Source organism: Nannobrachium achirus (assembly GCF_963921795.1).
Source record: "Nannobrachium achirus genome assembly, chromosome: 3".
Taxonomy (NCBI): Eukaryota; Metazoa; Chordata; class Actinopteri; order Myctophiformes; family Myctophidae; genus Nannobrachium; species Nannobrachium achirus.
Window position 1 is genome coordinate 5,719,640 of NC_137812.1, and position 498,751 is coordinate 6,218,390.

General features: G+C 42.5%; 8 protein-coding genes across 11 annotated transcripts; 4 read left to right on the forward strand and 4 right to left on the reverse strand.

Annotated features, from left to right (window-relative positions):
- Positions 1 to 181,596: 181,596 nt before the first annotated feature.
- Positions 181,597 to 185,555, forward strand: LOC308281592 (complement C1q-like protein 4; the record flags this gene model as incomplete). The annotated part of the gene is made up of 3 exons (XM_080721818.1): positions 181,597 to 181,654; positions 183,616 to 183,747; positions 185,281 to 185,555. 3 exons carry the CDS (start codon positions 181,597 to 181,599, stop codon positions 185,553 to 185,555), a joined length of 465 nt encoding a protein of 154 aa, XP_080577944.1.
- A 3,850-nt stretch (positions 185,556 to 189,405) lies between these two features.
- LOC308281032 (uncharacterized protein) lies at positions 189,406 to 198,088 on the reverse strand. 2 transcript variants are annotated; one of them, XR_013961803.1, is made up of 6 exons: positions 197,805 to 198,088; positions 195,102 to 195,268; positions 193,978 to 194,082; positions 192,352 to 192,880; positions 190,278 to 191,523; positions 189,406 to 189,972 (listed from the first exon to the last, which is right to left on the reverse strand). XR_013961803.1 is itself a non-coding variant. In XM_080721089.1 (5 exons), exons 2-5 carry the CDS (start codon positions 195,249 to 195,251, stop codon positions 191,300 to 191,302), a joined length of 1,008 nt encoding a protein of 335 aa, XP_080577215.1. In that variant the 5' UTR covers positions 195,252 to 195,268; positions 197,805 to 198,088; the 3' UTR covers positions 189,406 to 191,299. The 2 variants fall into 2 exon arrangements, 1 of the variants encoding a protein (XP_080577215.1); XM_080721089.1 differs by having other exon boundaries at positions 189,406 to 191,523.
- Positions 198,089 to 199,189: 1,101 nt separating this feature from the next.
- Positions 199,190 to 239,447, forward strand: patl1 (PAT1 homolog 1, processing body mRNA decay factor). 3 transcript variants are annotated; one of them, XM_080721378.1, is made up of 21 exons: positions 199,224 to 199,294; positions 201,377 to 201,559; positions 204,335 to 204,440; positions 206,031 to 206,240; positions 214,942 to 215,223; positions 216,113 to 216,201; positions 217,190 to 217,270; positions 218,565 to 218,768; positions 219,713 to 219,814; positions 224,994 to 225,080; positions 226,362 to 226,591; positions 229,206 to 229,350; positions 229,737 to 229,854; positions 231,106 to 231,209; positions 231,820 to 231,879; positions 232,271 to 232,416; positions 233,572 to 233,731; positions 233,967 to 234,092; positions 236,002 to 236,093; positions 236,972 to 237,121; positions 238,910 to 239,447. In XM_080721378.1, exons 2-21 carry the CDS (start codon positions 201,530 to 201,532, stop codon positions 238,929 to 238,931), a joined length of 2,544 nt encoding a protein of 847 aa, XP_080577504.1. In that variant the 5' UTR covers positions 199,224 to 199,294; positions 201,377 to 201,529; the 3' UTR covers positions 238,932 to 239,447. The 3 variants fall into 3 exon arrangements, with proteins under 3 accessions (XP_080577506.1, XP_080577504.1, XP_080577505.1); XM_080721379.1 differs by having other exon boundaries at positions 231,826 to 231,879; XM_080721380.1 differs by lacking the exon at positions 201,377 to 201,559 and having other exon boundaries at positions 199,190 to 199,294.
- Positions 239,448 to 247,566: 8,119 nt separating this feature from the next.
- On the reverse strand, positions 247,567 to 250,964 carry LOC308281594 (zinc finger protein RFP-like; the record flags this gene model as incomplete). The annotated part of the gene is made up of 2 exons (XM_080721820.1): positions 250,894 to 250,964; positions 247,567 to 249,228 (listed from the first exon to the last, which is right to left on the reverse strand). The coding sequence occupies exon 2, from the start codon at positions 249,217 to 249,219 to the stop codon at positions 247,567 to 247,569; it is 1,653 nt and encodes a 550-aa protein (XP_080577946.1). The 5' UTR covers positions 249,220 to 249,228; positions 250,894 to 250,964.
- Positions 250,965 to 259,078: 8,114 nt separating this feature from the next.
- On the forward strand, positions 259,079 to 265,258 carry LOC308281595 (fibrinogen-like protein 1; the record flags this gene model as incomplete). The annotated part of the gene is made up of 6 exons (XM_080721821.1): positions 259,079 to 259,247; positions 260,188 to 260,347; positions 261,198 to 261,295; positions 261,454 to 261,542; positions 263,200 to 263,393; positions 265,039 to 265,258. The coding sequence occupies 6 exons, from the start codon at positions 259,079 to 259,081 to the stop codon at positions 265,256 to 265,258; spliced, it is 930 nt and encodes a 309-aa protein (XP_080577947.1).
- A 2,079-nt stretch (positions 265,259 to 267,337) lies between these two features.
- On the reverse strand, positions 267,338 to 392,015 carry LOC308281686 (microtubule-associated tumor suppressor 1 homolog). Its single transcript, XM_080721932.1, has 15 exons — positions 391,793 to 392,015; positions 377,493 to 377,726; positions 366,690 to 366,926; positions 361,155 to 361,343; positions 326,104 to 326,213; positions 324,159 to 324,563; positions 300,990 to 301,056; positions 285,292 to 285,415; positions 283,956 to 284,046; positions 276,932 to 277,037; positions 275,742 to 275,815; positions 274,391 to 274,486; positions 273,565 to 273,681; positions 272,003 to 272,100; positions 267,338 to 270,833 (listed from the first exon to the last, which is right to left on the reverse strand). The coding sequence occupies exons 2-15, from the start codon at positions 377,677 to 377,679 to the stop codon at positions 270,617 to 270,619; spliced, it is 2,118 nt and encodes a 705-aa protein (XP_080578058.1). The 5' UTR covers positions 377,680 to 377,726; positions 391,793 to 392,015; the 3' UTR covers positions 267,338 to 270,616.
- Positions 305,672 to 313,876, forward strand: LOC308281509 (uncharacterized protein; the record flags this gene model as incomplete). Its single annotated transcript, XM_080721727.1, has 4 exons — positions 305,672 to 305,731; positions 306,220 to 306,292; positions 311,898 to 313,394; positions 313,577 to 313,876. 4 exons carry the CDS (start codon positions 305,672 to 305,674, stop codon positions 313,639 to 313,641), a joined length of 1,695 nt encoding a protein of 564 aa, XP_080577853.1. The 3' UTR covers positions 313,642 to 313,876.
- Positions 391,311 to 460,719, reverse strand: LOC308281596 (uncharacterized protein; the record flags this gene model as incomplete). The annotated part of the gene is made up of 11 exons (XM_080721822.1): positions 460,488 to 460,719; positions 417,676 to 418,191; positions 416,958 to 417,248; positions 415,325 to 415,587; positions 414,267 to 414,568; positions 412,990 to 413,405; positions 410,306 to 410,608; positions 407,621 to 407,923; positions 403,419 to 403,868; positions 391,793 to 392,027; positions 391,311 to 391,327 (listed from the first exon to the last, which is right to left on the reverse strand). The coding sequence occupies exons 3-11, from the start codon at positions 417,216 to 417,218 to the stop codon at positions 391,311 to 391,313; spliced, it is 2,550 nt and encodes an 849-aa protein (XP_080577948.1). The 5' UTR covers positions 417,219 to 417,248; positions 417,676 to 418,191; positions 460,488 to 460,719.
- Between the last annotated feature and the right edge of the window lie 38,032 nt (positions 460,720 to 498,751).

Sequence of the window (498,751 nt, forward strand, 5' to 3'; positions counted from 1 at the left end):
GCCAACAAATGCAATTACAGATCACACATTCTGTGTGTGTGTGTTGGGTGGGTGACGTGACGTAACGTTTTCGCTGTCCTCGGTGTCAAACATGTATGAATAAAAAATATATTTGTCAAAAACCTTCTGAATATTGTGCAGGACATTAAGCTTTATGTGAACTTACTCAAGATTAAAACATTTCATTCCTCATTTCTTCAGAATTTTCAACCAAACATGGCAAAACTCATATGGTGTGACTGTCCTGACCTTGTTTCTCAAAGTGGGAACTTGAATAAAACTAAGAAAAAGAATTGCTAAAAATCATTTGAAAATGAATTTAGGCTAAAAGAAATGTCTATTTGTGAGCCTATATCTTTTCAAAGTCAAAGCATAATGTTTTCAGTCATTTCTGATCAAAAACATTTTGTCCCCCAAACCAAAATCATTTGGTGTGACACTAGTTTGGACAAATTAAACAGGCAATTATTTGGACACCTATTGGCTAGAGAGGTCCTTCTTCTGTAAGGCTATTCAGCACTCCCAGCACAACTGCAAGACAGGTGTCTGAGGTGAGTTATGATTTTAACATTTTCATGAAATGCCATCTTGTTAAACTTTGACAAACTCACCACTTTGGATGTCTGTTGGTGTGACACCTTTTCATTAAAAAAAGCTATGTTATTTGAAGTTTTGGTCATATTTCCATGTAGATCTAGGTTGCTTTGTTATAGCTAGCATGCTGTTAGCATGCTAATGTGTACATAGTAGCCTCAAGGTAAACCTAAATGCAGAAAACGTAATATGGTGTGACACTTAATCATAATGGTGTGACATGTCTGCTTGTCACGCCATATGACTTGATTGTCACACCATATGATTTATACTGTATTTAACTACAGATATAACAATAAATAACAAAGTTCCATGTTTCTTTTGTACATTTAAACATTTGTTTTAAACATTTTTACATAAAATGTAATTTAGCTTCATTCAGTGATACTTCAAATTCATCAGACAGAGCAGAAACCCCTTCACAGAAACCTTAACATATTGTTTCAATCTAAACAATATTTTCTCTTTGTCTTAAACTATACATTCCATTTTCTTTTGTCAGCTGGAAAATGACAAGTGCTGAGAGAACGAGAAAGTACAGGGAGAAACTAAACAATGACCCAGCAAGGAGAGAGGAGCCAAAGGGGCGAGACTGCATTTTCTACGAAGAGCAGGAGGTTGTCTGTGGCATAGCAGAACCGCAACAAGGCAGCCGGTTTGCTACCCTCACCAAATACGACTGGCTGATGTACAATACAGTCTAAATGTATAATCTAATCTGATCTAATACTTTTGTACTTTCACTCACTGGACTGAAAATAGCTGATCTACAAGCTCTCAACACGTTGTGCTGCGAGAGCTTGTAGATCAGCTATTTTCGGAGTTGCGCAACCCAGCACTCTTTAGCTAGTGGAGATGTGGTGTAATGTCATGATTCCTAATTACATTTGTTCAACACAAAATGCTGTGTTCAAGTTCAGGAGACTTCGGAAAAAAGCAATTTACCTGAATGCTGAGTTCTGTTTCCACTAATTGGTGTTAATAAAATGTTGCCTTGGCTCCAAGTGTGGCTATGCGCCTTATTGTCTCTCATCATCCATCTACTACTACAATTCTTTCTTATCCCATGTTAAAGCCCTACAATAATATCCTGTTCAGAAATATTAAGGCCATGTTATCCTGGGTAATTGTTTAATCAATCAGTAAAGTTCAGTACTCACTAATAGGTAGGTTAAAACACAGTTTGCTTTGACACATGAAGATATGATCATACGGTGTGACACTAAATCATTTGGTGTGACATTCCAAATAGTGAAAAATCATACCTTTATTAATGATTAAACCAAAAAAATGTTTATGGATTACATAGAGAATATTATCAGGAAGAGTCACAAATATTTGTGTAATTTTAGAGAAAGTTTTGACAGAATACATTTAAAATATGTTGTAAGATCATGAACATGGGCCTCACACAGAGTGTCGATTATGAAAAAAATATACAGATATAATTAATTTTCAAAAAACTATAGTGGATCACTGGTTAGTTATGATAAAGGACTTTGATAAAGTGAGTAACTTAAGAAAGATGTACTCCATTTTCATTTTATGAACAATTATTTTCATGTCACACCATATGACGATTTTAGGCACAAGTACAACAAACTGCTGAATAAAGTCTGATTCCAATAAAATATCTAAAAACAAAATGTATTTCCATAAGGTTGAGAGTGAGTAGAACAAAAGTAAATAACTTTTATGCCTGCAATTTAAAGTTTTTTTAAAAACACATTTTTTGGGGCGTCACGTCACTGACCCACGTGTGTGTGTGTGTGTGTGTGTGTGTGTGTGTGTGTGTGTGTGTGTGTGTGTGTGTGTGTGTGTGTGTGTGTGAGTGTGTGTGTGCGCGTGCGTGTGTGCGTGCGTGCGTGTGTGTGTGTGTACAGTGGTATGATATGGATTTTAGAAGTGTGGGTCTTCTAAATTCATGCGCGCACACTGTTTTTATTGTTAACTCATCTGGTGCCGATCCCGAACTAGTTCGGCTTTATTTCAATCCAATACAATCTTTTTTTTATTAACTCATCTAGTGCCTTTCGCGTGATGTCACGCGATAAGTACTAGAGTACGTATAGTGCCGAATGCGTGATGTCGCGCGAAAAGTAATATATTACTGTAACGGCGAGTAAAAATACCTAGTACAATGGCCGACGCTCCGGAGACGAAATCCGCGCTGATTTGTCATCATCACGGCTCCACGAGCACACAATAGTCATCCCATAACATTGAGGTGGACGGCCGATCTCATCTTTAATGTCCATTATCTCAAAACAACACTTTAGAAGCGAAGATGGAGGCAGATGCTCGCTTATAAAACACATGTATAAACGCTCCTATGCAATCCAGCATGGCACCACGTAAACAATGTTCGGTTCCGTCGCAGGATCCGATGACGTCAGACCGGAAGTACTTCCGGTCTAGACTTCTGGCCTTCAAAATAAGACAATGGCCGTTAATGGGGCCGGGAGGGGGCACTCTGGACCCCCTAATCCGTTAATGTCCTGGGCTCTGGATGAGTTAATTCACTTACCCCGAGCTGCTTGTAGAGTCGTGGGTGGTCCTGGCTCGCTAGCCGCTAGCCAGCTAGCCGTTCTACTCTGTCCGACGATATATTCCATTAAAAATGGTTTAAAATACATTTTTGAGCTCCCCAATGTTCACCCGATGTTCGGCGCCGCTTCCGATGAGTACACGAGTGTGCCGATCCCGAAGTAGTTCGGCTTTATTTAATTAAATGAATAAAATGATAAGAGGCCTTCTGAAGCCTGGCTTGATTTTAGCTACTAGCCGAAAGCTAACAACGTCCCGGCCGGCCGTAATTTGCGAACGCAATCGCCAATCTCCGCCTAATCCAATGGAAGACCTCATCTTTAAAGGCTTATATCTCTTTTTTGTGTTTTAGGGAAGCGGCGCGAGGTTTATTTACGGCGGAATCGCCCAAAAATGATCTTTTAGATGACAAAATGGGAATAGCCATTCTGTTAGCATCTTCATCCGGGACATTTCCATGCCGTGCATGAACGTGAGCACGTCAGGTCCTGGAAGCTGAAGTCCTGGAAGCTAAAGCGCTCGCCTATGAGAGATGCGCTGGCATTATTTGGCCCCTAGAGGGCGCTGGCACTCAAAGAGTTAAGTGTGTGTTTAGTGTGTGCATATGAGGCGTGCATGCGTGCAGCAAAATAAGTGTGGGCTCGCTGAGCCCACGCGAGCCCATGGCATCTCACCCACACAGTCTCAAGGCACATGAGGCCCCCTTTCCACCAAAATAACTTTGGTTCTTTATTGCCTCATTTATATGTAAATGTTATAAGGCCCTCCAGGTCCAGGGCTCCCCATACACACCCATTGTAACTTCAAACTTCATTTTAACCATGATAGATTCATACTACTATACTTTTTTTTTTATTGTATTTCTTTTCCTTCATTTTCCCCAATAATTATTACAAATAAATGAAAAAAGTTATCTGCTGGGTTTTATCTGCTTTGGGATGTGTTTGACTGGCCTGACCTGAACGACCCTTGAGGCTGGTTCTTAAAGTTTAGTCTTTTATAGTCTGACCCCAGTATTTATGTGAGAGCAGCTTTTAATGTTGGAGGAATAGAACAATTTCCACTAACAAATGCCTGAGGGCACCTCTTGGGGGCGCAGCAACAACACATCACTAGAATGAGTTGAAACTACAGCGGAAATATGCCTGCTCAGTGCCCCCTCCTGACATCCCTCACACCTTGACTCTGAGCAGGGGAGGGTCTCGTGACTACAGGAGGCGATGTTGAAGAGGGAGTCCAGATTGTTTAGGAAGTTTTTCCTGTCCTCTTCTCTCTTCATGCCCCCTCTGTTCCATGCAAAGTTCTCCAGAGCAGTCCAGGCCACCTGGATCTTCCGTTCTATGGACCTGTCTTTGAATATGACTGGGGGTCTGAACTGAGCATTGGCCCTCTGCCAACAGCTCACCACCTCCATCGTGACATCCATACTCAGCTGCTTGATGCTGTAGTTCCTCCTATCCACCCCTTCCTCCAACAGCTTCTTCTCCTGCAGGTAGATGCCGTGCCTCAGGACGCCCCGGAGGGTAGGTAGCTCGGTCTGTGCCATGGGTTCTCCTGGACCTGTCACATTAGCAAGGCTAGTCCCAGCCTCATGCCTGGTCTTGGCCCCCATCCTAATGTGAGTTGCCTCAATTTAATTCAAATAACAGGTTGTGAAAGGTGAGAAACCAGTCCAGTGTACAGAGTGTACTCTCAATCAGTTGTGATGGCTGGTAGCAACTGGTTGGCTGTCGTCTTTGCAGGTCAGAAAAGGCTTTATTGGAAAGTAAATAAAGGTTTTATTTTTAAAAGGACCATTTCCAAGTGCTGTAATTATTTGGTTTTGAATGGTGATGATACAAATTGCCAAAAGAAATACAAATAACATTTTTGATTTAGGCAGAAATGGTCAAAATCCACCAAAAACGCATAAAAATGCAATTTTCAATCAAAAAAGGGGGTAGGTAAATAAAGTCAAACTCGATCAGGGTACTAAAGTATAATCTGATTTTTAGTAGGAATTGAATCTTAAAAAATCTATTTTCTTTCAATTGCCTGATATTCTAGCTCCATCAAAAAATGAAATATTGGTTCATTTTTCCAATTTCTGAGCTTGCAAAAAAATCAGGAAATTGCTTCAAATTTTCTCAATTTTTTGAATGTGTGATTCGTATTTTGTCATTATTTGATTTGGAACCAACAAAGGAAAAACATCTTTAAAAAGGTGTTTATTTAATTTTTTACCCCATTACAACTATCAGAAAATGGGCCCATTTTTCCAATGTTCTAGCTTGCAAATAAATCAGAAAAATGCTTCAATTTCTGAGTGTTTGATTTGTATTTTGTCATTATTTGATTTGGAACCAACAAATGAAAAACATCTTTAAAAAGGTGTTTATTTGATTTTTTACCCCATTACAACTATCAGAAAATGGGCCCATTTTTCCAATTTTCTAGCTTGCAAAACAATCTGAAAAATGCTTCAATTTCTGAGTGTGTGATTCGTATTTTGGCATTATTTGATTTAGAACCAACAAACTAAAAATAGGCCCATTATTCAATTTTCAAGTCCAGGAAAGAAATTGTCATCATGAATGTCACGTGACCACGTGTCAAGTCACATGGTACACAACTTCAAAATAAAAGCTGTAGGCTAGTCTAACATCCAAGAAATAGGATCAACAGGCAGGCAGGCAGGGGGTCCATGAGGGGTTTACAAGGGGGTCCATGGCTGGTTCCCAAAGTGTGGTTTGGGGACCCCCAGGGTTTCTATGGCTGGTTCACAACAGCCTGGTACAGCCATGGCTGGTTCCCAAATTGTGGTTCGGGGACCTCTGGAGGTCCATGACGGATTTCCAAGGGTGTCCATGGCTGGTTCTCAAAGTGTGGTTCGGGGACCTCTGGGGGTCCCTGAGGGGTTTCCAAGGGGTCCATGGCTGGTTCCCAAAGTGTGGTTCGGGGACCTCTGGGGGTCCCTGAGGGGTTTCCAAGGGGGTCCATGGCTGGTTAGCAATAAGTGTAATAGTGTAATAGGTGAAATAGTGTAATAGTGCATTACGTGTAATATTGAAATAGCATACATAGCATACATGTTATATTTGTAATAGCGCAATAAGGGTAATTGTGTAATATTGTAATAAGTGTAATAATATAATAGTGTAATAGTGTAATTGCGACCGTCAGGTCGCAGTTACTATCAAAACCTCCACCAGCTGTCAGTCTGTCAGTCAGTCTGTCAGTCAGACTTTCAGCCACACTTTTGCCCTTCTCATAGTGGTTTTGGCTGCCAAATCACTACCCCCATTTCTCCCTCTTCTAGCGCCACCATGAGGCCGCTTCTTGCAAAACACATTTTTGGACACTGCTCCTACAAATTTTGCCCTAAAATCACGCAAAGCGGTACACAGTATGTCTACAATCATGTCATCAACATGGATCTGTCTGAGATAGCGCCACCATCAGGGCGATTTTTTCAAACACATTTTTGGACTCTGCTTCTACAGATTTTGCCCTAAAATCACGCTTTGCGTGGTTTTAGGGCAAAATCGCCCTGATGGTGGCGCTATCTCAGACAGATCCATGTTGATGACATGAGTGTATATGTCACGGTTAGATAGAGAAACGGTTAGATAGAGAAACGGAGCGCTCACCGTGCGGCACGGGGCGGAGCAAGCGGTCGCCACAACAACGTCCTCCAGGCGGAGCCGCTTGATTGTCCACGACATTGCAAGCGGCGCGAAGGCCAGCGGACCGCGGAGCGCCGCGCAAGTTACGAAGCCGTGGTGAATGCAATCGTTATATTTATATACAAGCTAGGCTAGGCTAGGCTAGGCTAGGCTAGGCTAGGCTAGTAAATAAAGAAAGAGAGTCGCAAACGAGTGACGTCAGCGCCTTCACTAGTGAATGGCTGTCGTCGCCATCTGGTGGTGATTGGTGTGTGGTGAACGACAAAACAAGCGCTCTTACCACAGTCTAACCGAGTTACCCAAACTAACCGTAACATATACATACTGTGTACCGCTTTGCGTGATTTTAGGGCAAATATTTTAGGAGCAGTGTCCAAAAAATTGTTTTGCAAGAAGCGGCCTCATGGTGGCGCTAGAAGAGGGAGAAATGGGGGTAGTGGTTTGGTAGCCAAAACCACTATGAGAAGGGCAAAAGTGTGACTGAAAGTCTGACTGACAGACTGACTGACTGACAGACTGACAGCTGGTGGAGGTTTTGATAAGAATGCACTATTACACTATTTCACCTATTACACTATTACACTTATTGCTAACCAGCCATGGACCCCCTTGGAAACCCCTCAGGGACCCCCAGAGGTCCCCGAACCACACTTTGGGAACCAGCCATGGACCCCTTGGAAACCCCTCAGGGACCCCCAGAGGTCCCCGAACCACACTTTGAGAACCAGCCATGGACCCCCTTGGAAATCCGTCGTGGACCTCCAGAGGTCCCCGAACCACACTTTGGGAACCAGCCATGGCTCTACCAGGCTGTTGTGAACCAGCCATAGAAACCCTGGGGGTCCCCAAACCACACTTTGGGAACCAGCCATGGACCCCCTTGTAAACCCCTCATGGACCCCCTGCCTGCCTGCCTGTTGATCCTATTACTTGGATGTTAGACTAGCCTACAGCTTTTATTTTGAAGTTGTGTACCATGTGACTTGACACGTGGTCACGTGACATTCATGATGACAATTTCTTTCCTAGACTTGAAAATTGAATAATGGCCATATTTTTAGTTTGTTGGTTCTAAATCAAATAATGCCAAAATACGAATCACACACTCAGAAATTGAAGCATTTTTCTGATTTTTTTGCAAGCTAGAAAATTGGAAAAATGGGCCCATTTTCTGATAGTTGTAATGGGGTAAAAAATCAAATAAACACCTTTTTAAAGATGTTTTTCATTTGTTGGTTCCAAATCAAATAATGACAAAATACAAATCAAACACTCAGAAATTGAAGCATTTTTCTGATTTATTTGCAAGCTAGAACATTGGAAAAATGGGCCCATTTTCTGATAGTTGTAATGGGGTAAAAAATTAAATAAACACCTTTTTAAAGATGTTTTTCCTTTGTTGGTTCCAAATCAAATAATGACAAAATACGAATCACACATTCAAAAAATTGAGAAAATTTGAAGCAATTTCCTGATTTTTTTGCAAGCTCGGAAATTGGAAAAATGAACCAATATTTCATTTTTTGATGGAGCTAGAATATCAGGCAATTGAAAGAAAATTGTTTTTTTAAGATTCAATTCCTACTTTGATTAAGGTTTATTATATCATAATACAACTTGAAACCATAGGGAAAACCCTGATTTCTCAATTTTTAATTTCATGACACACCCTAATGAGCAGGGACCCAACAGAACTGAACACTGGTTCCGTTTCTTTCAATTCTTAGTAGTATCATAAATATTTCCATGATTAAATCATCTCTAACAGTTTGTTTTGAATGTAGGCTTTTAGAGCTGCACTTGAGTCTGAACAGATTACTACTCTTTCAGGTTTAATTTCTTCAACCCATTGTAAGGCGAAAATAATCGCCACTATTTCAGCTGTGAATACTGACAGTCGATCAGTTATTATTTTACTAATGCAGATCTTAAACTCTGGAATATACACTCCTATACCCACATGCCCATCCTCTGGCTTTTTGGAACCGTCTGTAAAAATCGTCATATAGCTATAAAAACTACTCTCGATATATTCATCTGTACGTCCAGCCTCTAGAGGCGCGTGCACGTGACGTCAATAAATGACCGTCCGCCCGGAAAAGAAAATCCCAAAGCACCACTGGGTTCCTACACTGTTAAATATTACCAGGATCTCACAATACTTTACATTATTATTTCACAATATAATACTGTATTCTGAATATTACTGTGTAATCACACCATCATCTGTGATAACACAACAAATGACTGTACTCTAAATTGTTATCAGGATTACACAACACTTTACAATATATCTCACAATAAAATATTGTGTTCAGAATGTTATTGTGATATCACAACAAATTACTTGTACCGCGCTGCATTGTGGGATTACATTTCAAATTTATATCCATTGTGAGAGGGAAAGCAGTGAACTGATGGTGAAGATGGAATTATGAAGTCAATTTCAATTCAAAGGAACTTTCAGAAGTCATGTGAAGTTCATAACATTGCTCTGATAAGGTAAGTCACGCTCTTTTTTACCCCCTCCACTTTAATGACAACTAGTTTTGCTGTCGCCTGTGGTTCAGTCTTGCTCCAGCAAAGTATCAGTGCTGCACTGCTGCCCCGCTGACGTGAGCTTGTCGAGCAGCAGAAACCACCCAAACACACCGGTGAACCGGCTTGGCGTACGCGACGCGCGCCACTATGAGCTTGTATATCTGCTATTAGTTAAAGCGGTGTGTGAGGGAAACACACATTTAAACTGTCGAGTTAAATGTGTCTTTCCGTCACAAAACGCTTTAACTAAATAGCAGATATACAAGCTCATAGTGGCGCGCGTCGCTCGGTGTAGGCCTATAGCCTACGCCAAGCCGTTTCACCAGTGTGCTTGTGTGGTTTCTGCCGCCGATAGGCTGCACGTCAGCGGGGTTTATCTATATCATGTCGGCTGCTTACTAGCTAGCGGACCGCGGTAGGGAACGTTCCCTGCCCGGTTCAATACGGCCGACGCGCGTGGAAGAACTCCCCGCGACGCACGCACGAGTTACAGACCCATACGGGTCCATTTGGTTCCTATATCATTTAGCTGTGGACCATCTGGAACTCCATCACTCGGACGCGATAATGACCGGACACTACTTTGAGAACCACAGACAATCCTTGTGTCAGTTGTACGTATCCTTACGCCGGGTCCATTTGGTTCTCAACTATATCAATGATAATATTTGCACCGGGGGAGGTTTTATGCTCCAGTGTGGCTAAAAGTTGCTGTTGTAAAAGCAACCGATCCACAAGCCAAGCGTCACGACAAATGGGAGCCTGTGTAGATCATTGGTTTTCAAAGTGGGGTACGGGACCCCGCAGGAGTCCTTCAGGGAGTTCCAGGGGGTCCCTGGCTAAATGATAACAGGTCCATTTTGTTCCATTTGTACATTCTGAGAGTTAAATTAACATATATCATCTCAGAGATAGAAATGCCATTAAATATGTCCTGGGGGTCCTTGAAATTAAAATGGAATCACTACAGAGCCTTAAAAATCTTCTCTTATGGGGGTCCCTGGCGTATATCTTTTCAAATGGACGTCCACTGGCTGATAAGTGTTAAATTAGGGTTTGTGAAAAAGTTTGAGAACCACTGCTGTAGATGGTTTATATTCGACGGGTGACACCATCAGATTAATGATTGATTATTAGCCTACCTGACGATGTGCTGTCCACTGCAGTAGGAGCTTAATTTCCGTCAAAAATCCCATCATAAGTATAATGTCCTTAAATCTTTATGCATGGATTAAATGTATATATTTAATTGCCTACATTAAAACTTTGTTTTGACTTTGATGGAATCTCCTCGCCCAGTCGCCCCTCCCCTTTCCTCCACATGTGAGACATTATGGTCATTAGGGTGACATAGGGTGATTTTTTCCCCCTTAATATCATAATGTAAGCATACCTAGAAAATAATGTAAGTCAGAAAAATACTGGAATGTTTCTGAATAGAGATTTTATTTTTTATATTATCTTCATCAAATAATATTAAGTAGAGTAAAATAGTAAAATAAACTGAACATTTTGGAAAGATTTCATTTCTTTTAAACTGTACCAAAACAGTACATGCCACAGAGTGATAAGCCACTCTGTGGGCATAAATACATTGTGTGTGTGTGTGTGTGTGTGTGTGTGTGTGTGTGTGTGTGTGTGTGTGTGTGTGTGTGTGTGTGTGTGTGTGTGTGTGTGTGTGTGTGTGTGTGTGTATTCTATTGTGGAATGCATTTAGCATTTCACCTCTTAACAATATCACACGATGGGTATCTCTGTTCAGGTGATATAATGAAGGATGCTGTCCATTGAAGAATAAGATGGGACCACATGATGGCTACTGCAACTTCAATCTGCAGTATCCTGAGGATGGCACTTGCACTCTGGAGTTTATCCAAAGGTATTATACTTATAGGCTACTGATAATGTATTATACTGAATTTAAATTGAATTTGGCATAGAATAATACAAAGTAGATCTAATGTGATTGAGATCTCTTGGGCATGGTCAATCATTGAGGTGGTTGTTGTCTTGTCTTGTCTTGTCTTGTCTTGTCTTATTTATTTTACAGCTGTGTGCCACAGCCACTGATGTGCAGAGGACGGAGAAATTACCAAGCACCCCCTGCTTGATTGTCCAAGGTACTGTTGATATCTGGATTTTATATTATAATCTACGTGATCATAAGCTACTTTTCACATAAGCTGATCAGTGTCTTGATCTACAGCAGTGGTTCTCAAACCTTTTTGTGTCAAGGACCCTCGAATTGACACTTATCAGCCAGTAGACCCCATTTGAAAAGCAATGACAGGGACCCCCATAAGATAAGATTAGGCTACAGACCCCCCATTTAATGGCATATCTATTTCTGAGACCCCAATCTACAGTATATTGTAAAATCAATGTTAATATAATTCTCAGTGTACAAATGGGACCAAAATGGACCTGTTAGGGTCCATTTGGTTCTGAGTTACATACCCAATAAGGGTCCATTTAGTTGCTAATTATCATTTAGCTGGGGACCCCCTAGAACTCCCTCAAGGACCCCTGGGGGTCCCCGGACGATTCATCAACCTGGTCGTAAAAATAGTGTAAGTAAAGTGACTAAATCTGGCTTATATTTCTGTCTTACCTTCAAAATCCCAGACAAAAAACATTGCTGAATCTGACCCTAATTTGAGAATTGTCTTAAATGCCCGTAAGATCAAAATAAAGTGAGTTGTGTCACAGTTTGTGATGTTGCTGATCATTGAAATTCTACTCTTGTTCAATTAGCATTTCACCTCTACAATATCACATAATGGGTATCTCTTTTCAGGTGATTTAATGAAGTCTATGGCCTGGATGCTGTCCATTGAAGAGCAAGTGTGATGGGACAACACGATGGGATCATTATTGGATAGCTGTGGTTTTCGCGATCTACTACAACTTCAATCTGCTCCTGAGGATGGTGTGTGTACTCTGGATTGGAGGTATTGTAACACTGAAATTGTACTGAAGCATTGTACTGGATTGCTTGCAACATTGATACTTGAATGTTACTTACTCTCAGTACTACTTTCTTTCTGTGGTGTAGGGCAGGGGTTTTCAAAGTGGGTGACGGGGCACCCTGGGGTGCCGCGACGGCAGTCCAGGGGTGCCGCGAGATCATTTGATAATATTTGGTATTTATTTATTTGGACAAATATTTAGTATCATTTTAAACTTGAAGTACAGTTATTTTCAGTCAGTTCTAACCAAAATGGCTATTATCTCAACGTTTTCCTCAACATAATCACTTTTCACTAGTTTAGTACATTTTATGGATGATAAATACAAAACTAACGGTTTTGGACATAAAAGGTTTCCACCCGACAACGATGATATGCTATAAATATAAGGTGCTGGGAGTGAAAATTATAATGTAGGGGTGCCTCGGATTAAAAAGTTTGGGAAACCTGGTGTAGGGTTTACTTAAGGGAAAGGGGAACTGCTGCATGTGCCTTGTATAAACTATATGTTTATGTGAAAGTAAAAGTTGTTGTCTTGTCTTATTGTTTACAGGTGCTTCATGGGCATTAACCCTGAGAGAGGCTCCAAATCGAAGAAGCGTGGCGTATCAACCCACACGTGAGCACACTTTTGAGACAACTTGTGGACTTGGTCGATGGTATTCAGGACTCCAATATGAGACACACTCATACGCATTTGAGAAAACTTGTGGACTTTGAATGGTCGATGGTATTCAGGACTCGAATATGAGACACACTCATACGTGTTTCAGATGCCCTACTCTTGTTTGTCCAACTCCACCAGCCATTATTCTTATTTGGATGTAAAATTGCCAATATTCTTTGCTGATGCCCTGTCACTTCATTCAGCAATGCTCGCCTCTTCTGTCTCGGCCTGCATGTTAGCAAGGTGCATACTGTAATCATTAGGTTGCTATGTTCTTACCACTGCTGTGTTGCCTTATACCTTCAGGACTTATGTGACTGAGTGCAAAGTTGAGGTGTACTTCACATACTTCGTGCCTGCTGAAGTGTGTTCATATAACACACGGGAGGGTTGCCAGAGAGAACCAGTCACCATTTCTCCCCAAGTTGTGAAGGCAACCTCCATTTGTGTTATATGGACACATTTCACCTCTGTTCCAACTGGCATGAGGGTGAGTAGATGAGTTATTTTGCAGTTAAAGGAACAGTTCACCCAAAAGTGAAAATGTTGTATCTACTCACCACCATGCTGATACAAAGTCAGGTGAAGTTTTTTAGTCCACAAAATCACTCCTGGAAGTTTCACAGGAAAACAGTGTTGCAGCCTCCTAAATAACTAAAGTCTATGACAACCAGTTTTCAAACTGGCCTCCAGACACCAGACCAAACTCCAGGAGTGTTTGTAGACTTAACACTTCTACTGAGTAAAAGGCTTCAAGTGTGGTTCTTCTTTGTCCATTTGAAATGTTGCACTTTGTATTGGAATTGTACAATAAAAAGTTTAAATGAATGAAGTTGTTTTTCCTTTCTTTTTTTTTCTTTTTCTTTTTTTCTTTTAGCATGATTGTGTATGTATGGTAAAATCACAGTTAAGGTCCATTCCCACTGAGCCAGATAACAGATAAAAAAAATCTCTTTCTTCAGATATTTTTCCATTCAAAGTGGATGATAGATACAGATAAAGAATATCTGTCACAGATAAAAGAAATATCTGTGGCAGATATTTTTTATCTGTATCTACCATCCACTTTGAATGGAAAAATATCTGGAGAAAGAGCTTTTTTTATCTGTTATCTGGTCCAGTGGGAATGGGCCTATAAATTCAAATTTACAATACTTTACTGTATTAGATACAATTTACTGTAAATTTACAGTAAATTACTGCCTACTGAGCTGCATTACATTCACAGTAATAGTGTCAAAAATACAAGCAACTACTGTAATATTACAGTAAATAACTGCAATACATACTGCTAAATCACAGTAAATTACTAAAATTCCACAGCTGTGAAATTACAGTAATTTACTGCGCAATATTTACTGTGAAAATTACTGTGAAAGTAATGCAATTAGTATCCAGTAATTTACTGTAAATTTACAGCGAAATATTTTACAGTGTAGCTATGGTTCCTAGACGCACCAGTAAAACAAAGACGTGCTATCCGTTCAAAAAAGGCTTCATTACATTACATTATATTCATCTTCAAAGACGTATTTGACTATCTGTCAGGACCTGCCCCCGGTTACCGAGGCTAAACTAACGTGAGTTGTTACGTGACAACGTGTATAACACACACAGACACATGCGCACACACAATCGGGGGACAACTGCGCTGCCACTCAGTCAGTCAACAAGTGGCTGCGCTGCCAGTGCCACTCAGTCAACAAGTGGCAGCGATGCTAACAACATTAGCAGCTCAGCCACCAGTACAGCTCAGCCCCCCCTGCACAGCCACAGAGAGACGTGATATGGAGACGAAACGTTTATGACAGCGTGGCATTCCTCAAGACTGCGCGGCAACAGTGCTTGTTCTTCTTCTTCTTCTTTTTGTTTCCGGCAGGCTGTACACTAGTGTGTGTAATGCTGCCCTCCACAGGCGAGGTTTTACTCTTTTTCCCTACACTTTTGAATACACTTCAGTGGAGTGGAGAAATCTAATGACTGCTCTCTCAATTTTCTGAGATTTCACATTCTGAGTAAAAACAGATTTAAAGGAAAAGACGTTGAGACCCTGGTCTGACAACTCCTCAAACAGCTGCTGTCTCTCAGTTGTATACTTCTCACATGAGAACAAGACATGTCCCACAGTCTCCTGCTGTCCACACTCACAGAGCCCATCTGGATGCTTGCCTATGACATATAGGCAGCTGGCTAGACCACAATGCCCAAGCCTCAGCCTGGTCATGACGACGTTATCCCTCCTCCCCGAATGCATAGTACACACCCTTTTTTTAACAGACGGCTGCACAGTGAAATATATCCTTCCCCTTTCCTCTTCTGCCCACTCCTTTTGCCACTGAGCCTCTAACTGTTCTTTACAAATGCTGAAGCACTCAAACTTCCCTAGCCGGACCTTCAGGTCAATACTTTCTCTTTTTATGGCTTCTTTGGCCACACCATCGGCTGTTTCATTCCCTTTGACCCCGGAGTGCCCAGGTACCCACACAAGGTCAGCCTGGCAACCAGTTTTCTCGATCCTGTACATGCAGCATACTATCTCCCAGATTAGGTCAGAGCGGGCCTTTGACTCCCCACCTTTCAAAGCCACCAGAGCAGCCGCTGAATCTGAACATATAATGCTTTTAACAGGTTTGACCTCCTCTATCCACCACATGGCCCATAGGATTGCTAGTAATTCAGCTGAAAACACAGACATATTATCAGTTATTCGGATGCTCTGCTGGATTTGTAGCCCCTCAACATACATCCCAAACCCTGTCCTCCCAGAGACTGGGTCCTTAGACCCGTCAGTGAATATTCGTACATACTCATCCTTAAATTTATCTAGGTAGTTATGCACATTGTCGCTTGTAAGCTCTTCCCGGTCCAACAAGGACAGATCTACTTCGAGCTGAGGGAGGAACTAAAAAGGAACAGGAGAAAACACAGACCATATAATATTATGTTGCTTTAGCCCAATATCAGTGGCAAGCTGCTTAATGTGGTGGAAAAAGGGGACTTTTTCCTTCCTCCCCACAAACTCCCAACTCTCCTCCAAAATACATTTAGCTGCAGAGCTGTACTGAAAGCCACTTAACTTGGCCCAGTAATGTAGTCCCAGTTTGTTTCTTCTGTTGCTTAACGGTGCCTCCCCCATTTCCATCAGCAAGGCTGGAATGGGTGTAGTTTTAAAAGCTCCACTGCAGACTCTCAATGCTTTTGACTGCACTCGGTCTAGTTTGCAAAGATGTGACTTTGCAGCTGCCCCAAACACTATACTACCATAGTCTAAAGTGGATCTTATCATTGCTTGATAGATCATGTGCAAGGTCTCCCTTTCAGCCCCCCAATCACTTCCAGCTAGACTACGGAGGATGTTATTGATTTTCTCGCACTTGCACTGTACTTTCTCTATATGAGATTTCCAAGTCAGTCTTTCGTCCATCCACATTCCCAGAAACTTGAAGACCTTTACCCTCTCTAAGGGTTGTCCATTCATAATCAGGTTTAAGGCCGGAATTTTCCTCTTAAATCCGAACACCATGAACTGGGTTTTAGAGGAGGAAATCCTAAATCCCCACTTGTCTGCCCACTGAACAATCTTGTTCAAGGCCTCTTGGGTTTGCCTAAATAGGTGCCCAATGTTTTTCCCCCTCCTCCAGATAGCACCATCATCTGCGAATAGCGATTTACCAAATCTATTGTCCACTTCTTTAAATATGCCATTTATCATGACATTAAACAGGACTGGACTGATAACAGAGCCCTGGGGAGTACCATTTTCAATGTCAACCGTTTCAGATACAACTCCTCCAACTCTTACTTGAATAGTTCTATGATTAAGAAAATCCTTTATCCAATAAAACATCCGGCCTTTAATACCTGCCTCATGAAGTTTTATTAGTACTCCCTCCCTCCACATAGAGTCATATGCCTTTTCAATATCCAAGAATACCCCCATTACTGCTTCCTTATTAATAAAGGCCTTCCTGATGTCCTGATCTAACACAACTATAGATTCCATTGTGCTTCTCCCAATCCTGAACCCATTTTGGTAGTTCACAAAAAAGTTATTCACCTCTAAGAAGTATACCAGCCTATTTGTGACCATTCTTTCCATCACCTTACACAACACAGATGTTAATGCTATTGGTCGGTAAGATGATGGACAGGACGGGTCTTTTCCTGGCTTCAGGATTGGGATCACCACCGCATGCTTCCATTTTTGGGGTAATTTACCTTCCTCCCATGAGATGTTACATAGTGCAAGAATTTCCTCTAACACCGCCTCATCCAGTTGTTTAAGCATTGTGTAACTTATTCTATCTTGGCCTGGAGTGGTATTTGACCCTGCCTGTATTGCATCCCTGAGTTCTTTCCGAGAAAAATATGTATTATATGGAATATTACTATTTCCTTCGCAATCATGGCTTAATCTCCACTTCTCTAGCTCCAAGACTTCCTCCCTCATCTTCAAGCCCTTTTCTCCTAATGATTTAGAATTGTGCACATCCTGAAAGGTTCTAACACACATATTAGCTTTTGCCATGTTATTTGCTGCTTCTCTGTCCCCTTTCTTCAATACTGGCATTGTTGATCTCACGGTTTTCCCCGACATGCTATGGATTCTGGCCCAAACCTCCCTAATCGGGGTATCCGACCCAATTGTCCCACAGTATGTCCTCCAACACTTCTTTTTAGCAACTTTAATCGTTTTCCTTGCCACTGCTCTACATCGTTTGTATTCGACTGCATTTGCCTGAGTAGGGATGCTACGTAGAGCTCTAAAAGCTTGCTTCCTCTTCCTCACTGCCTCATCGCATTCCTTGTTCCACCATGGCACTATAATGCGGTCCTTAGGGGGCGCTTTGCAGGGAATTGTCAATTCTGCCACACTAATTATCATTTCACTTAAAGACTCATTAATCTCATCAATTGTCCCTTCACCGTTGATCTCCTCTACTCTGGCCATTGTGCCTTCCATAAATGCAGCCCAGTCAGCTTTGCCTAAGTCAAATCTTTTAACTGTATTTACAGGATCTGTACTCAGCGCTCTCCCAAACTTGCTCATAATAGGGAAGTGGTCGCTTCCCATTGAATTGTCCTTCAGGACCTCCCATTCCCCTATTCTCCCTAGACCTGGTGAAGCAAATGTTAAGTCTAAACAGGATAATTTACCTGTTTTAATGTCATACCGGGTTGGCCTGTCATCATTCATAATAACCAAATTACTGTTATCCAAAAGCTCCTCAACTACACCACCATTTGCGCTTTTTTCCCGGCTTCCCCACAAGGGGTTGTGCGCATTAAAATCACCCACCCAGATAGCAGGGGAACCCGCTTTAGTTGCCATTTCCTCAAGCTCATCTAATATTAGAGGCTTGCATGGGTTATAGAAGTTAACAATGCTTATCTTCCCCTTAGAGCTCCATACTTCCACTATTAAGCTTTCAGAGGCCACCCCGCACTCTTTCAATTTGTACTGTGTCCCACATTTAATAAATGTTGCACATCCCCCAGCTGCTGTTGTGCCAGGTCTATCATTACGCAGGCATATATATCCAGGTATCACAAAATCTAAGCATGGCTTAAGCCATGTTTCCTGTATGCACACAATATGCGGTTTCACTTCACTGTCCCTAATATATTTCTTGAGTTCCTGCCCATTAGCAATGAGGCTCCTTGCATTCCATTGGAGTATGCAAAACATAATTAAAAGCTTAAACATCACCGTCATCATTGTCATCACCTACGTCTCCCTCCATACTTTCCTCTGCCTCCTCCTCGGGTCTACCTTCAACCCCCCGTTCTGTGGCTTTTGGTTGGTCTCTTGCTTTATCTTGAACACCCTTCTTGGCCATAAACTTGTAAAGTTTCTGTGGAGAGTAGTACCCCCCATAGTCCAGAAACCTGCCTGCTGCCTCAGTCACATATTTGGCTATATCAGATCTTGTTTCCTGTTTTTTGGTCAAATAGACTACATCAGCAATAAATGCAAGCAAATCTTCCTTACAGACCACTATTTGCTGGCTGCCCCCTGGGGTTGCCTGTATGGGTGGGGAAACATTAAATTCTAATGGCCCTGCTGCTCCCACCTGCAGCCTTCCCACACTGGGTCTTTCCACTCTTTTAAGGGCTTCTGCATAGGAGATATTGTGCACTTTTTTAACATCCTGGATTTGTTTTGCCTTAACAAAGTGTGTACACTCTTTTGATGAAGCCATATGGCTTCCTCCACAATTACAACATTTTAATGCTGCTACTTCTTCACATTTCTGGATGTCATGGTCCCCCCCGCATTTTGCACAACGTCTACTTCCTCTGCAGGAGGCGGCCACATGACCGAAACGCTGACACTTATAGCACCTCAATGGTGGCCTTTCATATAGTAGGGGGAATTAAGTGTCAAATCGTTACGCGGCGGATAAAAGCATGAAATTTGATACAGAGGTCCCTTGGGTCATCCTAAAACATCCTAGAAGGGGTGCCCAAAAAAATCTCATACAGGAAGTGAGTTATGGACAAAAGTCAAAATGGCCGCTTAAACTGTTGACCGTTGACTCAAAAGACACCAAAAGAATCTCCAAAAAGCATAAGATTTGGCACACATGTCCCTTGGGTCATCCTAAAACATCCTAGAAGGGGTGCTCAAAAAAATCTTAAACAGGAAGTGAGTTATGGACAAAAGTCAAAATGGACGCTTAAACTGTTGACCGTTGACTCAAAAGACACCAAAAGAATCTCCAAAAAGCATAAAATTTGGCACACATGTCCCTTGGGTCATCCAAAAACATCCTAGAAGGGGTGCCCAAAAAAATCTCATACAGGAAGTGAGTTATGGACAAAAGTAAAAATGGCCGCTTGAACTGTTGATCGCTGACTCAAAAGACACCAAAAGAATCTCCAAAAAACTTATAGAATCTCATAGATGCACACACTTTGGCACATGTATCCCTTGGGTCATCCTAAGACATCCAAAGAAATCTGAAACAGGATGTTAGTTATTGCCTAATTTACAGTATTGACAGATGATGTAAAAGACACCTAAAGAGTAAAGAATATCATAAAGGCATGAAATGTGGTAGAAATATCCCTTGGGTGATCTTAACGCATCCTAGAAGGGGTGCCCAAATATGTTTTAAACAGGAAGAGGGTTTTTGTCTAATTTCAAAGTGGCCACCTAAAGCAGTTGACACTAAAGAAAACATAAAGGGATGCTATATAAACATATTATTTGGCATGTAGGCCTAAACCTTATTATATACTAGAAGGGGTTATTTATTTGTTTGGGAAGGGACCATATTGAAGTAATTCTGAATGGCTGTTTAAACAGTTGACAGCTGCACAGTCTGCATAAACCTGGGGTATTTTTCAGTCTACCTTCTGTGTACATCCCCCTTCTCTGTGTACATCATCTCCCCCTTCTCCGCTCCCTCCACTGGCTCCCATTTGCTGCCCGCACAGAGTAAACAGAGAATGGCACTACCATACCATCAAAACCCGATAGAACCCTACCCTTAATGTACTTTAGTCTTTGAATCTTCTTTATTTATCTAACCCTCTGCATGCATATTCATACTTATTTTACTCTCTGCATTTATATTTTGCACTCTACATCTTCTTGCTTATGTTGGTCCATCTTCACTCTTTAGTAACTACTCATGTGTGCAATTTCATAATGACCAGCACATTGACATAATGCTGTGCAAGGTAACCCAGCATCTACACTTTCTCGAACAGAGGGGCTACTGCTCGATTTGAATGTTATAGCAGTGCAGCCTGTGTGGGAGGAATGGTTTCCATTGAGAGACAATTATGAGCAAAGAGGTCCTCCCATTTTCATAATAGCCACTTTAAGCTTTTGGCGGCTACGGCAGATGAAAACGGTAACCGGAAATGATCATCGCTCGATAGATAAACCTGACGCCGTCGCGGCCGTCTCTACAACGCCAGAAGCTCCCTTCCCACGTAGTGGCTGGAACGTCTGCTGCATGTACGCATCACCATGGGAACCAAAGAGTTCAGTAAAAGAGGTGGGACCCCGTCGCCGATGGCAGTTTGCTTAAGGATTTTGACTGCTACAGCGATTACGTCATAGCAGCCGTAGTCCAGCCTCGGTTGCAGTTGTACAAACAGGCTGCTTAAACTGCCTAATGTCCGTTGTCTTGTCATACTGAACACAGGTATATTTCAAGCACTGTAACACTGTTTGATTCTTGGCTAAGCACTTCAAAAGGATTAACCATACAATAAATAACCCCTTCTAGAATAATAAGCAGTACTCAATACACTACAGTATGTACCACCTTATAGGTTTTTATGAAGTCCCTTTATAATAATGATGATAATGATAGCTCAAATGCATACAGCTATTTTCCCAAAGTCGCTTTACATAGGGAAAGGAAGGAACCAACATTGTGTTATTTTGTGTCAACTGCTTTAGGTGGTCATTTTCCATTTCGTTTAGCTGTTTCAGATTATTTTGGGCACCCATTCTAGAATGTCTTAGGATGCTTTTGTATGCTTTTACAAGATTCTTTAGTTGTCTTTTGAGTCAATCGCCAACACTGTAGGCGTCCATTTTCAATTTTGTCAGTAAGTTCCTGTTTCAGATGTATTTGGGCACCCCTTCTAGGATGTCTTAGGATGACCCAGGGGACACATGTGCCAAAGTGTATGCCTTTATGAGATTCTATAGGTTTTTGAGTCAATAGCCAACACTGTAGGTGGCCATTTTCAATATTGTCATTAATTCACTTCCTGTTTAAGATTTATTTGGGCACCTCTTCTAGGATGTCTTAGGATGACCCAAGGGACACGTGTGCCAAATATTATGCTTTTTGGAGATTATTTTTGTGTCTTTTGAGTCAACGGTCAACAGTTTAGGTGGCCATTTTGACTTTTGTCCATAACTCACTTCCTGTTTAGGATTTTTTGGGCACCCCTTCTAGGATGTTTTAGGATGACCCAAGGGACATGTGTGCCAAATTGTATGCTTTTTGGAGATTCTTTTGGTGTCTTTTGAGTCAGTCAACAGTTTAAGCGTCCATTTTGACTTTTGTCCATAACTCACTTCCTGTTTATGATTTTTTGGGGAATCCTTCTAGGATGTTTTAGGATGACCCAAGGGACATGTGTGCCAAATCTTATGCTTTTTGGAGATTCTTTTAATGTCTTTTGAGTCAACATAGTCAACAGTTTAGGCGGCCATTTTGAAATGTGTCCATAACTCACTTCCTGTTTAAGATTTTTTTGGGCACCCCTTCTAGGATGTTTTAGGATGACCCAAGGGACATCTGTACCAAATTTGGTGCTTTTATCCACCGCGTAACGATTTGGCCATTTTATGAGGTTAATTCCCCCTACTCTATCTATCTATCTATCTATCTATCTATTTATCTATCTATCTATCTATCTATCTAAAATAACACAGATGCTTAATGTCTTCATGTGTTCAGGGATATTACAAATAAGACAAACTGAAGGCTCTGCAGAACAAAAACAGCATCTGAACTGAGATGTTAAAAAGTGGTTGAAAAGTGGTGAAGTGGTCCTTTAATGATTAGAATAATGTGGTGTCTAACATTCCACCAGCTTTGGTCACAATAATAAAATACTGAACATGAATGATCTGAAAGCACTGATTTATCATCTTTACCTCCTGCTCTCTCTCTCTCTCTCTCTCTCTCTCTCTCTCTCTCTCCCTCTCTCCCTCTCTCTCTCTCTCTCTCTCTCTCTCTCTCTCTCTCCCTCTCTCCCTCTCTCTCCCTCTCTCTCTCTCTCTCTCTCTCTCTCTCTCTCTCTCTCTCTCTCTCTCTTTCTACATGTAAGTACAAACTATTATCCTATGGACAATAATATGGAAGGACAGACGGACAGAGAGGGACAGACAGTATAGATTAGTGTCATTGTTGAAGTCATTGTTTGTTACCTGAACAGATCAGCTCAAAACTCCAGGTGGAAGTTTGAGGCTTCATTCCTCCACACTCCTTCAGTAAATGTTCAGAACCAACACAGTTATTATCTATAATCTCCCATACAGGTTGTTCTGTAGAACCATCTCTCTCTTCTGTAGAAAGAGCAGGACCACATCCCAGTTGTCTACACACTACAGATGAATGTTTCTTGGACCAGCTACGAGGACGCACTGCTCTCCATTCTCCCAGGTGTTTCACCTCCAGTTTACCAGTACAGCGTCTGGCTCCTCCCACCAACCTGACATCATCAGGCTCTGTAAACACACAATAGAATAAACAGTTAAATAAATGTTCAAAGAGTTTTATTGTCATTCCATACAAGCACAGAACCAAACGTGTTGAACTAAACACTAAATAACATAACACCTATAGTGGAATCGCCCTGATCCACTAACAACTGCACATGCTCACTAAACACGGTGCAATAGCAACGTCACTTTTAAGGCCACATTCTCATAATATAATTCGGTTTAGTCGTGCGAATGTGAGGGGTGAAGTTGCCACATTCTTGCATATTTAATTGATAAGTTTGCCCTCACTGCACATTGTCATCCGAAACAAGGAATCACTGAGTCCACGTCTGTCCACGAGACATGTATGTATCCAAGCTGCATAATAATGCCTCCTCCATCTCCCTGTGTTTATTAATTCTTGAAGTTCAACTCACAATGTAACCACAGGACCCCTGCAAAATTGCAGCGCAGGCGTTAGCCTATTTATCTGCGGTCGACGGTCGTAAACGGGCGATCAAAAAATAAAACCAGCGGTGGCCGGAGGGACTCGCAAAATCTACCAGCAATAAACCAGACGGCAAATACTTTTAATAGCAAGATATGAATATCTACGAAGAGGAGGACGTCAACGTCTCTCTCTTTTTCTCTCTCTCTCTCTCTCTCTCTCTCTCTCTGCCCCTCGTCTTGCCCTCCGCTGGCTACCTCTGCGCTCCGCGCATAACAAATTGGACATGATTTGGAACAGAGAGCGAGAGAGAGCGTGTGCGCGAGCAAGGGCGAGAGACCCACACATCGGCCTATATTATATTAGGCCTATAGCCTATATGATATAGGCCTACAAGTGACTCCAGTGGCAATTTCCTTTTATCTAACTGTGAGCAACTACTCACAAATAATACACTATGTGCGATCGAGGGAGCGGTGATCAGAAATTAAATCAATGAGGGGAGGGGGCGGCCAGAATGGTCAGACATCTAATGAGAGCGGACGGTCTGGAGGTGGATTTAACCTAATATAAATAGCTATGGATTTAACCCGCACATGGCTCTGCTCTATATAGCCTACCACAATGTTTCATTGCCTGTATTTAAGACGGATGGATTCACACCAACAGTGAAGCGTTTGCTGTAGCGAATCGAAACCACCGTTTTTTTGTGGATTTGCATTTGTTTCTTTGATTCGAAAAAGAATACGGATGCATCTTCATACATGCCCAAACGTTGTGTATTTTCCGACAATACGTTAGAGGATTCATTTTAATCGCAATAAAACGTGCCTGTGTGAATGCCGCCTAAAAGCAGCAAATAAAAAAATACAGCATGTAAAAAACAGTTCATGAGTCACAGTTCAGTTCATAGTAATCTCACAGCAATGTTGATTTCGTCAACTAAAACTGTGACCAATGTTGGGCGACTTTATTTTTTCACTGACTAAAACTACATCAGAACCATATAAAAACTAAGCTATGGTGACTAAAAATAAGACTAAATAATATTGCTAATTTCTTCAACCAATAACAACTAGACTAAAATGTCAGGTAGGGACTAGTGGAGAAGAGGTCCAGTAGATCTAAAAGACTGTTTGGTTGTTTGCAGGTGTCACTCTCGCTGCAACACTGCAACTATTTTCATCGCACAGCTAAGTATAAATCAGGCATTTCAACTCCATCATGGCCAAAATACATTTTAGTAAAAAATAAATAAATGTTTTGATGTTTGTTTACCTGTTGTGTGGAGAGCCTGGAGATCTGCAGAGAAAAAATATATCAGTGAAAGCAGATATCAATACCACAATGTACAAATACTCATATAAAATGATCACATCAATGAGTCTGAGTGAAAGCAGATATCAATACCACAGGCACAATGTACAAATACTCATATAAAATGATCACATCAATGAGTCTTAGTGAAAGCAGATATCAATACCACAATGTACAAATACTCATATAAAATGATCACATCAATGAGTCTGAGTCAAAGCACATATCAATACCACAATGTACAAATACTCATATAAAATGATCACATCATTGAGTCTGACTGAAAGCACACATCAATACCACAATGTACAAAAACTCATATAAAAAGTAAAAATACTCATAATGGGGAATGCAGGATGTCCAATTTCAAAGGTTTTCAAAAGTGGGGTCCAAGGACCCCCAAGGGTCCTTGGGGAGGTTCCAGAAGGTCCCGGCAGATTAGTTAATAGTCAGAATAGTGTGTCACTTCGTGCCGCACTATGAGCTTGTAGATCTGCTATTTTTTACATTATTTTAATATAGAGCTATTTAACACTGTTACCTTACAAACACTAGTCTATAGCAATGATTACTGTCACAATATAGAGCTATTTAACACTGTTACTGAACAAACACACTATAGCAATGATTACTGTCACAATATATAGCTATTTAACACTGTTACTGAACAAACACTCTATAGCAATGATTACTGTCACAATATAGAGCTATTTAACACTATTGATTGATTGATTGATTGATTGATTGATTGATTGATTGAAGACTTTATTAGAAGTTTGCATAGGAAAAGGTACAGTTTCATGACGGTACAGTTCACTGGTACAAGGTCTACTAAAAGGAGATCCACGAAAAGACTAAGCTTATTTCCACAGGAAACCGTTAAAGTATCTCTTATAACATTGAATGACAGACGAATAGAACACAGTACTATGCAGTAGATATGTAAATAAAATAAAATGAGAGAACAAAGAAAACAGTAAGTCTAAACAAACAGTAAGTATATACAAAGAATGGGCAGGGGAGGGGAGGGTTGGGCTAGGTTAGTTTTTTTTTTACCAGTGGTGAACGGCTGCTGCCTGTAAGTGGTTTTTCAGGGCAATTTTAAAGGATGCTAGTGATCCACACTCCTTTATGGCCTGGGGGTGAAGGCGGGTGTGTGGTTGTGCCTGTGTGCGTGTGTGTTAGTCTGAGAGTCATGTTTGTGTTAGCGTAAGTCTGTGTAGAAGCTTCCAGATAACAGCCTAGGTCAAAATGTCTTTTCTCTGGTGTCAGTGCGATAACACAGCAGTGCTGTGTAGACGTCCTTGAGCAGGCCCCAATCCGAAAGTCAAAACACCAGGTGTCCGTGAGGGAGTAGGCATGAGGGGGTGTGGGGGGGGGGGGGGGTGGGAAAGGGGGTGGGAGTTGTTCAGATAATCTTGAGTATACCCCTCGGTGTATGTTCCGTCTGGGCAGGTGGGCTCCCCCGAGCCAGATTTCTTTGTTGAAAAGAGGTAATCGAAAGCATTCAGGGACCAGGTAATAATATCCATGTTTAGTTTTGGTAGTTTCGAAGACAGTGTAGAGAAAAACTCTCCGTAAATCAGCGGGTAGACACACGAGGGAGGGAGAGAGATAGAGAGAGCAGGAGATGCGACCGCCTTTTTTGGGCTAGTCCCAGTTGGGCGGTGTCCCAGTTGGGCGAACAGACTGTAAAGCAAGCGAGCTTCATCCCATTCATGCGTTTATCGTGCGCTTGCATAAATATAACGATTGCATTCACCACAGCTTCGTAGCTCGCGCGGCCGGCCCAAGGTCCGCTGGCCTTCGCGCCGCTTGCAATGTCGTGGACAATAATTAGAGCCTGTTCGCCCAACTGGGATACCGCCCAACTGGGATTTTCACCCTTTTTTGAGAGCTTGAGCAAAAAACTGAAATAAGGACACCTTAAATGCGTTTTTTAAAGTCCCGAACCCCTGAAATACATAGAATAGTTAACTAACACACAATATTGTGTAAGCTATGTATGTTTTGCAGTTTGAAATCGGCAATTGTTTCCAAAATATGAACATTTTAATATCCTACCTGACCTGGCGGAGACCTGTGTTTTTTTTTTTTTTTTAGTTCATAGGCTATATGTTTGCCAGGTCATTCAAGATTTGTGTTAAAATGTTTCAAAAGTAAAATGTTCAAATTCAAAGACATTTTGAAAATGGCAGATCTACAAGCTCACAACGTGTCACATTGCAACACGTTGTGAGCTTAAAGGTGATACATCATGAATTTTCACTTTTCATATTTTAAAACCTTTTTTTGGGGTCCCACTAGCACCTTCTATCCTCATAAAGTCCTATTTCTGACCATTGTGTCTTTCTCTGTTTTTGGGAAGGCAGAGGTTAAAAGCTTTTCACAGGTTCTCAGAACAGGCTGTCCTGAATTGCTGCCGTCGCTGACGTCAGCGACGGCACTCTACTCGCATTTGCCCTCCCAGCCCTTCAGGTCCAAACCAGAAGAAGCAAGCTGTCAAAATCCCATATTAAATAACCTGCCACAAATGCATGTCCAAGAAGTAAACAATCTACTAATGTCAGATTAACATACACAAGTGTACTAGTTATATTTTCTAATTACCGTAGGTCCTTCTGAATTGTTCCAGCGTGTTTGTGTCAGTGTAATCCATGCCGTTTGTGCGCTGTGTTTGTCTGTTGACGACTAGTCGCAACGCTTCCATGTTCACACTGCTACTAGCTGGAACTGTGTGAGGTGAGTGCCTACCCAAGTGGATGATCCATTGATTTTGAATCTGTTCGCGACACTGACTCATACTCAGTCAGTACTCTGTGTCTCGCGACTGCGAACCGGATCGTTCTTTTAAAAGAGCCGTTCAAGAAAACCGAATCGTTCACGAACGGCTCATCTCTATTGCCGACGGGGGCCAGCGTCCTCTATCGTTGTGCATGCAGTGCTGTGCAGACAAAGTTGTGTTACGTGCGTTGAGCTCGCACCGAAAACACTGTGTATCGTGACAACCCTGCTATTGTACAGTGACCATAAACATCTTATCATAGGTGATTCTGCTAGCCCTGCCTAGCCGTACCAATACCATTCTATATGGAACAATGAGCAATATGAAGAGGCTTATTATAGATCATATTTCCTTTAGGATTAGCCTACACTCATGTTTCATCTTACAGTAGGTGTGTGTGTGTGGGGGGGGGGGGGGGGGGGGCAAGAATTTCAGCCCTGACCAGGATCTCGGAGGCTGGGGTGCACACAATGGGCAGAACAGCGCCACCCCCCCCCCCTCCCCTCCCCCCCCCCCCCCCCCCTCAGGCCAATTTTACACTGCAGCTGAAAATCCTCTGAGAGCCATTCAAAAATGAGAAGGGCTCTCTATTCAAGAGTGGTAATTTAGCCTCAAACATTTTGAAAAACGTTTTTGGGACATAAACAATATGATATAAATACTTTTTAAATGCATGGTGTATCACCTTTAATACCCTCTCCTGTGTTATTTTGTCCTACTTCTGAATGACAGCTGAATGTCCTTCCCGGAGGTTTATCTCATCTCATGTCACCTTATTGTATCTTATCTTGACCTGGTAGAGGGGTTGCTGGTGGCTGCTGGTTCCTCCCACCAACCTGACAAAGGCGCACACAGAGAGCTTGGTGCGCTCGAGCTTTTTAGTCCGGCTGCCAGCTTAGCATTTATGCTAAGTTGGTATCATAGGTATGATATTTGGTATATGGGTCAGTGACGTGACGCCCCAAAAAACATGTTTTTTAAAAAACTTTAAATAGCAGGCATAAAAATTATTTACTTTTGTTCTACTCACTCTCAACTTTATGGAAACACATTTTGTTTTTAGATATTTTATTGGAATCAGACTTTATTGAGCAGTTTGTTGTACTTGTGCCTAAAACCGTCATCTGGTGTGACATGACAATAATTGTTCATAAAATGAAAATGGAGTACACCTTTCTTAAGTTACTCACTTTATCAAAGTCCTTTATCATAACTAACCTGTGATCCACTATAGTTTTGTGAAAATTAATTGAATCTGTATATTTTTTTCATAATCAACACTCTGTGTGAGGCCCATGTTGTCGATCTTTCAACATATTTTAATTTTATTCTGACAAAAACTTTCTTTAAAATTACACAAATATTTGTGACTCTTCCTGATACTATTTTCTATGTAAACCATACACATTTTTTCGGTTTCATCATTAATAAAGGTATGATTTCTCACTATTTGGAATGTCACACCAGATGACTTAGTGTCACACCAGATGACCATATCTTCATGTGTCAAAGCAAACTGTGTTTTAACCTATTAGTGAGTACTGAACTTTACTGATTGATTAAACAATTACCCAGGAAAAACAGCAACAGTAAAATTGCTTTAACATTAAATAACATGGCCTTAATATTTCTGAACAGGATAGTATTGTTGGGCCTTAACATAGGATAACAAAGAATTGTAGTAGTAGATGGATGATGAGGATGTGCACAGGAATGTTACGCACACCTAAGTCTTCTGCCGGCCCACGGCAGAAGGATCTTAAAGAGACAATAAGGTGCATAGCCACACTGGGAGCCAAGGCAACATTTTATTAACACCAATTATTGGAAACAACTCAGCATTCAGGTGTATTACTTTTTTCCGAAGTCTCCTGAACTTGAACACAGCATTTTGAGTTGAACAAATGTATTTACGAATCATGTCGTTACACCACATCTCCACTAGCTAAAGAGTACTGGGTTGTGCAACTCCGAAAATAGCTGATCTACAAGCTCTCGCAGCACAATGCGTTGAGAGCTTGTAGATCAGCTATTTTCGCTATGTTTGTCTCGGGTCCTACCTTACCTCATTGTCCAGTCCAGTGAGTGAAAGTACAAAAGTATTAGATTAGATTAGAATAGACATTTAGACTGCATTGTACATCAGCCAGTCACATTTGGTGAGGGTATAGACATTTAGACTGTATTGTACATCAGCCAGTCACATTTGGTGAGGGTAGCAAACCGTTTGCCCTGTTGCGGTTCTGCTATGCCACAGACAACTTCCTGCTCTTTGTAGAAAATGCAGTCTCGCCCCTTTGGCCAGACAAAACCATTTTTCATTTTTCCAAGTTGATTCATGCAGTTTATCTCTAGCCCCTCCTTATTAATGGTAACAATCTGCCCCACATATGGCTTTCCCTCATATTTGATTATGACAAACTGTCCTTGTGTGTATTCATCTGAGGAGGTGTCTGAATCCTCAGCTTGGGCCTCTCCAATAGATGCACTTGTGTCCAGCACCTGAGTAGAAGACCTTCAGGAGGAGACATTTAAATGTAATTTATTTGTCAGGTAGATTGTTTTTAGTAGTAAAATGTAATTACTAGCAAGTCCTCAAGTTTGCCAAGTATGTTATACTCACTGAGCTCCGGAAGCTGTTTTGGGCCTGCAGCTGACCTGGGAAGGGGGCAGTTCCGCAGATGGGCCACCACTTAGTTAAGGAAGAAAAGGAATGAATGGATGACATAAGTTACTTTATTGTCATTAAACAGGTACAATTACAGGTATCATAAAATTGGCAAAGAGAATAATTTAGTTATACTTACTCATCACTTGTCTTGTCACCTGGCACCTCAGCCCTGGAGACTTGGTCGAACTGTAATTTCCGTGGGTTGTGACAGGTGCAGATCTGAGGAAACTGGCAGAAACAACTCAGGTCTCTGTAAACTATCTTTCCCGGGAAGATAGAAAGAACCTGGTGCGTAGTGCTGATGCCAGTCACTGGACGCACTGATGGAGGGACCATTTCATCCATGTTGGATATCTTCTCTTCTTCGATCCACATGACAGTGACTTTTTCAGAGGACTTCTGTAAATACTCACACAGATCCCTCGGTGTTTGTAGGTCACTGCCTCCGAGGACATACATGTCTGCCTTACGCTTCAGCACCCCTCCCACACCATCAGGTGCGCCCTTTCCATGGGAACGCTCTGAAAAGTTCCAGGTGACCCTCTTGAATCCCCATGTATAAGGAATGCTGCTCATGAGGAAGCAGTTTGTGCGATTCCGGTTACCACCCATTTTCTGTTGTCAAGTGTCTTATATTAACTGCTTATAACGGATAGTTATTATAAAGTGTTACCACAATATAAGGTTTAGGTTTCTGTGAAGGGGTTTCTGCTCTGTCTGATGAATTTGCTGTATCACCGAATGAAGCTAAATTAAATTATGTAAAAAAAATTAAAACGTTGTTTTAAACATGTTAAAATGTTTTAAATGGACAAAAGAAACATGGGACTTGTTATTTATTGTTATGTCTGTAGGAAAATACAGTATATATCATCTGGTGTGACAATCAAGTCATCTGGCGTGACAAGCAGATATGTCAGACCAGATGACGAAGTGTCACACCAGATGACGTTTTCTGCATTTAGGACTACCTTGAGGCTACCAGGTACACATTAGCATGCTAACAACATGCTAGCTATAACAAAACAACCTAGATTTACATGTAATTATGACCAAAGTTTCAAATAACTTTTGCTTTATTAATGAAAAAGGTGTCACGCCAGATGACATCCAGAAGTGCCACACTTGTCAAAGTTTCAACAAGATGGCATTTCATGAAAATGTTAAAATCATAACTCACCTCAGACACCTGTCTTGCAGTTGTGCTGGGAGTGCTGAATAGCCTTACAGAAGAAGGACCTCTCTAGCCCAGTAGGTGTCCAAATTATTGCCTGTTTAATTTTTCCAAACTAGTGTCACACCAGATGATTTTGGTTTGGGGGACAAAATCTTTTTGATCAGAAATGACTGAAAACATTATGCTTGGACTTTGAAAAGATATAGGCTCACAAATAGACATTTTTTCTTGCCTAAATTCATTTTTAAATGAATTTTAGCAATTCTTTTTCTTAGTTTTATTCAAGTTCCCACTTTGAGAAACAAGGTCGGGACAGTCACACCAGATGACATTTACCATGTTTGGTTGAAGATTCTGAAGAAATGAGGAATGAAATGTTTTAATCTTGAGTAAGTTCACATAAAGCTTAATGTCCTGCACAATATTCAGAAGGTTTTTGACAAATATATTTTTTATTTATACATGTTTGACACCGAGGACAGCGAAAACGCTACGTCACGTCACCCACCCACATAGTTTTTTTTATTGGCCTAAAATGTTGTCTATATATATACGTTCATGAAACCACCTGCTGACGGCCTGTCAGCATTGAGCAATTTCTTTTATAGGGGGTAAAAGTCTGAGCCCATCACTTACTATACACTATACTATAAAGGAAAAAATACCCCCCAAAAATCTGCTTTAAGTAGCATGTGAGGAGTCAAACTAGGGGTTTATAATTATTCTGAATCCATTGCAAGCATTGGTTTGGCATGAAAAACATTCCTTCCGACCCAGTCGGTAGATTTATCGACCCAGTCGGTAGATTTAGTGACCCAGTCGGTAGATTTAGCAACCCAGTCGGTGATTTAGCGACCCAGTCGGTAGATTTAGCAACCCAGTCGGTAGATTTAGCAACCCAGTCAGTGATTTAGCAACCCAGTCGGTAGATTTAGCGACCCAGTCGGTAGATTTAGCAACCCAGTCGGTAGATTTAGCGACCCAGTCGGTAGATTTATCGACCCAGTCGGTAGATTTAGCGACCCAGTCGGTAGATTTAGCGACCCAGTCGGTAGATTTAGCGACCCAGTCGGTGGATTTAGCGACCCAGTCGGTAGATTTAGCAACCCAGTCGGTAGATTTAGCGACCCAGTCGGTAGATTTAGCAACCCAGTCGGTAAATTTAGCGACCCAGTCGGTATATTTAGCAACCCAGTCGGTGAAAACTACCGACCAGGTTGCAACCCAGTTGTAGGTCGCTAAATGATCTCGCTCCTACTGCCCGCACTTTAAATAACAAAACACTGGAGAGCTTGTGGGGTAAATGTGCGAAGCTCACCGCAACGCAGCGTAAATGACAGGCAGCAGCCGGGCTACGAGTGGACTCCATGGACACTAAGGGACCGTGACCAACCATGACACAGCCACCGTACAGAGTGGACTCCATGGACACTAAGGGACCGTGACCAACCATGACGCAGCCACCGTACAGAGTGGACTCCATGGACACTAAGGGACCGTGACCAACCATGACACAGCCACCGTACAGAGTGGACTCCATGGACACTAAGGGACCGTGACCAACCATGACGCAGCCACCTTACAGAGTGGACTCCATGGACACTGAGGGACCGTGACCAACCATGACACAGCCACCGTACAGAGTGGACTCCATGGACACTGAGGGACCGTGACCAACCATGACGCAGCCACCTTACAGAGTGGACTCCATGGACACTAAGGGACCGTGACCAACCATGACACAGCCACCGTACAGAGTGGACTCCATGGACACTAAGGGACCGTGACCAACCATGACGCAGCCACCGTACAAAGTGGACTCCATGGACACTGAGGGACCGTGACCAACCATGACACAGCCACCGTACAGAGTCACGGGATGTTTTCACTCGCAGGACGTCCTGTTTGCCTCCCGCCAGAGCATTTTCACTGTCTTTAATATTTCCAGTGTTTTATTTTGTTCATTAATGTTAAATTCAGTGTCTGAGTGACAGACCTTTATGGGGCATTCGGGAAATACGGAACAGCCTGCGTTCCGTATTGGTTCAATACGGAATCTAACGTTTCATTCTCAAATACGGGACGAATCCGTATTTTACGGAACGGGTGGCAACCCTAATCACAGAGTCACATGGTCTCATGGTGATGACATCACAGAGTCACATGATCTCATGGTGATGACATCATAGATCTACTCACCATGGAGGAGCAGAAAGGTCACGATGAGATGCAGAACCATCTCCATCCTGGACACACACACACACACACACACACACACACACACACACACACACACACACACACACACACACACACACTTTTAGTTTAGTTTATTTAGACAATAGACAGATACCATAAGAACAGCTTGTTACAAAAGGAAAATACAGAGATACAAAAACACAAGATACATGAACTAGCCTAGCATGGCCAGACTGCGGCGCTGTTCAAGGAGTAGTTCACCCCCAGAATAACTTTTCTTCTATTGATTACTCACGGCATGGAGACTTGAGTTCAATAATATATATATATATATATATTTGTCGCATTCTCAAGACAAAAAAATGTTTTTTCTAAATTTACCGCCATTGATTCCGGATGATAGCGAATGAGAGCTAGTCTGGTTCCAGTTCCCTGAATCGCTAGCCACGCCTCTTTAACAATGTGTTTGAGGCAATAGGCTCTATGCATACACACCATTTTGTTCTACTTCCGGGCCTCTTTCCACTTCCTTCACAGGTGTTACCGATGATACTAATGAAGGGTCTGTTCCATTATGGTCAAACAGTCAGGGCGCTGATACCACTGGAAACACTCTGCTACACCAGTGGGTCTCAAAGTGTCCTTGAGTGGATTCCAAGCACATGGACCCAATGGTCCATTTGATTCCATTTGTACAGAGTTACGGGGGTCCTTGAAATTAAAGAACCACCGTACAATAAATCAAACAGAGCCTTAATTAGTATCATCAGTAACACCTGTGAAGGAAGTCGAAAGAGGCCCGGAAGTAGAACAAAATGGCGCATATGCATAGAGCCTATTCAGGGGTCTGGTGGTGCTCTCACTGAAGTGGTTTTCCACGGTTGAAAATCTGTACGGTGAATCAGCGCCGCTTCAACTCGATGACGTCGGGGCTTGAGAGCAGCGTGGGTGGGGTTTTCCCAGAACTCATGTGTGATTCCAAGTAACCCAGCGCCGCCGCCGGACCGTACCGCACATTCCCAAACATAAACATTGCGTCGCCCGCCGCGGTAACGTGCGATCGTATTGATCTTGCTATGAAACATCAGTAGCAGACAGGTTTTACTGTTTTTGATTACTAGTTCGTAGCGCTCGTATTCTGCCTGTTTCTTCTTTGGTTAGCAAGTAGCAAGCAACAGGCTAGCCACTGCCACATAACAACAACAACTACGTCATCTGCTTTGCTACTGTTGTGATTGGTCAGGCGGAACACTGCCTCTTTGGCAACGCCCATCCTAGAAACTGCTGCAGATGGAAGCGATTTCAGACTGGAGTGAAACGAAATGTGAATTCAGGCTGAGTGTCAGGCTAAATGAGAGCTGCATTCTGCCAAACCCCACCCTGCCAACGTGTGATTGGCTGAAAGACTCGCATGCAGCAGTCCAACGCACTACAGTCCCTTTGAGGCCGCAATCAGACATACGCGTGAGACATCTTCTCCGTATCGTTTGAGAATGAAGGGGGGAGGGGGGGTCCAATGCATTTTCTATGTAAGTCATGTGGTTTCATGTCGTTGCCGTGTCTCTTGCTCAACCGAAGGCTGTCTTTTGGCCAAGAGATTTGCAACTGAGTTACTAGGGCCCAAGGTGGAGTAGCCTTAATTATTTTATAATTTAGCTATTGAAAAATAGCAGATAAGCTCACAGCACTGCGAGCTTGTAGATCTCCTATTTTTGAAAAGTGGTGAAAATGTGTGCAAATATTTGATATAATATATGTATTTTTTAAGCGAGCATTTGAAACTCAAATTTTGCTTCTGGGGGGTCCCTGGAACTAAATATTCACATGAAAAGGTTTGAGCACCACTGACATAGAAACATACGTTTTTCAAAAAAACCTTAAAAGGATTTGAAATGTTCAAAGACTTGCACAAATGTTCACGATTTATCAAAAATAGCAGATCTACAAGCTCGCAGCTCGCTGTGTGCTTGTATATCTGCTATTTTTCAATAGTTAAAGCACAAAATAATGCATAATAAAGCGTTCCCAGTCTAAATGGGTTAAACCCCCTCCCCCTATGAAGAACATTCATGGGGGGGCCCACAGTGAATCCTTGTACCCAGGGCCCAGTATGTGGTGTGACACCCCTGCCGACCTGCCTTAACCTATTATGTGTAAATACTGTCAGTCCATCGTGTGTTTGTCTCTTTGATTGGTCGAACAAAAACCTCAGAACTTTGAACAAAAACAGATTTCACCCACTTTTCTTTCTTTTTCCTCCTCCTGTCAACCTGTGATGTGATCAATAAATGAAGCAAAATGTTAAATGGAATTTCTCTCACCTTTCACCACAAGAGATGATGCTGTTGAAGTCCTTCTGCTCTCACTACTGTGTCTGTCTGTCTGTCTGTCTGTCTGTCTGTCTGTCTGTCTGTCTGTCTGTCTGTCTGTCTCTCTCTATTTGAAGCAAACTTAACTCCACCCTTTGACACAGTGTCATGTCACCCTCTCAACACACCCATTTTATACACTCTCAGAGTTACAGACCTGTAAGGGTCCATTTGGTTCCATTTGTACACTCTCAGAGTTACAGACCTGTAAGGGTCCATTTGGTTCCATTTGTACACTCTCAGAGTTACAGACCCTGTAAGGGTCCATTTGTACACTCTTAGAGTTACCAGATTTCATGGTATAGTTTCTTCAAAATGTACTGTTTTAGTAGGATATCTCTTCTGTCGGGCCGAAACCTCCTAACTCCAAAATGTTCATTTTCGTGAAAATGAGCTCAAGTGGAGTTAGGAGGTTTTGACCGAAAGGCTTTTTACTACTTTTCATTGGTTCAATATTATTTTAACCAACACACAGACGTAAAGGGTGTTCAATAGCACATATTTATGAAAAAAAAAAGAGAGGGCCAAATCGGGTGGCGTTGCCTGGTTTCGCAGAAAGTGTTGAGTTAGGAGGTTTTGTCCCAAGCACTTTTTACTACTTTCCATTGGTTTAATATTATTTTAACCAACACTCAGATGTAAAGGGTGTTCAATAGCCCTGATTTATGTGGAGGAAAAAAAATCAAAAAACTCAAAAATGGAGTTAAGAGGTTTTGGCCAGACAGTGATGATATATTACATTTTAGTATTTTAGCGATGGGTCGTTGACCCGTTCCGAGCCGACTCACCACCGTGGTTACATGGTGTGAAAGAACACCGTTTATGCGGCTGTTGTGGACGCTTGCCACCTTTTACAGCCGTACGGGGACCGTACGGCTGATCACGACGCCACCTTTTTCTGCCCCGCTCCCCGTAGCTCCCCCCTTCCCCCGCCTACCCGTTCGTCTTCCCTGTCTGTCACCATACAAAAACATGACACCGTCACGATACAAGTTGTTGTTTACAATTGTAAAGGAAATCATTGTGACTAACATGTGTTTACATTGGAGGGTTAGGCTCTAATATTCGCTATATGTCATTGAAACAATATAGAGAAATATATTGCACTTTTTTACAGAGAGCGGGTCAGAAAAAGGTGGCGTCGTGGACAGCCGTACGGTCCCCGACCGTGGCCTGTTCGTCTGACTGGTGGAAAAAGTACTCAAAAGTATCTACACTGCAATGTAGAAACACTGTAACAAGTCTGCCAACCTGGGGAGAGCCCCGAACTGAGCTCATGCTTCCTTCAATGCATGAGGAGTGAGCAGGCCGCTTCTTATCACCTGACAGGGGGAGCTTCCCTGGTTGGACATGGAAGGAACTAGCCTGGGATCCCTTGAGTCGGGAGCGGAAACCACCCTACGTCATCTTGTAGTCCTCAAAGGACTACAATTTGGCCGGAAAGATCAAACCGCATTCAGTTTTAACCCAAAATAATTCACCTGCATTCAAGGACATACTTTTAGGGCCTACCTAATAAACCACTTGATGCGGAGTAGTTTTGCTTTTGGAAAATGTGTTTGCTATATGCATCTTTTAGTCCAACTCGTAGCGACTGGCAAGACTACACTAGGCTACTCGAGCATTTTAATAGGGATTGGGGAAACAAACAGGGGGAAACAAAACAAAGCGATGCCACTTCTTCTGTTTGTTGTTTCCGCCTAGACCGGATCAAACGGGCCGTTGTGATGAGAGGTTAGGAAGGAACGCGTTATTCCAACCAGTTCCTTTCCCCTCCGCCCTGGCTGGACAGGGGGAGGCAGTATAGAGACCAGGTTTACTGCATGTTTTCTGTGAGGGTATCTACACTAGGAGACACGGGGAGAACATGCAAACTCCACACAGAAAGGCCCTTGGGCGCTGATGATGCAGAAGAGAAAACACACCCCAGCGCCCACAACGTCCCCCGGCGCGACTCGAACCCAGGACCTGCTAGCTGTGAGGCAACAGCGCTACCGACTGCACCACCATGTCCACACAGACCACCATTTGATGAGATTTAGATTGTGTACTCAATTCCACGCTGTGTTGATTGTTGGTAACCAGTAAGACTCCCTATTCGGGAGATAAGCGACCTTCAGGTCACATGTAGTGTCCAAAAATGTGTTCGAAAAAATCGGCCTGTTGGTGGCGCTACATGGGACAGATCCATGTTGATGACATGACTATAGACATACTGTGTACCGCTTTGCGAGATTTTAGGGCAAAATCTGTAGGAGTCGTGTCCAAAAATGTATTTGAAAAAATCGGCCTGATGGTGGCGCCAAATGGGACAGATGCATGTTGATGACATGACTCTAGACATAACTTTACAGATCCATGTTGATGACATGACTCTAGAGTCTAGACATAACTATACAGATCCATGTTGATGACATGAGTCTAGACATACTGTGTACCACTCTGCGTGATTTTAGGGCAAAATCTGTAGGAGCAGTGTCCATCCTCATTTCACACATGCCCCTCTTCTAGAGCCACCATGAGGCCGATTCTTGCAAGACACATTTTTGGACACAGCTCCTACAGATTTTGCCCTAAAATCACACAAAGCGCTACACAGTATCTCTACAGTCATGTCATCAACATGGATCTGTCCCATTTCCCATATTCCCTCCTGATTGGCTACCATTTCAAAGTTTGTGTATGCAACCTGATGGTCGCTTATTTCCCGATTTAATAATTAATAATTTCTGGGTTCATTTTACGCCCTCAAGAGTTCACCTCTTCTTTACTTGTGTTAACCTGTAATGTGACAATAAAGCTGATTCAGAATCTGACTATGAGACTGACCAATGACCAATGACTAAATAAACATCAAACTGCCCTATCTGCTGAGTGTTTTCAGATATTTAACCACTTGAACTGTCAATACTTAATAAACTTTTTCCCCTCTACACCAAAGCTCTTTGCCAAAAATAGCCAATCTAATAGCCGATCTACAAGCTCTACAACGCCTTGCAGCGCGAGGCGTTGTGAGCTTGTAGATCTGCTATTTTTGGCTAAAGTTCTCAGAATATGGACGCTATAGGGTTCAAGTGGTTCATATAAAAAAGGAGAAGATTTGGAGGACCCCCTGTAGTAACTCTGGGGAACCCCTAGGGGTTCCGGACCCCCCGTTGAAGACCCCTGCTGTAATGAGACAATAAAGCTGATTCAGATTCAGATTCTGACTATAGTGGCGTTTCCATAAACTTAAGCGCATTAGGGAAGCGTATTATCAGAAATGCGCATTTAGACTAAGTGAATTTAGCCCGTTTCCATTTGCGGGTGTCATTCGAATAAGGGTAGTAGTTCGTTTGGAAAACCAATAGGTGGCGCACCTTTTCAGTCCTACGACATTCTATAACTGCAGAAGAAGAGCGACAAGCGACACAATAATGAATACAAAATGTCACGGGGCTGTTCTGAGAGCTTCGCCTTGCAACACACGCACGCACACGCACACAAACACATTAACGTATTATCCACACAACACACCATCGCATTGCATCGCGCAATGGAGGAAAAAACGCTTCAATAAGGAATTTGTGTCCCATTTTGACGATGAGTTCACTTTTACACGTTTCCATCCATGCCTCTGTTACTCTCTCTGACTTTTATACCCTCTCTCTCCGTCTCCGCTGCTAAACTGGTCTGCGTGCTGTCTGCTTCTCATGCCATGGTGCCTGATTTATGATTAGTCGTATGACTGTGTGGCGCACGGAACAGTAGATTTCCAAGATCAAACTGTGTCCCTCCACGCTACGTTGTAGGGTTTGTAGATCAGGCAGTGGGCGTGTACTTGCAAGAGCAACATATAGCGAGTCAGTCCGTCACCCGTGCGCTGTTCCCATGCTGGTAGTGACTATCTCTATTTTTCTACAGTCTATGGACTATCTGGATATATTTCTGCTGATATAAAACAAACCTGTATGAAAAGTGTGTGCGTGGGTGGCTGCGTGCGCGCGCCTGTACATGTGTGTGAGTGACTGAGAGAGAGAGAGGGAGGGAGGGAGAGATGGAGAGGGAGAAAGAGAGAGAGAGAGATCTGTCGATCAGCAGCTGTCTTTCTCTGACGAACGCTGTACAATGGACGTTAATTAAGCGGCGGGGGAAAGTGTTATATAGGAGGACGATATGGACCAGAACGTCATACTTTATTCGAATGTATTGTCTGACCCGTTTCCATTCACTTTTGCGCATTTAGTTTATCCGATTAAGCCTCAAAATCCTCCTCCTCCAAGCGTATAATCTTTTTTGCGGATAATGAAAGTTTATTCGCAAATTGAAGTGTTTCCATAAAAACATTTAGCGAATCAGCCGTTAATGCGCAAAAAGTAGTTTTATGGAAACGCCACTTATGAGAGTCTGAAAACATGACTAATGACTAAATAAACATCTAACTGCCATATCTGCTGGGTGAAGTACAACAATGTGCAAACACAGCAGCAAGACTGCTGATCTTGTCCTTGTACCCATAATATGGAGATCCCTGATGTCATCAATATTAAGCCCATACAGTATCTGGTAATGCCCATATGGACATATTGTGTCAGTCTCATGATAACCAGTGTGGTTGTTGCTACGCGAGTCACACTTGCAAATTAATTCCATGACATGATAAATATAATCTTAAGTATAGGAAAGTAGCCTGGACATGGTTTGAACATGCACAGTACTTTATCAGACTTACATTTACCCCTCAACTTGTGTTCATGCCCCAAATCATTGGATCAGGTTTTGCAGCATTAATATACCCTAAATCAAGGGTCTTCAACAGGGGGTCCGGGACCCCTAGGGGGTCCTCAGAGTTACTGCATATCTTTGTGTGAAAGAAACTTTTCTTTCTCCTTTTTTATATTAACCACTTGAACCCTAGTGTCCAAAATCTGAGAACTTTAGCCATAAATAGCAGATCTACAAGCTTGTAGATCGGCTATTTTCTGCAAAGAGGTTTGGTGTAGAGGGGGGAAAAGAGCAGACTAAGTAGAGAGTGAAAGGTCAAGTTTATTAAGTATTGACGGTCCAAGTGTTTAAACATCTGAAAACACCAATTTACATGAATCGAAACCTTCTCGGCAGGGTTTGCCTGCGTCACCGAACCGTTTGCCTAGAACTGACGTGGGATTCCAAATAACGCATCATGAACCTAGCTGACCTCTCACCTTCGGACATCACAAAGCCCAGACAGCCTCAGTGCAGCTACACTATCACACACATACAGGGGCGTCACAAGGGGGGGGGGGATTCTTCTTCTGGGGGATGCCTGGAACTAAATATTTTGAGATGGGGGTCCGTGGCCAAATAAATATCATCTTGGGGGTCCTTGACATGAAAAAGTTTGAACACCACTGACGTGGAAACATAGATTTTCAAAAATAGCAGATCTACAAGCTCACTTAAGCTGAGCTTGTATATCTGCTATTTTTCAATAGTTAACATTCATGGGGGGCCCGCAGTGAATCCTTGTACCCAGGGCCCAGGATTTGGTGTGACGCCCCTGCACACATAGATTAGACCCAACCAAATGATAACTAGAGAAAAGGATAAATACATCACTTATTGGAAGGAGCTTACACAACCACAACACAAACACAGAACATATCTGGCCCTAAACGGACTCAGCACAGCAACTGTGCTGTGTTTGTGAATTGGGTGAATTGAGGACACACTCTAAATGTCATCAAACGGTGCTTCTGAGGCTCAAATGCTGAATAAATGATGGACCTTGATGTGAAAAGGGTTGAAAAGCAGTGTTTTAAAGTGAACTCTAGGTCATCACTCTAGGTTATCCTCTGCTGTATTTCATAGGGGTGTAACGATACATTTTAACAACAATACGATACACATCACGATACATGGTTAACGATACGATACATAGACGATATTGGTTCATTCATGGCGATACGATACAATTCGATTCAATGATTTAAAATCAATATAGTAACTATTTACTTTAGCAACAAAATTAAATCTGTGTAAAACGTGTAAAAATCTATTATTATGGAAGTAAACACTGTGATTATCACCCAAACTTGGAGAGGACCTGTGATGTCATGCCAAACGTTTTGTGTTTGTTCTATTTGGTCATTAAAGGTCCACAGAATGAGAGGCCTGCTCTGCCAGAAACATCATGAAAGAAAGTTATGGACATTTTAGTATAATGAAGCCATTGTGATGTGATTGTGAACTAGGTTACAGTGGATCGTCTATAAATGCTTCCCAGATACAGATATCCCAGATATTTGGTTCCATGTGTACACTCTCAGAGTTACAGACCTGTAAGGGTCCATCTGGTTCCATGTGTACACTCTCAGAGTTACAGACCTGTAAGGGTCCATCTAGTTCCATGTGTACACTCTCAGAGTTACAGACCTGTAAGGGTCCATCTGGTTCCATGTGTACACTCTCAGAGTTACAGACCTGTAAGGGTCCATTTGGTTCCATGTGTACACTCTCAGAGTTACAGACCTGTAAGGGTCCATTTGGTTCCATGTGTACACTCTCAGAGTTACAGACCTGTAAGGGTCCATTTGGTTCCATCACTCTCAGAGTTACAGACCTGTAAGGGTCCATTTGGTTCCATCACTCTCAGAGTTACAGACCTCTTATTCAGGGCTATCTCTTTATGCGTTTCTGGTACAGACACGTGCACACATAGACATCAAAGGGGGCTCGAGCCCCTGCCCTTTTATCCATCAGTTAAAGACCATGAATGCAGTTTTTACTATGGTGAAAGAAATGCAAATGCCCCTCTTTCCATGCCATACCTGAAGGCAGCGTTCAAGAGAATGTCCTTGTCCAAACTCTCCTGAACTAGAATGCAGCATCTTTTGTTGAAATCAAGAAATGTCGAAAATTGCCAACCTCCAAGCTCACAACGCGTCGCAGCGCGACGCGTTGTGAGCTTGGAGGTCTGCTATTTTCGATGTTTCACCAAAAGGCCCTTTTAGAAATGTCAGCCCCTGCCTCTCTAACATTCTCTGCACAACCCTGTTCTGGTAATATTATTGTTCATGTATGTCAGTGACAAAAAAAATATTTTGACAAAAACCACAAGCCACCTCCAGGCCATTGGTTATGACATCAGGCAATGTTTTGTTCTTTTCAGCAATCTTCATAATAATATGGGCTTAATATTGATGACATCAGGGATCTCCATATATGGGCATAAAAGGGACAAGGACGGAATTAATTAGCAAGTGTGACTCGCGTAGCGACAACCACACTAGTCATCATGAGACTCATGACACAATATGTCCATATACGGGCATTCCCAGATATGGCCTCACCCTCCGCTGTAGATGAGGTCCTACGGTCCTTTATGCCGTCTGTGGTGGAACTCCTCCACAGTGAGGTAGATCACCCTTTTCCTATCCACAAAGTAAAGGTATAAAACAGGGGTCTTCAATAGGGGGTCCGGGACCCCTAGGGGGTCCTCAGAGTCACTACAGGGGGTCCTCCAGATCTTTGAGTGATAAAAACCTTTTTCTCCTTTTTTATATTAATCACTTGAACCCTAGCGTCCATATTCTGAGAACTTTAGCCAAAATTAGCAGATCTACAAGCTCACAGCGCCTCGCCCTGCAAGGCATTGTGAGCTTGTAGATCGGCTATTTTTGGCAAAGAGCTTTGGTGTAGAGGGGAAAAAGAGCAGACTATTTACAGAGTGAAAGGTCACGTTTATTAAGTATTGACGGTTCAAGTGGTTAAATATCTGAAAACGCAAATTGACATGAATCCAAAATACACTGACGATTGTGCTGTCAAACAATGACACTATATGGAATCTATGATAAGGTGGGGGTCCCCGCTTCATCTCTCTCTCGACTAAGGGGTCCTTGGCCTGAAAACGTTGAAGACCCCTGGTATAAAACAATGTACGTCAGCGTGCGTGTAACAGCTGCACTCACATGCACTCACGGTCAACCTCTCACACATACACACGTTTGTTATGAAATAGGCCTACATTTGCAGGCATTGACACTAAGGCTTGCCCACCTGCCCCCGGTAGGTAAATCAAACTTTGGGGCAGGTGAAGTTTGCTTTCAGGTTGCCTGACCGGGCAAGTGCTTGTTTGAGAGGGGACGCAACCGTCTACGTATATACACAACACCAGATATCTGTCTAAACACCTGAACGTGGCCAGCGTCTTCTGGTCTGTGGAATGTCAAATAAGAGCACTGTTTACCTATAATGGGCTGTTTTCACTGTTGCTACACTTCAAAATATAAAATAGGGGTGAACCCATAGTCATATTCAATCATAGCTATGTAGGTATTTGGATACATATTTATTATTTAGGCGTGACATTTTTATCGCACAGCCCCAGAAAGTAAAGCTAAATAAGCGTGAAATTGAACAGTAATTCAAATTTTATCTCTGAGGCAATTTCAATGGGAATGGAGCGGTTTGCTGCCATTTGTGGATTTCTGAGAAAAGAAATAAAAAACAACAACACCACTCCATTCCCATTGAAATGCATTGTCAGAATCCAACCTCATAGCTAGAATAAAAGTGCTGTCTGACCGTGTCCTTACAGAGTATTTCTACATTGCAGTATTGATACTTTTACTTAAATAAGAAATGTGAGTACGTTTTCCAACTCTGCAAACAACGTCTACACAATCACACACTCAACTGTGTCAAGTTGCTTAGCAGCCATAGAGTTATGAGAGCAGTTCACTACAATCACAGAGACAACCGGATCTGACTAATAGACCTCAACGCACTGAATGGGAATTTATCACGTCTTTTCAGACCTTTTAAGTAGGTCCTTGTCACCATTAAATGCGCCGATTGCAGTAGGTTTTAGTCGTCGTTCAGTGGGTTGACAAAAGTCAGGGAAATTAAGATTTACGATTCTGTCCCCCTGGTTTACAACTTCTAGCGGCGCTGAGTCGGCTCATGGGACCTTCGCAACAACGGTCGGCACAGCGACTCGCTCGCTGCCGCTCGCTCGGCAGTGTCTCCCGTGCATGGCTCAAGGTCACCTGAGACGGCGCGCCTCCTTCATGGTCAATAACTATACTTTATACGGCGAAGCTACTGAGTCCCGTCAGTAGGTCATTTGTCTCCCAATCAATGGTGTGATTAACCTACCTCTGCCTTAGGTCTCACTCACAGCAGCCGTACGCTGTCAACTGATTGACCGGCAGAAGAAGGCTACCAAAGTCAGAATCTATAATACTAGTAAGACACCTCAGGGTGACATGCGACCTCGCCCCTGTCGCGCCAATTCTTGGCCATCTGGCCAATGATGTATATGGGACCAGTTACTCATACTGTATATGGAGACCCCCGCATGATAGTCAACAATGTTATGTCAAATGATGTCCATATATGGGCATTTCCCAAATATGGGCATTCCCAGATATGTCCTTAAACTCACTCACAGCCATTTACAATATGCTTGTGCGCCTATACTGCCAGGAATATTATTCATTTTTCAGAGTCACAGAAGATCTCCCTCATATGCATGACATTTTGGTAGGCTGTAGTCTATATAGTGTACACTAGATGTCGCCAACGATTAAGGGGATTCCAGACGGTACGCGGTCACCGCCTGCTAGTAATTCATTTTCAATGAGAGGCGGGCGGCTATTTCGTCCGCGCAGTGAAGTTTAGAGGCGGCGAGCGGGCGCAATCCCCGCGAGCGTGCTCGTTTGTGCATGCGTACGCGGGCGGTGAGAGATGGATTGTGTTCATCTTTGTGAAATACCGCGCAGCGTTTACTCAAAGAGCGAGTGTGTTTGTGTATCACCGCGGCGCGGTCCTCGCAGATCCAAGCGGGAGCCCCGGCGGCAACCGCTGTCCGTCTGTAGAGCGCCTTAAGGTCTCTGGCGATTGCTAGAAGGCCTCAAATTAGCATCCAGTCCATCCACTTAGCATTAGCGTTAGCATGGAACAGCGCGGGACCCGTGCACGCCATACGCGCGCTTGATGGTCTAAAAAACTTAGCGACTATGTGCCTTAGATGCGCAATAGACGCACAGACACTTCAAACCGGATCAAAATCCGACGTTTTGACGCTGAGATAGAGCGGAGTTGCTGTAATGGCTTCCAATGTAAAAAAATATGGTTGTTTACTTTGGAGAAACGCTCAATTTCCGGTTTCCGGTGATGACGTCATTTCCATCGCAAAATCATTGCTTAAGCTTATATGAACCTAGAAAGGTCAGTTTTTGCTCTAAAAATGTCAAAAAAATACCAAAAAAATCAGAAAATGATCAGAAAGGCGACGTTTGGCGATCTGGCTGCCTCAGCCCCCCCCCCCCCCCCCCCAAAAATGGCAATTTTTGGCGATTTGGCTGTGAATCAGTTAATATTGATAATATCCTTAATAATGTCCTTAATATGGATAATATAGGAATCTCCGTATATGGGCATAAAACATATGTTAATTAGTAAAGCCAAGCAGGGCCTTGGCGAGTTAGGGCCTGGGTTTGATGCCTGCATGGGGATCTCCATATATGGGCATAAGTGGGTAACCTAACAGGGCATCATTTGGGAATGCCCAAACTGTATATGGACATTTTATTTATCAAGTTATCCTTTATTGATATATATATATATCCATATACATATATGGACTTAATATTAACGTTTTTGGCCTGGGATTGATGACATCAGAAATATCCATATATGGGCATAAAAAAGATTTTGTTTTGACCATATAATTATGGACCTTTTATTTTATTTTATCCTTTATTAATAATAATATGTATCCATATGCATACAATATATTTTATGCCCATACATGGAGATCCCTATCTGAAACAGCCACACAGATATTTGCCATCTGGCCAGTGATGTATATTAGTAAAGCCAAGCAGGGCCTTGGCGAGTTTGATGCCTTGGGATCTCCTTTATTAATATAGATCCATATACATATGGACTTGATATTAACGTTTTCGGGGAGGGTAGGGTGTAAATCAGAGTAAAGCAGGCTTTTGGGCCAGTTAGGGCCTGGGATTGATGACATCAGAAAGTGGAACAGGAAGTGATGTCACAGTGACAGTATGGATATCCAGGGTTTGATCTTTGATGAGGTGATGTCACTTGACATCACTTCCTGTACTGAAAGACAGACGGACAAGCTATGACATTTCTAATGGTATACTGCGAACTTCGGTCGCAATTAACATTGAAACAAAAGCCAGGGAGAAAGGAATGCTTTTAGGCTATTTTCTATCTACTGAGGTAAGTCATTTTCGGGTTGTTTGTCATGGTTGTACGCAGCTGCTTTCTCATCAGCTTGGCAGCAGCCTGGAGTAGCTACGCATCACACATGCATTACGCACCAAGGCTCTTTTTTCCCCACTGTTAATCATCTGATCCTAGACCAGCATAATCATCTCACAGTCTGGCTCACGGCTAACTGACCTTATAGGTCAGCCAAAACGCATCACACACGTTAAACAGTTTGTTCCTTCCTTATCCTGATCAGAGCACAGCAGCGCACGCCAGCGCACGCACGCACACACATTGATTGATTGCTTTACATGTGGTTAACCTAAACAGGACACAGGGGAGAGAGAGAAGAAGAAAGAGAGAGAGAGAGGCCAATGTTTACACTTGAGGAGGCAATCCTCCTTCTTGTGTCTTCCTTTACAAGCATGCACGTGGCTTCGTAAACCAGCCTCCTCCTCCTCCTGCATTCGAGACTGGTTTACAAGGCTAGCATGCGAGGGGCATTGGGGAGACTTCTCAACATTGGGGGTCACACCCTGTCCGCCTGTCCCCTCAAATCCTCCTCTAGGTCCTCATGCTTTGAAGAAAGGTCTAATGAAAGCTAGACATCTTTACGATGGGTCCTACTAATAATCCGCTCTTTATTAAACTATACCCACTTCCTATGAACTCTACTGCACAAATGCACATGTTCACACAGAGGCTATACGCCTATTTGCGATTAGCTCGTTTTTTATCAGACTTTTAACAGACTCTAGGAAAAACATGGTTTGAAACCTTAAAAAGTTATGTTTCTCTTTCATTTGAATAGACTGAGACCTACTGATGGAATTTTGGATCATATTCCATATGGATAAACAGTTTTCCCCAATCATAATAAAATACTCCACACAATGAATGAGACCACACCGGAGAATATGCGTTTTTGTGTTGAAGTTTAGTCAGAGTTCAAAGTACTGTACAAGTACAGTATAGCAAAATCACCCATCGTAAGCTCTCTGAGTACAAAGCATAATGATTCCACATATATAGTTGAATGTGTACAGCATAAAATACATTAGTCACATTATGATTGGACAATTAAACATAACAATGGATCATGAGATGGTGTTGTGACTGAGTCTCGTGAACTCAGAAGCAAGGATGTAGAATGTTTTGGTTTCTCATTATCCAGTGTCCGGGACACTTTGACATTTCGCTGGTCAATCTTTCTGTCCCTGGAGTGGGGCAGATTCTCGTCTCGTGCATTAGTTATCAGATCAAAACATCATGGCATTGACTTTTAACACTGAGAATGATATCTATACCATGTTAAACAACAATAACATATTGTACTATCAATTCCCTCCTGAGATAGCATTTGAAGTGTTAAATGTCAAGGCAGCATAAACAACAAGGGAAGAAAACATGGGTTAAACTTTTTTTTAAGGTATTTGAAACAGAACATAATAATTGAACAATTTAAGTCAAAAACATTTCGATAGTTTTTGAAGAGTAGAGTCAAAAGAACTGTATATTTCCAAAGGTATTTAAATCAGAATATCATAATTGAACTTTGTTTTTGTTTTTGTTTTTTAAGTAGAGGTAAAAGATTTTTATTGTCTTAATTATTAATTATTATATATATGTATTTTACAAAGGTTCAATGTGTCGAAGATTGATTGGAAATTATCCATGTCAAGCAAGATAAAAACACATCAGCATCACGCTCCCGGGTGGTTATTACAATTTGGGGCCGATTTTAGTCAAAACAAGACGAACTTGACTCTTTACCATAATTTAGGTTAAAGACAAAAGCATTCAAAATGTATTTAGACAGCATCCGAAAATCAGCCGTTTGGCGGTCATAATTCGTACACCTCCGAGGTTACCTTTAGGTAATGAGTGGTCTTAATTGTCCCTGCAGGTTGGGGACATTTATAGTGAGGTGTCAAACCGGAGCCGCCTTAAAGCCAACTGTCTATTCCTCCTTACTGGCTTTTGTCCGAGTCAAGGTCTGAAAAAAAACTTTACAGCGGGAAAACGTGTGTGATGCAGTTTCATACTCACGAAATACATATGGATTTTTCAATCATCCTTTTTGACATTTCCACTTTGGACAGACATGCAGTGAAGTATGTGTCTGTCAACTCATTCTCAATTATCATCTCAAAATATCTTTATCTGTAAGACAAGGGAAAAGACAGGGACAAATCAATCCATAATGTAAGGCAATAAGGTATTTATATATAGAAATTAAATTGAAATGTTTAGATACATCACCAAAAGAGGACACAAGTTGTGTCAGTTTGTTCTGTTAGGGGAAACAGATTAACCCTGTATTGATTGGAATCAACTTCACAAAATGAAATATATTTAAATGGGATGAAATGAAAACAAAATGAAATATGAAAATATGAAATCAGAAAATGAAATATGAATTCAGAAAATGAAAATATGAAAGAAATAAAAATTAAATGAAAAAATATTAATTCGAAAATATTAATTCTAAATATTAATTCCAAACACATTCCCTCCCGTTTGCCACAGCCAAAAATATTGGGTGTGACAAAAATTGTTTTGTTTGGAGGATAATTTGTTAAAATATGGTTAAATGAGAAACAGATGGTACCGAGGTACAGTAGGGTACCGAGGTACAGTAAAGGACAATGACTCTGCTCACTGTCAGAGTTAGAGTGAGCTTCCAGGCCTGTGAGGGGGGAAGTGTACCATACAATAGTTAGCGAGGCCTGTTTAAAGCCTCTCTAACCAGAAAATGAATGAAACTTTAAAGAAATACAAATAAGAAAAATTAAATAGAAACACATAACATAATCATAATGTATTTTTTTTTTTTTTTTTCCATAATGTGTAATCCCGTATAAGCCCAGTAGGGTTGTAATAATTGTGGAATTTGACTGAACGGGTTTGAATGGAGCCCAGCCATCTAAATTGTTTTTGGAACCGTCTCAGCCTGCTTTTACTCAAGTAAAGAGGATAAAGTATTACCAAAAATAAACCAACATGAGAAATTAAAGGTTGAGTAAAGCAGGGCTAGGCCTCTTCCATCCTTAACCCATACTGCAGTTTATGTGTTAAGAATGGTAAAAGTAAATGTTTTTGGTTCATGTCCATAAGATGTGGTTTGAAAGAACAACGTTCAGTTGTTACACAGGAAATAGTGTTTTTCACAACAAAACAGGAGGACAGGAGAAAACTGGTTAAAATAAAATAAACAGTCATGAAATTAAACAGGTTAAAATAAAATTGAAATAAAACAGTCAGTCAGTCAGTCACTGATAATCAGTCAGTTAAGTTGGTAGCGAGTTAGTGGAGTTAGTTCCACTATACCTGTTCTGCCATGTCATTAGTCCGGACCGTCCTGTCCCCTAAAATAAAATAAAGCCCACCTGTCATTGATGGGAAGAAAAAAATGATTAAGACATAGAAACATTCAAATAAACCCAAGCGTTGGTTGTTATCAGTACGAGTGTAGTCATAACAAGAGCGAATGAGATCCCCTTTGAGAGAGAGAGAGAGAGACAGTCATATGTGTAAATAATTCCTAGTTTTGCAAACCAGGCAAGTGAGTTAGAACACAATACAGAGGGAGAAAAACCCAAGACAGATTCAAATATAACCCCAGCACATTGTTATCAAGCCCTGTATTAGAATGTAAACAGTAGATTATACAGAACAAGAGCGAATGAAACCCATTTTTGAGAGAGAAAGAGAGAGCAAGGTCACACAGAAACTGAATCGGCTCGTGGCCTCTCAAGGTAAAAATAAGAAAAATGAAATAAAAAACAATTCCAGCAATCCCCTCATAGTTTTTTTTCCAAAATAAAACAATAATAAACCAAAATGTAAGCATCGGTCAAGCGAGCGCGGGCAAGCAGCAAGCAAGCAGCATAAGCCAAGCACATATTGTACCATATTGTACACAGAAGTAGCACCGCTCACTTTATACTTGGTTTGATTTTCTTGCTTTCATAATAGACAAACCGAAATGTAACCAGGGGAGGAAAATTGGATTAGAGATGATTAGACAGAGATAGATTATCAAAAACATTTAACACACAGGTTTGTCAGTCAGAACTTGATTTTTCTTTTTTTTTCTTTCCAGAAGTCGTTCTTAGTCAAAAGTAAACAAAATATATAGTACCATTATCTCGGGGCGTCCCAAGGGTCAAGAGTGTTTGTTCTTTTCGGGACATTGTAATCCATGAAAGTCACGTAGCAGATCTACAAGCTCACAACGCGTCCCATCGCGTTGTGAGTGAAAGGCCAGCCAGGTTCGGCTGGGGGGGGGGGGGGGGGGGGCTCTGTCAAGCCCTTCAGCATCTTGAAAACATTGCTTGCGTCCTCTGTTCCTTCCTGATGAGGTTCGAACATCCAGTGGCAAATAATGTCCGATTTCTCCACAGTGTTGATAACTGGGAGTCCCCGATGATCTTCCAGAATGACTTGAGGTCCGGGTTAAAAAGAGGTTCTGGGTTTAGATTGTAACCTTTCATCTGTGTGGGTCCAGGTTTTACACGATAAAAACACTGCTTCTCGGAGCAGGGGGCTTTTTTAGCTTGAATGGTCATGTTTCTTAAAATGTTCTTGGGAGCGCTGAGATAAAAAGCTCCTTTATTCAACATCTCAGAGTCGCCTGAGATGGAAATAAAAAATAAATAAAATAAGATAAGACTGAGACGAAAACGAAGACGTGTAAGCGTAAAGCATGAAGATTTCCGTCAGAACGTTCGGTTCTGGAACATAAAGTGAAATCTCCTAATTAAAATAACCACGCTATTTCTTATGTGATTAAGTGGCTCTAATCAGCCGTATTGGGTTATCGTACTGGCCGAAGAGACATTCCTTCAGAACAAAATATGTTCTGGCCCCAAATAAAAAGATTTCTTCTCAGAACTTCTTGAAACAGCCGTTCTAGAGCATAAAATGAAATCTATATTGAAGTCTCGTACTGATACAAACCCAACCTTAGACAAGCAATCTCCGTGGCCAAACGGCTGCTATGTCCTCAAAACATGTAACAAAAAGCGACAAAAACAATAGACTACAAAACATTAAACATTAAACAATAAAAACGCAGCTGTGTTAAGAGCTAGCTAGCCTCTTAAGACAGCAGGTATAAACGTATGACCTGGGTTCTGTTGAATTTGGACCAGGGGATGAAGCATGTTGCCCTCTCAAAATCTCTGTGCGGAGAAACTGTCTGTGTCCGGTCCCGGGTGTGGAACGCTGTGCCAGAGCCAACCCTGGCTGCCTCCATTTCGGCTTTCTTCAGACCGTTGTGAGATTTTATCGATATGTTGATGTGGGAGAGAGTCATCATATCCGAATTCCTTTCTCCATATGGGCAAAAATGGTGCAATTGTGGGGCACCTAGAAACAACCGGTTTCATTTCCTCATTGTCTATCTTAGCCATTAAAGCTGTTATCAGTTCATTCCCCAAGCTTTGGAGAGAGGCTTCAAGCTCAAAAATGGTGCAATTGTTCCGTTTGTAAAAAGGTTGTTTAGATTTCGGCAGGTGTTTTCTGCCTCCCTGTGCTCGGGGCGTCCCAAGGTAATTTCTCCTCGCGCAGGAGGAAAAAACGTGTGGGAGATAGTCCTTTCCGTGGGAGTCAGGGGAAACGTCTGATAATATCCCCGGCTGGTTGTTAACTGGTTCTAGCAGCGGAAGAGACCAATATCTCCTCGGAGCTAATCCGGCAATCGAATGGACCATTTGGTGGAATTTTGAATCATATTCCATATGGATAAACAGTTTTCCCCAATCATAATAAAATACTCCACACAATGAATGAGACCACACCGGAGAATATGCGTTTTTGTGTTGAAGTTTAGTCAGAGTTCAAAGTACTGTACAAGTACAGTATAGCAAAATCACCCATCGTAAGCTCTCTGAGTACAAAGCATAATGATTCCACATATATAGTTGAATGTGTACAGCATAAAATACATTAGTCACATTATGATTGGACAATTAAACATAACAATGGATCATGAGATGGTGTTGTGACTGAGTCTCGTGAACTCAGAAGCAAGGATGTAGAATGTTTTGGTTTCTCATTATCCAGTGTCCGGGACACTTTGACATTTCGCTGGTCAATCTTTCTGTCCCTGGAGTGGGGCAGATTCTCGTCTCGTGCATTAGTTATCAGATCAAAACATCATGGCATTGACTTTTAACACTGAGAATGGTATCTATACCATGTTAAACAACAATAACATATTGTACTATCAATTCCCTCCTGAGATAGCATTTGAAGTGTTAAATGTCAAGGCAGCATAAACAACAAGGGAAGAAAACATGGGTTAAACTTTTTTTTAAGGTATTTGAAACAGAACATAATAATTGAACAATTTAAGTCAAAAACATTTCGATAGTTTTTGAAGAGTAGAGTCAAAAGAACTGTATATTTCCAAAGGTATTTAAATCAGAATATCATAATTGAACTTTGTTTTTGTTTTTGTTTTTTAAGTAGAGGTAAAAGATTTTTATTGTCTTAATTATTAATTATTATATATATGTATTTTACAAAGGTTCAATGTGTCGAAGATTGATTGGAAATTATCCATGTCAAGCAAGATAAAAACACATCAGCATCACGCTCCCGGGTGGTTATTACAATTTGGGGCCGATTTTAGTCAAAACAAGACGAACTTGACTCTTTACCATAATTTAGGTTAAAGACAAAAGCATTCAAAATGTATTTAGACAGCATCCGAAAATCAGCCGTTTGGCGGTCATAATTCGTACACCTCCGAGGTTACCTTTAGGTAATGAGTGGTCTTAATTGTCCCTGCAGGTTGGGGACATTTATAGTGAGGTGTCAAACCGGAGCCGCCTTAAAGCCAACTGTCTATTCCTCCTTACTGGCTTTTGTCCGAGTCAAGGTCTGAAAAAAAACTTTACAGCGGGAAAACGTGTGTGATGCAGTTTCATACTCACGAAATACATATGGATTTTTCAATCATCCTTTTTGACATTTCCACTTTGGACAGACATGCAGTGAAGTATGTGTCTGTCAACTCATTCTCAATTATCATCTCAAAATATCTTTATCTGTAAGACAAGGGAAAAGACAGGGACAAATCAATCCATAATGTAAGGCAATAAGGTATTTATATATAGAAATTAAATTGAAATGTTTAGATACATCACCAAAAGAGGACACAAGTTGTGTCAGTTTGTTCTGTTAGGGGAAACAGATTAACCCTGTATTGATTGGAATCAACTTCACAAAATGAAATATATTTAAATGGGATGAAATGAAAACAAAATGAAATATGAAAATATGAAATCAGAAAATGAAATATGAATTCAGAAAATGAAAATATGAAAGAAATAAAATTAAATGAAAAAATATTAATTCGAAAATATTAATTCTAAATATTAATTCCAAACACATTCCCTCCCGTTTGCCACAGCCAAAAATATTGGGTGTGACAAAAATTGTTTTGTTTGGAGGATAATTTGTTAAAATATGGTTAAATGAGAAACAGATGGTACCGAGGTACAGTAGGGTACCGAGGTACAGTAAAGGACAATGACTCTGCTCACTGTCAGAGTTAGAGTGAGCTTCCAGGCCTGTGAGGGGGGAAGTGTACCATACAATAGTTAGCGAGGCCTGTTTAAAGCCTCTCTAACCAGAAAATGAATGAAACTTTAAAGAAATACAAATAAGAAAAATTAAATAGAAACACATAACATAATCATAATGTATTTTTTTTTTTTTTTTTTCCATAATGTGTAATCCCGTATAAGCCCAGTAGGGTTGTAATAATTGTGGAATTTGACTGAACGGGTTTGAATGGAGCCCAGCCATCTAAATTGTTTTTGGAACCGTCTCAGCCTGCTTTTACTCAAGTAAAGAGGATAAAGTATTACCAAAAATAAACCAACATGAGAAATTAAAGGTTGAGTAAAGCAGGGCTAGGCCTCTTCCATCCTTAACCCATACTGCAGTTTATGTGTTAAGAATGGTAAAAGTAAATGTTTTTGGTTCATGTCCATAAGATGTGGTTTGAAAGAACAACGTTCAGTTGTTACACAGGAAATAGTGTTTTTCACAACAAAACAGGAGGACAGGAGAAAACTGGTTAAAATAAAATAAACAGTCATGAAATTAAACAGGTTAAAATAAAATTGAAATAAAACAGTCAGTCAGTCAGTCACTATACTATACTAGTTCCACTATACCTGTTCTGCCATGTCATTAGTCCGGACCGTCCTGTCCCCTAAAATAAAATAAAGCCCACCTGTCATTGATGGGAAGAAAAAAATTATTAAGACATAGAAACATTCAAATAAACCCAAGCGTTGGTTGTTATCAGTACGAGTGTAGTCATAACAAGAGCGAATGAGATCCCCTTTGAGAGAGAGAGAGAGAGACAGTCATATGTGTAAATAATTCCTAGTTTTGCAAACCAGGCAAGTGAGTTAGAACACAATACAGAGGGAGAAAAACCCAAGACAGATTCAAATATAACCCCAGCACATTGTTATCAAGCCCTGTATTAGAATGTAAACAGTAGATTATACAGAACAAGAGCGAATGAAACCCATTTTTGAGAGAGAAAGAGAGAGCAAGGTCACACAGAAACTGAATCGGCTCGTGGCCTCTCAAGGTAAAAATAAGAAAAATGAAATAAAAAACAATTCCAGCAATCCCCTCATAGTTCTTTTTCCAAAATAAAACAATAATAAACCAAAATGTAAGCATCGGTCAAGCGAGCGCGGGCAAGCAGCAAGCAAGCAGCATAAGCCAAGCACATATTGTACCATATTGTACACAGAAGTAGCACCGCTCACTTTATACTTGGTTTGATTTTCTTGCTTTCATAATAGACAAACCGAAATGTAACCAGGGGAGGAAAATTGGATTAGAGATGATTAGACAGAGATAGATTATCAAAAACATTTAACACACAGGTTTGTCAGTCAGAACTTGATTTTTCTTTTTTTTTCTTTCCAGAAGTCGTTCTTAGTCAAAAGTAAACAAAATATATAGTACCATTATCTCGGGGCGTCCCAAGGGTCAAGAGTGTTTGTTCTTTTCGGGACATTGTAATCCATGAAAGTCACGTAGCAGATCTACAAGCTCACAACGCGTCCCATCGCGTTGTGAGTGAAAGGCCAGCCAGGTTCGGCTGGGGGGGGGGGGGGGGGGGGGCTCTGTCAAGCCCTTCAGCATCTTGAAAACATTGCTTGCGTCCTCTGTTCCTTCCTGATGAGGTTCGAACATCCAGTGGCAAATAATGTCCGATTTCTCCACAGTGTTGATAACTGGGAGTCCCCGATGATCTTCCAGAATGACTTGAGGTCCGGGTTAAAAAGAGGTTCTGGGTTTAGATTGTAACCTTTCATCCGTGTGGGTCCAGGTTTTACACGATAAAAACACTGCTTCTCGGAGCAGGGGGCTTTTTTAGCTTGAATGGTCATGTTTCTTAAAATGTTCTTGGGAGCGCTGAGATAAAAAGCTCCTTTATTCAACATCTCAGAGTCGCCTGAGATGGAAATAAAAAATAAATAAAATAAGATAAGACTGAGACGAAAACGAAGACGTGTAAGCGTAAAGCATGAAGATTTCCGTCAGAACGTTCGGTTCTGGAACATAAAGTGAAATCTCCTAATTAAAATAACCACGCTATTTCTTATGTGATTAAGTGGCTCTAATCAGCCGTATTGGGTTATCGTACTGGCCGAAGAGACATTCCTTCAGAACAAAATATGTTCTGGCCCCAAATAAAAAGATTTCTTCTCAGAACTTCTTGAAACAGCCGTTCTAGAGCATAAAATGAAATCTATATTGAAGTCTCGTACTGATACAAACCCAACCTTAGACAAGCAATCTCCGTGGCCAAACGGCTGCTATGTCCTCAAAACATGTAACAAAAAGCGACAAAAACAATAGACTACAAAACATTAAACATTAAACAATAAAAACGCAGCTGTGTTAAGAGCTAGCTAGCCTCTTAAGACAGCAGGTATAAACGTATGACCTGGGTTCTGTTGAATTTGGACCAGGGGATGAAGCATGTTGCCCTCTCAAAATCTCTGTGCGGAGAAACTGTCTGTGTCCGGTCCCGGGTGTGGAACGCTGTGCCAGAGCCAACCCTGGCTGCCTCCATTTCGGCTTTCTTCAGACCGTTGTGAGATTTTATCGATATGTTGATGTGGGAGAGAGTCATCATATCCGAATTCCTTTCTCCATATGGGCAAAAATGGTGCAATTGTGGGGCACCTAGAAACAACCGGTTTCATTTCCTCATTGTCTATCTTAGCCATTAAAGCTGTTATCAGTTCATTCCCCAAGCTTTGGAGAGAGGCTTCAAGCTCAAAAATGGTGCAATTGTTCCGTTTGTAAAAAGGTTGTTTAGATTTCGGCAGGTGTTTTCTGCCTCCCTGTGCTCGGGGCGTCCCAAGGTAATTTCTCCTCGCGCAGGAGGAAAAAACGTGTGGGAGATAGTCCTTTCCGTGGGAGTCAGGGGAAACGTCTGATAATATCCCCGGCTGGTTGTTAACTGGTTCTAGCAGCGGAAGAGACCAATATCTCCTCGGAGCTAATCCGGCAATCGAATGGACCATTTGGTGGAATTTTGGATCATATTCCATATGGATAAACAGTTTTCCCCAATCATAATAAAATACTCCACACAATGAATGAGACCACACCGGAGAATATGCGTTTTTGTGTTGAAGTTTAGTCAGAGTTCAAAGTACTGTACAAGTACAGTATAGCAAAATCACCCATCGTAAGCTCTCTGAGTACAAAGCATAATGATTCCACATATATAGTTGAATGTGTACAGCATAAAATACATTAGTCACATTATGATTGGACAATTAAACATAACAATGGATCATGAGATGGTGTTGTGACTGAGTCTCGTGAACTCAGAAGCAAGGATGTAGAATGTTTTGGTTTCTCATTATCCAGTGTCCGGGACACTTTGACATTTCGCTGGTCAATCTTTCTGTCCCTGGAGTGGGGCAGATTCTCGTCTCGTGCATTAGTTATCAGATCAAAACATCATGGCATTGACTTTTAACACTGAGAATGATATCTATACCATGTTAAACAACAATAACATATTGTACTATCACCTACTTTTACAAAATGACTGCTGGCACAAAATGGATGCATGTGATATATTCCTCACGGACTGACTCAAGTAGTGTGTCTTAGGATCTATTACTAAGTGGATCTGTTCATTTAAGTGCTGAGAATAGGCTGGTAACTTGTCTCAGTTTGTGCTGCAAAATGTTCCATCTGTTCATTCACACTTCAAAACCACAACCACCGGTCATGGGTTTGACGTGTGACTGTTGGAACATTAACATACCTCTCATATCGGTATGTTGTGATTCAACTACTTTATCAAATATATCACTACGAGTGTGTAATAGAAGTGTTTGTCCTTCAAATTATGATACATATGTTTTTGTTTGATTTGACTGTAATTAAAAGTGCATCAGTTTGCACACCAGTTCTCCACCGTGTGGTCTGTGGGGTATAGCAGTGTTGCTGACTGGTATGTTGCAGGCTGCAGGCTTGAGGCATGCGGCAACTTGCAGCCAGTGGTGGAAAAAGTAATCGCATGTTGTACTTAAGTATCAAAACGGCAATGTAGAAATATACTGTTACAAGTAAAAGTCCGGAATCCAAAATGTACTTGAGTAAAAGTTCAGAAGTATTTGTATCAAAATGTACTTAAAGTACCAAAGCTCTGACATCATGCTCTGGCTTCACTGTGATGTCACACTAACAGAATCCCTTTTATTCCCATATATGGAGTTCCCTGATGTCATCAATATTAAGCCCATATCTAACAGGACTTCATATGGGAATGCCCATATGCCATATATGGAGGCCAGAAATATTCTACAGACAGGGATGCTGGCACCCATTAATAACGAATAACTGAGTAAGCATGTGAAATGCAAATTCAGTGACAATCATGACAACCTTGCATATATAAATCTACAGTACAGCATAAAAACAAACTCCAAAAAACACAAATGCAAACTTTTACTCAGATCAGGGTTCCCCCCCCCCCCCCCCCCCCCCCCCCGCCCCCCGGTTTGATATCGCCCCCGCCCGGCCAGACGTCTAGGGAAAATGATGCAAAATTCCTCCTAAAAGCGTACAGGCAGGCGACACGGCTCTGGAATGTGTTCAAGAATGTGCATGCATCCTGCCTCGCTGCGCTGTCTATCAGCGTACATTAACACCAGATGTTATTTTTTATTCTTTTGTGCTGTGCTGTATGGCTGCAGCGCGCAGAGCATACCATACCCCTTTCTTTGCAAAGAGACTTCACGTCGTCGTCATTAGTTACACACACACACACACACACACACACACACACACACACACACTATATTATTAGCCGACATGCTAACAGTGCCGCTATGTGTCCGATGGGACGCGATGCCAGATGAGAACCACAACAAAAAGTTTTCATCATCTTCACCTACCCTCCCAGCGAGTCAACAGTTTGCAAATGCGGATCCTACATCCATATTCTTTAGCCTACTTGAACGGGGCAATAGTGTTCCGTTTCTCTCTCTCTCTCTCTCTCTCTCTCTCTCTCTCTCTCTCTCTCTCTCTCTCTCTCTCTCTCTCTCTCCCCCCAGTCCCTCCCGTCCTCCCCCCCCACACACACACACTGAACGAACGTTGTGCAGTGGGAAGGCTTGCTGCGGTGTGAGATGGATGAAAACCGCTAATCTACAAGCTCACATTATGCAAAAAAAAGAAAGACGGGCATCCGGACACGATGAGCGCTCAACTGCCTGCAACTAATTCAAAATCGCGCAATGCAACCCGTAAAGCGACATGCCTCATTGTGCGAACATGAAGTGACTGATTGATTGATTGATTGATTTTGATTGATTTTTGATTGAAGGCTTTATTAGAAGTTTGCATAGGAAAATGTACAGATTCATGACGGTACAGTTCACTGGTACAAGGTCTACTAAAAGGAGATCCATGAAAAGACTAAGCTTATTTCAACAGGAAACCATTTAAGTATCTCATATAACATTGAATGACAGACAAATAGAACACAGTACTATGCAGTAGATATGTAAAGAAAAGGAAAAAAATAAGAAAACAGTAGGTCTAAACAAACAGTAAGTACAAGGAAGGGGCAGGGAGGGTAGGGTTGGGCTAGGTTTTTACCAGTTGCGAACTGCTGCCTGTAAGTGGTTTTTCAGGGCAATTTTAAAGGATGCTAGTGATCCACACTCCTTTATGGCCTTCGGTAAGGCATTCCACATTTTTGTGGTATAGCAGAAGAACGAGTTTGACCCTTTCTTTGAGTTGACTCTGGGTTGAACGTGATCTGTGGCACTGCCTCTGGTGTTGTAATTATGGACATCCTTAACGTTTATAAAGTATTTTGACAGGTACACTACTTGGGTATCATAGTGGTGTAGTGTATCTTGTACACCAGGCCCATTGCAAGTTGCTGTACTCTGTCATCTACTCTGAGCCACCCCACTCTTAACTGGTGAGTAGCAGTGAGGTGAGTCTGATAGGGAAGGTTAAGCAGGACCCTAATTAGTTTATTTTGGGCTGTTTGGAGTTTAGTTTTTAGGGCTTGTGGGGCGTCACGATACCATACGTGGACTCCGTAGTCAAAGAGGGGCTGGATTATTGCACCTGCTATGGTCTTCAGTGTGTTGAAGTTGACCATTGGGGCGATCCTCTGTAGGAAACAAGTTCGTTGGTTGATTTTTTTTATTACTTTTGAAGTCATCTTTTCGCTGGAAAGATTAGCTTCAATTAGCTGACTGTTATGGAGAAACTAGTCTTTAGCTATGAGTTCTCTCAATCCCCCAAAACAGGTGCAGGAGTAGCGCTAGGTAGAGAGGCGCGTGTGTGTCTTTGTTTTCAAAGAGTCAGAACAAACTCCTGGGCTGGTGATCAACACTGCTTTTCTGACGTTCCTCCCAACAGCGACACATATCCACACGTTACTGAGCTGCATGTGTGTCCAGCCTGCTTGCAAGTGTTTGTGTGCTAAGAGATAAACACATCTCCAACTCCGACGTCTAACTTTGCTCAGCGTTGCCATGTTTTGTTTGTGAGAGAGAAACAAGCAATCAGGTCTATGAAAATAAAATGTATGTTTTTGTAGTGGAGTAAAGGTACAATATTTGGATCCGAAATTGTGGTGGAGTAGAAGAAATCAAAATACTGAAAACTGGAAATAGACAAGTAAAGTACAAATACCTTGAAAATAATTAAGAGACTTCTCTTTACTTCTTTAGGCCAAAAATGATAAATGTTCTCTTATTATTTTGAGGGCAAAAATAAGAATTAATATTAAAAATTAAGTGAATTAATTACTGGAATTAATGAATTAATTATCAAAAACATTCTGTGCACGCGCTTTGCGCGTGCGCCAGGAGATCCCCCCTGGTCAAGACTTTTTCCTGCAGGAAACCCTGCAGATGCACATTTTTATTCACGCTACACCAGACTAAATTGTCCAGTCTTCATCAGAGCATAGCAAAAACCTGATGGTATACATGGCACGCTTATTTTTATATTGTTTACAATCATCCCTATCTTTGTAGGTCAGGGGTAGACAAGCTTTACATGTGACAATACATTCACCAGTACAACATGAATATAGAAAAATAAAATCGGACAAAAGATACATGGGGTGAGTGTGCATGCTGTCAGCATAAATGGGGACAAAACATTCAATGCAACATCCTTCATAGAATATGTTTTGATCATTGCATCATATAAGCTTAAACAGTATTAGGAAATCTAGACAAACTATATCAGCATTACCATAATTGTGCTTAATACAAAGCAATGTGTTGTTCAGTGTCTATGGAATACAATGAGTAATTAAGGCCTAAGGTAAATAAATGTAATCACTACCCCATGGTTGCAAGGTATTTAATTGGTCTATCGAAAACATTACATTAACACTAGGGGAGGACTCTATACTGCCTCCCCCTGGCCAGCCAGGGGGAGGGGAAAGGAACTGGTTGGAATAACGTGTTCCTTCCACGCGCTACGTACAACCGGGGAAACTCCCCCCTGTCAGCTGAAAAGAAGTGGCTTGCTCACTCCTCATGAACTGAATGAAGCCCCAGGCGTGCAGAGGGAGAGCAGAGCTGGGGATTACAGCTTAGGCAATTCGCACTCATGGGTGAAAAAATGGGTTACAAAATCGTGGGACAAAAATTTAAAGTAATTTTTTTTAAATAAAAACACTTGGGGAGGTGATTTGGGGCAGTGATTTGTTCTACACCAACAAAGCAAATTAAGTTCTTGAGTGTTTTGCCAATGGCATATTCAACATTTCCGGCATTTATTTCCTGTATGGTTTTGTTTTCAGAGATACTCAATTTTAAACATTTTTTTAAAATATTATTTGACCTAAGTCCTGAATATATGCACAAGGACAAGTGAGGCTATATACCACAATGGTGGAATTAGTTGAATACATTTGAACCAGGCACTAAAATTAAGTTAACCATAGGCACTAAAGCAGACTGAAGGAGGAAAAATAGAATGTCTGTACATGATAAACTGCTCTCCCATCTTTTTCATTTGAACCAAACCTGAACGTTTCACCCATGTACTTAAGAAATAACTTGGAATATTCTTTTTAATCATTTTGAAAATAAAATTTGTAATAAATCCCCACTCTTTCAACATACTGTACGACCTGCAAGCTGTTCAAGTACTCCTAGGGGTACTTGTACCCCTGGTAGGGGGAACCAGACCCACCGCTGTAGAACGTGGTATGGCACTATAGACTTCCATGGCCCATAGTGGCTAGTCGGAGGCCCTGATAGATGGTGTCTGAACCTGTGGGCTGACAAATATAGGGGACAGAAAAGGTAAAGAAACTGGTTGATTTGTACATGCCCAGAATTTGTAATCTGCATTTCAACCCATCCCAAATACAAGTTAGGGGTTCAGTGTCTCAAGACGGGGGGGCCTTCTAATTCCCATGCAAAATGCCTCTGCTATCATAATGCCTTTAAGGGTAACTATGAAACCATGGGCAGAGAAACAACACACATTCATTGATGAAAGTGAACTGCAGAATTAACATTCTTCTCCTTCTAGCTATTTTAGTAAAAGATAACAATTAATAGAGTGTGATGTTGAATTGATTGTATAGGAAAAATCGATTATTAAGGCGAGACACTACAGGTGAATAGGGTAAAAAAAAATAACTAATAGCTACAACCATGAAACTTTTCCAGTTGATTACTTACATCAAGACTAAGAATCTTTGAATTACAAGTTTTCTGAAATGATATGTTTAGATATGCAAATGAGGCATTATATGCGCTAATAATGCCCAATTTGCATACTTTTCAGGTACATAAATCTGAAGATTGGATAATGCCAGGTTCAAAACTATTGTTTCCCTTTCTTGACATATTAGAGACAAAACAAATTACAGAGGGGATTTTAGATATCTCTTTTTATCACTCCATAAATCATAAAATAGTGTCAACAGTCATAAAAAACCCATTTTCGCCATGTTTTTAGTGATAAAATGTGATGTAAATCAGGCTATGAATGATATATCAACAAACCCCTCTATAAATATCTTCAGTATATAGATAAGAATAAAACTGGAAGGTTTGGTGTATGTGGGTGCAACTGAAGTGGAGATTTATGTACCTAAGTATGAGGAAAAACACATTTTGGGAAACAGCCTTTAAAGATCGGACACACCCCCATCCTATACAAACCAATTGTAACTTCAAACTCCATTTTAACCATGTTAGATTCATCAAAAACACCTGTCCTCGGTTCTGGTGACTCATACTGCCCTCCTAATACGTGAGGGGGCCATGTTTCATTGATTCATATTTTATAAAATATGTATGAAAACGAATGCTGTTAACTCAGCACTTTCACGTATGAAATGAACATCTATATGTGTATTTTGAACGCTAATTTTGCATTAGTTTGAAAGAAGGCATGTTTAGGAAGCAAAATAGTAAAAAATCACATTTTTTTACATTTAGATTTTTTACATGTTTTCACCTGCCATGTCTCCCCTTAAAATATATTAATTCAATTTCAAATATAATTTGAATAAAGCTACATGAATTTTAGCATTCCTATTCTGGACATGTCATAAGACGAACATTTGCCGAAAATATCTTATCTACAAGAACTGCCAGGCCCCAATCCACAATGTAATCTAAATGACATGACAAAGCATTTTTTGTTTTATCTTTAGCCAATGATCACAATGACATGACAAAGACTTTTTAGTCTTTAAGAATCGTTCACTTCCACTCAGTGTCTCACAGCTCCCTTATTGATCACATTATATCAGATTTGGCATACTGATCACTGTATATTAATAATCATTACATTTGGTTAATGTGACTAGTTATACTAATGTCAATGTTTCAAGGGAGCTATAGTAGGTGCAGAGTGGATCTTTTTTGATTTCATAAGGAAATGAAATTAAGAGTGAAAGAAAAAGTACATGAACAACTATGGGATGGAATGTTCTACTAACCTGTTCTCTTCCCACAATGTGGAAGCTTGAATGAGGAGCCTGAACCTGATTGTGTTTTCTGCATAGAAAATAACACATTACTCTCTATTTAATTGTGATGAATATGATACAATACTCATGGATTGTGTTTTTCTTTTATTTACGATAATATCATTATAGGGTTCTCCATTGTTACAAACAAAATCCCACTAATTGTTGACTAACTATGAAGCTACAGTTCCAAGAACAAGGCAGCGTCATTTGATACTCACTTATACAGACACAGACAGACTGTACATATTAGACAGACTGTACATATTATGCCACTTAAAACCACAGCAACTGCAGCAGCAAGTATGGAGGGAAGAAACCAACCTGTGAAGAGTTAAAAGAAAACAATATTAAATGTTGCCTTGTGCTGATGTCATTTTCATTTTGGACTAAACCTTTGAAGTTTGCTTTGTCCCCCTCAAAGCCGATTTCTTTTTTAAGTTTAACATTTTGGACAAATAGTTAGTCATTACTACTTGCCTCTGGTGTAATCACGATCAGTAATGGTTAAATTCCACGTAATTGTCCAGTGACCTTTCCTTTTAGTTACATTACAGCTGTAGACCCCTGCATCGCCTTGGAGGATATTAGTAATGTTCAGCTCTGAAGAATCATGATTGCTAATCCTGTGTGAGGTAAAATTCTCAGCTCTCACAGTCTTATTAGTTGAAATATGGTGAGCAAGAAATTGATGTCCGTCTTTCTTCCAGTCGATTTGTAGAGGATCAGAAATGTTGCACTTGAAGCGAACAAAGTCTCCTATGGATGCTGTTTCATTTCTTTTCTCGTTCACGGCAACACTCCCTAATGTGGAAATAAAATGGTTTTGAATAAAAAACATACGTATGAAGAAAATGCATAAAATACTTACATCATCACAACAAGCATGTACATACGAACCCTCACTGTACCTGTAAACTCATCGAGCATTAAGATGACCAATAACAGCAGATGCACGGAGAGTTGAGCTGCCTTGACAAATCTTCTAGACATGGCTGCAAAAATAGAAATACTGTAGTGAAGCTTCACAGTCAATTGTCTCTAACTGGCTTACTGGCAGGAACATGACACCAAGGAAGGAAGGAATCGTCGTAAGGTTATTGAAATGAGAAAGGTGACGGTTAATTTATGTTGTAGGCAAGGCTACAACCAAAAAACATGTTTTTTTTTCCAGAAAGCAACATTGTATGAATTGGGTTTTAACAACAACAACACACACACACACACACACACACACACACACACACACACACACACACACACACACACACACACACACACACACACACACAGAACTTAGTTAATTCCCTTCTCTTTATTGTACATAACCAAAACAATACACATCAAATATCCACAGTATTTTCCAAAAATCTTATTTACCAAATCAGTCAACATCAGTTTACCAGCTATATTTGAAAAAGCAGTTTCCTTTGATGTGAAATGCTGGTAAATCCACACGGTCATAGACATGGATACAGATGACTGTGGTCTTTTTCTTTGCTATACACATACACACAGAAAATGTTTTGCTGGTAGCTAAAATCTAACATAGGCATGGGTTCCAATGGGGAGTTACAGTTTGAAGGTGTATTATACCAAAAACTGTCAAGGGCATCTTGTCCAGTAGGATCCATTTGGGAAGAGAGTGAAGATGCAGCTGTAGACTCCTTCATCCAACAGAGTAACATTAGATAAATGCTTTTTTTTCCTTCTTTTTTTTGTGCCCTTTGGCAATGTGTTCCCAGACGCACAGTGTGTCATGCATATTATATGTCCATATAATGAATAGGTCTATATGGCATTCATATTATTCACTTTATTATACGTCCATATCATTAATATAGGATATAATGCAGCAGCACTCTTTATGTGCAAAGCCCTAGTGTTGACGGGGGTTCCGGCCGTTCCGGCTCACTTTAAGCCCTGCTGGTGGAATAATCTGCTCAAGTTCAGAATTTTGGAATGGTGAGGTCCCGACCGCAATTCCGGAACCCCACCTTTCCGAAAAGTAAAATTCGTAAAGGGGGGTTTCGAAAAGGGGAGGTTTCGGAAAGGGGGGTTTTCGGAATGGAGAACCGTCCCCCGTTAACAGTCCATACTCGGGTGAAATGGTGTAGAAGTCACCGTATATCATTTGTCTGATTTTCCTCTTCCAGAAGATCTGAGGGATTTCATCAGTTGCATTCTGTATTATAGGATATTTCATTAAGATTTACTTCTCTGATTTCCAGTGTCTGCAAAGTGCAAACAACCTTGTGAAAGGAGACCCGGTCCTTTGATCTTGTGGGTGGCCGTAGCTGAATGGGTGGGGAGGCCGCTTGGGAAACAGAATGTCCCAGGTTTTTTTCCCCACCCCAGCTATGTGTAAAGGTGTCCATGAGTAAGTTACTTATTCCCTAACCGCTCCCCCTAAATACTCTGTGAACCAACCATCTGAGCAGCCACCAGCTGGGTGAAGCTGAAAACTGAGGGTGCATTCAAACCCTTTAAGTTCTGTTCAGATTCACTTCACCTTCGTTCTGTTCACGGGTCATTTTGACCTGGGGGTTATTTGGTTTAAAAAACAACACTAATATAAATTTTAACAAATCATCATCATACATTGACTTTGTCTCAATACCAAACAATTCATATGATATACTGTATATGGTAAATGTTTGCATTTATGCTTTGCTATATCACATTAAACACTGAAAGACCTAGGCGTTTTTACTGATAGCTGAAATTCATGTAAAATAAGAGCGGAACACACATGTGAACATGGGAACACACATTAATGTCACATATGAATGTACACTTGTACGCTACGTATAAACTAGGAAGCACATGCTTCACAAACAGGCACATAATATGAGCTTCTTGCACCTCCAGCAAGCAGTCTGTCTTCCTGTCGGCTGTTGTAGGACACAATGAACAGCACTTTCTCTTGCCAGATGCTTCAACTCTAAGTTCACTGTTTATTTTACCATTTCTATCATTTGTAATGTTTGGAATTGAGACAAAGTAATGCATGATGATGATTTGTTACATGATGATGATTTGTTAAGTTAGAATTTATATAAGTATTGTTTTTTAAACCAAATATCCCCCGGGTCAGAATGACCCGCGAACAGCATTAGAGGGTCAAAAGAAATTAGGGGGTGTAGCATGGGTGTAATGCAAAAATATGTTTTTACATGTTAATCACAGAACAATCTTTAAGGCCAGTGAGTTTCAGATGGAAAACATATAAACGTCTACCTTTTTCTTTAAAATGAAAATCTAAAATGGGTCAAAATTACCCAAACAGAACATAAGGGTTAAGTGGGCTTGTTCTTTTTTATGTAAGTGTGTGTTATGGTGCACTATTTCTCAGTAGCCTATCTATCAAAGCAAGCGACACGCATAACATATCACCTTTGTATTTTTTATTAATTTCTTATATAAATATAAATATATAGTTTACTTGTTTATTTTGTATAGCAGGTGTGCCTACTCAGCCATCCACTAGACTTTATAGCATTTTTTAAATATACTTTCATAGTTATACTTAGTTATATAGTGCTCAGTTTACGGGGGGAACAGGAAAAGCCAACCTAAAACAAAGCCGACCCAAACTCGTTTCCCAATGGGTCTGTGGCCTTAAGCTAGATGCAGAATAGACCAAAATTGCGCTTAGGTTCACCGGGAAAACCGCAGTCGCGGGCTCGCGGCATACCCTTAAAGGTCCTACACCATGCATTTAAAAATAATTTATATAACACTGTTTGTGTCCCAAAAACGTTTTTGAAAAGGTTTGAGGCTAAATTACCACTCCCGAATACAGAGCCCCTGTCATTTCTGCCTGGCTTTCAGAGCATTTTCAGCTGCAGTACCACCTTGTCCTGAGTGGGAGGACTGCGCTATTGAGCCAGTTTTGGCCCCACACTCCTCCCCACCTTTTGCTCAGCAGGCCTGCCCACCCCTCCCCAACCCTCTCCCAGCTCCTCCTGCCTCCTTCTCAGGCCTGCCCACCCCTCCCCAACCCTCTCCCAGCTCCTCCTGCCTCCTTCTCAGGCCTTGTGACATCACAAATCTGACATTTCACAATCAGGACCGTTATGAGACATGCTAACATAGATCTGCCCATAAACTGAGAAAGACACAATGGTCAGAAATAGGACTTTGTGAGGATAGAAGTTGCTGGTGGGACACCAAGAAAATACATAAAAATTGGAAAAATGAAAATTCATGGTGTAGTCCCTTTAAAAATGCCATTGTAAGACAGGTCTGCAGCACCTGTGGGAAACTTGCGGGATAGGTGTTTGCTTCTAAAATCCTCCTTGCGATGCGTTTCCTGGAGCCATTCGTAAGGTGTGCTTCAACCGTCGTCACAGCCATTTGGTTCCATTGTACACTCTCGACCGGTTTCCTGAATGCCCTCGTTGCTCTTGATTGACAGGTGCCTGCGCAGGCTACGAAGGCGTTCTTGAAACATTTTTGGTCTCTACGACCATGCCTGAGCTTACGAGCACTCAAAATCGCTTTTGGAAACGCGGCCATTGTGTCTCCGGGTTATGGGAAGTAGTGGTAGCAAGAGACCTGGGACCATGGGGGGAAAGAAAGAAAGAAGAAAATATATATATTTATTTTCCCTTTGTTTTTGCCCCTGGGAGTACTACCTCCCTTTAGTGTAGAAAAGAACACTTCTTCCCGGGTGCTTCTGCATGTGTTTAACAACAAACTACATGTTTAAGGCAGTGGTGCTCACAGATTGTATGGGAGTGATAACATTTATTATGGTAACACTTTGGATCAGTGAAGTATTTCTACATTGCATCATAAATAAATATGTTTTTCATGAAACTAGATTGACTGTATAGGCCTATACTGTAGATGTGTGCATCGATTGGTTTCTACAGGCGCAACAATGGTGCCAGCAGTAGGCCAATGCCAAGCCATTTTGATCGCTGGCCCACCCAGCGAAATGGATAAAAAGTGTCTCGCCTCAGTACCTATATGTAGCCAAGCCTATACAATGTTTGTGTACTGGCCAAATTGGCCCACACTTTACCTCCCTCCTTGGATTGTCTGTCGCCATTATAGCTGACAATAAAAAAAAGGCCAAGCCATTTTGAGCACTTGCCCACCCAACAAAATGGATAAAAAGTGTCTCGCTTCAGTACCTATGGGTAGCCAAGCCTATACAATGTTTGTGTACTGGCCAAATTGGCCAGTACACAAACAATCTCACCCTTCTGGCCCACACTTTACCTCCAGCCTTGGATTGTCTGTCGTCATTATAGCTGACAATAAAATCCCCCCCCCCCAACTTTAACCTAGCGAACGGTTGTGTTTCCTCTGTGAGTAAAAAATGCCATTTGAATATATGTGGTCTTCTGTTTTCATGTAACTAAACAGGAAGTGGTGTGTGTCTGTGCATGCATGCATGGTTTCATATACCAGCGAGAGAACAAAAGGTTTTCAGTTACTGGGAAGTTGATGGTGTAGTCACAGAACCTATAGAGGAAGCGTCTGTGTCTGTCAGAAGTGAGAGATGCTCAGGGGGCAGACATCCGCCAAAGACGTGCTCGGCTGCACGCAGTGTGACTCTCCTTGTATTATTCAACCTGAACAAAAGCATGCACGTTGTAGGCCTATTGTTGTCAGAGTACTTGTTGTACCCGTACCCAGTGAAGTAACCATTAACACAGTACTCAGAGGCTAGTCGTCGACGTCAGTACAATAATGTTATCTTGATGACACAAGGATCTTCATCCTATTCTATATTACAATTAGGGATGTGGTATCGGTACTCGCAGTATTGGTACTCGCCCCGATACCAGCCTATTTTGCTGTACTCGTACTCGTCCGATTTTGCTCACGGCAGCGCCAGATACCATTTTGTTCCACAAATATGTTGGTAACAACATATCAAAAGTCCTTAGACACAGTTTTGTGTGTGTTAGTTCAACTAATGAACAGTGTTTTCACCTTCTCTCACTCTAGGCATGACAACATCATTATTTAAAGCATTTTATTTTGGAGCGCCACACACTATTTAAGCACTTGTACAGAAACAAAACTTACAGTATCGGTATTCTCGGTATCGGCAAGTACTCAAATTCAAGTAATTCAACTCAAACAAGTACCCTGGACATTATGGAAGACACCTTGGGCGAATGTAACCGCAGCGATGGTATCTGTCATCGCGCAGAAATACGTAGCCGAATCTGACAGGTGGAGGTCGTTGATTGTGAGACGGCTTATTCCCCCTTCGTTTCTTCCAGAGAAATTCAAGTTCTTGAACTCATTGTAAAACGTTGGTACTTGGACATGCTTCATGGCGGTTGCTATAAGCTGAGGTTTGTTTCCCAAAGCTTGCTGGTACCACAGGAGAAGCATCTCGGCATTCTCTCTGTAGAAGCATTTCAAAGTCACAGACTCTCCAACCTTGGCTGTAATGACTCCACTGTCCTGGTGCAGGACTGCAGGTTGAGTAACAGTTGGATCACAGCCTGGAAGATAAATGTTCACATACAGAAACTGTGTCATTGATCATGAACATAATGGTCCTAAACGTCATACAGATTTTCATGTTTTATACCATAAGATTTAACTCTACCATGCTCTGACCAAGGGTGCTATCCAAAAAATCTTCACTCATAAATAAAAGTCCATATTTTTATTTTTCGATAGGCCTATGCCTCATATTGACAAGATGACAAACATTTTTCTGTCCAGCCTTCATCATCAGTGTGAATTAAAATGGTGTTCACCACACCCAATGAAGAAAAAGGCTGAACAACAGCCAAAAAGCCACGCACATCTAAAACCAAGAGTTTGGTGTGCAGAGTCTGCACACCAAAGTCAAAAATACTCACTTATATCAACCAGAAGTAGAAAAAGGATGCAAAGAGTCATCGTCTGAAGTTTGTACCTGTACGGTAAATTGTTTACTGAAGCGCACAGCTCTTTTGAAGAGACTGACCTTGTTTGTGATTGGCTGACCTGCTTTCTGATACCACATGCCAGGCCTGCAATTTTGTCATTTTAGGGGCAAGGCCACTTGGCCTTTGTTTTTTTGTCAACGACATGCCAGCTAAGCAGGTTTAATACTGGAAGTCAGTGGAGGTGCGTGCTGTGCATGTGTCAGAAAAGGTCACGTGTGGCACCTGCGTAGTACCTCCTTGTGTAGGTATCTGACAGATCAGTCTTGATCGTATGACTATAGAGATACTGTGTACTGATTTGGCGCTATAAAAAGCAGATGTGAAAAATACAGGGCAAAGGGTTTTTTTTGGCCTCTAGGAAGTGCACATACAAAGCGTTACACTGATCGGTGGAGTTATTGGTAAAAATTAAGCTGATTTGAAAAATTATAAGTGGCATTTCTTCCTTTGCCTAGTGGGAATGTGAAAATTTCACAGAAATCTCACGCTGTGTTCATGATTTGAGGCATTTTGTTCTAAAGGGAGCACTCTTGCAAACTTTGGAAGACAATCTTAGCTAATCAGGATGGAATATGAAAAATCTGAAAGAACAGTTTTGTTTAATGACTATAGAGATGCTGTGTACTGATTTGCATGATTTTTGTACTGTCCAAAAATGTGTTTTGCACAAATCTGCCTCCTGGTGGTGCTGTAACAGGCCCATGGAAAACTAGAAAATATTGTTCCTTCAAAACAATTGTGGGCTCGCTTCAAGCCAGAAAACAATGGCTATAAAAGTACAAAATGTCAAGATCGCAGGCAGTGCTCACTTTGACGATCGCAGGCAGTGCTCACTTTGACGTTACTGACGTCAAAGATTGGTCCATTTTGTTCCAAAAATGTGTTATGCAAAAGTTGAACCGCTGGAGGCGCTATAACAGGCCAATGTGAGAAGGGTGGTATCTGTTCCTTGACCTATTGGGAATGTGCTTGCAAGATTTCACGCACATTGCAGGCTGTGTTCATGATTTGAGGTGTTTTTGGCTTTGGCCACTTTATCGCTGCTTGCAGCTATATTTATTATTATTTATTTTTATATTTTCTTTTGTGTGCACTTCATAGGCATATTAGATAAAGGTCCTTAGATTGTGTGTAGAATGTTTCATGCACATTGCTAAAAAAAATCCTAACGGGTTTAAGCGTTTCACAAACTGCTCAAAATGATATAGCGCCCCCCTTTGGCCAATTGGAGTAAGATTGGTTTTAGTGATATTTGGACTAACACTCTACATCTTTGCCAAATGCCATGAATACTTTGCATGTATGATTTAGAGGCAGAAGAATAATTTGCATAAAACTGCAATATTGATTGAATTATTAAAAAAAACATGTTTCAATTTAAAAAAAAAATCAGATCTGACAGATCTTTAGATATTGGTCCAAAGTTCATGTAAAAAAGGTTTTGTGCACGTGACGCGAAAATTCCAGAATAAAAGCGTGTTTAAGCGTTTTACAAACTGCTCAAAATGGTGGAAAATCTAAGGGCGGAGCTTACTTAACAAAGACACAGATGTTTTCCGCTTGAGTCAAAGCACGCGTGTAAGCAAGTTGCATGTCTTCAAACGAAACGAGTCATGACTTATGCCCGTTTGAAGTTTGAATTTTCAAACGCTTTGTATAGCGCCCCCCTTTGGCCGATTGGAATAAAATTGGTTTCAGTGATACTTTGACTAACCTTCTACATCTTTGCCAAATGCCATGAACGTGTAACTTTGCATGCATGATTTAGAGGCAGAAGAATAATTTGCATAAAACCGCAATATTTATTGAATTATAAAAAAATAATGTTTCACTTTAAAGTTATACCATGTAACTTTTTTTTATAAAACAAATCTTAAAATTGTCCTAACTGTTAAATCGCTAAAGTTTTAGAACCCCCACTCCCGTTATTTTCAGCTTCTAAAGCCTTCTCTTTATATGTTTTCTATGATCCCTACCGGGGACCGGTTTTCGCTGAAAAATTGCGTCATCACACTACCGGCCAATCACAGCGAGGGTTATACACTGCCGGCCAATCACAGCGCATCTTGAAGTGGGGTCGCCATATTTGTAGTCGCCCGTGTGTCTCTATACTCAAAAGGTAATCTCGCCTACCAGGCAGGGTGAAGTAGTCAGTTTCTCCGGAATGCCTGAACGCACAGGAACCAGGGACCCCTCTAAAGATAGCTCTTGGCGACGTGGAGGCAGACGCGGGGTGTGAAGGTACGAAAAACGGCCGAAAGACGCGGACGCGACCGCGGTTTGCTATAGGGCTACTGACCACTAGTTGAGCATCTTACACAGTATAGCTTTAAAAGAAATCCGACCAGACAGTTTGACCGTATTGGTCCAAAGTTCCTGTGAAAAAAGTTTCGTGCGCGTCATGCAAAAATCCCAGGAGGAGATAGATTTTGACTGTTTTTCATATAATTCCAAATGTTGGGGGATCTAAAGGTCAGAGGTCAAAAGTCAGAGCATAAAAGTTGTTCGGCATGAGGAGACGCATACGTGTATACAGGTTTCATGGCTGTACGTATAACAGAGCATGAGCTCTACCTGTTCAAAGTTCGCACTTTCGAAGGCTTCCTACAGCGCCACCATTTGGCCGATTGCTGTAAAAAATAATAGCACACGTCGCCACAGTAAGCTGAACACATTGATGTTTTTATTTTCATTTTCTCACTAAGTATGTAGGAGTAGAAAGGTGCCAAAGTATTGAGGAGAACTGACTGCATGACCTACTAGATAAATATTGACAATATCTAAAGTGTGCTCGCCTTACAGGCGAGCCCACAAATATTGGGGTCAGAGGTTCTGCTCTGCATGGCACCCAGGGAGTGTGCATGCACAGTTTCGGTGCCAACGGTGCCAGAGATTAGCTGTCCACAGACGGAAGGACACGCAAGAGGATGGACGGACACGTACGAGGACGGATGGACAGAGGCGGAAACAGTCTCGGCCATGCCTTTAAGCCTTTCCAATAAAAGTGTATGATCTGTCACTGATTTTAAATGTAGTTTGCTTAGTTTAGTGCTACTGCCTCCTTCACCTACCCGCCTCCAGATAAGCGGATGTGGATGGATAGATGAAGTCTTCAGAAAAACAAAAGAAAGGGTTAGCACATATCAACACCATGGACAGCACCAGCACCAGAGGTTCTGAAACACTGTATTGATGAGTGTGACCAGTTATCCATTGATTTGTTCCTCATTTATTACGAAAATGTATCATAAACATGAAATAGAATTTCACTGTTATTATTCAATGTTGTTAGATTTGTGCCATGCAGGTTTTTATGTGTCATAAGGTGACATGGAGTTCAGTTATCCATGAGTTCCATACTTATATTCTCTGAAAGGCCACATTCGCTGTACCTCCTGTGTTCTCTCATTCATTTAGCATGTGATTTGAATATACTGACTAGGGCATTTAAAAATATATTTGTATTCCTGCAATACCTATAATGTAATGTAACTTTAAGGAAACCCAGTAACCCACTACAGCTGCTGTATAACATTATTAGCTTATTTAGTGAGGCTATAACTAACTGGCTGTGACAGAAAGAGAGAGAGAGAGAGAGAGAGAGAGAGAGAGAGACAGAGAGAGAGAGAGAGAGAGAGAGAGAGAGAGAGTTATATACTGTAGTTATTCATTAATGTTATTAACAGTTAATGAATTTCAGATCAAGGCACCTAGCTTGACACTTAATCATGATTCCGGAAACACAACTTTCCTGGGACAGTGTTTCTTATCTCCTGATCACCTCCAGAGTCCCTCTCCCACTTTTAGCTGTTATCCTTGGTTGTCTACTCTAGTCAGTTTAACATGTAAAATACAGCAAACAACATGAATCAATCTGACACTAGAGTGAAGCAAATAATATTAGAGCCTGCTTCTATACCGTGCAATCTTCATTCCTTCTCTAAGGAACCAGCGTATAGGTGGTTTGGGCATCTAGTACGGATGCCTCCCGAGCGTCTCCCTAGGGAGGTCCTCGCTGCATGTTGTCCCACTGGGAAAAGACTCCGGGACAGACCGAGAGCCAGATGGAGGGATTACATCTCTAAACTACCCTGGGAATACCTCAGGATCCCCCAGGAGGAAGTTGCTAATGTTGCTCTGGAGAGGGAAGTTTGGGGCTCTCAGCTGGAGCTGCTGCGCCCGCGACCCGACTCCGGATAAGCGGTTGAAGATGGATGGATGGATGGATGGATGGATGGATGGATGGATGAGAACTAGAGAACCTCTAGAGAAAGTTGCTCTTGCAAATAAACTATAAATATACCATCTGCCATTGTTATAATAAGAGGCCTACTGTCCTATTAATGGCTTAAAAGCCCACAAATAATTCAAAACAGAAAAATAATTCATGCCTCGCTTTTGACTCCCAAATATGTATATCTTACCACAGCCATATCAGTTTAGTTACAGCATAGATGTTAAGGGTTGCTCTGTTCCGTTGGCACCACTGAACCTTATGCAAACAAGCATAAGTTCAGGTATACTGTAGTTATTCATTAATGTTATTAACAGTTAATGAATTTCAGATCAAGGCACCTAGCTTGACACTTAATCATGATTCCGGAAACACAACTTTCCTGGGACAGTGTTTCTTATCTCCTGATCACCTCCAGAGTCCCTCTCCCACTTTTAGCTGTTATCCTTGGTTGTCTACTCTAGTCAGTTTAACATGTAAAATACAGCAAACAACATGAATCAATCTGACACTAGAGTGAAGCAAATAATATTAGAGCCTGCTTCTATACCGTGCAATCTTCATTCCTTCTCTAAGGAACCAGCGTATAGGTGGTTTGGGCATCTAGTACGGATGCCTCCCGAGCGTCTCCCTAGGGAGGTCCTCGCTGCATGTTGTCCCACTGGGAAAAGACTCCGGGACAGACCGAGAGCCAGATGGAGGGATTACATCTCTAAACTACCCTGGGAATACCTCAGGATCCCCCAGGAGGAAGTTGCTAATGTTGCTCTGGAGAGGGAAGTTTGGGGCTCTCAGCTGGAGCTGCTGCGCCCGCGACCCGACTCCGGATAAGCGGTTGAAGATGGATGGATGGATGGATGGATGGATGGATGGATGGATGAGAACTAGAGAACCTCTAGAGAAAGTTGCTCTTGCAAATAAACTATAAATATACCATCTGCCATTGTTATAATAAGAGGCCTACTGTCCTATTAATGGCTTAAAAGCCCACAAATAATTCAAAACAGAAAAATAATTCATGCCTCGCTTTTGACTCCCAAATATGTATATCTTACCACAGCCATATCAGTTTAGTTACAGCATAGATGTTAAGGGTTGCTCTGTTCCGTTGGCACCACTGAACCTTATGCAAACAAGCATAAGTTCAGGTATATATTTGTCTAGCCCAGACCGCTTTTAGCATTTATAATCTGTCTGGATAAAGTCTGGCATATACCGTAGGCAATTACATTTTGACGTAGACAATTTCTGAAACCAGCTAGGTAGTTAGTATTAGTAGGCCTAATAGTAGTAATTGTATTTTTAGTGTTGTTACTAATATTGAGTCCTAAAGAAGCCTCATGCAACGTTTTGTGCCTTTATTCATTCGTATCGGTAATTTTGCTAAGCCATATCCCACTATATGTACATTACATTAGGACCAAGCTATCCACCAAGTTCAATGCATTCTCACACCGTGCTGACAAACAGGTGACGAGTTAGAACGGATCCATCAAGTTTAATGTGAGGGGATGCCCACATCCCGATAGTTCTACTTGAAAGTGAGAATATGTTACCAAGTTATACAACAGCTCTGATATATAATCTGTCTATTACTAGTAAGACACCCAAGGGTGGAATGCGACCTCAGGGTGACATGCAACCTCGCCCTAAAGGGCGAGGTCGCGCCAATTCTTGACAATCTGGCCAACCACAGCGTTTCTCTGACGATTCTAGTTGTTGTCATTCTGGGGGGAGTTTGTTCATGTTTTTGTGAGGGTATCAACCCTAGGAGACACGGGGAGAACACGCAAACTCCACACAGAAAGGCCCTATCGCTCACACCCTAGGTTCGGTTGGCGGGCCTAATAACGGGGCCTAATAACTTTATCTGGCCACCCCGTTGCCACCTCCTTGTTACATTTTCTTTTCTCCAGGTGGATGGACATTCTTTCATGGACATCCTTTCATAGGTGATCTAAGTCCAGCCGCCCGTATCAGATCAGAGGAGGATACCGCACATTGTACCTCATCCACCCTTTCTTCTCTCTCCTTTTGGTATCTTTATCCTCCTCCTTCTTTTTTTCTTTTTTATTCTTCTCTTTTTTTGTCTTTCTTAATCTTGTGTATCCTTCTCTTTTTTTTTGTCTTTCTTAGTCTTGTGTAGCCGCCCCGTACAGGAAGAGATGGGGACTTGAGGTCGCAAGTCAGGACTTGAACCTGTGACGCTGCAAAAGCTGGATTATCAGCCTAGATCTTTGGAACACTACCCTGTGTTCCAGAGCAGCAGTTGATTTTCAGTACTGTGTGGTTCATTTGTTTCTCATTTTGGTATGTTGTCACCTTGACTTTGATTATGAAGACATGACTTGTTGAGATTACTTTATTCAATATGTCTTCAAATGCAATTTTGTCATTCTCTTTGAAATTTTTCAGTGATTCCTGAGTCATGTTGTGACCCAGCAGTACCTCAGCTGTTTCGTGGAAGCATGTCACCCATTGAACATCTCCAGATTCTTCAATTTGTACCTTCAGCCGAAGTCTGTATTTAACGTTTGGAGAGGTCTTTTCGCATTTGGGACAATAGTACAATTATTTTATTTTATCCTTTATTAATAAAAATACATGTATGTATCCATATACATATGGAGTTCAATATTGATGTTTTTGGAGAAGGTATGTTGTAAATGTATGCTACTTAGTAAGGGGCCTCGGGTTAGATACTCTTTGTATGGCCTCTGGAGGTCCTTGGCGTCGGTTAGTAGTATGCCCAGCACATAAGATGTGGGACGTCACAAAGCCTGCGGCCATGTAGCATTTTCCATTAGGCCTGTTGGTTTTCACGCTCCAGTGCGGCGTTCATGCGCTGCAAGTCCTTGTCCACAGCCCTATGGTCCTGGTGGCCCTTGGTATTGTTGATATTCTGGAAACGCTGCCATTGACTTGCACCAATTTTGTGAGGATATCAACCCTAGGAGACACGGGGAGAACATGCCAACCCAACCTAGGGTGTGAGCGATAGGGCCCTGACTATGTTATGTCAAAACATGCCCATATGTGGACATTACCAAATATGGGCATTTCCAGATATGTCCTTAATATTGATAACATTGGGACAGGGATCTCCATATATGGGCATAAAACGTATGTTAATTAGTAAAGCCAAGCTTGGGTTTGATGCCTTGGGATTTCTATATTTGGACATAAGTGTATACCCAATAGGTCATCATCTGGAAAGGTAGCCATAAATTATAACTTCCAGTAGAGGGTGCTAATATGCGGAGGTTACGTCTCTCCTGGAGTTATAACGCAGAGTAAAATAGCTCTCGCTGGTTGAGCCTCCATGTCCCTAATCGCCTCAAAACATGTTTAAATCATGAAGTTGCTCACCTCATCGTCGAAACAGCTTTATATCTACCGATGAGCCCACTCGTTGGCATGTGTTAGTCCATATGTTTCTAATAAATTAATGTTTACTAAAACTTCTCTGAGACTCGCATTTCCTCGTCGGAATGTTTCCGCATACAGAGCGCTTCAGAACTACAGAACGTTGGAATACTTCCGCATACAAAAACGTCATGTCCTAGTATGAGCAAATCGCAACGGCGATCAACGTCACGTGATATGTAGCCTCGCGTAGCCAGGCTTTTACTCATCTCGCGTGATATGTTCGGCCATTTTACCCAAGCAGTTCAAAAACAAGGAAAGCGATGAGACTCAAAGAAGTTTTAGTAAACATTAATTTATTAGAAACATATGGACTAACACATGCCAACGAGTGGGCTCATAGGTAGATATAAAGCTGTTTCGACGATGAGGTGAGCAACTTCATGATTTAAACATGTTTTGAGGCGATTAGGGACATGGAGGCTCAACCAGCGAGAGCTATTTTACTCTGCGTTATAACTCCAGGAGAGACGTAACCTCCGCATATTAGCACCCTCTACTGGAAGTTATAATTTATGGCTACTGGAAAGGTAGGGTGTAAATCAGAGTAAAGCAGGCTTTTGAGCTAGTTAGGGCCAGAGATTGATGACATCAGAAATCCCCATATATGGGCATAAAGGGATTTTGCTTTTGGGAATGCCCATCTATGGCATTTTAATTTTATTTTATCCTTTATTAATAAAAATACATGTATGTATCCATATACATATGGAGTTCAATATTGATGTTTTTGGAGAAGGTATGTTGTAAATGTATGCTACTTAGTAAGGGTTGGCGATAGGGCCTTTCTGTGTGGAGTTTGCCTAAACATGGAGATGTGGTACAGAAGGACTCATATATGGGCATAAAAAGTATGTCATGTGACATCACTTCCTGTACAGACAGACAGTCAGACAGACAGCCATTGACTCCGACCTAACAATAGCTACTGTCTATGACGGTAGTTCCATATGACATATTGGACTAGACTATCTCCATATATAGTGTTATCCACATCTCCATGTTAGGACTCATATATGGGCATAAAAAGTATGTCATGTGACATCACTTCCTGTACAGACAGTCAGCCATTGACTCCGGATTAACAATGGCTACTGTCTATGACGGTAGTCCCATATGACATATTGGACTAGACTATCTCCATATATAGTGTTATCCACATTTCGTGTAGCCGCCCTGTACAGGAGGTGATGTCACAACTCGCTGACATCACACTGACATCACAGAGGATACGGACGGTCACGAGGATACGGAAGGAAGGAAGGACACTCAAGCGACACCTGTTATCTATTGACAACACCTTTTACATTCCAGCCCACCCCCATGCTTGGGGCCCTGACAGCCACAAGGGTGTGTGTGTGTGTGTGTGTGTGTGTGTGTGTGTGTGTGTGTGTGTGTGTGTGTGTGTGTGTGTGTGTGTGTGTGTGTGTGTGTGTGGGCCAGTGGAAGTCAGTTGAAACAGCTTCCTGTTCTGCATAGTGGTTGTGGAGACCACGAAGAAGGAAGCGCTGCCTGGGTTCAGTCACTGTCACAAACAGATGCTCTTCAGTGACACAGCCACACAGGTAGGTATAAATTGAAATAACATAAGTAAAATAAATAAAAAGGTTCTGCTTGTGGTGAGGCAGAATGTAGGGGAAAAGGTACTGCCATGAGGCACTCTGTCTTCAGGTGAAAGCATTATGAATTTATTTAGCAAGGCAACAGAGGATGACTTTTCCTTTTCTCACTGTGTGAGTGAGAATTATAGTTCAGGGGGGAAGACCATTTAGGTTGAATAAGCTTTATTGACAAGAATGGCAGCATACATACAACAAAGACAGCGCATACAGATAAGCAGCATACTGAAGCAGCATATAAATGACATAAGCAGAAAGGCGTGATATATGCGGCATATCTAAACTACAAGCGGAACCTTAGAGTGGCCATGGATTCGGCCCTCGGATCGATGTACCGCGGCCACGATAAATGTTTACGCTATATCGTGGTTTAAGCTCTCCGCGGTCACATGATCCGAGACCCCCAGCAGGGATAAGCCTAATCCAGAGGTGGAGTTGGGGAAGGAGGTGGGGCAGCGTTGAGTTTAGCAACTGAAACTAAGCAGTGGTAACTCTCCTAAAGTATTCTGGGTAAGAGGGGCCGGGGGTACTAGCCCCCGGCCACCTGGGGCGCGCTGTCAACCCCTAGCTCCTCCCCCCTGAACTGGCTACGTCATACTTCCTGCGCTAAATTTCAGGGGGAAAGACCATTTAGGTTGAATAAGCTTTATTGACAAGAATGGCAGCATACATACAACAAAGACAGCGCATACAGATAAGCAGCATACTGAAGCAGCATATAAATGACATAAGCAGAAAGGCGTGATATATGCGGCATATCTAAACTACAAGCGGAACCTTAGAGTGGCCATGGATTCGGCCCTAGGATCGATGTACCGCGGCCACGATAAATGTTTACGCTATATCGTGGTTTAAGCTCTCCGCGGTCACATGATCCGAGACCCCCAAAGGAAGGACCCGAGTCCCCCCCAAAACACGCAACGCTCAGAATCCATGATTACTCTTAACCATCGGTGAAGATGATTTATTTCCGCGGACCTAACAGCCTGATCACTGCTGTGAACAGAAGCGCATATAACTAAACTGACAAATATAAGCATTCATTTTACTATGAACCCCAGCACCCAGAATACAGCTCTTTTAATTAATCTGACCTATACAGCATCCTATTTATTCTATTTAATTTCTCACCCCCCCCAACACACCTTGCTTTTGCAAGAGAGAAACACATAGTATACGTGGGACTCCGTCCCTCCGTGTGACGCGCCTTGATTGCTCACAGCGGGTCGCAATCAATCTTTAATCGACAGCTGCCTCGATCACTTCTGCGTTGCCTGGTTGCTCATGAGTCTCTGTGCGTGGAGTATTTCTGCTTTGCTGAACCTGATGTAGCGGACGTAGGCTGCCGAAGACCATCGACCGAGTGACTGGATCGTAGCAGAAGGCACCAGCAGGGCTGCTGAAGTAGCTGCTCCAATGCGCAGGGAGTGCGGTGTGTAGAGGCCCGGCGCGAGGCCTTCACTTTGGCACAGCACCCTCAGCTTTGCTGCGAACCAGGCCCGAGTCATGGGCTTCCCCTCGATGGTGCGAAACAATGGGTCGTTAGGAGCCGACATCGGACGGACCGCCAGGTATCTCAGCATGGAAGTGAAAGGACAAAAATGCGAGTTAGTTTTAGCAACCACAACCGGCGTGCCTTCGCTAAATTTGTCTGATTTAGATTTCTTCAACAATACAGTGTAATGCGCTTCTTCCAAAACTAAATCAGAAAAACAAAGTCCCTGAGATGGGTCGAAAGCCAGGGTGCTCGCCGTGTATTCCCCACAACGTAGAAAAGCATAGAAGGCAAATAAGAGGACAGCTTCTAACATGACATTGTGGTACCATGAAAACTGGCCTCCCCTTAATTTCCCCACCAGCCTGTGAAGCACCGCTATCGTGATAGGTAAGCGGCGGTCATTGCCTTGAGTCTGTTCTTTCTTGAGACCGTTGAGCAGCAGGTGAATGGCTGGATTGCTTAGAATGCTTGGTACCGTCGGGTCACGGCAACGGAGGTGGAATTGAATGCCCGAAATGAGTGCTTTAATGGACCCGGCCTGTAATTTTCTAGATTCAAAAGCATGAACTATAAACGCGCCCACCATTGGGATATTAAGGGGAAGCAGGGGACATGCATAACGCTCACAAAAATGACAGAAAAACCACCATGCTGAGTCGTAAGATTTAATGGTATTTGGGGCGAGGCCCTTACGCATGTACATCTCTGCGGCCTCCCATAGGGAGACCAGGGGCCTTTCTGGAACTAGTCCAGCGTCAACCCAGCGAACGGCAGAACTGCCAGGCCGCTGGCTGCGGCCTCCGGGCATAGGATGCGAAACTCCTGAAACTTAAAACGGGTCAGTGCGTCAGCTATGCAGTTTTGTTTACCCGGAATGAACTCTGCCCGCATGATAAAATTACCCTGCAGGCCTAGCCATGTAAGGCGTCTTACAAATTTATTAATAATACTAATCGAGGAGCGCCCTTTGTTAATCACTTGCACTGTTGCCTCGTTGTCGCATCTGACGGAGATTTTTCTCCGGGCCCACTTGTCTCCCCATAGGGAAGCGGCTACAACAATAGGGTACAGTTCAAATAGTGCGATGGATTTACAGTCTTGAGGTAAAGCCTGCATTTCTTTTGGCCATGAACTGGCAAACCATTCCCCTTTGAAAAACCCCCCGAACCCGACGGAGGGGGCTGTAAGGAACTGCATGGCCTCGGAGGACTCCTCTTCCTCATCATAGAAGAAGGAGATGCCGTTCCATTGCGCTAGAAATAACGACCAGAACCTGAGATCGGACCGGCTTCCCTCATCTAACTCAATATTATCCGAGAGGTTCTTTTTTGACGAGCGCCCGTGGGGAATGATGCGCATCGCATAATTAAGGTGTCCTAGCAAGGACAGCAGCGCCCTTTTAGAAACGGCTGGCGCCTCCACTGCGTTCTTAATAATCTCTCTGATTCTTAAGAGTTTCTCTAGAGGCAAAGCAGCCTGCATTAGTACGCTGTCGAGCATAATCCCTAAGAATTCGATCCTAGTTAAGGGACCGACTGTTTTCTCTTCGGAGAGCGGCACTCCTAGAGCGCCGAAAACTTTGCGCACGGTATTAATGCCTCTAGCGGGCGGTGAATCAGCGAAATCGATAGTCAAAAAATCGTCTAGCAAGTGGAGAACGAAGGGGAGTTTGTACGTGTTATACAAAATCAAGCACAGCGCTTCCGACAGCGTGTCGAAAATGCGAGGGCTGCTGCGACAGCCGAACGTTAGCTTGACCGCGAAAAACAATTTGGAACGCCATTTAATGCCGAAAAGATGCCATTGCGAAGGGTGTAAAGGCATGACTTTAAACGCGTCCACAATGTCCGCTTTAGCCAGCCAGGCTCCTGGCCCCGCGGCTTTGATCATCTGGGCGGCATGATCTACGGAAGCATAAAACAGGGAGAACGGTGGCAGCGGTATTAAACTATTAATGCTGGGTATGGCGCCACTATGCGGGGCGGAAAGGTCGAAGATAAGGCGTTTTTTCCCCGAGTATTTCCGAGTGGCTAGCCCTATGGGGCTAACTCTGAACAAGCTAAACGGCGCTTTATCGAACGGACCTATTAAATGCCCCTTTTTCATTTCCTTCGCCAGGAGAACATCCACTATGGATGGCTCCGCGAGGGCTGACTTGAGGTTTTGACACACATGAGTCACTTTTGGCAACCAGCATAGCCCCGCTAAAAACCCCTGCATCAGTCCCGTAATCAGATATTTAACCCAACATTTATTCGGATGATCTGTCAGGGCAGCAGAAAGAGCCGGCACGTCCACTGGAGTTGAGGGATGCATCGCTTTTATTTTTTCCCATTCTTGGGCTCTGGCCTCGTCCTCCTGGGACACACAGACTTGGGGTGGCTGTCCCCACACCAGCTGCAAATGTGCATATATTTACATAGGAAAAGTACAAACATTTTCGTTGAACTGAATGCAAATAGGAACATTACCGTTAGGAGCATACGGCACCTGCTGTCTCGGATTCGCTGGCGGCCCGTACCCCATCGGCGGGTGCTGGTTAGCGGGCGGGGAGGGTTTGGGCTTACTCGCCGCGTTCTGGGAACCGGCATTCGGGCATAAATCGGTCCTGTGGCTGTAGGAGCTACAGACCGAGCATGACAACGGCGGGTGTGCCGTGAAATGGCGGAGCCCGCCCCCGTAAGTGTAAGCTAAATCAGAGATAATGGACATGTAAGTGTCCAACTCGGCCCTGCGCTCTTGGTAGAACTCGCACAAGGTATCTCGGTACACCCCGAAAGCTACGTTAAACTCTGCCAGGGTCAGTGTTTTAGACAATCTAGGGTCGCTGTCCTTCAGAATGACTGAGAAGTCCCCGCAGTCTAGGAATCTCTCCGCTGAGGACTCAGCAGCGCATATGAGGATCTTTACCAGGTTCACATCTTGACCTGCCAACACATTTAAAGCATACTTAGCGGTGGTTTAACCCCAACCAGCAATCGAGCAAAACAAGCGCTGCAATTTACCTGCGAGAATCTGGCTTCTCAGCGCCTCAGGGATGGCAGATGCCGGGGAGATGAACGAGGACCCCGCTGCTGGCGCTGGGACTGCGGTTCCCAGGGTTCTGCGTGGAATGAGGGGTGCCTCGCCGTCCCTCGGTTGAGCCCCGCTTGGCCCCGGACCTCCGGAAGACGGGCCGGCGCCGCCGGATTCCAGCGACTGGATCCGCTGACTCATCCCCGACAAGGTGTTCTTTAGATCCGACAGCGCCAGGAGCACTTCCAAGCTAGCGACTCTGTTCCCGGAGCCTTCCTCGCCGCTGCCGCTGGCGGGAACCGGAGCGCTGCCGCTTGCTGCGCCGCTCTTCCTCTTCTTCGGAGGGGCCTGATACTCCGCCTTCGCTGGCCTTTTCCCTTTGCCTTTCCCCTTGCCCGCCGGGGTCTCTTCGAGGGCGATTTTTCGCGCTGCAACCATGAACTGATACAGCCCCTCATGGTTGAGCCCCACCGGGGGTGACACGTTGTTAGCATATAGCTCGTCCAGAATCTTGTGCACCGGCCATTCTGACAGCGACTGGAGCAGCCTGGTGGTTCTACGAGGAGTGGGCGGTTCCTCCGCCTGCGCCGGCGGGACCCCGGAATCTGGGATCACCTCGACTTCCTCTCCCTCACCCGGGAACTCTTCCTGCTCCGACTGGGAGCTCCCCGACATGGTGAGTAGAATAAGTAATAATAAGTAATAGACAAAAGAAAAGATGAACCTCATTGATCTGGTGATCGGTGACCACGCAGGCTGGCTTAGCCTCGTAGCGCCTCCCAAGTAACACGACAAAGTTTGTAGCAGTTTAGCAACGTAGCAGCGACCTCCGTAGCAGCGTTGAGTTTAGCAACTGAAACTAAGCAGTGGTAACTCTCCTAAAGTATTCTGGGTAAGAGGGGCCGGGGGTACTAGCCCCCGCCCACCTGGGGCGCGCTGTCAACCCCTAGCTCCTCCCCCCTGAACTGGCTACGTCATACTTCCTGCGCTAAATTTACTACATTACTTTACATTGAACAGTAGGCTACAGTAGGCTATTGCACTCATATATTTGTGAATATTATTACGTACTAGTTAATAATAACATAATTCCTCAAATAACTGAGTGGTTGTTGTCCAGAGGTTTTGTTCAACATACAGTAGACTAAAATACAGTTCTTATAAACAGTGTAAAGCACTGGTTCCCAAACAGTGGGTCGGAACCCATGTGGGTCATGGACACATTTTTATGGGTCCCAGTAAATTCTTTTGTTTCCTACATTTTGTTTTAAATTATTCTTATTTCAAAACATTTCCAAAAAACATTCCCAAAAACGCAATTATTTTTTTCAGTAATTTCGGGAATAAATCAAAGAAGAATCTAAGAACGCGTTGTGAGCTTGTAGATCAAACTGTTCTAGTTTGGGGGCAAACCTTTAATCTCTATTTTGGGTCACAGGCTAAAACTTTTGGAAAGCACTGGTGTAAACGGTTTGAACTTAGATGGAAAGGGAAGTTGGGACAGTTTATGACATAAAACGGCAATCATCAATCATTTCTAAATAATCTTTTTATGGGTAGCAGATTTTGGGACTATGGGATTTATGGCTCTTTGAAGTGAGCTGGATCTCTGGGATCCATTCCTTTCAAAGAGCCGTTCAGAAGACTCATTTTAGTTACTAGTTACTTTGTAGATTTTGATTATAATTACAAATCACTTCAACCCTATATACATTTCCGTCATATTTCCGCCATGTGGAAATAGCAAATTTACAAGCTCACAATGCGTCACGACACAACGCATTGTGAGCTTGTAGATTGGTTATTTCCAAAATGTTTCTAGATTTTATTCAGTGGAAAACATGTGAAATGGTACATTCTGCATAATGAGTACTTTCTACTATTGGTACTTTAGGTACATTTTGATACCAATACTTTAGTACTTTTACTTAAAGGAGTGGCGACACCGGCCGAAAATTAACATTATGATACAGTAGGTCACGTGGTGTTTCTTCAAACAGTCTGAGAAGGAGGCGGGGCCGTATCAGTTAGTAGTGAATGTATACTTCGTCCGTCGTGCGGTGCCGCGCAATGCATACTTCGTCCGTCGTGCGGTGCCGCGCACAACCTTGTTGTTAGCGTGTAGCGTGGCTAGCGCTGCACCGCACGGCTATTTGCGAGAGCTATTGTGTGTGTACACACACACACAGGCTACACACACAGAGTGTATGAGCCACGGACCTCAGTCCTCTGAAACAGCAGGACATATGTCTGCTAAAAGGGCTCAAAGCTGCCGAGGAGGAGGAGATAGCTGGACGCTCGTTCTAAGCTTGCTCCGGTGTTTCCCCCAGTGCGCCTAGAGTTTAGAAACTCGCCTCCCTACCTCCAGTTCAGCCAATCACAAGCTTCAAAAATGAGTGCGGGCGCGGTTTTCCCCCAGTGCGCCTAGAATTTAGAAACTCGCGTCCCGGCCAGGTCCTCCAGTCAGGTTTAGCGGAAGACACAGCAGGGTATGGCCGACAAAACCGTCCCTTAGACGGGGAGAAGCGTGTTGACCCTCGTAACGAATCTCTGACACCTTTTTTGGAGAAGACATGTAATTTTTTACCGGTCTAATGGTGAATGGTGTATAATTTTTACCCCTAGAACTGATAGTTTTAAAGTTGGTTTAGAAAGTCGGAAATACGCCTCGGACAGCTTTTTTTGGGGCAGTTTCAAAAGATAATGATATGGATACTCGACTCCGCGAGTCTCCGCCCCTCCCCCATATTAGCCCAATCAAATTAATGTATTGCCGTTACTGTACAGAAAGTACTACTTTCAGTACAGTAACTACAATAAATTAATTTGATTGGGTAATTTAACATGGGGGTACATGACAGCATTAAAAAAATTGGCTAATTTGATAGCCATAATTAGCTGTTTTGGCCATGTCATGCCCCCTTTAAGTACATTTTAATTCCGAACTTCTACTTGTGGCAGAGTATTTCTACATTGCAGTATTGATACTTGGTCAACATGCGGTTTTTATAAACAGTAGAGGGTAGGACTTAGGAAATTGTTTATGACAAAAAACTACAATCATCAATAATGTAGTTTTGACAGGTAGCAGGTTTTTTAGGGCCCATCAGCATTCATTAATCAACACCTCTCTTTAGTGAAAGCAGTATTCTGTTTACCACGCTCTGCAGTATAAACACATATTACCAGTAAGACTCCCTAATCGGGAGATAAGCGACCGTCAGGTCGCAGCACGATTTTAGGCCAAAATGTGTACGAGCAGTGTCCAAAAATGTGTTTAAAAAAATCAGCCTGATGGTGGCGCTATATGGGACAGATCCATGTTGATGACATGAGTGTAGACATACTGTGTAGCGATTTGCGTGATTTTAGGGCAGAATCTGTAGGAGTAGTGTCCAAAAATGTCTTTTAAAAAATCAGCCTGAAGGTGGCGCTAAATGGGACAGATCCATGTTGATGACATGAGTGTAGAGCAAGTGTGTACCGATTTGCGTGATTTTAGGGCAAAATTTGTAGGAGCAGTATCCAAAAATGTCCAAAAATCAGCCAGATGGTGGCGCTAAATGGGACAGATCTAGATCCATGTTGATGAGATGAGTGTAGACCAGGCATGGATCATTTTAGGGGCAAGGCCACTTGGCCTTTGGCGTTGTCCATTTTTTGAGGGCACAAAGGCCAAATGCCAGAACAGGAAGGCCATCAAATAAAACAAGATTTTAGTCAATTGAAATAATTTGTTGAATTTAAGGGTTAGGGATGATAACCAAATAAAACAAGATTTTAGCCCATTGAAATAATTTGTTGAATTTAAGGGTTAGGGATGATAACCTAATCTGCAGTGAAATAGATAAACGATGGTATTTACAATCTGATCCATGCTCAGCCCAATTCAGTGATCAAAGTCACTGAATTGGTTTTATGATGGGGACTCAGGAGTTAATATTTCAGAATCTCAACAAAAGACTCTGGTGTCTACATGACAAGAAAGAGACACTGCTGGTGTCTACTGTTTACATATTGACAAGAAATAGACAGAGGAGAAAGTGGTACAGTCAGCTGGGGCATTAAGGCCACTGTGGCCTCAGGTCATGCCATTGGTTTGAGGGGCACAAGGCCAAACTGAGGGGCAACACTGGCCGTGGCCTTCATGGCCTCCATGAAATTCCTGCCCTGGTGTAGACATACTGTGTACCGATTTGTGTACCGATTTTAGGGCAAAAATTGGAGATATTATAATATGGCTCCAGGAAGTCTGTGCAAACATGACAGCAGGTGGGGTTTACTTTACTGTAAGTAAACATAGCCACAGCACTATATGGCACTAGGATGGATGATCCAAAACATATTGGAGTTGCATTACCCAGTCCTTCTCTGATGAAGAAGACACCCATGTAGGCTACCTGTCAAACTACTTCAATAATGTTAAAGACACACACAAGCACAACCCGGATTCGTCTCTTTAATTTGTTCTACTGCTATGCAACCATGATGTGGAACACACTACCAACAGTTATTAAAAGGTGTGACTCCTTATATCCTCCTTCAAAACCCACAGCACTTAACAGCTTTTAGTCAGGGACCCAGTCCCTGATAATGGGAGGGGACCTGTGATGTTCTGCCGTACTTTTTATTTCTGTTTTATCTATTAGTTTGGTCATTAAGGTCCACAGAATGAGAGGCCTGCTCTGCCAGAAACATCGCGAAAAAAAGTTATGGCCATTTGTATATTCACTGTCCCTTCGACTTCACTATACAGGAAAATAATACAAAAATAAATGTGCTTTAAGTAGCATGTGAGGGGTCAAACTAGGGGTTATTCATGATTCTGAATCCATTGCAAGCATTTTGTTTGCATTAAAAACATTCCTTGGGCAAAATATCGGCCCCCCAAAATTGTAAAAGTGATGAGTCATCAAAAAATCACACCCGTGTGAAGTGGAGCTGTGTGTGTGTGTGTGTGTGTGTGTGTGTGTGTGTGTGTGTGTGTGTGTGTGTGTGTGTGTGTGTGTGTGTGTGTGTGTGTGTGTGGATCATGTGTACCGATTTTTGTGACATTTGAAGAAAATATGTAGGAAAAGGAGCAAAAAGTGTGTTTTGGAGAAAATTCAAGATGGCGGAAAATCTATCATGGCGCAAATGGGCGTGGCCTATATGGGGAGATGCGTCATGACCCAAGGAATCCAGGGAAAAAATATTTTTAATTTTCCGACCTACGGTTCAAGAGTTACAGGCCAAAACGTAAAGTGGGGTGTTATGGCGCCACCATGCGGCCAAATGACACAATTATTTTTTATTTAATCCTTGAAATCATTATGAACCTCCTCTCCAAGTCTTGAAACTCTAGCCCCTATGGTTTGCGAGAGACAAATAATTGAATGTGAGTTTTTGCAATTCCCATTATAAGTCAATGGGGAAAATTAATTCACTAATAAATTAATATCAATTAAACTATAGAACCTTTCTCTTAGAAAAGTAATAGCCCACGATTCCCGAGTAAGCCGGTCGATTTGACATATGGCGCGAGTGTGTGGTGGCAAAACTGTGGGACTAGTGGCGTGCCGAAGTTTAGGAAGTTCAGGCTACATACACACACACAGACAGACAGACAGACCCACACGGCCACGTATAGGGAGCCTGTGCTTCACACAGCTCCAAAAATCTTCACTTTTCACAGATTTGGGGGGCCGATATTTTGCCCTAGTAATGTTTTTCATGCAAAACAAATGCTTGCAATGGATTCAGAATCATGAAGAACCCCTAGTTTGACCCCTCACATGCTACTTAAAGCACATTTATTTTCTTTTTTAAATATTTTTCTTTTCCTCCATAGTGAAGTCGATGGGACAGTGAATATACAAATGGCCATAACTTTTTTTCGCGATGTTTCCGGCAGAGCAGGCCTGTCATTCTGTGGACCTTAATGACCAAACTAATAGATAAAACAGAAATAAAAAGTACGGCAAGACATCACAGGTATCACCCCTATTCCTTGAGCTTTTGGGCTGGTGGTTCCTTGACTATGTCTGCAATTTGTAACTGCATGGCCCGTGTAAAAAGTCTAAGTTTATCACTGGAAATAGGCCTATACTGTACAAATGTTTATTTCTGATTACTACACTTATCATGTATGCTGCTTTGGAATATTATTGTATATTATTGTTTGTCTTTAAATGTCTTGATGAATTTAATACGCAGGACCCCAATGGAAATAAGCAATTTTTTGGGTCATCCTTTTGTATAAATCTCTACCTTTGTACTTTTTTGGGGGCGGCTGATGCAGACCTTGATTAAACCTACAGTAAGTGGGTTGCAATGTGTAATTTAAAATGCATATTGCCATGTTAAATAAAGGCATTTTAATTTTGCAAAATCCCTACCTACATTGTGTCTTGGATTCTTTTGAAGGTGACTATTATTTTACATTTCTGATTGAGTTCATATTCCACCAATGAAATGAGCCCTTCACAAGATCAAACAAAACGTGTGTTTGATGGGTTTATCTCCACGTTGGCCTTGGAACACCCAGGATTCCCCAGGATGAAGTGGCTAATATTGCCTGGGAAAGGGGAGTCTGAAACAGTCAGTAACTGTTGCCCCCGTAACCTGACTATGGATAAGCGGTTGCAGATGGATGGTTTTCGCTCTTTTTACTTCTTTTGTCTAATTGATGGTGTTCCAACACACACACACACACACACACACACACACACACACACACACACACACACACACACACACACACACACACACACACACATACACACACACACACAAACACACACACACACACACACACACACACACACACACACACACACACACACACACACACACAGACAGACACACACACACACACACACACACACACACACACACACACACACACACACACACACACACACAGACAAAGAGGACCATGATGGAAATAAGCTTTTAGCTTTCTTGTGTCTATCCTTTTGATGTTTTATTTGTACACTGCTTTGTTCTGTGCATATGTCGCCCAGCAAGGGCTCCAAATATTCAATACCCCTGAGGTACCACAACAGCAGGCCAGTCGTTGATAGAAAATGTACAAAACCTTTATTAACAATCTAGATTACATAAAATGGTTGTGTTGAATATAAAATGATCAATACACAAGACAAGCAAAACAGTTGACAGGCTAATTAATATACAGAAAGGAAATGCAATAAGATTTAGCAATTAGCAGTGTATAACGGGCAAGCAATAGTTATCCCCCTTAATCAGCCACAGGAAATAGGTTTTAAACCCAGCGCTTGTCCCCCCCCAAATCCCCACTAACAGCCCCAAGGATCAATACACTTCACAGCACTCCACACTTCAGTAAAAAGGATGTCACCGCAAATCAAGTCAAATGCACACGGCAATACACTTCTAATTAAATTGGTTCAATGATAAAACCCCAAAATGTGCACGTCCACCATAAGGGGGCAGTAGAGGACAGGTGATGGACCCCACTGAGTATAATTCCCCTTCTGCAAGTAGCCCCTCTCAAATAACTATAGCCGTCACACTCCCAATACTAAAATAGCATTAGAATAATACAATACAATTTCCATAGCATCAAATTCATAAGAATTAATAATAAAATAACAAAACCTATTATAAAACCCCCAAACCTCGGCCCCAGAGCCCAACCTTCCGATAGTCCGTTCTCCTCCAATCGCTGCCCAGTCGGGCCGGATAATGTCACTGTCCACCGGCTCCACCCACTCGTGGCTCTAGGTGGATGGAAGCCCCGTGGTTGCCTGGCAACGAGTCCCGGAGAACAGCGTGGTGTCGATGGTGGCTGAGGAGGGAAACAAAGGCTCGGTAAGCGATGGAGTGAAGAGATCAATGTGGCATCACACTCACACAATGTTAGAGCTCGGATTGACCGTCCCTTTTAGGCCGGGTTGGCTGGCGTGTTACAGTAGTCAACAGTGCTGTCGTCACGGCGAATCGGGCGTCCCTGGCGGGCCGTCGAGCCGTCGGCGATGCTGCTCTGAAGCACACGGGAACACTGGGAAGGAAGCGGCGATCCTCGTCGAGCCGTCAGCGATGAGCTCCGCGGCGCACGGGAACACTGGGAAAGAAGATAGGCCGTCAGCAACGGTAATCTATTGTCAATGTGGCGTCACACTCACACGATCGTAGCTCAGTGGAAACGTCCCTTTAAAGCAGGGCTCGTAGGCATATCAGCGGGTCTTTGCATCGGTGTTCTCTGTCGGACGAACGGCGTGGCTTAGTTGGACGTGGACCTGGTCACAAACAGCGTGGTGTCGGCGTCTGTTCGGTTTCAGCGGCGTGTCTCTCTGTCGCGCTGCCGAATGCTCGCTCCTTTATGCTCTTGCCATCCAATGGCAGAGCGACAGGTATCACCATCACGTTACCTGCAGCAGGAAGGAGGAAAGGCACAGAACCACCCCACTCTAACCCATTATCTCAGTCCATAATGCCATGTTATATTCCCTCCGTTCTTCCTCTAATTCATTGTCTTTTCATATCCCTCAGTAACAGTTTACAGTTCAGTACAGTACATGTCCATAGGTGACATAATTCCCCCCCACTTTGTCAGTGGTCGTCCCGACCACTAGAGTTGTCGGAACCGTAATGGGCGCATACCAAAGTTCGCACGCCGAGAGCAACGAAGGTTAGTTCCCACCGATTGACCCTTCCCTACATTGTCTTGGTCCCGGCTTTGGTCCTCTTCAGGCTCTGGGGGGTGAAACGCAACCCTCCCACCCAACAACGTAGGGGCACCGCTTACACTTCTATCAGTAGAAACAAAACCCTCATTAATGACCAACCTGCTAGGACCTGCTTGGGCGGGCTCAGGAGAACCGGGGACATCTACCGGTTCAGGGGCAGGGGAGACAGTGGCCTCCTCTAATGGGAGAATGGGCACTTTGGGGATATCTGGGGTAGGGGGTACAGACGGACCCGGGGCATTGGCCAGTTCAGGGGTAGGGGGCATGAGGGGCTCCTCTAATCGAGGAATGGGCGCCATCTGGACATCGGGGCCAAGGGGTATTGCTTCGTGCTCGACTTGGATAGGTCCAGGTGGCGGAATCGGGGATGCAGCTGGACAATGTGGACCCATTTGGGTGGCAGGGTTAGGTGCAAGCAATGGGAGAAAGGGAATGGCGGGGCAGTTGGATTCCCCGGGAGGTTCTTCAGGAGGAGTACAGGGTGCCGTTTCTTCTGGCCCGTTTCCAACATCTGCAGGACATGGCCGCAGATTATTGCGATGGAGGGTACGAGTAGGGCCCCCCCTTCCTTCGGGACGGACGATGTACACCGGTTGCTCAGGACGTAGTTGGGAGACAAGCACATAGGGGTTCGGAACCCAACGTGGGGCAAGCTTCCCCTGGGCCCGCCACCTGAAGTTCCTCACTAGAACCCGTTCGCCTGGCAATAACGGGAGCGGTCTGGCCCTCTTGTTGTAGCGGGCTTGATCCCAGGCCTGACGTTGAGAGGCATTGTTCTTCACCTGGGTATAAGCAGCTGTTAAGCGTTCATGGTGGTTTTGCACCCATCCTTCTAAGGAGTCCTTCTGTTGCGGGGGTGATACTTCATGAAGCATGTCAACGGGTAGTCTGGCATGTCGGCCGAACAAGACGTAGTGCGGTGTCATCCCTGTGGTTGCATGTGTTGAGTTGTTATATGCTTGAACCAGGAAGGGGAGCCGCTGGTGCCACAGGGGTTGGACTTCAGGCTCCAGCGTGCTCAGCAGGCTGATTAGGGTCTTGTTAAAGCGCTCACAAGTCCCATTCCCCATGGGATGATAAGGTGTGGTCCGGCTCTTCGTGCAACCATAGAGGTCGCAAAGCTGCCGCATCAGGTTGGACTCAAACGCAGGCCCTTGGTCTGTCACAAACCTCTCTGGGCATCCGAAAGGTTGGATCAACGCTGACCATAGCGCCTTCACTGTAGCTGCAGCCGTCTGGTCTTTGGTTGGCACTGCCAAGGCGTAACGGGAGAACAAGTCAGTTATGACCAGTATGTACGGATACGTATCGTTGGGCCTGCCCAAGGACAAGTAGTCCAGACCGACCACCTCAAAGGGGTAACTGCTTTGAATGGACATCAACGGGGCACGGGGCTCAGTTCCGGCCTTACTCACGACACACCTTGGACAGTCTGCAGTCCAACCCCGCACATCCTTCCCCATACCAGTCCAGAAGAAACGCCGACGCAGGATAGACAATACCTTCTCAGTGCTGGAGTGGCCGGCTGCTTGGTGGTACTCCTTCCAGAGTGCATACGTTCTGGCAGGAGGGACTATCAGCTGACGTGCCACAGTCTTGGTATCGGGCTCCTCCCAAACCCGCACCAACAGATCCTTATGTAGGTCCAGACGGTCCCACTCCAGTAACAGCTTAGACAGGTAAGGAGATAGGCATCGTCTGACATCTCGAGATGGTGGTTCACCTGCTTGCAGCCATTTCCGGACGTGACCCAACTCTGCATCCTCCTGCTGCCATGCTTGCCAGAGCATCGTCTCCGGGGCGGTGGTGGTGGTAGCCGGCTCCGGCCTCAATCCATCTGTTGGGCCGTCCGGTACCTCAACCACCTGAGCCATTGCAGTCATAGTCTCTGGCAGTCTGGACAACAGATCTGCGTTTTTGTTGGCGGTGCCAGGGCGGTACTTTATGTCGAATGAGTAGTTGGCAAGTTGAGCAGCCCACCTCTGTTCGACCGCCCCTAGTCGGGCCGTGTTCAAGTGCACTAGGGGGTTATTGTCCGTATAAATGGTGAACTGCGCCCCCCACAGGTAGTCCTTGAATTTCTCGGTCACTGCCCAATTAAGGGCCAGCAATTCTAACTTGAAGGAGCTATAGTTCTGATCGTTGCGTTCAGTTGGGTTGAGGCTGCGGCTGGCATAGGCAATGACTCTCTCTCGTCCATCCTGCACCTGTGATAGCACTGCGCCCAAGCCCTCCAAGCTGGCATCGGTGTAAACCTTGAAGGGCTGGGCAAAGTCGGCAAAGGCCAGGATAGGGGCACCGAGGAGGGCCTGTTTCAGCTGCTCAAAAGCCCTCTGACAGTCTGGTGTCCAATTCACGGGGACAGAGGGGCGGCCGGTCACCCCTTGGAGCAGGTGATTCAGTGGGGCTGCCACTCGGGAAAAGGCCTTGATGTATCTCCTGTAGTAGCCTACGAACCCAAGGAAGGAGCGGACCTGCTTCACTGTAGTCGGGACCGGCCAGTTGACGACTGCATGAGTCTTCTCCGGATCTGTGGAAACCCCCTCGGCACTGACCACATGTCCAAGGTAGGTCACCTGGCGTCTGAAGAGCTTGCATTTAGCCGGTTGGAGCTTGAGGCCATGGTCTTGTAGGCGCTGGAACACTTGCTCTAGATGCTTGAGGTGGCTCTGGAAATCAGGGGAGTACACGATGACATCATCTAAATAGATGAGCAGATGGTCATGCACCTGTCCTCCCAAGCAGCGTTGCATGAGCCGCTGGAAGGTGGCGGGTGCGTTACACAACCCAAAGGGCATCCTCTCAAACTGGTAGAGCCCCAACGGAGTTGTAAAAGCAGTCTTTTCTTTGTCCTCCGGAGCCACCTCCACCTGCCAGTATCCGCTGGCCAGATCAAGGGTACTGTACCAGGCTGCTTGTGTCAAACTGGTCAGGGATTCCTCGATCCTGGGCAAGGGGTACGCATCTTTGTGAGTGACAGAGTTCAATTTGCGGTAATCGACGCAAAAGCGCCAGGAGCCGTCTTTCTTGCGTACTAGCACCACCGGTGCAGCCCAGGGACTAGAGCTCTCTTTGATCACCTTGCCATCGATCATCCCCTGCAGCAGCAGCCGCAGCTCAGAGTACAGTTTAGGGGGAACAGGGCGGTAACGTTCTCGAATAGGGGGTGCCTCAGCAGTGGGGATCTGATGACGGACTGCGGTGGTGTGGCCAAAGTCTTCCTCATGGCTGGCAAAGACATGTGTCCACTGACCTATGAGGGCGGTGAGCTGTTGTTGTTCTCCCGCCGCAAGCTGATCACCCTCCAACTTTAGGGCTGGGTGGTCCGCGATCGGTGCATGGGTCACGGATCGCACATCCACCTCCAGCACCCCAGGTTCGGTGTCTCTGATCACCAGCTCTTTCGCTCCATGCACCTCCAGCGGGTCGATTCGGGACACTACAGCCAGTGCTTGTTTCTGTGGGAGGTGTACAGGAGTGAGGTTAGGGTTGCAGATTCGGAGAGGCACCTTGCCTCCTCGAGCCCAGCTCAAAGTCCTGGCAACCCGCCAGCTGCGCTCTTCCATGCCCTGGCCGTCAGGGAGGTCTTCGACCAGCACAGGGCAGTCTTCTCCACCCAAGGCCTGAGGGACGTAGGCCCAGACGATGATCTCGGACTCCGGCGGCACCAAGATGGGTGCCTGTCGTTCCAGTTTGGCCACGCCTTGAGTCATATCTTGGGTGGGGGTGACTTGTATTCGTCGGCAGATGGTGAACGCCTTTTCCCACACCTTCCGGGCAGCTGGGGAGAAGAGGGACTTGAAAGCGGCCTGCCTCGGACGGCCTTCCTTAAACAGGGCCTCCCAGCATTCGGACATCACGTTCATGCCCAGTAGTCCATAGTCAGTGCTCATACAGTCATCTTTTACGATCACGATGCCCCGACCCAGCACCTCTATCCCTCCAATGGTAAAGTCCAGAACTGCGTACCCTACATAAGGGATCTGTAGGCCGTTAGCTGCCCTAAGAGTCAACCAGGAAAGGTCTTCAGCTCCCAGCATCACAGCATCGCCGAAGCATCGCTTAAACAGGGACTGGCTGAACAGAGTCACTTGAGAGCCAGTGTCCAGAACACAAGGAACCCTCTCTCCACGTATCAGGACCTCGACCTCTGGACAGCGGCCCACCATGACAGAATGTTCTAGGGAATCGGAGGATGTTCCCATCCCGGTCACTCGCCCTGCAGTGACCGGTGGGGCCGAAAACCCTGCGCAGATGTTGGCCTGCGTGGGCAATACCGCTGTACGTGCCCTGCTTCTCCGCAGTCCCGGCAGATGGGACGTCCTTGGTCGTCCCACTGATAATCTCGTGGCTCCCGGGCGTCGGGACGTCCACGTCGGCTGGATGGCGGTGCAGCAGCTGGCCTGCCCCACTGAGATGCTGGCCTGGGATCCGGCTGCGAGCCTGAAAACTGACCACGAATTTCATCAACAATGGTCTTTCCCAGCAGGGTCACCTGTTCCTGTATCTCTTGTTTCAGTTCTGCTCGGAGGGACTCTTTTAACTGCTGTAAGGACTGTGTTTCTGGTGCAGAAGGCTGTGGTGTAGCTCGAGCCTGACAGGCCATGGCCTCCCCCCCTTGGGCCTTTCCTTCCTTCTCCAGGAACTTTGCTTCTCTACAGACTGCATCAAAGGTCAGGTTTGGGGTTCTCCTCAGGTGGCGTTGTAACTCTTGTTTCACCGGCCCTTCCTTAAGTCCCCTGGAGAACTGCGACCGCAGCACTCCATCTATAGGCCCAGCGTGGCTTGGATCGCTCATCTGCCACTTGTTGAAACTCTCACGGAGGCGAAGGATGAAATCCTCAACCCCTTCCCCCGCTGCCTGCTTACAATCAAAATACTCTTCTCGGAGAGTCTCTACGGAACGGTGGTCCCCATACTTTTGACTTAGGGCCTGCAAGATCTGATCAGCGTTTTTATCAGCGTGGGGTAATAACATGGCCTCTCTATGGGCACTGCCATCTAGGGCACTCAACAAGAAGTCCATTTTCTGTTGGGGGTTTAGCATTTGAGCCCGTAGAAAGGATTCAACCTGAGCCCGCCACTGGCTAAACTTAACCGCCCCTCCCCCTCCGCTGAATTTAGGAACCCAGGAGGCCCCCATAAACCAAGGCATCATAACTGCGTTCATGCCTGACGTACGTAATGACTCTGTTGAATCGTTATTAGATAAGTCTAGCGGTTCGGTTGAAGGCTCTTCTACATTTTCCATAACTGACTGCTCCTCACTCATACTGTTGTGGGTGTCAGGGATCCTGCCGACAACGCCAATTTATGTCGCCCAGCAAGGGCTCCAAATATTCAATACCCCTGAGGTACCACAACAGCAGGCCAGTCGTTGATAGAAAATGTACAAAACCTTTATTAACAATCTAGATTACATAAAATGGTTGTGTTGAATATAAAATGATCAATACACAAGACAAGCAAAACAGTTGACAGGCTAATTAATATACAGAAAGGAAATGCAATAAGATTTAGCAATTAGCAGTGTATAACGGGCAAGCAATAGTTATCCCCCTTAATCAGCCACAGGAAATAGGTTTTAAACCCAGCGCTTGTCCCCCCCCAAATCCCCACTAACAGCCCCAAGGATCAATACACTTCACAGCACTCCACACTTCAGTAAAAAGGATGTCACCGCAAATCAAGTCAAATGCACACGGCAATACACTTCTAATTAAATTGGTTCAATGATAAAACCCCAAAATGTGCACGTCCACCATAAGGGGGCAGTAGAGGACAGGTGATGGACCCCACTGAGTATAATTCCCCTTCTGCAAGTAGCCCCTCTCAAATAACTATAGCCGTCACACTCCCAATACTAAAATAGCATTAGAATAATACAATACAATTTCCATAGCATCAAATTCATAAGAATTAATAATAAAATAACAAAACCTATTATAAAACCCCCAAACCTCGGCCCCAGAGCCCAACCTTCCGATAGTCCGTTCTCCTCCAATCGCTGCCCAGTCGGGCCGGATAATGTCACTGTCCACCGGCTCCACCCACTCGTGGCTCTAGGTGGATGGAAGCCCCGTGGTTGCCTGGCAACGAGTCCCGGAGAACAGCGTGGTGTCGATGGTGGCTGAGGAGGGAAACAAAGGCTCGGTAAGCGATGGAGTGAAGAGATCAATGTGGCATCACACTCACACAATGTTAGAGCTCGGATTGACCGTCCCTTTTAGGCCGGGTTGGCTGGCGTGTTACAGTAGTCAACAGTGCTGTCGTCACGGCGAATCGGGCGTCCCTGGCGGGCCGTCGAGCCGTCGGCGATGCTGCTCTGAAGCACACGGGAACACTGGGAAGGAAGCGGCGATCCTCGTCGAGCCGTCAGCGATGAGCTCCGCGGCGCACGGGAACACTGGGAAAGAAGATAGGCCGTCAGCAACGGTAATCTATTGTCAATGTGGCGTCACACTCACACGATCGTAGCTCAGTGGAAACGTCCCTTTAAAGCAGGGCTCGTAGGCATATCAGCGGGTCTTTGCATCGGTGTTCTCTGTCGGACGAACGGCGTGGCTTAGTTGGACGTGGACCTGGTCACAAACAGCGTGGTGTCGGCGTCTGTTCGGTTTCAGCGGCGTGTCTCTCTGTCGCGCTGCCGAATGCTCGCTCCTTTATGCTCTTGCCATCCAATGGCAGAGCGACAGGTATCACCATCACGTTACCTGCAGCAGGAAGGAGGAAAGGCACAGAACCACCCCACTCTAACCCATTATCTCAGTCCATAATGCCATGTTATATTCCCTCCGTTCTTCCTCTAATTCATTGTCTTTTCATATCCCTCAGTAACAGTTTACAGTTCAGTACAGTACATGTCCATAGGTGACACATATACCGGTATTTGTCAATAAATAAATCAATCAATCAATCAAACCTGACAATATTTGTACTGAACAAATGTGGGTATTTAAACTTTGTATAAATGTTTGAGATATTTTGCTCAAATAGTGTCAGTAAGCTACTAGGTGCTAAAAGCAAACCAGTTACAGGTGGGTGTGTTCAAAAGCCTCAACGGACAATCATGTGTACAGTCAGTGTGACAAGAGAGGCAATAGAAGCCCACAGAACTGATGGACTACCATGCTGATACCAAACCTGACGTTTTTGGTCTTTTTCATGGGTAAATTACTGTTTGTTACATAACCTGTATGATATCAAGTTGACTTATTATACAGTCTTATTTTATACTCTTATAACAGCTGTTATGACAAACAGGTGACGCTCTCTGCATAGCTGCATCACCTTATTTAGTCACAAGCTTTATGTTATTGTCATTGGTTAAATATTTATACAACTCTCAGACTTAAAGGATCTATAGTCAACTTTTTCTTGAAAAACGGATGCTAAAATTAAAATAATGTTTCGAAAATATTTTATGAAAAAAATATGCTTCATATATGTGTTTCTGTTCAAAAATGTCCACAAAAAGCGTAAAATAATAATAAAATAATAATTTTGGCCATTGTCAGGCTGACACTTTGTTTACATTCTAGTCTATACTTTTATATGGATTGATAGGATGTAAACAAAGTGTCTGCCCGACAATGGCCAAAATGATTATTTTACGCTTTTTGTGGACATTTTTGAACAGAAACACATATTTGAAGCATATTTTTTAATAAAATACTTTCCAACATAATTTTTTATTTAGCATCCCTTTTTTCAAGAAAAAGTTGACTATAGCTCCTTTAACCTCTTTCACTTGTAATTGTACTTGTACAATATAGTGAAAATAGCAGATCTACAAGGTCACATTGCGTTGATGTGTAGATCAGCTATTTTCACTGTTGTGCAACACTCTTGTATGACGAAGTAGGGCATTAATTTAAGAAAAGCAAAACAAGAACAGTGCTCCAATTTAGAATTTTAGGCATTTAGCATTATGTTCTTAATCCAGAGAGTGATTTACAATAAGCAAGGACAACACAAGGTGATGCATAGAAATATTACTCTAGAATCATAGATAAACTGAGAACCTCAGTTCCTTGCAAGCCTTGCATGGTTTCGTCGGCCTTCGGTGTATGAATGTGTGTGTGTGTGTGTGTGTGTGTGTGTGTGTGTGTGTGTGTGTGTGTGTGTGTGTGTGTGTGTGTGTGTGTGTGTGTGTGTGTGTGTGTGTGTGTGTGTGTGTGTAAATGGGTGAATCTAATGCACAATCTCTGTAAAGTGCCTCGGATAAAAGCGCTATAAAAATGCAAGTATTTATTTTTTTATTATTATCAGTCTACATAACATGCTATCTTAATTATGTTATGAGCAACTGTTATTAATTTTCTGAAAAAGTATATACATTTTCTTTCAGTCAGAAATAATAGCATTACTATCCCATAGATACACTTTAAAATGTCAAAAGATATTCTCACTTATTTGCACACTGTTAGTTTTCTGACAGGGCTGTGTGTGTGTGTGTGTGTGTGTGTGTGTGTGTGTGTGTGTGTGTGTGTGTGTGTGTGTGTGTGTGTGTGTGTGTGTGTGTGTGTGTGTGTGTGTGTGTGTGTGTGTGTGTGACATGCAGCAGGGCTCAGTGTCTGTTCAGCATGGTGGCCTGGCTGTGGAACTGTCCATTGACATTTGATACTGTAGCTACAGAACCACTTAGCTGATGCTAGCAGCATCATCAGATTGTTGCTGTTGATAATCTGAATCCAGGTGCAAATTAGTGCTCCAAGGAGTGCAAGGAGCCGCTATGGAAATAAGATGGTAACCACTTAAACAGTAGTAGGCAAGGTGACTGGGGTCAAGTCCATTCCTTTTAGCCGGGGACCCACAAGCCCAAAAGCTCAAGGAATAGGGTAGGACCTGTGATTTTCTGCCGTACTTTTTATTTATGTTTTATCTATTAGTTTGGTCATTAAGGTCCACAGAATGAGAGGCCTGCTCTGCCGGAAACATCGCGAAAAAAGTTATGGCCATTTGTATATTCACTGTCCCATTGACTCCACTAGAAATATTAAAAAAAGGAAAAACATCTGCTTTAATTAGCATGTGAGGGGTCAAACTAGGGGTTCTTCATGATTCTGAATCCATTGCAAGCATTTTGTTTTGCATAAAAGTCATTGATTGGGTTAACTTTCTGCAGCCCAAAACTGTGAAAAGTGGAAAAAAAGTGATGACTCATCACTTTTGACTGTTTTGGGGGGCCGATATCTAGCCCAAGGAATGTTTCTCATGCAAAACAAATGCTTGCAATGGATTCAGAATCACGAAGAACCCCTAGTTTGACCCCTCACATGCTAATTAAAGCAGACTTTTTTCTTTTTGTTAATATTTCTAGTGGAGTCAATGGGACAGTGAATATACAAATGGCCATAACTTTTTTTCGCGATGTTTCCAGCAGAGCAGGCCTCTCATTCTGTGGACCTTAATGACCAAACTAATAGATGAAACAGAAATAAAAAGTACGGCAGAAAATCACAGGTCCCCTCCCATTTTGGTGACTGGGTCCCCGGCTATTTTGCAATTGCACATCAATTTGGAGATTGGAGAAAATGCAACTAGAAAATGGATGCTAGGGTTCATATCTTTACGTTGATGGCAACTTTAGCTGTCCTATTTTATTTAATGATTCATGGTGCTCTCTGTTTTTTATTGTGTTTATTTTAATTTAGCGTGACCTTTTAGAATCAGAGAACTGAAAATTATCTTCTTTAATTTCTACAGAAGTAGGCTTACAGTAAATGTTAGCTTCCCCATTTCAATTCTTCCCCAGATACCTGTATCATTTGTTCTTCCTCCTCTTTGCTCTCACTGCAACCCTAACCCTAACCCACATGACAAAATGCAGTCTGGCGGAGGCCGAGGCGGAGGCCGAGACATTCAGTTCACAAGATAACATTACAAAATATAAGAAGGAAACATAAGACCGCCGTATATCAGACTAGAAAAGTGTGCTCCTCAAATCGCATATTTCCACCAGGCTGGGGCTGCTTTGTCAGGGCTTTGTTTGTTGTTTGATGCGACCATCAGGGCAAGAGTGTTTGTGTGTGTGTGTGTGTGTGTGTGTGTGTGTGTGTGTGTGTGTGTGTGTGTGTGTGTGTGTGTGTGTGTGTGTGTGTGTGTGCCTGTGCGTGCGCGTGCGCGGGGTTGCAACATGTCTGACTACATAGTACCAGTAAGACTCCCTAATCGGTAAATGTATTTTGCAAGAACCGGCCTCATGGTGGCGCTAGAAGAGGAGCATGTGAGAAAAGAGGAGATCCATGTTGATGAGATGTAGACATCTCTTTGTCTGTGGCAACGCGGTGAGCAGCCGATTTGGGGGTGTCATTTGGTCGTTTTTTAGCTTTTTAGTGGGGGTCCCTGGAGCTGTGGGGGTCCCTGGAAGGGTGGAGGTTGTGGATTGGCAGACAAGGATTGTGTGTGGAAAATGTCACATGGATAGGGGCAACGATGGCGGAGATATGAGTAGGGCAAAAGTGTGACGTGACAGACAGACTGACGGACAGACAGGCGGTGGAGGTTTTTTGTTGCGACCTGACGGTCGCAACAACTTAAAGGAGTAGTTCACCCCCAAAATGACTTTTTTTCTATTGATTACTCATGCCATGAAGACTTGAGTTCAATATTTTTTTTTTTGTATTTGTTGCATTCCTAAGACAAAAACTTAATTATAGTAAATGTACCCCCATTGATTCCGGATGGGGGACTATAATATATAGTGGAAAGGTTTTTCTGTAATATAATTCTAAAAGTGAAACTCATATATTCTAGATTCATTGCGCATAAAGTGAAATGTAACCTTTTACATACAGCTCATGAAAATGGTCTCATGATATGGATTTTTGATTTTCATGAGCTGTAGGCCTGTCATAAGATAAAAAATAATAAAAAAAGATTTGATATTTCACTTTGTGCGCAATGAATCCAGAATATATTTACATGGATCTGTGTACTGTATAACAGCCTAATAAAATAGATACATCATTCTCTAGTTAACCTCAAAACTCCTTAGCTTATATGTAACAAAACTGTTGCTGTAATTTTTTATCTACAGAGGCTTTCTGTCATGTTCCATTTCACTGACATGCATATAGTCCATGGGCCATACGAGTTGTCGGTATCAAAAAGGTTGCAAAGGTTAACATGCATTTTATAAAAGCTCTATATCTGTAGATTATATTTTGGTATGATAACCCTTTCTTAGACACAGCTAAATTGGTGTTCAGCCGCTAGATTTGTTGTCCCATTAACTTTACATTACAGGGAAAAAAAGCAAAAAATTAATCTGCTTTAAGTAGCATATGAGGGGTCAAACTAGGGGGTTTCATGATGCTGAATCCATTGCAAGCATCTGTTTTGCACAAAAAACATTCCTTGGGCTAACAACTGTCCCACAAGACTATAATGGTTTAGTGATGAAAAGTGATGAGTCATCACTTTTTACACTTTTGTGGGGGGCGTTTTAGCCCCACGGATGTGGTTTTAGGTGGTTTTAATAGGTTACTAATTCTGCTATGAATGATGCAGTTACACAACCAAGATAGAGGAAACATCTCTGTGAGAAAGGAAATTGTGTCGGCCCGTGTGTGCGTCTGCAGTCAATCTTACAGAGCACTTCACTGATCAGCACCACCTTTCTCGTGAATAATGCCAGTGGGCCAAGGATGTAAATCATATTTTTCACATAATTGTGAATATATTTTTTTCTGTGTGAATATTTTGTGAATTCATAATTTTCAGATTCACCTCCATATTTGGGAAAGAATCGTGTCATCAATATGACATAATAAACGTGATCTCAGAGATTTACTCTGTTATATTCACGTCCATCTTTCTTTTCTTTTTTTAGAGGATTCTTCATATTCACCAATTATCTTTGTTAATATATCTTCCAAAAGGACAACTCTTGAATTTGAATTAGTGCTGCATTTAATTGTCACTTTGTTCACTTTTGATCTCTCTATTTGATCTCTTGCATGTGTATTGTATTAATGTTGCTCTGACAGTCATATCATCTCATGTTTACAGTGATGAACACATCTGATATGAAGGTGGTGGAGGAGAAGCGAACTGTTGGAGGATCCATCACACTACCTACCCCAATACTGCAGGCTGGACTTCTGTATTTAAATGATTCAGTTATTGCTGTGGTGGTGGGCAAAAGCACGATTATGAAGAAACGTTTCAGAGACAAACTTCTCTGGAATAAGGACTCTGGACTGTTTACAATCACAGGACTGCAAATAAATGATTCAGGGATTTATAAATTAAAAGATAAAACTACAAGTGTTTTTAAATTATATCATCTCATTGTTTATGGTAAGAAAACTTTGTAACCACATTTTGGAAAGAAATAATTCTATTATCTATCTATAATTCTATAAACCATGTAAAAACAGCCCGTTGGCTGCCAACAACTAGCCTAATTCTGTCTCATTGAAAGTGTGGTTTATGGCTTCCAAATGCAGATAAATAATTCCATGTCTTGATTGTCCACTAATTGTGTCCTCTCAGATGCTGCACCGATGCCTGCTGTGAACGTCTCTGGTGTGAGCAGTGAGAGCTGCAGCTTGGTGTGTTTCATAGAGAAGGATGATGAGACAGTTCTCTACTGGTACAAAGGAGAGAAGATAGTGAACCAGAGCAGCAGTCTTCCCTCTCTTCCTCTCACTGTAGATATGGAGGGACTGAACTCCTCTTACAGCTGTGTGGCTGCCAACCCTGCTAGCAACAACACACTGTCACTCAACATCAAAGCTCTCTGCCGTGACAGAGACAGTCCACAATTTCACATCATAAACAAATGTAAAGTCTTTATCACCATTTTTTTATTTGTTTATTGTCTCCACCAGCCAAAGGCATGGGGAAGAGTATGTTTTCGTCTCCGTCCGTCCGTCCGTCCGTGCGTGCGTCCTCGCAGTTTGTTACCACCTAATCTCAGTCGCCATTGGCCCGGTTGCTGCCAAACTGAGCACACACACTCCCTGGATGCCAATTCAGAACCTCTGAGCCACATTTTTCACATGGGCCTGTTCTAGCACCACCAGGAGGCCAATTTGTACAAATTCTTGCCAGTACTCCTACAGATTTTGTCCAAAAATCTGGCAAATCGGTAGACAGTATCTCTGCAGTCATGTGAGGCCAATTCGTGGTTTTATCTATATAACTCCACCGATCAGTTTAAAACTTTGTAAGCGCACTCCATAGAGGCCTAGGAAAATCCTTTCCTTGCATTTTTCATATCAGCCTTTTATAGCGCCACCAGGAGGCCGACTTAGTAACTCCTTCAGATTTTACCCAAAATGAACACAAATTAGTACACAGTATCTCTACAGTCATATGATCAAGACAGATCTGTCCCATATTAAATATTCCATCCTGATTGGCTAAGATTGGCCGCCAAACTTTGCAGGATTGATCAGTTTCGAACAAAATGCCTCAAATCATGAACACAGCGTGCAATTGTAATGAAATTGTGCACGCACATTCGCAAAAGTCCAAGAAAGAAATTACACTACAAAATGTTCAAATCAGCCTCATGGTGGCGCCATGAAAGGTATAAGATTGGTGAAGAACACATACCACCCTTTTTACATTGGCCTATTATAGCACCACCAGGACGCCTGGCCTGGTGGAGACCTGTGCTCGGAAGAGCACTGCCTCTAGTTCTATGTTGTTGTTTTCTTTTTTTTTTTTTTTACTAATGTTGATTTTCAATCATGCACCAGTAGCACATATGACCCGCACACCATCTTACACTTAGCCAAAACACTCCTTTTTATTTAATGATAATGCAACGTTTCGGTCAACGACCTTCTTCAGGCATATCTGCTCACACATTGTAGCAGGACAGCTAAATACACACACAGAGATCTATACAACCAATCACAGTCTCCCTCATTACAGAGATGAGCCTCAACAGGTGGCGATCATTAAGTTAAAGTGATCTTGTCATCACCGTCAGTATATAGAGCAGTAGTTAATACACATCTCAAATTCATAATACAACTTATACAAAACAGTGGATCACAATGTGTGTCAACTATGTCAATATAGTATAAGAAAAAACATCAATTCGATCAGAAAAAGGCCTAAATATATATACACATAAAAATAAAATACAGCAGAGAAATCTTTATTACATTTGTCAGGCATAAAAAGTCTAAAAACAGTCAGGATCAGGCAGCTGAATATCCTAGTGCCTGAATCAAAAAATAAAAGAAAAAGCAACAATTAGAATTAAAGCATCACATTAAGTACCAGTTCATCATTTAGTCCCCTGGGTGCTAGAGTGTTTAGTGTGTGGATCCAATAGGCTTCGCGCTGTTTAAGTAAACTATCAAGATTTCCACCTCTCTTAGGAAGGGAAACATGTTCAATGCCTATGAAACGAAAACTTGATATATCGTGTTTCATATCATTGAAGTGGACTGCGACGGGATATTCCCGATCGTTCCTTCTTATAGAGCTTTTATGCTCGCTCATTCTCTGTTTGAGATGCCTAGACGTTTTACCTACATAGGCAAGTCCACAGGGACAACGTATGAGGTACACAACGTTAGTAGACGCACAGGTGATAGTCCCTCTGATCTTGAACTTGACACCAGTGTGCGGATGATTGAAGAATGTAGTTTTCGTTGTGTTGTTGCATTGCGCGCAACGTCCACAAGGATAGTTTCCTTTAGGAAGGGGAGCTAAAAGGGTCTGTCCCTGTGCAGCAGAGCTGCAGGATTGAAAATCAGCGTGAACCAAATGGTCCCTCAAGTTTTTACCTCTTTTAAAGGAAAAGAGGGGAGGGTATTTAAAAAGAGGCGCTAATTCAGGGTCAGACTTAAGAATGTGCCAATGTTTCTTAAAAGTAGATTGGATCTTAGAAGAATTGGCAGAATATGTGGTGACGCATGTAACAGAAAATTTCTTCTCTTTTTTGTTGCTTTTTTGTAAAAGTTCAGAACGGGGTTTGTTTAAGGCCAATGTGAAGGCTTGCTCAACACATTCTGAATCATAACCTCTTTGGGTAAATTTAGATTTCATCTCTGAAGCTTTATTAATATATTCATTTGTGGAGGAGCAGACTCTTCTAAGCCTATAGAATTGACTTATTGGTAGGGACCTTTTCAAAGACGGTGGGTGAAGACTGGTAGCCAATAATAAAGTGTTTCTGTCAGTTTCTTTTTGATACAGAGTAGTGGTAAGACAGCCGTTACTGTTAATAATCCACATGTCCAAAAAATGAACCCTTTCAAGACTAAACTCCAAAGTAAATTTTAAGTTTAGGTCCCACTCATTAAGAGCAGATACAAATGACTCTAATTCATTAACACTGCCCTTAAAAATGCAAAATATATCGTCAATGTAGCGAAACCACTTCAAAATCTTTGATTGGTACATGTTAATAGAAGGGTTAAACACACAGTTCTTTTCAAAAAAGCCCATAAATAAATTAGCATAGTTAGGCGCAAAAATTGAACCCATGCTTGTGCCAGAGACTTGTAAGTAGAAGTCATTATCAAAACTGAAATAATTATATTTCAGGACATATGCAGCCAGATCGACAATAAATTGATTAGGCGGCGTTGCATCACAATCACGACTGCCTAAAAAGGACTGCAGTGCTACTAGTCCCCCATCATGTGGGATATTAGTGTACAGACTAGTAACATCAAGAGTTAGTAATACCACGTCCTCAGGCAGGTCAGAAATGAGGGAGATTTTATTTATTAAATCTGTGGAGTCTTTAATAAACGAAGGTAATGTCTGGACGAAGGGCTTAATGAAAAAATCAACATATTCAGACAGAGGAGACAAAAGGGAATCATTTTGGGCCACAATAGGGCGACCAGGAGGATCAATCATTGATTTATGAATTTTGGGCAGCGTATACAAGACAGGTTTGATAGGGTGCTGACAATAAAGAAAATCATATTCGTCCTTGGAAATATGCCCATTAATTTTAGCATTCTCCAAAAAGATGCGGATCTCCTTTTGAAATGAAACAGTGGGGTCACTTTTTAATTTTTTATAAAACTTTTCATTTCCTAATTGTGAAAGTATTTCTAACCGATATTTGTGGGCATCCTGGATAACCAGTGCCCCACCCTTGTCAGCCGGTTTAAATACAAGGTCTTTATCACACATAAGTTTAGAAAGGGCATTCTTTTCCCCCTGTGACAAGTTCTGAGAGACCCGAACAGGCTGTTCATTCATCTTTAACACCTCCTGTTCAACAATTCTACAAAAGGTATTAATGGAAGAATTGGATACATTAGGAGAGAATTTGCTTTTTGGTTTAAACTTGCGAATAGGGGCACCTGCAGCTGAGGCTGCAGGGGGTAAACCTGGAGTCTTAGAGAAAAAGTGTTTGAGTTTAATTTGTCTAAAGCACTTAAACAGGTCTACCTTTAAACCAAAAGAATTCACGGACTCACTATTAATAGGCACAAATGAGAGTCCCTTGGAAAGCACAGAGAGTTGGTCATTAGATAGTTCTTTCGATGATATGTTGATTACCGTTTTCTTGTGTAGCTCCGTGTCCAGGGACGTTCGTTTCTTTGCCCTTCTGCCCCGCCGGCACCTTTTTTGCGCTGATATTGGTTCTTGCGTTGATCTAAAAAAGGCTGGCGAGGTTGGGTGGGTCGATGCTGGGCTCGTGGGAGGGGTGGAAGACCACTATCGCTGTCACCGGTGAAGTCGCTGTCCAGCGAGGATTCCTCAATAGGTCGGTGGTGTTGTGTGGCCACATAGCGGGGCGCACGGGGCGCGCTGGCGTTGGATCTCGGCTCTCCGCTATTCTGTAGAGTAGAGGTGGATTCGGGTTGTGCAGACGGCGTCTTGATTTCCCACTCGTACACTTCATTCCTTAGGTAGTCTTCAGCAACTTTTTTGTACTTCTTTAGTTTCATGGCGTGCAGCTTTTGTCTGTATTTGTTATTAGAGTCATTTATGACAGATTCTATAGCTGGAAAATCAGCGCCACATATTTCTTTAAGTAATGTCTCTTGTGTCTGTATCTCAGACTTGAGTTGCTGTGCTTCGGTAGATACTTGCTCTATAATCAGAAGCATCAAGTCTAGAGAACATTTATTTAGGATTTCTCCCCACTTTTTGACAAAGGTCTCGTCATTCTTCCCAATAGTCGGGGCTTTTTGCATACGTAACCCCTTCGGGATTTTCTTATTCCTCCAGTACTCACTCAAAGTCGAGCCATGCATAAGTAGACGCGTCTCTTTATGTCGGAGTCTTTCCAGTTTGACTTTAGACTCATCGCATGACAATGACTTTCCCAGAAAATCACTGGGCATCAGAATCCTCTCGGCGTCTTCCTGAGAGAATTCAAAAGTGGAGGCGCAGTTGTTGGTAATCGAATTGACATCTTGGAAGCTGTTCATCATCTTGGAGTTTAGTTAATGGCAAGTGTCCAGGGTGCAAAAAAGAAAAAAGCCAACTAAAAAAAGCGGCTCAATACTAGGCAACGAGGTCTTATGCACACCTGATAGACTTAGAGACGGGTGCGTAGGCAGGGTTCAATGTATAGCCTACTTTCAATCATGCACCAGTAGCACATATGACCCGCACACCATCTTACACTTAGCCAAAACACTCCTTTTTATTTAATGATAATGCAACGTTTCGGTCAACGACCCACTGTTTCATTTCAAAAGGAGATCCGCATCTTTTTGGAGAATGCTAAAATTAATGGGCATATTTCCAAGGACGAATATGATTTTCTTTATTGTCAGCACCCTATCAAACCTGTCTTGTATACGCTGCCCAAAATTCATAAATCAATGATTGATCCTCCTGGTCGCCCTATTGTGGCCCAAAATGATTCCCTTTTGTCTCCTCTGTCTGAATATGTTGATTTTTTCATTAAGCCCTTCGTCCAGACATTACCTTCGTTTATTAAAGACTCCACAGATTTAATAAATAAAATCTCCCTCATTTCTGACCTGCCTGAGAACGTGGTATTACTAACTCTTGATGTTACTAGTCTGTACACTAATATCCCACATGATGGGGGACTAGTAGCACTGCAGTCCTTTTTAGGCAGTCGTGATTGTGATGCAACGCCGCCTAATCAATTTATTGTCGATCTGGCTGCATATGTCCTGAAATATAATTATTTCAGTTTTGATAATGACTTCTACTTACAAGTCTCTGGCACAAGCATGGGTTCAATTTTTGCGCCTAACTATGCTAATTTATTTATGGGCTTTTTTGAAAAGAACTGTGTGTTTAACCCTTCTATTAACATGTACCAATCAAAGATTTTGAAGTGGTTTCGCTACATTGACGATATATTTTGCATTTTTAAGGGCAGTGTTAATGAATTAGAGTCATTTGTATCTGCTCTTAATGAGTGGGACCTAAACTTAAAATTTACTTTGGAGTTTAGTCTTGAAAGGGTTCATTTTTTGGACATGTGGATTATTAACAGTAACGGCTGTCTTACCACTACTCTGTATCAAAAAGAAACTGACAGAAACACTTTATTATTGGCTACCAGTCTTCACCCACCGTCTTTGAAAAGGTCCCTACCAATAAGTCAATTCTATAGGCTTAGAAGAGTCTGCTCCTCCACAAATGAATATATTAATAAAGCTTCAGAGATGAAATCTAAATTTACCCAAAGAGGTTATGATTCAGAATGTGTTGAGCAAGCCTTCACATTGGCCTTAAACAAACCCCGTTCTGAACTTTTACAAAAAAGCAACAAAAAAGAGAAGAAATGTTCTGTTACATGCGTCACCACATATTCTGCCAATTCTTCTAAGATCCAATCTACTTTTAAGAAACATTGGCACATTCTTAAGTCTGACCCTGAATTAGCCCTCTTTTTAAATACCCTCCCCTCTTTTCCTTTAAAAGAGGTAAAAACTTGAGGGACCATTTGGTTCACGCTGATTTTCAATCCTGCAGCTCTGCTGCACAGGGACAGACCCTTTTAGCTCTCCTTCCTAAAGGAAACTATCCTTGTGGACGTTGCGCGCAATGCAACAACACAACGAAAACTACATTCTTCAATCATCCGCACACTGGTGTCAAGTTCAAGATCAGAGGGACTATCACCTGTGCGTCTACTAACGTTGTGTACCTCATACGTTGTCCCTGTGGACTTGCCTATGTAGGTAAAACGTCTAGGCATCTCAAACAGAGAATGAGCGAGCATAAAAGCTCTATAAGAAGGAACGATCGGGAATATCCCGTCGCAGTCCACTTCAATGATATGAAACACGATATATCAAGTTTTCGTTTCATAGGCATTGAACATGTTTCCCTTCCTAAGAGAGGTGGAAATCTTGATAGTTTACTTAAACAGCGCGAAGCCTATTGGATCCACACACTAAACACTCTAGCACCCAGGGGACTAAATGATGAACTGGTACTTAATGTGATGCTTTAATTCTAATTGTTGCTTTTTCTTTTATTTTTTGATTCAGGCACTAGGATATTCAGCTGCCTGATCCTGACTGTTTTTAGACTTTTTATGCCTGACAAATGTAATAAAGATTTCTCTGCTGTATTTTATTTTTATGTGTATATATATTTAGGCCTTTTTCTGATCGAATTGATGTTTTTTCTTATACTATATTGACATAGTTGACACACATTGTGATCCACTGTTTTGTATAAGTTGTATTATGAATTTGAGATGTGTATTAACTACTGCTCTATATACTGACGGTGATGACAAGATCACTTTAACTTAATGATCGCCACCTGTTGAGGCTCATCTCTGTAATGAGGGAGACTGTGATTGGTTGTATAGATCTCTGTGTGTGTATTTAGCTGTCCTGCTACAATGTGTGAGCAGATATGCCTGAAGAAGGTCGTTGACCGAAACGTTGCATTATCATTAAATAAAAAGGAGTGTTTTGGCTAAGTGTAAGATGGTGTGCGGGTCATATGTGCTACTGGTGCATGATTGAAAGTATACATTGAACCCTGCCTACGCACCCGTCTCTAAGTCTATCAGGTGTGCATAAGACCTCGTTGCCTACTAATGTTGATTTGAAATGTTCCTCACAGATAAAGACAGCAGACATCATTGTTGGTTCTGGTTGTGTTTGGTGGTGCTTGCAGTCGTCATCATCACTGTCGGCGTTGTTGTGATGATAAAGAGGAGGAGGGACAGAAAACCTCAAGGCAGGTATCCATTATTAAATTAATCTGTATAACTTCTTATGTCATCGGTTGTCATCCACTGCTAAACCATTACATTAAAGACAGCAGTGTTAAAACACTTTGCTGCTACTGACGTCAAGAGCTTTCCAGAAATCCATTCAGCATAGCTAGTTTAATTGAGATCATAGTATAATTTTACAGGCAACTGTAGACATTGAACATCCTCTGTTGTCAGGTAGCTGTCATGGGTCATGTAAAAAGGCTTCCCTTTTTGAGCGGTGGTCACACCGTCTCCATAGCGTGGCCGTGTGTGTAGGTATGTATGTTTGTTTGTATGTATGTGGGTGGGTGGGTCTGTCTGTATGTAGCCTCAAGCCTGTGGTGTAGTACCTTTTATGACCACACATGTTAAGGGAGGGGCGCTGTTTTCAGGCCAGGCCAGGCCAGGCACACACACACACGCACACACACACACACACACACACGGGGGGGGTAAACCACCGCTCAGTTCACACGGGTGTGATTTTTTAAGATAGGATCAAGAAGGCATTGTATATAATACCATGTTGTACCAGGTTACCCCATCCCCTAAAACAAGTTCCTTAAACTCTGATAGTAATCCCCAGACAGGTCATTCTCATGGTTGAGAATAGGGTCTTTCTGTTTTACCGTATATTTTCTACACTGTGAAGCACTCTGTTTTTCTATAATTTGTCACGCGTAATACAGTAGGTCCGCTAACTCAAATTATTCTTGAAACTAGTGATTATGCCTTTTTTTCTATTTTAATAAATATATATGTTGGGCCTTTTTTTGCCTTTATTGATAGATACTTACTTAATAAACTGACAGGAAATGGGGAGAGATGGGGGAGGGGGCTGACACGCAGCAAAGTTTGTCGTGATCGGGACTCAAAGCCACCATGTCACACTGTCAGGCTGGATTAGCAGCCTAGGTGCCCAGACTGTTAGGCCAGCCCAGTGTAATAATAATCAACCCAGTGATTATTTTTTAACGGAATCGGTGTGCCAGACGGAAGCCCACACATACAGTAGAAACTAAAAGCTTGAGGAGTGGGTAAAGCTTGAATTTCAGTTCTTACTGGATTTGTTTCATTTTCAGTTTCACGCTCTTTAGCTCACTGCAGTGTGTGTGTGTGTGTGTGTGCGTACAAGTGTGTGAGAAAAATGTGGAACACTACAAGAAAATAACAAGTTTCAATTGTTTTTAACTGTCATTTCTAGTTTCAACCAAAAGAGACGAAGGACCTCTTTATACTGAAGTAAATATTGCTGAAAAGACTGACAGGCAGGTTAGTAATACACACACACACACACACACACACACACACACACACACACACACACACACACACACACACACACACACACACACACACACACACACACACACACACACACAGAGAGAGAGAGAGAGAGAGAGAGAGAGAGAGAGAGAGGGGAGAGGGAGAGAGAGAGAGTGCTCAAAGTAATGATAACTGGAGATCTTTAATGATCATTTCATTGATCATTTCCTTAACTGTATCCATCATCTCTCTTTGCTTTTCCTCCCTAAAGACAAATAGACATGTTCTACTATGTGTAATAACATAACAAACCTTCACCTTTCATGAAGCTACAGTAGAAGACAATCTGTCACCATCTCTTATCCCCCAGGCTGGGTTTATTCTCATACACTTTCATTGTTACCATGTCTTTCTAACATACATGTTTTCTTGTTCCCCCAGGAAAGGAGTTCAGTAATAATAATAATAATAATAAAACTTTATTTGTATAGCACCTTTCATGACATGAAATGCAGCTCAAAGTGCTCACAAGTGCTTAACAGAGAAAAAGTAAAATTAAATAAAAAATACATAAAAAAGAAATAAGTAAAATGATTACAATAAAGCAAGAAAAAATAAAAGCATAGAACATTGAAGAACAATTTCAGAGCAGTGCGGACGTCAATAGCAGCACAGGGATTAAAAAATTCAGCTAAAAGCAAGAGATAAAGAAATAGGTCTTGAGCTGTGCTTTAAAGCTATCCACCGAGGCTGCCTGTCTTAGGTGTAGTGGGAGTTTATTCCAAGCTGTCGGTCCATAGAAGCAGAAAGCTGCTTCACCATATTTTTTATATGTCATTGTTGGCGCCTCAAGTAGGTCTGCACTAGAGGACCTGAGTGGGCGGGTTGGAACATATCTATGCAGGCAGTCATAGAGGTACGAAGGTGCCAGACCATTTAGAGCTTTATAAACAAGTAAAATAATTTTAAAATCAATCCTAAACAAACGGGAGCCAGTGTAGCGACGCTAAAACTAATATGTTCTCTTATCTTAGTTTTTGTTAAAACTCTGGCTGCTGCATTTTGAACAAGTTGTAATCTGTCAGTTGTTTTCTTTGGCAGACCAGAGAGAAGTGCGTTGCAGTAATCAAGCCGAGAGAAAACAAAAGCGTGGATCAGCGTTGTTGCATCGTTCAGCGACAGATAGGCTCTAATTTGCGCAATATTTCTAAGGTGAAAGAAGGCAATCTTCGTGACATGATTAATGTGTGTATTAAAATGTAATTCAGCATCAATGATCACCCCCAGGTTCTTTACAGAGGTGTTACTTTCTTTAGCCAGGTTACCAAGTCTATTTATTATTGATTCTCTCTGGGCAGTAGAACCTATTATGAGAACTTCTGTCTTGTCCTCATTTAGCTTGAGAAAGTTCTCACTCATCCAGCATTTTATGCTTGACACACACGTCAGCAATGGGTCTAGAGCACAGGGGTCATCCGGAGCCACCGAAAGGTACAACTGGGTGTCATCAGCATAGAAATGGAAATTCACACCGTGAGCGGAAATAAGTTCTCCCAGCGGCAGTATATAGAGGGAGAATAATAAAGGACCAAGAATCGAGCCCTGTGGAATACCAGAGCAGATGTTGTGTTTGTTTGACTCGAAGTCAGCTAGATTAACAGAGTAGCTTCTGCCTGTTAGGTAAGAGCAAAACCAGGACAGAGCTGTCCCTAACAGTCCTACCCAGTGTTCGAGACGTCCAGCAGTAGGAGAACGGACACATCTTTGTTGTCAGCAGCCACCCTAAGATCATTAATAACTTTTAAAAGTGCAGTTTCTGTGCTGTGTCCTTTCCTGAAGCCGGATTGGAATTTGTTGTGCACCTTATTGTTCTGCAGAAACACATCCAAATGATGAAAGATAATTTTTTCTAGGACCTTGCCCAGAAAAGGCAAATTAGAGATGGGTCTATAATTATCCAGCACGGACGGGTCAAGGTTGGGTTTTTTGAGTAAGGGCTTAACTACGGCCGTTTTCAGTGAGTCTGAAAGTAGTATTGTCTGAAGTAAGACAGGCCTCCAATCTCACCACGGTCTATGACAGACTGTCATTTCGTCACATGAAAACAGATGCAGTCGACTGCAGTCAGCCTTCATTGTGACTTTGAACATTTTCACTCAGAAAAGACATCACGTGCATACACACACGCATGAACCACACACACGGACAGGAGCGATAATATTCTAGAGGCCTACATTGCGACTGACAGCATTAAAAAAGCGGAAAAGATAGAAAAGATATGACATATAGGCTATTGCAGCTGTTTGAGTCTGAAGATTATGTATTTGGTTTAATGTACAAATATTGTTCCATTACCTGTAATATTTTAAATCATTACCTGTAATATTTTAAATCTGCTTCCTTGCTAATTTTGTGAGTGACCGATAAGATGCCCAAAACCAGAGTCTCCTGGACATTTACAGTATACTAGAAGTTCGCGGCCCTTCGGGCTGCTCACATCTAGATCCAACTGATGGCCATATCCGAAGATCTCTATCTCCAGTCAGTCCTTGCACACATGCCCCTAGTAGCTGAGGCCAAACTGGTCAAAAATCATCAATTTGGTGCACTTGGTGAAGAGTTTCAGATTTTTGGTATTAGTACGGAGGATTGAGGTCAGATTTTAGGTGAATCGTTCACTTTTTCATAAAAGCGTGAAATTTGGTACACTTGTACAGTTTGGGCCCCTGAACATTTTCAGATATGGAGCCATCGCAAAAACGCCCGCATTTTAAGCTCCTGGCAGTCATCGTGGACGCCATCTTGAAAATTGTGCCTTTCCGATAGTTATTTTTTCCTAAACTTTTAGTATGTTGTTTATCATACCCAATAGTAACAGAATCCATTGAGAAATCTCTTTTATCAATTATTTGGGGTTTCAACCATATACTAACAAATCTACCATTGAATTCATTGCAAACAGACCACTAGGGGGCGAGCCCAACTTGTTTGCAATGGTTTTTGAAAACCTTATACTAATACCTAACACCATACCAAAAATCAAAAACTCTTCACCAAGTGCAGATTTATTATGAATTTTTACACATTAAAACCCAGTTTATAGGCATTTTCAGCTCCTGGCAGCCATTGTGGACGCCATCTTGAAAATGAAGCCTTTCCGGTAGTTATTTTTTCCAGAATTTTTAGTACGTTGTTTATCATACCCAATAGTAACATAATCCATTGAGAAATCACTTTCATCAATTATTTGGGGTTTGAACCATATACTGACGTATGTAATATTTGATTCATTGCAAACAGACCACTAGGGGGTGAGCCCAACTTGTTTGCGATGGTTTTTGAAAACCTTATACCCATACCTAACACCATACCAAAAATCTGAAACTCTTCACCAAGTGCACCAAATTGATGATTTTTGACCAGTTTGGCCTCAGCTATAGTACTCAGTTGGCCAGGTGCCCACATGTCCCTAGTGCCCAGTTGTCAAGGTGCCCACCTCTCCAAGTGCCCACATGTCCCAAGTGCCCAGTTGTCCGGGTTCCCACCTCTCCAAGTGCCCACATGTCCCTATAGTGGCCAGTTGTCAAGGTGCCCACCTCTCCATGTGCCCAGTTGTCCAGGTGCCCACATGCCCCTAGTGGCCAGTTGTCTAGGTACCAAGTGCCCACATGTCCCTAGTGTCCAGTTGTCCAGGTGCCCACCTCTCTAAGTGTCCGCATGTCTCAAGTGCCCAGTTGTCCGGGAGTCCACCTCTCCAAGTGCCCACATTTCCCAAGTGCCCACCTCTCCAAGTGCCCACATGTCCCAAGTGCCCACCTCTCCAAGTGCCCACATGTCCCAAGTGCCCAGTTGTCCAAGTGCCCACCTCTCCAAGTGTCCACATGTCCCTAGTGCCCAGGTGTCAGTCTGTCCCGGCCCTGCACCGCCTACTGTGTGAGGCCCCAGCCTGGCCCTGCACTACCTGTACTGTGTGGTGCCCCAGTCTGGCCCTGCGCCGCCTACAGGCCGATATTTGGAGAACATTTTTAAACATTTATGTGATTATGAGAAGTAGTGACACATCTGAAGGTGGAAAAGGAGATGGTCAGCAAGGCTCAGGCGTTATTGATTTTTGCATTATGTTTTTTAGACAATTGAACGTTTGAACAATTGAACTGATGAACGTGGAGTTGCAGATGGAGGGAGACACTATTTTTGTGGTACCCCATTTGAATTAGGTAGTGAGATAATAGAGCATCGCAGCGGAAGTGGTTTACTGGTGCCACTTAAAAATCATCATTAATTTTCCCCATAGACTTTTACAAAAATATTTATAACAATTATGTTAAGCCTAGAACCAAGCCATCCAGGATGGCAGTGAATCATGACCATAAAACCTTTGATCCTATGTGAAAATATATTTAGGGCCCGAGCACACACAGTGTGAGAGGACCCTATTGTAATTGCAATGTTTATTAAAGCTGCAAGCATTGATGACCGGGCCCTCGCAGCTCTACCCACGTCACAAGGGGCAGCGGTTACACTATTACACTTATTGCCCTATTACACTATTACACTTATTACACTATTACACTATTACACTTATTGTGCTATTACACTATTACACTTATTACGCTATTACACTTATTACACTATTACACTATTACACTTATTACACTATTACACTATTACACTATTACACTTATTACACTATTACACTTATTGTGCTATTACACTATTACACTTATTTCACTATTACACTTATTACACTATTACACTTATTACACTTATTACACTATTACACTTATTACACTATTACACTTATTACACTATTACAATATTACACTTATTGCGCTATTACACTATTACACTTTTACACTTATTACACTATTACACTATTACACTTATTACACTATTACACTATAACACTATTACACTTATTGCGCTATTGCACTATTACACTTATTACAATATATCACTATTACACTTATTACACTATTACACTATTACACTTATTACACTATTACACTATTACACTTATTACACTATTACACTATTACACTTTTTACACTATTACACTTTTACACTTTTACACTTATTACACTATTACACTATTACACTATTACACTTATTACACTATTACACTTATTGCGCTATTACACTATTACAGTTATCACACCTAGACACAGTTACACTATTGCACTTATTACAAACCATTGAAAAGATAGCAAATAGGAACTATCAATAATCGACCAATCAGAAGAGGGGGCGGGGCTAAGTTAAACCAATTAAGGTGAAGGACTCTTAGTCAAGTCATATGATACCAGCCACAACTCTGTACGACAAACGGTTGATGAGTAACAGCCAAAAAAAGGAACAATCAAGTTTCGGCCAATCAGAAGAGGGGGAACTTCCTGTTTGGCGAAGGAAGTTTGACGCTTCGCCACGGTCACGCCGTTTTCCGAAAACTCACGATTCGCACAACTTTTCATCGTTAAGGTGTCTTGAGTATGCCTAGCGAAGTTGAAGTTGATCCGATTAACCCCCTAGGAGGAGTTCGTTAAAGTGCGACACGTGAAAACGGCCAAAACGCCACTAATTAGTCAAAATGGCTGACCTCCTGTTTGGTTTCGGACATGGCGCCAAGAGACTTTTTTGTGAGTCCGGACATGATACAGGTGTGTACCGATTTTCGTACTTGTGGGTGAAACCGTATAGTGGGGCTGATGCGTTGAAAATTTGTAGGGGGCGCTGTTGCGCCATTAGGCCACGCCTCCTTTTATTTTTTTTAATTACGTAATTTTTCGCCACTTGTGATGTGCTTGCAAAGTTGCGCAACTTTTGGAGTACGCTTGGCGCCTCAAAAACGCGATTCATTCGGCGGAAGAAGAAGAAGAAGAAGAATTAAAGCTGCAAGCAGCAATGACCGGGCCCTCGCAGCTCTACCCACGTCACAAGGGGCAGCGGTTTCACTATTACACTTATTGCCCTTTTACACTTATTGCCCTATTACACTATTACACTTATTTCACTATTACACTTTTTGCGCTATTACACTATTACACTTATTACACTATTACACGTATTACACTTATTAAACTATTACACTATTACACTTATTGTGCTATTACACTATTACACTATTACACTTATTGTGCTATTTTACTATTACACTATTACACTATTACACTATTACACTTATTACACTATTACAGTTATTGTGCTATTACACTATTACACTTATTACACTATTACACTTATTACACTATTACACTATTACAGTTATTACACTATTACACTATTACACTATTACACTTATTGCACTATTAGACTTATTACACTATTACACTATTACATTTTTTGCACTATTACACTTATTGCACTATTACACTTATTGCACTATTACACTTATTGCACTATTACACTTATTACACTATTACACTTATTGTGCTATTACACTTATTACACTATTACACTTATTGTGCTATTACACTTATTACAATATTACACTATTACACTATTACACTATTACACTTATTACACTATTACACTTATTACGCTATTACACTTATTGCGCTATTACACTATTACACTTATTACACTATGACACTATTACACTTATTACACTATTACACTTATTGCGCTATTACGCTATTACACTTATGGCGCTATTACACTATTACACTATTACACTTATTACACTATTACACTTATTACACTATTACACTATTGCACTTATTACACTATTACACTTATTGCGCTATTACACTATTACACTTATTACACTATTACACTACTACACTTATTACACTATTACACTTATTGCGCTATTACACTATTACACTTATTACACTATTACACTTATTACACTATTACACTATTACACGTATTACACTATTACACTTATTAAGCTATACACTATTACACTTATTACACTATTACACTATTACACTTATTACACTATTACACTATTACACGTATTACACTATTAAACTTTTACACTTATTACACTATTACACTATTACACTTATTACACTATTACACTTATTACACTATTACACTTATTGCGCTATTACACTAATACAGTTATTACACCTAGACACAGTTACACTATTGCACTTATTACAAACCATTGAAAAGATAGCAAATAAGAACTATAGATAATCGACCAATCAGAAGAGGGGGCGGGGCTAACTTAAACCAATTAAGAACAAGGACTTGGAATCAAGTAAAATGACACCAGCCACAAGTTTGTGCGATAAACGGTTAATGAGTTCTAGCCAAAAAAAGGAACAATAAAGTATCGACCAATCAGAAGAGGGGGCACTTCCTGTTTGGCGAAGGAAGTTCGATGCTTCGCCATGGGCACGCCGTTTTGCGAAAACTCACGATTCGCACAACTTTTCATCGTTAAAGCTGTACTGTGGAAGCTGTTTTACACTTATTACACTATTACACTATTACACTATTACACTTATTACACTATTACACTTATTGCGCTATTACACTATTACAGTTATCACACCTAGACACAGTTACACTATTGCACTTATTACAAACCATTGAAAAGATAGCAAATAGGAACTATCAATAATCGACCAATCAGAAGAGGGGGCGGGGCTAAGTTAAACCAATTAAGGTGAAGGACTCTTAGTCAAGTCATATGATACCAGCCACAACTCTGTACGACAAACGGTTGATGAGTAACAGCCAAAAAAAGGAACAATCAAGTTTCGGCCAATCAGAAGAGGGGGAACTTCCTGTTTGGCGAAGGAAGTTTGACGCTTCGCCACGGTCACGCCGTTTTCCGAAAACTCACGATTCGCACAACTTTTCATCGTTAAGGTGTCTTGAGTATGCCTAGCGAAGTTGAAGTTGATCCGATTAACCCCCTAGGAGGAGTTCGTTAAAGTGCGACACGTGAAAACGGCCAAAACGCCACTAATTAGTCAAAATGGCTGACCTCCTGTTTGGTTTCGGACATGGCGCCAAGAGACTTTTTTGTGAGTCCGGACATGATACAGGTGTGTACCGATTTTCGTACTTGTGGGTGAAACCGTATAGTGGGGCTGATGCGTTGAAAATTTGTAGGGGGCGCTGTTGCGCCATTAGGCCACGCCTCCTTTTATTTTTTTTAATTACGTAATTTTTCGCCACTTGTGATGTGCTTGCAAAGTTGCGCAACTTTTGGAGTACGCTTGGCGCCTCAAAAACGCGATTCATTCGGCGGAAGAAGAAGAAGAAGAAGAATTAAAGCTGCAAGCAGCAATGACCGGGCCCTCGCAGCTCTACCCACGTCACAAGGGGCAGCGGTTTCACTATTACACTTATTGCCCTTTTACACTTATTGCCCTATTACACTATTACACTTATTTCACTATTACACTTTTTGCGCTATTACACTATTACACTTATTACACTATTACACGTATTACACTTATTAAACTATTACACTATTACACTTATTGTGCTATTACACTATTACACTATTACACTTATTGTGCTATTTTACTATTACACTATTACACTATTACACTATTACACTTATTACACTATTACAGTTATTGTGCTATTACACTATTACACTTATTACACTATTACACTTATTACACTATTACACTATTACAGTTATTACACTATTACACTATTACACTATTACACTTATTGCACTATTAGACTTATTACACTATTACACTATTAAATTTTTTTGCACTATTACACTTATTACACTATTACACTTATTGCACTATTACACTTATTGCACTATTACACTTATTACACTATTACACTTATTGTGCTATTACACTTATTACACTATTACACTTATTGTGCTATTACACTTATTACAATATTACACTATTACACTATTACACTATTACACTTATTACACTATTACACTTATTACGCTATTACACTTATTGCGCTATTACACTATTACACTTATTACACTATGACACTATTACACTTATTACACTATTACACTTATTGCGCTATTACGCTATTACACTTATGGCGCTATTACACTATTACACTATTACACTTATTACACTATTACACTTATTACACTATTACACTATTGCACTTATTACACTATTACACTTATTGCGCTATTACACTATTACACTTATTACACTATTACACTACTACACTTATTACACTATTACACTTATTGCGCTATTACACTATTACACTTATTACACTATTACACTTATTACGCTATTACACTATTACACGTATTACACTATTACACTTATTAAGCTATACACTATTACACTTATTACACTATTACACTATTACACTTATTACACTATTACACTATTACACTTATTACACTATTAAACTTTTACACTTATTACACTATTACACTATTACACTTATTACACTATTACACTTATTACACTATTACACTTATTGCGCTATTACACTAATACAGTTATTACACCTAGACACAGTTACACTATTGCACTTATTACAAACCATTGAAAAGATAGCAAATAAGAACTATAGATAATCGACCAATCAGAAGAGGGGGCGGGGCTAACTTAAACCAATTAAGAACAAGGACTTGGAATCAAGTAAAATGACACCAGCCACAAGTTTGTGCGATAAACGGTTAATGAGTTCTAGCCAAAAAAAGGAACAATAAAGTATCGACCAATCAGAAGAGGGGGCACTTCCTGTTTGGCGAAGGAAGTTCGATGCTTCGCCATGGGCACGCCGTTTTGCGAAAACTCACGATTCGCACAACTTTTCATCGTTAAAGCTGTACTGTGGAAGCTGCTCAACTAGTGGTCAGTAGCGGTATTGCTTTTTTCGGCCGGAGTCGCCGCGGACCACCGGAACGGACCCCCGCAGCCGTCGCGAGCACCTCCGCCTCGCCGATACGATTCCGTACAGCCGTCTCCCATCATTTTTAGACCAGGATTGAGGGAGTAGCAAGCAAGATTCCTTCACCAATGTAAACACAGTTGCTGAGGGAAGCTACTTCCTTTAGAGACAGCAAGACTCGCTGTGATTGGCCGGTGGTGTATGATCGGCGCTGTGATTGGCCGGTAGTGTATCATGTGGGAGATGACATCATTTTGCCGGGAAATTCTCCCCCCCTCACAACTCATAGAAAACATATAAAGAGAAGGCTTCAGAAGCTGAAAATAACAGACTGGGGGTTCTAAAACTTTAGCGATTTAACAGTTAGGACAATTTTAAGATTTGTTTTATAAAAAAAGTTACATGGTATAACTTTAAGGTGTCTTGAGTATGCAGAGCGAAGTTGAAGTTGATCTGATTAACGCCCTCGTTAAAGTGCGACACTTGAAAATGGCCAAAAATGTGCCAAAACGCCACTAATTAGTCAAAATGGCTGACTTCCTGTTTGGTTTCGGACATGGCGCCAAGAGACTTTTTTGTGAGTCCAGACGTGATACAGGTGTGCACCGATTTTCGTACTTATTGGTGAAACCGTATGGTGGGGCTGTTGCGTTGAAATTTAGTAGGGGGCACTGTTGCGCCATTAGGCCACGCCCCCTTAAAAAAAAATTTAATACGTAATTTTTCGCCACTTGTGATGTGCGTGCAAAGTTGCGCAACTTTTGGGGTACGTTTGGCGCCTCAAAAACGCGATTCATTCGGCGGTATTTGTATTTGCAAAGATTATTATTCTTCTTCTTCCGCCGAATGAATCGCGTTTTTGAGGCGCCAAACGTACTCCAAAAGTTGCGCAACTTTGCAAGCACATCACAAGTGGCGAAAAATTACGTAATTAAAAAATAATAAAAGGGGGCGTGGCCTAATGGCGCAACAGCGCCCCCTACAAAATGTCAACGCATCAGCCCCACTATACGGTTTCACCCACAAGTACGAAAATCGGTACACACCTGTATCATGTCCGGACTCACAAAAAAGTCTCTTGGTCGCCATGTCCGAAAACAAACAGGAGGTCAGCCATTTTGACTAATTAGTGGCGTTTTGGCGCATTTTTGGCCGTTTTCACGTCTCGCACTTTAACGAACTCCTCCTAGTGGGTTAATCGGATCAACTTCAACTTCGCTCGGCCTACTCAAGACACCTTAACGATGAAAAGTTGTGCGAATCGTGAGTTTTCGGAAAACGGCGTGACCGTGGCAAAGCGTCAAACTTCCTTCGCCAAACAGGAAGTGCCCCCTCTTCTGATTGGCCGAAACTTGATTGTTCCTTTTTTTGGCTGTTACTCATCAACCGTTTGTCGTACAGAGTTGTGGCTGGTATCATATGACTTGACTAAGAGTCCTTCACCTTGATTGGTTTAACTTAGCCCCGCCCCCTCTTCTGATTGGCCGAAACTTGATTGTTCGTTTTTTTGGCTATTACTCATCAACCGTTTGTCGAAGAGAGTTGTGGCTGGTGTCATATGACTTGATTAAGAGTCCTTCACCTTAATTGGTTTAAGTTAGCCCCGCCCCCTCTTCTGATTGGTCGATTATTGATAGTTCCTATTTGCTATTTTTTCAATGGTTTGTAATAAGTGCAATAGTGTAACTGTGTCTAGGTGTAATAACTGTAATAGTGTAATAAGTGTAATAGTGTAATAAGTGTAATAGTGTAATAGCGCAATATGTGTAATAGTGTAATAGTGTAATAAGTGTAATAGTGTAATAGTGTAATAAGTGTAATAATGTAATAAGTGTAATAGTGTAATAAGTGTAATAGTGTAATAGTGTAATAAGTGTAATAGTGTAATAGTGTAATAAGTGTAATAGTGTAATAGCGCAATATGTGTAACAGTTTAATAAGTGTAATAGTGTAATAAGTGTAATAGTGTAATAGTGTAATAGTGTAATAAGTGTAATAGTGTAATAGTGTAATAAGTGTAATAGTGTAATAGCGCAATATGTGTAATAGTGTAATAAGTGTAATAGTGTAATACTGTAATAGTGTAATAATGTAATAGTGTTATAGTGTAATAAGTGTAATAGACAATAGCGCAATAAGTGTAATAGCGTAATAGCGCAATACGTGTAATAGTGTAATAAGTGTAATAGTGTAATAGTGTAATAGTGTAATAAGTGTAATAGTGTAATAGTGTAATAGTGTTATAAGTGTAATAGTGTAATAGCGCAATAAATGTAATAGTGTAATAGCGCAATAAGTGTAATAGTGTAATAAGTGTAATAGCGTAATAGTGTAATAAGTGTAATAGTGTAATAGTGCCATAAGTGTAATAGTGTAATAAGTTTAATAGTGTAATAAGTGTAATAGTGTAATGGCGCCATAAGTGTAATAGTGTAATAAGTGTAATAGTGTAATAGTGTAATAAGTGTAATAGTGTCATAGTGTAATAAGTGTAATAGCGTAATAGCGCAATAAGTGTAATCGCGTAATAAGTGTAATAGTGTACTAAGTGTAATAGTGTAATAGTGTAATAAGTGTAATAGTGTAATAAGTGTAATAGTGTAATAGCACAATAATTGTAATAGTGTAATAAGTGTAATAGCGTAATAGTGTAATAGTGTAATAGCACAATAACTGTAATAGTGTAATAAGTGTAATAGTGTAATAAGTGTAATAGTGTAATAGCACAATAAGTGTAATAGTGTAATAGTGCAATAAGTCTAATAGTGTAATAGTGTAATAAGTGTAATAGTGTAATAGCGCAAAAAGTGTAATAGTGAAATAAGTGTAATAGTGTAATAGGGCAATAAGTGTAAAAGGGCAATAACTGTAATAGTGAAACTGCTGCTCCTTGTGACGTGGGTGGAGCTGCGAGGGCCCGGTCATTGCTGCTTGCAGCTTTAATTATTATTATTTTCCCGAAAGTAAATCGCGTTTTTGAGGCGCCAAACATACTCCAAAAGTTGCGCAACTTTGCACGCACATCACAAGTGGGGAAAAATTACGTATTTAAAAAAAAATAAAAGGGGGCGTGGCCTAATGGCGCAACAGCGCCCCCTAGAAAATTTCAACAACGCAGCCCCACTATACGGTATCACCTACACGTACGAAAATCGGTACATACCTGTAACATGTCCGGACTCACAAAATAGTCTCATGGCGCCACGTCCGAAACCAAACAGGAAGTCAGCCATTTTGACTAATTAGTGGCGTTTTGGCGCATTTTTGGCCGTTGTCACGTCTCGCACTTTAACAAACTCCTCCTAGGGGGTTAATCGGATCAACTTCAAATTCGCTCGGCATACTCAAGACACCTTAACGATGAAATGTTGTGCGAATTGTGAGTTTTCGTAAAACGGCGTGCCCGTTGCAAAGTGTCAAACTTCCTTCACCAAACAGGAAGTGCCCCCTCTTTTGATTGGTCGATACTTGATTGTTCCTTTTTTTGGCTATTACTCATCAACCGTTTGTCGAAGAGAGTTGTAGCTGGTGTCATATGACTTGATTAAGAGTCCTTCACCTTAATTGGTTTAAGTTAGCCCCGCCCCCTCTTCTGATTGGTCGATTATATTTGCTATCTTTTCAATGGTTTGTAATAAGTGCAATAGTTTAACTGTGTCTAAGTGTAATAACTGTGATAGTGTAATAGCGAAATAAGTCTAATAGTGTAATAGTGTAATAGTGTAATAAGTGTAATAGTGTAATAGTGTAATAAGTGTCTCTCTCTCTCTCTAGGTCGTCCTCAGACGAGCCTTCCATCGTCGCTTCCAGTCATCCCGGTTCTCCATACATCCGGCCAGCTCGCTGGTGCTTTGCGCTCCTGTGTCTGTCTTGAGTACATCCACATATGTTAGTGTGGGACGTCCTCGTGATCGGTGCCCATGTGTTGGTTCCCAGTTCCACAGCACCAGTTTGCTGGCTGGCAGCTCCTGGTGTCTTTGGCAGTGTCCTGCAAGTCTCATTCTCTTGGCTGCTATTTTATCGCTCACCCTTAATATTCCCAGCATACAGATTCTTGTTGATAACATGTGTACCTTTACTGATGTTGATAAGTGTAATAGTGTGATAGTGTAATAATGTAATAAGTGTAATAGTGTAATAGTGTAATAGTGCAATACGTGTAATAGTGTAATGAGTGTAATAGTGTAATAGTGTAATAGCGCAATAAGTGTAATAAGTGTAATAGTGTAATAGTGTAATAAGTGTAATAGTGTAATAGTGTAATAGTGCAATAAGTGTAATAGTGTAATAAGTGTAATAGTGTAATAAGTGTAATAGTGTAATAGTGTAATAAGTGTAATAGTGTAATAAGTGTAATAGTGTAATAGTGTAATAGTGTAATAAGTGTAATAGTGTAATAGCGCAATAAGTGTAATAGTGTAATAAATGTAGTAGTGTAAAAGTGTAATAAGTGTAATAGTGTAATAGCGTAATAAATGTGATAGTGTAATAGCACAATAAGTGTAATAGCGCAATAAGTGTAATAGTGTAATAGCGCAATAAGTGTAATAGTGTAATAAGTGTAATAGTGTAATAGTGTAATAAGTGTAATAGTGTAATAGTGTAATAAGTGTAATAGTGTAATAGTTTAATAAGTGTAATAGTATAATAGCGCAATAAGTGTAATAGTGTAATAAGTGTACTAGTGTAATAGTGTAATGAGTGTAATAGTGTAATAGTGTAATAGCGCCATAAGTGTAATAGTGTAATAGCGCAATAAGTGTAATAGTGTAATAAGTGTAATAGTGTCATAGCACAATAAGTATAATAGTGTAATAGCGCAATAAGTGTAATAGCCTAATAAGTTTAATAGTATAATAAGTGTAATAGTGTAATAGTGTAATAGTGTAATAAGTGTAATAGTGTAATAGTGTAATGAGTGTAATAGTGTAATAGCGCCATAAGTGTAATAGTGTAATAGCGCAATAAGTGTAATAGTGTAATAAGTGTAATAGTGTCATAGCACAATAAGTATAATAGTGTAATAGCGCAATAAGTGTAATAGCCTAATAAGTTTAATAGTATAATAAGTGTAATAGTGTAATAGTGTAATAGTGTAATAAGTGTAATAGTGTAATAGGTGTAATAGTGTAATAGCACAATAAGTGTAATAGTGTAATAAGTGTAATAGCGTAATAAGTATAATAGTGTAATAGTGTAATAAGTGTAATAGTGTAATAGGACAATAAGTGTAATAGTGTAATAGCATAACAAGTGTAATAGTGTAATAAGTGTAATAGCGTAATAAATGTAATAGTCTAATAGCACAATAAGTGTATGGCGCTCTACAGACGGACAGCGGTTGCCGCCGGGGCTCCCGCTTGGATCTGCGAGGACTGCGCCGCGGTGAGACACAAACCCACTCGCTCAGTGAGTAAACGCTGCGCGGTATTTCACAAAGATGAACAAAATCCATCTCTCACCGCCCGCGTACGCATGCACAAACGAGCACGCTCGCGGGGATTTTCACGGGACTGCGCCCGCTCGCCTCGCCGCCTCTAAACTTCGCTGCGCGGCTGAAAAAGCCGCCCGCCTCCCATTGAAAATGAATTACTAGCAGGCGGTGACCGCGTACCGTCTGGAATCCCCTTAATAGTGTAATAGTGTAATAGCATAATAAGTGTAATAGTGTATTAAGTGTAATAGCATAATAAGTGTAATAGTGTAATAGCACAATAAGTGTAATAGTGTAACAGTACAATAAGTCTAATAGTGTAATAGTGTAATAAGTGTAATAGTGTAATAGCGCAAAAAGTGTAATAGGGCAATAAGTGTAAAAGGGCAATAAGTGTAACAGTGAAACCGTTGCCCCTTGTGACGTGGGTAGAGCTGCGAGGGCCCGGTCATCGCTGCTTGCAGCTTTAATTTATAATGAAACTGAAGGCAAAAACAAGCCTTAATTCCTTATGCAAAGACAGCCAACACAAATCGCGCAAGGAAACCCTGCCTGCGGTCTTATTAGAATGTATAAATAAAGTGCTGATGCTTCTTAATTCTCAAACAGACTACACAAATAGAACAAAACTTAATCCTGTAGGCAGGATTTTTTCTTTTCTTTTTTTTTCATTCTTTTAAGGTGACATTCACACAGGCACGTTTTATTGCAATTAAAACGAATACTGTAGCATATTGTCGGAAAATGCACATCTTTTGTGAATCAAGAAAGAATACAAATCCCCCCAAAAACCGTGGTTTCGATTAGCTACAGTTTGTGTGAATGCATCCCGCCTCAAATACAAGCATTGAAACATTGTGGTAGAGCCATGTGCGGGTTAAATCCATATGGTTAAATCCCCCTCCAGATCGCCCGCTCTCATTAGATTTCTGACTCATTGATTTAATTGCTGATCTCCGCTCCCTCTATCGCGCATAGTGTAGACCTATGTGAGGAGTTGCTCAGTCAGATAAAAGGAAAGTGCCACTGGAGTCACTATATGTATATCCTTCTATATACCAGTAGGCTAATAGGCATAATATAATATGTGTGGCTGTGGGTCTTTGTGGCCCGGGTCTCGTCTTGCTAGTTCGCTCTCTCTCTCTCTCTCTCTCTCTCTCTCTCTCTCTCGCTCTGTGCCAAATCATGTCCAAATGGAGACACTTTACGGAGCGAGTCCGCTGGCCGCCGCTCGTTTTATTTTTTGATGGCCCGTTTAAATAGGGCTAGGCTACCGCCTGCTTGGTCACAAGCAGGCGGTTACATTGTGGTTGAACTTGAAGAATTAATAAACACAGGGAGATGGAGGATGCATTATTACGCAGCTTGGATACATACATGTCCCGTGGACAGACGTGGACTTAGCGATTCCTTGTTGCGGTTGACAAAGTGGAGCGCAAACGTATCAATTATGCAAGACAGTTGCAACTTCTTCCCTCCCATAATTCGCACTGACTACCGAATTATATATGAGAATGTGGCCTGAGACTGAAATGTATAAGCTAGTCATATCTGTCAAATATTGTTAGTTCAAGGCAATAACAAGGCTTTCGGCTGGGAAGGAGGTAGGAGAAACAGCTTGGTTTTAAACTATGATTTTAGATTTAATATCATGGAAAATAGTTATTTTGTTTTGAGTGTTGTTGTAACCCCATGCAAGTGGCCTATGGAACCAAATGGACCCTTTCTGTATTAGTTGAGTACAAAGAGACCCAAATTTAAGCCCAAAAGCTTTCTTGTGGTCCTTTTAGAGGACCTTGTATCAATGAACTGTACAGTTCTGTACCCTCAATCAATCAGCATTCATTGTATTGTCTCCTAGTACTGTTTGTGTGTGTGTGTGTGTGTGTGTGTGTGTGTGTGTGTGTGTGTGTGTGTGTGTGTGTGTGCGTGCGTGCGTGCGTGCGTGCGTGCGTGCGTGCGTGCGTGCGTGCGTGCGTGTGTGTGTGTGTGTGTGTGTGTTATAACTTGTAAATCAGCACCCCCTAGTGGATAATTAACGAACACTCCCTCCCAGAATGTTCATGTTTACAAAATGGTGTGGCTGTGTTTAAGCTTAGCGGCATCTACTTGAGCGCCATTGAGATTAAAAATATATATTTTTAAAATAAATGGCAAAATGTCAGGAATCACACAGTCAGTCGGCAGGGAGGGTCTTTTTAAAGAGCTACTACTGTAAAACAGTCTTATTTGGTTCATGTTTTTTATGCTATAATATCTGTGATTTTATTGGATTTTCTCTGTTCTGTTTATTTTTTATTTTTTCTCTTTTGCACGGTGATCCGGATGAGGATGTGGAATCAGGGTCTCTACTTAGCCACACCACCGTCCAACTGCATGAAGGTCCATCGCCCCGACATGCTGATCATTATGATGAGGATGTGGAATTATCTCCACCTAGCCACACCACCGTCCAACTGCATGAAGGTTCATTGCCCCAAGATGCTCTACGGGAAATAATTACACCTAACAATTGTCCCAATGTTGCTACAGTGTCCCCCATAATATTGTCTCCCCCATCCATATCACAACGGTCCTCCCAACATTCCCCAGATGAAATAATGCCATGTGATGCAGCCTTTGATTTATTCACAGACACACATTCTCTGAGCTTACCCTCACTGAGCCAAATTCCATATATAGAGAACAAGACAAGTTTACGAGAAAAACGGTCCCACAGCTTAAACGAAGTAAGACTCCTGGACAAAACACAGAACATTACACCTGATATCATTGTCAAAGAAAAGAAAGAAAGGACCCAAGAAGGACATTGGAACAGTTCCCTGCCTTGTTCTTGCAGCTTACCCTCACTGAGCCAAATTCCATACTTAGAGAACAAAGCAAGTTTCAGAGCAAAGCGGTTCCACAGTTTAAACGATATAAGATTACTGGACAAAACACAAGAAATTATACCTGATTTTGTTGTTGCAGAGAAGATGGAAAGCCCCTGTATTCAAGAAGGAAAATGGAACAGTTCCCTGACACGTTCTCACAGCTTGCCCTCACTGAACCAAATTCCATATATAGAGAAGAAGGCAGGTTTCAAAGCAAAACGGTCTCACAGCTTAAATGAAGTAAGACTACTGGACCAAACACAAAAAAATGTCCACTGATATCATTGTCACAGAAAAGAAAGAAAGGTTCCCCTGCACCCTAGCAGGACATTGGAACAGTTCCCTTCCTCGTTCTCACAGCTTACCCTCACTGAGCCAAATTCCATACATAGAGCACAAAGCAAGTTTCAGAGCAAAGTCTTCTACAGAAGACTGGATGATGAAGAGGATGGAGATAGAAAGTGGAGCGGAAGTTAACAAAAGAAAGCCCTTTAATCAGTGACATGATGAACTGTGTGTTGGTGTGAATACAACATGAAGGATTCCACAACTAAATGTTTTCTCTTTAATATCTTCCTGCAGAGCTCAAGGAAACATATCTGGATGATTCTGATAATGGTACGTGAGCAAGGAATAAATGAATATAAATCTACAAATTACAATATCCAAGCTGCTGGCTTCCATTGAAAATGAATGGTAGCCATCAGCTTTGTAAGCCAGTGTGAACCCAGCCTAAATCAACACCTTTGATGACAAAATATCTTAAATTACAATTATGTGTTTTAGATCTATCGTTTTCTTTTCATTTTTTTTTCTCAGATGAGGCGTACTCAAGATCCTGCTGTGAAAAATGCAAAGACGTCGAGCAGGTCAATGTGTTCAAAGCACAAACTATTCTTGATAAAAACTATGTGTGGTTGCTGGTGATCCTCAATGATCTGCTGTGTTTGTTTGTTTGTTTGATAGAGCTACGGAAACGAGATAATCATTCCTGAGAAGCTCTCCAGAGGACGTTTGCAGTGAGTCTGGACATCCCTTTGACATCATCTGCTTTTCTGGTTTAATACCATTCTTATTCTTTCCTTTTTTGTGTGTGTATGCGTGCGTGTGCGTGCGTGCGTGTGTGTGCGTGCGTGTGCGTGTGTGCGGCACACACTTTAGGGCTCAGCTGAAAGGAGATGGGACATATGAGTGCGCATTCACAGGCTTGATATTTGAGACGTCGAAGCCAGTTGCGGTGCGTTATTCTGTCCTGTCCTGGTCCAAGTTCAGCAGTTTCCTCCAGAACCCCTGGATGATCGCTGGTCCCATATTCAACATACAGACGGTCAACAAGGATGCATCTGCCATCAAGTACATCAAGCTCCCCCACTTCCTGTGCCTGACTGGTATAATATATATTGTGGTTATTACCTTTGTTAAATTATTGAACGTTCTGTGATATGTTTCACTTGTGACTCATGTCTAGAAAAGTGCTATATAAATGAAGTTATTATTATATCCTACATATAATGTTTTTGAGTTCAGACTTTTCAGGCTTCCATGCATTTTATCTTATTGTCTCCACACAACTGTCCCTCTCTACCCTCCCACATTGTTTCACCCAGGCCTGGAAAACGAGAAGGTATTTGGTGTTCTACACATCACTGGCAAGAATCCGTACATTGAGCCAGTGGAGTACTCTGGTAGCCATCTAAAGTGGTCGGTGTCTACCCTGTCACCTGTCGGTTGCATCACCAAGAAGACACTGGCTGAATACCACGGAGCGGTGCTGATCTACAAGGATCTGAGCACTGATGATGATCTAATCTTACGCATCTACCTCACCCCCAACAACAGCTCATCGCATGTTGAGGTGAGGATTGTAGATGGAAACAGAAAGATTGCAGTTTAGCATTAGGCCAAAAATATTGTACTATTCTCACCAACTCTATCTATACAGACTCTATACAACTCTATACAGATCATAGAGTATAAATTAGGCTTTAAAGACTCATTCACTCCCTGGCCTGTGCTGCACACGAGCCACACAGCCAGCTTAACGTTGGTTTAGACTCATCAGACCAATATCTAGTGGCCATAGGCTGCATACTTGCTGACTATATATAGTAACAACACTACATACATCCAGTCCAAAGATATGCAGATGTCAAATGAAATACAATGGGGGAAAAATATGTCTAAAAATGACATGTTTGATATTCATTGAGCACATATTATTTTGATTTGATTCTTACAGGTCATAGCGATCAATGGCCAGCTCTTATCAATATTTGGTAGATCATATATAATTGCTAGACAATTGTAACAGGGGTTTTAATAATGCTTGACTAGTGGAACCACACTTACCATAGCAGTTCATTTGGAATGATACTTCAACATGAACATACTTTCTACCTTTCTCTTTCCTCCCAAACCACCATCACCCTGATCCTCCGCCTGTTGTCCTTGTGTGGCAGGACATTAAGAAGAATTTGCCAAAGCGCTTCAGTAGAGTTGACAAGAGTGTCGACTGTAAGCTGATAGATACCACCGACTACCAGCTCATGAGTGACCAAACTGGGGTAGAAATTCATCCTAAGGTGAGTTTGTCTCAATGCTCATTCAGCTTACCATATGTGTGCTATAGTTCCATGTTTTGTTTGAAAATGTGTAAACAGGTTGATTTATTATGAATGTGTGATGCAATTAATTAGTCATGTTGTGTGCCTGTGCAGGTTGTGATGTTCACCCTGGAAAAACTTGTGTACAAAGTCTTCTTTGAAGTACAGTATGAGGACCCACCTCGCATCAAATTTAAACTTCCTCTTCAACTTAAAGCGATTGAAGCAGACAATAAGGAAATATGGTCTACGGTCATTCTAAAAGGTACCGGTACCTATAGGGCAGGAATTATTATTATTATTATTTTCACACCAGTTTTCTGTGGTTGAGATTCTAAATTATATTGTTACTGTCAGGTGGTGGAAGCTCACAACGTGTCTCATCCCAAATCATTGTGTGCTTGTAGATCTGCTATTTTCACTACTTCAGTGCGACACTCTTGTATAACAAAGTAGGGCATTCATTTATGAAAAAAAGACGTACAAATTATTATTATTATTAGTGGCCAAGGCCACGAAGTGGCAAATGGCCACTCATTGATATTGGACTTCATCATAACTATTATTATTCTTCCGCCACTTTTTCTCTAGCGGCTAGACCGTGCAGTCGCTTTTTACGAAACTCGGCAGTATGGCAGAGGACTATGCCAAACGGCTAAAACGCGAAGCTCGCAACAATCGGCCAAAGGGTGGCGCTGTAGGAAGCCTTCGAAAGTGCAAACTTTGAACAGATATAGCTCATTCTGTGTTTGAGGTACAGCAATGAAACCTGTATACACTTATGCGTCTCCTCATGCCGAACAACTTTTACGCTCTGACTTTTGACCTCTGACCTTTACCTCTCCCACAATTTTGAATTATATGAAAAACAGTCAAAATCTATCTCCTCCTGGGATTTTCGCGTAACGTGCGCGAAACTTTTTTTTACATGAACTTTGGACCAACACGGTCATCGCACAGCGGCCGGATTTTCTTTAAAGCGAAACATTATTTTTTAATAATTCACTCAATGTTGCAGTTTTATGCAAATTATTCTTCTGCCTCTAAATCATACATGCAAAGTGACACGTTCATGGCATTTGGCAAATATGTAGAGGGTTAGTCCAAATATCACTGAAAGCAATCTTACTCCAATTGGCCAAAGGGGGGCGCTATACGAAGCGTTTGAAAACTCAAACTTTAAAGGGGCATAAGTCATGCCTCGTTTCGTTTGAAGACATGCAACTTGCTTACACGCGTGCCTTGACTCAAGCGGAAGACATCTGTGTCTTTGTTAAGTAAGCTCCACCCTTAGATTTTCCGACATTTTGAGCAGTTTGTAAAACACTTAAACCCGCTTTTATTCCGGAACTTTCGCGTCACGTGCACAGAACCAATATCTAAAGATCTGTCAGATCGTTTTTTTTTTTTTATTGAAACATGCTTTTTTTAATAATTCAATCAACATTGCAAGTCTTATGCAAATTATTCTTCTGCCTCTAAAACATACATGCAAAGTAAAATTTCATGATGAACTACTATAGAGGGTTAGTCCAAATATCACTGAAACCAATCTTACCCCAATTGGCCAAAGGGGGGCGCTATATCATTTTGAAAGAAGGCGTCAAGTACATTACATGAAACTTTTTCTTTTTTCTTTTCTTTTTTTTTTAAATGACAGGTCCATTATGTGTGACTGCCGTAGTGTAGGGGTCAGTGCCTGTGCCTGATATTCGGATGGTTGTGAGTTCGAACCCCACGTTGGGTAGAGTTGATGTTAACATCCTGGATGCCCATGGCATGTGCGTATGTCAAACTCTTTAATGTTGACACGTCTGATCTAACTCCAGATCACGTTCATGTTTAAAATGAGCCCTTCTCTACCGGCCGTTTTGAGTAAAAGAAAATATGATCACTCGAAAATGTCAGAAATACTCAGATTACATTTACTCAGATTGATTTCACCCCAAGCCTCCAAAATATAAAAAAGAAATCAATAAAATCAAGGCACTCAGCCTACATAGAACCTTTTTTTAAACAAACATGGTTAACAGATCCTGTGGCTGCCTAGTGTAGTGGTCAGGGCACATGCCTTACATGCAGAAGCTCGTTGGATCGAATCCCACCTGGGGCTTGTATAAGCATAAAACCATGACATAAATCCTGAAACCTGAAACAAGCATTATAATACAAACTGTCATGTCTACACCTATGTTGTGATTTCCAAGGATTGCAATGATACCATGTACCAGCTCAGTGGTCTAGTGGTTTGAGTGTCTGCCCTGAGACTGGGAGAACTGGGTTCAAACCCGGGTCGCGTCATACCAAAGATTCTAAAAAATGGGACCCAGTTCCTCCCTGCTTGAAACTCAACATCTAGGGTTGGATTGGGGGTAACTCCCTGCGACATACCAGTGTCATGTCCAGGGGGTGTACTTGTACAACAAGTTACCTTGCGCTACAGAAACAGGAGATAGGCGATTCATAGCCTGGCCGATTCATATGGTCTTCATAGCTCAGCAAGGCTTACTATGTACATCATCAAACTGTCCAGGTGCATAGTATCACAGTTTTTTTTTTATGTCTGTTGCATATAGGCCTACAGTCTTTTGCATACATGTTGTGTAGAGGCTAATTTGTGCTTTTACCTATAACCACCGATTAGTGTAAAACTTTGTATGCATGAAACTTTTTCTTTTTTTTTCTTTTTTTTTAAATGACAGGTCCTTTATGCGTGACTACCGTAGTGTAGTGGTCAGTACTTGTGCCTGATATACGGATGGTTGTGAGCTCAAACCCCACGTCGGGTTGAGTTGATGTTAACGTCCTGGATGCCCATGGCATGTGCGTATGTCAAACTCTTTAATGTTGACACGTCTGATCTAACTCCAGATCACGTTCATGTTTAAAATGAGCCCTTCTCTACCAGCCGTTTTTTTTCTGTTCTGAGTAAAAGAAAATATGATCACTCGAAAATGTCAGAAATACATACAATAGATTACATTTACTCAGATTGATTTCACCCCAAGCCTCCAAAATATAAAAAAGAAATCAATAAAATCAAGGCACTCAAGGCCTACATAGAACTTTTTTTTTAAACAAACATGGCTAACAGATTCTGTGGCTGCCTAGTGTAGTGGTCAGGGCATATGCCTTTCATGCAGAAGGTCGTTGGATCGAATCCCGCCTGGGGTTTATATAAGCGTAAAACCATGATATTTGTTACACTCAGTGGCGTAGCTAGGGGTAGGAAAGTTAGACTGAGGTAAGGGGGCCCAAGGTGCCAGAGGCCCTCGAAAAGTCTGGATTAAAACTCTTTTTCCCCCAATAATAATAATTATTATTATGATGTTTATCATTTGTGTCTAAAAACTTAAAATTACTACTGGAATAAAACCAATGAGCGATACAATTTAAATAATTGAGGGTCCCTATATTATCTACTCACCCCTTACAAAGCTAAAATGGTTTCTCCTGCTTTCACGTTGTTTTGAGACCTATAGTAGCTTTGCGGTTTGTGCGTCCGCTTGCATCATGTTATGGTTGTGAAACTTAGGTGTGCTCTACAGGATAATTATGATCATCTGAAGTAAATGGAAAAGTCTTTTCATTGGCCCTGCAAACATAAGATCAACTCTCACGTTCTGTTCGCCCCACCCTCCCCCGGTCCTGACTGTAAAGCAGCTTCTTCAGCACACAACAGCATGCATTGAACAGAGACAGGGAGAGGGAGAAAAAAAAAGAAAAAAAAGACTGCAAACATAAGATCAACTTTCAGGTTCTGTTCGCTCCACCCTCCCCCGGCTTCTTCCACACACAACACGCATTGAACAGAGACAGGGAGAGAGAGAAAAAAAGACGTAATGTGACATAGAGCAGCATGTTTCATTACTGTAAACTGAGAGGAGAGCTTGACTGTTTACACTCAAGGAAGCAGCTGATGTCTGTGGGTAAGCATGCAACAGAAAATCTTCTCCCCTCTTCCTTCTTTATCCAACACCATTAAGCAATAAGCATGGATAACGTTTTAAGCACAAACGCAAGTGTTTCGAACAAAACACCTGTTTGCTAAGTTCTGGAAGGAAGCACTCCCAAACTAGTGACATGATCAGTTGATCACAATCGCATCATGTTATGAATGTATGTAGGTTCCCAAATCAAAGTGAAAAATGGTTTGGTTTGTTGCAACAATGACTAGTTATCTAAAGTATGGTAATAGTGTCAAGTAGTGTGAGGATTAATGTCAGAGTGTTTGTGTTTGAGCGCCTCAGTGCGGCCGCTGCAGAGTTCATGTGCAACCTCTTCCAGAGAGATAGATGGAGACACTAGAAACTCTGCTGGAGAAACAAGACAAACTGCTGGATGTCCCTAGTAATAACAATAATTGTATAATATCCCATCATCTATCTAGTAGTCATATGATTATGTCATACAAAAATAACAATCTAGGCATCACAATATTTTTGTTTCAGTCAGTCACAGTAGGCTATTATTGTTTTGTGAACTCCCAAAATGTTCACAGGATCTTGCTGTAGATTAAACACACTGACTGACTTTGCTGTTAAAACAATGTATGTGCATACAAACAGACACAGTACACACAAGAATGTCCTGTTATGCCATTCTCATATAGCCTTATATGATCTAGCCTGTTATACAGTAGATGTATTCTCAGATCATTATATCCAACCCTTGTTTTCCATAGTTTAGCTAACTAGCCAAAGTTCTGATTGCATGCAGACTCATTTTTGCATGTAGGCTAATCATGTTCATACTTCACCCAATCTGAATAGTCCTATACTGCTTATTTTTTCTCCTATTCTACTTCCTATGTATAGCCTATATGCTTCACTCCTCATGTGCATTTGCTTGAGCACTGCTGCTATTGATTAGTGATTGTATATTCTGCACAACACCTGCACATATTTAAGCTGCTACTAAAATGATTGCTGAGACGATCACGGCTACCATATCATTGTGAGACATGTCATTCAAACAGTAACAAAGTGTTCCCGGTTGGCCGGTTCTCCGCTTGCATGGGGGGGCCCATACAGATTTCTGGCCTAGGGGCCCAGAATTGCTAGTGACGCCCCTGGTTACACTTCACAGTTTGGTTCCTTGAACAATGTCTGATATGGAGCCTTCCTAAAAATGTCCCCCAACCCCCCTTGATGCGTATTTTAATATCCGCCATTATAGCGGGGCAGTTAAGGAGAACAATACTTCAGTTCTGGAAAGAAGCACCAAAATTTGACAGAGTGTACCTCTTGGGTCATTCTTTAGAAAAATCACATTAGACACTTAATTTTCAAAATGGCCGCCAGTTTTAAAGATGGACGCCTTTTCGGATATGTTTTACAGTACGCCAGCCAGTTAATATTGAATTGTCATAATATTAGAGTTGTTTTGTAGGTTTTAAAACATCCTGAGTTCATTTATTACACTTTTAAAGCAGCCAGAATAACCTTTCTGACTTTTGGTTGGGGTCTTTCCTCACCTGGGACCCCCCAGACAGACCCCTGAGCCTATTTCAGTGATCGCTCTGCTCCTGCTCCAGAACAATGTTAAATTAGATCTGAAATATGCTCTGAAATAAAAAATGGCTTGTAGCAAATGACAGAGGTCTTCCACGGGGGGTCCGGGACCCCTGGGGGGTTCCTCAGAGCTACTACAGGGGGCCTGCCAAATCTCGATGAGTTCTTTTTTTTTTTTTTACATTTGAAATTTTGTATGTTTGCGACCGTCAGGGAGCAGTTTACTATGAAAACCTCCACCGGCCGTCCGTCCGTCGGTCGGTCACACGTCACACGTCACACCTTTGCCCTGCTCATATCTCCGCATCAGTATAGGGCTTGTTTGTTTATTGTATGACATCACGCCACATCATCAGCTGTGGACTCTGTGATGTCATCGTATAGGGCTTGTTTGTTTATTGTATGACATCACGCCACATCATCAGCTGTGGACTCTGTGATGTCATCGTATCTCCATATATGGCCATCTCCGTATATGGAGATATAAGTCGTCCATGCCCAAGTATGGGCTGGTGAGGTCAGACTTTGTGTGATGCGTAGGTTATCTCCATATATGGAGATTCAACATTCCAGGCAATGCTCTCTTCCCTGGTGAGAATTGCCCCTTTATATAGGGCTTGTTTGTGTATTGTATGACATCACGCCACATCATCAGCTGTGGACTCTGTGATGTCATCGTATCTCCATATATGGCCATCTCCGTATATGGAGATATAAGTCGTCCATGCCCAAGTATGGGCTGGTGAGGTCAGACTTTGTGTGATGCGTAGGTTATCTCCATATATGGAGATTCAACATTCCAGGTGTAACTATGGCTGCCCGTATGACGTGAGAGGTGGAGGTTGTGATATTTGTGGGGTCGCTTATCTCCCGATTAGGGAGTCTTACTGGTTTTATGTATCCTGGTTTTATGTATTGTACTTTGATGGTTTATTAGTATTCTCAGTATTATTTATAATGTTTTTGTGTTAAACAGTTATGGTTAACAGCTGTTACTGCAGGGATTGCAATAATGAAGGTATTGCAACTTTTCACTTTGGGCGCAGAACAACATTTCCGTTTATTGCATTGCACTCACACTGACTGACACACACACACACACACACACACACACACACACACACACACACACACACACAACTCTTTGTTATTGTCACCCCAAAACCCTCACCTTATCCTCTTATAGAGCCCATGGTCAATTACGCCCAAAGAGATTCACTACAATACAGTAATTTCAGACATGCAGGATATATTCGTCTTAATCATCATCATCATCTTCAATGTCCAACCTCATAGTGTTGACACAGTCTCCACCATAGCATAGAGTGAAAGGCAGGTTATTTGAGCAGCTGCACCGTCCCTTACAACCTGCTTTGCAGACACATTTGATGAGCTCAAGTACTGCCTTTGGAGCAGGGAGAGCAAGAAACCTGAAACCTGGAATATACCCTCCACTCTCTGACTTCCATCTATTTTCTTCGATTGGTGGAAGCACAGGGCAATTTGTCAGGTATGATTTATCCTGCATTTTGACGGAGTTGGCACGGAGGTAATGTGGTAGCAGTGCAGCACGAGTTGGAGGTAGCATCTCACCCTCCTCCAAGTTCGTTGACAGAAATAGTTCCCATCTGAGTAATGTAAACATGGCATGCAAAATGTTCCGACTGCATGTTGATGGAAGCTCACCATTAATAAGATCAGGAGGAATGGCCAATGACCTTGAAGCGGTTAATGGCTTGGTCATCATCATCATCATCAAGTAGGCATTGACCCATGTCTTTTTGGTGATTCCAAAAAATGTTCTTCCCCAGTCGGCACCTGAAAAACTATGTACGCAAGGGAACCCTTGACATTTGTAACATCCAATAACTTGAACTCACTCGAATATATCAATTTCCTTTTTTGTACCGGAGGCAAGGACTTGATAAGGACGATTCCTTATCAAGGTATCAGCCTCTTCATGTGTTTGCACTTCCTCAAAAGCATGTCCCTTGATGAAGGTATCGTATTATGATGCCTACTTTGTCATACCGGACAAATTGCCCTGAGCTTCCATCAATTGAAAAAAAAAAAAAAAAAAAAAAAAGATGGAATTCAGAGAGTGGAGGGTATGTTCCAGACAGGTTTCTTGCCCTCCCTGCTGCAAAGGCAAAGCTCATCAAATGTGTTTGCAAAGCAGGTTACAAGGGACGGTGGGGGTAACGATAACAAAGAGGTGTGTGTGTTGTGTTGTCAGTGTGACTGCAGTGTAATAAATGGACATGTTGGACTGCTCGCCCAAAGTAAGAAGTTGCAATACCTTAATTCTTGCAATCCCTGCAGTAACACCTGTGAACCTGTCTGTCTAACACAAAAATGTTATAAATAATACTGAGAATACTAATGAAAACAGTTTCAAATGTAAAAAAAAGAAAGAAAAAAAAACTTCCCCATCAAGATTCGGCAGGCCCCCTGTAGTAACTCTGAGGATCCCCTAGGGGTCCCGGACCCCCTGTGGAAGACCCCTGGGTATTTGATACTATTCATTTTTGCTTTCAGAGCCCAGTTACAACAACTTTAATGCTTCAGTTATGATTTAATTTAACATTGCTCTGGAGCAGGAGCAAAGCGATTACTAAGATAGGCTCAGGGGTCTGTTTGGGAGGTCCTGGGTGAGGAAAGACCCCAACCAAAAGTCAGAAAGGTTATTCTGGCTGCTTTAAAAGTGTAGTAAATGAACTCAGGATGTTTTAAAACCTACAAAACAACTCTAATATTATGAAAATCGGACATTAACTGGCTGGCGTACTGTTCAGAGGCAGCCATCTTGGAAACATGGCAGCCATTTTGATTTTTCAGTGTCTAACGTGTTTTATCATAGGAACAACCCCTAAGGAGTACTTGTGAAAAGTTTTAGGTTTCTTTCCACTTGTGAAGTATTTTAGTGCAAAAATGCATTTATCTGCCCCGCTATTACTAAATAATGTATTTTGCATCATAAATCCTGAAACAAGCATTATAATACAAACTGTCATGTCTACACCTATGTTGTGATTTCCAAGGATTGCAACGATATCATGTACCAGCTCAGTGGCCTAGTGGTTTGAGTGTCTGCCCTGAGACTGGGAGATCCAGGTTCAAGCCCCGGTCGCGTCATACCAAAGATTCTAAAAAATGTTACCCAGTGCCTCCCTGCTTGAAACTCAGAATCAGGGGTTGGAATGGGGGAAACTACCTTTGACATGCTAGCGTCATGTCCAGGGGGTGTACTTGTACATCAAGTTGCCTTACGCTACAGAAACAGGAGATAGGCTCCTGCCCTATGAGATTCATAGCTGTGCCGATTCATATGATCTTCATAGCTCAGCAAGGCTTACTATGTACAGTACATAATCAAACTGTCCAGGTGTAACAGTTTTTTATGTCTGTTGCATATAGGCCTACAGTCTTTTGCATACATGTTGTGTAGAGGCCAATTTGTGCTTTTACCTATAACCACCGATTAGTTTAAAACTTTGTATGCACACTTCCCAGAGGCCAAGGAAAAACCTGTGCCCTGCATTTTTCACATCTGCCATTTATAGCGCCACCAGAAGGCCAACTTACAGTATGTAAAACACATTCTTCGATATTACTCCTTCAGATTTTATCCGAAAATCACACAAATCAGTACACAGTATCTCTACAGTGATGTAATCATGACGGATTTGTCAGATATCATATTCTATCTAATTGGCTAACATTGAATTCCAAGGTTTGCAGGATTGCTCCTTTTTGAACAAAATGTCTCAAACGCAGCCTGCTATGTGTGTGAGATTTTGCACACACATTCCCACTAGGCCAAGGAACAGATGCCACCCTTCTCACATTGGCCTGTTATAGCGCCACCAGCGGGTCAATTTTTGCAAAACACATTTTTGGAACAAAATGCTTCAAATCCCGCATGCAGCGTCCGATTGCCGTGAAAGGCCCAAGAACACGTGGCACCCTTTTCACTTTGGCCTATTATAGAGTCACCGCTAGGCCAAAAAAAACCTACCTGACCTGCCGGAGTCCTGTTCGGAAGAACACTGCTTCTAGTTTTTCTTTGATATTCTTCTTTGCTTTCCCTTGATGCCTTTTTGCTTTCCTGCTTTTTATGCCTTGGACACTTTATCGCTGCTTGCAGCTATATTTATTATTATTATATGTAGAACACATATATTAATTCTTTGCATGTATCCATGTTTATGTTTATTAATTGTTTGCTTTAAATCAAATCTAAGTTTTGCTAATTGATTTGGATAATATAGTTTATCGGGCGGTCATAATAACGTGTGATTTGTGGTCTAGGACTCTCCAAAATGGACATACATGGACACACAGTACATATGAACACACAACACAGTCAACTGTCTGTTTGGATGCAGTGTATTTTTGAATGACATCCACCTAATCGTCCTAACGTTTGTCCCCATATGTCAGGTGACCTGGACAACTGCAGGGAGGAACAGCCAAACACAACGAATATGTGTAAGCATGTGATCATAAGTTTAAGATCCTTAATTTAAGTGAATCAAAATTCCTTGCTTGTCAGTGTTATTAGTGCAATGAGAAAATTGAAATAGTCCAAACATCTTCAAACTCTGTACAGCTATGTATGTGTGCATGCTATGTAAACAGTCACAGGGAAGGGTCAGATTAACTTTTAAGTGGTGGAAAAAGTACTCACATCATTCACCTAACTAAAAGTATCAATAGTGCAATATTGAAATGATTTGTTACGTATGTTAAGTCTGGAATTCAAAATGTACAAAAGCATTGGGATCACTAAAAGTAAAGTGTAAAAGCAGATCTACAAGCTCACAATGTGTTGCATCACGACACATTGTGAGCTTGTAGATCAGCTATTTTCAAATGACCAAAATGTATACAGGGTGGAAGTGCTTAATCATGTATGTTTTGAAATAATAATCCAAATCTACAAAGTAACTAGTAACTAGTAAATAACTAGTAAATGTAGTTGCGACCGTTAGGTCGCATTTACTATCAAAACCTCGACCAGCTGTACGTCAGTCAGTCTGTCAGTCAGTCAGTCAGTCTGTCACACGTCACACGTCACACTTTTGCCCTACTCATATCTCCGCAACCGTTGCCCCGATCCATGCCAAATTTTGCACAGACACTCCTTGCATGCCAAACCACAACCTACACCTCCAAACCACAACCTACAATTCTCACATGGCCCTCTTCTAGCGCCACCATGAGGCTGATGTTTTAAAAAACATTTTTGGACACTACTCCTACAGATTTTGCCCTAAAATCACGCAAATCGCTACACAGTATGTCTACACTCATGTCATCAACATGGATCTGTCCCAGGCCGATTTTTCCAAACATATTTTTGGACACTGCTCCTACAGATTTTGCCCTAAAATCATGCAAATCGGTACACAGTATGTCTACACTCATCTCATCAACATGGATCTGTCCCATATAGCGCCACCATCAGGCCGATTTTTTCAAACACATTTGTGGACACTGCTCCTACACATTTTGGCCTAAAATCACACTGCCACCTGACGGTCGCTTATCTCCCGATTAGGGAGTCTTACTGGTGGAGTAATAGTATAATATTTGCCTCTGAGTTGTAGAGTAGTAGAAGTAAAAGTAGCCTAATGAAATACTAACAGTACTTGAGCTTGTGTGATACCAGAATTGTCAGCATTGCAGAAGCAGACCATAATTCTTCCATTCGTCTTACAGGCATGACACAGAGATGTGATGATTCAGAGGAAGGACCCAGTAAGACAACACAGAAATGTGATGATTCAGAGGAAGGACCCAGTAAGACAACACAGAAATGTGATGATTCAGAGGAAGGACCCAGTAAGACAACACAGAAATGTGATGATTCAGAGGAAGGACCCAGTAAGACAACACAGAAACTGACCATTCATTGTTCTGCAGTAGCGGTCAGAAAGAACACATTATAACTAACCATAATCCTAACCTCACACAACATAACGTTAACATAACTAAGAATAAACTTAACCCTAACCTAAGGTTTTTGGGCTGTCGGAGTAGTGGGCATACCCCCACTGGTAGCAGCATTGGTTTAGGAAAGGGTTAAATTACATTTAAATTAGGATAGAACAGTAAAATAAGATATAATATGTAGTAATGTGTCATACAAATAGGCAAACATGAACAAACTTTACAGTTTTGGTTTCAGTTCTGGAAATGTTCATTGCAGCAATGAAATAATCATGTTATGCTTTCTCTTCCAGGGCTCATCGTGAAGGCTAAAGAGCTTCTCAGAACAAACAAGACAATACTTCAAGGTATCCTGATGGCAGAAATTGGACATGTCGTCCAGTGGGTACATGAACATAAAGAAAAGCTCATTGTGGACTTTGAGTATCACAACCTTAAGAGCATCTCCGACCCAGGCAAGGCAGCTAGTGAACTTGTGGACAAAATTATGGCCAAGGGAGAAAAAATATGCCAGGCATTCCTGTCTCTGCTGCAAGACACAAAACTAACGGACCTGTTTCCTGAACTGAAGGAAATGCCCTGGTACAATCTTGCAGCCATGGTTTGAACTGACACAACCACAAGCTATACTGTGATTCTAAGCTAAGGTCTCACATTAGACAGGTTAGACAGATGGAGACGGATGAAGCCCTGCTGGTGAAATGTCCTCTGACGCACCTTGATCCATCTGCTTCCTTTTCTCCTCAGCCTATTGAATCCTTGACCCTCTGTCTCTGAATATCAAGAAGTTAGGTCCTGTACATTATACCAGGGGTTCCCAAACTTTTTTGGCTCAGGGCACCCCTATAAATATTATTTTCATCTGAGGCACCCCTACAATATATCGTCACTGTCGGGCAAAACCTCGTATCTCTGAGTTTCAAATTTGTAATTCTTTTTCACAAAGTAAAGCACTGCTTCCACTGTAGGGCCCCGGCCAACACAGAACTAGAACCAGAACTTTCCAGAACCAATAACTTTCAAGAACCCGTGAGGTTCCGGGACCAAGTTCTGCTTAGGTTTCCACATAACCAGAACTAACTGGGAAGGTCAGGACCAGGAGAGGACCTAAAAAAGGTTCTGGGCCGTACGCAATGGAAACAAAACCAGAACCAAAAAAAGAATTGTAAGATTCTAATGTATGTTTTTAAAATTAGGAATGGGACGGCACCTCCCTCATGGGATCTAATAATAATGTCACACCAATGCCAAGCCTAAAATAACAAAACGTCTTACAAAGGTTATTACACTGCTATTATCACCAAGCTTACAAGAAGCACAGCGCCACTATGCACCACACAGACAGTGTACAATAATATAGGAAAGCAAATACTGCTGGAAATCATGCATAATGTGTAACAAATAAATGCTCACAACAAAAGGCAGCCCGTGCCTGCATGCCCAGGCGAGAGCAGAGCCATGTAAATACCCAACAACAACACAGGCCTTTGTCAAGCAAGGCAAACAAACACAATTAATTAAATGCACACTCCATTTATACACTCAAATAGGCCTAGCTCTGTCAGGTAAAATCTAATAAGAAAAACCAGCATAGTAGAGAAATACACTTTTTTTCATAGGCCTACCTTATAGGAGTTTCTTTTTGGCCTTCTTCCCTGCAAAGTCATCCACTAATACATTAAAATCCAGTCCTTTGACAATGTCCGATTCGATAGACAGAAGTGAAAGAGAGTTCAGTCGTTCCTGTGTCATCCTCATCCTCAGTTCATTCTTAATTCTGCCCTTTTTGGAGAATGACGCTCCCCCTCGCAGTTTGTAACTCGCAATGTAAGGAAAAGCCGTAGTGCAACATAAACATTTGGGAAGGATGGTTGTTTTTTCAGTTCCGTCATAATTTCAAGCATTTTGGTAGGGCATTCTTTTCTCCTTCCATAAATGATCTAAACTGGATAAGTTCATTTGCGAGCTTCATGTCCTCCGTGTTTAAATCGTGTGGATATGCCTCCACGAGCACCTTGGATTTGGATATGATGACATTGGGTTCGTCAGCAAAAAGAACACCAAATATATCAGTAAACTGTGTGTACGATTCCAAACGCTTGTTTAGACAGGCAACTAGTTTGTCAATTACAACATTGAACGTTTCTATCCGGAACTTATCCCTTCCATTGAATATCACATCTGGCTCTGCCCTCTCATCAGCCCGGGTTGTGCGCTTCTTTGCGCGCTGGATGTCATGTTTGTATAACTGCGAGACACCGGGAACATTCTTGGCTGCGGATTCAAATATATCAAACTGGTCTCGCTGTATTGCCATAAAGTCAATAAGAAAGGAGTCTCACAGCCGTGAAAAGGTTAATATCATGTCTCTGTAACTGTACACTTGTGCTTTGAAACCTTTCCAGTATTGTGTCCCAAAAATTAGACATAAACGTCATCTCTAAAGTATTTTCATCTTCAGAGATGCTTCCAAAGGCCTGTTTCAGCTGCGTGTAATCCCTCCACAGTGCCTTGCTTGAATCTGCCCGTGCGTTCCACCGTGTAGACGACAGTGATTTAAGTGTCAGTTTGACATCAGTGTCACGGAAAACCTTTCCCCATCTCTTTGTGGATAATGAGCAAAATGTGTAGGCCTATAGCAATTGTACCAGATCAAAAAAATCTCCAACTAATGGGCTGCTGTTAGCCGAAGGCGGGCGAAATTCTAGTTAAAAACAACATTACAAGGATTTGTACCCCGCGGTGCGAGAATATCGAGCATGTCAGATATTATCATAGGCACCGGCAAGGACATAAAAAGGCCATTAACATACTCGAATCGTGGCGTTCAAACCAAGCCCTAGTTAATGTCCGAACTCACGAAATGTTCATAAAATACAGAACGATATCTATGTGAAGGGGCCCATACGGAGTTACAAAAAGTCAAATCAATTTAGCCTTTACAAGCTCTGGGAATTCTGCTTGACAAATCCAGAACTTCATAAGGGATTGTGCTTCACGTGACTTTTGAGTCTGTAGTCATGGCAATGAGCTGATCGTCTTTTGTCAATAAGTTTCTCCAAGGGTTGGTAGTGCTGTCGCCTCACAGCTAGAAGGTCCTGGGTTCGATTCCCCGGACCCCACAGTCTAAGAACCACTGTTTTAGTTGACTGACATCATAGGTGACTGTTGTCACTGCATGGCCACATGGAATCAAGATCCAGGTTTTGTTTTGGCTGCACCGTGTGCCAATGTTTAGACTGCCTATCTACTTTACCTTTGCCTGCCTCGCCTTCCCGTAAGCCATTGTGAAAAGCAACTATTATTAAGCAACTATTTATTTAATTACTGTGTACTACTACTACTACTACTTAAGTAAAGATTTTACTTAGGCTACTGTGCCATACTACACTATATACATCACAGAGACAAGTTATTTGACAGCTTTAGTAATTTTACAGATTTAGATAATTATTACAGTAATCCTATAACTATAAAAAAAAAAAGAGAGCTTGCGCAAGCTTAAGGTAGCCTATAATGATGCACTCAGGATCCTCCTGAAGAGGCCTAGGCAGTGGCAGTGCCAGCCAGTTGTTTTGTGACTCAGGTCTCACCACCTTTCAGGCTCTCCTGAGAAACCTGATGTTTAGTTTTAAAAGTAGACTTGATGGGTCTCATAATGAGGTGATTAACATGTTAATCAATCCTAAGTACAGTTCTGTAAGATATCACTCTCATATGTGGAAACATTGGTACAAGTGTCTTTTATAGAAAAAAAAATCACACCCGTGTGAAGTGGAGCTGTGTGTGTGTGTGTGTGTGTGTGTGTGTGTGTGTGTGTGTGTGTGTGTGTGTGTGTGTGTGTGTGTGTGTGTGTGTGTGTGTGGATCATGTGTACCGATTTTTGTGACATTTGAAGAAAATATGTAGGAAAAGGAGCAAAAAGTGTGTTTTGCGTTTCCTGCGTTTCTGAAGTAAGGATATGGTTTCTTGTTTTTAAGAAATAGGCTCCTCCCACAAGTTCCGCAAGGCGATTACGTTGTCGTGTCTCTCCAGAGATCGTTTGTGTTTCGTTTTGAGAGGGTCATTCCCCCTGAAAAACACGTTTTGGCATGAAACGGTTACGTTTTTCGCGTTTGTGGCGCCCCCTATGGGTCGAAGTGGAAATGCTTTTGGGTATATGTTCAGTATAGCGCCCGCCACTTGTGTTTAAAATTTTGTGTTGACTGGATGTTTCGTTTGTGATTTATGGCTACTTCTTATAAAATGGGTTCCTCCCGCTAACTTTGGAAGCTTGTCACGGAAGAACGGTATGGACTATCAAAATATTGTTTGAATATGTTTATCGCATGAGTCCATAGATCATGTGTACCGATTTTTGTGACATTTGAAGAAAATATGTAGGAAAAGGAGCAAAAAGTGTGTTTTGGAGAAAATTCAAGATGGCGGAAAATCTATCCTGGCGCAAATGGGCGTGGCCTATGTGGGGAGATGCGTCTTGACCCAAGGAATCCAGGGAAAAAAGAATTTTAATTTTCCGATCTACGGTTCAAGAGTTACGGGGCAAAACGTAAAGTGGGCCGTTATAGCGCCACCATGAGGCCGAATGATGTAATTATTTTTCAGTTAATCCTTGCCTGCATTATGAACCTCCTCTCCAAGTTTTGAAACTGTAGCCCCAATGGTTTGTGAGGGAAAAATAATTCAATGTGAGTTTTTGTGATTCCCATTATAAGTCAATGGGGAAAATTAATTCACTAATAAATTTATATCAATTAAACGATACAACTTTTCTCTTAGAAAAGTAATAGCCCACGATTCCCGAGTAAGCCGGTCGATTTGACATATGGCGCGAGTGTGTGGTGGCAAAACTGTGGGACTAGTTACGCGCCGAAGTCCAGGCTACGTACAGACACACAGACACACAGACACACAGACACACAGACAGACCCACACAGCCACGTATAGGGAGCCTGTGCTTCAGACAGCTCCAAAAAGATCCTGCATAAACCCCATACTATGCACACCCTTAAGCCATAACCCAAACTCTGCACATAATTCGGAGCACATAATACAGTATGTTCAGATTTGTATGCTCTATTTTCCCGTATCAGTGTTAATTGATAAGCTAATATCTCATGTTTAAGAGCAGCAAATATGTGCAATTAAATGGGAACATTTCCCGGTGACTTCACCCAGGCAACTCTCCCTCTTCTGTGGAATACACTGATTAGCCAATTCAAATTGTTTGACCAGTTTTTATCGTAGGCCTAGTCCTTGCCCCTAGTAGAATAAAAACTGGTCAAACAATTGCCCAATTGTCATAGCCGATTTACAAGCACATAACGATTCGCAACAATGTACTTGTAAATAGACTATTTTCACACTATTTACAGTATGTGTGAAATCAAGTCAGACTAAATGTAACGCCTCAAATCAAATATGATTATTTTGGGGGATCACGGCCTGAAAGGGTTGAGAACCACTGGTTTGAAGGTAGACAGCAAACATGGACAGGATCATGTTTTACAATGCATCACAATGTATTTTAATGTTTTCTGCATTGTCCCCTGACATATAAATGGATACGTGAATAACATATACTGTAATACTCGTTTTGTTTTTGTTTGATGTTATGAATATTGAGCACATTTTATCTGCCAGTGCAATACGATAATTAGTAATCACACTGCATGTGTAGTGATGCACGGAAGCAGGGATTGGACCCGGGACTCCCACTTGCCAGTCCAACGCACAACCAGTCGTGCTAATAGGGCTGAGCCCGATTAGCAGGGCTGTTGTCGCTGGCTCATGGCTGGTACTAACTGTGGGGGCTACAATCACCCCCCTGATCTTTGGAGAGCGCCCTCGCGCTTCACGCCGCGGACCGCCGCACACAACGTGGAACTGTCCCCCACACGAGGATATCACGCTCCTCATCCTGCCGACAACCTCAGATTGTAGTGATGCGCGGAAGTGGGGATTGAACCCGGGACTCCCACTCGCCAGTCCAACGCACAATCAGTCGTGCTGATAGGACTGAGCCCGATTAGCAGGGCTGTTGTCGCTGGTTCATGGCTGGTACTAACTGTGGGGGCTACACATGCAAAGACTGTTTTTCAAAAAGTAAAGAAATCCTTTTTTGTAGCATATTAGTCTTATTTTTGGTCTTCTCAGTTCTCATTTGAAGGAGTTTGTTGCTAGTTTTAAGCAAGAAAAATATGTATTTGCTCGAAAATTGTATTTGTTTAAAATGTAATCAGGGCATTTTCTGTGGAATACACTGACTGCAAGTTAAATTCGTGTTAACTGATAAGCTGATATCTCATGTTTAAGAGCAGCAAATATGTGCAATTAAATGGGAACATTTCCCGGTGACTTCACCCAGGCAACGCTCCCTCTTCTGTGGAATACACTGATTAGCCAATTAAAATGGGCACATTTCCAGATGACTTCACCCAGGCCACACTCCCTTTTCTGTGGAATTTCTTTGGCTGATGGCTGTTATCTCAACGTTTTCCTCGCAACATAATCACTAAAATATCGTCACTGTCGGGCATAAAACTCGTATCTCCAAGTTTCAAATGTGTACGTCTTTTGGTAAAGCAAAGCCCTGCTTCATCATACAAGACTGTCTCACAAAACTAGTGAAAACAGCCGATCTACAAGCACACAACGCCTCGCATACATTTTATAGATGATAAATACAAGGTTTCCACTCAACAATGACGATATGCTATGAAGGTGAGGTGCTGGGAGTGAAAATTATAATGTAGGCCTATGGGGTGCCTCAGATAAAAAAAAATATTTATGGGGTGTCCTGAGACAAAAAAGTTTGGGAACCCCTGACCTAAGCTGTAATCCTGGTTTCTGCTCCCCCTCTGCCACGACCTGCGAGCCTAAGTGGGACAGGGGGAGGCAGAATAGAAACCAGGATTACTTGACTTCTGACTGCCTCCTGCTTCCCAAAAACTGGGTTGGGACCCATTTAGTTTTCCTACTTTTTGTTTTTAATGTTATTTCAAAACAAAAATAATACAAAATAATTTTTCTTGAATTAAAAACTAAATTCAGTGATTTTTCAGTAATTTAATTTAGAATCAAAGAAAATATTTAGAAATTCCATAAATTATAACACATTCAATAAGTAGTGAAAATAGCCGATCTAGAAGCTCACAACACGGCACGAAGTGACATGTTGTGAGCTTGTCTTTTTTTTTACCAGTTTTGAGTTGCAGCCACCTGTAAGTGACTTTTCAGAGCGGTTAGGGATTTACTTTAAGGCAGTTGGTAGGCGTTCCACAGGAGCGTAATCTTTTCGATACCCAACTCTAACCCTTACCCTAAACCTTACCTCCGTGGGGTGAGTCGTTTGAAAGAGCGAGATTTCCCCGGCGTTCCACATTTTAGCTGCAGGTCTAAAGGCAAGAAGAACTCAATTGCACACACATATGGGATATTTTGTACAGATTGTGTTACAGCACTCTCCAACATCATAGTTAAAACACCAAATGGGGAACAATCTTTGTTAGAATGGTGTTCCATCCCTCCAGCAGAGTTCAAGAGACAATCTATGTGAAGGTGCATTTGAGCTGTTCTGGTAGCTCATAATGGCCCAATGTCTTATTAACACATTTTATGTTGGACTTTACTTTAATTTGTCACTTGTCTGTATTTGGGGCATTTCAGTGGACCTTCTTCTGATCAATTGTCCTATTGACCTCCATAGTTAAATTAGTCTGCTTCTTACTCATCATGCCACATTACTCTTTTCGCTGCATTAAAAAGTCATTCTTCCACCTAGTTTGTTTAATTATTGGGTACTCAAGTAAAGACTTAAAGTGGAAGACCACCCATTTTCAATATTGAACTATGTCATTAATATACCTTAGAGGAGTTGTGTGGAAATTAAAAAAAAGTTCCCCCTCTTCTGTGTTGCCTAGAACTGGAGGAATGATTTTGTGGTTTGTATTGCAAATCACAACTTGATGACATCACACCGTTGTACTTTACAATACAAACCCCAAAATCACAGAAGAGGGGGAACTTTTTTTTTATTTCCACACAACTCCTCTAAGGTATATTAAAGACATAGTTCAATATTGAAAATGGGGTGGTCTTCCCCTTTAAGTAAAGAGACAAATTATTTGACAGTTTTAGTTAGTTCTTTTGCAGATTTAGATTATTATTACATAACCACTTAACCCTTAAATTCTGTTTGGATTCAATTCATTTTGGTTCCGTTCGTGGGTCATTGCACGCCAAAGCATCAAGCTTGGGTGTTTTTTACATGTTAATCACGGAATAATCTTTAAGGCCAGTGAGTTTCAGGTGGAAAAATATAAACTTATACCTTTTTCTTTCAAAAGAAAATTTAAAACAGGTCAAAATGATCCAAACAGAACTTAAGGCTTAAGCAACTTTTCTACTTCAGTTATTCAAAAATAGCAGATGTGACATGTCGTGAGCTTGTACAGTACTGTTGTTGCAAATGTTTGACAATTTCTTATACTAAACATTTGAGTACTTTTACATGTTTTACATGTTTATGGTACATACAGTATTATGTTCATTGCTGCTATAGTGTTGATTATGACTTGTTTATTATTGTACGTCTTTACAATTTACAATCACAATTTAGGCATCTTGCAGATGCCATTCATCCAGAGCAATTTACAGTAAGCAAGGAACATGCAAGGTCTTTACATGTCTTGATGAATTGAATTAACAGACCACAATGGAAACATTGGGCTTTTTGTGTTCGCTATCGCAATCTGTAATATTTCACTCAAGTCAAGTTTGGAAAACAGGCCTTTTACGTGTAACAGAGAATATCTTTAGTTTTTTCAATATATATTTTTATAGACATACAGACACATACAGTCCAGGGGCGTCAATTTGGTATGGCAGGGGTATGCAGCTGCCATACCCTGGGGTCCAGGGGGAAAAATAAAAGTTACTTCTAAATATAAATCCATGAATGTCTCTTTGTCTATCTGTGCTGGTTATTATGTTGTTAAATTACAGTAAAATAACTACAAATGCTAAAGGTATTATAATTGTATTCTCCACACTTTTATTCTCCCCATCTTGACAGAATGGTATATTCCCAGGTTCTGCAGGTCAGCTGCACAGGTGCAATGCATTATTGTTAATTGTGGCACGTTCACTAACATGCCAAGTTTATCTGCACCTGAACAACTGTTCCAGGCTGCCCAAGAAACTGTAGAGGAAAAAATTAAATGTACCGGTACTTCTTAAAATAAATGTGTCATGCCTGTTGCTAAGGTATGGCAACATGACTGGTGGCTTCGCGTGCGTGCAAGACACCAGTCATGTTGCCATACTTTAGCTTTTTCTGAACTGATGCCACTGATGCAGTCCAGATTCTTGACTACAACTTTCTTATATTTGGTTCAGGTTCATGGGGCTATATGGTAGCAGAGTATTTTTATATTGTGGTTTTGCTACTTTTTAAATAAAAAATAAAAATAAATAAAAGATTTGAGTACTTCGTCAACCACTGCCCATACGAGTTGCTTGTGAATTTGTCTAACAGATTACTGGACATGACTGACGTTGCCTCTGTCGTCAGAGTCCACAGCTCTTTGGCAAACTGCCACACCTTTATTTCCTATATAAACTGCCCTCTCTCTCCTCTCAGATCATCTCATCTCTCCGGTCTCTCAGATCGGTGATCGATCGTGACTTCTAATTGATTGATTGAATCCATCTCATCGGGTCTCTCCGGGTGTCTGACTGAAGAATACAGGTTTACAACATGGTGAGTTGGTGGTTGTTTCTTTACTGCAAGACATAACCTGACATCATGGACAAATACCTATATTTATATACAGTATTTACATGGTTCAATATGTTGCTCGTCCATACTCTGATATTCTTGGATTTGCGTGTGTGTGTGTGTGTGTGTGTGTGTGTGTGTGTGTGTAGATGTGGGTTGTCAGTGTGTCGTGTGTGCTGATGGTAGTGTGTGTGAGTCCTGGATGTAGGTCACAGGCAGTTCTGACACCTGACGAACTACAAAGAGACATCATGCCACAAATCTTGAACACGTAAGTACCATCACTGTTACATGCTACTATTACCATTACTACTACTGCTAGTGGTACTATTCTACAACTACTACTACTACTACTATTGCTGCTGCTCCTGTTATTGCTACAGACATTACTTTTTCTTAACCTGGCTGTATCTGTAACTCTGTAACCAAGTGCTGTGCTCTTGGCAACAGTCGCGGGGTGAGGCGTTAACGTTAAGAGACACCTCAACACATTGCTGGGTTTCAAACCTGTGACCGCCTGTTTCCCCCTTTCCACCCATTCTGCCTCGAAAAAAAATAATAGTAAAAGAAATGGAGTTGCCATTACCCTAATTGTGCAACTCCATTTATTTATTTATTTTATCTGTCTTTTTTTTTGCAAAACAAGACTAGAGGCCTACTGGCTGCTGCTACTTGTACTAGTAGCCTACTGCCATTGCTATTATGATTACTACTTAACATCACTACCCATTACTACTACTTCTATCAATATCACTGGGTATGTCTCTGCATATTCAAAATGAACCCTGGAGCAATGCTCTCCTGTAATCTCTCTCTCTCTCTCTCTCTCTCTCTCTCTCTCTCTCTCTCTCTCTCTCTCTCTCTCTCTCCCAGCTATGGAAACAGAATCCAGGGTCAGTATTCTCTGGCCATCAGCGTACCGTGGGACCAAGCCACCAGACAATATCAGTTCCAGAGGGTCTTCGATGCAGACCCGGCAGAGCAGGTTATAGCCGCATTCACCGATGGCAATAGGGTCTACACGGGTACCTACGTGGTTGCAGCCAGGGTGCTGGAGAGACGAGCTCCCCAGGGCAACCAGCACTCTGAGTTCCGCGTGTTGGACGCGACTCGCCGTATAGAGAACCGAAATGTCAACGCTGTGGAATCACTGCAGGTAGGCCCAATGGACGAAACTTCTAAACTACTAACTTCCCTAAACGTCCCTAAACTCCTTTGACTTTGTTTGTACTATTTTGAATTTTTTTAAACAATTCTACATCGACATGTTGTGCGCTTTTGATCAGCTATTAAAAAGGTTTTTTGAAATGATAAAAAATGTCGAAAAAGTTCATGGATAAGGGGTAAGGCTTGGACGAAAATAGGTCATAGTAGTGTCGAAACTATCATCTCTAATGACGTTTTGACTGGGAGCTTTTACAAAGTCACAGCGTGTTGACTTCTATTTTGTATATACGTTTCTTTTTAATCTTGCCTGTATCGTTACGCCCCTAATATTCAATGAACCAACCCTAGCCGTAACTAGCCTGGCATTCGTGTGAGTGATCCCACGTGATCAGTCTGGCAATGCCAGGCTAAACCATAACACACAGAACATGTGCAATCACTGACTGCAGGGCAGAGGTGTAAACTAAGTACATTTCCTCAAATACTCCTACTTAAGTACAAATACTCCTGTATTTTGAGGTAGTTTTACTTTACTTTCCTTTTACTTCGACTCCACTACATTTTTTAGAGACAAATATTGTATTTTTACTCCACTGCAAATATTTTAAAACTTTAGTTACTACTTCCCAGCAAGCACGGTCAGGACCTGGACCAATCAGTGACATCTCGATTGGGGCCAGCTCACAGCCCATATGGTGATGATCTTGACGTCATTACCAGGACGTCATATCAACTTTTTTAGTTTGACAGGATTATTGTTATTGTTTTTGATGTTAGTTGAAATATGAGCACATAAGGTTATATTCTGGGACATATCTAACTAGTTATGATATTTATCTGGCCTAGAATATCACCTGATTTCAACCAACATAAATCCTATATGCCCCACATCACAGCCCCATGTGGGCTGTGATCTGGCCCCAATCGAGACGTCAATGATTGGTCCAGGTCCTGACCGTGCTTGCTGGGTTACTTAGCTTGTAGACTGTCATTTGTACTACCTAACCCTATATTTTTGGTACTTTAAGTACTTGTTTCTATCTATGTTGTGTATTGCTGCTTTTACTTAGGCCTAGAATTATTGAATGCTTTAACCAGTGAAAAATAGCAGATATACAAGCTCACAGCTTGTAGATCTGCTATTTTTTTTAAAGTTGTGAAAATGTTTGAATATATGTATTTTCAAAGCAAACATTTGTAACTCAAATTTTGCTTCTGTGGGTGGTCCCTGAAACTAAATATTTTGAGATGGGGGTCCATGGCCAAATAAATATAATTTTGGGGGTCCTTCACATGAAAAGGTTTGAGAACCACTGACATAGTAGTCTCTCAAGAACAGACTAACTGAGCTCCAGTTAAGTGAAGAGGACCCTTTCTTTGACGATGTCTGGCCAGATTGCTGACATAGAAACATAGGTTTTTCAAAAAATCTTAGAAGGATTCAAAAGACACTTATAGAATCGGGTAAAAATTCGAATTTTCACGATTTTTCAAAAATAGCAGATCTACAAGCTCGCAGCGCGGCACTCGGTGCCGCGCTGTGAGCTTGATTTTCCAATAGTTAAAGCATAAAATAATGATACACAACATAGTGTACCCGTTCTAAATGAGTTAAGTCAAATATAATAGTGTTTTTCCACCACCACTGCAGGGCCGAGATCTGCTGATTTTCTACACGCTCAACTCGCCCTGCTGGACGACGTGCACCGTTCCCGGCCATCGTGAAGGCATCCTGGAGAGGATCACAGTCATGGCAACTGGCAGAGCCAGGCCCTCTGAGACCCCTAGGCCTTGGACCCGGTACGGTTTGGTTTTCACACAGGCCTTCCTGCCCAGGGGCTGGGTGACCCCCGAGCAGCTCAAAGAGGCCGTAGGCCTTCGAAGGAACGCACTGGACCGCCTGGCTGGGTCCCTCGGGAGCTACGGCTCACCGGGCATCACTCACATCTATCGATGCTGGCACAGAGTGTGTTTCAGCTGCGCTGGGAACCAGTTAACGGTGCTGCGTCGCTGCGTGACGCTGGACGGAGCGCAGGTCATGTGATCCCCTGGAGGAGGAGATGAAGACGGATGGTTGACCCCATAGCAACCATATAGCAGGGGTTCCCAAACTTTTTAGTCTCAGGGCACCCCATGAATATTATTTTAATCCGAGGCACCCCTACATTTTAATTTTCACTCCCAGCACCTTATATTTATAGCATATCGTCACTGTCCGGTCCAAAACCGTTCATTTTGTATTTATCATCCATAAAACTAGTGAAAACAGCAGATCTACAAGCACACAACGGTGCTTGTAGATCTTGTAGATCGGCTGTTTTCAGAACTTTTCACTAGATTTGTGCGACAGTCTTTACCAAAAGACGTACACATTTGAAACTTGGAGATACAAGGTTTCTGCCCTACAGTGACAATATTTTAGTGATTATGTTCGAGGAAAACGTTGAGATAATAGTTCAAGTTTAAAATGATACTAAATATTTTTTCAAGTGTCCAAATAAATTCCAAATATTATCAAATTATCTTGCGGCACCCCTGGACTGCCGTCACGGCACCCCAGGGTGCCCCGTCACCCACTTTGAAAACCCCTGCCATATAGAACAAGGGTTCTCAACCTGTGGGTCGGACCGGGGGGGTCCCCAGATTGCCAAATTGACAATTTAAGGTATTTTAAGGACTTTTTAATAATAAAAAAAGGAAAATGCTATCACTGCAAACTCAAACTCACTCACTCAAAATGAATTATAGACATAATAAACCTCTCAACTATGCACATAACTCGGAGCACATATGTTCGAACGGGCAAGGACTAGTACTATAAAAACATTGGCCAAATTGTCAAATATGTGAGTATAGGCTGTTTTCACAATATCAAGTCAAACTAAATGTAATGCCTCAACTCGAATATGATTATTTTGGGGGATCACGGCCTGAAAAGGTTGAGAACCACTGGGTTAGAAGGTAGACAGCGAACAGGGACAGAATCATGTTTTACAATGTATTACAATGTTTTCTGCATTGTCCCCTGAAAAATAAATGAATACGTGAGCAACGTAACACTCGTTTTGTGATTTTATTTTTATTTTATTATTCAAAAATGTCAAGAAAATGCTAAAATAAGCTCATAACCATCCGATTGTTCAGACAATGGGATTGTCCAGTGTTTTACTGTGCCCATGTTGTTCCGTGCTATTTTACATGTCCTTTCTAGCTATGGACGAATAAACGGTCAGTAGGCCTATTGCCTGGCCAGTGCGGAGCGGCCATGTTGAGCCATGCGCTCTGCTGAAGAAGAGAAACAAGCGTGGTGGACGACAATGCAGGCTTTGGAATAGGAAATTAACAGTCTGCTGCTGATACTATCTCTGCTACCTAATATACTATCTCTGCTCCCTGATGCCGTCCCCACCACCACAACTTCCTCTTGAGCAATGATTTGCTACTAGTCTAGCTTTTTAGCTTTTTGTCAAATGACCTGTTGCTATAGGGCAGGGTTCCCCAAGGGCCGAATTATGTCTAGGGTACCAAGCCGAGGGCCACAACATTGCGGGAGGCGGCGGCGTTCCCGCTACTCCAGCGAGTTAAGATATACTAGTGTTTTTGCTGCTCTTATACCACCATTATTATAATTATTATTGGTTGTGGCAGTAATAATTTAATCCCTGTGTTGAGTGTCACACAAGGAGAAATGCACTCCTTAAAGTTAAAACAAAATAAGTTAAAAACCAATTAACCAGTCTGCTTGAAAAGTAGGCCTAGGCATCTGTATAACAGCAGCCAGTTGACAGTGCAGAGACATAATTGCCTTCCTTTGATGCGTTAACGAGCGGCCGTCAACTACTTACTATAGCATCAGCTGGACACAGACACACAAACCTTCCCTCTGCAGTGCTCTAAACGTGACTGCATGGAGTCTTCCTCATTTCTCTCCAAAAGCCCTTGAATATGATTGAAAATGATTAAGGATTACTGTGATTATGGCAAGCTTACGTTTCATATCGCACTGACCATAACTTTCACTATAGTCCCCAAAAAATATATATTTCTTTTTCTTTTCTTTTTTTTTTTTACTGGGGTTGGTGGGGGCCAGACAGAACCCATGCTGTCTGACTGATGCCAGTGAGCCAAAATGCACAATAGCACTTCCCAGTGGGTGAAAGTGTTACACATGTTGTATGAATATTTATTTTATTTAAAAAAATATATATAATAGCCAGTGATGTTACTAGGTTTTCAATGTAATGGGTCCCGGGACCCACAGGTGGTCATTCAAATGGGTCCCAGAAAAGTTTTATGAGTCCTCAATACAACGTTTTCGAGCGCTGTGAGCTTGTAGATCGGCTATTTTCAAAATGTTTGCCTATTTCTTATATTTATTTTACAATTTGGCTAATGTTTGAACTTAGAACTAGGATTTCCAAATACACTAGGCTACAGACACCCATTTAATTATATTTATATCACTGGGCCCCCAATTTATATTAAATGTTAAAATACTAGAGTACAAATGGAACAGGTCCATTTGGTTCCATTTGTTCACCGAGTTACAGACCCATAAAGTTCTATTTGGTTCCTAACTATCATTTATCTGGGGACCCCCTGGAACTCCCTCAAGGACCCAGGACCCCACTTTGAGAACCACTAGTGAAAATAGTTTTTAGCTGTTCCAGGTTTAACTGATAATACATCTTTACAGTGTTTATCTTACACAATACATTAAAAAACGAATTAAACTATCTAAACTAATATAGCAACTTAAGTAGAAGTAAATTATTTTAACATGGACTCCACTGGAGGCGCACGTAATGACATCACTGAATAGCTATATAAAACATACAATGGTGAACGATAGTTGTGGGCTCGCTGAAAGGCTAGTCCAGTATGGTACACAAAATCTTTATAGGTCAAGTTTATTCTTCTCAAAAAAATGACCGACAGTACAAAGCCAATGAGGGAGTCTCAGAAGTAATGTTCAGAAGAAGTAAATATGGTCTCCAAAATCTTTATATAGTAAGGTTATATTCTCCCAGTGGGTCAGTTCAGAAAAAGCTAAGGTATGGCAACATGACTGGTGTCTTGCACGCGCGCAAAGGCGCGCGTGCAAGACACCAGTCATGTTGCCATACCTTAGCAACAGGCATGATACATTTATTTTAAGTATTTTTACCCGTTTCTACGGTTTCTTGCGCTGGATATGGCAGCCTGGAATGGTTGTTCAAGTCAGCTAAACTTGGCATGTTAGTAAACGTGCCATAATTAACAATGATGCATTGCACCTGTGCAGCGGAACCTGGGAATATACCATTTTGTCAAGATGGGGAGAATACAAGTGTGGAGAATATAGACCTAATTATATACCTTGTTAAAGTGACCATTTTGTTAAAATTTGCATTTGTAGTTATTTTACTGTAATTTAACAACATAATAACCAGAACAGATAGACAAAGAGACATTCATGGATTTATATTTAAAGGTAACTTTTATTTTCCCCTCTGAACCCAGGGTATGGCAGCTGTATACCCCTGCCATACCCAATTGACGCCCCTGTATTCTCCTCAAAACTGGCCGACAGTACAAAGGCAGGGGAGCAGCGTTCTTGGTGACATCACCACCAACAAGTGCGACCTGATATAGAGCATCGCAGTGAGGTGTCGGAAGTAAAAAAGCCCATTCATTTTCACCATAGGGTTTTTCATTATCAGCCACAAAGTCGTAGCAATTCAATGTACACTTACCACTAGGCTGGTGGTTGTAAAATGGTTCTATATGCTCCTGTAGAACCCCCGAGTATGTATGCAATCACTCTAGTTTTAGTAAAAACACGTTTTAATCAAGATCGCACGGAGAAGAACTGCATTACCCATACTGCAAAAAATGTACAAAATCCGTGAGTGAGTGTCTTTCTTTTACAAATATTATGATGCACTATGTTAATGATGATGATAAGAGCTTGCGCAGAGATGAAAATCACTACATGTCAGACCATATGCTGGCCTGGATAACTAAACTGAGCGTGATTTAAGGGATATATTTCAGGAAACAAGTGTCATTCGCAATACATTCTGGGAGTGTAGTTTCCGCAATTTTTAAAATAATGATGTGCACAGTCTTGTACCCTGCCCTTTTTTCAGCTTTCTAATTAATTAAAAAAAAGAATATTGTCATGATTCCTCACCAGCCGAGGTGGCTTTGTCTGAGGCTTAAAAACGTTTAAATAAATACTTTATGAAATGTCTATGGAAGAAATGAATGGGGAAAACGCTTCCGACCCCAGAGTGAAGACGGGGTGGGGCTTCAACTGCGATGCTCTATAAACAATAACAACACCAACATGAAATCTTTTGTCTTCCAAATCTTCAGATACTAAAGTATATAAAGTATATGAAATGTAGGAGTCTCAGAAGTAATGTTGGAGTGCCCGTTAGGCAAATTATTATGCCCATATATGTTGGAGTGCCTGTTGGGTAGATCTTGTGCCCATACATGGTGTTCAATGCAAGCCCACACCCCACACTGATTCGTAGGAACAGTATTTCTATTTTTTTAAAGGAGTAGTTCACCCCCAAAATGACTTTTTTTCTATTGATTACTCGTGCCATGGAGACTTGAGTTCAATAATATTTTTTTGTATTTGTTGCATTCCTAAGACAAAAATGCGATTATAGTAAATGATTCCGGATGGGGGACCGGATGCATGGCGCTTTTTTTTTTTTTTTTTTTTTTGTCTTGGGAATGTGACAAAAAACAAAACATATTATTGAACTCAAGTCTCCATGCATGGCATGAGTAATCAATAGAAAAAAAAGTTATTTTGGGGGTGAACTACTCCTTTAAGACATTAAGGCCCAGTTGGAGCCACTAGAGGGCGAAATGATACACAAATCCTAAAAATGGTCTGGCAAGATGTCTGTGCCCGTTACAATGCACCCTGGGAGATGTAGTTTATCCTGTTACAATGCACTAGACCTCTGGGAGATGGATTACTGAGGTGAAGCGCCACACCTAATTATTTAAAAAAGATATTCCAAAACATTCAAGATTCTTTCAAGCTTTTTCAAAATGTGAAAATAGCAGATTGATAACTTCTGTCTTTCATTGGCACCTTAACAACTGACACTGTTTCTTGTTATGGACTGTGTTAAAGAGAAATATGATGTCCAATCCAAGGTGATGAGTAGATGTTCCGTTTATTTAGAGACAATAGCAACAAGTCCATTTAAACAGCATATGCAGCACAAGTCTAAAAACCTTCTCTGCCCTCAGCCTTGTGCTGGGGCACAGACCCTTCTCCCAGCAGCGGCCTGGGTATCTTACTGTCCCCAATACAAGTCATACGATCAGCTGGCCTGTCCTGACAGCCCCTCTGGGCACCACCCTCCCTGTACCATTATCATGCAGTTCTTATAGTCCATTCTGACATTGATGCTATTCTAAACATGTTCTTATAAGGATGTGTACTAAAGATAAAGCAACATAGAAATAGTTCACACAGTACAGATTATGCTGACAGTGAAGTAGATGGGGGAGAGAACTCAGCTGTTAGATTGACAGCTGCAGGTACATCTAAATGACTAAGTAGCCTTGTGAGATTCCTTAGACTACATACAGTACACATATTTGTTACAGTACACCTAATAGTCACACAGTATGACTGACAAGACAGTCTTAGATCAAATAACATTTTTGTTCATTAAATGTTTTACTACATACTTCATAATTTCCATGACATTTCCCCACTTAAAAACATTTTAAAAACAAAAATATACAATTTATACTTTTCCTTAGACCCGCAATGCATACTGTAAAAAATCAACAAGATAGTTTACATACAGAACAACATAAATCATGACATAAATCAGGTATTCCCACTTAGACAATAAATGAATTCACATCCATATGTCAATCTCACTGTCATTAAAAGGAGGGGAAAAACAAAATAGGACATTATCAAATGTATGTGGAACTGTTGTGTTCCCTCTTATTGGATAAAATAACATTATTAGAACATTTCATGCACTATGCCAATAGTTTTGTTATTGATTAGACATGACAGCCTCCATGAACCCTAATGAAATTTGGCAGTTTCTAAGGGACATGTCAAAATACTGGCCACATATTTGATTGTCAAATCCCCCTGAAAGCAAAACAGATCATTATAATAATACATTATCAAAAGTTGGACTGTAATCAATAAGAAGTCCAAATAAATGCAAATTTTACAAAATGAATTCACCCTTAAACTCACAATACAGTTATGGAAAGATTCACCTGATACATTTAACTTCATATTCACAAAAAATAGATCCTTTGACACCATACAACATATACATAAATCAACCCATAGCTTCATAAAATACAAATCTGTCATAAGATATTTTCCAAACCCTTTTCAAAATAAATTGGCATAACCCAAGAATACAAAATAAAACAAATTCCACTTAAATCAACCCATACTTAAAATCACACTATGTATTTTTCCCTTTTCTTAAAACTTAAAATAGAATTAATTTGAATACAATAAAAATAGTATTCCTCCTTACTCTCAATGAAACAGTATTTCTCAATGAATTGAAATGTCATATTGCTCAAATGTACCCCTCAGGCAGACTATTGATCCTTCGAAAAATAGAACTCTTGACCTGTCACGGGTCTCTGTTTTAGACTCCCATACACTAAGTCTTGTTGACATAGTTTTTCAATCGTAAATTAACTGAATATCTGATGTAAAAAATTTCCATTAAATAAAAATGTTCCCTTATCCCCCCTAGTTTGTGAGCAACTTTCACAGAATAATGGATAGGATAATGGTCCTGCAGAAACCATCGGCCATACCCATGATTTGGGAAGCTGCGAACAAACTTTTGAAGACATATAATACTCAACAGTGGTGAGAGGTTTGATAAGCAAATTTCAATGTATTATCTTCCCCTATCATTTAAATTCAAATTAAATGTTATTCTATGTTCCCCCCCCCCACTCTTATCGAAATAGCTAAAATAGCAGATCTACAAGCTCATAAATATCGCGTCGCAATATGGACCCTCTGAGTTGAATCTGAAAGGCCTTTGATAATACAGCCACAGGTGCTACAGATGAAACCCCCCTTTAGGTGCCAGCCTATTTAAAACCACTTGTGGAAAACTTTCAGGTCAATCTCAAATGTATCAACTAAATATGGTGAACTAGTTTTGAAAGTATAACCTCATGCCATGTACTCCTTGCACTTAAAACATTGAAAATCCCTGAACCCTTTAAATCCAGACCGTAATTGTCAACCCCAATGGAAACCAGGCCGTCCATTAAAAATCCTCATTCTTTTAAAATACATTAAGCACAATCATTCAAATCATTACTAAATTAGGAGGAGGCAGTGACAATTCTTGTCACCCAAATAATAAATACCTCCACCTAAAAATAACACCCACAAAGAATTACATTCACTTGTTTTTAAGAAAATTGTAAAGATTACATAGGAGCTCCAGTATTAAATGATGAGATTCACTTGATAAAACCCTTACTCTCTCTTTCTGTGTCTCAAAAACATCCACTCATGGACACATTCCAACGTCTTGTGTTTAACACCTTGAATAGACATATTCTAGACTATATCTATTCTGTTAATTTGCTTGCGTTATCAGTCTGCCCTTCACTTGAGACATCAGACACAGACCATTTTCCTTCTCTCTCTCATCATCCTTTCACTCTCTTTTCACGCAGACAAGTTAAAAACACCAATAGACAAATTAAGCATTCACACACATTTACCCCGCTAGCTTTTTGTTGCAGTTTTATCTGCAACCAGGTACCTTAAACTGGAGATCCTCTCTCCTCAGACAGCCGTCAAATATGATTGTTTGACCCCGTCTGCTTTCACGTGTATTTTAATGCTAGCCTGAGTGTTAACTCACCTAGCAAAAGGACCCTATAGGCCAGGAAACTCTCATTCCTCCCTTTAGTACTATACAGAGGCAAGACTCAAAAACATGTCTTCCTGCAATTAAGGCCTATACAAAACAACAAACATAATATTTCCAATGCATATCAACTGGTCATGTAAACCCAGCAGGGGTTCCTCTGTCCAGTAGGAAACTGAACAGGTGACAAATCAAATCTAAAAATGTCAAACAAACCTACATTATGTAGCTACTAGAGACAGCAACTCCGAATAATTGATGAATAACTGTAAAAGGCTAATTTATACCTCCAATCTTCCATTCTCTTAACAAACTCATATCACCTTAACGTGATAAATATCACCTTCCCCCCTTTTTTCCCAGTCTTCAATATAAAGCTCACACTCTCCAAACTGAAGCATTTTGGTCTTCTAACTGAGTATGACCTACAGCACAAGCTCACAACGGTTGTTTCTTGTGACGCGCTGGACCTGGATGTGTCTCACCCATAATACCAGTAAACTCCCTGGAACTTTGTGGATAGTGCTCATTAGTTAAATAAGTGGGGCCAATCTGCTAATAACACGTTACCCCCTCAACATTGATTATGTTTTGTTTTAGTAACCACCTGTAGTGTTTTTACTACTAACTAAAATAGAGAAAAACAAACAAAACTCTTTACAGACTACCCTTAAATAACCCACTGGTTAAGCCTGTAATTAACTTAACAACTTAAATATTAAACCCCACACTGACCCCCCTATATATAGAAACATTCTTCCCTAGAATCATATATTATTATTTTCAGGCACAGGACTTTTTCCTTGTTTTATGTAGGAAATTGGTACAATTCTATACTGCCCATTAGTAGTTCAATACACTTAATGCATAGATTAATCCGCTTTGGCAATGTACTACTCTAACAAAATTCAGCATTATTCATATAGATATCCTATGAGAAATAACAGAACTATAAGGCCGAATTTTATAGTGGATTTACATTATCGTGTAGTTAACTCCATGTAACTCTCCTTACAATCTCTGAATGTTAAGCAACAGATACTATTTCAACTTAGAAAATTAATGTCACCTGAAAACAACACTGTTTTTGTCATTCAGCTATTTTCGTTTACCCTTGTGTGACAGCTGAACTGACTTCTCCAAGCTTTTTCCCAATCTGAATCAAATCATGACAGTTGATCTGTAAGTGGCCACAACAGCTGAGATTTAAATACTATTTGTGCTGCCTTCCTGTATGTTTGGCTACCACAGAGTCAGGCAGCACCTACACACTAGTAGGCTTACCTAAACAGGACTTTTAACATTACTTGAGTACTTGGGCCATCTGTTATGTCAATACACTTAAAATAAAACACCATTATTTGATTCCATCTTAGTGATTAGAATCCATTACTCACATAAAATCGCATTATCCCTCTCCTAATCTTAACAGATTTAAGATGACTATACATAGTATTCCAGTGCACACACTCACTGTTGAACTATTACCTTAGATTCTAACTCCACACACTTTTACTTTGTAAAGTATAATTTCAGACGTTCAACTAATGGGGTCATTTTAATCCCAGTGTATTTCAGATCATTCATCCCTTTTTTGGATTCAGATGGTGGTGATTTCTGCAACAGTTTCAGTGGTTGCAGGGCTTTCCATTTGGTGATTTTAATTCCACCATTCATTAACTCATTCACACTCTGTGTGGAATCAAGCATGGGGATAGCAGATATGGGAAAATAATCATCCTCACCAGAACTCATGTCCATTGAGATTTCACTCTGCTCCTGGTTTGTTCCAGCGTCCTCGGGATAAAGACATAGTTCATCACAGCCTGTTTCAGAACCTGTGACTTCATTCATTTCTATATCACTGTCCGTTTCTGTACTGTCCAGTTCGGTACTGTCCAGTTCAGAATCTGTGATGGCATCCATTTCTTCCCTGACGTCCTCATCCAATCTCCTTGAGATGGAGTAGTGTAGTATGAGGATCCAAATCAAGCCCAGGATAAGCTTGAGGTTCTCATCCACAATGGCCTCCTCCAGCTCACTGGCGTTGAGATCAATAATGACCTGGAACTTAGGCCCGGTGACGTCCTCAGCTACACCTTCATTCGGCGTGGCGACAGCGGCGTTGATTTGTCCTGCTGAGTGCTGCTTAGCTGAGTCAGCGGGATGCAGAACAGCTGTCGCCATGGTAGCTGTGTGGTTGGTGGGTCCTGCTTGGTCCTCTCCTCCCTCTGGTCCTGCTTGGTCCTCTCCTCCCTCTGGCGTAGTTTCTGGAACCAGCTTAGCTGGGTCGTCGTTCCTTGCTACTCCAATGTCGGCTTCTGTAGTGGTTGGGGCTTCGGCAAGGACTGCAATCAGTATCCATCCTCGGCTTCCATAACAACGGCATCTGTTGTCATGGACTCTTCCACTCTGGCATTCTCGACAGGGACTGCAATCTCAGCAGCATCCCTCGTCTTGGCCTCCTGTGTTTCAGATCCGAGCACTCGTACCATTTCAAGCATATGGCATACATTGCCAGCAAACAGTTTCTGACCTTGCGTGTTCAGATTATTTCCATCAAAAAGATGCTTGCGGTCCCAGAAGAAACTAAAGTTGTCAATAAATTGCATAGATTCATTGATACTACATGTGGTTGAGAGCCACTTACTCAATGCAGATAGTCTACTAAAATGTTCATCTCCCCCTCTCATAGGCGGAAGTGGTCCACTGATGTATACCTCAATGTCATTCAAGGAGCCCAGTGTGGTGAAAAGAGCAGTGAAATCCTGCTTTAGGATTTCCGACTGTTTTTCTTCTGTGTCATATGTTCCAACGTGCATGATGAGGTTCTTCACAGTTGGGTATGAAGTGACAAGATCCAGAATCCTCTCATTCATGTCAGAGACTCTGTCTTTCGGAAAACATAGCACTTTTCCATTTCCGATTCCTTTCACATCTCTCACAGCATCATCTCCAACAATAAGAATCTCAGGGTCAGAGTCATTTATTCTTCTTACCCTGGTGGGTTCCTCTGACTGCATTGTCAGCTGGCTGGGTGTTGCACTCTGTCCGGTGTCCTCCAGCAGTGGCGTGAATCTGTTAGCCAGTTGCACACACGGTTGGACTGCATTGTTCTCTCTCCCAGCCGTCTTTCCTTCAGCAATAGTCCACTTCTGAGTAGCGTTGTTTCCGGACTGTAGTGCAAGCCAATCATCAGTGATAACCGGGCTCTCTGTTCGGCCTGTTATCCTTCCTTTCATGTCCTTTTGCTTCGCACGAAGAGTCTTATCCAGTCCTCTGCGCTGTTTTAAATGGAATAGTTCAGTTTCTAACACTGCTATCCTCTGGAACAGTTTCTGATAATCCGGATACATCTTGTCTAACTAGAGTACCACGTACTGATAGCTTGAGCACTAGCTCTCCCATTCGTCCTTCCCAAATGAAGCTGCACAAACATCTACTGTATTGTACCTCAGTTGTCCATATCCCAGTTCTCGCTCACAGAACGCTTCCTTCCTGATGTCCAACAAAAATCTCAGAACCGAATCCAAATGAAGTTACCTGCTCCAACAGAGTAATTCAGCGAGGTGGGACCTCCAAAATGTTAAAGAGAAATATGATGTCCAATCCAAGGTGATGAGTAGATGTTCCGTTTATTTAGAGACAATAGCAACAAGTCCATAAACAGCATATGCAGCACAAGTCTAAAAACCTTCTCTGCCCTCAGCCTTGTGCTGGGGCACAGACCCTTCTCCCAGCAGCGGCCTGGGTATCTTACTGTCCCCAATACAAGTCATACGATCAGCTGGCCTGTCCTGACAGCCCCTCTGGGCACCACCCTCCCTGTACCATTATCATGCAGTTCTTATAGTCCATTCTGACATTGATGCTATTCTAAACATGTTCTTATAAGGATGTGTACTAAAGATAAAGCAACATAGAAATAGTTCACACAGTACAGATTATGCTGACAGTGAAGTAGATGGGGGAGAGAACTCAGCTGTTAGATTGACAGCTGCAGGTACATCTAAATGACTAAGTAGCCTTGTGAGATTCCTTAGACTACATACAGTACACATATTTGTTACAGTACACCTAATAGTCACACAGTATGACTGACAAGACAGTCTTAGATCAAATAACATTTTTGTTCATTAAATGTTTTACTACATACTTCATAATTTCCATGACAACTGTCAAGATTTCACTTGTATATGTGTAGCCTATATATCGCATGGGATTAGTGGAGCTGCCTCTGGTGTTGTGATTGTGGACATCCTTGACCTTTAGGATGTAGTTTGTCAGGTACATGGGTATCTTGGTGGTGTAGTGTATCTTGTACACCATGCCCATTGCAAGATGCTGTACTCTGTCAGCTACTGTAAGCCACGCCACGCTTATGTTACGTAGTGATAAGCGTGAGGTGAGGTGGGCCCGAGGAGGAAGACCAAGCACGACCCTAATCAGTTTGTTCTGGGCTGATTGGAGCTTTAACTTTTAGGTGAAACGTTTCAAATGTCCATAATATAGCTCTTACCAGCGCTATATAGGATTAGACTTCCGGGCTACTAACCTGATTTATGCCTGAGAATCTAGGTTTATAGATAGGGCTTGAGTTTTACCTTTCTTTCTGACATGATGACAAGAACATATCAATGTCCCCTTTAAACAATATAGAGATGTATCAGCTTCAGGAAATGCATCTCCGGTTCATAATTATTTCCCTAAAGGGAACAAAGCTGTGTGTGTGCGTGCGTGCGCGCACACACGGTGTGTCTGTGTGTGTGTCAGGGACGTGCTGGGCCCCTGATTCAGCCCGGGAAAAAATGTTGGAGAGGCCCTCATTGCGCGCTATAGAGAGAGATCTCTCTCTATAGCGCTGCTGCTACTCAAAGATTTGCCATTTCAGATCATGACAAGTGACAAGCCAGTGGGCCAATTACTGTACATGAGTTATATTTCGTCGTTGTCAGGTGGAAACCTTGTATGTCCAAAACCGTTTGTTTTGTATTTATCATTTTAAAAATGATTTAAAACAGCCGATCTACAAGCACACAACGCCTCGCACCTCGCACCGCGAGGCGTTGTGTGCTTGTAGATCTGCTGTTTTCACTACCTTTGTGCAACGGCCTTGTATGGTGAAGCAGGGCTTTGCTTTGCGAAAGAGATACGAGGTTTCTGCCCGACACTGACGATTTATTTTGTTGGCCGCCCAGTCCCCAAAATGGAATGGCCGACATTTTATTTTGAATTTTTTCCTAATGGCCGGCCTGGACCGGCCGGGAATGAACCGGCCGTTCGGGAGTTGTCCCGCTTTTCCCAATGGCCAGCACGTCCCTGGTGTGTGTGTGTGTGTGTGTGTGTGTGTGTGTGTGCGTGCGTGCGTGCGTGCGTGCGTGCGTGCGTGCGTGCGTGCGTATGTGTTTGTGTGTCATTCAGAAGAGAGGGTGTGTGTGCATACGTAATGTCCCCAAAAAGGAGGCCATTTAATTCCACTTTGTCAACAAACACACTTATATAAAGGACAGGGTTACATGTGAGCCTGCAGCGTATTGGAAAGGGCTTTGTTCCTTTTGGAGGTGGTGAATATATACTGTATGAGTACAGCAGTGAGCTCTGTCACTAGTCATTGAGTCTAGCTGTGTGCTGTGTCACTATAGTCATTGAAGTTCAGGATGAAGGTTTGCTGTGCTTTGCTGTTTGTCCTGTTCTGTGTGTGTGAGGCTGACCCTGAAGTCCAGCTCCGTCTGACCCTGGACCATCACGGCCACCACGGAACCACAAACACAGGTGAGGATGATTGCTTTTACAGCGCTAGATGTTCAGGCTGCTATATGTGGCATTCAAACCTATAGTCCTACAGTATGTTGTGCAAATAAGAGCAATGTTCACCAACGTATGGCCATTTGAAGTGTTACGATAGAGAGTTCAAACCTTGTGTAGACCCTTTATTGTTCATTATTGTCTCCACCAGCCGAAAGGCATGGGGAGACTATGTTTTGCACCCTGTCCGTCCGTGTGTGTGTGTGTGTGTGTGTGTGTGTGTGTGTGTGTGTGTGTGTGTGTGTGTGTGTGTGTGTGTGTGTGTGTGTGTGTCCATGTCCGTGTGTCTGTCCTCTCCTTCTGTCTGTGTACAGCTAATCTCCGGCGCCGTTGCCATGATGGCAGCGAAACTGGCCACGCACACTCCCTGGGTGCCAGAGTCAAACCTCTGCCCCAAATGTTTCACATCGGCCTGTTATAGCGCCACCAGGAGGCGAATTTGTGCAAAACATATTTTTGGATAGTACCGCTACGCATATTGTCCAAAAATCACGCAAATCGGTACACAGTCTCTGATACTCATTAAACTTCAGATTTTTCATATTCCATCCTGATTGGTTAAAGCTATACTGTGTAAGATGCTCAACTAGTGGTCAGTAGCCCTATAGCAAACCGCGGTCGCGTCCGCGTCTTTCGGCCGTTTTTCGTACCTTCACACCCCCGCGTCTGTCTCCACCTCGCCGAGATCTATCTTTAGAGGGGTCCCTGGTTCCTGTGCGTTCAGGCATTCCGGAAAAACGGACTACTTCACCCTGCCTGGTAGGCGAGAGTATAGAGACACACGGGCGACTACAAATATGGCCGCCATAGCGACCCCACTTCAAGATGTGCTGTGATTGGCCGGCAGTGTATAACCCTCGCTGTGATTGGCCGGTAGTGTGATGACGTAATTTTTCCGCGAAAACCGGGGCCCGGTCAGGATCATAGAAAACATATAAAGAGAAGGCTTTAGAAGCTGAAAATAACGGAGTGGGTGTTCTAAAACTTTAGCGATTTAACAGTTAGGACAATTTTAAGATTTGTTTTATAAAAAAAGTTACATGGTATAACTTTAAGATTGCCTTCCAAAGTTTGCAGAACTGCTCCGTTTTGAACAAAATGCCTCAAATCATGAACACAGAGTGCGACTGCGATCTGCGATCGCCGTAAATTTTGCACGAATATTCCCACTAGGCCGAAGAAGACATGTCACTTAAAAATGGTAAAATCAGCCTCATGGTGGCGCTGCACCAGCCTGATTTGTGTTTTTTTTTTTCTATAACTCCACCGATCACTGTAAAACATTGTATGCACACTCCCTACAGGCTAAAGATAAACCTTTGCCCTGCATTTCTCAAATTTGCATTATATAGCGCCACCAGGAGGCCGACTTACGTAAAACCATTTTTTTTTTATGACTCCTTCACATTTCATCCAAATTTCACGCAAACTTGCTACACATGATCTCTATAGTCATGTGATCAAGACGTATATCTTTGCTTTTTCATATTCCATCCTGATTGGCTAAGATTGCCTTCCAAAGTTTGAAGGATTGGTCCGTTTTGAACAAAATGCCTCAAATCATGAACGCAGTGTGGAATTTGTCTGAAACTTTGCACACACATTCCCACTAGGTAAAAGAACAAATGCCACCCTTTTCACATTGCCCTGTTATAGCGCCACCAGTAGGTAAACGTTTGCAAAACACATTTTTAGAACAAAATGGCTACCTGGTGGAGACCTGTACTCTGAAGAGCACTGCTTCTAGTTAATATATCAGACATGGCGCACTCTACACGCCCCATGTTATTCTCGCCTCTCCTGGGCCAGTCCCCCGAGACTATAAGTTGTCATTTCTCAAGCTATTGTTTGTGTTTTATTTGGGTTTCAACAGTTTATTTTTAGCTAAATGTGACACAGGAACTGCACACTACACTTTCCATTTGCCTCTGCACACACGCTGTGGACATTGTGAGGGCAAATTAAAAATCCTAAATGGCGCACACACTGGCGCCAGCAGGATATATAGATGGAGGGACCATGGCTATGTTCCCTCGACCCTATGTTTCCTCACTGAGGTTAGGGTTAGAGTTTGTTTCACTGAGACTGCACGACACGTGTCTGTTCATATAATCATTCATTCAACCTTTATTTATTTCTCGGGAATACATTGAGGGCAGGCCCTCATTTTCAAGAATGCCGAGATTACAACAAGAACAAGCAACAACAATAATAGTAAAAGTAAGAACAGCAGCAAAACAAGTTATGTTATTCAAAACCATAAGAAAGAACAGTACAAAAACAATAAAACAGACAACTTAATTAAAACAATGACAATCAAAAACAATAAGATTTGTGAGCAGATTTTTGAAACGTCCCAATGAAATCAAGGATTCTAATTTTAAAATACCTTGTAACTCGTTCCAACTAAAAGGAGCACTAAAACCAAAGGCTGTTTTGCCGAGTTCGGTATAGGCCGTGGGAACTATTTGTGGGAGATAGTTTTGAGAACGTGTGTGGTGAATGGAGGGGTTTGGTATTAGCAGAGAGGATATATATTCTGGTGATTTCTTTAAAAGGGCTTTATAAATGTAAACGAACCAGTGATGATCCCGTCTCACGGAGAGAGCGGGCCAACCTACTGTAGAGTATAAAGTGCAGTGGTGGGTGTTGTATGGGTTACCTGTGATGAAGCGTAAAGCGGAGTGATAAATGGCGTCTAGGGGCTTTAGGGTGGTAGCAGCAGCGTGTCTATAGATGGTGTCCCCATAATCAAAGACTGAGAGTAGGACAGCCTCTATTATCCTTTTCCTACAAAACAAGGGGAAACAGGATTTGTGTCTATAAAGTAGGGCCAGTTTAGCCCGCAATGTTTTGGTTAGGTTTTCAATGTGAAATTTAAAAGTGAATTTATCATCAATCCAGATGCCCAGGTATTTGTAGTGCTCGACTCTTTCCAGAGGAGTGCCATATAAAGTGCAAATTGACAGATTTGAAAAATCAACTGATTTTGCTCTAGTGAAGAGCATGACTTTCGTTTTTTCTGCATTTAAAACAAGCTTTAGATTAAAAAGGGCACGTTGTAAAACATTGAAAGCACGTTGTAGATTATTAAAAGCTAATTGCATAGTGTCTGCCCAACAGTATAGTATCGTATCATCAGCATATAGATGGATGTTACAATCTTTCACTTCCTTCGCAATGTCATTTATATAAATGGTAAAGAAAACCGGTCCTAGGATTGAACCTTGTGGAACACCTTTAGATATGGGTAGAAGAGCAGATTGAACTTTTCCAGCTCTCACACACTGTTTTCTATCAGAGAGGTAGTTAGAAAACCATTTGAGACTATTAGAGTCACATCCAATGTGTTGCAACCTGCGCAAAAGCAGGAAATGGTCCACAGTGTCGAATGCCTTTGATAGATCAATGAACAGAGCTGCACATTGCTTTTTGTTATCCACTGCGGACACGATGTCATTTAAGACCAGAGATGCAGCCGAAATGGTGCTATGGTTAGCCCTGAAGCCTGATTGACAAGGACTCAACAGTGAGTGTCTAGCTAAAAACCCTGTGAATTGTTCACATATTAAGGATTCCAATGTTTTCGATAGACATGACAACTTAGAAATAGGCCTGTAGTTGTTTAGGTCCATTCTATCTCCCCCTTTGTGCAGGGGAACAACATGGGCAATCTTCCATACATTTGGGATGACACCTGATAAAATGGATTGATTAAAGATATGAGTAATAGATTCAGAAATGAAAGGGGCAAAGGGGAAATCATTCAGTTCCCAACACATCGACTCCAAAGCTGTTGTTTTGGGGAGGCTTTTTAGTTCATTTAAAGGACAACTTTGTTTTTTTACAACAAGGGTTCATATTTTAGATTGTAATTAGAGAAAAGAAAAAGAGAGTGTTAAAATGTTTTCATTTGCTTCGTTCTATTGTTTTATTGCGTTTACCGTGCTAAAATGTGGGGCATGCGTACGCATGGGGCCATGCGTACAAGTGGTTAAATATGTCTTTTTAGACACAATAAGCCAGCAGTTTCTTTATTGCTATTTACAGTAACACTTCAAGCCCCCATAAGTCACATCCAACCATGAAAGGTTGCGTTGTATCTTGGGAATGGGCTTATTCTGTGTAAAATGACATATTTAGCCACTTGTACGCATGCCCCCAACCACTGAAATAAGAATCTCTAAAACAATAGAAAGAAGTAAATGAAATCATTTTAACACTCATCTTTTATATTCTTTAATTACAATCTAAAATATGAACCCTTGTTGAAAAAAACTAAAGTTGTCCTTTAACCTCCTCTCTGACTCTGTCTTCGCATGGCTACTGTGAAAAGAAGCCCCACACAGCATCGTAGCCTATCCATTTGGACACTGTCAGAGTTAAGGGGGAGACCTTGAAATGTAAAAGGTTCGAGAAACACTGCGCTATAGACAAATCCACAGCGCCAATATTTATTTTATTATAATGTAAATAAAAATATGTATGCTCTAAATATTCACAATATAATAATAATAATAATAATAAAATATATAATATTTCCTGTAGGCCTAGATGTGTAAGAATGAATGAACTTGGTAAAGTGTCTCTTCGTGTTGTGATGACATGTTGCTAGTCATTAATTATAGGCCTACCCCAACCAACATCAAAGCACCTGTGTGTATTAATCCTTCATTAATCTTCCTTTTATTTATTAAATACAATGAAAGTCTACCTCTGTCTTGCCTGTATGTCCTTTCGTGAAAGCAAACAACACGGTTTTCTTTTCGATGAATCCATGTTTGCGCATTTTGAGAGATTTGTTTAAACCTGGAATAACAGTGATAATCTACAAGCTCGCAAGGCACTAGAACAGTGTTTCTCAGTTCAAATGAATGTCAAGTTAGTATTTACATATTTACATTTTAAAGTATGCACAATCATATAAACCAAAAACACAAGCCACTACCTAGGGACACGAGCGTTGCCAAAATAACAAACAAAGCAGCTAAGTGAAACAAAGACAGACAGACGAACTAACTAACTACCAAGTAACTAGTCTAGTAAAACAAAACCCTGCCTACCTAACTACTCTAACCAAAAACAAGTTAAAAAAATACATAAGTGGCAACAACCTTACCTAGTGTGCTTAACAAAGTCCTACCGACGTGGTGCCTGTGTATAGAGGCCTCTGTCTTTCCCTGTCCCAAGGCAGTGGCATATACGACAGAATTTACATGAGTAGGAGAAATAACAAAAGTACTAAGGTTTGCTCTGGGAAATGATTACAAAAACAACACTACATGACAGGGCTACAACAAGGGCAAATGTTTGGGAGAGACAAGTTGAGGTGGAGCCCAGGCTTTTATAGATAGCAGGGGTGATGATTGGATGAGGGTGGGACCAGGTAATGGTTTGATGGACAGCTGATTAGATGAGACCTGTAGAGAATGACAGAGGGAAGTATGGGGACTGCTCATAAGTCCGAATGTTCATTAGTCCGAAGTTTCATTAGTCCGAATTTAGTTAGGGTTACTTGAGGTTAGGGTTAGGGTTAGGTATAGATTCGGACTAATGAACCTTCGGACCAATGCCATGGCACCGGGAAGTATAGAGACAGGAGGGGAGGAAGACACAAAAATCCCAGACGAAACTACGTGGAACGTAACAGCCAGTACCAACCCGGCGGCCGGCAGTCACGTCAGTCGGTCGTCAGTCGCGTCGGTATAGCGGATCTCGCCTCTCCTGGAGGATACAGCCAGAGGGATGTGTCTTTCTGAAAGGAAACACCCCAGCACAATAATATTGTGGCTAATGAAGGGAAATGACTGCTAAAAAGAGCATATACCGGTATACATATATATATATATATATATATATATATATATATATATATATATACTGTATTAAAAATTGAAAGTTTATTCAATTGTTTCCTTTGCTTTCTACATTGTGGGTCCTTGAACTGGGTAATATTTAAAAATCAAAATGTGTGTTTCAGAAAGTGATACGAAGGTGGAAGGAAGTGAAGGATGTTCAGGTAATGTTCAAGTAAGAGAGACAAAAAGGTAAAAAGTCTCAAAACCCAGTATATGGATGTTTTATGTAGATAGTAGCACATGGGCTCTATTTTGATTGTCTTAAGTTCCAGATCTTATGCCTTAACCTAAAGGCTTGTCCATACTGTCTCCGATCAACAAACTTTTCGTTCTGAAAGGTCCGGTTCAACTACAAAATCACTCGCATCTTCTGAAAAGCATACCCCGAATTAAGAGTTCGGAAAGCTGCACACCGGAAAGTCAGAACTCTCCAAAAAGTCTGGTGGTCGGAGACAGTATGGACAGGCCTTTAAGTTAAGGCATAAGGTACTTAAGAAAGTCAAAATATGTATTATATAGAGCGTTATAGAGTCTATAATGTGATATATGTTGATACAGAGTTATAGTCTACAACAGGGGTCTTCAACATTTTCAGGCCAAGGACCCCTTAGTTGAGAGAGAGATGAAGCAGGGACCCCCACAACCTTTTCATAGATTCCATGTAGTTTCATCGTTTGACAGCACAATCATCAGTGTATTTTGGATTCATGTCAATGTGTGTTTTCAGATATTTAACTTTTCTTTTTTCCCTTACACCAAAGCTCTTAGCCAAAAATAGCGCCTCGAGGCGTTGTGAGCTTGTAGATCTGCTATTTTTGGCTAAAGTTCTCCAAATATGGACGCTAGGGTTCAAGTGGTTAACATAAAAAAAGGAGAAAAAAAGGTTTCTATCACACAAAGATTTGGAGGACCCCCTGTAGTAACTCTGAGGTGAGGACCCCCTAGGGGTCCCGGACCAACAGTTATAAGAGAGAGACACTGGGTCAAAACCCAGTATATGATGTTTTATGTAGACATACTGTACAGTAGAGTTATCTATGTCTTATTTCCAGGTCTTATGCCTTAATTAAGGATTTGGTCATATCACTTTAACAACTCAAATGTATTATTATTTTCTAAATGTAAACTATTGATTTAATGCTAATTCTGGGATGATTCCAGCCCTCCGTGCTCAGCTGTCCCACCTAGAAGAGAAGCTCGACCAACAAAGTAGGTATTATAACTTCATGTTTTAGTGATTGTTTTAACACCTGATGATGTACAATATTATATAGCCAAAAACTGTCTACAATGTACGACTGCAAACATGGGCAAACACACAGATGCACGCACGCACACACACACACACACACACACACACACACACACACACACACACACACACACACACACACACACACACACACACACACACACACACACACACACACACACACACACACACACACACACACATCCTGTAAATTAGCCTGGATCAGAGCTCAATCGGTTTCATCAAAGCTCAATTAACTTGGCAGATTAGCCTCGCCATTTAACCTGGATATGTTAATCCAGAACTCGGTTTCATGAAAGTTAGCCCACTTTAGTTACTATGGAGATTAAGCTGTGAAGATAGCTAACAGCCAAGATTTGTTTATCCAGTGCCAAGTTTTGTGAAATTAGTCCAATGACTCCAATTGTAAACTAATGGCTTTTTCCACAGTTAATTCAACACCTATGTTATACTCATTTTAATACGCTGCATTAAAATAAAATAATAAAAAATACAATTAGATATCATTAATTTAATTAGGCCTATTACTGAAATAGTGAATGAATCATGAATCACATTGTTTCACAATGGCGGATGTGATATGTCATTGTCAGTTACTCTGTTATAGGCACACTATAGTTCATATTGTTGTTAGATTGTGATAATATATTAGGCTACTGAAGTTCTTGAGATTATAAAAAATGGCTAACAATGTAGCAAGGGTGTTTTCAATTAGTTAGTATTAGTAAACGATAAGAGTAATATAACAGCCTGTCTGGGTGAGATTATTCTATAGCAGCCAGTGGTGTAAAGTAACTAAGTACATTTACGTAAGTATTGTACTTAAGTAGCCAATAATCTTGAGGTATTTTTACTTGAGTATTTCCACTATTACTTCTACTCCATTAGCCAATACATCTCGGATCCAAATATTGTACTTTTACTCCACTACATTTATTTGAAAACTTTAGTTACTAGATATTTTGTAGATTTATAATCTCTCAATGTGATGCATTCTGAGCTTGTAGATCTGCTATTTTCAAAAGCTTTTCATACATTTAAAAACTTGAAATGGGACATTCTGCATAATGTGTACTTTAAGTACATTTAGAATTCTGGATTTTTACTTGTAACAGAGTATTTCTTCAGTAATTGACACTTTCAAGTAATGACACTTTTACGAAGTGGGGGGGGAGAATTATATGGATTTGACAAATGGCAAATCTGTTTGGATTATTTGCATGGTATTGTTTGATTGAACTGATTCATGGATTAACCCATTTAGGCCTAGAATTATTGAATGCTTTAACTATTGAAAAATAGCAGATATACAAGCTCACAGCGCAGCACCGAGTACCGCGCTGTGAGCTTGTAGATCTGCTATTTTTGAAAAACGATTTGTGCAAGTCTTCGAATATATCTTTTTTTAAAAGCATACATTTGTAACTCAAATATTTGCTCCTGGGGGGTCCCTGATACAATATTTTGAGATGGGGGTCCGTGGCCAAATAAATATAATTTTTGGGGTCCTTCACATGAAAAGGTTTGAGAACCACTGACATAGTAGTCTCCCAAGAACAGACTAACTGAGCTCCAGTTAAGCAAAAAGGACCTTTTCTATGACGATGGCTAGCCAGATTGCTGACATAATAGAAACATAGGTTTTTCAAAAAACCTTAGAAGGATTCAAAAGACACTTATAGAATCGGGTCCAAAATTCTAATTTTCACGATTTTTCAAAAATAGCAGATCTACAAGCTCGCTGCGCGGCACTCGGTGCCACGCTGTGAGCTTGTATATCTGCTATTTTTCAATAGTTAAAGCATAAAATAATGATACACAATAAGCACAAATATCAAAGGAAATGTAGTGAATGAATAATTGTTTTCTCCCTGCTTTCTTGCTCTTTTGTTCACAGTAACTCAGAACGTGGCCTTTTCAGCATCATTGACAGATGGGGCTAGTGTGACCCTTGGAGCTGCTACACCCCAAACCATCAAGTTCGAGAGGGTTCTCATCAACATTGGCAACGCCTACAACCCTCACTCAGGTACTGAGAGCCTCAGAACTGGTCTTTAATGTTTTTCCACACCAGGGACCCCTTAGCTGAGAGATGAAGCAGGGAGCCCTTAGCTGAGAGAGATGAAGCAGGGAACCCTTAGCTGAGAGAGAGAGAGAGAGATGAAGCAGGGACCCCTTAGCTGAGAGAGATGAAGCAGGGACACCTTAGCTGAGAGAGAGATGAAGCAGGGACCCCTTAGCTGAGAGAGATGAAGCAGGGACCCCTTAGCTGAGAGAGATGAAGCAGGGACCCCTTAGCTGAGAGAGATGAAGCAGGGACCCCTTAGCTGAGAGAGAGATGAAGCAGACATTTAACCACTTAAACCATCAATTATTAATAAACATCACCTTTGTCTCTGTACTTGGTTCACTCTTTATTCCCTTCAAACCAAACAAGAAAAAATAGCCACAAACAAATCTAATTTGCATATAATGTAGGAGGCAGCAGGATGTTGTGTTGTTGAAAATGAGCGCTTCCAAACTCTGACACTTGGAAAAATAATCACCTGCACAGAATGTCTTGACAGAAAGTAGCTCATAACATGTCTATGGTAGATTTTTATGAAACAAAAACTTTGCAGATAGAAAGAGGATAATTCAAGCTTTCAGTATGCCGCAATGTTGGTGAGTTTAACTTTGTTTAATGCAGTTAGATAGGACTTTTCTGTTTGGATGTATGGGCTGTCAATGGCAGAAACTTTCAGCAACAGTGATGTCACGCGCATACCCTCTATAGTTTGATGACGGGTCATCGATCAACAGGAGACTCTTTGAGTGTCCACCTGTCATCAAATTACTGGATTAGGAATAAAAAAACGAATTAATCTACATTTATTAGTGGATACATAATGGATAGAAAATAAGTAATTGTTTGTGAATTTAATTATTTTGTGAAAAATACAAATAAAATAAAATAAAAAATAAAGAAAGAAAAGGAAAGAAAAGAAAAGAAACAAGCTCCTAGCACAAAAAAGATGTGATGGCGCCCCCCTGTGGGGACCCCTGGGGGTCTTTTTTCCATGGTGGTCCATTATTATTGCACTCAATTCATCATTCAGACATAGAACGGACACGGCTCTAATGATGTTGTGTGTCTAGGGCTGTCACAAATAATTATTACATAATCGTCTAATCGCAATTATTTGACATAATCGCAATTATTTGACATAGGCCTAATCGCAATTATTTTGTGATGATTGTCATAATCGTTTACATGTAGAAAGATGTTTATATATGTTCAAACATTTAAAACATGGTGGAAATAGCAGATCTACATGCTCACAACGCGTTGTGAGCTTGTAGATCAATGTTCTTTTTAAAGTGTAAAGTTGTGAAATAAGTATGTCCTTCATTTCTTTGTATATCTGCCATGTGCAATTTCAAAGCCTATACAAGCCAAACAGAAATGTAATTGTCAACGACAAAAACACAATTCAATCGTTAATCGCAATTATTTGAGAGAAAATGAATCGTCCTAATCCTAAATGTCCTAATCGTGACAGCCCTATTATGTGTGTCTCAGGTTACTTCACTGCTCCTCGGAAGGGGGCGTACCAGTTCACCTTCTCAACGTATGGCGGCACGCTTTACGCCTCCGGAGCCCAGCTGGTGAAGAACGGCCAGCTTCAAGTTGGCACCGCGCAACCCCAGGAAGAAGGAGGCAGCCTCAGCGGAGCAGTGATTCTGTCTCTCAATGCCGGGGACACAGTGAGCGTGATGACTTGGAGCAATCAGATAATATATGACAATTTGAAACATCTCACTACTTTCAGTGGCGTCCTGCTCTTCCCAATGTAGACGTCCTGGCTGTACCAGACCTGGACATTGTGGGGCCCGGGGGGCGTACGGTTGTGCTCAAATTTATTCAACCCCCCTCTACAAATCTGGTTTATTGACTAAATTCACAAACTGACAACTGAATGAAATAAATAAATCATACAAGAACAATGTAAATAGCTCAACAAAAGTAACATTTGTTGTTCTTTTCCAGATTCAAAGTTAAATGCCACTTTCACTTTGAATTATTCAACTCTTAATTACACTGAATGTTCCAAAAAGTACAGTTTTGAGCATATTTCACAAGTTCTAAGTCAAAGGAACAGTGGCTACACTAATGAACAAATTTGTCAGAGAGGGGGTTGAATAATTTCGAGCACAACTGTATGCGGCCCTTTGGCTCACTCTGATCGGCCCGTGTAGGGTTAATGGCAAATTATTACAAAATAAACACATTTTCTAATTTTACCTCAAGCATGGACTGAAGTTGCATTTCTTTTATTTTTAAGTTTTTTTATTCACGTACATATGGACGCAATGCGTACATCAGCACGTGTGTGTGATCATTGGATCGTTGTCTCAATAACAAGCAGGTGGTCAGACTGGTCACACACGTCAAGACGACCTGCCTTACCTTATCCATCAAAAATGGCTAAAGTGGCTAGAAAAAGAAAAGTCGATTCCGGATGCCGGGGTTTCAACAAAAAATGGACTGCTAAGTATTTATTTACTGAAGTCGGAGGTAAAGCCGTGTGTTTAGTTTGCGGGGAGCACATCTTGTGGGGAGCACTGCCTTTTGGCCCGGCCCTCCACAACATTTTCTGTTGTTCATGTGGCCCCATGGAAATAATTATTGCCCACCCCTGCTCTAGTAAGTAAGAAAGAAATAAAGTTTCCCCAGGACTATAGTGTGTTGCCCTATTGGGCAACCACACTAACTAAAGTCTTCAAATTGGAGTATTTGAGTAAAAGAGTTGGATCTGAGATGTATAGTGGAGTAGAAGTATTGTAAATTGTAAATACTCAAGTAAAGTACAAATACCTCAAGATTATACTTAATTACAATACTTAAGTAAATGTACTAAGTTACTTTACACCACTCGCGGCTAAAGAATAATCACATCTAGACAGGCTGTTATATTACTCTTATCGCTAACTTAATTGAAAACACCCTTGCGACATTGTCAGCCATTTTTTATAATCTCAAGAACTTCAGTAATATCCACCTGTTTCCGCGGGAGTTTACTGGAGATTATTTGGACCACACTTTCGGTTTAACAGCAGACATACAAGCTCACGTCGCGTCGCAGATGCAGCCCGTTGTGAGCTTGTAAACTCACACTCGGCTGCGGCGCCGTAAGCTCGGTACAGCGTCTGCGCAATGCACTATGGGCCGCATGGAAACCCATGGATAGTATCACACATCTAACAACAATATATGAACTATAGTGACATGTCACATGAGTCATATGATTCATGATTTATTCACTATTTCAGTAATAAGCCTATAAGTAAATCGATTATATCTTGTTGTATTTTTTATTTCATTTTAATGCAGGGTAATTAAAATGATTATATACTAACAAAGGTGTTGAATTAACTGTGGAAAAAGTAATTAATTTACAATTGGGAGTCATTGGACTAACAGCTATTTCACAAACCTTGGACAAAATGGCACTGGATTAACAAATCTTGGCTGTTAGCCTGGTCTGGAGCAGGCTAGCTTCACAGCTTAATCTCCATGGCAACTGAAGTGGGATAACTTTCATGAAACCGAGTTCAGGCTTAACATATGCAGGTTAACTGGCGAGGCTAATCTGCCAAGATAATTCATCTTTCATGAAACCGATCGAGCTCTGATCCAGGCTAACTAAAGACAGGATAGCTGATAAAGCCAGGCTTTATCCCTAATCTAGGTTTCGTGAAACAGGCCCCTGGAATCAATCGGAATGTTTGTACACGTGGAATGTCTATGCATGGACGTTTATCATAATATAGAATAAAGTGTCCAGAGCATTAGTTATGTCTAGTTTGTCAGCCTGTCGACAGAATAATATATTTCTAAGAGTCAATAAAAATATTACAAGTGTCCTGTTCTTCCACAAATCAGATTAATGAATACAACTGATCCAATGCGAGGCCGACAATGTTCTTTACCCGGAAACGGAAATACATTTTTGGTTGTGCTGATGTCAAGAAATAAATGACCTGCAAGCCTGGGAGAACACTGGCCTTGGAGGTGTGGATCCAGGGGTGTCGCACCAAAAACTATTGAAAAATAGCAGATATACAAGCTCACACTGTGAGCTTGTATATCTGCTATTTTTGAAAAATCATGAAAATCTTTGAATATTTCAAATCCTTCTAATGTTTTTCTTTTTTTTTTTTAAACCTATGTTTTGATGTCAGTGGAGCTCAAACCTTTTCATGTGAAGGACCCCCAAAATGATATTTATTTGGCCACGGACCCCCATCTCAAAATATTTAGTTCCAGGGACACCCCAGAAGCAACATTTGAGTTACAAATGTTTGCTTAAAAAATACATATATTCAAAGATTTGCACACATTTTCACGACTTTTCAAAAATAGCAGATATACAAGCTCGCAGCGTAGCACTCGGTGCCGCGCTGTGAGCTTGTATATCTGCAATTCTTCAATAGCTAAAGTATAAAATAATTAAGGCCCCTCCAACACCTTGGGCCCTAGTAACTCAGTCCCACTTTCCTACCCCTTGTGACGCCCCTGCATGTGTGGATCCAGTTTCTTTCTCTTGTCGCCAACCTGTAGCATCCAGGCAAACATGTTCTGCACCCAAAACTGAAAAGTATATGGTCTCTGCCATGTCCAGCAGATAGTGCCATGAAATAGTTGAGGTTCTTTTTGGATTCTAATTTCATAGCACTGATCGGCCATCCTGTATCTCAGTCTCCTTTTTTTGTGAGGCTTATATAAAAAACAATTAAAACTATATAAAAACAGTTTTGAGCAAATAGCCTACAAGCTCGGAATGCAAGTTCTCCTAACGTCTCAAATGTTCCCTCCTGCTACTCCACATCTTCCTTTTTCTCTTCTGTCTGTGCTGCACTGGATCATAATTATGTTTTTGTTTTTTGTTTTTTTTAAGTAGAAGTTACATCTTGAACTCTCTAGAACACTGGTTCCCAAGCAGTGGGTCGCGGGACTCGCGGACACATTTTTATGGGTCCCAAATTTTTGTTTCCTGCTTTTTGTCAAAACGATGAAAAGATTTTCATGAATAAAAAAAAGATGTACTGATTTTTTTGTCATTTAATTAATACATTAAAGAAAAATCTAAGAAATTCCATAAATTACAAAACAAATGTTTAAGAAGTAGTAAAAATAGCCGATCACAGCGCAGCACGAAGCGAACGCATTGTGAGCTTGTAGATCTGCCATTTTCACTCTTTTGGGTCCGGGCAAATGTCTAATTTCTCTTTTGGGTCTCAAGCTAAAAGGTTTGGGAACCACTGCTCTAGAACACATAAAACATCATGATGGGGGTGTCCTTATTGATTTTGGGGTTTGTATTGTAAAGTACAATTTGATGACATCACACATTGTACTTTACAATACAAACCCCAAAATCAATCTTCAAGTTCTAGGCAACACAGAAGGGGGGGGGACTTTTTTCTATTTCCACACAACTCCTCTAAGGTATATTAATGACATATTTCAATATTGAAAATGGGTGGTCTTCCCCTTTAATGTATGAATTCTTTACTTTCTGCCCTATGAGGTGTTCGTATGTCTATTATCATGTCCATGTAAAAAAAAAAACTCATTTAGTTTTATCTCGGTTTAACGCTTGCACAGATTTAATCAATCAATCAATCAATCAAACTTGTCACATCACAATTACATTTAAAAGCAGGGAATAGAGAACACAAAAATAGAAGGAACACAAAGTGCATAAAAATAGCAGCAGTTTTAAAAAACAGTGTCACGTTGATTAAGTCATACTGTAGTGTAGATAAACATATAAAAGGAGCATAAACACAGTTTGATTAAAGGCAATGGTGACATATGGCTATAAAACCTTCTTGCTAAATAATTGCACTAAATGGTTTCATCTAAACAAAAGTGTTTGACTGAACTCTAAATAGCTGCTATGAAACCCAATGTCCGTGCATGGTCACAGGCTCACAGCCAAGTGAGAGGAATTGTACAGGTAACTAGTGCAACTTCACTCATGTCCCCAAGGGGGCAATAACACGCTAAAATGTCAATCCTGGAATACAATCAGAACGTTTGTACACATGGAATGTCTATGCCTGGACGTTTTCATAATATAAAATAAAGTGTCCAGAGCATTAGTAATGTCTAGTTTGTCAACCTGTGGACAGAATAATATATTTCTAAGAGTCAATAACAATATTACAAGTGTCCTGTTCTTCCACAAATCAGATTAAAGGGAAACTTCACCTCTGGGACAACCAGATCTTATTGTATTGTTGTTTGGGACATGATCAACACAATCCTGAGTTATTTTTTGTGTTCAATCTGTGTTTTTAGATATTTTAGTATTTCAGCATGACTAGTGAATAGTGATGCATTTTGCATCATCAGTGATGCGCATCACTAGTACATGCTGAAATACTAAAATATCTAAAAAAAAACAGATTGAACACAAAAAATAACTCAGGAATGTGTTGATCGTGTCCCAAACGACAATAAAATAAGATCGGGTTGTCCCAGAGGTGAAGTGGCCCTTTAATGAATACAACTGATCCAATACGAGGCTGACAATGTTCTTTACCCGGAAACGGAAATACATTTTTGGATGTGCTAATGTCATCATGATGATTCTGTCTAATCAGAACAAAATATTCACAAACTGAATGTGAGTCTATAAAAATGAGAAGAAATAAATTACCTCTCTCAGGCCTGGGAGAACACTGGCCTTGAAGGTGTGGATCCAGTTTCTTTCTCTCGTCCCCAACCTGTAGCATCCAGGCAGGGGCGTCACACCAAATTCTGGGCCCTGGGTACAAGGATTCACTGCGGGCCCCCCATGAATGTTAACTATTGAAAAATAGCAGATATACAAGCTCACAGCGCATCGGCTGTTTTCACTAGTTTTGTGCGACGGTCTTGTGTGATGAAGCAGGGCTTTGCTTTACCAAAAGAAGTACACATTTGAAACTTGGAGATACGAGGTTTCTGCCCGACAGTGACAATATTTTAGTGATTATGTTGCGAGGAAAACATTAAGATAATAGCCATTTTGCTTAGAACTGAGATACTAAATATTTTTTTCAAGTGTCCAGATAAATTCCAAATATTATCAAATTATCTCGCAGCACCCTGTGACCGCCGTCGCGGCACCCTAGTGTGCCCCGTCACCCACTTTGAAAACCCCTGCTCCAGAACAGTGGTTCTCAACCTTTTCAGGCCGTGACCCCCCAAATAATCCTATTTTAACTGGGGACCCCCCACCCTGACGAGCACTAAGAGTTGAGACATTACATTTTGTATATCACGGTTATATTTCAGATAATTTCTGTCTCCAATATTTGACAATTTCGCCAATGTATAATTTGTCATTTTAGAGGTATTAAAAAGTCCTTAAATTGTCACTTTAGACAAGTGCAGATACCCTCTGTACACTTAAACCTTATGTTGGTTTGTTCACTGTCGAGTGAGAAAACAATGTTTCACATCGAGCATATCATCTGGGGACCCCCCCACAATAATTTGGGGACCGCCCTATGGGGTCCTGACCCACAGGTTGAGAACCACTGCTCTAGAACACATAAAACATCATGATGGGAATGTCCTTGAACACATGCTCTCTTCTGACAGGAGGCACAGTCCTCCAGATAGATGAACTGTCCAGGTGTTTTCCTCCACCGCCGCCACTCAGCCAGCTGAAACACTTGGCACCCAGATAGAGGGCTCCAGCAGCGAGCAGCGCTTTGCCCAGGACCACGGCAAGTTTCCTCCATTTCTCCTCGTCTTCCTCAGACCCTAAGGGCAGAAAACGGGGAGGGAGTCCGTCATGTTTTGTACACATTGCGTTGAAGCCATCGCCGATGGCAGCGTTTAGCAGGCAAAAAATACACAGAAGCATCTGGGTCTTCTGACATTAAAGGAAAAATATGCAAGCTTGTGTGTACACAAAAACATTCTCCCCTCCCCCTCCCCTCTATGACAGGCATCAAACAGGTAGTTGTCTTTGATGCTTTCATTGATTAAAGAGATCACTAACGACGACTTGACACTTTTATGGCCCAATCAATTACCTTAGTGCACAACCCCTTTGAAGTTCAAAGGGAGCAATTAAGAGCTCTGGCTGAGCTCCCCCTGACAAAAACGTCCCTCCACTGTTTCTGTTGACATTTAATGTCAACATAAAGAGTGGAACAGAACAGAAATACAGCCAGGGGATGTGGCTTTCTGCAAGGAAACACCCCAGCACAATAATATAGTTACTGATGAAGGGAAATGACTGCTAGAAATGTATATACATATACGTTTTTTAATAGTCTTAAAGCGCTGAGTAGGGCCAATGTGGGGCCATCCCATTGCCCCCACTGGCTTGTCTATCATCTGAATAACGGCCCACTACTCCCTAGCCTAAAATCACAGTAACCACTTATCGGTTAGTATTTGGGGCCTCGCGGCGCGTCCGGAAGGCAAAAAAATCAGGGCCCCTCCAACTCCTTTTCCCGGGCTGAATCACACACACAGGACCATTTCAGACACATTGGTCAGGAGCCAAATTAATGTTGTGTGGTGCATGTGTGTGTGTGTGTGTGTGCGTGTGTGTAGACAGACTGTGTCCCTCTTGATTACCTCTCTCGGGTCCTCTCTCCCTTGTGGAAAAGTCATAGTACCATGACAAACCGCCGGTCTTCATGAACTCTCTTCTTCTTCCCGTCCCCATGATGGCTGGCGGTCTTACGTAGTCCGTTTGTTGGCTTTGGACTGAGGATCCACTTATGTAGTAGCTGATGTGCTGCGCTGAGGGTTGTTGACGGAATGCTTGCACTATATCGCAACCGTGACCCACTGCCATGTTGCTGTAATAGCCAGTCTGTATGAGAAAGACATCCAGCCGTGTGCCCTGTAGAGTTCTGATCAGTTCTGGACTGATCGTGTGGGTCCTCTCGTGACTGAACGTCCCCGAGAAGGCGCCGTCGTGCTCCGTGACGTACACCATGTCCACGATCTTAGTTGGGACGTCGTAGCTGATGATGACGCGGTCCAGGTTCTTGTTGCCACGGCGAACGCGCAGCCCCCACTTCTCCTTCACGTAGTACGGTAGGGCGTCGGCAGCCGGGTAGCTCTCCGTGTTTAGGTTGCCAACTTCAAAGTAGGCGCCCTGGAGAGAGAATGGAGGGTTGAAATTAAGAATGTGAAAACGCATTAGCCATAAATAATAACACCCGTAAGAGGACTTTTATTTTGAAGATGTTTTACTCTGACAGGGTTATAACGCCGAGCTGCAATGGTCGGTCGGTGAGCCTGTTTGATTCCCTTACTGCTCCAAACATGTACAATTCCAAAATAAGGTGCCCCAAGTGTTCTCTATCTATTCACAACCTTCAGGATGTGTCAGACCATATTTTTTCAATAAAGAAATGTTTTACTCAAGCTTGTCTTGCAGTGTTGATTTTGTTGACTAAAACTATGACGAAAAAAGTGTGTCGACGGTGTTTTTTTCACTGACGAAAACTAAATAAAAACTAAATAAAAACTAAGCTGTGATGACTAAAACTAAGACTAAATATATTGACAATTTCGTCAACAAAATAAAAACTAGACCAAAACGTTAGGGAGGGACTAGTGGAGAAGAGTCATTTTATGTTTAGTTGCTCTCAGGTGTTGCTTGCTGAATATAGCAGATCTACAAGCTCACAACGCGTCGCAGCGTGACTACATTTTCAGGTGACTACATTTTATTCAAAAGACTATGACTAAAACTAAATCAAAATGTGCTGTCAAAAACAACACTGTTGTCTCGGAATCTCATTACTTTTCCTGGTTTCCCCTGTTTCCTCGTTTCCCGCTGTTGCGCAGTAGCACTCATTTGGGGAAACCAGGAAATGCAGAGAGATTCGAGACAAGCTTGAGTAAAACACTTCTTTATTGAAAAATATGGACTGACACATCCTGAAGAGGTGGCGAATAGATAGAGAACCCTTGGGGCAAGGCGGTGAGGACCTTATATTTATGTTTGGAGCAGTGAGGGGATCAAACAGGCTCACCGACCGACCATTGCGGCTCGTCGTTATAACTCTGTAAGAGTAAAAACGTCTTCAAAATAAAAGTCCTCTTACGGGTGTTATTATTTATGGCTACGAAAGGAATGACAGCAAGGAAGAAAAGAAAGGAGATAGGAATGAAAGAAAGACAGGAAAGCCAGGGAGGAAGAAAAGAAAGAAATACATAAAAAAAGAAAGAAAGAAAATAACATACTTTTTTCTTTTTCTTACTCCATCTCAGCACAGGCAGAATTTCCTCAAAGTTGGCAAAAGGGTGGAAGCCATAGTCTCCTCTGTCTGGTTGGCACTCTGCTACCAACTATAATGAACAATCCAGACATAGATTGCATTTTATACTTCAAAGTGTACATTTCATTCTTTTGTGACAGCACCGACAATGACTTTGTATTGATCATAAGATGTTTCAGTTATACTACCCAAGACAAAGTTCTTTGATTATCAGCGATAGTAATCACAGAAAAGCAAGCCATGAAGGTTATTATGGCTAGCAGCTACCAATCAATATTAACGCTTTACTATTATCAGCACTAACTTCTATAACTAAATATATCACTTATGTAAAAGTTAATGTGATCTATAATAAGATGATCTGTAATAGTGTCTCTGTTGTTGATATCTGCGGAGTTTTGTTTTGCTTTGTGCATGTTTTATAATTAAAGCACTGCACTAATACCAAGCTAGAAGCCATTTTCTGGACACAAAGGCTACAAATGTTTACTTTAATACATGGAAGAACACAGGAAAGTAAGGCTGCTTTACATTGCAGTGTTGTTTTTGACAGCAAATTTTGATTTAGTTTTAGTCATAGTCTTTTGAATAAAATGTCATTTAGTTTTAGTCATAATTTAGTCACCTGAAAAGTTTTAGTTTTAGTCTAATTTTAGTCGACTAAATATCATGAGATTTTAGTTGACTAAATCTACAGCTGATTTAGTCAACTAAAATGTATTTTGGCAGGTGATGGCATCATAATGACTGATTTTACACTTGGTTGCATGCTGAAAATAGCCGATCTACAAGCTCACAACGTGTCGCAGCGTGACGCGTTGTGAGCTTGTAGATCTGCTATTTTCAGCAAGCAACACCTGAGAGCAACCAAACATAAAATGACTTTCTTCTCCACCAGTCCCTCCCTAACGTTTTAGTCTAGTTTGTATTTTGTTGACGAAATTGTCAATATATTTAGTCTTGGTTTTAGTCATCACAGCTTAGTTTTTATTTAGTTTTCGTCAGTGAAAAAAACAGTCGACACAAATTGTTCGTCATAGTTTTAGTCAACGAAATCAACACTGTTACATTGGAATCTCATAGTATTACCTGGATAACGAACCCCTGGTTGTCGTCATGTGTGATAATAATGCACTCATTAGCGAACCAGAAGAGCAGCTGTAGGCCATGTCGCGGTGGAGGACAGCCGAAACCCGAGAATTTCAGGTGGTCCAGAGTGGTGAGCTGCCATTTAACCATAGTGGTGGAGCTGGAGCCTTTTACAACATGACGCACGCACGCACGCACGCACGCACGCAACACACACACACACACACACACACACACACACACACACACACACACACACACACACACACACACACACACACACACACACACACACACACACACACACACACACACACACACACACACATTTCAATCATTTATTTATGTCCACATAAGAGATACAGTACAAGGACACAAATAAAGGTGCTGTAAATAATGTACAGTCAGCTAATCCTGGACAAATATCCAATAACCACACACCATTCAAGGGTACATGTAACAGCGCCTTCGCCATATTCGGCGACTACCGATAGTAGAAGAGATTGCACAGAACTTTGCAAGCCGTTTAGCTGCTTTTTTTGGCATCCCAAGTTGTTGGAAGCCTCTTACAACCAACCTATGTACATGTCCAAGGGCTGCCAAAGATGAATACAAATAGATTGCATCTATAGCCTAGCTCTGTGATGGGTTCGTAGGAGCGGCTGGTATTTAATGACTTTGGTCATAAAGGCTTCCTCTAAGCTAGAATCAAAGGTACAGGCCATTTCAAGAACACACACACATGCTGCCAGTCATATTGATGCCAGCATTGAGACTAATATTTTCCACTGCAGCTGGTGGTGCTACTAACTTTTTCAGCTGGTGACACTAGCATGTATTTTGTATGCAAACATTGTTGTCTAAACAATACCAAAATAGGCCTAGGCTATATTATGTGTAGCTTATAGCTATAATAACAATAATATTAATATGTTCATCTGTAATTGTACTATAATAATACAATCTGTATAAAGACATTTGTTTTTCATTAATATCCTATCCTAGCCTAATCAAATAAATAGCCTATATTGGAGACAAAACGAGTTAGACATATTTTTTTGGTAGGAAAAACACACGCTGGCTGGCCAAATAAATATATAGTGCACACATCTTTAATTGTAGGCTATTAGCCTTATAATAATGTATTATTATTATTTATCCTTATTTCTTGCAAGTATTTTTTTTAACCTTTATTTTGAAAAGTGCTATATTAAATCATGTCAGCATAATATTGCCATGCATGCTGGGGGAACAGGTCAAAGTTTATTTACTATCAGCTGATATTCACACTGCAACAGGAAATAAACTTCGACCCATTTTGAATGAGTAGACATATGCTCTATGACTATATGTCTATGACATAAATTGGGCTTGTAGATCTGCTATTTTACATTTTTGGGAGGTTTTTGATTTTTTTTTCCACATTCCACATTTATTTTTCTTCTTTTGCTATTGATGTTATCCCCTGCATAGTACTGTGTTCTATCCATCTGTCATTCAGTGTTATATGAGATACATAAAGGTTTCCTGTGTAAATAAGCTGAAGAGCTAAACTAGGATCTCCTTTTAGTTGACCTTTTTACCAGTGAACTGCATATACTACTAGCCGCAAATTGCAACACTAGATTTTTTTTTTATAATCGGATGAATCTAGGGTTGCAATACCTCCCATAGGCAGCCAATGCATCAAAACAGTTTTTTGCTCTCTGATTGGATTAAACGACATCAAACTCACCAATATTGCGGCTCTAAGGGAAGCTTGGCATTTACTCTTACTATCTGCAAAGTATTTGTTTCAGAAAAATCCACCATAGACATGTTATGATTTATTTTCTGTCAATAAATCCGAGCAGACGTGGTTTATTTTCTAAGTGTTGAACTTCGGAAGCGCTTGTGTTCTATAACCCCATGTCCCGCTGCCTCCTGCATAATGTGACATTTAGAACCAGCTGGTACACAGGACCGTTGAGGGATTTTCCACAAGCGCTTCCAAACTCCAGGACTTGAAAAAAATAATCACCTGAACCAAATTTCTTGATAGAAACTGGCTCATAACATGTCTATGGTGGATTTTTCTGAAACAAACACTTTGCAGATAGAAAGAGTAAATTCTAAGCTTTCCATAGAGCCGCAATATTGGTGAGTTTGACGTTGTTTAATACAATCAGATAGCAAAAAACTGTTTTGATGGATTGGCTGCCTATGGGAGGTATTGCAACCCTAGATTCATCAGATTATAAAAAAATCTAGTGTTGCAATTTGCGGCTAATATACTACTGTCATGAAACTGTCTCTACCTTTCCTATGCAAACTGCTAATAAAGTATTCAATCAAACGTCAAGCTATTTATTATGTCCATGCTTTCAACGTGAAAAAAAGAAAAAGAAAAATTGAGATGTTCCTTTTAAGCAGGGTGTTTAACTGTACTTACTTGTACTACATTCATTGACTTGTACTGTTCTCCATTTTTGTCTAATAAAAGAATCAATCAATCAAGTAATCAATCAATGCATGGCATGCAGTCATTAACATTGTTTAGCGACATTTGTGTTGAGCAGTCATCATCAATGATAGCTAGCCTATTTTATAAAAGTCATGTGTCTGTCTGAAGAACCATGAGAGTCGTGGTCTGAACCTACTTTGTTAAATTAGCCTACAATAAAGAAACAACTAACAAGAAACAATGCGAACGCGTGAACTCACCAGTTCTGCAGGCTCACATCATCATGAGCTGGTTCTGTTTTTTAAGAAATAGTGCGCTTCATTTTGAAACGCCACTACCCTGCTTTCAAAATACCCTGCTGTTGGTCTCTCTTGGGCGTAGCGTCTTCTTTTCCTGTTTTTGCATTAAATGCTATTCCAGTCAGGGAGGGATAGAATAGAAGAATAGAAGAAGACAATCGCAGAATGTGTGAACTGAATGGCAGCTTAGCCCTGAAACATGACGGTCGTATAACGTTTCAGGGCTAGCACTAGCAGCTTATCTACATTTAGTTGTTTTGTTTGTTTACGCAGACAGAGCACTGAGCACTCTGATGTCAAATACGCCCCCTTCTCTCTCTCTCTCTCTCTCTCTCTCTCTCTCTCTCTCTCTCGTCAAGAAGTTCCTACCGTAGAGTATATAAACAAGGGTTCCTACCCTGTACACACATTTGACTTTTGTCGGTCAACTTCAAAATAAGACCAATGGTGCACAATTGCTACGTTCCCTTTTGCATTGTTTTTACGTCTGTTTTTCTGATGATAGGCCTATTTTTACTGTGTTCTATCTGTCTATCATTCAATGTTATAATATGAGTTAAACAAATCATCATGGGCATGGGCTTTCTTTTTTGTACCAGTGATTCAGTGAAGTGTACCTTTTCCTATGTAAACCTATAATAAAGAATTCAATCAATCAATCAATCAATCAATCAATCAATTGGGCAGGCTTGTCAATGCGTCAATGCTCCTGGATTCGCCAGGATGATTGGCAATTACATCTACTATGTTAAATATTTTCTGGGGGAGGACCCCCAGATGAGAAGTCTTGCTTCAGTCATCAAATTTGTACACCTACATTTGGCATTTTAAGGCTGAAATTGTACCCATGCTAGTAAAGCAAGCCTGATAAAAGTATCAAACATGCACAAAATTCAATAGAACACAGTAAAATATATATCTCTCTGTTAAGAAGTTTTGGGGAAGGACCACCAGACCCCTGTTGGGGAGTTCCGTGCACCCCCTAAAAAATAAATCTCCTGGATTCTTCTGGACTGACATTCCAATGTTGACAACTCTGCTCATTGGCGAGGTGTCCTAGCAAGTTGATTTGAGTTGGACTTTTGGCGAAGTGACTGGTATTCCATTTGGGTCCCCATCCGGAATCAATGGGGGTACATTTATTGTAATCAAATTATTGACTTAGAAATACAACGAAAAACAAAAAATATATATTATTGAACTCAAGACAAGTCTCCATGGCGTGAGTAATCATAGAAAAAAAGTCATTTTGGGGGATGAACTCCTTTAGTGCGTGCTCGTCCGCGTAAGTAATGACGCAATGACGTAGTGGCGTCGTCGTTGCGCGCTCCCGTCAAACGCTGCCTCCAGCCCGCGCGCCGCGCCGCCGCCTTGGCTGCTCCAGAGTAGAGACCTGCTGGGAGACTGAGTGTTTTCCCTGCAAACCCTAAAGATAGATGTTCCGATACCAGGTGAGATCAACGCTTAAATGTCCTACTTTCTTTCTTTCTTCCATAGGGCGGACGAGACGTTAATGGCGGCCCTGTGGAAACACAGGACAGCGAGACGTAGCGTGGGTTCGTGTGTGTTTTTTACGCTGAATTGTGGCCATTGTTTATGCGTGTTGTTATGCACCGCGGCAGGGGCGTCAATTGGGTATGGCAGGGGTATGCAGCTGCCATACCCTCATTACCCTGGGTCCAGGGGGAGAATACAAGTTACTTTAAAATATAAATCCATGAATGTCTATCTGTGCTGGTTATTATGTTGTTAAATTACAGTAAAATAACTACAAATGCAAAATTTAACAAGGTATTATAATTATATTCTCCACACTTGTATTCTCCCCATCTTGACAAAATGGTATATTCCCAGGTTCCGCAGGTCAGCTGCACAGGTGAAATGCATTATTGTTAATAGTGGCACGTTTACTATATTATGCCAAGTTTAAACAACTGTTCCAGGCTGCCATATCCAGCCCAAGAAACCATAGATTTTTTTTCTGGGGAAAAAAAAATAGAATGTACTTTTTAAAATAAATGTATCATGCCTGTTGCTAAGGTGTGGCAACATGACTGGTGGCTTGCACGCGCGCCTTCAAGACACTAGTCATGTTGCCATACCTTACCTTTTTTCTGAACTGACGCCACTGCACCGCGGCCTGCGAAGCAGCGGGCTTTCCTCAGGTCGCATGGGCCGCGGAGGGAGAGGGGGGGAGCGGGGGAGAGTCCCAGTCTTTTGGCGCTGTGTTTTTGTTCATGTCAGCGACATGCTAGAGTCATTTTAAGTGCGTGTTGCTGGTGTTTTGTGGGGTCTGAGTCTGGACTGGCTTGCTATCGACGTGGAGGAGACCCAGTGCGTGATGTAACGTCAGCGAGCATTAGCTAGCTAGCTAACTAGCTATAGCTACTAGACCAGGGGTTTCTCCATAAGAGTGGACTGCAGCCAGGGACTGTGTGGGGGTCTGATTTGAGTCCCTTGCAAGTCTGTAACTCTTGACAGTGTACAAAGGGGTCCATTTGGTTCTATGTGTACAGTTATGGGGAGACCTTGAAATGTGAAAGTTTGAGAAACACTACTAGACTAGCCCGAGGAGGTGGTTAGTTGATGATGGTGGTGGGTCACTGACTCTGTAACTCAGTGGGTCTCAAACTTTGAAATTTGAAGGTCTCTCCTTAACTTTGACAGTGTACAAATGGAACCAAACGGGTCCATTTGGTTCCATTTGTACACTGTCAAAGTTACAGACTTGCGAGGGTCAATTTAGACCCCCATAAAGGAACCTAAGAGAGTCCCTGAAAGGCTGAAATCCACTTTGACAACAACCACTGCTCTTACTGATGTTACTAATACATGCCAGCTATCTTTAGACACTGTTTTTATTACACACCATGCAAAGCTGCTCCTAAGAATGCTGGGAGTGAATATGGTGACTATTGGCGTTAGTAGTTGACGTCAGTAGTAATAGATTGGGAAGGGGGGGAAAAACACGTTAGCCTCGACCCTCTGTTGACCCCCAATTGTTTTAGTAGTGTGATTTGAGTCCATGATAGTCATAGTTATGTGATCGCTGTCTTATGAAAGAGGCCAGAGACAGATGTGACGATGTTACTGCAATCAATGTGGTGACTCAGCCACCAGGACACTGTTATCAAATGTAGCCAGTGTGACCCATTGATTAAGAAACACCAAAGGTGGTTATACCTGTTTATATGCTGTTTAGAGTAAGTTAGGTGGATGATATTCTTGGCAGTGGGCAGAAACGAGAGACAAAGCCGGGTTCAAATAATGTTATATATGCACAAAGTCCCAACCCCACTGCTTCTGCTTATTAATCTCTCTACATCTGTTTCAAAGATTACAACTCACCGCTGTAGCCTACTATTGTGTGTGTGTGTGCAATGAGAGTTCTTGTATCTTCCTACAGGCTCAACTTCAGTCTGCGTTGATTGATGCATTGTGGGTTTTCAGCGTGCTGCACAATCTAAATCAAGTTGATGCATGATGAATTAATTTATTTTTCCCCCCTCTTTCCCCACTCTCTCATCTCTTAGCCTCACAAAGCCAGCTCACACATTTCACTTAATTCATTGTGGTGTTGTGATTTTAAAAAGAAAAGCCAGCATTCACTTTGGTTGTGAACGTCATCAATGGAAGTAGACCGCAGATATTTGTGAAGGCGTTTGGATCAGCCGTTGACCATCATCATGATGGCTTACACCCAGCGGAGTTACTTGGTAAATCAAAGATAAACCCTTGCTAAACCAGTTTCAGGGAATCAGTGATGTCATTACGTGCGCATCCCGCATCAAAAACTCATTCAAGTCGCCCAGGGACTCATTCATGTCATGGTCCCGGGGATGCGTCTCCATTGGAGTCCATGTTAAAATAATTTACTTCTTCTACTTAAGTTGCTATATTAGTTTAGTTTAATTCGTTTTTTAATGTATTGTGTAAGATAAACACTGTAAAGATGTATTATCAGTTAAACCTGGAACTGCTAAAAATTATTTTCACTAGTGGTTCTCAAAGTGGGGTCCTGGGTCCTTGAGGGAGTTCCAGGGGGTCCCCAGATAAATGATAGTTAGGAACCAAATAGAACGTTATGGGTCTGTAACTCGGTGAACAAATGGAACCAAATGGACCTGTTCCATCTGTACTCTAGTATTTTAACATTTAATATAAATTGGGGTCCCAGTGATATAAATATAATTAAATGGGTGTCTGTAGCCTAGTGTATTAAGAAATCCTAGTTCTAAGTTCAAACATTAGCCAAATTGTAAAATAAATATAAGAAATAGGCAAACCTTTTGAAAATAGCCGATCTACAAGCTCACAGCGCTCGAAAACATTGTATTGAGGACCCATTTGAATGACCACCTGTGGGTCCCGGGACCCATTACATTGAAAACCTAGTAACATCACTGGGGAATAGCAATTACACCTTCTCCCTGCCTTGAATCAACTAAACATATTCTATCTATGGCAGCATCTACTGAAGCACCTACTCATTTTGTTGTTAAAAAACACTGCTCCTGTATCTAAAGTTTAGATCCTAAACCAAGGGTTCACAACCTGGGCTCCATGGAACATTCACTATTGGGCCGCCAGTCCACATAATTTATTGTATTTTCATGACCATTATGTATCTGTAGAACAGTTGTCCTCAGTCCAATCTCCCGCTGTCATCTTTCACTGCTGTTTTGCTCAACAAAACTAAAGATGGTACTTATTAGTGATCATGGGTCATTTGTGATCGAATCGTTCATAAGAACTATTCTTTGCCGTGGACGAACGCGTTCACTTCTTGACATGGTTACGTTCAGGACGGGCGGGCTGTTCCTCCCACGACAGTCAGCAGTGCGGTAGAGTTTTTCTCTAGACAATAGACATGCATGCGTTAGCGTATTACTATTTGAATTGAAATAAAGGTAGCCTACTACTGTTATTCCTGGACAACTGTGTTAGCGCTACACTTAAGTATCAAAAGAAATAAATATGCATGAGAGTGAGACAAAGGACAGGTTTTAGTTTGAATAGGAGATGCAAATAGTATGCTACACCTACTTAAAGACACACTAGAAAATCTGAACGGATCATTGCCGTTAACGGTTTTGCCCACCACTGGTATTTATCAACCCTTTGAAATCCATTGTGTGTTGCTGCTCATCAACTCCCCCAGCCTGATGAGCGTCTCATTGAGCTGATAAATGTTAATATCAACATGCACGGCCATAACAAACTTGTTAAAGAATGCTACAAAAAACATTTGTGCCTAGTGGCATGTAGAAGTAGCCTAGTTCCAGACCCTGAATCGCTAGCCACACCCCTTTAAATTTTTTGTTTTGGCGATTCAGGGGTCTAGAAGTGCTCTCATTGAAGAGTCCTCGGTTGAAAATCCGTACGGCGAATCAGCGTCGTGAATCAGTGTCTTGTGATCAGCGTGGGTGGGGGTTTCCCAGAACTCAGTGTTTCCAAGTACACCAGCGCTGCCGCCGTACCGTACCGCGCATCGCGTTGCGATAAAATGCGGTAAATTGCGGTAAAATGCGATCGTATCGATCTCGCTATGAAACACCAGTAGCAGGCATGTTATGTTGTGTTTGATTACTAGTTCGTAGTGCTCCTATTCTGACTGTTTCTTTGGTTAGCAAGTAGCACTAGCAAGCAACAGGCTTGCCACTAGCCAGCCACACTATGTCATGTGTTGGTCGGTGAACCAATCGCTGAAGACTGCCTCTTTTTGGCAACGCCCATCCCTGCAATCGCCTTGGGGGAAACCACTTTCAGACTGAATAATGAAGTGAAACGAAATGTCAATTCAGGCTGAGTGTCAGGCTAATGTAGAAGATGCGATTCTCCCAATCTAGCACATTTCCCGTCTCAAAGAATTGCTGATTGATATGTACAATAACTAAATCTAACAGCTGGAAAAGTGAGATTAATGAAACAGAGGAGAAAATCGGATGACATGAAAATATTGACTACAACTACATCTACATGACAGGCCAGGACCCATGATATAAGCCAGCCCAGTGGTTCCCAAACTTTTCAGGTCGTGACCCGAAAGAGAGATTAAAGGTTTGCCCGGGAACCAAACTAGTGAAATTAGACGATCTACAAGAACCAAAACGTTTTGCGAGCTTGTAGATCTGCTATTTTCACTATTTATTATTGTTGGGATTTCTTAGATTTGTCTAAAATTATTTAAAAAATCAGTGATCTGAACCACTCCCGGGTTGGTCCAGCTTCCAGCTGACCGGTCGGCTGAATCCATCTGTGAAAAGTGACATTGTTATATTCTTGTGCAGGGTTATTTCTGTCTTTAATTTCCTGCTGTCGCTTGCATGCCGTCTTATCCCTCACTTAACTGTCCATCCTTTCCTCCATTCCTCCTGCCCTTATCCCCCCATATCTCTCTACTACTCCCTTAACATTCCTTCCTTCCTCCCTCGCTCCTTTCCATGGGGTCTTTTCATTCTTCGCTCATCCTTTCTGTCTCTCCTCTCCAGTCGCTGGATGAAGACTGTACATTGGAGGAGGAAGAGGAGGGACTGGCAGAGGAGGAAGATGACATTGATCAGTTCAATGACGACACCTTTGGAGCCGGGGCCAACGGTAAGACGCTCTCGGGATGCGCCATATTGACTAAAACTATTCTTTAATAGTAGGCATGCAAACATTTTGGTATAAGGTAGAAACCGTCTGTGCATTAGTGGTGCAAGATGCTTTGAGTAATCTGCACACCGCTGTGCAGGTAAAGGGCTGTTTTATGGTACTGTTTTGCTGTTAGGGGTTAGGGGTTGTTGGCAGTACATGTGATGGAGAACTGCAGCGCACATTGAATTCACAGTGCAGGTTGCAGTTCAACTGCATTTCCTTAAGTGTATTTTTGCCCCAAACTAACTATTCACTCAAATACAATTAGGGCTGTCACGATATGACATTTTACATGACGATTAATTTTCACTCAAATAATTGGCGATTAACGATTTAATTGTGTTTTTGTCGTTGATAATTACATTTCTGTTTGGCTTTTAGGCTTTGAAGTTGTACATGGTAGATATATATATGAAATTACTGACATATATATGAAATTACTGACATATTTGACAACTTACTACTTAAAAAATAACTTTGATAGTGGAAATAGCCGATCTACAAGCTGTGAGCTTGTAGATCTGCTATTTCCACTATTTCGGACATTTTTCAACATTCACGATTATGACGATTATGACAAAATAATTGCGATAATGTCAAATAATCACGATTAGACGATTATGTAATAATTGTGACAGCCCTAAATACAATGTTACTATGTTTCGGTTTGGAGACTTTTGCCAGGCACATGCTTTTAGACAGTAAGACACCGTCTTACATAGGGAGTACCACTTCAGGCATGGCCTTGTGCTTAGAGCGTTCGACCTGAGATTGGGAGGGCGACGGCTCAACCCCCAGCCGAGTCATAACAAATTGTAAAACGTCACCTAAATGCCTCCCTGCTTGGCACTCTGCGGCAAGGGATGGATTTGGGGGTATCTGTGTCACTGCAACATAGCAGCATCATCCACCATGTTATGTGCAACTTTTGGTTAATACATTCTGTGCAGTGATTATTTGTATATGTGCTCGAGTTGGGAAGCGCTTGTTGAATCACTCCACCTGCTTCGAAATTTCACATATGCAGCAGGACGTTGAGTTACTGAAAACGAGGGCTTTCAAACTGTAATAATCCTTCATAATGGCTCAGCCGACCGACAATAAATACAAATATACTCACAGGTCATGGTGACATATTATTCATTGGCTGGTGGGTGACATCCATGTGTATGTGATTAGAGATAAAAGGTCCACAACACATGGAACTTTTAATGCGTGCCAATCCATCTTGGTAATGCTGGGTATTGCCCTGCAGTGTCTGTGACTGTGTGACACATGTACGTGGGTGCAGGGGAGAATGTGGCTGTGTTGCAGTGCCCTCTCTTCATTCAAAGTTTGTTTTTAATATCCAACAATAAATCAGTGGCCATTTACTGTACAGTAGTATTGCCCTAAATTGCTGCAACTAAACCATTCATATAGATAGATGGATGAATAAATATAACTTGTTGATGATAAGCACACTACACACGACTTCCATAGAGTTTAAAATAAAATGGACGATTCATCGCCATGACAAATCTGTGTTTGTTCTCTCTTTCCCATTAGATGATGACTGGCAGGAGGAGCACAAACGACTTGCCGGGCTCGATGGGTTAGGAACAGGAACAGGACTAGGGTTCGGAGGAGGAGGAGGTTTGGGTGGCGACGCAGACTTGCGAGGCGCCAACAATGCATCCTCCATCCACTTCCCTCCCCCCGCCAGCCACCTCCCTCCACACAACATCTCCTCCCCCTCGCCTGGTCCACCTCCACCAGGTTGGTGACGACTTGGAAGATAGAGAAATATATGGAATTAAAGGCATGTTCTCATTGCAGTTCCGGAATATTTCCGGCAAAATAGATAATTATAATTAGCATAACTTGCCGGGAGTTTTGTTTTTTGGGTGTTTTCACATGCCCTCATCGGAAGCAAAAATGCTGGTAGCGCTCGTTTTCACTAAACCATTGAAGCGGCATGAAAACCAGTGTTGCCAGATTTTGCGAGAGAAATAACCAGGTGTAGGAAAATAAGACCCAAAAAGTGATATTATCTAGGCCACACAAGCACTTTAAAACTATACGCATCGCCACATCAGCGAATTGAAAATTACCGATCTACAAGCTCACAACAAATAAAACGAAACCAGCAACTATCAAATATACAAGAAACTTTACGGAAATCAAGTCCAGAGTCGCTTATAATTAGCAGACATGGCAACACTGGCAGCTTGCTTGCTGGAGTGAGTCGAGTGCTGCGGTTCGTTATATGTCTCTCATTCTTTCTCTCTCAGTCTCACCCTAAACCCTACAAATGGATTTAACAAGTTTCAAGACGTATTCTTCATGCAACACATAAGGTTCAGAAAGGATCGCTTATGCGTTATGCAACGTGTTGCACTTGTGGGCTTGTAGATTAGCTGTGTTTTGGTTCTTTTTTTTTTCTTTTCTTTTTCACGCGCCACCATACGGATGACCAGACTCGATGCGCTGCTCTGTAAAACACTTTTAATCATGATTCATCAGTCATCACAACGACGAGAAACTATTAACAATGACGGAGCTTTTTGAGTTGGTAAAGCTTCCAACTTTCACCACAGCATAATGAGCGCATTGTGTCCCAATCATACTAAAAATAGGCCAGATACAATGTTTTAACTGTTATTATTGGCTCCTTTCATGCACCTGCTTGTAAAAAAAAACGTCAAAAATAACGGTATGCGTTTTCACTGTGGGGAAATTTCTATTCTCCCGGTACTTTCATCAAAAATTACTAGGTATTTTGCCGTCAAATTTAGGACTTCAAAACTCCCAGAAGACAAAATAAGTGGCCGTTTTCACATGGCGTGAATTTCAAAATTGCCGTCATTTTTGACAAAACTTCCAGAAGTTTTGCTCAATGAAAACGGGGCTTAAATAAAGGGATAAAACACGGTTGAAGATGTTTCAGCGGGCTGAAATTGCAATGACTGCCATGTGTTTGCGTTTCTATACGTACCAGACTATCTTAGGTCAGTGTTTCTCAACCACTGTGCCTGGGGACCTTTGGTGTGCCCCTAAGAAGGGTCAAGTGTGCCCCTTGAAACTGCTTTAAAGCCAGTATTGTATTTATCATTTTAAAAATGATTTAAACGAGTGAAAACAGCCGATCTGTGCGAGGCGTTGTGTGCTTGTAGATCTGCTGTTTTCACGACTGTTGTGCGACAGCCTTGTATGATGAAGCAGGGCTTTACTTCGCAAAGAAACGTACAAATTTGAAACTTGGAGGTACGAGGTTTCTTCCCGACAGTGACGATATTTACACCCCCCGTATTATGTTGGTGTGCCCATGGATTCTTGGGACATGAAAAGTGTAACCATGCAGAAAAAAGGTTGAGAAACACTGTCTTAGATTATGAGAATTAATTTAAGGCATTCCAGTGCGGTTAAGGGATTGTAGTTTCCTATTCACACTCCAGTGTTTACATTCCTCTGGGAAACGACAAGGAGTGAAAGTCAAACAAAAACAAGTATTGTCTCTGCGCTTCCTGTTGACATATCGATTGACAACTTGACAGATCAATGATTAGTATGCCGGGTGCCTGTTACTTGTTCCCTCCCTGTTGACGCAGGAATCAAAGACCTTGTTCCGGCCTCTTATGAGAAATGAGAATTTGGCACGTGAGGCAGCAGTGAGCCAAAACGCTTACATCACAGCCCCTCCTAGTTCCACTGAAATTAACTGCTTATTTTACTCCAGCATGTTCATCTGGACTCTATATGTCAGTGTTTCTCAACCTTTTTTTCTGCATGGGCACACTTTTCATGTCCCAAGAATCCATGGGCACAGCAACATAATACGGTGGTGTAAATATTGTCACTGTCGGGAAGAAACCTTGTATCTCCAAGTTTCAAATGTGTACGTTTCTTCGCAAAGTGAAGCCCTGCTTCATCATACAAGGCTGTCGCACAACAGTAGTGAAAACAGCACACAACGAGGCGTTGTGTGCTTGTAGATCACACACTTGACCCTTCTCAGGGGCACACCAAATGTCCCCAGGCACAGTGGTTGAGAAACACCGCTATATGTAATTGTGCGGTCTCTTTTAAACGCAATCCCAGCATCCCTAATCTGGGCATGAGATGATATTAGGCGAACATTTTCCCAAAATAGCTGTGAGCTTGAAGATCGGCTAATTTCTGCTAAGATGGGTAGGGGAGAGTATAGAATCCGGGTGGGCCCCAGGCAACAAAGTGTTTATATGGTTTATGTGGTTAAACAAGGATGACGACGAGGTACAATCGGGGCTTGACATTAAGGCTTGTGATGTTGTCCGGGACAAGTAATAAATCCTTCCAGACAAGCTCATTAAAAATGGCTCTTGGATTCACTTTTTATGTGACGCTCCTAGCAGCTTTGTGCTGTATGCAGACTGTGGACTGGCGATACTATGGAGTGGAGGGAGGGCCTTTTTATTTCAATGTCTGACTCCTATGCATGCATTTAAAGGGCCTACACCATGCTTTTAAAACTATATTTTTTTGTATAAATATATGCTCAAAATTGAGTCTAATGCTGCATTCACACTGCAGATATATAGTTGAACGTTTTGCTTGCTTGGTCAATGTTATCTCAATGGAAACCAGCTTTAAAGCTTTCAAAGCTTTGTTCTGTGTATCTCCTCTATCTTTAAAGCTGGTTTCCATTGAGATAACATTGACCAAGCAAGCAAAACGTTCAACTATATATCTGCAGTGTGAATGAGGCATTAGACAGGTTTTAACCCTCAACAAACACTCTGACCATTCTTTTTGTTTGTTCTAGCTCTACTATAATGAGGCTCTCCAGCTGCAATACCAAAACGGCCTCTGTTTGCTCAGGGGCGCAGGGGTTTTTCCAGAAAAAAAGAAGTTTTTTTGAAAAAGAAATTTTTTTTTGAAAAAGAAAAAGTTTTTTGAAAAAAAAAGTTTTTGAAAAAAAAAGTTTTTTGAAAAAAAAAGTTTTTGATTTTTTTTTAAACATTTTTTTTTTGAAGTTTTGAAAAAAAAAATTGAAAAAAATTTTTTTTTTACTCTGCATTGCATTTTTTTGAAAAAAAGAAGTTTTGAAAAAAAAGATTTTTTGACTCTGAAAAAAAAACGGGAAACGAGAGTGACGTCACTCGTCAACTCTCAGAACAGCACTGTTCTGAGAACCCGTGGAAAGCTTTTCATCTCTGTCTGCCCAAAACCAGAGAAAGACACAACGGTCAGAAATAGGACTTTGTGAGGATAGAAGGTGCCAGTGGGACCCCAAAAAAAGGTTTTAAAATAGAAAAAGTGAAAATTCATGGTGTAGGTCCTTTAAGAAAGAAATGGCTGTGAAATGTCTAATTTTTGTGCCCGGACAAGTGAATGGGAAATTAACTTTTCCAAAGGACAAGTGCCTCAAAAACGTAAAGGCCCAGTTCACCTCTGGGACAACCAGATCTTATTTTATTGTTGTTTGGGACACGATCAACACAATCCTTATTTAGTGTTATTTGTTGTTCAATTTGTGTTTTGAGATATTTCAGTATTTCAGCATGACTAGTGATGCTGTTTGCATCATATGATGCATCATGTGATGCAAAATTGAACACAAAAAATAACTCTGGATTTTGTTGATCGTGTCCCAAACAACAATATAATAAGATCTGGTTATCCCAGAACTGGCCCTTTAAAGGAGAAGACCGTTCATAAAGGGTTAACTACTTTTTAGGCGTCTTACCTCATCTAATGACTAGTGGTCGAGGTCTTGCTGTTATCTCCCAAAGCATTGTTGTGATTTTGGTCCAAACCGCAAAGCCGAGTTCCTTCTCACAACGGCGGCGCGTGGGCGAAACAAAAATCTGACTATTTAATCATGTCCATATAACAAATTGTCGCTTCCTCCGGCCTCTCCATGCTCCCAGTACTGTGTGAATGTCAACAAAGCTGACGTGATTGCGACACACTGTCGCAAAAAGCCGTAATTAGGAACGGCCATTTCCATGACAACCCCCAAAGCTAGGGGGCGTTGTTTTACGGCTCTAGGCTGCCTGGATAACAGCGCGCCTGGTAGTTTTTTTTCATTCGCTCAAGGATTTACTGCTGCTTCAACATCTTTTTCAAAGTTGCTGTCTTTCTATTGAGTATTGTTTAGGAAAACCTTTTTATTTATAACCATGAAGGACTGTAAATTCCCTGGTTGCCTGAACAAACGCACAACTGCAACCTGCAAGCGCAAAAGCTTCCATAGTATTCCTGTCGCCGATGCCGAAATGAGAAGACTTTGGCTCACAGCCTTGCGAATAGATTGTAACACTTCTGCAGAAGTGTCTAAACATTGGATAGTTTGCAGTGATCACTTTGAGCCGGAGGATTTCTACCCTAGAGAACCGGAGTTCTCACGCACAGAGATATGATATAGATCTCTGTGTAGATAAACTAATAATAGTAATCAAATTTCCTTACACTAATGTATTGCTTTGTAAATAATCAAATCATTTGGGGGAGGGGGAAATGGGCTACTCACTAGGGATGAGGCCGAATATTCGGCACCGAAAATTTTCGGCCGAAAATGGCTAAAAATGCATTTTCGGTTTTCGGCTGGATAGCTTTTAAAACCGAATAGTTGAGCACCGAATAGTGTGAAGGACAGGGTCAGGGGTCCTCAATAGGCGGACCGCAGTCCATGTCCGGACCGCGGCACATTTCTGAGAAATCTCCGCACAGTTGTATCTGACGATCGGACTGACTGTGTGTGATGTGTGTTTGTGTGTGCGTGGGTGTGTATGTGCTGATTGTGCTCATTCGCTCAAACACATACACAGGCTCACAAGACACACCCCTACGCCAATTTGCAAGCCCACAAAGCGTCGCGGGTGCAACGTGCTGTGGGCTTGTAGATCAAAGGTTTTCCTTCCCTCCGAGTCTCCGACGCAGTCTGCTCTCCATGCTGCTCCCCCCCCTCCCCTCTCCTCTCCTCTCCACACACTCATGCCGCTCGCTGCCTTAAAAAAGTTGCTAAAACCTCTTGGAAACCATTGCTCCCACTGGATTAATAACTTAGAGATCTTCTACCTTTGGCTGTTCAATTGGAGAGGACAACAGCAACACATTAATATCCACGATGTAAGGCTCCAACTGCTTGCATTAGACGAGAAATGGTCGCGAAACTCGCGATGCGTGATCATGCGTCTTTAACAATGTGATGTGTCGTCGCATATTATTGCCAGCTATCCTAGGCTGTGTTAGGTTAATAACTATGACTCGTTGACCCTGATTTGACTGGTCATTTGACATAGTCAATCAGCACAGTCAGTCTGGCTTGTGCAGTACGTGTGTCAACTAACTGAATGTCAAGTAATCCACTCCCCCTCACGCTAAGTTCCACTTTATTTTCCATTCTGAACGACAAGCCTAATATTGCATTTATGCTCTTTAGTTTCCAATAATTAAACTATAAGCCAGTGTTTTATTGCTACACAATAAATGTAAATAATGTAGCCTACTCTACATGCATAAATAATTATCCATTCATCCATCCATCCATCTTCAACCGCTTATCCAGCATCAGGTAGCAGGGGTAACAGTTCCAACTGAGATTTCCAAAGTTCCAAATAATAATAATAATAATTAAAATAAACAATTCTAATGATTATAATAAACATACATACATACAGTACATACTGTATAAATGTATCCGCCTTATTTCGCCTTCGCCTTTTTTTCGGACCTGGACCTGTTTCAAAAAAATATTTCTGGACCTTCAAGATTTGTATTTGAGGACCCCTGGGCCCTAGATCATTTTGCAACATACAGTATGTGCATTTGTTGTTGAAGGCCTGGCTGTTACAGCCCTTGTGTTTACAATAATATTTTGTTGTAGGCCTAGATCATTCTGCAGTTTTAAGCACCTTGTTCTGATGCACTTTTATCTCTGTAGGATACTACAGAAATAGTTGCACTATTTTGACTTTGTTTTATGCTAACATTGCAAAGAGAAAATATTTTATTTTGTTATGTGTGCATTCAAAAGTGAGAAATAAATGTTTTATGGAACCATATGGTGATTATTATTTAAGTTAGGGTTTGCCATAATCAGGTAGCTTTACAACAAAGGTACAGCAATGGTACAAACATTTATTATACAAAATAAATTATATACATGTATTATTCGGCTATTCGGTATTCGGTATTCGGTGGAATGTTTCCAGTATTCGGTATTCGGTTTCGGCCAAGAATTTTGCTTTCGGCCCATCCCTACTACTCACTCATTCGACAAGTGTCCATTCTCTCCCTCTGGATCCGGTCTTTCTTCCCAGTTTATTTTCTTTGTGAGAAAAAATGTTTCAAGCACCCCTCGGTTTATCATAGGAGCGAAATCCTCCGATGTTGTGACACAAGGTTGTCCATCTTCACTGTCGATATCTCCATCTTCCACGTCTGGATGCCACAAATAGAATTCTGCGCAGCACGTGCATTCATCATCAAAGTTCATTTTGGTGCACTTAGTGCATTTACACCATAAATGCGCCTCTTGCAATTGTCGTTGCCGCCGTGGTTGTACATCGCTATCGTCTACTTCAGCCTGTGCTTGTAATAACAACGCCTGTTGTTCCATCTCAAGCATCTCTGCATCCGACCACTCCGGTTCAAATAAGTAAGGAGCGTTACCGTAATCCAATCCCTCATACATGTCGACATGATCTTCAGTATCATCCTCCATTGCTGCCCAAATGTCTCGGAAAATGATAAGAGTTTGAAGATGTTGAAGCAGCAGTAAATCCTTGAGCGAATGAAAAAAACTACCAGACGCGCTGTTATCCAGGCAGCCTAAAGCCGTAAAACAACGCCCCCTAGCTTTGGGGGTTGTCATGGAAATGGCCGTTCCTAATTGCGGCTTTTTGCGACAGTGTGTCGCAATCACGTCAGCTTTGTTGACATTCACACAGTACTGGGAGCATGGAGAGGCCGGAGGAAGCGACAATTTGTTATATGGACATGATTAAATAGTCAGATTTTTGTTTCGCCCACGCGCCGCCGTTGTGAGAAGGAACTCGGCTTTGCGGTTTGGACCAAAATCACAACAATGCTTTGGGAGATAACAGCAAGACCTCGACCACTAGTCATTAGATGAGGTAAGACGCCTAAAAAGTAGTTAACCCTTTATGAACGGTCTTCTCCTTTAATGTCAAGCCCTGGGTACAGTGACGTCACCTAGAGGGTGAAATGGCAACATCTGACTGCAGCCTTCACATTATGCTGCTGATTCAGGAAATAAGACAGGGTTTTTTGTCACTCAGTTAAGGCAGTGGTTCTCAAGCTTTTCAGCCTACGACCCCCAAAATAATCAAAGTTGAACTGGGGACACCCACCCTGACGAGCACCAAGAGTTGAGGCATTACATTTTGTATTATAACACAGTTCTATTAAAATAGCAGATCTATTGTGAGGCGTTGTGATCATGTAGATCGGCTATTTTCACAATTTCTGCCTCTAATATTTGACAATTTGGCCAATGTTTAATTTGTCATTTTAGAGGCATTAAAAAGTCCTTAAATTGTCACTTTAGAAATGCGCAGATACCCTCTATACACTTAAACTTTATGTTGGTTTGTTTACTGTTGAGTGAGGAAAAAAATGCACTCCCTCCCCCCCGTTATGGAGCTCCCTACCGATCGTCTTTTGAAATGTCTTTAAAAAAAAAAAAGAACAATCTCCCAAACGATCACGGCCGTCGAACCAAAACCGGAAAGGCGCAAAGAAGTGATCCCGCTGCCATTATTGTTTATGTGTGCTGAAGATAACAGACAAGCGTTACGGGAGCTGCTGCTAACGTACACACCCATGCCACCCCTCATCCGCTCTCTTTTAGAAGACAGCCCTGGTTCAGTGTTGAAAATGGGTGGTTCTCCCATATTATTAGCCATATCCAAGATGTGCCTAACTGTGACATCCCTCTTCAGGCATTGACACTAAGGCTTGCCCACCTGCCCCTGGTAGGTAAATAAAACGTCAGGGCAGGTGAAGTTGGCTTTCAGCTTGCCCGACAGGGCAAGTGCTCATTTGAGAGGGGACACAAATGTCTATAAACACAACACGAGATATCTGTCTAAACACCTGAACGTGGCCAGTGCGCTGTGTCTTCTGGTCTGTGGAATGTAAAATAAGAGCACTATTTACCTATGATGTGCTGTTTTTTTACATTTAAAAATATAAAATAACAAGTGTGAAACCATAGACATTCAATCATAGCTAAAGTATTTGGATTTGGGGGTATTGATGTATGACATTTTATCGCACAGCCCCAGAAAGTGAAGAAATAAGTGTTAAATTGAGCGGTAATTAAAATCGTACCTATCATTTTATAATGGACGATTTACTTTTCGGGCAAGTGGGCATTACCTTCGGGCAAGTAGAACCATGACCTGTACTTGCCCGATGGGCAAGTGCCTCTGAGACCTTAGTGTCAACCCCTGCTCTTGATTTCTCACAGGTCTGGACGAGCGAGGGGCAGGAGGCGACCTGGCAGAGTCCCTGGCCCGCCTCCTCCTGGGGGCCGACCCGGCCATCGCGGGGCTCGGGGCGGCCGAGGCCCCCCGTCATCCATCCCCCAGCGGCCCACCAGGCTCCAGTTTGTCGTCACTGTCTGTGCTAGAGCGTCCCAGAGGCCTGCATCATCCACCCTCCTCCATGCCCCACCCCCTTCCCCCGCACCACCACCACCATCACCTCCAGCAGCAGCAACAGCAGCTGCCTGCTGGGCCCTCTGCCTCCGGTGAGTTAGCGATTTACCCACAAGATCTGATAAGGCAAGGGTCTTCAACAGGGGGTCCTCAGAGTTACTACAGGGGGTCCTCCAAATCTTTGTGTGATAGAAACATTTTTCTCCTTTTTTTTTTATATCAACCACTTGAACCCTGGTGTCCATATTCTGAGAACTTTAGCCAAAAATAGCAGATCTACAAGCTCACAACGCCTCACGCTGCGAGGCGTTGTGAGCTTGTAGATCGGCTATTCTACCACTTTTTGTCGTCACATGTTCAGATACTGCATTTTGATTGGCTTAAAACAGTGGTAAAGCAGTCAACAACCTTGAGTTGGCTCATGGACCCCGCCCACTGTTGTGTTGCAGTTGTAACATTTCCAAGACCTTGCTAGTTACAACTGTGTTTTCTTTCATTTATATGGTAGAAGTGGTAGAAAAGCAATTTACCATATGAGGGTCGTGGGTTGTTGGCTGGGGTTGTTTGGCACTCTGCTTCGCCTAGTGCCACAACCCTGAAACAGTGGTAAATCAGCCAACAACCCACTCCCTCTCATGGTAAATGGCTTACTTTTTGGCAAAGAAGTTTGGTGTAGAGGGGAAAAAGAGCAGACTAAGTACAGAGTGAAAGGTCAAGTATTGACGGTTCAAGTGGTTAAATATCTGAAAACACAAATTGACATGAATCCAAAATACACTGATGATTGTGCTGTCAAACGATGAAACTATATGGAAACTCTGAACAGGTTGTGGGGGTCCCTGCTTCATCTCTCTCAACTAAGGGGTCTTTGGCCTGAAAATGTTGAAGACCCCTGTGATAAGGGATTCAGGTTCGGTTTTGATCAACAACTTCTGACCACCAAACCTACTAATGTATGTTTGTGTTTGTGTTTGTCTCCAGGCCTCCCTCCCGGCCCTCTTCCCCCGTCCATGCTAAGCTACCAGCAGCAGCAACATTTAATGCGTAGAGGGACTGCTCCCATGGCACAGGTTGGTGTTCTGTCTGCTAAGTCAGTGTTTCTCAACCTTTCTTTCTGCATGGGCACACTTTTCATGTCCCAAGAACCCATGGGCACACCAACATAATATGGGGGGTGTAAATATCGTCACTGTCGGGAAGAAACCTCGTATCTCCCAAGTTTCAAATTTGTACGTTTCTTCGCAAAGTAAAGCCCTGTTTCATCATACAAGGCCGTCGCACAACAGTAGTGAAAACAGACGATCTACAAGCACACAATGCCTCGCGGTGCGAGGCGTTGTGTGCTTGTAGATCGGCTGTTTTCAGTAGTTTAAATCATTTTTAAAATGATAAATACAATACTGGCTTTCAAGCAGTTTCAAGGGGCACACTTGACCCTTCTCAGGGGCACACCAAAGGTCCCCTGGCACAGTGGTTGAGAAAAACTAAGTTGTTGATTTGAGTCTGTGTCCTGTTACTTTGCCTTTTTTATTCCGTACAACAGCTCTGAAAACTTGAGTGAAAATGTCATTGTTATCTTTTTGAACATCAGATCCATGTCACCCATAAGAGTGACATGGAGGTGTCACAATATTGGTTGAAAAACAAAAATAGTGATGTGTAGCGTATTTACTGCATTAGGAAATCCAATATCAATTAGATGCAATTAATTTCAATTCCTCATGGGATGCTGGTGCATCCTAGGCAAAATGTAGACAAATGAAACAAGTGATGCCCCGTGAAATGGTAAATCTGCTGTCATAATGTTAATACAAAATGTTTGATTGAAAGAGGATTTTCTCACTCACAGCAGTTTCGAAGGAGGTCTGCCCATAGAAATAAAAAGCTGCAGTTCATTGGCACGACTGGTCAAACAGGACTGGCGGAAGTGTGTAATTGTGGAACTGTCTACCTTTATATGTCTATGGGTCTGCCTGCCATGACTATGGCTGGAACTCTTGCTCTGTCCTTCTGCATACATACCTGTTCTTTCTCTCTCTCTCTCTCTCTCTTTGTCAGATGAACTCTCACAGTATCTGGGAGAACAACATGGGTTTTGGGCCCGTCAGCCTCACCCCTGGACTAGTCACTCACATGGAGGTGAGGACCGCTGTTCCATTCTACTCGCTGTGACTCAAAAAACTTGCTGCTTGTTGTAATCATATCTTCCACTCAACCCTCAGAGCAGTGGGTTAATAATTGAAACGCTCTTTTCTGAAATGGAAACTGGAAATATCCTGCTGTGAGGGTGGGTGACATAAGGACTTTTGCACAAACAAAGCACAACAACAGCGGTCTCCCAAACCAACTTTATACATTACATTTACTTTATACATACATATACTGGGTATCTGCACATTTAGTGACAATTTAATTATTATATTAATATCTCTAATTGTCTCACAAGTAATTAACTAAAATGGTAAAACATTGGCTACAATATTGGCTATTACTGTTGATATAAAGCATAAAGGTGGACACAGTACGGTAATCAGATTAAGCCCATTTAGCAGATCCTTATACCCATCAGCTGCAGTCTTTTAATGCAATACCATTATGATTTATTTGGGTTTTTAATTCATTTTGAATAAAAGATTAACATACTTTCGCATAAAGCCAGCATATTTTTCCACTCCCAAGTTAATAGGGCCACGAAAGACTTGAAAGATATCCCTCTAAGTTACATTGGGTGCGTTTATATGCACATTCAGAATGCCATTCAGAATGAACTTATTCTGAATAGAGCTTCATTCCCAAACGTTTACATGGGACCTGAATACATGGGACCTGAATACAAGTATCCCTCATTCCACTGTCGTTTACATGCCCAAAGGATTCATTCGGAATAGAACTTTGGGCATGCGCAAAGTAGGCCTACTTCAGGTCGGAGAAGGGGGGGTGGGGGCAGTTCAGACAGCAGTTCATTCCGAATGGAGCGTTTATATGACAAATGTATCCCGATTGAAACGGCATAAACCACCTCTTCAGACCAGAATGAAAATTCATTCGGGTCAGACCGGAATGGCCATTCCTAAACGTTTATATGAGCATTTCTATTCTGAATGAGCAGTCATTCAGAATATAAGTGGAATACATCTGTGCATATAAACGCACCCATTGTGAACTGATAAAAGCTGATGACATGTGAATGATAAAATGAGGGATGCGAGTTTGAAAGCGGTTAATTCCCTATTACCTTTTACATATCATATGTTGGAATATTGTGTTGTACAAATGGGTTAGGTCTTTCTTTTGCAACTGCCCATAGTGTAACCGTGATGTCAAAAGTAAAGTAGTAGTAGAGTAAATATCAATCATACAGTTTGAATAATGTCTTGTTGATGATGTTCTTCAGCCATCATTGGACACTTATGTTTTGTTTTCCGTCCCTCAGGACAGTTCACTGATGTCCATCATCAAGGAGGTGGGCCTTCCCAAGCGGCCTCCTCCCATGAGGGGTGAGGAGGGGCGGGACCTATCGGAGAGGGTCCCCCCTCCACGCTCTTCCTCGCCCGTGATTGGCTCCCCTCCCGTGAGGGCGGTGCCTATCGGGACTCCGCCCAAACAGCCGTTCAGCCACGCCCTCGGGAATCATCAGGTGAACTTGAAAGGAATTCCTTTTAGTTTACACTGTTCTCGCTGTCCACTTTGTTTAGCACCGTTCACCTTGTCCCTCAAATAGGGATGGGACGACATGAAAATTTCATATCACAATTATTGTGACAAAATAAATCACGATTTACGATATTATCGCGATTATCAAAATCCATTACCCTGGGAGGAACATTTGCCAAAAAATAGCCGATCTACAAGCTCACAACGCGTCATGAGCTTGTAGATCTGCTATTTTTTGGCAAAGACATTTGATAGTGAAACAAAAGACTATATCAAGTACGTATATTTTAAGTACCGTATTTTCCGGACTATAAGGCGCACTTAAAAGCCTTTAATTTTCTCAAAAAACTACAGTGCGCCTTATAGTCCAGTGCGCCTTATATATGGATCATTCATTGACATTGACATTCCCTTTAGCACAGCTCCATCTGTTGGATGCATAACGCAACGGTAGCGTCTATTATGTGCGCCTTATAGTCAGGTGCGCCTTATATATGAAAACAGTTTGAAAATAGACCATTCATTGACAGTGCGCCTTATAGTCAGGTGCGCCTTATAGTCCAGAAAATACTGTACCTTTTACCAATTATAGAGGGTTTAAGTGATACAGGATATGCAGCTCGACAAATAAAAGTTTGAAAATGATCCCAGTTCATGACAGAGGACGATATCACGATAAATTAAATCTCCACGATATCGCGAGTGTTTATCGTGAGTGTTTTTTTTATCACGATAAACGATAATATCGCTTAATGTCCCATCCCTACCCTCAAATACTGAGTAGACATGGTTGGAGCTGAAGTACGTTATATTGATGGTAACCCTTTTCCCCTTGTTTGTGGCTTGTTATATTGTTCTTGTCCGTATGTGGCTGTCCTGGTGCGTATGTGTTTTTATGTGTATGTATGGTTGTATTTGTGTGTGTAGATCCACCACCCCACGGCGGTTCATGTGAGAGCCCCAGTCCAGCACAGATATCCTCCTCCCTTCCCTGAGCGCCTGTCACCCAACACCCTCCTCAATATAGCTGTGAGTCTCTCTCTCTCCTCTGCTTCAACCATCCCTCTTTCCTTCTCTTCTCCCACAGGTCCCTTATGCACATGAACCCTAGCATCCCTATTCTGGGCTTGTCGTAACGGGCTGTTTTCGGTTAACTCATCTAGTGCCATTCGCGAGATATCTCGCGAAATGTACTCGAGTATCTGTAGTGCCATTCACGGGATATCTCGGGAAAAGTAATATATTACTGTAACGGCGAGTACATTACCGAGAAGAATGGCCGGCGGTCCGGAGACGAAATCCGTCGCTGATTTCGCATCATCACGGCTCCACGAGCACAAAATAGTCCCATCCATAACATTGAGGTGGACGGGGGATCTCATCTTTAATGTCCATTATCTCAAAACTACACTTTAGAAGCTAGGATGGAGGCAGATGCTCGCTTATGTTACACAGTTATAAAAGCTCCCGGTCGGCCATTACACAACTCCACGTGGACACGGATCGGTTCCGGCGCACGATCCGATGATGTCAGACCGGAAGTGATTGCGCGGTGGACTTCTGGCCTTCAAAATAAGATAACGCAAGTGAATGGGACCTGAAGGAGGCACTTTGGACATTATAATCCGTTAATGTCTGGGGCTCAGAATGAGTTAAGAGATTTTGGTGTAAAGGGGGAAAAAACAATGGGACAAGAATATACTCCCGAGGGACCTTGGTTAACGAAGTATGTCGGGGTTCAAGTGGTTCATTTTCTACAACCAATGTCAACATTTCAGTAGGTCAAAGTTATAACGCATTCAGGCAATTACACCACACACTTAACTCATTTCATGCCACCCCATTTCAGTGTTTTTTTTTAGAACCACAAGAAAACGCTGTCTACACATCTATCCGTTCTGTCCATTCTCTTCAGTACCCTGGGTGACGCTAAATTCCACCATTGTTACACTCATACAACCATGCTAACAAAATTAGCAAATACCTACTTCCGTGTCGGGCGCCCGTGCGCGCGATCTGTGCATAGTATCGATCGGGAAGCTGGAAGCATACGCTGCTCAAATCTTTTCTCGGAATGTCTCGACGTACGGCTGAGGAGATATCTAGAATCTAACCAGAATCCTAACAAAAGCAACCCATAAGGGACAGAGCACTTCTGGGTTCACACATGATCACCTGATCCGAGGCTGGAGGCAAGCATGTGATGAAACCACTGTTTTATGATATCGGCAAAAATAATGTTTTTTTTAGTTATTTTATAACCAAAAATGCCTATTCTTGTCAATCTTCGTCGGTGGCCTAAATGCCTAATTAGTGATGCTCGTCAATCTATGTCTGGCATTAATTGAGTTAAGCTGAAAATCTAAAGAAAAGAAAAAAGATTGTTCACCCTCTCAAAGTGGACAAATTAGATTTGCTGATGTTGTTGGTCAGTAAATGTTAATGGCAAATGATTTGCCAAATAAGTAAAGTTGCAGCACTGTTTAACTCGTTTGTCATTATGAATACTCTGACCCTGTTTGTGTGGAAAGGTTGCCGACGTTTTGCCTTCAGTATATTTAATTATTGTAATCTAGTTGGCACTGTAGCTAGCTGTCAGCTTGATCACAGCTTGTGCTACCAAAATCCCTGAAACCGGAAAATAAATTGAAATTTAATTAAGTCAGTATTTATAAAACATTTAGCTTTTCATTTTTCATTTGTGTCCAGGTTGGATGACAAATGTATTTTTGAAGCTTGTATATGTTCTGTGTGATTATGACATGCTAGCATAAACCCATTTATTAACGGTCAGCTAGTTCAAACCTACCCACCACCCAGCCATCAGTCTTTCAGCCATCTCTATCCTTCCTTTAAACCAGTGTTTCTCAACCACCTGGGGACCTTTGGTGTGCCCCTTGAAACTGCTTGAAAGCCAGTATTGTATTTCTCATTTAAAAAATGATTTAAACTAGTGAAAACAGCCGTTCTACAAGCACACAACGCCTACTTTGCAAAGAAACGTACACATTTGAAACTTGGAGATTCTTCCCGACAGTGACGATATTTACACTCCCGTATTATGTCGGAGTGCCCATGGATTCTTGGGACATGAAAAGTGTGCCCATGCTGAAAAAAGGTTGAGAAACACTGCTTTAAACGGTACGTTTGGCAAATTTAGATCTGTTTGGCTATTTGTCTCTTACATGCCTGAAGAAAGCCAAGCCGGCCCGTAACAGGGAGGCAGCATTTTGCTGCTAACAAGCATTCCACAGGGGTATTAGAAAACAACTAAACAAGCAGTTTGTAGTTTTCTATAGTGGGGGAGGGGTACAAATTAGAATTTATTTCGTGGCATTATGCCATCATGTTCACTTCACTTAAAATAACTATTTTCCTGCTGTGAATTGAAAGCATGGTGTAATGTGTTCTGTGTTCCCCACTTACCCTTAGGCCCTGTCCAGACGACAACGGATTTTTAATCCCCGGGGAAACCTCTACGCCTCCACACGGGCCCGTGTAAAAAAAAATGTGTGTCCACACGGTATTATCAAAACGCTATAAATCCCTGTCTGTGCGTCACCGAAGCCGGTGGCCGCGTCCCTCTGCTCCCATCATTGCAGCAGCTATCTATCTATAGGGGGTGCATCTCTCCACTCCGACCCTCTAGGGGCTATGCATCGTCCAAGTTTCACAATCTTCACACTTTAACATGCACAATTGCTATTTAAACTTTCATTGTCTCCACCAGCCGAAGGCTGAGGGAGAGTATGTTTTCCCCTCCGTCCGTCCGTCCGTCCGTGCGTCCGTGCGTCCGTGCGTCCGTGCGTCCGTGCGTGCGTCCTCGCAGTTTGTGAACAGCTAATCTCAGTCACCGTTGGCCCGATCGCTGCCAAACTGAGCACACACACTCCCTGGATGCCAATCTAGAACCTCTGCCCCACATTTTTCAAATCAGCCTCATGGTGGCGCTATAACAGGCCGATTTGTGTGGCCTGGTTGTTACCAGCTAATCTCCGGCGCCGTTGGCCCGATCGCTGCCAAACTGAGCACACACACTCCCTGGATGCTAATTCAGAACCTCTGCCCCACATTTTTTAAATCAGCCTCATGGTGGCGCTATAACAGGCCGATTTGTGTGGCCTGGTGGAGACCTGTGCTCGGAAGAGCACTGCTTCTAGTTTAATATAAATTCGCTAACTATTTCTAGAGCACGGGAGAGGAATCGTCGAGAGTGGTGCGCTCTCTCTCTCTCAGCATTAAACGAATGTAACTCTATCAATCAGAGAGAGAGAGAGAGAGAGAGAGCTTGTGCTGATCGTGGAAATAATTTAAAAGGCAGCACATGCCGTGAATAACCAACATATTCTCACCTTCAAAGCGTCAGACAACTGGTGACTGTGCTGGAATAATCCCTGCATGCGTGCGTATGTCTCCATTATGCTTGAAATCATTTAATATTGGCATTTGATATCCAAACTTTGACAAAGAGAAGAGGCAGGCGCGTCGCGTCAGCGTTAACAAGACTAGGGCAGTAGGGCTGTATCTCGTTATTGATAATGAGCACCTTATCGATCCGGCTTATTGAGCCGATGGAAAGCTATGTGAGACATTCAGAACATAACTGGTATCTTTTGCAACTGTGAGTTCGTGGCTGACCAGTGAGTGACCACCATCTATGAAGATGACACTTGACAAGAGTAACAAATATCATTAAAACAATCATTCATTAGGGCTCCATGTCGTGAATGTGCTCATAAATATGGACATTCTACAGAGACCACCACGCCACGGGATTCTCTCATAGCAAGGAGGAGGAGGCGAGGAGCACAAGTGACGTAAGCAAGCAAAGAACTTCTCCGTTTACGGTGTCCACAAGGCAAAAGAAATACGCCCGGGTAACAAAAATGCACTGCAGCCGGAGTTTTGGAAACTATTCGGCTAGTCCTCCGTTTGCATGCGTCTGCATGTGGACACCCATGGGCGTTCGTGGCTTTACCTCCCCGGGGATTAAAAATACGTTGTCGTCTGGACAGGGCCTTAGTGTTAAGTTGTAAGTGGAGAACATGAATACTCTCCCTTGTAAACATTAGCACATTGAAGCTGATGAGAGTTTGTCACAAGACCATAAAACCATCCACTGATGGTTCGTTGGATCGTTGCTTGCTTTCCAGATGATATAAGTAAATATGGCAGTTGGTCACCATAAAGCTTTCATATAATAATGTAATATTAATTTGGTCCCCACCCCCCTATAAATATATTTTCATAAACGTCCTATAACTACTAGGATGTAGTACTCGGGGAGCAGTTAGGGCTAGGCCATCTGGCCAGTGATGTATATCGGACCAGTTACCCATATATGGAGACCCCTGCATGGTAGTCAACAATGTGATGTCAGAACATGCCCATATATTACGAAATGACCAAATATGGGCATTCCCAGATACGTGCTTAATATTGATGACATCGGGACAGGGATCTCCATATATGGGCATAAAACGGACAAGGGCGTAATTCATTTGCAAGTGTGACTCGTGATGACATCAGTGATCTCCATATATGGGCATAAAATGGACATCAAGCCAGGGTGTGATGTCAAACACATTCTGTTAAGAGTGGTTCCCCTGACATCACAGTGACATCAGAGCATGATGTCAGAGGTTTTCATAGTAAACTCAATAATTGCGGCGGGATCACTTTTCTGGTCGTTTTCTACGCCTGGACCTAGTTTCTCTATTTCTATGCTCTAAACAACTGGTGCGAGCGAGGGATAAAATTCAGCCTCGTTCAATGCCAGCCTCGTTCAAAAATGTCAGCTCCTTTTCTAGCAGACACCTGGCTGTGGAGCTAATATTCTCTGCAGTTCAAAGTACTACAGTCATGTCAGATCAAGTGTATATAGTTCTAAAAATCCACTGAACTTCCCTTACATTTCTTCCTCTATATCAGTGTTTCTCAACCTTTTTTCTGCATGGGCACACTTTTCATGTCCCAAGAATCCATGGGCACACCAACATAATACGGGGGTGTAAATATCGTCACTGTCTCCAAGTTTCAAATTTGTACGTTTCTTCGCAAAGTAAAGCCCTGCTTCATCATACAAGGCTGTCGCACAACAGTAGTGAAAACAGCAGATCTACAGGCACACAACGCCTCGCAACATTCGACAGGCGTTATTTTGGATATTCCTCCTCGGTTGCAGTTCTAACTGGACGTGTGTTTTCAGAACTCTCCACTGTGTCGTGGTCCGTTCCCTCCCGGTATTGGTCCCGTTCTGTCACAGATCCAGCGGGCCCAGCTTCTCAACTCTCAGGTTTGTATGTGACCGACCGCACACACAGTGATTGCATTAATAGGCCTAGAATTATTGAATGCTTTAAGCAGTGAAAAATAGCAGTAATATTCTCACAGCGCGGCACTCTGTGCCGGTGCCGCGCTGTGAGCTTGTATATCTGCTATTTTTCACTGCTTAAAGCATAACATGCGGCACTCGGTGCCGCGCTGTGAGCTTGTATATCTGCTATTTTTCACTGCTTAAAGCATAACATAATGATACACTATAATGTGTACCCGTTCTGAATGGGTTAAAACAGACGTTCTAAGAAGGAGAGAGTCAGTGAATTGTTATTTTGAGCATGGCTACAAAAAACACAAACTCTGCATGATAGTGCAACTTATAGTTTATAGAATAGCAACCTCAATAGATAAGTACTGGGCTTATGAAAGTATTCATATCGCCCAACCATTTAAACACTGTTCTTCAGTCAGCAACTGGATTCCTCAGATTCCTTAAATTCCTCGATTTCTTTGTATGTGGGTGTGGTGTCTGCAGAGTAAAATAAAAATACAGCCAGTGTTATGTAACAAGATTGTTATGTAACAACAAGTCACTCTGCAATTGCAATAAAGAAATCAGAGCATTGTACTCTGCAGTGCTGTAACTGGAATATCATACTAGCTTTCAACCACAAGGTGGCAGTCTAAGACCACAAATGGACAAAGTGGAAGTTAAAGCAGTGCCAGTGCTCATGAGAGCTCAACATATTGTCACAGTTTTAACAATTAATTTAGCTCGGCACTTGACTATTTTGTGAGGTAATTTAAATCTAAACACTGTCGTGCATAATTAAACAGAAATATACTTTCCTTACATTTTAATTTACAGAAGTATACTATGACATGAGCATCAAAAGGTGATAGTTCACAGCACAATATATTGGCTCTCCCAAATGTAGTAAATTCATATGACTAACATAGCAGTAGGATCTCTTGTTCAATAATATCAGTTTACAGACAGTCACTAGGCCTGTCAGTTATTACATAATCGCCTAATCGCAATTATTTTGTATAATCGTCACAATCGCTTCCATGTTGAAAAGAAATTTTAAAACATTGTAAAATAATTGCAGAAATGGCAGATCTACAAGCTAAATTGGAACAGAAATTGAATTCTGTTCCAGTGTTCAATGCCAAAAACACAATCAAATGATTAATCGCAATTTTTTGTGTGACAATGAATCGTCACCTTAAATCTGTAACAGTCACAGATGCATCTCAAGACTCACTCTCACACTCTCTCTCTCTGTCTCTCCAGGTGCAAGGGTTTCCCCGGGGCGTTCCAGCCCCTCCTCTGTTACCGGGCGGCGGAGGCTTCAGGCCGTTCTTCGCGGGCCCTCCGCCCCCCCACGGCCACCACATGGGCCCCCCGCCTCCCCTCGGCCCCCCCAACCACAACCACGTCCCTCCCATCCGTCACAACACAACCCACCTCCACCCGCAGCACAGACGCATGCTCACCCAGCGCATGCAGAGCCGAGGAGGAGGGTGAGTGCCTCGAATACTCGACATACTGTTGTGCTCAAAATTATTCAACCTTACCCCCCTCTGAAAATCTGGTGTATTGGCTAAATTCACAAACTGACAACTGAATGAAATACATACATCATACAAGAACAATATAAATAGCTCAAAAGTAACATTTGTTGTGTTTTTTTCCAACGCCACTTTCACTTTCAATTATTCAACTCTTAATTACACCTGAAAACATCTGTAATCAACTGCAATTGACTAATCAAGGGCTTAAATAGTTGCATCAGATGTGCAATCTGGCCTGACTAGAAGTTGGTTGACTTGTTGACTGTGATTAGAGCAGTTAGAAACATGGCCTAAGGAATGGTCAGAAAAGTTCAGAGAAGAGACTATTGCTACATACAGTAAAATGATATAAAACAATTGCAAAAACTCTGAATGTTCCAAAAAGTACAGTTTTTAGCATAGTTCACAAGTAAAGAACAGTGGCTACACTAATGAACAAAATGTTCAGAGGGGGTTGAATAATTTCGAGCACAACTGTAAGCGGCTTTCAACACTTGACATCCAATGCTTGATCACTATGTAATGTGCACACAAGAGATAATATAGTTAGAGTTTATTAAACCCGCTATACTTTGTTGACTGGAGTCCCACTGGGGTCTATATTATCCACCCTCTTCTTTTTTTCTTTCTTTCTTTCTTTCTTCTGCGAAATTGGCCAATCTACAAGACTTGTAGTGAGCTTGTAGATCCCCTTGTAGATTGTCCATTTCCAAAAGGCCACCCCAGAATAGGGAACCCTAGGGTTCATGTGGTTAAACCAGTGGTTCTCAAACTTGGGATCGGGACCCCACATTATTTTGTGGGGTCCCCAGATGATTAGCTTAATGTATTTTTGAGCGGTGGTTACACCGTCTCCTATACGTGGCCGTGTGTGTATGCGTGTGTGTGTGCGTGTGTGTGTGTGTCTGTATGTAGCCTGCAGGCCTGCAGTACCTTTTATGACCACACATGTTAAGGGAGGGGCGCTGTTGTTCAGGCCAGGCCAGACCAGGCACACACACACACACACACACACACACACGCACACACACACACACACACACAGGGGGGAAGGGGGGGGGGGGGGGGGGGGAACCACCGCTCAGTTCACACGGGTGTGATTTTTTTTCTTCACACTCATGGTAAACAAACCAACACACAGTATAAGTGTAAACAGGGTATCTGCCCATTTATAAAGTGACAATTTAAGGACTTTCAAGACCGTTTTAATACCAAACTGGCCAAACTGTCAAATATTAAGTAAGCAAGAGCAAGAGGCGTTGTGAGCATGTAGATCAGCTATTTTAACAATATTTATCTGTGGAACCGAGTCACATTAAATATAATACCTACAATTCACCGTTTGTCAGCCTTCTGATTGGTCCCTGAGACTCCCTGACTGGCCAACCAGAAAAAACCATTCACTTTTTGCTATCGGGGGTGGAGTTTGTGCAGTGGAGAATGTTGTTTCAGGCTTTCAGCAACTGTCCGCAGTGCGGAGCACGACCTTCGTCCAGTACGGCCGCGGCAGTAGGGGGCGATCTCGCTCATCATAATGAATAAGCTTCAACAAACTAGTTCACATGGACCTTATCAATGGTCTAACTAGTTACGATTGGGTACATATATTTTAAATGGGCAGAATTACGAAAAGCCAGCCTATTATGTGAGGAGAACAGATTATAGTTCTCCTCTTCCTACCCAAGATGCAATGCGCTTTCTTTTTCTATTTCTATTCTCTCTCTGATCCAGAGGATTAAACTAATTAAAACATATATTCTCGGGGGAAAATTACTGTTTTGCTATGTAATTACTGTACCTTTTTCTTCCCTTTTTATTAATATCACGTAGATGTGTTTTTTTTGGTACTTTATATAGCTGTAATGAGGCTATGACGAAAAAAAAAATCCCATCCTTCACTTCCACTATAAAATAATCTGCAATAGTGATTCTGTCCCACTGGGATTAAACAAATTAAAACATATATTTTCGGGGAAACCCCCTGTTTTGCAATGTAACTACTGTACCTTTGTCTTCCCTTTTTATTAATATCGCCTAGATGTTTTTCCTTTGATACTTTAAATTGCAATAATGAGGCTATGGAAAAAAAAAATCCCATTCACTGCCACTATAAAAACAATCTGCCCAGGGTTAATGTCCCAGCATAGTAACAGGGCAGAATGGGGCGGGATTTGCAAAAGCCTGAATTCCAAGTGCTTGTCAGGGTGGGGGTCCCCAGTTCAAATATGTTTATTTTTGGGGGTCACAGCCTAAAAAAGGTTTGAAAACCCCTGGGTTAAACAAAGAGTTATGTTGCAGGAAGCCAGTCTGCAGGTATTTGACAGCAACCAAAGCTGGTCTCGGGTGCATCTCTCCACTCCGACATGTCTCCTTTCTGACATGTCTCCATTCCGACACTAACCCTATCTCTAACCCTAACCCTAAACCTAACCCCTATGGGAGTGCCGCCACTCCGACAATAAGAAGTCAATTTCGGAGTGGCGACATGTCGGAATGGAGAGAGCCTCCCGCTGGTCTCTTGTCTTTGTGTGATCTGACCGATGTTTCCTCTCTGTCTGTCCAGTGACCGGGGCAGGGTCGGAGGGGACAGGAGGAACAGAGACCCATACAGCAACCTGATGACCCAGAGAGAGAAGGAGTGGGTGGCCAAGATCCAAATGATGCAACTGCAAAGTACCGACCCCTACCTGGACGACTACTACTACCAGGTCAGTGGACTGCTGGGCATCGAGTGGGTTCCTGCCCGCCAACGCCGAAAGACCGGTGCATCTGGCTTGGCCGGGTGCTCCTACATAATTTTTCTGTTCATGTAGTTCTATTAAACTAAAATCTCAAATGCCGGAGCTGGTCAAGAGGACTGAATTTGGCTCTTTACAGTACCAAGATGAGACCACAATAATCTACAGTATATGCTCACCAAAGTGTTCATATCTCTCGTAGTTAAGTTAGTATTTAAGTAGATATCTCTTGAGTTAAATGAACACTAAGGGATGTCACTGTGTAGGTGCTGTTCATGTCTTCATCATATTTAATACAGCACGACAGCATTCCATCATACTTACGCTGTTGTGTAATTACTTATGTGTGTGTGTAGAACTACTATGAGAAACTGGAGAAGCGTCAGGAGAGGGAAAGAGACAGCAGCAAGAAGGAACATACCACCAAACTTATCACGCCACAGGTCGCAAAGGTGGAACATACCTACAGACCAGGTAGGTCTCTCACTCACTCACACACACACACACACACGCATAAGAAAACGCAGGCTCAACGGTAAATGGTGCATTTATATATATATATATATATATATATATATAGTGCCTTTTATCCAAGGTGCTTTACAATGATAGTGCATTAGTGCATTACATTTACCCATTCACACTAGAGGATAGCACGACGTCTTCCAGGACCCGATTACCCGAGAGCCGAACCGAGCCGGTTCGGGGCTAAAATTTTAACTTGTCCCTCGGGACAGGGTCGGGTAGGTGAAACACGTGATGAGCACACACACAAACGTGTTCATGACGCAACCGCAGCCCTCCGCTGTAGTTCTCGGAGAGGCAGGAGGTGTGCTCAGTGCTGGAGTAGTGAGAGAAGACGACCAGTCTCAAAGTAATGGTGAAAATAAGCATCGGACACAGTGCAAGGTCAAAGTCCCGGCCAGATCGATCCATTTTCCCCGACTCCTTTTTAGGATCGGATCCAATTCAATTCGGCTCCGTTTCAGACCGGTTCCAATCATTCTCTGTGCCATTTCGGTCTGGGGCTAGTAAATCAGATTTATTTTTCTCTGGCCGTTCAGTCCAAATATCCTCGGCTCTGTTTCGGCTAGGCCCCCATTTTTTGGACCCGTGCTACCCTCTAATTCACACATACATTAATACACCGAGGGCGGAGGAAACCATGCAAGGCACCAACCTGCTCATCGGGAGCAATTAGGGGTTCAGGTCTGGCTCAAGGACACTTACATGCTTAACTCTGGGGGAACCCGGGATCGAACAAGCGGACGCTCTACCTCCTTTGTCACTGCCGCCCCACCAGCTCACATTTAGGTGGAAAACCGGTGTGGAAAACAGACCGTAGTGTTAAATCTGTCCAGGTGACCTTGACACACCAGATAACACATATATTAACTGAATAAAGTTATGTTTTTGGTTATGTTTTTGGTTAATTGGTGAACATTCAGCGAAAACAACGCAACTTGTGTTTTGAGTTTGTCAAATTTGTCTGTAGAGAGGGAAAAGAAGGGACCTAAGAATAGATATACGGGGATCCTGGTTACCCAATTACATAGGGTTTAAGTGGTTGAGCAATTTCAAATTGTTTGTTTGGGTTCAAATTAGGGTCACTCCAATGATACTCGCCTCGTTTAAAGTCCAAAGACAAGATTTATTTTGGAAATAATAACAGATTAATATGTGTAATGAATACATCATATGACACATTCCTGTGTGTTTCTACAGTTCAGTTTGCAGGCTCTCTGGGGAAGCTGACGGTGTCGAGTGTCAACAACCCACGCAAGATGATCGACGCCGTGGTGACGTCTCGCTCCGATGGCGATGACGAGGTTCCTCTCTCTCTCCTTTTGTCTCAAATGTGCATGTTTTAATATTACCTAGTGTTTGCTTGAAAATGTTTTAACACTTATGTTGCTATGATTTTTTCTCTTCAATGTCCCACGTTGCCATGGTTACCATAGACTTCCATGTAATTGCGCAATTGTGTAAAAAGTGCACACCCATGCCTAGCTGATGCACCACGTGTGTGCACACTGTTCACAGCTTTCAAACAAAATAATCCGCTTGGAAATCCGTTCAGGCATTCATGATTTATCAGCCATTATGTTTTCTTCAGATGTAAACAAACATGGCTGCCATGTTCGAAAGAATAGGTTGGTATGGGTGTTAAACATGCAATTTCGCGATCGCGATCATGCCTAATACATTTCTGGAGGTCCAATTTTGTTTTTTTTTGAAAAAAACGGCCCAAACTCGGGAAACTCGGGGTTGGCACAGCGGTAGTACCTTTTCAAACTCTGGAAACTCGGGGTTGGCACCAGATGTGTTAATTTCATTACATTGTTGACATCATTAGTTGTAATTGATGTCACTGGCTAGCACATCATTTGTGTGTCGTGTGACCTTATCCAGGAGTAACTGTGTGTCTCTCCTCTGCAGGAGAAGCGAGAGAAGCAGGTGTGGAACAAGAGGAGACAGATCCTCTACACCGTGGAGAAGGTGAACACTCAACTGTCTTTAACCCATTTAAACTTGAGGACTATGTTTCTATGTCTGTGGTGCTCAGACCTTTTCATGTCATGGACCCCTAGAATGTATTTGGATGCAGACCCCTATCTTAAATGATTTTGTTCGAGGGACTCCCAGAAGAAAAGATTTGAGTTACAAATGTTCGCTTTAAAAATATATATATTCAAAGATTTGCACACATTTTCATTAATTTTCAAAAATAGCAGATATCTACTATTTTTGAATAGCTAAAGGATAAAATAATGGGGGTTAGCTAATACAAACTCAGCCGCCCAGCAAGCCAATAAGTACATAACAGCAACAAGAGAGAGAATAAAGTAATAACACCAACACCCACTCTGTTCCATCTCTGTCCCATCAGATGTATAGTCTTCTCCTGGAGGTGCAGGACTTTGAGAAGCGCTTCGTCCACTCGTCTGACGAGGAGAGAGATGCGTTAGTGGAGCGGCACCGGGCCAACACCCTGCAGCTCTGCAACTCGCTACGGGAGAAGGAGTGGGATGACAGGTAGGGACAACTAACTACCAAGACCTTCCTTCCTGACACACCAACATGGTTTCCAGGCCATGAAAAGCAAAACATTGTGTACATACAGATGTGGGGTTGAAGGAATAACTCAAGTTGCAGTTTATAGCTGCCACATTAAGACATCGGTATCGTACTCCAAAAATAGCTGATCAGCCACCTGCCGCATGGCAAATTCAGAGCCGTTGTGCATGAGATCATAGAGAATCATTGGTTTCTTTAACTTTGCTAGCCGAAATAGAATGGCTTGTTGTAGATTAGCCGTGAAATTTCTATTATTATATTATGATCTGAACCGCATTCATTTTACAAGACATCCAACGCTATATCACGTGGTCTTCATTCCCCATTACCATACCGCGATCCCCGTTGTATACTCACCACAGTTCCCAGTGAAATTCTTCAATCTGCATTGGCTTAGAGTGGTGGTTTCGGCCGACGCATCTTAACCCTGTGCGTTTCGCGTGCGCGATCCGTTCACGTAAATGTCGGCTCAAATAATCCACGTATGACTCAAGAGTAGATATGAGCATTTTCGCTCGCATAGCCCGCAGCACTCCTGCTATACTAGCACTAACGTATAAACAGAAAATGGATGGCTGCTGGGAAGCCTCTGCAAGGAATGGACCTGACGTCACTTCTGCTTCATGTCAGAGCAGCCATGAGCTATCGATGGACGAGCGGTGACTAGGGAAGGTTAGACAATCGCCGATTTTCGGATAAAAATCATTTATTTCGTTTTTAATGACCCAGTACGGTAAAAGACGGCGCGGCTGAGACATCCTTGCTCAGATGTCCGGTATATTCCGGTTTTAATATTAAGGGGCTCCCCGTGGCTTGCAAAGTGTTAACAGGGACCCCCAGAAGCAAAATTTGAGTTACAAACGTTCACTTAAAAAATACATTATATTCAAAGATTTGCACACATTTTCACAACTTTTTCAAAAATAGCAGATATACAAGCTTGCAGCGCGGCACTCTGTGCGTGCTGCGAGCTTGTATATCTGCTATTTTTCAATAGTTAAAGCATTCAATAATTCTAGGCCTAAATTGGTTAAAAAAAATGAAATTGTCTGTTTTTTCCGTGCGAAAAATCACGCCTGTGTGCAAAGCCCTTTACACTGTGCTCTCTTGCAGGGTGAGTGATGAGCAGTGTGTCATGATCATGTCTGTGAGGAAGGGGAAACGACTCATCTCCAGGCTCCTCCCCTTCCTGCCGCCCGCCCAGGCCGCCGCCGTTGTCATGGCGATTGCCCGGAACCTGCCCAACCTGGCCAAGAAGGACAAGCAAGACCAGGTATATAACACACACATTCAGAAAATGTACCTCTTACCTCTTCTAATCGATTTAACCTAATATTCTGTATTCGGAATTGGCCAAAAATTCTCCATTCAGTGCAACCCTACTTTTCGGGCAAGTGAGCATAACCTTTGGGCATGTTGTGACACTCCGGACCAATCCGATTTAAACTGGTCTCTAAAAGTGGAGTATGCACCGGCCCTTAGTGTTGACAACATCCTGCTCCATCCAGGTGCTCTGCTGGTTGGTGGAACCCGTTGCCGTGGTGATCCAGTCCTTGTCAAGCTCCGCCCTCACAGACCTGCTGCAGGAGCTGCAGGGCAGCGAGGGGCAACTGGCCACAGTACTGCACAACAAGGTACACACTACTACACACACACACACACACACACACACTCACACACACACAACAAGGTACACACTACTACACACACTCACACACACACACACACTCACACACACTCACACACACACACACACAACAAGGTACACACTACTACACACACTCACACACACTCACACACACACACAACAAGGTACACACTACTACACACACTCACACACACTCACACACACACACACACACAACAAGGTACACACTACTACACACACTCACACACACACACACACACACACACACACACACAACAAGGTACACACTACTACACACACTCACACACACTCTCTCACACACACACACACACACACACACACACACAACAAGGTACACACTACTACACACTCACACACACACACAACAAGGTACATACTACTACACACTCACACACACACACACACACACACACACACACACACACACACACACAACATGGTACACACACACACACACACACACACACACACACACACACACACACACACACACAACATGGTACACACTACACACACACACACACACACACACACACACACACTCTCACAACATGGTACACACACACACACACACACACACACACACACACACACACAACAAGGTACACACACACACACACAACATGGTACACACTACACACACACACACACAACAAGGTACACACACACACACACACACACACACACACACACACACACACAACAAGGTACACACACACACACACACACACACACACACACACACACACACACACACACACAACATGGTACACACTACACACACACACACACACACACACACACACACACACACACACACACACACACACACACACACAACAAGGTACACACACACACACACACACACACACACAACAAGGTACACACACACACACAACATGGTACACACTACACACACACACACACACACAACAAGGTACACACACACACACACACACACACACACACAACATGGTACACACTACACACACACACACACACACACAACAAGGTACACACACACACACACACACACACACACACACACACACACACACACACACACAACATGGTACACACACACACACACACACACACACACACACACACACACACACACAACAAGGTACACACACACACACACACACACACACACACACACACACACACACACACACACACACACCCCTCAGTAAAATATAAATGGAGCTTAAACTTTGAACAGAACAATGTACAACAGAATGATTCTTACTAACTTATTAATTCCTTTTTATCGCAAACAAGAGCCATCCCAATTAGCCAGTAGCCTACGCCCCTCCCCTAAAAGCTTTTGTCCAATGCTAGCTTAGCAACCGGCAGCTTGCCAAGGCTGTTGCCAAGGCAAACCTTGGCAAGCAGGAAGTTATTCTAAGCTAGCATTGGACAAAAGCTTTTTGGGAGGGGCATAGCTACTGGCTGATTGGCTGGCATGTTTTGCCCATGAACTGTGTCACTGTAGATTTCACATTACTCATGACCATTTTCCAAAGCATAACATGGTTTGTCATTTACAAGGAAGCCATATTCATTTCGGTATTATATGAACATTACAAGGACTTGTTTGCATGTACATTACATGAACATTTGAAAGGACAGACTGATTTGAAAGGGAAAAAAACTCTTTCTTTGTAGAAGAAAACATTACTAAATTCACACATTGATGACCACAGGTAGGCTTGAAAACATTTAATGACTGTGAAGGAAATGTTAACAAATATCAAAAAAAAAAATGTTTAAGCCAGTAACAAGAAGTTGGTCTGTTTAGCTATGATAATGTGAAGATGGTGCTTTAAGTTTAGTGCTTGATCCAACAACCCTCCACCTGTCCTCTACAGTTTGGTGTGACACTGCTTTACCTGATCCTGAGTGAAGGAGAGAGGATGCAGAGCTCTGATCCCAACTGTCAACTTATGGACGACAATCGATGGTGAGTGTGTGCATGCACAGCACAGCAGTGAGGGCCCTCATAATTGGTATAAGTGTCAGATATGTTATGAGTGAGTGCGATGAAAAGACTGCATCAAACAGGTCTCTGTTGTTTTCTCCTCTTGTTGCAATTGAGTGACTGCTCCCACTATTAGTTAAAATAAGTTATTCCATGGGTTAATATTTGATTCTGGTTGCCTATAAAGTTTGCGTTAAATCTGTTCTAAAGCCCATGTAGTTTGACTAAAGTTTAATCAGTTCTAAATTCATACGCCAGGAGTGATAACTGTATACTGTAGCTAAACATATAGCAGCTAACAATCACTGCTTTAATGTCTCACCCAGTTGTAAAAGGGAGTAGAATAATTCCTTTGTTGAGGTCATATCTATGGTTTGGGCTACCTATTGGAATCATAAAGTAACTCTTCTGGTTCATGTTTATTACTGTCTGTCCGGCAGTGCTTGTTTTTGAGGGGACTCCACTTTTTTGCAGGTCTTTCAGTCCGAGTGTATCAAAAAAGCACCTCAGTTAAGGCAAGACCTCGCAAACGCTCGCTCGGCGGTGTCTCACGTGGCTCAAGGTCACCTGAGACGGCGCGTCTCCGTCGTCTCCATCTTAACCGAGGTGCTTTTTTGATACACTCGGACTGAAAGAACTGCAAAAAAGGGACTCCCTGTTTTCGAGACTGGTGCTAATGGTATATGACCATGGTATAATCGGGATAATCAACTCCTTAGATGTGCGTTAAAGGCACGACGGAGGCAAAGAACTCTGCTTGGTTGTCCCAAGGTTTGTTGTCCAACCTTGTCTGTTACCTGTGTCCTAACCTCCGTGTTTGACTGAATGTTTGCATGGTCTCTCTCTCTCTCTCTCTCCAGGACTGAGCTGGTGTTCTCTGTGACGCGGGAGCTGCTGAGCGTTCCCCCATCCTCCCTGTCGCCTCCCCTCTTCACCCCTCCCAACCTGCTCTCCCTTTTCTCACGCTATGTCGACCGCCAGAGGCTCGAGCTGCTGCAGGACAAACTACAGTGAGTCTGTCTTCTTTGTAAGCAGCGTTAACTCTGATAACAGGCTATTTAAGCTTTGTACGGCTACGGCAGACCGGCAAACGGAAACGCTCGATAGATCAACCTGCCGCCGTAGCAGCCGTTTGTACTACGCCAAAATGTCCCTTTCCACGTATAGCCTAAAACGCCTGCTGTATAGACACGTCGCCATGGGAACCAAAGCGTTCAGCGAAAGGGGTGGGACCCTGTCGCCGACGGCTTAACGCTTTGGACTGCAACAGCGATTGCGTCATATCAGCCGTAGTCCCGCCTCACGTCACGGTAGTAGAAACGGGCTCCTTAAATTCCCCATTGTTGCTCAGGCAGAAACCTCCCATCTTCACATTGTAATTTATTTTATTTTTTGGGGAAATGAATGCCCTGCTTGATCATACTACACTAACTACAGCGACACACAAAAGTATCAAAAGTACAACCTCAAAACCCGGCGCGAAGTAATGTGTTTTGAATGTATCGATCTGTTACTTAACTTTGCTTGGTGTGGACGGTCCATAACACTGGACCCTCAGTTCAGACTCCACCCCTTATCAGTCGAGATCTCGGAACAAAATTTGGACTTAAGAGTGTGAACCCATTTAATCCGTCACTATACTCAGACATAACCCTGTCCTAAAACATTGGTAACCATGCCCAAATATGAACATATACTGATGACATCAGGGATCTCCATATATGAGCATGACAAGGACTGGCAAATACAGAGATCTCCATATATGGACATATGCTGATGACGTTTGGTGTAGAGGGGGAAAAGAGCAGACTAGACGGTTCAAGTGGTTAAATATCTGAAAACTCAAATTGACATGAATCCAAAATACACTGATGATCGCACTGTCAAACAATGAAACTATATGGAATCTATGAAAAAGGTTGTGGGGGTCCCTGCTTCATCTCTCTCTCTACTAAGGGGTCCTTGGCCTGAAAATGTTGAAGACCCCTGCTCTAATATATATATATTTCTTAAGTTAACGTTGATATTTTGACATGCAGCCTTTTGTATAAGACTCAGTCACAATAGATCCTGTACTGCTGGTTGACAAATACTGGTGTGACACCAAGCATCACTGAAAATCACTGATCATCGTCCTTAAACGGGTACACATTTTGTGTATCATTATTTTATGCTTTAACTATTGAAAAATAGCAGATATACAAGCTCACAGCGCGGCACCGAGTGCCGCGCTGCGAGCTTGTAGATCTGCTATTTTTGAAAAATCGTGAAAATTAGAATTTTTGACCCGATTCTATAATTGTCTTTTGAATCCTTCTAAGGTTTTTTGAAAAACCTTATGTTTCTATGTCAGCAATCTGGCCAGCCATCGTCAAAGAAAAGGTCCTTTTCACTTCTTAACTGGAGCTCAGTTAGTCTGTTCTTGAGAGACTACTATGTCAGTGGTTCTCAAACCTTTTCATTGTGAAGGACCCCAAAATGATATTTATTTGGCCACGGACCCCCATCTCAAAAGATTTAGTTCCAGGGACCACCCAGAAGCAAAATTTGAGTTGCAAACATTCGCTTTAAAAATACATATATTCAAAGATTTGCACACATTTTCACGACTTTTTCAAAAATAGCAGATCTACAAGCTCGCAGCGCGGCACTCGGTGCCGCGCTGTGCTCGCACCGAGTGCTCGCAGCGCGGCACTCGGTGCCGCGCTGTGAGCTTGTATGTCTGCTATTTTTCACTGGTTAAAGCATTCAATAATTCTAGGCCTAAATGGCTTAATGTGTCTTCCTTTATTCTTCAGGATTACAGCCCTGTCCAGGTAGAAGTTACTGCAGACATTGAGACGACCCCCCTTCCCCCACCACCACCACCATCCCACCCTCCACAGCTGACGCCTGTTGTCTGTATGTGTGTTCATGTGAGTGTGACTGTGCGTGCGTATGTGTCTGAGACGCGTCTACGGTGGATAAAGCCTGCGTTATACACGCATGCGTGCAGGTGTCGCGCACTGAAAATTAATTTACAAACTCCTAGGCGTGCCGTTTTCAGTGAGCCTCGCCGGCGCGCAGACGACGTATAAATCAGGTCTAATGGTTTTAATCCAGCAGAATCTCTAGTCACTTTTTGTTTTCGTTTTGTTTTTCTCGATGTTTAGTCTGGTGTGTGTTTGGGAGAGCGAGGGAGTGTGTGAATGACTGGGAGAGAGAGAGAGCGAGCGAGAGATGAACCGTATGAGCTGAGAGAGAAATGATACCTGCATTTTTAAGTATCTTGTTAACGACGATGCCTGTGATAAACCATCAAAAATTAAAAAGTATTTCTATTGTATACAAATGTAACGGGATGTGCTTTTGTCTTTTATTGAACACTGACATTAACATCTGTGTGTGATTTATGGCCTGAATCACATTAACTCTGGCTTCCCTGTTCTGGACGAGGTAAAGACACTATCTCGCAATGGACCAATCCCCAATCACATACACACCCATTGTAACAGTTACAATGGGTGTGTATGTGATTGGGGATTGGTCCATTCCCACTGGCAGATTTGTCGCACCATGGGTGCCAAACTGCAGCTGGAAGTTCAGTAGAATGCACTGGAGCCAGTGGAAGACTGTGGAGCAGCCTGGGAGCAGCTCATGAATAAACACTTTCTGAACAATTGAGACCTTTATAACATACTCGGCTCAGGAAAATAAAAGAAGGCATGTCACAATTATTTTTCTGCTGTGTTGATTTTCAATGTGTGCACTGTGTCATTTTATAGCAGTATCTAAAGAGCAAAAAGTATGTTTCTAAACGTGCCAAGTATCGCAAGACTATCCACAGTTTCCTGTCTGGGAACCAAATCTCGCGATACTTCGGAGACAGAAATGATTATGATTTACTGTTATTATTTCATTATGTACTGTGCACATCGAAAAGCAAGTCATTGGAAAAATACCTGTGATATGTCTTTTATATTCCTGAACAGATTATATGACGGAGTTCTCAGTCGTTCATAAATAGTGTTTATTCCAGGTTTGTTCATGAGCTGATCTAGCCATCATAGTCACGTATTTCATCGCACTTCCGGTGCGAGCTGCCACCCTTGTGAGCTTCATGGCCGGACATGGCCCATACCCCGTTGTCACGTGATATCCCTTCCTTCCTTACATTCCTTTGTTCTGGGTGGACATTCTGCATAAGTACAACCACAACTTTTAAATCAGCAAAGGGGAAAAAAGTGGATCTTGTAAAGAGCCCTGACAGACCTAGTATACAGGGTTTAAAGTAGAGACGTCTGACGTTATCATAAAAATATGAACATAAAAATATAGATCTTCAGCCATAATGGAAACAACAATCTGACTTTCTTTTCTGTCTAACCCACATTGGAATTGGATGGATACATTATTCTATTCTAGGCTTCAGCATTTCAGAATGTTTACATTTGGAAAGCCTTGTTGCATTTATGAATTCATCCAGTGGGACATCACAATGATTCGTGTTTTAATTCCACGACAGGAGATATGTGATGTTACATGACACCAGTTTTTGATGAAAAAAGCCTGCATATATCGGTTGATATTGGAAATTAGGAGTTGGACAATATCTGAAGACTTCCCTAGTTTAAACTGCTTAAAGAATTGTAACATTGATGGTATGGTTTCACTAAATACTGGGAATCATTTTAGAAACAGACTTAAAGGGATATTCCACTTTCAAAAAAACTTTTTGTCATTGTATGGTCTAATCAGGCTTGTATGAACACCCTGAACAGTTTTTAATTTTCTTCATTCAGTATTTAGATATTTGATGTAAATGTTATCTGGCCCTCCAGGCCCAGGGCCTCTCCCCACACACACTCATTGTAACTTCAAACTCCATTTTAACCATGATAGATTCATTAAAAACACCCATTATTTTTTCTGATGACTCATACAACCCTCTTAATACGTGAGCATGCCGTGTTTTTTCCATAACGTTTTTCATGTATTTTTAATAATTCTTTGGGAAAATGGAAAAAAATAAACAATAAAAATATATTAAAAATAAATGAAAAAGTTATGGAAAAAACACGGCCTGCTCACGTATTAGGAGGGTTGTATGAGTCACCAGAAAAAATTATGGGTGTTTTAGTATGACCAAAACATTTGTATTTCATTCAAGAATGTTGAGACCGTTGTCATACTTAAGATTTTATTAATTTCATGTAGGTGTAGCCTGTATGCTGTTTTTTATTTTAACCAGCATACAGGGAGGTCACTAAAAAAAAAGAGTCCCGCTTTTTGTTCTGATAGGCTATGATGGCATCAGCTCAATGTTGTCCTTTGTGCCGTCGCTCAAGTAGCACTGACTTAAAGCGCCATTCCCACTAGGCACAATAACACTGAAGATAACTATTCCACTCCATTGTATTTTTTTCCCCTTTTTTATAATTGGTGTGAACAATGCCACCGACTTGGCTTAGAACAATTATAAAAGTGTCATGATTCACCTGTGAAACCATACTGTGACTAAATGTTTTTCTTTCCCTGCTTGTAATCCGTCAAAAGCACAATTTCTTAGGAGCAATTGACAACTTTGAGATGTCAGATTCATTCTTTATTGTCCATCCATAGAAGAAGTTTGTTTTCATTCTTTACACAAACACTCAAAACAGGTGGTAATCAAAAACAAGGTAAAGACAAAACATCACAAATCGATTACAGTGTATGGGATTAGGCAACAGACTCCCAAAGAGTAATTGTCAAAGTAGAGTAGTTGTCTTCATCCGCAGCTTTGTCACATCACAAATTTACAAGTGTAAAATAACAGGTAATTTTTATTTTATTTTTTGAACAAACTCCAAATCTTCTGTCATATAGTATAAACCTCGCTGTCAGGTGAAAAGTAACATAATGTACTGTAGATTTGGAGCATGAAGATTTGTTTTTCTCTGCAAGTGGCAGTCTTGTAAGTTGTGCATTCACTCTTTTTCAAAAAGCTTCCGTCAAATCATGTATCCCATTCCCATCATGCGCACACAGTTGGAGGACCTGGTTCGATTCCCGTCTGAGACAAAACTTTGTTCAACAATGCTTTACTCTGTCAGGGGACACGTGCTTCTGTAAATCAGCATTTATCATTCAGATAAAGACCCTTATTTATTTATTACCATATGTGTTGTATTTCTTTTAGCACCTCCTTTCACTTAGCCCCAAGTGTGGCAACCATTTAGATCAGGGGTTTTCAAAGCGGATGCCCAGGCACCTTGGGTTGCTGTGACAGCAGTCTAGATAATGTGATAATATTTGTAATTTATGCCACAAGCCCCGGTCCGAGCCAGTATGCTTTCTTTTCAAATGCAGTGCTGTGATTTACTCAATAAAACATGAATTCATTCAGATGTTGTCAAAAATGTTAATATTTTTGATAAAACAAATGTTAGATGATACTGTTATGCTAAAGGTAATAGTAAAATATGCCATAGGGAGTGAAAATTATGAATATATTGTAGGGGTGCCTCGAATGAAAAAATATATGGCTCTGAGCCAAAAAAGTTTGGTAACCCCTAGATTGTCAGTGGCATATGACTAAATGAGACTCCCCATCTGCAGCTGTAATGTCCTCTGTCTCGACTAGTGTTGTAGTCCTTGTAGTCCTCCATCCATGCATCGATTGGTTTGGCAGTACAGGTTTGTATCACCTACGTATAAGCTCTCCTGAAATAAACACAAAAGTACAAGTTACTTATATGTACTACCTGCCTAAAATTTACAAAAATCATAATTACAACATGCATAACGGTGTATTTATTTCAGGATGTGTTCACCATTCATTTTCTTCCAAGCACCTCCTCTAACAGCTGACTATGAACGTGGCCTTTCCAGTTCCACCCCTCTGCAGCCTTGGACCCGTTCTCACTACACCAGGGTTCCTGAAAGAATAAATATGACCCACTGTATGTGCAAAGTGTTTGTAAATAGACTATATTAAACAATTTACTTATGTTTACAACCCGTTTGCGTTATGTAACCTTTAATTATTGTGTAATTACAAAACGGATAACTATTAGATATATAATAATAAAACTGCTGTATTAGATAATATTATCTAATAAAACAGTTATTTTATTGAGCAAGTGCAGAGTGTGCTTAATATCAAAATTAATTTAATTTCGGGGAGTGCAAGATTGATTGATTGACTGAATAATTTATTAACAGTTTTCATAGGAAAAGGTACAGTTTTATGACAGTACAGTTTCTGGTACACAGCCAACTAAAAGGATGCCCAAGAAAGCCCATAGCTTATTTAAATTCAAAATAAATAAAAAACTCATATAACATTGAATGACAGACAGATAGAACACGGTAGTCTACTATGCAGAAGATATCAGAAAAACAGTCGTAAAAAAAAAAAAAAATGGTATTTACAATAGAAAAGCCAAGGCCTGCTCTGGTCCATAGAAGTAGTTTTCTAAGGCTATGGACGTACCAGAGCTAGATCTTGCCTATTATGCTGCCAAGATGGTTTACCGACGCATGATTCCAGTCATACGTTAAAATCTAAATATTAAAATCGGGTCAACCATTACGCGTCGCTGAAAGAAACGGCAAGCTAAGATCTCAAAACATTCCAAAAAATGTATCGCCCGAACAGGGACTTGAACCCTGGACCCTCAGATTAAAAGTCTGATGCTCTACCGACTGAGCTATCCGGGCTCTGCTCATGCACGCGCAGTCGCTTTATTTAAACCGTAAGATAAGCGACACGTCATCTGTAAATGACTTAACAGTAGGCCTGTTAAAACTACAACACCTCCTCTGTTATTTAAATGTTTTCACACCATATTGAACCGGGTTAACCCGGGCCGCACCCGACGGATCGAGCTGAGGCTTCGTAGCAACGCGTTATAGAGCAAAAGCAGCTCACGTAGCGTCAGACAATCCGCAAGGGTGTCGCTCGCCGAAAAGAACCGAACAGATCTACAAGCTGACGTCAGCGAGCGGATAATATATGCAGTAGATGCAGTAGATTAATAATACGGTAACAACGTGGTAATGACGGCGTTGTTACCGTTATTTAGCCTGTGTCGGCCCCTATCAACAGGTGGCTCCGTGGCGCAATGGATAGCGCATTGGACTTCTAGTCAAGCACTTGAGAGGTGATTCAAAGGTTGTGGGTTCGAGTCCCACCGGAGTCGACTTTTTCCTCTCTTCTCTTTTTTTTCCAGTGTTAATAGTAGGACATGTCACGACACGGATGGATCATAAACACCACTCAATGTTTCACTCCGGACTTTAAAATCAAATGAACCACAGAGAAGGTAGCCTCTAAATCGACGCCAGGCTGCCCTTCTTTTAAACGTTGATTAAACGAACATGTCCAAGACATTTCGCTTTCTGAGAGAGAAGTGGAGACCACCCTAATGGCCTTACCCAATAGGCTATATCTAGTTGAATTAAAGTTTAGCTTCCAAACAGTGGTTCTCAAACCTTTTCATGTCAAGGACCCCCAAATTGACAGTTATTATTAGCCCGCGGACCCCCAGTTTGACATGCATTAGGCTACGAACCCCCAAATGTAAAGGTAGTCCTTTATATTGTAAAATCAATGATAATTTAACTCGGAGTGTACAAATGGAACCAAAAACGCCCGTTCGTTCTGGACCAGCAGGAGTAGGTCCATAGCGCCCTCTACTGTTACCTTATGGTTTGAACGGTTCCAATCGACACCACCATCACAACATGGTTCTGCTAATTATTATGCTACTAATGTACAACAAAACAAATCATGTGTTGTCTTACGATCGAGCGAGCACTAATAAAAGCAAACGTCTGAATTGCAATCATTGTATAATACAGAAGCTGTATTAAAGGATACTATCACAAGTCACAACTCACCACTTAACTTCCTCGTGATTCTTGAAGAAGAAACATCGCATACAAGTTGTCAACGATTCCGAAGTAAAACATAATAAAACATGACACATTTTTTTTGTTCTTTTACTCATGTCCACATGAGTTTGCCACAGTCCGAAGAACATGAATCCCAAGGTTGTCACAACAGCCGGGGCCTTGCCAAAACAATCTCCATCCATAGTCATAATCACAGTCATAGTATGATTAAATGATGCACGCCTGATTTACTTATCCGTCAAACAAGGGCCTAATAATAAGGCTATATTATACTCGGTTGTGCATTATGACTTGCACCTAAACTATCTACAAGCTCCTGTCCTGTGGTGATGCTGAGAGAGACCACGTGCAATGGCGGCTTCTCTCCGATTCACGAACATAGGCGACGCAGGGTCCTTGTAGGTATTTATGAAGATTCGAAGAAAAAAATCAAATAAATGTCCAACTTCATCCAAGCAAGCAGTATGTCAAATCCTTCTTGTATTGAGCTGGTCCAGTAACAGGATCCTCCTGACATCATTATGTAGTCAAAAACTATTTTGCAAACAAGCAACATGTGATGGCATGCTTCTATCCTCCTCAATCAGCCAACTATTTCAGTGCACCTGTGTGATTGCAGTAAAATCACACATTGACTCTAGTAGGCGCTCTTGACCAAATTCCTAGACAGTAGGCTACTAACATAGATCAATAATTTATTTATGTATTAACTCAAAACACTAGCCAAAGGTATATAGTAGTAATATAATAGGCTATGCCAATGTGGCTCTTACAGAATGTGAAAAAGTAAAAGTTAAGAAAGTGTGATTCTGAAATAAAGTAGGGTCTCTAGCCTACATATGATTTGAACTATTATTTGCACAGTAGTAGACCTATATTATCAGACAGACCTAAATTTAAGTAGAGTATTAAAGGTAGGGTAAGCGATTTTCTTTGGTTAAAATAAGTGTTATCTAACACTATATTCTGACCTACTCTCACTATAGCGTGTTTGTTCAGTAACAGGAGTCTGACTCCATGATGCAGCTCTTTAGTAAACAGAAAATGCATTTTCAGGTCAGGATACAAATTATAACCAATCAGGATAAGATACAGATCACAAGTGAAATTGGAGGTGATGACACAAAGAAATGAGCAAACCACATTGATTGATTGATTGATTGATTGATTGATTGATTGAAGACTATTAGTTTGCATAGGAAAAGGTAGAGTTTCATGACAGTAGGCCTACAGTTCACTGGTGACCGGTACATGGTCAACTAAAAGGATACCTCAAAAAAGCTTTGGGCTTGTTTCAATTGGGGTCCTTTTTTAAATGACCCTTCATATTCATTGTAGTATTTGTTTATTTACTTAATTACAATGTCCAGTTGCTGAGTTATCTCTCCACCCCTAAGTGCCCACTCGTCCAGGTGCCCAGATTTCACTCTTCCAGGTGCCAGTCATCCCAAAAGTATGCTGCCCACATGTCTTGTATTTGTTTGTTTGTATTTGTTTGTTTTGTGCACTCTCCTTCAAAAACTCATTACATTTAGAAACGGTACTCTCATTATATTTGAACAACTGTAATTTGTATGTTTTCTTATGAAAGATTTTTTTTTAACACTAAATACTGGTGCTTAAAAACATAAGCTTCTGTCTACAAAGACATATGCAAAACATTACAATTGAATCACAGTGCTTTAAAGCTGTTTCATGAACATGGTTTCAATTGACTTTCTTTATTTTTTAATATCTGAAAAAAGGGTCATATGAGAGACCCCCCCCCCTGCCTGTGTTTGCCTAATATTTCAATTTGTAGGATTCTATTACCTAACAAACAGAATGGACAACAAAAACACAAGGATAAGAATAAGGTAAGAATATGCAATCATTGCTACTGTTAAGAAATGTACAGTATTTCCATTTATTTATTTTACTGAATACCCAAAGTCGGTTTGTTGCAATACACTACACATATATATAGGCTACAATGCTTTCATTTTATTTGTTTTATTGAACACTTTTTTTAAAATGGTGACAGAAATAGTCATGTAACATTATGAATTGTCAGAATACAAGATATAGGATTTCCTCTAAAGTAATACAACCCCGGGTTAATTTACAACAGAACACTTTGTTGTATATTGCCTCTCTTTTAGACCAGTGATTCTCAACCTGTGGGTCGGGACCCCCCAAATGATTTTGTGGGGTCCCCAGATGATTAACTTAATGTGCAACATTGTTTTCTCACTCAACAGTAAACAAAACAACATAAAGTTTATGTGCATAGAGGGTATCTGCACATTTCTAAAGTGACAATTTAAGGACCTTTTAATACCTCTAAAATGACAAATTAAACATTGGACAAATTGTCACATATTAGAGGCAGAACTTGTGAAAATAGCCGATCTACATGCTTTGTTGTGAGCATGTAGATCTGCTATTTTCACAATAGAACCGTGTTATACAAAATGTAATTCCTCAACTCTTAGTGCTCGTCAGTGTGGGGGGTCCCCTGTTAAAATATGATTGTTTGGGGGGCAGCGGCCTGAAAAGGTTGAGGACCACTGTTTTAGACAGCTTAAAGAAAGGTCTAACCAATGTGATTGACAGGGGAGATGATCAGAGGAACTGAGTTTGTACCGCCCCTATTAAGACCAGAATCGAAGAATGGATAGATTTTCTCAGTGAAGGTGCAGCCAGTGAAAGAGTAGAGATGAACTCCGGCCTCCACGTCATAAAAGGAGACCAGACCCTCCTCATAATCCACAAACACTCCCACTTTCTGGAGCTCCTCTCTTACAGGGAGGAGGACAGGAGGGTCAGCAAGAGCTGTGTACTCATTTCCATTCATCAACGTTATAGTCCAGTAACCGTTGTTGGGTCTCAGTGCTTCCGTTTCCTTCCTCATGATGGACTCTCTGACCACTCCTAAAAACCAGTTCGTCTTTTCTTTAACCTGAACCTCATAGTAAAACTTTTCTGAGATGAAGCTTTGTTTTCCTAAGACAGAGGCATATCCATAGAATCTCTCTTTGTTGTCTGGGAGATTCCTCCTGATGTTTCCACGACTCACTTGTCTCCCATCCTCAGACAGGATGAGGTAGGAATGTGCTGTATCAGGGTCCAGAGTTACATCCACTGCATATTGCTGGACCCTCCTCAGCTCAGCATCACGCAGCTCCTTCTCCATCTCTTGACTGAGTGTCTTCTCCAGCTGAGCCACAGCTGTCCTCACAGTCTCCACATATGAAGACTGAGAGACACAGACCTTTGTCCAGTCCTTGGTGGGTGGAGGGGTATCGATGGATGTGTAGTTCTGGAGGAGGTGGAGGTGGTCTTCAGTGTGTGAGAGCTGCTTCAGCTCAGAGCATCTCTTCTCTAAAGCAATGATTTCCTGCTGCAGATCTTTAATGAAGCCTTCAGCCTGTTTCTCTGTTGTTTTCTTCTTCTCTTCAATCACTTCAATGACCTCTGCCTGGCTTCTCTCAACACAGCTCACCAGAGCAGTGAAGATCTGTACACTGTCTTCTATCTCTCTGTCTGCATCTTTCTTGCTGAGCTGTACTGAGTTTTTGACCTGCTGAATATTCACTTGTCTCTCCTGGATCATCTGCTGAACTTCGGCCTCTGTCTTTCCCAGCTCTGCCTTCTTCCCTTCATATGCCTCTTCCAGAGATACAATTTGATGTAACTTGTGGTCTGACTCGGTGCAAAACTGACAAACACACGTGCTGTCAGTCTTACAGAACAGCTCCAGAGGTCTGTCATGTTTCTTACACAGAACGTCCTCCAGGTTCTTCACAGGGTCGATTAGTTTGTGTCGTTTTAACCGCGAGACCCTGTGATGAGGCTCCAGGTGAGTCTCGCAGTAGGAGGTCAGACACACCAGGCAGGACTTCACAGCCTTGGTCTTGGTCTCGGTACAGAAGTCACAGGTCACTTCATTTGGTTCATCCGTTTCAGCAGGTTCCTTGTTTGCGGTGGAATTGTTTTCCAGCTGCTGTGTCTTCCTGAACTGATCAGCCATCTCAGATATGAAAGTATTAACTGATAACTTTGGTCTCTTGTCGAAGGTTTCGTTGCATAGCGGACACTGACACACATCACTGGTGTCCCAGTGCTGTGCGATGCAGGTTTTGCAGTAGTTATGTCCACATGGAGTGCTGACTGGATCAGTGAACACATCCAGACAGATGGAACACAGGAACTGCTCTTCAGACAGGAGACTGCTGGCACACGCCATTTCCACCCACTGAAAATAAATAGAAAGAAAAACTAGTAAGACGCCTCAGGGCGAAAATGCGACCTCGCCCTAATTCTTGGCCATCTGGCCAGTGATGTATATCGGACCCCTGCATGATAGTCAACAATGTTATGTCAAAACATGCCCATATATGGGCATTACCAAATTTGGGCATTCCCAGATATGTCCTTAATATTGATGACATTGGGACAGGGATCTCCATATATGGGCATAAAACGTATGTTAATTAGTGAAGCCAAGCAGGGCTTTGGCGAGTTAGGGCCTGGGTTTGATGCCTGGGGATCCCCATGTATGAGCATAGGGCATCATCTGGGATCAGTTAGGGCCTGGGATTGATGACATCAGAGATATCCATATATGGGCACAAAAGGGATTTTGTTTCTGGGAATGCCCATATATGGACTTTTTATTTATTATATCCTTTATTGATAATAATATGTATCCATATACATACAATATATTTTATGCCCATACATGGAGATCCCTATCGGAACCAGCCACACAGATATGGGCCATGTCTATGGCCCATATGGGCATTCCCAGATATGCCCTTGGTATTGATGACATCGGGACAGGGATCTCCATATATGGGCATAAAACGGAAGGACGTAATTCATTTGAAAGTGTGATCTGGGAATGCCCATATATGGGCATGATCTGACATCACATTGTCAACTATTTATGGGCATAAAATATATGGGCATGAAAGGGACATCAAGCCAGAGCGTGATGTCAGAGCGGCAAACCCATTCTGTTAACACTTATGTTGCAATGATTTTTTCACTTCAATGTCTCGCGTTGCCATGGTTACCATAGACTTCCATGTAATTGTGCAATTGTGTAAAAAGTGCACGCCCATGCCTGGATGATGCACCACGTGTGTAGATGCTGTTCACAGCTTTCAAACAAAAAAATCTGCTTGGAAATCCGTTCAGGCATTCATGATTTATGGGCCATTATGTTTTCTTCAGATGTAAACAAACATGGCTGCCATGTTTGAAAGAATGGGTTGGTATGGGGGTTAAACATGCAATTTCGTGATCGTGATCATGCCTAATACATTTCTGGAGGTCCAAAAAAAAATTTGAAAAAAAAAATTTTGATTTATTTTTATTTATTTATTTTTTTTCAAAAACGGCCAAAACTCGGGAAACTCTGGGTTGGCACAGCGTTGGTATCAATACAAACTCGGGAAACTCGGGGTTGGCACCAGTGGCTCCCCTGACATCACAGTGACATCAGAGCATGATGTCAGAGTGACAAACCCATAGAACCATACACAAACCCATAGAACCATAGACTGTAAAAATGTGTACTGACGGACTGACTGACAAGCTGTAACATTTGTCATGGTGTACTGCGACCTTCGGTTGCAATAAATGTTCACACCTTAATTAATAGTTATTATGAATCTGATCTGGAACACAGATATACAGTATAGTAAATGCTACTGTACTGTAGCTATTGGCTATCACACACATACACACACACACACACACACACACACACACACACACACGCATACTTCATGGAAATATTAACATTCATACGGACTGAAACATTAGACTGTGGAAGTGTAGATACAGTTTAATATAACTTTATAAACTATATTGAATAATAAGTCCTTATACGCCTATCTGCTGTATTACTTACCTATTCACCGTTTGTTAAAGCTGTGTTGAATGAGTGTTTTGTAGAGCTTGTGTGCGTTGCCTCCTCCAAACCACTCTCTGACAGTTTAATGTTTTAACTTTCGTTTCTCTGGATTTGCGTCAGCTTGTCTGTACTGTAGTGGTTAACCCTTCACATCCTCCTCTCCATCTCTTTCTCATTCAGTCATCCTCTGTTGCTCTCTACTTCAAACTAAACTACCCACTCTTTTTCTCAGCCTTTTAAAGACCTGCTGCTGCATGAGTGTTTTAGTAAGGGAGAAGTGGTGAACGCACCAAATGTCTCTTTGTGGGTCTCGAGTTGAAATGTTTGGGAAACAAACACTGCTGTAGACTTGAGTGTCTTTTTCTTTTTCTTTTTTCTTTTTTCAGTGCATTGGCGTCACTTTCTGCTCCGGAGTGTGGCTGAGAAATGATTCTGCACCATTTGGTTTCTTCTTTCAATGGTTTGTCTCTGATCATCATACAAGTAGAGTGGGCACTGCTGGGCACTGTGGGCACTGTGGGCACTGGGCACCATGGCGGGCCAGGCAGTGCAGGCACTATAAGAAGTCTGGGAACCTCAATGTGAAATTGGTTGTTCTTTCTTTCAAAAATATGAAATATGTAAGAAAGTATGTTTTGGAAAAAGGTTCATTTGAACATGCAAGGTAGCCTACATCATTATCAGTCCTGTAAATTTACACTTCAACGTAGTCCTCGTAAACTTACTGCATTGGCCGGGAATCGAACCCAGGTCAACTATGGAAGGCAGTTAATCTATTAGTGTTGTAGTACTCGAGTCAATGACTCGTCTCGAGTCAGGACTCGAGTCCAAATTTTCACTGACTCGGTCTCGTCTCGGTCTCGCCCTTAATTTGACTTGGACTCGTCTCGGTCTCGGTCTAATTTGACTTGGACTCGCCCCCCACCGAGTCCACTCGAGTCGAGTCACAACAATGCAATGGAATAAATGTTATATCCATATATGAGCGCAGTCACGTTAACATTAAGAGAGCTGCCTTGTTAAGTAACGGAGCATTCTGACGCGCATCTGATAGGCACACAGTAGTAGCACGCACGCACACACAGGCACACACACACGTAGAGCCCCCCGCTCAGCACAGCAGCAAGCAACTAATCTTCCCAGAAGTTATTTTTTTCGCCAAACAGACAACAGCACAACAGTCCACTTTCCTCTTACCTGCAGGATATCCTTGTGTCCCCAAATAAATAAGTCCTTGTTGTAGTAAAAACAGCTTCCAAACACAAGCCTTTGTGATTATGTGTAGTTTAATCCACCCGCAACGCTGGATTAAGAATTTTCTTTTTGTATTTCCAGGTGTAGTCTATTACTCGTTATGCAAGCCTCGTCGAAAAGTTTTAAAGTGCACTGATCAACAGAGAGATGTGTATCATTGTAAGTCCCTGTAGAGAGGTTAAAACGAATCAAGCAGTGACATGGGGTATTGTTTTGCCTTGTATATACTTGAAAGGCATCAGACTAATGACATAGGGTAGCCTACATTTCTTACCTTAAACAATGAAATGCAGACAGGCACTACTGCTATGTGTTTGAATGGGAAAACCTTATTTATTTATTTTAGCTTTTAGTCAAAATAAAATATTAAGATAAGATTTTGTTTGAAAAACGTTTTGCTATAATCATGCATGCTCTATTTCAATGTAACTATAACAGCAATGTTTAAAAATGTTATAGATTACAGTAGTAGACCTATAATTCTTTTTTAAATAATATTATTTTTGTTATCACTTGGCCTTTTGGTGCATGGGCATCAATATTATATCCATATCATGATATATTAGACTGGATAGGCCTAATTATCGTCTGTGATTTGGGATATTGTACTACAGTATATGCCAAGTCTTATTTGTACAGTAAAGTTCTTGTTCTCTGCCTGGGGGAAAATGTAATTGTAGCAATGTAGCAACTCAAATGTCTAGTTCTTAGACAGAAAATTGGTATGGGAAAAAACTACCTCTCCATAAAACTCACTCAAACCTAATAGACCGTAAGCCACTAGGGTTGGTCGGTACCAAATGAGGGGATTAATGCTCATAGTGATTTTTGTCATGGTATACATGTCTAGAGTTAGAAAATATGTGATAGCCTTGCACCAGAGGTGGCTTTATGGGTGCTATCATGCATTTTATTTTATAACACTAGGCGAAAATTACTTGGGTCAATTTATGAAAACATACTACTTAACCCCCCTATATAAAGGGTTTTTCAACTAGTTATGTTACCTCTAGGCATGCTTAAGAACACACTAAAGATGTAGGAATGTATATGTCTTATAAAGCCATCATTTTCAAGATGGCGTCCAAGATGGCTGCCTGGAGCTTAAATAGCGTTAGAATACTGTTCAACCTATAGAAAGGTGGTATTGGTTATCTAACCCAAGGTTTTAGGGTTCAATGAATGTGGCTGAATCAGTGAAATTACCATCAGTTAATTATTTATTGCCAAATCGATTGTATTGCAATGATCCAATGATTGTACATCATTTCGTTAAAAATAACAAATTGTATTTCAGTTGTGTGAGGGAATCTGTGAACTTATGGTGATTCATGGGTACCTGGGGTGGTACTCTGAAGTGGTTTGTATCAACTAGACCAAAGGCATTTGAACAGATACAGCAGCAGGTTACTTGGACACTGTGCATCCGACTGGCTGACTTTGGGTAGAGAACTTAATTCTTCCTACTGTATACTTCCCATTCACCAGTTTGAACATGCAGGGAGACACCTTGTCAATAGGTTGTCACCTTTTCTCTCATGACACATGATGAAGTGCTTCTTCCGTGCTGGCCATGTGCAATATACTTGATATCTCACCCAGTGCCTGCTGAGATGCATGGTCTCCATGCCATAGAGGCTAAGCTAGAACTTGTCTGTCAGCACCATAATGGATTCTGGATCACTGTCTCTGCTCACCAGTCTGGGGAGCAGACTGAGAGAGCAGGAATGATGCCGTCATGATGCATGTGGGTAGAGTTGACTGACGCCTACCCAAAATGTGCAGTAACAGTAGTAGGGAGTCTAAGCACTGGTGTGTCTTGGTTGTAAAATATCGGGGTGTATCCACACACAGAAAGATCACTGCCCTCATCTCTTCAATCCCAGTATTGGTAAATGTCCCCAACAATGTGCATGGTAATATCCTTTAACCACATAAGATGTCATCCTGAAGAGCAAGAACAGAGCAGAAGCTGTTGAGCATGGTGGACACCTTCAGTGCTGGTGATAGATAGGCTACTGCATTTAGTCATGATGAGGCAGACATCACCAAGACTTCCTAAATTCCTATGGTCCTGATGCAGCCATCTCTGGAACCTCATCCTTACATCCTTTCTGTGTGCCAGTCAGGAGGTTGAAGGCCAGGAGGATGCTGTGGGTGGACTTTCTGATCCTGATTATGAGTTGGAGAATACAGATGTAGTTGCAAAAGATACATATTGCCATGTTATTATATAATGTTACTATTATTATTATTATTACCCTTATTAATGCCAGTTCTGTGTCATGCCAATGACAGTTTTCACAAACACTTTATTAAGTGAAAGATGAATATTCATCAAGTTGTTTCTATTTGTTGTTCTCCCAGAGGTCAAATGTTACCTTGACCTGACCTTTAACGTGTGAGGTATGGATTCTACACATATGAAAACCAAGAAATTAGAGTACCCAGGTTTTCTATACTAGGACAAGTGGATCAAATAGTGGGCATTTTGGATATTTTCTTACACACTTGCACTATATTTTGTTTAATGAATTTCACAATACATTTCCTTAGAATATATGTATGTAAACATGGTTTAAGGAACTCTTTGTGATACATCTTTCATGAAAACAAAAGTACATATTGTGTAATGTAGTCACTACACTACAGTACAGTATGTTGTCACTGCCTGTAATAGATACCATTTCTAGAGATGCTACTTAACAACTTTTATGAAAAACATAGTCTGAGCTTTATCCTTGCCATTTTTCAACAGTATAATTTAGAAAACAGAGGGTAAGGAGTGCATCTGTTTGGCTGTAGAGTAAAAATCTCCCACACAAGGTGCTCTTTGGTAGTCAGGTGACAAAATTGATGCAAAAAAAGTTAGACCAAGGCACTCTTGAGGGACAGTTAAAAAGCCTTTATTTTAGGGCTAATGCATAGCAAGAAATATAAAAAAGCACCTACGCGTTGCGGCACAATGCCTTCTTCAGGGTGACTTTAGTCACCCTGAAGAAGGCATTGTGCTGCAACGCGTAGGTGCAAAAGTTTTTTTGCATGTTATTATAAATGGAGTGATAACACACAGAAAGCTACCACAGATGCAAGGCTATCACATTTTTCCTAATACTAGGGATGTATACCTTCCCAAAAATCACTATGAGAATCGTTCCCCCCAGATGGTACCGATGACCAAATAATGTGGAGCCATGGTTCACAGAGGATTATGTCATAATTATAGTCACTATGTTGTCACTGCCTGTAATAAAAAAACAATTATAGATATGCAAATGTTAACAACATTAGTGAAGAATATATAGTCTGAGCTTTATCCCAACCATTTTTCAAAGAGATAGGGTCAATATTAAGAGAGAACCATCAGTTTGAAGTAGAATGTTCCATTCGGATTTTGAAAACTGTGTTTTGGCATGTGGTTATAAAAGGAGTGATAACACACAAAAAGCTACCTCCACTGCAAGGCTATCACATTTTTCCTAGTACTAGGGGTGTATAACTTCCCAAAAATCACTATGAGAATTAATCCCCCCAGATGGTACCGATGACCCCATATGTACGTTGCTAGCTCACGGTCTATAAACCACAGCATTGACAGCAACCAAAGGTAATTTGGGGACACCTATTGATTTAATTTGAAGACAAGCCATTAATTTGAAAGGTATTGTTCGGAAACACCAGACAGGTGAATGCACATGAACGGGGGGGTTCTTGCATTGCCTGTGAAGTGTGTGTGTGTGTGTGTGTGTGTGTGTGTGTGTGTGTGTGTGTGTGTGTGTGTGTGTGTGTGTGTGTGTGTGTGTGTGTGTGTGTGTGTGTGTGTGTGTCCGAAAAAAATGAAAACATAAAAATAAAACAAGAAACAAACAAAAAAATATTGTTTTCTGCAGACTACCTATCAAAAAAAAAAGAAAAAAAAAATGGACTCGGCTCGGTCTCGCCTCCCATTGGTCTCGGACTTGACTCGGACTCGCCTCTCATTGGTCTCGGACTCGACTCGGACTCGACCCCCTCCCAGGGGCTCTTGACTCGGACTCGACTCGGACTCGAACCCCATAAGACTTGGACTTGACTTTGACTCGCTTTAGGTGGACTCGACTACAACACTATAATCTATGCTCCGCTACCACCAATGCTTACACTCAGTGATGTCATTACGTGCGCATCCCGCATCAAAAACTCATTCAAGTCGCCCAGGGACTCCTTCATGTCATGGTCCTGGGGTCCCGGGGATGCGCCTCCATTGGAGTCCATGTTAAAATAATTTACCGGGTCGCAGTAAAAGAAAAACATTTTAAAATTCCACAGACACCACCATTGTTCATGGGTGAAAGCATCCTACTTTACCCTACGTTAACACAAATAAAATCCACGTAGAAAGTCTTAAACAGGCGATAGAAACGTCAATGTTTTGATTCCACCGACGTCCAACGCCATTTTGCGCGCCCGAATTCATTAGGGGCACATGTTTTAGTAGTTTTAGTAGTTCTAAGTTCAAACATTAGCCAAATTGTAAAATAAATATAAGAAATAGGCAAACATTTTGAAAATAGCCGATCTACAAGCTCACAACGCTCGAAAACATTGTATTGAGGACTCATAAAACTTTTCTGGGACCCATTTGAATGACCACCTGTGGGTCCCGGGACCCATTACATTGAAAACCTAGTAACATCACTGTACACTATAGAAATCTTTACAGTGAATATAAAGTAATAATAAGAAATAAGATGAGCTCCATGATAGAAGCAAGGTGGAGAACGTTGTTCTTGATTTAATAATATCAACTAATGTGGTTCTTGTGTTGCGGTCAAAAACATGTAGGCCAAGTTAAGAGCTAGCAATAATTGTGTTCCATTTATTATTATAAGTCGACAGCACAACATTGATTTGTTCACCTTAAATGAGTGAAAACCTCTCAGATGAACAAGCTCTACGACTGACCAAGCCAAAAACCCATTGGTGTAGTTGGACTCTTGACAGCCCAGCAAGCCAAATGACGTCATGATGACGTTATGATAACGTCCTCCGGTGACTCCGGTGACTTCAGAACTAGAGATGATATGGTCATTACCAGGACGTCATATGGACATTTTTGTTTGACAGGATTATTGTTATTGTTTGTAATGTTAGTTGAAATATGAGCATATAAGGTTATGGGGCTTTTAAGCCGTGACATCATTTTGTAGTCAGACCTCCAAGCAGATTTATTGTCAATATGTGTCCCTCGCTATTTCAACAGATCCGAGACAAAAATAACGACTAAAGTATAATTCTACCACTTTCCTGTCAACAAGAAAGAGAAGACAAATTAGTAAATAGTAAAAATAGTAAAAAGATTCACGGGCGCTGGGGCCTTGTGGCCCCAAAAGTTCTCCTCTGCCTACAAAATGATGTCAGACTTAACAGCCCCATATTGTGTGGGACATATCTGACTAGTTATGATATTTATATGGCCTCGATCAGACCCTCTCTCTGATTTCTCCAGGAACTCCATCATAATGGATTCGTATGCTGTACAAAGTTACTGCCTGGTGGGAAAAACCTTGACATTACACCGTAAACTCCTTAGTGTAGATTTATCCAACACTACGAATGGAGGAATGAACACTGGGGGTTTTACTGTGTAGTAGAGGCTTGAATGGGCGGGGGAGAGAAAGATAAAGAGAGACAAAATTATCAGAGCGCCTGGTTCATCTTCTGTCTACAGCTGGATATACTCACCATGACACTGTTGAGGACATCGGGGGTCATTGTCCTTCACCTGGCTGTCTGTCTGGCGGTAAGAAAGCATCTCCTCCTTTTCATTTCATCATTTCAGTATACCTTTATGGAATGTGTTTTTAATAGACGGGATATTTCACATGGAGCAGTGGTTCTCAAACCTTTTCACCTCTGACAGTATAAAACATAGGTCTTCAACAGGAAGTCTGGAACCCCTAGGGGGTCCTCAGAGTTACTACAGGGGGTCCTCCAGATCTTTGAGTGATAGAAACTTTCTTTTCTTCTTTTTTATATTAACCACTTGAGCCCTAGTGTCCATATTCCTTTAGCCAAAAATAGCAGATCTACAAGCTCACAAATCACGTTCAACACAGATTTTACTCTAAAAAGGCTCTAGATTGTTCTCCTGCTATAGCACCAACATGTGGAACACCCTACCGCAGGCCTTAAAGGAGAGCAACTCCCTAGCCTCTTTCAATATCGGTTTATTTTATTTCCTTTTATTAGATTTTTTCCTTCTTTATGACTGCTTTTCCCTTTTGTTATTGATGATATCCTATGCAAACTACTGTGTACTGTATGTCCTTCTGGCTTTCAGTGTTATATGAGACACATAAAGTGGTTCCTGTGTAAATAAGATGAAAAGCTTAGGATCTCCTTTTTAGTTGACCACGTACCAGTAATTTGTACTGTCGTGAAACTGTACTTTTTCCTATGCAACCTTCTAATACACGGGTCTTCAACGTTTTCAGGCCAAGGACCCCTTAGTTGAGAGAGAGATGAAGCAGGGACCCCACAACCGTTTCATAGATTCCATATAGTTTCATCAATTGACAGCACAATCATCAGTGTATTTTGGATTCATGTCAATTTGTGTTTTCACTTGAACTGTCATAAACTTGACCTTTCACTCTGTAAGTAGTCGTCTCTTTTTCCCCTCTACACCAAAGCGAAACCGAAATCAGCCTTTCAATAGGCTAAAGTTCTCAGAATAAGGACTCTAGGGTTTTTTAATATAAAAAAGAAGAAAAAAGTTTCTATCACACAAAGATTTGGTGGCCCCTCTGTAATAACTTTGAGGACCCCCTAGGGGTCCCGGACCCCCTGTTGAAGACCCCTGTTCTAATAAATCCTTCAACTAACCAATCAATCAATCAATCAATCAATCAATCAATCTCTCTCTCTCTCTCTCTCTCAGCATCCGATGCCGTTGCCATGTGAGCAGTGGGTGAGCTACCTGGAGGCCGAGGTCCAGCGGTTGTTCTGGTTGGTCAACCAGCAGCACCACTACATCCAGGAGCTGCACCACAGCCAGGCCCACAAGCTGCAGCAAATACCCAGCATGCACTTCGGCCAGGGCAACTTCCATAGAGGTATGCACCGCTATATAGACCTAAATGTGAGGTGTGTGTGTGGGCTCCTTTAGTGTCGAAGTGTCCTTGAGCAAGACACTGAACCCCTGAATTATTTGTTTCCTGAATTGTTACCGTGCAAAGCTGGTGCCTTGCATTCCACGCCTCTAGCATGGAAGCCTCTGGCATGCCTCTTGGCTTGAGGCAAGCTTGCTTTAAACCAAGAGGCATGCTAGAGGCGGCCACAGGGAATGAATTTGACGTTGTCCTCCCCCCTCATCCCCCAAGGGCATGCTAGAGGCTTTTGCATCTAATGTCTGTCGGAGGCCTAAGAGAAAAGAGTCCACAGACCAAATTGCTACTCCCAAAGATATAGTTTACTTGGTAACGTTTCGAACCACACACAGCTCTTCCACTGTGTCTGTATGCAAACATTCTCCAGTAAGTTATTTGATTGTCTCAGTCAGGCATGTGCACGCATATATCAAAGGGGGCTTGAGCCCCTGCCCTTTTATCCGTCTGTAAAAAGTGCCCTCTCCAGACCATGTCATGAATGCAGTTTTTACTATGGTGAAAGAAATGCAAATGCCCTCTTTCCATGGCATACCTGAAGGCAGCATTCAAGGGAATTTGCCTTGTCCAAACTCTCCTGAACTTGAACGCAGCAGCTAATGTTGAAAGAACTGCCCTCTCTGTGTAGAAATCCATGCCGTTATGCCACATCTCCAGTATTGACTTGATTATGCTTAGTTCAGTGTGGTATCAAGCAGAAAAAAGCCGACCTCCAAGCTCACAACGCGTCGCAGTGTGGCGCGTTGTGAGCTTGTAGGTCTGCTATTTTCGATATTTTCACCAAAAGACCCTTTTAGAAATGTCAGCCCCTGCCTCTCTAACATTCTCTGCACGTCCCTGGTGTGGTGGATGCGTTCCTGCATGTGTGTGTGCATGTGCGTACGTGTAGACTGTTCGCATGTGTTTGCAGACGGCAACGTGGCCAGTGGTCTGTACGCGGTGCGACCAGACGGCTTCCCCACGGCGCTCACCGTCTACTGCGACATGAGCAACGGAGGAGGATGGACCGTCTTCCAGAGGAGGAGAGACGGCACAGAGAACTTTGACAGGTACTGTAGGCCAGGGACGTATAGTTGGGCAGCCACAGGCCCAAAAGCTCAAAGAATAGGGTTTTACCTGTGACGTCATGACATACTTTTTATTTTTGTTTTTACTATTCCTTTGGTCATTAAGGTTCACAGAATGAGAGGCCTGCTCTGCCGGAAATCTTGCAAAAAAAAAGTTATGGCCATTTATATTCACTGCCCCATCGACTTCACTATACAGGGAAAAAAAACACACCAAAATAAATATGCTTTAAGTAGCATGTGAGGGGTCAAAACAAATGCAAAACAACAAATGCTTGCAATGGATTCAGAATCATGAAGAACCCCTAGTTTGACCCCTCACATGCTACTTAAAGCATATTTTTTGTGTGTGTTTTTTTTCCAGTATAGTGAAGTCGATGGGAAAACGGCAGAGCAGGCATCTCATTCTGTGTACAGTATTGACCAAATTAATAGAAAAAACAAAAATAAAAAGTATGTCATGACATCACAGGTCCTCTAAAATTTTGGGCCTGTGGCTCCCCGGCTAGTAGGAAACCTGCTGCTCCAGAGCCACATGTCTCTCAGGCCCTCTCCTGTGGCTCCCTGTTGTTTGGGCAAAGAAGTATCATAGCAGTAGGCAAAGTTATCCTTACATTCTCATGTTGTAAAGAAAAAAGTGTCACCTATACACCAGATAAAAATAAGAAACAAACTATTGAAGGAAAATAAAGAATTTATTTATGCCAGCCTGGACATGTTGCTTTCACTGCCAACACTGCTGGCTTGGTATACTTTATTTGCTTTGAAAAATTAGCACACAATTGAAAGACCAGAAAAGGCACGAATAAATAAATATGTGTGTGTTTTACAGGGCGTGGGTGGAATATAAGCATGGGTTTGGAGACCTGCACTCCCCTGATGGAGAATTCTGGCTAGGCAATGAGGCCCTTCACCAGCTTACCAAAGACGGTATGTGTGTGTGTGAGCTTTGACAAAAAAGACTATTGCAAATATTGTCTCTAGTGCCTTACTTATTAGTTTACAGAATAGCATCTTAACTCAGCCGTGACAGGCTGAGGTGAGGTGCTGTGCTGGATATTTTCCATCCTGTCCTACTCCTAACCCAGGCACACATGAGCTGAGGATCGACATGGAGGACTTCGAGGGCAAGGAGCGCTACGCGGAGTACAACAACGTCAAAGTGGGCGGCGAGGAGGTATGACGCACGTGCACACATAGACATCAAAGGGGGCTTGAGCCTCTGCCCTTTATCCGTCTGTAAAAAAGTGCCCTCTCCAGACCATAAATGCAGTTTTTACTATGGTGAAAGAAATGCAAATGCCCCCTCTTTCCATGCCATACCTGAAGGCAGCATTCAAGAGAATTGCCTTGTCCAACTTTTTCTGAACTTGAATGCAGGATCTTATGTTGAAAGAATTGCCCTGTCTGTGTAGAAATCCATGCCGTTACGCCACATCTCCATTGACTTGATTATGATTAGTTCAATGTGGTACTATATCATGCACCGAAAATAGCGACCTCCAAACTCACAACGCGTCGCGCTGTGACGCGTTGTGAGCTTGGAGGTCGGCTATTTTCGATATTTCCACCAAAAGGCCCTTTTAGAAGTTTCAGCCCCTGCCTCTCTAACATTCTCTGAACGTCCCTGACGTACATTAGGGTGGCCTTTTCTGAACTCTGCTCTCTGGTCTATTTCTTTTTTTTTCTTCTTCTTTTTTTACACCTCCCATGTCTATTTTCCCATAACAAGAGAGTCTGTATTTAGACTACTCTACTTTTTGTACCGTGAACACGTTGGTGCAGCTTTAAATGCAAGGACGTTTGACCTACTTACTACCTACCGCCTTATCTTTAAAGCAGGGGTCTTCAACAGGGGGTCCGGGACCCCTAGGGGGTCCTCAGAGTTACTACAAGGGGGGCCGCCAAATCCTTGTGTGATCGGATAATTATTTTGAATGAACAACTTGAGCCCTCACATCCCTACTCTGAGGAGAACTTTAGCCAAAAATTGCAGATCTACAAGCTCTCAACGCCTCGCACTGCGAGGCGTTGTGAGCTTGTAGATCTGCTATTTTTGGCAAATAGGTTTGGTGTAGAGGTAAGAAAAGAGCAGACCAAGTAAGCCTACAGAGTGAAAGGTCAGGTTTACTAAGTATCGACAATTTAAGATTTTTAAGTGGTTAAGTGTCAAACAAGTCTAAGAATCTATCTATGAAATCGATGAGAATCTCCATCACACATTTATACAATAGATGTAGAGGGGGTCCCTGCTTCATCTCTCAGCTAAGGGGTCCTTGACTTTAAAACGTTGAAGACCCCTGCTTTAAAGGGATAGTTCACCCAAAAAGTTACCTTTTTTTCCTATCGATTAGTCACCATGATAAATGTCACAGCTTGTCTGCGTGTAGACGTGTGTGTAGTGTGTACACATTTTTTACAGTCTATGGGTTGGTTCCCTTGGATCCCTTTTATGCCTATATATGAAGATCCCTTATGTCATCGATATACATCACTGGCCAGATGGCCAAGACATGGCCCATATCTGTGTGGCTGGTTCAGATGGGGATCTCCATGTATGGGCAAAACATATATTGTATGTTGTCATGGGAACCACTCTAACAGAATCCCTTTTATGCTCATATATGGAGATACCTGATGTCATCAATATTAAGCCCATATCTAACAGGACTTCATATGGGAATGCCCATATATGGAGGGATGTATACAGTACATGGATGGGTAACTGGTCCGATATACATCACTGTGGCACGACCTCGCCCTGAGGGCGTCTTACTAGTAAATATAGATTTGTAAGTACTGTACACCACATCAATGTCATGTTCTCTCTTAAGGACCAGTACCAGCTGCATTTGGGACAGTACTCGGGTAATGCTGGTGATGCCATAGCCAGCAGCCCCCCTGCTGCTCAACAGAAATGGACCGGTCCAGGATCCGGGGGGATCAAGTTCAGTACCTACGACCACCCCAACGATGACGGAGCCCCCAATTGTATCAGACATGACAAGTCAGGCTGGTGGTTCAGCAGGTATTAACTTTAACCCATTTAGAACAGGTACACATTATAGTGTATCATTATTTTATGCATTAACTATTGAAAAATCACACCTGTGTGAACTGAGCGGTGGTTTACCCCCCCCCCCCCCCCCCTCCCCCCTGTGTGTGTGTGTGTGTGTGTGTGCGTGTGCGTGTGTGTGTGTGTGTGTGTGTGCCTGGCCTGGCCTGGCCTGAAAACAGCGCCCCTCCCTTAACATGTGTGGTCCTAAAAGGTACTACACCACAGGCTTGAGGCTACATACAGACCCACCCACCCACATACACGGACACATACACGGATACACGGAGACACACGCGGCCACGCTATGGAGACGGTGTGACCACCGCTCAAAAATAGCAGATATACAAGCTCACAGCGCGGCACCAAGTGCCGCGCTGCAAGCTTGTAGATCTGCTATTTTAGAAAAATTGAGAAAATTAGAATTTTGACCTGATTCTATAAGTGTCTTTTGAATCCTTCTAAGACTTTTTGAAAAACCAATGTTTCTATGTCAGCAATCTGGCCAGCCATTGTTGAGAGACTACTTGAGAGACTACTATGTCTCTTGAGAGACTACTATGTCAGTGGTTCTCAAACCTTTTCATGTGAAGCACCCCCAAAATGATATGTATTAGTTCTGGCCCTGTTACAGATGTTGTCCAAAATCATGCAGATCGGTACACAGTATCTCTGTAGCCGTTAAATGGAACGGGTATTTCTTACATTGATGCTCCTACATATTAGCATGCAAGCACCAGTTAAAGTTACTTTCCATCCCTCATATACTGTGTGCACAGTGCACATCCCATAATCCACACACTGCACATCATTTCGGAGCTCATATCTTTGAACGGGTAAGGGCTAGTGTCCATAAATGAATATCTGTCTGGCTGTGTCCATTTTATGCCCATAAATGGCGATCCCCACAAAGATGAGGCCAGAGCAGAACCTCTGCACCAACATAGCACATAGGCTTGTTAAAGGTTTGCAAAAATAGGCCTCCTGGTGGCATTTTACTTTTATATTACTCCTCAAATGGTGGCACTATAACAATTCACATTTAGACCTAAAACTCTTGAACTATAGGTCATACAATCCAAATTATGTTTCCCGCCATCTTGCACTTTTTTCAACTTTGCTGGCCCACAATAAGCTACCTGGCCGGGCAGAGACCGTACTGTTTTTTTTTGTGTGATTTTTTCTGACCATATCTACTGCATAGTATTGTGTTCTATCCGTCTGTCATTCAATGTTATACGAGTTAAAGAGAAGGATCTCAACGGAAATAAGCCTTGCCTTACCTGAGTTTCCTTTTAGTTGACCGTGTACCAGTGAAAAAAAAAGTCATGAAACTGTACCTACCTAAGATTTTAGTTTTTGGGGCTTTTACGCCTTTATTGGATAGGACAGTAGACTGACAGGAAATGGGGGGGGGGGGGGGGATGGGGAGCGACACACGGCAAAGGTAGTCCGGATCGGGAATCGAACCGGTGACGCCGCCAGGCATCCATGCCTATTTTGCAATGCTTAAGTGGTATGTGCCTGGACCAGCAGGCGCCCACAACCGTACCTTTTTATATGCAAAAGTTCTAATAAATACTTCAATCAAATAAAAAAATCCCTCTGTTCTCTCCAGGTGCGAGGCTGGGAACCTGAATGGACACTATTACAAGGGACCGTACCAGGCCATGACAGAGGACGGGGTGGTTTGGTACACGTGGCACGGCTGGTGGTACTCCATCAAGTCTGTGGTCATGATGGTACGAGCTGCTGACATGGAGCATCCTCCCCCGGTTCTAGCCGGGCTGCCGGGGAATCAGGATGCGGGGAAAAAAGCACCCGGGGGCACCGGGTAATAACCCCCCCTGCAGCACTGAGGAGGAGACCATTTGTTTGATCTGTTTAAAGGAGGAGTTCACCCTCAAAATGACTTTTTTATATTGATTACTCACACCATGGAGACTTGAGTTCAATAATATTTTTTATTCAAGCCAATAATTTGATTATAGTAAATTTACCCTGACGGTTTCCCCATTCAGGGCCATGCATTCGGGTCCCCATCCGGAATCAGTGGGGGGAAATTTACTATAGTCAATTCTTTTGTCTTAGGAATGAGACAAAAACCAAAACACATTATTGAACGCAAGTCTCCATGGCATGAGTAATCAATAGAAAAAATCGTTTTGGGGGTGAACTACTCCTTTAAGTCTTTGTCGCTTTAGATTTTAACCACTTTAACCAAAATGTGATGCTTTAACTATATAAAAATAGCAGATCTACAAGCTCACTCGGTGCCGCGCTGCAAGCTTGCAGATCTGCTATTTTTTGGGGGGGAAAACATGAAAATGTGTGCTAGTCTTTGAATGTTTTGACCCGATTCTATGTCTTCTAAATCCTTCTTCTAAATCAGTTGTTCTCAAACTTCTTTTCATGTCAAGGACCCCCAAAATTACATGTATTTGGCCATGGACCCCCATCTCAAAATATGATGTTCCAGGGACTACCCAGAAGCAAATACTATCGTGATTTAAAAAAAATAGCAGATCTACAAGCTCGCAGCGATGTGAGCTTGTATATCTGCTATTTTTCAAAAGTAAAAGCATAAAATACTTTAACTTAATGGGTTAAATCCAGTCAGAAGATAGACCATTTTTGAGCGGTGGTCACACCGTCTCCTATACGTGGCCGTGTGTGTGGGTCTCCGTCCGTCCGGCCGTCCGTCCGGCCGTCCGTGTATGTAGCCTCAAGCCTGCAGTACCTTTTCTGACCACACATGTTAAGGGAGGGGCGTTGTTGTTCTCACTCACACACACACACACACACACACACACACACACACACACACACACACACACACACACACACACACACACACACACACACACACACACACACACACACACACACACACACACAGGGGGGAAGGGTGGGTCAGCATGTGTGGTCAAGTATTATTATTATTATTAACAAACTGAATGTTTTAGGGTCAAATAAATTAGAGTGTGTGAAGAAACTACAGCATTGTAAAGCACACTAACCCCGCTGCACCCACCCAGTAGTGCTGTTGCACAGCCTCCACAACCACCGCTCAGTTCACACTGGTGTGATTTTTAATGTATTTGCTTGTGGTTTTGTTTGGCTCAAGAAATAGTACTTGTTTCATGACAATGCAACTTGTCCTAAAAGCCGTTCACTTTGAAATTGTCTGGTTTCGTGATTCTGATAAATATCATTAATGTAGTTCAGGCCATTCATCTTAGACTTTGGCTTACTTATTTGAACTGTTTAAACACACTACTGAACTCTCATTTTAATCTCACAAAATAATAATTAATACATTAATGAGAAACTGCTTTTCTCATTTGTGCCATGTAAAGTCTCGGAAGTGAGATCAAATCTGTGTAAATGTTCAAAATAAAACAGTGTGGTTAAGATGTGTGAATCCATCATGTGTTTATTTAGGAGTCTTCAACGTTTTCAGGCCAAGGACCCCTTAATGGAGAGAGAGATAAAGCAGGGACCCCCACAACCTGTTCATAGATTTCTTATACTGTAGGCCTAGTTTCGTTTGACAGCACAATCATCAGTGTATTTTGGATTCATGTCAATTTGTGTTTTCAGATATTTAACCACTTGAACCGTCAAAACTTAATAAACTTGACCTTTCACCCTGTACTTAGTCTGCTCCTTTTCCCCTCGACACCAAACTCTTTGCCAAAAATAGCCGATCTACAAGCTCACAACGCCTCGGCGCTGCAAGCTTGTAGATACTATTTTTGGCTACAGTTCTCAGAACATGGACACTAGGCTTCAAGTTGTTAACATAACAAGGATTGACTGTACTGTAGTAACTCTGAGGACCCCCTCGGGGTCCCGATCCCCCTGTTGAAGACCCCTGTTTTTTAGGGAAAAAAAGACATGGTGAAGCCGAGGCATTCTGGGCACATCTGAGGTTTATTCAGGACAAACGACAGACAAACCAAGAAGAAAGTGATAGATCATTTTTGGATTCAGTAAGAAGCAGCTGGTTTCTCTCACACACACAGAGGGGTTTTTAAGCTTGGTGCCGTAGTATCAAATAGGCTGGAATTACATTTAATCTTGGGATGGGATTTAACTTAAGGAATACAAGGGCATACGCAGCAAAAGGTCTTAACTATGGACCCCGAAAGATCCATTTCAAAGTTCAGTTAAGAGTTAACACACAGTATTTGACTGTCAATGAAGTGATTTTAGCCAACCACCGATTTCAGGCAAACAATCGTCATGTTGTCTTTACAATCCCATTAATATCAAACAGCATTTGAGGCACTGGGCCCAGAAACAAAGTTCTTTTCCCTCTGTGTCTGTGAAGTGGGCCTGCTCACGAGATTTAACATCCAAGGGTGATTACATTCCACATTCTTGATTAAGGTAGAGCTTGGGGACTTAAGGGAGAGAACATTGTACATCATCGATAGTTCACGGAATCCGTGACGATCGATATTATATTCAGAATCACACGCTCCGAATATTCATTCCATTTTCGCCCGTGTTAAGGACATGCAGTTCATTCCTCCAGGGGTCCATAACGGATGTTTTGATTGAGCGTCGCCCCTGGGGGGCAGGTGGTGGCGGCGGGGAGATGAAATGGAGTAAAAGAGAACCAATCCACTAGAATCCACCCAGTTTATGATATGCTAAACCCAAACTAGCCCTGAAACATGACGGTCGTTGATAACATGACGTATGACCGCGATGGGTCAGGATTTACCTGCGTTGGTGGAGGCGAATTTAAAAGCCTATATAAACTACACAAACATTCACATTTCACAAACAAAGTGCTTTATAAAGTCACGAAGCCTTTTTATCCATTTCCCATGTATTTCCTGGCCCATTTTGGCAAGGCCACGCCCACGTCTCAGTGTTCAATAGATGGGGTTGGTGCGCATGCGGAACACCAGGAAATGCGTGGGGAAAACAGCAAAATATCGGATAAAAAGGCTTCTTATTAAAGAACACAATGCCGGCCAGTAATTATACAATGCCGGCCAAGATTTATAACTGGTTGTGACTTTATAAAGCACTTTTTTGGTGAAATTTGAATGTTTGTGTAGTTTGTATAGGCGAATCAATTCGCCTCCACCAACGCAGGTAAATCCTGACCCATGACGGTCGTGCCGTGCGTCATGTTATCAGCGACCGTCATGTTTCAGGGCTAAACCCAAACAAGCTACAACAGTGGCTTCCTTCAGCTGAAAGCCACACGTCTCCACCACTCCAAGGCTGTTTCCCATACATGCGGCCTCTTTGGAACGAGAGGGGAGGGGCCATTAACGAACACAATGAACCAAAATAGAAACTATACAAACGACAAACAAAAGAGAACAACCATAGAGGGATAGTCAAAACGAGCGAGTCACTATGTACAGACCCTGAGGTATGCCTGTCACTTTATTCCTCCCGAACCTCCGGTATAATGCCTAAATTATGCTCCGTCGAACGACGGTGTTCTGCGCGCCGAAAATAGCCTTTCGTTGTTGTCGGGTAGAAACTTTGTATGTCCATTTTTTTTTTAAATATATTTTTTAGAAAATGAGTGCCCTACTACACTATACTACCGTGATAAAAACAACAAAAACTAAATAATCGCCATGCATTGTGAACTTATAGTTCTGCTAAAAAAATAAAAAATAAAAATGTACGTGAAAGTAAAAGTGGTTAAATCTGTCCGTCTGTGGGTTTAAATATTTAACCGTTGAAAAGAAGAGACTGTGGCTAAATTAATAGTAACTACAATGTATCCATTGGAACCAAAAATAAATCCTTTTCTGAAAAGTAAACCGTTTTGGACATGCAAGGTTTCCACCCGACAGCGGCGATATCTCCAAGCTCACAGCGCCTCGCGTACGGGACACGCTGTGAGCTTGTAGAGAGGCTACTTTGGCCGTGCGACACCATAGCACCACAAAGTGTGACTCAGGCGTTAAGAGAAGGAAGAGAGTAGTGTGGGAGAAGCAGGCATTTGGTAAGATAGAGGAGAACTGGTAGAGAGCACGGCCACCTTCTCATGCTCCCTAAGTGCACCGGTGCCACGCACCGCAAACGTCCTTTTCCGTTCCAAAACAAAAAATGTCTTTGCATGTACTTTTTTTTCTTCTTTTTCTATATGTTTATTTTATTCCAAAGATATGTACAAGTTCATCCATCCGGGCGTTGAGGTCCGGGAGAGACGTCAGTCTGTGTGTCTTATTTGGAATAGCTTTTGATCCTTGAGAGGCTGGAGGTGAAGTTGAAGTTGAGGATAATCAGGTGGGGAAACGGAGGGCTTGGGGAGGGGCTTGTGAAGGGGAATTGGGGAGGGAGACTTGGGGAAAGGCTTGGGGAGGGGACTTGGGAGGGAGACATAAGCCCCTTTCTCCACTACAGGGCCGAACCAGAACTTTCCAGAACCAAGAACTATCAAGAACCGGTGAAGTTCCGGGGACCAAGTTCTGCTTATGTTTCCATATAACCAGAACTAACCGGGAAGGTCCCAAAAAAAGAGCAGCAGTGCTGCTGGCCCCGCCCATAGATTCCCAGTACTCAAGTTTAGTACTACATCGCAGGACCTCAAAAAAAGGTTTCCAGAAACCGGCCGTGCGCTATGGAAACAAAACCAGAACCAAAAAAAAAAAAAAAGAAATAGGTTCAGGTTCTGGAAAGTTCTGGTTCAGCCTCGTAGTGGGAAAGGGGCTTTAGGGAGAGGCTCAGGGAGGGGACTTGGAAGGGAGACAAATTAGCCCCATTTCCACTGTAGGGCCAATCCAGAATTAGAACCAAGAACTTTCCAGAACCAAGAACTTTCCAGAACCTTTGAAGTTCCGGGACCAAGTTCTGCTTACGTTTCCATATAACCAGAACTAAACAGGAAGGTCCCAAGAAAAGAGCAGCAGCGCTGCTGGCCCCGACCATAGGTGCCCAGAACTAAAGCTTAGTTCTATCTCAGGAGCAGGACCTAAAAAAAGGTTCGGGGAACCTTGTCTGGAACCGGGCCGTACGCAATGGAAACAAAACCAGAACCAAAAAATAAAAAATAAATAGGTTCAAGTTCTGAAAAATTCTGGTTCTGGAAAAGGGGCTTTAGGGGAGGGATAAACTTGGAAAGCAGTCACGCGTGCCAACTCGTCGGCACGTTCGCAGGCGCGCCGTACGCCTGCGCGGAGGGGGGGGGGGGGCACGGATTGAGTGGAGGGTTATCTGGGCGACAGGGAGGTGGCGGTGGGGAAGGAGGCGGAGTTCCGGGGCGAGTGGAAGGGCGAGGTGGGCGAGAGGCGGCGGGTCGGGCTGGCCAGCAGGTCGCCGTTGTGGAGCTTCCACAGCAGCTCCTCGTTCTCCATGGAGAGACGCTTGTTCACCTTGGACTCCTTCTGCAGCGTCTGCTGCAGCATGGCCTGCTCGCTGGACAGCTGCCTGTTGGGGACACACACACACACCACCAGGGGGTGTTAGAGACTATAGGTTGGATTATAGACCAGCGGGGGTCCCCAAATCATTTTGTGGGGGGGTCCCTAGATGATTACGGTAACTTGATGTGGCGACGTTGTTTTCTCACTCAACAGTAAACAAACCAATAAAGTTTTAAGTGTATAGAGGGTATATGCACATTTCTAAAGTGACAATTTAACTCTTCCATTTAATTCATAGTGCACAGATCATGCCCATGCCTAGATCATGCACCACGTGTGTGAGATAGCAGCCATTATGTTTTCTTGTAAACAAATATGGCTGCCATGTTTGAAAGATGGGGTTGGTATGGGGGTTAAACATGCAATTTCGCGAATGCAATCATGCCTACTTCATTTTTGGGGGTCCAAAAAAAATATATATATATATATATATTTTTTTTTTTTTGTTACGGCCAAATCTCGGGATTATAGGGCCTGGTGGAGAGGGACATAGGCATTTTCTCAGGATTATCGGGGTAGGCAGTAAATGAGTTAAGGACTTTTTAATACCTCTAAAATGACAAAATAAACTTTGGCCAAATTGTCAACCATTAGAGGCAGAAATTGTGAAAATAGCCGATCTACATGCTCACAACGCCAACATGTAGATCGGCTATTTTCACAATAGAACCGTCTTATACAAAATGTCTCAACTCTTAGTGCTCATCAGGGTGGGGGGTCCCTAGTTAAAATATGATTATTTAGGGGATAATGGCCTGAAAAGGTTGTGAACCACTGGGATAGACGGACAGACAGACACAGGTTGGCCAGACAAACAGGGACATCACGGACAGGTTGGACACACGGACAGACAGACAGGCACATCAGACGGCCTAATCATGGGTAGAATGTGGACAATTAGGGGCCTTTTCCACCAGCAAAGAACCGGTTCCAGAACCAGTGCCGGTTCAACTTTCTTGGAACCTTGGTTCGTTCTTGCGAACCCGTTTCCACCAGATTGAACCATGATTGAAACAGAGGAACCAAGGATTTTGTGGTTCCCATTCGGAACCAACTTTTACGTTTTTTTTACGAACCGGTTCTTTGCCTGTGGAAAAGGCCCTTTAGTGGCGTGCAGCTGCACGGTTTAAAAAAGGGTGAAACCAGTAGATGAACACAGGCAGACAGACGTACCTCGACAGAGCAGCGTGTTTGTCCATCCTGGCCTTGTAGTCCTCATTCTCCTGTTGGACCTTGTTCATATGCTCCTCTAACTTCACATTAGTCTCCATCTGGTAGAGAGAGAGAGAGAGAGAGAGAGAGAGAGAGAGAAGGGATGCATCAGCAGTTAGTCACATTCACATGAAAGTATTGTCATACACAGTTTCACAATGGAGCTTGGATCCGCCTAAACCTTTTAGCTCGAGACCCAAAAGAGAGATTTGACGTTTGCCCGGGACCCAAACTAGTGAAAACAGCAGATCTACAAGCTCACAACGTGTCGATTTTTCTTTGATTTCCTCATGAAATTACTGAAAAAATTGGGAACGTTTATTGAAAATGTTTGAAATAATAATAATTCGAAACAAAAAGTAGGAAACAAAAAAATTAGCGACCGATAAAAATGTGTCCACGACCCACAAATGGGTCCCGACCCAGTGCTTGGGAACCAGTGAGCTATACTGCCTATACTACGTTTTTGATATCTCATTTGACTGAGCAGCTGGAACACTTTTAAACCAATCCTTCAGTAATTCTTTTGTTCGTAGTTACTGCACTCAGGTTTTGTAGGACAGTTGCTTCCCCAGCTCATATCTACGTCTCCAGTCCAAAGCATGGCTGTGTTATTACCTATAAGTAGTCCCTGTAGGAGTGTATAGGTCAGGGGTTTTCAAAGTGGGTGACAGGCACCCTGGGGTGCCGTGACGGCAGTCCAGGGGTGCCGCGAGATCATTTGATAATATTTGGAATTTATTTGGACACTTGGACACAAACATATTTAGTATCATTTTAAACTTGAAGTACAAAGTTATTTTCAGTCAGTTCTAACCAAAATGGCTGTTATCGAAACGTTTTCCTCGCAACATAATCACTAAAATATCGTCATAATCGGGCACAAACCTCGTATCTCCAAGTTTCAACGTACTTTGGTAAAGCAAAGCCTTCATCATCAAATGCTTCATCATACAAGACTGTCGCACAAAACTAGTGAAAACAGCCAATCTACAAGCACACAACGCCTCACGATGCGAGGCGTTGTGTGCTTGTAGATCTGCTGTTTTCACTAGTTTAGTACATTTTATAGATGATAATGTACGCATGCATTATATATCAACACAGCACCATCTCTCTCTCTCTCTCTCTCTCTCTCTCTCTCTCTCTATCTCTCTCTCTCTCTCTCTCTCTCTCTGCTTGATTAACAATAACACATTTCTAAGCGAGACATCACTTGAAGGGCGGGGTGCGCCCAGTGCACTGAAGCAAGCCGTTTCATAGAAAACAATGAAAAGTAAGAGCTTAAAATAATCTTTGTGTGAATGGGCCCAAAGGACTTTTTTCCCTTTTTTTTTTTTTTAAAAGTGGGACATTTGGCTTTGTCTTCAGTGCCGCGTTGTTCGTTGCCTTTAAGACCCTGTGGGCAACAAGTGTGTGTGTGTGTGTGTGTGTGTGTGCGCGCGCACACGTGCGTGCGTGCGTGCGTGAGTGCGTGCGTGCGTGAGTGCGTGCGTGCGTGCGTGCGTGAGTGTCGCGCTCACCAGTTTGTCCATCTCCATGAGTTTCTTGTCTTTCTGGTGCAGCTGGGTGTTCTTTATCTCCAGCACTACCTTCAGACTCTCCAACTCCTGCTCCAAGTACACCGTATGAGAGTCCTTCTGGAGAGAGAGAGAGAGAGAGAGAGAGAGAGAGAGAGAGAGAGAGAGAGAAAGATAAGCAACTCATCTCACAAGATAATTTAGTTCTGGTTAGGGCTGTCACAATTATTACATAATCGTCTAATTGCAATTATTTGACATCATCGCGATTATTTTTCATAATCGTCAGAATCGTTTCCATGTTGAAAAATGTTCATGTTTTTTTTTTAAAGTCACAAAATAGTGGAAATAGCAGATACAAGCTCACAACGCGCCGCATCGCGACGCGTTGTGAGCTTGTAGATTGGCTTGTAGATCGGCTTTCCACTATCAATGTTCTTTTTTAAGTATAAAGTTGTCAAATATGTCAGTAATGTCTTTGTATATTTAGGTTATGTGTCATATCTGCCATGTACAACTTCAAAGCCTAAAAGCCAAACAGAAATGTAATCGTCAACGACAAAAACACAATTAAATCGTTAAACGCAATTATTTGAGTGACAATTCATTGTCATGTAAAATGTCATAATTGTGACAGCACTAGTTCTGGTTCTATTTTACTGAGACCAAATCTGACGCCAGTTAAGCACCAGCAGAGGGCAGCACAGACAACCAAACCCCATCTGCTCACTGATTTGACCTGAGTCTCTGTGGTGACAGACGACACAGAAACCCTCTTTATTTAGCTTGGCTCCATGTCTCATACAGACTCTTTGAAGAGTTTATTTACCAGACTCTTGTCAGCAAGTATCCTCCTCCTCTCCTCCTCTGCTCTGAGCTTGTCGCTCAGGGACTCCTTCTCCGACAGCAGCCCCGCTATTTGTTCCTGTTGGGAGGGAGCAAAATATATAAAAACACATGTTTTACGGACATGCTGGAGATGACACAGTACCAGTTTTACACTGAGGCCAAGGAGGGTTTAAAGGGATCCCTGGTTAATACGACAAATATGCCTTAATGCAGTGTTTCTCAACCACTGTGCCTGGGGACATTTGGTGTGCCCCCTGAGAAGGGTCAAGTGTGCCCCTTGAAACTGCTTGAAAGCCAGTATTGTATTTATCATTTTAAAAATAATTTAAACTAGTGAAAACAGCAGATTGTGTGCTTGTATGCTTGTGTGCTTGTAGATCTGCTGTTTTCACTGCTGTGCGACAGCCTTGTATGATGAAGCAGGGCTTTACTTTGTGAAGAAACGTACAAATTTGAAACTTGGAGATACGAGGTTTCTTCCCGACAGTGACGATATTTACACCCCTCGTATTATGTTGGTGTGCCCATGGATTCTTGGGACATGAAAAGTGTGCCCATGCAGAAAAAAGGTTGAGAAACACTGATCTACAGTATATACTGCATTTGTTTCTTCAGAAACCTAGTGTGTGTGTGTGTGTGTGTGTGTGTGTGTGTGTGTGTGTGTGTGTGTGTGTGTGTGTGTGTGTGTGTACATGGCTTCTAAGACTAATGCAGATAATGTAGAGTTCATAAACACAACCAGTAGGCCACATTCTTCTAGTGAAAATCATGTAGGTTTGTTCTGGCACTCATTTCAATCTGCCTATGAGTCAGCCTTGTGCAAACTCCTCAGAGACGCCTCCGTCCATGACTTCCATGCTTTAACTGTTGAAAAATAGCAGATCTACAAGCTCACGGCGCGGTGTAGATCTGCTATTTTTGAAAATGTGTGAAAGTGTCTCCCAAGTCTTTGAATATTTTTTACCCGAGTGGTTTTTTAACCAGTGGTTCTCAAACTTTTTCATGTCAGGAAGGACCCTCAAAATTATAGGTGTTTGTCCGCGGACCCCCCCCCCCCCATCTCAAAATATGTTGTTGCCAGGGACCACCCAGAAGCAAATATTTGAGTTAGAAATGGTCACCTTTAAAGATATATTCAAAGATTTGCAAAAGAAAAGGTTTCAAAAATAGCAGATCTATAAGCTCGCAAGCGCGGTGCCACGCAGTGAGCTTGTAGATCTGCTATTTTTCAATAGTTTAAGTATAAAATCATTCCAGGTTCGATTCTAATCATCTGTTGTTTCATTTCGTCCAGTCAGCAGCACACACAGGCTGGCTGGAGGTTCTCTTACCGAGAGAGATGACTCCTTCTCCTTCAGCGCTTTGTCCAGGGTCTCTAGCTCTGTCTGCTGGCTTCTCTTCAGCTCTGCATCACACGCGCGCGCGCACACACACACACACACACACACACACACACACACACACACACACACACACACACACACACACACACACACACACACACACACACACACACACACACACACACACACACACACACACACACACACACACACACACACACACAGGCATTAGTACCATCACCAACGCTGAGATTGTATGGTTACCTCCAAGGACCCCCGGAGCTCCAGGGACCCCCAGGTCCCTGGGGGACCCCCAGATGTAAAAAATGACCAAATGTGCTAAACTGACCAAATGACCACCCCAACGGGGCTGCTCACGGGGAATTCCCGGGGACCACCGACTCCTGGTGCTCCAGAACGGATGCAAAAGTGGTGGCGCCCCCAGTGGAGGACCCCCTACACTGCAGCTCACATAAAATGCCGTAACTCCGGCTAGGAGCGACCGGGACAGCCGGGGCCGGTACCTATTCGTCCGCCTTGCCGGCGCGGAGACCCCACCCCTCATTTCTCACATGGCCCTCTTCTAGCGCCACCATGAGGCCGATTCTTGCAAAACACATTTTTGGACACTGCTCCTACAATTTATGCCCTAAAATCACACAAATCGGTACACAGTATGTCTACACTCATCCCATCAACATGAATCTCTCCCATATAGCGCCACCTCCACACATTTTTGGACACTGCTCCTACAGATTTTGCCCTAAAATCACGAAAATCACTACACAGTATGTCTACACTCATGTCATCAACATGGATCAGGAAGATTTTGGCAAAACACATTTTTGCCCTATTTGTGGAGATAAGTGACCTACGGTCGCTTATCTCCCGATTAGGGAGTCTTACTGGTTCAATAATACAATATTAAATACATGTTTGTATACCAATTGTTATGCTTAACCAGTGCCTTTCAAGCAGGTGTCCCCATTTTGAGCGTGTCGTTTCATTTGGTCCAGTCAGCACACACACACACACACACACACACACACACACACACACACACACACACACACACACACACACACACACACACACACACACACACACACACACACACACACACACACACACACACACACACACACACACACACATATTGACAACAGGGAGGATGTTACCTTGTATGGTCGTCTCGTGCTCCTGTTTGAGTGACTCCATTTGCTGGCTGTGATTGGCTTCCTGTTTCTTCCTCTCCGCTTCCTGTCGGCTCCTCAGCTCCTCCACCTGACCCAACCCACAGGAGACAGTCACACACACTTCTAGATTAATTTGTTTTACTAAACTCTCATGTAGCTCATGGTTTACTTTAAACCTTAAGATTTCATTATTGGCAAAACGCCTATTTGAACTTGACAGTCTGACAACAGCATCACTGGATGTGTAGCCTCGCGAGGCCAGACTGTTGCCTCCGCGATTTGGGCAAATGCTCCCGGCATACAGTCTGGCAAACGGAAATAGAAACGATGAGTGCGAGATAAAGAGGATGTGACGCAACCGCTCCCTTGGTGCAGTAGCAATAACATGTCCTACTGGAAACGTTATGTCTCCTTTCAATATTTCTAGGACGTTATTTTGTCTTTCTCTGGTGTTATTGGTGCTACTTCCATGATGTTTTCAAACGTTTTCTTAAACTACCGGTATACACCCATAACAAGAATAGGCCGCTCGAATGACTTTGTCTGAGCTATTGTGTTTCTGTTATGTTTCCAATGGGACTACAGTTCAGTGCAGCAGCAGTACTTCCGATACTCGACGTTCAGGAGCTGCCGTTCCAGACTCTATATAGCATTCGGAGATTGTGCTATAGTTGTCTGGCTATGCAAGACTACTGGATGTGCCCAAATGGCGTTGCTAGTACACACACTAGTGACGCTACACACTGCTACTAGCCAACGCTGAAATCACACCAACAGCAATGGTGTATGCTGCTGGTTTTTATTTTAGATTGTAACCACTTTAACCATGATTTTATGCTTCAACTATTAAAAAAATAGCAGATATACAAGCTCACAGCGCGGCACCGAGTGCCGCGCTGCGAGCTTGTAGATCTGCTATTTTTGAAAAATCATGAACTTTTGTGCAAGTCTTTGAATATTTTTGACCCGATTCTATAGATGTCTTCTAAATCCTTCTTCTAAATCAGTGGTTCTCAAACCTTTTCATTTCAAGGACCCCCAAAATTACATGTATTTGGCCGCGGACCCCCAATCTCAAGATGTGTTGTTCCAGGGACCCCCCAAGAGCAGAGATTTGAGTTAGAAAAGTTTGCTTTGAAAAATATACATTGAAAACTTTGCACACATTTTCAAGATTTTTCAAAAATAGCAGATCTACAAGCTCGCAGCGCGGCACTCGGTGCAGCGCTGTGAGCTTGTATATCTGCTATTTTTCAATAGTTAAAGCATTCAATAATTCTAGGCCTAAATGGGTTAATGGCAACGGCTATATGGGGGCTCCGGCTGCTGGCTATAGTGCTCTGAACGGTCAAATGTTACTTATATAGATAGTGCCACGTCATGATGACACTTTACCGCAGGTCAAGACCATGTCCTTTCATTTACTGCAACCCAATCATTTCAGCCAGGAAAAAAAAACTCCCCTTAAGGGGAAGAAACCTTGAACACAACCTGTGGGCGGACATCTGCCTCCATAGAGAGAGAGAGAGAGAAAGAGAGATAGAGAGAGAGAGACAGACAGACAGAGAGAGCGCGAAAGAGACAGACAGAGAGAGAGAGAGAGAGAGACAGAAACAGACAGAGAGAGACAGAAAGACGCGCAGAGGCGTAATTTGACCAATATCTAGGGTGTTGCAAGGAATGGAGTCTGGTCGCGTGCGAAAATGTTCGGATATTATCCGGTTTTGGGTGATTTATATTTTGTTTTCGGGTGTTTATTCACCACACAACAGTCTAACAAGGAGCTGCAGATAGCTGTATAGTTACTATATAGCATGCAGCGAAACACACACACACACTACAAAAGGGATAACGTTTTACGGGCGCTTTATATTATTATCGAGAGAGAGAGAGAGAGAGAGAGAGCATGTCTGTGCGATTAGGCTCGTTAAATGCACATGTGCGTGCACGGACGTTGCGCACCCAAAAACAGACAATCTACTGTACAAGCTGGCGCTCAATTTAGGATAATCAAGGAAAAGATGCAGTGCTACGTAGATTTCTACACAGAGGGTAGGCCTAATTCATCTATGTACTGTCCTGCAAACATTCGTGGTGGAGAAAAAAACGTATCATTGACAAAATCGTATTTTTCATGAAAAAGCTAGGGTCCCAAATGACCCCCTGTCAGAGACAGAGAGACAGCGATGCACAGCAGCAACAATAATAATAACTATAATAACAGTGGGCAGCCATAGTCCATGGAAATCCCTATCAACAGCAGCAGAGAGGTAACCATGGCAACTCTCATAAATCTACAGCAGAGCCCATTTTACGAGGTGCTGCATGATGACAGGTAGACTGCTGGTGCTGGTGTGTGTGCGTGTGTGTGTGTGCAGGGGCGTCACAAGGGGGGGAAAGTGGGACTGAGTTACTAGGGCTCAAGGTGGAGGGGCCTTAATTATTCTATACTTTAGCTATTGAAAAATAGCAGATATACAAGCTCACAGCGCGGCACCGAGTGCCACGCTGTGAGCTTGCAGATCTGCTATTTTTTAAAAGTCGTGAAAATGTGTGCAAATCTTCGATTATATATGTATTTTGTATTTGTGACTCAGATTTTGCTTCTGGGGGTCCCTGGAACTAAATATTTTGAGATGGGGGTCCGTGGCCAAATACATATCATTTTGGGGGGACTTGACATGAAAAAGTTTAAGCACCACTGACATAGAAACATAGGTTTTTCAAAAAACCTTCAAAGAATTTTCACTCTTTTTCAAAAATAGCAGATCTACAAGCTCGCAGCGCTGCACTGAGCTTGTATATCTGTGAGCTTGTATATCTGTATATCTTGATCCCAGGGCCCAGAATTTGGTGTGACGTGTGTGTCATAGACGTGTGTGTGTGTGTGTGTGTGTGTGTGTGCGTGTGCGTGTGCGTGTGTGTGTGTGTGTGTGTGTGTCTCTCTCTCTCTCTCTCTCTCTCTCTCTCTCTCAGTGAAAGCCAGTGGGAGATTATGAGCTCAGGGGGGCGACCAAAATGACAGGTTTATGAGGCATAATAACATGATGACATCATGGCCTCCCATTCCTCCCAGCCAATCAGAGCAGAGAGCCGGGGTGGGTGGGGCCACGTTGCCTGCAGGCAACAATGTCTGATGTTCATTTTTTACGGTAAGCAGTTATGCCTAAAGACACATCATATACGGTACACTACAGCATGTAGGGATGGGACGATATGAAAATGTCATATCACAATTATTGTGACAAAAGAAATCGTGATTTACGATATTATCGCGATAATCAAAATACATTATCCTGGGGCGGAACATTTGCCAAAAGAATTCCGATCTACAAGCTCACAACGCGTGGCAACGCGACGCGTTGTGAGCTTGTAGATCTGCTATTTTTTGGCAAAGACACTTGATAGTGTATCAAGTATGTATATTATAAGTACCTTTTACCTAGAGGGTTTAAGTGGTACTGGATATGCAGCTCGGCAAATAAAAAGGTGAATTGATCCCAGTGCATGAGAGGACGATATCACGATAAATTAAATCTCCACGATACGATTATCGTTTTTACCACGATAAACGATAATATTGCTTATCGTCCCATCCCTAGTCTACACTAAATTGTGCAGTGGATCCATAGGTGCCGATACCGTGCATGCCGACGCGTTGAAGCACCCGGCGGTAATGGCCAGACCCCGATCCACTGCCACAGCCCTCAGCACCGCACTGCGTCTTTGAATATTATGTACTTTCAAGCAAACATTTGTAACTCAAATTTTGCTTCTGGGGGGGTCCCTGGAACTAAATATTTTGAGATGGGGGTCCATGGCCGAATACATATCATTTTGGGGGTCCTTCACATGAAAAGGTTTGAGCACCACTGACATATAAACATACAAGCTCGCCGTGCTGTGAGCTTGTAGATCTGCTATTTTTCAATAGTTAAAGCACTAAATAATGCGTAATAATGTGTTCCCAGTCTAAATGGGTTAAACCCCCTCCCCGTATGAAGAACATTCATGGGGGGCCCGCAGTGAATCCTTGTACCCAGGGCCCAGAATTTGATGTGACACCCCTGGTCGGGCGCTCTCCCGTAGTGAGCTCCCATAGACATGCAAATGTATACGGCTTTGTCTTCTGTCCGTCTTTTGTGTTAAGATTCACACTGCCAATAAGTAAGTGCAGAGGACAATGTCACTTACGAGGGCGCTGCAAATATCTCTGGCAGAACAGATCTACAAGCCCGCAACACATGCAAGATATCAAGGATTTTGTGGTCGGAAAGGGCGATTGCAAACGCATAGTGCAGATCTATGGAAATGATTTTCATGAAGTCACAGGCTGACACTGCATGGTGACATCAAACATAATAATTATCCAAATGTCTGTCTGAGTGTCTGTCTGTCTGAAACAGCGTTTCTCCTCAGTGGCTGGACCAATTGATCTGAAATCGCATCACCATTAGCATATGAACACACCTGACATAACTGTGAAGCCCGTTTGTCACTTTCACAAATCGTATACTGTATATTAGCATTTTTATGGTGTATCTATTCTGCACCTAGCATGAGGCATATCTATTCTGCATCTAGCGTGAGGCAACATTTATAACCAAAATCTTTGCTTCTGGGCCGGGGGTCCCCAGAAGATTGAGATGGGGTCTGCGGCCAAACACATATCTTTTTGGGGGTCCTCGACATGACACAGATGGAACCACTGATATATAGCAAAGGTAGAAAACTGTTTTGGATTTACAAGACCATTGTTGACTCAAGAATGCCGTGTCTGCTGTGTGTGTGTGTGTGTGTGTGTGTGTGTGTGTGTGTGTGTGTGTGTGTGTGCGCGCGCGCACACACACACAGCACGTGTGTACTTTCAACACATTTTCATGTTATATTGTTTTTATTAAATTACAAATTGATGCTTTTGACATTTTGCTGGGTTCTCCAACATTTCTTCTGATATTCCTACATTTCCACATGCAAGCAGCACTAATCCCTCATATAGCCTATTGTACACACCCCATCACCTACACTCTGCACATAATTTGAAGCACATATCTTTGAACGGGTAGGACTAGTTTGTATTGACACAGCAAAGACGGTGGCATCATTTAACAAGGGCAACGCACAGTCAACGAGACAGAGAGAGGGAGTGAGAGATATGTTTCTTCCACAATTAACATAGGATGCCCAGGATTATTCAACATTTAATCGGCAGGTGCCCATGGTAACCTGCCATTTTAGCGTCTTTTGAAGGGCTGGCAAAAAAATCAGAGTAAATGTAATCCGAGTATGTCTTGTTTATTTCAGTATTTTCTTTCAGTTTTCTAACAATCGCAGGCCACAGTGCTTTTGTAACGGCCGGTAGAGAAGGCCGCGTTTTAAACATGAAGGTGATTTAAAAGTTAGATTAGGAGAAAAATGCACATTTGTGCAGCAGCGTTACAATGATGTGAATGAAGGACACAGGACTTCCCGGTCACGTGATCTTGCGCTGCATTTCGGGAAATGATTTTTTTGTCACCGCGGTGGCCTGGTACAGTAGCTACAGATTAATATAGTTTACTGTACAACGCATCGAAAGCGTCAATGGGCACAGGGAGAGATCAAAGAGTTTGGCGTGTTGACACGTCGTGGACCTCCTATGAGTTAAAATAGACAAAAAGATAGGCCTATATATATAAAAAGAAAAAGAAAAAAGAACACAAGTCGAGTTTTGTCGGCGTTGTGAGCATGTAGATCTGCTATTTTCACAATTTCTGCCTCTAATATTTGACAACTTGACCAATGTTTGACCAGAGGTACTAAAAAGGTCATTAAAGTCCTTACATTGTCACTTTATAAAAGTGCAGATACCCTGTATACACTTGTACTGTATGTTGGTCTGTTGAGTGAGAAAACAGGACCCCCCAAAATAATTTGGGGACCCCTCTGGGGGTCCCGACCCACAGGTTGAGAACCACAGCCCTATAGTGTCAGGGGCACTAGGGTTCACGTGGTTCAGCCAACATTCCTTTACACTCACAGAATCCTTGGTAATGACATAAAATGATATATATTTATCCTAATCCGGTGCCTGTAGGAAGTGCATGTGTCATCATGACACAACATGCACCATTTGGCCTAACGGCTAAATGTCATCTTGTGCGCTAATCGCTTTCGCATCATTGTGTGTGTGTGTGTGTGTGTGTGTGTGTGTGTGTGTGTGTGTGTGTGTGTGTGTGTGTGTGTGTGTGTGTGTGTGTGTAGCAAACGCCCCGAGGTGTGACGGCGGTTTGTCACGGTGCTTCAGCCTCACTTTTATTCTGTAAGGAAACTCCTTCCAACGCTGCAATTACTTCACAATAAAACCCACAGACCTGGAATGTAAAAACACATGCTGCGACACACAACCTGTCACGACCTGGCAGATATACACCAGTCAGCATGACGCTTGATTAACCCCATTTAGGTCTAGGATTATTGAATGCTTTAACCATTGAAAAATAGCAGATATACAAGCTCACAGCGCGGCACCGAGTGCCGCGCTGCGAGCTTGTAGATCTGCTATTTTTGAAATATCGCGATTTGTTTTTTTGCAAGTCTTTGAATATATCTTTTTTTAAAAGCGAACATTTGGAACTCAAATATTTGCTTCTGGGTGGTCCCTGGAACAACATATTTTGAGATGGTGGTCCGCGGCCAAATACATGTCATTTTGGGGGTCCTTGACATGAAAAAGTTTGAGAACAGCTGATTTAGAAGAAGGATTTAGAAGACGTATGTATAGAATTGGGTCAAAAATATTCAAAGACTTGCACAAAATAATGTTCATGATTTTTCAAAAAAATAGCAGATCTACATCTGCTTGTAAATCTGCTATTTGATTATAGTTAAAGCATAAAATAATGGTTAAAATCTATAAAGTGACACAGATTTGTGTTCAGGCCCATGTATGCGTGTGCGTGTGCGTGTGTGTGTGTGTGTGTGCGCGCGTGCGTGTGCTTGCGTGTGCTTGCATGTGTGTTCTGACCTGTTGTTCCATCAACAGTCGACATTTGTCGGCCTCCTCCTGGTACTTCTGGTGGACTTTGTCCCATTCTGTTTGGTAGAAGCTCCTCAACCTGTTGGAGGCAAGATGCAATTGAAGACACAGGTTGGGTCCATACGTTTAGTCTACAAATTAAACCCTATATACTCGATTGACCGGGGTAACCCAGGGCTCTATACTTGGTCAACTCCTATTTTTTTTCTAATGTTCACTTTAGAATAGGTATGGTTTATGTGGTTAGCAAAATAGAAGCTTGTTTCTTTAATCTTTGTATTAATCACTTCTCTTTTCTTTATGTATACAAAGTGGGAGAAAAGGACATCAAAGGGAATCCAAGCTAGTGTACGCATGCACTTCTACTGTATATCTATGCACTTAATGTTTCCCTAATAAAAATATTTATTTATACAGGTATATGAAAATACTATAAATACCTAGCAGCTTTCTTCATCAGTTTTGGTACACTGACTAGGCTTGTGTAAATGGCTAATCAAATGGTTGTATTGTGTACTCTGAACCCTTGTAAAATAAAACATTAAAACCTTTAGACTTTATTGTCCCCCAAGGGGAAATTCCTTTCTACACAGTACTGTACATCACATAACATGTTCATGTTTCAACACATTGTGAGCTGGTAGATGTACATTTGCGCAACACAATCATAATGCATATATTATATAACAGGGGTCTTCAACGTTTTCAGACCAAAGACCCCTTAGTTGAGAGAGAGATGAAGCAGGGACCCCCACAACCTGTTCATAGATTCCATATAGGTCCATTGTTTGACAGCACAATCATCAGTGTATTTTGGATTCATGTCATTTTGTGTTTTCAGATATTTAACCACTTGAACCGTCAATCAATACTTAATAATCTTCACCTTTCACTCTGTACTTAGTCTGCTCTTTTTCCCCTCTACACCAAACCTCTTTACCGAAAATAGCCGATCTACAAGCTCACAACGCCTTGCAGCGTGAGGCGTTGTGAGCTTGTAGATCTGCTATTTTTGGCTAAAGTTCTCCGAATATGGACGCTAGGGTTCAAGCGGTTCATATGAAAAAAAAGGAGAAAAAAGTTTCTATCACACAACAATTTTGAGGACCCCCTGTAGTAACTCTGAGGACCCCCTGTTGAGGACCTCTGTTATAGGGCCTTCATTTATGGGAAAAAATAAACAAAAACATAAAATATGGTAAAGTTTCTACCCGGCAGCTATGGTACCCATTAATAACGTTGAGTACAGTGCATCTCAGTGTGACAGATAGAAAGGCATAACCCTCATCTATCATCAGTCAGGTGTTGCTGGAGGGGTTCTCACCGGTCCTCCAGCTGCGCCAGCTCCTCCTTGTGCTGCTCCTCCAGCCTCCTCACAGCCTCCTCCAGGGTGAAGCGCACCTCCTCCTTCTCCTTCTGCAGACGCTCGCAGCACTGGGACGACGCCACTGTGGAGGGGAGAGAGAGAGAAAGAGAGAGAGGAGTACATAACGTTAGCACTGGGACGACGCCACTGTGGAGGGAGAGAGAGAGCAGGACAGAACGTTTAGTCTGGGTCCTGCTTTAGAACAGATACAGAAAAAAATATTTTAGGGGGTCCCCGGATGATTAACGCAATGTGCAACATTGTTTTCTCACTCAACAGACAGACAAAAATAAACCAACACAAAGTTTAAGTGTATAGACTAGAGGGTATTTGCACATTTCTAAAGTGACGGTTTGAGGACTTAAATGACAAATTATTAGAGGCAGAAGTTGTGAAAATAGCAGATCTACATGCTCACAACGCCTCGCGTTGCGAGGCGTTGTGAGCATGTAGATCTGCTATTTTCACAATAGAACCGTGTTATACAAAATGTAATGCCTCAACTCTTAGTGCTCGTCAGGGTGGGGGGTCCCCAGTTAAAATATGATTATTTTGGGAGTCGCTGCCTGAAAAGGTTGAGAACCACTGCTTTAGAAAATAATATTGAAGAGACCATTAATGTTAATGTGTGTAGTCAGTGTACAATCACTTTAAAGGCATAATTCTGGTGGTTGGCAGGTATCAATACACTTTTAGACACACAGGTTTGTGATCAGATTTATGTCTTGATCGCCTCCTTACTAGATAAAAAAAAAATGCCGTCATCAATCATGGGACGCTATGCTCGATAACAGGCTCGACAAGCCCAAAGCTTATTGATACCAGGTCTCAATAAATGTGTTATCGAGTTTGTAATACGCCCAGGTTTCAAGCTCCATCTCTACTCAAGACATATTGTTAACTCCTCAGTGTTCCAAAATGTTAGAGATTTATTACTCAGGGAGTTTACAAATGTAATCAAATTGACCCGTAAAGGGTCTGTTTCATTTGTAAACTCCCCGAGTTAAATTCACATGTTGACACTCTGTTGTACTTGATCTCATGCACAATGCGCTGACACTCTTTCACACTTTAAAGTCGAGCTGAAATGGCCTTTTGGGGCATTTTGTTTTGAAGTATCACTCTGAAACTGTCAGTGTTCCATTTGTCTCCTTGCTCTTCCAGTACTTGGAGCTTAAGACTATAAGATACGAAAAGCCGAATCATTCTTGGAAGTAGAAATATCATATTTGTCCTAGAAATCAGTTGCGTATAAATAGTGAGCTAGAAATGTGTGTGTGTGTGTGTGTGTGTGTGTGTGTGTGTGTGTGTGTGTGTGTGTGTGTGTATACACAGCAATAACATCATTTTAAAACATGTTGAATATATCGCGTGGGAGAGCCAGAGCCTTTCCAGAGGGGATTAAAAGAGAACTCCTGGAAATATTTATTTATTACTTAACATAATAAGTCACAGGTGTTGTCACAGGGCCTAGAGGTGGCTCCACTGTATAAATATTAGTTTAATTAATTCAAACAGGAGATAACGCCAGCTGACACCGAGCTGTCAACGCCACCGATAAGAATGCAGAGAATGACACGCGGGAGACACGCCTGGAACGGCCCGTTGGCGCTCCAACAGGTAAATGATCAGCAGGTGTCGTCTCCTTGAGTCTGTCTTGTTTGTGTGTGTGTGTGCGTGTGTGTGCGTGTGTGTGTGTGTGTGTGTGTAGGCACGTGCACACATATTTATCAAAGGGGGCTTGAGCCCCTGCCCTTTTATCCGTCTGTAAAAATGTGCCCTCTCCAGACCATGCCATACCTGAAGGCAGCTCCTTTCGGAACCTCTCACTCCGCTGCGCTACGAGATGAGGTTCCTGCTCACAACATGCCCAAATGAGCTTTTTCCCGGGGGGTAGTTCACCAGGTTATCAACCGCTCTTACCGTCACACGCTCGTTTTGTCGGCCAGTTCTGTGTTTTTTGTCAGCCTGTGGCCATTTCTCGCTCCGACCGCTTGGTGGCTGCAACACGGATTATAATGGCGAGTCGTGTGACTGCTTCCGTAACATTTCACTGGGAAAAAACACAGACCTGGCTGACAAAGTGAGCGTGTTTAAAGTATTGTTTCAACAAATTGCTTGGATTACCCCCGCCACTAAAAAAGTAGATAGCTGGTGAACTACCCCGGGAAAAAGCTCATTTGGGCATGTTATGAGCATGAACCTCATCTCGTAGCACAGCGGAGTGAGAGGTTCCGAAAGGAGCTAACCCGAAGGCAGCGTTCAAGAGAATTGTCTTGTCCAAACTCTCCTGAACTTGAATGCAGCATCTTATGTTGAAAGAATTGACACCTCTGTGTAGAAATCCATGCCGTTACGCCACATGTCCAGTATGCACTTACTTGATTATGCTTGGTTCAGTGTGGTATCAAGCACCGAAAATAGCCGACCTCCAAGCTCTGCGACGCGTTGTGAGCTTGGAGGTCTGCTATTTTTGATGCTTCCACCAAAAGGCCCTTTTAGAAATGTCAGCCCCTGCCTTTCTAACATTCTCTGCACGTCCCTGTGTGTGTGTGCGCGCGCGAGCACACGTGCATGCAGACGCTCACGCACATGCCCTTCACACGACGTTCCCTGGCAGCCGCATTCCAGTTTAATTGCTCTTACAGCAGACGCGCGATCCTGCCCTAAAACATCTGCACGTCAACTCGGGAGATATATCTCCTCTCCTTCACCCATGCTTCCTTTTTTCCCTCCTTTTGATCTAATATTCTGGTTATGACGCACGGTGTGGCGGTTATGAAATATTGTGGAAAACATCTCCATCAAGTGTACAGTATCTACAGACCCTATTACTTCACTGTTAATCAGCAGGATATTCCACTTTCAAAAAAACTTTTGGTCATTTTATCATCTAATCAGGCTTTAATGAACACCCTGAACAGCGTTTTTGATAACTTTTTTCATTTATTTGTAATAATTTTTTTATGTATTCATTTTTTTCCATTTTCCCAAAGAATTATTAAAAATAAATGAAAAAAGTAATACAAAAACACGGCCTGCACACGTATTAGGAGGGTAGTATGAGTCACCAGAAAAAATAATGGGTGTTTTTAGGATGATATCATGGTTAAAATGGAGTTTGAAGTTACAATGGGTGTTTATGGGGAGAGGCCCTGGGCCTGGAGGGCCTGATAACATTTACATCAAATATCTAAATATTAAATGAAGCAAATTAAAAACTGTTCAGGGTGTTCATAAAAGCCTGATTAGATGATAAAATGACCAAAAGTTTTTTCAACTTTTTAAATAATACATCTTTTAAACCCTATATACTTAGCTGTCCCCAGGGCTCTATACCTACAGCATACTTGCCTACAAGCTCACAACATCCTGCAGTGGATGTTTTTATTCTCTAGTCTAGGTGATTGATTCAACTCTTGATAAAAGTGACTAACACTATACAAACAGATAATTGATTTTTAAACTGGCAATGCTTGTAAACATTGGAGTAAAACTGACCTATGAAAACCGAGAAAAAAGGATAGATCAAGCCAGGTGGGAAAATATACAATAAAGAGCCTTTATTTTGTTTATAAAGTCTAAAAAGTCAGCATTTTTTCAAACCAAAAGAGGTCTTTGTTTATTGGATTTTCCACAGGAGCGTTCAAAATCAAAAGTTGGAACCAAAAGAGGTCTTCCGCTGAGTTGTATATTTTCTATTTACGACGGGTTAAGGTTAAAGTTCCAGAAGTTCCAAATCAAACTCTTAGAGAACGTGTACAGCATGTGAACATGATTTATATCTACAGAAAGCATGCTGGGTGGATTGGGTCATTAACTTGGAACCTCGGCCCTCTGCAGGGGTGTCGCACCAGATTCTGGGCCCTGGGTACAAGGATTCACTTCAATTATGTTGTGCTTCAACTATTGAAAAATAGCAGATCTACAAGCTCACAGCGCGGCACCGAGTGCCGCGCTGCGAGCTTGTAGATCTGCTATTTTTTGGGGGAAAAAAAACGTGAAAACTTGTGCAAGTCTTTGAATATTTCAAATCCTTCTAAGGTTTTTTCTATGTCAGTGGTGCTCAAACCTATTCACGTAAAGGACCCCTAAAATGATATGTATTTGCCCACGGACCGCCATCTCAATATATTTAGTTATATTTAGATATACAAGCTCACAGCGCGGCACCGAGTGCCGTGCTGCGAGCTTGTAGATCTGCTATTTTTGAAAAATCGTGAAAACTTTGAATATTTCAAATCCTTCTAAGGTTTTTTGAAGAAAAAAAAAATATATATATATATGTTTCGATGTCAGTGGTGCTCATTCTGCTCAAACTCTTTCATGTGAAGGACCCCCAAAATTATATGTATTTGGCCACGGACCGCCATCTCAATATATTTAGTTCCAGGGACCCCCCCAGAAGTAACATTTTAGTTACAAATGTTCGCTTAAAAAACACATATATTCAAAGATTTGCACATTTTCATGACTTTTCAAAAATAGCATATCTACAAGATCGCAGCGTGGCACTCGGTACCGTGCTGTGAGCTTGTATATCTGCTATTTTTCAATAGCTAAAGTATAGTTACAGCAGGGGTGCGAGCACGACTCCAACTCATTTCAACATTACTTAAAGACGGGGTGAAATCAAAAACATGTTTTTCACACTTTTAGAGCATATCTGTTGTGATAATATGGCCATACCTAACACTAGATGCCAAGAAAATAGAAAATAAACCATTTGTGTGTATATTTATATCAAAGGTCCCTAAATAGGCCATTCTTAATTACTTCCTGTGAACAGAAATTCAAAAAGTGATGACATAGATAGAGTTTTTGAATATAAATGAACCTTTGATTACATTCACCTGTTTGTTTCCCATTGCTGGCTCCCATTACTCCCATTACTTAGATTTTAATTCCCATCGCCTGAAGGGTTGGTCCCCTCGGATAGGTTCAGAAACACACACGGTCGGGAAACGTAACTTTACGAAAGAATCTCAAAGAGAACACCAGCACTCACGGACAAGTCCTTTCAAGGTACTTTTTATTTTATATTTAAGTGGTCAGGGTGAAAACCCGGACAGGGGAAGGTGTTGCTCCTATGGACATTATAAAATGTGACACTTTCTTTTCCCACAACATACAACGCTGAAGAAGGCTTTACGCCGAAACACGTCTGTTGTTTCTGCAACTCACCCTGACCACTTAAATATAAAATAAAAAGTACCTTGAAAGGACTTGTCCGTGAGTGCTGGTGTTCTCTTTGAGATTTTTCGTAAAAATAGCTAAAGTATAAAATACTTTTGGGCCCAAGTAACTCAGTCCCATTTTACCCCCCACCCCCCCTTGTGACACCCCTGGCACAAAGTTGAAGTTTCCCCTCACACTTGAACCCAGTGAACGCGGGTGGTTGCCGTTCCTAATAAAAATATCCCAGAAAAGCCCAAGACAACAACAGTGTTGTAACAACTGGCTGCAGTGGGGGGAGAGACAGCTGGATGGAGAGCTCCACTGCTATTGGTCCGTCTGGGCGCCTTGTCACCGCGGTGATAATGACATGAGGACGACAGCTGTGACCGACTAACACACGCAGGCCTGCTCCTCCATTAGAGACCGGATAACAGGATCTGTGTGTGTGTGTGTGTGTGTGTGTGTGTGTGTGTGTGTGTGTGTGTGTGTGTGTGTGTGTGTGTGTGTGTGTGTGTGACAGCAGGTGTGTGACAGGTGGTCTTGTGAGGTAATGACATCATGTACACTGACCCCCCTCGTTCTACTTGTGACAAAATGCCTGCGAAAACATCAGGACTGTTGCGGGGACAAGAAGGAACTCAGTATACCGTATACTTAAAAGCCCCTTTTCCACTATACGAGGCAGAACCAGAACTTTCCAGAACCTGAACCTATTTCTTTGGTTGTGGTTTTGTTTCCATAGCGCACGGCCCGGTTTCAGACAAGTTTCTGGGAACCTTTTTTAGGTCCTGCTCTTGATGTAGTACTAAACTTCTACCAGTAAGACTCCCTAATCGGGAGATAAGCGACCATCAGGTCGCAGCGTGATTTGAGAGCAAAATGTGTAGGAGCAGTGTCCAAAAATGTGTTTGGAAAAAATCGGCCTGATGGTGGCGCTATATGGGACAGATCCATGTTAATGACATGAGTCTAGACATACTGTGCAAGAATCGGCCTCATGGTGGTGCTAGAAGAGGGCCATGTGAGAATTGATGAGTTGTGGTTTGGCATGCAAGGAGTGTGTGCAAAGTTTGGCATGGATCGGGGCAATGGTTGCGGAGATAAGAGCAGGGCAAAAGTGTGACGTGTGACTGACTGACGGACAGCTGGTCGAGGTTTTGATAGTAACTGCGACCGCGGCGGTCGCAATTAAACTTCTGCGCTGCTGCTCCTTTTCAGGACCTTCCCGGTTAGTTCTGGTTATATGGAAACGTAAGCAGAACTTTGTCCCAGAACTTCACAGGTTCTTGAAAGTTCTTGGTTCTGGAAAGTTCTGGTTCTAGTTCTGGTTCGACCCTGTGGTGGAGAAGGGGCTTATTGTATGACGATGTCATGAAAATAGGCAGAAATGGGCTTGTAGGTCGCCTATTTCTGCTGTTTTCTCTCGAGATTTTCCTGTGCCCCTACTGTATAGCATACATGGGCAACTGGCGACCCAGGGACTACATGCGGCCCTCACCTTCACTTAATGCAGCCTGCAGGTTAATATCTGAATACTGAGATATTATTGATTTCAGCTGTTACAATTCTAAACATGCAGACATGACCCGCTTTAATTACTTCAGTCTATATTAGTAGCTTAACCCTGCAAGACCCGAATTAATTTCTACTGGCCCTAACCCTAACCCTAATTTTTGTAAGATTTTATTTGTATTTAAGTTCATAAAGTTAAGTTAAATTAAATAAAAATGTTACTTTTCCGGATTCCAATTCAAAAATAGCTAAAAATAATTCAGGATTCCAATTCAAAAATAGCAAAAATAGCAGACCTTGTAGATCAGCTATTTTTTGCTATTTTTGACTGTATATGCATTGTGGCCCTCTGGAGTGAGTGTGAACATATAGTGGCCCTCTCCATCATCAAAGTTGCCCACCCCTGACCTATAGGCTGTTAACAAACTCAATCTGGACCTATAACCTCCCACCTCCCTCGCTCTCCCACAGGGACCCTTTCCTCTTGTCGGGGTGGGGGGTCAGTGTACCTTGGTTATAGCTCTATTCTACCCGGCGACAATAACACTCCAGTTGACTTCTTAAAAAGGTCAAAAGGGTGACATTGGACAACCCCCAGTCATGCGTAAAGTAAATTGGCCCTCGCTAGGCGGGAGGCTCAGGGCTCAAATGTTGACACTTAGTGCTCCCCCCGGTGACAACAGCGTAGTAACGAGTTCACTTCAAACAGTGACGAGAGCCATTTCAGCTGTCTCCATTAGACGAAACCGGTTTAGTCTAATGGAGACTCATTTGAGCCCCATGCTCGCTGCTCGTTCTCAGAATGCAGCAGCACCCGAACCTTTACACCAGGGGTCTTCAACGTCTTCAGGCCAAGGACCCCTTAAGTTGAGAGAGAGATGAAGCATAGATTCCATATCGTTTCATCGTTTGACAGCACAATCATCAGTGTATTTTGGATTCATGTCAATTTGAGTTTTCAGATATTTAACCACTTGAGCCGTCAATACTTAATAAACTTGGCCTTTCACTCTGTACTTACTCTGCTCTTTTTCCCCTATACTCCAAAACTCTCTGCCAAAAATAGCCGATCTACAAGCTCACAACGCCTCGCAGCGCGAGGCGTTGTGAGCTTGTAGGTCTGCTATTTTTGGCTACGGTTCTCAGAATATGATAGGATTCAAGTGGTTAATATAAAAAAAATAAAGTTTTGATCACACAAAGCTTTGGAGGACCCCCTGTAGTAACTCTGAGGACCCCCTAGGGGTCCCGGACCCCTAGGTTGAAGACCCCTGCTTTACACTCACGCACTGCGAGGCGTTGTGAGCTTCTAGATGTGCTATTTTTGCCTCAAGTTCTCCTGAGAGAAGGGATGCAAGGGTTCAAGTGGTTAATGTAAAGAACTCTGATGTAGTAACTCTGAGGACCCCTTAGGGGTCCCGGACACCCTAAGTGGTTAAAACACACTGGGACCGTTGCCCTTTGGGGACCCATTAGGAAACAGACTGGTGACACCATTTACACTCTCTAGAACAGGGGTCTTCAACAGGGGGTCCGGGACCCCTAGGGGGTCCTCAGAGTTACTACAGGGGGACCTCCAAAGCTTTGTGTGATAGAAACTTTTTCTCCTTTTTTATACTAACCACTTGAACCTTAGTGTCCATATTCACAGAACTTTAGCCAAAAATAGCAGATCTACAAGCTCACAACGCCTCGCAGATCGGCTATTTCCGGCAAAGAGGTCTAGTGTCAAGGGGAAAAGGAGCAGACTAAGTACAGAGTGAAAGGTATTAAGTATTGACGGGTGAAGTGGTTAAATATCTGAAAACGACAAATCGACATGAATCCAAAATACACTGATGATTGTGCTGTCAAACGATGAAACTATATGTAATCTATGATCAGGTTGTGGGGGTCCCTCCCTGCTTCATCTCTCTCTCAACTAAGGGGTCCCTGGCCTGAAAACGTTGAAGACCCCTGCTCCAGAAACCATTTTAACCCATTTAGAACGGGTACACATTTTGTGTATCATTATTTTATGCTTTAACTATTGAAAAATAGCAGATATACAAGCTCACAGCGCGGAGCTCGTAGATCTGCTATTTTTGAAAAGTGGTGAACATTAGAATTTTGACCCGATTCTATAAGTGTCTTTTGAATCCTTCTAATTCTAGGCCTAAATGGGTTAATGAACAAATCCATCCGGTTCTCCTGCCGTTACCTGCACACCGCACAGGCTTTGTGATACAATAACTCTACGGTGTGAAACCTGACATTCAAACACTTAACCAACCACTAAACATTACCGCTCCGTGTAAAAGGAACCCGTCTGTCTGGTTGAAAAGGTGACTCGTAAAGTATGCAACTTTTACAGACGCTCGTTCTCAGTGAGTGTGTGTGTGTGTGTGTGTGTGTGTGTGTGCTGACAGTACAGATCCGTACATTGCAGACATTCCTCGGGCCGGTGTGTAAAGAGACAAGCCAAAGGTCAAGCGCTCAGTGAAAAAGGAACTATTATAGTCGCCGGCTGCTTCTTCTCACTGGGCTGGATGCAGGGAAAGTGCAGTGAGTCAGAAAGTGTTCAACAAAAACGTGTGATTGCAGGAGTGAAAAGGGGGTGTGTGTGTGAGAGAGAGTGAGAAAGTGAATGCGAGGGAGGAAGAGAGAGAGAGAGAGAGAGAGAGAATGAGCGTGGGATAGAGTGATTTATGAGTATTTATGGAAACTAAGCGAAACCTGCAATTTAAGTCAGGTTTCTCTGCACGTGTGTGTGTCTCTCTGTGTGTGTGTGTGTGTGTGTACATACATGTCATATAAGACTTGTGTGCATACCATAGAACAGCGGTTCTCAACCTGTGGGTCGGCCCTTTTAATACCTCTAAAATGACAAATTAAACATTGGCAAAAATTTTCAAATATTAGAGGCAGAAACTGTGAAAATCTACATTTTCTCACGTAGCCAGACAACTATTCCACAATCTCTGAATGCTATATAGAGTCTGGAACTACAGCTCCGGAACGGCGAGTAATGGAAACTGGCATTTCCGTTCACGAAAATATATTTTAAAATGTCATTTCTGATAAGCAACAAAGCTAAATATGCTTAGATGATCTAAATTTATATGATGATAAATGTGCGCGATGTGAGACGGAAACGGAAGCAGTGTTGATTTCGTCGACTAAAACTATGACGAAAAATGTTTGTCGACTGCGTTTTTTTCCACTAATGAAAACTAAATAAAAACTAAGCTGTGATGACTAAAACTAAGACTAAATATATTGACAACAACATTTCGTCAACAAAATAAAAACTAGACTAAAACGTTAGGGAGGGACTAGTTGTGAAGAGAGTCATTTTATGTTTGGTTGCTCACAGGTGTTGCATGCTGACAATAGCAGATCTACAAGCTCACAAGCTTGTGAGCTTGTAGATCTGCTATTTTCAGCGCAAAACCAAGTGTAAAATCAGTCATTACGATGCCATCAAGGCCTTCCAAAATACATTTTAGTTGACTAAATCAACTGTAGTTTTTACATGACGGTATGATCTGACTGTATGACCTCTCAGTAGCCTAAAGGCTACCATAACAGCATATCATCGTTGTCGGGTGGAAACCTTGTATGTCCAAAACTCTTCGTTTTGCATTTATCATTTTAAAAATGATTTAAACTAGTGAAAACAGCCGATCTGCAAGCACACAACGCCTCGCGGTGCGAGGCATTTTGTGCTTGTAGATCTGCTGTTTTCACTACCTTTGTGCGACGGCCTTGTATGATGAAGCAGGGCTTTGCTTTGCGAAAGAACGTACAAATTTGAAACTTGGAGATGCGAGGTTTCTGCCCGACAGTGAAGTTATGTTGAGTCTGTCTGACAAGGCTGGGGTCTACATGACACATGGTCGTCTAAGACAAACAGAGCACGCTCACAGCAACCGTAACAACTGGCCGTAACTCACCATCAGCCTACACACTACGGTGGCAGTTAGTATTCATGGCAGGTTTATGGAAGTTGATACACTCGTTGAATGTATTGCTTCTTTATATCAATAACCAAGTACCACAGCTGCATGTGTTATAAACATCTATTCAAAATGGGATATGAATCTTAAAAATCACACCCGTGTGAACTGAGCGGTGGTTGTGTGTGTGTGTGTGTGTGCGCGTGTGTGTGTGCGTGTGTGTGTGTGCGCGTGTGTGTGTGAGAGAGAGAGAGAGAGAGTATTGCAGTTGATGCTCAGACTAGACTCAAGAGCACCCTCTCTGGTCACTGAGTGGTAGTTCAGGCTACATACACACATACATACACGGATACACGGATACACGGATACACACACGGCCATGCTATGGAGCGGTCTACCACCGCTCAAAAGAAAAATGCTACACCCAACTGTACTCTTCCATGCGATATCTGACTGCATGTACTGTACATGCATACTGTATATACTATTAAAAAAGTGCATTTGTATGCTTTTTCTTAAAGGACAACTTCGTTTTTTTACAACAAGGGTTCATATTTTAGATTTTAATTATAGAAAAGAAAAGATTTAAATGTTTTCATTTACTGTAATCTATCGTTTTAGCCATTTTAGCGATTTTGATTTCAGTGGGTGGGGGCATGCGTACAAGTGGCTAAATATGTCTTTTTAGACACAATAACTCAGCGATTTCTTTATTACTATTTACAGTAACACTAACTTTACAGTAACTCTTGACCATAACTTACATCTGCCCATGAAAGATTGCGGTGCATCTTGGGAATGGGTTTATTGTGTCTAAAAATACATATTTAGCCACTTGTACGGATGCCCCCACCCACTGAAATCAAAAAAATTGCTAAAACGATAGAAAGCAGTTTTTAACACTCATATTTTCTTTTCTCTAATTACAATATAAAATATTAACCCTTGAAAAGCTCCACCGGCTGTCAGTTACGTCATGTCACACTTTTGCCCTACTCATATCTCCGCCACGGTTGCCCCTATCCATGCCAAACTTTGCACACACACACTCCTTGGCTAGCAAACCACAACCTCATTTCTCATATGGCCCTCTTCTAGCGCCACCATCAGGCCGATTCTTGCAAAACACATTTTTGGACACTGCTCCTACAGATTTTGCCCTAAAATCACGCAAAGCGGTACACAGTATGTCTAAAGTCATGTCATCAACATGGCTCTGTCACATTTTCCATATTCCCTCCTGATTGGCTACGATTGCCTTCTAAAGTTTGTGTATGCGGCGTGACGGTCGCTTATCTCCCGATTAGGGAGTCTTACTGGTTGTAAACAAATTAAAGTTGTCCTTTAAGGCTAGTCCACACCAATGCCACTCCTTGCAACCTGGTGTTTAGAGACAATCAAGGATGATGATGACGTTTCAGTCGTTAGTAATTCACAATGTACTTGAGTAAAAGTATGGAAGTGTTGGCATCAAAATGTACTCAAAGTACCAAAAGTAAAAGTACACAATGTTTGAAAATAGCCGATCTACAAGCTCACAACGAGTCGCAGATGTAGATCATCTATTTTCAAATAGCCAAGGTATAAAATAGGGCTAACGTGGTTCATGTATGTTTTAAAATATTATAATTTATATCTGCATAGTAACTAGTAACTTAAGTTTTCAAATAAATGTAGTGGAGTCAAAGTACAATATTTGGATCTTGAGATGTAGTGGAGTAGAAGTTAAAGTATTGGAAATTGGAAATACTCAAGTAAAGTACAAATACCTCAAAATTCTACTTAAAGGGGAAGACCACCCATTTTCAATATTTAACTATGTCATTAACACATTGACCGCCATTTTAACATACCTCCGTACTCCCACCTGCCATTCGTCTCCATAGACTTCCATGTAATTGGGTGTGCACGGATCATGCACACCCATGCCTAGATAATGCACCACGTGTGTCCACATTGCTCACAGCTTTCAAACAAAAAAATCCGAATGGAAATCCGTTCAGGCATTCATGAGATAACAGCCACTATGTTTAACAAAGATGGCTGCCAAAATGGCTGCCATGCTTGAAAGATGGGGTTGCTATGGGGGTTAAACATGCAATTTCGCGATTGCTATCATGCCTACTCCATTTTAGGGGGTCAAACATTTTTTATGAAAAAAAGAATTTTTGATTTTTTTTTTTTTCTTTTTTTTTTTTTTTTTAATTCTCGGGACTATCGGGCCTGGCGGGGAAAGACATTGGAATAATCTCGGGACTATCGGGCCTGGCAGGGAATGAGTTAATATACCTTAGATGAGTTGTGTGGAAATAATTTTAAAAAAAAGTTCCCCGCTTCTGTGTTGCCTAGAACTGGAGGATTGGTTTGGGGTTTTGTATTGTAAATCACAACGGTGTGATGTCATCAAGGTGTGATTTACAATATAAACCCCCCATGATTTTTTTAAAATTTCCACACAACTCATCTAAGGTATATTAATGACACAGTTCAACATTGAAAATGGGTAGTCTTCCCCTTTAAGTAAATGTTACTTTACACCACTGACAGGTATAACTAACGGGTATAATTATCCAGTATGGTGTAGCGTGTGGCTCTCTCATGCTTCCTCATAAACATGTTTCCGTGTGGGTAAACACATCATCTGCAGCCACTAAAGCTGAGCCTGTTCCTTCTCTGAGTGACAGCTCACATTCTGCACTGTCAATCATCACATGATTGTTACACCGCAAGCACAGAGCCAGGAACCCACACTGTGTTCCAACAGTTATTATAATCTTATTATCATTAATATCACATTATGTTGTTGTTGTTCTTGTTTCTTTCTTGTTCTAGTTGTTTTTATATCACTCTGACCTTTGGACACTCTGCACTATTAGGTTGTGTTAGTAGTTTTGAGTATTTCTGCTTGTGTTTGACATGATGGTGAGATACTTGTTGCACTAACTAGCATTGACTGTTATGGTCACTTTGATTTGGGGGCACTGTACTATATTGATAGTTGTGCCTAAGGACACTTTATGTCCTTAGGCACTTGAGCATAATATAGCCAAGCTCTTATACTGTAGATCAGGGGCGTCAATTGGGTATGGCAGGGGTATGCAGCTGCCATACCCTGGGTCCAGGGAAAATAAAAGTTACTTTTAAATATAAACCCATGAGTGTCTCTTAGTGTATCTGTGCTGGTTATTATGTTAAATTACAGTATAGTTGTTCACTTTCTTGACGTACCTTGCTCTTTACTGTACTCTGTTCTTGTTTTTTTTTTTATATACTTAGTTCTCTGTAACTTTGTAAATAACCTTATACTGCTGTGCTGCCTCTGGGCAACTGATTTTCCCCCTTGGGATAATAAAGGTATCTATCTATCTATCTATCTATCTATCTATCTATGTTATGTTACATCGTCACAGTCAGGTGGAACCTGTGACCAGGGACGTGCTGGCCATTGGGAAAAGCGGGACAACTCCCGAACGGCCGGTTCATTTTGCACAAAAGTAAAAATTAAACTGTTTGCACAAAAGTAGTGAAAACAGCAGATCTACAAGCACACAACGCCTCGCACCGCGAGGCGTTGTGTGCTTGTAGATCGGCTGTTTTCACTAGTTAAAATCATTTTTAAAATTATAAATACAAAACTAACGGTTTTGGACCCAACAACGACGAAATATAACTCATGTAATTGGCCCACTGGCTTGTCACTTGTCATGATCTGAAATGGCAAATCTTTGAGTAGCAGCAGCGCTATAGAGAGAGATCTCTCTCTATAGCGCGCAATTAGGGCCTCTACAACTCTTTTTCCCGGGCTGAATCAGGGGCCCAGCATGTCCCTGCCTGTGACTTCTCAGGAAATAGGAGAGAAAAAAACCCATTCCAATAGATCCAGTGTAGTTAATATTTAGTCAAAAGCTCTGGTTAATACTGTATTTATAAAAGCCACAGACAGACTTGAGTAGCCTTGGATCCAGCCTGCTTGCTGTGTTCAGCGTTTTTTTCCCTTCTCACTTCACTTCTCAAGCGAAGTGAGAAAAACTAAATCCACCAAATGTAGCGTAGCAGGCAGGTTCCCAGGCTAAGACTTGAGCATAATATAGCCAAGCTCTTATACTGTAGATCAGGGGCGTCAATTGGGTATGGCAGGGGTATGCAGCTGCCATACCCTGGGTCCAGGGAAAATAAGTTACTTTTAAATATAAATCCATGAGTGTCTCTTTGTCTATGTGCTGGTTATTATGTTAAATTACAGTAAAATAACTACAAATGCAAAATGTAATAAAATGGTCATTATAATTATATTCTCCACATTTGTATTCTCCCCATCTCCCCAAAGGATATATTTCCAGGTTCCGCAGGTGAGCTGCACAGGTGCAATGCATTATTGTTAATTGTGGCACATTTACTAACATGCCAAGTTTAACTGCGCTTGAACAACCGAAAAACTTTAAATGAAATAAAATGTACTTCTTAAAAAAAAGGTATCATGCCTGTTGCTAAGGTATGGCAACATGACTGGTGTCTTGCACGCACACACCAGTCATGTTGCCATACCTTAGCTTTTTCTGAACTGACGCCACTGCTGTAGATTAGCTATTTTCACTTCTTGTATTGACTCTGTAATATGACAAAGTACAAGACTTTCATTAATACAAATACACAAAAAACAACAAAAAGATGGAAGGTTTCTGCTATTGGGCTTCTGTGTGTTTGGGTGTCCCGCAGTGTGTTTTGAATGGCAGTTGATTTGTCTTCCATAGCTCTCACATATGCAAACGACAGGACAACGCACGCCCGTTTGACAACGAGCACGCGCACGTCGTACATGCGCTCCTGTCACAGACAGCACACATACATAGAACTTGGACAGGTGAGCGGCTGTGAGTGCGTGCTCAACTGACTGTGACCGTTCCTGTGTGTGTGTGTGTGTGTGTGTGTGTGTGTGTGTGTGTGTGTGTGTGTGTGTGTGTGTGTGTGTGTGTGTGTGTGTGTGTGTGTGTGTGTGCGCGCACGCGCGTGTGCGTGTACATTTCTTACCGAGTTCATCTCGGAGATTAACCAGCTCCTGTGAAAGCTGCTTCTTCTGCCTCAAGGCTTCTTCGCGCTAGAGAGAGAGAGAAAGACAGAAAGAGAGAGAGAGAGAGAGACATTAGTCATGTCATCCAACAAGTAGCTGAGTGCTTGTTTTGTTGGATTCACCTCCACCACGTGTGCATTGAACCAAGGGCATCACAAGGGGGGAAAGTGGGACTGAGTTACTAGGGCCAAAGGTGGAGGGGCCTTCGTTATTTTATACTTTAGCTATTGAAAAATACCAGATATACAAGCTTGTAGATCAGCTTTTTTTGAAAAGTCGTGAAAACGTGTGAAAATCTTTGAATATATGTATTTTTTAAGTGAACATTTGTAACTCAAATTTTGCTTCTGGGGGGTCCCTGGAACTAAATATTTTAAGATGCGGGTCCGTGGCCAAATACATATCATTTTGAGGGTCCTTCGCGTGAAAAGGTTTGAGCACCACTGACATAGAAACATAGGTTTTTCAAAAAACCTTGGAACGAGACTGGCAAAGATATTCACGATTTTTCAAAAATGGCAGATCTACAAGCTCGCAGCGCGGCACTCGGTGCCGCGCTGTGAGCTTGTAGATCTGCTATTTTTCAGTGGTTAAAGTACCCAGGGCCCAGATTTTGGTGCGACCCCCCTGCAGTGAACTACAAAGAGACACATGAGAGCTGACGTTCTGTTTTGTACACATCCTGGTCAGAACAGGAGAGCAGGGCACAGATGAGAGCCTTCATGTCCTGGACTCCTTGGGTTATGGGCTGTCACCACAGTCACCCACATGACATGTCATCTGATGAGAAAACGAACAAACGATATCCCGGAAAACCCTCTGGGGAACCTGAAATGTGACATTTGTCACATCTCTGGACGGCTCGGGCAGAACGACAGTGTACTGTAGCTCTGTTAACCACTTAAGTCCTGGTTTATACTTTGGCTATTGAATTTGATAACAGTGGCAGTGGTTCACCTATTTCCACTATGTTCTTTTTCAAGTATAAAGTTGTCAAATATGTCATTAATTTCTTTGTCTATTTAGGTTATGTGTCATATCTACCATGTGCCACTTCAAAGCCTACAAGCCAAACAGGAATTTGATTGTCAACGACAGAAACACAAATAAATTGTTAATCGCAATTATTTAAGTGACAATTCATCGTCATGTAAAATGTCATAATCGTGACAGCCCTAGGGAGAAACATTTGCCAAAAATAGCAATAGATCTACAAGCGCACAACGAGCTTGTAGATCGGCCATTTTTGGCTTTGAGATTTGGTGTACACAGAACAAAAGCAGCCCAAATACAGTTGCAAATGGGGTCTGTTTTATTAAGAATAGAGGGATTAAGTGTTTTTAGAGTGTAGAAGTGAACCCCTGTAATTCAAATTCAAAATCTTTGCTCCAATAATCAGCACAGAAAGATTCCCAAAGACACAAGAAAAGTGATTCTAAAGCATGTACGATCTTCATCTGTGTCTCTCACTGTCAGTCACATTCTCTCTCATACACACACAGAGACAGAGAGGTTGCTTCACATTCGGTCTCATTGCATCTGTGCACAACAATTTCACCCAAACAGACACAGTCACACACACAGACACACACTTAACACCTTCTAAGCCTGGCCGTACTCCCTCGGACTTCCTACTGGGTCCCATCAGCCACGCCGTCTATTCCCGGACTTTTGATATAAATTATAATAAAAAAAAAAAAAACATCGGAAATTCTTCTCTGTGTCTTTTTGGAGCGATCTGAAAGGGTTAATATGCTCTGACAGTCATTTTCTGGTGCTGGGTGTGATACTCCTAATATCCAGCAGGCCACGCCGTTGACTCACATTCTGGATGGATGGCTGGCCAGGAGGAGCCTCATCCTCTCCCCAGTGTTGAAACTCAGCAAGAAGCTCAAACAAGATGGCTGGTCTTTGTCTCTGTTCGTGGATCGCGGTTTCAATCACGTTCGGGCGCCGCTTCTCTATCGCTCCTTTCCCTGCTTCGCCGCACGTAAACGAATGGAATTGATCTCCCCTCCGCCTCGCCAAAGTAAGATCGCCGACCTCTGCAGGATGAATATGTACGCTGTGTCGAGCACTCCAGTACGTGTTGTTATCATGTGGGCTTTGTTTTTTTAAAACATGTTTGTAAATAAATGGCTTATTTCTTCGGCGCTACCTCTGTTCAGAGGGTTCTGCCGCGGCTTGCAACGTGTTAATGCCAATGAAAACAAACAAACATACGCACGTGGATTATCACACTGTGCACAACGTGCATGGCTGCACTTCAACACAGAGTTACTATCTGGATTCCCACATCTCACAAATACTTCTGTTTTTCAAGAACACACGCACCATACCCAGGTCTGGACAACATAACAATGGAATACTGTCTTTACTTTGGGAAATAAAAAGGTGATTCTGTGCTTTTCTCTCTCTCTCTCTCTCTCTCTCACACACACTCTCACTCACACACACACACACACACACACACACACACACACACACACACACACACACACACACACACACACACACACACACACACACACACACACACACACACACACACACACACACACACACACACACACACACACACACACACACACAGTGGGGAGTGACTAATAAAGGCCATCTGCTTGGAGTGAGGTCAGTAAGTGAAAGAACAGACACACAGACACACACAAAAGGGAGACGGAGAAGAAGAGAGAGCTTGTGAAAACGGCCAAATGTTTCTAGCAGCAGCAAAACATTCGGCACTGAAGTGTGTGTGCGTGCGCGCTTGTGTGTGTGTGTGTGTGTGTGTGTGTGTGTGTGTGTGTGTGTGTGTGTGTGTGTGTGTGTGTGTGTGCGTGCGTGCGTGAATGAGAGAGCTCTCAAGAATGAGGAAAGACAAGAAGTGCTGCAGAAAAGTGAAAAGGCAGGAAAGGATAAAGGTGGTTGGAAGGAGACAGAAAGAGAAAATAAAATGTGTGAGACGTAATATTTATCCTTAACAGCTTCACTGTGCCTTCTACAGGTTATAAATACTTTAACAAACAAAACAATTCTTCCTCCAACAGGATATGAAACATTGAAGCAAAAATAAACTCCAAAAAAGGGAGACGGAACAGTGCAATCAACATAGGAACATGACAAAATAACAGTACAGTCAATGAAACTGGATTCGCTGATGCACCAAATAAGTTGTAGCACCAAGATCACATTACAGCACTGATTCTATGCGTGTTTGTTTCCTTTTCGCGACCAAATCAAGTAAAAAAAAAAAGTTTCCTTTTCCCAATCAGGTCAAAATGCCTCAATGATGAAATATGAAAGTAGTGCTGAAACCCATACGAGCAACTCTCCATCCCCGGACACTTGTTTTCGCGGTGCCAAGCGAGAGGCAGAGGGACAGTGACACATTAGAGCTGTCAACAAACAGCAATGTCTTACCGAAGAACATCCTAAAGGGAAGAAATTACAACAGAGCAAAGAGAAAGAGAAAGAGCTGTTGCCAACAACACAGTGAAGTCTGTGGTGTAACACTCCTTATTTCACTGTGCACACACCATTTAGTGGAGACATCAACTAATCTCAGGCTTTCTACATAGAGCAGGCGTCTTCAACAGGGGGTCCTCAGAGTTACTACAGGAGGGGCAGCCAAATCTTTGTGTGATAAGATCATGTTTTTTACACTAACCATTTGAACCCAAGTATCCCTATTCTGAGTCGAACATTACTGTAGATCGGCTATTTTTTGGCAAAGAGGTTTGTAGAGGGAAAAGAAGAGCAGACTAAGTATTTGACATTCAAGTGCTTGAATGTCTGACAGTGCTGTCAAACACTGTCAAAGAAATCTATGACCATTTTTTAACCTGCAACACAATTCTACACAACTTGTAGTGGGGGTCCCCGCTTCATCTCTCTCTCAGCTAAGGGGTCCTTGGCCTGACAACGTTGAAGACCCCTGACATAGAGCATGACCATATTGTTCTCTGCAGTCAGTCAGTCAGACAGTCAGACAGACAGACACCCACCTTGCGTTTCTTCTTACGGTTATGTGGGGGAGCCCTTAGGCGGGCTTTGCTGGCCGAGGAGCCCATGCTTGACCTCCCTCTCCCGGCCTCTGAATAAAAGTCCTCACTCTCTCACAAATCCCTCCGTGTAGGTCTTTATTCCGTCCGCGTGCGGGGAACACCGCCTTCCCTCTCTCTTCCTCTAATCCATGAATTAAACGCTCATCGAAAAGACACTTTGGGAGACAGTTCTTCTCATCCAACTCGACTCCACTGACTGCTGAATGTTTCTTCTTCTCCTTCTCCCTCCTACTACCTGTCCTCCACACGTGTCCTGATCCCCCGCCTCCCTCTCTCTAGACCCCTCCCACACACACACACACCACACCCCCCCCCCCCCACACACACACACACACACTGTGGAAAGATAAACACGTCTACCTAAGCTGTGGTGTTATCAAGGCAAGTCTGCGGCAGGCAGATGTGGCCGCGTCTGTCCACGCCTCTTTTTTTTGCACCATCGCGAGCCCCTCTTGAACCTGCACTGTCCGTCTGCTATTCTGCCTTCGTCTGTGATTTTTCTGTCTTCCCCTTCTATGCTGTTCCTCCTGTGTGTTCCCTTTCACTCTTTGCACTCTAGACACTTAAAACCACCAAACCGCATGCCTGACAGCTCCGCCCCCTCCAGGCCAAGTACCATCCCCACTTTCCCAGCCAGGCACGTGCAAACATAAGACATCGAAGGGGGCTCGAGCCCCTGCCCTTTTATCCGTCTGTGCACACACAGACATCAAAGGGGGGCTTGAGCCCCTGGCCCTTTTATCCGTCTGCAAAAAGTGCCCTCTCCAGACCATGAATGCAGTTTTTACTAAGGTGAAAGAAATGCAAATGCCATCTTTCCATGCCGTACCTGAAGGTGGCATTCAAGAGAATGGTCTTGTCCAAACTCTACTGAACTCGAATGCGGCATCTTATGTTGAAAGAATTGCCCTCTCTGTGTAGAAATCCAAATGCTGTAAGCCACATCTCCAGTATTGACTTGATAATGGTTAGTTCAGTGTATGGTATCAAGCACCGAAAATAGCCGACCTCCAAGCTCACAACGCATCACGCTTGGAGGTCTGCTATTTTCGATATTTTCACCAAAAGGTCCCCTTAAGAAATGTCAGCCCCTGCTTCTCTAACATTCTCTGCATGTCCCTGTTCCCAGCTAAGCCACGCCTCCACCCTGGAGCCACCCCCTCCCCCTTGCCCCTCCAGGCATAGAGAGGTGGACTCATACAGTATGTGTTGAGTTTATATTCACCCCTCTCACCTCTGGCTTTTTAAGTGTGTGCAGCCCAGACCAGATAGCACTGGCATTCAGATAACATTATATGGACACACGCACAAACAAGATCACACACGCACATGTGTGAGAACTTTCCATCTTTGATTAGAGCCCTGACTTTAGCCATTTAAGCCGATATACTTCGCCGTACGAATAGCAAATATAGCCATGCCCAAGAAGCTCACAATGCATCACATTGGAGCTTCAAAATCAGGGGTCTTCAACGTTTTCAGGCCAAGCAAGGACCCGTTAGCTGAGAGAGAGATGAAGCAGGGACCCCCAGATTCCATATAGTTTCAATTTTGACAGCACAATCTAGAGTGTATTTTGGATTCATGTCAATTTGTGTTATCAGATATTTAACCACTTGAACCGTCAATACTTACCTTGACCTTTCACTCTGTACTAATTAGTCTACTCTTTTTCCCCTCTACACCAAACCTCTTCATTCTCATTCAAATTTCTACCGGTAATTCTAATCCTGCGCCCTAAAATGGGCTCTTGGAATGTGTGTTGTCTAAGAGACAAATTGTTATTGTGCAGGATTTTCCTCTCTTTTTCTTTCTCTTAGAAATCAAGAAAACACAGCACAAACAAACACACACACACACACACACACACACACACACACACACACACACACACACACACACACACACACACACACACACACACACACACACACACACACACACACACACACACACACACACACACACACACACACACACACACACACACACACAGTTGCGGGGTTTCACAGCTGCTGGTGTGTTTTTCACCTCGCTCTATCTTTCCTACAACGCTGCCACTGAATCAATAACCCAGCGACAGCCTTTCAAACTCACATACCAGATGAAAACCATCTTTGAACTGGACCCAGTTCTTCTACAGAACTAAACAACATGCTGTAGACACAGATTATACATGGCATTTAGGTTAATACTACGTTACACAAAAGCGTTTTACTTCGTTGCATTAGTTACTCAAAAGCCTATACTGCGGAGTTATGTAACACACGCGCACGCACGCACACGCACGCGCACACACACACACACACACACACACGCACACACCTTTCTTTGAATGCTGATAACAAGTTGGGCCAGAGATAATGGGCTACTTTCCTGCGGGGCGTATGAAGTGAATGTGGATAACAGCTATCACTGCTTCTCCCACACTCACCACACAGAGCTGAGAGAGTGATTGTGTGTGTGTGTGCGAGCGTGAGCGTGTTCTAAGTATCATGGAATGTCTCGCCAAGAATAACAAACAAGTAAAAAGTCATGACCTGCAAGGACATTTACCAGATCTCACTCGGACCATGGTGTGTGTGTGTGTGTGTGTGTGTGTGTGTGTGTGTGTGTGTGTGTTCTTTCCATGTCTCTCTGTAGTAGCCCAGTGCACAGCAAAACCCTTCACTTAATTTAGAGTTAAATGGTCACTAAATAGCTGCGTTAAACAGGGGTCTTTAACGTTTTCAGGCCAAGGACCCCTTAGTTGAGAGAGAGATGAAGCAGGGACCCCCGCAACCTTTTCATAGATTCCATACAGTTTCATGGTTTGACAGCACAATCGTCAGTGTATTTTGGATTCATGTCAATTTGTGTTTTTAGATATTTAACCACTTGAACTGTCAATACTTAATAAAGTTGACATTTCACTCTGTACTTAGTCTGCTCTTTTTCCCCTCTACACCAAACCTCTTTGCCGAAAATGGCCGATCTACAAGCTCACAACGCCTCGCGCTGCGAGGTGTTGTGAGCTTGTAGATCTGCTATTTTCGGCTACAGTTCTCAGAATATGGACACTAGGGTTCAAGTTGTTAATATTATAAAAAGGATTGGAAGATTTGGAGGACGCCCTGTAGTAACTCTGAGGACCCCCTAGGGGTCCCGGACCCCCTGTTGAAGACCCCTGGCGTAAAAGGTCCATATGACTCTCAAGATTTAAATGAACACTCGAGATTGCAGTGCGTGTGTGTGTGTGTGTGTGTGTGTGTGTGTGTGTGTGTGTGTGTGTGTGTGTGTGTGTGTGTGTGTGTGTGTGTGTGTGTGTGTGTGTGTGTGTGTCCAGTCTTTAAAACACAGGGTTAGAGGTCGGTACAGATGTAAGACGGTCATAAACCCTCTAACAACCATCTGCTTTTCTTTTGTCTCGCATCTCCTTTTCAAGCCTTTATATTTCCACGCCTCATCTTCCTCAGCTCATCCTTCTTGTCTCTCTTCAAGCCATGAACCCTGGCTCGCTCCTTTTCCAACTGTTCACATTACACCCTGGCCTTCCTGGCCATCCCCCCAGTTGTCAGGGGTGAGAGAGGGTACGGCACGGGCATAAATAAATGTGCCACGGTACAAAAATATACCATCGATATATTTCATTACATACAGAGAATATTTTGGAGTGGGTCATAATAAGAAACAGAAAATATTCACAGTTTTTTTTTTAATCGCTCTCCTCTGAGAAACGATAAAAATGCCAAAGCACAGTGGACAGACAGGCTATTCGTTTGAACAAAGCGGTACACAGTATCTCTACAGTCATGTAATCAACATGCATCTGTCCCATTTCCCATATTCCCTCCTGATTGGCTACCATTGCCTTCTAAAGTTTGTGTATGCGACCTGACGGTCGCTTATCTCCCGATTACACAGAGAGGGCAATTCTTTCAACATAAGATGCTAAATTCAAATTCAGGAAAGTTTGGACAAGGCAATTCTCTTGAATGCTGCCTTCAGGTATGGCATGGAAAGAAGGGCATTTGCATTTCTTTCACCACAGCAAAAACTGCAGTCATGGTCTCATGGTCACTTTTTACAGACGGATAAAAGGGCAGGGGCTCAAGCCCCCTTTGATGTCTATGTGTACATGTGCCTGTTAACATGCAGTGTGCACGCATGGATGACCACAGCAGCAGTGTGTTTATTAGACACACTGCAACTCCCCCGGCATTTCAAACTCCCAGTCCCGGCTACTTCACCCTCTCTCTCTTGTTGAAAGCTGAGATGCCACATGTCTGTCTCCATATGCCGTCCACGGGACATGAAACACACATATAAACCCTCGGCTATATTTACAGGTTAAGAGGCAGGGAGGGGAGGAGGAGGTACAGACGAGTCGTCTGCGATGCGAACCGTGAGAAAACGAGGAGGAGAGAAACGTGGGCAGAGACGGTGTGGTCAGGTGGAGGAGAACGCGAAGATGAGAAGGTCAAAGGGTTACGATTTGGTGTAAATCAAACTTAAGCTGTACTTACAGTTACTGCTCTTTAGACCTATGTGCTGTAGGTCATTGGGACCGAAAGGCCCAGTTAACTAAGACCAGTGAGACTCCCTAATCGGCAGTGATGGGCAAGCTACTTGTAAAATATAGTGAGCTACACTACTAGTTACTCTTGATTAAATATAGCTCAACTACACTACAAGCTATCCCCAGAGAAATGTAGCAAGTTACACTACAAGCTACAGAACAAATATAGCTAGCTACATCAACACTACTTTTTCTTTCTTTTTCTTCCAACAAATGGGCATACAGGCATAAAATGCTTGCACAAAAATGTTTATTATAAAACAGACTGAAACTGGAAACCTTCTGTCTGGCTTTAAATTAATCTATACCCCTCACTATTGGGGACACTATTGTAATGACTGTTCTATTAATTAATTTATTCATCCTGACCGTGATGGTCCAGCTACTTGGAAAATGTAGTAAGCTACATTACTAGTTACTCTTGATTAAATATAGCTCAACTACACTACAAGCTATCCCCAGAGAAATGTAGCTAGTTTCCGTTACGCTACTTAGAAATGTAGTTAAGCTATGTAGCTGAGCTACTTGTAGCTAGCTACTGCCCATCACTGCTAATCGGGAGATAAGCGACAGTCACGTCGCATGCACAAACTTTAGAAGGCAATCGTAGCCAATCAGGAGGGAATATGGGAAATGGGACAGATCCATGTTGATGACATGACTTTAGAGATACTGTTTTGCGTGATGCCGAAATCTGTAGGAGCAGTGTCCAAACATGTGTTTTGCTAAAATCAGCCTGATGGTGGCGCTAGGAGATGGCCATTTGAGAAATGAGGGGTGGAGGTTGTAGTTTGCCAGCCAAGGAGTGTGTGTGCAAAGGTTGACAACTGACAAGTTTGACAATTGTCAGTTTGCCAACTGACAATACCTCACCCTTTAGGGCGAGGTCGCTTTTCCCCCTTAGGCGTCTTACTAGTAATACTAATACAATATACTAATGATGTCATCATATAATAATGACGAATAGCTAAAATAGGCGATCTACAAGCTTTTTTATTTTTTAAATTAATTAATGTTGGATAGCTTGGTTCCAGGCTTAAAATATTTGTTATACAAATATTTCCTGGAAATCTCTATGGGGGAAAATGAATGGGCTTTCTATCTGTTGCACTGTTTTGGCCTATAATGACATGTTTAAAAGTCAAAACAGGGACACCATGATGAAAGTGGCTAGTAAACGTAACCACTTTAAAGACCCACTTACTGCACTTGCTTTGACCCACAAAACAAGCCCTATATCAGGGGTCTTCAACAGGGGGTCCCCAGAGTTACTAAGGGGGTCCTTCAAATCTTTGAGTGATAGAAACTTTTTTCTCCTTTTTTAACCACTTGAACCCTAGCATCCATATTCTGATAACTTTAGTCAAAAATAGCTGATCTACAAGCTGCGAGGCGTTGTGAGCTTGTAGATCAGCTATATATCTATCTATATATATCTATATATCTATCTACTCCCCCCCTTGTGACACCCCTGTAAGCATGCGTGGTTCTACGGTCTGAGTGTTTATGCCTACCTGCCTGTGTGCCAGAGAGCGTGCGTAGTGCCGTGCGGACAGGGGATGTCTGTATGTGTGTGATGTCTCGCAGCCTAGGAAACACCTGCAGGCGATTCACCTGCCTGGTATGTGAAATATGGTAGCCTCACGCAAACCAATACCAGACCAATGGAGACAGACAATGAGTGGAAAGTGATGATTTGGAACTGACGCCTTCTCACTCACGCATGTTGGCAATGGTTGGTAGAGCAAAACTGAAAAGGCTGTCATTAGATCCTTATAAATGGATTCTTACAGGTCTATTATTTTACTTTCCTCTTTTTTACTAGTACATTATCATACTTAGATAATATATAATTTTTGGATAAATCTTGGCAAAAAAGGCACTTATTAGCCAGCTGCCAACATAGTTAAGATCCATAGAAATGGACCTTTAATTAACACTGTATTTGACTGCATGTCTTAAATCACAGACATTTTGACATTCAAATTATGGATCGCAGGTTTAAGCTCTGCATGATTTGTTTAATGACAAAAAATAGAATCTGATCAGATCTGCAAGCTCACAACGCACAACCCCTTGGATCAGATCTGCTATTTTTGTTCTCTTTGAATTAGTTTACTTTGAATTAATCAGTGAACAACTCACATTCACCTTGAAGCAGGATGAACACATTTGAATATCATGCTATCATGCTATCTATATAATACAACCTGTACCTCTCACCATCATTGTGCTCTACCGCCCCCCAGGGACCCTTGGGGATTTTCTGGAAGAACTGGACTCTCTGATCAGCTCATTTCCGGAGGACGGAACTCCCCTGATTCTACTGGGTGATTTCAACCTACCAACTGCAGAAAAGTGTCTTCCAGTTACATCCCTACTGACGTCATTTGACTTGTCCCTGTCCCCTTCCCCTCCCACCCACAAGGCAGGGAATGTATTGGACCTTGTGTTCACCAGAGCATGCTCTTCCTCAAACCTCACTGTTACCCCTGTCAAATGCTCTGATCACTGCTTCATAACCTTCTCTCTCTCCCTCTCTTCCCTCAGATCTGTGCCTACCCACCCGTTGACCGTCACCACACGACGCAACCTGAAAACCCTGGATCCCTCCACTCTCTCCTCCTCCATTCTCTCCTCCCTCCCAAACCCGGATGTCCTTCCCACTCTCCCTTCTGACGCTCTAACATCTTCCTTTCTCTCCTCTGTCTCCTCAGCGTTTGATCGTCTCTGCCCTCTCTCGACCAGGCCAGCACGTGCAAATCCACCTCCCCCATGGCTATCTGAAACTCTCAGATCTGAGCGAACACCTCTCAGGGCGGCAGAGAGGAAGTGGCACAAGACGAAGCAACCAGAGGACCTATCTCATTTTCACACACTCCTGTCAGGTTTCTCACTCTCACTTTCCACTGCAAAATCATCATTCTACCACACAAAGATTCAATCATGTACCTCAAACCCTAGGAAACTGTTTAGCACGTTCTCAACCCTCCTCAAACCCCCCCCTCCCCCCCCTCCTTCATCCCTCTCAGCGGATGATTTTGTCGCCTACTTTGAAAAGAAGGTTGACGATATCAGTAGTTCATTCTCCCATCTCCCCCAGAATACAGTGTCTAACACACGGAATTGTATCCCCAACTTAACATGTCTGTCCTCCTTCTCCCCTCTCTCTACAGATGACGTCATAAAACTAGTGACTTCCTCTAGACCTACCACCTGTGCCCTGGATCCAATCCCTTCTCCACTCTTCCAGACGATCGCACCTGACCTACTCCCCTTCATAACCGCCATCATCAACAGTTCTGTAACCTCAGGCTGTGTCCCAGCTGCCTTCAAGGCAGCCAGAGTATCACCACTCCTCAAAAAACCAACTCTTGACCCCTCGGACGTCAAGAACTACAGACCGGTATCCCTCCTCTCATTTCTTTCAAAAACCCTTGAACGTGTGGTCTCTAACCAGCTTTCTCTCCATCTCTCACAGAACAACCTGCTGGATCCCAACCAGTCAGGTTTTAAACCAGCCCATTCTACAGAAACTGCACTCCTAGCAGTCACGGAAGCACTCCATGTTGCCCAGGCTGCCTCCCACTCTGCAGTCCTGATTCTTCTGGATCTATCAGCGGCATTCGACACAGTGAATCACCAGCTGCTCCTGGACACCCTTGCTGACCTAGGCATCACCGGGACGGCACTAAAGTGGTTCTCCTCCTACCTGTCGGACCGGACCTATCAGGTCTCATGGAAAGGTTTGCTTTCATCCCCCCGAACCCTCCAAACGGGAGTCCCCCAGGGATCCGTACTTGGCCCTCTGCTTTTCTCCCTGTACACCAAATCCCTTGGTGCTGTTATCTCTGCTCACAATCTATCCTATCACTGCTATGCTGATGACACTCAACTGTTTTTGTCCTTCCCCCCTTCTGCCACCCAGGTGGAAGAACGCATTGCTGCATGTCTGGCCGACATCTCACAGTGGATGTCAGCCCACCACCTTAAGCTGAACCCGGACAAGACGGAGCTACTCTTCTTCCCAGCTAAGTCTTGCCCCATGCAAGATCTCACTATTTCCATAGATAATGCATTTGTGACTTCAGTTCCTACTGCTAGAAACCTTGGTGTGGTCCTGGACAGCCAGCTATCATTCAAGGCACACATTGCATCAGTCACCCGGTCATGTAGGTTCACACTCTATAACATCCGTAAAATCAGACCCTTCCTCACCCAGGAGGCAGCCCAGCTCCTCATTCAGACATCTGTCATATCAAAGCTTGACTATTGTAACTCTCTCCTCACTGGTCTCCCGGCATGTGCACTTAAACCTCTCCAACTGATCCAAAATGCCGCGGCACGACTGGTCTTCAACCAGCCTAAGTTCTCACATGTCTCTCCCCTTCTCCGCAGCCTCCACTGGCTCCCGGTTGCGGCCCGCACTGAATACAAAACACTGATGCTGACCTTCAAAGCAGCCAAAGGTATGGCTCCTCCATACCTCCAGAAGCTGATCAACCCCTACACCCCCACCCGGTCACTTAGATCAGCCAACACAGGGATGCTGACAGAACCCTCGCTCAAAACTCCAGGGCAAAAATCCACTCGTCCGAGACAGTTTGCCCTCCTGGCCCCCAAGTTGTGGAATAAACTCCCTGTCGCACTTAGAACAACGGACTCACTCGCTAGCTTTCGCCGTGGACTGAAGACTCACCTTTTCAGACTCCACCTAAACCCTTAGCACTACAGAAAAAGAATCAATGAATACATGAAGCTAGTTAGCATTTGTTTTTGTTTTTTAGGTTTTTTCAGAACTTTGATTATATTGTGTTTTTTCTAGATAGATATCCATTTGCATTTGTTATATTGTTGATGATGTACTGACATATTATCTTGTTTATTATTGTGATGTTATCTGCTTATTGTAAGTCGCTTTGGATTAAAAGCGTCTGCTAAATGCCTAAACTGTAAACTGTAAACCCATTTGGAGGGTTTTTTCTACAGCAGGGGTCTTTCACGTTTTCAGGCCAAGGACCCCTTAGTTGAGAGAGAGATGAAGCAGGGACCCCCCACAACCTTTTCAAAGATGCCATAGTTTCATTGTTTGACAGCACAATCAGTGTATTTTGGATTCATGTCAATTTGTGTTTTCAGACATTTAACCACTTGAGCCGTCATTACCTAATAAACTTGGCCTTTTACTCTGTACGATGCTCTTTTTCCCCTCTACACCAAACCTCAAAAATAGCAGATCTACAAGCTCACAACGCCTCGCAGCGCGAGGCGTTGTGAGCTTGTAGATCTGCTATTTTTGGCTAAAGTTCTCGGAATATTTTATAGACGCTAGGGTTCAATTGGTTGATATAAAAAAAGAGAAAAAGGTTTCTATCACACAACGATTTGGAGGACCCCCTATAGTAACTCTGAGGACCCCCTAGGGGTCCCAGACCCCCTGCTGAAGACCCCTGTTCTACAGTATAAAACAACATGCCCAAACAAAACGGGTCACCAGGGTGAAAGTGGTTAATGTGTGTAACTAATGTACTCTAGGAGCACGTGGATTGCCGAGTCACAAGGAATCAGGTGGCAAATATTTACTCAGTGGCCACTCTCAGCATCCCGGATTCTGTGATTGACAGCATCCTGTTGCTTGGCTAGGCCAATCGCTGCTCTTTCAAGCTTTGCAAGAGCCACAGCCCACCAAACCAGGACATGAGTTTATCTGTTTTAACAGGATCTCATTGGACCTGAATAGAATAGATCAGTAGTTCTCAACCTGTGGGTCGGGACCCCCAGGGCAGTCCCCAATTTTGTTTTGGGGGGTCCCGAGATGATTAACTTAATGTGCAACATTGTTTTCTCACTCAACAGTAAAAAAAAATCCACTTAAGGTTTAAGTGTATAGAGGGTATATGCACATTTCTAAAGTGACAATTTAAGGACTTTTTAATACCTCATTGGCCATATTGTCAAATATTAGAGGCAGAAATTATGAAAATAGCTGATCTACATGCTCACGCGTTGCGTGAGCATGTTGCGAGGCGTTGTGCGAGGCGTTGTGAGCATGTAGATCTGCTATTTTTACAATAGGACCTTGTTATACAAATTGTAATGCCTCAACTCTCAGTGCTCATCAGGGTGGGGTGTCCCCAGTTAAAATAATATGATTATTTTGGGGGTCGCAGCCTGAAAAGGTTGAGAACCACTGGACTAGATCACTGGTGCTCAAAGTGAAGTACAGTATGATATGATATGATATGATATAGTAATTTGTTGTCAGTTTACCCTGAAATGTGTCTTGCGACACAGCAGCCATGTATGCGAAACATGTACACACACATCTGACATAACACAAAGGAACAAAACAGGATTACTTACATAAGGACATACAGACAAGAGCAATGTCCTCCGCCTAAGCTACCCCTGATTAAGTCTTAAAGTCGACTGATGGACGATGGAGTGACGGATGGACAAAGGACCTTTTTAGTCTGACCTTATTGTATACTGGAACACTGTATCTCCTTCCTGAAGGCAGCAATCTATATTCTCTATAAAACACATGGCTAATGTTAGACGTAATATTCCTTGCCAACCTTAGAATGCTGTTGTCATATGTAGTCATATATAGTCTCTGAAGTGGTTGTCCAACTATATTTGAACAAACGTTCAGTTGTTTGAGCAGTTGTGACTTAAAGGCTGCAGACAAGCATCCATACCAGGTGTTACTACAGTACTGGAGAACACTCATAATGACAGAAGTGAAAAACATAAGAAGAATCTGTCTACTAGCACCTTAATGATCTTAAACCGTGAAGGAAGTAGATTCTTTGCTTTGTTTTCTTACACACTGATTCAATCTGATCTTTCCATGACAAAAGATGGTCTATTACTACTCCTAGGTATGTATACGAACATACCTGGGGCCTGTTCCACGAAGGAAGGATTGAGGATTTAACCTGGATTAACCAGCTAGCCTGATTAAAATTAGCCTGGAACAGCCAAGATTTGTTAATCCAGTACCATTTTGTTCAAGTTTTGTGAAATAGCAGTTAGTCCAATGACTCCAATCGTAAACTAATGACTTTTACCACAGTTAATTCAACACATGTTAGCATACTGTAGACTCATTTGAATTACTCTGCATTAAAATAAAATTAAAAATACAATAAGATAGATAATCAATTTAATTATAGGCCGGGGGGCGGAAGAACGCTGCTCTGTTTGGTTCTGTGATTGGTCAAGGAATCGATGCTCAACCGCATGGGCATCTGTGCACTCTCAGAGTTATGGTGGTCTTCGGAATTAAGACGTTTGAGAAACCACTGGACTAGACCTCCAAACTTCCTCCAACTGAGGAAGAGCGGAGGTATTAACCCATTTAGAACGGGTACACATTTTGTGTATCATTATTTTATGCTTTAACTATTGAAAAATAGCAGATATACAAGCTCACAGCGCGGCACCGAGTGCCGCGCTGCGAGCTTGTAGATCTGCTATTTTTGAAAAGTCGTGAACATTAGAATTTTGACCCGATTCTATAAGTGTCTTTTGAATCCTTCTAATTCTAGGCCTAAATGGGTTAAAAGATTACACATAACGAACGGACTCTTACTTGTTGGGTTCACACAAGATACAGTTCATACACAGCGGGAACCTGTGGCCCGGCCCCCAAATTCCATAGATTCATCTCTGTTGATGTAACAGCCTAAACCACATGGTTGCAACCATGCTACCAAGCAGGGGCGTCACACCAAATTCTGGGCCCTGGGTACAAGGATTCACTGTGGGCCCCCCCATGAATGTTAGCTATTGAAAAATAGCACATATACAAGCTCACAGCGCGCGCTGCGAGCTTGTAGATCTGCTATTTTTGAAAAAATTGAGAAAATGTGTGCAATAAACTTATGTTTCTATCTCAGTGATGCTCAAACTTTTTCATGTCAAGGACCCCCCAAAAAAATTAGATGAATTTGGCCACGGACCCCCATCTCAAAATATTTAGTTCCAGAAACTTCCAAAACTTGAGTTACAAAGGGTTAGGGTTAGGGTCAAAGATTTGCACACATTTTAACAACTTTTCAAAAAAATTGCAGATCTACAAGCTTGCAGCGCGGCACTCGAGTTACAAAGGGTTAGGGTTAGGGTTAGGGTCAAAGATTTGCACACATTTTAACAACTTTTCAAAAAATTGCAGATCTACAAGCTCGCAGCGCGGCACTCGGTGCCGCGCTGTGAGCTTGTATATCTGCTATTTTTCAATAGCTAAAGTTACTAGGGCCCCTCCACCTTGGGCCCTGGTAACTCAGTCCCACTTTCCCCCCCTTGTGACGCCCCTGCTACCAAGACACAAACAGATATAAGACCGTAACAGCAATAAAGTCCTCAAAGCGAGAGTCTTTAAATGCGTCTGTAAATCTAGCAACGAGGGGGAGAAGAGGAGGACAGTTAATAATAACTGCTCGCCACAGCAAGAACTTAGAGAAATGCAGGGAATGCATCTGTAGATGTGAACGGGGCGGGGTGTTGTCTCCTAGAAAACACCCAACACAACCGCATCCCCTTCCCGTCCCCTAAATGCACTGCAGATCAGCTGAGGTTGAATGAAATCTGTCACACACACACACACAAGAGATTAAAGGCATGTTTTCACTACAGTTCCGGAATTTTTCCTGCAAAATAATTAGCATAATAATTTTCAACCTGCCGGGAGTTTTGTTTTTTGGGTGTTTTCACATGAGCAAAAATGCAGGCATTGCCATAAAATACATCGTTTTCACTAAAACCATTGTCACGGTATAAGTCCGTGTTGCCAGACTTTGCGAGAGAAATAAGCAACCAGGTGTACGAAAATAAGCCCAAAAAGTGATATTATCTAGGCCACAAGAGCACTTTAAAACTAAACGCATCGCCGCATCAGCTACTTGAAAAGTGATCTAGAAGCTTACAACAAATAAAACGCAACCAGAAACGATCAAATTATATATAAGCAACTTTACGGAAATCAAGCCCATAGTCGCTTATAAGTAGCAGGCATGGCAACACGCCATACAGTCTCACTGCTTGTTGAGCAGCCGTAACGGGTGCTTCGAGTCTTCGCTTCTGTCTTTCTTTTTCTCTCTCACCCGGCCTGAACGGTTCCTGAACCCTTCAAATGGATTTAACAAGTTACAAGACATATTCTTCATGCAAAAACACATAAGGTTCAGAAAGGATCGCTGCATGATGCAACGTGTTGCACTTGTGGGCTTGTAGATTATTAGCTGTGTTTTTTTTTCTTCACGCGGCACCATAAACGATGGATGACCAGAGAAAGAAAGAGACTTCTGCTGTGTTTGTCAATGCGATTCTAGCCTAAATAATTAATCCCCTATACAAGGTGAAGCTGTAGACCTACTTTATTTCTATATATTCCTTTACATTCAGGTCGTTTTCAATCCCAGATACAATGTTTTAAACTGTTAACTGGCTCCTTTCATGCACCTGGTTGTAAAAAAAAACGGCAAATTCGCGGCATGCGTTTTCACTGGAGGGAAATATGTATTGTCACGGTACTTTCAGCGAAAATTACTAGGTATTTTCACGTCACGTTTGGGGCACCAAAACTTCCGGCACACAAAATAGGTGGCCGTTTTCACATGGCGTGAATTTCAAAATTGCCGTAATTTTGGAAAAAACTTCCTGAAGTTTTGCTCTATGAAAACGGGGCTTAAGCCAATGAAGCCCCATGAGATGCATCACACGCACGTGCACACGCACACGCACGGTCACCAAATTATTTTGGGAGGGTCCCCAGGTGATTAACTTAATGTGCAACACTGTTTTCTCGCTAAACAGTAAACAAACCACCATAAAGTTTAAGTGTATAGAGGGTTTATGTACATTTCTAAAGTGACAATTTACGGACTTTTCAATACCTCTAAAATGACGAATTAAACATTGACCCAATTGTCAAATATTAGAGGCAGACATTGTGAAAATAGCAGATCTACATGCTCACAACGCCTTGTGTTGCGAGGCGTTGTGAGCATGCTTTTTCACAATATAACCGTGTTATTACAAAGTGCCCGTCAGGGTGGGGGTCCCCAGTTAAAATGTGATTATTTTGGGGGTTGAGAAAGGTTGAGAACCACTGTCCTATTAGACACTTACTACAACATACACTGCATACAGTGGTGTAAATTAACTAAGTACATCATGTACTCAACTCAAGTACTGTACTTAAGTCAATCATTTAGGTACATTTACTTTACTGGAGTATTTCCATGTTTCTATATTTTGACTTCCACTCTACTACATCTCGGAGGCAAATGTTGTACTTTTACTCCACTACAATTATTTGAAAACTTTAGTTACAAGTTACTTTGTGGATTTTGATTATTGCTACAAAACATACATTAACCACTTCAGCCTCGTTTAAACTGTGGCTCTTTGACAATAGCTCAATGTGAGCTTGTAGATCTGCGATTTCAAATGGGACATTCTGCATAATGAGTACTTTCTACTTTTGGTACTTTAAGTACATTTTGATGGCAATTCTTTTGTACTTTTACTCCAGTAAATTTTGATTACCGGACTTTTTATTGATACTTTTACTTTAGTAAAAAAAAATAGTAATTTTTCAGTACATACCACACACTATACATGCCTGCATGCATTCACAATTTATATAAGTACAACAGACACACACACAGCATTCCATCAACACAAAAATGGATGCGCCGACATAGCCAGATCTACAATCTCACAACGCGTTGCATCGGTCAAGGTCGAGAGCTTGTCGACCGTGCAACGTAGTACAAGTCAGACTCAACTCTCCTGGGATGGTGTACAGTAGGGCATTCACAAATAGTGATTTTTAGTATTCGAATTATTCGACCTCAAAGTATTCGAATAGTCGAATATTTGACAGGACTGGCCAAACTGTCAGATATTAAGTAAACAAGAGGCGAACATTGTGAAAATAGCAGATCTACATGCTCACAGCGCCTCGCAACAATATTTATCTGCGGAACCGAGTCACATTAAATGTAATACCTACAATTCCAAGTGCTTGTCAGGGTGGGGGTCCCCAGTTCAAATATGTTTATTTTGGGGGTCATGGCCTAAAAATATTTGAGAACCCCTGGTATAGAGCATTAACAAATTCATCCACCAGGGCCATTGACAACTCATTCTTATGACTTCCTATCTAGCCATGCTTTATAAACTATATATTTTTTAAAGAGAAAACAATAAAAATAAAAATAAAATAAGCGAATATTCGACTTAGGCGAACAACGTCGAATAGTGACTTTGATATTCAAATATTCTAATATTTGGTGAATGCCCTACTGTACAGTAGTATGCAGGGTTAAGGGAACATGGGTGTGGACCTGCCTCGCATCACTGCCAAGAATCACTTTCTAGTGAAAACAGCGATTATTTCCCACCCAAGCATCTCAACACACACCTCAAACATACCAACACCATCATCATAACAATGATAATGGCATCAACAGCTGAGGAGTTTCTCACAGAATCTCCACCATTCACATTTCTTTTTTTTTTTTATAATTGCCACCTACTTTTACATGAAAGGCAAGTCATTTACCATGAGAGGGAGTGGGTTGTTGGCTGATTTTCGCCTCGTGCCACAACCCTGAAACAGTGGTAAATCAGCCAACAACCCAAGACCCTCGAATGGTAAATTGCTTTTCTACCAATTCTACCATATAAATGAAAGAAAACACAGTTGTAACTTGCATTGATCTTGGAAATGTTACAACTGCAACACAACAGTGGGCGGGGTCCATGAGCCAACTCAAGGTTGTTGACTGATTTACCACTGTTTTAAGCCAATCAGAATCCAGTATCTGAACATGTGACCACAACAAGTGGTAGAAAAAGCATTACATGCAAGATCAGCATATTGTGGGTCACTCTGGATAAGAGCATCTACCAATACAAATCCTAATATTATTGTTGATATAAATTCATATCCAAACATTTTGGAGTGTGAAATCCTTCAAATACAATCAGGAGCCGATTACAGCCAAAATGCTTGATTTTTAAACAAAAGAGATGGAAAATGAATAATCTGTTAAACCTTTGAGTAAACAAGGATGTGCGATTTATTCATCTGGGCTAAAAAGGGGGGAAAAAATACCATTCTGATCATTCCCTGGCAAACACAGCTGGCACGCACGCACGCACACACACACGCACACGCACACACACACACACACACACACACACACACACACACACACACACACACACACACACACACACACACACACAGGGACGTGCTGGCCATTGGGAAAAGCGGGACAACTCCCGAACGGCCGGTTCATTCCCGGCCTGGTCCAGGCCAGCCATTAGGAAAAAATTAACAATAAAATTTGGGGGCTGGGCGGCCAACAAAGTCGGGCAGAAACCTTGTATCTCCAAGTTTTAAATTTGTAATTTTTTTCGCAAAGCAAAGCCCTGCTTCATCATACAAGGCCGTTGCACAAAAGTAGTGAAAACAGCAGATCTACAAGCACACAACGCCTCGCACCGCGAGGCGTTGTGTGCTTGTAGATCGGCTGTTTTCACTAGTTTAAATCATTTTTAAAATGATAAATACAAAACAAACGGTTTTGGACATATAAGGTTTCCACCCGACAACGACAAAATATAACTAAAAAATAATAAAAATGAGGGCCTCTCCAACTCTTTTTCCCGGGCAGAATCAGGGGCCCATCACGTCCCTGCACACACACACACAAAAGACACACACAAAAGAACAGCACAAGCTTGCTCAGATTCCTACACGTTCCTCGCGGCTGCCAGGAGGTGTTTGGCCGGTCGTACCGCTCCAAGCAACCCCACCAACAGCGTAAATAGCAGCAGCAGGCCGTGTCAGAAACGACAGCTGATCACCATTGTGGCACTGGAGGATCAGTCCGTCTCACACAGTTGCACAACAGAGGGTTGTATTATAGCCCTTTGTACATGACTTCATCTGGACGACTGAAGGTAGAATGCAGTAACCACTTAAGCCCCATAGACCAGTGGTTCTCAACCTTTTCAGGCCACTACCCCCAACATAATCATGTCTTAACTGGGGACCCCCTACCTACCCTGACAACTGTTGCGAGCATGTAGATCGGCTAATTTCACAATTTCTGCCTCTAATATTTGCCAATGTTTAATTTAATGAGCTATTAGAAAGTCCTTACATTGTCACTTTAGAAATGTGCAGATACCCTATGTACACTTAAACTTTATGTTGGTCTGTTTACTGTTGAGAGAAAACAATTGCATATTTGTTGCACATTAAACTAATCGGGGATCCCCGCAAAAAATGTGGGGACCCACAGGTTGAGAACCATTGCCATAGACGACGAAGAGCGAACATATAGGCCATCTGCAAGCTCGCTGCGCATTGCAACGTGACACTTTAGTGAGCTTGTAGATCGGCCATTTTTGGAAAAAGAGATTTGGTGCAGACATCAGGGCTCCGAATAATCTTTTACTTCACACAAAGAGTGCAACGTTACGGCCACAGTTGGCCTTCATCAGTACCAAATGGACCCTTACAGGCCTGTACCTCTGACAGTGTACAAATGGTTATGGGTCCATTTGGTTGGAGTTACGAGGGGGTCCTTCAAATAAGAAAGAATCGCTGCTGTAAAGAAGAGATAAAAGGAGGAGTAGACCCCAGATAGACTCATATCAGTCCCACTGTGTGTACCAAATTAAAACACAAATTCCATTTTGTGAACACAGTTAGGTGATTTGATGGCAGAGTCATCTTAGGGAGAGTGTGTCATGTTTAGCATTGTGTGTGAGGTTTTCAGTTGTGTGTGAACAGCAACCAATGAACTACATTTTTATGCTTCAACTATTGAAACATAGCAGATATACAAGCTCACAGCGCGGCACTCGGTGCTTGTAGATCTGCTATGTTTGGAAAAATCTAGTCAGTGGTTCTCAAACTATTTCATGTCAAGGACCCCTAGAATTATATGTAATTGGCCGCCCTTATACAATGTATGTATAAGGCAGGGGTTTTCAAAGTGGGTGACGGGGCACCCTAGGGTGCCGCGACGGCAGTCCAGGGGTGCCGTGAGATCATTTGATAATATTTGGAATTTATTTGGAACACAGTTATTTTCTGTCAGTTGGCTATTATCTCAAAGTTTTCCTCACAACATAATCACTAAAATATAATTACTGTCACTGTCATTACTCTGTCGCACAAAACTAGTGAAAACAGCCGATCTACAAGCACACAACGCCTCGCGATGCGTGTGCTTATAGATCGGCTGTTTTCATTAGTTTAGTACATTTTATAGATGATAAATACAAAACGAACGGTTTTGGACACAAGGTTTCCACCCGACAATGACGATATGCTATAAATATAAGGTGCTGGGAGTGAAAATTATAATGTAGGGGTGCCTCGGATTAAAAAAATATTTATGGGGTGCCCTGAGACAAAAAAGTTTGGGAACCCCTGGTATAAGGGACCCCCCAGAAGCAAGTATTTGAGCCTTTACCTCAGAGAAGACGTGCTGGATGACCGTGGCCAGAGCCTCCACCCTCCTGTTGCCCTGGACCAGGAGCCTCCTCAACTGGTTGACGCCTTGGTTCTTCTTGTCCTGCTGCTCTCTGAGGTTCTGCTGTTTACCTCCTTCTCCCGCGGGGGGCGCCGTGGACCCGCCGCCGGCCTCCGCTACGCTGCAGGCCTTGCCGGGTCCGGGTCCCACCAGTCCGTTCTGCTGGAGGGAGCGAGAGCCCGCTTTGGGGCTGGACCGAGACCCGGCTCTGGCTCTGAACACGTGGAGTCCCGAGGTCGGGGTGGTTCCTGAGCCGGCGTGGTTGGTGGCAGTGGCGGCGCCGCCGGCTGGTACCGGGAGAGCAGGTGTGGCTGCTGGTACATTCGCGTTGAGTAAGTCTGGCACCTATAGGGAGAGAAAGGGAAATTACTTTAGACCGGGTACACATTATCACGCATTACTTTATGCTTTAACTATTAAAAAATAGCAGATATAAAAGCTCACAGTGCGGCACCGAGTGCCGCGCTGCGAGCTTGTAGATCTGCTATTTTTGAAAGAATTGTGAAGATTTGAATTTTTACCCGATTTTGACCCGATTCTATAAGTGTCTTCTAAATCCTTCCAAGGTTTTTTGGAAAAACACGTTTCTACTGTCAGTGGTTCTCAAACTCTTTCATGTCAAGGACCCCTAGAATTATATGTATTTGGCCGCCTAGAATTATATGTATTTGGCCGCCGACCCCCGTCTCAAAATATTTTGTATCAGGGGACCCCCCAGAAGCAAATATTTGAGTTACAAATGTTCACTTTATTAAAAAAAAGTGTTTATTTAACCCATTTTGGCCTAGAATTATTTAATGATTTTAACTATTGAAAAATAGCAGATATACAAGCTCACAGTGCGGCACAGAGTGCCGTGCTGCCAGCTTGTAGATCTGCTATATTTGAAAAGTCGTGAAAATTTTAGCAAATCTTTGAAGCAGATCTACAAGCTCGGTGCTGCGCTGTGAGCTTGTAGATCTGCTATTTTTTCAATAGTTAAAGCATAAAATAATAATAAAAAATAGTTAAATTAACACTAAGCCTTTTAATGTGTGGTGTGCTGTGGGTTCCAGACAGAGCAGGTCCTCAGTGTATCTTACATGTAGGTCACATAGTCCATAGATTAAAGGATTTCTGTCACATAACCTAATAATGCCTGCTAGTCGGCTACAATGTTTCTTTGTCATGTACACATTACATTCTTTATTGGGCTGAATGGGGCCATTATAGGCTGCTGGTGCAGGTGATGTGTTGTGTTGACGTGTGATGCCGGTAGATTGAATCAGCCGTCGGAGGAATATGGTGTTGGGGTGTTGATGATTTACCGTTTAACCCAGTGCTTCTCAAACATTTACATTTCTCCCCTTAACTCTGACAGTGTACATATAAATGGGTCCATTTGGTTCCATGGTAACTCGTGGACACGTTCGCACACAAAGCGCACGATATGTGCGGGGATCATAATCCAGGCGTGTAAAGACTGGATCAAAGTTTCCAAACGCAAAAATCGGATTGAAAAACAAGCTTTCCATCGCCGAGTAGCTTTCTCTTCTGTTATAATGTAAACCAATGGAGGCGGGACTATGGCCCAGGCTCAGACCGGATACCTAGATCTGGTCAAAACCGGAAATGCGGCCGGATACAGTTAGGAGGCGGGCCTAAAGAGTCCGAACCGGTGAAAAACAGCGATCATACTTTTAATTGTTTCATAATGATTAAAGCTAATTAAATCTTCTGGTTCCTCGGGCATGGCAGGGCGGTACAGTGGGAAATCTCCGGTTACCTCGGGGATCGCGGCAAATGAGTTAAGTCAATCATCTGGGGACCCCCCAAAATAAATTGGGGACCCCCCTGTGGGTCCCGACCCACAGGTTGAGAACCAGTGAGCTAGAGGAGGACCTACCGGGTCTGGTGAAGCCTGTTGCTGGTTCTGGTTGGCTCCGCCGTTGGAGGCTGGCTGCGTCGGGGTGGAGGTGGGTCTCGCTGGCGCCCCCCGCGGCTTGTTCTTGTCCACTGCAAGAGAACAACGTCCACTTAGTGACGACCGAGCGGCTGCTACGTTCAACATGGTGTCAACAACACCCACACGGAACACACACACTCACACACACACATTCAACCCTCCCAGCCTAGTCAGACCATCGCCGGGTCGGGAGGTACGCTACGACGTGCTAGCACCACACACCAAGCACACCAAACGAACATTGATTCACCTTTCTGAAAAATCCCAAAATATCAAACAGAAATGTGTGCTTTAAAAACAAAATAAGCAAACCATACACATTTAGGAGAAAACTGAACAAAACAAACATACAAACACACAGTCTCTCACACATACATATATAAATGAAATTAAAAAAAAAGGTGAAACTCTTGCACAAACACAAACACACACACTCGTCGTCGCACACGCTCGCTTGTCCAGTAAAAGACAGAATACGCCCTGCTGCTGACTGTTCTGGGCTTAGAGAGATACATCCTGGGAATGCCTGGTAATGATGGGCAGTGTTGTGTTGTGTATGTGAAAGAATAAGAGTGTGTGTGTGTGTGTGTGTGTGTGTGTGTGTGTGTGTGTGTGTGTGTGTGTGTGTGTGTGTGTGTGAGACGTGTGTGTGTGTGTGTGTGTGTGTGTGTGTGTGTGTGTGTGTGTGTGTGTGTGTGTGTGTGTGTGCGCATGCGTGCGTGCAGGGGCGTCACAAGGGGGGGAGGAAAGTGGGACTGAGTTACTAAGGCCCAAAATTATTTTATATACTTTAGCTATTGAAAAATAGCAGATATACAAGCTCACAGCCTGCCAGCTTGTAGATCTGCTATTTTTGAAAAGTCATGAAAATGTGTGCAAATCTTTGAATATATAAATGTATTTTTAAGCGAACATTTATAACTCCAATTTTGCTTCTGGGGGGTCCCTGGAAGATGCTGGAACTAAATATTTTGAGATGGGGGTCTGTGGCCAAATACATATCATTTTGGGCGTCCTTCACATGAAAAGGTTTGAGCACCACTGACATAGAAACATAGGTTTTTCAAAAAACCTTACAAGGATTTGAAATATTCAAAGACTTGCACAAATGTTCACATTAAGAGCCGCACTGTGAGCTTGTATATCTGCTATTTTTCAACAGTTAAACCTCCTCCCCTTATGAAGAACATTCATGGGGGGCCCGCAGTGAATCCTTGTACCCAGGGCCCATAATTTGGTGTGACACCCCTGTGTGTGTGCGTGTGTGCGTGCGTGTGAGAGAGACAGAGAGAAAGAGAGAGGAGTGGAGAGAGGTCCCTAGATGTACATTAAGTGCATCAGCATCGGAGGGCCGAAGCACTGTGCAATTAGAGAGAGAGAGAGCGAGGGAGAGAGAGAAAGTCTTCTGACTATTCTCCAATCTCTACTCCTGTCTCTTCCCATTCTTCATTACATGTTACAATGCCATTAGCCTCTTCCCTCCTCCCGTCCATGTATCTGTATATACCTCCGATTCAAAGGGTTCCCTGACCGAAAATAAACCTCATTGTATGTTGGTGTGTGTGTGTGTGTGTGTGTGTGTGTGTGTGTGTGTGTGTGTGTGTGTGTGTGTGTGTGTGTGTGTGTGTGTGTGTGTGTGTGTGTGTGTGTGTGTCTGCGTGCGTGAGTGTTGGGGGCAGTGCTTAACCTTAATACAAACTCCACCACAATGTTTCACACATTAGCTGTGTGAAATCTGTCCACACAGAATCACAGTAACCATTACATTAACCTCTCTAATTCCATCATATATTCCAAGCCACATTTTAGTTTCTGTGTGATTTTCAGTTTCATTTAACCTCACAAAGAGACAGGGAATTCACAGCAGTAGTGTTCATTGTTGCAGAGAGGTTTGGTAAACAAGGTGGTGCGCTTCTCTCTGAAATACTGCCCTCTGCTGGAAACCACTGAGCAACACATGTTTGTCAGAACACTGGAAATATTTTGTCTGGTTGTCACACTGTCACGCAGGACCCAATATCAAACGACACAATGGTCTTTTATTCAAGTTGTTGTTTGTCTGCAGCCTGTCATAACACAATGTCATACCATGTTTTGACCGTGTGGTGTCATAAGGTTGTCAAATGTCAAATGACATTATGTATCATGTGGACAGAGCATCAGAAAAAAAAATGGAAACCTAGTTACCTACAGTACAAACAAGCTCAATGTGTACTGTAATGATCTTTGCAGATCAATATTTGTGATAAACTCTGGGGACATATTTAACCAGTAAGACACCAAAGGGCAAAAAGCAACCTCGCCCTAAAGGGGAGGTCAGGACCTGTGATATTGATTGGTGCATGTCAAAGCTTCAAGGTCACAGTTCAAGCTCAAAGTTTAGCATCACGTTTATCCAAGGGTCGTATCTACAATGACCCTCAACAGAGCATGTGGCGCGCTGGCAACATCCGTTTGCTTTCCTCGCAGTAAATTTGCCAACGTGTTGACCTTAGTGACCCTGAGCAGCATTCACAGATGGATTAAATGCAGTCTGACACTTACACTATAAATGAACAATTAGAATGATCAAATAACAAATAACAAAATAAACAAATCTATAAAATTATAATTGTTGATTTAAGGGTCCCATAAGGGGTCAGTTTTTTCGGTTATATTAGCGGTTAAATTCCGTGTACAGAATCTTTGTTTTAGTTTAGAATTACGCCTTGATTTTTACCATTATACACAATTCACATCAGCTCCGATTAGAGACATCTCTACTCCTGTTATTTATCAAACAGATTTACTATCTTCTCCAACTCTTCTGTAAATCTCACTTTTTCTGTGTAAAAGAGACGTGCATGCACTGCACTCACACACACTTAAATAAATGTCTTTGACGTCAGCTACAATGCTAACGGCTTCAGACAGCCCTTTCCAGTAATGGGCTCGCACTAGTAAAAGTGTTACAACAGCAAACACACTGCCTCATCATGACATCTCCGCATGAGGAAGATGCAAACGCCAGATCTGTACAAATTCTCACCGCGAGTGGTCACTGGGTGGGCCGCAAGTGGGCCTTGATCCAGCAAATGTTGGGAACCACTGACCTAGTTCGTTACAGTAATTCTCCTCCCAGATTTTTGCATTAGTAAATCACCATGAAGGAACATACAGGAAAACCAGAGTGCTTCACTTATTCTGCTTCTTGGCTTGCAGATGAAGACATACATCTGTGGGGTTTTATATCAACGTTGTCGGGTGGAAACCTTGTATGTCCAAATACCGTTCGTTTTGTATTTATCATTTTGAAAATGATTCAGACTAGTGAAAACAGCCGATCTACAAGCACACAAAGCCTCGCACCGCGAGTGCAACGGCCTTGTATGGTGAAGCAGTGCTTTACTTTGCGAAAAAAAGTACAAATTTGAAACTTGGAGATACAAGGTTTCTGACAGACAAGGTTTCTTTCCCAAACTGTGGGTCAGGACCCATCTTTGGGTTGTGAACACATTTTTATGCGTCGTCAGTAGGCCTAAATATCTATTTTTTTCAGTCTCCTATATAAAAAAAGAATATTGAGCTAAAAGGTTTGGGAACCACTGCACTACAGTGTGCCACGTAGATCACACCAAGCTGGTGTGCGAGTCAGACAACTCATTACTAGTCTGTCACTTTGTTTCTGGATGTTACCAAGATCCCACTAATCATCTTGGTAAATGGTTCAACTGTCTTTCTCTCTAAAGTTGATTAGCCGTGTATGAAAACATCTGCGAATGCAGTGGCAACATTATCAAGGATGTACAAGTTTGTGTGTGTGTGTGTGCTGTGCACGCTTTGTGTGTGAGGAAATCAAGATATTATCTGAAGAGAAAGAGACAGATGATTTCTCTCATTGACACAAAGTTGTGTCATTTATTTATTTGTAGCGAACACCAGCGCACTATTTTGAGCTCATTTCAAAAAGCAAATGGATATAAGGAATAAACAAAGTAATTCAGAAGCTGCCAGGAGCTAACCTCATGTCACCAGACCTTCCACCTCGGAGGAAAAGCCAGCAGCCTCACGCACAACACCGGTTCACGGTAAGAGAGAGAGACAGACAGACAGACAGACAGACAGACAGACAGACGGAGAGAGCGACCGCATTTACGCACCGCCCGCTGATTTGCAAATTAAATTGCACAGCAATATTATTTCATAATGACCTAAAATGGTCTGGTCTTAACACATCTGGTGCCAACCCAGAGTTTCCCGAGTTTGTATTGGTACCACCCCTGTGCCAACCCCGAGTTTCCCGAGTTTGGGCCATTTTTGAAGATTTTTTTTTTTTTTTTTCAAATTTATTTAAAAAACATTTTTTCTTTTTTTGCCTCGCCAAACGTTTGGCTCGCCCGCCGCCTATGCTTGCAACCATTCTCCCCAATGGCAGTTGCAAGGAGTTGCATTGTTGTGACATGGCCTTAAAACTGTTTTGTTGCAAGAGTTGCGACTATTTGCAAGGAGTTGCCTTGGTGTGGTGACAGTCTACGACTAGGTGCAATAACTGCAATACAGCGGTTGAGTAATGCATACTATGTTTTTTTCTTTCTTCTTCTTTCTTATCATTTTTGGGGAAGATGCCACCATACCGTCGGTAAACAGTGACTTATTACCGCGATAATTAAAAATCCATACCGCCCCAGCCCTATCAAAGACCATTGAATACAGCAAAGACTCCCCCACGATTGGCATTGCGTCCACTGTAGGACACACCAATACTAACAGTTAACTGCACTTTGAAGCCAATAACCATGAAGAAGCAGACACCATGTTGATCCACCTTACAGTTCTGGCTTCACACAGCAAACTATTTGATGCACAGCTCATGTTCTTCTCCCCAGACACAGATGTGTTGTGCTCAAAGCCATGAAGATGCTTTCTTAAACCAGTGATGTAACAGAGGATATTGAATATACAGTAGTAGTTTGTATGCACTGCATACTTACCGAAGGGGAAACACCCCTGAGCTGAGATGGCATCTATTCTGCAAACACATGGTGCTCTTATGCAGCATAGAGTCCATATCAAGGCCAGAGTGTGGAGTCAGGCACATGTAGCTAAGCAGGAGTTCCTTGACCCATTCAACAATGGCAAGGACGAGGATGGCCATCTGAAAACAGTTAAAACTGAGTCCCTCCCAGTAACAAAGGCAATCATGGAGATGGTCAGATGTCACTGCAAACAGACTGTCACATACTGTAGATGATCTTGCAGTGGAGCTACTCTGTACGGAATTATGTCAGTGTAGTGCTGACTGCCAAAACGACGAAGACTGTTAAGATTGACTAGTGACAGTAATGATAATGAGGATGATGTATAGATGACTGTGTTCTTGCTATTTGTAAGCTTGCCTGTTTCCACTGAGTAGCCAGAGCATTTATTGCCTCACTTATACAGTATGCCACTATTCTCTGCCTGCTGATCTATTCTAGCTTACTACTAGTAAGACGCCTCAGGGTGACATGCGACCTCGGCGAGGTTGTGCCATTACCCCACTTGGACCAAGCGCCACACGGACTGCCCACTCTGACCCACGCTGCCCCTTTCTCCACCTGGTCCCTTTGCCTTCTCCCCTCCAGCTTTTGTTTAATTAAATCCATTGAACATTGAAGTGTCTGTCTGTGGGGTTTATGAATATTGAAAGAACAAAAAGTATTAACAAGAGCTTATGACTAAATAATATATTCATTGGATCCATTGGAACAGGTTATTGTTTCCATTTTCTGAGAAGTAACGGCTTTGTACATACAAGGTTTCCACCCGACGGCAACAATACCAGTTTTTACTTGGTAGTTTGAAACTTAATGGATTAAATTTAATGTTGGGTGTAAATAAATGACAACATTTTGTGTCAGTCTCTTGTCTCTTCAGATAATATCTTGATTTCCCTAAAATGTTACATTAACCACTGGAATCATGATCCTATATACTCTAGAGGTCAAAATAGTGCAAAAACGAATATTAAAATGTTACTAATCTGTGCCATTGATAATTTGTAAATATTTCTAATTAGCACCATTGGATTTCTTGACTCTAAAAATGTTGATTTAGCCACTAGAATCATGATCCTACATAATCTAGAAGTCGGGATATTGAAAAACGAATATTCAAAGGTTGCCATTTGTCAAACTCCAAGATGGCCACCATATTGGCTTCAGCGCAAATGGAATCATGGATATTCTGATTTGTTATACTCTGAAGTTTCAAAAAATGTATAGTTTTCCTAATCTCCAGAAAATTTGAACAAACCTTCATTTTTTGGACAAATGAAACTGGAGTCTGGACTATTATGTTTCCCCTTATATGGAGGTGAATACATTTGAATGTACAACACAATTCTGATTTACTCAATTAAACCCAAAGCTGAGAGTGAAAATCATGAATATATGTATGGGTGCTGTCGTAGAGTTTATGTTATCATGATTGATTACGTAGCGTCAATAACAGTAATAGATATTATATTATCATGAGTGATTATGAGTGACGTTAGTAAGAGTAGATTATGCTGTATCATGCATTGAAGACAAACATGATGTACTGTAAGATGTTTTCCTAGGTTGATAGATATTGTTTATGTTACAGCTTGTCCTTGCAATGCCATGTATAACTAGGGTTTGATTTCCTTTCCTTTACTTCAAACTGATGGTTTTCTCTTATTATTGACCCTCTCTTTTTGAACAATCAGTCATTCAGAAATGTTTTGAGCTACAGTAAGTGGGACAAATCAATTATGATGCAGGTTCCATGCCCCAGTTCATGAACCCCCATACCAAAACACACATAATTTAGCATAATTACTGTAGCTATCCCTTTATAAACTGATGATATTGACCTTCTCTTTTTGAAAGATGGTGGGCATAGCTCACACTTGAGTAATGTATGTCACTTCCAGTTAAGAGAGAACATTGTTATGTTCTCTTTTACTGGCAGTGACAAGATAGTGACGACTTTACATTACACAAGATGCACGTCTGTTTAAGATCCTACTACACAAAAGTTTCCTCTAGAAAAATGGGGGCAGTGAAAGCTCCCCCTCCCCCTCTCACTGATGGACATCAAATGTTAATGAACCTGCCTCCCCTTCTCGCTGATTGGACGACTCAGAGAACCATTACCGGGCAAGGCTGGCCTCAGAAGATATTTAAGGAATACCAATCTGCTGTGCACACCTACAGACACACTATACAGTTTCAGACTTCAACCCCTTACGGAAATTGGAGGCATCTGTTCTTTGCTGAAACTTTTTCCTCGAAGACTCAGCTCCAACTCACATCCACTCATAGGTAAGCTTTCTTCTGAACACTTTGGTTTAAAGGGATATTTCACAAAAAAAAAAACTTTTGGTCATCTTATCGTCTAATCAGACTTTTATGAACACCCTGAACAGTTTTTTAATTTGCTTGATTCAATATTTAGATATTTGATGTAAATGTTACCAGTCCTCCTCCTCCAGGAGGGGGGCCCATACAGTTTGAAATAAGATACAGAGGTTATGGAATGCCACCGATCCAAGGCTAAAGGGAACTTCATTACAGGTCTTTAAAGCAAAAAATAAATAAAAATAAAAATAAAAATCTCATGGCTCAAATATAGTAGATAAATGTGTATTTGCTTGTGTGTACAGGTCTGTAGATCGTTTGTAGTATATATGCATGTATTTTATGTACTTTATTGCATGTTTATTGAACATACTGTATATTTTTTATTTTTTAAATATGTATACTTATGTCTGCTGTGGTAGTAATATTTATAGTGTAACAAATAAGTGTACTGTATGTAGTCTACAAGAAAATCTCACTAGGCTACTACATTTAGATGTACCTGCTGCTGTCAATCTAACAGCTGACAACCATGGACTGTGACCTCCACTTCTCCTCTGTGTCAGCATAAAACCTGTACTAAGTGATACTATACATGGTCATTGCAACTTAACCAGTCAGCCTTATTATAAACTGTATGGTACTAGTATAGATGCTTAGATTCTATCTCCGTCTAGGGAGAGCACTTTGGTGTATAAAAGGTGTCCCATATGACACTTCAGGAGGAGTTCTGCCCAACAGGGCAAAGCTCTGGCCAGCAGGCCAGAGCTCTCTATGCTGTGTATGCTGTATGCTGTTTCTCTGATGCTGATGAATCTTCTTCAATAAATGGTTGACTTCACCCTGACTGGATATTAATATAAATCCATAACACTGCTTTTAAAAATTAGGGGAAGTTCTTTATAAGCCTTATGGCTTCTTAACTTCTCCTGCACAATATGTTATACAGATGTATTGTTTTGCTTGTATTTCAACTATGTGTGCTAATAAATAAATACAAATACAAATACAACTTCAAACTCCATTTTAACCATGACAGATTGATTAAAAACACACATTATTTTTTTCTGGTGATTCATAATACCCTCCAAATACGTGAGCAGGCCGTGTTTTTCTTTTCTTTTAAATAAATCTATTTTTAAACATTTTCAATTTTCCCAAAGAATCATTACAGATAAATGAAAAAAAAGTTATAAAAGAATAGACAGCCTGCTCAGGAGGCTTAGGAGGGTATTATGAGTCACTAGAAAAACAATTATGGGTGTTTTTAATGAATCTATCAAGCTTAAAATGGAGTTTGAAGTTACAATGAGTGTATGATTCATGGGGAGAGGCCCTGGGCATGGAGAGTCTGCTAACATTTACATAAAATATCTAAAATTATCAATCAAATTAAAAACTGTTCATGGTGTTCATGAAAGCATGATTAGACGATAAAATGAACAAAGGTGAAATACCCCTTCTACCACTTTTTCTAGTCACGTGTTCAAATACTGGATTCTGATTGGCTAAATTCCGGAGGTTATGACAAAACAACTGCCGCAAAGTTGTATGAGGACTTGTCCGAGATCAATGCACCTCAGTGTACATCCGGGGACTTCAGGAGGTAGTCGGAACACCTTTCCCCCAACCAACAAATGACGGTGGCAACGGTCCTATGTTTACTAACGTGCATGCTATAGTCGCCGATTTATTTGGATCCAATGCAATCCGCCAACTTTAAAGCCCCTTTTCTCTGAACCTATGCCTTTCTGGAAGCGAACAGCCTCTATTTACGGCCGGAACGGTACTTCTAACTGACGTTAGCTTAGCTGTAAGCTAGACGCATGGATTAGTATGGAGTTGGCGCCATCTGTTGGTGAGTAGAAGATGTTGTTTGTGGAACTATCTGCTGTCTCGCGGAAGTTTTATAGGCAATAATGATTGTAACTTAAGATCCTTGCAAGTTACAACTATGTGTTTTCTTTCATGTATACGGGAAAAAGTGGTAGAAAAGCTATTTACCACTCGGGGTCGGACATTATGCTCTCATAATGTCCTGAGTGAGGGTGTTATCGGACTCGGCTGCGCCTCGTCCGATAACACCCTCACTGCGGACATTATGAGAGCATAATGTCCTCTCACTCGGGGGTAAATTGCTTACTTTAACTGTGGCTATTCAGTATAGAAAGATATGGTCTGCAAACTGGCATATGTACACGTGGTCTATAAAGTCTGTAGCACTCTCTCTCTCTCTCTCTCTCTCTCTCTCTCTCTCTCTCTCTCTCTCTCTCTCTCTCTCTCTCTCTCTCTCTCTCTCTCTCTCTCTCTCTCTCTCTCTCTCTCTCTCTCTCTCTCTCTCTCTCTCTCTCTCTCTCTCTCTCTCTCTCTCTCAGAATGGGCAACGCTGCAATCACCATTCACCACCCAACCAGTTTGGACCATGGTATCCCCTACCTGGCGGCTGGCAAGCTGGTGGAATCGACAACCAGCATGAATCCGTATGGAGAAGAGAGATGGCACTGCAGTGGGCTGTGGTGGCCGTGTCCAATTCAAGAAGACTGTGAAAGACAGCAACTGGACCTGGATGTTCACTGAGGACAACCTCTTCGAGCTTTGAAATTGGTCGGGAGATAACGGTCACAGCTTCCAGCATGCCCGAGGCAACGGCAAAACTTGCTGCGAAGGTTGGCATCACAGTGACTGAAGCATCACAGAGTGCAACTCTTGTCAAGAGTGTTATATCCAATGACAATATCTACTCTGAGATTTACTGCTATAATAACTATGCAGGAAAGTATAACGGAGAGGTGAAATGGACCAGGAATGAGCTAAAACCTCCGCTTTGATTACAGATGGGTTGACTCAGAGTTGGTAATTGACATCCATTTCGAGTGACAGCCGCTGGCGGCCGCGTCCGTGTCAATTTCTGACACAGACTTATTTAGCCCCCTACAACTACACCAACATTCAGATTTCACTAAAGTCTCACTCCTGTCTAAATACGGTACGGCATTCTATATTTACCCGTATCCTCCGTGTTCTTTAATAAGAAGCCTTTTTATCCGATTGCGGTCTCTCGTTCTGTTTACCCATGTAATTCCTGGCGTTCCCCATGCGCACCAACCCCATTGAGATAAACAGACAGCGATCGGATAAAAAGGCTTCTTATTAAAGAACACAGAGGATACGGGTAATTATAGAAAGCCGTACCGTATTTAGACAGGTGTGAGATTTTATTGAGCACTTTGTTTGTGAAATCTGAATGATGGTGTAGTTGTAGGGGGATAAATAAGTCGCTCTGCACGAACCCATATGAACACGGGAACATGACGATCGGGTCTTGGTCTCTACGACCATGCATGAGCTACCATGGGCTTACGATGGGCTAAAATCGCTTTGGGGAAACCCGGCCAATTTCTTTTTAGTACTAGGCTTTGAATACATGTCGTAGGCCTATGTGTCCTGTGCAAATTGTGATTACAAACCCTAAAAGGTCTGCAGAAATTATTGTTTATGTTACAATTTAACAATGAATTAGGCCTACAATTATTTGCAAGACCAGTAATCATCACCTTGAATATTCTGCTGAATCTTTGATGTTTATTTCACCACATATTTATTGGTACGACGAATAAAGTTAGTGAATGACGTCTTAATAAATGTCATCCTGTTTGATTTTAAAACAGAACTTTGTTGTTATTACAGTATATCTTTAATGCTTTCTAACTATTTCTTGTTATTATTAGTTCATAATTACATCCTGACGCTGTGTATAAATTGGTCAAATTATGCAAAATAACTAATTGTTATGTCATAGTGTGGAGAAACATTTTTTTTTCTCTTTTTTTGCCTCGCCAAACGTTTGGCTCGCCCGCCGCCTATGCTTGCAACCATTCTCCCCAATGGCAGTTGCAAGGAGTTGCATTGTTGTGACATGGCCTTAAAACTGTTTTGTTGCAAGAGTTGCGACTATTTGCAAGGAGTTGCCTTGGTGTGGTGACAGTCTAGGACTAGGTGCAATAACTGCAATACAGCGGTTGAGTAATGCATACTATGTTTTTTTCTTTCTTCTTCTTTCTTCTTTCTTCTTTTTTATCATTTTTGGGGAAGATGCCGCCATACCGTCGGTAAACAGTGACTTATTACCGCGATAATTAAAAATCCATACCGCCCCAGCCCTATCAAAGACCATTGAATACAGCAAAGACTCCCCCACGATTGGCATTGCGTCCACTGTAGGACTTGTGAACACATTTTTATGCGTCGTCAGTAAATATCTATTTTTTTCAGTCTCCTATATAAAAAAAGAATATTGAGCTAAAAGGTTTGGGAACCACTGCACTACAGTGTGCCACGTAGATCACACCAAGCTGGTGTGCGAGTCAGACAACTCATTACTAGTCTGTCACTTTGTTTCTGGATGTTACCAAGATCCCACTAATCATCTTGGTAAATGGTTCAACTGTCTTTCTCTCTAAAGTTGATTAGCCGTGTATGAAAACATCTGCGAATGCAGTGGCAACATTATCAAGGAAGTACAAGTTTGTGTGTGTGCCATGCACGCTGTGTGTGTGCAAAGAGGATATTTGTGGTATTATTGTGTAACATTTACCACATTCAGACCACTAACTGCTACTATCAGGTTCTGTCATCTTACCAGTACATCCTGATCAGAACATCAACAACATTGTTTCCAGATAGAAATCATTGTTTGTGCTGTAATATTGCTATTGAAGTATCAATATGTTTATCTCTGCTGTCGGGCCGAAACCTCCTAACTCCAAAATGTTCATTTTCGGGAAAATGAGCTCAAGTGGAGTTAGGTTTTGACCGAAGGGCTTTTTATTATTTTTCACTGGTTCAATATTATTTTAACCAACACACATACTGTTCAATAGCACATATTTATCAAAAAAGAGAGGGCCAATCGGGTGGAGTTAGCTGGTTTGGCAGAAAGTGTGGAGTTAGGAGGCTTTGTCCCAAGCACTTTTTACTACTTTCCATTGGTTGAATAATATTTTAACCAACACTCAGATGTAATTGAACACCCTCAATAGCCCTGATTTATGCCCCCCCAAAAAAAAAAAAAAAACTCAAAAATTGAGTTAAGAGGTTTTGGCCAGACAGTGACGGTTATTCTTTTTTGTCTTTCTCGATTTGAAAATAGCACTTGAAATGCTGAAACAGAAAGAACACTGTTAGCATGCACGCCGCTTCAAACTGGTACGATGCACGAGACACGGACATAGCCGGGGAGCCACTGGGCCAAAATGAGAGAGGACCTGTGATGTCATGACATACTCCAAATTTTTGTTTGTCCTATTAATTTGGTCAATAAGGTACACAGAATGAGAGGCCTGCTCTGCCGGAAATCCTGCGAAAAAAAGTTTCCCATTGACTTCACTATACTGGAAAAAAACACACCAAAAAAAGTAGCATTTGAGGGGTCAAACTAAGGGTTCTTCATGATTCTGAATCCATTGCAAGCATTTGTTTTGCATGAAAAACATTCCTTGGGCTAGATTTCAGCCTCTCAAACCTGTGAAAAGTGATGAGTCATCACTTTTTACCGTTATTTTGGTCCGTTTTCTAGCCCAAGGAATGTTTTTCATGCAAAACAAATGCTTGCAATGGATTCAGAATCATCAAGAATCCCTAGTTTGACCCCTCACATGCTACTTAAAGCATATTCTTTTTGGTGTGTTTCTTTCCTTTATATTGAAGTCGATGGAGTGAATATACAAATGGCCATAACTTTTTTTCGCAGGATTTCCGGCAGAGCAGGCCTCTCATTCTGTGGACCTTGATGACCAAATTAATAGAAAAAACAAAAATTAAAAGTATGTCATGACATCACAGGTAACATCCTATTCTTTGAGCTTTTGGGCCTGTGGCTCCCCGGCTATTACGGGTCAATTTCTGCACTTTCAGAGTCAAATGAACACTCTCTCACATTTTACCGTGGGGACTACTTCCCGCTATCACCAGTGCACCTACCATGACAAGATAAGAGTATAACTACTAGCAAAACTTCAAGGATCATTTGGAGGCAAAAAACAGTATAAGTCCATATTTTAAAATTTTGAATATAGATATTTCTTTATTTACCAGAATGTAAATCACAAACTAGAAGTTTTTAATCTGTTAAATTCTTAATGCACTCCCCCCTCATTTTGTTGAATTAGATGTTTTTTACTCAACTCATATATATTAGGAATTATAAGACATAATACTTATGGAAAGTGGAAACACAGTTTATCTCCATCAGTTTGTGGAACAACAGTATAAGTCCGTACAAGCAATATTCAGCAGACAAAGACAGCAGATAACATTAAAACAGACAACTGAACAAAATGAGGGGGGAGTGCATTAACAATTTAACAGATTAAAAATGACTAGTTTGTGGTTTACAGTCTGGTAAATCAAAAAATATCTATATTAAAAAATATATATATGGACTTAAGACTGTTATTCGTCTCAGGTAATCATAATGTCTACCATAATATCACTTCAGTTCGATAAGTCTTTAATCAAGCATTAATTCAATGACCATCAACTATTCTACGGCAGCCATCGTCAGTGTATTGTCCAGCCAAATTTAACAGAAACGTCTGTTAAATGTATCCAAATTTAACGTCTATCCATTGGGGGAGGGGGGGTGGGGGCATAGGAGAGGTGAAGGCAGGGCAGTAAACGGTGGGAGGCTTTAAGTTTGCTCAGAAACAATACGTCAGAATGACAAGTACATTCCATTCCTATTTATTCGATTCACATGATTTTTCTTCTCAACAACAAGGTACTGATATTAAACTCCTCGAGATGCGTTTGGTTCATACAACTGCTTAATTCATTGAAAGTGCTTTTTGATGATTTTGGTAATGGCCAAGGAGACATCAAACAATGTGAATCATCAGCTCATTTAAAGGATTACGCAGGGTGAGTGTGTTGCCTCCTGCCAGGGTTCCATTCATTGATCCTTAAACCATTAACCATCAAGAACATGTTTATTGTACTGACACACACTGCTGGCTAGCAAATTAAACATTACAACTTCAGAGACATATTAGCACAGGATTACCCTGTCTCTCTCTCTCTGTGTGTGTGTGTGTGTGTGTGTGTGTGTGTGTGTGTGTGTGTGTGTGTGTGTGTGTGTGTGTGTGTGTGTGTGTGTGTGTGTGTGTGCATGTCATCTTCACTTGCAATGGACTGCCGTAAATCATATGTAAGATTGCATAAAGGCATAAAGACAGTTTTATACTTGACTGTCAAGTCTGTCACTTGAAGATCTGTTATTTTGTCAGTCAACAGACACTTTTTTCATGAGAATAAAGCTGGTTGCACACTGCTGCGTTTTGTGCAAACGTGATTGACATAACGCGAGGTGGATTTCTTTATTTACGCGCTCTGAAAATTGTTTTGTGTGTGTGTGTTCCACTTATACATTATATAATTGGTAAAGCAAAGAGAGTACATTACAGAGCACACACACACACACTTTTTACTGCATAATATGAAGTTTTGGTGCCCCCCGTTTTCAGCCACTCCAAAGAGAATTGAGAATAAAATGTGTATCCTTGGTGCCCAAGCAAAATGAGCTGCTACATCTATCAATAAATGAATCACTCAAATGGTTTATGGCATAATTCCCTCCACTCCCCTCTCCCTCAAACTCCATACCAATCCAATATTCTAATACACGTATTGTTGTAGTTTTAAGTATTGATGTAGTTGTTAATTGGGGGTTCATTTACTCAAGCATAATAACAAGATATTTTTGTTTATCAAATGGTCATAAATAACAGGAAAATACATAGACTTCTGTCAATCAAGGTAGTGTAACAGACTCATTGCCTTTACTGTTGCACACAGTCGCGACACAGTCCTGTCATGCTTCCAGTCATGCCTCGTCATCCCAAAGGCTCTGAGCCAGGAGAAAGCCTGCCCTAGTAGTCTAAATCCCCTTAATCTGCTAGGCTCAGATTACTATGATGAGAATTATAATCCAACATAGAGGAGACAAAGAGTGAGATTCCAACAGTACAGGATTATTCCCCAAATGTGAGATTATGCAGTTATGTATCATTAAGGCTGTTGGTTTGAATTTTAGACTGTTTGGAAATGTATTGGTGTGTAGTGTGGAACATGTACTGTACTGTAGGTATGGCTGTGATAGGTTTGCTTGTGTGTGTGTTTGTATTTGCAAGAATGACTGATTTTGGGAATCAATAGGATTACTCCAATATAATCTGATTAGCCTGCTTTGTTACTATTTAATTACAGTACACCGTTTATAGAATATTTTATAGAATATGAAAATGATTAGTTTAAAAAAATTCTACTACTTCAGTATTCATTCCAATCCAGTCTGAGGGACAAACAACATATTTAACTAAAAACTACTGCCTAGCAGACCGTTCCTGAGACTCTGCCACAAAGCTATCTTCAATCTTATCCATCTTCAAACTTATCCGGAATCGGGTCGCGGGGGTAACAGTTCCAACTGAGATTTCCAGAGTTCCTTATCCTGAGCAACTTCCTCCGCTCCCTCTGGGAGTATACCGAGGCGTTCCCAGGCCAGTTTGGAGATATAATCCTTCCATCTGATCTTTGGTCTGCCACAGGGTTTTCCTAGGAAGGCGCTCGGGAGGCATAGTACTAGATGCCCGAACCACCTAAGCCGACCAAGTGTAGATGCAGCGGTTCCAAGTCTCACTCTCTCGGGTGACTGAACGTCCCACCCTATCTCTAAGGGAGATACCAGCCACCCGTCTGAGGAAACTCATTTCAGCCGCTTACGTACCCATGATGTATTCATGTTATATTTAACTCTGGGAATGTAAAAGTGGATCTGTTAGGACTCGTTTTTTACAATCTCAGTGGTTACTGTGTGTTTCATCTCATCATTAACTGTGGTGATGACAGTTAATACCAGGAATATCATAAAAAAAGAAGAAAAAAAAGACCGAGAATATTACTGGCAGTAGATCATGACTGTTGTGGAGACGCATGAACGTGACGAGAACACCAATGTGACGAGAACCCGTGTGTCCATTAACTCACTGTCGGGCAGAAACCTCGTATCTCCAAGTTTCAAATTTGTACATTTCTTTCGCAAAGCAAAGCCCTTCATCATACAAGGCCGTCACACAAAAGTAGTGAAAACAGCAGATCTACAAGCACACAACGCCTTGCAGCGCGAGGCGTTGTGTGCTTGTAGATCGGCTGTTTTCACTAGTTTAAATCATTTTTAAAATATTAAATACAAAACAAACGGTTTTGCAACCTACAACGACAATATGGCTGAAAAACACAGTGGAACACAATCGATCGAGTGCTGCAGAGATCCGCTGATCGTCCTCGCACAACTCAGATCAATGCAACAACATACCAATGTGTTGTGCAACATTTAAGTACTTCAGGTTCAAGGCCCTGCGGCTGAGGAGTAGGCCAACGTTAAATCAGTGTGTAAAAGGAAAAAGATAATAAGTCACCGTGCTAATTATTAAAGACAACTTGGGGGTTAGTTTGAATCACTGCACAGATGGTTCAAACCAGTTCATCAGCCAGGTGTTTGCAGAGGTAAACACCTGAAATCATTTAACCACTTAAAGGACACTTTGTTTTTTTACAACAAGGGTTCATATTTTAGATTGTAATTAGAGAAAAGAGAGAAAAGAAAATGTTTTCATTTACTTCTTTCTATCGTTTTAGTGATTTTAACTATTTTGATTTGCATGCGGTGCAAGTGGCTAAATATGTCTTTTTAGACAGAATAAGCCCATTCCCGAGATGCACCGCAATCTTTCATGGGCAGATGTGACTTATGAGGGCTGGTGTAAATAGTAACAAAGAAACCGCCGGCTTATTGTGTCTAAAAAGAAATATTTTGCCACTTGTACGCATGCCCCCACCCACTGAAATCAAAATAGTAAAATCGCTAAAACAATAGAAAGCAGTAAATGAAAACATTTTAACACTCATCTTTTCTTTTCTCTAATTACAATCTAAAATATAAACCCTTGTTGTAAAAAAACAAAGTTGTCCTTTAAAACCCTAGTATGTACTCCAAAAATAACCGACCTACAAGCTCATCGCGTGTCACAATGCAACGAGTTGGGAGCTTGTAGATCGGCTATCTTTGCCCAACATTTGCCAATTATATAACATGCCCAGAATAGAGGCACCATTCATCCCAAAAGAGGTTTCTAGATTTAGTGACACAATGGGTGTACAGATTGCTGTCCTAGATATCCGGCAGCTTTACACAACAAAAAAAGAACATCTCTACCCAGTTTCACAAATATTAAGAGACTACAATATATCCGGTGCAGCTGTGGATGTCTGCTATTCGCTTACTAAAACGCCACAGAGCATGGCAGCCTGGATTGGAACAGATCTAAAACCTCTAAAGCCCTCATCAGCCCTTCAGTAGAAAAACAACAACCTCAACGTCAGATTAATGCTCGCACGAGCGAGCGCCCACCCTCGCTGCACCACTAGGCAGTGAGTGTGTGTGTGTGTGTGTGTGTGTGTGTGTGTGTGTGTGTGTGTGTGTGTGTGTGTGTGTGTGTGTGTGTGTGTGTGTGTGTGTGTGTGTGTGTGTGTGTGTTAGGGATGGGACGATATGAAAATTTCATATCACGATTATTGTGACAAAAGAAATCGCGATTTGCGATATTATCGCGATAATCAAAATCTGTTATCCTGGGGCGGAACATTTGCCAAAAAAATAGCAGATCTACAAGCTCACAACACGTCACGTTGTGACGCGTTGTGAGCTTGTAGATCGGCTATTTTTTGGCAAAGACATTTGATAGAGAGTGAAAAAAATACTGTATCGAGTATGTATATTATAAGTACCTTTTACCAATTATAGACGGTTTAAGTGGTACCGGATATGCAGCTCTGCAAATAAAAAGTGAATTGATCCCAGTGCATGACGGAGGACGATATCACGATAATTTAAATCTCCACGATTCGATTATTGTGAGTGTTTTTTATCACGATAAACGATAATATCGCATATCGTCCCATCCCTAGTGTGTGTGTGTGTGTGTGTGTGTGTGTGTGTGTGTGTGTGTGTGTGTGTGTGTGTGTTGGCCTGCTCTCCAGATGGCTGTGGGTTCATAACATGCACACAGGCCAAGGCTGCGCTGTGTATGCCCGCGCGCGCGAGAGTACTTGCGTGTCTTATCCGCGCATGCACAAATGTTCATTCCCTCTGTGTGTATGTAAGTACAAAGTACATTTACTCAAAAACTGTACTTTAAGTACAATTTTGAGGCGGTTTGGCTTTACTGGAGAATTTCCAATTTTCAGTATTTTTACTTCTACTCCACTACATCTCAGAGGCAAATATTGTACTTTTAGTCCGCTACAATTATTTGACAACTTTAGTTACTAGTTACTACTTTGTAGATTTAGATTTATTATTACAAAATAATATATCGACTTCAGCCTTACAATATTAACATTTAGGCATTTTGAAAATAGCTGTTTGCGTCGTGAGCTTGTCGCTGCTCTTGATACTTTAAGATTTTTTTTTTTACCAATACTTTTGTACTTTTACTCAAGTCAATATTGAAATCCTTATTATTACTTGTAACAGAGTATTTCTACATTGCCGTATTGATACTTTTACTAAAGTAAAAATGCAAGTAATTTTTCCCCCACCACTGTGTGCGTGCACTGGTGACTAAAGCGTGCCCTAACCTACATTGTGTGGGCAGTGGGTTTGAGGAGCGTTCAGAGAGTGAGAGCTCAGGGGTGTCGCACCAAATTCTGGGCCCTGGGCATTGCGGGCCCCCCATGAATGTTCTTCATAGGGGGAGGGGGTTTAACCCATTTAGACTGGGAACGCATTATTTTGTGCTTTAACTATTGAAAAATAGCAGATATACAAGCCCACAGCACGGCACCGAGTGCCGCGCTGCGAGCTTGTACATCTACTATTTTTGAAAAATCGTGAAAATTTTGAATATTCTTTTAATATTTCAAATTCTTCTAAGGTTTTTTGGTTTTTTTCTATGTCAGTGGTGCTCCAACTTTTTCATGTGAAGGACCCCCAAAATGATATGTATTTGGCCACGGACGCCCATCTCAAAATGTTTAGTTCCAGGGAGTAGGGACCCCCCAGAAGCAAATTTTTTGTTACAAATGTTCGCTTAAAAAATACATATATTCAAAGATTAGCACAGATTTTCACGACTTTTCAAAAATAGCAGATCTACAAGCTCGCAGCGCGGCACTCGGTGCCGCGCTGTGAGCTTGTATATCTGCTATTTTTCAATAGCTAAAGTAGAAAATAATTCCAGGCCCCTCCAGCTTGGGCCCTGTAGTAACTCGGTCCCACTTTTCCCCCCCTTGTGACGCCCCTGCTTTCCCCAGCACTGTGTGCGTGCACTGGGGACTAAAGCGTGCCCTAACCTACATTGCGGGGCAGTGGGTTTGTGGAGCGCTCAGAGAGTGAACGTGTGCTGCAGACTAACACGTGCGGCGAGGATCAGATGGCGGGCGGCAGCCCTAGGGCAGAGAGAGATGAGGAGGAACATCATGCATGCTGGGGAACACGTCACCAGGACGGCATGAAGTCAGAGGGAAATATTTAGCCAACACTAATTTTACCCATTAAGACTTGAAAAAATACCTAAAAAACTACTTCTGAAAAAGAAAAAAAAGAAAAAAAATGTTTCTTTATCTGTGGTGCTCAGCGTTTTTAATGTCAAGGACCCCTCAGGGGCGTCAATTGGGTATGGCAGGGGTATGCAGCTGCCATAGGCGATTTTAAGGGGTGTCCTAGGGTGCACGTGCACCCCCTGGCCGCCAGGCGGCCATTTTGATTTTTTATTTTTTTTTGTAATGTAACTTTATTTTATAATTATTAAATAAAACAGTGATCGTGATTTGTAAAATGTGCGCAAAAAGAGAGGTGGAGGGGCAAGTATTTCAGCTTGCTTGCTTGCAATGTAAGACCTATCAGCTTGCTTGGCGACGGCGCTGTTGGCAGACTTGGCAGGCACTGTGGGTGGGCTGTGAGATTGACACCTGTGCTGGCCGGCTGTGTGACTCTCTGATATGATGACCCACAATTCCGTGATTTCCTTATCTGTTTCCGCCCGCCTAAAACAATATGGATACAGCAGCAGAGCAGCAATAATGGCGAAACGAACTATAAATACAAAGACAATTGACCAATTCTTTATAAAAAAGAGCAAACCCAGTGCCACAACCGATAATTCATCATCAGGAAATGTGAACACGGGTTCACTCGACACTGACAGTAATGCTAATGAACGTGAACCAGAGGAGGTGGACGGAGCTTGCAGCAGCAGTGATCCAGCCACCGACATCACTGTGGAAGGCTCGCCGTTGCCGGAGACCGAGGCCCCGGTTCCTCCACAGCAAGCAAGCCCCACTCCAGACTCAACTGTTGTTACCCCAGGCCCAGACCCAGAGGAGCCAAATGAAGCCAACTTTGTTCATGAAAGAGACCCTTGCCATGGCCCGGATAAAGCCAAGCAGTTTTTGGCTTTGGGTCCATATCAGCCAGAAGATGTAGAATGTCCATTAAAGGCCGCTGGCGAAAAACAACGCAAATTCAGAAAGGAGTGGTTTAAAGATTTTGCCTGGCTGGAGTATAGCGTGCGCCATGACCGGGCGTTCTGCTTTCCATGTCGGGCCTTTGGTTCTGAGAACGCCGAGCAAGCTTTCAGGAGGACAGGTACATAAAGACACATCTCTGTTTACACAATGCTGTTGTACTCCCTCCAAGTGCATAGTCTATTATGTTATGAGCGCAGTTTCTCTACTTTGAGACAACTAAAAATGTATTTACGGACAACCATGACTGATAAAAGAGTGTCAGATATAGGCATTTTACAGATTGAGAAAATACACGAAATTAAAGTGCAGAAAATAATTGAAAGGTTTGCAAGTGCCAAAACCCGGAGGCTGCAGTTCATTGTGTAATAAGGATGTGTCTACTATTTGTTTTTGTGAAATGCTTATTTGACACTGTAAATGACTGCTTGATTGCTTGATGAATGATGATTAACTTGATGTTTGGCTTTATATGTCCTGGCTGTGCTGCCTCTGTCTGCAAAATAAGTAAATAAATCCTATAGATAGACATATGGTGTCTAGAAAAAGAAGCACCTGTTTTACACTTTTTTTTGTTTATATTGTGTTACATTTGGGTACAAAATTAACTGCAGAAATCCGCTAAAACAACATTACAAAACCGCTAATATCCGCAATTTTTTCCGCGTGCGCGCGAGCGTCGTGCACGCGCGCTGCGCACCCGTGCATGAGGTAATAGAGGTCGTGCACCCCCTGCTGGAAGAGGCTAGAATCGCCTATGGCAGCTGCCATACCCTGGGTCCAGAGGGGAAAATAAAAGTTACTTTTAAATATAAATCCATGAATATCTCTTTGTCTATCTGTGCTGGTTATTATGATGTTAAATTACAGTAAAATAACTACAAATGCTAAACAAAATGGTCACTTTAACAAGGTATTGTAATTATATTCTCCCCATCTTGACAAAATGGTATGGTTCCGCAGGTCAGCTGCACAGGTGCAATGCATTATTGTTAATTGTGGCACGTTTACTAACATGCCAAGTTTAGCTGCACTTGAACAACCGTTCCAGGCTGCCATATCCAGCCCAAGAAACAGTAGAAACGGGGGGGGGGGGGGAAATTACATTTATTTCTTAAAATAAATGTATCATGCCTGTTGCTATGCTAAGGTATGGCAACATGACTGGTGTCTTGCACGCGCGCGTATACCTTCATCTCGAAATATTATGCATCAGGGACCCCCCACAAATATCTGAGTTTCAAATGTTCGCTTTAAAAAAAGATAGATTCAAAGATTTGCACAAAATTGCAGATCTACATGCTCGCAGCGCGGCACTTGGTGAGCTTGTAGATCTGTTATTTAAATAGTTAAAAGCATAAAGTAATGGTTAAAGTAATAATGCGTTCCAGAGGATTTATAGATCAGTGGTTCCCAAAACGGTGTGACGAAGCACGCTCGGCTGCCGATTACAAGACAGTCCAGGCGTTTGGGGTTTTGTTCATTTATGAGTTCATCAATTAGTAATTTAATATGTTTCATTTATTTTTAACCAGTAAAAGGTGTAATCTGCAACAGGACAAAACATACAGCAAATGATCTTAATGATGACAAAATGAAATGACACTGATTTTGCAGTATGTTACGATGCTGCTCTGTGTCTAGTTCGATGCAGGTGACGTTTACGAGTAGCTGAGGGATTTTCACTCAGACACAAGAGCCTTCCAGAAATACAGAGAATGCTTTTAATGGTTGAATAAAGTGAAAGCCAGATGCATCCATGGCTATTTCTGGCACGTGTGTGTGTGTGTGTGTGTGTGTGTGTGTGTGTGTGTGTGTGTGTGTGTGTGTGTGTGTGTGTGTGTGTCACGTGATCGGCGCCCCTCTGGGCGTAGGGTATCACGGTTAAAAGGAGCCGGCATCCCTGGGTTTTCATCGCGTCACTGCTGAGCCACTCGTGTGCAAAAAGCACACACACAAACATGCGTTTGTCTTACTACACTTCTGAGGACACCGACATCTTAGGCGGGTGATTTTACCAATGCCATTGTTTTACCATTTCTTCTCATGTAAATTAACCCTAAAGCCAAAAATAGCAGCTACATTTAATCAGGCATAACTGTAACCCTAAATATAACCCTAAATGCCCAATCCTAACATCCTCTTGTGACCAGGAAAACTGTCCTCACAATGTCCATTTATAGTACAGACAGATTTGTCCCTCACAAGTATAGTAATAGAAGTATTACACACACACACACACACACACACACAAGACTGATGGCTCTATTGTATCCTATAAATGCGTGTGTCTCGGCCCGTCCATACAAAACTGAAAGCCCCCACAGCGGAGCCCAGGGAGAAGGCAGGGAAAAGCGACAATGGCCGCCACGCCATGTGGAAACACAAGAGGAGTAAGACGAGGTGAGGGAGGGGTGGTCTGTGAGGGTGAAATTGGCCTTTGAGGCTGACCTGGAGACAGTTTTGTCTTATAGCAGGGTTCCCCAATAGGCGGCCCGCGGGCCATTTGCGGCCCGCGGGGGGCTACTGTCTGGCCCCCACCAACCCCAGTAATAATGGTGGTATAAGAGCAGCAACAACACTAGTATATCGACGTTGTTGTTGGGTGGACGTTCTTTCACAAAGTAAAGCGCTGCTTCATCATACAAGGCCGTCGCACAAAAGTAGTGAAAACAGCAGATCTACAAGCACACAACGCCTCGCACCGCGAGGCGTTGTGTGCTTGTAGATCGGCTGTTTTCACTAGTTTAAATCGTTTTTAAAATGATAAATGCAAAACGAACGGTTTTGGACAAGATTTTCACCCGACAACGACGATATCTGAACTGTCACTGGAGTAGCAGGAACACCGCCGTCGCCCCCTGCAATGCTGTGGCCCTCGGCTTGGTACCCTAGACATAATTCGGCCCTTGGGGAAAACTAATTGGGGAACCCTGTCTTATAGCATGCTACGCTGGCAAACACCATTGAGCAGATAAAAAACTGCAGATCTACAATCTCATGGTGTGTCACAGGAAGACACGTTCTGAGCTTGTAGTTCAGCTATTTTCAGCACACAACGTTTAGAACAGGGCTTTTGGTGGAAGGAGATGCGTGTGAACGAGGGATGGGGTCATGTTGGGAATAAAAAACAAGTTGTGGTCGAGAAAAAGGTATTATTATTCTATGCTTTAACTTAAAAAAAAAAGTGCAGATCTACAAGCTCACAGCGCGCGTAGTGAGCTTGTAGATCGGCTATTTTCGGTATGAATAATACCCGAGTGCCTGTCATCTCTGCAGAGATGAGATGAAATGAAGGTTTGAGGAGGATCCTCCAAAAGTCCATGAAACACCACAATGTTAACACAATCTTAAAATAAGGTAACTGGGAATGGGTTGGATGGATGGATGGATGGATGGCTGGATGGATGGATGGATGGCTGGATGGATGTATATGTTACAGTGCTTTTGAGGTGCCAGTGAGATTGAGACCGGAGCGCTTGTTTTGTAGTTCATCTTATGGGCAGTCCCCGGAAGAAGCCGGAGCCATGATGGCATTGGCCCGACGTCTCATTGATCCGGCGTCCCATTATTCCGACACTGGTGAATGAAAACCTGGTGAATGCTAACCTGGTGAATGCTAACCTGACGACGCTGGTGAATGCTAACTTGACGAATGCTAACCTGCCGACGCTGGTGAATGTTAACCTGGTGAATGCTACTATGCATAAACCTAACCCTAATCCTAACCTCAGTAAAACTATGCCTAAACCTAACCTGGTGAATGTTAACCTGGTGAATGCTACTATGCATAAACCTAACCCTAATCCTAACCTCAGTAAAACTATGCCTAAACCTAACCTGGTGAATGCTAACCTGGCGAATGCTAACCCTAACCTCAGTAAAACTATGCCTAAACCTAACCTGGTGAATGCTAACCTGGCAAATGCTAACCCTAACCTCAGTAAAACTATGCCTAAACCTAACCTGGTGAATGCTAACCTGGTGAATGATAACCCTAACCTCAGTAAAACTATGCCTAAACCTAACCTGGTAAATGCTAACCTGGTGAATGATAACCCTAACCTCAGTAAAACTATGCCTAAACCTAACCCTGTAGGACTAATGAGATGTCGGACTTATGGGCAGTCGCCGGAAGGAGCGCACCTGGTCTCAATCTCACTGAATCTCAAAAACACTGGATGGATGGATGGATGGACGGACAGACGGATGGACGGATGCCAGTGGGCCAATTACATGAGTTATATTTCGTCGTTGTCGGGTGGAAACCTAGTATGTCCAAAACCGTTTGTTTTGTATTTATCATTTTAAAAATGATTTAAACTAGTGAAAACAGCCGATCTGCAAGCACACAACGCCTCGCGGCGCGAGGCGTTGTGTGCTTGCAGATCTGCTGTTTTCACTACTTCTGTGCGACGGCCTTGTACGATGAAGCAGGGCTTTACTTTGCGAAAGAACGTACACATTTGAAACTCCGAGATACGAGGTTTCCACCCGACAACGACGATATACATATGGATGGATGGATGGATGGACGGACAGACGGATGGAAGGATGAAGAAGTGGGCCAAACATCACAGTTCTCTGCAAGAAGGAGGTATGGTTGGTGTGAGTGATGGATGAAGTGATCTACAGGAACAGTGTGAAGTCTCCAGACCTGCGTGGAACACCATCGTGTTCTTCCTGCATCCGGAGAGCAGCTGCAGGTTCCGGAACAGTCCTTTAGCCGTCAGCTTCACGTGGAAGTTGGACAGCGAGAGTCTGGGAGACCATAACATCCTCGCTGGTCGGCTGTGCGGCGAGCGGTGAGGTTTCGACAGTCGCCCGCTTGTCTCCTTCAAGCTCCGAAAGTCTTCTCCGACGTCCGCAAATCCCAACAGTTTGGAGGTGGAGGTTGTCTCGACTTGAGAGACGGGGTCTACTGACGGTGCCAATGTTCTCTCCGTTCTCCTTGTTGGCTTCTTGTTTAAGAGTCTATGTACAATACTGTAGTTTGACAATATGCCGTGTCGCTTCGTGTCTCTGTACTCCAACACTGCCTGTGTTTCTGCCGGCGTTCCGCTGAAGTCAATCCTTTTCTTGCTGGCTCCGGTAGCGACACAGTCCATCAGCTTCGATCTCTGACTCTCCCCTCGTGCGACCGTACAGGAAAACCCCTTGGAAGGCTTACTGTAGTCGCAACAGGCCGCGTTAATGTTGGGTTTTTTCGTTTTAAAACGAATAAAAGCAGGATAAGGTTTTCTTTGAATCCAGAAATGAAAACGGAGTGCTCTTAAGAAATCCAAAACGTCAATGGAATAAAATAAATTAACAGCACAAAAAAAATGCTGTTTTAAAGATATGAATTCCTCATTTTCGATTAAAAAAGTAAGTAAATCAGAGAGTTGGATTGAGGGAACGACCCCTCCTCGACCGAATTAAAAGCCCGTCGCTGCCCCTCCCCTGCGCGGCTGTGGCAGCGAGAGTGGAGGCGACGCTGTAGAAAAACACACAGCTTCAGCAAGCAGCCAATGGAGGAGAGAGAGAAGATGGCGCCAAAAAAAATATCTGCCTCCTGCCTCACGTCAGGTGCTTGTGAATCATCCAGGAGAGGGAGGGAAAGGAGAGAAGGAAAGGAGAGAGGAGAGAAAATCCTCTGAGGCGATGACTGCTTTCCGAGTCCGTCGTCCGTCCGCGTCCCTCGCGGATTTAAAGCAGAAAGGAACCGCGTATATGTGAATATGATACTACTGTGCTGCTAACACACAAACACACATATACTCACACACACCGCGGATTGACTTGTCGTGTGGGGGGTTTTCGAGTGCAAGGCTAGCAACACTCACGCTCCCCTGTGATTGGACGAAAGCCGAGGCATCAATGTGCCCTCTGCCTCCCGCTAATGCTCAGTGCGCGCATAGCCATACACACACGCACCCGCACGCACACACACACACACACACACACACACACACACACACACACACACACACACACACACACACACACACACACACACACACACACACACACACACACACACACACACACACACACACACACACACACACACACACACACACACACACACACACACACACAGGGATGCTGCAAGGGAAGGGAGAGAGCCGGGGAGGAGAGGAGGAGACGGGGGAGTGGGAGGAGGAGGAGGAGGGGGGCTTTGAATAATCACTTTACTGTGAGAGAGAGAGAGAGAGAGAGAGAGAGAGAGAGAGAGAGAGAGAGAGAGAGAGAGAGAGAGAGAGAGAGAGATGCGCGCACACAGTAGGGATGGGACGATACGCGATGTTGTCGTTTATCGTGATAAAAAACACTCACGATAATCGTATTGCAGAGATTTAATGTATCATGATATCGTCCTCCGTCATGCACTGGGATCAATTCACCTTTTATTTGCCGAGCTGCATGTCCGGTACCACTTAAACCCTCTATAATTGGTAAAAGGTACTTATAATATACGTACTTGTACAGTCTTTTTTTTCTCTCTACCAAATCTCTTTGCCAAAAAAAATGTTTTAAATGCAATGCGTTTGGCAATTTTTTAAGATTTTTGCAATCTTAAAGGTGATACACCATGAAATTTCACTTTTCCTATTTTAAAACCTTTTTTTGGGGTCCCACTTGCACCTTCTATCCTCACAAAGTCCCATTTCTGACCGTTGTGTCTTTCTCTGGTTTTGAGAAGGCGAAGGTTAAAAGTATCCCACGGGTTCTAAAAACAGGATATCCAGATTTGCTGCCGATTGTGACGTCATCTGCCGATTGTGACGTCATCATCAAAACAAAAAATAAATCGGAAAAACATTTTTTTTCAAAAACGTTTTTTTTCCCAAAAAATTTTTTTCTCAAAAAGATTTTGGGGGGGATGGCGCAGTTCAGGCCAAAGGTGGTACTGCAGCTGAAATGCTCTGAGAGCCATTCAAAAATGAGAGGCTCTCTATTCAGGAGTGGTAATTTAGCCTCAAACCTTTTGAAAAACGTTTTGGGGACATAAACAATATGACATAAATACTTTTTAATGCATGGTGTATCACCTTTAAATGTTCCGCCCCAGGATAATGGATGTTGGGGATATTTTGATTATCGCGATAACATCGTAAATCGTGATTTTTTTTGCTCACAATAATCGTGATGTGAATTTTTCATATCGTCCCCTCCCTAACACACAGCGAGCAGCAGATGATTCATGTCAAGGTTAGGCGCGTTGAAAAGGACAGGATACAGCAGGGAGGGGCCTGCCGTTCTCTACGTCCACTCTCTCGTTTCGTCCGTTTAGCCGCATCGACTCCCCCCCCCCCCCCCCCCATCATCCAACTGACGCTCTCCAGTCCACCCCCCCATTTCTCTCTCTCTCTCTCTCTCTCTCTCGTGGCAGGTGCCATGTGGAGGCTATTCACACAGAGTGTGTCGGGGGTTCGTGAAAAGGCGCCTTTGTTTTGTTTTTTCTCGCTCTCGCACAACAGGCCCCGCGTCTCAGAATACTGATGAGAGACATTGTCAGAAGGCGTGTTGTGGTTTTCAGCTGTACTGTTATTTTAACGTGACAAACGCACCAAGCAGGGCTGCTGGGCTTCCATCTGGTGATGTTTGACAAGTATAGCACCAAGTATAAAGTGCTGTTTGGCGTCTTGTTTAGGCTATCGGTTGCTGATTCCATATCTCGCCTGCTGAAAACAAACTGATTGACACACTGCCTTAAAACAGTGGTTCTCATCCTTTTCAGGCCGTGACCCCCAAAATAATCATATTTTAACTGGGGACCCCCCTACCCTGACGAGCACTAAGAGTTGAGGCATTACATTTTGTATAACACGGCTCTATTGTGAAAATAGCCGATCTACATGCTCACAACGCCTCGCGTTGCGAGGCGTTGTGAGCATGTAGATCGGCTGTTTTCACAATTTCTGCCTCTAATATTTGACAATTTGGCCAAAGTTTAATTTGTCATTTTAGAGTTATTAAAAAGTCCTTAAATTGTCACTTTATAAATGTGCAGATACCATCTATACACTCAAACTTTGTTGGTCTGTTTACTATTGAGTGAGGAAAACAACGTTTCATATTAAGTTAATCATCTGGGGACCCCCCGAAATAATTGGGGGTCCTGATCCACAGGTTGAGAACCACTGCCTTAAAACACTGAACAGTAATTAACCCCGACAAAATAAAGAAACACAAAAAGCTTCCCACGAATTAACCACGCCAGCTCACAAGGCTGGATCCGCTACATCCGAAAGAAAAGGAAAACATTTCAGCCATTTTCACCTAGAATGCTAAATTAGTGACGCCAGAGTTAATGTGGTTAAATGTAATTTCCTGAACACAGTACCCGCCCACACAGTAAAAATCCAGAACGCTACAGTAATTTAATTCTGAGCTCACACTCAAACCCTTAGTTAAAAGTGGGTGAAATACCAGAGGAAGGTCTGAAAGCATTAGGGTGAAAATGTGCCAGACAGAAAATCAATGCTGTGTATTTCTGTTCCTGGAAGGAAAGAAGTTTCACACTGTCACTGTTGGACAGAAACCCTGTGAATCTCCTTATTCAAATCTTCTTATGTATTTATTTTTATGTTTTTAAATACATTAACGAGGGACTTCCTTAACACATTCCCCGCCATTTAACAATACCTTCGTACTCTCCCCTGCCTCTGTCTCCATAGACTTCCATGTAATTCATAGTGCACGGATCATGCACACCCATGCCTAGATAATGCACCACGTGTCTGCACATTATTCACAGCTTTCAAACAAAAAAATCCGAATGGAAATCCGTTCAGGCATTCATGAGATAGCAGCCATTATGTTTTCCTAAAATGTAAACAAAGATGGCTGCCATGTTTGAAAGATGGGGTTGCTATGGGGGTTAAACATGCAATTTCGCGATTGCTATAATGACTACTAAAGTTTTTGGGGTCCAAATTTTTTTTTGAAAAAAAATATTTTTGATTTTTTTTTTCTTCTCTGGATTATCGGGCCTGGCGGGGAAAGACATTGAAATAATCTCGGGACTATCGGGCCTGGCATGCAATGAGTTAACAAGTGTCGTGCCAAAGTTGTGAAAATATGTTATGTTATGTTTTATTTATTTGACATGGACATCACAATCACATTGGATGAACCAGATGCATTGATATAAGTGATTATAGCACAAGTGCTAATTCTCATCACCTGTCCACAGGAGGCTTTTCTATTTTACAATAATCAAATCTAACACCCAATCAAGTACAATAAACATTAATACTAATCTAAAATCCAATGAAGTACACAAACAATAATACTAATCTAAAACCCAGTCAGGTACAAACAATTATAATATGCGATTACTCAATAAGAACTAACAACAACGAACCACAATCTGACCCATCAGCTTGTGGGACATACAACATCATAAATAGCCATAATCAATCAATTCACACAGCAGGTAAATAACAGAAACTATTCATGTGAACACAGTTGATTTGATTTCAACCATAACTTGAGTCCTCTGTAAAAGACATTAGCATCCGTCTCTAGTTTTAAAACGGTAGGCAAGGAGTTCCAAAGGTCTACCCCCTTAACTGAGAAGGCAGACTGTCCAAATGAGTTACTGCAGGTGGGAACAATACAGTCACCATTTGTTGAAGCTTGTGTTGCTCTACCAGAGCTCTCTAGACAAGCTACAAATTCACAACACGTCGCTGTGCGAGTGAGCTTGTTTTTTTCTGTGGGTTTTAACAAGAGCGTGTGACTAAATAAAAGATATTGTATGTTGTGATGTCATGGGAACCACTCTAACAGAATCCCTTTTATGCCCGTGTATGGAGATCCCTGATGTCATCCCATATATGGAGGAAGACAGCCCATATCTGGTTGGTTCAGTCAGGGATCTCTGGTTCAGACAGGGATCTCCATGTATGAGCATAAAAGGGATGTACTATATACAGTACAGGTACATGGATCTCCATAATATGGGTAACTGGTCCGATATACTGTACATCACTGGCCAGATGGCCAATTCTTTGTCGCCCTGAGGCGTCTTACTAGTTATAGATGATATTTTTTTACATGATGTGACACATCACTGGGTCTATGAAAAACAGACAGGACATAAACTGCTGTCAATAAAAAGTATTGGTGTTGCATCTTTCAAAGACAAACAAACAAACAAAAGCAAACAACAAAAAAATCACACATGATGCATATTCTATGGAATGCATTTAAAGGCATGACTGGGCATCAAGCATTGCAACAATCTTGTCTGCGGTGTGTAACATTTTATGTGTTCATGGAATTCATTGCTCACATTCCCTAAAGACACATTATAAGACGTTTGGCTAGAACATTTATAGGACTGAAATAACAGTAATATTTGTTTGTGAATCTGCTTGTTATATTGCCACCAGGAGGCCAATTTGAAAAGTTTAGGCTGGCAGTTCTTCCGTGGCCAAATCACAATATGCGTGCAAAGTTTTACAGACAGACGGACAGACGGACAGACTGGCGTGCCGAAAACATAACTTGCTCTCTTTTGGCAGTTCCAGTCTGGCAGTGATCATAAATAAATGTTATACTTTGATTACGTCTAGATTATGCACTGGGTCTCTGACTTAATGGATTAACAAAACTATATAACCAGTAAGACTCCCTAAATCGGGAGATAAGCGACCGTCAGGTCACATACACAAACTTTAGAAGGCAATCGTAGCCAATCAGGAGGGAATATGGGAAATGGGACAGATCCATGTTGATGACATGACTTCAGAGATACTGTGGACCGCTTTGCGTGATTTTAGGCCAAAATGTGTAGGAGCAGGGTCCAAAAATGTGTTTTGCAAAAGTGGTGCTAGAAGAGGGCCATGTGAGAAATGAGGAGGTTGTGGAGGTTGTAAGTTGCCATCAAAGGAGTGTGTGCGCAAAGTTTGGCATGGATAGGGGAAAACGGTGCCGGAGATAAGAATAGGGCAAAGGAGTTTGTCGCTGAATGTTATGTTCAACAGTGATGTGTTTAACCGCTGTTAAACTCCAGCATCCAGAAACTAGCGGAAAATGTCAGATTTTTTCAGCAAGAATATTTAATGTCGCGCGCAAACAGAAAGGTCACTGGTATGGGGCTCTTAAGTCTAACATCATTTTGTAGACAGAGGAGAACTTTTGCCCGTGGATCTTTTTACTATTTTTTACTATTTACTCAGTTTTCTTCTCTTTGTTGTTGAAAGGAAAGTGGTAGAATTATACTTTAGTCGTTATTTTTGTCTCGGATCTGTTGAAATAGCGAGGGACAGATATTGATAATAAATCTGCTTGGAGGTCTGACTACAAAAGGATGTCACGGCTTAAAAGCCCCAGAGAGCTCTGAGGGACTGTTACACTCTTTTCACCTGTACATATTTTGTTCCGATTGTATTGTATTGTATTGTATTGTATTGTATTGTATTGTATTGTATTGTGTACACTTCTGCTTTGGCAATGTAAACGTATGTTTTCTCATGCCAATAAAGCCCATTGAATTGAATTAAATTGAATTGACTCCGGTCAAACAAGTATAAGGGGTTAACCACTCAGAAGTTTTCAAAAGTAGCCCAAAAAAGCAGATCCCTTACTTTTGCAGTTTAAAAATAAATGTATAAAATAGGGCAATAAAAGTGTATAGAAAAAGCCACAGTGTTCAATCACTATAGAAAACCAGCAGCACACAACTCAGACAGCTGACAATAAACCCTGACGTTTTATGACAAAACCCTTTAGTCTCAGTGTTTGTTTAGTCTGACCCATTTTAGGTCTCCAGACTCTCGACCCATAAAGTACCATCAATAGAGGGAACACAAGTGTACATAAAAAATGATATCCAGCGATTGTTGTGGTGCGTTCAATAAAACAAGAGAAAATGTCAGCTCAGCCATTGAAAAATACAAACTTAAATAGTCGCGCGCGCGTGTGTGTTGTGTGTGATTGTGTGTGTGTGTGCGCGCGCGCGCGCGTGTGTGTCAATAAAGTCCATATTGAACAGAGAGAGAGAACTAAAGGAAGACACTGGTGCTATAATAGGAGACCTCACTGCAAACCACTGTCGCCTGAAGGCTGCTGCATTGGTGTGTGTGCGTGCGTGCGTGCGTGCGTGCGTGCGTGCGTGCGTGCGTGCGCTCTAGGGGTGGGGGTGGAGTTTGTATGTGAGCATGTGTTTTTGTGAAGCTGTGTGAATCAAATGCATGTGTGCGGTTTCTACACTACAAGATGCCTCTGCGCTATGTATGTGTGCACGTGCGTGTGTGTGCCAGTGCTTTCTCAAAGTGTGTGTGCGCTCTCTGTGTGTGTGTGTGGGTGGGTGTGTGTGTGTGTGCATGCCTGCGTGTGCGCATGGTGGTTAAGCAATTTAGAACGGGTACGCATAATTGCGTATTCTTTTTTTTATGCTTTAACTATTGAAAAATAGCAGATATACAAGCTCACAGCGCGGCACCGAGTGCCGCGCTGCGAGCTGTGAGCTTGTAGATCTGCTATTTTTGAAAAATTGTGAAAATTAGAATTTTGACCCAATTTTTATCCGATTCTATAAGTGTCTTTTGAATCCTTCTAAGGTTTTTTGAAAAACCTAAGTTTCTATGTCAGTGGTTCTCAAACTTTTTCATGTGAAGGACCCCCAAAATGATATGTATTTGGCCACGGACCCCCATCTCAAAATATTTAGTCCAGGGACCCCCCAGAATCAAAATTTGAGTTACAAACGTTAAAAAAATACATTTTTTAGATATTCAAAGATTTGCACATATTTTCTTTTTCAAAAATAGCAGATCTACAAGCTCGCAGCGCGGCACTCGGTGCCGTGCTGTGAGCTTGTATATCTGCTATTTTTCAATAGTTAAAGCATTCAATAATAACTGTAGGCCTACATGGATTAAGCAATCATGGGGGTGACAGCATGTCTGTGAGTGGCGGCTCCCCGCAGGCCCCGCGGAGAGACTTCCAGGGGCCCCCACCGCAGAGGGGAGGCCGCCAGGCGCCCGGGCCCAGCCCAGAGACACCACTTTGGGGTGAGGCCGCGACCACAGTCCCAGGACTTCACATGGGCCTGCTCCGCATGCAGCAAAACCACTGGCACTTCACAGGCTGCGGAGGTGACAAAGCTCCACATAAAGTGCACTATATATAGGGCTGTCACAATTATTACATAATCGTCTAATCGTGATTATTTGACATTATCGCAATTATTTTGTCATAATCGTCATAATCGTGAATGTTGAAAAATGTCCGAAATAGTGGAAATAGCAGATCTACAAGCTCAACGCGTCGCATCGCGACGCGTTGTGAGCTTGTAGATCGGCTATTTCCACTATCAAAGTTATTTTTTAAGTAGTAAGTTGTCAAATATGTCAGTAATTTCTTTGTATATGTAGGTTATGTGTGAAAATAGACGATCTACATGCTCACAACGCCAAATCTATCTATAAATGCGAGAAGTCTCTTGCTTTTGGTCTTTAAATAACCACGGTTCAGACTACAAACTCATACTTTGTTTGAAACAGAAATCAAACACAAAAAATAAGTTGGAGTTAATTTATCCATTTGGAGCTCAGAGAGTTAACTGTCCCAGACAACTGCAAGTTGCTTCTTTTGTGAACATGTGCAGGGTTCACAAAGAAAGCAATATGAACAGACTTGACAGATAGGGCTGTCACGATTGTCTAATCGCAATTATTTGACATAATCGCAACTATTTGACATAATCGCAACTATTTGACATAATCGCAACTATTTTGTGATAATCGTCATAATCGTTTACATGTTGAAAAATGTTTATATATGTTCAAACATTTAAAAATGTGAGCTTGTAGATCTGCTATTTCCACTATTAATGTGGAAGTGTGTTTGTTTACATGATTTTGGATACAGCACAAGATTCACGCAGTGCAGCAGGTGTTCTGAGCCTTTGATTAGACATCGGTCTGTTATAGAGCAGAGCGGTTATCCAGAAATATAGACCTCTGATTTCAGCGATTGACCAATCAGAATCAAGCATTCAAACAAGCCGTGCAAAATAAAACAAAGTTAACACAACCAAACAACACATGCACACACACAAACACCTACCTGTGGAAGACGTGGCGCTGGGGCGGGAAAGTCGCGCAGAGCCGCTCCTTTGCAAAGGATTGTGGGACTGCTGCTGCTGCTTGGCGGGGCCCTGACTGGCCGCGGCAGAGAGGGCGGCCTTCGCCGTTTGACTGCTGGCCACGGGTTTGGAGGCGGCGTGACCGCTGGTGACGGTCGGGGCCTTCAGACCTGCAGACATGTTCATGGTACAGCAGTTACAGTCAAAGCTCATTGTTAGGTGATAGGTGCTAGTAGATAGGTCTCTGATGCACCCGCTTTGTCCAAATGGACACGTTTTAAAACAGGGCTTTTCAAATGCCCTGACCGAGGGCATTCCACCAGGGGGGCAGGCGTCAGGATTTAAAATGAAACAAACACGGAACTGAAAGTTCCTATGATTGGCCGCTAGTTGCGCTGTTCTGGTACCAGAAGCAACATGTTCTCCATAGGATTCCATTCTATTCCCCCGAACTTTTACATTTGATTTTCTTACCTTAATAAGCATTGTCATAAGTAATTTATGGTTCCTGTCGCTAGTTTAAAGCCTTGTATCAATCACCATGATATGCGTTTTGTGAAAATATGGGCCAATTTATGTTATATTTGATGTTATAGCAGGGTATGCTGTAGGAGGGGCTTGTGATCACAGGCTTGTGATGGTTCTTCTTCGTGTGCATTATTTGGCAAGCTCAACACCACATACTCCCAAGTATCCCTGCGGTTGCGTGTGACCGTTGACAGCCAATAGCATTCGAGATGGTACCATTTCTACCAATGAACGTTGATTTCTACAATGATGGCGGCACCCGTACAAGGGACAAAAAAAGTGCATTTTTGCAGCATAGAAACTAATGGCTTAACACCGTCCATATTTCTTTTACCAGTCTATTGTCTCCACAAACTAGAGACAGGCATTAAGTGACCAGCCTACAGCAGAGTTGTCCCATCATGTATTCCACAGCAGAGTTGTCTCATGATGTACGCATGGTATTCCACAGGTAGTGTCTCTATAGCATGACATGGAAGTGACAGGAACTGTCCTCCTGTCACTTGTGTTTCCTTTACTCTTTAAAGGACAACTCTGCCCTAAATCACTTCTAAGCTCATTTTCCTACTTATATTGATCCAAAATTACTGTCCATGGGGTCTACTTGGCACAAATGCCCCTGTTGTCCAGTTAGAGTGGAGCCTATAAGCCTATCGCTTTTACACTATCTGTTGTGGTCAAAAGTGTTTTTATTTTTCATGAATGTGATACTAGTTGTCATTACAAACACATCCATGCCATCGTTGACCCACACAAGCCATCACACTCTGCTAAACATGCTGTTATGTGTTTTGCCAAGTCCCAGAAAAGATGCCCTGTGATTGGCCAGTGCAGTCACTTTGATTGGCACTTGTGCCGAATGCTCACCCCAAAACATTATTTATAAGATTGTGGCAGCTTGTGTCGGACAACCAAGGCATGGATGTGTTTGTAATGACAACTAGTAACACGTTCATGAAAAAGAAAATCACTTTTGAACACAACAAATAGTGTAAAAGTGATAGGCTTATAGGATCCACTCTATGCTATGACAGCTGCTGGATTCTGCTGGGGAAACTGGACAACAATAGACCCCATGGACAGTCTTTTGGGATCATTATAAGTAAGAAAATGAGCCTAGGAGTGATTTAGGGCAGAGTTGTCCTTTAAGCTGTGTCTCTCTTTATCTCTCGGTTTGTAACACTGAGCAGGTTGTGTCTCCAGAGTGGCGTGTAGCCAGGTAGGCCATTCCTTTCTCTCCCTCAAGCTCTGTCTCTGCTTCTGACCCTGTTCTGTTTCTAAGAGCATCTCATGTGTTATTCTGTCAGTGAGCCAGAGGCAGAGGCCATTACACTACATCGATTTCTCACTGTGGGTGTGAGTCGCGTTAGATTTTAACCACTTTAACCATTATTTTATGCTTTAACTACTGAAAAATAGCAGATATACAAGCTCACAGCGCGGCTATTTTTGAAAATTCGAGAAAATGTGTGCAAATCTTTGAATATCTTTGACCCGACTTCAAAATCCTTCTTTATTTGTACTTTACTTGAGTATTTCCAATTTCCAATTATTTTATTTCTACTCCACATCATCTCAGATCCAAATATTGTACTTTTACTCCACTATTTTTTTACTTTAGTTACTAGTTACTTTGCAGATATTAAATAATAATATTATAAAACATACATTAACCACTTTAGCCCCATTTTATACCTACGCTGTTTGAAAATAGCCAATCTACAAGCTCACAACACGTCACAATGTGACGCGTTGTGAGCTTGTAGATCTGCTATTTTCAAACATTTTGTACTTTTACTTTTGGTACTTTAAGTACATTTTGATGCTGACACTTTCATACTTTTACTCAAGTACATTTAGAATTCCGCACTTTTTTTTTTTTAATGTTTTTTATCCCACGTTTTTTTGCAACCCATTTTTCTCACCCGGTGACTACCTAACCTGTAGTCCTGGTTTCCGCTCTCCCCCTGCCGCGCCATGGGACATTGGGGAGCACCTGGCTGGCTAGGGGGAGGTAGTATAGAAACCAGGACTACTGCATGTTTTTGTGTGAGGGCCAATGCCCAAGGAGACACGGGGAGAACATGCAAAATCCACACAGAAAGGCCCTATCGCCAACCCCACCTAGGGTGTGGGTGCTGATGACGCGGGTGGAGGAACACGCCCCCAGCGCCCACAGCTTCCCCCGGTGGGAATCGAACCCAGGACCTTCGAGCTGTGAGGCAAAGCGCTAACCACTGCACCACCGTGCACTAGAATTCCGCACTTTTACTTGTAACAGGGTATTTCTATATTGCAGTATTGATGCTTTTACTTAAGTAAAAAACGTGAGTACTTTTTCCACCACTGTTGTTGTGTTGTGCCTGCGAGGCATCCTTTTAAAATGAACATTGCGTAACAGTAGACATAACAGGTGAAACACACACCTGATGAGGCCAATGAAAACGAGCAGAAAATATACGTAATGTAGCAGCACACCCGTAGCCAATAAGACAAATGTTTCAGCAATTGAGCTGCTTGCTTCAGGGCTTGCAGGACAATGGGATCTTGATCTAGATAGATCTATCCTGATGATGGCAGCTTAGCTTTTAGGTCTAAGCCAGGGGTCTTCAACAGGGGGTCCGGGACCCCTAGGGGGTCCTCAAGAGTTACTACAGGGGGTCCTCCAAGTCTTAGTGTGATAGAAACTTTTTTTCTCCTTTTTTATATTAAACCCTTGTCTTGAACCCTAGCATTGTGAGCTTGTAGATCGGCTATTTTTGGCAAAGAGGTTTAATGTAGAGGGGAAAAAGAGCAGACTAAGTACAGAGTGAAAGGTCAACTTAATTAGGTATTGACAGTTCAAGTGGTTAAATATCTGAAAACACAAATTGACACAAATCCAAAATACACTGATGATTGTGCTGTCACACGATGAAACGATATGAAATCTATGAAAAGGTTGTGGGGGTCCCTGCTTCATCTCTCTCAAATAAGGGGTCCTTGGCCTATGCACAGAGTGTGTGGCTACTTTCTAAGTTTCTAAAGTTCCCCAACATTTTACGTCTTTGTAGTTTGTGGGCTCCTAATGTGAAAATCCTATACTAACAACACATTTAACATCATCATAAGATCGTTAAACCCACTGTTAGAATGCAACGTAAACACCTACAGAATTCCCCGTTTTGCACCCAGAACCACTTGTATACAATCCATCATCCTCCCATATAAACTGACCAGAACACCAGCACTTTTATTTAGTTACTTATTCAAAAATACTCAACTGATTAACGACCTGCTAACGATGACATGATTAAACACTTCAGTTCCTATTAACATCCACCGGTTCAGCGTGGTGTGTGATTAACTGAACACTGATTACAGGCTTAGCCCTTTATCTTGAATCAACTTATAAACCCAGATAAGTGTTTCATGTAGAAGTGTGGTGAACGTTAAGAATTATGGGTTTCAGAAGGCCGCTGTGATGGCTTAATGGTGAGAAACTCAAATGTGAGCGGGCGAGAGAGAAGAGTAAGGGAGAGAGGGAGCAGGGGTGTCACACCAAGTTCTGGGCCCTGGGTACAAGGATTCACTGCAGGCCCCCCATGAATGTTCTTCATAGGGGGAGGGGGTTTAACCCATTTAGACTGGGAACGCATTATTTTGTGCTTTAACTATTGAAAAATAGCAGATATACAAGCTCGCAGCGCGGCACTATGCTATTTTTAGAAAGATTGGGAAAACCTGCGCGAGTCTTTGAATATTTCAAATCCTTCTAAGGTTTTTTTGAAAACCCTATGTTTCTATGTCAGTGGTGCTCAAACTCCCAGCTCCAGGGACCCCCCAGAAGCAGGCCTATATTCAACGATTTGCACACATTTTCACGACTTTTCAAAAATAGCAGGTCTACAAGCTCGCAGCGCGGCACTCGGTGCCGCGCTGTGAGCTTGTAGATCTGCTATTTTTCAATAGCTAAAGTATAAAATAATTAAGGCCCCTCCACCTTGGGCCCTAGTAACTCAGTCCCACTTTCCCCCCCCCCCTTATGACGCCCCTGGAGGGAGGGGGAAAGAGATGGGGAGAGAGGGAAAGAGGAGACAGGACGAGGGAGAACCTTTACAGTTATTGCCACTTTATGGCTGACATCTGAAAAGGCTTTAACGTCGATGTGTGTCGACCTCCTGAATTTAAAACACAGCAGACCACGTGAGTGGGAGGGAGAGAGAGAGGAAGAGAAAAGGGGGGGAGAGAGAGAGAGAGGCGGGGGAGAGAGGAAGAGAAAGAGAAAGGGTTATCTCCCTTTTTTCTCCCCATGCGTCATACGATGGTGTGCCGTGAAACGTCACGATGCGACGCGTTGTGAGCTTGTAGATCGGCCATTTTGCCGCAGGACTAAGGGGAGCGTAGCGCTATTGCGACATTCGATAGTTCGGCGTCACAGTCGTCCCGGCGCTGGTGAATGCTAACCTGGTGAAATGCTAACCTGCCGACGCTGGTGAATGCTAACCTGGTGAATGTCAACCTGGTGAGTGCTACTATTCCGCAAAACCTAACCCTAACCTCAGTAAAACTATGCCTAAACCTAACCCTAAAACCTAACCCTAACCCTTAAGCCCTTTGCACACAGGACAGTTGCGGTTTTTCCGTTTGCTGCATGATTAAAACGCATTGGATTTGGTGTGCAAGGCTGTGCGGAATCCACACTGCGGATCCAAGGAGGAGTCATAAAAGGAGTCGATGAGTTTTTACCGCATGCGACAAGACGCACAAATCGAACTGGTTTAGATCGAGAAAAGAACGCGCCACTTGTCGCACAGCAAATTCGGAGCCGGTGTGCATGAGGTCGTAGAGAATCATTGTTTTCTTCTTCAAAAATGCAATAGTCTGTTTTGTCCGTAAGAAAGAACGCGTCTGTTAAGCCCTTTAGTCGGATTAATGGGACGTCGAAATATTGAGATTTTACCGTGACTAAGTACAGTATAAATCAGGCTTCATTCTTTAGGCCTCACCTGTGGCGTTGCTCCTGCCCTGCAGTGACAGAGCTCTGCTCCTCATCCCTGGAACCTTGGCGGGGGATGCGACGGTAGCGGCGCCGGTGTTACAGGCAGCACTGCTGCTGGTGTTGGCGGTGTTGGCGGCCTTTGTTGCATTTTGGTTTGCTGCAGCAGGAAGAATGCCTCTGTTGGGTCTCTCTTCTGGTTTAGGTCCACCTGCTGCTACTGGGGCTCCCGGAGTGGTGCTCGAGTCTGGGGAGGAGATGAGGAGTGAGATATTTTAACACGGGTCGTTTTTAAGCCAAGGACCCCTTAGTTGAGAGAGAGATGAAGCAGGGATCCTCACAACCTTTTCGTAGATTCCATATAGTTTCATTGTTTGACAACACAATGTCAAACACAATCAGTGTATTTTGGATTCTTGTCAATTTGTGTTTTCAGATATTTAACCACTTGAACCGTCAATACTTACCAGTAAGACTCCCTAATCGGGAGATAAGCGACCGTCAGGTCGCAGCGTGATTTTAGGCCAAAATGTGTAAAATAAATCGGCCTGATGGTGGCGCTATATGGGACAGATCCATGTTGAGGGGGTGAGTGTAGACATACTGTGTAGCGATTTGCATGATTTTAGGGCAAAATCTGTAGGAGTAGTGTCCACAAATGTGTTTTCAAAAATTGGCCTGAAGGTGGCGCTAAATGGGACAGATCCATGTTGATGAGATGATTGTAGACATACTGTGTACCGATTTGCATGATTTTAGGGCCAAAATTGTAGGAACAGTGTCCAAAAATGTGTTTTGCAAGAATCGGCCTCATGGTGGCGCTAGAAGAGGGGCATGTGAGAATTGATGGGTTGTGGTTTGGCAGGCAAGGAGTGTGTGTGCAAAATTTGGCATGGATCGGGGCAACGGTTGTGGAGATATGAGCAGGGCAAAAGCGTGACGTGTGACGTGTGACTGACTGACTGACGGACGGACGGACAGCCGTCGGAGGTTTTGATAGTAAATGCGACCTGACGGTCGCAAATAAACTTGACCTTTCACTCTGTCCTTAGTCTGCTCTTTTTCCCCTCTACAACAAAGCTCTTTGCCGAAAATAGCCGATCTACAAGCTCACAACGCCTCGCAGAATCTTGTAGATCTGCTATTTTTGGCTATAGTTCTCAGAATATGGAAACTAGGGTTCAAGTGGTTAATATAAAAAAAAGGAGAAAAAAACGTTTTATCACTCAAAGATTTGGAGGACCCCCTAGGGGTCCCGGACGCCCTGTTGAAGACCCATGCTTTAACACAATAAAGCAGGGGTGTGCAACTTTGATGATGGAGAGGGTTACTATATTTTCACATTCACTCCAGAGGGCCACATTGCATATACAGTAAAAAAAATAGCAAACATAGCCGAGATCTGATAGATCTGCTATTTTTTTATCGGAATCCTGAAAAGTTAAAATTGTATTTACGGTCATTTCAAATGCATTTATATGCTTCTTATGTTAAATACATTGGGCAAAGTACTGCTACTGGTCATTAAGCTACTAATATTGATGTAATTAAAATGGTTCATAAAAGCTGAAATCAACAGTATATCAGCATTCCGATATTAACCTGCGGGCCGCATTAAGTGAAGGTGGGGGCCGCATGTTGCCCCCAGGCTGCCAGTTGACCATGTATGCACTAAATTATCGCCGTTATCGGGTGGATGTCCAAAACTGTTCGTTTAGTTTTTATCATTTTTAAAATGATTTAAACTAGTGAAAACAGCCGATCTACAAGCATACAACGCCTCGCACTTTGTGTGCTTGTAGATCGGCTGCTTTCAGTTTTGTGCGACGGCTTTGTATGATGAAGCAGGGCTTTACTTTGCGCGGAACAAACATACACATTTAAAACTTGGAGATACGAGGTTTCTGCCCGACAGTGACAAAATATACGGTTTATGGAAATTCAAGGATGCAAATTCCTGTTTGAGACACATTGTTGTTGTTTGGCCAGATGTCCTCCTATGGATCAGTGCTCACATCTTTGCATTGTCTACAGTATATCAGTGTTTTCAACCTTTTTTTCTGCCAGGGATCACTTTTCATATCCTAAAGATCCCAGGGCACACCTAGATATTTTTTCTTCTCTTTCTTGAGGTATTAAAAAGGTTTTAAAAGTCCTTAAATTGTGACTTCACTGTCAAATTTCAAAGGGCACAACAAAGGTGGTTGAAAAACACTGATCTATATGACACTCTATCGAACCCAGTAGGCTGAACAGCTAATGGAGGCATTGTGCTTTTTCCATTGAACTACATGTACAACACGTGACACAGAAGATGACTCGACAGCCTCCTTTTCACCGGAGCGGGTGGAAATAAGAGCTAAATAATTGCACTGCTGCGCGGAACAATTGCGCTTTTGAACTATCACCCTATAGATTTACCGAAAACAGCTACAATAACAAGAAAAACACATGTTATGGAGCATGCTGATGATGACTTTGGCCTTTTTATTCAAAGTAAAGCCTTGAGCAGATCAACGCAAACTGCAGAGGATTTGAAACGGAACCCTTGTGTGTGGGGGAGGGCGACGGAAGCTGCACTTCACTGAAAAAACACAACAAATGTATCGTCACTGTCGGCAGAAACCTCGAATCTCCAAGTTTCAAACGCAAAGTAAAGCCCTGTTTCACCATACAAGGCCGTCGCACAAGAAAACAGTCGATCTACAAGCACACAACGACTCACGGTGCGAGGCGTTGTGTGCTTGTAGATCGGCTGTTTTCACTAGTTTAAATCATTTTTTAGTGCAAAACGAACGGTTTTGGACATACAAGGTTTTCACCCGACAACGACGATATGTTGGATGGGGGGGGCGCAACCATGCTCGCAAGGCAATTTGCACTAATTTCTCTCATTAAACACTATGAAAACACACACACACACCCCCACACCCACCAACGCACGCACGGACACACACACACACAACCGAACACACACACCCACACAATACCAGGGAGAATGTACAGTAATCGTCTTTTGATCGTAATCAGTGGGATGGCGATTAGACATTTCTTTGAGAGTCGCCCCCAGTCTAAACAGCGCAATCAATCTGGTGCCGTTATCAGTTATTTCCACCAATGGGGGAAGCCATGGCAGATGGAAGCCCGCGGCCTTTATGAGGCGACTGTGGGCGTGAGCAAATTAAGGCATCATGTAAAGAGATGATATCTCTCTCTCTCTCTCTCTCCTGTTGGAATAAATGATTCCGTCGCGCCAACCAGTGACCCTGTGGTTTTAGGGACAACCTGGCCAGAGTCACGAAGAGCTGAATCAGGGTGCTATACTGTACTTTTACATTTGCCCGGGAACCAAACTAGTGAAAATAGCCGATCTACAAGCCCACAACGCGTCGCAGCGCGACGCGTTGTGAGCTTGTAGATCTGCTATTTTCAGCACGCAACACCTGAGAGCAACCAAACATAAAATGACTCTCTTCAGCACTAGTCCCTCCCTAACGTTTTAGTCTAGTTTGTATTTTGTTGACAAAATTGTCAATATATTTAGTCTTAGTTTTAGTCATCACAGCTTAGTTTTTATTTAGTTTTTGTTTTGTTTTCGTCAGTGAGGAAAACACAGTCAGACATAGATTTAGTCGACGGAATCAACCCTGTTTGGGAACCGGTGCCCTACGACAAATGTCTTCACCAGAAATAGTCATGCATGTGGTTAACGTTTTTGGATGACATTGCCAGTCATATTGTGCAGCACCTATTTAACACTTATGTTGCTATGATTTTTTCTCTTCAATGTACCACGTTGCCATGGTTACCATAGACTTCCATGTAATTGCGCAATTGTGTAAAAAGTGCACGCCCATGCCTAGCTGATGCACCACGTGTGTAGATGCTGTTCACAGCTTTCAAACAAAAACATCCGCTTGGAAATCCGTTCAGGCATTCATGATTTATGCCATGTTTGAAAGAATGGGTTGGTATGGGGGTTAAACATGCAATTTCGCGATCGCGATCATGCCTAATACATTTCTGGAGGTCCAAAAAACATTTTTGAAAAAACAAAAATTGAATTTTTCTTTTTTTGTTTTTTTTTCAAAAACGGCCCAAACTCGGGAAACTCGGGGTTGGCACAGCGTTGGTACCAATACAAACTCGGGAAACTCTGGGTTGGCACCAGATGTGTTAACAAAAAAACATAGGCTATACAGTAATACAAGAAATCCATTCCCAGAGTCATGAAGAGCTGAATTAATTAGGCACACAAAAAAAAGACGTAGGCCAGACTAGCTCCAGTCCTACTCCATGACTCACTCTGTGTGTAAGATGTGTGTAAGATTTCATGACGGCATCAAAAGGTGAACTGTGTGTGTGTGTGTGTGTGTGTGTGTGTGTGTGTGTGTGTGTGTGTGTGTGTGTGTGTGTGTGTGTGTGTGTGTGTACCCGTTCTTACTACCCAGTGAGCACCGGAAATAGTTTTTAACCAACAGAGTGAGGACATTTTTGGAAAGTGAGGACTAAGTTACGGTCCTCACTAAATTTAGGGGTTGTGTTAAGGGTTAGGTTTAGGGTTAGGGGTTAGGTTTAGGGTTAGGGGTTAGGTTTAGGGTTAGGGTAAGGCCACAGGAATGGAAGAAAAATGAATGGAAGTCAATGTAAAGTCCTCAGTATGTAGCAGCAAAAACAAGTGTGTGTGTGTGTGTGTGTGTGTGTGTGTGTGTGTGTGTGTGTGTGTGTGCACGCGCGTGCGAGGACCTTACCAGAGAGTAATGAAGAACGAAGCATCACCATGGGAAACCAGTATGGTAATCTGGTTACCATAACAACCCCGGCATCAGAACTATATGTCACAATCACGCATCGAGCATGTCATCAGTAGGGTAAAACTAACCTGTCTCACGACGGTCTAAACCCAGCTCACGTTCCCTATCAGTGGGTGAACAATCCAACGCTTGGTGAATTCTGCTTCACAATGATAGGAAGAGCCGACACTCATTGCGACACCTTTATCACAGCGTTTTACCCATTTAGGCCTAGGATTATTGACTGCTTTAACTATTGAAAAATAGCAGATACACAAGCTCACAGCTGCGAGCTTGTAGATCTGCTATTTTTGAAAAAGTTGTGAAAATGTGTGCAAATCTTTGAATATATGTATATATGTCTTTGAAATATTTTGAGATGGGGGTCCGTGGCCAAATACATATCATTTGGGGGGTCCTTCACATGAAAAGGTTTGAGAACCACTGACACAGTAGTCTCTCAAGAACAGACTAACCGAGCCCCAGTTATGTGAAAAGGACCTTTTCTTTGACGATGGCTAGCCAGATTGCTGACATAGAAACATAGGTTTTCAAAAAACCTTAGGATTCAAAAGACACTTATAGAATCGGGTCAAAATTCTTAATTTTCACGATTTTTCAAAAATAGCAGATCTACAAGCTCGCAGCGTGGCACTCGGTGCCGCGCTGTGAGCTTGTATATCTGCTATTTTTCAATAGTTAAAGCATAAAATAATGATACACATAATGTGTACCCGTTCTAAATGGGTTAAAACCTGACAGAGAATTAAATGACTGTGATCCCACACCCATCTACCCGTATTTTCCGGACTATAAGGCGCACTTAAAAGCCTTTAATTTTCTCAAAAAACTACAGTGCGCCTTATAGTCCAGTGCGCCTTATATATGGATCATTCATTGACATTAACATTCCCTTTAGCACAGCTCCATCTGTTGGATGCATAACGCAACGGTAGCGTCTATTATGTGCGCCTTATAGTCAGGTGCGCCTTATATATGAAAACAGTTTGAAAATAGACCATTCATTGACAGTGCGCCTTATAGTCAGGTGCGCCTTATAGTCCAGAAAATACTGTACATGAAAATGGCTCGAGATTAATATCTGAACAGTTTTTAACACAATACTATATTCTGCGAGCCTTTGTACAACGTTTTTTTTTTCGTTTCCTCCTCCTTGCTTTGCCGCGTCGCTTGTCTCTGTGCCACACAGCGCTCCATTGAACAGTGAGTCATGCATGGCCGAGGGTTTGAAATAATGACATTATGACAATACACTGGTGTTTGTCACAAAGAAGCTTCCTTTGGACAGGGGAAGTCAGGAAGTGAAGACCCATGTGGCATGACACGTATCCATGGGCACCGGTGCTATAATAAGAGTTAGCTGCCATGAAATGAAAAATGCTCTTTTAACCCATTCTGAGCCCCAGACATTAGCGGATTATAGGCCCCATTCACTCCCGTTGTCTTATTTTGAAGGCCAGAAGTCCACAGCGTAAACACTTCCGGTCTGACGTCATCGCGTCCTGCGCCGGAATCGATCATTGTTTACGTGGTGTCATGGCGGATCGGATCGGAGCTTTTCACCATGTGCTTTATAAGCGAGCATCTGCCTCCATCTTCACTTCTAAAGTGTAGTTTTGAGATAATGGACATTAAAGATGAGATCCCCCGTCCACCTCAATGTTATGGGATTACTATTTTGTGCCCGTGGAGCCGTGATGATCATAAATCAGCGACGGAGATGTGCTCGGGGCCTTCCGCCATCGTATCCGGTAATATAACCGCCGTTACTTTTCGCGAGATATCTCGGGAATGGCACTCCAGATACTCGAGTACATATCGCGAGATATCTCGGGAATGGCACTAAATCGGTTTAGTAGGGGTGGGTAGGGCATTCACGAATAGAGATTTTTAGTTTTCGAATCATTCGACCTCAAAGTATTCGAATAGTCGAATATTCGACAGGACTGACCAAACTGACCATTGTGAAAATAGCCGATCTACATGCTCACAACGCCTCGCATTGCGAGGCATGTAGATCTGCTATTTTTCACAATATTTATCTGCGGAACCGAGTCACATTAAATGTAATACCTACAATTCCAAGTGCTTGTCAGGGTGGGGGTCCCCAGTTCAAATATGTTTATTTTGGGGGTCACAGCCTAAAAAGGTTTGAGAACCCCTGGTATAGAGCATTAACAAATTTAACCACCAGGGGCATTGACAACTCATTCTTATGACTTCCTATCTAGCCAAGCTTTATAAACTATATCTTTTTGAAGGCGAATATTCGACTTCAGTGAATACCGTCGAATAGTGACTTTGATATTCGAATATTCTAATGAATATATATGGTGAATGCCCTGCTAGGGGTGGGCGATATGGTGATAAATATCGTTGAGACGATACAATGTCTCCACGATATGCCTTTTCAGAGATATAGCATACAGTATATCGTGATACAATGAGGGAGCCTTGTGAAAAAATCCTGTTGAATTGTTAAAGATAGGAGATTAGGAGATAAATGCACTTTTGTGCAGCAGCATAACACTACAACTACAACACTACCCTGTGGCATTTTGGGAATTGGAGTGTTTCTCTTCACCGCGGTTGCCTTGTACGGTAGCTACAGATTAATGTAGTTTTGGATCACATCAGTCATATTGTCCAGCACATATTTAACAAAAAAAGATAGGCTATACAGTAATACAAGACATCCATTTCTTTGTGTTCTTATATCAAACTCTAATTGTGTTTTTGTCCAACATTTCATGGAGTATGCGTGCATAAGCTTGCATCCACAAATCCAACCAATAACAACATAATGACGTCATCCACCCATCAATCAATGTTCTGCTGTACTTCTCAGTTTGTTATGACATGCGATCATGAGTTACTGTTGTTGACCACACACACACACACACACACACACACACACACACACACACACACACACACACACACACACACACACACACACACACACACACACACACACACACACACACACACACACACACACACACACACACACACACACACACACACACACACACACACACACACACACAAAATATTCCGACCTCAACACTAACCACATTTTACATCTATCCTCAAATAACCTTGTCGTTGGTTATGATTTTGTTTGTGGTACTTAATGAGGTACTTAGTGCACGCACGCACACCCACACACACATGTGCAAGTACACAAAAGATACACGTACAGACAAACAACCAACAAGAGAGAGACGCACACGTGCACAGAGAGAGAGAGAGAGAGAGAGAGAGAGAGAGAGAGACACGTGTGTGCATATGAGAGAGCGACACACACACAAGCGCCCGTGCAAGTACACACAAAGATACACATACAGACAAACAACGAGAGAGAGAGACACAAGCACATGAGAGCGAGAGCGAGAGAGACACACACACACACACACGTGCGTGCATATGAGAGAGCGAGACACACACGCGCACGCGCATACAGTATACACACAAAGATACACGTCCAGACAAACAACCAAACACAGATGGTCCAGCTGTACAGTAGCATATCGTCACTGTCGGGCAGAAACCTCGTATCTCCAAGTTTCAAATTTGTATGTTTTTTTTCATAAAGTAAATCATACAAGACTGTCGCACAAGACTAGTGAAAACAGCCGATCTACAAGCACACAACGCCTCGCGGTGCGAGGCATTGTGTGCTTGTAGATCGACTGTTTTCACTGGTTTAAATCGCTTTTAAAATGATAAATACAAAACGAACGGTTTTGGAGATACAAGGTTTCCACTCGACAACGACGATATCTCTCTACTGAAAGGCTAGAGACTTGGCCCACATTACGACCTGGACGTCATCATCTGCTAGCTTTAAACAAGGCCCAGGTCATCAGACAGACAGACAGACAGACTCACACACATGGTTTTCTGAGGTAAGCCTGGCCAGATGTGATCTCTGACCTCTACTAGAGGAAGAAAGGATACTGGTGCAGACACACACACACATGCACACACAGGGGCGTCACAAGGGGGGGGAAGTGGGACTGAGTTACTAGGACTCAAGGTGGAGGGGCATTAATTATTTTATACTTTAGTTATTGAAAAATAGCAGATATACAAGCTCGCAGCGCGGCACTAAGTGCCCCGCTGTAGATCTAAGTGCCCCGCTGTAGCTTGTAGATCTGCACGCTGCGAGCTTGTAGATCTGCTATTTTTGAAAAGTCGTGAAAATGTGTGAACATCTTTGAATATGCTGTGTAAATAAGCCAAGTGCTTTCCTAGGATATCCTTTTAGTTGACCTTGTACTAGTGAACTGTACCGTCATAGATAGATAGATACCTTTATTATCCCAAGGGGGAAATTCAGTTGTTTACAAAGTTACAGAGAAGTAAGAAAAAAGATAGATAAGAGGAAAAAACAAGAGCAGTACAGTACCAATAAAGAGAAGGTGCATCAATAGAGGGGGTGAATAATATATAAGTATATATACATAAAGTGTCTTACAAAAAGAGACCGTAGCAGTCAATGCTAGTTAGTGCAACAAGTATCTCACTGTCATTGTTAAACAAAGCTAAATACTCAGAAACTACCAACACAACCTAATAGTGCAATGTCAAAAATCGAAAACAAAACGGCTCAGAGAAGAAGAAACTAGGAAGCGTGTCACCGCAAGACGCACATAAGCACACTCCCAACTGTACCTTTTTCAATGCAAACTTCTAATAAAGTCTTCAATCAATCAATCAATATATGTATTTTTTAAGTGAACATTTGTTCTCCAATTCTACTTCTGGGGGGTCCCTGGAACTAAGTATTTTGACATGGGTGTCCGTGGTCAAATACATATCATTGTGGGGGTCCTTCTCATGAAAAAAGTTTGAGCACCACTGACATAGAAACATAGGTTTAAAAACCTGCTATTTTTCAATAGTTAAAGGACAAAATGTGAGTGGATCCTTGTACCCAGGGCCCAGAATTTGGTGTGACACCCCTGCTCTCTATCTCTCTCTCTCCCCCCCAGGGGTGGCATGGGGTGGTGATGACTAACGAATGAGTGAACTCAATTTGAATTAAAATGTGTGTGTGTGTGTGTGTGTGTGTGTGTGTGTGTGTGTGTGTGTGTGTTTGCGTGTGCAAGCATATTTGTGAATATGTGCGTAGCACCTTTGTGGTATGAGTGTGTGTCAGAGACAAGAGATCGCCTGTTCATGTCGAGTCTGTGCGTTTGGTGTGTGGCTGAGCCAGGTCTCTCTGTGAGCGCGAGCGTGCGTGCGCACGTGTGTGCGTGAGAAAGACAAAAGAATCAGTAAACGGAAAGAGAAGGAAGTCCGTCACCACAGGAAAACCACCTCTGATGATGTGTGTGTGTGTGCGTGCGTGCGTGCGTGTGTGTGTGTGCGTGCGTGTGCGTGTGTTCCATGCGTGGGTAAAGCCCTCACACTGAGCTTATGGACAGAGACACATTTCTTGTGGGAAGATAATTCTGTGGCCGAACTAGGAACATTTACTGCAGGGGTCTTCAACAGGGGGTCCGGGGCCCCTAGGGGGTCCTCAGAGTTACTACAGGGGGTCCTCCAAATCTTTGTGTGATTTTTTTTTCTCCTTTTTTATATTAACCACTTGAACCCTAGTGTCCATATTCTTCAGCCAAAAATAGCAGATCTACAAGCGCACAACGCCTTGCGCTGCGAGGCGTTGTGAGCTTGTAGATCGGCTATTTTCGGCAAAGAGGTTTGGTGTAGAGGAGATAGAGAAGACTAGTAAGTACAAAGTGAAGTCAAGTTTATTAAGTATTGACGGTTCAAGTGGTTAAATATCAGAAAACACAAATTGTCATGAATCCAAAATACACTGATGATTGTGCTGTCAAACAATGAAACTATATGGAATCTATGAACAGGTTGTGGGGGTCCCTGCTTCATCTCTCTCTCAACTAAGGGGTCCTTGGCCTGAAAACTTCAGGCCAAAGACCCCTGCTTTAATGTACGAGTTCACACACACACACACACAGTCCCCTCACCTTTGGTAGTAACCGCCGCTCCGCCGGTCTCACTGACGCTGCTTCCCAGCGACGAGGAGCTGAGGTTTGCGGGTAATCCCTTGACGGGAAGTTTGGACACGACGGTGGCCGCCGCGGGTCGGCCGCCGCCCGACCCCGCTGCTGACGGCTGACCGACTGACGAAGGTTTGAGGTTGGAGGAGGTCATGCAGCCCGGGGCGGCCAACCCAGACGTGCTCCGGGGTTTTGGAATACCTGGGGTCAAACGGGGGGGGGGGGGGGGGGGGGGAGGGGGGAGAGAGAAGAAGATTTGACTCATCGAGACAAACAAGAGGTTATCTGTGTGAACGCCAGTGTTGTAAAATAACCAAGTACATTTACTGAAGTAATATACTTAAAGGATGGCTTTGCCACTTTTCAACCTATCTTCATATAACAGGTGCTCTGCTCACTTATGTTCATAATAAAAGTGCCAATACTTTCATACTTTTATTCAAGTACATTTTGAATTCCTGACTTTTACTTGTAACAGAGTATATCTACATTGCGGGTATTGATACTTTTACCTAAGTAAAGAATGTGAGTACTTTTTCCACCACTGTGTGAACACAGTGTCCTACTCATGGTCTCGCATGCTCTGGTGAACGTTTGAAGAGCTAATATAATATATATCGTCCCTGTCGGGCAGAAACCTCGTATCTCCAAGTTTCAGGTTTGTAAATTTTTTCACCAAGCAAAGCTCTAGCTGCTTCATCATACAAGGCTGTCGCACAAAAGTAGTGAAAACAGCCGATCTACAAGCACACAACGCCTCGCGGTGCGAGGCGTTGTGTGCTTGCAGATCGGCTGTTTTCACCAGTTTAAATCATTTTTAAAATGATGAATACAAAACAAACGGTCTTGGACATACAAGGTTTCCACCCGACAACAACGCTATGTACATCTCAATAGCCTCTTTCACATAGGACTGTGGAAAATGGCAGAGGAGTCAGGTCGGGTCATTGGCCCCGGCGCTTCCCTTTGACATAATAAGTAGCGCAGGAGATTCTCCGTGTCCGATGGGTTCTTACATAACTGTAAACAGAGTCTGTCTGATTAGGCACGGGGCGTTGTCTGGCTAAGGCACACACGTCATGCTACTGCCACTTAACAGCATGAAGGAGATGCAAGGATGTTTTGATTTATTTGTTTGTTGATGTGAAAATGAAATGTGAAAAATGCTTAGTTGAGTTGAACTGCTTGACATGCAGTCTCACACTCATTGACCCCAAAGAACAAACCGCTATGCAGATCAGTCTAACCATTAAAGGATATCCATATCCTAAGCTTCTTGTATATCTGCTATTTTTCAATAGCTAAAGTATAAATTAATAAAGGCCCCTCCACCTTGGGCCCTAGTAACTCAGTCCCACTTTTCGCTCCCTTGTGACGCCCCTGCCTACTGAGTCAGACCATAGACTGTAAAATATATGGACAAAGCGAAGCCATTGGTTTCTATGCAGCGCAAATGACGCATTTTGGGTCCTTGGCATGGGTGTCGCCATCATAGATTGTAAAAGCACCAGAGGATGCTATTAGCTGCCAACGGTCACGTGCAACCGCAGAGATACATGGGAGAATGTGGTCGGAGCCTCCCGAAATACAGCACACGAAGAAGAACACAGCCGGCTGGTATCAGTTTAGTTGGCCACGCCCCCGCAACTTTATCATACATTTTAACATAAATGGGACCTTATTTTCACAAAACGCATATCATCGTGATTGAAAGGCAATTTTTAACTAGCGACAGGAACCATAAAGTATTTATGAAAATGTTAATTAAGGTTAGAAAACGAAAGGGGAAAATGCATGGGGTCCAATGGAGAACAATTCTTTTTGCGATCGGCCGGGGGGGGAAAACAGCGCAACTAGCGGCCAATCATAGGAAGTTTTAGTTCCGTATTGGAATCATTTTAAATCGGCGGAAATATGCCCCTAGGGCAAACCCTTGCATTCACACACACAGTACATACAAGAGTAGAGTACATGTCTTTGGTTTCAGAAACTCCCTCGACATTGCAGCAGCAGGAACAACAACAACAAAAGAGATAATTACTGTACACTTTGAGGTGCTTTGAAAGTGCCGTGTACATTGTTCCTACTGTACTTCTAATTATATACCCTTCCAGTCAAACACAGCTCTCATTCAATGTGTGTGAGAAGAAGCTGTGTCCAACCTTTTTATTGGTAGGGTACATATACAACAATTATGTGCACAGTTTATGTACTGTAGGCTTCTATTTACAAGGACAGGCATGGAGTGTTTGTTGCGACCGTCAGGTCGCAGTTACTATCAAAACCTCCACTGGCTGTCAGTCAGTCTGTGCTTCCGTCACGTCACGCTTTTCCCCTACTCATATCTCTGCAACATATGTGCAACATTGTTTTCCCATCCCTAGTGTCAATTGCCTCAGCTGTAATCCCGGGCACTGTGCTCCCTCTGCCAACCTGGGGAGGGCCCCGAACTGAGCCCATGCTTCCTTCAGTGCATGAGGAGTGAGCAAGCCGCTTCTTATCACCTGACAGTTCCTTTCCCCTCCATCAAGCTCCCCAGCTTACGAGACACGGGGAGAACATATTGTACAAACTCCACACAGAAAGGCCCTTTCGCCAACCCCACTAGGGTGTGGGCGCTACTGACGCGGAGGAGAGAACGCGCCCCCCAGCGCCAACAGCGCCCCCCCCGCGGGAATCGAACCCAGGACCTTCTAGCTGTGGGGGCGACAGCACTACCGTGCCCCCCGAAATACTGACTATGAATATGAATGGAATACCAATGAACTACAGAGGCCAGGGGCGTCTCAGTTCTCGAGGGCAGTCTTCATAGGACTAGGGCTGTCACAATTATTACATAATCGTCTAAACGCAATTATTTGACATAATCGCGATTATTTTTCATAAACGTCATAATCAAAAATAGTGGAAATAGCAGATCTACAAGCTCACAACGCGTCGCATCGCGACGCGTTGTGAGCTTGTAGATCAGCTATTTCCACAATCAATGTTCTTTCTTAAGTATAAAGTTGTCAAATATGTCAGTAATTTCTTTGTATATTTAGGTTAGGTGTCATATTATCTAACATGTGCAACTTTAAAGCCTTAAACCCAAACAGAAATGTAATTGTCAACGACAAAAACCCAATTAAATCGTTATTCGCAATTAGTTGAGTGACAATTAATCGTCACGTCCTAATCGTGACAGCCCTACATAGGACGATCATGATGATGGCGATGCCAACCTCCCGTTTCAGCTCCCATCCGTCTTCGTCGCCGCAGCGCCACGCCTAATAGTCGACAAAAACCCAATTAAATCGTTATTCGCAATTATTTGAGTGACAATTAATCGTCACGTCCTAATCGTGACAGCCCTACATAGGACGATCATGATGATGGCGATGCCAACCTCCCGTTTCAGCTCCCATCCGTCTTTGTCGCCGCAGCGCCACGCCTAATAGTCTTCATTACAGCACGGCCAGATACATTTTCAACTTGTGCACAATAGTGGTCTTAGTATGAAAAGTCCTCTGACAAAGATTCACCGGATTAGGAAAAGCTTAGTAACAAAACCCCAGTGAAGACGTTGTAACAGTAACTACACACTCGAGGCGTGCAGTGGTTATTCGAGTATACTTGAATGAAAAGACGCTGGGTGTGTTGAAGTCTGATTTATACAGAGTTGCGTGCAGGTGTCACGCACTGAAAATAGCCGCTCTATAAGCTCACGATGGCTATTTTTGGTGTTTCAGTGCCGGCACGCAACTATGTATAAATCAGGCTTAATGGTTACTTGTGTTCGGGATTCAAAGTTGAAGGGATATTTCACTTAAAAAAAAAAAAAAAATGTTGGTCATTTTATCGTCTAATCAGGCTTTTATGAACACCCTGAATAGTTTTTAATTTGCTTGATTCAATATTTAGGCCCTCCAGGCCCAGGGCCTCTCCCCATGCACACCCATTGTAACTCACACTCCAATTTATCCATGAAAGATTAATTAAAAACACCCATTATTTTTTCTTTTGACTCATAATGCTCTCCTAATACGTGAGCACGCTGTTTTTTTTGACTACTTTTTTCATTCATTTTTAATAATTCTTTGGGAAAATGGAAAAAAAATACAATAAAAGAATAAATGAAAAAACACTATCGTGGTTAAAATGAAGTTTGAAGTTACAATGGGTGTGTATGGGGAGAAGCCTTGCAGGAGGAGGGCCTGGTAACATTTACATCAAATATCTAAATATTGAATCAAGCAAATTAAAAACTGTTCAGGGTGTTCATAAAAGCCTGATTAGACGATAACATTACCAACTGTTTTTTTTTTTTTATTAAAAGCTACAGCTCAGTAAGAGAAGGACAATGGTAGATACTGGATTACAAACAGACAGGTTGCACATGGAGACTTGACAATGCAGATCTACTCTTGAATACCACTGTTCACACTCTATTGCACTACTTATTATATATCAACTGTACCTTCTATTGGTACTGTACCTTATACAGGATATGTTCATGCATCTATTAAACCGGTGCATTACAGTACATGCTGTCCATGTGTCAACTACTGTTTACAGTAGTTAGGATGTACATGTTGCCGAACATGATCACAATGCTTATTCAAAATATATATTTTATAAAAATATTGGTCCATAATACGGTTTTATACAGGTTTTAGCCTAAACAAACACTTGAATTGCAAGCAGTTTCAGATGCAATACCAAAATGCCCTTTGTTGGCAACGGGGCGCTGTCTTTGGGCTAAAATTGGAACGAACAGAGAATATAAGAGAACCACAATGAGAACCATGTAGAGTCAATCGTACATTTCTCTGTATCGTTCCAATTTTAGTACCACTTTATCCCATGGTTCCATATCATACTGTATATATAGTCTCAATAGAACATAGCCTCCCAAAAAGTACTGCCCCCTTCTCGAGGGGGCCCAATAGGAAATGGACCCTGTTGTGACCTCACATCAATCCTCATTTCAGGAGAGAACCGTTCAGACAAACTCACTCAGAAAATCTCTGAAATGAAAGGCAAGGCTTAGAGTTAATGAATGTTTTTTTTGGGCTGGAAGAGACACTGGGAAGAAAAAAAAAAGGGCCCCTTTAAGGAATACCTGTTCATAGGCGCAACTGCTTAGCATACAGTATGCAGTGCCAGGATCTTATCTTATTGATTTACTGTATTTATGACTTTCATTCTCAAAGCGTGACTTTCCCGTTTCAGCGTGTCTGCTGTTATTATATAATAGGATCGCATGGTGCATTCTTTCTGAAACGCATGCAGTGAGCGGCGAGTAATGCTGACATCATGTTGACCTTCAATGGCAAATAGTGATTTTTAGAAGTGCTGATTCAGTTCAACATGCACACTGTAGTGTCATCACTTGGTCCCCACTCATTTCTCTTTCTCTCTCTCTCTCTCTCTCTCTCTCTCTCTCTCTCTCTCTCTCTCTCTCTCTCTCTCTCTCTCTCTCTCTCTCTCTCTCTCTCTCTCTCTCTCTCTCTCTCTCTCCCCCCCCCCCCCCTCCCCCCTCCCCTCCAGGTGAAGGTCATGGAGTGCTAGCAGCATGGAGGGGTGTGTGGTGAGAGCGTTCATGTGTTTGTCACTGCAGCGATTATCTTCTTTTGAATGGTTTCATAACAAGTGCCCGAGTTAATCCATATGAATCCTGCTGAAATCTACAGTGTTGCTGTTTCATTCATTCATTGTGAAGCCGTGTGTGTACACACTTTTACAGTCTATGGAAGGGGTCGGCACCCCAAAATGTTGAAAGAGCCATATTGGACCAAAGACACTAAAAACAAATCTGTCTGGAGCAGCAAAAAATTATAAAAGCCTTATTATATCGTCGTTGTCGGGTGGAAACCTTGTATGTCCAAAACTTCGTTTTGTATTTATCATTTAAAAAATGAACTAAACTAGTGAAAACAGCCGATCTACAAGCACACAACGCCTCGCGGTGCGAGGCGTTGTGTGCTTGTAGATCGGCTGTTTTCACAACTTTTGTGCGTCGGTCTTGTATGATGAAGCAGGGCTTTACTTTGCGAGAAAGAAAAAACATACAAATTTGAAACTTGGAGATACAAGGTTTCTGCCCGACAGTGACGATAAAAAAATCGTTAAAACAAAAAAAATACATCTTTTCCCCCCATCTTTTTGCATTTTCATACATTTTTGAAAAAGCTCCAGGGAGCCTCTAGGGTGGCGCTAAAGAGCCGCATTCGGCTCTAGAGCCACGGGTTGTTGACCCCTGCTCTATGGGTTGGTTCCTTTGACACATCACTGTGACATCACAGGTGATATCACAGGTGACATCACCTATGTAAAAGTCCATATATGGGTATTCCCCAGAATCCCTTTTATGCCCATATATGAAGATCCCTGATGTCATCGATATACATCACTGGCCAAATGGCCAAGACATGGCCCATATCTGTGTGGCTGGTTCAGATAGGGATCTCCATGTATGGGCATACAATATATTGTATGTTGTGATGTCATGGGAACCACTCTAACAGAATCCCTTTTATGCCCATACATGGAGATCCCTGATGTCATCAATATTAAGCCCATATCTAACAGGACTTCATATGGGAATGCCCATATATGGAGGATGACAGCCCATATCTGTGCGTCTGATTCAGACAGGGATCTCCATGTATGGGCATAAAAGGGATGTACTATATACAGTACATGGATCTCCATCCATATATGGGTAACTGGTCCGATATACATCACTGGCCAGATGGGCAAGAACTGGCTCATGTCACCCTGAGGCGTCTTACTAGTTTAACTGCCCCTATGGAGTAAAATGTGATCTAGGCCAGCAGCCCTGCTGCATAGTAAAACAGAGTTTAGTAGCAATTCCACACACAAATATCTGCAGCACAATTATTTCCACAGGGGGAAAAAAAAGAATGTAATGCTCAAATGACTCGCTGAATGTTTCTGGTTGGAATCTGTTAAAATGCTGCTTTGGCTAAAACGGATAGAGACAAAAAAAAAGGAGTGAGAAACGTTGGCAATATTGTTCAGATTAGGGATGGGATGATATGAAAATATCATATCACGATTATTGTGACCAAGGAAATTGCGATAATCAAAATATCCCCAAGATCCATTATCCGGGGCGTAACGTTTGCCAAAAAATAGCAGATCTAAAAGCTCACAACGCGTCGTGTTGCGACGCGTTGTGAGCTTGTAGATCGGCTATTTTTTTTGGCAAAGACATTTGGTAGAGAGTGAAACAAAAGACTGTATTAAGTAAGTTATCGATAGGTCCTTTTTACCAATTATGCGATAACCGATAATAACGATTATCATCTCATCCCTAGTTTGGATGCACCAAAAAGGGTCCATTAATAACACCTGTAATATTAGGGAGAAAATAGTGTGCGAGTCTGAGAGAGAGCGTGTGTGTGTGTGTGTGTGTGTGTGTGTGTGTGTGTGTGTGTGTGTGTGTGTGTGTGTGTGTGTGTCTGTGTGTGTGTGTGTGTGTGTGTGTGTGTGTGTGTGTGTGTTTGTGTGAGTGAGCGCACGTGTACATGCTGCTGACAAGCTAGGAACAGGACGTACCTGTGCATTCTGTACAGTAGCTGACAGAAGTGTTTGGCATGTTATTGTTAAATGTACTCCCCACAGCCTCTGGGGAACCATACCGTTTGTGTAATGTAAAAGGAGACGCTCAAACATGGACAACATTTAAAAAGAGGAAGCGATCAAAACACCTATATACTTTTGTGAGACGCAGTCTCTGATACAGTGGTGTCGTGTTGTGTGCGTCATGAGGTTTTGGTATCACAATGTCAGGGGCGTCACACCAAATTCTGGGCCCTTGGTACAAGGATTCACTGCGGGCCCCCCCATGAATGTTAACTATTGAAAAACAGCAGATATACAAGCTCACAGCGCGGCACCGAGTGCCGCGCTGCGAGCTTGTAGATCTGCTATTTTTGAAGAATCGTGAAAATGTGTGCCAAGAAACCTATGTTTCCATGTCAGCGATGCTCAAACTTTTTCATGTGAAGGACCCCCCCATCTCAAAATATTTAGTTCCAGGGACCCCCCCAGAAGCAACATTTTTGTTACAAATGTTCACTAAAAAAAGACATATATTCAAAGATTTGCGCTCATTTTCACGACTTTTCAAAAATAGCAGATCTACAAGCTCGCAGCGCGGCACTCGGTGCCGCGCTGTGAGCTTGTATATCTGCTATTTTTCAATAGCTAAAGTTACTAGGGCCCCTCCACCTTGGGCCCTAGTAACTCAGTCCCACTTTCCTACCCCTTGTGACGCCCCTGCACAATGTATACGGTAAAATTGGGAATACTACACTTAAAGTCTCATCTCTTCGCTCTCTCGCCGTCGCACACACACACGCACGCACGCACACACACCACACACACACATGCATACACACACACACACACACACACACAAACGCTTTCCCTAACTGAATCACACATTCTTTCCGAGCGCTATAGAGGAAAAGTAACTCCCCAAAGAGGCATGACTCCTTCCTTTTCACACCAACACAGGGACGGACATGCTGTATATGAACGGAACGTGTGTGTACTGTACGTGTGTGAGCGTGCACATGTGTGATACACGTGTGCAAGTGGATGAACGTGGGAAGTGGCAGCGCCAGAGGAAAAGAGACGTGCAAGTGAAAGCAATGGAAACACGAGCGAGAGAGAGAGAGAGAGAGAGTGATGGGGGAAAGAGAGATAAAGGGAAGGAGCGGGAGAGAGAGAAAGAGTAAACGATGGACACAGAAGGCAGGAGGAGACTTCTTCTTACAACTGTGTACCTTAATGTCAATTTCACACTGTTCTTTAGTTCCGCTGTTTTTTTCTGGCGGTATTTGCTTTATTTATACAGAGAGTGGAGGGATAATCGAGGGCAGAGAGATGCAACACATACTCTAGCCAAACTGAGGCAACGTGGTCAACGCACCATCCAGCCTACAGTTGTTTAGAGCAGTGGCTCTCAACCTGTGGGTCGCTCGGGACCCCAGATAGGGACCCCCAGAGTGGTCCCCAGATGATTAACTTAATGTGCAACATTGTTTTCTCAAGTAAACAAACCAACATAAAGTTGAAGTGTATAGAGGGTATTTGCACATTTCTAAAGTGACAATTTAAGGACTTTTTAATTTACCTCTTTTTAATTTACCTCTAAAATGACAAATTAAACATTGGACAAATTGTAATATTAAAGGCAGAAATTTTGAAAATATGTGTCAACATGCTCACAACGCCTTGTGTTGCGTTGTGAGCATGTAGATCAGCTATTTTCACAATAGGACTGTGTTATACAAAATGCAATGACTCAACTCTTAGTGCTCGTCAGGGTGGGGGGTCCCCAGTTAAAATATGATTATTTTGGGGGTCACGGACTGAAAAGGTTGAGAACCACTGTTCTATGTGATACTCTATTCTCATCATTAAAATATATCCTGGATTGCAGCTTCAAGAGCGGGTACAAGACTTCTGAAAGCATTTGAGGCGAGGAATGCAGAATGCAGAATACTGAGCCGCAATGAGAATGATGCCACTATCATTATTTTAAAATTGGTAGAGAAACTGTGAGCTATTAACGATGCTTCACTGACTTGAACCAACATGTGAGAGAGAGAGAGAAGGAAAGGAATAGAATGAATACAAAAGAGAGCGGGTGCCAGGACTACAGGAATTGTATCAACGGCTTACTGTAGTGTAGATCAGTGTTTTTCAATCTTTTATGGACCGGGTACACATTATCGCGTATCATTATTTTATGCTTTAACTATTGAAAAATAGCAGATATACAAGCTCACAGCGCGGCACAGAGTGTCGCGCTGCCAGCTTGTAGATCTGCTATTTTTGAAAAATCGTGAAAATTTGAATTTTCAACCGATTCTTTTTTGAATCCTTCTGAGGTTTTTTGAAAAACCTACTGTATGTTTCTATGTCTATGGAGCTCAGTTAGTCTGTTCTTGAGATACTACTATGTCAGTGGTGCTCAAACTTTTTCATGTGAAGGACCCCCAAAATGATATGTATTTGGCCACGGACAACTATGTATTTTAGCAGCAGAGCCTGTTTTGAAAAACAGCACCCATAAGAATAGATCTGTCAACATAAAAAAAAAAAAAAAACTAAAACACAGATCCACAAGTTCCCACATGCATTGTGAGGTTGTAGATTAGCTATTTTTGAATTGCCCAAAAATAGTGTGTTGAAACGGTTTCCCGTTTTGCTTGTGACCCCCCCCCCCCCCCTGAAGGACCCCTAGGGGTCCCCGGACTCCACTTTGAGAACCAATGCTGAAGATCAGCAAAGCCCTAAGAAAGACTGAAGATATATACATGAAGATAAAAAAACAAATGACATTCCACATTGGTTTTTGGCACTCCAATTTGACACACACTGCCCCCTGGTGATCAAATCATAAAACGACACCAATAAACCTCAGCTCTGACCAGTTCAGCCAACACAACACATGTGGCTTCAGTTGGACGCAGTCACCTGGACTCTATACGTCATGTAACCTGAGTCACTTCAAAGCAACGTGGCTGGCATTCTACTTCTTCCACTCACGGTCACGGAGAACTAGCATTGACTGTTATGGACACTTTTGTTTGGGTACTGTAATGTATTGATAGTTGGGCTTAAGGATTGCTTTTTTTGTTCAAGTTGTCTGTTTCACGTTGAGCATTGACAGTTTTTTGAAATTTGATGTATATATATTATTCGTTCCCTTTCTTTGTTGTACCTTGTTCTTTACTGTACTCTTTTATTCTTTTCATACTTCTCTGTAACTGTAAATAACCTTATACTGCTGTGCTGCCTCTGGGCGACTGATTTTCCCCCTTGGGATAATAAAGGTATCTATCTATCTAACTACAAACCCACAACTAATCTCACACACACGGACATCAATGTTAGGTCTACAAATCTAACCCTAACTTCAGGACATGAATGAACCGGGAAAACATGTGATGGGGGGAAAAAAAATCCTCAATGAAGTTAACACTGGGATGCTGACTGACTACTGGATTATTGCTACCAGGAATCCACTCGTCCTAGACAGTTTGCCCTCCTGGCCCCCAAACTGTGGAATAAACTCCCTGTCGCACTTAGAACTACAGACTCACTCCCTAGCTTCCGCCGTGGACTGAAGACTCACCTCTTCAGACTCCACCTAAACCCGTAGCACTACTGTAACACTCCCCCTTCCCTCAATGACCATATATGACCATACATGAAGCTAGATAGCATTTATTTTAGGTTTTAGACGTTTTTTTTAATAATTAGGTGCGTGGTCTACCTATGTTACTGTTTTTCTAGATTGATATTCCTATGCATTTGTTATATTGCTATATTGTTGTTAATGTACTGACATATTATCTTGCACTTATTATAGTGATGTGTATTACCTGCTTATTGTAAGTTGCTTTGAGATTAAAAGCGTCTGCTAAATGCCTAAACTGTAAACTGAATACCTCATCACAGATGCAAGCGCACGTGCTCAAAGGCGGCCATTGATTTTGACCTGGCTCTACGGTCAAGTGCTGTCCGTTCTTAGTGTCTCAGTGAGAGCACAAGCAGGCGATTGTCGGGAACAGAATGTGACCTTTATATAAAGAGAGCTCTGGTTTTCCTACTGAAGACTTACACAGCTCTAGGCTCGTGCGCGAGCACGAGCGGGCGCACACACACAACAAACATATGCCAAACACGCGTAGCTGTGTGTTCCCGCAAACACGCATTTTCCGCTATGCAAATCATACACTGCGACTCGGTGATTACGGAGGGGTTGTGTTACACGCATGGATGTGTGCGTACAGTACACACACACACGTGTGCACACACACACACACACACACAGACAGAGAGAGGAGTTAAATTACGGGTGTCAGTGGACACTAGACGGGGACACCATGTTTAAGTGGGAGACAACAATGTCTCATCAACGTCACTGTACAGTGTGTTCTACTGTCATGCTACACACACACACACACACACACACACACACACACACACACACACACACACACACACACACACACACACACACACACACACACACACACACACACACACACACACACACACACACACACACACACACACACACACACACAGCAAAGGCAAAAATGACAAAACGAGGATGCCACTTCTGTCTCCCTTACACAACACGACACGTATACTCTGCTTTACGCGCACACACATAAGCCCCTTTTCCACTGACATGGCCTAACACCACACCACACCGCCCACTTGTGCCAGGTTTTCCACAACAAGGACCTGGGTAGAGTGGTGTGAAAGTGGTACTAAACGTGGTACTAAAACGAATCCAATCCAGAGTAGGTCTGAGCTAGGCCAAACAGGGCCAAACACTTCATAATGACTGATCACTCACTCCCGCCACTCCGACATGTCTCCTTTCCGACATGTCTCCATTCCGACACTAACCCTATCTCTAACCCTTACCCTAAACTTAACCCCTATGGAAGTGTCGCCACTCCGACAATAAGAAGTCAATTTCGGAGTGGCGACATGTCGGAATGGAGAGCGACACCCGTAATACATGATAATCGATTGTGTTATAACTACTATTACAATCTATAATAGTGTATTATAGGTATCATAGTAACACATTAATACTTTATAGTGTATTATAATCATAGTGCATTATAATTAGAATAGTTGTAATACAAATTTGTATTGTATTATAATCACAGTTAAAAGGGTCAATTTGTTTCTTACCGATGGGGTACTTTTGTGCAATGGAAAATGTAGATATTTTATGTGGTGTGGTGTATTGTTGTGTAGTGTGGTGTGGTGCTAGAGCTGCAGTCGAAAAGGGGCTATACACAGCAATGGCAACTGACAACGTGGTAAAATTCAGTGTGTTCGTGTATCTATTTCAAACTCGGAGTGTACACATGTTACATTTGTAACACTCTCCAGAGTTAAAGGCACAGACTGTCTTGGGAATTCCCTGGGGGCAAAAAGGGAGGGAAGAAAAGAAGAGGAGACAGCGACACAATGAGGGGTGACAAGACTGCAGACAGGAAGAAAAGAATGAAGAGGGGACCTCATAATACAGTAAAACAGGTCACCCATATGTTCTGTGACATCCTGTCCTCAACCCCCCCGCACACACACCATCACTATTATAAATGTGTTCATAGAGAGAGAGAGAGAGAGAGAGAGAGAGAGAGGGAGAGAGAGAGAGGGAGAGAGAGAGAGAACGCCATGGAAGAGAATGAGAGGAGAGAAAGGCAGCTTCCTCTTGTAATGAGAGGAGAGAAAGGCAGCTTCCTCTTGGTGCAACTTCTGCAGCCCAAAATGACTCTCTGCGAAAAGAGAACTCAATTCCACCAGCTGCAAGAGCACACGCACGCGCGCACCACACACCACACGCGCGCGCACCACACATGCCTGTGCGTCAACAGCTTGCTCGCTGTGACAAAGTATAGCAAGCCCGACAGTGAGTGCGGTGTGCTCTGCTGAGAGAGAGAGAGAGAGAGAGAGAGTGTGTGTGTGTAGGAATGTGGAAGGCATTTTAACTCCCAGCTTTGCAGTGTCAGCCTGCTCATTTCCTGAGTCTGTTGTAGACGACGGACGTCTCGCTCTCTCTCATTGACGCTAAAAGCCGAGCGAGTGCATACACACGCGCACAGCACACACACACACACACACACACAGTGTATGTCTCAGGGTAAACAAGTTGCACATGTGTTTTGCGACTGGCAGACTCAGAAGTGCAAAAAACTTCTAAGGGAATAGCAGTCCGGCGGCAGGCTAGAGCAACACCAGGACTGGTGGAGAGTAGAGACATGCGTTGAGGAAACCTCTTGTTTGTGAGCGTGTGTGTGTCTCCATACCTGCCATGTGCGTGCGTGTGCATGTGTGCTGTGCCCCCTCATTGTGTTTAACTCACCTTTCCCACATTATCCATACATACAGTCAAAACAAGTATTCTTTTTAACCCTGAGACTGCTTTACCCCAAGAGTTTAAATGGACACTCTTGACTGTGCTGTGTACCGCATGTGTCCCATGTACTTTAGAGCAGTGTTTCTCAAACTTTCACATTTCAAGGTCTTCCCTTAACTCTGACAGTGGAACCAAATGGACCCTGACGGATCCATTTGGTTCCAATAGTACACTGTCAGAGTTACAGACTTGTAAGGGTCAATTTAGACCTCCCAAAGGAACCCAGAGTCCCTGGAATCCACTTTGAGAAACACTGCTGTAGAGGAGAAACACAGAGAAGTTCACTCACCCTGATTCTGGCTCTGTTTGGCTCTAGGTTCACCCCCTTCCTTCCCAGGCGCCGGGCCATCCGTCTGGGTACTCCTTGCGCCTGTCCCGGGGGTCCGCCGCCGCTCGCCGCACTCGGAGATGAGCAGCTCCTCCGTGTTGCCGCTCGCCCCAGAGGCTCCCTTGGAGGCTACTCCTTTGCCCTGCTGCTGCAGCTGGCCTGGCGTTGGAGGGCCCCAGCTTGGAGGAGAGACTTTCTGTAGGAAGAGCTGGGCGGTTTAGTGACCGTGTCCCAGCCCAAGGGCCCCAGCTCGGAGCTCCGCACCGAGACCATGGCGTTGGCCATTCCCCGGCTCACTCACTCAACTCACTCGCTCGCTCGCAGGCAACAAATGTTTGGGAGGTTTAGCCGAGGGAAGGCGGTGTGAAGGAGCACTAGGGGAGGAGTGAGGGAGCATGTGTGTGTTTTGAGACAGAAGGGGAGGAGGAAAAGAAAGAGAGAGAGAGAGAGGGAGGGAGGGAGGAGGGGAAGTTGGGAGTGTGCTGCGACCAGAAGAGGGGTAAAAAGGAAGGGGAAAAAAACACTATTGTGCTCTAACATTCCCTTTGGGAATATGGCTGGGACCAGCCCAGTCTCTCTCTCTCTCTCCTCTCTCTCTCTCTCTCTCTCTCTCTCTCTCTCTCTCTCTCTCTCTCTCTCTCTCTCTCTCTCTCTCTCTCTCTCTCTCTCTCTCTCTCTCTCTCTCTCTCTCTCTCTCTCTCTCTCTCTCTCTCTCTCTCTCTGTGGTGTAAGAAGTACTCAAATGTCTCACTTAAGTAAAAGTATCAATAATGCAATATAATAATACTCTGTTACAAGTAAAAGTCTGGAATTAAAACATGTACTTGAGTGAAAGTACAAGAGTATTGGCAAAAAAATCCACTTGAAATACCAAAGTAAAAGTTTGAAAATAGCAGATCTACAAGCTCACAACGCGTTGCATCGTGACACGTTGTGAGCTTGTAGATCGGCTATTTTCAAATAGCCTTGGTTTAAAAATAGGGCTAATATCCTTTATATCTGCAAAGTAACTGGTAACTAAATTTTTCAAACAATTGTAGTGGAGTAAAAAGTACAACATTTGCCTCAGAGACGTGGTGGAGTAGAAGTGTAAAAGTACTGAAAACTGGAAATGCTCAAGTAAATTACAAATACCTCAAAACTGTACTTAAGCACAGTACTTGAGTAAATGTACTTAGTTACTTTACACCACTGCTCTATGCCCCCCACCCTCCAAATCTCCCCCACGCCTCCAGAGGCGTCAATTTGGGTATGGCAATGCTATGGCAGCTACCATGCCTTGGCTATACAGGGGGAAATAATAAAACATACTTTTCGTTGTGCCTGCTGCTAAGGTATGGCAACATGACTGGTGTCAGACACCAGTCATGTTGCCATACCTTAACTGACGCCGCTACACGCCTCCCTTTTTTCCCCTTGCTCTATAAACACCAGCACACATGGATTGAGTTTGCGGGACGAAGGCCTGGCATGCGTCAACCCAGACTTTTTCTGGATAAAAAGACTCGAATGCAACTTTCAGAGAAAGAAGCTCTAGAGGGAAATGTCAGGCTCGTGTTTGGAAAGCGCTGCCGGAGAGTTCCACGAAAGGCGAGGGAATAAATATGGCATCTGTCAAACTTTTTAGCCATGTTTTAGGACTGATTCGGGTTTCTGTTTAGTTTTGGATAAAGCCTTATCGGTGTGTGTGTGTGCGTGCGTGCGTGCGTGCGTGTTAGGGCATTAACGAAAAAGTCTACAAGTCGACTTCATTACACAAGTCGACTCCCACCAGAGAAAGTCGAAGCTGAAAAAAAGAATCCTTTGTAGTTTTTTCTATCATTATTTTTGCTCCATGTGAGCGTCTGTACAGCATTCAAACAGTAGGATTGCTTATTGTCAAGAACGGAATGATCCAATATTACAGTGCTACATTACATTTGGTATAACATGGTTCTATTGTGAAAATAGCAGATCTACATGCTCACAACAGCTCGCATCGTCTATTTTCACAATTTCTGCCTCTATATATTTGACAATTTGGACAATGTTTAATTTGCCATTTTAGAGGTATTAAAAAGTCCTTAAATTGGCACTTTAGAAATGTGAAGATAACCTCTATACACTTAAACTTTATGTTGGTTTGTTTACAGTTGAGTGAGAAAGCAATGTTGCACATCATCTGGGGACCCCCGCAAAATAATTAGGGGGTCCTGTGTGATGTGATGACATCATCAAACAATAAAGTCGACTTCAACTCAACTTTTTACTGAGTTGAGTCGACTTGCAAAAATCACAAGTTGTTAATGCACTAGTGTGTGTGTGTGTGTGCTCGCGCGCGTAATCTAATCGCACATGTGGAGGCGTTTCAAAGCAATCTCTGGACTTGCACTAAAGCTCATTTCATGCTACGGGGAGAGAGAAAGTGTTTGGCGTGACTCGTACTGAATTCTTTTCACTAGAAAAAAGTACACTTGTCAAGTTTAAAGTTATGCCGTCATTCAAAACAAACCCTTGTCCCCCCCAACACCTCCAGGGCCCCCCCCCCCCCCCCAAAAAAAAAAAAAAACTGCACAATGCGAAAACACAGAGTGTATTCAGCAAAAGGTGAAAGGTTTTCGGCGTGTTCTGCTCGGTAATAGGCCCCTTGACATTATAGCCAAGCCAAGAGCCTGAGCCCTAGGATTATTGTAGCATGCATACCAACACACTAAATCATGTGTTGACATGCTAGCTAGCTGGCAGCTATAGTCTCGCCCTAAGCTTGTGCTAAGAAGATGAAATGTCACAGGAGGATGCGAGGTGGATGCATATACTGTAGACCAGTGGTTCTCAACCTGTGGGTCGGGACCCCCCACCAGAGGGGTCCCCACATTATTTTGGGGGGTCCCCAGATGATTAACCTAATGTGCAACATTGTTTTCTCACTCAACAGTAAACAAACCAACATAAAGTTTAAGTGTATACAAGGTATCTGCACATTTCTGAAGTGACAATTTAAGGACTTTTTTAATACCACTAAAATGACAAATTAAACATTGGCCAAATTGTCACATACTGTATTAGAGGCAGAAATTGTGAAAACAGCAGATCTACATGTAGATCTGCTATTTTCACAATAGAACCATGTTATACAAAATGTAACGCCTCAAGTCTTAGTGCTCGTCAGGGTGGGGGTCCCCAGTTAAAATATGATTACTTTGGGGGTCACGGCCTGAAAAGGTTGAGAACCACTGTAGAATACTCCACCATACAGATATTTAATGATCCAATCTGAAACTGGCTGAGCTAAGACAACACTCCAGCTATCATCTTTTAAATAACACTAAAGAAACATCAATACTGCATACATCAAGACATTCTGTGCAGTTGTGGGCACAACCTACACAAAAACAGACAAAAAGAAAAGAAAAAATCAAACCTCGGTTCGAAGTGGAGCGGTGAATCTGTGTGTGTGTGTGTGTGTGTGTGTGTGTGTGTGTGTGTGTGTGTGTGTGTGTGTGTGTGTGTGTGTGTGTGTTTGTGCCTGCACAACAGCGCCCCTCCTTTAACTTGTGTGGCCACACAAGGTATTGCCAGGCTACAGACATACCCAGCCAGCCAGCCAGCCAGCCAGCCAGCCAGCCACATAGCCAGCCAGCCACAGACATACCTGTCTATTGGGAGCGCTTTCACCGCTCCAAAAAACGGATAAAAGATACTGAAAAAGTTGTGTCCTCCCTGATAGTGACGTAGTGGCTGCAGATGGGATGTCTGTGCAACATTAATTCTCTGAGTAAACAACATAAATCCATATACTGTATACCTTGGGTTGGAGGGGGGTGACATGTGCAGGCATGAAAAGACTTTAAATCTCATACAAGTAGAATGAAACTGCACGGTGAATAGAAGCTGCTGACAAAAAACTGCCAAACATGCATTGCCTCAAATTATGAGCTCTGCAGCAGCTTTTCCTTGCAGTGCACATACCTTCCATTGGTCACATCCAGATTAAAGGCATGTGCGTTCTCTTAACCAATTAAAGCCCAACACGCAGCAAAAAAAATGCTGATCTACAAGCTTGCCCCAATGCAACAATCCCACACAAAATGGTGAGATTGCAGATCTGCTTTTTAATGTTTTAAAGGACCACCTCACCTCTGGGACAACCAGATCTTATATTATTGTTGTTTGGGACACGATCAACACAATCCTGAGTTATTGTTTTGTGTTCAATCTGTGTTTTTAGATATTTTAGTATTTCAGCATGCAACAACTGGTCATATGATGCTTTGTAGCATGATATTGCATCATCTATTGCATCATATGATGCAAAATGCATACGATGCATTTTGACCAGTTGTTGCATACTGAAATACTAATATATCTAAAAACACAGATTGAACACAAAAAAAAACTCAGGGGATTTTGTTGATCGTGTCCCAAACAACAATAAAATAAGATCTGGTTGTCCCAGAGGTGAAGTGGTCATTTAAGATAAAACAAAATCTAAAATGTAAATTTCTTTTGCACAATAATGGAAATGTTTTAGAAGATTTCCGCCAAACATCGACATGCCCAAACTGGGTTTTGAAGTGGTTAATGTACATGTGTTGGCCAATTGTTTAAATGCCTTGTTTATGTCTACTGAGCCAAGTTGGACCGGTTTTTAAAAAACACCCTGCCTGTAAGTTAGACAGGCCCCGAGGCAGAGGCAGAAGTGTGTCAGAATACCAACGGGGCAGGTTCCAAACCTGTCAGTGCCTCACAGGGGCTTAGAAGAACACATACCTCACACAGCAGCCGACACACACCCTCCCAAGGGCGTCACAAGGGGGGAGGGGGAAGGGAAAGTGGGACTGAGTTACTAGGGCCCAAAGGTGGAGGGGCCTGGAATTACTTTAGACTTTAGCTGTTGAAAAATAGCAGATATACAAGCTCACAGCGCGGCACCGAGTGCCGCGCTGCGAGCTTGTAGATCTGCTATTTTTGAAAAGTCGTGAAAATGTGTGCAAACTCTTTGAATATGTGTATTTTTTTAAGCGAACATTTGTAACTCAAACTTTGCTCCAGGGGGGGGTCCTTGGAACTAAATATTTTGAGATGGGGGTCCGTGGACAAATACATATCATTTTGGGGGTCCTTCACATGAAAACGTTTGGGCACCACTGACATAGAAATATAGTTTTTTCAAAAAAACCTTAGAAGCTAAAGGTCTCACAATATGGACACTAGGGTTGAAGTGGTTAATATAAAAAAGGAGTAAAAAAAGTTTCTATCACACAAAGATTTGAAGGACCCCCTGTAGTAACTCTGAGGACCCCCTAGGGGTCCCGGACCGCCTGTCGAAGACCCCTGAGCTAGGTAATACATCAAACGCATAGAAATGGTAATCTAAGAAACTTAGAAGGATTTGAAATATTCAAAGACTTTTCACAACTTTTCAAAAATAGCAGATCTACAAGCTTGCAGCGCGGCACTCGGTGCCGCGCTGTGAGCTTGTATATCGGCTATTTTTCAATAGTTAACGCACAAAATAACGCTTAATAAGTCTAAAGGCCCATTCCCACTGGGCCAGATAACAGATATCTGGAGATATTTCTCCAGATATTTTTCCATGCAAAGTGGATGGTAGATACAGATAAAAAATATATTTGCCACAGATAAAAGTATCTGTGGCAAATATCTGTGGTAGACTTTTCTTTTATCTGTATCTACCATCCACTTTGCATGGAAAAATATCTGGAGAAATATCTCCAGATATCTGTTATCTGGCCCAGTGGGAATGGGCCTTAAATGGTTTAAACCCCCTCCCCCTATGAAGAACATTCATGGGGGGGGGGGCCCGCAGTGAATTCTTGTACCCAGGGCCCAGAATTTGGTGCGACGCCCCTGCACCCTCCATTTAAACTGCTTGCACGCTGCTCATCAGCGTCACATGTCAAACAAAGGCAGATTTGGGTTGCCGTCGGGTGGAAACCTTGTATGTCCAAAGAACGTCCTTTTTTTATTATTATTATTTTCAAAACTAATCATAAAGTTAGTTTCATTGTTTCATTGTTGACATTGTTTGACAGCACAATCGTCAGTGTATTTTGGATTCATGTCAATTTGTGTTTTCAGATATTTAACCACTTGAACAGTCGATACTTAATCAACTTGACCACTCTGTAATTAGTCTGCTCTTTTTTCCCCCCTCTACACCAAACCTCTTTGCCGAAAATAGCCGATCTACAAGCTCACAACGCCTCGCAACGCCTACAAATCTAAGAAATGCTGTCTAAATTACATGACAAAGCATAAAATGTTTAAATATGGAGATATGAGGTTTCCGCCAAGTCGTTCATTATGTCATTATGCAGACGGATTACTGTCTGAGAGCTGTGATTGGTTTAGGTTTCTTTGACGTGTCGTTGTTAATGATATCCGTGTTTTTGACTCGATTAAGCCGTCATGTTTTTTCCAAGCTCTGCGCTGTACCTGAATAAATGGTTTCTCTTCTGGATTTAATTTGCAAAGCCGTAACTTCTAAAGCACATAAATGGTCAGATGGTTATTGCCTCTTATTGAGTCTTACTGACCAACACTGTGTATTATCCACATTTACTGTAACCATAGACTGTAAAACTTATGGACACAGTGAACTAGCTAGGGCTACAACTACTGATTATTTTCTCAGTTCTTATTCTATGAGGTACCTTTTTTGATTAATCGAATAATCTATTGCAGACATCATGGTCCATTTATGCAACAACATACATCTAACTTTACTAGTAAGACACCTCAGGGCGACAAGCGACCTCGCCACAGTGATGTGGACATCAGGGATGTGGACATCTGGGATCTCCATATATGGGCATAAAAAGGGATGTTCCCCTGGCATCACATGGATCTCCATATCTCCATATATGGGCATAAAAGGGATTTGTTCCCACTGGCATCACAGGGATCTCTCTAACAGGGCATCATTGATATTGATGACATCAGGGAACTCCATATATGGGCATAAAAGGGATTCTGTTAGTGTGACATCACAGTGAAGCCAGAGTGTGATGTCAGAGCGGCAAACCCATTCTGGTAGAGTGGTTCCCCTGACATCACAGTGACATCAGAGCATGATGACACATTTTTACGGCCTATGGGCATGCTGAAACGACGTCTGTCTGACATGATGAAACAAGTGACCAAATTTGGAGATGACCGGCATCACTGACTGACATCACTACAGTGCCCAAATTTGGAGATGACATCACAGACTGGCCTGGACACGGAACACCATATATGGGCATAAAAGAGAGCCAGACAGACATCGATAAGAGATCTCCTTATACTGTATGGGCATAAAAGGGACACAGACAGACGGATACAACAGGTATTGCACAACTGGGGGCTGTTAAGTCTGACATCATTTTGTAGGCAGAGGAGAACTTTTGCCCCCCAAAAAAGTGAATCTTTTTACTATTTTTACTATTTACTAATTTTTCTTCTCTTTGTTGTTGAAAGGAAAGTGGTAGAATTATACTTTAGTCGTTATTTTTGTCTCGGATCTGTTGAAATAGCGAGGGACAGATATTGACAATAAATCTGCTTGGAGGTCTGACTACAAAATGATGTCACGCTGTGTATCTGTGTATCTCTGTCTGTCATGCCTGACGTCACTGTGATGTCAGAGGAACCACTCTTAACAGAATGGGTTTGCCGCTCTGACATCACGCTGTGACTTCACTGTGATGTCACACTAACAGAATCACTTTTATGCCCATATATGGAGTTCCCCGATGTCATCAATATTAAGCCCATATCTAACAGGACTTCATATGGGAATGCCCATATATGGAGGCCACATCAACCACATACCACACTACCGGCTAGTTCTACAAACAGGGATCTCCATGTATGGACATAAAAGGGTATGATGTCAGATGTCATAGGACTTTCACTTAACGAATAACCGAGTAAGCATGCTTGGGCTCTCACAGCATATCTCCATACAGTACATGGATCTCCATATATGGGTGTCAGAGGTCTCCATATACTGTATGGGTAAGTGATCCGTTACCCCCCGGCTCCACCGGGCGCGTCGAGCGTCGCTTCAACGTCAACGCTGGGAACGCTCCCGTTTTAATCAATGAAGGGTGCTCCACTGCCGACGGTGTCAACGTCGGACGCTCCGGTGACGGCGTCCAAACTCGAAAATCGCCCCGGTTCAATTTTTTTACGGCGTCCACAACGTCCAGTCATGTATAAAATATGAATAAATGCATTGTATATTATAAATGTAGGCTATATACGTGCGTTTCTGCTGTTGGCTATCCATTCACAAGGGTGACTAGATGTCCCAAAAATCCTAGCATTTTTTTGTATGTAATTACAGCGGTCTACTTTGATAAAATTATGTACAACAGGCTATAATCATGACAAAGTGGTCAGTGGTGCATTGCTGCTCTCTGCTGTGAACATAGTGTGCTCTATACGTTCACATTCATGTCACAAATAGTTTTATTCCTGTTTGAAAGTGATTTTCATGTAGTTTTGGAAATGGGCTGTATTGGCCATAGAATGAATACCTCACAGTCACAGCCGCTGCGCTGGAGCCGGTCGGACGTCAATGTGGCGGCGTCAATGACGCCGTCAAGACGCAGAGCAACGCGACGCCGCCAGTGGAGCCCTGGGGTTATACATCACTGGCCAGAAAGGGCGCGGTCGCATGTCACCCTGAGGCGTCTTACTAGTATTATGTATTTTATGTCTGTGTATAATTCAATTGAAGTACTCACGCCCACTCAGTACAGACCATGGAAACCATAGACGACCTGTAGACAAAGTGGCGAGGTGCGTTGTTGTATAGACCAGGGGTTCCCAAACTTTTTTGTCTCAGGGCACCCCATGAATATGTTTTTAATCCGAGGCACCCCTACATTATAATTTTCACTCCCAGCACCTTATATTTATAGCATATTGTCGTTGTCGGGTGGAAACCTTGTATGTCCAAAACCGTTCGTTTTGTATTTATCATCTATAAAATGTACTAAACTAGTGAAAACAGCCGATCTACAAGCACCCACAACGCCTCGCATCGCGAGGCGTTGTGGGTGCTTGTAGATCTGCTGTTTTCACTCGTTTTGTGCGACACTCTTGTATGATGAAGCAGGGCTTTGCTTTACCAAAAGACGTGCACATTTAAAACTTGGAGATACGAGGTTTCTGCCCGACAGTGACGATATTTTAGTGATTAAGTTGCGAGGAAAACGTTGAGATAATAGCCATTTTGGTTAGAACTGACAGAAAATAACTTCTCGCGGCACCCCTGGACTGCCGTCGCGGCACCCCAGGGTGCCCCACATTCAAAACCCCTGGTACAGACTATACTCACTATAGAAGACGCAGTTACACAACATTGATATGGAATACAGGGACAGGTCGTGTCTGCACTCTGCTGTCTGTCTGGTGCCTATGAGTGAGAGCGGGGGCAAGTGGGCGTCAGTGGTGTAACGTAACTAATTACTTTTACCTAAGTACTGCACTTAAGTACAGTTTATTTGCACTTTACTTGAGTATTTCCAAATTCCAATACTTTTACTTCTACTCTACTACATCTGGGATCCAAATGTTGTACTTTTACTCCACTACATTTATTTGAAAACTACAGTTACTAGTTACTTTGCCGATATAAATTATTATGTTAAAACATACCTAAACCACTTTAGCCCCATTTTATACTTGCCTAGAGTATTTGAAAATAGCAGATCTACAAGCTCTCAACGCCTCGCAACGCCTCATTTTGTACTTTTACTTTTAGTACTTTAAGTACATTTTGATGCCAATACTTTTGTACTTTTACTCAAGTACATTTTGAATTCTGGACTTGTAACAGAGTACCACAATGCAGTATTGATACTTTTACTTAAGTAGAAAATGTGAGTACATTTTCCACCACTGGTGGGTGTGTCCTTTACACAATTGTATATATAAGATAACACAAGATACTGGTGGCTTTCCCTCTCTCGAACACACTGTTGAACAACGCTGACCACTGACTGACACGTCACATTAACTTGGATTTGAGCGCCTTATCACTGGCCACTTGTTTTTTTATGTTCGCCCCCCCCCCCCCCCCCCCCCATTGCTGAAATGATACTGTACATGACATGTTATACACTGCTCAAAAAAATAAAGGGAGCGCATAATCATTGCAATGTAACTCCAAGTCAATCACACTTTTGGGATATCAACCTGGCCAGTTAGGAAGCAACACTGATTATGAATCAGTTTCATCTGCTGTTGTGCAAATGGAAAAGACAACAGGTGAAAATGAGGCAATTTGCAAGACAACCCCTAAAAAAGGAATGGTTTTGCAGGTGGTGGCCACAGACCATTTGCCTGTCCTCATCCTTTCTGGCAGATTTTTGGTTAGTTTTGGATTTTGCCAGTGCCCTGACCACTAGAGGTAGCATGAGGCGGTATCTGCAACCCACAGAAGTTGCTCAGGTAGTGCTGCTCATCCAGGATGGCACATCAATGCGCACTGTGGCAAGAAGGTTTGCTGTGTCTCCCAGCACAGTGTCCAGAGCATGGAGGCGATACCAGGAGACAGGCCAGTACACCAGGAGACGTGGAGGGGGCCGTAGGAGGACAACAACCCAGCCGCAGGACCGCTATCTGGTCCTTTGTGCGAGGAACAGGAGAAGCACTGCCAGAGCCCTACAAAACGACCTTCAGCAGGCCACTAATGTGAATGTTTCTGCTCAAACTGTGAGAAACAGACTCCATGATGGTGGTATGAGGGCCCGACGTCCACAAGTGGGGCCTGTGCTCACAGCCCAACACCGTGCAGCCCGATTTACATTTGCCAGAGACCACATGGACTGGCAGGTCTATGTTGGGTTTTTTGGGTGTTCCCTTTATTTTTTTGAGCAGTGTAGTATAGAGGCCGAACATCTTATTACCAATATACAGCACAGTACATTATGTTTTACTGTGTATATTCATCATTTATACACTGTAGTGTAGACTGACTGTAGTGTACATACTATCCTACCACTGGTGATAATCTGTTCACTGATATTTTGACCACATTTATATGCAGTACATACCTGTTAACCACTTCAACCACACCTATTCTGGGGATGTCAAGCAAGCATTTGGTCAGAGTAGGCAAGTAGGCATGTAGATCTGCTATTTTCACAATAGAACCGTGTCATACAAAATGTAATGCCTCAACTCTTAGTGCTCGTCAGGGTGGGGGGGTCCCCGTTTAAAATATGATTACTTTGGGGGTCGTGGCCTGAAAAGGTTGACAACCACTATATTATGAAATTCCCAGAAAAGGGACATTATGGTTCACGTGGTAATTCATGTCACTGGGCCACCGACTGGAGCAGTCAAGCTACAGAATCAACATGCTCTGGGTCACCTATATAAGACGTTTCTCGGATGTTTAAAAGACCCAAATCATCGCTGATGACAACAAAAGACAAAAAGACTGATTATATCACAGACTGTAGCCTACATCTTGAAGCGGACCGATTCTCTGGGACAACCTTGACACTTGTACAATACGCGACGTTCACCGGATACGTCAAGATGTGACCTAAGGCTCAAGGCAAGTTAAAGAGCTCAGTTTTCTCACCGTGCCACGGTTCTTTGGTTTCTCCGCGGAAGCTTCTCGCTGAGGGTCCTGTCTGGAACGCCCCGGCCTTGTCGTCTCTTGTGTCATTCCCGCGGCGGCCCCGTCCTCTTCTTCTACTCCATTTAGGACGGGCGTCTCTTGGACGGCCCTGCTGGGAGACCTCAGGTGTCCTTCCACGGTCACATCGGACGCCAAGGAGCTGGAGGAGCCGGAGAGGGCCCTCTTCTCTGATTGGGCGCCGGGGCGTTTGGCGTCTGCGCTCTGGTTGGGTCTGAGGAGGCCGCGGGGGTCGGCGGCAGCGGCGCCTCGGCCTCGGACGGGTCTCAGGACGGCCACCGTTTGGATCCGTCCGAATCCTGCTGAGGGTCTCGGCCTTTTGCCCGCGTCGGCAGCGTTCACTTCCTCCTTCCTGGGAACCGCCTTCTTCTCATTGGCTGGAACAAATTTGTTCTGTGGAGCACAACAACACGGGGTGGAACAAAGCAAGACCAATATCAAAGCTGTCAGGTAGAAAGCCTATCTCCATAATACGGAGATAGGCTTAATTAATTAAATATTATTTAATTAAATATGACAAGAAAAAATATATATTTTGAAATGTCTCTAAATGTGGTGTGTGTGTGTGTGTGTGTGTGTGTGTGTGTGTGTGTGTGTGTTTTTAAACATAATTAAATGTCTTTTCCACAGACCAGCAGAAAATTACAATGGTTAAGGACTATATACCTTATTGTTACAATGAGGGAGCCTTTGGGACGATATGAACATTTCATATCATGATTATTGTGACAAAAGAAATCACGATTTACGCTATTATCGTGATAATAAAAATTATCCATTATCCTGGGGCGAAACATTTTCCAAAAAAATAGCTGATCTACAATCGGCTATTTTTTGACAATTTGATAGAGAGTGAAAAAAAGACTATCAAGTACGTATATTATAAGTACCATTTACCAATTCTAGAGGGTTTAAGTGGTACCAGATATGCAGCTCGGCAAATAAAAGGCGAATTGATCCCAGTGCATGACGGAGGACGATATATTAGATCTCGTAATAAGTGTTTTCTATCACGATAAATGATAATATCGCTTATCGTCTCATCAGTATCCCAAAAGTATCCACAAGTGTCCCATGAGACCCACCCTGGGCACGACCTGCGCTGTGTGTGGTGGCTGCGTTTAAGGGACGTTGCGTCACGTGATGCGGGTCTGTTTACATTCCCAAGTGAAACAAACAAAAGTTGATCGGAGCTCTTAACTCGCTCTTAATAGGTGTAACTTTGTGTGAATCCATGTTTTGTTTGTATAATGTTTATTGCGAGCACAACCGACAGAGCGGCAGATGTAGAACAGATTTGTTTTTCCCCGCGGGGAACACATTTTCAGGAACACCACACCGAGAAAAAAAGTTCTCTGTGGAAAAGCTCTGGTTAATCCCATAGGTCGGAGAAAGAACCAGAACCGGTTCTTTGCGGGTGGAAAAGGCCCTAAAGTACATTTCAGGCATTCTCTCGGTTCCATTAACTCATTCCCTGCCAGGCCCGATAGTCCCGAGATTATTCCAATGTCTTTCCCCGCCAGGCCCGATAGTCCCGAGAATTAAAAAAAAAAAAAAAAAAAATGTTTTTTCAAAAAAAAAATTGGACCCCAAAAAATGGAGTAGGCATGATAGCAATCGCGAAATTGCATCTTTAACCCCCATAGCAACCCCATCTTTCAAGCATGGCAGCCATTTTGGCAGCCATCTTTGTTAAACATAGTGGCTGTTATCTCATGAATGCCTGAACGGATTTCCATTCAGATTTTTTTGTTTGAAAGCTGTGAGCAATGTGGACACACGTGGTGCATTATCTAGGCATGGGTGTGCATGATCCGTGCACACCCAATTACATGGAAGTCTATGGAGACGAATGGCAGGTGGGAGTACGGAGGTATGTTAAAATGGCGGTCAATGTGTTAAGGGGGTCAAAATTGACCCTTACAAGTCTATAACTTTGACAGTGTAAAAATGGAACCAAATGGACCCTGACGGGTCCATTTGGTTCCATTTGTATACTGTCAAAGTTAAGGGGAGACCTTCACATTGTCCTAGAACACACTGTGTCATATCGCGCCCAGGCTTCTCTCTTTGCAGATGAGTAAGCTTGGCTACACGAGACTAACATGAGCCCTTGCGTGAAAGTTGGGCATCACTTCCTGTTCCTCTTAGCAGTTTCATTCTGACTGGTTGCTGTTTGCTGCTGTGAGCCTGTGACACCTGAATCTCTGCACGGTGATTACATCGTTAAGTGATTTGAATCGCGAGAAGCTACACTCAATGGGCCCGATTCACCAACCTACTTACGAACGTTCTTACGAAGAAATTTGTTCTTAGACCCTTTTAAGAAGTTTTTTACGAAGATTTGGCATACACCAATGTTTTCTTAGCTGTGATTTGTTCTTATGTTAAGAAAAAATCTACGCACACTATAGAGCACTCTTAGGGTGGCCTTTTAGTTCTTAAGTGTGACATGCTGTGCTAAAATAATGTATTCTTTAAGTTTCATCAATTCTACAGTCGTATAATAATATGATTTAAATCATCAAAATATTTGTATCATATCTTTAGAGCAGTGGTTCTCAAAGTGTGGTTTGGGGACCCCCAGGGGTCCTTTAGGAAGTTCCAGGGGGTCCACAGTAAAACAAGGAAGAGTTTTACCATTTTAACCCAGTTTTAAAATTTGTTTGAAAATAGCCGATCTACAAGCTCACAACCGAACGCATTACCATTACAGCCCATTTTGAGCTTGTAGATCGGATATTTTTTAACCATTTGATACATCTGATATTTTTTAAACATTTGATAAATCTGATATTTTTTTAACATTTGATAAATCTTGAAAAATCTTCCCAGGCAGAAAATATTTTCAGGTGGGGGTCCACAGAATGCATGTTAATTTGGGGGTCCTTGACATGAAAATGTTTAGCACCACTGGTTTACTGACTAGTTTTCAACAGGTCTGAAAATTGCATCCCAACCCAAAATGAGCCGGTTGAGTTGAAGCCCAAGCCTCATACTCACCCCCTACAACCCCCACCCTCCCCCCGGCACAACCCTTCACCCCCCCGCCCCCCCCCCCCATAACCCAACTCCCTATACCCTCACCCCCATATCTCAACAGCTGCCACACGCCCATTTTCCTGTCCCCTTCCTACCTGAAAGCCCCCCTTGCACCATGCACCATATCCCAACCACCACACCCCTACTTCCACCCCATTACATACCAAGCAGCTGCTAACTTAAAGCCCCTCTACACCCACCTACCAGCTTTCAGTAATAAAATGTTTTATATCCACAACTAATGCTATTTCCAAACATGAAATATGGATAACATTCTAATTTCAGCAAATTTACATTGATGTCTATAGTGAAATAATAAAATACATTCATTAAATAACAATAATTAGCTGTTCACTTCAGAAGTACCTCCACATAAGTGTTTTTTTTTAAGGTTTGGAGTCTAGTGTTCCACCATCTTTACACTTTAGTTAGGCTATTCTTGACTTCATTCTCTCAACTTTATTTATGTGTGTGATTTCTTGTTAGTTCTGTGTACAGCAATCAAACACAGGTGTGACTGCAGAGAGTGTCATGAAGTCGTGCCTTATATGGGGATTTGTGGGTGGCTCCCTATGGTAATACGGATGCAAATTAGGATATGTGGGGCGTCTACCTATGATAATTAGGATTACCTGGCACACCCCTTCAAGTTACGAGGATTGGCATTCATCATGTTAAGAACATAGTTAAGAACAATTTTGCCTTCCTAAGAACGTTTCATGAATGTGACTGGACTTCACTTAGGAATTCACTTAGGAGGAAATTTAAGAACAAGTTAAGAAGAAAGTTAAGAACTTATTGGTGAATGAGGCCCAATGATCCCTGTCATTTAGCTTCCTCGTAGCCAAAAGCTCCCAAGCCGCGAGTGGGCGTCAACCTTGTCCAAAACCTCAGCCCATTGAGCTCCTCGCATTTGCTTTGCGGAGGAAGTGAAGCCCACATTAAACACACCCCTTTTTCCCCAGAAACCTTGTTGGGAAACTTGTGGCAAGGCTCTTTTTACCATTTCTTGAAAAGTAAAGGTTTTGGACACTGGTTTCCACCAGACAGAAGACAATAATTGAATACATTGAGGACATTATAATCTCCGCACAGTGCAATACCTGATGGGTCGTTTTAGCCGGGGCTGTGGTGGGCCTTGATGCAACTTTAGCTTTGACATTCTTCAGGTCTGGTTTGGGAGCTCTCTTTGTCTCCGGCTTAACTGATCTGCTTGATGCAGAGGCGGTCTTGGTAGGAGAGTTAGCGGCGCTGGGCTTGGATTTCACAGCTCGCGCTAACAAACTACCCGTAGACTTGGGGAGGGCGGCGTCCACCTCTTCCTGAGAGAGCGGAGATTTCAACTGTAATTCCTTCTTGTTGGCGGAGGGAGCAGAGGACGACGTATTGGTGGTTTCACTAAGGACCTCAGAAGCAAGGGGTTTGTGGTGTGCGATATCATCATGGGTGTGCATGATCCGTGCACACCCAATTACATGGAAGTCTATGGAGACGAATGGCAGGTGGGAGTACGGAGGTATGTTAAAATGGCGGTCAATGTGTTAAGGGGGTCAAAATTGACCCTTACAAGTCTATAACTTTGACAGTATACAAATGGAACCAAATGGACCCTGACGGGTCCATTTGGTTCCATTTGTATACTGTCAAAGTTAAGGGGAGACCTTCACATTGTCCTAGAACACACTGTGTCATATCGCGCCCAGGCTTCTCTCTTTGCAGATGAGTAAGCTTGGCTACACGAGACTAACATGAGCCCTTGCGTGAAAGTTGGGCATCACTTCCTGTTCCTCTTAGCAGTTTCATTCTGACTGGTTGCTGTTTGCTGCTGTGAGCCTGTGACACCTGAATCTCTGCACGGTGATTACATCGTTAAGTGATTTGAATCGCGAGAAGCTACACTCAATGGGCCCGATTCACCAACCTACTTACGAACGTTCTTACGAAGAAATTTGTTCTTAGACCCTTTTAAGAAGTTTTTTACGAAGATTTGGCATACACCAATGTTTTCTTAGCTGTGATTTGTTCTTATGTTAAGAAAAAATCTACGCACACTATAGAGCACTCTTAGGGTGGCCTTTTAGTTCTTAAGTGTGACATGCTGTGCTAAAATAATGTATTCTTTAAGTTTCATCAATTCTACAGTCGTATAATAATATGATTTAAATCATCAAAATATTTGTATCATATCTTTAGAGCAGTGGTTCTCAAAGTGTGGTTTGGGGACCCCCAGGGGTCCTTTAGGAAGTTCCAGGGGGTCCACAGTAAAACAAGGAAGAGTTTTACCATTTTAACCCAGTTTTAAAATTTGTTTGAAAATAGCCGATCTACAAGCTCACAACCGAACGCATTACCATTACAGCCCATTTTGAGCTTGTAGATCGGATATTTTTTAACCATTTGATACATCTGATATTTTTTAAACATTTGATAAATCTGATATTTTTTTAACATTTGATAAATCTTGAAAAATCTTCCCAGGCAGAAAATATTTTCAGGTGGGGGTCCACAGAATGCATGTTAATTTGGGGGTCCTTGACATGAAAATGTTTAGCACCACTGGTTTACTGACTAGTTTTCAACAGGTCTGAAAATTGCATCCCAACCCAAAATGAGCCGGTTGAGTTGAAGCCCAAGCCTCATACTCACCCCCTACAACCCCCACCCTCCCCCCGGCACAACCCTTCACCCCCCCGCCCCCCCCCCCCATAACCCAACTCCCTATACCCTCACCCCCATATCTCAACAGCTGCCACACGCCCATTTTCCTGTCCCCTTCCTACCTGAAAGCCCCCCTTGCACCATGCACCATATCCCAACCACCACACCCCTACTTCCACCCCATTACATACCAAGCAGCTGCTAACTTAAAGCCCCTCTACACCCACCTACCAGCTTTCAGTAATAAAATGTTTTATATCCACAACTAATGCTATTTCCAAACATGAAATATGGATAACATTCTAATTTCAGCAAATTTACATTGATGTCTATAGTGAAATAATAAAATACATTCATTAAATAACAATAATTAGCTGTTCACTTCAGAAGTACCTCCACATAAGTGTTTTTTTTTAAGGTTTGGAGTCTAGTGTTCCACCATCTTTACACTTTAGTTAGGCTATTCTTGACTTCATTCTCTCAACTTTATTTATGTGTGTGATTTCTTGTTAGTTCTGTGTACAGCAATCAAACACAGGTGTGACTGCAGAGAGTGTCATGAAGTCGTGCCTTATATGGGGATTTGTGGGTGGCTCCCTATGGTAATACGGATGCAAATTAGGATATGTGGGGCGTCTACCTATGATAATTAGGATTACCTGGCACACCCCTTCAAGTTACGAGGATTGGCATTCATCATGTTAAGAACATAGTTAAGAACAATTTTGCCTTCCTAAGAACGTTTCATGAATGTGACTGGACTTCACTTAGGAATTCACTTAGGAGGAAATTTAAGAACAAGTTAAGAAGAAAGTTAAGAACTTATTGGTGAATGAGGCCCAATGATCCCTGTCATTTAGCTTCCTCGTAGCCAAAAGCTCCCAAGCCGCGAGTGGGCGTCAACCTTGTCCAAAACCTCAGCCCATTGAGCTCCTCGCATTTGCTTTGCGGAGGAAGTGAAGCCCACATTAAACACACCCCTTTTTCCCCAGAAACCTTGTTGGGAAACTTGTGGCAAGGCTCTTTTTACCATTTCTTGAAAAGTAAAGGTTTTGGACACTGGTTTCCACCAGACAGAAGACAATAATTGAATACATTGAGGACATTATAATCTCCGCACAGTGCAATACCTGATGGGTCGTTTTAGCCGGGGCTGTGGTGGGCCTTGATGCAACTTTAGCTTTGACATTCTTCAGGTCTGGTTTGGGAGCTCTCTTTGTCTCCGGCTTAACTGATCTGCTTGATGCAGAGGCGGTCTTGGTAGGAGAGTTAGCGGCGCTGGGCTTGGATTTCACAGCTCGCGCTAACAAACTACCCGTAGACTTGGGGAGGGCGGCGTCCACCTCTTCCTGAGAGAGCGGAGATTTCAACTGTAATTCCTTCTTGTTGGCGGAGGGAGCAGAGGACGACGTATTGGTGGTTTCACTAAGGACCTCAGAAGCAAGGGGTTTGTGGTGTGCGATATCATCATGGGTGTGCATGATCCGTGCACACCCAATTACATGGAAGTCTATGGAGACGAATGGCAGGTGGGAGTACGGAGGTATGTTAAAATGGCGGTCAATGTGTTAAGGGGGTCAAAATTGACCCTTACAAGTCTATAACTTTGACAGTATACAAATGGAACCAAATGGACCCTGACGGGTCCATTTGGTTCCATTTGTATACTGTCAAAGTTAAGGGGAGACCTTCACATTGTCCTAGAACACACTGTGTCATATCGCGCCCAGGCTTCTCTCTTTGCAGATGAGTAAGCTTGGCTACACGAGACTAACATGAGCCCTTGCGTGAAAGTTGGGCATCACTTCCTGTTCCTCTTAGCAGTTTCATTCTGACTGGTTGCTGTTTGCTGCTGTGAGCCTGTGACACCTGAATCTCTGCACGGTGATTACATCGTTAAGTGATTTGAATCGCGAGAAGCTACACTCAATGGGCCCGATTCACCAACCTACTTACGAACGTTCTTACGAAGAAATTTGTTCTTAGACCCTTTTAAGAAGTTTTTTACGAAGATTTGGCATACACCAATGTTTTCTTAGCTGTGATTTGTTCTTATGTTAAGAAAAAATCTACGCACACTATAGAGCACTCTTAGGGTGGCCTTTTAGTTCTTAAGTGTGACATGCTGTGCTAAAATAATGTATTCTTTAAGTTTCATCAATTCTACAGTCGTATAATAATATGATTTAAATCATCAAAATATTTGTATCATATCTTTAGAGCAGTGGTTCTCAAAGTGTGGTTTGGGGACCCCCAGGGGTCCTTTAGGAAGTTCCAGGGGGTCCACAGTAAAACAAGGAAGAGTTTTACCATTTTAACCCAGTTTTAAAATTTGTTTGAAAATAGCCGATCTACAAGCTCACAACCGAACGCATTACCATTACAGCCCATTTTGAGCTTGTAGATCGGATATTTTTTAACCATTTGATACATCTGATATTTTTTAAACATTTGATAAATCTGATATTTTTTTAACATTTGATAAATCTTGAAAAATCTTCCCAGGCAGAAAATATTTTCAGGTGGGGGTCCACAGAATGCATGTTAATTTGGGGGTCCTTGACATGAAAATGTTTAGCACCACTGGTTTACTGACTAGTTTTCAACAGGTCTGAAAATTGCATCCCAACCCAAAATGAGCCGGTTGAGTTGAAGCCCAAGCCTCATACTCACCCCCTACAACCCCCACCCTCCCCCCGGCACAACCCTTCACCCCCCCGCCCCCCCCCCCATAACCCAACTCCCTATACCCTCACCCCCATATCTCAACAGCTGCCACACGCCCATTTTCCTGTCCCCTTCCTACCTGAAAGCCCCCCTTGCACCATGCACCATATCCCAACCACCACACCCCTACTTCCACCCCATTACATACCAAGCAGCTGCTAACTTAAAGCCCCTCTACACCCACCTACCAGCTTTCAGTAATAAAATGTTTTATATCCACAACTAATGCTATTTCCAAACATGAAATATGGATAACATTCTAATTTCAGCAAATTTACATTGATGTCTATAGTGAAATAATAAAATACATTCATTAAATAACAATAATTAGCTGTTCACTTCAGAAGTACCTCCACATAAGTGTTTTTTTTTAAGGTTTGGAGTCTAGTGTTCCACCATCTTTACACTTTAGTTAGGCTATTCTTGACTTCATTCTCTCAACTTTATTTATGTGTGTGATTTCTTGTTAGTTCTGTGTACAGCAATCAAACACAGGTGTGACTGCAGAGAGTGTCATGAAGTCGTGCCTTATATGGGGATTTGTGGGTGGCTCCCTATGGTAATACGGATGCAAATTAGGATATGTGGGGCGTCTACCTATGATAATTAGGATTACCTGGCACACCCCTTCAAGTTACGAGGATTGGCATTCATCATGTTAAGAACATAGTTAAGAACAATTTTGCCTTCCTAAGAACGTTTCATGAATGTGACTGGACTTCACTTAGGAATTCACTTAGGAGGAAATTTAAGAACAAGTTAAGAAGAAAGTTAAGAACTTATTGGTGAATGAGGCCCAATGATCCCTGTCATTTAGCTTCCTCGTAGCCAAAAGCTCCCAAGCCGCGAGTGGGCGTCAACCTTGTCCAAAACCTCAGCCCATTGAGCTCCTCGCATTTGCTTTGCGGAGGAAGTGAAGCCCACATTAAACACACCCCTTTTTCCCCAGAAACCTTGTTGGGAAACTTGTGGCAAGGCTCTTTTTACCATTTCTTGAAAAGTAAAGGTTTTGGACACTGGTTTCCACCAGACAGAAGACAATAATTGAATACATTGAGGACATTATAATCTCCGCACAGTGCAATACCTGATGGGTCGTTTTAGCCGGGGCTGTGGTGGGCCTTGATGCAACTTTAGCTTTGACATTCTTCAGGTCTGGTTTGGGAGCTCTCTTTGTCTCCGGCTTAACTGATCTGCTTGATGCAGAGGCGGTCTTGGTAGGAGAGTTAGCGGCGCTGGGCTTGGATTTCACAGCTCGCGCTAACAAACTACCCGTAGACTTGGGGAGGGCGGCGTCCACCTCTTCCTGAGAGAGCGGAGATTTCAACTGTAATTCCTTCTTGTTGGCGGAGGGAGCAGAGGACGACGTATTGGTGGTTTCACTAAGGACCTCAGAAGCAAGGGGTTTGTGGTGTGCGATATCATCATCATCAGCCACTCTGTCTGGCGACTGGCCATCGGTGAGACGATCTGATGGACAGGTCACCTGATCTGACCCGGGACCTGTGGTGGAATTCAGATCAATCAATAATCAATGAGAAAATGAGGAGACAAGACAATGTATTAGGTGGTGGTGCCAAGAAGAATGGTAAGATGCTAGAGTTATACATGTGGCTTCAAGGCCTCTGGGACGAGCTGTACCACAACAAGATAGGCTTCACCAAAACAATAGCTACTCAGTCCTAGTGAGACATCTAGACTATTACCAGTAAGACTCGCTAAACGGGAGATAAGCGACCGCCAGGTCTCATACACAAACTTTAGAAGGCAATGGTAGGCAATCAAGAGGGAATATGGGAAACGGGACAGATCCATGTTGATGACATGACTTTAGAGATACTGTGTATCGCTTTGCGTGATTTTAGGGCAAAATCTGTAGGAGCAGTGTCCAAAAATGTGTTTTGCAAAAATCGGGCCTGATGGTGGCGCTCGATGGGACAGGTGCATGTTGATGACATGACTGTAGAGATACTGTGTACCGCTTTGTGTGATTTTAGGGCAAAATCTGTAGGAGCAGTGTCCAAAAATGGGTTTTGTAAGAATCGCCCAAATGGTGGCGCTAGAAGAGGGCCATGTGAGAAATGAGGGGTGGAGGTTGTGGTTTGGCAGCCAAGGAGTGTGTGTGTGCAAAGTTTGGCATGGATCGGGGCAACTGTGACGGAGATATGAGTAGGGGAAAAGTGTGACGTGACTGACAGACACCTGGTGGAGGTTTTGATAGTAACTGCGACCTGACGGTCGCAACAAGCTATCCAGTATCAATGATCATCATCAGAACTAGATATTAATATAATCAATGAGCACATGATCTACTCTATAACGTCACACATAATCAATCATGATAATCTATAATCTACTACAGACCCGCCGTTTCTTCGAGGGGAGCGGTCGCCTCCCTCTGGAGGTCCACGCTCTTGGGACCTCCACCCTCTCCCTCTGACCCCACACAGAGGTCAGGCCACGGAGCACCCAGTGAGTCCAGGGTGGGGGTCACCGCGTTGGTCATCGATGCGACGGTGGCCGTGCTGGCTCTCCTCAGGGCCACGTCAGAGCTCACCGACAGAAACACGTCTTCGTCGTCGGCATCGTCATCATCGTCGTCATCGTCGTCCATAACGGGGACCTCCGTCGCATCCGAATCCGGAGAGGAGGAGCGTCGCCTTTCCCTGGGGTGATAAATATTGTTGAGAAGATACAATGTCTCCACGATATGCCTTTTCAGAGATATTGTGTCTATATTGTGATACAATGAGGGAGCCTGTTGAATTGTCAATACAGAGATTCATTGCAGAATCCATTTAAACCTGCATCTAAATCAGTGGTTATCAAACTTTAAAATGTTAATGTCTCCCCTTAACTCTGACAGTATATAAATGTTTTGGGTTGAGATTGGCACATTTCCTGGGGCAGTCTGTCCAGATCATGCATGTCAAACGTGTCTTCTTCTTCTTTATTAGTTTTTTTTACTCTCAAAGCATCTGCAATGTAGTGCATTTGAAACTACATTGCAGTGCATATCATGGGGTGATCACTGCTTATCTCCTGTGAATTGTTGTATTTTTGTTTTTGGTTATTTTCTGTTTATTTCGTTGATGAGTGAGGTCAGCAGAAAAAAGTGAGAGAGATGAAAAAACCTGAGTGAAATGTGCCAATCTCAACCCAAAACAACGGTACATACGTGTAAGGGTCAAATTTAGACCTCCCAAAGGGAACCCAGAGAGTCCCTGGACCCCGCTTTGAGGACCACTGGTCTAAATGGTCTGCTTTTTCCTTTAGTTTTTGTTACCTTGTAGGTGGTTGTAATGTTAATTAACTTGAAAAATAACCATAAAAACCAACATGAAAAAGAATCATGATAAGATTGTGTATCGTGATACAACTTGGAAAAATATCGTGATATTGTATTTTTCCATATCGCCCACCTTTCCCTGACGCTGCTACTGCTGCTGAGGTCGTCGTTGTCGTTGCGGGCGACGTTTGCCGTCAGCGTCGGGTTGTCGTTGTCGTTCCAGGTGTCTTCGTAGTAGTCGCCGCCACTGTCGGCGTCCAGATACACGGAAACGGAGTTGTCGTTGGATTCGGACCGCCCCGTCACAGTTTGAACGCTCTCTGTCACGGCGTCACCATTCTCCACTTTGCCTTTGTCTTTACCCTCCGTCTCGGACGGCCATTTCGGTGTGGCGACCTGGGGCAGTGGTGGAAAAAGTACTCAAATGTTTTACTTAAAGGGGCACTCCACCACTTTTCAACCTATCTTCATATAATAGGTCCTCACTAATGTTCATGATAAAATATCACAATTTTTTTCTACTCAGTTTGGGTCTCATAGGAGAGCTGTGGGTGGGTCAAATCCTTCCTACCGGTGACATCATCAATGGGAAATGCAAGCTAATAGAAACTGCAGGCTTTCTATTCATGAAAAAGTTGCAATGTTAAAGTGGAAGCCATTGTTCTTGTGATAATAAAAATCTATATATTTTTTTTCAAAAATATTATTTAATTTTCTTTTGTCAAACGATGATGTCACCGGTAGGAAGGATTTGACAGCTCTCCTATGAGACCCAGACTGAATAGAAAAAAAATGTGCTATTTTATTATGAACATTAGTGAGGACCTATTATATGAAGACAGGTTGAAAAGTGGTGAACTACTCCTTTAAGTAAAAGTATCAATACTGCAATGTAGAAATACTCTGTAAGTAGAAGTAAGGAATTAAAAATGTACTTGAGTAAAAGTATAAAGGTATTGGCATCAATAAGTACTTAAAGTACCAAAAGTACAAAATGTTTGAAAATAGCCGATCTACAAGCTCACAACACGTCTCGATGCAACGCGTTGTGAGCTTGTAGATCGGCTATTTTCAAATAGCCTAGGTATAAAAAAGTGGTTAATGTATGTTTTATAATGTTATAATTTATATCTGCAAAGTAACTAATAACTGAAGTTTTCAAATAAATGCAGTGGAGTAAAAGTACAATATTTGGATCCGAGATGTAGTGGAGTTAGGGTGACCATATTTTCAGCCGCTCAAACCGGGACGCGAACCACTGTTGCCTAAAACCTGGACCCTAAAAGCAATGTGCACGTTACCGCGCACGCCCATTCTCTAACGTTCGTGCACGCACACATACGCACCGCAGGGTTGCATACAGGCAGTGAGTGATTGACAAACAGCCTCAGTGTTGAATTCAGACACGCAATGTATTTGTTCATGTTTTCTGATTGGTTAGGTGAGCATGTCTTCATAAAAAGAACATGATAAATGTCTATGCAACAACTGAAAACAGCTACTATTATTTTAATTCTGGCGAAAACCGTGACAATTTTGTAGTGAATGTTGAAAACCGGGACATATTAGTGTTATAGAGATATTTGTCAGGACACCGGGACACGCAGCTTGAAAACGGGACAGTCCCGGCCAAAGCGGGACGTCTGGTCACCCTAAGTGGAGTAAAAGTAAAAGTATTGGAAATTGGAAACACTCAAGTAAAGTATAAATATCTCGGAACTGTACAGTACTTAAGTAAATGTACTTTATTACTTTACACCACTGACCTGGGGCGCGCGAGCGGTTGAGGTCGCGGTGGCCTCCGCCATGTCCACATCCAGCGGGCTGGAGAGGGAGGAGCTGCCGCTGAGGCTGCTCAGACTGCGCATGGAATCGGGGGACGACTCCCCCAAACAGGAGGACGAAGACGAAGAGGAGGAGGAAGAGGAGACGGGGAAAGCGTTGCCGTTCGGATCCCCCGTTCTGGCGCTGTGAAGCGGGAGCTTCATGCCGGTAGGGAGGCTCCCACCGCTCTGAGAAACACTCATCTCTGGAGGTGTGGAGGCCGCTTCTCTTTTCTGTGAAATTGATTTGTCCGTAATATAAGCTGGAGAGATGGGGAAAACCCTGTAACTCAACAGACACTAGAATATAGTGTTACTTCACTCTTACTTTAACTAAAGGAATATCACTTACACCTCCTTTAAGGTCTTAGACAAATAAACAATGCAAAGGAAGTGAGTATTTTGATGCCTGTATTCACTGAAAAATGTACCTAATTCGGAATGCAAAAGATATTGTCAAAATGTGTCAAAATCTCCAAGTTTCAAATTTGTACATTTTTTCATCATACAAGGCTGTCATACAAAAGTAGTGAAAACCAGCCGATCTACAAGCACACAACGCCTCGCGGTGCGAGGCGTTGTGTGCTTGTAGATCAGCTGTTTTCACTAGTTTAAATAGTTTTAAAAATGATAAATGCAAAACAAACGGTTTTGGACATACAAGGTTTTCACCTGACAACGACGATATGGATAAATATAAGGCACAGGCGTTTACTTAAGACCAATAATCCATGGTCTTATTTGCTGTTGGTTGTGATGGACAGAGGACAATCAATAAACCTCTGCGTACGATTAGGATTCCAAGTTGTGGTTCTGGCTTTTTAAGAGTTTTCTTCCGTGATTCTCCAGAATAAAACTTCTCTGTGCGATGCAGTCAGTTACTGTATGCTACTATTAATGATCCATTCTTTCACACAGCACAGCCAAAATGCAGGAACATTCCACGGAGGTATTTGGAACTCCGATGACAGCTACATAATACAGGTTTTAAAGATGCCCAGATGATTGTTGCTCTGTTTATTCAATCCAGGTCCACATGGATTATTGAAGATTCCCATCAAGTCACATCCGCACCACTTCAATAGTTCCAAAGTGCAGTAACTTTTACCCAGCAGAGGGTTTCAAGCTGCCTGATCAAAGGGGTTTGCTGTTTTCAGAGATCAGTTCAGGAAAACATCTGAAAACCAGAAAGAAAACAAAAATAATTAGTAATTTAACATCAAAAGTTACTAATAGAATTCAGGCTGCATTTTCTCTTTTTTCATGTATCGTTAATCGGCTCTTGACTCTTAAAAAGGTGCTTTAAAACAGTGTTTCTCAAACTTTCAAATTTCAAGGTCTCCCCTTAACTCTGACAGTGTATACATGGAACCAAATGGACCCGTTAGGGTCCATTTGGTTCCATTTGTACACTGTCAGAGTTACAGACTTTTATGGGTCAATTTAAACCCTCCTAAAGGAACCCACAGAGTCCCTGGAATCCACTTTGAGAACCACAACCAAGGATGTTTTTTTTTTTTTTTTTGTTAAAACCTTTTTGTTTTTGTTAAAAAGAGCTGGAGAGAAGAGGAGATCCCTGTGAGCTGGAGAGATGGGGAAAACCCTGTAACTCAACAGACACTAGAATATAGTGTTACTTCACTCTCACTTTAACTAAAAGAATATCACTTTCACCTCCTTTAAGGTCTTAGACAAATACAACAATACAAAAATCGGAAGTGAGTATTTTGATACCTGTATTCACTGAAAAATGAAATAAAAAAAATTGACAAAATGTGTCAAAATAACCAAGTTTCAAATTTGTATATTTTTTCGCAAAGTAAAGCACTACTTCATCATACAAGGCGGTCACACAAAAGTAGTGAAAACAGCAGATCTACAAGCACAAAGAATTGCAAAAATGCATGAAAACATAAATATAGGCTTGGGCAGCCAGCATGATGGCCCGGGCACAGTAGGCTGCAATACCAGCCTGGCAGCGTGTCGCGGGTTCGAATTCCATTCCCTTTACTCCCCATCTCTCTCCCCATTTCCTGTCAGTCAACTGTCCTTTCAATAAAAGGCATAAAAGCCCCAAAAAGAAATGTAAAAAAAAAAAACATGAATACAAATAAAAGAAACACCTAAAAGCTTGACTGGTGTGGAGAATAAAAAACAAATGTAGATTAATAAGAAAACAAGAGTGAGGGAAGATGCTGATCCAATGATGTGGTTCTTTGGTACAAGAGTCAGGATATGCTGCCCCCCTCAGGATAAGATGAGAAACTATGCTCACTGCTGCATCACTGTATGCACATGGTGTGTGTGTGCGCGTGCGTGCGTGAGTGCGTGCGTGCGTGTGTGTTCGTTATCATACAGTATACATGGACTTGTTTCGCTATTTTTGAAAAATCTTGAATATTTCTTGAGTCGCGAGTCTTTGAATATTTCAAATCCTTCTAAGAAAAAAAAAAGTTTCTATGTCAGTGGTGCTCAAACATTTATCATGTGAAGGACCCCCAAAATTATATGTATTTGGCCACGGACCCCATCTCAAAATACTTAGTTCCAGGGACGCCCCCAGAATCAAAATTTGAGTTACAAATGTTCGCTTCTAAAATACATACAATTATATTCAAAGATGTGCACACATTTTCACGAATTTTCAAAAATAGCAGATCTACAAGCTTGTAGCGTCGTGCTGTGAGCTTGTATATCTGTTATGTTTCAATAGTTAAAGTATAAAATAATTAAGGTCCCTCCACCTTGGGCCCTAGTAACTCAGTCCCACTCCCTCCCCCTTGTGACGCCCCTGCATACAGAACTATGCACAAACTCATACCTGAAACATTCAAGGTTTAAATGGACCGATAAATCAGAGAGGTTTCAATGACTGACATTGGTTTCTGATTTGACTAAGCCATCACATGTATTACTATTAAAAACTAAAGAGTGCATCCCACACACACTATATACTTCGTAAATAGTATTTACAAGCTCTTCGTGTTGCATTGTGAGCTGCACTCTTTTTTTATCATCTTATCATTAACATTATCCTGCTATTTGAAATAAAAATCAGAGGGGTGCAGGTAGATTGTTCTAAATGAATTGGAAAAAAAGGGTGCATGTGTGCATGTACGTGCATGCTTGCCAGAGAAGCTTACGTGCGTGCGTGTCAGAAGTGTTTGTGTGGAGTTTGAGTACAACAGGGGTGTCCAAACGTTTTTCAAAGGGGGCCACATTAGAAAATATTAAAACAACCAAGGGCCGACTATATCTCCTGACACTAGGGCTGTCACAATTATTACATAATCGTCTAATCGTGATTTTATTTTACATAATCGTGATTATTTTTCATAATCGTCATAAGCGTTTCCATGTTGAAAAATGTTCATATATTTAAAAAAAAAGGTCAAAAATTGTGGAAATAGCAGATCTACAAGCTCACAACGCATCGCGACGCGTTGTGAGCTTGTAGATCGGCTATTTCCACTATCAAAGTTATTTTTTAAGTAGTAAGTTGTCAAATATGTCAGTAATTTCTTTGTATATTTAGGTTATGTTTCATATCTACCATGTACAACTTCAAAGCCTACAAGCCAAACAGAAATGTAATTATCAACGACAAAAACACAATTAAATCGTTAACCGCCAATTATTTGAGTGACAATTAATCGTCATGTAAAATGTCATATCGTGACAGCCCTACCTGACACAGTGTACTTTCTGTCAGACCATAACAAAGTCACATACATCGCAATTACAACATTTTATTTACTATAATCATCAATATTTAATATCAATGGTCTTTTGTCAGGTGTGTGCTCTGAACAAAACACGACTAACTCACATTACCAAATGTAACCAGACGTGCAAGGTAAAAAAAAATACTACAAAATAGCCTTTCTTTGACCCCTTCAGTGTGAGACAACAGGGAACAAGGAATCCTGACAAATTTTACTCTGAGAAAATATTCTTGTGTGACGGTGCTGGTGGGCCGTTTATAAAACAGTTTAGGGAATGAAGCCGCGGGCCGTATAAAATGTGTGATCGGGCCGTATTTGGCCCCCGGGCCGCACTTTGGACACCCCTGGGGTACACCAACAATATCAATACAACTCCCCCCCCCCCAACCAAGCGGCTTCAGTAAACTTCATAGTGTGTGTTTATATTTGACATGGATGTTCTGTACAGTAGCTACAGTATTTATATTCCGTAGCCTGTAGGACACGTGTGGACACGTGTCGCACCAAATTCTGGGCCATGGGCACAAGGATTCACTGCGGGGCCCCCATGAATGTTCTTCATAGGGGGAGGGGGTTTAACCCATTTAGACTAGGAATGCATTATTTTGTGCTTTAACGATTGAAAAATAACAGATCTACAAGCTCGCAGCGCTGCACTGCGAGCTTGTAGATCTGCTATTCGTGAAAAATCGTGAAAATCTGTGCGAGTCTTTGAATGTTTCAAATCCTTCTAAGGTTTTTTTGAAAAACCTATGTTTCCCATCTCAAAATAATTTCGTTCCAGGGACCCCTCAGAAGCAAAATTTGAGTTACAAATGTTGCTTAAAAAATACATATATTGAAAGATTTGCACACATTTCCACGCCTTTTCAAAAATAGCAGATCTGCAAGCTCACAGCGCGGCACTCGGTGCCGCGCTGTGAGCTTGTAGATCTGCTATTTTTCAATTGCTAAAATGAAGGCCCTTCCACCTTGGGCCCTAGTAACTCAGTCCCACTTTCCCCCCTGGCTGCGCAAAAATAGGAGCCAACAGACTTAGAAAGGATTTGTTCAGTCAAGTCATAAGTCATAAATCAATCCTATTCTCTATCCTAGAGTCAGTGTGTGTGTGTGTGCTGTGTCTCCTTTCTACAATGTGTCATGATGTCATGTGTCAAAGTATTGTACTGTTGAGGATTTATGGTCTTCGCCTTTTGACCTTCATGTGCACATAAACAAAACACGTATGTTACAGTATGTGTGTGCGTGCGTGTGGTGTGTGTGTGTGTTAATGTGGGTCAGGTAGAAACAGAGAAGCAGCTATATAAAGACGGTGTGATCCAGGACACTGCTCCATTATCCAGTAATAACAAAGAGGACCCCGGGGCAAACCATGGGAGAGAGACAGTGACGGAGAGAGAGTGAGAGAGAGAGAGAGAATGTGTGAGAAGGTCTTGTGAGAGAGATTGATACTTTCAGTCACTGTTAGCTCTGATTCTCTCTCTCATCAATAGGTAAAAGTAAGTAATATCCAATTCATTTTCAGGAACTTTAACTTTACATTTTGATTTTGGGAACACACACCGCTTTCCCAGGTGTGTCTTCCCCTGCTTGCGCTGAAACACATAACAATTAACTTCACAAAAACGATGCCTCACAGAAATTATGCCTAAACCTAAACTTGATCTCACAGAAAATATGCCAAAACCTAACCTCTAAACTCCATCAACCTGAGTGAACCACCTGGGAAAGAGGTCCTCATGTTAAAGGGGGGTCAGTTCTCCATTCCTAAAAGTGCCATTCCTACCCACTGCCATTCCTACTGAGGTTAGGGTTAGGGTTAGGGATGGCAGTAGGAATGGCAGTGGGTAGGAATGGCACTTTTAGGAATGGCAATGTGTACCCCTAGAGGCAGCAGAGTGTCAGGACGGGACTTCTACCATTGGTTCCTATGCAAGGGAACATATTTTATTTTCCTCAAAGTATCGCGATACTACGGCCTGAAGTATCGATACAGTATTGGAAAATAAACTATTGTGATGTATTGCCATATCGATTATATTGCCCACCTCTTGTTGGAAGAGACTGTTGTTCTGAAGCCCCGTCCTTCACTGCTGCTACCCACCACCACCATCATCAGAACTCAACTACTCTCTTTTTAGGAACACCCACACCAAGTTACACAACAACAACTGAATAACCAGCTTACACAACACATGCACAATATGTAGAGGCAGAAAACTATGGAAATATGCCATGGAAAACAGAACGGAAAATAAATCAGTGTCATGTTAAAATAAAGATTGAAAAATGAAGCTGTTGCGGTGGGTAAAGTGTCTTGCTCAGGGACACCTCCGACCATGGGCAAGCCAAGGGTCGCAAAGGCGACCGCTAGGGCTGTCACGATAATGACATTTTACATGACGATTAATTGTCACTCAAATAATTGCGATTAACGATTTAATTGTGTTTTTGTAGTTGACAATTACATTTCTGTTTGGCTTTTAGGCTTTGAAGTTAAGTTGCACAATGCACATGGCAGATATGACACATAACCTAAATATACAAAGAAATGACATATTTGACAAAAAAAACATTGATAGTGGAAATAGCTGATGTACAAGCTCACTATTTCCACTATTTTTGACTTTTCTTAAAAATATATGACCATTTTTCAACATGGAAACGATTATGAAAAATAATCACGATTATGTCAAATAATTGCGATTAGACGATTATGTAATAATTGTGACAGCCCTAGTTACGGCCCGATTCCCAAGCGGCCTGTCCACCCACTCGGCCGCTCCAAATTGGAAAACGCTGTGAAAACATGTCATTACTCTTCCATAATGCATGAGGTAAGTCTGGGACAGCTGCCATTATCAGATACAAATTACGTTCGGTCACCTTAGACCTAACATTCAAGCAGCCTGAAAGCCTGACAAAAGGCTGATAAATAGCCTGATAAATAAGCTGATCTACAAGCTCGCAACAGGTCGCAAATGCGACCCACTGTGAGCTTGTGGATCGGCCATCTTCCGCATGACACCATCGCACGAAAAAGTATAAATCGAGCATGACAGGCGACCAGGGGTGTCAAATTCTGGGCCCTGGGTACAAGGATTCACTCACATTTTGTGCTTTAACTATTGAAAAAATAGCAGATATACAAGCTCACAGCGCGGCACCGAGTGCCGCGAGCTTGTAGATCTGCTATTTTTGAGAAAACGTTTTCATGTGATGGACCCCCAAAATTATATGTATTTGGCAACGGAACCCCATCTCAAAATATTTAGTTCCAGGGACCCCGCAGAAGCAAAGTTTTAGTTATTAACACTCAGGACGCCACCATTCACTTGCGCTTTATTTTGAAGAGCCCCGGAAGCTCCGTGCGTGTGCACGTGGGTGTACACTGACGATCCAGGAAGGAGATCTGTTTGTTTACAAACGGTCGCGAAAACTAAAATCCTAACCGGGGCCGACCATCACGGCATAGTGTCGCCGTGAAGACAAGCTGATCTCGGCCTCCTCGGGGTTATTTGCACCTTATTTCGAGATAAAGCCGTTTTTATGTTTCAGTATAGAATAGGAGTCAATGGATAATGGCCGCTCTCGGTTGCTTCTGGCTGCGTTGCGTCATGACGTATGCAGTTTTTTCTTTCACCAGCACCCGTAGCAAGCGTCTGAGATGCGGGTTACCATGGAAACCTTATCTCGTCTGTGAACGTGTGTGGCTACCAAGAGCAGCCAAACTGTTAATGTTCGCTTAAAAAATACACATATTCAAAGATTTGCACACATTTTTATGTGCCGTGCTGTGAGCTTGTATAATGTATATCTGCTATTTTTCAATAGCTAAAGTATAAAATAATGAAGGCCCCTCCACCTTGGGCCCTAGTTACTCAGTCCCACTCCCCCCCCCCCTTGTGACGCCCTTGCAGGCCAGCAGAAATGTGATCTCCCAGCCAGTCTGCTGCCAGACAAAAGGACAGTAGACCTGATGAACTAACCTTATCAAATATGCATTAAGAACCAGGCACGTGCACACATAGACATCAAAGGGGGCTTGAGCCCCTGCCCTTTTAACAGTTAACAGTAAAAAGTGCCCTCTCCAGACCTTGAATGCAGTTTTTACTATATGGTGAAAGAAATGCAAATGCGCTCTTTCCATGCCATACCTGAAGGCAGCATTCAAGAGAATTGCCTTGTCCAAACTCTCCTGAACTTGAATGCAGCATCTTATGTTGAAAGAATTGACCACTCTCTGTAGAAATCCATGCCATTACGCCAAATCTCCAGTATTGACTTGATTGTGTTTATGGTATCAAGCACCGAAAATAGCCGACCTCCAAGCTCACAACGCGTCGGGCGAATTGTTGTGAGCTTGGAGAGGTCTGCTATTTTCGATATTTCCACCAAAAGGCCCTTTTAGGAATGTCAGCCCCTGCCTCTCTAACATTCTCTGCACGTGCCTGTTAAGAATGTCACACGCCACAGGAAACCAGAGCCATTCTCTTCCTGGCTGTCTTGTGTCTGTGAGGTTTGGGCAGTCAACCATCCTGAGTCGTCGACCTTATGAAACATGCATTAGACCCCTCAGGTCAGTTCCAGGCAAGCGGGACGACAGTCAAGTATATCTGCATGTCTGTACACTAAAGCCTGACTGATGTATTGACTTGTCTGATATATTATCACCAATTTTTTTGTTATGTTATTATCTAATATGACCTGATTGTTAACCACTTTCAACCTGGTGTCACTATGGAATGTCATTGTGTAGGCCAACATTTACAAAGGTTTTCAAAAAAGTAGACAACACAAGCTCACAACACGTCATATTGCATTTGTTTCTAGATCTGCTTTCATACAATTAAAATCCAGAATTAGAGTTAAATTTAACCCAGCGTATAAAAATGGACCCTCTGTGCACATACTCCATCTGAACACGTTCAGGAGCGTTAAGATTAACTGGTCCTAAAAAGGTACAGTTTTACACTCTCAGAGTTAATTTAACACTATGTTTTTAACCATGTTCAGTCAAGCATACTGTATACTATAGAGCATGACTGTGGTGCTGAGAGTCTGTTTGAATAACATATGACTGGACTCACTATGCTTAAGCTTTATAAAACATGCATTAGTTTGTCTCCAACCCACTTCCAGAACTTGACCAAAGATGACTTCAGTTACAGGCTCTTCCAAGTGGAAGTGCATGCTTTGAATCAAAGTTTAGATCAGCATGCAGGCAGCATGGGGTTTCCAAGACAGGTTCCTTTACCATGTGGAAACAAGACAACTGAAGCAGTTAGATAATAAGACATCTGTTGAAATGAATACAGATGGTTGTCTGAGATAGGCTGGCAGGTGTTTTACTGTCAAGTGGTCTAACAATGTGGTGAATAGCTTGCAGGCTATTTACAGTCTAGGAGGTACTAGGATATCGTCACTGTCTGGCCAAAACCTCTTAACTCAATTTTTGAGGTTTTAGTTTTTTTGGCATAAATCAGGGCTATTGAACACCCTTAACATCTGAGTGTTGGTTAAAATAATATTGAATCAATGTAAAGTAGTAAAAAGTGCTTGGGACAAAACCTCCTAACTCCACACCTTCTGCCAAACCAGCCAACTCCACCCGATTGAGCCTCTCTTTTTTTCATAAATATGTGCTATTGAACACTTACTTACTGTATTTTGATTGTGTTAAGTACCAGCTCTTATGCCTTAACTTAAAGGCCTGTCCATACTGTCTCCGACCACCGAACCTTTCTCCGGAGAGTTCCAACTTTCCGAAGTGCAGCTTTCCGAACTCTAATTCAGGGTAATGCTTTTCAGAAAATGCGAGTGACGTCATTTTGTAGTTGAACCGGACATTTCCGATGAAATGTTCGGTGGTCGGAGACAATATGGACAATCCTTTAAGTTAAGACTTAAGACCATCAAAATAGAGCCCTTTATGTCTGTGTGTTGGTTAAAATAATATTTAACCAATGAAAAGTAGTAAAAAGTCCCTTATAAAAAGTCCCTATAACTCTTAGATCAGCCAACACAGGGATGCTGACAGAACCCTCGCTAAAAGCCCCAGGGCAAAAATCCACTCGTCCGAGACAGTTTGCCCTCCTGGCCCCCAAGCTGTGGAATAAACTCCCTTAGAACAACGGACTCACTTGCTACCTTTCGCCGTGGACTGAAGACTCACCTTTTCAGACTCCACCTAAACCCTTAGCACTACTGAAACACTCAATGACCATATATGAAGCTAGTTAGCATTTTTTTGTAGGTTTTTTAGAATCCTTTTCTTTACTGATCATATTGTTTTTTAGATTGATATTCATATGCATTTGCTATATTGTTGTTGATATTCTGACATGTTATCTTGTTCATTATAGTGATGTATTATCTGCTTCTTTGTAAGTCGCTTTGGATTAAAAGCGTCTGCTAAAAGCCTAAACTGTAAACTGTAAACTCCACTTGAGCTCATTTTCCCGAAAATTAACATTTTGGAGTTAGGAGGTTTTGGCCCGACAGCAGAGATATATCACAGTCAGACACATGGCCCTCTGGCACGTACCAGGCACTGTAGACTAAACATGGTGAGGCATCATTCCTCCTCACAGACAATCATTCAATGAGGTCATGTTCTGAAAAACAAGAGTGCAGTTTCTTTACAGTAAATTATATTTTGACATGTTGGCAGAGAGTAAGAGACACACATGACTATAGGGATGGGACGATATGCGCTATTATCGTTTATCGTGATAAAAAAAATCGAACCTCTGTTCGAAGTGGAGCTGTGTGTGTGTGTGTGTGTGTGTGTGTGTGTGTGTGTGTGTGTGTGTGTGTGTGTGTGTATTGCAGTTGATGCTCAGGGCAGGCTAGACTCAACAGCACCTCTCTGGTCACCCAGGATCATGTGTACCGATTTTTGTGACATTTGAAGAAGATATGTAGGAAAAGGAGCAAAAAGTGTGTTTTGGAGAAAATTCAAGATGGCGGAAAATCTATCCTGGCGCAAATGGGCGTGGCCTATATGGGGAGATGCGTCTTGACCCAAGGAATCCAGGGAAAAAATAATTTTAATTTTCCGATCTACGGTTCAAGAGTTACGGGGCAAAACGCAAAGTGGGCCGTTATAGCGCCACCATGAGGCCGAGTGATGTAATTATTTTTCGATTCATTCTTAAAATCATTATGAATCTCCTCTCCGAGGTTTGAAACTGTAGCTCCTATGCTTTGCGAGAGAAAAATACTTGAATGTGATGTCTTGCATTGTCCCATTATAAGTCAATGGGGACAATTCAGCGTTGTTTTTTGCCGATTATGTCGCCATTGTAAGGCGGATCGGAAAGAAAGTTACTAGCACACCATTCCCGGCCGAGCCGCACGTTTTGATGTATATATTGCGGGGGTGGCGTAAATGGTGCGGGACTAGTAGCGTGCCGAAGTTTAGGCTACATACAGACACGGACGGAGACCCACACACACGGCCACGTATAGGGAGCTTGTGTTCCACACAGCTCCAAAAACACTCACAATAATCGTATCGTGGAGATTTAATGTATCGTGATATCATCCTCTGTCAAGCCATCAACTGTGATGTCACATGTGATGTCACAGTGTAGTAGTCAGGGGAAGAACCGCGTCAGGTGTTATAGACAGATACGGTCAAGCTGTGACCGTTCGTATACTAAACTGCGACCTACGGTCGCAAAGAATCATCTACGCATTATATATTGCTGCTTCCGTTACTCGGTGTAGTCCCAGACTCTATATAGCATTCGGAGATTGAGGAATAGTTTTCTGGCTACGCGAGACTACACTAAACCCAACCCATACCAACCATCTATAATCCCAGTACATTTTAATCATGTACTGTACCTAATCTAAACCAGGTTATTGGTTTCTTAGGATATTCTCCTGTTCGACTGAAGATGGTTCTTGGTTTACCTATGATCCGGCTAAATAATCTTTTCTAAGAGCGTCTGTAAATGTTCTTAACCATCTCTAACGTGATACAGTCATGCTTTAACAACCATTTTATCATTATACTTGAAAAGTTGTCTCTGCTTGCTACAGGCTGTTCAGGGAGCTACTTAAAAATATATATAAATCTCTTTATTCACTGGGTGAAACTCCTTTTGAAGTCATGAGTCATGTAGTAAGTAATGTCAAGCGAACTCCAAAGACATACAGTAGCACTTCTTTACATGGGAGTGGGGAGAGAGAAGGGCGTTTAAGAGAGGGGGAGAGAGAGAGGGGGTTAAAGATACTTGGAAGGAAGGGAAAGAGGGGGAGACAGTGATAGAGAGGTGAGAACAGAGGAAGGAAGGGAGACAGAGATAAAGAGGTCAGGTGAGCAACAGAGGGGGAGACAGATAGGATGGTACGGGAGAGAGGGAGAGAGATATTGCGAGGGGAGAGAGAGAGAGAGAGAGAGGGAGAGATATTGCGAGAGAAGGGAGAGAGAGCGAGAGGGAGAGACACGTTAGGGCGGTAAGTGACGGAGGGGGAGACAGACATAGATGGATCTGGACTGCAGTTGGGTTGAGTGAACGGGTCGTGGAGTTTGACACGAGGCCTCTAGAACAGAACTGACTTTTTCTCCTGGCCGAGTTGCCCTTCGCTCATTAAATTTCTCATCCGCTGCTGTAATCTGTCCCAGATAGGGGCCCCGCTGTGGTACGAGTGCACAGGGGCGTCACAAGGGGGGGAAAAGTGGGACTGGTTTACTAGGGCCCAAGGTGGAGCGGCCTTCGTTATTTTATACTTTAACTATTGAAAAATAGCAGATCTACAAGCTCACTGCTGCGAGCTTGTAGACCTGCTATTTTTGAAAAGTCGTGAAAATGTGTGCAAATCTTTGAATATAGGTCTGCTTCTGGGGGGGTCCCTGGAACTGGGAGTTGGAGCACCACTGACATAGAAACATAGGGTTTTCAAAAAACCTTAGAAGGATTTGAAATTATTCAAAGACTTGCACACATTTTCACAATTTCACAAAAATGGCAGATCTGCAAGCTTGTATATCTGCTATTGTTTCAATAGTTAAAGCACAAAATAAAGCATAATAATGTGTTCCCAGTCTAAGTGGGTTAAACCCCCCTATGAAGAACATTCATGGGGGCCCGCAGTGAATCCTTGTACCCAGGGCCCAGAATTTGGTGTGACACCCCTGCGAGTGCATGTCTCAGTGTGTGTGTGTGTGTGTGTGTGTGCTGCGCACGTGTGTTAGCATGCGTGAGTGAGGGGTGAACATGGCTAATCCACACACCCGCTGTGTATTGTTGGAGGGTGGGGGAGCTACGCATTAAGACACGCTTGTCGAACAGGATAAGGACAGAGATGGAGGGAACCGGGGGGGGGGGGGGAGCGGAGATAGGCAGGAACTTATGAACAACTGAGACTACTACACACAGTAGAGCAGGGGTTTCAACGTTTTCAGGCCAAGGACCCCTTAGTTGAGAGAGAGATGAAGCAGGGACCCCCACTACCTGTTCATAGATTCCATATAGTTTCATTGTTTGACAGCACAATCATCACTATATTTTGGATTCATGTCAATTTCAGATATTTAACCACTTGAACCGTCAATACTTAAATTAACTTGACCTTTAACTCTGTACTTGGTCTGCTCTTTTTCCCCTCTACACCAAACCTCTTTGCCAAAAATAGCTTTGCCGGATGTACAAATGGATGTACAAATTCCCCATTGAGAACGTCAACCCTACTTGCACAACTCCCATCCACAACTCTTGCCTGGTGTTTTAACTGTGGGCATGGGTTTGCTAATGTTAGAGACGGCCGGACACATAGGCCTCTACCAAACATCATCCTGTGAACTGAAGGCATCTGAATATACTGTAATGAGCTGCATATTACTAATTGCTATTTCCAACATTTCCAACAACGCCTCGTGCTGCGAGGCTTTGTGAGCTTGTACTGTAGATCGTCTATTTTTGGCGAAAGTTCTCGGAATATGGATATAGGGTTCAAGTGGTTCATATAAAAAAGAGAAAATAATAGCTGGATTCTGGATAAACGAAAAAGAGAAGCCTGCCTCCTGTCTATGCGTCACTTACTGAAGAGAATGGACATTCTTCTTTGCAATGCGTTGCGATGCCGGACAGCGACGAAAGGTGACTTTTGGGCAAGTATGCTGCTGTATCCGCTCATATTTCTCCTTTAAAAAGATAATAAAAAACGATTGACTTAAAAAGTTCAGCCTTGCACTCGCTCTCTGGTCAAACATACAGGTGCAAAGGTCATTTCCTGCTTGGTGAAATCGTCCCCTGCCAACAACCATCTATCTGGGTCATCAGTGATTAGCAAAGTCATTCTGGTATCTCCCTTAGAGATAGGGTGAGAAGTTCAGTCACCCGAGAGAGACTTGGAGTAGAACCGCTGCTTCTACACTTGGAAAGGAGTCAGCTGGTTCGGGCATCTAGTACAGATGCCCCCCGAGCACCTTCCTAGGAAGGTCCTCGACGCACGTCCCACGGGGAGGAGACCCCGTGGCAGACCAAAGACCAGATGGAAGGATTATATCTCCACACTGGTTTAGGAACGCCTCGGTATACTCCCTGAGGGAGTGGAGGAAGTTGCTCGGGATAAGGAAATCTGTAAGTCTCAGTTGGAACTGTTACCCCTGCGACCCGATTCCGGATAAGCGGTTGAAGATGGATGGATAGATTCTCATTCCCTACAATCTCGTTCCCTACGACAAGGGTCTTCAACAGGGGGTCTGGGACACCTAGGGGGTCCTCAGAGTTAGTTACTACAGGGGGTCCTCCAAATCGTTGAGTGATAGAAACCTTTTTTCCTCCTTTTTATTGCGACCGTTAGGGAGCAGTTTAGTTGCGACCGTCAGGGAGCAGTTTACTATGAAAACCTCCACCGGCCGTCCGTCGGTCGGTCGGTCACACGTCACACGTCACACCTTTGCCCTGCTCATATCTCCGCATCAGTATATAGGGCTTGTTTGTTTATTGTATGACATCACGCCACATCATCAGCTGTGGACTCTGTGATGTCATCGTATCGCATCAGTATATAGGGCTTGTTTGTTTATTGTATGACATCACGCCACATCATCAGCTGTGGACTCTGTGATGTCATCGTATCTCCATATATGGCCATCTCCGTATATGGAGATATAAGTCGTCCATGCCCAAGTATGGGCTGGTGAGGTCAGACTTTGTGTGATGCGTAGGTTATCTCCATATATGGAGATTCAACATTCCAGGCAATGCTCTCTTCCCTGGTGAGAATTGCCCCTTTATATAGGGCTTGTTTGTGTATTGTATGACATCACGCCACATCATCAGCTGTGGACTCTGTGATGTCATCGTATCTCCATATATGGCCATCTCCGTATATGGAGATATAAGTCGTCCATGCCCAAGTATGGGCTGGTGAGGTCAGACTTTGTGTGATGCGTAGGTTATCTCCATATATGGAGATTCAACATTCCAGGTGTAACTATGGCTACCCGTATGACGTGAGAGGTGGAGGTTGTGATATTTGTGGAGATAAGCGACCAACGGTCGCTTATCTCCCGATTAGGGAGTCTTACTGGTATCAAAACCTCCACCGGCCGTCCGTCGGTCGGTCGGTCGGTCGGTCGGTCGGTCACACGTCACACCTTTGCCCTGCTCATATCTCCGCATCAGTATATAGGGCTTGTTTGTTTATTGTATGACATCACGCCACATCATCAGCTGTGGACTCTGTGATGTCATCGTATCTCCATATATGGCCATCTCCGTATATGGAGATATAAGTCGTCCATGCCCAAGTATGGGCTGGTGAGGTCAGACTTTGTGTGATGCGTAGGTTATCTCCATATATGGAGATTCAACAGTCCAGGCAATGCTCTCTTCCCTGGTGAGAATTGCCCCTTTATTGCGACCGTCAGGGAGCAGTTTACTATGAAAACCTCCACCGGCCGCCGGTCGGTCGGTCGGTCGGTCGGTCGGTCACACGTCACACGTCACACCTTTGCCCTGCTCATATCTCCGCATCAGTATATAGGGCTTGTTTGTTTATGGTATGACATCATGCCACATCATCAGCTGTGGACTCTGTGATGTCATCGTATCGCATCGGTATATAGGGCTTGTTTGTTTATTGTATGACATCACGCCACATCATCAGCTGTGGACTCTGTGATGTCATCGTATCTCCATATATGGCCATCTCCGTATATGGAGATATAAGTCGTCCATGCCCAAGTATGGGCTGGTGAGGTCAGACTTTGTGTGATGCGTAGGTTATCTCCATATATGGAGATTCAACATTCCAGGTGTAACTATGGCTACTAGGGTTGGGTACCGAAATTCGGTACCGGGACAGAACCGATAAGGACATGACGGTTCCTGGGTACCCAAAAATAATATTTACTTTCGGTACCGCTTATCGGTTCCTAGACGCACCAGTAAAAAAAAAGACGTGCTGCTATCCATTCAAAAACGGCTACATTACATTACGTGCACTTCACAGGACAAGCCCTACACGGGCTACACTACGAAGGGCGCACACACACTCTGAATTGGGAAGCGGCTCTTGTATTCCTCCAACACACACAGACACACAAGCGCACACACAATCGGGGGACAACAACGTTGCCAACAACAACAACAGCGATGCTAGCAAAATTAGCAGCCCATCCACCAGTACAGCTGAGCCCTGCACAGCCACAGAGAGACGTGAGATGGAGTCGAAACATTTATGACAGCGTGGCATTCATCTGAAAGAATGTACGGCAACAGCAACAATGCTTGCGGACCCCCGTGTGTCTCTCTGGGTTATGGTGCGACTGACTGCGGGCTCAGCTCTGTCGCTCGCTCGCTGAGCTGTGTTAATTTGTCAAATCTAAGCTGGCAAATCTAACACTTCCGGTAGCCGATCTTTTCAGAATAAGAGATATGTTATACGCAATAAGACTTCCAGGCGGTGGTCGTTTTCGTAATGCAATACTTCCAGACGGTGGTCGACTTCTTAATCTCTTCAGAATAAGAGTATCGCTGAAGACATTGAAATATGATTTAATTTGTCATAATTCATTAAAACTGTAATTAAACATTCAAATTCAATTAAAAAGATTATGTTTTAAATTATTCATTAAAACTGTAAATTAAACATTAAAATTAAATTAAAAAAAATGTTTTTGTGTAAAAACCAAACCATTTTGGAACCGAAATAGGAACCGTTTGGAACCGGAACCGATAAGCAGAACCGAAACCGGAATCGTAAAAATCCAAACGATACCCAACCCTAATGGCTACCCGTATGACGTGAGAGGTGGAGGTTGTGATATTTGTGGAGATAAGCTTATCTCCCGATTAGGGAGTCTTACTGGTATAGGGCTTGTTTGTGTATTGTATCACAGAGTCCACAGCTGATGATGTGGCGTGATGTCATCGTATCTCCATATATGGCCATCTCCGTATATGGAGATATAAGTCGTCCATGCCCAAGTATGGGCTGGTGAGGTCAGACTTTGTGTGATGCGTAGGTTATCTCCATGTTTGGAGATTCAACATTCCAGGTGTAACTATGGCTGCCCGTATGACGTGAGAGGTGGAGGTTGTGATATTTGTGGAGATAAGCGACCAACGGTCGCTTATCTCCCGATTAGGGAGTCTTACTGGTATTAACCACTTGAACCTTATCATACATATTCTGAGAACTTTAGCCAAAAATAGCAGATCTACAAGCTCACAACGCCTCGCAAAGAGCTTTTGGGGAAAAAAAGCAGACTAAGTACAGAGTGAAAGGTCAAGTTTATTAAGTACTGATGGTTCAAGTGGTTAAATATTTTGGGGCATATCTTTTCAAATGGGGGTCCGGTCCGCGGGCTAATAAGTGTCAATTTGGGTGTCCTTGACATGAAAAAGTTTGAGAAGCAATGCTTTAATTAAAGCCATACTGTGTAAGTTGCCCAACTAGTGGTCATTAGCCCTATAGCAAACCGCGGTCGCGTCCGCGTCTTTCGTCCGTTTTTCGTACCTTCAGACCCCCGCGTCTGCCTCCACCTCGCTGAGATCTATCTTTTAAGGGGTCCCTTGTTCCTGTGCGTTCAGTAATTCCAGAGATACGGACTCCTTCACCCTGCCTGGTAGGCGAAATTACCTAGAGAAGGGATGGTACAAACGGGCGACAACAAATATGGCTGCCATAGCGACCCCACTTCAAGATGCGCTGTGATTGGCCGGCAGTTGTATAACCCTCGCTGTGATTGGCCGGTAGTGTGATGACGCAATTTTGGCGCGAGATCCGGTCCACGGCAAGGATCTCAGTTTACATATTAAAAAAGCCTCCGTCGATTGATGGCAAAAAGCTCCGGTAATTTGCTGCCGGTACCTCCTACCATCATTCTACGGACACTCCGTCAACCCTGTAACAGATAGTTCCGTACTTTAACGGGACTTAGTCTGTAGCCATTACGGACACTTCCGTCACTCTTAATAGGGATTATTCCGTACTTTTACAGAATTAGTTGGGTACTTTTACGGACACATATGCCGATCCCAATACGGATAATCCGTACTTTTACGGGACTTAGTTGGTTACTTTTACGGACACTTCCTTCGATCCCAATACGGATAATCCGTACATTAACGGGACTTAGTTGGTTACTTTTACGGACACTTCCTTCGATCCCAATACAGATAATCCGTACATTAACGGGACTTAGTTGGTTACTTTTACGGACACTTCCTTCGATCCCAATACGGATAATCCGTACATTAACGGGACTTAGTTGGTTACTTTTACGGACACTTCCTTCGATCCCAATACGGATAATCCGTACATTAACGGGACTTAGTTGGTTACTTTTACGGACACTTCCATCAACCCTAAAACGGATAATTCCTATTTCTACGGGACTTGTCTGTTCCTTTTACGGATACTTTACAATGGAAACCCATTTAGATTTAGGATATATTCTCTGAACCATGTATGGACACTTTTGTCTGAGTAACCCACAATAGCCTATATACAAATATAACAATGTTTATTTTAGTCTTTTCAATTCAACAGTGCAATTTATTTTTTTAATTCTTTAGTCATGGCTTTCACAACATTTCCATGAAAATAATCTAATAAAAACAAATAAACAAAAAAAGAAATTACTAAAGGACAACTTTGTATTTTTACAACAAGGGAAGGCTTTACAGGCTGAAATTCACGGCGCGGATCTTCTAAAACTTTTGTGATTTAATAGTTAGGAGAATTTTAAGATTTGTTTTATAAAAAAAGTTACATAGTACAACTTTAAACAAGTGAACTACTGTAGATGTTACGCAACCACCGTCGAAGGCGCCCACCACGATGTTATAACGACAGACTGCAAGCCAGGGTTGCGTTTAGTTTTTCATCCAGAGAAGAAGAAGCAGCCGTGTCGGGTGGAGGAGGCTGTGGAACCCTGTGTGCTCACTGTGCTGTACTATGTGCTCACCAGGGTTGTCGCACCAAATTCTGGGCCCTGGGTACAAGGATTCACTCACATTTTATGCTTTAACTATTGAAAAACAGCAGATATACAAGCTCACAGCGGAGCACCGAGTGCCGCGCTGCGAGCTTGTATATCTGCTATTTTTGAAGAAAAAAAAATCGTGAAAATTTGTGCAAGTCTTTGAATATTTCAAATCAGTGGTGCTCAAACTTTTTCATGTGAAGGACCCCCAAATAGGGCTGTCACGATTATGACATTTTACATGACGATTAAGTGTCACTCACATTATTGCTATTAACGATTTAATTGTGTTTTTGTTGTTGACAATTACATTTCTGTTTGGCTTTTAGGCTTTGAAGTGGCACATGGTAGATATTATGACACATAACCTAAATATACAAAAAAATTACTGACATATTTGACAACATTATAGTTAAAAAAAGAACATTGATAGTGGAAAGAGCAAGGGACCTCCCCAGAAGCTAAATTTGAGTTCCAAACACATTTTCACAAGTTTTCAAAAAAATAGCAGATCTACAAGCTCGCAGTGTGGCACTCGGTGCTGCGCTGCGAGCTTGTATACCTGCTATTTTTCGATAGCTAAAGCACCGTGACCGAGCAGGGCTGGTTGGTTGATCGATATAAAAGGTAGGGCTGTCACAATTATTACATAATCGTCTAATCGCAATTAATTGACATAATCGCGATTATTTTTTCATAATCGTCATAATCCTTTCCATGTTGAAAAATGTTCACATATATATATATTTTTTTAAGTAAAGAATTGTGGAAATAGCCAATCTACAAGCTCACAAGGCGTCACATCGCGATGTGTTGTGAGCTTGTAGATCGGCTATTTCCACTATCAATTTTCTTTTTTTAAGCATTAAGTTGTCAAATATGTCAGTCATTTCTTTGTATATTTAGGTTATGTTTCATACCTACCATGTGCTAACCTGACTGCGCCAGATGATAGCAGCAGTGCGTTTGCCTGGCTGCATACCGCTCTGCTTTACTATCATCTGGGACTGCTCCGGCAGACTCGATGTAAGGGGCGGGCCATTTTTTTCAAATTCTTTAGCAGGTGATTGGATGGGGCCGTCTCTCTATCACAGTCTGGGAGTGCCAACTCCAACCACTCATATTGGCTTGTCTGCATCCACGTGGTCTGCAATCAGACTCTATTGGCTCAGAGCCGCTCAGAGCCCGCCCGTAGCTGCCGCTGATTGGTCCGGCCCGGGACTTTACGAGTGTTATCAACTCTCACCGAGAGATCTCAGACGGTAAAGTAGGGCGGTAGCCTACGCACTACTGCCACCATCTGAGGCAAGTCAGGTTAACCATGTGCAACTTCAAAGCCTAAAAGCCAAACAGAAATGTAACTGTCAACGACAAAAACACAATTATATTGTTAATCGCAATTATGTGGGTGACAATTAATCGTCACGTAAAATGTCATAATCGTGACAGCCCACCTTGGGCCCTAGTAACTCAGTCCCACTTCCCCACCCCCTGTGTGACGCCCCTGGTGCTCACTGTGTTCTGCACTGCAGCTCAAGAGCAGAGCAGAGCAATGCAAAATGATCTACAATCTGGCTGACCCCTCGTTACCAACGAGTTACGAGCCAACCAACCCGCAAAAGGCTCGGCTGTTGGCTGCAGCGACAGCAGTCCGCAGTTTCAGCGCACTCATTGTTATCACCGTTACATAACAATATATATAGGAGAGAGAGAAAGTCGATGACGGAATGGAAATCAATGACGCGAGAGTGGTTTCATCTGTGAGTCCACATGGGACTGAGATCGCTGGATTCTAACATCTGAAACTGATCCTCTACTTCCCTTCCCGTTTCTCTCCCCCCAACTCGGGACTTTCCCGTAATACTTATTTTCCTTGCCATCTCAAGCTTTTTTTCATAGTCTCATAGGGATGGGACGATATGAACATTTCACATCACGATTATTGTGCCAAACGAAATCGCGATTTACGATATTATCACGATAATCAAAATGCATTATCCTGGGGCGGAACATTTGCCAAAAAATAGCAGTAGATCCGGCTATTTTTTGGCAAAGACATTTGGTTAGAGTGAAAAAAATCGAACCTCTGTTCGAAGTGGAGCTGTGTGTGTGTGTGTGTGTGTGTGTGTGTGTGTGTGTGTGTGTGTGTGTGTGTGTGTGTGTGGGTGTCTGGCCTGGCCTGAACAACAGCGCCCTCGGGTGGTCACAAAAGGTCCTGTTCAAACTCAACGGACAGTTCTCACTTGACGGTGAGGACAGTTCTCACTTGACGGTGAGGACAGTTCTCACTTGACGGTGAGGACACACATTGCTGCCTATGGGGAGCTCTGTTCCACACAGCTCCAAAAAAGCCTGTATAAAGTACATATAGTATACTGTAAGTACCTTTTACCAATAGGGTTTAAGTGGTACGGATATTAGGCCATTAAAGACTCGTGATTTTTGCAAGTCGACTCGACTCAGTAAAAAGTTGAGTTGAAGTCGACTATATCGTTTGATGACGTCATCACATCACATCTTCACATTTCTAAAGTGCCAATTTAAGGACTTTTTAATACCTCTAAAATGACAAATTAAACATTGTCCAAATTGTCAAATATATAGAGGCAGAAATTGCGAAAGTAGCAGATCTATATGCTCCCAACGCCTCGCAACGCAAGGCGTTGTGAGCATGTAGATCTGTTATTTTCACAATAGAATGTTTTTCTTTTTTTTCCCAACTTCGACTTTCTCTGGTGGGAGTCGACTTGTGTAATGAAGTCGACTGAGTCGACTTGACGACTTTTTCGTTAATGCCCTACCGGTTATGCAGCTCGGCAAATAAAAGGTGAATTGATCCCAGTGCATGATCGAGGACGATATCACGATAAATCTCCACGATACCATTATCGTGAGATTTTTTTAATCACGATAAACGATAATATCGCTTATCGTCCCGTCTCTCTCTCTCTCTCTCTCTCTCTCTCTCTCTCTCTCTCTCTCTCTCTCTCTCTCTCTCTCTCTCTCTCTCTCTCTCTCTCTCTCTCTCTCTCTCTCTCTCTCTCTCTCTCTCTCTCTCTCTCTCTCTCTCTCTCTCTCTCTCTCTCACCTGGCAGGGCCGAGACAGTGGTTTGGTTTCTTTTCAACCTTTTCCAAGGCCCTGCAACCATCTAATCCCATCAATACTACTTAAATACTGGGTCTCCGTAGTGTAAATGCTTGAATCAAGACACACCAAAGAGCTTTGGTGTAGAGGGGAAAAAGTACAGAGTGAAAGGTCAAGTTTATTAAGTATTGACGGTTCAAGTGGTTAAGTTGAAAGCTTTTACATGAATCCAGAATGCACTGATGATTGTGCTGTCAAACAATGAAACTATATGGTATCTATGGGTTGTGGGGGTCCCTGCTTCATCTCTCTCTCAACTAAGGGGTCCCTGGCCTGAAAACGTTGAAGACCCCTGCTCTACATGCACAAGCTCCACCATAACACCATTGTTTGTTAACCACCACCAATAGACTAGGCAGGGTTTCAGAAAAAGTGCTTATTTAAAGTGCTGAAGGCAAACCGTGTTAATTTATGGCATACATGTTTTCTAGGGATATTCTTTGATGATGGCTACCAAACAATTAAGCCTGAATCTATATTAATATTTACTTTCGATTTTCGATTATGAAATATTACAATCGATTATTGATTAATCGATCGACTAATCGAAAATCGATTAATCGTTGACATCCCTAACTGCCGGCCCTCATAGCGCGTCATTTTGTGCCGCGAATTGATGTGGGTCTGCTTTTTTAGACGAATCGTGAAAATTTGGGCAAATCTTTGAATATACTGTATGTATTTTTGAAGCGGTGAAAACCGCTTCCAATGAATGGCTTTGTGTGTATCACGCCCATATCATTTCAGTCCAGAATGAACAGGCTTTTTCAAAAACAGAATGTCCGTTTAATTACCATATATGGTGATCTCAGTCCAGAATGAACAGGGTTTTTCAAAAACACAAAGTATGTTAACTTATGTCCATATATGGTCACTCCAGGCCAGAATGAACAGATTTTTCCTGTCCCACAGAATGTCCGTTTAATTACCATATATGGTGATCTCAGTCCAGAATGAACAGGGTTTTTCAAAAACACAAAGTATGTTACCTTATGTCCATATATGGTCACTCCAGGCCAGAATGAACAGGTTTTTCCTGTCCCGTACGTGTAAAATATCAGTCCAGAATGAATAGGCTTTTTCAAAAAGCAAAATGTCGATCCCCCCCGGTTAGATGAATGGATACTTTGAGGATTGGTCAAGTTTCACATGATAATTCAGGGTTTAAAAAATGTAGTAAGCCACAAATACATTCAGAATAGAGGTTTTATCTGTCCACCGCTTCACTTCGAACCGAGGTTTGATTTTTTTAAAGTGAAAGAATATCTCGTGGGGGTTTTGGGGGTTCATGGAACTAAATCTTTTCAGATGGGGGTCCCCTGCCAAATATATATAATTATAATTTCGGTTTGAGCACCACTCATATAGCAACAATTGTTTTTCAGAAAACATATGATCTGTGTGGAGTTTGCATGTTCTCCCCATGTCTCCTAGGGTTGATACCCTCACAAAAACATGCAGTAATCCTGGTCTCAATAATGCCTCCCCCTGGCCAGCCGGGGCGCTTGATGGAGGGAATTCTGGTCTCAATAATGCCTCCCCCCCTGGCCAGCTGGGGCGCTTGATGGAGGGGAAAGGAACTGGTTGGAATAACGTGTTCCTTCCACGCACTACGTCCATCCCGGGGAAAATCCCCCATCAGGTGAAAAGAAACAACTTGGACTACTCATGCATTGAAGGAAGCATGAGGTCAGTCCGTTGTCTCCCCAGGCGCGGCAGAGGGAGAGCAGAGCCCAGGATTACATAGGCAATTGGCACTGGGTGAAAATGGGTTGCAAAATTGTGGGATAAAAAATAAATAAATACAATAAAATAAAACATATGATTGATTTAGAAGACATAATCTGCCTCAGGTGTTAAATCACTTCAACGCTGCATAATATTCACATTGTGTGTGGGTGTAATCATGACAGTCTCACTTAAATCCTCTTCCTTAGTTGACTGGGATCCACCAGGGCTCTGTCCAAGTCTGGATGGATCGAAATGCCAAATATACTACATAATTACATCATCATGCATTTGACATCACAACATTGTCATCACAACCAATGTACTTGTCTTTAAAGGTAAACGTCCAATAAACCAAATGTCATTCAGCAACTACTCCAAATAATTGAACTGTCTCTTTAACAACCAATCCTGTAAATCTATCGCGCTGATTCACTGTGGTGCTGGTGTGTGAAATGTTTCACTGGACAATACATCTGAAAGGAGGACCTAAGGGTCCCTGCCATGCTTCTGTGGTAGTCAGACACAAGCTGTACTCATTTGGAGGGTCCAACAACTACCTGAACAACAGGACTGAAGTCCACATCTTCAACACAGTGTCTTTGCGTTGGAGGAAGTTGCCCCCAGTGACAAATGGAAGAGGACAAAGTCCTATTGAGGTTCCCTCCACGCGCTATGGCCACACAGCTGTGCTGGTAGATGAAATTGTCTACATCTGGGGGGGAGGCTATCCTGGCTGCAATGGCCTTTATGCTTTTGATGTTGACACCCACAGCTGGTTCATACCCAGTATTTCTGGGTCTATTCCAGAAGCAAGGAGCCGCCACTCAGCCTGTGTCCTGGAGAAGGTAATTTATGTGTATGGAGGATACACACTGCTGACTACATGGACTAATGACATGTACAAGTTGGACACCAGCATAATGGTCTGGTCTTTAATTACCACCAGAGGAACTACACCACCTGCTTCAAGCCATCACTCTGCCATCATCATTGGAACAAGGATATTTGTATTTGGGGGCTATGGGGGGCAGGGCTACTTAAACAGCAATAGTGTGTTTGACACAGAGACCAACTGCTGGCTGAAGACACCTTCTGCACAGCTTCTCCCAGGAGAACGTTCAAATCATTCAGCCTTTGCCTACAATGGAGAGCTGTACGTATTTGGTGGCCGGAATGGGAACCGGTGCTTCAATGATCTGTGGAATTTTAGTCAAGAGACCTTTTCCTGGAAGCAGGTTGAGCCCAAGGGGAAAGGCCCCTGTAGGATGCATGGGATGGGCTGTTGCATGGTGGGAGGTCGTATCATCATCTTTGCAGGATACAATTACACAGCATACAGCACTGATGACCTGTACATCTTAGATTTAAGTGCTAGCCTGAAGACGTTATGCAAGCTATCAGTTATTCATTATGGTCTGGATAAGTCTGATCTCCCACATGACATCAGGTGGGAACTGAAAACTATGACTACCAACAGCTACAAAACAAAATGACAGCGGCAGCGCGCACACGCACACGCACACACACACACCATCTTTAAATGGTCCATTTTGAGGGCTTAGCGGACATTTTTTGAGCTGGACATACAGCAGATTTGGATTCGACACGCCTTGATACCCCTAGGAAACGTGTATGCCATAAATTAACACGATTTGCCTTCGGGGTTAACATTTTTGGAAAACTGACCTAGACTACAAGCACAATTTGCGCAAGGTGACTTACTGTAGCAATAAAGAACTACAGACCAACATGCTGAATCAGAGGAGAACTAAGATGAACCCCCGTAATTATTCTGGATCTTTATGCCAACACAGCAAAATCCTGAGCGTTAACGTAACTCAGAAAGGGCCACTTCTTACATTCTCACAGTTAAAGGGGTATTCCACTTTCAAAATAACTTTTGGTCATTTTATCGTCTAATCAGGCTTTTGGGAACACCCAGGAGAGTTTTTTATTTTTTTATTTCTTCATTCAGTATTTAGATATTTGATATTCATTTCCCCCCATTTTCCCACTTCCAGGACCTTCCTATACAAACCCATTATAACTTCAAACTCCATTTTAACCATGATAGATTCAATGAAAACAACTTTCCTTTTTTCAGGTGACTCATGACACGCTCCGAATACGTGAGCAGGCCGTGTATTTTCGATACGATTTTTCATTGAATTCTATAAATTGTTTGGGGAAATTAAAATTATTAAATACAAAAAAAGATTATAAAAAATAAATGAAAAAAGTTATCAAAGAAACACGGCCTGCTCACGTATTGGGAGGGTGTCAGGAGTCACCAGAAAGAAAGGACAGGTGTTTTCATTGATTCTATCATGGTTAAAATGGAGTTTGAAGTTATAATGGGTTTGTAAAGGAAGGTCCTGGAAGTGGGAAGATGGGGGGAAATGAATATCACATCTCTAAATACTGAATGAAGAAATTCAAAAACTCTCCTGGGTGTTCCCAAAAGCCTGATTAGACGATAAAATGACCAAAAGTTTTTTTGAAAGTGAAATATCCCTTTAACACTTTGCTAGCCGAAATAGAATGGCTGTTGATAGATTAGCCGTGAAATTTCTATTATTGTATTGTGATCTGAGGCATAATATTATGTTTATAAACATGAGCCCGCCACCCCTCCTTCTTGGACCGCACCGTTGTTTTTTCTTTTTTCCCCCCCCCAGGTCGTTAGCTCAACGTGATTATCTGGATCTCCATTGGGATAGAGTGGCAGTTTTAGCCGAGGCAATAGGCATCTGCTCCCCGTGCGTTTCGTGTGCGCGATCCGTGCGCATAATAATCCAAGGATATAATCCAAGAATGACTGAACAGTTGATGTGACCATTTTGGCTAGCTTAGCCCTTAGCACTCCAGCTATGCTAATGTTATCCTCTAAACAGTAAACGGACGGCTGCAAGGAAGCCTGAAGAAGGAATGGACCTGATGTCACTTCTGCTTCATGTCAGACGAGCCATGCGCTATCGATGGACGCGTGGTGGTTAGACGATAGCCGATTTTCGGATAAAAATCATTTATTTTGTTTTTAATGACCCAGTACGGTAAAAGATGGCGTGGCTGAGACTCCTTGCTCAGATGTCCGGTATATTCCGGTTTTAATATTAAGGGGCTCCCCGTGGCTTGGAAAGGGTTAACTTAACATTTGGATTAAGGCTGGGACTTTAACTGATTAATTGCGATTAATTAATTACAAAAAATGTACTTGATTAAAAAAATGAACACATTTTAATCGCACTTAGTTTTTGCACCACAGAACCTTCAGTTTCGGGCATACCGATCATAGCGATGCACCAACCAAGAAGAGACAATAAACCTAAAGGGAGAAGTAGCCGATCAGAGCGCTTTGCTTGGCCCAGTGGATGCGAAATATAGATTAAAAAAACTCACTCGTTGATTCACTCGTACAACAAAATGTGTTTTACTTGAAAAGAAATGCTTCTCAGGTCAAATATTGATGTGCGATTAAAATGAGATTAATTGCGATTAATTAATCACAGAGCCTGTAATTAATTAGATTAAAACTTTTAATCGCATCCCAGCCCTAATTTGGATACATCTCCTATTTTCCAGAGTGGTGTTGTTGTCAGCCTTAACTCAGTGCACCGTTACGCCTCACTATGTAACTTTCTTTTTTAAAGTAAAATGTAATGTTGTTAAATCTGTATGGTAGAGTATGTTAATACAATATAACTAAAACAACAACATGAGGTGGTTGTACTTTGTCTCCCTGATCTTCTATTTAGACCTTTAGATCTCATCCTAGACAAAATGATCTGACACAGATTTTGACATGATGGTCAAGATTCAATTTATCCCAAGGGCAAGCAGGCCGGCTCTATTAGCTCAATGGTAAAAAAATGTCATAGTGCTCCATTAAGTCCTCTGTGTTTTCCAGCCTGGCCAGAATGGCTTGTTGTGGACTAGCCGGAAATTTCTATTATTGTATTATGTTCTGAGACATAATATTATGATTATAAACATCAACGCAATCCCCATCCTTCTAGGATGGCAGCGTTCTTTTTTTCTCTTCCGTCAATCCCCCGGTTAAAACTCACCACGAAGTGTCTCATCTCCTTTGACATATAGTGGGGATTTGGGCCGAGTCGTCTTCCCCCCGTGCGTTTCGCGTGCACGATCAGTGCACATCGAGTTAAACGAATGTAATCCAGTCCATATGAAGACCCCATCTCAACTTCTATCTGGTCGAAAACATAACCGAGAGATGCTATGCTAACGCCTTCTCCTACAATGAAAGTGAACGGGAATTTGGGTATAGATAAGGGATAGTGACCAGAAGCACTTCCGGTGCAAGGGTTGAGAGAATGATCCTTTTAGACCAGCCGAAGAAGAGACGGAGGACAGCTGCCGATCGTTTTTTTTCTTTTTTTCTTTTTAATATAATTATAATTTATTTCGGTTTTAATGACCTAGTACGGAAAATTCCGGTCGGCTAATTCGAGTACAGATGAAGTACGGTTTAATCCGGTTTTAATATTAAGTGGCTCCACAAGGCTGAGAAAGAGTTAATTTAATACCATTATTGTAAAAATGGAACCACTTTTACTAAGTGATCTCTAAGTTAAAGTACAGTTTAAGTACCATAGCTTAGTCATGCAGAGCTGGCCTGAGCCTCACTGTCTTTTTAGTCCCTCTGTTATTATTATTACTGTAGACCAGTAGACTCTGATTTCCTTCCCTTCTCCCTCACTGCTTCCCCTTCCATCTTGCACGCAGCAAAGGTCAGAGAATTAAAGGAGTAGTTCGAGTAGTAGGAATGCGACAAAAAACTAAAAATATTATTGAACTCTAGTCTCCATGGCATGAGTAATCAATAGAAAAAAAGTCATTTTGGGGGTGAACTACTCCTTTAAGCTCACTAATTTAGCTCTGAAAGTGCAACAATTCAGGTTTGAAACCCAGCAGAAAAACATTGTTACATCGTACGTGCAGGGTTGTGCGCAACTGTTCTCGCAGAACCTGGCCACAGTGGGACGTCTGGACGATTCATTACAATGAGAATGTGTGCGGACACACTTTTATTCTGCCTAGAACGGATTTAAAAAAAATCTTCACGTGTGTGAGAGCGTCACGAGCGCCCGAGAACGACTTAAAGGGATATTTCACTTTCAAAAAAACTTTTTGTAATTTTATAATCTAATCAGGCTTTTATGAACACCCTGAACAGTTTTTAATTTGATTGATTCAATATTTAGATATTTTATGTAAATGTTACCAGGCCCTCCAGGCCCAGGGCCTCTCCCCATACACACCCATTGTAACTTCAAACTCCATTTTAACCATGATAGATTCATTAAAAACACCCATTATTTTTTCTGATGACTCATACTACCCTCCTAATACTTGAGCAATCAATCAAATTAAAAACTGTTCAGGGTGTTCATAAAAGCCTGATTAGACGATAAAATGACCAAATGTTTTTTTTGAAAGTGGAATATCCCTTTAAATCATTAAAATGGTGCAGAAAGACGATCCTCGTCCGTGCATTTCTGCTTGCTCGCCTGGTGGGTTCCAACTAAAGTGTAAAGTTAAATGAACATGCCAGATTTTACTTTGAGTTACAAGACAAATTCCACTAGTCATCACATGAAGATTAACACCGGCCTGACTATGTGCACTTATGTCCCTGTAGAGAGAGAGAGACACAGACACAGACACACACACAGACACACAGACACACAGACACACACACACACACACACACACACACACACACACACACACACACACACACACACACACACACACACACACACACACACACACACACACACACACTCAAGGACAGAAGTATTATGAACACATAATTAGAGGTTCTAGGATTGCACCGACATTCATCTACCGTAGCTGTTCATGTTCTTTTCCCAAGTTTTATCAAGTGTTACCACGACATCTAATAGCATGCATTTGTATGTGTGCGTACATGTGAGTGTGTGTGTGTGTGTGTGTGTGTGTGTGTGTGTGTGTGTGTGTGTGTGTGTGTGTGTGTGTGTGTGTGTGCACGTGTGTGGTAAGGCAATAATCACCCTCACACTATCTGGTGCCAGCCACAGCTGACTACACTAGAAGCCACTTATGATGCCAGGAACAGTCCAGCATTGTTTTCAGCTCATCATTACGTGCTTAAGACCAGGCTGAGACATACATGGTCATGAGTTGACTTAACTTTAAGCTCATACTTCAACCACTTAAACCCTATATACTGCACTTAGTTGACTGGGGTCCCCCAAGGGTCTGTACTTGGCTCCGTCCTTAATTCCACATAACGCAAATCTCATCGACAACCGACAATCTAAACTCCGTAGATCAGCCATTTCCTACCGAATGTTTTCCTATTTTCACCATATGTCCGCCTAGTTTGAAATGCAGTGAAATAGGGATAATAGACATGAGGATGCTATGGTTCATTCTATCCACCCGTTGCCGCGAGAATTTACTGTAGCATTATCTGTAGTTTAACAGCAGACATACAAGCTCACGTTGCGTCGCAGATGCAACCGTTGTGAACATGTAGATCACTCTCGGCTGCGGCGCCGGAAGCTGCCGCACACTTTCTGCGCAATGCACGACGGGACGTTGGAAAGTTGTGGATACCATATGGAAAACCTTCAACTACTATTGGACATAATATTCGAGTTGGGAGAACTGACAGACAACCAGTGATGTTCTTCCTAAATCTTCCCAAATGTCTGTCAGAAATGTAAAGTGATTTTTGTTCAGCTTCAGTAGCTCAGTGGTTCTCAACCTGTGGGTCAGGACCCCTGGGTGTTTAACAATGTGCAACATTATTTTCTCACTCAACAGTAAACAAACCAACATACAGTTTACGGTAAGTGTATAGAGGGTATCTAGACATTTATAAAGTGGCAATTTAAGGCCTTTTTAATGCCTCTAAAATGACAAATTAAACATTGGCCAATTGCGAGGCATTGTGAGCATGTAGATATGCTATTTTCACAATAGAACTGTGTTATACAAAATGTAATGCCTCAACGCTTAGTACTCGTCAGGGTGGGGGGTCCCCAGTTAAAATATGATTATTGTGGGGGTCGCGGCCTGAAAAGGTTGAGAACCACTGCTGTAGCTGATAAGATAAGGGTTTGGCTCCAGCAGTATCATTGGCAGGTAACAAACTGTCAGCACGGCTGACAGAGGACTAGCTCACTAGAAAGGTGACTAGACAAGATGACTGGAGCCTGAACCGATATATCTCTTTGGCTGATAAACCGTCCATTATTAAATTATTTTGGCGACTTCTGTACCAGTAAGACTCCCTAACCGGGAGAAAAGCGACCGCCAGGTTGCAGAGACAAACTTTAGAAGGCAATGAGGAGGGACTATGGGAAATGGGACAGATCCATGTTGATGACATAGTTTATACTTTAGAGATACTGTGTACCGCTTGGCTTGATTTTAGGGCAAAATCTGTAGGAGCACAGAAATGTGTTTTGCAAGAATCGGCTTCATGGTGGCAGGGACTCTCTGCTAAACAGATGTTAGGCTTTTATGTGTTTTGCCAAGTGCCGGAAAAGAAGCCCTGTGATTGGCCAGTACAGTCACTTTGATTGGCAGTTGTGCCAAATGCTCACCCCATAACATTATTTATGACATTGTGGTGGCTTGTGTGGGACAACCAAGGCATGGATGTGTTTGTAATGACAACTAGTAACACGTTCATGAAAAAGAAAATCACTTTTGACCACAACAGATAGTGTAAAAGCGATAGGCTTATAGGCTCCACTCTATGCTATGACAGCTGCTGGGTTCTGCTGGGCAAACTGGAAAACAGGAGCATGTGTGCCTAATAGACCCCATGGACAGTCATTTGGATCAATATAAGTAGGAACATGGGCCTAGAAGTGATTTAGGGAGGAGTTGTCCTTTAACCACCCACCCACCCCCACCCCCACACACACACACACACACACACACACTCTATTATGTAAACACACACACAGACACACACTAACCTCGCCTCACCAGGCTTTCCCCTCAGAGAAAGCCTGGTCTTCGTTTACTAAACGGGCCGTTTGATCCGGTCGGGAGCGGAAGAGCTCCTACGTTTTTCTGTAGTCCAAAACGGACTACACTTTGGCCGTAAACAACGACCGGAAACAGTTTCAACCCAGTTTAGCGCATGCGCAAGTAGTTAGCGCATGCGCAAGTACGGGTTAAAACTGTTTCCGGTCGTTGTTTCCGGCCAAAGTGTAGTCCGTTTTGGACTACAGAAAAACGTAGGAGCTCTTCCGCTCCCGACCGGATCAAAAGCCCGAAATTGGAAGCCAGCCCAGGCTAGACACACACAAACCCATAACACAGGGAATAGGTCACTGTGCAACTCGAAGGACACAGGCTTGGCGCCAACACATGCAATCATACACGCCACATAATAAAGGACTGATAAGAATTGAAAGTATCAGATATGGAAGTCCAACCATAAAAGCAGTTATCAGTCAAGAACCGTTTGTGACTCTTATCCCCACCCATAGTAAGGATGTTTCAAAACCACTATATCAATCTTTATGACAATGCATGTCTGGCATATGATGGATTCCACAACTTTTTTTGTATTGTCAGTTATGATACGGTCTTGTGAAGTGGAACTGCAATACTAATTTCAGTACAGCATCTGAACCTGATTTAATTACATCTAACGTGCCATATGGCACGCAACCATGTATAAATCAGACATTATGCATTGGCTGATTTGGCGCAAATGTCTTAATGACATTTCCCAAACCATCAGAATATGAAAAGGACAGATCAGGGTATTTATAAGTAAAGGCCCATTCCCACTGGGCCAGATAAACAGTTAAGACTACCTTCCTAACCTAGGACGACAGTAGCCTTTTTTTACTGGGACTAATAGTTGTACTGACTCTGACCTCTAAGGACCTTTCCAGGGAGGGTGCTCATGTGCGTCTTGCTGCGTCACCCTTTCTTGTTTTTTGTTTTTTTTCTAGTTTGTTTTTATCGCACTGACCATTGGACACTCTGCACGATTAGGTTGTGTTAGTAGTTTTTGAGTATTTTGCTTGTGTTTGACATGATGGTGAGATACTTGTTGCACTAACTAGCATTGACTGTTGTGACGTTGAGCTTTGACAGTTTTTTTTGGAGCGGTGAAAGCGCTCCCAATAGACAGGTATGTCCGTGGGTATGTGGCTGGGTGGCTGGCTGGGTGGCTGGCTGGGTGGCTGGCTGGCTGGGTGGCTGGCTGGCCGTGTCCGTAGCCTGGCAATACCTTGAGTGGCCACACACAACACACTAGTTAAAGGAGGGGCGCTGTTTTGTGCAGGCCAGGCACACTCACCACTCACTCACAGGCACAGTTTACAGTTTACAGTTTAGACATTTAGCAAGCTGCTCAGATTCACCGCTCCACTTCGAACCGAGGTTTGATTTTACACTTTATGTACTGTATATGTTACAGTTAGATTGGGTAACTCAGTTAGATTGTGGTAAGAGCACTAGTTTTGTTGTTCACACACACCCCTAACACCACCTGGATCATTTCACTTTGATAGTCTCTTATCAGCGCACCTGTGTAATTCTGTGTAATCACCATGAGATGGTGACAACAGCCATTCACTTGTGTAGTCACTGACGTCACTCGTTTGCGACCCCTCTTTCTTTGTTTATCTACTAGCCTAGCTCAGCTGTGTTTAGCCATTAGCTTACTATGCCTAACTCTAACCTCAGTAAAACTATGCCTAACCCTAACCTCTGTGGGGTGAGGCACTATCATTCCTGCCGACGCAACGTTGTCATTGTCGTTGTTGTGGATCAAAGCGACCGCTTGTTCCGCCCCGCACCGCACGACGAGCGCTCCGGTTCTCCATCTAACTGATTCTCGATCTAGCGGTGAAATATATACTGTATTTTGTATTTGTTCCCTTTCTTTGATGTATCTTGCCCTTTACAGTACTCTGTTCTTGTTTTTCTTTTATCTTTTTCCATACTTCTTCCTGTAACTTTGTAAATAACCTTATACTGCAGTGCTGCCTCCTTGGGATAGTAAAGGTATCTATCTATCTATCTATCTATCTATCTATCAATCAATCTATCTAGATAACAAATATCTGTCTACATTCAAGTGGATGGTAAGATACAGATAAAGAATATCTGTGACAGATATTCTTTTTAATATGAATCTTACCATCCACTTGAATTGAGACAGATCTTTTTATCTGTTTATCTGGCCCAGTGGGAATGGGCCTTTACTCTGACATGAAACATTAACACACAACTTGAGGGATCGTTGCAATCCAAATGTCAGTCTAGCTAGATGTTATAGTATTTACAGAAAACACAGACAGAAAAGAAAATCATGTCCTTCTGTAAAACAGCAACAAGACAGGCAAGGCCAGCTCGGCTGGAGTCTGGATACAACCAGCGGGGAGCGTGGTCAGAAAGTGATATGTATTCGTTTCCAGAAGATACTTTCCCCCCACTGCCATGCAAATGGCTAAGTGTTAGAAAGGAAGGATGTGAGGTTATGCTATTGAGTCAAGGTTGTTTTCTCCACAGTATCTAACAGCTCCTTAGCAGTGCTTTCCAGTCAGGGGCGTCGCACCAAATTCTGGGCCCTGGGTACAAGGATTCACTCACATTTTGTGCTTTAACTATTGAAAAATAGCAGATCTACAAGCTCACAGCGCGGCACCGAGTGCCGCGAGCTTGTAGATTTGCTATTTTTTTTAAATCGTGACAATGTGTGCAGAGTCTGAATATTTCAAATCCTTCTAAGGTGTTTTTGAAAAACCTGTTTCTATGTCAGAGGTTGCTCAAATATTTTCATGTCAAGGACCCCCAAATTATATGTATTTGGCCACAGACCCCCCCATCTCAAAATATTTAGCTCCAGGGACCCCCCAGAAGCAAAATTTGAGTTACAAATGTTCGCTTGAAAAATACATATTATTCAAAGATTTGCACACATTTTCATGACTTTTCAAAGAATAGCAGATCTACAAGCTCGCAGCGGTGCTGTGAGCTTGTAGATCTGCTATTTTCAATAGTATAAAATAATTAAGGCACCTCCATCCTGGGCCCTAGTAACTCAGTCCCACTTTCCCCCCCCTTGTGACGCCCCTGACACTGAAACCCAACGCTTCCAAAAACATCGCCCTGGGTTTGAGCCACTTCTGCGGTCTTTGAGCACAGAATGTTTTGGGATTATGTGGATATGCATTATGTTTCCGTGTTGACTCGTGTCCACTGACACACTGAAAACAGATCATGGAAACGGGGTTTTGCACACAGCAGGAGTATAACTGCACACCTGGTTCAGTCACTCAGTAAGGGACACTGATTACATTTAGTTAATCATGTCTTTCGGTAGTTACTATCAAAACCTCCAGCGGCAGTCAGTCTGTCTGTCTGTCCATCACACTTTTCCCCTACTCATATCTCCGCCACCGTTGCCCCTATCCATGCCAAACTTTGCACACACACTCCTTGGCTGCCAAACCACAACCTCCACCCCTCATTTGCGTTTTCACTTTTGTTGTTTTGACAGATTATTGAGCAGTGCCAACTTCTCCAATACGTGGCCTTGTGTTTTTCACCATGTGTTTTTCCAAGGGTTTTCCCATTGAATGACGTTAAGTTTTCACGTAAGCTGTCCAAGGGTTTTCCCATGGGGTAAGTTATAACAACATGACTTGACGTCACAGGGTATCAGATACTTTTTGATGTGAAGGGCGAAGTGAGCACCGCTCACTTAGCACGGGTGTGATTTTTTTTAATGCAATCTGTCAATTTCTAATGACAGACATTTCACTCTAAAATAGGTTGTGAAGACGTGAAAAGCCTCCAAAGCCATCGATGACTCACTGCATGGTGTGAATAAAAGGTGTTGCTGTGTATGAATCCTCATGTGGTGTCCTGCCAGGCATGAAGTCTGTTCTCACACACACACACACACACACACACACACACACACACACACACACACAGAGTGCATGTGTGAGTGTTGAGGCGTGTGTGTGTGTTAGGTTGTGTGTGTGTGTGTGTGTGCGCGCGCGCGCGCGCGCGTGCGCGCGTGCGTGCGTGCGTGTGTGTGTGTGTGTGTGTGTGTGTGTGCATGTGTGCGTGTGTGTGTGTGTGTGTGTGTGCATGTGTGCATGTGTGCATGTGTGCGCATGTGTGTGCCAGCAGCAACTATGGTGTTTTTCGAGGCAGGCGATGTTTGTAATGAGGGTTATGCATGCATGATCACGAAGCTGCAGTGTCATTTAAAATAGTCTCTGTGTGTGAGTGTGACTCTGTGTGTGACTCTGTGTGTGACTCAGACTGCGTGACTGTGCGTGTGTGTGTGTGTGTGTGTGTGTGTGTGTGTGTGTGTGTGTGTGTGTGTGTGTGTGTGTGTGTTCATGGATGCCTTAGCCTTACTAAAACAGCAATCCCAACATACTACTGTAGCCTATAACTACAATGCCGGGGTGATAGAAGAACAAAAATGCAGAGAGTGAGAGAGAGAGAGTGAGAAGGGAGCAACAAAGCGACAGAAAGAAGTGGTTACGAATACGATCGGAGGAGAATGATAAATGATACAGAGAGAGGAGAGCGAGAGAGAACAGAGAGAGAGAGAGAGAGAGAGAGAGAGAGAGAGAGAGAGAAAGAGAGAGAAAGAAGAGAGAGGGAGAGAAGGGTATACCCTGGTAGCTGGCGGGCTTCCAGTGGTATCAGGTCTGGTCCAGAGGTTATACACTGTACTGTACTGCAGATATGCAGCCTGTTACGTAACATACAGGCACGTGCACACATACAGGAAAGGGGGCTTGAGCCCCTGGTGCCATGGCATTGGTCCAAAATCTCATTGTCCATAATTACAACACCAGAGGCAGCGCCACAGATTACGTTCAACCCAGAGTCAAATCCAACAAAGGGTCAAACTCGTTCTTCTGCTATACCACCAAAATGTGGAACGCCTTACCGAAGGCCATAAAGGAGTGTGGATCCCTAGCATCCTTTAAAATCGCCCTGAAAAACAACTGCAGCCGTTTGCAACTGGTAAAACTGGTCAAAACAAACCTAGCCCAGCCCTACCCTTCCCTGACCCTTCCTTCTTTGTATATACTTACTGTTTGTATAGACTTACTGTTGTTTTGTTTATTCTTTCTTTTTTTCTTACTGCATAGTACTGTGTTCTATTCGTCTGTCATTCAATGTTATATGAGATACTTAAATGGTTTCCTGTGGAAATAAGCTTAGTCTTTTCTAGGATCTCCTTTTAGTAGACCTTGTACCAGTGAACTGTACCGTCATGAAACTGTACCTTTTCCTACGCAAACTCCTAATAAAGTCTTCAATCAACCAAACCTGGTGAAAAATACTATGCCTGAACCTAAACCTGTCCCTAACCTCAGTAAAACTATGCCTAAACCTAACCCAAACCTCAGTAAAACTATGCCTAAACCTAACCCTAAAACGTAACCCTAACTAAATTCGGACTAATGAGATGTAGGACAAATGAGGTACTTATGGGTAGTCCCTGATTCCCTGCCCATTTACCTGTCGGTAATAAGTGCCCTCTCCAGACCATGAATGCAGTTTTTATTTTCTCACTATGGTGAAAGAAATGCAAATGCCCCTCTTTCCATGCCATACCTGAAGGCAGCATTCAAGAGAATTGCCTTGTACAAACTCTCCTGAACTTGAATGCATCATCTTATGTTGAAAGAATTGCCCTCACTGTGTAGAAATCCATGCCGTTACGCCACATCTCCAGTATTGCCTTTCTTAAGCTTAATGTGTGGTATCAAGCACCAAAAATAGCCGACCTCCAACTCACAACGCGTCACGTCGCAGCACGACGCGTTGTGAGCTTGGAGGTCTGCTATTTTTAATATTTTCACCAAAAGGCCCTGTTTAGAAATGTCAGCCCCTGCCCCTCTAAAATTCTCTGCACGTCCCTGTGTAACATCCTATAGCAGCCCCCACCGGAACGTTTACTTCAATGAATCGACACTTTATCATCACACGACCAACACAAGCATCAATAAATACTTTTCCTTCCATTCCTATGGAGAAACAGGATATCTGGCTAAGCGGGACATTATCCTTAACCCATTTAGGCCTAGAATTATTGAATGCTTTAACCAGTGAAAAATAGCAGATATACAAGCTCACAGCGCGGCACCGAGTGCCGCGCTGCGAGCTTGTAGATCTGCTATTTTTGAAAAAGTCGTGAAAATGTGTGCAAATCTTTGAATATATGTATTTTCAAAGCGAACGTTTGTAACTAATATTTTGCTTCTAGGTGGTCCCTGGAACTAAATATTTTGAGATGGGAGTCCGTGGCCAAATACATATCATTTTTGGGGCCCTTGACATGAAAAGGTTTGAGAACCACTGACATAGTAGTCTCTCAAGAACAGACTAACTGAGAGGACCTTTTCTTTGACGATGGCTAGCCAGATTGCTGACATACAGTAGAAACATAGGTTTTTCAAAAAACCTTAGAAGGATCAAAAGACACTTATAGAATCGGGTCAAAATTCAAATTTTCACGATTTTTCAAAAATAGCAGATCTACAAGCTCGCAGCGCGGCACCGAGCTTGTATATCTGCTATTTTTCAATAGTTACAGCATTAAATAATGATACACAATAATGTGTACCCGTTCTGAATGGGTTTTAAAATCGGTTTGAGTATTTTATTAGTATTTCCACCATGATGCAGTGCATTGTTACCGCTGATAGGGCAATGAAGCGAGTGAAATGAAATAACTGAATCATCGGTGGAGCGTGGTAGAAGTACATGGGGAGGACGCACGCGCTGCTGCTGACATGATTAATAGGCGCACGTGCAGGCACTGAGATGTACGCATGACATGGGAAACCTCCTCCCCGCATGTGTGTCCCCAAATGATCCGTCCGCTAGCGGCGATACACTGTGGACAAATCGCTTTCGATCGCAAGTGATCAATGAGCTCGCTGGTCCTGTAATGCATTCCTCCCCGCGAGATCAATGACTTCCCCGTTCGTTCTCCCAACCCGTGCCAGTAGTTCAGCGAGCGACGTTTCTACAGCCTGCTATCAAAACAAATGGCACACTGGAGATTCTTAAGCTGTCAAAGCTCCCAAAAATTGCTCATATAAGGGCTGTTGTGTAGCTACAGTACTTCTGTGCAGGGACGTGCAGAGAATTTTAGAGAGGCAGGGGCTGAAAATTCTAAAAAAGGGCCTTTTTGTGAAAACATCGAAAATAGAAAACCTCCATCTCACAGAGCGATGCGTTGTGAGCTTGGAGGTCGCCTATTTTCGATGCTTGGTTTCTACACATTTCTTGATTTAAACCAGGTCTTCAACAGGGGGTCCGGAACCCCTAGGGGGTCTTCAGAGTTACTACAGGGGGTCCTCCAAATCTTTGTGTGATAGAAACCTTTTTTTTCTACTTTTTTATATTAACCGCTTGAACCCTAGTGCCCATATTCTGAGAACTTTAGCCAAGAATAGCAGATCAACAAGCTCACAACGCCTCGCGCTGCGAGGCGTTGTGAGCTTGTAAATCGGCTATTTTTGGCAAAGAGCTTTGGTGTAGAGGGGAAAAAAGAGCACACTAAGTACAGAGTGAAAGGTCAAGTTTATCACGTTTTGACGGTTCAAGTGCATGTTAAATATCTGAAAACACAAATTGACATGAATCCAAAATACACTGATGATTGTGCGGTCAAACGATGAAACTATGGAATCTATGAAAAGGTTGTGGGGTCCCTGCTTCATCTCTCTCTCAACTAAGGGGTCCTTGGCCTGAAAACGTTGAAGACCCCTGATTTAAACTATAAGATGCTGCATTCAAGTTAAGGAGAATTTGGACGAGGCAATTCTCTTGAATGCTGCCTTCAGGTATGGCATGGAAAGAGAGGGCATTTGCATTTCTTTCACCATAGTAAAAACTGCATTCATGTTCTTTAGAGGGCTCTTTTTTTTTTACAGACGGCTAAAAGGGCAGGGGCTCAAGCCCTCTTTGATGTCTGTGTGTGCACGTCGTGCCTGCTTCTCCGTGTGATTGCGGTGCTGCGCTCTACGCCGCTACGTGATCCTGTTTATGCAGGCTAGACCCCCCCACCCCCTCCCTCCCTCCCCACCCGTCAGGAATGCATGGGACCACTGCAGATCATCACTTTGTGGTTAGGTCATCATTTTATGGTATGAAATGAATCCAGAGGCCTTTTTAAGAAAAAGGCACCACTCCAGCACCAATAGCTATACGACTGAGGTCTTCAACATTTTCAGGCCAAGGACCCCTTAGTTGAGAGAGAGATGAAGCAGGGACCCCCACAACCTTATCATAGATTCCATATAGTTTCATCGTTTGACAGCACAATCATCAGTGTATTTTGGATTCATGTCAGTTTGTGTTTTCAGATATTTAACCGCTTAAACCGTCGATACATAACTTGACCTTTCACTCTGTACTTAAGTCTGCTCTTTTTCCCCTCGACACCAAACGTCTTTGCCAAAAATAGCCGATCTACAAGCTCACAACGCCTCTTGTAGATCGGCTATTTTTGGCTAAAGTTCTCGGAATATGGACGGACGCTAGGATTCAAGTGGTTAATATAAAAAAAGGAGAAAAAGGTTTCTATCACACAAAGATTTGGAGGAAACTCTGAGGACTCCCTAGGGGTCCCGGACCCCCTGTTGAAGACCCCTGGTATACGAGATCCGGTGTTTGCCGTCAGGACCCAGGGTGGGCTTCTAGTGTTTACTGTACAACTTCAACACAGATGCTTTCATGTGTATGGAACTGCATGGCTCCAGTCACAAATCATCATCAGTTATGGTGACAGCTAAAGCTGGTGTTTTGATGCCGCGGCGTTGTCTACAGAGTGTTATTTGGAAGTTGATATAAATAAACACGGAATTGAACAATGAAAAATGAGGGAGAGGAAAAGGCCATTATCCTTTTTTTTTTAACGTTCGGAAGTGTACAATTGTAACCAAATGGACCCTACATTTACTTAAGTACTGTACTTCTTGTATTGTACTTCTTGTATTTGTACTTTACTTACTATGTCTAGTTTCCAATACTTTTACTTTTACTCCACTACATCTGGGATTTAAATATTGTACTTTTACTCCACTACATTTATTTGAAAACTTTACTACTTACTTTGCTGATACAAATTTGCAGATATAAATTTGAATATTATAAAACATTCACTAACGACTTTAGCCCTATACCTTGGCTATTTGAAAATAGCAGATGATGTTGTGAACTTGTGAGCTTGTAGATCTGCCATTTTCAAACATTTCGTACTTTTACTTTTGTACTTTAAGTACATTTTGATGCCGATACTTTCATACTTTTACCCAAGTACATTTTGAATTCCGGACTTTTACTTGTAACAGAGTACTTTCTACATCACAGTATTGGCACTTTTACTCAAGTGAAACATTTTAGTACTTTTTCCACCACTGTCCATTTGGTAACATTTGTTCACTCCCGGAGTAAAAAATAACTCCAGATTTTACAGTGTACGTGACACAATGGTAAAACAGTGACAACCACAACAAAGAGGCAGCTTTAGCTCTCTGTGTGTGTGTGTGTGTGTGTGTGTGTGTGTGTGTGTGTGTGTGTGTGTGTGTGTGTGTGTGTGTGTGTGTGTGTGTGTGTGTGTGTGTGTGTGTGTGGAGACCACTGTAAAGGGACTTTAGTGGCAATCATCTCCAGCATACATCTGGAAATGATCAACCACCTTGTGCAGAAAAGCACTGTACAGTTCATACGCTACAAAACTAACGTTTTTGTTTCTTTACTGCAAAGTTTGTCTGTTGCACTCAAAGAGTGTGCAATTAAAGGACAACTTGTTTTTTTTATAACAAGGGTTGATATTTTAGATAGTCATTAGAGAAAAGAAAATGTGTGTCAAAATGTTTTCATTTACTGCTTTTTATTGTTTTAGCGATTTTAGTATTTTGATTTCAGTGGGTGGGGGCATGCGTACAGGTGGCTAAATAGGTCTATAGAATGTGTCTTAGACACAATAAGCCGTCAATTTCTTTATTACTATTCACACCAGCCCCCATAAGTCACATCTGCCCATGAAAGATTGCAGTGCATCTTGGGAAAGAGCTTATTATGTCTATTTAGCCACTTGTATGCATTCCCCCAACCATGCATGCAAAACTAAATTGTTAAATTCACTAAAACAATAGAAAGAAGTAAATGAAAACAATTTAACACTCTTCTTTTCTCTAATGACTATCTAAAATATGAACCCTTGTTGTAAAAAACAAAGTTGTCCTTTAAAGAGGACCTTTACGGGTCCCGTTTCAGAGCTAAATCAACCCTCAAGATTCTTTTTTGCGGTGTTTAATCCTCTCAGTTGGGGGTACATGCAGTGCCACTGACCCGACCGGGTGAAGGAATGTGTCCTCTGAATCTATTTGCACATATTACTGACGTACGAGGACACAACACAGACTCAAAAAAGCTGCACGAATGGACAGTGTGTACTATGGACACAGTATACTGTAGTTTGGGATACTTTCGAAAGTTACTGGATTAAATATCCCGCTCAGGGCAGCAATTGGGACTCGTGGTTGTCTTCAATTAATCCCCCCCAGATTATCATTAGTCAACGCTTTCAATTTCACTGACAAATAATCCCCAATTATGCCAGTATTTTGGCACAAAAGTAACGTAGTCCCACTCTACCATTTTGGGCCGAGCAGCTGGAAACAATCTATTATATGACCATGTTTAGAGGGGGAAAAAACATTTAAGGAGTTTAATGATCAATTTGGTTTTTCTAAGAACCGGTCACCATCAAAGATCTCAAAGTGCATGCAGAGGTTGATACGGTATTAGGCATGAAACCTGTGCTGCCCTGGCCAGGCACGTGCGCACATATTAGACATCAAAGGGGGCTTGAGCCCCTGCCCTTTTATCCATCTGTAAAAAGGTGCCCTCTCCAGACCATGAATGCAGTTTTTACTATGGTGAAAGAAACGCAAATGCCATCTTTCCATGCCATACCTGAAGGCAGCATTCAAGAGAATTGACTTGTCCAAACTCTCCTGAACTTGAATGCAGCATCTTACGCTGAAAGAATTGCCCTCTCTGTGTAGAAATCAAGCATCGAAAATAGCCGACCTCCAAGCTCACAACGCACCGCAGCGCGACGCGTTGTGAGCTTGGAGGTCGGCTCTTTTCGATATTTCCACCAAAAGGCCCTTTTAGAAATGTCAGCCCCTGCCTCTCTAAAATTCTCTGCACGTCCCTGGCCCAGGCACACACACACACACACGTGTTGTACACAGTACAAACACACAAACGCAGAAGTAACTTAACTTTACTAACTCAGGTTAAAGCAAGTTAAATATTTTCCTGTGCACCCCTTCACCCCATGCAGAGCTACAGCCACAACTTACCAGACTGTATAATCCCTCTTTCTGAGCAAGCGTATCCAGCTGAATAACAATGACTCTCCCTCTTCCCATAAGACACCCACACGCATCTCCTTCCCCTCTCTGGACTGGCATGCACTGGCTGACTGCCGTCTCCGTATACCGCTACCCACGCACGCTAACAGACACTCGATCTAAGCATACACACACACACGCACACACACACACACACACACACACGTGCTGCTCAGGCCGCGGAGACCTTCATGTGTGTCGTACCTTTATCCCATCACTGTGCTGTGCAGAGAGAGAGAGAGACTAGCAGACTACGCAGTCTGTGACGATGGTAGAGAGAGAGAGAGAGGGAGGGAGGGAGAGTGAGTGAGGGGGGGGGGAGAGAGAGAGAGAGAGAGAGAGAGAGAGAGAAGAGGGAGGGGAGGGACAGAGAGAGAAAACTGCACCTCCCTTTCGGTTCTGAAACATGAGCGAGCCATTTAACCAAGCCAATACTGCAGTAGGGAGAACCTGTGTGTGTGTGTGTGTGTGTGTGTGTGTGTGTGTGTGTGTGTGTGTGTGCGCGCTTCTGGCCAGGAGGAGTATGGTACTGGGGGGGGGGGGGGCACATTCCACAGTTCACACACACACACACACACACACACACACACACACACACACACACACACACACACACACACACACACACACACACACACACACACACACACACACACACACACACACACACACACACACACACACACACAGTATACATACATATCTCAAGGTCTAGTGCGAGAGGGGAAAGTTCAGCTGTGTTTACAGAGAGCTGGCGTGTGTGTGTGTATGTGTGTGTGGCTGTGTGCACACGTCAGGTAACCTTACTCTAGTTTGGACTCCGGACCCCCCCCCCCCCCCCCCCCACACACACACACACACACACACACAGACTCTATAGACCCAGAAATTGAGGTAGGGGAGGGCCAGACGAGACCCGGGATTGGACGTTGCTAAGCAGCCCCGAGGCCCCCCTTGTTATTGGTTGCAGAACTTGAGCGAGGGGGTTAGGAGATTTTGGACGAGAGAGAGAGAGAGAGAGAGAGAGAGAGAGAGAGAGAGAGAGAGAGAGAGAGAGAGAGAGAGAGAGAGAGAGAGAGAGAGAGGTAATACAAGTCATGGAAGAGAAACAGATGGAGACTGGCTGGGTTGTGGGGAAAGAAAAAGAGAAAAGGAGGACAGAATGAAAGATGAAACGTGACGGAAAAAGGGAGAACAAAGAAAGAAAACAAAGAGGATGACTTGGAAAAGAAAGCCAGTAATAGTCAACCACTGTATCCTAGTGCAGGCCAGGGGTCTTCAACAGGGGGTCCGGGACCCATAGGGGGTCCTCAGAGTTACTACAGGGAGTTTAACCCTAGCGTCCATATTCTGAGAACTTCAGCCAAAAATAGCCGATCTACAAGCTCACAACGCCTCGCGCTGCGAGGCGTTGTGAGCTTGTAGATCGGCTATTTTCGGCAAAGAGCTTTGATGTAGAGGGGAACAAGAGCAGACTAAGTACAGAGTAAAAGGTCAAGTTTATTACGTTTTGACAGTTCAAGTGGTAAAATATCGGAAAACCCACATTAACATGAATCCAAAATACACTGATGATCTTGCCGTCAAAAAATGAAACTATATGGAATCTATGAACATGTTGTGGGGGTCCCTGCTTCATCTCTCTCTCAACTAAGGGGTCCTTGGCCTGAAACGTTGAAGACCCCTGTCCTAGTAAGACCATTACAGTAATACGGTAGTCAAACATTGTATCCTAGAAAGATTACAGTGAAGCAGTCATGTGTGTCTGGGAGTGCAGCTGAAGTAAAAGCAGATTAACATGAGACAAGCTAATGGTACACACACACACACACGCACGCACGCACGCACGCACGCACGCACGCACGCAGGGCTGTCACGATTAAGACATTTTACATGGCGATTAATTGTCACTCCAATAATTGTGATTAATGATTTAAAATGTGCTTTTGTCATTGACAATTACATTTCTGTTTGGCTTTTAGGCTTTGAAGTTGCAAATGGCAGATATGGCACATAACCTAAATATACAAAGAAATTACTGACATATTTGACATACTTTATACTTAAAAAGAACATTGATAGTGGAAATAGTCGATCTACAAGATGCGACGCGTTGTGAGCTTGGAGATCTGCCATTTCCACCATTTTTTTAAATGCTTAAAAATATATGAAAATATTTCAACATGGAAATGAATATGACAGAATAATTGCGATTATGTCAAAAAATTGCAAATTAGACGATTATGTAGTAATTGTGACAGGCCTACATGCACGCGCACACAGGGAGTGTAACACACACATACACACACACACACGTGCGCACAAAGGGAGTGATATAAAACATACACACACAGACTATACGATGCCCCCGTGTTTCCTGCACTGATTCTGTCACTCTCCAAGGACGCTTGGAGAACAGAGCCTGTTATTATTCTACAATCAACAGTGCTAGTAGCTACCTAGCTTTGACCTTTGACCCTGGCACACGACAAGGTCAAACTCAGCCCACACACACAGGCTGCGGGGGATTGGTTCCAACCTTAAAGGGGAGGGGGGGTCGTGGTGAGGTGAAGCGTCCTCTATGTTAGTGGTTCTCAAACTTTTTCTGCATGGGCACACTTTTCATGTCCCAAGAATCCATGGGCACACCAACATAATACGGGGGTGTAAATGTCGTCACTGTCGGGAAGAAAACTTGTATCTCCTAGTTTAACATTTGTACGTTTCTTCGCAAGGTAAAGCCCTGCTTCATCATACAAGGCTGTTGCACAACAGTAGTGAAAACAGCAGATCTACAGTACAAGCACTAGTTTAAATCATTTTTAAAATGATAAATACAATACTGGCTTTCAAGCAGTTTCAAGGGGCACACTTGACCCTTCTCAGGGGCACACCAAAGGTCCCCGGGCACAGTGGTTGAGAAACACTGCTCTATGTGAGTTTCAGAGGTTATGATTTTACAACGCACACCAATATTTGGGGTGTTTCCCTGAAGTTCTGAACTGCCTTCACTGAATGTGAGTGCCAATCCATGCTTCATTTCATAGAAGTATCTTCTGAATTCTGTTCTGGCCAATTCAAATACTCATTTCTTGAGAGTAAAACTGCTTTTTGGTTTGGAGATCACTTGACTGGGGTTTTCACGACTTTGTCATTCACGCCGCGGCCATCGCTACACCTCCCCCTTATTTATGTATTCATTTTCCGGATCTGCACTGTTCTCAGAAACGGCCCCTATGGAATCCTCAAGACATCAGTACCCAGGACTGAGAACGTCAACCCCTGGAGTTTAACAATTTCTCTGCCATTTTAAACATAGCTGTAGTAAGCAGCTGCCAAATTGTCCTTACCTTTTAGCGTGGGCACGCGCACGCATCGTGCACAATCTGTGCGCGACTCATCTAGTAGACGTGTAGACTCGGTGACAAGCTTTCGAATACAAAAAACCCCATTGAAAAAGACATATCCGTTGCCACGCTGTATTCCTGCTTATCCGCCAGTGTTTACATGAAAAAACATTGAAAAAAAAGCCAGGCATGCGCTATGGTAACACGTGGACACGTTCGCGCACAAAACGCACGATATGTGCGGGGATCATAATCCAGGCGTGTAGAGACTGGATCAAAGTTTCCAAACGCAAAAATCCGATTGAAAAACGAGCGTTCCATCGCCGAGTAGCTTCCACTTCTGTTACACAGTAAACCAATGGAGGCGGGACTATGGCCCAGGCTCAGACTGGATACGGAAAGCTGGATCCGGTCCAGACCGGAAATGACCGGATACAGTTAGGGGGGCGGGCCTAAAGAGCCAGAATCAGCGAAAATCTGCGCTAATACTTTTAATCCTTTCATAATGATTAAAGCTAATTAAACTTTACGGGCTCTACGGGCATGGCAGCGCGGTACAGCAGGATCTCTACGGTTTCTACGGGGATCGCGAGGTACGAGTTAAGGGGGAAAACCTGATTTTCGAAGAATACATTCTAGGCCCAGTAATTGAGTACCTGAGACGAAAAACAGTCTAAGTCCATATTTTAAAATTTTGAGTATAGATATTTTTTTGATTTACCAGACTAAACCACAAACTATAAGTTTTTAATCTGTTAAATTCTTAATGCACTCCCCCCCCCCTCATTTTGTTGAATTAGATTTTGTAGATTAGATTTTTTTCTCATATATAATATTAGGAATTATAAGACATAATACTTGTGGAAATGGAAAAACAGTATATCTCCAACCGTTTGTGGAACAACAGTACAACAGTAACAACAACAACAACAGTAAGTCTGTACAAGCAATATTCAGCAGACAAAGGGAGCAGATAACATTAAAACAGTCAATTTAACAAAATGAGGGGACAATTTAACAGATTAAAAATGACTAGTGTGTGGTTTACAGTCTGGTAAATAAAAAAATATCTATATTAAAAGAAATTGACTTAAATTGTAATTCGTCTCAGGTACTCAATTATAGAATCATCAAACTGCTAAAATACAACACAAGAACTCAACTCGTTTCACAGACTGAACACGGAAAACCTTTATTTACGAGTTGGATGACTAAGATATCAGCTATATTGCATAATGCCCACACACACACAAACGCACACTGGGGACAACAAGGACATGTTGTCACAGCAAATGTCACTTCTAGAGTATGTCGCCAACGCTATCCAACTATCCAGGGATGCATGGTTGGATGAGCAATGCACTTGTCCAGTCAGTCTGAAAATGTCACTCAGCATCATACACCATGACACCACAACAGAGACGGAGAAAGAGACAGCGAGAAAGAGATAAAGAAAGAGACAAGACAAATCTTACAGATCTATTTCAGCTACTTTTGAAATGTGTTGTCACCTATAATGCAAGGAAAAGATTTTATATATGTGTGTGTGTGTGTGTGTGTGTGTGTGTGTGTGTGTGTGTGTGTGTGTGTGTGTGTGTGTGTGTGTGTGTGTTTTACAAGCTACATTGTCGACGTATCTCTGTCACGCCTGACAATGTGGTTCTATGGGTTTGCCGCTCTGACATCATGCTCTGGCTTGATGTCCCTTTTATGCCCATATATTTTATGCCCATATATAGTCCGAACATGCCCATATAAGGGCATTCCCAGATCACACTTGCAAATTAATTACGTCCTTGTCCGTTTTCTGCCCATATATGGAGATCCCTGTCCCGGTGTCATCAATATTAACTCATACTCTGCGATCCCCGTCGAAACCGGAGATTTCCCGCTGTACCACGGTGCCATGCCCGTCGATCCCGGAAATTTAATTAGCTTTAATCATTATGAAAGGATTAAAAGTATTATCGCTGATTTTCGCTGATTCTGGCTCTTTAGGCCCGCCTCCTAACTGTATCCGGTCGTATTTCCGGTCTGGACCGGATCTAGCTTTCCGTATCCGGTCTGAGCCTGGGCCATAGTCCCGCCTCCATTGGTTTACATTGTAACAGAAGAGGAAGCTACTCGGCGATGGAAAGCTCGTTTTTCAATCCGATTTTTGCGTTAGGAAACTTTGATCCAGTCTCTACACGCCTGGATTATGATCCCCGCACATATTGTGCGTTTTTGTGCGCGAACGTGTCCACGTGTTACCATAGCGCACAGCTGGCTTTTTTCAATGTTTTTTCATGTAAACACTGGCGGATAAGCAGGGATACAGCGTGGCAACGGATATGTCTATTTCAATGGGGGTTTTTTTATTCGAAAGCTGTCACCAAGTCTACACGTCTACTAGATGAGTCGCGCACAGATTGTGCACGATGCGTGCGCGTGCCCACGTTAAAAGGTAAGGACAATTTGGCAGCTGCTTACTACAGCTATGTTTAAAATGGCAGCAAAATTGTTAAGGGCATATCTGGGAATGCCCATATTTGGTTATGCCCATATATGGGCATGCTCTGACATCACATTGTTGAATATCATGCAGGGGTCTCCATATATGGGTAACTGGTCCGAGATCAGATGTCGCCCTGAGGCGTCTTACTAGTTGAATAACAAATATATTTTCTAATAATAATCGATTAAATCAATGAGCGATTAACCGTCTCACCCCTAATATAAAATAAACCCATGAAAAGATCTGCATGTGCAGAACCTCTATGGAAAGTATGACTGTAAAAGTGTGAGTGGAAGAAGCAGGTTCATGGAGTCCATGTATTCCATTCCATCCATGAACAAACACAAACACAGTGGATGTTTGACTAGTGCCAGCAGACATCACGTGCTCCACATGCTGCTACAGCCTACTGCCTATAGCCGCTGAACTGGACCACTGACTGACCACTGTGCATAGGGCTGTCATAATTATTACATAATCGTCTAATCGCAATTATTTGACATAATCACAATTATTTCCTGATAATCGTCATAATCGTTTACATGTTGAAAAATGTTTGTATGTTCAAACAATGTTTGATTATTTCTATTTCCACAATTTTTTAAATGTTACATTTAAAGAATTGTGGAAATAGCTGATCTACAAGCTCACAACGCGTCGCGGTGCGACGTGTTGTGAGCTTGTAGATCGGCCATTTCCACTATCAATGTTCTTTTTAAAGTGTAAAGTTGTCAAATGTGTCCTTAATTTCTTTGTATATTTAGGTTATGTGTCATATCTACCATGTGCAACTTCAAAGCCTGCAAGCCAAACAGAAATGTAATTGTCAATGACAAAAACAATTAAAGTTAATTATTTGAGTGACAATTAATCGTCATGTAAAATGTCATAATCGTGACAGCCCTAACTGTGCATTAAATAAATTGACGTGTCCATCGCCACTACATGTGTGTACAATTATACAAAAACATTGAGGGCAAAACTAACGTAGGATTGTGTCATGCAAAAATAGCAAGAATATCAACAAGCTCACACAATGTCAAGTGTTGTGAGCTTGTAGATTGCCTTTTTTTTTGGCAATTCAAATCCTTATTTATTTTTCAAAGTGATACAGAGTGTTACTCTGATACAATGCAGCATAATACAACAGAACATTAAAATTGTCATGAACTGTCTGATGTCTACTATTATTGTGTAGTGATTGTCTTAGTATTTCCTGTTTAAGCCATGTTACCGTTTCCTGTCTTGTCTCACCAGTTAGTAATTGCTATTGTAGTTCACCTGTGTCTTGTTTCTGTTCCAGCCAATCGAGTGTTGATTGTTTCACCTGTGTGTAGTTACCCTGTGTCTATTTAAACCCTTCAGTCCCATTTGTCCCTGCCAGATCTTAGATGTTGTTACAGTGTGCAGTCCCAGTCATGTTCGTATCGTGTTTCCTGTATTCTCCTGTTATGTTCCTGTGTTCCTGATTTTGGAGAATAAATCACAGTATATTTGACCTGCTCTGCCTCTTCACTGTCTGTTCTGCTATTGGGTCCTACATCTCTTGAGTCAAACCGTGACAGTAAGATCTGGCCAAAAGATGGACCCAGCAGAACAAAGACAGTTTCAACGAAAGGTGGATGAATTTGAAGATGCAGTGTCTTGCCTCATTGCCTCAGCTTCCAATCAGCGTGCTGAGATTGAAAAGAGGATTTCTACTCAGCAGCTATGGTTCCAGGAGAGGCCATGGGTGAGCCACTTTGTCCCTCACTTGAACATTGTCCGTGAGAGGCTAAAAAGCTTTGTTCACTCTACCTCGGTTACCCCTGCTTCCCAGCCTACTCCAGCTGTCAGACTTGGAGTCATGAACCTGCAGTCTGCTTGCCCAAAGTCTACCCCGCTGAAGACAGAGTCTGTGAGCCTGCTGCACTATTTAAGTAGCAAGGTCAAGATTCCTAGCTATACAGATGTGGTTCTGGACAAAGACTCATATCAAGGAACCAGACTCGCCCTGGGTGGACCTCCTGGTGCCGAGAACATCGTCTTGGGTCGTGTTGCCAATTCTGCCAGTGCAAAGTCTAAATCTCGTAAGAGGACTGGCCGCCGCCGCTCCCGACGCCACCGACGTACCCCATCACCCAGCGATACTGAGTCACCCCCGCTCAGCGACGATGACACGCCGCCCAGCAGCGCCAGAGAGGCCGCGTCGCCACCCAGCAGCGCCAGAGAGGCCGCGTCGCCACCCAGCAGTGTCAGAGAGGCCGCGTCGCCACCCAGCAGTGTCAGAGAGGCCGCGTCGCCACCCAGCAGTGTCAGAGAGGCCGCGTCGCCACCCAGCAGTGCCGGAGATGCCGTGTCGTCGCCACCCAGCAGTGCCGGAGATGCCGTGTCGTCGCCACCCAGCAGTGTCAGAGAGGCTGCGTCGCCACCCAGCAGTGTCAGAGAGGCTGCGTCGCCACCCAGCAAGGCCGCGTCGCCACCCAGCAGCGCTGGAGAGGCTCAGCCGCCAAGCAGCGCCGGAGAGGCCGCGACGCCACCACAGCTCAAGGCCGCAACGCCCACGCCGCCGCAGCTCAAGGCCACAACGCCCACACCGCCGCAGCTCAACGCCACAACGCCCACACCGCCGCAGCCCGCCTCCACTGAGGCCACGCCGCTGCAGTCTGCCTCCATTGAGGCCACGCTGCCCAACGTCCAGGAGCGCCCACTGTCGCCCAGTGCCACTGAAGCTCTGCCCTGCGCCACAGAGACTGAGCTGCAGCCCAGTGGTGCTGCAGACACCAAACTTGCCATCTCAGCTGATTACATACCTGAGATCACCATCCAACCCAAGCCTTCATCAGCCGTTCCGAATCCTGTACCTAACCCTCCTGTGCTCAAGGTCATTAACTCCCCTGTTCCTCCATTTATCAGTCCTCCTGTTTCTCAGGTAACAAGCTCTCACATTCCCCAGTCTGCAAGCCCACCCAGGTCCCCCGTCCTGCCTCATTGTCTGTCCACCTGTGTGAGTGCTAGTCTGTCTGCCAGTCTTTTTGTTTGTCAGTCTACTCCCCGGTCCTCCAGTATTCCTGCTGACTTCTCTACCTACTTGTCTCTATGTGAAGTCACCTGTTTGTCTGCCTGCCTACCCATCTGTCTGTTCACTTGTCTGTATCTTGGTCTTTCTCACCTTTTCTCAACCTGGCTGTCTGTATGTCTGTCAGCTTGTCTGACTGTGTGTCTGCCTGCATGTTTGTCTGTGTGTCTCCCAATCAGTTAGTCTGTAGTTTTGGGGCCCCTTGTATTAAGGTTGTGTTTTGCCTTGCCCAAAGCCAGTGCTATGGTTTTGTTCTGATTTGTTCAAATTGTAGTGTGTGCCCCTGTTTCCCTCCGTCCGGCTCCCCTCCACCCACCCTGCTTGGCATTCTAACATTAATTTTGGGATGTCTGGGATCCATCCCTTAAAGGGGGGGTACTGTCATGAACTGTCTGATGTCTACTATTATTGTGTAGTGATTGTCTTAGTATTTCCTGTTTAAGCCATGTTACCGTTTCCTGTCTTGTCTCACCAGTTAGTAATTGCTATTGTAGTTCACCTGTGTCTTGTTTCTGTTCCAGCCAATCGAGTGTTGATTGTTTCACCTGTGTGTAGTTACCCTGTGTCTATTTAAACCCTTCAGTCCCATTTGTCCCTGCCAGATCTTAGATGTTGTTACAGTGTGCAGTCCCAGTCATGTTCGTATCGTGTTTCCTGTATTCTCCTGTTATGTTCCTGTGTTCCTGATTTTGGAGAATAAATCACAGTATATTTGACCTGCTCTGCCTCTTCACTGTCTGTTCTGCTATTGGGTCCTACATCTCTTGAGTCAAACCGTGACAAAAATACAGCCAGTCAAAGAAATAACATTAAATTAAAAAAAGTGAAACACATCTTAGCAATCCCAATAAAAGTATTGATTACATATTGAAGTTCTCATAATTGTCTGGGGATATGAACTAGAGCCCTGACGTTCCGTCAAGGTTAATGTTTGCTTGTTTGTTCATTTACGTTTTTGAACATGTTCGCATACCACGATTAAAGGACAACTTTCATTTTTTACAACAAGGGTTCATATTTTAGATTGTAATTGAAGAATATAAAAGATGAGTGTTAAAATTATTTCATTTACTTCTTTCTATTGTTTTAGAGAGTCTTATTTCTGTGGTTGGGGGCATGCGTACAAGTGGCTAAATATGTCATTTTACACAGAATAAGCCCATTCCCAAGATACAACGCAACCTTTCATGGTTGGATGTGACTTATGGGGGCTTGAAGTGTTACTGTAAATAGCAATAAAGAAACTGCTGGCTTATTGTGTCTGAAAATACATATTTAGCCAATTGTACGCATGCGTACGCATGCCCCGCATTTTAGTACGGTTAACGCGATAAAACAATAGAAGGAAGCAAATGAACACATTTTAACACTCACTTTTTTTTTCCTCTAATGACAATCTAAAATATGAACCCTTGTTGTAAAAAAAAACAAAGTTGTTCTTTAATGAAAAACTAGGGACGCCGCCAAGTTGAAAGTGGTTGGACCCACTAATAAATCACTAATGTTTGCTTTGGGTTGGCTAATCTCTGAGATGAAGCAATAAAATCTCCACAATAAGTGTGTGTGTGTGTGTGTGTGTGGGGGGGGGGGGGGGGGGGGGGCTATAACCTGTAACCAAACAATTACAAATCCCAGCTGAAAAGCCGTCGCTCCGGTACGCGCACATTGGCAGTGCAAAGGGATTTCATTCAACTGTGCAATAATCTGATTAACTTCTCATCTACATCAAAGAGGCACTGCATTGCTTTTACAAGGCAAGCTTTACACTGTTCAATGTTCTACCGAGCCTCTTTATGTATGCAGTCAACTGGGCGAGGCAGAGAGAGCCAAGGCTCTCAAGTCAAAGGAAAACGTGTGTGAATGCAAAACACGCACGCTAACACACTTGAACTCATGTAGGGGACGGGTGCAACACAACAGTTAGTTGACCTGATCGATTCATTGATTATGAGAACAAGGTCACAAGTTCACAAGGTCACAAGTTCTCACAACCGTTTACATCGTGATGTGTTGTGAGCTTGTAGAGCAGCTATTGTGCATTTCCTTTGGTGACGTGTTGTACGACAAATAGAGCTAACTCATCTGCTGCCATTTAACAATACCTTCGTACTCCAATCCTGCCATGAGTCTCCATAGACTTCCATGTAATCAGTAGTGCACGGATAATGCACACCCATGCCTAGATCATGCACCACGTGTGTCCACATTGCTCACAGCTTTCAAACAAAAAAATCAGAATGGAAATCCGTTCAGGCATTCATGAGTTAACAGCCACTATGTTTTCCTATAATGTAAACAAAAATGGCTGCCATGCTTGAAAGATGGGGTTGCTATGGGGGTTAAACATGCGATTTCGCGATCGCTATCATGCCTACTAACGTTTTTGGGGTCCAAAAATTTTTTGAATTTTTTTTTTTTTCAAAATGGCGGCCATTCTCGGGTTCCTCGGGCGTGGCAGGGTGGGACATCGGGAAATTCTCGGGTTCCTCGGGCTTGGCAGGGTATGAGTTAAAGGAGTAGTTCACCCCCAAAATGACTTTTTTTCTATTGATTACTCATGCCATGGAGAGTAGAGTTCAATAATATTTTTTGGTTTTTGTCACATTCCTAAGAAAAAAATTAGTAAATAGTAAATTTACCCCCATTGATTCCGGATGGTGACCCGTTTCGAAACGGGTCACCATCCGGAACGAATGGGGGTAATTTATTGTTATCAATTTTTTGTCTTAGGAATGCGACAAAAACCAAAAAATATTATTGAACTCTAGTCTCCATGGCGTGAGTAATCAATAGAAAAAAAGTCATTTTGGGGGTGAACTACTCCTTTAAGAAGACGAAATGATTTAGTCTATAATTTATTCTTGTAATCTATTAGAATTTCTTCAAGCCAATTTGTTGATATATAAAGAAAAAAATGGAATAATTGCTAAGACAAAATAATCATACGCGCATACACAAATGACACTCAGCGGTCCCTCCCACCAAATGTACACACACACTTCATGCAGTGTCATGTGCAGGAAGTGTTTGCTCAGCGGATAAGGCCGACAGAGAGGAAACAGTGGAGTGGATGTGATAGCCCAAAGAGTCATTTATCTGCCTGTCTTCTAGCTGCCCTGAGAATGACACGGAGATAATGTGTGAATGTTACGGTATTCCTAACAAGGAAAGACCAAGTATAGTAAGCAGAGGGACATCTATCTGTGAGACTAAGTGATAGAGAGAGAGAGAGAGAGAGAGAGAGAGAGAGAGAGAGAGAGAGAAAGAGAGAGAGAGAGAGAACGCTGACGAGCACATGCAGTGTGCGTGACCGGGTGTCTTTTGTAACCAAGGACATGGATATTTAAGTGAAGACAGTGCGTGACCATCAATCAAAATCACTATTTTCTTTTGCCTTTATGATGAATTCATACACGTTAGGGGTGCAGGAAAAAAATTGTTTCGAATTCGAATCGTGTTTCTAACATGGTAAGATTCAGAATCGATTCTCATTTTCCAAAATTTTTAAATGATTAGATATTATTCATTAGAAATAATTTTTATTATGATTTTTATTACGATAATGTATTAGATATTATGTTGTGTTTGTACAAATTGTCTCTAGGAGTTACCTTTGTTTGTTTACATTATTGCAATAAGTTGATAAAACCTTTACAATTATAAAAACTACGTAAATGTACTCTGCTTTCATGCCAGTAGACAGAAGTAGATCCTGATATATGAATTGAATAGAGAATCGTTTTGAATAGAGAATCGTAGAGAATTGTTTTTAAATCGGAAAATAATCGTTTCTAAATTCGAATCGTTTGGACTTGAAAGAATCGACCCCAAGAATCTATTCTGAATCGAATCGTGGGATTATTCCATAACCAACGAACGATCCGTAGAGGAAGCATTTGAACTTTGTGGTGCAATGGCTGTGATAACAACTTCAGTTTTTAGTTTGTAATGTATTGTATTATTCATCGAGTTCAAAGTCATATTGTATAACCCATGGCTGATTATAACTGGTGGCAGTGCCATAGACTGTAAAGAATATGAATGGTGGGAAGCCATTGGTTTGTACGGGTAGAAAACGACGTTCATTGGTAGAAATGGTACCATCTCGAATGTTATTGGCTGCCAACGGTCACGTGCAACCGCAGGGATGCTGGGGGGGGAATGTGGTGTTGAGCTTGCCGAAAATAAAGCACACAAAGACGAATCATCAGAAGCCTATGATCACAAGCCCCTCCTACAGCATACCCTGCTATAATATCAATTATCCTTACAACTAATTGACAAGCCAGCTCATGGTGGTGTTTAAGCATGTCATTGATAGACTCTCACACCACTGCTTCTACAGATTCCTCCTTTCACACATAAATCGCTGCATTTTCCCCCTACATTCCTAGCTGCTTTCCCTGAACATATTGTACTTGCACGATGTACAATTAAACAAAACATAATTTAATGCTATGACGCGAATTACATCATAGTACGTCCATTATAAACCTTCCGGCCGAAACACAGACTTACAAATAGTTCCACGGTGCAGTGGACTTATGAGTGTAGTAGGCCTACTGTGTCCCCTGGTGGCAGGCACAGTGTAGTGCAGACATTACCTTTCCCAGAACGGGACAGTAGTGCTGACATTATCTGGGACTGTGTGCGTGTGCCAATGTTGTGTATTGTAACTGCGTCTTCTGTCAGCCCAGACTACACTGGACACCTTACACAATTGTTCCTGTTTCCTGAGTTATTGCTGTCCGAACAAGTGTGCCTTTTTGGTCATGATAGATATTGCCAATAAGGTATTGAAAACATTTTAATCGGATTTAAAACCTAAACCCTTATGTTGATCACATATAGAGCAGTCCTGCCTGAGCGCCCGGAGGGCGCGAAGTCCTAGGAATGGAGCGGCCGCGAATTTCTAGTAACATAAATTGGACCATATTTTCACAAAACGCATATCATGGTGATTGAAACGAGGCTTTAAACTAGAGACTGGAACCATAAAGTATTTATGTCAATGTTTATTAAGTTAAGAAAATCAAATGTAAAAGTTCGGGGGTAATGAACGGAATCCTATATGGAGAACATGTTGCTTCTGGTGCCAGAACAGCGCAACTAGCGGCCAATCATAGGAACTTTCAGTTCAGTGTTTGCTTCATTTTAAATCCAGACAACTGGCCCCCACGGCAGTGACAAAAGAATAACATCTAATCTATTCTTTGCCACACATCCCTCTGGCGTACCACCAAACTAAAATAGATGTTCTTATCAAGGTGCTTGAGTGCGTGCATGTGTGTGCGTGCGTGCGTGACATGGACTGACCTTTGGAAGGGTGTTTAGGCAGCTGTCTGATAAACAGCTACAGTATCTCCTACAACTCCTCTCAGACACACAGACTGTTGGAAAAGAGCAACGCTTTTCCACAAAATGTGGGAAAATAGCTTATCAAGTGTTTTGTGAATGTGGTGTGGCGTGAGCTTGTAGATCTGCTCATTTTGAAAGATTGTTTCCCTTTTTTCCACCTTAGGGGCCGCAGGGCTAAAGTGTTTAATATACAGCTGCCACAGACCATCAATTAGAACAATGGTTCTCAACCTGTGGGTCGGGACCCTCAGGGGGGTCCACAAATTATTTTGGGGGGTCCCCAGATGATTAACTTAATGTGCAACACTGTATTCTCACTCAACTGTAAACAAACCAACATAACGTTTAGGTGTATAGAGGATATCTGAACATTTCTAAAGTGACTATTTATGAACTTTTTAATACCTCTAACATTAATTAAACACTGGCCAAATTGTCAAATATTAGAGGTAGAAATTGTTAAAACATGCTTACTAGTCACAACATGTTATTTTCAAAATAGAGCTGTGTTATTATAAAAAAATTACTTACAAAAACATATAAATTTCTTTTAATTTATAACACAATAGAACCGTGATAAAAAATATAATGCCTCAACTCTTAGTGCTCGTCAGGGTGGAGGGGTCCCCAGTAAATATATGATTATTTTGGGGGTCGCAGCCTGAAAAGGTTGAGAACCACTGCATTCGAATAAGACTTCATCTCTTTTACTCCAAAACTGTTCCTGTGACAGGCGACAACTCATAGCCGATTTAGCCATAAATTATAACTCTTGTAGAGCACTTTTACAGTCCTCATAATCAACAGCCACCTGTTATTTTATATACATCTATATGGATCTTCTCAGTGAGAGGTCTCCTGTTTGTACTGTTACTGCTTCTGTGGAATCGGCTCTCTGACGTGTTTGTGTTTGCTCTGCAGCTGTACAGAGAACCAGTGGATTGTGTAAAAAACAGTGGATTGGGATTGCTTGTAGATCGGCTACTTTTTGTTTTGATCCTAGACGGACGTGCCGCCCCTCTATGGATACGGGAGGGCAAGGCACAGGCGTCCGTGGTGGTCTGCGGCCCCGGCGGACCACCAAAGGGACGGCGCCGCCACGAAAACGCTATAGGCTAATCAATCAAACAGCTAGGCTACATACCTACTGTATCCAGATATCACACATGCTAGGCTAGCTTGCTTCCTCAGTGTTGTAGTTTAGCCAATAAAGGTTATTTGACCACGTTCGCCCCGACGTTAATCGTCACTATTGTTGTAAAGACGCAAAGAAGACATGTGTAGCTTCTAACACGTTGTCCAATGTCCACCACCACATCTATAAACAATAATGCGTGTGTCCAGTTGTGATTGAATGAAGGGAGGAGGCGGGTCGCTCGCAGGCAGCAGCACTAGACTAGAGCAGTGAGCTCTCAACAGTAGCAGATCTGCGCTCCACTAGACTCACTCAGTATATATACACAAACATAATAAATACAATACAGAATGAATATAATGCTGTCGGAAAATACACGTGACGCCGCCAGCATACGTTTATATATGTAAGATATATTTTAATTGGATACTTTTTTTTTCGGTTTAGTCGGTATTCATAAACTGAACCGGTATCATCAAGTAAACCGGATCGAACCGGTAAAACCGGAAACCGTCACAACGCTAGTTGCCCCTATCCATGCCAAACTTTGCACATACACTCCTTGGCTGCCAAACCACAACCTCCACCCCTCATTTCTCACATTCCCCTCTTCTAGCGCCACCATGAGGCCTATTCTTGCAAAACAAATTTGTGGACACTGCTCCTACAGATTTTGCCCTCAAATCACGTAAATCGGTACACAGTATGTCTACAGTCATGTCATCAACATTGATCTGTCCCATTTAGCACCACCATCAGGCCGATTTTTTAAAACACATTTATGGACACGGCTCCTAAACATTTTGGCCTAAAATCGCACAAAGTGGTAGGCTACACAGTATCTCTACAGTAATGTCATCAATATGCATCTGTCCCATCTAGCGCCCCCATCAGGCCAATTTTTGCTAAACACATTGTTGGACACTGCTCCAACAGATTTTGCACTAAAATCACGCAAAGCGGTACACAGTATGTCTAAAGTCATGTCATCAACATGGATCTGTCCCATTTCCCATATTCCCTCCTGATTGCCTACCATTGCCTTCTAAAGTTTGTATATGCGACCTGATGGTCGCTTATCTCCCGATTAGGGAGTCTTACTGGTTATTCTTAGCTACATGAGAGATTTCTACCGCTCATCCGAGAAGCAATCAAGTTTAGCCCAGCAAGAATGGCCCAGTTCCAATGTCCCCCCTTACAGACTCCCTGACACAGACGGGAAGTCCGTGAGGGCTTGAGGGCTGTCCTGTTTCAAATTGTTAGAGGCCTTTGTGTTCCCTTTATCTAAGTCAGATTCGATGCAGACTTTGCCTAAGGGAATTTCCCACTATTCATAGCGTTGCAATGGTAAATATGGGGAATCCTCCAAACGTAAAGTATGTAGGCTATATAGAATGTCAACAAACAGCACTGCTTTTCCACCGTTCTCAAAGAGATACACACTGGATGAGAGAAGATATATTTAGTCTAAACGAGGGACGAGAGATAAGAAATGAGCAACGTAAATATTAGCCCTATGGCTGTGATATATACATTTCATGTATTCCAAATACACAGCCATAGATTGTTCTTATGCCCGCCCGGCTAGCAGACTGATCTTCAGGGCACAAAATGATGTGCGTGTACTGTGTACTCACCCAACAATTAACTCCTGCTACTTTGGAACTCAGATATTGTCCTCTAGTTTTATATCCATTCACAAGCTGCACCGAAATGATTGCTACAATGAACACATGAAAACTTGACAGGTGCATTGTGATTGGTATAGGATAATTAATCACACCTGGCTGTCAATTGTGTGCCCCAAAGGAAGTTTTCATTTGTTCAGTGCAGCAGTCACTTGAGGCCCCATCGCAGACAGAGAATGTCGTCTGTGTGCAGCCCGTAGAAAAGCAGAGATATTTGATTAAACACACGTTCTCTCTGCCAGAACCGGGATATGAAAGTTGCAGACATATTACAGATAATGATTATAATATGTGACTCGCTTCCTAAAATCTTTGTGTTTCGAAAGCTTCAGCTTGGAAGCCAAGCAAGCCAATACACAAGATTACACTAAGAACTAAAGGATATTAAGCAGTTAAAAACTACTGCAGGAATTAAACAACTAAGAAACACTAAGAGAAATACTGAAGAGTGAAGACAGCTGAACTCAATTTATAGTTTTGATACAAGCAGGGGTGTCGCACCAAATTCTGGGCCCTGGGTACAAGGACACTCACATTTTGTGCTTTAACTATTGAAAAATAGCAGATATACAAGCTCACAGCGCGGCACCGCAAGCTTGTAGATATGCTATTTTTGAGGAATCGTGAACCCTATGTTTCCATGTCAGTGGTGCTCAAACCTTTTTCATGTGAAGGACCCTCAAAATGATATGTATTTGGCCACAGACCCCCAACTCAAAACATTTAGTTCCAGGGACGCCCCAGATGCAAAGTTTTAGTTACAAATGTTCGCTTAAAAAGTAAATATATTCAAAGATTTGCACACATTTTCAAGATTTTTCAAAAATAGCAGATATCTGCTATTTTTCAATAGCTAAAGTGACTCAGGCCAAGGACCCCTTAGTTGAGAGAGAGATGAAGCAGGGACCCCCACAACCTGTTCATAGATTCCATAGTTTCATTGTTTGACAGCATAATCATCAGTGTATTTTGGATTCATGTCAATTTGTGTTTTCAGATATTTAACCACTTGAACCGTCAATACTTAATAAACTTGACCCTTCACTCTGAACTTAGTCTGCTCTTTTTCCCCTCTACACCAAACATCTTTGCCAAAAAAAATAGCAGATCTACAAGCTCACAACACCTTGTGCTGCGAGGCGTTGTGAGCTTGAAGATCTGCTATTTTTGGCTAAAGTTCTCAGTATATGGATGCTAGGGTTCAAGTGGTTTATATAAAAAAAAGGAGAAAAAAAAGTTTCTATCACACACAGATTTGGAGGACCCCCTGTAGTAACTCAGAGGACCCCTTAGGGGTCCCGGACCCCATGTTGAAGACCCCTGTTCTAAAGAAAGACTGCGGCTAAGTAAAGCTACAAGGAACAGGCCTATTGGACATTCTTGACTGTCAGGGTGGGCAGTTTTTGACTGTCAGGGTGGGCAGTTTTATAATTGTCTTTCTACTAACATACAAAGACTTGATACACGCACGCACGCACACGCACGCACGCACGCACACACACACACACACACACACACACAGTGTGAGACCACCTACAATAGTCATTTCAGATCCCCTGTGAGTAAAGATTGAGCCCAACCATTAGTATCGGTCCTTGAACCTATAAGAGAGCTTGTTGTATAGTGGTTAAGGCTAATGGCATTCTATTCCCACTAGAGTTGGACACATTGCAAATAGGCGGGGATTTGATTTTGTGTGTGTGTGTGTGTGTGTGTGTGTGTGTGTGTGTGTGTGTGTGTGTGTGTGTGTGTGTGTGTGTGTGTGTGTGTGTGTGTGTGTGTGTGTGTGTGTGTGTGTGTGTGTGTGTGCGCGCGCGTATACACAGTGGGAGAGGGGAAGGGGGCGTTGCCATATTCATGAATGCATTCCACTTGAGATTTCAAGTGGGGCGTCTTAAATGTTTTCAGCCAGAGATCCAATTAGTAGGGGTGTAACAATATAGTAACTGCATCGAAATATCGTTTAATTAAAAAGATCTAAGTAAATCGAAATGAAAACAGCTCAAATCGAATCGTATCGTTTAAATTTGTATCAAATTGAAAGTGCAAATAATCGATTGTATCGATACTGCCTACTTGTGCATTGTATTTAGCATTTTTATATATTGTATATTTAAAATATGAAAAAGAGGGGTTAAATTACTTTTTCCTTTCCATATAGCTACACTGGTCTATCAATAAATGTATGTAATGTCTATGTTCATGTCAAGGGATTTGTCCATATGTGTTCAAATACAATGTCCATGTATTTGCTAGATAATCCCTGTGTTTACTTATTTATATACATAATAATACATGTTTCCCTTAAAAACCTGCACTATCCACAGACACCTTTCACACGGATTTAATGTCTTTGCTAAATAGTTACTATATCGATTTTAAATCATTGAATCGAATCGTATCGAATCGCCATGAATGAACCAATATTGTCCATGTATCGTATCATCAACCGTGTATCCTGATATGTATCGAATCGCCATTAAAATGTATCGTTACACCCCTACCAAATAGCAATGTTATAGCACACAGTACACACACACATTCATTCATTCAAAACATTGTAGGAGGTAGGGACAGGGTGTGTGGCTAAATGTATGGGCCATGTGTGCAATTGCAGTCTCTATGGGCCCCCTTCCCATCACTTGAAGATCTTCAAACTAAAATCACATGTGAGAAAGGATCTGTAGGCTTTCTGTAATCCCTAATAAAAACCAGCTGAACAAGACTTTAACCACTTGAGCCCTATAGAATCCCTAGTCTTGGGGGGAACATTCATTGCTACGTGTTTTGAGCATGTAGATCGGCTATTTTTGGCAAAAGGATTTGTTGTAGATAGAGAGCGAGAGGTAAAAAAGAGCACACCAAGTACAGTACTAACTCAGGTCTATTGACCAAGTACAGAGGGTCTAAGGCAGGGGTCTTCAACAGGGGGTCCGGGTTACTACAGTTACTAGGGGGGCCACCAAATCATTGTGTGATATAATCATGTTTTTTACATTAACCATTTGAACCACAGACATAAAGAGCTAGATGCCTCGTTCGCCTCTGCAGTTAATTGGAGCGATGTGCAAAAGTTCTAGTCCGGACTTCCTGGAAAAACTAAGGGAACGCTGTCAGTCAAAGTGACTACTGGCCAACCACAGCGTGTCTTTTCCGGGACTTATCCAAGGACCACAATTCAATTCAACAGAGCCAGTTCCGATGTTGCGCTGCTCAGCTGTTCTTACAGGCTGCATACGTAAAGACCAGCCCCCACCTGCCTCTGATTGGCTTACCGACTTCCGTATGTGTGACGCACGCGGAAGCAATGAACACGGAAGCGATGAAGATTCCCTTAGTTGCTCAATGCATACGCCCCCTAGCCGAAGGAGGCGTCTACCTTTCTATGTCTATGATTTGAACCCTAGCATCCCTATTCCGAGTGGAACATTAGCCAAAAATAGCTGATCTACAAGCTTACAGCTCGGGCTGTCACGATATGACATTTTACATGACGATTAATTGTCACTCAAATAATTGGCGATTAACAATTTAATTGTGTTTTTGTCGCGATGCGACGCGTTGTGAGCTTGTAGATCGGCTATTTCCACTATTTCGGAAATTTTTCAACATTCACGATTATGACGATTATGACAAAATAATTGTGATAATGTAAAATAATCACGATTAGACGATTATGTCATAATTGTGACAGCCCTACTTACAGCGCCTCGTGCTGCGAGGTGTTGTATAAGCTTGTAAACGTCCCCAGTTAAAATATGATTATTTTGGGGGTCACGGCCTGAAAAGGTTGAGAACCACTGCCCTAAACCAGTGTTTCTCAAATGGGGGTACGTGTACCCCTTGGGTTACGCAGAGGTACTACAGGGGGTACTTGAAAGTAATGGAAACATTTATTAATTAATGAGAAAACATTGACACGTTGATGTGAACATGCTGCTCTGTAAAGCTTTAAACCAAATGAAGGAGACATTTTGACTAGCACAACTGTTACTGAATAGAAAAGCTGCTGCTTACTTTTATTTTCAACACATTGACATAAAACAGGACTTTTGATGTCAGTATTGTCTAATCAAAATCTTGTTGTCGATTAGAGTGGGTACTTGGATTCAGTAATCAGGAAAACAGGGTACTGAAGCCCAAAAAGTTAGAGAGAGAACCACTGCCCTAGCCTAAACCACAGTAGACCATTAGCCACACGAAAAATGACGACTAACCAGCGCTGCTTACTGGTCACATTGTGAATACATTTATTTATCACAGTGTGTTTCCCCTCCTTGTGAACCTACCTCACATAAAGGGATAATGTGAAGTTGAATTGCACCTACTGTACATAAATGCATACTGTGAAGTTGAATATATTAATCTGTTGCACATAGAACACACTGTGAAGATGTTTACAAAAGTTAAGTACAGTACAGTAGTGTGATGCCCCACACATTTAGTCTGTCATTAGAGGTGTGCCTGCCTTGCTTAACTGTGTCCTAATAGGTGAGCTGGGTGGGGCCTCATTGGCTCGTTGGTCTAATGGCTCATTGGAGAGCACCTGGGCCCGGTGCCTCCAGGAGTCTATAAAAAGCCAGCCCATGCCAGTCTGAAGGAGAGATCCAGAGGAGGCTGACCTGTCTCCACCAGCCCTGTTGCCTTATGTTCTGTTATGCTTAGTTATGTTTAGTCTTACTTTCCATCCAACACTCTGCACCACACCATGTTCCACTCATCCACATTTACACTACTGATCACTGACTCCACACTTCATAGGATCCTTTTGGCATTAGTTTCTGTTGTTGAAAGCCTTATTTAGTTGTTATGTTAGCCTTTATTTAATAAATACACCTTGTTACACTTTTGCCATGTCTCCTCTCCCCAATCTTTTGTTATGACCTGAGCCAGTCATGACAAATGGGGGCTCGTCTTAACGTGAGTATTTGAACTTTAAAGTTTGGTTAAAGTTAAATATTTTGTGCGCGCACCTACAGAGGTGTTTTTGATAGCCGGTCTGTAACTAGAAGTAATTGGGGTTTCCCTGTGACGTGGGGTAAATTTTTGCCAATTAGATGCGGTTGGGGAGTTTGGCTCTGGATTCCCCATTGTCTATTTTGACGCGGTTTTCAAATTATTTTTCGGTGTGTGCAGTCTTGTTTGCTGTTTTGTTACCGTTAAAAGGCATTTTTTGAGTTGCCGTGTTTTTCCGTTGGGCATTGGAGTTATTTGAATGTTTGGCTGAGTTTTGTGACACTTATACTGCATATTTTGAGTAGACATTTGTACGGAGCTTCTGCTGTTGTCCCATGTAAGGCAAAGCCACGCTGTGTTTCTTTAAACCTTCGTGGGGTTTGTTATTTTTCTGGTAGTGTTGGGGTCACCTACGCGCCTTCCGGGGGCACAGTACTTGGTGTGGCAGCGCGGCTATCAACCGGTTGCGTTGTCCCCAGGTATAGCAAGTGCGTAAATACCCACGCAGACCTCATGAAGAGCTAGGGGTGAGTTAGATAAGCTTTGGCTAGGCAGTTAGGGGACGCTCCTGTGTGCTCAAAATTGTATTGGTGTTTCACTTAATTTTGTCTGTAACATTCAAACGTAACTATGGCTCAAATTGATGAGTTTGTGGCGTCACCGTCCGATGAATTTTTGGATGGTTGTAGTAAGGAGCAGCTTTTGGAAATTGCTGATCATTATAAGGTTGACGTTGGGGACAGGAGACGCAAAACCCAAACCATTAAATTGGTGTTAATGGCCAATTTAGGAGAGATTGGCTTCTTGCCATAGTCAGAAATTGAAACAGAGGGAAGCAAAAGCACTGTGTTGCCAGTACCAGGTCAAGTTCATTTTTCATTTGAACAACAAAAAGAACTGTTGCTTATTCAGCTCGAAATGGAGCGAACTAAACAACAGGGTGTCATTGAAAAAGAAAGGGTTGAAATGGAGAAACTCAGGATTAATTTGCAGAGGGAAAAAGTAGAACTGGTAAAAGAAGGCAAAATGGATCAGAAGCTGTTAAATCCTGGTGGAGGCCCAGCTTTAGAAAAGCGGCCTTTTGATCTAGTTAACAATTTGAGGTTAATTCCTAAATTCAATGAAAAAGAGCCTGAAACTTTTTTTTCTTTGTTTGAAAGGTTGGCAGACTCGAGAGGTTGGCCTGCGGCTGACCTGACTGTGATGCTACAGTGCGTTCTCACTGGGAAGGCACAAGAGGCCTATTCTGCGTTATCAGTAACTGATAGTTTGAGCTATGCTAATGTTAAAGCTGCTGTCCTTAAAGCGTACGAGATGGTGCCCGAAAGTTATCGTCAGCGCTTTAGGAATAATAGAAAAACTGATGACCAGTCATATTTGGAGTTCTCGCGGGAACTGGTCATCAACTTTAACCGGTGGCGTATGGCTGCAGGTGGGGACACGTGTGAGAAGTTATGTGACTTGATACTGTTAGAGCAGTTTAAAAATGCCATTCAAAGTCGTATAGCTACTTATATCACTGAACAGCAGACTAAAACTGTTGCAGAAGCTGCTGCTTTAGCTGATCAGTATGTGTTGACACACAGAGACTGGGTACCGCGGGGTGCCCAAGTTACGCACCGGGAGGGTGTCACATCCAGCCATGGGGAGGGTGGTCACAGCGCGCCTTTCCATAGGAATTCGAAACCGGAGGACGGGAAAAGTTGGGCTGCCCGTGACGGTGAAAAAACATGTCACTACTGTGGCAAGAAAGGCCACATTAAAGCAGACTGTTATTCATTGAAACAAAGAGATGGAACGATGGAGGTGAAGTCGACTGCGGCCATTGGGCCTGTGTCAAATGTGAGGTCGGTAGGTCCTCTACATGAGAGCGAGAGTAGTCTCGGCGGTGTAGATGAGGCGTATCGACCGTTTGTGGAAAGGGGGTTGATCTCTCTTGTGGGCTCGCAGGAAAAAGTGCCTGTGACAATTCTGAGAGACACAGCGGCGATGAGCACGTATGTTCTTGACTCACTCCTACCATTCTCTTCACAGTCTGCTACGGGGGATGCCATGTTGAGCCGTGGTATGAGCATGTCCGTAATCCCTTCTCCTATACATAAAGTCAATCTAGAATGTGGCCTGGTTCAGGGCCCGGTGGAGGTGGCGTTGCGTACTGCATTACCGGTGGCTGGGGTTGATGTTCTCCTGGGTAACGAGCATGCTGGGGCTCGTGTGTGGGAAAATGTGTCAGCACCTCCATTGTTGAATCGCATTATCTCCTCTAAGCCTACTAATGTGATCTGTTCAAATGCTAAAGTGAAAATGAAGCGTTCGTTTGGTCAGCGGTCTGAACGTCGGAGCAGGTGTTTGCTCTTTTGCCTTTTCAAGCAAAGCTTACAGGTCCATACACTGTTGTTGAGCGTATGTCAGAGGTCAACTACCTCATTTCAACTCCTAATTTTCGCAAAACTACTCAGTTATGTCATGTAAACCTGTTGCGACCTTGCCATGGTCGTGAGTCAGCCATCATCAGTCCATCTTCTCAGTCAGTGGCAGTGACTGAGGTAGAGGACTAAAGGGTTGATATGTAGAGCTGTTAAACCAGTGTATCAGTGTCCATATCTAATACTTGCTGTCTCTTGTTTTTTTAGTGCCTGGTGTTGCAATCCCTGGCCTATCCTGCTCCTTGACGGCATCATTGCTATAGCTGAAACACCGGATCCAGCCGTTGAGGGGGAAGGAGAGTCCAGCAGTATTGCAGGGCCAGGGCTATAGGGTTACTAGTGCACTCTATTGGTAGACGAATCATTGAAAAGTACTTAAAATGTAGTAAAACCATGGTATACATTAATGTTAAATTGATGATGTAGAATGCACTGATTTGGGGATATATTATTAATGGGGTTTGTTATCATTTTGTTATCCTTAATTGAATTAAATGAAGCACCTTAAGTAAATAGTTAATTTACTGAGCCATGGATCCTAGTGGGATCCACGACTTTAAGGGAGGGGGGGGTGTGATGCCCCACACATTTAGTCTGTCATTAGAGGTGTGCCTGCCTTGCTTAACTGTGTCCTAATAGGTGAGCTGGGTGGGGCCTCATTGGCTCGTTGGTCTAATGGCTCATTGGAGAGCACCTGGGCCCGGTGCCTCCAGGAGTCTATAAAAAGCCAGCCCATGCCAGTCTGAAGGAGAGATCCAGAGGAGGCTGACCTGTCTCCACCAGCCCTGTTGCCTTATGTTCTGTTATGCTTAGTTATGTTTAGTCTTACTTTCCATCACACTCTGTGATCACTCCATTCCAACACTCTGCACCACACCATGTTCCACTCATCCACATTTACACTACTGATCACTGACTCCACACTTCATAGGATCCTTTTGGCATTAGTTTCTGTTGTTGAAAGCCTTATTTAGTTGTTGTAGCCTTTATTTAATAAATACACCTGGTTACACTTTTGCCATGTCTCCTCTCCCCAATCTTTTGTTATGACCTGAGCCAGTCATGACAGTAGCAACTACTGGAAAAATATGCTGTTGGCGTATAGAATATGCCAAACCTTTTGCACATGTACTGTACATCTGAAGATACTCTTTTATTTTCCTGTTGCTCTTTTGCCTTTTGCACTCTTATTTTTTTCATATTTTTCTTACGTCTTATTATTATTTACACCCTTTTAGATTATTATTATTGCGACCGTCAGGTCGCAGTTTAGTATCAAAACCTCCACCGGCCGTCCGTCCGTCCGTCCGTCCGTCCGTCCGTCCGTCGGTCACACGTCACACCTTTGCCCTGCTCATATCTCCGCATCAGTATGACATCACACTGCTTGGTGTGTGCCGTCAGGGTCATTTGTGTACGGTGTGATGTCATACTGATGTCAGCAGTGTGATGTCATACTGATGTCAGCAGCTATGTCTCTATATATGGAGTTATATGTTGTTCGTGTCCAAATATGGGGCTTGTGAGGTCAGACTTAGTGAGATTCGTCGGTTATCTCCATATATGGAGGGAGAACCAGCTTATGAGCCGATGAGTTGTGTCCATAGAGTATATATAAAATAGAGAGCGGACGAGCCCCGCCCCCACTATCATTTCAATGCAAGTGCTCAGTGGCGTTTTGAAGCAACGGCTATGTGCTAGCATGTAGCTAATCCAGGTGCATTCTGGGGGAAATTGGCCACTATTCGAGACCACAAATGACGTCACGCTGCTCTCCGCTCACAGGAAGGAGTGGAGGGGGCAGGACCAAAATGCACGTTTAGGCTGCAGTTCCAACTTTGGACACCATCGGGGTTGCTTCAAACCTAGCCCTGGGTTCTGGGGGCTTGGTTGTGTCAGAGTCGAGATCCTGCTTGCATCTAATCTGTCGGTAGATAATGCTGGTCTTATATAAGGGTCATTTGAGTACGGTGTGATGTCATACTGATGTCAGCAGTGTGATGTCATACTGATGTCAGCAGCTATGTCTCTATATATGGAGTTATATGTTGTTCGTGTCCAAATATGGGGCTTGTGAGGTCAGACTTAGTGAGATTCGTCGGTTATCTCCATATATGGAGGGATGTGTTGGTTATCTCCATATCTGGAGATTCAACCTTCAACGATTTTGACATCTTGTTACTAATCTGTCGGTAGATAATGCCGGTCTTATATAAGGGTCATTTGTGTACGGTGTGATGTCATACTGATGTCAGCAGTGTGACAGGAGATAAGCGACCAACGGTCGCTTATCTCCCGATTAGGGAGTCTTACTGGTTATTATTTTTAGATGTGGTTTGCTGTTATTATATTGTTTTTTGATATACGACTGCATTGTCTGAAGGATGCCAAACACAAACAAATTGTACCTGTACAAAAGACGTAACAATAAAGTACAACCCCCCTTCAAAGAGATCTAAAACACGTCCCTTCAATTCTGTACACTGATTTACAAGCAAGGGTAATAGAATGATTTTGTAAGGCAGTGTTTCTCAACCTTTTTTCTGCATGGGCACACTTTTCATGTCCCAAGAATCCATGGGCACACCAACATAATACGGGGGGTGTAAATATTGTCACTGTCGGGAAGAAACCTCGTACCTCCAAGTTTCAAACGTGTACTTCGCAAAGTAAAGCCCTGCTTCATCATACAAGGCTGTCGCACAACAGTAGTGAAAACAGCAGATCTACAAGCACACAACGCCTCGCGGCGCGAGGCGTTGTGTGCTTGTAGATCGGCTGTTTTCACTAGTTTAAATCATTTTTAAAATGATAAATACAATACTGGCTTTCAAGCAGTTTCAAGGGGCACACTTGACCCTTCTCAGGGGCACACCAAAGGTCCCCAGGCACAGTGGTTGAGAAACACTGTTGTAAGGTATGTGCAACACACGTCTTTTTATGTTATACTACTGTATATCAGAGGACTGTCTGATGCTGGAGAAGAGTCTGGAATCACAATAATAACTAGGTTTCAACACTGCCTAAAGAAATAATTTATTTTTACTGGTTTGCTTCCGTCAATGTATAACTTTGCTCCAAACAAAGTCTCTACTTTTCACAAACATTGTGCGTTTCAGCCAAAGGGTAAAACGTATCCCTGGCCATTTCATTGTTTTTTATTAGTAAGGCAGGGGTGTCACAAGGGGGGGGGGGGAGTGGGACTGAGTTAGCAGGGCCCAAGGTGGAGAGGCCTTTCTTAGCTAGTGAGCTTGTATATCTGCTATTTTTCAATAGTTAAAGCACAAAATAATGTGTGATAATGCGTTCCCAGTCTAAAATGGGTTAAACCCCCTCACCTATGAAGAACAATCATAGGGGGGCACGCAGTGAATACTTATACCCAGGGCCCAGAATTTGGTGCGACACCCCTGTAGAAAGGTAAATTATTCCTAATGCAAAAACTAAACAGTAAAAAGGTTTTGCCAACAAATTAATGTATACAGTAGTTAGGCTGGCATATAGGAAAATAGTGGCCTGTTTGAGAGAGACTTAGAGGATGACATTTGACAGGAATTCCCGTGGGATTCCCGCACGACAGGAGTCAAATTTGTATTAATGCCAGGATCGGGACGGGACAGGAATGAAAATCAACAGGAGTGGGCAGGAGCGGGAATCATCCCAGACCAGTTCATCAAATCGCAGAAATAAATTGCACAGGAAAGTGAGGTCTTTGAACTGCGAACATTATAAAATTATACATTATATATAAGGCTGGGAATTTAACTGATTAATTGCGATTAATTAATTACAGAAAATTAACGCGATTAAAAAAATTAACGCATTTTAATCGCACTTAGTTTTTGCACCACAGAACCTTCAGTTTCAGGCATACCGATCATAGCGATGCACCAAACAAGAAGAGACAACAAACACAAAGGGAGAAGTAGCCGATCAGAGCGCTTTGCTTGGCCCAGTGGATGCGAAATTTAGATTTAAAAAACTCACTCATTGATTCACTCGTACAACAAAATGTGTTTTACTTGAAAAAAAATGCTTCTCAGGTCAAATATCGATGTGCGATTAAAATGTGATTAATTGCGATTAATTAACACAACTACTGCCTCTTAATCTGAAGGTTTGCTTGGTGCCTCGGTGCCACGCTGTTTCCTCCATAGGCCGCCGCTATTATTTTGAAGGGCCGGAAGGGGGTTGTTTTTGTTTTTTTGGATTATCACTTGACGGCAACGATTACGTCATCTAGTCACATGACAGTGTGAGCCCAGAAGAGAACATGGCTGCGCCCAGCTTTTGTGTACAAGTATGGAGAGTGGAGACCATCCTTTGTATAAGAACTAGAGGTTCGCGGCGCTACGCGCCGCTCACATCTAGGCCCCCTCGCCTCGTTAACGTGAAAAGCTCTGTGAATGAGACATCTACAAGGCACACATACAGACATGCGAGGAGCAGCCTGACAATCACACTATTTTTAAACTTGTAGCAGGATTTACAAACAAGCTAAAAGTAATCCTACAGAAATTGCTTTGATGACTTGTACTGTACTGTACTGTACTGTACTGTACCATACTGTACTGTACTGTACCGTACCGTACCATACTGTACTGTACTGTACTGTACTGTACTGTACTGTACCGTAGTGTACTGTACTGTAGTGTACTGTACTGTACTGTACCATACTGTACTGTACCATACTGTACTGTACTGTACCATACTGTACTGTAGTGTACTGTACTGTACCATACTGTACTGTACCGTACTGTACTGTACTGTACTGTACTGTACCGTACTGTACTGTAGTGTACCGTAAATGAAGTCTCTTTATGGGCCTCTCAATGGATTTACTATGGAGGACGTTAACTTCGCGTGCACGCCCGACGTGCGTTGTAAACAAATCGCGGACATTACCGATGCGGGCGGGACCGGAGCGACGTACAGTAAGTAATAATATCTTTACTGTATATACAGTAAGATTGACAGTCCTCGCCGTCAACGGCGCCATGGTATTAACCCTTTCACTGACGGTGAGCGTCGTCAAGGGCAGCAGAACAGTTAATCACAGAGCCTGTAATTAATTAGATTAACATTTTTAATCGCATCCCAGCCCTAATTATATAATAATAAACATGATATCAAATATAATATGTGTCCGAACACAGCTGAGGGCTAGTCATTGAATTTTTTTTCATTTTTTCATTTCATTTGAAAGCTAGGAATCATAGCTACAAATATATTGGTTGTGAAGATTGACCCAACAGTTTTGTAGATATGGCTTATAGAGTTATGCCATGCAGAAATACTAGATCTGAGAAATTCAGCCTTTTAGATGAAATGTAACCTGCAAAATGTGAGGTTTCTCTTCACATTAATTAAAAAAAGTCGTATTTACATGCAGAGTTAAGCTCTGGCGTTTAAGTGACATGTAGCCTGATATTTATGAAATGCTTTTGTGGCTTAATCACAAGTAATTTCAGGGCTGGTCTAAAGCTGTGCTTTCCGAAATGACTGCCCCTCTGCTATGCTGGGTCACATATGTATCAAAATAGAAAAACATCTGCGCGATTTTAATTTAAAAAAAAAATTTCGGGAGCGGGATGTGAACAGGAGTGATTTTGACCAGGAGCGGGATGGGACCAGGAGTCATTGTACAGGAGTGGGACAGGACGGGATTTATTTTTGTACTCTGGCCCAGGATTGGGATGGGACAGGATTTTTTCTGCGGGAGTGGGACGGGACAGGAGTGAAAATCCACTCCCGTGTCATCCTCTAGAATGAATGTCCATTCCATCTGGGCCTACTCTTTGTGTTCACATCCTTAATGCCAGTTAATGATGAGCTGAACTGGTTTGAACTGTCATTCAACTAATTGTGACTGTTAGTTAATTATTGTTGTGGGTGGGTAAGTAGGTGAGTTGTTACAGTTGTTCTGTTAAAACCCCACCTACTGTATGTATAATGGCTGCATACTCAACAGTACAAACCTGGACCATAGACTAAAGAAATATGGACAGTGGAAAGCCATTGGCGCAAATGAAGCTTTTTTGGCCGTTGTATGGGTGACACCATCATTGTTTTAATGGTACCCAAGGAATGCTATCGGCTGCCAACGGTCACGTGCAACTGCAGGGATAAATGAGACATTGGACCATATTTTCACTAAACGCAAATCATGGTGATTGAAACGAGGCTTTAAACTAGCGACAGGAACCACAAAGTATTTATGATAATGTTTATTAAAAGAAAATCAAATGTAAAAGTTTGGGGGAACTGAATGGAATCCTATATAGAACATGTTGCTTCTGGTGCCAGAACAGCGCAACTAGCGGCCAATCATAGGAACTTTCAGTTCCGTGTTTGCTTCATTTTAAATCGGGACAACTATACCCCTTGGCCTGGACAAAGGATTGGACCCCCCCCCCACCCCCCCCCCCCAGCTGCGGCTGGCACCAAATAGTGTGAGTTTGATTACTGCCTTACCACACACGTGCACAGTGCACGCACACACACACACACACACACAAACACACTAGTGATGCGCGGGCTAGTGATTTTTATGGACCGCGGGCTCCCGCAATTTTAATTATCTGACCCAGCCCAGCCCAACCCGCAACAACGCATCAATTTTCACAGCCCAGCTCACCCCGCGGCCCGCCGTCAATAAATACATGTCAAATACGTCTTTGAATGTGGATTTTTAAGGCAGCTGTGCAAAAACAGAAAGGAGAAACGTTGAGCATTGATTTAGAGCACATAGCCTAACAGTGCAGTGCAAGAGAGCCATACAAAAATATCGTTCCAACATTTAAAAGCAATGAACCGTTAATTAGCTACATGACGGCATGACGAGTGACATATGTCAATTAAAATAAGCATGCATATGCATGCTTATTTTAATTGATAACACTCCTGTATGAGTATGACTATACACACGGAACACAACTACTGTATCACAGAGAGATGAGGATCGAGTCACAAACCTATTAGTCACTGGCGCACCGCGCCGAGACACCAAAGCAACAGCTCTACGCCTCTCAACATAATTTGTTGAGAAAATATTATTTCCTACAATCTATGCTCTCACCGCAGCACGACAGCATCCAACCTGCAAAAGGTAATTAACCAGCTCCTTACCTATATCTGCTGCGGAGGTGCAACGTTTATCAAACTTTCAAAGGGTGTACGTTGTTTAAGTCAAAGGAGCATTGTTTTCATATCATAATATGAACTTTAGTTTAGTCAAAAGCTTGTACAATCCAAACTGGTCCACACGTGAGTTGTTCTGGGTTCTGTCTTCTGTTTACATTAAGCTGAAGATAGGCTGTGTCAAGTAGCCAAAAACTAACAAAGCAGAAGCACTTCCTCCCAAGCGGTGGTCGGTGGATTTCAAAATAAGGTAGTTAAACTCCCATAATATGATTAGGCAACGGTTTTATTTTCAAGTCTACTTACAGGAAGTAATGGACTTAATTAGAATTACATGACACGGACCAGTTTGGCTGACGAGCATAGAAGGACACTTGGTGCGCATTATAGACCGAACGAGACCGCCTCAACCCGCCCGCCAATAAAGTGTACATTTCTTGGCCCAGCTCAACCCGGCCCGCGGGCTGACCGCGGGGGACCGCGGTCGCGGGCCGCACCGCGCATCACTAACACACACACACACACACACACACACACACACACACACACACACACACACACACACACACACACACACACACACACACACACACACACACACACACACACACACACACACACACACACACACACACACACACACACACACCCCCTGCGTGCTGGCCGAGTTGAACAGGGAATGGCAAGTGGACAATGGAAACAAACTTGAACAATGTAGAACAGCTCGACTGTCAGCCAAAGTTGAACTTTTATAGATAAAGCCACAGCAAACAGGTTACGTCTGGACTGCTGAATGCATATTAACATTTAGCCTAGATGAAGATCTTGCCAACCGAAAAGAGTCAAAGACACATGGTCGAATAAAAAGAGAGTGACTCAAACTCATCACCAATTTCTGACGCGAAGAATCCCGACCTTTACTTCATGTCATAAAACCCTTGTTCGAACCCTGCATGTCTGTTTGTCTGTCTGAACCGTGCTTGTCTGCAATGTACTGCCTAATGAGACCAAATGGCCTACATGTTCAGACAGGACTTTGCAATCCAACCCAATAGCCTGCTTTAGCCTTCCTCTTAGGCCGTTACCAACTTGATTTCCCCTGCTGATTTAACAAGCCATGCAGACACACACACACACACACACACACACACACACACACACACACACACACACACACACACGGCAAGGAGAAGAACCAAGTCCTTATTTAATCCCAGGCAGTGATGCAGATTGTCTTGTTACATAACACCAAGAAGACTGCGCCCAACCATTCGCAAGGACACTTTACTCACACTGGACTCGCACACGTGCACGTTTCTCTCTCTCACACACAGCATTATACAGTCGAACACAAAGGGCTGCACATGGCATGCCTGGAGTCTAACTGTCAAGTCAGAGCAATGTGCAGCCTATGAGATACAGTACACATTATAGTACAGTATACGCTTTTGGCACAGAATCCGCTTTTGGCACAGAATCCACATGAGCGCCACATGTGCACGCACGCACGCACGCAAACCGTGCACACGCACACAGCCACACACACACACCTCAGTCTGAGCCTTTTCAGTTCCTGGGGGTTAAACAGCACCTGTCAAATACTGTGACACATTGGCAAGAACAGAATGTGATGTTGGGATAAATGCAGACATAATGATGAGCTCCAGGGCAGGCCTGGGCCCAGGCGGGAGTGTTCGCTGTTACTACGTGTCATCTGTTCGACACCCAACTCTAAGATCATTCGCTCTTTTCATTCGAAAGAGCGAGATTTCCCCGGCCCAGGCCACAGCAGGCCTCCTGTCTGCAACTATGGTGGCATTCACACACGCACAGCACACGTGTAGGTCAGGGGCTTCTCGAAGTGGGTGCCTGGCACCCTAGGGTGCCTTCTTGACACAAATCCAGGGGTGCCTCAGAATGCTAGATCATGATTGGAATGTATCGATATCACTTATTTAAAGGGATATTACACTTTCAACAGGGAAACACCTTTTGGGCTTTTCTCCACATACACACCCATTGTAACTTCAAACTCCATTTTAACCATGATAGATTCATTAAAAACACCCATTATTTTTCTGGTGACTCATTTTACCCTCCTAATACGTGAGCAGACCATGTTTTTTCGATAACACGTTAAAATGAAGTTTGAAGTTACAATGGGTGTGTGAGAGGCCCTGGGCCTGGAGGGCCTGGTAATATTTACATCAAATATCTAAATATTGAATCAAGCAAATTAAAAACTATTCAGGGTGTTCATAAAAGCCTGATTAGACGATAAAATTACCAAAAGTTTTTTTGAAAGTGAAATATCCCTTTAACCACTTATACTTAGTAAATGGACCTGATTTTCTAGGCTACTTGGTGTGTTCTTTTTCAATCTACACCAAATCGCTTGACCAAAAATAGCCGATCTACAAGCTTTCAACGTAAGGTTGTGGATCTGCTATTGTTGGTGAATGTTCCCCCTAGAATAGGAATGCTGGGGTTCTAGTGGTTAAAGTTATTTTCAATCTGTCCTAATGGAAAATGGTCTTCGAAAATGTCCTCGTGGCATACACTGTATCTTAGGGGGAAATATAGGCTATTTACATACCATGAAGTATAAAAGTAACAATAATTCAGGGCTGCCGTGGATGAAAATGTTATTTACAAGGGTGACTTGACTCACTTGAGCCAAAATAGATGAGAACCTCTGGTGTAGGTACAGCATGGCCAACTGTCCCTTGAAATACAGAATTGTCCCTTATCTGGGAAAAGAAAAACATTTCCCTTATTGAATTTATAAGGGGCACAATTATCTTGGGGAGGCAATCAATCAATGACACTCTGTTGTTACCACGCTTATTAAACTGGACTTTTGAGTTATCCTGTACTTTGGGACACTTTTTTGTTGTCAACAACTCAACACTTATATCTCTTAGCCCAAAATAGCCAAACTACAAACTCATAGCAATGCAATGTGTAGAGCAGTGAGCTTCAAGAGCTTGTATTAGGCTATCTGCCATTTCTGGCTTTAATAGTAGGCCTAACCTTTCACGGCGCATCAAAACATAAACAAATGTTAAAGAAAGGTTCCCAGTCGAAATCAGTTCAAACAGAAACACTATCAAAGACGCCATGCATGTATATACATGACTAACTACAGTATTTCATTCACAAAACCCACAAGAGCGATGCAATGGAACTCATTACCTGAGGTTTGTTGAACTTGCTTGTTGTCGCCAGAAGCAGAACTAACACCTGCAGTCAGCAGGCCCAGTCCTCCATGCGACCTGCAGCACAGTATGTCAACACGTGTGCTTCATAACAAAACAACGTTTCGTATAAAGGTGAGTGCCCTTCCTAGCTGTTGTGTTGTATGTTGTGTAGAGTAGACAGAGAGACGGAGCACAAGTGTATCATGCAGCACCCAAAGAAGATGCACTGATGCAGGCCAAGGTCGCCATTTCAGTGCCAACGCTGCCATCTAGTGGTCAAATGAACGAATAAACTGAACTATTCTGGTTGGTATTCAATTTCAGGGTCATTTATGTCTTGTTTGTATTTTTACTCGATTTTCCAGGTATTTCTGGTTGATATGTAAATAAGCTTTGTTGAATCTAAAAAATAATTAATTGATGCGTTTGAACAACACAGTCTATTTGAAAAGTGTGTCTGTCTGTCAAGCTTGTGCAGTGTGATCTCATTTCTCAGAGTCGACTCGACTCAGTAAAAAGTTGAGTTGAAGTCGACTTTATCGTTTGATGACGTCATCACATCGCACACGACCCCCCAATTATTTTGGGGGGTCCCCAGATGATTAACTTAATGTGAAACATTGTTTTCTCATTGTTTTCTCACTGTAAACAAACCAACATAAAGTTTAAGTATATAGAAGGTATCTTCACATTTCTAAAGTGACACATTATGGACTTTTTAATATCTCTAAAATGGCAAATTAAACATTGTCCAAATTGTCAAATATATAGAGGCAGAAATTGGGAAAATAGCCGATCGACAATAGCCTGCTTTAGCCTTCCTCTGTCCCGTTAGGCCGTTACCAACTTGATTTCCCCTGCTGATTTAACAAGCCATGAAGACAAACACACACACACACACACACACACACACACACACACACACACACACACACACACACACACACACACACACACACACACACACACACACACACACACACACACACACACACACACACACACACAAATACTCCTCCCACAGTTTTGGTGGCACGCACTTGCGGGCCATATCATGTAAAATCGACTGGCTTCATCAGGACACTATGGGTGCATTTTGCAAAGAAACATTGTATAATTTAATTTATATACATTTATTGGTGAATTATTTTTTCTCCATTTACTTTAATTAAAACATTTACTTTTCCCAAATATGGAGATGACTGTAGACACTTGAGACTGAGACTGACGCAGTCTATAGGCCTATATGGGCATTCCAGCATCGGGATGAAATTTGAAACGTCTGATCATGAAATATGATCTAATAATAACAAGCAATAGTATTAGAAAGCATTGGCAGTATTAGAAAGCAAGCAAGCGATTGGCAGCTGGAAATTCAGAATACGGTTTACAAAAAACTATGATGCGCTGCGCTGGTATCAGGATGTGATTGGCAACTCGGAGATGAGATGATTTTTTTTTTTAACCTTAGCCTTTCTGAATTATCACCTGATGGTCACTAGGGGGCTGCGCTGCTGCAGCAACAACACACAATATAGCCAGCCTATAAAATGTTGGCACATATATTATATAATTTGCAAAATACCCAGCGTAGCATTTGGGAAGGCATAGCCTCCAATGGTTACATGTCTCCATTCAGATGGGAGTGTCGCCAACTCCGACAATAAGAAGTCACTGTCCGGAATGGAGATATGTCTGAATGGAGACATGTTCCCCCTCCGGCCCTGGCCTTCATTACGTGCCGCCCATGTGCGCGTGTGTTGTGTGTGTGTGTGTGTGTGTGTGTGTGTGTGTGTGTGGTGTGTGTGTGTGTGTGTGTGTGTGTGTTTGTGTGTTGTGTGTGTGTGCATGTGTGTGTGATGGTGGTGGGGTGTTGGGGGTTGGGGGGGGGGGGGGGGGGGGGTCATGGTCCATTCTGAACAGGTAGAGAACCCTTGGTCTGCAGTAGCCTACAGAACGTCTACAGTGGAAGAGCAGGACGCCACTGAAAGTAGTGTGGCGGTTATTATTGTCATGTACTTGAAAACCGTCCCTCCAAGTGATCACATTCACTGTGTCTGTGGCATTGAGAGACAGAATCACTGCTCCACTCAGGGTGCCTTCATCTCCCTTCAGTTCCCAGGTGCTGACTTGAAGCTGACCGTTCTTCATCAGCTTGGCCCCGGAGTAGTGAGAAGTCTTTCCTGCGTGGAGAAGGTGAACAGGTACGCCCCCCTTGTGGAGAGCAGTGAAGTAACCTGAGACAACATGGAATCATTAGAGCCTGTCTGTTCTATGTCTGAATGATGATATTTGAGTGCAATAATAATGGACCACCATGGAAACAAGACCCCCAGGGGGCGCCGTCACATCTTTGTGTTAGGATTTTTTTTCCCTTTCTCTTCTCTCCCAGCTAAGGGGGGTCCCTGCTTCATCTCTCTCAGCGAGGGGGGTCCCTGCTTCATCTCTCTCTCAGCTAAGGGGTCCCTGCTTCATCTCTCTCTCAGCTAAGGGGTCCCCTGCTTCATCTCTCTGAGCTAAGGGGTCCCTGCTTCATCTCTCTCTCAGCTAAGGGGTCCCTGCTTCATCTTTCTCTCAGCTAAGGGTCCCTGCTTCATCTCTCTGAGCTAAGGGGTCCCTGCTTCATCTCTCTCTCAGCTAAGGGGTCCCTGCTTCATCTCTCTGAGCTAAGGGGTCCCTGCTTCATCTCTCTCTCAGCTAAGGGGTCCCTGCTTCATCTTTCTCTCAGCTAGGGGGTCCCCTGCTTCATCTCTCTCAGCTAGGGGGTCCTGCTTCATCTCTCTCTCAAGGGGGTCCCTTGGTGTGAAAGCAATTAAAGAGCAGTTCTCTGAGGCCTCTCAGTACCCAGGGGTGTCACACCAAATTCTGGGCCCTGGGTACAAGGATTCACTGCGGGCCCCCCATGAATGTTCTTCATAGGTGGAGGGGGTTTAACCCATTTAGGACTGGGAACTTTATTACGCATTATGTTGTGCTTTAACTATTGGAAAAATAGCAGATCTACAAGCTTGCAGCACTCTGTGCTTGCAGATCTGCTATTTTTTGAAAAAGTCTTTGAATATTTCAAATCCTTCTACGTTTTTCTGAAAAGGACTATGCTTCCCATCACAATATTTAGTCTCCCCCCCCCCCCCCCCCATGCAACATTTTAGTTACAAATGTTTGCTTAAAAAAATACACATATTCAAAGTTTGCACACATTTTCACAACGTCAAAAATAGCAGATCTACAAGCTTTCTGATCTGCCTATTTTTCAATAGCTAAAGTATACAATAATTAAGGCCCCTCCACCTTGGGCCCCTAGTAAAGCAGTTCCACTCCCCCCTCCCATAGACTGTATAAAAGATATGGACAAAGTGAAGCCATTGGTTTCTATGCAGCGCAAATGACACAATATGGGTCCCTTGG

Excerpts from the sequence above, each read along its gene's own strand:
- LOC308281032 (XM_080721089.1), bottom strand. The coding sequence starts at position 195,251 with ATGGTTAAATGGCAGCTCACCACTCTGGACCACCTGAAATTCTCGGGT. Across the intron at positions 194,083-195,101 it reads ACCAGGGGTTCGTTATCCAG|TTGGTAGCAGAGTGCCAACC; the intron begins GTAATACTATGA and ends TGTTCATTATAG. Across the intron at positions 192,881-193,977 it reads GGAGTAAGAAAAAGAAAAAA|GGCGCCTACTTTGAAGTTGG; the intron begins GTATGTTATTTT and ends TTCTCTCTCCAG.
- patl1 (XM_080721378.1), top strand. The coding sequence starts at position 201,530 with ATGATGGCTTACACCCAGCGGAGTTACTTG. Across the intron at positions 206,241-214,941 it reads GCCTGGTCCACCTCCACCAG|GTCTGGACGAGCGAGGGGCA; the intron begins GTTGGTGACGAC and ends GATTTCTCACAG. Across the intron at positions 231,210-231,819 it reads GCTCCGATGGCGATGACGAG|GAGAAGCGAGAGAAGCAGGT; the intron begins GTTCCTCTCTCT and ends TCTCCTCTGCAG.
- LOC308281686 (XM_080721932.1), bottom strand. The coding sequence starts at position 377,679 with ATGACCTCCTCCAACCTCAAACCTTCGTCAGTCGGTCAGCCGTCAGCA. Across the intron at positions 273,682-274,390 it reads TACTTGCTGACAAGAGTCTG|AAGGACTCTCATACGGTGTA; the intron begins GTAAATAAACTC and ends CTCTCTCTCCAG. Across the intron at positions 270,834-272,002 it reads AAACACGCTGCTCTGTCGAG|GCAGCTGTCCAGCGAGCAGG; the intron begins GTACGTCTGTCT and ends TGTCCCCAACAG.